Genomic DNA, 576,716 nt, shown 5'->3' on the forward strand with positions numbered 1-576,716 from the left:
CTCACATCTCTCATCCGCGGCATCATAAGTGCGATAAATACACTTGTCAGTCTTCTTCCTTTGTCCTCGACCCTTCCCATTACGCTGGAATCAAGCGCGTACATCAGCAAGCGTGACGGCGAGACGAGCGAGGAGGCTCCGGGCTGGTTTGAATGAGTCATCCGGCGCCTCAGGGAGTCGGTCTGTGAGAGCTGCGTGGGAGAGCTCAATCTTCGACTCTTCTGCAGCAGAGATGTTGCACTCCGAGCGTGCAATTATCAAAAGCCTGCTGAGGAGCAGAAATCAGTGACATTGTGCCGTCTGTGTAAGTCAGAGTCGTGGAGGTGAACAGAGTCTTTTTACAAAAACACACCGTGGCTGATGGAATACATTTACCACTGGATGCTGCGTTCAAGGTCCCACGACTCAACAAGTTCCAGTGTAATTAACGAATTTTGAAAGGATTCACTCTGAAATAACATTTTTCCATTTTCCATTCCCGTCAACACCGTCACACTGCCGCGCTTATCAAACGCCCTGTTGGGCTGCAAATAAACATTATGTTCTTCAGGAAATAATAATAAATGCATTTCACAGTTTTCAGGGACCATAACACACGTGTTAATACAACTTATTTATATGTGCACTTTTACAAAACTGCACAGAGTGCCTTACTGAAAACAACAAATGAATATATAACAAGTTGAACAAAAGTCTTTGTAATGATGTAAAATAAATCAAAATGTTGTCAGTCCATCCCTGTTTTTCAAGTCCTGACACATAGCATTGCCTGACACTCAAAAATAATACAATAATGAGCTTTTTTAATGGACGCACAATGATAAAACACAGTTAATATTCATATATAGATCATATATATTATATATCCCTAAATATGAGATTTATAGTCATAAAATGTATTTTATTTTGTATGTAAAAATTTTATATTCAAAGTAATAGTAACTAAAGTTATCAGATAAATGTAGTGGTGGGAAAAAGTACAAACTGTGTCTCTAAAAACATAATGAACTTTAGAAATATATCATAAAAGTAACATAAAATGAAAATAAAACAAAGTAAAAGTAACCCAAATTATAGTGAAGTCAACTTGTTACTTTCCAACTCTGAATACTCCTGTAGTTATTATTAGAGTATTAGAGTTAGTTACAGTTTTAGTCTGACTTTAGACTATAGTTTTTTGATCTTATAAAGGAGTGATTTTGTGGCTTTATAGTGACAAAACTGATTACAGTTCATCTTATCACTGTGATTATAATATTCTAGTACTTTAGGGAGGGACAGTATTCATATATTCTTATCATTTATAGTGTCATAATATAGTTTAAGACCTGTTTTTTTAATGAATTAACTGCAAGTAAAAGTACAAAACATTGAGCATATATGTTGGATGTAAAACACTGATATTCAAAGTTATCAGATAAATGTAATGGAGTTAAAAAAAAAAGTAATAATATAAAAATAATTTTCTTTATAAATAATATAAAGGAAAAAAATGTTTTAAAAAATGCCATAACAAGCCCTTGAGGGAATATTAAAGGACCATTCCAGTGACTTTATTCCCCCTCTGAGCGCCACAGCAGCTTCGGCTCCACTCGGAGGCGCTCGGGTGTTGTCGGGCTCGGCCGGCGCGTGTCGGAGGGCAGAGCTCTGCGCGCTCGGGACCAACCGCCATTCATCCAAGCGGACCGCGGGCACACCTGGTCGGAGCGAGGAGAGCAGTTTAGAGACCCAAACAGGTGAGTTTCTACATCAGTTCACACTTTTCTCTCTCTTTTCATCAACTTTTGCTCACTTTCAGCTACTTTTACTCGAGTTACACACATGGAAAAATACCCGGAGAGATGCAAACTTTTTTTTTTTTTTAAGCTAGCAGCAAAGTTTAAGAACCTGTTATTAGCTGTAGTACGTACACAGACATGGCGCAGGTAAAGCATTCATAGGCATTAAAAAAGAGCCAGGAAAGATAAACTACAGTTTCATTTTTCATTCGGCTGACTTGTTATTTTCCTCCTACCTGTCAACAGCACCCGTGTTAATCACTTGAGGAATGCGGTGCCATTAGTACGGGAGCCGGGAGCTGAGAGTTTACACTTCGCACTTAAAGTTTCAATTTAAATCAACTTGAGGGACTTGTGAAAGGGATCATGGCTACGGGAGGGTTTAAGCCAAACGCCACGACAGACTTTTTGGAGGAGTGGAAGGCAAAACGGGAGAAAATGAGAGCCAAAATGTTGGGGGACATCGCCGCAGCCACCGGTGCTCCCATGGGTGCCAGCAACGCAAACAGCACAAACCGCCACGCCGCCGCCGCCGCTGCTGCTCCTCCACCGGGCGCCGAGCAAGCCAACAACCCGGACCGGAGCGTCCCAACTGGGAACTGCCTCCCCTCCTCCTACTCTGTGGCTCGGTCCTCCTCCGGCTCAGCTTTGAAGAGACCGGAGGAGGAAACGCACCACCAACACCACCTCCACCACCAACACCACCACCCCGCTTCGCCCACTTCCAACCTGAAGAAAACTCCGCCTCAGCCGGAGAAAGCTCCGTGCGCCTCGCCGGACTCCTCCAGCCCCATGGCGTGCAACGACAGCGACAAGGAGAGCCCGTCACCCAGCAAGGCGAAGGAGAAGAACAGCAGCGGCCCGAGCGCCAGGAAGGGGAAAGGACAGATCGAGAAGAGGAAGCTGAGGGAAAAGAGGAGATCAACAGGTGTCGTTAGCATACCATCTAATGAGGTGAGTCAGCTTTTTTTTCTTCTTTTTTTTTGTGAAGTGTATAAAAAAATCTTATTTTGGCTGTCATCTCCACAGGGAAGTCAGAGGTCAGGTACACACCAGGTATCTCAGCAGGATAGAGGGGTTGTTTATGCTGTATAGGCCATGTTGTGTTAGAAGAGGCTGTCAAAACTATTACAAACACCCTGTGACAAGTGTTTTTTTAAAAATTTTTTGTCTTCTCTTTGGCTGTCTGAAAAGTTAGAACACCTCAGAAGTTTCTAGACAGCTAGAGCTCGACTGATACTGAGTGTTTGAGGCAGATATCTATATCTGAGATTTTCAGGAGAACGCTTAACATTTCTGATAAACTCCCTTAAATTAGAGTTTAGAATTGTGACCACAGTAATACGGTGGTCACAACCACTGGAAGTGGTTTGTCGGTTAATACTTCAGTTGTTTAGTCTGTAAATTGTCACAAAGAAGAGACAAATAAATCCATTATGATGTCTTTAAATCACTTTTTTTGCCTAACCAAATGTCTGAAACTCAAATTCAGGTCACTGCCTAGTGCTTTTTTTCATTTTTGTGATCATTTTCTTCATTAATCTTGTAGTTGTTTAGTTATCAAACGTGAGAAAATGGTGACTTTTTTTCTGAAGAAACTCCTTAAACCAATTAAGTAATTGATTTAACAGTTGCTGCTTAAAGTCTGCTATATATTGTCACAAAGACGGGACAAACGACCCCATTGTTTCACCTCCAAGTTGCTTGTTTTGTCTAACCAAGAGTCCAAAACCCAAATCTAAGGCTACAGCTAACAATTACATCATTGTCATTGATGTTGATTATTTTCTCGATGAGTGTGCGTCGTCCATAACGAGTCGGAAAATCCTCAAATATCTTGTTTAGTCTACAACCCAAAGATATTCAGTTGAACGTCATAGAGGACTAAAGAAACCAGAAAATATACAAATTTAAGTAGCTATTATGAGCTGAGAGTAGTAGACAAGTAATTGGTTAATTGTGGCAGCTCTTTTGGCAAACCAAGAGTCCAAAATCCAAATGTTAAGCTACAACTAACAGTTATTTTCATTGTTGATCAATCTGTTGATTATTTTCTCGAATAATCGATTGGATTTTTTGTCCACAAGGTGTCAGAAAATGGTGAAAAATGGCGATCTTTAAACATGTGCCAAACTCATTGATTAGTTATCAGAATAAATGCGAATTAATTAAATAGTTGACCACTAATTAGTTAATTGTTGCAACTCAAGTTAGCCTTTTATGTCTTTGACTTGCTTGTTTTGTCCAATTAACAGCCAAAACCCAAATGTTTTCACTTTCCAACAATATAAAACAGACAAAAACAGAAAATCCTCACATTTTGGAAGCTGAATCTAGTGACTGCTTGGCTTATTTTATGGGATAAATAACTATAATTAAATGTCAAAATAGATTATGTTTAGTTTTCTGCCAGTTAATGGATTGGTATAGTCCAATAATATATCAGAAACTTAACAGAAACCTAGCAAATACAACAAGTATTTCCAGTATGATAAATACTCCTGGAAACACAAGTAAAATATAAATATTACACATAACTGAGATGACATCTGAGATTTAACTGAACTAAATTAAAAGAAGATAATAATAGCCAGTCACAAGTGATTTATCCATCTTGCAGTTTATCCTATTTACCAGTTTCATCTGGCACACTCGTTCTGCAGTGTGTTATAACTTATATCAGCTGACATGTATGCATACCATACAGGACATTTGAGATTTGGGTAACAGCTGATAAGATTGGCCTGCTTGATGTATCGGTCTGGCTGTAATCTAGAAGAGAGTTGGCGTGCATGCTTCTTGAGTACAGATCATTATTGTCCGCATGTTTATCAGGCGTGGCTATAAAACCACAGCCAGCATGCGTCCATGTAAAGTTAAGTCAACAAAGAAACTAATAAAGAAGCTCCGTCTTTTATCTCGTTTCCCAGCAGTAAACCAGGTTTCTGTCATATCAACTTGTCTAAACACAGAAGGACTTAAATGATCAGGTGAGATTTTATCATGGGTGTGAGGTGATGAGTTATTCTTGCATTTTAGTGTTTTATTTGATGTATTTATATGATATTCTAGGCTTAGTTTGTGCTGCTGTAGTTTGTGCTTTTTTTTTTTTTATTCCCTCTTTTGTAACTTTTATGTTTCTTGGCCCTCTTTTCTGTCTAACATCTTGGGACCATGTTTGAAAAATGTTCTCGCTTTAACACATCCATAAATATTTCAGATTTGAAGAAAAGCACTTGTTTTCCGAAAGTCTCCAGATTCCTCCTGTCGTACATTTGTCTGGTTTAATCGACCCTGCGTAGCGAGAGAAATGTAAGCAGCGAGGGAGGGAGGGAGGGAGGGAGGAGTTGTCAGCTGGTGGTGGTGGTAGTGGAGGTGTGTGTGTGTTGAGCTGTTCATTGTTATTGAATTTAAATCACGTCACACTCTTGCCTAATTCCTGTGGTTTAGACACATGCAGGAACTCTGATACGACGCCGTGCCAGCCAGCAAGAACTCCTGGCCCGTTCTTTGATTACATACACTCACACACGCTCTCTAAAACGCAATAAGATTGGACAAAAAATGTTGGAATAGATGTTTTCATTAAGGTGGCGGCGGTGGTGAGATGCTTTTGATTGGATATCCAGTCTGAGCTCGATGCCCTCGGGGCAGCGCAACTTGGAGTTTGACCAGTTCATCAGTTGGCGCTCCACATCCTGTTATTAGGCGCTCAGCAGTGCCGAGCAAAGCCGTTTGAAATCTGGTCACATGCCAGGCTGTAATACTGGGCTTCAGCACCGCGGGCTGTGCCAGATATGTTAGATCGAGCCCATAGGCAGCTGATTATGTAGTAAAGTGGGCGAGCAGACTTTCATAGAGGGAGTTGGGAGGTAATCTGAAGTAGTGAGCTGATTTCTGGAAGTGAGGCAGAGCACTGGAAGTCTGATCCCATCTGAAGTGGTCTGAGTACACTTTGTAGAAATGAAACGTCCACCATAGGATCACGGTTACAGTCTGATCAGGCTCTTTGATATCATGATATGATAGTTGGAGTCTTCTGATTTGTGGGTAGAAAGCTTTCTGATCATCAGTTGCCATGTGGGCAGGTGCCTTATCATGATGAGTGATGCAATGATCAGTGAAATGAAAAGTATAATAACTCCATCACTATTATATTTCTTTTTCAAGTAAAGCAACTTTGCCAGATTTTACAGTGCAGAGACACCACATTTAATCTTGGCATGTTATGAAGTTACACATGGAATCAATTTTAGTGACAGCTAATGTGACCTTCTGCTGGTGATGTTTGTCATTTTAATGGCTGAAAGCAAGAGCCAGCTAGGCAGACTAAGAGATTAATGTGACTCAGACTAGTTTTAACTGGTACAGATGTTTTAAATTTTGATACCAACATTGACATCGATCTTTTAGGATTAGTTTGTGTCGGATGTTATTGCTCTCATCTTCCATTAATGATGCTTTGATGGAGATCAGTTGAATGCAGTCCCGACAGCCAAAAACCAAATTGGCTTGATCCTCACCTGCAGCAATAACTCAAATCAGTGCAGTAATGTGGAAGAGTTAACGACATGATTGTGCCAACACAGACGATTGAAAATCTGGAAAATATTAGCATAATGTGTGTTTACCAGGAAATTTCTAACCTAGTGTCATTTTTTCTATGATGAACATCAAGATAAGACTCATAGTGTGCATGTAAATATGCTCACTGACAGACTTTATTCATAAACTTGGTGCTGTAACAGTGGATGTCATGCTTTATCTCTCAGATCTGTACACTTTTTGCTTTCAGAGGGAAACATAAAAATGCTCAGCCAGGCAGCACAGCAGATGTTTATTGCTTTTGTCGGATGTTTTCCTTCCTTCTCCTGTTGCGTATGAAGAGGACCGAACTATGCAAATAAGGACTCCCTCACACAAACTGCCTTTGTGATGTGAATATGAGTGGACAGGTGTGAATAGAGACGACCGGGATTACCTCCCCCGTTCGTTCTGTGCTGCATAATAGCTGGTGAGCGGGATCTCAGACCATCGGGGGGAACCCAATCTTCTGCCTGTTGAGGCTACAATGGCGTGATAAAAGCTCCATGCTGTACTGGAGAAAAGACACTTCTGCACAGCATCAATCAATAGCACCTCCTGCTCTCCAGGAAGGTGTCTCCTTTCTCTCGCCCTGCTCGCTGCCTCAGACTGGAGGGCATTGTTTCGGCCGCTGACCTTTGACCTGCTCACCACTTGCTTATGCAACAGAGGAATGTGGAAACGCGTGAGTGTGTGAGTGTGTGTGCGTGGAGCATCTCTGTGTTAGCGTCTCTCATCCGAAAATGTGTTTGGTTGTGATGTAAGCATGTTTCCCGTCGGGACGCCCCGCATGCAGTCTGATGTTGGTGATTCATGTCGCTCACTGGGCTTCTTTTTATGACCTTGGTGAGTTATGAGGCTTTGGTCAGACGTTCCAGCCGGCTAGTGTGAATTTTTGTTTCATGTGGCGGACGCCTGGTTCTGCCCCAAAGAGGCTGCTGCTGCCGGGGAGCGTGGAGCCTGACAGCCCCTCGCAGCTATTTGTCTGCAGCGTCACTGACGAGGTCAACAGGTTCAACAGGCGATACAGTGCTGAGCGCTCAGCAGTTAACACTCTGGTGATGGGAGGATATGGCAGACAAGAGGTGTCTTTGTTTAAACTGATTTGGTGAAACAAGGGGTTTGTTAATATGCTTTGATACATGTCTTAACTTATTAAACATCTGGTTCACTGGCAGATGCAGACATACAGTGCTTTTCAAAATGCCTACATTCACTGGGCAAAACATGAAAATTGTCCTCCACTTTGAGAAGGAGCTTTTACCATTTGGCAGATGACATAGACTACCAAAATAATTACGCAATTAATTAGTTAATTGATATGCTAAACCGCAAAGACATGACTCTGAGCCTTAAACCTGACTACTTCAAACAATTTGCTGTTTTTTAAGGTGCTAGACTTTGTTCTTCTGTGCAAAGCTACTGTAAAGTGCGAGTTAGAAATGTGTAAATTTACTATTTCATGGCAGTGTGATATAAATGTGTGTATGGCAGCAGGTCTCATATCAAATGAGGCTGTTTGCGTGGTTGATTCTGTCATCTGCTCTCATTAATACTGCCTGCACTGACATTAATTAGAAAATGGCTTAAATACAAACACCCCTGTCTGTGTTTGTGTCCGAATTAGTTTCTGCTCCATTTTAATCTGTGCCGAGGTTCAGTGGAGGGTGAAGGCGTACTGTATGTCTGGAGAAGGGCCATGCTGTGAGCACAGTTTGGACAACATTATGCAGCGGCAGAGAATGCATGGTTTGACGCTGGTTTAATATTAGGTGACTGAGTTGTTTCACTCATGGGCAGACTAATATTTCCTTCCTCTTTGGCTTTAATCTGCTGATCTGATGCCATCTGACAGCATTAATGGTCACTCACCTAGTCAGGGGTCACTTTAATGGGAACTGAAGTTCACATCACATTCCTGCAAACTGAACAAAACCTCGTGCCACGGCCAATTACAGGGGTGCTGTGCTTTTTATGAAGTGTTGAGGGACCCCCAGGTGCCTCTGTGGAGAGGGGCCGAGCTGGTAATGACTTCACCACAGAAACAACAAGCAACCCTTCCGCCTTCTTTCCTTCTTTCCTCCTTCTCTGGAATTCCCTTAAACTTCACAGAGCAGCTCAACTGGGACTTTTTTCCCGTTAGTCACCCTTTTCAAACAGTCCCAGTGACAGTGGCCTTCGCAAACAGTCCAGGGTTCATTCCAATAAGTCAACCAAACAAAATGTCCCTCTTGGGAACCGGTGCTTCTGGCTCGGGAAGCTTTACTTTGAGAAACACGTGTTTTAATTGAAGAGTTTAGCATTCCTGTTGTTCAACCAACAACTGAAAAGAAGGAAACAAAACACCCGGACTGAATAGCTTCTTGCTTACCGAAGTCCATGATTAAATCCCTTTGGTATTTACTGCGATGATGTGCCCTTGTTTGGGAAAGGTTTTAACAGCAAGTGAAACGCGATCCATACTATGCAAATTAACATTCTTGCATTCTTTTGAACACCTGTGGATTGAGAGCCTATTTCTATTTGAGTAACAAAGAACTATACGGATTTAGCAGTGTAGCCATTCAGAAAAGGTGTGTTATCCATCCAAATTTCACTTTTTATGGCTGAGCCTTCACATTTAAACAAATGGTTGGCATCTTACCCATTTAACCTAAAAACTGCCCCAATATACAACGTTTTTTCAACTTTTCAACTCAAAAAGCTATTAAAACAGAAAAACGATGAGGCAAAATACCAAATATATTGGTAAGTTATTCAGAAATCATTACGATAAAGGCCTCGTATGACACCAAGTTCTCTAAAAACTTTCTCTTGTTGGAGAGGCAACAGAAACACACACTAGCGTCTTTTTCAACTTGTCAGTGTTTTGAAACTCGATACTTGCACTTCTAATGACTGAAATTTGATTGTGGCACACACAATCATAAAACTCTCAAGTACCAATAGTTGATACGCAAGGATAAGTCAGATCCAAAGATTTGTTTACATCTTCTCGGCTCAAACTTTTGTTTTCAGAGTTTCATCTTCAGCTGCTTTCATTTTGGTAACATCAATCATGTGCGAGGTTTGGCTTCTTTTGTTAAAGGAACAAAACTGGTTTGCTACCATCAGAGACTTTTCCTGTTGTTTATACAGTGGTAGCTGTCACTTTAAAATCTGTGGTTGTATTGTAGCTGATTGTGGGCAGGATTGTTTTATGGTTGTACTGGATTCATATGGTTGAGGTTTGCGCTCACGTGATGAAATCGCCTTACTTGTAAACGATTTAAAACACATTTCAGTGTCGTCAACATTGTTTCTCAATTGAATTTTCCATAAGATTAACAGTGTATATATTAATGGTATCGTGCCGTTCTAACAGCGAAAATGTTTAACTTTATCTGATTGTTATCTGCCCTGGTGTAGTAGGTGTATTTGCAGTATTGTGGGCACAACTTGTCCTTTCTGTTTGATTTTTACCGTTGTAGTTGTGCTGTAATTTGCGCACAAAGTTCAAAGTCTCTATCCAGGTCACTGCTCTTCAGTTATGGCTGTTAATGATCTTTGTGGAGCAAACTGTAGATTATTGCTGAAGAACAACGTCCCATCTGCTGCACGGCATGCACAAGAATGTACAGTCATGCAAAACCTGCGCTGCCCTCGAGCGATGATGTCCAAGGCACACATGTCATGAAGGAGTGAGCCGAGCCTGATCGTTGGCCTGCAGGCAGACCTCCGCTCTCCAGCTTAAACACAGCTCAACAGTAATGAGCTCTCAGATCTCAGTGCGCCTTATCGCATAACTCTGGTAAACTGAGGGTAATATAGTCCGGATGTACGACCACTGAGAGCTTCTGGTGAGACATTACTCACCTCTTTACCACTGTGTGAGTGACATGATTGCCGTGTTTGTGGCTAATCTTTGACCTCAGTGTGTGTACACGTCCAGAACGTACAAGTTTGGCAGTATTGTTGCAGTGCTGTCAAGTTGAAATCCTAAAATAAGACCCTAAATAGAGCGGAAACGATCGATCCTGTGGAATTTGCATCCGTCAGATGTTGTAAAGACCACGTTGAATAAACTGGTTAAACCCAGCGTGCAACATAACCCATGTAAATATTTAACCAAATCCACTTTGACTGTTTTCTCTGCAGGCGCAAAACAATGTCAGAGTGAATAGCCTCGTCCTCATCTGACCCTGGACTCAGGCCATTGTTTGAAAGTTCAAGTCAGACCTTCTTCACTCAGAAATTTTACACCTAGTATTCAAGTTAATTTACACATTTTTACAGAGCTGCCATCATTATTTTCTTTCTCATATTTTCCACCTCTCATTACCAGGATTCACGCTGAGAACAATAACGCGATCCGGTGTGTGTTGTGGTAACTGAGACGCAGCTTATAGAAATTTACTGTCTGGAATTTTAATCCTAATAGTTTATGGAGGCATGAGGAGATAAGCGATAATCGGTTTCATGCTCCTGCTTTTTGGAATCACATCTTACCCCGGTTGTGTGGTTGTTGGAGAACTTTCTGTACTTAGCTGCTCGGCGTCTTGCTAGTTTGACAGCTCGCAAACACACACATACACACACACACCGCAGGGGGTGTTGAGAAAGAAAGTCGTGGATTAGAGGAGTGTATGTTGTGACTTCGTGTGTAATGTGTAACGTATTAGTCGGACATTCCTGTGTGTTTGCTGACGTGTGTGTGGGGAATTTGTGAGTCAGCTGTAATCAGGCCACTCTGCATGATTAGGCATTTGGGAGTCTGTCTGTGTTCATTAAAGTAGAGTTACTCCTTTTTCCCCCACTTCATTCAATTTAAAATTCTGGTTTTCCTGTTTCTCACTATTCTAAACACTGTCATTTTCTGCTCTGCAGGAAGGAATGATTCTGGTTTTTTGGAACAAGGATCTTTCATAGAGACATTTTTGAAGTAGGAAATAACCAAATCCTCCCACTTAAATGACAAAAAAAAAAAAGAAATTGAATGTGTTTTGCTTGTTTCTACTTATGCTACGGTTACAATACCTTTTTAAGCACAGATAATCAGGATGCAAAGTGCAAAAGTTCATTTCAAAATCTCTCTAATTACGCCCCAATTTTCTCTGTACATTGAACACATTTTGACCACCAGGAATGGGCCGTTGGAAATCAGATCATTGCAATGTGACAGCTCATGGTTGAAGCAGCCACTGTCGCTCTGCTCACTCTGCTGTTTTTCCTCGCATGAGGGACAATAAGCCTCAGTTATATCTGTATGAGTGAATGCACACCAACAGACTGATTTTGTCTGGAGTCTGAACAGGTTTCACGCACTGCCTTTGTGAGTTATGTCACCATGGATCTCACTCTAACCATTTCCTACTGATAAGCATCGCTGTAGGCAGACGTTCTGATTTTACTGGTGTGTAGTCCAACCTGTATGTACTTCAGGAAATGGGAACAAACATAATTTCCTTTTGTTTCATTAAAGAGAGAAAGTGAAAGGCTCAGATGGAGGAATGTTGGCTGAACAGGATGATGTTTTTGAGTCTGGCCGCTGTTTTGTTTGGCGATTGTAATTCTCATTTTTTTCCCACTGGGGAACTTAATTTTCATGAACACAAACTGAACTGCAAGAAAAAAAAAAATTCACTTCTGATCTTCAGTGGTGCTCTTGGCACATTTGGTGCCTTTGAACGAAAACAAATAGGATTTATTAGAACAAGCCATATGAGGATTTATGTGGTAATTTAGGCTGAAGTGAAAATATTTTCCACACCAGCGGATTGATTTAATTTTCTTCTCTAGACAGACTTGCCTCAATGTTAGAGTGACGCAGAGGATCTTACCCCCATGGCTGTTTGAAAAATTGCACAAAGACCACAGAGAAGTCGCACTTCAAAAGGACACAGTATTGAAAACACAGCTCAGTGAAAAAGCCCAGGAATGCAGTTGAACCCTTGAAATGGAATAAATATGTGGCTCTAAACTGCGAAACGCGCGAAGCCTTGATCTTTAAGCCTTTCTTCCCAACAAAGGAGCCAGAAACCTGCTTGAGTTGAGAGAGGGGCCTACCTGTTATGAAGCCCATGCCTTGAAGCTCGAGTTACTTTGTGTTCATGTACTCGTGCACAAGTGCGTGTTGTGTTAACCGAGGCAGTGTGCCACTCCAGCACACAACATACAGCAATGGAGGGAGTGCTTTTATACTGTACTGCTCTCCTTTTCTGGAATTGGTGATAAATACCATAGATTTTAAGCCATAACTCAAGACTTTATACAATAATTATGACTGTATTTCACAGAAATGTCTAATGATGAAGTGATGACATTTTACATCCAAAAGGTCAAAGGTCAACTTCACCGTGACACCATAATTCACTGTGACACCACAATGTTATGTTATGAAGCGCCCCATCACTCCTCTGTACTCCTCTGTTAAAATATAACTTCACTTTGCCAAGAACTACACATAATACATTTTATTAAATTCCTCAAAGTGTTCACTACATCTATTTATGAGTCTGGACAGACATGAATGTAAACTTGACTGTTTGGCAGCCGTAATTCTAGTTCTAGTTGTAGTGGCGTGCTCCCTCCGCTCAATTAAAGACTGCGCCCACTATCATTGGAAAACATCCATATACTTTTATGAAATTAAAGGAGCGGTAGCACTACTTTACACAGTAAAATGCTATGTATTTAACACATGGGGATCTTGTATGAAATGTCTCCTAGTTAACAAAATAGATCCTAAAATGAAAAGCCATCAAATCTGTTAGATTCAAGAGATATCAGCCATTGATTGATTATGTCATCTTTGCTTTGTAGTAATAAAATCAAAGCAGTAAGCAAGGGAAACCACCTCAGTTTGTTTTCCAGTTGGAAGCAAACTTACCAGATTATACATGACCCCTGCTATGCAGTCCTCCTGGAACCTTGCATCAATGAAATAAATAGTGTATATTTTGGAAGATTAAAAAAAAAGCGTTAAAATAGAATCTGTGAGAGCATTGAGCAGGTGAATAACAGGACATTTATATTTACTCTCACACTGTGGAATTAAACACCAACACAAGGCAGCAAGTTCTGGCCACCACCTGCGTTTCCATCTGTTTTTTATAGTTCCACTTCATTTATATGGAGAAAAACCTGACAACCGTTAAATTTACTGTGAAGTCTGAGTGTACTATTTTCTGTCAGAGCATTTCTATTCCCAGCATGTGGTGAGAAGCACCTGATTTAGAACCTGTTGTACTACCTCCTTCCAGTTCTTATCGTGAATTTTACTGGCACATTTACTCAGTGCATGTATGTAGAATAGCCAAATTAAAAGCACAGATGGTTAAAGTGCCGATCAAACGGAAAAATCTGAAACCACAGAAATGAAAAATGTGAAAACTTGCACACTAACTTTGTTGCAGTGGAATTTTGAACACTATCTCAATATGTGGCAGGTTCTACAGAAACCTTCTGAGGGATTTTCATTCTAAAGCTGCACAAAAGGAGCTAAAAATAGTTCGTTGACACGCATACATTACAGAGCAAACGGAGTCTCATGACGATGGGCTTTTCTTTGCTTGGTCTTTTATACTGAACTTAAAATGGAGCCACTTAAATATGCCTGACTTTTCATCAAGATCCATGCATCATTCCCATCATTCCCATATGTACGAAAATGTTAAAGACAGTGAGAAAAACGTCTTAGATCCATCCCTTCCCATAGATGGATCAACACCAAACGTTTCTGGGCTTACTCTGGACTGAGACCCATCTTCCATCCAAGGGTTAGGGTTTGTGGAAATCCGTAGTTTTTGTGTAATCCTGCTGAAAACCCAACCAAAAAACCCAACAAAGTGGACAGAAATAAGTAAAAACGGAACCTCATTGGTCAAGTACCAAAAGCTGATGTCACATGTCAGATTTATATTCTTATATATTTGTAAAACTCAGGTGTTGAAAAAACTCTGTTAGGAATCGGTATAAAAACTACAGCTGCAGTCGCTACACGTTTTATTTGGTACGGATGTAAAACCCTTAATTTACACTAAATGTCAGCATTTTAACCTCGTAATCATTGTTTCTCAAGAAATCCAATATGCTGCACTGTGTTCTCAATGCAACAAAGAACAAAACACATACACTGTCCTGTATCTAAGACAATTACAATGCTTCACATAGCAAAGATTCTGATGTGTTGAAGCACCAGCGTGGGTCATCATGTTTTTTTCTTCTCTGACTCACATTGACCTTTGCTGTGTGTTAACCTCGCCTTCATAATTAGGTCATCAGTGGTTATTGCCACAGATTGTCCTTCACATTGTTTGCAATCCATTTCCAAACAAACTGTAGTGTTTACAAGCGCAGACGGATAATAAACAATAGATCTTGTTTGCCTGTTTTTTTTTTTCCTTCTTCAAATTGAAACATGTTCAATATTGCCGATGAAAATATGTTTAATAAACAAGCATACGATCTGACCTTACACTGATGGCTTTTGACTGCAATAAATTAGTTGGCTTGTCTAGCCCCCTTTTTGACCCCGCAGAGGTTGGGTGGTTATAGATAACGAATGGACGGCCTGTCGTGATCAGAGAGGAAGGTCAAGGCTCTGAGCTGGAGCTGCGCTTTGATTTGTGTTTACTCTGATCTCTGACCTTCACACACTGACCCAATTAGCACCCCTCTTTGCTGTTATCCTGCTGATTATTAGTTGTGAGGATTTGAAGACTGATGAATACACAAATTGTGTTAGGATGGACGGTTGATGCGGTGTAAACAAGTGTCTTCTGAACCATTTAAAAAGGTGTGTGTGGGCATGTGCTAGTATGGCTGTGAAAACATCCACTAGTATTTTTTTAAATGTTGCACTGGGGAATTTAGTGAATTTATAAAACCTGGAGGGCAAGGTGATAGGGGTGTAAATCACTAGTTAGATCGTGACTTGATATAAAGTACTTGGGCGCTGTTAATAGATCTTGGTGGCGTGCTCAATTAAAGTCTTTGTGTGGGAAACACAATGAGAGAACATTTAGGGTCAGTTTCAGCCTGCATGCTTGTTTTTCAGCTTAGCATTGTTGAAACAGAGCAGCCATAGCAACACCAACAAGTTAGCGGACCGCTGAGCGAGATGTCGTTTGTGTATTGATCCGTCATTTCTCTGAACATATTTTCTGCACTGTCGATTCATTCCTGAAAGGGGAGGAAATATCCTTGTCGTCTTTATTTGGCCGCTCGTTTGAATGTATAGAAAGGAGGTGTGCTTGGATGGAAAAGGTGTAAAGGCTTGCCATAGAAGTATCAAAATAAAAGTGAAATGTCAAAATAAAAAACGCATAAATGATCATTACACTCCTAGAATGCAACGCATTACATAACCTGGACCATCCTTTCAATAAAAACAGACATTTTTAAATATGCAGAGGTTGAAAGAACACAAGAACTCCAGCCCCGTACCTTTTAAGGTGCTGTCTTCAAACCACCTCACAAAGTATGAACAAATCTGTTTTAACTTTCCGGTACATTCTCAGTAATTGAGAAGAGGTGACATAAACATGAGCAGCTCGTCTGATCTGCAGCGGATCGGAGGAGAACTTTCCGTGCGGGGCAGAAGGAGCATGTAATTTCCTCCATGTTTGTTTCCTCCGGGGTCTGTCCACTCACTGCTTGAATTTAGCATCTTTCACGCTTCGTGCTGTAAACAGCCTACTGAGCTGATCACAGCAGTGGGATTTTCCAGATCCCAGGGCAACATGCTTTTTATTTATTCTCTGAATACCTCAGTGTGTGTTGTCTAATATCTTCCCTCACTTAATAGCAAAATGTTGAATAATTGATGCTGCAGCTAGGTTTTTTTTTTTTTTTTGTACCTGTTGCTGTCAGGTCACGAGCTGTTTCCAAACTTGTAATTGAATGTTGAGGCGTTTCAGTCATGCCTTCAAGTTCAGAGAAAGAGAAGCCAAGCGGTAATTTTTAGCATAGCGGTGTCTTGTAGCCCTCTCTCCTCTGTGGGTATTGACCTATGCCTGTGGCGCTGACGGCCTTCTAAAAGATTCATAGCCAATGAAACTTCTCAGTTCAGCGTGACAGATTGGATTTTCATCACAAGCCGCCCTTGTGATCGTATGCATTTCTTGCTGCCGTGTGTCCTGAATCCTGCTTTTCCATCACCTGCTCCTTATTTATATTTTTTATCTGGTTTCTCTGTTTGTATTTCATCTTTTTTTTGCAAATGTATCCCTTGGTTGTTTGTGGTTTATCTTCTTTTTCCATTTGTTCACTCCTCTCTCTCTCTCTCTCTCTCTCTCTCTCTCTCATCCTCAGTTATGTCCTCAGACAGCTCATTAGTAAATCAGTCCTGGAGCCTGCATCCATCCGTAGTCATTTGTTTGCGTTCAAAGATTTCAGCCTGGAAGCTCATAAGTAAACATGAGGTATAGCTGTGTGTGTGGCCCCTGTGCCCTCTCTTTTCTCTTTGTCCTTAGCTCTATTTTTCCTCCATCTTGCCTTTTTTTTCACTGTTGGTCCAGTAGCTGAATGTCGAGCTGTCCAGGCCGAGATGAATGGCCCGGTGTCACCAGCTCTCTCTGTCCATGAGGCTGGATTTATCTTCCTCACGTCACCCTGAAAGGTTACACAATCAAGTGCAAACTGTTGTCGTCCAACCATTATCTAGAGGACATAGGGGGAGTGTTGAATGTCCCCCTAGGAATTCTTTAGAGACGTAACTGAATTTAAACAGGGTGCAACAACTTCATGATTCTCACAATGGGCACAATTTGACTTTCATGTCACACTACGCATGATGTTTACATCCACACATATCTGCCTTATCGCAAAGTGGAGCCACCGTAGCGAGCATCACCTCACTAAGCCACTGCGTATTGGGCCTTTTTATAGTCTCCTCAAGACACTTTAAAGGATTGTTGGGGACAAACAAAACCATGCTACACATTTTGACCACGGCAAAGGAAAGTGAATCCCAAATTTGTGATGCCTCTGTGAGGTATCTTTCAGAAATGGTTCATGAGATGCCTGGCCAGAGTGACACAGACAAGTTCTAGGGAGAGAGCCGACCTATAAAGTTACAAATAAGTTTATTTGTGGCGAGAGAGAGGCTTGATTTTTGTTTAACTCAGGCTCATAAAAGTGGTTCTGAATTAGATTATTGTCATGTGGAAAACTGCTCATCTGGTTTTTCCATTTTGTGCCTTAAATTGTTGGAATTCTGTCTCTTTAACTGTAGCAAACAAACCCTCTGTCCATCAAACATTAGCCTGCGTCTTTTGCTTCGCAGTCCCTTTTGTCAGACACGGCAGCCTGTTGAAGGCTAAAAGTTTCTGTTGTCTTTAATTTGAGTCTTTCATTGTTCAGTAGTTCACTGCCAGATAGACTGTTAAATAATACACTTTTGCTGGCTGCTTTTATGTAGATGACTTGCTTAATCCCTTTGTGCGCCTCCACCCAGACAGAAGCTCCACTGTAAGAAATAACCAGCCTCAAAGTTCGATAAATCATTTTCTACAGCTTACAGGAGAGCAGCCATCTGATAAAACCAGGGTGACATGTGAAATTGAATTTCTTATTCGTGGCGCTCTTTCTCACAGTTGCATGGTCCTGGCAGGAAACACTATTTACATACTGCTTGTATTCTGTAAACCAGTTTTTCATTTCCAAGCTCATGTACTTGTCATATCTTGTGCTCGTCTCTTTCATGGTTGTCAGGTACTGTAAAAGTGAACCAGGCTTGATTCAAAGAGCTGTGTGTGGTGCATAGGCTCTAACCTTTCCTGGCTCATGCTGCTAGCTGCTGGTGGGGGATTCAGACTGTGCATAGCATGACTCATGGTCTGGTTTGGTGTCTGCCAGCGGACAAACACAATGGTCTCTGTACACAATAGTCCTGCTTTTCTCCTGTTGGAATGCAAAACATGCTTCAACAGTTTCCGATACTGTATATTGTGTTACTCGGCAAGCAGGCAAGGTGAACAACGCAACTCCCAACCAACAAACACACATGGACAGACACCATGACCCCAATTTCTTTCATGATAACAAAGTATGCTGCAGCAGAGGTTTCATTTTCGTTGACAGTTTTGTTTTGCTTTCACTCATTTTTATACACTTAAATTGGTAACTGGTTTTATACAAAAGTATTCTTAAAGAAGGGGTTTGGGAAATGTATATACTATCAGCTTTTTATTGGCATCTGTGAAATTATAGCTAAAAAGAAAGCCAATAGTATGAAGTGCAGTTTGTTAATCTTACATAGCTACAGATAGATATTACATACATTACCTCATTAAGGGTTAAGAATCCTACAAATAAAAGTTGAATGTTAAGTAGTGTTTGTAATATATGTTGCATCTTTGTTTCACTCACATCTAAAACAAATGCATCCATGAGCAAGACGAAGATGTTTAGACACGAAGTTGATGGTTTTTTAATGGCATAAAATTCATCCATGCAGAGTTGATGGCTCATTAAAAAAAACTTTGACAGATTTTTCCCATCCAGGCAACCAAAACGTTGTTCTCATTTATGGTTTAAACCCATCTAAAAGAAAAACTTTAATGTATTATGTAATGAGAAGAAAGTCTTTTCCAGTAAACCCTATCATAAAGATTGTCTTAATAGCTGTTGCTGATTCTCATCAGTACACGCTGATTGACCCAATAGCCAAGTCTTGAATGTTTTGGCATTTGGTTTCTGTCTAAATTTGAAATAAATGGCACTAAATAAGCTGATAGGGTGATAAGCTTGAGTAGTTATGGTCGATTGCTGAACAGGGCAAAGTGTGGAAACTCCAAATGCATTTAGCATCAAGAACAAATAATGAAACTATCAACAAGAATGTTCGTAGTTCACTTTCTGATCTTTTTGAAACTAGTTTTATTACATTTGAGTTGAAAGTGTTGATATGAGGTGTAGTGCTTCTGATGTTCGTGCCGGGAAGACGGAGGAAAAGATGATACTTCTTTTAGTTACAGTGGCAAGCTCCTTGCTGTGACATGAATCTCAGTTTCCTAGCCATCTTTATCTCTAGTCCACCCTCCTCCCACTTACTCAGGGTTAATGGGAGGCCTGTCGTTCTTGAGAAAGTGTCAACCCTCCACTTCGACGCTTCTCCTCCCTTCCAAAGAGCCTTTAAAGTGGGGACTCGGCATGTCCTTGCATGCCAGGAGGAATATGAAACTGTGAGGGAGGTTACGCGGCAGTATGCGTCCCTGTTGTGTATGCATGATGCTGCTGCCGCCTCTGAACTCCTGCCATGAAAATCTGAGTAAACTCAACTGCCTCGGCGGAGAATGGTTTATAATGGGGATCGATTTGCCCTCGAGATCAGTTACATAATGTTACAGTGCGTGTGCTGTTATGCAACTAGCACAGGAGCCCTCTTGATGCACCTCTGCCATTTTTCATCAGATTTTTTAGATTAATTTGAGAGTAACTAGCTGTGATATTTTAAGTCTGGATTATTACTTCTAGCAGAAATCGGGGACGTTGATGGACATGGTCTCCGTGGCCAAGTGTTAGTTCAGGACCTGCTGTGAGCTTTTCTGTAGCGAGGTGCTTTCAATTAATCTGGCCTTGTTTTCCAGCTGGCGTCCTCATTTAAATGCAAAGCTCTGCCACTTTCTCTCTCTCTCTCTCTCACTGTGTCTCTCGTCAAGATGAGAGCTGCTCTCCTTTCCTCAAGTGACGCTTCAAAGAGCAGATAAAGAGGTTTAGTCTTGAAAAATTAAGAGGGTGCAATCAGCTGTCTGTGGTTATATATTATGTTGCTGGTGTTGCAACCAAATACCTCTGTGTCACTAAAGAGGCATTGCCTTTCACTTTTCAGACTGGAGTGTGAAAGTTCTGCTTGCACGCTAGCAAGGTGTAATGAGGAAGCAACTCACAGCTAATGATTCAGTGTGGATAAAGCTGAATATGTTTCTTTTGATCTGTTTTTGCAATCAAATTTTAGGCTTAGCAAGCTCGGGTTTGACCCCAGGACATGCCTGAATGCACATTCTTTTGCACTCTTTGTCTTCATCCCCTTTCTCGTCCTCCCTGCATATTTTCCCCTCCATGCCCTGATGAGCGGTTGGGCTTCTTCCAAGGATATCCATTATCGAAATACTGAACTAATTCCCCCACTCAATCTCTTTGCTTTCCCTCTTGTCTCCCTCCTCCTCTCTTTCTCTTTCTTTCCCTTTACACTGCTGAGCAAGATAAGCCACAGCAGGGCGCAGGGTCGTGGAAGTCTGCGGAGTGACGGCAGCCATTTCTGCCCAGCGGCGGAGAAAAGCGGTTCATTTGTCCAGACCCACAGAATAATTTTCCCAGAATCTCACGAGGAGAGCCAGCGTTCTCATGAATAACAAACAGAGCTTTTGCTCTAGGGAAGGAGTTCACACTGACTCTCTCCCTCTATGCTTTCTCACCTCAGATCTTCAGGCTGCTTCTTGAAAGCCCCACAGAGTTTATTGCAAATTTCTGGGGCGATCCTCTCTGTGGGAAAAAGGAACGCAGGAGGAGCGTGCAGTAAATCTACCTGGTACAATTGAGCTACAAACAATACTGAGACGGGGGCTTTTTTCCCTTCGGGGCAGCGTTTTGAGCCCTGATTTATGCTTCTCACTGGAGGAAGTTGACATGCCAGTGTGGCATGCACAAACCTTTTATTTAAAAGAGTATTATTTCCCTGCTGCTGTCACCACACACCTGGATGTTACAAGGCAGGGTTGCAGACTGATTTATCATTCATGTCCAGTTTAAGGGAGGCTCCATAGCTGTAACAGCCCATGGCGAACCCAATGGCTTCTCTAATCTGACATCCCCACAGTTTTTTAAAGAAAGGGGGAGCAAAAAACTGGCAGATAACCAGAGACACGAAAGCAAGTGGAGGGGGGCAAGGCAGTGATAACTATCCACATCCTCTCTCTTATTTGTATGTAAATATGGGGATGCAGCGATGCGTTGAATCAGCCCTTTAGAGAGAGAGCTAGAAGGGAATGGAGAAGGGAAATTTTATTGTTGCTCTCAGCTCGTCCACTGACTGTGTCTGTGCTGTTGCGCAGGGTGGGGTGGAGTGGTGAGGAATGCACTAATCATGCTACTGTGCTGCCCTGCCCTTGCCAGCCACCCTGCCTTTTGTCTGCATTTGGAAACCAAAACACAAAACTAGCAAGGCTTCAGCCATTTCCCTCTTTCTATGCACTGACATACAGATAAAAAGTGGCTGTCAGAGCAGGGATATGTTTATTGTCTTGCAGGAAAAGCCAAAGCACTCCCAACTTCCTAATCCTGTCTTCCTCTCTTGCTATGATGGGAATGTTGTGACACAATCGGTAAATCCAGGCTGAACTGTACCAAAGAGAACAATAGCTCGTATTCAGAGTGTCTTCTCTCAGCCCTCACCTCCTCACCTGTCCTAAATTTTCAGCATTCATGTTGACAAGTAGTTTTCCTCATGCAGCATGCAAACTAAATCTGTTTTGCAAGTCCTTTGTGTTTACTTAAAAAAAAATAAATTTTTACGAGACAATAAAGTCTGCAGCCAAGCAGCCAAAAACTGGCTGCACAGGAGCTGCGTGCTTTGCATAGCAGAGAGATTTATCCCGAGCTGAAGTATAAAACGTCTTGTTTCCTAGAACATGCTGTGCTCTGCTTTAGTGCAGTAAAACTATATTGCAGCTCTGGTGTTCTGATGTAATGTTTAAACCAGTCGCCTTTTTACTAAAATAAATCTTGGATGACTGCGTTTGGTTTGATGGTTTGGCCCGCAGCGCAGTACATTTTTCATTAGGCTTATGTTATTTCCCTTCCGTGTATTTTTCAGATTATTTTCCATTTGGAAATGAATGATTGACAGCAGGAAGCAGACAGCAGAGCTTTGAGGCACAGTGAAGTTTCTGAATTTCTTGCTCAAGGCTCAGTCATCAAATAGACTTATTGCTTTTTTGCAGTGAGTTGATTATATTTGCTTTGTTTTGCATATATTTATCATGAAGAAGTGAGTCAACTACTGATGAACTCAATTAATTCTTTTTGAAAAATTGTTGTCATGAAAAATGTGTCTGTATTTGCCTCCTTTTCTGAATTGTTGTGCAAGTTGCTGTGTTTTTTAAGTTTGTTCCACAGAGTCGGTTCAGTAAGATTTGACAGTAAAGGCAGAATTTGTTTTCCATCTGCAAAGAGAAATGCTGCCAGAATTCATCTCTCGATTGATTGACTGATGACATTCATAATACATTCATTACTCACATAATTTATTCACAGCTTTTGGTGCTGTTAAAGGTTTGTTAACATCAGCATTGTGTGATAACACACATTCAAAACCGTGATTTCTTCCCCCCTCGCTCATCAGTACCTGATTGTGACTGATTGCGCTGTATGTCTCTTTCTCTTTCTCCAACTTGTAAACGCTCAAAAGTTTTTCTTCATTCCTGTCACTGACATGCTGTTCTGAATAGTGCAAATGTGCTCTGGGATCAATCAGTAAGTAGCCTGCTGATCTGAATCTTGATAGTAAAGGTCGACCAGTAGCAGATTTTTAAAAGTGCATTGATAAACTATAGTTTTGGGGGAAAAAAAGCCAATAGCTTTTTAATTGGCTTATTCCTAAAATGTTCCTACACCCAAAGATATTCAGTTTATTGTCATAGAAGAATGAAGAAACCAGAAATAATCACTTAAAGAAGACAGAATCAGAGGATTAAAAACAAAATACTCAATCTGATGACCTAAATAGATTGTGATTCACCTGTAGTTCATTTATGATAAAAATATCACAGATTGGCCCTTTGTAGTTTGTTTATACTGGGTCTGAAATTGCCTCACATTGCATCTAAAACTGAGAGTTGAACATATGCAGAATGGCAACTCCCACTCGCTCTCGCCAAGGTTCATAATTGAAGTGCTTCCTCAACAGCTATTCTATACACGCCAACAACTGAGTGTCTCATACTGGTCAAACAACTACTTATCGCTGTCATCAAAGTACCGGTTCGTCGTTTTCTCTCGCGCGGTTTGCCCCTTAAATGGCTCGTAACCAGCAGACAGCCCTCGCCTCTGGAAAAGTCTGACAGTTTTTGACCGGATAAAGAGATGTCAGAGTCGGAGAGAACACTAGTCAGAGAATAAAGGACTGTGGATTGTTCCAAATGTCAAAGCAAACTTGACAGCCTTTGAGCTGCTCACATGCTGATCAAAGCTCTGCGTGTCACATGCTGCACCGGGTCCAGTTCCCTGTTCTCCCTTCAACAGATTGTTGCCAAGATGTATTAGGTTACAGCAGCAACAGTGTCAGGTAACCAGGAATTCACTCTTAACTTGGTGTTAATTGATGCAACGAGGTGATTAAATGTTCTGTAATTCTTGAGGACTTGACCAGTGCAGTTTTCAAAATATGAAACTAAATATAGACACTTATATGGTGACAATTCCAAACATTTTAATGCAAAAATGTATTTGATAAGAATAATCCAGAACAGATATACCATCAAGCTAAATCTTCTGAATCAGCATCAAACTTTCAGCATCGTTTTCTTCAGGGTGTTCTTCATGTCCTGACAGGATGTGTATGTGTGTTTGCAAACAGTCTATTCAGTCTAAAACAAAGGCCTGCTGTAAGTCGAGTATCGAATACCTTCAGATAATACTGAGAAGAAGTTAATTACTATTTGTTTTAAAGTGATCAGAGGGTTCCTCGCTATCACTTTTACTGGATTTAACCACCAGTTTAATTTCAAGCTCCAAATCAAAGCACTTACTTTAATTTCAGGGTTAATGTGAGTTAAGTGGTTGCTGATGCTGGAGCACAATGAAAAGCAAGATCATAACCATGAAACTATCGGGAGGTGGATATCCAACCAGTATCATATGGTGTCAAAGTGTCTTTTTAATGTTTTACCTATTCTAGAAAGTAGCCACATTAGAAAAATGGTTTTCAACCAGAGTAACCAGGACGTTGTCTGGAAATGTATGTTAATGTTCAGATTTATTAAACATCCATTTTACTGGGAAGGTGACAGACGTAAGTAAATAACTAAAGATTTATTTATTTGGGTGCACCAGCACTTAAATCATGTGCACCCAATAACACAATTTGTTGAATTTTTTTCAACAAATTTGGTCACGTGCAACTCTGTACTCATGTAATTGGGATTAAAAATATTTGCATTTTTTAAAATCTGGATAGCAGGTGCAGCAGTACCCCCAAACCAAAAAAAAAAAAAAAACTAGTCGAACGGCCACATACAGTACTGAGTGATGAAACATTACATGCATACTTTCTATGTGTTTATCAATACATTAGACCGCAATGCATATAAGATTACACCTTCAAAAACATGGTGTTTTCCATGTAGGACTGGAGACTTATCATGATATAACGATATACAAAATAAAAAGAAGATAAGTAGTCTCCTCTCCCAGTAACAATATTGTGTTAAAATATTTTTTCTGAGCCCTACTTCCATGCCTATAAGTAGTTGTTCAGTGCTACAGTGTCATGAATATCATTGCAAGGGTCAGAGTTGCAGGCAGATGTTTAACAGCAGTGGGTCTGCTCCCAGAAGTGGACCGGTGAGGGTTAACCGGAGTTCTCACTCATATGTTAGTTCAAATGTTTGACTTTCCTCTTCCCTGCAGAGCTTTACAGGGCCAATTTAATCTGTTATTTTACAGCCTCTATAAATACATGCAGCCAATCACACAGTGTAATTATATAATACAGAGCGCAACCACATAAAATGCAGGCAAGCTAAGTACAAGACACACAATAGCATGTTGGTGAAACAAAACCTTATGTAACCAACCAAACTTTTCCTGGTGTGTTCAGCACCAAAAATGTAAGACCCTCAATGCACACAAAGAAAGCTCCAAAGACAACCTCAGTAGACAACGAATGGTTGAAAGTTCAGGCAGGCCAAGTCTAAGTGGGATCTCCCTGCTGGGCTTGCAGTGAATCAAGGACAGTAAACATATAATACAAAAAGAAACATGATGTAATGCTTATATATAACACTAGTCATTTGCTTTGCATGAATGTTCTAATAATAGCCTCTAACTTTACTCTTTTATTAACGCAAAGTAAGTTGTAGTGACCTGAAGTCATTAATCACGGCAACTTCAACAATGTCTGACACATTAAAACCTGAAAAGATGCAGAAGACTCACTATCAACACTTCCAGAAGACAAGGCCCTAATTTTCCCTGATAACGGCATATGTTGAAATCCCCGAAATAAACCTGAAAGAAAGAAGATCAAACACATCGCTAGCCAACAAACTATACCTCTGATGCCCCCTTTCTGCATCAGCTGCAATAATAAATTGATTAATCTGCAGCTATTATGGTAAAGGATGAATTAATTGGTGTCATTTTTTTAAGAAAATACAAAATTCTCCAACTACATTTTAACCATAGGCAATCAAACATTAGTTCACCTCAGTATTTCACTGGTGACCCACTCAATTTCCCTGGACGAAGCGTGCTTACTTGAATAAAGACCAACTTTTCTGCACGGTCATCTAATTAGAGCACAGTACTGTAAGTGACGTCACTGTGATCCTGGGAAAGTCATCTTAGTGTTTACTTTGATTACGTGCTCCGCTTCATGTGAGCATGCGTTATCAGATCGCTTATCTGGAACTTGTGTAACCAGTTTAGTTGTTGATCTACATGAGAAAGTTAAGTCGTTCGAAATGAACCGTAACAAGTTGGTGTTTCCACGTTGACTGATTCGTTTGCTTTGTTTTGTACCAAGCGTGCTGGAATATGTAGTCAACTTAGACCAAGACTCGGGGGTTGTTTCAGTTTCTACAGTCCAAATTCCATTTGGTCTGCGGGGAAATCCATTTAACCACTGTTTTATGGTTACAATTGCTGTGTTGATAGCTTCAGAGGGTTTGCCTTGAGCAGAGCAGATGGTAGCTTATAGTTTCTTCAGTGTTTTTTTGCCTGTAAGGGATGAGGAAGGAGGGCATGCGCAAAGTCACCCTGCATGGAAAAACAGACCCCTGCCTCAAAAAGATAAGGGCCCATTTTGACCCCATTATTGCCGGGAAGGATGTAATCGTGTGGCGAGAGAGAGAGGGAGAGAAGGCCGCAGGCAAGCAGCAGTGAGAGGCAAACCATTGTTACCTCCAGTGGAAATTACATAACATAATCACAGGCTGCAGCCTCACACACACATACTGTAGGCTTCCCCATCCAGCATCTTCTCCCTTTATCAGACCCCCCCCCAATTGTTGAAGAGCTTCCAGTAATGCTGTGCCTCATGTTTATTTTGGGCAGGAGGCTTTTTTTTTTTTTTGCTGTGTTCCAGTTCCAGACACAGGAATTTTAAGCAGGTTTTGAGTCGACAAAATTAAATTTACTCCCAAGATGTCAGTGTGAATACTAGAGTCCCTGCATTGTTATTCTACAGGAACAGCTACTACTGAATAAAATATATGCAAAAAAGTTTGGGTTGCCACATGTATAACTGGCATTAGCTTTACAAAGTCCCCATTACATGTAAAACAATGTGCACATGCTGGATTTTATCCTGCTTGTACAAAATTGCAAAACACATTCTTTCATACTGAGGAGTTGTTTTTTCAGTATTTCTTTAAAGTCGTTTTCTCTTGAGGTTAATTCAAGTAATAGCAAAATAATACAGAAATGTGCTCCAGGACTTACATAGCCATTAAAGATAGGGAAGGCAAAAACTCAAACATTGACATGGAAAAATTACATATCGGAAACAATGAAGGTGACCAGTTGGATGTTTTGTGCATCGCTGAACTTACTCTTAATATTGTGCCACTGAACAATTGTACAGCTATGGTGAAATCTGTTGAGTCCAGGTTCGTGTGAGTGTAAATGTTTTATCTCATCACTTTAGTGCGTCTTTCTGATAATTTACTGGAACTCTGTCTTGCTGAAGATATCTGTGATCTCAGTCGGACTAACCTGGTTAAAAAAAGACTAAATCAAAACTAAATAAAGGAAAAACTTCACCGAAACCTGCAACAGATGTTGTGTATAAAGAGCAGACAGAAATAACAAAAGCCAAATTACAGTATTAAGAACCAGAATTACATTGGCTAAAATTAACAACTTCTAAGAGCCACCATGCAGTGGACTACAAAACCATCTTTGTATCACAGAGACATGGAAAGTACACAGACTAATCATATACATGAGAGGCTCGCAGAGGGGGAGAAGAGACGAGAGATATTAGGAGAGCATGAAGCAGATAATAGCAGACAAGCATGATGTTAAAACTGCTAAATTCTGCAAAAACAGAATACCATGATACCAAGATATTGTGCATACTTTGTTCGTTTTGGAATCAAGAGAGCCGCTTTATCTTCCATTCTATCAAGTCCTTACTAATAACAGACCATGACAACAACAAGGGGAGAAGAGGAGCTCACATGTTTATTTTGTGCTTATATCTGGAGTTGGTTCAATGCCAATCTTGGCAAAACATGTTTTCTTTGTCCTCCGCCTGAGGGTAAAGCATGCAGAGAAAGCCCACCCAGTGCACATGAAAAGAAGCTCACTTTCATCTTTGCAATATCTGTGTTGTCCCCCGTGTTTTGATACACCATGTGCCTGTCAAAGTAAGATAAGACTGTACCTGCCACTGAAATGAGACTGGTGTCTAAGTCTGTTTATTGTGAAGCCTGAGATAATATCTCTTCCCTTATTGAACATTGGTTCTGTTCAGCGACCGGAGGCCTGTCATGTCGTATTAATCTCACACCACTCATCTTCGTGCAAAGTCACCACCACAGTATCTTCTAGGTTTGGCCTGGAAGCAGTGCTTTATATTGTACTCTACATACTGAAATGGGATAGCATGTCTGGTTTGGCCAGAGTGGTCAGTGGCCACACAAGTGTAATCATTCCCCCAGATGTAATTTTCATGTTCGGCAGCTGCACAGGGGGGAAAGAAGGTTATTTTCCTAAGTGTCTGCTACTCATCTCTGCTGGCGAGAAGAGCCGGCTCTGGAGAGAATGTGGGGTAACCTGCCAAAGCAAACCCGCAGAAACTTGATGAGTGTCCCAATGCCTTGGCTCTTGGGATCAACTCGCAGTTCATTGAAATTCCTCTGATATTGGAACCTGGCTTTGCGCTTAGTGCAAGGCCAGACTGATTACCTTTTTCCCCCAAAACTAGAGACTTGAACTTGCACACTTCATTGCTACTGTGGCTCTTATTAATCCTCATATTCATAAATACTTGTAAAAAACAAACGTTTGCCTTTCTCCTCACTGCAAACTCTTATTTTTGCTGCCAAAGTCCTGTGGCTCTGAATTCTGGTTACTGAAATGTCATATTCTACTGCTCCACTTAGTCATGAACTTAAATAACCTTCTTATTGTCAGCTTTCTGCAGTTGTCTTCTTCATGTAAACCAGAAATTTAATCCTTAATCAGCGAAGGGATTAGACCTATTTAAACGAGATTTTATTTGAGAGACCTAATTTCTTAGCTGGGTTTTTGACAGGGCTTTTATAGGAGCTCATGGGAGTAACAAAGACAGGGAAAGCAAATGAGTACAGCATTTTAAAGTTTAAGTACTAGAGGTGTGTAAAAGTCTCGATTCGAAAATTGTTTCCTGCTGCTGCTGAAGAATTAAGCTGCAACGTTGCTCTCCTGCATTAAATCATGTGCAAACATTAGGCTAACATTACTTATGTTAGGAGAAATAGTGGAGGGAGGCAGATATCTGCAGGAAGTCATAAAAAACACAGCCAGTGTTTTGAAAGCGGACATCTGGCCACATTTTATTCAAACTGGGTGAGGCGCACGCTGTGATGTGTCAGCGGTTAGGCCAGTAAAGATTCACACCTCTTTAAAGTACTTATTATGAAAAAAGTGAAATATTATCATGCTAGCATACCAGCACTTAAATGCTTTAGCTGAGGGAGATTAAACACATGTCAACCACTGTTGATTGTTGGGTATTTGAATCTGTAACAATGCAGTACTTTAGATTTTTTTGTGCAACAGTATTTGTGTTTCGAGATCATGAGCTACTCATCTCGTTGCATCACATTAGTTAAAGTAGGTCAAACAATTGTGCCAGCTTTCCTGATTGGCTCAGGTCAGACTTCATCCACAAGGCACCTGCTTCCATCTGTTGTTGACACACCACTTTTACAACACACAAGGTAATTTAAACTAATCTGTTTTCATTTTGCGTTACATAAGAAACGCATGCATGCATGCAAGTGGAGACTTAGATAGTACCGAATGGTTTGGGAATGTGTTGTGATGTTAGTGCTCAAACGTGGCTGCTGAAAGAAACATCCGTCTTTAACATCTTATTTCACCACTCAGGCTTTTCATGAATATAGAACTGTGAGGGTGTCTACGTCCTTCATATTTTGATTGTAAACCTTTTTTTTTCTCCACTTTTTTTCAACACGGCTGTCATCCTGCCTCCCTCTCTCTCATCTGGAATGGTCCCTCTCTCAGCAGGAGTCATCATGAATAGAAATGGAAAGGTTGAATGGTATTGCAGGGCAGGGTAGGCTGGCAGAAGCGGGCTTTAAATAGAAGTATTCCCTGTGTTTTCCACTCATTGTTTTTCTTTCAAACTGTGTCAATCATAGCTACAGTGGTCCCAGAGGCCACTCTCCTGCTGTGCTGTGCGGTAGGTAGATGGTGCTCAGTCTGCTGTTTGTTTGGAAGAGGTGCTCCTGTGAGCTATAACGGGGCTCAACTGTGAATTCCACATATGGATTCAAGCCATGCTGGTTGTTATGCAATATGAGGCACAAACGGGAGCTGCGGACCCGATATTGACAAGCACTGCGAGTTCTGCATAATTTTTCGTGTGATTTAATTTCAAGCATATTTTGGGTTTGGTGTGTGTTTGATGTACTCGAATTTAAATGAACAGGTCATCCAAAAATGCAAGTCGAGTCATTATCTACTCACCTTCATAGAGACGGAAGGTCAGACGATGTTTTGTTGTCTACAAAACATTTCTGGAGCTTAATAGCAAAACAGCGTTGTAGCATTCTCAAACAACTGAAGCCTCCTTTACATATATAATAGGAAGAAAATCTTGACTTGTATATCAATATCTGACTGTTTTTCAGGTAAGTATAGTCTTTAGACTTTGGTCACCTGTACCAGTAGCAATATGCCAAAACCAACACAACACGAAGGACTCAGCCCCTGGACCTCACTGTGGGTCCAGTTGTCGTGATCCAGATGGTTTCTGGAACAATCTGGAAGAAATTCAGACTTTTTTTTTTTTTTTTTTTTTGTGGTGCATCTTCTTTGTGTAGACAACTGTGGGATCTATGAAGGCCCCTCCATTTGTTAAAATCATAAAAGTGGCAGCATGAAGTATGAAAATATTCATTATGCACTGGTTTTTTTTTTTCCATGAGAAACAAGGAAACATGTTGTGGAAAACACAAAACGAGTCTGAGCTAACAAGGCAAACAAGATAATTTATTTCCAATAAAGCAGCCTAATCCCATTGCTAACATTCCTTGCCCGGCGAGATGCTTCGCCTAAAATAATTTAATGTGACTTGTTGTGAAGCTGCAGGGTATTCTGCTTGCCAGTGGTATTTGTTTTTTTGTTTGTTTTTTTCTGTACAAGACACTATCCCCTTGATTAGGCTGTGATTTGGTCTTCGACTTTCCTCTCCGAAAGGCCAGACCCTTTAAAATGACAAAAAGGAAAAAAACCCCAGGGGGAAATCTTTGCTTTCCAAGCTATACTTCACTAATGACTCGATCAAGCCTCTGAGCAAACAACAATAGCTAAGCGCTGTGGAATCTTGAGCGACCAGTGTTCGTGTGGTATTTGACTGAATGCTTAATTTGTCTTGCCTCAATTTTGAAAGGGACAGCATTCCCCTCTGGCTCAAGTATGCACATCCTAAAGGAATGTTTATACCGCAAAATTTGTTTTAAATTGCTGCCAGACGTTTCTCAAAGTCTGCTTTAAACCTGACAAATAACTCAGAAACAACACAAACAAGCTTCCAAATTAGGACTTTAATGGACATACGAACAAAAGTACAAACTTATAGTCACTAATCCTCAGTCTAGCTGACCTAATTGTCTATTCAAGTGCCTAATACATTCAGTTATGGAGGTTGATTTTGGCATGGCAATGCCACCAAATGTTGCATTACACTTAGGTGATATAACAGACCTTCTGGTAGTCTTATTGGGGGAGGAGAGAAGAGTTGAATCCTCTTAAACTCCCCAAAGACAACCAAGCTAAAGACAGTTTATGTGCAAAAAGAGTGAACCATTACAAAGGAACAAAAGATTTTTTAAAAAACTGGATAATCTGAGATCATTTTGGCTGAAAAATAAAACGTCGTCAAAGGTGCACCTGCTCATGCATGCTGACCATACAGCCACACCTGTTCACCTGGACAGTTCTTGATCTTTCCCCTGTGAGACTCCATGATGGCAGCACCTGTGTTTACACGGAGATGCGACAACAACCGCGAACCTTTTTATTGCCAGGTGTGTTGTTCAGGTGATGGTCGGGAAACAGGATGGTTAAGCACTGCCATCAGGTGCCCTCAGGCTGCTACTGCTTTCCAGCTGCCCAGCAGTCCTTCAACACACGCACACACACACACAGGGTGAGGCTGACTCACCACTTCTTGTTCTCTCAACAGCTGTCTCCATCAGTCACTCAGCAGGTACAGGCTGTCTCAGTTATAGTCTTTTGTGCTGTGGAGAAGAGTCTCTTTTATTCCACACAGGCAGTGTTGTAGGGCTCAGTATTTCAGTAAATCAACGGTTGTGTGGCTTTCACAGTTCTGCTTCTGGTTCCTCTTATCTTACAATTCTACAATCACAAGGTTCTTGTGATTATTTGAGTCTGAAAAGAAAGCAGAATATGATAGAACCAACAAAAGGCTATATACTGTATACAGCTTTTCTTCTTTTTCTAAAACCTATGAAAAGCATTCTCTCCACTTTGTCACCCGACACTTCACATTTGTAATTTGTCTAATGTTTACACTTGTTTTTTCTTGAGTTGGAAATATAAGCATTAGCTGATTCTGGTACCTAATTGGGGTCACTAAAAGCACTGTGGTCTTGCACCAGCTGCAGTAAACAATTAGGAGTTTTGAGATGAGTATCATGCCAAATCCAACACATATTTCCATTGTGGTTTTTTATGTAAATATGGCAAAGACACAAGGGTGACTACGTGGCACCAGACTACATAAAACCAGCACATCATCCGTCAAAACTGGCGAACCAATTAACTGCCAAATAGTGACCTACACACAAACATCAGAAGTCTAAAAACACTAACACAGCCAGTGTCCAAAATTACCTGTTTGACTGGTAGATGAAAAGATAAGTAATAAGTTACTTTTTTGTGTCACATATATGTTCATTTCACGACACATCATTAAAATAATAAGTGATAGAGTAAACTTTAGATTTTAAATACAGATTGTTTTGAATGCAGAAGCATTATCATCGTTTGAAACCATCCTGCTGAGCTCTGAGCATGATTGTGTATTGTATCATACTGAGGAGGATAGGTAAGCTATTTTGCTTGCAAATGATCTTCAGTTAGGTCTGTTTCTAAAATGTAAAGGATGTTGGGCAGCAGTATCATCCAACACTCCAATAATGTGTGAAAGCCATATGCACTGTGGTTACTGCTGCCACTTTGGTAGTTTCCTGGATGCTGTGGACCTGGCTTTACTCCTGCCCAGCATGTCTGTGGTTCTTTTGATAGGTCTATGAAACCTGAATAGTCCCAGAGTTGTTGGAGCTCTGAATGAGCGCGAGCCCTCAGCCAAGAAAACCCAGTGTCAGCAGCCAAAAAACACGATGGCCTTGCAGAAAGGCAGCGAGCGCTGAATGGCACTTGGCTCTCTGACCGTCTCATTCTCATTAGATAAACCCAATCAGCAGAGAGGCGGTAGAGCTCCACAATGGCCCAAGACATCTCGTCTCTTTGTTGGGCGTCCATCGTGAGAAGGGTCCGCCGATACAATACCTCTCTGTCTAAGCGCTGGGCTCGTTTCTCCTCTGCCACATGGATGAGTTCAGTCCCTGCCAGGTTGCAAAGTAGACCAAAGCTAACGCACTCAAGAGGCTTTGTGGGTAAAAAAGAAGAGTGAACGGGGGAGACCAGATGTTAAATAACCCATTTGGCATCGCGCTGTGGGCCAGGGTGAGGATCGGCTGTTCACACGAGGAGATACCAGACATTCCATGGTGGAAGTTTATGGCGAATTTGAGGCTGCCAGCCACAGCTCGGGGTCAGAGGTCACACTGTAGTGTGCTGATAAAAGGATGATGAGATAAGCAAACTCTAAGTACTCCTTCCTATCCATCTCTGTCACACGTATGAACCTGCAGAAAAATACGTGTTCAAACTCATACAGAATTGAAAATGATGTCTGAGACTCACCCTCATCAGCTTTCATTTGACTTTCCACATATCCAAACATTTTACAGGATGATGTCAGTTTAAATTGATTTTAATTTGACCTTAAAACTGATTAAAGTATCAACCAAATCGGTGGAATGTGTCACAACATAGCGCTATAAATGAACTATAGTGTTGCTTCAGTGATGTCTCAGCCTACAAATCATTTTCTCTTTACATAAGGGATCAAGCTTGTTTGTTCTGCGTTTCAAGATTCGCGTTGGCTGCTTCTCAGTTGCAAAAAGTTGAGGACTAGACTACTTTATACAAATCATGGGCATCTGGCGCAACTCGATTGCATTTCAAGAAAGGATAAACTTTCTCAATCAGTCAAAGTAAGTAAGTGCATTCATCACTTTTTACACAAGAACGGTATTTTTTGTGTGTTATGATTGTTAAGATGAAAACCTAAATGGCTGGACAATGTAGAAAAGAGGATAAACATGTGAAAGCAGCAGGCTGCTGGATGCTTCCTCTGCTTTTCATCGTCTTCGTGACGTTGTGTGATTTTTTTATTTTTTATTTTTTTAGCTGCATGTGTGGTTTTTCCGAATCCTTCCGCATTTGGATCATAGACGTAAAATAGAAAACAACAGGGTTTGCCATCGGTTTTGTTCTGCCACGTGTGCTGCTAGAAACATTTAAAGTACAACTGTTGCAACACCACCGCTGTGCAGTGGCTTGGTGGGACTGGAGAGTTTATTCTTTGTGCCGCACTGTGCAAAAAAACATCGGGACAGGAAGGAAGAAGAAGTGCGCATGCCAGCACCAGGGCAAAAACAAGATTAGGAGTTAGACAAAACACAGGACCACTTCCCCTTGCGGCCTCTGTACGGTACACAGCAGGAGCCCCGTTATTACTGCTGCTTTGCAGGAACAGGATTCAGGACTCAGGAGAGGCTGCCGGGATAAACGCTCTGGCAGCCGTCACCACCAGCCTGCCCCCGCCGTCTCTATCTGTCTTGAGTTACAGCCATCCTGTCCTGGTCTGTGGTCGGTACACACAGATGTTAATGCTATCTTACCTCTCTCAGGGCGGCCCAAAGCAGTTAAGAGGATGAGTGTCAGTATGGGCATGTCAGGATGGCGGAACATTTGTGTTACTCTGCAGACAACAACCACACTCATCAAACTCCTCATATAAATGCTCCTATATGTTAACGAGCCATCATATTTATATTATCCTTCTAAACTGTTGAGTTTCCTCTTAAGAGTGTCTTTGATTTATAAATGTCAAGATTACTTTTAACTCAGTTTCTCTCCTCTACATCTTTGGTGACAGATTTTGAAACTTGCTTGAATTGTATAATTCATCGCAGTGTGACAACATGATTCATAGCTTGTTGATATTGTACAAGTGTTTGTTGCAACACCTTATAGAAGCTATGACAGCAGTGATGAAAGCATCAAAAACAACTCGCTTTGTTTCTCTTTATGGCTGCAGCTTCACATATAATCATAAACAAATCGTAAACAAACAAGTGTAACTGTTTGGTAAGCCGTCACGCCACCAGTGTCACTTTGCATACATTCATTTTCCTGGCCAAACACAGATGACCTGCTAATGGGGCTGCAACCTCTATTGAGAAGCAAGTCTGCAGTGTTTTTGAGAAGCAAATACTCAAAAAGATAAAGACCTGCAGCACAACAACAAAAGAGAGGAGAGTTCAGTCTGCTCTCCATCTCCTGGTGATGACGATGTTCATACCTGGAGGAGGAAATGGAAACACAAAAACAAGCATTAGTCAGGTTTTATGAACCAGAAGGAAATTTGTTTTGATTTACACGCACTAACACAGTGGTAAAATTACCTTTTTGAGATCTTTAATTTGTATGTTTTTACCCTGGTTGTCATGAATGCATAAATGTAGATTAATGTACCTGTAGCACTGTTTTGGAGTCCCTAATTCTGCCTGAAATGGAGGTGATGGTTTTTATGTTGAGGCAGTAATGGCATCCTAAGTCATCTGAAAAGCACCGAAGGATTTGGCATTTTCTCTGCAGTTATGTAAAACCAATCTGTTTGCATAGATTCAGCCACCAGCTAAATATTTATCAGGGATCCAAGGCAAATCCATGTAATTACACAATTTTCCACCATCTTGGATACTTTCATGGCATTAAACAAATTTGGTTAATGTCATCGATTAGTGATGTTTTACATGTTTACACTGCCTGTCATGTAACCCTTTTGCTTTTCTGTTCATCTCATTAACCGTTGCTTACCTGCGACTCATAATTTCGCCGGCGTCTTGATTTGAATGTCTTCGCTAAGCATGTTAGAACTCATTCGCAGCTGGATTCTGGTCTGAATTGATAATGATTGTTTTGCACCATGAGGTTGACAGGAAAAATGCTGCTGTTTTCATATCGGATATGGTGATTCATTGCTGTGTCGAATGTCGTAGTGGTGTTCATAAAAGCTTGATAAATTACTGTGAAAGCCTGTCAGTTTGTGCATGCAGAGGGGTCCACAGTCATAAGACTGTTAAGGTCTGCTGAGGGTCAGAGGCACAGTGTGGGGCTGCAGTAAGTCTGTTAAACACGGGGAAGAGGGTCATTTAAGGTCTTCCACAAGCCTTTTATACACTTTACTGTGTCATAATCTTTATCCAAGAGCTCTTGTAGAAAGCTGACTGATATTTATTGAAGTACTTCAAAAAAAATGTAAATGTATATTTATATATTTTTCATAAAGATTACTCACTTTTCACAGATTTGTTCTTTTGTAATGGCACTCCATACCAATGGAGATTGTTGATACAATGCACCATTAAGCAAATTCTCTCTAACCTTCTGCTCACTACAGTCACAGTAAATGAAAGTCCTTTAAGAATGTTTTCGGCCCGACGCCACTTTATATCACAAAGTAAATGAGACATGACGACACGCCTACTGTGGGAAATATACTTAAATCTTTGGCTGTTTATTTGGTGTTTAAGATGTTGGAAATTCCTTTAGCTCTGTGCATCAAGTACATACTGTACCTAGTTTCAGAGCCTTATTAACTGTAGATTAACGACTCTTGTGAATGATAAAAATTGGAGCCCGACTCCAGAAACCCTGATGTTTTAGAATTAAAATGAGAACAAGTCAAATACTCATTCAAATGAAACATTTATTACAGCAGTTTTCTGTGATATCTCTCCTTGCAGAGACTCTGGTATCTCTCTGACAGCCTGATATCGGGCAGGCTTATGTATCAGTCAGCTCTAGTTTCAGACTTATTGCTGAGATCCCTGAGCAGGGGCCGTGTGGTTTTCTGTGGAAGTCTGTGGTGTTGGAGTGCAAAGTCCCATTTAAACAGTGAAACCCCCCGCCCCCAAAAGCTGCAAATACACTTCGCTCTTCTTAACTCTGCACACACACAAACACACCCACAGACAGACTCTTTACAAGCCCGGTCGAAAACTGCTGCTCTGTTCCAACCTACTGTGGAGGTTATAAACCAGAGAACAAGTTTGGCAAACTTGAAGTGCGCCAAGGGCAGTTTCCCACAGATGTATTAAAGCTTTTTCAGAAAGTCGGAGATCTCTGCCCAGCCCCGCTGAGTCCGACCGGCCTGCCCTCAGGCCTCCGCTCCATCTGCCATATCCAGAGGAATGCTGATGCTGCTATCTCTGGGTCAACAATCACAGACAGACCCCTGTTGTTTGTTTGCAAAATTTCTCTTTTTACTGCGCCCCCCCGTGTAAAGCCAGCTCAATTTGAGGTCTGGCTGTGTGCTGATTAAAATATAATATTCTCACTTGGAGTGAAAATGAGGGTCAAGCAGACTCCAAGTTCAAAGCCAAGAAGTGCAAGGCTTTCACTTGATAAACACACAATTTCAAACAAAGCAACCCGGGGCTTTGTGGCCAATAAAAGCTTGGATTCTTGAGAATGTCTTGGTCCCTGCTTGACTCGACTTGGTCCCAAAACAATCCTCTGAAAAAAAAATAAAAAGAACCCAGTTGTGCAATTTTGGGGACTTAAATCAAACAGAAAGGCATCAGATTTTGGAAAGAGTGAATGAAGCCAGACAGAGATCAACAATCATGATACATTTAGAATGGAATGAGAATATTTCTTGCTGGGAAGTGGTGTATTTGATATGTTTAAATGCCTTTAATGTTTTTCCCCTCTTCTCGGTTCTGTGTTTGTCTGTGTAACATAATTATGCCTCAAGTCCAGCAAAATTCTGCATTTGTCGAAGGAAAAACAGAGAATTATCTTCTTTTTCTGCATGCTACAAACGTTGGTACCTTCCACTTCAGACTCACTAAAATCTCGTGATGATATTCTGATTATATCATTTTTGTGGGGGTGATGAAGGTTAGAGCAGGGGACAGGAAATATAAGTGCTCTTAACAGGATTACATGTGATATTTTTGGCACAGATCAGGGAAGGTTCACTCACACCTTTTTGAGGCTGTCAAATGATGTCTCACTCCTGCTCAGAGTTGGCGTGCCTCTCCTGGACCTAACACTGACCTTGGCAGTCTGTAGTGTCACATTAATCAGCCAGCAGCTCCAGGGTGGATGTCCTCACTTTGATCTCTGCCATACCTGAGCGCAGCGCTGCTCCCGTCTCTACTGTTGTCTGAGCTGACTGGTAGTCCTGATTAAAAGACAACGAGCATCAGTGTTGCAGCGTCCCCCTTCTCTAATAGATCATCTTAATGAAGTCCGTGTGCTGCGACGAGTGGCAGGTGATTAATACGCGCAGGTCATTAAGCCTGTTGTGTAAGAGTGTGCCTCCGGCGGAGGTGCCCTTTGCTTGTTTAGAGATAAATCTGTTGAGTAAGTGGACAGGGCACTGGCAGGGTGACAAGACAGCATGGATGTTCATATTTGATCTTAACGAGGTTTTCTGAGTCGAGGCGGGAGTGTCACGCTTAGGGCCAGACAACAAACCCACGATCCAGACGATCACCAACACCTCTTCCCACCCTTAAATGTAAACTTATTGCAGGTTGATTTAAGTAGATATTCTGAATTCCAAATAATAGAAACAGCTAAAGTGATAAAAGTAGTGGTAACTGCCTCTATAATGGCAGTGCTGCTGAACAGTTTCTGTTTATTTGTGCTTTACTTGTGTGTAAATAAAAAGACAGGATATAAGAAACAACGTACAGGGAGAATTTGGAAAAACTCGGAAAATATAAAGTCATTCTTGAGTTTATATAAGCAAAATATGTTTAAGGTAGATGAAAAGGATGTAAGACTTCTTCAAGGTTGACCTCCGCTTGCAGAATGAGCTCCGTCATTGCTATGATGAACTTAATGAACTCGCACTCTGAATCATGAAATATCACGTCTCTTAATACTTCTTTCAGAACTTAAAACGCCTGTGTCGATTGCTCCTTTTGACATAAATGATTGCATGTCTGACATCTGCACAGTTCCTCAGTATTATCCAGCCCTGAGTGTGCTTGCTGCTGAACATTTGGGTTCAACCTTTGGCAGCCAGTAATTTCTTACATTTTTATATTCACTGTCCAACGCTGCAGGTCTGCAGGCACAAAATGTACCCAGCTCACTCAAATTAACCATGAAACAGCACCACTTTGACAGTCACTGAATAGGCAGATGCCAGAGCAGGGAACTAAAGCGCACTGCCTGTTGTTGTGCAGACAAAGAATCAAATGGATCCAGATATTTTCAGCCAGGGGCAGAGGTTTAGAACAGATGATCATTTTTCCTCCACAGAGAGAGAGTTTCCAACCACAACAGGCATTTCAATAGACCGTGAAGCTCTGCTCCAGATGTAGCTCCTTTAATTCTCCATGTGCACAGGGACAGACAGTGGTACTACTGAGGCCAGAGCCGGCCAGGATACGTGTTTTACTGGCTTCGCTAAAGTAAACACTCTTGTGAGGCCGTGACACTTGGTCCTGTTGTAAACAGGAAGCAGGAAGAGGATTCTGGAAATCTGACTGCTTCTTTTCAGCTCACAGCCTTTTATCTCTTAGATTTGGCATGTTGGTCAAGTTATGTGTGTCGACCTCTGGCAGCATTTTTGAATTTTTCGCCTAAATCATAGCTAATTAGGGGGCCGTTAATCCTTGATGAATGTATATTGACTCTATTTCCAGGAATAATATGCTCATTTATGCTCCCTTTACGCACAGAAATAGATCTGTCCATTTCAAATGATTTGTTCTGTGTTCATGTTTCACCTGAACTATTGGATACTATCCGATGGTCCGTATCTGTGAGCTCGAGCCGATGAACTCAAAATACGGACAGAAGGCCCCAACTGTATCCTTATGAGTACCTGACGATTAGCCTAAATAAGCTTTAAGTCAATAACGTTAAAGAGTTTTGTATATTTTGAATATATTTGAAAGCCCCAGTGTTGTAGAAAATGTGATTCTATCATGCATAATCTTCTGTATCTGGGGAGAATGCACCCAACTACAAAAGTACCATTTTGGAAGAACATGTCGATGCAATACTTCTCTAAATGTGTAATCCACATCAGCCACTTTATCTCAGTCACACTGGTGCAAAATATTCCCCTAAACATTGAATAAACACTAGATAAAACAATGTCTCCAGTCAGACGGTTAGTACAAACCGTACTTTCATAAACAAACTTCACTTAAAAGCGACAAATCTTCCACCATGAACAGTGACGCTAAAGATCGGTGCTTTGTATCTCTTTTTGGGAACACATGGCTCCAAGTATCCAAGTCAGAACATCAGTCAAAGCATCACTCGTTAATCCCTCCTCACCTTCTCTGCTTGTTTCCATCGTCCAATTGGCCAGAAAAATACACAGACTCATTTTGATGATGTCAGCAGCAAAAGGATCCCTTATATGGTTGCATGCAGATCCCCCTTTTCCCTTTATTTGGAAAAGACGAAATGCGGAGCAATTTGGAATACCGGAGGGCAAAAACGGTCTGCATCTCGATCCAAAATAAACGTTGAGATTCCCAATTCCACATTTCAGGCAACTTCAGGCATAGCAGAGCTGTTAGTCACTGTGTGTTGACACAGACGAACTGCTGTTTAATCTCATTTTTCTTACCTCAAACCCTCTGCTCTTTATTTCCCACATATTGGTCTTAATCTTAAAATGTCGACAACCATGAATTATTGCAAGAAAATATGTTTTGATTTGTGCCTGTACGTACACAGATGGATGCATTTAAAGTACAAAACAGTGAGATTTGATGCAGGAAATCTGGAAATCAAAAGCTCTTTGACATATTAATTTCGGGACTTGTTTCTGTTATTGTGTCCACCCCTCTATAAATGCATGTTGGAGATGAAAGAGGAAGAGTTACATCAGGAGAAGTAGGAGGAGAGTTCAGGACTCAAAAAGAAAAGGGTCTGGTGATTTCCCAAAAGACCACTGATAAACCGTTTGGCAGGAAAGGCCTTGCAAATGACTGCATTCCTTGTTAACCTTGTAAGGCTATTTTTACCACTAAAGAGCCTGTCGAGCGGGCACCTTTTGTTTGGCCTGCAGCGTGAAGCAGGAAAGACTGGTTTGCATTGTGACCCACTGGGAGTTTGGCCCCAGATCTCTGTCTCTCATCACGATCCAGCCATCCATCCTGATGTCGAGCTGTGTTTACGCAATGCATCTTCAGCGCCGCAGACAGATGAACCCAGTAACTCTCGCTGCACAGATCGCGGTAAAGTAAATGCAAATAGGAAGCTGAGGACGTGCACATATTTCATGATGAAGCTAAGATTACAAGGAGTAGAGTTGGAGGTTTTCCCAGGCCATGTGCAAAATCTCTAGCTAAATAATGAACGCTAACTCCCCGCTCCTCTGTCAAAGGGATGTTTGCTCTCTGTGTGTTTGAACTTCTCTTTTATTGTATTTTCAAGGGACATTCCACTGGTCAGAAATCCCCCCCTGACTGTCCCCAGGAGGTGAAAGGCCCTCGAACAGGCCGTCTTCCTGTTGCCTGACTAGAGTCCATCTAGTGTTTAGTGGTGTTTGAGCTGTGGCTCCTCAGGGATTCCTGGAAGTGAATGTGATCATGTCTTAAGAGGATTAAGAAGGGACCCTGAATGTGTTCAGCCAGAGGTCAACATCGCTGTTATGGTGGGAATGACCTTGCCTGTCACCACGCATCTGTCAGCGCTTTACTGTGGACCGAATGTGACCGCGTTGCTGTCAGCTTTCTGCAGGGAGCTGATTTATTTGCTTAATATAAAACGAAAAACTTGATTTCCTAAAATCAGAGGAAGGCGTGAGGAAGCAGAAAAAAGACAAGAGCGCTGCAACTAGCCAGCAAGCTATTTACTACCAATGTATGTGACTTCTTCTGCCATATAGTAATGTCGGAGAACATTTTGCTACACACTTTTTTAAAGAGTAAGGGTCGATATCGCAATGATATCGGGATAATTTGATATTGTGACAGGCATGTCAGCAAAGAAATCCCAGAGGGCAGCTAGTGAACAAATATGTCCACTAAAGTGCTGCTGACACTCTCAGATAGTTTTCTTCTAACCATTTCTAAGTATTTTTGTTTAACCAGAAACAGCTGCCACGTCGCTCTCGCCAACTCCACCAGATTCCATTTACAGAAATACATCATAAAACTGTCATTGTCTTGTTTCTGTCTATTTCATTGCTGTTCAGAGGGGGAAGAAAAACACTTTAACAGGACATACTTTGATAGCTGAAGTTGCCGTCTTGGTTTAGCCATTGCAGCCCATGAAATGGGTTAGTAAGGCCAAGGTTTAACATCTCTGGTGTTCGCCTCTGAATGGACCATCAATATTCATGGTCGTGCCTCTTTTGATCCAAGAAAATAGAATTTAAACCGAGGCGTAAATTGACTCAAATGAAAAATCGTTGTTTACGATACAAAGAATCTGTTGTTCCTGCGCAACCTGGTGTAACTGCACTGTAATTCTTCAAAGAATAACAGTAAATGTCTTAAATATGAAGCAGCCAAGGGTAAAGAATATTCCCTGGATAGTGAATAAATTAGATTACTGACAAACTGCATGTAAACACAGGTATCAGAATGACCTTAGGTCTGTTTCACAAATGCTGTTTTCCATTTCATGAATAATTACTGACAAATTTGTAAGTCTTGCAGCGCTTGACGCGTTCTTAAGAACGGGTAACAAATACGACATTTGTTTTGATAAATGAAATGTGTCAAAGTGAACAAGAACACAACAAACCCGACATTGTTTCTGTGCATATAAACTATTGGTTTCCTTTTCGCTTGATCGTGTTTTAACATATAAACTGATTTTTCTTATGTGCTCCACCCAACGGCTGAACTAACAATTTTTGTCTCTGTTCCTCTTTTCATCTATCATTCTCTTCGTCCTCTCTCAGAGCCTGGATGAGCTGGACGATGATGACATAGGAGAGAAGGAGCGGAGGGAGGAAGAGGAGCTGGTGCAGGCCAACACTTTCCAGAATGAGTCCATGACAGCTGACCCCGTCAGTGGACACCTAATGGTAAGAGGTGACATGATGGGAAGAAGCAGGAGGAAGCAGGAGACAGATTACATTTTCTCACTGTACCTCCTGCGGTTCCATGTCATGTGGTAGTTCATAGAGAGGTCATTCATAGCCAAAAAAAGGCTTTTTTTCTTCTCTGCAGGAGGGCCTGTGTATTTCAGTCCAGCCACAGACTCATATGATGTTCCATTTTTCTCCACACGTTACTTGAGCAGACATCAGTAGAGATTGATAAATCGGCGCTGCCAAACAGAGGCACTGTTGCTCAAGGAGACGCCCAGAGAGCTCAGGAGCCGAGTGTGTGTGTGTGAAAAAAGCTGCAGTGATGCAAAACCTAAACAGTGTCTCGGCATTTCATCATCACTGTGGAATTAGTGCAAGGAAAAAGAAACACCCTAAAATGCTGTTAAAGCTACTCGGAGAGATGGTTCCTCTGGTGTCTGGTGGCGTAATTTACCTGTTTTCAAAGTGGATGGAACAGACAGTGTGGCATAAACTTGAGATGTTTCTACTGCAGCTACTTGTGTGACATTTTGGAGTTGTTTCTTTGGTGTTGAGCTGGCAAGAATTGTCTATTAGTTGATTTGCCAGAATTTTAATTGACTCTTATGAAATAAAATTAGATGTGAGGGTTGTACCTTTTGAGTTTCGAACAATTAGATGGACTACCTGAACAATTTGAAGATGTCTCCTTGATCGTTTTCATTGTTTTCCAAACTGAGTGATTAATTAAGCAAATTATCAGTAGACTTAGAAGAAACAAAAAGCAGTGTCTCATACATCACACAGTGTTTCTCAGTGCGGCTCAGGTCCACAAACGTATTCATCAAACTTAATTTGAAAGCCAGCATTAGTCTGCTTTGTGTACAAGGTGTCTGGTTCTTAATGGTATGAATCAGAGACTATTGATGTCTCTAATGAGTCTTTTAATCGTGCCAAGTAATTTTGTGTTTATTTCATAGAAGCGAAGCCGTGCAGAAACAGTCTGCTCTTCCTCCAAATAAGTCCAGGAGGCGTCAAAATGAATTAGTAGAAATTAAACCAAATCAGAAATGACAAGCTCGTAGAGAGAGAAGGGGAGTGGTAATCCATATTCGCTAGAGCAGTTTATGTAATTTCAAACTTTCCTCAAATACCAGAACTCTCACTGCATGCAGCCTTCCCAACCTCACAAGACTGATTTCAATAGATCAGAAGACAGAGGGGAGACTCAGATGGGGAGAAAAGGTGTGTTAGTGTCTCGTTCCTTCAGAGTTTTTTCTCACTTTGTTGCTGTTCTTGGGAGGCTTTACGAGGACCTCCTTCTCTTCCCAGTCTTTTCTTACACAAGCGTCTGTGCTTTTATTTGAGTGAAGCGTGTGTCTACTTCTGCCACCTCTGTCAATCACAGAGTGATTTTCACCAAGAAATTGAGCACATAAAGGATATGAAAGCACATGGTTGTGTAACAACAACTGAAAATCTCTATATTTCTGACAGATTTTGTGCACATAGTACAAATCAAACTCCTGGGGATGTAGGTAAGAGTTGTTTTCCAGATGGATCAGCTGTTCTGCATCAGGGGGCTTATTTTGTTTTGGGCTATAACTGTCTGAGGCTGTTTATGAGAAGCGAGGGCTTGTGTATGACATATGTACACAAACCGCACACTAACAGGAAGATTCTGGCAGCACCTGCTAAGAGGCTGCACAGGGAAAAAAATGAAAAGCAGAGGGTACAACTATTTACATACAGGGGAACTACGATAAACAAACATCAAGCGGTTCTGTTCAATTGGTCAACTGCAGCTTTCCTGCAAAGATTCTCAGTCCGTCATTTGAAACATAATATGTCCGTTCATGCCAGCCGAATCTATTCTCTCCTGGCCTAACGCAGACCAGATGTGGCTATGCAGAAGCTAACCATTAGATGTCTCACTGTAACTCATATAAAACTGGCATTCATGCTCTGCCGGGGGTCCTCTGTTCATCTAGAGGCAGTCTGGGAGAATTAGAGAGCACGGTCAGTGGATTTATACAGAGCTGTCAGTTAGACATCTGCAGAGACAGAGCATCCCAAAAATGTGCCGCTCCTCTCGGGCCCCATTTATCAGCGGGGAGACAGGCAATTGCCGTGTCAAGGCTGTTATGATATACAGCATCCAGTCGGGCCTCATAGCTGGGTATCAAGATATCAGGACAGAAGAAGCAGCTCAACTTCTGTACAGAGCTGAGGGGCTGTAAACAGTCTGCAAAGGTCTCAGAGCACTTCCCAACCAAAACAAGCTGTAACTCTTCTGCACTGGCTGCTGGAGTCATAATGGAAACTCCACCACGGGTCTTGGATGTGAAATATTTTATCAATCAGTCTTTTTTTTTTCCATCAAACTGTGTTCCATTTAAATTTGCTTATAGAAATGAAGAGTGTGTTTTTGTGCATGGACACACATCTCTTCTGTATCTGATATGTGAGGCCCTCTGCAGCCATGTGGTCCTGGTTATCGGGCCTTACCTCCCTCTGGTATGCAGGACCTACAAGGAAACCTGTCTCAGTGATCCAGAAGTCAGAACCATATGGAACATTCCTCTGGATCATCTGCATTTAAAGTGGCGCCAGGTTTTTTCCGCCGCCTCTCTCTCTCACACACATATTGCAGACAATTCCCATCCAACACTTTTTAACAAGCACCATTTGCATTTTTAATTAGCACCTTTCTTCCCCCCCCCCCAAAGAAAAACAAAACAAAAAAAAAAAAATGGTGTTGATGCAGAGGATCTTGTCTAAACAGCAGGGAAACGTTCACTGCCCGTCACATGGCATTTCCACCGAGGAGCAGCAGCGTCTGTGCTCGCAGCAAACTGGATTTCATCGTGTTGCCTGAAACAATATTTGGACACATTCACACCTCTGTTGACTCGAGATCTCAAGGATTACTGTTATATAAGCCAACTAAACCGCGCCGGTGTTTGTCTTTGATAGGAAGGCTACCAGCAAAAACACTTGAGCTAGTTGCTGAGAAACTACATGACGTTTTCACTCCACAGCAGAACTCAATATACACAGCAGGTAATTAGGGTTAAAAGAACTAATAGATATCAGCATCAGCAACTTCCCCAGTTAATTACGTACATTAGGACAAATATCTTTTGTCTTGACAAGTCTTCTAACGTTCGACGCTTTAACATGCATTTCCACTACAGAAATCTAAACAATGGATCAAACCAGGATTCAAATTGTATTTTAATTTCTTTCATACGTTCACACAGGTTTTTACAGAGCAGATGTTTCAACATCTGTTTTTATCACTCCATAAATGAGAACATTGTTTCAGTAGCCATAAAAACTCATTTTCACCATGGGTTTGTGGAAATAACGTATAAAAGTCAATGAATAATTTATGAACAAAAAACTGTCAGAGTGTAGATGGAAAGAAAGCTAGAGAGTTCGTTGCCACTCAGGTGGAGATATGTGGCTAAAGGTATGTGGAAAAAGAAATGTTTTGTAAAGTTTTAGACACATTTAGACAAAGATAGTGAAACACATGCCATCTTACACAAGACTTTAGAATCAGTTCTCTACCTTTCATTTCTGTGTAACAAGTTTTCTGATATTCTTTTAGAAAATATGCAAATGAGGATGTATTATATATGATGTGGTAATTTGCATAAATGGCCAGAAAGGAAATCTGAACCTAAGTACACAACTAAATCTGCGTTGTCAGGATGTTGTCTTTCCACTTGTCTAAAATAAGAAATGTTATGGAAAGCAGAATTTCAAAATTGACCAGTGAAGTGTAAAAAAGAAATTTACATAAAAAGAGATGGTGCAGTTCTCAGTGCCTGATTTTTTTTCCTAGTGCCAGCATTGCATGGGTCACCGGTCACAAAAATGTCAAGAGGTTGACAAAGTGAACAGGACTTTCTGCAGATGTTTACTGTGTCGTTTGCAGGTTAGTCTTGTTTTCATCTTCGGCCCTCGATTTATGTGCCAGGCTGGCATTTTAACATCCATTTGTTCAGCTGGCATCAAAGACTCAGACAGCAAGCTCGAGGTTGGCATCTTAATTAAAACAGGGTGTGACAAAACTGCAAAGCATCTCTACTAAAATAATAGATGAGTAAAGTATAACAGCTGCAATTTTAGCCCATAATTATTAAGACCGATAGACGGATGTCAAAAATAATATTCAGATGTTTTCATGCAAACATCTCCAGTGATTTTTCTCTGGATTAAGACCTTCCAGTAGCGTAGCTTTCCTGGTTTATGTATTTGGCCCATCTGCTTCCTTCAAATGCCAACCATGCACTTCTATTTGATCATTATCTCTCTCTGTCTCTTGAACTTATTGAATGCCTCCAGTAAAATTGCGATTTTTATCAGCTATGTACAGAGAAATACTCAAAGCCCTGAGTTGTTAGCTGGCTGGCTGGGAAGCCACAGATCACCTTTTCATGGACTAAGATGGTATTCCTTTGGACATTTTGAATTTGATAAAGCTGTGAAGACATAAATCAAAGATTAAATCCAGGAGAAAACGTCCCAGCAAGACATTTAAGTGTGATTTATCATCCTTACAGGTACACATATACACATAAATGCAAGACAAGTTGTAATCTGCTCGGTCTGAGTGATAAAGTACCTCTTTTATTGTTGATATTTGTCTCTCTTTATTCTTAGCAGCTCTGAGTTCTCATACAGAGCTTATGGGAGCTGTCAGCGCAACACAGGGACGATAAATAAAGTTGCCCAGGCTCGCGCTGTGTGCAACGAAGAAGTTGTACATGAATTTAGTTGACCTTGTCTCGCAGATTCATATCCGGGACAGGAAACACTGCCAGAAGGTGCCAAATGAAGTCCGGGGTGTTTTCTGTAAACACGATATGATTTCATTTTCAGATTTTCGTGCAGCCACAGAAAGGATGGAGACGATTCCATTTATCCTCATGGTGGCTGCGAGCTACTGTTTATGATTGAAAACAGATCCGTACTACACAGTTCAGCCCTCGTATTAGTTTGTACTTAATACTTTATGTCACCTTATGCCATGTGGATTTGTGTATCGCAGACTGTTGCTGTTATGACCTTGATATTATAAATTATTTAAAAAATGTTGATGTTTAGTAACCAAAACAGGAGAAAGAGGGAAAAATGCTTCATTTTCAGGGTGAATGTAGTCCCAGTAAAGATTACACATAAATGACATTTATTTATGCTTCTGCAGTAGGGTGGACCTGCTGCTTCAGTGTAACTGGCCGAGACCCTCTGCAGCTCTCAGACTACAAGATAATGAATTAGCATGAGAATCTGACACAGTGCAAGTGATTATTTACAGATCAGATATGGTGCTTTTATTTATAGCACAGTTTTTTCTGGGCTGAGCTGCAGTCAAGGCAACTTAACACTGAAGAGGATTTGTCTGCAAGGGGCCATTAAAAACCCAATCAGCGTCGGTAATTTCTTTTATTCTGGATAGTGTGCAGTCAACAACAAAAGTAGGGAAAAAAGCATCGACAGTCCTTCAACAATCTTAAACCCCGAAAACATAAAAACAATAACTGAAACAAGTAAAAAGACATCATCACCTTTATGGATTTTTGTATATATATGCTTGTTCTGAATGTGATGTGGCAGGATTTCATTCATACTAGTCCAAAAAAAAAAAAAAAAAGATCTTCTTCTTTTTTTCTTATTCCCTTGCCAGTCTGTGGATGTCTGAGGTAAACCCCCAGTCGATACTCAACACCACATAAGAATCAGCCTCCCTCTTTAGTTTTGACTGCACATATCACAGAGTGTAAACGAGGATTGGCATGGCGTCACGACGTCTGCTGACCGCTGTGACCTCCCTTCATATTATTGTTTTGATGCATACTTCAACCCGTTTTCACCTCAGAAAATCATCAGTCCAGTCCACTGACCCCTATCAGCAGGACAACAAACTTGGAATATGAATCGGCGCGCACAGAATTTCCAAAACTCATGTCTTGAAATTTGCAGGGAAATGTTAAAGCAAACAATTATTTCCTACATAGTCTGGTGTTTTCTGCTGGGGCGACTGTAGAAGCCAGAGGGTAGACAGACATTTACATTTAGACAGCATTTCTTCTTTCTACACCATGAGATGTATAAACTGGAGGCTCCGTTATAGAGATAATCTGGGTTCACAACTATTTTGAAAACTATTTCTCAACTTAAAAGCGTTATGAGGCCTCACTGCTTTTTTTCAGTATTATCTTGTTGTGAATGTGTCATCATGATTGCAGCTTTTTAAATCAGTGCTCTGGGAAATTGACATTTTTCATAACATTTTATTGATAAAATAACAATCATCAACATTTTTAAAAGCCAGATGACTAATTGAATAAATGATAAAACACAATAACAGATTAATCATCAGTGAAAGTAATTGTTAGATGCAGCCTGAAACCCAGGTATGCACAGTTTGCTTCTAATATCCTAAAAGTCTCCATGATTAAAGTCTTACTCTGTATCAGACTGAATGGGTTCAGGCTGGAGCTGCACGGTTAATTGAAATATTATCAAAATCACAATATGCCCAAGTGCAATATCCAAATCACAGGAGCTGCAATTTTTTTTTTCCTTTTAAAAAGAAAAATGTTTGACAACAAAGGATGAAAATTAAGTGTAGTCGTACACAGGGACGCCCTGCACTTCAAATCTTGTTCTACAGATGTAAAAGAGCGTCTGTGTGGTACAAACCCAGAAAATGTTACATTGTGATGATTTTTATAGTTTTATGTTGTAAAATTACCATTACCACCAATCATAATATCTGTCAAGACATCACCTTTTTTTTTTTCTTTTTTTTTTTCTTTTTTTTTTTTTAACCCTAACATGCAGCTCTAGTTCTGGAGTGGAGTACACTTGAAGAGTAGAACCATCTGTCAGCCCTTGAATACATTCCTGATAAGACTAAAATAGATAAGGCAGCTGTTGGATTACACCAAATCCTAGAAAATGTCAACTTTAATCGAGTTGCTCTTAAATCCAGTTGTTGCTCGAAACTTTTGTCACGGGCGGATGAGGTATTACCTAGTGTACAACCTGCTGCTGCTGCACACGGCCCTCTTACTGTCCTCCTTCTTAGTAAATCTATCCAGGCCTGAGCCGGGGAGGAGACGACGGCCGAGATTTCATCCCCAGGTAATGGATGATATGTCACTGAGACGGGAGAGGCTGGCGCATGCTAAGAGTCGGGCACAACGTTTCCCTTCGCCCACTAAAGCCGAGTTCTGACTGATGAATAGCGGCAGAGCCAAGGCCCCTCAATCAAACCCGAGACCCTTCACTGCACAAGACCTTAGGAAAGGCGAGATGCGTATTCATCTCACCCCGTCTGTGACACACCCCATCTTCTTCTGAGGGAAGCGCTATTGTACCGAAGGCAACTTTATTGGAGCATCACTGCTGTACAGATCTAAACAACCTTTAGATCATACAATAATGGGAAAAGAAGATAAACATACACCTCCATGTTGCAAAACAAGATTGCCTTCCAGGCCCCAGGGCTACAGGGCTCCTGCTGAGCTATTAAATGCAACAAAGCTCATCTATATATCAGCTCAGCAGCTGCGATTCACAGACGCTCATACACAACCTTAAGGCAACTATGAATGCTGCTTCTGATAAATTTTTCTTATGCTGTAGATGGGATTTTTTCCTCTGTGGTGAAGCAACACAACCCAAGGCAGATGAACACAATAGATGATTCCTAAAACCTCATTTTGATATCTCTGAAATTACAGTGCGCCTTGAAATTAGGGACAAATCTGCCAAACACTGACAACGACTTTTTGACCTTTTTGTTATTGATTTTGGACTTAAGGTTATTCTTTTCTTTTTGTTTCAGGAAACCCCGAGATCTGGAGGTGGCCGCCACAAGAGGTGAGACTTATTTTATTGTCCTGACGCTGGGAGTTTATCGGCTTCAGCATCAGTAGTACTGTGTCAAGAGACTGAACAGAGATCGGGATGAGAAATAGCAGTTTGAGTCATTAACAGCGAGGCCCTCTGAAATAGTCCGAGGGCCTGTTCCTGGTGCGTCATTGTTGTTTTCTTCCCCCTTCAGTGCTGCTCTTTTCATAGCTAAAGAAAGATGACTGTTTTGTAGCTGACAGGACACCATCTGGACCTTGGACACTTTGTTCAGACCATCACTTTGCTGCCATAGATGGCAAGGGGTGTACAAAGTAAATCATTTGCTCTCTGAAAGGTTCAGAGTCTGACATGTGTGCTTCAGATTGGTCAGGATTGTTCTGGCATATGATGAGGGGTTTTCAAAACTCAAAAAATGATAGAGAGCAGAGATAAGAGAGCACAAAAATCGAGAGCACAACTGCTTCCATTGTAGTACAATATCGATTCAGTAATTGGCGGATTTTAAAATGTTTTCCAATGCCGAGTGATCGACACTGTCCAACTTCACCACTTATGATGTTGATCCTGGCTGCATTGTGAAGATTGAAGTCCTTTGAGAACCTCTGTGTGTGTGTGTCCAGCGTGTGCTTCCAAGCACACCCTGAAGTTGTGGCTAACCCCAGCAGCCAAGTTCACCAGCTGACATTCAGTTGGGCCATTTCATTACGGCAGCTGCTCTCATCAGCTGGCCTGGCTACACTTGGATGCGCCGCGGTTCTGCAGCGAATAACCTACCAGGTGGTACTGAGCAGCAAAAGATAGCTGATAGAGCAACTTTAAAGGAACCTGTCACTCTAATTTACTACCTTGCTGCCAACCTTCACCTGTCAACCTGTCTCAGTCAGACTTTTTTCAGTTTAATTCAAGTTATTTGTCAGCACAGTTTCTCCTTGTTCTCTGCGAAACTCTCTTCGTATTAAAAGCTTTTACCTCATTATCTAATCTTGGAATGCGAGATATGGCTGTTTCCCAGCCTTTATCGATATTACCAGAAGAAGATAGCTGATAATTTTACATTGCTCAGACTCGCATTACCTCTTTTCTTTTCCTTTTACACTTCTGGTTGTCCTGTGGTGGTGTCCCACTAGAACTATCGGCTACACTGCTACACTTCCCCCCACGACCAGCAGAGGTACCGATATGCTGTTTTTTATCCGTAAGCTTTCAGAAAACCATACAAAACTCAACGCCCTGTCTGTATTAATGCTTACATTCTCTGACGTTTTGCATAATTGAGCCTTAAGATGTTCGCTAGCAGTGCAAATGTCAACAAGCTAGCAGCTGTTATTTTTCTTGGAGTTTGCTGGAGCTCAACGTGCTCCCCTCGTGACATGACCCAGCAAAACAAGTTCCCTGTTGCTGCATCCTTAGCTTTCCGGCGCCCAAGATGATTGCGATTGGTTTAAAGAATTACAAGCAAGCCAGAGTGTTTTTCTTCCCCTGCAGCAATGGTGCAGAAAGGTCTGGCTGTCAGAGACAAGCTTGAATCCCATCACTTCATAAGTTTCGCCAAATTCCAAATGAAAAAGCAAAACTTCAGAGGTACCGTTGCTCGTCTTGGATAGTTCAGGGGGCCTGGGAGATTAGAGCACTCAAAACCAAAACAAAACAAACGCTGTTTAGAAAGCTTGATATTTCAGCTACCCCTGGGGATAAAAGAAAAATGACATTTATCTCCAACACTCACAAGTCACCTCCCATAAATTATAGTAATTTTGTGTACAGGGACAGGGAGTTATTACTGATTATCTCTGTAAAACGCCTGTGAATTGAGCTCATCTTTATGTTTTCTTGCTCTTTGTGGGAATAGCATGCTTCAGAGCGAGGCGGGGTGTTAAGCAGATGGTTGAGCACTGTGTGTTGTGGCTCTTGCTTAATCCACACTGACACCTGAGTTTGTGAGAGACATTGTTATACCTGCGGATGCTGCTGTTATAGGCCCTCCTGTCTAGCTTTCTCCTCCCCTCCTGCTGAGGCTCCCAAGAGTGTGTGATTGGCTCAGCCTCTCTCTCCCCCAGACCTCACCCTGCGGGATACTAATGGGCCTCGGTGTGATATTTAGTATCGAGGCCATGGATGTTTAGGCCTGGTTGAGCACCTGCTGAGCACCCTAGAGTGTGTGGGAGATATCTTTCAAAACCAAGATGACATGCATGGATGTAGACGCACAAGGCACGGCATTGTTTTGTGGCTGGCTCTTTTTAGGCATCGTGGTCAAGGGATGATTTGTTGTCTCGCTTTGTAATGTATATGTGTGGTGTATTTTGCGTGTGTGCTCATGCCGATAAAGGAGGAGTCAGTGAGAGAGACAAATGAAACGCACTTTATCTCGGCGTGGGCGAGTGCCAGGGAGAGTATTTCAAGGACTCCCTCTTGATCAAAAGCGATGGCCGCTGCAGTGTTTGGCTCTTTGTAAGAGTGAGCGAAAATAAGCTGCTTGGTTCTGTAAATGTCAAGGTACAGAAAAACATCGCCTCTGCCTGTGTGTAAGAAATGGAGCCATAGCCTCTGTAGAGAAAGAAGAAAAGGTTCAGTTGAGTGAAACAGATAAAGAATTGAAGCCTTATTTACAGAGCTCACAATTTCCTGGGTTAAGTCTGACTGACTCTCATATTGGTGTCCACTAATAGTAAAAAAATAGTATAACGTCTTTTGTGGCTCCAGAAGAAGCTGCATGTAAACTGATAAACTGCTTACAGTGGTCAGTCAGTGGCTGAGTTGCATTGTGGGTCGTGTAGGTACCAGGTTTTGAAAAGCAGTCCACTGGTTGGGCATTGTTGGGCTCATTATGAACAAATGATATCGCCTTATTTCTTCCATACATTCTTCTTACTTTTCAAAACATTGGTGCCTACATTACCCAAAATGCAACATAACCACTGAGTGACATCACTGAAGGCAATTTGTCAGACTGCGTCCAGCTTCCTGTGGCGCCACAAAAAGCTGTATACCACTTTTTCACGTACTATCTGGCAAAGTTAGAAGCTTCAGACATCAGAAAGTGCTAAACCTCTCAAGGTAGACGGGATTTGTACGTCAGCGCGATGAATTACCTGGACCTCTGACGCAGTAAAGCCACAAAATCAGCAAAACAAGATATTCCTGCCTTGTTATTTAACCAAATAATGGTTTTACAATCGAATTTTTCCAGGATCCTGGACTCCTGTTACATGTCCTACCCCTCTCTTCTATTGTCATCTATCCAGTAAGAGCCAAGAATGCCAAAGGAAAAAAAAAATAAATAAAAAAATGATCTATGTTTTGACAGTTTTAACCAGATTGCCCACTGCTGCCTCTTCAATCTCTGAGTTAAAAGCACTTTGTAAAGTAGTTAATAATGGGGACATCATATTTGGCAGATCCTGAAAGGAGTGCAGATGGTACAAAAGGAGTTCTATTTGTTCTTTGTCTTGCCAGCAGCTTTTCTGTCTGTTTCAACTGTAGAAATATGCAGACAGCCCCCTTCAGACAGTTCAGTGAAGCCTACAGACTCCCCAATAATTTGATTCCCAGGGAGATTTTATAAACCTGGCACAAACTGTTCCTTGTGGAGTTTTTGTTGTCGGGGGGTGTACAGAGCCGGCAACTCATTCCAAGTTTCCACGTCAATAATTATTGAAATAAGGTCAGTAAGAAAATAAACTGCACATGAATATTCTGACCTGGAATCCGTCTCCAGGCAGCGAGGAAGTAAAAAGGAGATAAGGTTAATGTTCGTTCTGCTCAAACTGCATACAAAAACCTTTAAAATCACTTTATTTTTTTCCTCACCGGCATAAGAACAGTGACGCACAAGTTCCCGGACTATTCTTGAGCCTGTTTGAAGTTGTAATATGTAAATTGTTTCTTAATCAGAATCCTTTTTGCACCAGAGTTGCCAGCCCTCGACGGCCTTTTCTCCATTAATGGAATAAAAGGCAGAGGGCTGTTAATAATGCATGCCTAATTGAAAGGGCAAAACACGCTGAAGATATTCCCACCTGTTCTTTTGATGATGGATGTGTCATCCCATTGAAGCTTAATAATGTGGGTATGATTCATACCTTCAAACAAGCCTCACTTAGAATACAGTATTGCACTTTACGTAATGTGCATCGCCATGAAATTCACTGTGTTGCAACTTTCTTTTGCAAGTAAAGAATTTGAAGTTACGGATGCATGAGTGTTATATCTGTATGAGGTATTAATGTTTTGTTTGTGTTTGTAACAGCTCTGCAGGGCAGGGATCTGAGGAAGAGATGGGCGGGAACAGCAGACAGCGACACAACCGTCACGGCAGAGATGGAGGAGCTGCAGCACCAGGAAGTTTGGAGAAAAGGATGGAGGAGCTGGAGAAGGTACGTCTTCTGACCCCGTCTTTGTACCACTGATCGCTTATAATCACTACTGATACTAATTAATACTGTGCAGATCCTAAATTAAAAGAAATGCAAACAAGAGTTTCACTTATTAACAGCGAGAGTTCCCGGTCAAGAACGAACCATTTATCACCAAAAAGCAATAGTTGAAAGCTGAACGGTGAGTAAATGTGGGCATCTGCAGTCAGACTGGACTGTTTCCTAACTGAGTGCAGATGAGTCAGAATACACATGTTGGCGGGTTTTATTAGCTCCCTGCTGTGAGAAGGTCAGCGCCTGTTGTTCTTGAGAGTGCAGCTTCGAACGGAATGAGACTCAAAAGTCGCTCTTTATCTAACAGGCTTGATCTTTAATGGGACATATTGTTGGCTGTGTCTCTCCGGCCGGTGGAGATACTCTACCTACTGCTTTTTTAAATTGGACATGTAACCACAGTTGAATAAGAAAATAAGTAATGTTTGGTTTTAGATTCTGTTCAGTGTTTCTTTGTTACTCACCCACTCTCTGCTCTCATTAGTTCTCTCACTTATTCTCCTTTGGCTCATTTGTTGTTTGTTTTTTTTTTAATTGATTCCCATCCATATTTTTTAACCAGATGGCAAAATGAGCGGATAGATTTTCATTGGTCAAGTAGGGAAAGACATGGAGACACGGATTGTGGACTTTTTTTTTTTTTTAATCACATTTCATACTTTAGCTTTTCAATTAAATTTTCTGGGAACTTCATCTCCCGACACCAAAGTCTGAAAGCTATTTGAAAGTTGCCAAGAACATGACCCTGTGAGATGGATACAGGTTTTCATTTGATCACATTTTTATGTAGAAAATAACCCTTAAAAATGTCTAGTCTAAGAATAAAGTCTCTTTATTAGAATCAGCTTCAAAAGCCTGAAACTCTTTCTCATGTCTGTAAATCCTGTGAATACTCAGAAACCATACTGAGGACATGGTCACAGTGTGTTTTTGTGGTTGCTACTGCCCTGGCTTGAACCACAGATCACAACAATTGTTATTGGTCTGCTTCGTAGCATCGGATTTACCAGCTTCTCCTCCGGTGCTCAGCAGCGGAGCTGATGCAGGGGATTGTGACTTGTAGTCTCCCCAGTAAACACACTGCCCACTTCGGCTGTTGCAGTCCCTCCTGACCAGCCGGCTACTGATTTTCACAAATGTATACGTGTATAAATCCTTACTGCATCGTAGGCCACTTGTGTTAAACACAGATAGGACATGAATTCTTAAGAAATATCAGTAAGTGAGAGAAAATCCAAAGCTCAGAATCAGTGAGTTTTCCTTCCTCTTCCTCCCTGGAAATGTAAAGTTACACCTTAATGATTGACATCTGGCATTATTTCAAAATCCCATCAACTTTTCAATGCTCCCAGAATTGTGTGAGGGCCGGTCCAGGACTCTTTTGGCCGACTGAAAGCCTCTATCAGCAGCACTTTGTTTAGACAAATTTCCACTTTGAGTCCTTTGAGTGGCCGCCCGGGTTCTGATTTTCTGGCTGGAAACTGCGGCTCAGCGCTGGCAGAAATTCTCCTCAGTGTTGTTCAGGAGATGACCTTTTACAGCGCAGATATGTCTTTTCCGCCCCCACCGTTCCTATCAGGCACTCAACCCCCTCACTGCTGCCACTGTAGAACGTCTACTCGGAATCAAATGTCACTCCGGTGGCTTTCAAAGAAAATCCTTTTTTTTTAAAGTAAGTACTGCTGTGACCTCAGTGACTTTCCATGTGAGATGTTTCTCTGAGTCTGATGTCTAGAAATCACATTTCACACACTTATTTTTTGTGCACATTGTTGTGTCGGCTGTTCAGAAGAGATAACTGGCAGGTAAAACTCCTGAGACTCCAGGCTGAAACTTTTTATCCTTATTTGTGATCATCATGAATTGAACCCTACCATTTTAAAAGTTTAAAATCTCCTGAGATACAGAATTTATTCTTCTGTGTATTAAACTGTTCCCCAAAGCCAAATATTACCAAACCTAAACTCCAAGTTTTTGAGGAGAGTCACAAGCTTTTGTGAGAAAACTATATTCATGTCTGCCACATGAGGCTTTGTGCCTTGTTGTCTTCATTTGCATCATATTCCCAAACAACATGTTAACAGTTTAGCGCATGTTAGAACTTGTGTGTTAATAGCGCACATACCGTCCCTCTCAGTAAGGAACACTATTGATTTAGTTCCCCGTTGTTGTTGACGGAGGCTGACAGGAACACACTGGCTTCTTTAATCAAGCACAATTTGAAAGCAACACAAAAGCAGCGCAGGGGAAAAAAAAAAAAAGAAAAGAGGATTGTTAATGCTCTGTTCACTGACAAGTGTTGTGTCGATTATTACAGATTCAGTATTTTTGAGAAAAGCTTTTGAATTTGGAAATAGAAAATTATGTTTAATTATATAATTACTGTCACGTAACAAAAAGCCAGTCCTTTTATTGACTAATGCCTTTTTACACCAGATGTTTTGGGGAAGTGAAATGTCCTTTTAATAAGATAGTCTGTTGTAGGCTTCAGTTTACCACCGCAACAGTAAATACACAGGATGGATTACGCTCAGAATCAACAGGTATGTCGAGAGGTTCGACTTCATACTCCAGCTCCTCGTCACCGCAGCAGTTTGGCACAGTGCCCACCTCAACTTTAAATGACAAGACCTAAAATACTTGTGGTCCTTTTACGGCCATCCCAGTCCCAGATGTAGTGATCTGTACACAATGTATTTGTTTATAAAAGTTAATTTTGAGTTGTTCCTTTGAGGCGGCAATAATCCAGCGCCTTGTGTGCCAAAGTGTTTTTGGATCTGACAATTACCATTTCTCATAAAGCTGAAGTAATTACAGAGCAGTTTGTGGTCCCGTAGCAATGAGTTTGAACCAGATGTGACGCGCTGTATTCAGCTGGTGAAAATATTTATCATTCGTGTAATTATCGTGCTGAATTGTGTGCGTTTTGTGTGTTTTTCAGGAGCTGGCCAGAGAGCGCCAGGAGAACGTCAGGTTGCTGAAGGCCCACCAGGACAAAGACGACCTCATCGGGAAGCTGAAGGAGGAAATTGACTTGCTGAACAGAGTGAGTCCAGCCAACGTTAATTTTCGGCTCTGGTGTCTGATATTTTGAGCGTTCCTTTGTGTTCTCATGCGTGGGCGGCCTGCGGGGGCTCTAAATCATCATTTGGCATTTTTAGAGGAGTTGTGTATAATAGCTATGTGTTTTTCTACAGCGATTTCTGTGCAGTCCATTAGGATTTGGACACCGACAAAACGTTTTTGGATTTACACGCGGTGACAGCAAATGTTACTGTGAGAGAAATTTGCATTTTAAATACTGTACAAAAACAAAAAAACACAAGTGGTTGCACATCTACACCTCAAAAGTCTCTGGTCAGTGTGGAAGGTGACCGACATCTTATTGATTTATCCGACAAAAACAAATTTGCAGCCTGGTTGGAAAGAATTTCATACTTGATTGCTTGTGTCAAGCAAATTGAGAAGGATTTTCTTTTTTATCTTTTTGTCAGCTTCAGTTTTTATTTTCAGTCCTGTCAGACAAACGCTGTTGTGAGCCCTCAACTTAGAGGTTGGACAGATGGTTTTGTTGAATAAAGCCCACAAACAAAACGATCAATAAGGACGAAATTGTGTTGTGGCAGCTGAAAAAAAAAGAAAAAAAACACCACAAACACAAAGCGTTCAACTTTTGAACACCCTGTTTCTTTTTCTATTTTATTGTGTCACAGTGAGGTGAAATCTCTCGGTTTGTTGGACGTTTTCTCAGGCTGAATGTTTTATGGACAACTGGTCTGAGTCCAGCATTCAGAGTTCAAAGAACCTCCAATAAATACTGTATGTAACATTTCATGTGAATTTGAACTGAATTTTCACCTCCAACTTTTCTTAGCGCCATCTTCCATTAACTAACTACTTACCATCTTCACCCTGTGAAGTGTGGCATTATCAATCGACCCTTGGTGTAAGACAAAGATTACAATAAGCCACAATGTAGAACAGTTTTTCCCAGCCCGATGATCAATCGAAGCCAATGTCTTGTGAGGCTAGTTAAAAAAACAAAAGCGTTATTATCAAAACTGGCATCTAAAGAATCTAAATGCAGCAGCACAAAGGCAGGAAGCAGAGCCAGGTTAAAGAGAATCCAAGAAAAAACAAAAAACAAAAGAGAAATACAAAACTAAGAACAAACCAGAAAGCCACAGGGAGCGAGAAGGAACACAGAGGACACGCGAGGAGCAAACACTGACACAGGAAATGAGACTGCCAACAGAGAAAGAGAAAAACACAGGCTGAAATACACAAGAGATAATTAACACATGTAACACAGGTAAACAGGAGAAAAGGCAGGAAGTGGAAAGCAAAACATGTGACACATCAGGAGAGAACCGGAGAGTAAAACAGGAAATAACCAAAAACCCCAAACCAGGAGAGATCCGAATTTGGGTTTTTTTCAGGATTACTTTATGTTCAGGCAAAGAAACACAATTCTGTTTGCAGCTGAACTTCAGCCAAACACTTCCTATCATTCACCTGACAGCTACAGCAAAAGACAAACTCAAAACTGTACTGCAACATCAGAGAAGTGGCCCAGGCGACAATGTGAGTTCCCAAATCCAGCATCAGGTATGATAAGCAAGAGAAAACAGCTTGAAGGACGAGAAACAGAGACTGAAACAGTTATTAAAACACTCTGTGTATACGCGAGTCATCCTGGAGTCCGTCGTCTCCTCTGGGAGCCTCCACAAAACTCTGATGTGAGTTTGATTTTGTTGTCCATTTGAAACATGTGGACATCTGGGGCAGATTGTGGGCAGACCCTAGCACTGTGTGCCACAGGAAGACAGCATAAACGAATTAGCTAAGACATCGATGAATATCATACCGCTCTGTTGAAAAAGCACCGCGGCATATTTGGCTTTCATTGGTAGCATGGTGGCTGAGTAGCGTGCATCCATAACATTGTTTAACAAAACATATCACAAAACTGGAAAGCCAGCCGTCTGACTTGTTTGTTGCCATGCAGAAGCAGAGAAAAATGAGCTTTTCTCATGTTGGCGGTGGTATTTCTTTCACTTTTTCCTTGGGTTGAACACTATGGGCATATGTGTCTAATGACGGATACAAAAAAATAAGCGTGTGGAAGCTCGGCACAATAACAAAGTCCTGGTGAGAGCCGCTGTCGTTGTGGCTCTTCTCAAAAGTCTCTCTGAAGTGGTGAATTCCAAGCCCTCCCTCAGGAAAATCAGTTAAGACATGAAAATGCTTAGAAGAGTGATGATAAGCCGCTTTACTTTCTGGTTTTAGTCAGAAGTGCTTTTGACAGATCTTGTAGCCGTCACGCTGAGGAGTGTTTCACACTGACATGAACCTGCGATGCAGAGGTCGTGTGTGTTGTTCAGTTTGATTCACCTCACAGGTCGGGGTCCTGTTTCCTCCTCACTCTGTGGTTCAGGGTTCACAGGGTCAAGAGATGCTCATGTAAGCTGAGTATTCTTGATATTCAGCAGCGGGAGTGAAACCTTCTGGAACCTCAGCTCTGTTTCACCCCCAGACTGTCAATAATCCCTCCTCAGCTCGCAGCCTTTGCCCGTGTTTTCTGGGTCACGAGGCCGGTGGTCAAATTTATCTCTGTTGTTTTGGCATCTGTGAAGGGAGGTCCAGCAGGAGGGGATCGAAATGAAAGACTTTGATGTCTCAAATATTCAGGGGAGAAAGATCTCAGCTCTCCTCCTGCGGAGCCAATCAGAATTAAAACAAGGGATCGTCCTCTGCCAACAAATACAGCAGAAAGCAGCCCGGTGAATGTTGCGTGGTTATCATCTTGACATTCGGGTCATTATGATACACGGCACACCGTCCATCTGCAAACACTGCGAGTGCAATATTGCAGCAGGCATCACGCTGATAGCATCACACGGGCAGGAAGCTGGTCATAAGAGAAGGGCTTTATGTAAGGACGGTCAACGCGGCGATAGCCATCAGAAATGTCCCTGAGAGAGGCTCCCGCAAGGCCTGATGGGAAAGCGGGAGATAACGGCTGATCCAGTCTGCCGTCTCTGCAGAGGAAGATTGAACCCTCAGCCGCTGGAGAAGTTTATTTGGGAGAGAAAGAAAAGATAAAGCTCAACCACTGGACCGATATCTCGCCCTCGATACGCTTTTGAAGAGAAATCCTGTCTTGTAGGGAGCTTTCGTGACTCGTGTGATGGAAGCTGATGAGATCTTTCAACTCATGATGAGGTGGTAGAGTTTTTTTTTCCAGAGTTTGACCTGAAATAATAATTGTTAGTGGATGCCTTTAACCTGCATTCTTTGAAATTGGTTTCAAAAGACGTCTGAAGTCTGCCAAATGCTCTGGTATGTTCTCCTCCTAGTCTCTTACTTCATCTGTCTGCTGTTAGTCGGTGGTGTACAGTGAGTTTTTAGAGCTTTTTCACTGAAAACAGCACAGCGAGAGCGATGAGAGCGAGCCAAAACACTGAAGTTGTGAGCCAGAAAGATTAGAAGAAAAGAAAAAAGATCTGAAACCTGCTGTAAAGTCTGTGCGTGAGGACATGTCGTCCCAACCTTACGCTGGTCTTGTTATCGCTCTCGCTCTGCGGCAGAGACGACACGCTGTGCTGAAACTCGTGACCTCCGGAGTTTGACTTCTTCAAATTCTCTCGGTGCGTTCTGCGTCATTCTCAGGAGCCGCGCGATCACAACCGCTGATGGAAGAAAATGAAAATGAGTAGCGTCACTTTGATGAGACAGCGCTGAGGCGACTGAGAGCCTCTCTCATTTGCTGCTAATTGAAGCTGTTAATGTCTAATTTGTTGCTATTGAGGCCTGCAGGCTGGAGAGAGAGAGAGAGAGAGAGAGAGAGAGGATAACCTGGCAGCAGGTAATGTTCACTTTAACTCTCACACTAACACTCCAACCTGACTGGTCCTCGAAGGTACAGAGCCAGGGTGGTGAATATTCATGCGTATAAATCCTTTTCTAACCCCAGAGCTTCGTGCTGTGCCCTTTTCCAGGACCTGGATGACATCGAGGACGAGAACGAGCAACTCAAACAGGAGAACAAGACTCTTCTGAAAGTGGTGGGACAGCTGACGAGGTAGAACCTCCCTGGACGAACAGCGCAGCCTCCTCCCCCTGGTGATCGGAGCGTCTCTGTTCTCTCCTCTCTCCTGACCTCCTGCCCTGGCTCCAGTCCAGCAGCATGGCCTTTAATCTGTTTGATTCTGTCTGTTAGAGGTGAAAGTGTAAAGTAGTCGTCCTCAGCTTCACTCCGAGGATGGATTCGTTCCATTTGTTGTGAAAGCTGAGCGAACTAGAGGCTAACGTTCTCCTGTCCTGACAGCCTCGTGGGGATTGTCTGTCATCTTATGCATATTTAATGTAAATGTATTGTACATAGGCCATCTAGATTGTTCGTGTTAGATTTTTTTTTTTTTTGATAAGGTCTTGAAAAAGCAAAAAGTAAAATGAATGTATGTGCTGCACAAACAAGCACACAAAGTCTTTTAAAACTTGTTTAGAGGTTTAAGGAAGAAGTCTCCGTGTTTGTGCACACAGCAGCCACCCTGCAGGTAAAAGTCAAAAGATCTCCAGTGTTGAAGTGTTTGAATCGAAGTGCAGTTTCATCAGTGAACTTTGAGGAGCTTCTGTCGAGGAACTCTTGGACCAAATTCAACACAATTACTGCTACAGTACCATCAGCCAAAGTGGGCATAGTGCCTTGCGATGCATGTGAGATTTTTATTTGTCAGTTCTCCAAAAGTTGTTAAAGCCTGGAGCTTTTTTAATCAACACGCACCGCAGATTTACAATTAATCTCAACAGAATATCGAACCAGAAAGAAGAAAAAACAGTTTTCTAAATCTTTCCGACGCAAGCAAGACTTTATACCAAGTATATTCTTTATGCATCTCAACATCTGAGTATTATTCTTGTCCTTGATGAAATGTTTCAGGGTGAAACCCCACGCCTCGTATATATGTGGACTTTTTTTTTTTTTTTTTTTTTTTTTTAAGCATTTTGCTCTCTGTAATTCGTTTACAAGTTATGTCTTTGCAATATTTGATAGACGTTTAGGAGCCGTATCGTCAGGAAATAATGTCAGCTGTTAATGTTTCTGCAAAGACGCCCGAGGTTGACACGCGTAGCGATCGCAGCAAATCAGGTTCACATTAGATGTTATCAGTTACCGTTCACATCAGGAGGTGGAGGGGTGGAGGTGGTGTTACAAGCCAAACAGCTGACTGCAGGATATTTTTAAAGACACTTCAGCTGTTTTAGTGGAAACAAAACTGAGTGTTTTTCAAGGAGACCTGCAGATATTTTCAGCTATATTTTGGTCGACAAAACTGAGTTTTTTAAGGACACCTGTGGGTAATTTTAACTGTTTTTTTGGGGGGAACCTGGAGTCAAACCATCTCCATTCATGATAGCGGTGAACAAAACAGATATTTTTAGCCAAATCATTATGTTTTGCTCCAACCAAGTGTTTTATGTGTTTAAATCTAACCAGAGCACAAGCACGAGAAAAGTCAACACACACAAATATTCAGTTTTGCAGAAACATCTCGGCTAACATTTATTCTGGCGATCTTGGTCGCGTTTAGCTGCTCTGTTTATGGCATCTAAGATGTGTGGAGTGAGCTACAGTGCATTTTTTTTTGTATGATAATAACCAAATGAACTGAAGGAACATACTATTTGAAAATGCATCTCTTTCGTTTACTCAAGGGAAAAGGCTTGGCTGGTAGAGGTGGAGTTTTACTTCCTGTATGTAGGTCATTTTATTCCACTGAGGAGCTGCTCAGCGAGCGCCGCAATTAATCAATAGGTTTTTTTAGTCCGTCGATAGATTTCTCCGCTTCCACATATTTTTGGGGTAAAGATCATCCCCTGGCAGACAGACATCACAGACCCATCTCTCTTCCCATTACATTATGCATGTACAGAAGATTAAGACATTTAATAAAAGTTTGATTATCTCTCTCCTCAGTCGACTCGCTTGTGTTCATTAAGACTAATTTGATGTGATGATACCACGCCACTGAGTCAGTAATGCATTGTGACGGTGGCGGGGGGTTCAGTTCCTCCGCTGACACTCACTCTCAACACTCACATTCATTATGATTCAACGTGCCAATCACCCGCCTGACTGCAGAAAGGCCACAATCCCTGGATATGAAACCTCCATCCACCCCTCAGAGCCTCGATTTACACTCTTAAAAGACATTTATTCCTTCTTCTAGAATGAAGTGGGGAGTTCAGCATCTGTACAGGAAGCATATTAACACTAATGTCAGCCTCTTTTATTTTTTTTTCAGCTGATCCAAAGTGCTGGAGGGCTCTCTCCATCATCCCTATTAGCATTTTTATGAAGAAGTTGCAGCGTCTGTGATTTGGAGGGCGAAGACAATTCAAATGTGCCTCCGCGGCTGCTCAGTAGCAACCACGGCTAAAGTTCAGACAGCTTTCTGTCACAGCAGCACCCGATGAATTATGGGTTTTGTCGCATGTCAGTTCTCTGGGTTTTTTTTGTTTGTTTGTTTTGAAGTTTTGCAAGAACGTGTTATTATGTCTGCGACCTTTTTGAGATAAGTGACGGTTCATGTTGTGTGTTTCGTATAGCAGGAAAACTCATTAGATGGTAGAAAGTGAAGAAACTACAACCAAACAGAGGAATGGCCGCTCTGTGGACAGGACCGACAGATGTTAGCAGGGAAGTAGCGACACAGCGGTCATGACCTCAGGATGTTTCTGGGTAGTTTCATGTTTTTTGCAACTGGAGAAGACGTATTTAACTTTTACATATCGGCATATTTAAAGTTGACCACTTTAATGTCAGGAAAAATAAAAGATCTGATGATTTGTATTATTGTTTGAGTTTAGTTTAGTCAAATTAGTTTGTCAGGTGAGGAGTTGTTGATCTCCAAATAAAGTTCTTACTCCTGTGTAAATACAAAGAAAACCTGCAGTATATTTTAGAGAAATCATGTAGCAGATGTATTCTTTATTAAATAGACACAAATATAGATGATCATGAACTTTTAAGATGATCATTGTTGTATCGTGTCCACAGGTGTGTCGACATGATGTGGTACAAGCCTCCGAGCCAACATTACATGGCAAAAAACAAACTTTCAGTGGTTGCTTCAGATGAGGAGAGGCAGAAAAAAACAAACAAACAAAAAAACATCCAGTAGCCCGTAACAAGTTTCCTGACATGTTTATTATTTCTTCTTTTGAAGGCAGAGAACAGTCACAGAAAACAGGGACGGGAATAGAGAACCACTTCCAGCTGAGAACTGGTTCCAAATCTGTCTGATTGATCGGAAATTTGTTTGCCCTCCGAGCTCGATTCATTTTTATCAGGCCCCGGCAAGTTTTTCTGACAGACGTCAAGATCATGCGTCACTGCTGGGAACTTGTGACAAGAAGGAGTTGTGACGGAGGGGAAGAATTGGGCCTCATTTCAAGAAGCAAGATTCAGGAACAACAACACTGAAAATTTACCAGGAATCGGACTAGAAGAATCTAGAATATGGCACTAGTATCAAAAGGATCTTATCAGTTCCCATCGCTAGTTCAAAGAAAATTAAGCGGTCTAAATTAAATCAAGATGCTGCCAAATGCAACATACCTGACATGTAATGGCAGCAGCAGGATTTCATCATTTGCTTATTTTGTCTTGAACAAACACTCGTCTATCTTTGAGAGATCTGGTCGTGCTGTTGATTGAACTTTTATTGTACAAACTCAGCCATGTTTGACTTGTTTCCCCACCAAATATTTAATATTTGTTTGCGTGTACGGCTCCTGATAAACACATCTGCCCCCACAAAGAGCACCAGATTCTGAGAGGCTGATATTTCGGGGCGCGGGGGGGGAGGGAGCAGAGATTAGAGGCAGGCTTTATCTCGTCCTTGTAGAAAAACCCAGCCATATGTCATTATCAGCTGGTTTCATGCTCTCCGTTCTCCGGCCAATCTCCCCGATCTCCAGGGTCCGCGGCACAGGGAGGCACTCATCCAGGCAGAGGGTGTCAGGGGTCAGGATGCCAGAGCGAGAGCGAGAAACGCACGGATGGAACGACGCCGGACATATTTGTGCAATTTCCTCGGCCCATTCCTTCTGCTCCACTTTATCACAGCGGCCCTGTTTTCTCCGCCGGCGGCCTGAAAATGACTCCAGCCTACCCGTGCACCTTTTAAACCTCATTATCTCCACGACGTGATAACCAAGTCGACACTTTAAAGCCCAAATATTCAAATTAAAGTGTCCTTCGTGATGGGAAATGATTGCGTGACGACCTAATGTCACACTGTCTGCGCTTTTGAGCAGAAGCAACAGATCTCTCGCTGTCTCTGAGACGTCTCCGTCGTCCCGCCATGAAAGTGCGTTTTGAAGCTCGGCCAGCCGTCTTTCTTAAGAATAGGACGGCGCCATGTTGGAGCTGGAGCCGCAGTGACGAGACTTCAGACGCCTCACATGCACTTCCCTCAACACCTGGACCACATGCCGGGCCGCCCTTTGTTGAAACGCCCCGTAAAAGTCAATGGGATTCTAATACAGTTCACAGACTGAGTGGAATCAACTAATAGCCATCCAAAGCCATGACATTTACCAAATGGCATTATTTAAATGGTTTGGCTCGGAGTAATGGAAAAGTTGTGTTTTGTTTTGTTTTTCTTCTCTGGCCTCGCCACATGACAGCTGTTCCAGGAGGATGAACGGAGTTATTTGTACTCGGATGAGAGCTTCAACAAACGATTATCATCATTAACGATTAACTGCAGTCTATAAAATATAAAATCTTCGTCTTCAAATTGCCAGCCAAAGGAGGAAGTCAGGTGATGTAGAATAAGCACAGGTGTTTTATGTTGGAAATTTATCCTCGTGTGTCGTGTTTTACTTTACACATCCTGCCTTTGTTTCTTTTCTTTTTTTGTTTTTCATTTGTCCGTCAGAGTCGGTGTCCGTTTGTCCTCCATTGTTTGGCTTCTCCTAGTTGCTTTTTTGTTGCCTGCCTTTTTGGATCTTGGATCTTCAGCTGTCATTTTTTAAAGCTGGCTTTTTATTATTCATCCGTTTTTGTTGTTTGTTTGTTTTTTTACCCAAACTACAATGTTGCCAAAATGCCTGCAACTGTACAGCTGGTACAACTGTCACTGGTATGCACTCTTGGTTAGGGTTAGGAAAACTTCACGGTTTGGTTTAAAACACCTGTGTTGGTTGCCACGATCACAGCTGGAGACTTTCCATGAAAAATGTCCACAGGTCTCCTTAAATGCTCCTTTTGCTTCTATGCAACTGGGCTGCAGTGATGCCAATTAGTGTAAAATGATAAGTCTATCCTGATACTGACAGCCAGGTATTAATGGTTGAACTCTACTCCCCATTTTCAACCCTTTAGGAGAAGTTTTATCACATTTTGACAGGTGATTATTACTTTATCCAGCAGCTATTACATTATCAGCTGCTGTAAAACACGTCTGAACACTTTGTATCCGTTCCATCTGGCCCATTTTATCACTGCAGCAGCTGTCACCTAAATCGCTCTCACCAAAATGACTCCTGTCTACCCCCTCCACCCCTCGTAACCCATTATCCTAAAAAAAGACATCTATTTGAGATGGCACTACAAACCCATATTCTGCTCCGTCCTTTGGCCTGTTGGCTGATTCTTCCTGTGGTCTGACTTCTTTAACTTTGCTCCACCTTCTGTCCTTAATGTTATTACCTGGTCTCACCTGTTGATCTACTTCTTGGTGGTAAAGTTTGGTTGTTGCATGTTTTTTTTGAGGTTTTGCTGGAGCAGAATACACAACAGTCTGTCATCTCGCATCCAGAAATCTGATCTGGTGTGGTAAAAACACATTCTGAATGTAATTAGACAGAAACACACTTTGATTTGCTTCAAAATTCATGAGGAAGCTCTGCAGGCTGAAAAGCAACAGAGTGTGCCGGGTGGGGCTTGACTTTTATCTGCACTTGGAGGTAACAAAAGACATTTGTGTTTATTTGCTCTGAACAGCCAGATTACTTTCCTGTACATGAGCCATAAAGCAGTGAAGGTGCTTTCGGATTTTTCCACCCTGAGACCAGGTTTCAAAAAAGTGCATTTACAGGATCCATGTGGACGATCAGCCAAAACAATGCGAAATGTGCGCTTACACACAGAAGCGTTTCCATGTGGTCGGACCAGCGACCCCCAAGTGGTCCCAATGACTCTGAAACTCAAACACACAGGGTTCCTCTTGGATGAGAGGTGAGACGTCTTCAGGAAACAGAAACAAGTCCAGGTGCCTACGATACAGCACCTGGATCAGGGGCGGGTGGATGGATCTCTGTTCATATTGGTAGAACTGGGCCTGTTACTTCTTGGCATTGAATTGGAACTGAAGTTTCTGGTAATATTAATCCCTTAAGAGCTAAAAAAAAAAAAAAAGAAAGAAAAGAAAGTTTTATCAGTCACAAATGTTATTTTTAGAGGAGAGTTGTGTGTTCTTGTGTGCCATATTTTATCTGACCTTTGCACTGAAATAAAGACATATTGGCTTCTGGATGTGGGAAGAATATTATTCCCCGGGCTTAATCAGTCCCCAGTCCATGAGCCTCCCTCTCAGCCCAGAGGCAAACTGTGAGCAATTTACCAGAGCCGCTTTCGTCTTCATCTCGAGACGCCATCCTGTGGAGGCGAAAAAACAAGAAGAATCTACATCCTGATTAGCTTCACACGAACGTTCCTGTCAAACACACACACACACACACACACAAATGAGGAAATAGGTAAGCCCCATCTTGCAGAAGCAAAAAGGATGACAGACTTGAGCGGCTTGTTGCGTTCCGTTGGGAATTAAGTCATCTGTTCCGAAAGATCTCCTCTCTCTCTCCCACCCCTGGGGGGTTGCCATGGCAACAGGATAGGACAACGTGTGTGTATCCCAATCAATCTTAGTTTTTAAAAAAAAAAAAATTCTCACACATATACAGAGAAACACATATAAAAACACATCACACACACACACTGTGCACAACATGCCAAAGTAGTGACTGCCAGCACGGATGAGTAACACACACTTTTTACTATAAAATGTGGTGACAAAGTGCCGCTCTGCATTTTTACCATCCATATTTTTGGTCGACCCTTAATGGCTGCTGGAAGCTTTATGTTCTGATGGAGGTGGAGATGGAGGTGGAGGTGGAGGGATCTCTTCCTGTTCTCCCCCAGTGGATGGCACTGTTCCCAGCCTGGATCCCGTCACCGTGCCGGCCTATCACGGCTCTGATGGTGTTGTTTTTTGTTTAGTTTTTTTTAGCAGGCTGGATGGCGGGGCTCTCCTGGAGGTGAGTGTGAGAGCCTCCTGGTTTAAAGTGGTTTTATCATCCGGCAACTCGAGTGACGGTTACGTAACTCCCTCACGCTCACGCTGCTGTATGTAAATACTGATGGATTAATGGCTGGACACCCTTTGATCCTCCACGGAGGCCATTATCATAATCTCATCTTGTTGATGATAGATTCGTTATTGGCCATCAGATGAAAACGCGGCTCAGTTGCTGCCGTTCCCATCATTTTTTTCTCCCCCCCCATTTGCTCATCAATTTTAATAAGCCCCCAAACCTCCAGAGGGAGAGAGGAGCATGTGAATTTGAATGTTGCTGATGACTCACAAAGTCCATGCCAAGCGGAATAGGAGGCGGCTCTGGGGAGCATCAGCAGCCTCTGAAGGTCACTCAACGCCGTTACCATGACAGCGCCAGCCTCCCCCGGAGAAGTTGTTGTTGTGTTTTGTTGTTGTCATTGTTGTTGCGTGGCGTGATCTGAGGTGGGGGGGGGGGAGACCTGCCATGGGATGCAAAATCAACAACTCCAGCTTGGCGCAACATATGCATCCCCTCCTCCTCCTCCTCCTCCTCATCATCAGCACTACCGAGTCAGCAGGGGAGAGGCAGAGGTGCATGTTCAGCCCTGAGCTGAGTCTCATTCTGAGCTTTCCACCAGGGAAAGCGACACACACACACACGAGCGTCATCAGGCGGAATCAAAAATAGTCTTCCTGGGTGTGTAGAAGCTGAAGTGGCTGGAGTTTCACCTCTACTTGCCATCCTGCAATATGTAAACAGAGTGTGAGTCGACGGTGCAGATGGATCGGACGGACACGTACACTAATCATCCATCTGTCAGCTGCACTCACTCTGAAAAAAAAGAAAAAAACACTCCGTCAACCTCTCAAAATGTAATGTAATGTCCTCCCATTCATCCGTCAGCAGTCGCCACCCACAGCCGCCCAACCTAACTATGGTATACATGCGTTGCCAGGTGGTTACTAGCTGAGGAGGAGGAGGAGGAGGAGGAGGAGGAGGAGGAGGAGGAGCGGGGTTCATCCATATATGCATGATGATTCTCATGGCAGCTCACTGGGGGAGCTCACCTCATGGGAGGCTCTAACAAGGCAATTATCCCTGTTAGGTTTCATTTGACTCCAGCAGAAGGTGCGTTCGCTGTCCTGGAGGGGTTTGGACCTCGTACACCTGGAAACCCCTCCCTCCTCCAAGGCTTGAACAAGACGGTTGTGGACGGAATATCAAAAGTTTTAACATTTGCCGTCCACCTGTCAGACAGTCGCTGGCTATAAAAATCAACACGTGGCCGCTTTAACCTTGTTTGGGGTAGGTTATCCATCCAATTAACATCTCGTTGATTTGATTTTGTGTCAGAGTGGATCACCCTCACCTGGGAAATCAGTTTTTAAGGAGCGCACCTGTTTTTGAGAGCTCATGTTCGGTGCTCCAAGATTGGATAATTACGCCTTGCTTGAAATGTTCTTGTTCCAAGGAAAGCCTGACGGACAGATGTTGTGACCTGAAACACATCAGAAAACCGTCTTTATTTATGATGTTCTGTTCCTCAAGTATAATCATTATTATAATTATTATTCATTCATTCAGCTGATTAATTTTCATGAATTTAACCTGATGAATGTCCCCAGGCCGTCCTGTTGTTCGTGGTCAAACAACCCAATCACCAGAATAAATGTTGGTAGTGCACTTTCCTGCCAATATTGAAACTATACATTTCTTTATGTTGAAGCTTTAATTGAATTCTACTGTATGTTCTGACAATGCTGTACTTCTGCTCTGGTTAGGTTTAGGCACAAAACCACACTTGTTTAGGAAAACTTGTTTTGGTTGCCACAAACATGACTCCAAATGTCCCGAGGACTCGTTAAAAACAACCGCTTTTCATGGCTCGCGATGTCCCAACTTCCTTTTAGATAAAACTCTTTCTTGTCTTAATAAACGTGGCTGGAACTTGTCCCGAGTTTACTTTAAAATATTCTTTGGTTTCACACTTGACACATTCGCCTTCGACACAGACGTGACTTGTTAAACGGCTTGATTTGTTTCCTGCAGACTGGGCTGCGTCATAATAATAAAAAACAAAGACATAAACCCTGGAAAAGCTTCTTTGATTCAGAGCACGAGATGCTCACAGTGAAATCTAAACCCCCTGAGGTAAACGGTAAAAAAAAAGAAACTTTGACACTTTGGAAAGCAAAAAAAATCTGAATTTTTCATGAGCCATTAATAAAACATTTGACGAAAATAAACTTTTTGCCTTGAACAGCAGACGTGTTTATTTGTCCAACATTAAAAGGTTGATATTTTGACTCTTCGCGCTTTTGTCTCGTGCTTCAATACCAACTGTCTGAATGCTTTCTTTGAAACCAAACACTTGCCAACTGCTGCTGAATAAAACAAGAAAGACACTTTGTGTGTGTGTGTGTGTGTGTGTGTGTGTGTGTGTGTGTGTGTGTGTGTGTGTTGTCCTTCCTATATGCTGAGTTGCTGCGTTTGGAGCATCATAACACAGACATTCATCCGCGTGATGCTGAGAAAGGCCACCTGGAGCATCACGGGCAGGTTGACACATGGCTGGAAAGGTCGTTTCTCCACGTGGCGCTACCCATGATGCCACGCTAGCAGGAATCCTCCACTGGGCGCACGACGCCATCGGTCTAAGGAAAAAGGAATACTGGCTGCTGACGGAGTGGCCTTCAGGACGACATTTGAAACGCTGACCTTTAACACAAAGAAAAGAAGGAGCAGTGTGAAACGCATCCACCGCCTGACGTCCTGAACGGCGTTCTGCAGATACGAGGGTCATTTTGACAGCTTTTCCTGACGTGCTTTCCCCAGCAATATGAAAATCTGGCAGTCATATCAGATGTTAAAACCCGCAAGAGACCTCTGTAACTTTGGCATCCATCAGCAGGAAAAAAAAAGAAAAAAGGTCATCTTGACTGTGTGCATACGGGATGAAGGAGACTGGCAACGCATATTTTATCCTCCAGTTTACATAATGGCCGGCTGTAAAAGGGGGCGGAAGCTCGGTGAAAACACCGGCGTTGATGGTTTTGAAACTCCTCTCCAAAGCCATTAGTGATCAGATAAAGAGTGCAGTTTGTAATGATGCTCTCTCTCTCGCATGTTCTCCATCTTTATCTCTCACCTCAGCCGGATGAAAGGCAGCGAGAGCCTCCTCGGGCCTTTGTTGTGGACATTATTTCACCTTGACAGGCGCTGTATGGGCACTCCAACACCTGCAATTGCACCTGTGTGCTTTGATCAGAGGGGTTATTGGGAAGAAATGGGAACTTGAATAATGTAAGGGCTGGAGGACAGCGATGGCAGAGCTGGCCCAGGGACTGGCGGCGTTGCCAGGTTTGGGCTGACATTAATAAGGAGCCTTGAATCTGCCAGTCCAACATGAAAAGTAGACAAATTCTTTTTTAAGCTGGAAGGGATATATTTAACCCCAGGATTTGCTGTTTTATTTGTATAATTAGGTGAAATCCAGGGCCAAATCTACATGTAACTTTGGCTTTTTTCTCGGCTGTATTTGTAAAGGAAAAAACAAATTTCAGCCCAGTCGAGATAGCCTTCGATGGCAGTTGGTGTTTTACCATGTCGGCCACAGTTTGTTTTGGCATTTTTACGGAAGAAAATGCCAAAACAGTATATGTAAAAATAAATAAAAAATATATTTTTACTTGCCAAATCAAATCAAAAATAGCTCAACTGACCCCCAAGAAATCTGGCAACACAGGACTAGCAGCATGTATCTAGCTAAAGCACACTCATTAAGGAGAAAATATTAAATCTTTCTTGCCATTTATTTGCTCCGCCATGTTTTTTTTTTTTGTCTTTGGAACTTGAGTTAGAAGCACAAACGTTCATAATCAAGTCTGAATACGTTGCTTGAGAGGCAAATAACAGTGTTTGTGCTGCTCTCTCTGTTATCGTTAGCTTCACGGCTAGCTACACTGGTTTACAACCGTTATGAGCCAAGTTAGCCAACAAGCTAACTACCCCCTCAGTCGGCCTGACCGTCATTCGATACACTTGAAACCAGAATGTGGAAGTTAGCCGACCTGCTGTAACCAGTTTCTCCATAACGTTTTAAAGCTAGCTACTTATATGCTACTGGTTTCAGAGTAGTTTATTAAGCAAATAGTGGTATTTGTGCTGCCTTCTCTGCTTCTGCTAACGATTAGCCTCTCCGCTAGCTACACTTGTTAGCTAGCCTGAGAACAGTTAGTTAGCTACGTCATCTCTCTGTCAGTTGGTGTCAACAGCGCACTTATAAACAGACCTTGAAGTCACTGAGCGTGCCGTGATTGCGCATAAATGAGTTACTTATATGCCAAGTGCTTCACAGCTTCAAGGTAAGAATTTGCTGCTTTTCTAAAGAGTGAGTTGAAGTATTTTTACTTCAACCATTGTCGGAAAAAAGTCTGAACATCTTGCTACTCGTTCAAGTGCAAATCACGGTGATTGTGCTGCTCCTTGCCAACGGTTAGCCTCGCCGCTAGCTACGCATTAGCTTAGCTGTCAACTGCGCACTGTTCGAAGTTACCGGACCTGCTTTTACTGTTGTGTCTCTAAGGAGTTAGCTCATCAGATGCCACACATTTGCCATAAATGTCAGTGTCTAGTTTGTTGGCTTGCTGGTCGTACGCAAGTCCACATTCCTAAAAGTGCAGTAATAGTGTTGTGTACGTTACTGCTAGTTAGCTACACCACTAGCTGCGCCTTGTTAGCTTACGGACGTTAACTAGCTAACAGGCTAACTGCGCCATCTATCGTCAACAGGGCACTTCAAGCTAGGGGCTGGTTGAAGTTACCTTGACTCACTGCAATTGTTCTTAAAGGATAAACTAAGATGCCAACTGCTTTACACCACCAAGGTAAGAATGTGAACAGTCAGTTTATGTACTTTCAGTCAGTTTTCAGTACGCTAATATGATTAAAATTAATATTAGTAACAAGCTGCAGCCCATTTATGCTGTGAAGTATGCTAGCCAGATGCTATCCAGCTACCTCAACACAGTGTTTGTGTTTTAACTCTTCTGCTCATTCATTTGCTCAACAGTTTTCATAGTGGATACAGTCCTCCATCATCAAATGCATATAACACTACATTTTGTTGTAATTGTGTTGTCATTTTTAGCAAAGTTTACCATTTCCCAGCCTATTTTTGTTCTCCATGATGTTACCAAACCAACAGGGCATCGCCAAAGTTAAAAATGACTCGATAAAAGCTGAATAAAACATTTTTAATAGTGATTTGACGACACTGAAACAGGACAGCTTTTTTTTAATAAAGCATTCTCCGATTGGCCTTTCTACAGATGTTTCCTTTTAAAGTCATTGCTGGTCATATAGCTTTTTTTGAAATCTCATCCCTGTAATCTACCTGGTGTTTATTTCCACACCCCCACATTTGTGCTCTTGACACTACCTAACAACTCGTACGTATTCTGCATTCACATGAAATAATCTTCTGCGAATTAATCGTCTCAGGTGAAAGTTTGTAGCTTGTTTATCTGCAACCTTGTGAGGCTGAACCGCTGCGGTGATCATGTTATCCCACAGAGCACGCACAGCAGCGATCCGTGTATTGATTTGACACTGTGGTTTTTCTTTCCTTCTTACAGTACATTGGCTTTTTTCCAAATAATGCGCACAAACTGATGACCTCGCCTCGTCTGTGTGCTTTCACTTTCTTTTCTCATTTTCTGTCTCAATTCCGAGACAACAGTGTTATTCACTTCCAAAGTATATCCCACCGTCCACTTTTCACCGGGCTCACAAACATAGCCATTTTCAAAATCGCTGCTTTTCAAAAATGCATCTTATAAAATGCTGGTTTCCAGACCTATGTGGGAGTTTGTCTGCATGAGCTGCTGTTTTCTTTAGCCAGCGAGACGAGCAAATGAAAAGACAAACATTGGGAAGTGATGTGCATCTGTGTTATTCTCAAAACTCATTTGCCGTCCCTAATTAAAAACTCTGTAATTAAAAGGCATAATGTGATATTTGCTGCTCGTTTTGTTCTTTATTTGCAACTGGAGCAATTGGTGTGTGGAAATGATCCTCCAGCTCTTGGTGAACTACCTCGGGAGCTCCAGCAATAAGAGAAAATAAAAGAGGAATGTAGAACAGCAAGTCCTGTATGGTATCAAACTGAATTTAGAAAAGCACCCCTGGCATATGGACATTATTATCACCTTCCAAACGTCCTAAGTACAGAGAGTAGCATTTTATTTCAGTGCTTTATTATGTTACTAATGGATCTTTTCAGGGTTTGGCAGTTCTTTCAATGGACTCCCCGCGTAATGTCCATTCTTTGTAGCTGCGGATGTAGCAGCAGTCACTTTATCAGGAGAAAAAGGGCTTCAGCAGGATGTTCGTTTATCTCACACAGCCAAAGTGTTGGGCTGAACAAAGAGATGGAGTGGTTCACTTTCAAATTGTTCGGAAGAGGCTCCACATTTGTCAGGGTACTTCCACTACTTTGAATCGTGTTAAGCAGCCAGGAGATTGCAGTGCATGCTGGGAGATGCATCTATAGGATCCAAGGACTGCATAGAAGTAAAATCTGTAGGATAAGCTCAGCTTTGAGTATATGGGGAAGGAGGAGATTCAGCTATAATGGCATTGTACAATGGCACCTAGCTGCAGGCGGAGGATAGCGAGAGCAGCTGATCACGTGATGTGACACAGTGGGTCCACTCACATCACATTGGCCTCGCTGGGTCCTCATCTGCGTTTCAAATGAGAAGCCTCTCTCATCCTCTCTTCCTGCGTGTGAATGGAGGCTATAAACAGGCCAAGACGTGCCGAATAATCAGCCTCCTCTCATCTTTTCCACAACTTAACTGGTTGTAACACTAAAACAACAACTGTTTGATTTGCAGTCAAGTGAAGGAAATGTGGCAGCGGGGAAATCCACTCGACCATGGGCTTCATTCACTATGCACCTCCAGCTGACAGGCTGATGAGCCACAATCAGCCCTGCCTGTCTGACTGGTCCATGCTGTGGCTGTGATTGGTGAGTCAAAGCCCGGTTGCCAGAATAAAACATTGGCTTTTAACGGTCAAATTTGTGCATCACATACATATCATGTTGATATTTCTACAACATGTGTCTTATCATGTTTCCATGTATGTGAGATGCCTTTTCTCTCCAGAACCACTGTTCGAGATGGTGTGTTGCCATTTTTTAAGGAGACATCAGGACATTTCCCAGCAGCCCTAGTGGTGACCAGGTAAGCCAAAACATCATCTTTTCCCAACCCAGCCTAAAAGCAGCCCTGAAGAGACACCTTCAAAATTAACATAAAGTTAATATACAACAGTACAAAGTGTTTCCACTACAGAAGCCTCTTCCTTCTGATGCCGGCACAGGAGCTTTCACTCGTGTCTTCCAGGCCGGGTGCACCTCATTAGGGAATAGTTGTGGCCAAGAAGAAGGTAAAGTCAGTGCGTCAGTGAGTCTTGCTTTGGTGCCAGACTGTAGTGCCAGCTTTATTTAAATCTTTTGAAGATGCATGGACAAACACGCTAAAACACAACATGTCTACGTCATTTGACTTCTGATGAAGAAATACTGACATCAAGTGAAAGAACACACTTTAGAGAGTAGGGGAACGGTTGATTTTTTTAAAAATCATCTTGTTGTTCGTCCCTTGATTTTGTTTAGAGAAGGTCATTAACCTACTCTCTGAAGTGTGATCTTTCATTTTGTGGAGGCACTTCTTCATCAGTAGTCATACTTTGTAGATATGTTTGGGTTTTGGTGTTTCTCCATGCAGTTCACATGATGATCACATATAATAGTCTAGAATGGGTGCTGTGTTGTATCTGTATGAGTATTTGCCTCTAGCTGCTGACATGCTGCTGACATGTTAAATGAGACTTCTTACCAGCTCATCACAGTTTTTCTTCTAAATCTGATGTTGTGTCTCATGATGACATGTAATTGTGTTGATTATGAGCCACCAGATGACGGCTTTATACACTTCAGCGGACTAAGGAGTTAATATAGCAGCTAAAACACGCTTGCATGGCATCGCTTTAAGGCTGTCATCTCTACTTTACTGTGTGCTTGAACAACACATCCTTGTTTATTAAGGCTGTCCTTACCAAACTATTATAACATTTTGTAAACTGAGAGCTTCAGAGCTCATTTTATAGCAGATATCTGTTCACCTTTTGGCTGTACTACATTTCAATTTCCTTTTCGGATCACTGTAATTTTTTTAAATTAGGGGTTGAGGGCCTACCTGTTGGAAAATTGGCTGAAATGAGACATGGCTGTTATTTTAAGAGTAAATGATCACCAGAGCTGATACTGTTGTTTTCCTAAAAGCCTAGCAGACATAATGTACCAAGTAGAAAAGCTCTGGTAATGTCCTCTCTAATCTCAAGGAAAAGAAGATTGTTCATAGTTAGCAGAAAATCGAGTGTGTTAGGAGATTTAAAAATGAGGCACTGCTCATGCTAAATGCATCATATTTAACCTGTGGTGCTGTACTGCACAATTTTTAAGGAGATGGGGAGTATTGGAAGTTTTCAGTGAGTATGTGACTATTATTTGAGAGCTGTACTCTGATGTTGTTAGAGGTGTGGACGTGGGATACACTGCATCGACGAATTGAGGAAGAGTTTGCCTACAATGTTAATTGTAGTTGTTTTCTGCTTTCAACTGGACAAGAAAGTTGTACTCGTGCGTTGAACTGTGGGCGAACATTGGGCTAAGAGTTGCGGATGTCAGCAGCAAGTGTTGAAAATGACATCCAGTATTTTGAAAGCAGACATCTGGGCAAATTTGGGATTTTATGAATTTGCAGGGAAGCACAAACTAGGTGAGACACAGACTGTGTGTGAAATCTGCCTGAAGCCAAGAATTAAGGAGTCGCTGTCAACTTTGCTGCACAATTCTGAGAGTCCTGTGTTATCAGAGTCATGTTTCTGATGTTTGACATAACTTGGAAGTGGCTTGTTTTAGATTTCTGTGTAGAAAACGAGTTCATAGATTATAGCACTTTCTTGTTATGTTTCTGTACCAGGACAGGTCACAAAGATACTGGTATTGAAAATATTTAGCTTTTAAATTGTAAGCTGTGTTTTGAAAGGATTTTCAAAGTAAAACGTGGAGTTTAGATGATTAAAAATTGGCTTTTTTGTGCTGTAATATAGAATGTTGAGGATGCCATACATTGAGGGGCCTCAAGGTGCATGGAATATTGTTATGCATCTGAATTGTAGGCTGTTGAATCGTATAAAATTGAATTCTTAAGCCAGTGAGGATTCACACCTAGAATGTTATCAGGGGGGCTTCATCCATTTATTCTTGTGTGTTATGATACTAGTGTCACATGCCAAATATGACCATCGTTCAAAGGATAAAGTCTATGATACTTATCTAGCATACCCTTTGGTTAGAATGTCACCTTCTGCCAAAACAATAATGATATCACAGTTTCAGTACAACCTCAAAGAACAGGTGAGGTTAAACCCCTTGAGAACAGGTGAGAGTGTCTAAAGTTATAATGTGCATTGTGTGGTTGGTAAATCCACTGGTCAAATAATGTTGATTTTCATGAAGGAAGTAATCTGCAGTCAGCGTGTCCCAGGGCATTTCTAGTTGTCAGTAAGCTGGTAAAACTGCAGTCTGCAATCTCTCACAGTGCTGCAGCCAAGAATTTGTGAAAGCTTAATGCTGACGTGACACCTGACCTCTCATTTTCCTCGCTCCCCGCTGTTGTGACACTCTGCCAAAAATGCAGAGAAAAGGAAGTTTTTGGTTAAAGCTTTCCTGCAGAATGATGCCTCTTCCTCTTAATCTAACTGTTGCCACCTCCTTTCGTTTTCCTTTTGCTCTCCAAAAACATTGAGACAAACTATTTCCTCTGAGGTGTGGGAGTTGGGACGAGTGATTCTGTTGACCATGACTGATAATTGTGGATGATCTGAGATGAAAATTGCAGAGCAGAACCAGCTGTATCAAGCATAAGCGCAAGAGGAAACCTTCCTTTCTTTAGAAAAAGTACAAAATGAGTACAGTTCAGTGATGATACAAGTCTCTTTGTGTTATGTAATGAGCTAAATTATAGATAATTCTTCCCAGGAAAATTATAGGGTGTCAGTCGCTCCTGTCATCTCTACTTAACCATCCTGTGATTAATTGTTCTGGCCCGGGGATCAGCTCTGATCCGTACAGGTGTGGGGATGGCTCTGCTTTGTTCTTTATCGAGAACTTCATTGTTTTGTTCAGGTTATTTAGAAACACAGGTGGTAATCAAAACATTAATTGCTACTGATTTTTTGTGGAAAGCGACGAGTGCAAAGGAAGTACAAGGACGATCACAAAGTGTGCAACAAATAGCATTTCTTTGTTATGGTAATAGTGCTTAACTTTTTAGATAAAATGAAAGTAATAGAAGTGACTTTTGCAGCACCATTGGGAATAATTCCCCTTAAATAAGTAGTATTCGGTTCTGTGTTATGTGCCCTTCATCTGTTTCTCTGTGGTCTTCTTGGCATACATTTGGCACTTAAATGGCTTAATGCATAAATGAATTATTCAATCTTCTTCAAGTGATCCACATTCAAGCAGCATGCAAACTGCTCTAATTCATAATTTATAGAGTGGATAATAGCTCTAAACCTGAACATTTCCTTTATCCTTGGAGAATCAGTAATTACATCAACCTTTTTTCTATGTCATTGTTTCTGGAGGACTCAATCAAGCGAGGTGGGTGTTCTCACATTTTAAATCACAGAGCAGGGTAAAGTCGCTGGACGCTGCTAATGGATTGAATCATTGTAAGACGAATAATTAATACAAATCTATTCAAGTAAATGCTTTTTTGTCCAATTACACATCTAAAAAGGCTGCTGGAATAACAATATCACTGAGTGAGCAGTTGTTTGAACGATTTTGGAAAACTTGCTTGTATTTCTTTTTCTGTGAAAGCTGTCAAATTTAAGTATTTGTTGGAAATATGGCAGTACATTCTTTTTCATCCGCACAGATGCAGTACGAAATCTCAGTGGCAGTTTTTTGAGGTGTATAGGAGATAAATGCATTCCAACACATACTTTTCAGATACTGAGATGCAAATGGCTCCCAATGGCTCTTCCATTGGGAATAGAATATAGAAGTGCTGTATCTCTCCAGATGAATACGTGTGTGTGAATGAGTGATTGTGACAAGTGTTGTGTGGCTCTTTGAGGAATCAGTTGACTTGAAAAGAACCATATAAATGCAAATCCATTAACCATTAACTAGAGCACCAGAGTGTAGTAAAAATGGCAAATCTGTCTGAATCATAAAGCTGATGTTACTCGATTAATCCTGAGATCCACAGGATGCTTGTCATTTGTTCCAGGCTGGAAGCTGTGGATCTTTAGCATGTTGTACCAGTAGCCTACAGCTGTGAGACATCACGTGACAGCCTGACTAAAAATAACCATCTCCACACCAACACACGATGAGGATGATACCCGACTAAGAATAGGCCCACTGGAGGGAAACGATATGATAGTAAATCATCAGTGAAGCAATGGCTGCAGTGCAACAGAGAAAGGGTTTAATAATTTGGCCTTGAAACAATGTGATGTCAGCGAAGCCTGTGACAGAATAATTTGCTCAGTACAGCTTTTGCTCGGTACCTGTCAGGTATACAAGCTGCTAATTGACTTGAGGAAGGATCGGTAGAAAACTAATCTAGTTGTAACCTTGGAGGGCTGTAAACAAAGGCAGTTCCCACTGTAACTTGTTGATGTTAACTGCTGCTTTTTTCTTTTTTTTTCTTTCTGGCGACTTAACAGTGAGTACAACAGTTAAATAATATTCAAATATACCTGTAATTTCTGTTATCACCACAAACTACAATCTATAAGTACCATAGAGATCATTAAGCAGAAAGCAAAGCTAAGCAGAGAGAATTAAAAATGGCACCAGTTGATTCTAGGGAGAAGGCAGATGCTTGGATATGTAGGGCAGGACCTCGACCTGGAGGTAAAGAGCAGTTTGTCTCTTTGACACCCTGGATGCAAGTGGGAAACAGTGAAATTAATTCATTGGTAGTTTCTAGCTGGAGGAAATGTGGAAAGACCAACAAGGACTGTTTTTGGTCAGTCTTATTTAATTTGTCGTGAGTTTTACAATGAGTTAATTAGGCAATTAAGCTTGTTCTAAATTCAGACCGTGAACAGCTGTATTTTTTCTTTTTGAAAACAGAATAGGTGTTAAAATACCTATTTTACATTTTTGAGTTTATTGTGTTTACCTATTAGACTAAGTACTGAACATGCTGCTTTTACATCTTCCAGCTGAAACTAAGTGCAATCAGACTGTCGCCTCTTGCAGTGCAAAGTGGTATTACGACACAAGATGGGCCAGGGCTTTAGTAGACGTTTCCGCAACACAATCAGCAATCTGTTTCCTTTTTGTTAATGTTTTAACTTAAATCATGACCTTATCTTGCAAATTGCTTTTATTTTTCAGAAAGTTGAGCAAAAGAACTGAAAGAGTTTTGGAAGATTCATTGCACGACTAAGACCTTGTTGCTAAGGTTCATTGACAATAACATTGTATAATGTATGAAATTTCATCTTTGAAAGACATAAGTACCACCTTTTTTCTTCTGCATGTCATAAGATATCCACACTAAAAAATCGATTTATTTCATTTATTGGAATGATCCATTTCCCTCAGGTGAGCACAGAAAACATCTCATGTATCAAGGGTCGTTTCACACAGGATTGAACCAGGGCACAGTCTATCAGTGTATCCAGCAGCCAGGTAGTACATTACCTTCAAGGCTCTATATGTGAAGTTGACTGCCCTGTCACTGGCAGGCAGACGGGCAGCCATTTTGGCTCCCATAATAAGATGATGTGCTCTCAGGCAACATGCTAACCCCATTTATCAAGCCCCTGAAAATGGCTGGACTGACAGATTGGTTGATGTATGATCATACGATCACAGGTGTTATCATGTGTTGGTGTGGAGGTGGCGGCGCATGACTGGCCCAAACATCTCTAAGGCATGTTGGGCGATAAGACTGGTTGGAGGTCTGTTTGGACTGATAAGAGGAGTGGCTCACCTTCTACTTGGTGACCTTTGAGAGGATCAGGATGACTGAGGTGAAGGACATTTCTTCATAGCTCTTTATGTTGAGCTGATTTCATTCAACATGTAAGGAGGTGGATATGATGATGAGTTTCACATTTGCAGACTTGTTCACCCCCTCACTGGTACGTTTCTCTTGAAATTGTCCTAAGGACCTAACCATACCATTTGATAACACATAGCTCCTTGAAGGATACCTGCTCCTCTGTGTCTATATGACTGACTAGATATAATCGCAACTTCCCGTTTAGTCAGCGATGCGCTTAGTGTATTTAGAGACTTGCCTCACTGTGTCTCAGCTTTAAGCTAATCTCCTGAACTCAATTTTGCCATAACAATAGAAACCATTAGCAGGCTCAGTGGTGGTGAAAAACATTACAGGATTCTTTCCCCCCCTCAGGATTCTTGGATTAGTTAAGTGCCAAAACTGCAGTCTCAGTCAGTTTATGAACATTTTATAACTCAGTGATTTTTTCTTAAGCTAAATTTGAGTAGCTTTTTCCATAATTGGATTTAACGTTTTGTAGATTTTTATCTTGTGCCAATTGAGTTGTCGCACAGAATTCTAGAGAAATTAACTGACAATTCTGCACTTCATCTCACACATTTTGTCCATCATGAAACACCCAGTGTGGTTAAAAAATACAGTGCAGACTGATGGGGAGAAGAGGGACTTGTGAAGAGGTCGATTAGCAAGTCAATGAAGCCATGGAGCACTGCAACCTCATTGACCTGTGGCATGGACGAGGCCAAGCAGAGAAAAGGTGACGAAAACTGGCTACTGCCAACCCACATCTTGTTTCTTTCAAAAGCAGAGACTAATTTACCAGAAAATAAGTAACTGATGACCCCTGACAGTGATCATTCACAAGAGAGGGAGTGAACAGTGCTAAATGCATCAGGGAGCACCCCTGTCGATTTCCTCTCTGCCTCTTCAGTCACAAAGTAGCTTTACAAATTCAAAGAGCTAGTTGTGAATCTTAAGCTTACAGCATGCCACTGTGATTCAGCAAACACATTTGTTTCCACAAATGCAAAAGTTTGAATGTGAATAATGACTTAATAGAGTAGCAGGTTTTACATCATGGAGTGTTGCAGAGGAGCGTCATTGATCTGCCTCGCTGCAGCAATTGAGAACCACAGAAGGTGTGATTGAAAACATTTCATAAGAGATTCATTCAAGTCATTCAGTATTGAATCTGAGCCCAGTGGTCGCCCAATTGACATCTTTCCGTGAATATGTGGTCAGAGGTTTAAGTGATGGGTAGGTTAAGATCAATATGAGAAGATTAATCCATACAGCAGCACACAAAACATTACTTAAAGCTGTTTACTTGCTTAGCAGACCAGGGAAATTGGCAGACATGTCTGAGAGGGTTTAAGTTCTTCATTTGAATTTCAGGAGGCCTATTACCCAGGCTGCCTTATCAAAAGTGCATTGATTATGTCCAGTTGAAGCCACATCACTCAATTCCAAAATCTAGATTGTATTTGTTATTGACTTTAACATGAATTTTATTCTGGTTTGTTTATACAAGCATCCTTATTTTATTATATTCTCATTATTCTTTCAGATGAGGAGCATATACCCTGTGAGTCATCCCACTGACTGTTGATGTGACTTATTATGCAGCAGCATTGACGAGTCGATGACCGTTATGCATGACATTTTCTCCAGTGTATGACTACTGTTTGTGATCTTTCAGACAGGCGGTGTCCATTTGCTGACCGTGCTGGTAGTTTTCTATTTTTCTCTTTTCTTACAATGACATCTTGAGAAGTGTAATTTTTGCTGGGAGCTCTCCAATTTCTGTGGAGATTCATTTGGCGCCCCTGTCACCCATCTCGTCTGTTCCCTTGTGCTTCTGAGCTTCATCATCTGTGGCGGCTCTAGCCTTGTCTTCTAACCGTTAACAATCAGACAAGATGACAGCCACCCACCATTTAAACATCAGGCCTTTTCTCTACATAAAGATGCATGGTTTGGAGGAAAGGTGTAACTTTAGGCTCGATCAACATGCATCCCACCACAGGCGGTAAGCGAAAGTGCATAAGGGGATGCAGGGATGACACAGAGGCACATGAGTGTCACATCATCCATCAGTCTGTCACAGGCTGTCGCCCAGCTTCTCCCAGAGATGCTGTTGATCTGTAAACAAGAGAGAGAAACATCAGGCTTCCTGGGGCGTCTTGTGCGCAGACAGTTGGGGCAGGGCAAGCCTCTCTCAATGAATCACACACTGGCAGAGGACTGCTTTGACCAAAGCAGAGTTTTGAAACACAGCCAGGTGTGGATGAATAATGCTGCTGAAGAATACCACTTATAGACAACTGGCTATGTCGGAAGCAAGAAAACAGTCTGGCCTGGTGACATTTTCTAATTAGAGAAGAACATCGACTGGGAGAAACTGACAACAAGACTTTTCCAATTCAGCACCTTGAAAAGAGCAGTCTGATTGTTTTGTTGGACTAAATGATCCTTGGTGCATCTTTTGTAAGTGTGGCTATTTAGAAATGCTCATTATGTCATAGCTTGTACAGTGTACCGGAAGTTCTAGTGTATGGCTTTGAAAAAAAGCGATATTGATGTCAAAGTGATGACACAAGCTAGATAGATGTTATTGATTGGCATCAATGTTGTAACTGCGGTCAGATCTCAGGTTTCTGTGAGGTAACTTGCTGCCACTTTCAAAACCATCCTTTCATCACTCAGTGAGCCAAGCAGTAATCAGCAATGTGCTGGATGTTGGAAGGTGGGGGGAAGGGACTCACTCAGTCTTTTATTGCTCCTCTAATTATTTTCCCATCACATGATTAATACTGTCACTTTGATTTTGTTCTGAGCTCATTAGATGAGAGAGTCTGTGACAGAGGACACTGCTTGTACAGCGAGGGGTCGGCAATGTTTGCCGCCCTGTCGTTTCCAGGCCTCAGAGACACCTCTGTCCTCCAGACAGGAGGACTTTGAGCCAGGCTTATGGAGCCAGGCCCACTGCCTGCCTAGTGGGGGGTGCTGGCTGGGACTGGGCCAGGGCCACGACTGGGGCCAAGCTATTTCTGAAAAGGACCAGGGAGGATGCAGCTGGTGTTCCTGCTGTTGTTAGAGTCAGTGTGCCAGTTGAGCCCCTCGAGAACCAGTGAGCTCTTTGATATCAAGACAAACCGCCATTAACACTGATAATCACTGTACAAGCGATGGCCAGAGCCTTGGCTGGGGACACACAAGGACAAGAGGTTTTACTTTGGCAGAATGTTTCATTTTGGATAGACTAATGCATATATACCTGCCTATTCTCCCTTACCTTGGTATTATAATTGTAAAGTTTATTCAGAAGTTTTTCCACCCTCACACGAAAGGAATTGTAGCTATAAAAAACAGTAATTTTTGAAGTCTTGATATTTTATTTCTCGAAAATGGGCCAAAATATATAAAAATTGATCAAGGCACAAAACATTTGAAGTCAAGTCATAGTAGACAGTAGTTAGTAGAGCTTGATTCTTACCTTGGGAACAGCAGTTGAGAAAACAGCCTTACCACAGGGTCCATTTAGTAGCTGTTATGGAGCTTTTGTATCACATGATCCTCATCAGCAGATAGAACTTCCAAATGTCCAAATGTCATGGAATTGGAAGTGTTCTAATTTCCATTTTATTCTCAGTACTTCTCCGCAATATACACATAATCTTTCTCTTCATTATCATCTGCTGATGAAGCTCATGTCACATGGATGAAAGATCCGGAACCCTTTCTAGGTGGATCTTATCGCTAGGTGGACATTGTTGTAAAAGTCCAAAATATGCCCACATTGTTGTAAATGAAAATGATTTGTAACTGAATGCATCCATTGATTATTGGGTTCTTGTAACAGAAAAATCAAATCTATGTGGGAGAAAAGGATGACCTTTAAGTGCTGGATAAAGAGAGATCGCCACAGGGTGCTACAGTATGTGACTCACCATTGGAAACAGACAGTCTTTTCATGGCTTTTGGAGGAGGCTTGACAAGAAGGTAAAAGATTATACACCTTATGCTGACATTGATTTTTTTTGTAATTTCACAAAAAATGGTGTCACACCTTCCCTTTTTTAATCAGATCTCAAAAGAGGCAAAAAAAAAACAACAACAAAAAAACCCCACCATCACTCACCCAGGATTTGAGATGTAAAATTAATAACATTCATCTTCAGCAAACATTTACGACAGATGCACCAAAACAATGTTTTGACACCAAACTTGGAAAATTGTAATTTAATTTAATGGCTTCATTTGGCCATCAACAATACGTCATGTACCCTGCAGAGTAAATATGTAAACAGAATTTGGAATTCCAAGTGCATGCACATCTTATCAAGTGCATAATTGTCTATAAACACATTACCACGAATTCTTTTTTTTTTAAAATAAATTAACAGCCAAGTGAACCTATTTTTGAAGCTGCACTTTATAATTGACAGGGCCAATTTGACTTTAACTTCAAGAAAACAATTTGCAGTTAAATCCATCCATCCAGTTATTCATAATCTACAGCCATTTCTCATTTACAGAGTGATGGAGGGCTTTGCCAGTATATCACATGGCATTTCATCCTAAGGGTAGTGTCCTAATGACTTAAGGCAGTTAAGACACACTTGCATGTCTTTGGACTGTGGGAGGCAAGCAAAGCCCCCCGAGGAAATTGACACATTAACACATCTGTAATGCAGGCTGTGCTCATAAAAAAACAAAACAAAACAAAAGATGTTAAAGCCAACTGTCAAAGAAGCTTATTACATGATTGACTTTTCGTGTTTGGTGGCGACCTCTAGTGGCTGTAGTAATTATTAGAGTCACAAAGGAGGAAGGATGGGAAGTAGTATATAATGCAACAAGTCCATATAGAGAGGAGGCTGGGGATCGAAAGTTGGATTAGTCCAGCTTCACAAACACTCTTCTTTGTGTGAAAGCGAAAGTCAATGCTGAGCTTTTTAAACTCAGTTGTGTTTCTAACTTAAGTTACCAAAGTAAAGTAGTTATTTAGAAAGCCAAACAATGATGTTTTCCTAAACCAAACTAAGTAGTTTTCATGCCTAAATCTAACCAAATTGCAAGTGTATGAAGAAAGTCTGACGCTGGAAAGCTGCCACAGTCATGTATAAACAGAAAAGAAAAAACTATCACTCGTTATGACGAAGGTCTTTAATCCCCAGAATGCCTAATGACAGCTTTTCAAGAAGATTCTGAGTTGATTGTTAATCATCTGACTCTAATGTTTACAATATATGTGCTTAAGGACCCTCATTGCCCCTACTGAGCAACACATTAAATGTATTATATGCTAAAAAACCTTTAAAGCTCCCCCTGAGCCACCCCTCACATGTCAGGTGGACTGTCTGTATGTTTATTATGGGAAGAAACAAGACAGAGAGCTCTATTCATTCTGCCGCCTGCCGGTTTCTGTCTGACCTTTGAGTGCAGCTGCGCTCTGCTTTTGTTCAGTTCTGTTGTGCCGCCAATAGATCACCTGGTTTGCTACCTGAGGCCGCTAAAAATAGCATTATCAGCCACTTTCCATATTCATGAATCCTGTGTCACATGATCACTTCAATGGCACGTCATCTGGTTTATTTCCTCCTTTGAATTTGAAGCCTTTATATAAGATTGAGGCTTTAATGCCAACTTTATTTACATTTAATGAAGTAGTAGCTCATTAATTACAGGAATTCAAATTAAGATTTACATAATATTGACATTACTCAAAACATATGTGCAGTTGAAACATTTTGATATCAATCATGTTGAATTACAGATTAGATTTGATTTCACAAATTTTTAACTATGGCTGGGCAATATATCGACATTACATCGTTATTATGATATGAGACCATTTATTGCTGTAGATTTCTTGAACTTACCAAACTGTTCTAATTGTTCTATTGCTTGTCTGTACCCACGTAGTTGTAATATCCACACTGTGGATGATTACGTATCAAAAATCTCATTGTGTCATTCCTACAATTTAAATGCAATATCAGTTTTGACAATTTGTTTGACAGTTTGACAAAACATGTCTATTCTCAGGATCTAACCTCTCCATTGACATTGAGTTCAATGTGACAACATATTCTATCACTCTAATGAGAGATTGTCCTTGCAGGTGTTTGTGTGGTTTTTCTGTTGACAGAGCCTCTCTCTGGGGAAATCATCTTTCCTTCATGGACCAGTTCTCGTGTGTGTGTGTGTGTGTGTGTGTGTGTGTGTGTGTGTGTGTGTGTGTGTGTGTTTTATTTGTCCATGTGCAAGGGCAGGTCATGGCTTACTATGAACTGACAAACACATAAACACACACACTCACACACACAGACATGCTCCCGGGGATGCTAAGATCCTCGGGGGGGCGATTTTTCTTGAAGTGTCCTTGAAGGTGATGTCTGCCCAGAGGGCTGAGAAACACAGAGGGGGCATGTTGATATGTGTAGAAAGGGTCATCCTAGGTTACACGGCGTTGCCCACCATCCTTGGCATCTCTTCACTACCCAGCCAATCACAGCCAAGGACTCAGTGATGCAGTGCCCCTCTTACTGGAGGGATTCCTAGGAACTGCCGTGTGACGACGTTAGCCTCAACAGCCCAGAGTCTCTCCTGTCTCTCTCACACCTCCGCCTCCTCCCTCCCCCTGGTCTCTGCTCCCGGGTTTCTTTCTCACAGCTTTTCACGAAGTGCATCCGCCATGTGTGTTTGAACAGAAGATGAACTAGCGCCATCCTCACTGCTCCCACCAGACTGGCTGTATAGACGGCAGACAGAGTCATCATCCAGCCCTCTTTCTCTCCTCCTCCCGCTCTCCTCCAAACCAAGCTCCACCTCTTACTCCTCTCTCGCTCTCTCTCTCTCTCTCTCTCTCTCTCTCTCTCTCTCTCTCTCTCTCTCTCTCTCTCTCTCTCTCTCTCTCTCTCTCTCTCCCCCTCCCAGCCTCACGCTTACACACAAACACACACACACGTTGTCTCTCACTCTCTCTCTCTCTTACTCTCTCTCTCCCTCTCTCTCTCCCTCTCTCTCCAAGACTCCCTTCTCTTACTCCAGATGAGCGTGCCTGCCTGTCAGGGCGACCAGATTTGGAGCTGAAAGGTGTGCCGTTGTTACCAGGTAAGAGCGCACGTTTCCTCTTCGGGCTGCCCCAGAAGTTGCAAAGAAATGGGGTGTCGCTTGTTGCTTTGTGAGTGTGTTTCCGTGGCGGCATGGATGTGTGTTTATGTGTCGGTGTCTAGGTGACATAATCAGGAAGGGTGGGTGCTCTGAGGGTGCCACAGGGGAAGTACACTTTGTTACAACTCCCAGCCTTGCTCCGTGACACCAATTTTGGCGCCTGTTTTCGACGCGCCTTTCATTTCCATGTGCACTGGAAGGCTTTTTGTGCCGGTTTGCATGCTGAGAAACTGCTGTAGGTACGGGGTGGAGTGCAGCTGGCGACAGCAGATCGGCTACAATGTATAGAGGATGTCTCTGGTTGCGAGGGGAGACCACGGTGTGGATGTGTGGGCGGATGGAGAGACGAGGAGAAGGGGAGGGGAATGGAGATGGAAGACGAGCAGCTGCTTTCATCTCATGGAAGCTAATCCCTCCGTTTGTTCACCTCTCTCCCCATCAGATAAAATGGGCCGGCTGTGGCTCTGATGCCCTGTCTTTTTCTTTTTTCTCCACTCTCCTCCATCCTTCAATTGTGATGGGTTTATCTTGGGTAGGGAGGAAAGAGGCAAGCTATTGATTCGGAAATGAGCTGTAATGCCATTTGAAAAGGGAACAAGACATCCCTCTCTGTCTGTGACTTTTCTCCTGCATGCCTTTGTTCCTCACTGTACCTGATAATCTATTACACAAACTCACCAGTGATAATGAATTCCCGCAGATAGTTGCAATCTTTTACTGTACAGTGAGTGAGCATATACAGTTGCAAAGCTCCTCCAGTTCTATATGTTACTCAATATCTCTTCTATTGTTGTGATTAGTGGGAACCCCCTTTCTCTAAAGCAGGCTTATCACTTCCAACAGGTTAACTGATAGCGTCAAATGGCTACTGCACACTGCACACGGAATGGATGGCTCCTGGCTGTCTGCAGACATGTCAAGCATATCCGTGGAGATTGTAGCACGGCTTCGCTGACAAATAAGGCATCGTTAAACGACAGGCGGCCTATCACCTCTCGCCTGCTCCTAGATTACCTAATATCTCAGGAGGCAGGATCAGCCAATGCAACAGGAGAGACAGAAAAGAGAGAGGAGGGGAGGGTAGGTGAGTCGGGGTTGCTCAGGTGTTGCTGTTTAGCCTAGTGCTTGGAATACATTAGCCAGGAGACTCCGGCGTGTCAAATTGTTACCAGGTGATGGGTGAGAGTGAGTGAGGCAGCACTCCCCCCCCCCCCCACAAACATCAATGACCCCTCAGCTCATTTCCCAAGGCAGAGCTTATGTTTACATACTCTCTGGGAGCTTCTGCAGATGCTCCATTTCATAAGCACTAACTGAATCAGACAGGCTGAGGCTGTGCCTGCACTGATGGATGCAGCGTGGACTGTTGGCTGGCAATAGCTTTTTGAAACACCTCAGGGGTATTTTTCATGTTCACAGGTTTCAAGGAACCCTGGCTGAGTGTAATCATCGCTCGGGACTTTTTGTGAATTTGCGTGATAGGAGTTTTGATCGTGACAGATATTGATATTATGAGTTCATCTCTTTGCTGTAAAAGCTCTACACATTGTCCTCTGATCTTATTTATTCCAAAGTTGAGAGGCTTGAAGGCAGGTGTTAGGGGATAAGTTTAAAATGTCATCAGCCACCTTCAGCCCAAAAACAAGTGATTACTGATATATACCCCCCAGCTGGTGTGCAGCAAGTGGCGTGAAGTTTTTAGTCTAATAAATATATACAAAATATATTCTTACACCTGTTCCTCATACCACACAGAATAATATTTACCCTCTGAATACATCTTTCACATCAAGTGTAATTGACTTTTTAACTAATCATAAAAGTTGACAAAAAAAAAGCAACTCACCAAAACGGTCTTGGTTATTCTGACCTAAGAACCATTAACTCTTAAATTAGATCTCTAAATGTAAAAGCCAGCTAAATAAAATGACAATCATCACACAAATAAATCGCCGTAATAAACAAAATGATGATGGACTTGCCAATGATAGTTGATGTATTTGTCCAGTTGCTTAGTGCTACTCCCAAATGAATCGAGTGGCCTCTAAGATGTCTGTTGTTAATGTTTTCTCAGGCATGTTAAAGAGCGATTAATGAGAAGTATAGACCCAAAGTCCCAAACCTGATATCTGAGCACCACTAACCTTTTGTCTGGGCCAAGTTATCTTGAATGAACTTCTCAAAAAGCCAAAGGCCGTCAGGACACAAAAGGGCTGCTGCAAGGATTGCTTTTCATTCTGCTGAAGCCTCTCAGTTATGATCAGGTTATTAGGGAGGGAGAAGGAAGTGGAGGCAGGGAAGACGGTAGTGTGACAGAAGGAGCAGCAGGACAGTAAAACGACTGTGGTGGGTGTTAGCAGTACAAAATGGAGGATATAAATAGCATCTCTCTTATGATTTGACCTTGTGTGGCCATTTGGTCGTGGGCGCCCGTGAGGAGGGATATGCACAGATCAGTGACACTGTCACCACAGAGGCCTGCTCATGCTGGTGGAGATGGTTGCCTCAGGAAGAGTTTCTCTGCTTTTCTGAGATTGTTCCACATGGCCAACTCCCTCCCTATAATCATCACTGATCATCCTTTTGTCAGTCATACTGTGGGGATGAATTACAGGATCATCATTTTTGAAGAAATTCTGTCGTGTATAAAATAATGAAGTCCTTTGGAGTTGATTATTGATTGACTTTGATGTTAATTACAGTCACTATCAGTATGCCACTGCTCCAGTATGTCAAATACATTGATTGGAAACTGTAATAGCGGCCCTCAGTTCTAGTATCGCGCCATCTAACTGACCTTGAAATTGAAATAGGCAAAAATATCAAAACAAAAAAATGCTACGCAAATATTCCTCAAATCAATCGTTAAGTATGAAATCCAGCTGAATAAACTCGCACAGTATTTTGATTCCTCCAAATAAACATGGCTGCACACAGTTTTTTCATTATTAACTGTGTTTGCTTTCTTCATGGAAATGAAATATTGAACACCAGCTACTAGTGAGCCAGCGTGGCATTGCTGAGTGAGATCATTTTCTGCATTGTTGTTGCAAATTACCCATACCTTCAGTACACGTCCATAAGACACATTTTTTCAGATGCCATGTAAATCTCTCCTCAAGTTTGTATGCAAATCTGTTTGTTTCCTGTCTTTCTGTATAAAGGTTTTGGCTTCAGATTGGAATTTATAAGTCTGTTATCATTGATTTTCTTCCAGGGTCAAAACAAGTGAGACTGTTGTTACTATTTCACACTCAGACTCATCAGTTTTTAACCTTATTAAATAAACAGAATTAAAGAATGCATCATAATTTGATTCAAATGGATTTTCTTTACAAAGAAAGCAAATATTTTTATCCTAAAACCTAGTCCCTATTTCAGTCTTACTGATCATGTCCAGTCAAAATCTTCTTTATTGCTTCTTGAAGCCACTCACTATTAAGCTCTCTAATACATATTTTTTAGATTGATTTTTTTGTTGTTTCTTTTTGGTCTTGGACTGGCAGCTTTGAAACCCAAACAAGCAAAAACTAGTAGTAGCACAGTGGCTGTCAGTCTGATGGAAACAAATTGGAAAATCATCTGAAAATCTGAAATGGCTTGACTTTTCCAGTAAGAATCAGAAGAAAAATAATGATTCTGCCACTTTATGATTTTATTTTTGTGATATTGCTGCTGGACAGAGCAGACAATTTTAAAATTGTACTACATGTCTTCCAACTATTGAGTTAATGTCAAATACACAAAACAATGGTAGTGGTCATGGGCAAGTAAGGTAATCACAATGTAAATCTGGCTACCACGGCAAACATGCCCTAATTTGTCACTGTGGATCTGAAAACATGTTTTGCAAAGACCATCCTAGATTCCATTGTATACAGTTACAAGGTACTAACTGAGAAGAGGCTTCCTCATGGCCTTTCTTTGTTGGATAACTGGTATCATCTGTTTTAAAGTTGTTGCTGCGTGATTTCTGGCACTACTATGTCAACTTTGTCCATTGTAACAGGTGACAACAATCATCTGTGTGGACTCCAGATTGTAAAAGCAGTCAAAAAATGAAACCATGTAAAAAATATAACCTGATTACCCATGAGACGAGCACACACTGCATCATAAACACAACGTCACTGAGTTGTTCTTGGTGGAATCAAGGTGTAGATAGGCTAATCAGCTTGGTCCTGATTTGAAGCTCAGTGTTTGACAGGGTGTGTAGAACTCAGGACTGCTTGATCTCTGTGGACCTGCCGAGATAAGACTCAGATTACACGATGAATCCACACACACGCTCTAACGAATGCACGCATACACATTGTATTGACAGGGCTAAACCAAGGAACATACACATCATTTGAAAAAGTAATGTCTTTAAAGTAGGTGGTTTTGTATGTTTGAGCATGCAAAACATAAATAAGCTATCTGTTGCTAATCTGAGGACCAACAGTGATCATGGAAAGACTGAGAAACAAAGGCCACCTGTGGAAGCCTTAATGAAATGACCATGAAAAATGGATATTGTCTGCTCATTAGAGGATGTGCAGTACACAAACACCACAGCAATGGCCCAAAAGATCTTGCCAGAATTATGTAAAAAAAAAAAAACAACTCACAAATGACACCTTAGTTTATCTTGGCTAACTCCACCATGCAGCCTGACAGTGTAACATCACATTGTGTAAAGCTGCAGAATTAAGCAGAGCATGAGTGGGACCTCTCCTCACAATGGAACAATACTTTTAAGCGTGTTTTCATTTAGTGCAGACGAACCAGAGCATTGTTCAGTCCATGACAAAAGCCTATTCTTCCAGCTGTATGCAACTGCATTTAAATTCATATTTATCAGCTGCAGCCTGGTCAAAACAACTATTGCTGTTAGGTCGCAGTGAGTCGAAAAGGATCAGTGCAGCAGCCTGAGCAATGTCTAATGAAGCCAGGGAAAAAAACAAGTCCGTGATGGATATGTCTGCCTTAGTTTGCAGATTCAACAACAGTCTGCTTAATTAAGTACAGCAAGTCAATGGCTTCAGACTAGTCAGAGTGAATTAATGTTACAATGACTACATTCAGGTTTGTCTTCTAAGGATAATCTGTACAAAGAACAACATTACAGCGTGTTATTAATTTTTATGATTCCATCTTAATATGTGCATCCACAACTGGCTGTTAGAAATGTACAATAGCCCATACAAAGTTTATTTAAGGAGACTTTTTATCATGCCTTTGCCATGACTATCTGTCAGAGAGATTTTCATTTACAGAGTAATTTCAGGTGTACACATATAGCGATGGTGGCAGAAGGGATGTGTTTCATTGTGATAGGTAAAGACGAGAAAATTATTTTATGGCAGAACTTCCAGTCTGAGAGCTGTAATTTTGAAATCCCCTTTAGGGGGAAATTGCTTTTGCCCTCCCACAATTTTTTAATATCCTGATTCATACTTAGCGCTGGTAAAACGTACCGTATACCCACAGCATTTCGCTCACCGCTGCCTGAAGGTGCTTTGTGGGGAAGTTATTAGAGATTAATACCATCTGGGTGTGTGGGCCCGCTAAGGGACACAAGCCTTGCCCCTTGTACTCCGTGTCTGTCCTCTTGAGCCCCCAGACCCGCCTCTACATCGCGGGCAAAACGTCCCCTTGCCTAATGAAAGAGTAGATTAATTATTTCTGAAGGGCACGCAGCATTAAAAAAAAAGAGGCCCTGGAGGACATTTTCAATGTTTCATGAACTTAAAAAGGCATTCTGAAAAAAAAGGCCATCCCTTCCTCCTGTGCTTACCTGAACCCCCCATCCACATCCACCCAGCCCTAAAGACACATGGGGGCATCCCATATTGCACCTGCTCGACATGATATCAAGGCAGTAACTCAGTGGAAGAGAATAGAGGAGGAAGTGCCACCTCACCCCAGGGTAATCTCAGTAATAACCGAACCAACTGCTGTTCTTTGTGTAATTGTCTTTTTGGCTCATATTGTTCCGTTGTGTTGTCTGATATGATTAGATTACCGGTGCGCCACTACAGGTCCCATGTTGCTTTAGCCACTCTGTATTGACAGTGTAAGTGTCAGCACAGAAATGAGCCCAGAATCCAAGTAACGTGTCTTTTCATAGGTGTATAATAGTAAAACAGCTGCCATTTTTGGGGGGAAATTAAGTATCTGGACCTTTGACACATTCGCAACTCAAGCATCATGCTGAGTCTTCTCTAAGGCAGAAAAGCGTAATTGTGTTTTTACAGCTTTTCACAATCCTCCGGAGTCTGTGTTGATGTCCCCAGAAACATGTCAGCATGATGAGGAGAAACAGCAAAAACTATGTCCAAGTAAGTTGCCTCTTGGCTCAGCCACAGCTCTCGCTGCCTCTGGGCGCCCTTGGAGGATGCATGAGTCATAAAGCAACACGACACCCAGCAGTGTGTGCAAGATACAGGGGCACGATGGGATAGAAAAAGCAATTAAAATCAGTGTCACCGTGCACCGCCCTGTCCATGACACAAATGACCTTGGTGGATTTAAAATATATTACAATAATTTCAATGTGACTAGTTGTCATGGATATACAACTTATTGCCTCTCTCATTTCCCATTTCCCTGTCAACTCAGTGCATATTGGGCTGAAGAGGGCACTCATATTGCTGTATTGTTTCACTCCCAATCAAGGTCATTGCATGCTCATTAAATCCTCTGCGGACAGATTAAACAGAATAAATGCACAGGCACATAATCAGTGTTACAGCCATAATATTTTCAAGTGACCCCACCGTGACGATGATTTAATTCTTCTCTCTAATACAGCAAGGCAAGACGTGTCATTAGTTGTTGAACCAGTGAGCCCTCGTTTCCCTCTCAGACAGGAACCCCCTCCTACCGTGTGGCTCAGCCCTGCTCTGGAGAAGAGATTGCGAGGGAATGCCGACTGATAAGGAAAAGGTATTCCTCCCTTTCACCCCACCCTTTCTCATCTCTGGCCCCAACCAATTCTCCATTACTGTTAGTCGAGCGGCATGTGTGCCCTCCGCTGCCGACCGCTGAGATTTGCCTCTGATGCAAACATCCTTGTTGGTCACCATGGCAACCAAGTCTCCTGCCTGCTGTAGGTTGTCATGCCAGCCGCCTCCCCCGTGCTCTTCCTCACCCATTTGCACTGTACTGTAGTTGACACGTGCGAGCCCTGTACATCGTTCTACGCTGTCTAGTCTGGTTATCTTCAGAAGATGCTCTTCATAGGTCCTACTTCTTAAAGTGGACCCCTTTTTTCAGCAGCTGCTTAAAAAAACATTGCATAGTAATACATCCCGCAACTACAGGAATGTTTTCACTTGAGAGAACTGCCAACCAGCACAGCCAGAGTCAATTGCTGGAATAATAGCACAACCAGCAAAAGCCTACAGCTGAAAAGACGAGAGCGATATAACAGCAAGTGGCCTCAATTTCCACTCCTCTTGTTTACTCTGCCATCTACCAACCCCTTCATCCTTGAAAAATTGAGCAGTCTGACATGTTTGGGGCTCCCGTGAAGGATGATGCAAATGTCGAGGCATATAGGTCCGTGCTGTGCAGAGTTCCCTCTCGGAGCCAGGCTTCTTGGGAGGGCTGACAGAAGCCTTTCTTCCAAAACATGTCCACCCAGTCAGTTGAAAAAACACTCATTACCACAGCACCATGGGGGCCAACCCAGCCCACTTGGGGATAATAACTAGGCATCTTCTTAAATTTGATATAATGCTGGCATACTGGGTAGTCTGGGGTCTGCGATAGTGGCTGAAATTATTGTACTCTCTTAAGCTGTTTGACTCCTGCACTTAACTGCTTAGGCTGAAGCGTTTGATTCTAACCCCCTCTGTTATTCACACCAGAGGGTTTAATGGGTTCTTTACCATGAAGCCTCAGGATAAACTTTACCAAATTTGAGCGGATGATTACTGTTTACTCCTCTCTCTCCTAGAGTTAGCCCCCCCCCCCCTCTGTTTGATGGGTTGGTCATGAGGCTTGAGGAGCCATTTTGCTGCTGGTGAAATTTCAGAGATTACATTTGCTGTTCCTTATCTCCTAAATTAACTCATTACCTTGACATCCTGCTTTCCCTGGGAACACATTGGCCTTGAATTTATAATGAAACATGGCTGTCCTCTAGTGTCCCATATGCACGGCAAGAGATTCATCGCAATCCTTTAACTCCAAGACCTTTACTTGCCATTGATTTTGACTTCACAGCTGGATGAATAACCTTGGGGGGGTGGGTGAGCATGGAAAGAAAGACAGGAGCTGGGGCAGAAAAAGGAGTCTATCAAACCAGCAGTGTGAATTCTTCGTTTCTTAGGATGGTGGCAACATCTTCAAAGCTACCCTCAAAAATAGTCCCGGTGCCATACAATTGAAGAGTTTCCTGATTGCGCCAGAAAAGTGAAAGTTTCAAGGTAATACAACACTGTCGACCAAAGAATTGGTGAGCAAACTCTATTTCGTGGAAATATTTGCAGCAGTCGGAGCCTGGAGATCAAGCTGTCAAACACAATTACCATTCTTTTTCAGCTTTAGCATCTCAACATGGCTTGAGAGATACAAAGTACAAAATGGTCCACATAAAGTCGACCGTGGTTACTCTAAATTGGGTTCAGTTAGACCCAACCAGGAAAAACATTTCAGTCCTGTCAATCACCTTCTTTCTTGAAGCTTACACTAATTGCATATGCAAATTGCTTAAGATTATGAGTTTGCTGCTGTAGGGTTTGGTGATTGCGAGTTGCGATAATGATGAATTTCCTCACATTCATTCCTTAAACATTGTTAATGAAGAGGCAGCCACTTACAAACGTGGATTATGCATGCATTGTGCATTGCAAAACAAACTCTGTTAGGCTGCTGCCATTAACGACAACTATTCCAATTAAAAGTCGTGCCAGTACTCAGGCTGAATAATATTCAACCTTAATGCTGTCAAATCACAAGAATTAATGCATAAAAAATTAAGATTGTTATCCTCATGCCACTCTGTGCCTTTGTATATTATCAGTTTCATATCCAGGGTACTTTTACCAGAGGATAAAGCATCAGTGACCATGGATACTAGTGGAAACCTTCCAGTTATTTGTAGTCATTGCCAGTGGGGGTGCGAGAAGATTAAAGAGGCAACTGTTACCAATAGAAACCAAAACCAGGGGTACAGCAGCAACAGTGGCACCTAAGGAGCAACTGGAAAGGCAGCTAAAGGAAAATAAGGATTTAGAAGCCATGTGATCAGTCATGAAGGTGAAGAGTACCTCTAACAAGCTCAGCGAGCTGAAAAGCTTTGAAAATAGCAGACAACTACATGTTAGCACCGGGATGGCAACAAAGAGCCATTAACTAGAAAAGCAAAAGCTTTTGCGGGATGCGACACAACCAGTGATTAGATTTTTTTCCACGGATAGCAACAATTGGCAAGATTCTGCGAGCAAGATTTTTTACACAGCAGGCCAAAATCAATGAAGTACCTCCTTTTCATTGATCAAATCTCCACGATATAGAATTATTTTCATAAGCGACGATAAAATTACTTTGAATTTCTGTCTTTGTAACACAATGAGCCATTTTCTGGCAGCCACACAAACATGTTTTTCTCTTCAGAAAAGGTGCCAAACCCATTCAGTGGCAGCAGAAAGGGCAACATCCATGTCAGAGTAGCACACTAGCAAACATAAACATCCTCGCCACGCTCAGCCCTGCAGCACCTCTGGACCTGCTCACAGATTATGAGAAGCTTCAATCAATAACTCCGGATCCCATCCTCCCACTCTGGCTGGCCAACCCCGCTAAGAGCCCCCGTGGGGCCTGAGCACCAGACAAACATGGACAGATGTCTCTGCGCTGGATGTGGACCTGTTACTTCCACGTGTCCTTGTTTTAAATCAATGGAAAACTTAGTTTGATGATACCATAAACACAACATCGTCTGTCACGGTGAGCAGGCTGGACTTGCTGCCGTCATTATGATCAACCAGGGGACTGTTTGCTATGCAGATTTGGGAGGAGTGGGTGCAATGAGGCATCACAACCACTAGATACTGCTGCAACCTGAAATCTGGCTGTCCCTCTGGAGAATCAGACATGACGTTTGGTGGCCATGGCGAGCCAAGGCAGTGTTGCGTAACATAACAACATCTTCATCTGTTCATCTGTAAATACCCAAGAATAAACAAAGACAGCTCAGAGAGATTCCACAGATAACACACAACCTCATAAATGCTTCAACCACAACCTCATAAATGTCCTACAACTTGTTTTTTTAATGTGTACAAGCCACCCATCATCAAAAACTGCATGACTATTGAAACAGTAATTTCTGGATACCTGTTAACATCTCTTTATTGCCCCCAGATTTCATTTTTGCCAAAACAAATTGCGTTGTAATTTGAAAAGGCCAGATCAAGATACTGTACTTTCATCAGCAATTCGCTCCTGCCCAGTCAGGCAGAGAGAAATTAATTAGATATGTCAGGATTCTTATTTGGGGAAGCTCAAATATCCCATGAACGTGCCCTGTCAAGCTGTTAAATTGCTGTCTGGCTGGATCGTGTGCACATCATTCTGTCCTCTAAGTGGCCCGTTGTTGTTATTTCCAGTTTGTGTGACTGTGATAAGCTATTTGTTCTACTTCCAGGAGAATATATCCTCTCTGGACAGAAAACATTCACTTTGCTTGACCCCTTGCTGCAAATCACCAGTTGCTGATTGAGCCTGTCTATCAGAGGTGTTCCAGTAAATGATGTTGTCCCTCTGTGTTGTCTCACTGTCTCTCTCTGTGTACAGTAAACACAGTCGGTGACTCATGACTCCATCTCAAGCTTTGGGGTCACTACATACTAACTTGCTCTCTGTTTACCCTCCGTCTACCTCCTATCTTCGACACTCCTGCCTGATATCTCTCCCCTACTCACTCTGTCCATCATCCGCTCTCTGGGTATATAATCCTTTGTATGCATGCACAAAGAGATTCGGTGGAAAACACACAGCCACGGGGCAGTGTCTGGTTCGCTGAATTTGCTGGATGAATATGTTTAGAGAAGACAAGAAGAAAGGACACAGTTTTTCCCTGGAGTATAATATCATTCATCTAATGTCAATTGAAATTGTCCCACAGAGGCTAAATTCTCGCTCTCTCCGTTGACCTGCTTCATCAACCCTCCTTTGATGTTTATTTGATACCGTTTCTGAGCTTGACGTGCCTTAGAGGCACCATTGCATTCTCCTTTGAATGACTGGAACGCAGGCCAGACCTGTGTTAACAAAACAGACATTATGTTTATTGAATGTGACCCAGATTCTTTAAAAGAGTTTGGATCATCAGGGGGTCTACACAATTACCCTAAGAGTCAGTGAATCACGCTTTTGCTTCCCTGAATTTCAAATCCTTCACATTAAGCCCAGTTTATCTTGTAATGTTATTTAAATCAGGATTTGTTGTTGTTCAGAGGCTTAAAGGGGCAGTGGCTCCTGTAATCTGATACAGCCTAGTGAACTAGTCTTTAAAATGTTGAATCGATATGTAGCTAAACACACTGGGTCTCCAGTCTTGGTGCCGTGCCAGCATGTGGAGCGAAACGACTCCTTGGCTGTCTTTAAAAATAACTCGATGCTCAGTTTGGCTGTGTATTGCTGTGTTTTGTCCTATTTCAACCTTGTAGGAGCTGCACTACTTTCACACTTCCTATGAGGTTGACCTCCACAGGGCTGGAGACACCGTCTGTCACATAGAGAGAGTGTGTGTCTGTGCGTGTGTGTGTGTGTGTGTGGTTTTTAATGACATGGTGGGATGTTGTTGTTGCCTTGCTGTAAAAAGGCTTACGCCCTCGAACAAGCATGCATTATCTATCACTAAATTTTCTAATTAGAGTCGCTGATGATATTGTACCTCCATATAATATAATATATGCATACAGATGGGTCACATAAGACCCATTATATTCGAAAGACTCAAATAAATTGAGCAGAGAAACATAATGAATGCAGATGCTTCTATACAGGGCACCACGGGTCAATTAATGGTTTGATGATATGAAAATGATGTGATCTCAGCACATTTGAGAGCTATGGGAGGTTTTTAAAGCCTGGTATATTATTTGCCATTGTCAGCTACTAGCCTGTAAAAGTTCAGCTGATGGATATACCCATACATCCGGCAGAGTCTAAATGCCTGAATAACCAGAGAGGTAGGAGCAGAGTCAGATTCAGCACCACAGCTTACAGGACAGCTCCCTCCCTCCTACCGCAGCAGCAGTCAAGGCTGAGTCTCGTAACAGCAGCCGACTTCACATAAACTTTCTCATTAACTTGTGTAATGAGTTGAGCGTATAGACGCAGAGAGTCCCAGACCCCTTCGTCCCCCGGGTGTCTCCTTCTGTCCCACCATCAGTCAGGGAGTCAGTGTGTCAGATGTTTTATTCAACACAGCTGCGTGTATTTTTGGCACCTGGCTGCTTCATCAGACACGAGGGAGGGAGGAGGTGTGTGTTGTGGGTCTCTAGAATGGGGTCACGATTGCTTCATGTTTCCAAACCTGCCGGACCACCGCAGGCTAACATCAAACAACCAGAACACCTGTTTCCAGACAGTGTTCCTCGTTCAGCCTCTGCTCAGATGAAAGGGCCAGAAAGTTTTCGACTGGGGGGAAATTGCACCAAGATCAAAGACGCGGCGTTGTTTAAATGGTGGAACAGAATGGTTCTCAATTTACGAATGTTCTGGGGTCTGTTTATGATGCAAAGTTTATTCCAAAGTAACAGATTGGCTTTATGATGTCAAGGACATGTGACCTGCATGAGGCATCAGAACTGCATTCAAATCATATTTTCAGATGGACAACTCAGAGTCTCATCTTCCAGTAATCACGTTTTCATCAATGTTTTGCCTGAGCTATCGATTGTTAAACTGCAATCATCTTAGCTCGAAGACTGATCACTGCATTAGTCATGTTGTGCCAACCTTATCGTGACATAATGATGTTATAGTCATGCCAATGCACATTCTCCAGCTGAAAGTTTTAGATAATATGTTCAAAAATATTTACATGGTGGACCTGTCTCTAAGCCCCTTAGCCCAATGCTGAATTCTAAAGTCACAGAAATGTCAAAATTTCCATGTTGTCATAGAGAGTGAGAGAGAGAAGAGCCCGACACCGGCTGAATTTCAGTGGCCTGAGTCTGAAGTGAATCCCCCCAGAGAAAAATGGCCCTCGTGCTATCTTTCATTTCCTCTTTCACTCTGAGAAGATATCAGTTGAGTGAAGAGAAGCCGGCGAAGCAAAAACAATATACATATTGGATTACCACACCGCAGGTGGATATCTCCAGCCTGCATTCATGACCCGGAATCGAAAGGAGTGCTAAAATTTGCATCGTATAAGTGAAAAGTGAAAGGATAAACCAACATGCACATAATTGTGTCCATGCTCCCTGCATAAGGATGTTATCAGCATCCATGTGCCTCTCCATGCTTAGCCATATAGTTCATGGGGTTATGCTCTTAGAGGGTATTTAGGAAGCCACAGATGATTATGAGGTGGTCTAACCACAGAGGATGAATTACACCTTTCAATGGAATGACACCCTGCTGTTTGAAAATTAATTACAATTTTAAAACTGAACGCAGTGAAGAGACCAAAGAGAGAATGCCTCAGTAAAAACCCTCTTCGTTAAGAATTAAATTAATCGTAGTGGAGGCCTCCAAATTAGTCATAAAATATAGAGGATAGTCCTGAACACAAAAAAAAGATCAAGAGCTTTTGCTGCACTGATGATGAGCTGCTTTGAGAGCATCAGAGGATTTGGAAATTGAGCAAAGACAACACACCATGAAATGCCATTGCGTAGGGCAAGCAGTCTGCATGGGCCAAAACAGAAAATGTCCCGTCCTCCTTTAATTTACCATAAAATGATTTTCCTCCCCCCTTTATAGAGTCTACTGAGGTTAGCAGCCATGGTTCCGCAAATATTCATTAGGCATAAATACAAAATCAGAGCGATTTGCTGGCATCAGCCACCTTTCGCCCTGTCAATTTGAATGCATGGCATATCCGTAATTCATTCACTTGCCATAATGGGATTGCACCGCTGTTGTAGTGGCAACCTTCAATAACTGAAACTCCAATAATGGACTGGGTCCCTTTTATCCTCTGCCTGCCCTGCACCTACATCAATGGTAATGATTTTGTTCCTCATCAAAGTGTGGAAATACTGTATTGAGGCTTTGCTGTTCACTTCACATTCATTAAGTGTGCCTTTAACCAACTGGAGATCTTTGTATTTTTGCCTCACATATTTCTGGATATTAGAGAGGAAGTGCAGTGTGAGATGAGTCTGAATATGGCTGAGGATGATGCAAGTTTGTGTCTCAAACCAGGCTTCAGACATCCTCAACATATACATTTTTAATTATCAGGGCTGATGTTTATTTTTGAGGGTTGAAGAAATCTGACAAGTGTTTTCATCAGATATGCATTTAATTTCATTAAACATTTACAAACATTTCTTTAAACAGACACTTTTTACATTTGAAAACAAGTTGCCATCTTCCTTAGTTGTTAAGAAGTATGCTGCAATGAAGTTTTGCTGTGGGACATGGGACGAAAGACATTTTTTGTGGACTTTGAAACGTCAACTGACTTTCCACGCCTGTATTTAAATTTTGACGGTCAGCCTATTCTTTGATCTCTGAATGTAAACTTGATGTAAACTTCATCTGTACTAGCCCATTGAAAGTGTAGTCATTACAAGCACCAGTGCTTCTGTAAATCTCCAGACATTCTCCAGAAAATGTGGTCAAAATGTCCAGTGGGTATCAGAGAGAAGACAAATTTGTCAGGTTGTTGACAGACTCACTGAAGTGGGACAGCAGCTCGCGAGGGAGGGAGTGACTTTGTCTCGTCTTTCTGCAGCTCAGACGGTTCATATGAATTTGGGTTCAAAATAGTGACAACACAGAAAAATACCCTGGAAAATGTTTTCTTTATAGTTAGTAAGTCTATCCATGTGAGTAGCAGCAGTGATGCCATTTAAACATAAAAGTTAAGAACATTTATGATCTTCTAATGCTTAGTGAATGTATAACAGTGAGGTAAAATGTCAGTATCTTACCAGGACAGAGATACATTTGATTTGTTGCATGTCAGCTCTAATACGCCTCAGATATCAGAGAAATGGAGGTGCTGCCATAAGTGGCAAAGGGAAGGAATGAAAGATAGAGTGTTCATGAGCAGCCAGTGATGAATTACATGGTGGAGGGTTTGATTAGCTTTTTATCTGCTCACGGGACTCTGGGGGATGAGCTGAGATTGATGGGCTGCAGAGAGCTGACATGGTGTTTATTTGGACGCTGCATACTTGGCTGGAGTGCAGCATGCCACAGAAAGATGAGCAGCAAAAGCTACCCTCTTAACACACATTTATCAGCCCTTGTCCTTGATGGTAGCCTTGCTCGTCTTAGTCAATTTAAGGAAGCTGTGCAGCCGCTAAATGTCAACAAAGCGGGCACATCTTTCCCGCTGTTTTCTGAGACAGTTTCAGTTAGCTTGCCTGGAAAGGGCACGGGAGCGTCTCAGTGATGAACACTCATGATGTTAAAATCCCAAAATCGATGCACGAGTACAGTATTGATCCTCTGCATTTAGTCCCACCATGTACAGGTGTTATCTCTGCTGCCACGGAGGGAAGCACTCAAACTATGCCATAGATTTTCACCGAGGTCCAAGGTCACCTTGAGGAATCTTAATAGGAAATAAATCTAGCTTGCTAACATTTAATAAGATAATGACTGAAAGCAGGTCAGAGTACACATGTGAGGGGGGAACGAGTATCTTCAAACACCTGCAGCTTATTTACAGCATGCCAGAAATAACTGGAAGCTAATCATACGTGAATAATAAGCTTGGAAAGAGAATCTTGGCGAAGAAATCCCTTTGGAATTGAAAACTCAGTGTTGATTAATAATGAATAAATCCTATATTATTCTGATAGAAGTCCTGGACTCAACAGAACCTTAATCAGATTAACTGTATTTAATAGAATAAATATTTAAGACTTGGCAGGCAGGAGTACATGAATAGCTTGTATATCTTTAATCATGTCGTTAGTGATATACATGGCTCACACACACAGAGACTCTTGAAATATGCAGTTGATCTATGAATTAATGAAACCTAAGAAAATATAGATGCATATACATTTTTAGGCATGTGCAGTATACATTTGTATTTGGTTTTTTATTCATCATTCATCATCATTTTATTAGTTTGTGGTTTAAGACTTGGAGAATGACACTGGGATTAGAACTGCAACTATGTTGATAATCAGTGTCTTTTCATTTTTCAAGCAAAAATGTTGACTGTTAGTTTGACAAACTAAGCAACTTGAGGACATCACATTGGATTTTTGAATTGTGATGGGAGTTGGTCTCATTTTTTGACGTTTAATAGATTAACTGAATAATGAATTAACCCTGAAAAAAGTCTGCTGATTAACTGATAACAGTCCTTAGTTGAAGCCGTAACTGCTATCCACATTAAGACGGTATTGGAGGGATTCATGATGTTTTGAATTCTTTTAAAAAAGGCTTTTTGTCATGATTTGTTATTGAGAGACCTATTACTGTTCAACATGGTAATTATGTCTCCTTAGAAAAAAATCCTTTGAGACAACAGTGGCTTTCAAAAGATTTATTATATGCCTTACACAGATAAATCACTATAAACAATAGATCTGTTTAGAGTTAGATTGAACTATACATTTATTTGAAGGAGTGTAAATAAAGCAGGAATTGAGGGTTTCTTTAAGTAAAGACACAATAATTGTTTGTGTTAAGAGCTTAAATCACAAAGGAGAAAAAAACAATGTGGATTTGTGTTTTAGTAGTATGGCAGACACTGTGTGTGTGCAGTTTGTCAACATCCATTTAACTCACTTTGAGCTAATACCCTGTATTGAGCAACAAGCAGGCGTGCTCCAAACAGAAGCCAGAGCTTAATAGCCACGCCTAATAAAACCTAGTATTTCTAAAATGGGAATCAGTGCATCCAAAGTGTCTAAAACAGTTGGGCTAATGGGCTTTGATGACAGTCGATGTGCAGACCTCATCTTTCCTCATAGATTTATGGGATTGGAAACCAAAGGGCTCATATGCTGGTAAAGTGGATATGGATTGATGCTGTTTACAAAGCCTTATGCACAGACACACATAAGGAGGGAGTATTAACCTCTGATCACTTGTACAGTGAACAGACCTTTTAAATCAAGTTTGCTGTGGATATAAATAGACGAGGATACATCTTACAGAAACAACTGAACAATCTGTCAACGTGCATTTGGCCTGTTCCAGTCTTTAAATGTAACCCTGTGTTTTGAAAACAACATAATGGTGAGTTTGAGTGTATCTCCGACCAAAATGCTTAATTTCTTTGGACATCGATGATTGGAGAGATGCAAACTGTGTAAAAGCGCTAACTCCAGCTAAGTAGGCATCAGTTTCCTCTCTAGAGTCTGTGGCCTATTGGTATGATTTAGCAAATTTATTGATGTAGTGAATTTGGACTCCCTCGTCGCTGTTTCTTCACAGTCAAACCAGTCATGTTAAGCTTGCCCTTATTGTGACTTTCACTCAGGCTGACATTGCCTGTAGCTTCATGATAGATGAGTTTCAGCCCTGTCGGAGTCATGTGCGTGCCTGCCTGCCTGCCTGCCTGCCCGATAGATGGTCAAACTAGTAATCATGCCAATTGAAAAACCTGCTCCAGAATTGGATGAAAGATTGAATTTCTCAAAACCTCCACAGAGCTCCCTCCGCTGTATACCTGGAGCTGGTTTGTTCTCCAGTTATTGTTCAACGTCTCTAATGCAAATTGAGGAACGCTAAATCTCACTTGAATTGAAATATCCCTTTCATGCATGAATCATTTAATCCCAAAGTTATATTTTTCTTAAGTGTTTGTTTTTACTCTTAGCTGAAAATCCATGCCAGTTACTTATTTGACAGATTTAACAGGTATTATTTTCATTTTGCAACCCTAGTTTTGTAAAATGATGAATAAATTAACCTTGTATTCCACGGTATCGAACACCATGCATGAACGGATAAACTAAGTTTGAATTAAAATCCCTCTTCTCAACTTGCTCCTGCCTAGTGCCTTTGCTTTTTCTCCTTCCAAAGTGAGCTCTTATGGTGCATTTGGACTAGTGTAGCGCAGTTGACAGTATTTACAATTTTAGTCCAGACAGCAGCTGTGTTTGACTAGCTGAAGTCAAATGCTAACATCTAAGCTACTGGGTGAACTGTACAGACAAGCAGCCTAACAACAACTGCACAAAAGCCTTCCTGAAACCCTCTTTCATAGCATCACCCAGTACAGCTCTGAATTTATATGCAAATGCAGCTCCAGTGAAGTGTCAGTCTTAAATTAGTCGGAAGTAATCCTGCACTTTTTCCTCTCCCCTTCATCACATCTGTAACAGCCATATCACGCGTTGCTTTTTGGTTTCAGTCCTTTACACGTAAGATGCTTTACTGTTCGTAATCATGGGATGATGAAGAAGAATCTGCAGGTTTTTACTTTCAAAATTACTTCTTTTTCATCATGTTGAAAGCTTCCCAAAACTCAGAAATGTGGTGTTTTAACATTTGCATCAGATTGAACTGTAATGCTACAGCTCCATTTTCTAGTCCCAAGCTCATTTGTCTGAATGTGTGCCCCAAATATATTGAGAAAACCTTTGATAGTGATGATATGCTGTCTCTTTATGCAACCTTTTAGAGGAATAGATGAAAACAGGATTCTTGTAGTTCTCAAGTCTGTTTGATGAGTGTTCTACCAACCTTAATGAGCACCAAAGAGAGCCATGCTCTCTCTCTTTGTAACCCACTTTCCATTTCCTGAGGTATTTTCTTTGACAGAATACCAGAAAATATGTACATTTCAGGTTGAAAAAGGAGGTTAGCATGAAACACAAGCCCACCCTCAAAGTCCTATGTGGTGAGGTCTGACGTTGAACATAACCCATTTTCAAATCTAATCAGCAAAAGCTGCATTTGTGGTTTGTTTATTGTGCTATAATGGACCCCTTGACACATAATACAATATCATAATATAATATTCATCAGATAGCATGCTGTCGACAAACTCTTGGATAACCACAGTGTTAATAATTGAAAAGGGCACAAGCTTCAATGCAAACATAAGGGCAGGGATAGATGCGTTGTGTAGTAATGGCTCAGATCATGGTGTTTTCACTGCTGCATCGGTCTGTTGAAAATAAAAAAGATAGATTGTATAGTTGTTTATACTATTCATATGTTGACCATATGGTTAATGATATTAAAACACAATTTTATCAGATATTAAATGAAGGAACCCGTCTGTCCAAGGCGCCTGTGTGATACTCTCAATGGTTTCTGGTAAATTCTTATGACGGCTGCCCAGACCTGTCAGCATGTATAACTCTTACAGTCCTCTCTGACGTCCATTCGAGTCCTCAGAGAAGGAGGTGGAGGTTTGGCAAACGGGGCGGAGATGCCGGAGAGCTGAGGTTCTTCCAGTTCACCACAGGCAAGAGCTCCCTCCACCCAGCCCCCTGCCCTTCTTTTGGCTCAAAAACCAGCAGTAAAAGGTCAAAGCATCCACTGCCGCCTGACGCGTTATTTGCCCTTTCTGCTCGCCAAGATCCCCCATTGACCTCCAGTCACATTCCCTCCCTCTCTGGTGATCTCCCGCAAATGAGATTTAAACCAGGTCTATGTGTTGTTCTCTACCTTTTAAACAGATTATAGTGTCTATTACTGAACCACGGAAAATATATGAATTACCTCTGATGTAGTGCTCTTATTGTGTCCTGTTTTCATTAGCTGTGTCACTGTGCTCTCTTTATCTTACTTAACACTCCATTCTCTCATGTACTCTGTTTTCCAGGCTATGATATTTATACAGGGACCTTCAGTAAAAACCACATGATGATGTATAAGAACGAACATGTTTGTGACAATGCATTATTCAGAAAAAAACGATCTGTTTATTGAATGTTTTACTTAATTAAACACATTTAGACATACGGATATGCAGGTTTATTTTCCATTTGGTGGGTAAATCTCTGAAGGCAGAAGGCCACGCTGGCAAGAAATTGTTTGTACCAAAATAGTCATGTGATTAAAAAAGAATTGCTACCATGTTTTACAGTTAGAGGGGACTAAATGGTGATTAACGAGGACCATGTAACATCTGAAATTGACATCATTTTATGGGAAAGCATGTGGGTGCCAACCATAGACTTAAAAGTTTGGACCCATTTAGTCCAAATAGAATTGCTTGACAGTTTTCTAGCTTCAGGGTTTAATTCACGGTCATCAGTGGATTGAAAACTCATGATAGAAAGAGTCATAATTGATCTTGTTTGCAGTTCAAGGTGTTCTGTCAGCAGTTTATAGATTTTTCTTTTTTAACAGTGTGCTTTAGGAAAGATGCATTTTGGTTTGTGGGGGAAGTTTCCTCTACTGTGAGTGGTCACTGGGCGAAATTGGACCGTGGTGTGCATTTTCAAGTTATTTTACTGCAGCATTTTTTAATAATAAAATATTAAACTCATATCAATATGCATATATTTTGGCTCGTACAAATATGCCTGGCTGGTGCATTTTGTTCATCATCCAATCAGCTTGGCTGGTGAGTCAAAAACAACGTTTTGGACACTGGTAATGGTTACAGGCTTACATTGTATATCACTGATGCAGATCTTGATTCAAATATTGTCTCTTTGTTATTCCCTCTCCTGCATGTATGTAGGATGAAACAGAAGTGGGAACAGATGAGTTGGAGAAGGATTTGGAAGCATAAAAATGACAGAGATTGACCCAAAAAATATATGGCAACTACACAATAAAGAACATTCCCATTTTTGGTACATTTATTTTATAGACTGCTGTTATTTTTCTAGTAACCAAAGCTATATGCCAAAAGCTGTGATAAGGTGACATCCTCCTAAAGGGAAACCCAATATAAGATAGCTGTGATTGATGTTATGCTGATTAAATCTTATCCTGTTTGTAGGTTATTTCTCTGTTATTGGAAATATGCAATATGGATTCTGGCTTCAGCATTTTCATCTGTATAAATGACTTATCTTGACCGAATCCTGAACTGGGAGGATGTTATCTTGCACCCTGAATACTCAATCTACCAGCATTCATAGCACAATATGTATTGAATGATGAGCGAGATACTGTAGCCCCACCTGCTGTACAGGAGCATACAATGTCCAGGCCATGTTTCAAATGCACAGCCAGGAGAGAGACTTGGAGCACATCATGGCTTATTATTTTTAGGCTGCATGCTTCTGCTTCTCTGCCCTGTAATTATGCATGCAACTGGCACACGGCAAGTTATTTATACTGTGGAGTGTGTTGCCCAACTGCCACGAATCTTCCGATTGGTGCAACTGCTTTTCTAGGTCAGACAGTGGATCACATACACACACACACGCACACAGCCAAATATTCCCTCTTTACACACAACCAAATGCTTCCACCGGGGAAGGTGATGTGCATTATTCGCCTGGTTGCTCCTCTTCCTCCCCAATCTAAATATAAACATGACTCACAGCGAGCGATGTCACTTGCACTGACTCAAGATGGCGGCATACCTTCAGCGGTTCTTTACCAAGTCTGACAGGTTCTCCTTTCCCAGCTTTCGTTTGTTTATTTATTTATCCAACTGCTGAGGGACACACCCAAGCTTCACAGTATGCTCCTTCCTGTCAGTGAAAGACCTATAATTGGTGTTGCTTGGGAATAATCTATAGGTAATAAACGTGGCTCTGCCAGCTGTTGTGCGCTGCTCAGTGGCCCCAAGGGGTGGTTATCAGGTGGGTGCTCATCTGGCGGCTGCAGAGGCAGGATGCGATCTGGCTCTGCCCCATCGACTCTCTTTCTCTTCCGCTTTCTTTCTCTCCGTCTCTCTCCTTCCCTCTGTCTCGGCGTCTCCTGGGTGTCTGTTCCCTCGGACAGGAGTTGGTGTAAACGTAGCAGAGGAGAAATGTATCAGTGCATCATCCTGTTCTCAGTCTCTGGCAGTATTTTTGCTTATAAACAGAATAAACAACATGGATATTGGAGGCAGTTAGGATGCAACATTGGCGGTGAAGTACGGTAAGAATCATGTAGATACAGCATATTTAATGGTTGTCTAACCAATAAGTAAGTAATGGAATGTATAAAAACACATTTACTCAACTACTCTACTTAGTTACTTGTACTTTACTTCAATATTGCTGATTTTTTACTTCCATTACTTCCTTCTACTTTACTTTATATATTTCCCATCCATTACATTTTGGAGGGAAATATTGTACTTTTACTCCACTACAGTTATGTCAAATGAAAAACAAACAAATTCTGACAATCAGGAAAAACTGAATATCGTATCAGATGATCATCCAGGCCGGTAATCGGTCGAGCCATAGTTTACAGTATAAACATCCATGTAAATATTTGTATAATGTTGTATAAAACACTTTTACTTATACTTTTGACAGTAAGAGTTAAAAGACATTTTCTGGTTTCAGATTCATTTACTTTTTTACTCAAGTACAATTCTTATAGGAGACTTTTACCAAAGTAATGTTTCTTACTCTTATGACCTTTATGATGTTTCACTGGTCTGTGGCTAAAGATGAGAAGCTGCTAGCTGAATGTGTTGCACACTGCTCTTTGCTAGTAAGTGAGGAGAAATATCAGATTTGTTACCGTCAGATCTTCGTGTATTTTGCCAACCCGGCTGTCAGAACAGAGTCAACCGCCAGTGCGACCAAATGATTTTTCACATCCACACCCTCTAATTTTCACTCTCATATGCAGTGAAATGCTGCACTGTAGAGCCCTTCTGTCATTAAGGAGAGCAGTTGGACAAAACACAGCAAAGTAAAGAAAGGATTGGATTTTGAGCCAATGCTTGGCGTAGAGGATGAGAGCTTTGAGCTCAAGTTGAGCTCAAAAGTTTAAACAAAGGATTTGGACCGCTGTCTACTATCTGCTAGCTGTCTATCATTCCCAGCAACCACCCAGCCTACTGCTACTACCTTCCCTGAAAATTACACAATGCAACCAGATAAATTGAAATAAAGACCTGTGAAAGAGACAGTCTGCTCTGATCCTTTTCAAACATTCAAAAATGATGGTGTTTTTACTGGAAAATCTTTTGCCAACAGTTCTGACAACAACCTCACACATCATCTTGTAGTTTGTTCACTTAGCTGAATTGACATTAATTAGTTGTGCAGGCTATAGTTGTCATTTTTATGGCAAAGTTGACTAAAAGACCAAACTTCCATGAAAAAGTTTTACAGCTTGTTAGAATATGGTTAATGTACACTTCCCACATATCCATAATCATTGTTTGAGCTCATTTCAGTTCAAGGTGTTGGTCTGACTGCCAGCTTTGTCACCATATCGATCATCCCAACACCACAGACGATGCCTCATTGGTCATTGTTCCTTGACCAACCTTCAATGTATTTTTATTTTCAGCTCCTTTATCACCTCCATCCATCACTGCAACACATCCCTTCTCTCTACTTTAGAAAGAAGATATAAGGAGAACAAGTTTCATTTCATTTTGTCCATCTGTGTGTCGAGATTGGCTGATTTTATAACTGTTGATAACACTGTCAGAATTTCCCTGAATACAAATGAAAATGTTCTGATACTCTCAGAGAAGCTCTCGGTCACATTGCACTTGCCCGTGGCCTCAGTGGGTGAGGTCTGGTTGTTTCCAACCCAGACAGGCCGGACTGAATGCCTGCTGCCTAGAGGAAAAAAACCTTTAAAGTGCTCTCTGTCACTTTACATTTCCATCCGTATATTAACATTGCAGGCTACAGAGCAAGGGTACACTAGAGAACATTAGCCACTACTTAAAGCACACGTCCCTCAGGCTACAAGCTCAATGTGTTGACCAGCAGCTTGAAAACCTGGAAAGGTTTTGCTCAACAAAAAAAGGTTTTAGTCCACATTTTATTAGAACCTGATCATCAAATACAATACCTCTGAATTTAATTTTTTATGTTGATTTGCCTTGTCTTGTCCCCAACTTTATGCTGGTTCAGCTTTCTCTTGCCTTGTTGAAAAAAAAACAAAAAAAAACAAAAAAACAAAACACAAAATGACCTTTGAAACCCTCTGGAGAAGGACCAGATGTCCTCTGGTCTTGGTAGTGACGTGGTACATGGCTCCTTCTCTAAGGCCAATATTTGTGCTTGGTGAGACGTAATTTCTTGATGTGCACTGTGTCCCAGTCCACTTAATGAGCAGCCACTGTAAAACAGGAGATTTATAGTGCAGAGTCTGAAATGGAAATGTACCAGTATGGTATGTTCAAGAGCTCCCATCAGCGTCATGAGTCATATCTACGTCAGCATTGACCACCCGTTGTTGAAGAAATGTGCAAAATAACACCTAAACCTAGAAGTGTGGATGCCTCTATGCGTATGGGCATGTAGCCACAGCTATTATGAAGAGACGACTCTATTCTATAGTATATACATCAAGATGTGCATGAGTTTATGTGCTCTGTGGTTTGTGGTGTCCCACAAGCTTTCCAGAACAAACTAATGAATATGAATTTCTTTCGGGTACATACCAATCCTCCTCTTTCTCACCCACCCCTCCTCCCAACAGTCCCCTCCTCACGTCTCCCTCCAGCTTCGCACGACTGTAGTGGTGCAATCTTCACATGCAAATCTCCTTGAAGGTGGGTGGGCAGTTGATGTGGCCAACTTGGGGTACGTAGATTACATTTGCATGTGATTTGAGGGGAACAGGGGCTCAGTGGGAGCTGCTATGCAGGAATAACGAGTCAGTAGAGGGGCCTGATTGCACTCTTCACTCTTCAAATTACTTTTTGTTTGTTGTCAACAAGGACCGAGGTTCGAGGTTTCTCGTACACGTGGTTTTGTCTTTGGACTGTGAACCATGAAGAACTAGCGTGTCCTTTACTCCTTTTGTATGTTATTTACACACAGTTGCCAGTATTGTTATTGTAATAGAGAGTCGAAGTCCCTCCCCTTGGGTGGACCATCATGTGACCTAATGTCAGAAAAAAAAAGAAATATATTTACAGTAGTTGATGTTAAGAGACAAATACATTTCTGATCCCTTTTAAATTTTGACATGGATTTCACATATGAATAGGAAATTGCAAAATATCAACGCATTCCCGAGGAGACTTTGTTTGAGGAGGATTTCTATTCTTCTAGGCAGTTACACACACACACACACACACACACACACAGATATACATATATATATATATATATATATATATATATATAGCACAACCAACAAACCACAACAAATGTAGTACATTTAACCCTTTATTATTAGATCATGACATTTCTGTCACATACATGTACACACGTCACAGCGAAGAGCAGCAGATCTGTCCAGCACAGACTAGTTCACATGATGCAGCGGGCCACATTACATAACACACATCTCTGCTGGAACTGGAGCAGAAAACCACACAAGAAAATCATGGGACTCTCCCCGCCTGCTCCCTGAGAGCTCATCACCATTTTCAAAAAAACAAGATTGTCTATACATATGCAGAAAGCATAATCAGAAGAGTAATTTAACACCCCAATCAATGGCTGGTTACGTTTTCATTAAGCACTAATTAGTAATCTATATAGGATTTTCCTGGAGAGGGTTCTGTTATAGCACTGGTAATTGCTTCTTATAATAATGCAAATGGAATAAGATCAGTTCTGAAGTTGTGGGCTGAGACCGAGGATGGAAACAATGGAAGCCATTGTTTACCAAGCAGTGGTAATGAATGTAGTGTGGCACTGGGAAATTACAGTCCTCATCCTCATTGGCATTTCCTATGGACATTAAGTTCCAATTAAAGGGGGAAATTGAGCATCCTGGGATGAAAGGATTGACTGACATTGATTACATGCACGATATAATGCAAAAGCTGAACCAATTCCATATCCCACTTTTAATTTAGCATCCAAATATACCAGCTATGATAATCAAAATTGCATACTATTCCCATGAGAGGGATTTCTTAATGTTTATAAGTCTATATCCGTTACTGACTAAAGGTTTGCGCTGCAGCTTTAAAATATCATTAATGATCTCTTCACACATAGCTAGAACTACCACAGCTTCTAAGTGAATTTAATCCAAAAAAAACCTCTTAAAATGTCTCATTCACATGTTGTATCATCTTCACAGTAACACGGGCAAATAGACGATAAGTTTATAACACACTTGTATGAGTGGTTAGCTTGTAAGTTGTGAACTGTGCACTGTTTCCCAACGGCAGACTGACACTTATGTATTGCTAACAAATATTTAGTTAGTTCTGGAGTTGTTAATTTTTTTCTTTTTCATTTGACTGTTAAGGCCAGCTTCGAAATCTTTCAGGTAGGTTTTTCACAAAGCTATTCTTCAGTCAAGTGTGTTCGAGCAATTTGATATCAAAGAGAGAAAATAAGTTCTCCACAATACTTTTCACAATTGAATAGTTCCCTGATTGGAATTTCGACAAAAGCTGCTCTTAACAACGCTGGTGTCGCAACACAGTGTCTTTGGAACAAAAAAAATACAAAAGGTCAAATTAGCATGTAATTTTTTGCTCAAATCAGCATGATGCTCATTATTCACAAACTTTCTAAACGTTTCTGCTTAAAGGAGGTGGAAAGATTGTTTTCTAACATTTTTCTTCATACTTCAAATCATGAGAGAGAAGCTCCACTCGTGCATCCCACACTTCTGTCTCCATACAGAGCCGCTCTGCCTCATCTGCAGCCCTCTGCTCTGTTAATTATGGTTAATGGACATGAGCTGGGGAGGTAGAGTCCCTTCTGCCAGAACAAAAACAACTGATTAGGCCGAGCAAGCTGCGTCACAAAGAGATCATCAACCAAACTGAGTGGACTTAATCTGACTTCAGTGGATGAGATATACCTGTTACCTAAGAGACAGTTAGAGTCCTGAGTTAACCTACATCAATATCTGTCGGGGGTAATAATGCTATTTAAATCTGTCACAGTCGGGTTGATGGCTTTCAGGCTCATAGAATTGGCCTTTCATACATCAAAACACATTCATAGAGACTTTGCTAGCTTTGATTGCATACCATTAACCTATAAATGCAGCTACCCCCTGCGTCATTGTTTCAAAGCTCTATTCTTTTTGAAAGTGAAGTTTCAAAAGAAAAAGACATTTGACAAATCACAGTTGAAGCTTTCAGGGAGCTTGAACATTTTGTTCAGTTTGACGAGCTGGACGCTGCTATGACTTCTTAATGAAACATGAAAGGTCAGAAAAGGTTCAAAAAGCTTGAGTCATAGAATACTGAATACGCTGTTGTGACAGAGTACAGATCCTGCATGCACCCTGCTGGCTTCCCCGCTGTCTGAGAGAGGAGGTGGGAATAGGCTTGTCACTTGCACCCGCAGCTGGACTCCAATACTGTAAAGAATTGAGAATATAATCACATCAAGGTGAGCCGTTGCCTTTTTCACAGCTTCAGTGTGCCTGTTTGTAAAATGAGCATCTCTACATACCCCTCACACTGCAGATGTACGTTATTATGGTCAGTGCTCAGCAGGGTGTTAAACCATAAGATCATACAGTCATAGACGAGCCTGTTTGTGAAATCTGTGTTTTAAAGGAGTCGTTCAAATAAGACTTTGGACTTGCTGAACATTTTCTTAAAGCAGAAAGCGGTATTATGTGCATGTTTCCTGTAAAAACCAACAACATTTAGTCTTCGCCACATGCTGCCCTCGACCATTATTTCAGTTCTCATCTGCAAAGCTTGTAATAGTTGTTTCTTAATACAATAGAAATTGGTCTCACTCTTAGCAAAAAATCTCCACTGAGGTTTACTGTATTGTCCACAGCGGGACTAATTCAATTCTTCTGTCGTCTGCTGCCAGCTGCATGTCCCAGTCAAGCTGTGCTCTCATCAAACAAACTTGATTAAAACAGTCTAATCTATGCGGCTGCTAGATGATGCAGTTTGTGTGTGTGTGTGTGTGTGTGTGTGCTCGTGTGTGTTTCTGCCTTGATGTCCTGACGTATGAGAGGACCTTGGTTTATCCATTTAAATACAGACAGTGGGCCAAAAATAAGCATGTAGGGCACTCAGGGCCACAGGCGGCACCCTCGATGACAGCACCCTTGTAGTTTGTAACTTGGAAAACACGTTGCTTCAGAGTGAAAGACGGAAAAAGTCTGTTGGGTTATGCACTACACTCCACACAGGACAGCTGACCTAGATCTGTTCCGGAACAGTTCTGAGAGAGGAGTGGAGTGGTACGACAAGGTGATCAGAATAGTTCTCTCTACTAATGACACAGTACATCATTTTCTCTGAAAATCTATCACTGCAGGAGCCCAATTTTCCTACAGATTGAAGTGAGGTTAAGTTTGTGTCCTGTCACAGATCACACAGACCATGAAGTTTACCTAAACCTAACCAGCTGGTTAAATCGACTTTTTCCCTTAAACTGACCTGAACAATAGTTTGCCCATAAGTGTGCAGCAATTACCACATGAAGAATTTGTAGAAAGTAAGAAATGTCGGGATTGTCTCACAAAAAAAGGCCACTGAAAGTAATACCAAGGTTCTGCAGAATCAATCAGTATTGAAGCTTTTGGGAATTCGCCTTGAAAATGATCACGCCTCAAACTTCATGACACTCTTTTGAAAGCGTGATATATTGTTGGGTCTAATTTTATTTGTACATGTTCCTGGGTAGGTCATTTCTAGACAGGTAGGTATACAGTCAGCTGAGTTTGTGACTGTAATCTTCCAAAATCACACAGTCATTATTTAAGAAGTCATTAGAATCAGCTTCAGCCCTCCCTTCAAAACTCAAATCAGCTCAGTTTTAAACTAAATCAAATGCGTCTTTTGTCCTTACATTTGTGTATTATATGTTGGTGTTTTAAGACTACAGAACCCTAGAGGGAATCCCACTCCCAGAAGATAAAGTAATTTAAAAAGATACCCATCAAAATTTGTCAAAAGACAAACAGAGGGTTTATGGACAGAATGGAGAAGAAAAATGATTATAATGACCATAACCTTTCATGCCTACATATGAGAAGATCAGAGTCTATTCTTTAATCAAAGTCTTGACTGTACAACTGACCTTCACAGTGTATTGCACAAAACTAGCTAATAAATTGTCTCACACAAAAGACCGTTCTGCTCATCTGAATAATAGTCATATTACTTGGCTGTAAGGTAATGACTGAAAGCTTACACTTTGCAGCTCCCTCAAATTCAAATTACTTCATTCCTGTTGTGTGTGTGTGTGTGTGTGTGTGTGTGTGTGTGTGTGTGTGTGTGTGCACGTGCGTGCAAGCATGTGCATGCAAGGGTTGAGGGAAGAGGAGAAATAAATGTTGGTCCGTTGGACACAGTGAGATATATTGTCTTCTGTGGAAACCAAATTTCATGGGAGCTCATTAGACGGGCCACCTCAAAGGTTCCCAAAGAAAGAATTGGCGTGTAGTATGAGTGCAAAATTGGATTTTCTCTACTCTCTTAACTGCAAAATAGCCAGTACTCAATCCAAAACTAATGAATGGATCTGGATGGGATCTACGCTGTGTGGCTGAGCTCAAATATATGCACACAGTAGCAAGGGCAAACATACCCTTGAAAGGTTATTGGTTATTTTCTCGCCACCAGCTTTGAAATGAGAAGAATTAGTGCTGTAAGTGGAGTATATTTAGATAAGGTCTAGTGTGTATGTGTGTGGGTGATTTGTGCTTATCATAAGGTCACACTTGTCTATTTCAAACGCTAAAAACTGTGGATTTTCTACAGTAATGCCTCAGTAGTGCAGCTCTGTGTTTTTTCATGCTCTTTTTTTTCAAGCCAGTTTCACATCTGAGGCAATAAAATTGCAAATAGGCATTTCTGTCAGTAATGAAGGGGCTGTGATACAGTGAAACACTATCAGTTGTTATCTAAATGCACAAAACAAGTTTACTGAGCAGTCAAGCAATTTGTGAGCAACCCAGTTCTATGGTTTTAGAACATTATCACTCAAGTCTCACTTATTTCTTCTTGACCCTGCCTGGGTGTTGGACTGTGTTGTTGTTTTCTTTTTTTCTGTAGATATGGGCATTGTTGCATTGTATGTAGATATGTTCAGCTGCTATAACAGAGTTTGATAGCAGAAAATGTGAAATGAATGTGATCTAGATTTTGGTGACTAAAGGTGACCCTGGAATTTCCACTCATAAAAGCATGCTTACTTTTACACTTCCTCCATCAACCAAATATACACTTAGTTAGCATAACCACAGGGTGAGGTTTAAACATTACTCTTGAAACAAAATGAAACATTTTAAATGAAGTTGGCAGGAGCAAATTGAACTGAAGTGGAAACATCAACTTAAGTTTAGTGATCCACAAATTAAAGTTTGAAACTTGAATCATCCTCATATTTTGAGCAAGGTAATATAAACCATGGTAAACTATGGTGGTGTAAAACTATATTTGGACAGGCATTTCCTTTGGCAGTATATGACATTTTACAGCAAGGGCTTGCTGGTTTAATTTGTGAGGCAGCAAGCAAACAACTATGGCTGCTTCTCAAACGGTTAGCATAGATGCTGCTATAGCATCAATTACATTAGAACTGAACTATTTCTTCATTGAAAGAAGATAGCACGGAAAACTTTTGATTTACCAGATGACTGTGGTGGTGTCAGTGCTCTGCTACTGTTGATGTAATGGGGGGTTATTGATCAAATTATAATGCAAGTTAAACAAAACTGTAGATACTACATACATACAGATTTCTTATCAAAAAGATTTTTTAATGAATTTGACATAAATTCCTGCAATTTTCAGAACATCAAAGTGCAGCAATGTGATATGTAATTAAAAAATAAATGTTCAAAGCAGAAATGAAAACTAATTCTAAACTATTTCTGAAACTTTTAGAAATATGATTTAACATTTAGCTATACTGGTTATATTTAGGTTCACATGAGCAGTATGTCAGGTGTTTGTATTTGTCCCCAAACTGCCACAAAAGGGATCTAATTGCCTCTGAACACAAGTGCAACTTAGGGTTCATGCTTGCAATCTCCCAGACTCTATCTATATCACTGGAGCACACTAATGAGTGTTGCCTAGCAACCGTTAAAACAGGGCTGGTAAAGTCTACGTTGGCAAAAAGACTTCTGCTCAGTGAGATCTTTCTCTTTTCTTCTCGACTTGATATTCATGTGCCATCTGCATGCGGTAACAATGCCCATTTTCACATTAACATCAGAAAGGTTGTCTTGTTCTGCCAAGACAGAATTACGTTCCGTTCTTAATTAGCTTCCATCATGAAGCTTTAATGCCATGTCTTTAATACAATAACATGGATGATAAACTGAAATCAATGTTTTAAAGCTGGTCATTTATGTATGAACTTTAAAAAAATATATTGCATTCACTCTATGCCTCTTACTCAGACAAAATAATATTCTGAAGATGAAAGATGTCTTTCATAGATGGAATTTTCTTCAGCACTGACTGCAGGACTGCAACCACATCAGGTGATTATGGCCTGAGGGATGGACAGGGTAGTTTATGCATTAATAATATAATAAGATGCGTAAGTCCTTTACAGAGTTGTTATGACTGAAATCACACTCTGAAACATGCCATTACCAAGCGTTCAAATATGAAGACAACCCCCTCATCACAGAGTAATGATTTCCGCAGAGATCTGTTGAGGTGAACGAGCCAAATACGACTCAAATTATCATCGATGGCAAATGCTCCACATTCTCTTTGCACCTGTGGAAGGCAAATAATGCAGTTTGATTGCATGATTATCCAGAGTGCACACTCTGAGTGCTGTCATTCACTTTGATTGTGTTGCATGAGAGGATTGAGTCCTGATCAACCTTAAGCAGAGAGTAGGGAGAGTTCAAAGAGTATTTGATCCACTTTCAAGATTGGTTCGTGTTCTGTGAATCTATAAAATATCTCATCAGAAATCTGGGTTTAGCTCGCTCTCTTGCAGTCTATTAGTGTATCACTTGAACAAAGACAGATTGTGTCTCAAGGAATTGTGTTATGGATCTGGATGTAATCCTAAGAGCATTGCCTTAAACAGCTTACCCAGACTGGCGGAGACTTAAGATGCTCCATTTCAAATTAAACAGTGTTTGATCGATGTTTGTCTCGAAGTGGGTCATCCTGACCAGAGGTGACCAGTGAGCCTGGCTGAAAGCTGCACGCGGTCATGGTTGTCTCCTCCAATAAACCATGTGAGGCATCAAGTTATGCAAAGTCTGCTTACCTTTCAGCTCCTGCATGACGAGTGAGTCATGTATCTCAGGTGCAGTAATGGATGCAAGTCTAGTACTTGTTACGTTCTCTTTCTTTTCAGCAGACGCCGAGCAGAAATGCCTGTGATTGAAGTCGAACTAACTGTGTAAATGTAAGGGGTAAAGGCTTTATCATTCAAGGACAGAGCACCGGAGAGGCAGGGCTTGCCAGTGCTGTGTCATCATCATGCAGGGAGACCATCTGAATGTTATTATGCTGTCTGATTTGAGTGCCAGCTTCAAGGGCATTCCACTCTACCCAGACGGTTATTGAAGTTCTCGACCATACCCAAACAACGTTTCATTTATACAACAGAAAAACATTTCACTTTATTCACTCCAACCCTTAATAGGCTTACATCATTTACTTAATGCTGAGTGCTCACAATTTGCTCCATTCTGCTGGGTTGGAGTAATGTTCTTGATGAGGATGTCTGTGGCTCCAAGGTAATGGCTATTTTCTGGCTCCATCACAGGAAAACATCTCAAAAAGTGCTCCTAAGTAATTCTGGCCCCTTGTGACCAATCAAAGTGCCTCTACGAGAAAACACGCCCTCCAGATTGGTATAAAAATGTTCTTCAGATGGATGTGTGTATGCCTGCCAGCAGCTTCGTAGTTTCGTTTATCAACTGTCTTCCACCTACACCCAGAGTAGTGCGCTGGCAAAGCCTTCAGTGGCTTGAACAGTAAATATATGTTTGCCAAAGAAACATATATCCATAATCAAAGTGACAATTCTGTTTTCATCAGCCTATGTTCTCCCTGGAGACAATCAAACCAAAGCCATAGACGCGCCTCGCTGGATACGCCTGTTTCATATATTCCTGTCACATATTCATTTTTCATTTGCAGGCATTCAGTTTTGATTGTTACCCTTGCACAAGTAAATGGGCAAAAATGCAATTTATTGTTAAATGTCATGCAATCTAGCCCAATGACAAAGAGACATCTCAGGCAGCATAATTAGTAGGCACAGCGTACCAGGCTGTTCCTCTTTTCTCCCCCCTCTCCAGCATCTGTAGTGGCCTGATTATCAAATGTTTTGATGTCAAGAGAGAGAAATGTTGACTGACAGGCCTGGCCAGACTGGAGCAACAGATCATACAGTAACTGACAGCAGAGACTCATCCTTTCTCCTTTGCACAAAAAAACAAAGCAAACAAAACATTTAATTATTCTTACCGCCTCAACAGACAGAGGCAGAGCTGACTAGATGTGGAGAAAAATGAGTTTTGCTGGGCCATTTTTATGTGGGTTCACTGTTAATCCTCAAAAGAGATGGAGTTTGAATGCTATTACCTCAGAGTGGGGAGAAAAGACCTCACAGGAAAGCCCAGGGATAGCACAAAAACTAATTTAATGATAAGGTTCAACGACAAAGGGTTATTTATCATGAAAATCCATAAAAAAGGACATATTCCATCACTAGCATCATCATAATAGTGCTGTAGACTAAAGCCCGACCAATAGTCTATTTTTGGAGCCGATGCTGATATAAGGGAGAAAATAATTCTACATTTTTTAATGCTCAACTTTCTTTCAGAGAAAACATATCAGTTATAAGCTTGAACCTGTAAGTGCTTCTCAGGGAGCTTGTCTCGCTAGTCATTACCCCCGTGTTTCTGCTTGTAAGCACTACGAGACTTCTTGGAGGTGCTGGTTTCACAATGTTTGCTCTGGGGGATTCAGACTTGGCTCTGCTTTAGTTAAATATCTGTTTTACTTAGATGCCAGTTCTGAGTTTCTGTCCTGGGCTTGTGCGTGCAGGCAACAAGGACTACCTTTTTGCTTTGGACAGATGGTGTATTTAATCAGAAAAAACATGTTTGACCTTCGCTGACCAAAGCTTGTTTATGATTGTGGAGTTTTAGTCTGTCCTTCGATTGTTCCTCCTGGCTGGAGTAAATACTTTTTGTATTTCTCACTTAGTCATGTTCTGTTGAGTTCTTTCAGATTGTCATTACAAATAGGAATGCAAACTCGTGTATATAATATGTAAATATATATAGCTTCAGTACAGAGGGCTGAATCCATTCTGGCCACATGATTGTAGTTTCAGGCAAGGTGCCCTTGTCCAACGTGTATTCTGGGAAAATCCACGCCAGAATACAGGTTGAAGAAGGTTTCTTGCCTGAAACTATAATCATTTGGAACGAATAAAGTTGCCAGTCCTCAAATGATCCATACCAAATACTGAAATTGGAAAGAAAGACCAGACATATGTGTTAAACTGGATACATATAGATATTCCATGCTGTCATTTGTTTTTACGTAACTATCCATAACAACCATGTCAGCAGTAACAAAACATCATGTACTGGTCCACATATTTCCTTTTTCCGGAGAAGAGAGATGTAAACTCCAGTTGTCACTCTACATACAAAACAAGACATTAGTCACGTATGATATGTTCACAGCTCAAAAACAGGAGGGGATACCAGACAGTGTCATATGGCAGTCTTATTACATCCCACAAAAAGTGCCCTTGTGCAAAGGTTTGGCAGAATAGAGGTGTATTCATCTTTTGGCTGTTTTCTAACAGCCTGGTTGGCATTCGTCTGCCAAGTTCTTTGAGCCAAATTCAAGTATGCCTCAGAACTGGCTGTTGTCAAGGCTGCCTGTCTGGTGGGAAGGAAGCAACCAGCTTCAGAAAAACAATGGAAGTGGCTCCGTCCAGCCCTCAAACTCTAAGGAGATGGTAGAAGATTTTCAGAATGATGAAGGCTTCTCCTTCTCAGGGGTAATATCTCCATACCGGATATTGGCTTTGCGCCCTGCCGCCAAACAGAGGGGCTATCATTGTTCCTTAAACACTGGTCCCCTCAGCTTCTTATTAAATAGATACTGAGATCTAAACACCAAACACCAATATGAGCCTGAGCTATTGTGTATTCGTGTTTTTCACGAGACTGACCATTCTAGTCCATATGAGTTTGTAGTGTTGTGTACACCCGATAATATTTGATGTATTGTCTAGAGGAGCAAGATAACTACAGGGTGGGATGGAGAGTTGTTCATCTCAATTGCAGATATTTGAATCTAAGAGGAATGTGATACAGTCATGTAATATGTGCTGCTGAGCGTGCTGGACCACCGGTCTTGGTGACCAAAAGGTATTTCATCACTCTTCAGTTTGTTGTAGTAAATTATAAGGATATTTTCTGTGTGTGATATGTTAATTTGCAAATTAATTTTCTATGATGATGAGGTACATGTATTTTTTTTCAGAGTGTCAGAGGTTTAGGTATTTGTATTTATGACTCTAAATTTAACGTTAACCACATACAATAACTGGTATCTTGATTTAAAGCACAATATCAGTCAACATTTAATCTAACTGGCCTCCTTGACAGGACCTTCCAGCTCCTATTCAGTCAACATAACAGAACTTAAACTATCCAACAATGGATGTCACCTCCATGGAATGCTGCTGCAGTCAAAATGATAAACTTGATTTTTAATCCCAAAAATGTAATATTAATCTCTGAGCTCTTGGTCAGGCCAGGTATGACTCAGGTCAGGTTTTTTTTTCTTCATTGTTTTGATTGAGTTACTTTTAACAGTTGGAATTACATACTGTGCATTTAACTCTCTATCATATTCAATAAAGTCATTACATTTATATTAAATATTACTTGTAGTTTAGCACAGTTAAGTTATTAATCATAATCGTCAGATCACTGCTATGTAACTGTTAAAGGAATTTGCATAATGTTGACAGAACTTGATACCAATAAAATAAACAGATATTGGTTTAATTGAAACTGAAACAGTTCATACTTCCATGTTTGGTGGGATTGCTTAAACAAAGAGTCCTGAAAAGGACCTTAGTAAGGACATAACATGAAAAGAGACTCCCACTCCAGCTGGCTTGGTCACTCTGCTGCTGATGAAACTGATGGCTTCGGTCCACAGATCAGCAATGAAACCTCCACAATAATAATGTTTGAGCCCACCTCCAGCAGGTTCCCAGGATGAATGTTTGCTGGGGATATTAGAGTAAAGGCAGGGCAGCATGAAATGGCTTCTTTGAATATGAAAGCTGAAAGACAGGCTGCCAAAGTTGTGATGGTGCAATAGCCATGTAAGCCATGAAATAGGGTAAAACACACAGCCAAGCATTTTATGAGCATTTCCTCCTCAGGATTAGGAAAAGGAAAGACACACACTCAGCATGTTGCCAAATGTATTTACTCTGTTACCTCATGACAGTTTAGAAATAGCTGAAATGTCTGAAATGTCTTTCCAGTGTATTTAGGCAACCTCTCTTAACCCTCACTTAATGTGTAACTACAGTTCCCCCCCCGTTTCTTTTTTAACCATATTCCATTCTTTGCCGTAAAATCAATCATGGTGTTCTCTCTTTGATAGGCACAATATTTATGAATAGCAACAACAAACTCATATTTACGCATTTAGTATTGTGATGAACACAGCTTTGGTTTATTTAAGGGCATTCCCTGTAAGTGATTCAAGTGCAGTGGCATCTTTTTTTCAGGCCTCCTGCTGTGGATTTTAGCTGTGGGGCTCTGAGTCCCCATCTGTAAAGGTAAAGGATCTATTCTTGACCATACCACTGTAAAAATAGAAATGTCTTTAGGCCCTCCTCACCTAGCATATTGGGTATCAATGGCTACCAGTGAGGCCGACGAGTATCCCTGAGCATTTGGACTCTATTTTAGGAACATATATCCCTTTGGGCAGACAGTGAGGTGTTTGTTTTTCAATCCCACGACTGTTGCACATTCACAAAACACCTTTTGAGTAAAAGCACTGAGTTGGCTTTCAAAGCCCTCCTGCTGTCTACTGGTAAATATCAGCCTCTAATTAGCGGCTGTTTATATGTTTCGCTGCATCATCTTTTGGAAGACAGCCGGCCAGATCTGGTACTGATTTTCTGCCATTAGCAATCAATAGACAAAACATCCTCTCCCTCTCTCTCTCTCTCTCCCTCTCTCTCTCTCTCTCTCTCTCTCTCTCTCTCTCTCTGTCTCTCTCTCTTATTCATATATATATATATATATATATATATATATATATATATATATATATATATATATATATATATATATATATATATATATATATATATATATATATATCCACAAAATGAAGAATAAATACTGGTGTATGTTTTTGGTTTTTTGGAACTCATCCAATTTATGAAAGGAACTTGAAAACTACTGCACTAATGAGTGAAGTTTTCAGTCCTGCCACTGGAAGGGAAATTTTACACCCCCTGCCATGGTGTGATATTGGTCACCACACTTAAATCTAATTTAGGAGGGTAACACCTCACCTCTCTGAAGGACTCCTGGCTACCCTAATCCCAAAAATATCCTCGGATTTGTCTTTAACAGCAGAGAACTTCCGAGGGCCTATTAAGAAATACTTTTAGCCTGTTTCTCTGTGCCTGCTCAGGTTGACTGAGTTGGATATGTGATGATATATGACCTTTCTTTAAGGTTAAACTTAATATGGACTTAATTCAACAAAGTGCCTGAAGTACTTCATACAACCTGAAGTTTCTTATAGTTTGACGTGTTATTGGGCTGGTCTCCAAGAAACCTGCCAGGGTTATAAACACTGACATCTATTGTTTTTTTTTATGTATTTCTACCATTTCATCACATGATTGAACTGTCAAAGATCTTGTGAAGAAACTCTCTCATCTGTGAATTTATAGGCAGGGAAAGAAATAGACTAGTGGTGACTTCTGATTCTTATAGCTTGTTTATCCTTTGAACCCAATACAGCTCAGCATATGGATGCTGTTCATGTATTACATCTTTATGGTGTGCCATCTGCTGTCTGCAAATGAGACCAATAATTTCTGTCAGCACTTATTGTAAGACTTATTAACATTTATAAGTGGAGGACTGGAGCTGGGTTGAAGCCAAGCTTTTATTATAAAAACCTAAGTGTTTGAAACTCAAACCAGTTGATTGAAAGCCTAATTATTTCAGCTCAATTTCATGCCTACTGTGCTCCTAATTCACTGGCAGGAGATTGTGGAACTTTAAGTATTGTTTCCAGTTGTGAAGTAGAATTGATATTGGGAAGCCAGAAAACGCATTATAAAAGAAGAGGCAAGGTATTGCACTTGTCCCATCTCTCTGTTACGGATTACATAAAACTTGTTTTTCTAGATTCATCCAGTCACCTCCTCTTGGAAATAATCTTTTCTTCTCTCTCTTACTGCCATAACATCACAATTTCTTCTTGAAAAAAAGGATCTAGATATAAACAGACTTTTGCTTTGACAGCTCAAATCACAAGCTTTGCCATGCAGAATTGGTTTGTGTTGTTGATATACACCAATAACACTCGTTACAACGTCAACCATCATCAACCATCAACCAATCACTGTCCATTGTCATGAAAATGGGATGACACTTTCTCAGACCAGCAGTAGATGAATTACAGTAAATGGCCTATTATGGGCTTTCATTCCACTTCTCTGGAGTATAAGCCTACTTCTTTTCACTTAAAAGTGGACTTTGGGAAATGTTACAGCTACTGAATGATATTAATTAATGGCTACTGGTTAACCACGATGAACTACTGCTTTAGGCGCAATACTGGACATCTTTGTTAAAATCTAAATTGACCCATTAATTTAATTTAGCGGCAAAGCCTTATTCATACGTCTTCATGGACTCATTTGACACATTTAATTAGATTGTACCTTAGATTCTGGGTGAAATATATTGGCTGAATGACTGGTATGTTGTATGATGTTTTTTCATCTGCTTGTGCTGTATTTCTCTGTGCAATTTATACCTTAAAAGAAGATGTTTTTATAGTTAATGACACTGACACAATGATATGTTTTTTTTCAGTGACCTGCCAAGGAGGACAGGAAGAAAGAACGCCCACCAACTGAAGATATTGTAAGTGTCTGGCCACTAGCCTCTCAAAAACTGTATGGCCTGTGTATGTAATGGATGGTATTATGTTGGCTATTTACAGCATGCTGTAGAATCCCAATTTCCAATTTCCCCCCCAATTGTGATTTGTAAAATTGGCCTAATTATATTTGGTGAAAAGGACATCTTACCCTCCTGTTTTGCCCCTGACGCATACACACAATATCAATCAAATCAGTAAATCCAACAGGGAGTCAGGATGCCTGATGGCCCCTGGTCTCATTTGAGATGCAGACATTGTCCTGTTGCTTCCTTTAATGAGATCTGGAGGCGTGCAATCTAATATTCACCACTGAGCTCCAACATGGCCCCTGAGCCTGTAGCCCAGAAGGCTCTATGCTAATTCAATGGAGTAAAGTCAGCTGTGATCAGAAGGACTAGAGTGGCCATTCCGTCAAGAGGATGAGAGGCATTAGCCTTTTCTATACATGATGTACTACCAGTCCACATTTGTGTTGACTTCTTATTCGGTAGAGTGGACTGGAGGACAACTGTTTTGGGGCTGGAATAATTATAAACGCCTACACAAATGAACATAATGTCTGCATATGTAAATACAATATGTTAATGCAAAATACACATGTTGCACAGGGAACATTTACACACCAGTGTAAGTTTTCCCAGAACACACTTCAGTGAGACAGAGAAGCTTGACAGTATTCTCAAAAGTAAATATAAACACATTTTAACATAGAATTCATTTGAAAGGTTTAATAAAATTCAAATTAGTGAACAGCTACCTCGCAGACATCTGAATTTGCCCAAAACAAACACTGGGTTAACACTGGAGTCAGTGAGGAGTAGGATTTGTTTGTTTTGTTAAAATAACTTCAAAATAAATTTAAAAAAAAAAAAAATGGTTAAACTATACTGGTGTATGAGTGTGCTCTGCATGCAACACATCAAGTTTTATACCTCACCTGGATAAATGAAACCAGGGAACACCTGGGGGTTGGCTCAGTACCCACTGGGCCAAATTGGTCTCAGCTTGAAGAAGTCACCTTGGTGTTAGGGTTACCACGGTGACTCAGTTTTTCCATCACCTAACAAGCTTGTGAGAAGACTGGAGTTACTGATGACACTGGGCTTTTTACACAATGCTCACTATCTGTAGAATGTTAAGGTTAATTTACTGCTAATACAAGATGAATATCTCCTACAGCTGCATCTTCACATTAAAGCATTTAATTGCTATTCAACAGTGACAACACATGTTGGCTGGTCTCAGGAAATGCAATGTGTTTAGTGAGTTTAGTACTTAACAGCTATCGTTTTTCAAAAATGCAGCTGTGGGAGTAATGGAACAAGAAGGAGCTGTTAGATGAAGAGCTGGGACACATGTATAACTGCTGGGTTTATATTTTACTTGAGCAACTACAGAAAAATCTCAATGGGGAATTATTGGAAAAAAGACAAGAAACTTTTTGTCTGAGTCCTGTCTGTCATACCTACTCAATAATAGATAATGGGTGGATAGATGTGTTACTTTTTTAAAAAAGTTGCTGAACATTGAGGTGATAGAAATGAAAAGATAATGTTATGTGGCAATTTGAATATTTATATGTGAGCTACAGTCCCCGATGTTGAAGAAAGAATGGGTTACAGGTTGTATAAAAATCACTAGATTTAGAGTACAGATTTACTGCTGCTATTACTTAACATATGGGGACTGATGAGCACTAATAAACAGTTTTGCTGTTAGGTGGAAAAATATTTCTCCGATATCTATTTATGCAGCATAGCTGGAAAGGTTTTGCTTGCTTCCTGGTAAGAGGCATAGATTTGCAGAAATTACTAATTAGCACTGTCTGATTTGACATAGTGGAGCACCCACTCCTCTCTCGATGATGAAGCTCCCCGTGTCTGTCCCAGCTGTCACCAGTGATTGATGCACTGTGCTCTTCCCACCTCCACTTGCCAGTGTGCACTGCTGTTTACGCCTCGTACCTGATCTCACATCCAGAGATGTCTCGGCCTCCTCCCATTAGCAGGCATATTAATCACCCTTCATGCCATATGATTGGGTTAAAATTCAAGTGTACCATGTTTCCACATTTTGCTTGAGGGGAGTCATTCTGTAGAGCCTTTATTCCTCCTTTAAGGGTGCTTCATGTTCAACAACCACTGATAATCCCCAAAAAGGGCTGTTTCCTAGTGTCCCACTAATCCCCCGAGCTCCCTGTGGTCCAAAATACAAGAAAAAACAGACATGCTTTCACATCTATGTGATATAAAACAAGCTGGAAGTGCCTCCAGCAACACAATTTAGTTTTTTTTTTTACAGAACTGATTAATTTTCCCATCTCTTACAGTAAACATAATTATGGGGGGAATTTTAAAAGACTTCTGTTCCATTTAGTAATGTGGTGCTTGTTTTGGCAGCACTTTTTGTTAATGTCTGCAAATTTTCCCATATTTTGTAGAGTTTTAGAATGTCAGGAGGTTACAGAGCTGTCTGGGTCGGTGTGCTGACAGCAGAGAAAACTGTGTCAATATGAAATTCACTTTACCTTAAAAACAAATACGTAGCTGCTGCAAAGTGCACTTTTGTAGATGCTATAGGTTATCTGAGTCATATATACAAGGAAAGTTATATTATTGGTAGTTCAGCTTTTGCTGAAGTTTTTCCTTGACTCCTAATATAATCCTTACAGCTCATACTTAGAGAGAGGTGATGACTGTACCGGTGAATATCAGCTCATGGGGACTGACAACCGTCTCATTCGATTTACAAACTCTCACTCAAACTCCCTCTGAGAGAGTGAGTAGGCTTAGTGCTGAGGAGTTATTATGTAGTGCAGAATAGTAATAAACTAGTCTGTACCTTATATTTTACTGCTCAAACATTTAAAACAGTATGCGTATGTATTTGTAGATGTATGAGCTTAGTAAAGTTTGAATTTGTTATAATTTGTCACTCATTAATACAGTCTGACTTCCAGGGTACATGATGGAGTGACTCATGACTGACAAGATGTCATTATTAAGTCTGTGTGATAAACTATAGCTCTAACCAGCTCCTGAGTACTTCATTGATGCAAATTTTAAATGAATGATTTTCATTTGTCCAGTACTTTGGTTTATGACCAGATACCTACATAATTAACAACTAATCCCCATCAGGCTCAGCTGTACTTTATATTCAGTTCTATCAAGCAAATGTTAGCTAGTTAACACACTAAACTAAGATGATGAATATGTCTAATATCATACTGCTAAAGTTCATCATGTCAGCATTGTCATTCTCTTCACACTAGCATGGTGATGTTAGCATTTAGCTACAAGCACAAGCATAGCTGTGGTGTTTAAATATTTTGTCTTTTTGTTTATTTAACTGGTGGACATGGTATCAGTCCACATGTACAAATGTTGACAAAGATGGTGGTGAGTAAGTTTGAACCCTTTATTATATATTTGATGAAAGACCCAAAGATCCAAAGAATAAGACATGAGTAGAGTCAATGGGAAGTGGAGTCAAAGCACATTTTTAAAACTACATGTGTCACCATTTCTATTCTCATAAGTATGATAATATCTCCCAGAGCGGACTAGACTTCTATCAGTAGCACTGTCATTCAGTCTTCTGGCACAAAATGAAATCCTCCTACTCCGCTGTCAAGGTTAGCATCCAGCCATGTTTCCTTTCAGTCAGGACAGACAGCAGCACTCCCTGTTCCCCTTATTAATCTCATGCCGTGCTTCTATTTCATTTCCGGCTTTGTTCATTGAATCAATGTGAGCCTTCTATTTGATAATGGTGGAGTGACATCAGGAAGGCAACATTTCATGTCATAGGTAGGCCAAGGAATTTCTGAGAAAAACTGACAGAAATGTGTTATAATCCTAATTTTAAATGACTCTTGTGAGTGAAATGAGGTAATAAGATAACCCAGGGACTCTCACATGTTTGGTGTGCCATGGAGCAGTACAGTGTTACTTCAATGCATTTAAAGTACTGCACTAAATATATAGAGTAGTATTTCTCCAGTGACTCTGGTGTGTGCTTGAGGCTGCCACGCAGTGTTTAGTAACCATCAGATGGGATGGCTTGTCTCTGTCAGTGCAGCTCCATGATCCTTACAGAGTGAGAGAGAGAAAAAAGTCCCCTCTGGATCAGCTTAAGAGAAGACAACACATGGGGGAAGATGGCCTGGCGTGTTCAAAATGGCCACAGGGAAGCCATTTCCCACAATGCTCCAATTCCCCTGGCTCCTTGGTGTCGATCTGTCCTTTATGAGCCAGAGTGTCTGAGACACATTGCGGTCACCATGGGCTGGAGGAGATATGACATATACAAAAGACGGACCCTGTTTGCTTCTCTCCGTAGAGAGATGAATGCAAGGCTCATTGATATTGCATGAGCTCAGCTGTCTTCCTCTTCTTTTTTTTTTGGAGGGCTGTCAAATTCATTAGTTAAGTGTTTCACAAAATTAGCATACATCTGTAGGAATAAAAAACAGCTGCACTCTTAGAAAACTGGATGAATTTGGAATAGTTGCCAGAAGCCCTGCTTCGATAATGAAAAACGGTGAAACAAATGTAATAATCAATCCATTAACTTCATTAATTAATTCAAAAGCAATTTAAACAACAACTTATTTTGTAAAAATTTGAAATTTTAATTCACTCACTGAAATACATGCACTGTAACAAAACCTGTGACCTAACACTTCAAGGGAGGGAGGAAAGGTGATCAATGAGAGATGTCTCAGCCTGTCACACGCTGTGATACACCCAGGCTCCAACCTCCGCACCTAAATCAGATTCTTTCTGTTGTTACATCAGCATGTCTTCATATAGACCCTATATACACAAGTAGTCACAGAGCTGTAGTTCTACCTCACACTGTCTTCTTATGGAGATCATTCAGACATCATTCCATCCAGCGGTGTATGTGTTTGAAAAGGGGATGTCTAAAGAAAAAGCTGATCTGTGAACAGATTGAGTTTGGACCCCCTACGTGCACAGACGTGCACTATGTCTACACAGACAGAATTAGTCCATTTTCTGTTCGTGTCCAGGCAGAAATAGAAAAGCAACAGTGTAGAAGGGCACCAGCAGCTCCTGGTGTGTGTAAAATTGAAAGCGAGTTTTCTTTTCTGGCTTGAGTTTATCTCCTGAGAGACAACTTCATGACTGCTGGATACTTCATAGAGACAAAACCAGACACAACATGGCTCACTAACCCACAGATAGACATGCATCTATTGTAATATTTGGTCATAACTGATAATACAGAGAGATTTCCTTCTAGAAATATGTCTGTACTCAAAGATACAATTGTTAGGGTTATTGTGGTCACAATTGTTTGTTTGTTGGCTTGACATCGCAAAAACTAGAGTGCAGATTTTCTGAACTGACGTTTACTGGAATGTCAGGCAAAGCGCTAAGAAACAAGTGATTTGTTTTTTGGTATGTTTCCAGGATTTTTTTTTAAAGGATTTTCTACATTTTAAGATAAGACCCTTTTGCTATTTTCTGATAAACTGCCACTCTTATTTAAGAAAGAACCTGGCACCCATGACTGTCGCTCTGAGTAGTCTGATGCATATCTGCATCCTGATGATGGTGGAAGTACACATTCTTTGTGGGCTTTCTTGTAATAGTTTTATTTTAAATTTTCAGAAGTAGCAGTTGAAGGTTTATTAAACCTGGTGACTGTGCAACCTTGGTGAGAGGGTTAGGGTTAATACATATAAACTGTGTGTGTGTGTGTGTATGTATATATGCGTATATATGTATATATGTCTTGTCTTGTTTTCATCTTCACATTTAAAGTACACCTGTGAAACATTTTACTCACTTTGACTGTGTTTGAACACCATGAATCAATCCTGAAAAAAGATGTAAAGAGCAACAGCGTGATCTGTGATTGAGGTGAGGCCCGGCCTCTGTAAAGCTATGGGCACAACATGAGTCTCATTTTGTTCATTAAATTTTTCTGTGACCAGAAATGAGTCAGGAGGAGCCATTAAAGTGCAATGTAAAAGAAATAACCAGAATTAGAGGGTAACTTCAGAAGTATAGGAAGCAGGTTAACTACTTACTGTTGCTCCATTATGTAGTTTGCCCTTCCAGGTGGAAGTTGGAAGTGAGGTCCTGTTCATGCAGGCTAAATCAGGAGGAGGCTGTAAATGCTGCAAATGATTTGAAGACCTTGCTCGGGGACAGTGGCTTGTTAGCCATGTGGTCATGAAAATAACGCACCATGGAGGATTTTACCAGACACATTAGTAGACACTAAATAATCCAGACTAATTACAGAAAATAACCCCGAAACGTAGGTGTTTCTGGGATGAAAGGACACATTTGCTGCTGTGTGATACAAGGCTTCCTCTCTCTTTAAACCACCAAAATCAAACGTGATGGATGACAGCAGTGGCCAATTATCAAGCAACTTATGTGTGATTGTACAATTTATTTACAGCCCTGATTTGCTTGAAGTGGACCAAACACAGATGTGCTACTGAGTAAACTCCCCTGCTATGACGCAGATGAAAGGAAACAAACTGTTGATGTGATGTATTTTCTAGGCTTGAAAATATACGGAACACAACTCAGTACTTTGTGATTGAGAGCCGGAGAACTGGTGAGAAGGAAAAAGACCCACGGTGCTTACCCTACCTTTTGATAGCTGATAGGAAGAGGCAAATCGTCTCATGTACTAAAGGTGGCAGTAAAGATGGTAGGCATCATATTAACAGGATGAAAGCAGCTGCTTTCTAATCTGCTCCTCGACTATGTGAAATATCTGGGGCAGGAAAGCATCTCTAAACTGCTCTTGGATCGGATTCATCACAGCCCGAGGCACTTTCAGACCGAGTCAATGTCAATACTGAGCAACATTTGTTTTGTGAACCACCGCGGGGAGGCTGAAACATTTTGGGTATATGTAATGCTGTTTGTGTGGTTAGGTGTGGCTGTGTGTAGGTGTGAGGCAAAGACTGTGGGTCTAATCCCTCTTTCCACTCCTCAAGGAGTGTGGGTGCTGCTTTTTTTTCCTCTTGGGGGATTAAGCTATGGCTTGGTAAATATTCAAAGACTAGAAGAAGGCCACTCTGTCTACTGCCTGAAGAACAAACAAGTCTTGGCATATTCAGAACAGATGAGCATAAACAGCAGTCTTATATACACTATCTGGCTTCCACATTCCTAGTTTTCTTCCTCTTATGTTTTCAGTATGAGTTTCTCATCTTCTTTGCCTCATTAAATAAGAAGCTTATGTCTGACATTCGAGTGTAAGCTAATTTTACTTGTTTCCCCTAATACAAGCTAAACAGTCCAGATATGAATGTATATTGTTTCTGACTTGTTTCAGGCATATTTCTGTTTTAATTATCACTTATTTTACTTTTTTCCGGTTTCTGTACTTCTCCTCCAGTCGTTCTCTGCCTCTGAAGTAAATCCAAAAGTTTAAGCACAGCAGACATCCGACCCTCTCACTTCCTGCCTGCAGGCTGCTTTGAATAGGACTGTTAATGGATTGATTGGCTGACTCTGGAGCAGTTTAGTTGCCCCTCATTGTCACTGCAGCCTGTGCCCATCTCTCTTCCTCAGCGCCGTAATGACACACGCCGAGGCTAACGTAATTGCGCTGAATTGTGTGTTTAGCAAACTTAATCTGGCAGGGAAATATTTGAACAGACCACAGGGGTGAACTCAATCACGCTGATGATGCCTGTTCAGCTCGTGACTTTGCATATGAGAGCTCGTAGCCAGAAACTCTCAGATGGATTAATAAGACTATTGAAAATCATTACCAGCATGTCAGTCTCAGACATGGATTTGCTGGTTTTGATCTACTTTTCTTTTTTTCCCCTGTATTCATGTCTTGACATTGTACTCATCACATGCAATACTCCTCCATAATTAGCTCATCTTAGGTGTTTCATCCTATGAAGGCCACACATGGGGCTGTTCCATACACATGTGCTGGCTCAGTTTGACTTTGCATGTCAGCGCAGCGCAGCAGGGATTTGCATTTCCATTACAACAGTTCTACCTATTTGAAAGCCTGTGTTTAACTGATGACATGCTTGTCTTGAATGGTGGTTAAAGGTAGTGGCTGTAAGCTTTTATTATGAAGCAATAAAATCAGGAAATACTGGGTTTTCACCAGCAGAAATTTGAATGTACAAACAGCGATGCAGGAGAGAAACTAAACTTAAAACCATGGATGATTAGAAGATCCAAAGTACTGAAAGCTGAAAGCACAGTTCTTTCTTTCTGGTCTGTGATTATTTAGATTCACACAACAAACACTTTAATCATTGGAAACGATTACAACGACATTAAGCACAATTGATTCTGCTAATGGAGTTGTAATCATCCAACTTTATTTCCGACTTTTTTTAATTTCAGTTTAAATGAGGTGGCCTCAGATGTAGTCACATCCCTGTGCTCAGCCTCTGAAAGGAAAAGGGATTTCTCTGCCTAGCTGACGGCGACCTGAGCCAAAACACCCAGATGCTTGTTTAATGCTGCGCTGGCTCGCAGTCACTTGTAAATTGAACATGGGAGCGTAATTCTAGGTGTCTGTTTGCTGTGTTCAAACACCAGTGAACCTTCTGCCTGCGTGGCTTCATCAACGCTCCCCCAACTTCAGAGAGGATTTTTAATTCCTCCTGTGCCTGACGCAATTTTTCCCATTGTGGATGAGGCGGATTAAGTTTCCTTTTTTTTAATGTTATGATGCTCTTCTGTGCTCTCTCTGTCTGTTGGGACCATGCTACAAATTCTATTTAGTTAATGTGTAAAGTAGGTTTGCAGTCGAGTTGCTAGGTAACAAAACGCCTCCAAAGACTGGTGCTGTTATTTCTGAAAACTACGTCAGGTTTTTCACTCCTCTAAGAATAAATTCTGTGCTCACAAGCTGCTTTGTTAGACAGATGAGCTGAGGGATCTTGCCAAAGTAAAGCTAAAATATCATATTTAATTTATCAGGAGAACTAGAGGAACTTTTGTTAATCCTCAAACATGCTGAAGAATCAATCCGTCTGGACACAAGCATGTACTGTGGATGAACCACGAAATGGAAATGACGCTCTGCTGAAAGAAGAACACGTTTCACTTTCTTCAGTGGCCATGTGAATATAATAGAAGCTTGAAAGATGCCAGTTCTTGAAAAAAATCCCTTAGTGCAACAAAATGACACATGCGCAGGGTCAGTCTTGGGTCTAAACAAATTTCGGAGTGCTTTTACCTCCAGAGCATGAAAGCACCAGAGCACCATGTGTCCCTCAGCAGGGGTAAACTTGACACAGCAGTCTTCCCCTATGAGCCTGGCCCCTTCTGCACCCCAAAACTTTCCTATTTTAACTCCACATAACCAGTCATATATTAAAAAAAATAACCCTGTAGAAAGTACAGAAAATTACAGCATTTATATATAAAAAATGTTTTTACCAAGCACACCTTGTCCCCTCGCACTTAAAGATGAGAAAAACATCAGGCGTCTCTCAGGGCATCCACTCTAGGTAATAGGAGTGAGGCAGCAAGAGCAAATGAAAGCCTAGTTGGGCCCTCAAAGGCAACGGACAGGAGCTGGAGTCAATGGACCCCTTTGCCCTCCGAGTCAAGCTTTATACGGGTCTGGACCAGCTTTGATCATCTGCTGGAAAGCCCACGCTGGAGAGCTGCATTAAAGGCACTGGGGTGACTGTCTTTTATGATGCTTGTGCATTAGGCCTCATTTGGTGGGCTCGGTGCATTTCTTATATCGAAAAAGATGCCATGGATGGGCACATGGAGTCCAAAGGCAGTAGAAACTTTTTTGAGGATATTCTTTCTGTTCCATGCACTGTGTGACATACGAGCTTTGTGATATTCAAAAGATGGAACACTTGTAATCTTGTAACCTTTAGGTCCAGAACTAAAGTACTGGCAGTCTTATTACTGAGAACATTCTCACTTCATGCTGTCAATGCTTATGTTATGTGAGTTTAGTTTCCTATGTATATAATATTAACATTTATAAACTGCTTCTGAGAAGATTTCAAGAATATCAAGGCAGTTATTGCATTTCACGATATAGCCTTAAAGTATTGTGATATAATTTTAAGGCCCTATCTGCCAAGAATATTTTTGACTGGTTACACATGTTGGTCTAAAGTCTCCCTTAAAAATCTTTTTTTTTTTTTTTGTGAATTTTTAAGTTACGGTTAACTTTATGAAATGCTGTCTGCAACAAATTCTAATTATCTAACCTTTTCATGTAAATTTGGCAAATACAATTTAGTCCTTTCTTTGCATAAAATATCATGTCAGTTTTTCCTGGTGTGTTGCATTACTGGGATGTTAATAGATAAATTGTACGCTTTGTTATGACCAGACATGAGCCCAGTTGGTGCATCCAGCCCCTTGGGTCTATGTGTCCTCTGGTGATACATTTCATTTTAAATACTGACAGACAGAAAATAAGAGATGCTCTGATGAAGGTGTGTTTATTCTCCTAACGGAGCTTCCAAGTGAAGAAAATATTACTAGTCCTCATAAGATTATCAGTGGACTCTATGAAGTATTCTCCTCCCAAAAATGACTCCAAGTAGCTGGGATTGCTCACATGCATCTGGCTCTATTGCTGCTGTCACCATGGACACGACCCCCCTCTGGCCTAGTTTAGTTTGCCTGCACTTACTGGCACATAAACATGAATGCAGTGCTCCACAGAGAGCTGACACACCTGTTCACATGTTATGATTTACATTCTGCTGCGATAAACCTGAGGAGACTAGAGTACATGGTCTCTGCTGACATCACAGAGTCATAAAGGCATTCATGGCACTTAGCCTGCTGGGCAAAGGTTATCCAGCCATTATATAAAGCACAGTGTACATTGAAGGTCAGCAAAGCCTTATTCATGGAGCTTCCATGCATTTGCGATGTAACAGGCTTCACATTAAGACATTAAAACGAGAGTAGAATTGCCCACCTGTTTGTAACAGCAATTCCTTTTGTAAGCTCAGTTGTTATGGAAGGCAAAAAGAACATTTCAACAGTATGCATTTACAAATATTCTGTGTGATCAGCCTGATGTTTTGGATTATAATGTAAGTAAAGCATGACTTTGTATGCACAATAGACACTGCTTTTGTGTGACATATGTATCGGAGAACCAGGCGTATTATTATTGCCAGTGAATTGCATGCTTTCATCTCCTGCTTGTGCACTGTGCTGCATACAAATCTTCAGTATAGACGAGGAGATAAATGACTTTTTATAGGTCAGCATTTGTGTTTCTTATAGGTGTATGCAAGCATTTGTATTCTGGATGTTTCATGTGGAGTTTCTTTGTATTCTTGTAAAGCTGCTGAGTATAGTGAGTGAAGTGGCAGACCTGCTGTTTATCTGAGATCTCTGTAACCGTCTCCAATCTTTCTTTTATGACATGTCCAGCTTCCTTACTCATACACTGGCCGTTTAGGGTCCCTGGGCATTGTATAATGCCTCAGGCATGTGTATGAATAACAATCATCTCACCTCAGGATGCTACACGAGTATTGCCTCCAGTGGAAAGATAAACCATTGTGGCAAATGACAGAGAATGAGATAGGAATCAGCCATCCAGAGTCAAGATGGAGCCCACTCTCAAATGGCGGTTTGCCAACCAAGCGCACAGCTATCTCTCTTGCTCCGGCAATTGCTCCATACACCAGACATCCATCACAATCATGTGCGACCTAAACTGGTCAAGTCCATGAACAATGTTTACATGGAGCGAGTAGTACAGATGTTGTGACACAATGAACATTGCTTGACCAAGCATTTGCCTGTATATCAGCATGTACCACTGGTTTCAGCAACAAGGCTGTTGTTTTACATTGCAGTGATGAATATCTGTAGTTACTACCAGATTCAAACCTTTGACTTTGCTGTGTGCGTTACAAGAAAAAACACATGCTTTGTATGCTTAGAATCCTCCCTTTCTCTTCTATAAGAACATGATACTCATTCCTGCACTGGATGAAAATCCTGGCATTTATGTTGGCTGTGGCATTTCTTACAAAAGATATTGAAAAGTGAAATGTGCTGTGTATAAACATCCGTTGGAGACATGGTTGGCTGAAGAGATATAGAGTGTTCTTTGGCTTGCATGTAGAGAATTGTGGCAGGTCAATATAGACAACTAATAAACAAACTAAGATGACAAATGAGACAAAACAAGAATGGACAGTTCATAAGAAGGTTTAATTGTTGCCCTAAAGCGACCTGAAAAGCTGGAGTTATTTGAGTACCTGGTTTAAGAAAACTCTAAAATCAGCATTTTCAATTGATCGCCTCAGATACCTGAGAGCGGCATCTCATCTCCAAAGTTTCTCTTCCTCGCTGTCAGTGAGTCACCCCCAAAGTACCTTGACACAGGGAGTAAACAAGCCTGCCTGTGTTCATCAATGTAATCTTGTTTGCTCAGAGGGCAGTGTCTGTGCAGGACAGCACGCTGCCACAGGGATAAAGGCCCACGGTGGAGATATTGTGATCCCTGTTTTCATGTCTTTAAAGGCGATGGGATGTAGTCGCTTTGCAGCTCAGCATGTGTGCACACAAATCTGTGTGACGTCACTGGAGATGAGGGACGACCTGCAAAGATTCATCACAAAAACTGTGGGAGGCGCAAATGAAAGTGCAAAAGAAAAGAACAAAGCAAATGAGGACCACAATTAAAACCCACAAATAGAAAGTTTGCATATCTTTTACTAACCCTTTTAGTAAAAACTAACCCCTGACTGATGTAATTTGACATGACTGCCTCCCCATGAGGGGCGTTTTCCATTCAAAGTGATCTCTGGGGTTCATAATTACTCTCCCAGTGAGCAGCCATCATAAGCAGAATGAGTGGTTTGCATTTGTGTCACAACAGAATAACTCATCCACCAATAGCACAGCTGCTAGAGTCTGCATTTTACCAAGGTGCAGCATATCTCCACCCAAGACCTGATTCAAACTCTGAGGTGTGAAGAACGGCGGGCGGGGTGTTGTTATGGCAGATAGAGGGATGGAGCCACATGGGAATTATGAGCGAGTTTTTCTTGCAAAAATAGAACTGTAAAAATGACAAAACACAAGCCTTAGTCTCAAGTTACAGCTTTACTGGGAGTCATGTTATTTTGTTTAATACGTGTTCCCCTGGCTGGTGTCAATCTCTGCACCTTGTGACATTTATAGTCACTGTCACTCAGCCAAGTGTCGTACAGGATAAAACCCTGTTATGGGCAACAGAGCAAGGCATCTGGAGACCACGTATGGTGAACAGACAGGAAGATATCAAGAAATAAGCGGGACTAGTGTTAAGTCTAGTGTTTCTCTTTTTATGATCGTGAGTTCAAGGTTAGCACATTTTACGAGTTATTGCTAAAATCTTAATTTAAGTTGAAGTGAAAGGATTCAACAAAATAGCATTTTCACAGAGAGACATACTGTACACTGGCAGTGATATTTACTCTTTCGTCGATAGCTTCAGGGTAGCGACCAGTAGAAGTGTCTTCTTAGGACCAGATGGTGCGCCTCGTGGAGACCTATGTGCATAGTGACGCACCTTATGTAGATTTCCTGCACAGTGGAGCATGGTTGTTATGTGGCATGCTGAGGAAACAGTTGCTATGCTTCAGTGGCATTCATTTTGTAGTAGGAGACACATGGTTTAAAAGCGCATATCCAGCATTACCCTACCCAATCATTCACAAAAAGGTTTTCTAGTGTAAATACAATTTTTATGTATTTGTTCTCAATGATGTTCAAGTTCCAAGGTTTTCTGTCTCGCCAAAATGTTTTCCCTCTGCGGGTTTATTAAAGATACTGCTCCATTGTTTTGTGGAGCTTTTAAAGAGGGAAGAGTTCCCTTTTTGCTTTGTTGCAACGGTGTATTATATTGATTTGTAGATGTTAGTAGGTTCTGTTTTGATGACAGTGGCCATGCACAGCTGGGTATTAACACTAAGTCTGCAGTGTTGCATTCTAACGCCGCAGGTTATTAAGGCTTCTAATCATGAGTAAAATTACCTAATTTCCTCTGTATTTTAACACATCCTCTTCTGCCCAAATGGCACAGAAATACATGATTAAACAAAACATGCTTTAATTATATATTTTTGGCGAAATGGATTTCGGACCAAATTGAAGGAGGAAGGGGACGTGTTTCTTAGCTTCAGTTAACGCTCATAATAGAGGGAATTTTTCTGTCTGAACTTGACTGATTCCAAGAGAAAAGTAACCGATTCAAACTCAAGCTCTGGGGTTTTTTCCACAAAAAATTTGTGCTGTGTTTTTATGTCAAGCACGACTCAGTTAAGCTTATTAAAATTTGTTTTATATCTAAGATGTGACCCGAATCCAACCTGATCCCAAACATAATTTCTACATTTTTGTCTATATCTGGCCCAGCCTGTTGGGACCCAGTTGGATCCAAGGGGTTTGGGTCAGGTATCTGTGCCCTAGGTCATGATATCAGTTTGTCATAAGATTCATGGACAAACCCATGTTTGAGTTACATATGAATTTATTTAAAAGTTCATCAGATGTCCAAACACTGTGCAGCAGTTTATAAAACTTAAAGCACACACACGCAGCATCTGTGACATCTCTGTTACATTGACAGTCTTGCCCCATCTGAATAAAATTTGGGTGTATTTTCATGCAGGGTAGACAATATAAATACAGCCTCAATGTTGTTAGCCAATACAGCGTCTGCCTCCTCATGAGATTTTGCATTTTACAGCCACACTACAGGCTGGTGTGCGTCTGGTGTAAAGCATGCATGAGGACACATTTAATACAAAGCACATTCTGGTGGTGATATCACTAGGGTTCAGTGTGGAAATTTGTGCACGTATTATTTTCATGTCTCCACATCATTTATACATCTAGACCTGGCTGACATATCTGGGGCTCTGCTTTCTGCCTCGCTGCCTGTCAGAGAGGAGAAACACTGTTTTGATTGGCAGGTTAAACACTTCAAGGTCAGCTTGCTCCTCAGCTCACCCTCTCAGTGTAGATTACTGTGGTAATATCTTTCCTGTCGAGTGTCTCCCCCCCCAACTGGTTCTCAGTCTACACACTGATCTAAAGATTGTGTCCTTGCCTTCTCATCATGTCATTACATAAGCTACTGCACAGGTTGTTGAGCATGGAGATTGGGTTGCATGTTACATTTGCCATATCTAGGATGCAGTGAGAGGCATAAATGTCATTTCTGCTATTAATGTCAGTAGGGGAATTGGTTGTGGTTGCATGATTGCAGCCTTGGAAATGTGCCTACATCTGGTTTGGGTTCATATTCTTCACAGGAATTGGTATTTGCCCAAGAGTCAAAGATGTTCTCACAAACTTTTCATTTAAAGCAGCTAACACTTATATTTTGTTTGTAAGTTTAGACTTTCAAAATAAAGGCTGAGTGATCAGGTTGTCCATAGACAAACCAATGACTCGGTTATGGTTAGAAATAGATCATACTCTTGGTGGAAATTGACTACATTCAGTCTTGTCACGGAAGGAACCGTGTCAAACTTACCATCACTGACTAGACTGCTCTATTTGACATGTTGGGAGTTAGTGAAGAATCTATTCAAATAGTCTGTGATTTAAGACTATAAATGACAGAAACTACCTTCTAAGTAAGATGCATGTCATTTTTATGTCCAGATAACTGACATGAGAGCTAGCTTACAGATCTAGGGAGATATAAGAGAGAGATAAATGGGATGACAGTACCTCCAAACAGAGCGATATTTGGAAGCAGAATTTTCTTTAAGAGTCCGGCAAAGATTGGTCAAAACTGACGAGCAGAAGGATTCGAGAAGAAAATGTGAAAACACAGCAGGAAACACAGTGTTCTATGAAGCCTCACAAAAGAACCCATGCAGATGGCTGCTGAAAGCCACAGAGGCAAATACTGAGATCTGAGCGACTAATATCACAATGACATGCTCATTGTGTTCTGATCATGCTATTTGTTATGCATGCATATTTAGCAGCGCATTTGAAATGATGATGTGTCATTGATTCATGCTCAAGATTGCAAAGCGACTTGCTATCACCAGCCTGCACTCTCTGTTTGTGATTTACATGTGAGAGCAGCTGGAAAGTGTGTGAACGTGTTGAGAGGAGCCCATCAGTCTCCAGTGGGACCCGATATACGACTAATTTATGATGTTGTTAGGGAAAATGAAAAGGGCTGCCACTTGTCATCACATACAAAAGTGAGCACAAAATGTTCTTAGGGTTGGTAACACATTACAAATTCTTCTTATTCTTATGCTTAAATTCTAAGTTAAAAAAATCTGCACTTAGCTGACAGTTTACCATAATAAATGCTACTGAATCCAACTGGATTGCCACTGAGTGACACATAAATGTACCCTAATCCATTATGAACTGCTTCATGTCTCATAATAATGGGTGTAATTTTGAACCAATATTCCAATGTGATTGTGTAGGACCTGTAAGAAAAAAAAAATCACGGTAATATACAACATTCAAGTGTGTTTGAATGTGTCTTGTGCGACGTAAATGGAATTTATTTGCCCTTTCACTTTCCACTCTATTTCTGTGTTCTGATAAAGCTTGACAGGTGCATTGAAATGTGAATGAACACGCTGTCTGAGAATATTTGACTTTGTATTCCTGCCAAGTAGAGGTAATGGCTTTTAATCTGTGCATCAGTTGGCCGGTAAATACACTTTTCACAGTATGAGGGGGAGGGAATGAATGGCAGTCATCAGTAGTCATACCACATTCACACAACTACAGTGCAGAGTCTCATGTCCGCCTGTGCTGGCAGATTACTCTTTACAACTTAACCACTTCATAAAAACTTCATAAACCAACGGACACATTTCTGTTTGAGTTTGTCGTGGCTATTCTCATATTTTCTGACATTTGCGTTCATGTCTAGCTATCTTGAAAACTAACCGTCAAGTCGACAGGAGATGAGTCATAATTACTCTGAAGACACAAGAAATCTTATGTGATAAAGTATGAAACACTTTCATGATCCCAAGAAGGATGAACTTGGTAAACTTTTGTTGAAGCCAGTCGGGAAAAGAGCGCAAACATGCTTTCCATTAAGAGAAGCCCTTAGTGCCTTTCTGCAAGATGGATTCTCTTAAACACATGATCTAACAAAGCCATCCATGCCTTGCCTAGTAGGGCTTTCATGACCAATACATAAAGTAATTTAGATAATCGTTGATGGTTTATCTCTCTTTTTTCACTCAATTTTAATGGTTAATTCTGGCCAAAAATGTCCTAAGTACAACCAGTGAATGGTTGACTAATCTGCACTTGACCACCTGGTGCAGTGATCTCGCAAAGTTCTTGATTTGCTTGAAGAAGCTTTTTTAAAAAATGCACCAAGTCTGTCTGAGCTGGGGATACTGTTCTTTCTTGCACACATTGTAAGAGACTTTCCTTCCCCTGAATAGCTCTAATGATTTTTATTTAACTTGGCATAACATAGAGAATGATTGTTTGAACCAAAGCATGTTCAACAACTTTAGTTATGTCCACCTTCTGTTGTAAATTCATCTCAAGAGGTCTGTACAGTGCTCCTACATGTTGTCAGTTATTACTGCACTGTGCTAAAATCTCAGATGAATTATTAGTCGACAACAATGCACTGTCGACTGGTAGTTTTGAGAATAATGGTCCCTGATATGTAAATGTGTTTAATCGTACACAGGCTAAGACATCAAGAAGAGGTTGGCATCATTTGTTGTTTACAACCCCCAAAGATATTTGCTTTTCATTGCAATAAAAGAGACAATGCGCACACATTTGAGAAGCTGTCAGTCAGCTTATCAGTTAATTGGCTATTCATTCCAGCACTAAAGCTTTACACAGTTTAAAAGACTTTACGGTACATTAAAAACCTTTTCAAAGAAATGTAGGACAGGAGTAGCGAGTGTAGACAGCACCCAGACCTCCATCATCTCCACCAGGGCTGTACTGGAAATCTTCCCACACCTCCACAGCAGGCAGCATCTGCTGGGAGGAGATCCCCAGCTGCTCTCTCCGCTGCTTTTCCAACACATGGCTGGTCTCCACTGGCCTTTCCCTCAACATGGCCAATTGTCTGTGAAAACAGTCCATTGATAATGGATATCTGACACCCCACCACTGACATGCGCTGATTACTTAGCTGATGTAACAATCAACAGGACCATGAGAAGTGCCTTTCTTCCTGATGCAGTTGTTTGAGCCCATTATGTACTCTGATTAGATTTCAAAATACAAAGCACGTGTGTTGTCTTTGTCTCGCGTACCTGGAGTGTGTTCTTTTTAGGAGGCTTGCATTGATTTAGAGTAACAACGCTTGAACCAATATGATTTTTTTTTTCATTTTACATTCTCTGAGGAACCCCTGGAAGAATCTCAGCTATGAGAACTAGCATAAGATAGTCTACTTTTTCATCATTTCAATCATTTGTCTGTCTTTTCTTTTTCACCTCCTCTAGATCTGAGTGCCAGCTGGAGAGTGCAGAGGAAGCATTTAAAGAGACACTGCAGCAGTTGAGTTAAAGGTTAGTTTCTGTCCCTTTTTACTAATCTTAACACATCGCTCCGAAAATCTATTTGTACTGAAATGTCATGTGTCTCTAGTGTCGCGCAACCTGCTGTTAAACGACTTCATGTTTGATACCTTTTTCCACCCCTAAGTGCTTCAATCCATCCTTTTTATATTACAGTTTGGGTTTTAGGGTCCCATTTTTCTACTTTATTTGTTATCTTCCTTCCTGTGTTGTTTTCCACCATTGCTTGATGTATGTAAGACACCAGTTCCCCTCCGGAGGTAATTTCAGATTCATATAAAGCAATTTTATTGTTGTGTAATGTGCTTTGATGGTGTGTATTATGTTCATGTTTTATTGTTTATTGAGAATTCATTTAAGAAGGCATCAATTCAATGGGACACAGAATGTATTTTCCCCTGCTGAATATCATTCTTCTCCTACACGAAGCAAGAAAAATCATCACTTTGTGGACGCATTCAATGTTACATTATATTTATCTATTCTTCAGATGGTTTTCACGAGTATAGACGATGATGTGTCATAACCTTTTCTATCCAACCTTAGACATAGATGCATCAGTGTGTGTTTGGAAAAAGTTATTTACTGAAACTGCATCGCAGCATATTTTTCCTGTTCGATTAAAGCTTATTTAACTGGAACATTCTCAGCCCAAAACCCAAAGTGTACTGTAAACTCACAAAGAGGCTGACGCTGTGAATATATGAATAGAAAATTAGCAGGTCTGCTTTGGCCCTAGAGGACACCGCCACTGCTCAGAGGACCAATTTGTGGATGCACCCACAGTTTAGAATTAGTGTGTGTCATTTATGCAGATAGTGCAGCCTTCACGCCCTGACGATGGATTGCTTATGGGTCCAATGCATTTGGGTTGAATAATGTGTTATTGATTTTATCCTATATCAGAGGGGAATAGGCTCACATGCTGACTGTACTCTTCATCCGCCTGTCATTGTACAAGCTGTGTTATCAGGACAGAAAGAAAAACAAGATGAATCATGTGTCGTCCGGGAATCTGTTGGAAACTGTTTCTCATGCTGAATGCTGAGAACAGAGAGACTTTGTTGTTTCATATCAACACATTCCCACATGTGAAAATGGAAATGTGCTGAAGTGACTGAAGAGAACATAGTTTGGATCCAGTGGTCTTCTTTGTACCCTGCCTTAATGGGGAGACACACACACACAAGCGGGGGAAGAAACTTTAACGTAACACCGGCGCTCTCCATCGAGTGAATAATCTCGTTATACCTCAGTTTCTGTCTCTCTCCCTTTTCACCTTCTTTGCCTCCATCAGCGGGGTACTTATTCTTTTGCATTGGAAAGTAATATAAGTAGTTCTGCTGTAACTTACGGATAATAACCAGGGAAAATAATGCCTTTTCCTTGTATGGTTGCGAGGCACCCCAGTGGCTCAGTTTGCAGAGCATGTGTCCCATATACAGAGGTTTTGTCGTCACTGCAGCGGCTCATGGTTCGAATCCGACCTGTGGCCCTTTGCTGCATGTCATCCCGCCTCTCTCATTCCATTCCCTGTCATCTTTCAATGCTATACTATCTATAAGGCCATGAAAAGCCACCATATCTGTCTTAAATTACATCTATTACGCTTGTCCTATCACATTAAATGTGTGTGATTATCTGACTGCTCATCACTAATTGATATTCAGTGAGCAGAAATGATCCAAAAGAAATAATACAAGTGAATTACTGATTATTCTATAAACAGAAAATTAATTGGCAACTCTTGTCATTGATGATTTGTCAGTGGTGAACTGGCTGTGACCTCTCAGATGTGTGTATTTTGTAGTTTTCTGTATTCTATGGCAGCATATCTGATAAATGATAGTGGATGGGTATTTCAACCTGGCAAAGTATTCCTAAATCTCAAATATACTAAAATTGTGTGATATGGCTCAAATTAAATGGATAAAAACATCACTTAGAATCATAGAGACGGATTTCATTTGCCACAAAAAAAAAAATCATCAGAAAATACTCGCCACACTAAAACAAAAACTATGCTAATTAATTTTGCTAGTTTTTCATTACAGCGCCCTTGGAATTGTTATTTGAACTGGCAGAATTTTGTAGATTACATAATATGATCTGTCTGATACCTTGAGACAGTAATATTTTCCAGTGTGGTAAAGGAGAGGCTTTATTTATGCTGAATTAGCATATGAGTTTTTCATATAACTTCCTTGTTTGATTTGTATCTTCCCATGGATTTAAACCTGCACAATTGGCCCTGTGCTGTCAAACTCCATCCTCTCACTCTACACTTCTAGGTTAAAGTCTGTATTCCTCCACCAGCGCTGGTTCAGGCAAGGTTCAGTGGCTATTTACTGAGGCATTGTGAGTGATTCTGGCCTTGTTAAATCCTATTTTGTTTTGTGAGTGTGGAGCTCAGCCTCCTCCAGGCTTGTGAAGGTAGAGGATGAAGCCGGCATGCCGACTGGGCACCCAAAGAGCAGTCCAATTTTTCATCCTTATTGCCCGTGACATATCCAAAGTGGCAGTGCGCCGTCCACGGAGAGAGGGGGAGAAAGTGAGAAGCATGCAGCTCAGATGGAGTGAGAGGACAGTGTCTGTACTTCTGCCTTCTGTAGTCCAGAGCAGGGCCCCAATTTTCTTTGCTAAAACAAATGCAATTCAGCTGCGTTCATCTGTGCAGACGAGGTTAAACTAAGAGTCCCACGGTCCCTGGCTCTCTGTAACTTACTCCACCTTCGAGCTTGTCGTTTAGCCAGAGAATAAATGTGTACTTGAAGCTTACTAACAGAGAAGAAAGAGTGTATTAGAGTCCATCTCCCTCCATGGCACTGTCCAAATGAAGATGTTACACCCACCCTCTTTCCCCAGCTTTCTCCCGGCATGAGCTATCCCTGCACAGGGCTCATTTCTCACTTCTCTTGTGACAAATTTGTTGAAACCATCCGCCATTTTATTCACATATGAATTGCTTTTCTGTGTGTGTAATTTGCAAAATACTTACTGCAAATTATGCAAAATATTTTGATTAGAAATTGCTGCCAATCAGGTGTTGGAATTTTAGCATGATTTTACTTCTTTATCTGATTACTTCTTGTTTTTCTTCTGTCCTAATTCACTTCATGTGTGGATCTGAACAGGGGAAATTAGGTTAACATTTGATACTAGGAACATGTGAGTAGTTAGTATTTTTGCTCCCTCACGAAAGGAAGAATCAGGTGTTTTAATTCAAATCACAGACGTGTGTATTTTCTTTAACACCTTGCAGTGATTTTGAATTGAATAAACAATGTGAGACCTGTGTTGTCACATGCAGGCAGTGCAGTGATGGAGGGCCGTGAAGGGCACTGTCAAGGTGACTTCTGGGGGTGGAGAATATAGGAGGATGTGACTTCAGGGAGCCTATGTGACTGAGAAATTTTCCTGACAGATTGCCCCCCCCCACACACACACACTTTTCCTTTTTGCTTTCATTCACACAGTCGAGATTAAGATCTCTTGTTGTAATTATTGCTGTGTTGGGCGGCCTAATTCTGCCAAGTCGATAGCATCACACCCGTCAGGTGCTATAGAGGGTATCTGGCACCTGCTGTTCATGTTGTCCACGTGTTCCAGTGGGCTGCAGTGGATGGTAATAGCACTGTTATGTGATACATGTCTGTCGATCGACTTGCTTCTGGAGAGCTGCCAACCCCTCCTCGCCTTGCTTCCCTCCTGTAACTCAGGAAGTTGCAAAGATGATGAAAAAGGACAAAAAACAAAGTAAAGGATAAGCCTTGGGTCTCTGATATTTTTCACACTTGATGTACAATAAGGGCATCAATCATCCCCTGCAGTCCCAAGAAACACATCTGGCCAGTTTCCCTCCTCCAAACACAGGCGCAGGAGTCAATTGTGCCTAATGAGCGATTGTGCTGCCATGTACTATACTGTCTGTTGTACACAGCAAGGCACGGATACGACCAGACTGCTTCCATCAGCACACAGACAGACTACACATCCACCCAGATAACCTTTGTCAGTATTCATTTCTCATGAAGATAGCTTCCCCGTGTAGGTATTAGACCAACACCCATCTGAAATCTAAATAGCGAGAGAGTTGAAAAATGCTGACGGCTGACCAGTTATTTCTGGTGACCCTATATTCAGTGCAGCCACACCAGCTGTATGGAGAAGATAGAAAGCCACCACAATGATGACCTTCCACAAACATGAATATAATGAGTATGAATACATGAAATTATTATCTCCGCTAGATGCACTCCTGGAGGGCGTTTTGTATGTGTCTGTGTGTGGTTCTGTCCACAGCTAATCTGGCACATTCCTGGACCCATCCACCTTTTATTTTGTGTGTGCTTTTATGACCGTTTCGGCAAAGACATCTCATGGTTGAGGTGATTCACAATTTTTGGAAAACTATTTTATCTGATCATCAACTCCTTCAGTTTGCCCCCAATGACACAAAGTGGACATCTGCACTCTACTAACAGAAAATCATACTGTTTATCCACTGAAAGCCAATTTTAGAGTCCACCTCTCCTCGTTCCACTGTAGTCCTGCGTCCTGGGATGTTGTGCCCACAACATTCTCTGACTTCCAGTTGTTTTACCAGCCTTAGTCCCATTTGTCCATTTCCTTTTCCTTATACCAAGCTGGATTAGCACGACTCTTATTCTGACTCTGTTCTTCTTTTGAGCTGTCAGGCTGGTCAGGTTTGATGGTCAAAAGACACCGTGGGCTGAATCGGTCTCAGAGCCTGTTGTTCAGTCCACAACACCCACTTTATTCTCCAATCTTAATAACAGTATTTATGCCATAGCTACATGCATGTTTCAGCAATGAAGCCAAAGAAATGGCAGTAAAAACACTCAAACATAAATTGGAGGAGCTACTGGCTGCTGCATCTCCAAGCACTGCCGTTGCCATATAAAATAAAACAATTAAAACCATTTCTGACTAAATTTATGAAGACACTCATATTTATATATTGTAAAATCTCCATCCATAAGGGAACATGCTTATTTGGTAAAATCCACAAAAAAAAAAATCATAATTTCACAATCACAAATGACCATTCCCATTAAAATTGCATCAAAATGAGCCTTACTAAGCAGCGGAGTATAGTCATTGTTTTGCAAAACTTTCACAGAAAAATTGTGGTCATTCAGAAAAGGTTAAAGTTACCTTCATCATACATTTTGAACGGTTCAAACAGAATGGAAGGAGTTAAAGAGAGGGGAACTCAAGAATGCAGGTCTGTCTTTGAGCATAATCTGATTTGGTTGAGTGCTTGTAGGTGCTTCTGTGAATCCACATGTATATGTCAGTGTGCATTTGTGTTTGCATGGATGCTCCAGATGAAACCCTGTAGGTTTGGGATGTTATCTTCCTGCTGCAGCTGATGGATCTATTGAACTCAGTAGTGATGCAGCTTAATGTCAGGTGACTGTCACTTAAATAAACCGTTGCACCCACTCATTTTAAGCTTTAGTGGTATCGAGATGAATTTCGTGCAGAGCCTGATGGGACTTTTTATGGACATTGCTTTTTCTTCACGTCATACTCGAGAACTCAGACTTTACATGTGCAGTGAATGTAGGATTACATTTCTGCTGGGGAGTTGTTGGCGTGTTTATATGTCAGTTTGAGCTGAAGAGCGAGTGCTGTTGAGTGCTGGATCGTGACTTTCCTTCCTGTGTGGGAGCTGCTGCTACTCCCACGCGTCATCTCAGTCTCTCTTTTCTCTCTCTCCAGATCCACTGGTCTTTAACCTCAGCTCAATTCTCACTTAACCACCAATTTACTCCATGTCACCTTCATCCACTAAAGAAACCAGACATTTTTAATTAGCATATAGCTAAAAAGCTTCTCTTCAAGCATGCGCTCAACTCTCTATCACACACTTTAACCACACGTACAACCTATATCCATTTGATGATGATCATACCCAAAACACATGCACACACAAAAAGAAATCACAATTATGAATCAAACATGACACATAATGCATGTGATGCCATCTCAGGTTTCTATAAATGTGTCATAGTAACAACTACACTGCCCACATGGCGAGGCTTTCTGATAACAATACTAAACAAATTTGAATATTCGGAGATTTCACTCTCGCTGACCTTGGAGGCTCCGTGTGGCTGGGCAGTAACGGGGTTGCTAAGGTAATTTAATTACCGTACCCTCCACGGGCAAGGGTAATTACTGCTCTCTAAATCCCAACTAATCCCCCCTCTGAGTCCCCTACACAGACTTGGCCCGGGGCGCTCTAACAGGCAGCGCTGACTCCTCGATCCCGTCCCAGACAGGGCCACTCCAAAAGAAACACTGATCCTGTCTGCATTAAGATGCTCCTCGGTGGCTTCATTTGTGTATGATGAGTTCTCTCCATACTGTACTGTGTGGCTGCGTCAATGTGTCTTTCAGTGCAAAGGGCTTCACTCATCAGTCCCAGTGAATTCCTCTCACGTTGCCACTCCCTTCCTCGTGTGTGTGAGTCAAGGGGACTCTCAGGTCAAAAGGGCCACTTATCTCTCCATAAGACTGTCGTAATTAACACTGCTGGGATGAATAGGATGTGGCCTCTGTGAGCAGCAGTGCCTGGTGACTGGAGTAAGGAGAGAAGGACAGGAGAGAGAGGATACTGAGCATGCTAATAGAGGGTTTCTGCTTCCTCTGCAGGACTTATTTTTACATTGAAGTTAGAAGCAGATAGATAAAGGTCAACTCTGTGGCAATGGTGCACGTCTGTCTAATATATATACATTAAGATTGTGCAAACTTTACATAACAGACCAATTTTTAGACTGAAGCAGCACAAATGGATTTTTTTAGTCATTTGGGAGAAACAAAACAAGCCGTAAACACAACATTTACATAAGCAACCATTCGTCTGTTAAAACATCCATTAAACACAGAATAGCATTATCATTCATCAGGGGCTCAGCCCATCTGATGGATGCATTTCCTGCTAGTCCTTTCAGCCTCGTTTGGTCTCCGTCAGCTCCTGCTAATTGCTTCAGTATCGTCACCAGCTAGCTGCTAACTCTGTCCGTCTGCCAATGAGATTAAGATGTTGAAACACACCACAGAGTTAATGGTAACTGCAGAGCTGCAAAGAACTTCACTACAAGAGACCCTTCTCACATTACATGTAGTCCTTTGAACCACTGTCGATCAAAAAAATATTGGTTTGTGTAGCTTTAATTTCCTAACTGTTGGGTAACAACTTTGAGTTTTATAAGGTCGCTATCAATTTGCCGGATCGTAGTCCGTTACATTCATTTCTACAGGACAGTATGTCAGGGCTATGTTATCACTGCAGTGTTTTTAGACATTAGTGCATTCAAATATTCTACAAAATCTGAGATGTAGCAATGCTTTCCTCTAAGAAAGCACCAAATTTGCACCGTCCTTTTCATAGCGCCCACATCGCCTTGTTTCTCTGTTTTATTAACAATATATTTATGAATTTAGCCAATAAGCTTGGTTTTATACAGGTATAACAGATTCCAATGCTTTTTGAACGTTTACTCTAAATTCCTGTCATGCCTCCTTGAAAGCACCAATAAGAAGGCTCACAACCTCACATGTGCAGTACAACCTAATATAACCTTGATGAGATCATAACAATACCAAAAAAATAATATGTTTTAATTATGCACAAGTATGAATGAGAAGAAAAGCTGCCTGAAAGTTGCAAATCAAACAAAAACACAACAACCTATACTGATGATATGTTTTGCACAATAGTCAACAGTAAGTGGTTACATGCAGATCCTAGCTGAAATATTCAAAACCACAGTTATTGTCCTTTAAGGATCTTTATAACCCACTGAAGTTGGGGGTCTTCCGCTGCTCCTATTGCAACCTCAGGATGCAGCTGAACATCTGTGTGACATCAGTGGCTTTGGAAAGTGTTTCTGACCTCAGCAGGTGTTGTGTGTGTAACTGTGTGTCTTTGTGTGTGTGTGGGAGGGGGCCGAGTTTACGTACAGTGTCTGCAGCATGCATGTGTGGGAGCGAGCTGGGTGATGGTTAAAAGAACATCTGTGTGTATTGAAAAGAGCTCCATATTTGAACAGCCACTTACCCCTCGATAAAGCTGTAAGTGATTTGTGGCAGCTTCCTGCCTGCAGGAGAGAGAGAGACAGACAGACAGAGAGAAAGAGAGAGGGAGAGAGATTAAACAAGAGCATCAGCTGTAATTACGGCTACTTTCCTCCATTTGGAAGTGCATGTCTGTGTCTCAGAGAGAATTAGCACCAGATTCTCTGGGTGGGTCAAAGCAATACAAGTCGAATGGGGCAAGAATTAAGAATTACACAACCTAATACCATAAGAAGACAGTAACACGTCTGACAGAGGGCCTGCTGACAATTTTTCAGCTTTTAGCATCAGTGTTACATGTGGAAACGGATCGATAAGAAGGAATCTGTCTTTATACAGCAGCGGGCAGAGTTTTCATCTTTGCCTCAGGCTTGAAAACCTCCCACAGTAACCCCTGCTCTTACCTGCCAACTGAGTTCAAATGCACTTATTGTGCGTTGCTTTGGACAAAAGTGCAAAAGTCCAGCTCTCAACAATTTTATGTCCAGTGCCAACAAAGGAGGTCTTATGCCCTTTCTATATCCAAGCATTTTAATTAAGGCTGTGGAGGAAGTGGTTCTGAATAGCTTTGATGCAAGAGACTAGAGTTCGTAACCTTCACAGACCTGGAATTAAAATTTCTGTCTTTCCCTTACCTAAAATGTTGCTGTGCCATAGTTTACTGTCATAAATGCATTTTTTCCATATTCCAATACTTAGTTGCCATGAGCATATATTGTAAAAACTGTATTTTTTAAAAGATATTAGCACTGTAATGTGTTGTCAGTGGGCCCTGACACACCAGGCTGATGGTCAGCCATTGGTTAGTGTCCAGACAGTGTGCTGTATCGTGATGTATTTCGTTATCTAGATAAAAAAACAACCTATATTTGGATTTGAGGTTTTGGACATATCACACCTCCTGAATATGGACAATAGCCAGTGCAGAATATACTGCCAAGGAGAGATAGTGCCTTTCTTAGCACTGAATTAATTGTTGTAGACAAGTCTAGCAGTCACCTTGTTTTTCATGCATGATGCAGGTGCTCGATTTTATATTAATATATACCCAGGACTTAATTATACCTCCTTTTCGAATGCTTATTTCTCCAAAATGTACCAAAACACGTAATACAAATTGTGTGAAAGAAGATTTGTGTATAAAATGTGTAGTCAAGAGCAAATTGGTCCACACCTCTGAGAAACAAAAGCTTCTTTCTGTTGTAAAGCTTCACATCCTCTCTCTCAGTGGTTGAATAAGACCAGTGATTTACAGTGTCCAAAGGTGGCCATTCAAATGCTCTTGACATTTGGGAAATTGTCCTTTTTGTTCACCCATCTCCTTTTATTTCACCGCCTTTTTTCTTCTAAATGCCATTTCGCCCTTTTCAGTCCACCTTCACCTTGTTGATCCTGCTTCCATTTTTCCTTTCCTGTTTCATCTAGCTCGACCACTCTCAGGCTCCTGGTTGGAAAGATTAGCTTTTTTAGCTTTTCTGTTCCTATCCCCTGTCAGGTTCTTTTGAAATGTTGGCACTTCATTTTTTTGTTAGAAGTCAAAAGCATTAAGTGCTGTTGCAGCATTTTAAAATGGCTTGTTGTCACTTTGATCTTTTCCTTCCTCCATCGATGGCAAAAATGCTTTTGGCCTCATCTTGACGTTTGAGCTGTCAATGTTCTCGTTTTTCTGCTTTACATTTCTTGTACGTCATGTGTCAATCACACAGCACAGCCATTATCAGACTTGCTTTTGTTTGTTTGTTTTTTTTGTACTTGTAGTGATTAAGTTTGTGGGTAGGGCTCTTTACTGAGATTTTTCAAAGGTGCAATATGTAAGAAATGGTCACCTGTTGAATTCACCCTCCCAACAAATGCAGGCAGATTAGGGACTATGGATACTATGAATATGTTTTTTTTAGATTCCCTGTCAAATAAACAAATAAAATATCACTAGTGTGCAAGTAAGCTCAGTTAACCCTGCGACGACCGTCTTAGTAGCTGACTCCAGCAGGGGATTGCTGGTGTTGATTACTATCAGACCTCTTGAGGTACAAGCTATAAGCTAGCTGGTTAGCACTGACATCTTTGACATGACAAGAAAACAGTAAATTCTGTTTGTTGATCGTTTTTTTTCATTTCTAAATTTCATACTGATGTACCTCTAAGGACACATTTCTCTCACTGCTAAAGAAAACTGCCCATTCTTCTTTTCATTCCAAATTGGCTGTCAACTCCTGTATCTACCACAAATTCTCCAAGATACCCAAGATACCAAATAAAGTGAGAATTTCATGGAGTCGGAATAAATGTTTTTTTCCGTTTTTCTGAGGGAATATTCTGTCCAGCAGGAAATGGGATGTTCACACAGTGTACATTTGTGCTCTCAGTCTTTTGATGTTAGTGGTGTTTTAACACAGATAAGTGCTGCACCTTCAGAGCTCAGTGACGTCCACAGAGGGCAGTTATCTGCACCTGGAGACCCAGCGCAGTCATTAGTGATTTGCAGCTGCCTACGTTTTTCAACAAAACAACTCGAACACCTTGTAGATTTTCCAAAGTGTTTACTCTCTTTCTCCAGGTAATTATTTGCCCAAAACTATTATCTGCTGGTTTACATTTGAAAGGGTGATGAGCTTTTGGAGGGGTGCAGTTTTCAGCACTAGCTGCAATAGCGGACGTTCTCTGCACCACTAGGATGTGTTTTTGGCTGATTTTTTGGAGAAAGACAACACATATTCTCCATAGATGATGGCATGTACCGCTCAGCATGGCTGCACTTCTTCCCCTGCTCATTAGGGTTCAGCTATAAGACTGCTGTGCCACAAATCTGCACCGGCCAGTAATCGATCCCTCCAAGGCCTCATGACTAAAGGCACACACAGAGCCAAAGCGTATGTGCAGGGGAGCAAGCTGTGCAGTGTCCAGGCAGGGTGTTAGTTGGTAATCATTAACATGGTCTCCCTGTTTGTTTTGCTTCAGTCCTGGCTATAGGTCTGTTAGCTTTTATACATGTTGTGTGTGTGTTGTCAACAGTGCTATGTGCTTCATTGACTTTATCAGCCTGTGCACTTTATTTAATCTCTGGATCTCTCCATAGACACACATACATACAGTAACACACATCTGACATCTGTTTACGCCTGCAGTCGCTTTTCTCACGCAGTTACAGTTTGCTGCAGACTTCCTGTTCTCTGGCAACTCACAAATGAGGTTGAAAGACGGATGTGCGTGTACAAAAAGGGTTCATAATTAATCAGTAGATAAAACAACCAAGCAAACACTTTGAAGGTAAATTCAAGGATATCCTGAGGAGAGGATTGATTGGATGACCTCTTCAAGGAAATTAACGCGACGCTTGTTGTGGCTGTAAGGGCAGACGGGAAGCACAGAAGGCAAACAGCAGGGCTCTGCAGAACTATTACTCATAGATTCAAATTTACAGACATAGAAAACTTTGGAGGTGTTCGATTTGGCCAAAGTTTAATCCAGATCAACTACAGATTAGTTACAGATTGCATAGCTAGACTGAATGTTTTGAAACGCAGTACTAGCCAAGGCACAAACAACATATTCTGTTAATGACGGAAACACAAACACTGTGAGTGAACTATGAATTCAGGCACTGTCAGCCTGAGCTTGAGCTGTTTTTAGTTTTCTCTTTTTAGCTTTCATCTGCAGTGATGACTTTATTACAAACTGAAAGTTATTAAAAAGTATAAACCCAGAGGCTGAGAAAGATTTAATTTAAGATAGAAACTTAGTAGAGGTAAGTGTAAGAGAAGGTAATTTACTGAACAGTGAGTGGTGGTGCCATAATACAGAGGAATATAAAAGATACTACAACTGTCATAGCCATCATTAGGATTGATTTTAATCATAAGAAATACGATTCAGATAAATAATTGTACTGCACAATAAAACAAGACTCTAGACACTTCAAATGTGGTACTACATGCAAATAAATACAGAAAGTGCATATAATGAAAACTTAAGTATGATAACTGTTACAATTACTATTATATGAATTATTTTGGTTGTGAGCTTATAATTGGCCTTCATGGATCGGTTCGTAGCATGATAATTACAGAACCTGATTAGACAGGCTCTGATCAGTGGTCTGACCCTGAAAAGGTTTTGCCCTCCAGCTAACCACTGCACACACTAGTCAATTAAGCATGCAGCAAAATGGATGGAAATATATGGATGGGATGAAAATTCTCATTTCTTTATGTTGCAACATGAAGTATCTTTAGGTTACATTTTCAATAGTGTCAACACTGTGCGTATGTTCTGGTTAGGTGAAGGCATTTAAACCAGTTGGTCAGGGTGAAAGAAAAGCTTAAAATACCTGTTTGGGCACCACAAATATGGCTCAAGATGTTCTGACTTCCCATAAAAAATACTGTTGTTTGTTGCCACAAGATTGGCTTGAAATTGTCCCTGGCTCTCCTTAAACATATCCAGTGGTGTCATATTTAGAAATGTTGAAACACAATCTCGACATTGGTGGCCTTCTTTGCCTATAACTCTACCACAATCCCCTCCACCGCCATCTAAAAGTCAGGCTAAGGTAGGCTATGACACGTACAAATGTGAATGAATCAGCAACATTTTATCCTGGTAAATGGGCTGAGCAAATTTGGAATTGGCAAATGTCGGTAAAAGATGAATTGTCCATCCATATATTGAAGGTATACGATGCAGGATTGTCCTAAAAAGCAACCAGTTTGTCAAATGGAAACCATTAAATCTCACTGAGTAGGGATCTAAGATCATCAGTGCAGGATATCAGGCTGAAGTACTTATTCAAGAAATCGGTAAATGTTGGTCAGAGTTGTATTTCTTCTGTGATAAGTTGTTTTTAAGATTTTTGTACTGCAGCTCGCGTTCAGACGCCATTTGACATTTGGGAAATTCGGTATGTTGTTTGTTTGGTATCAGCACAGCACATAAGGTATTTTGTCAGCATATTAAAGCCTCAATGATACTCCATCCTTGTCTGTAACCTTCATGAAGTTTTAAGTCGTGTTAGTGCTTTATTTCTTTTTTCTGAAATAGAACATGGCTCAGCTTCTCTCCTATTTTTCCTTCTGTCTACTTTTCAGTGAATGAAAGAATAACAACAAAAGTGAGGAAGTCTTTATATCCATATAGGGGATATTTAGTTTCCACCCTTATGATCTTTTGTCAGTTGTTGGATTAAACAAAGGGCTGTTGTCATCACCTTCTCTGGGCTGAAAAGGCTGGCAGTAGGCTTAAGTACTTTTGAATTTCATGCCAATAAGGCGCCATTAAACATTCACACCTCCATCAAGACAAGCGCCGCTGGCCTGCCTGTGTCCACCCGAGTGGCCAAATGAGACCCGACCGCTTGGCAGATTTTTTGCTGCCGGTCCTCCTTTGCCTTCGCATCTGCTGCCCCCTCCCTGGGAGACCCGGTTGACACATCTGGTCGGGCTGTGAGTCGAGGGGACGCCAGGCAGCTCCTTGAGGCGGAGCATTAGCATACACTTACTCTGGGAATGCCCTTGACTTGCTGTCTGAAGAAGAGCACGTGAGCAGCATCAAATACACTAGAGAGCCATAAGGAGAGACAGGAGACAATAGATAGAAGGAGAGGATGCAATAAAGAGGAATAAGTGAGATCAAGCGGCAGTTTAAGTGTTAAACATGGAGTCAGAACTGTAATCATGTAGAATATGAATGCTTCATCACCATTTGTTCTCAGTGCTCTGTCTGCTTCCAAGGCAGAATATCATAAAGCAAGAATAAGTTTGTGTGTGGATATTTGTTTTCATGGAGCAGGAGGTGTGAGGGGGGGAAATGTCAGAAAATACTGAGCAGGGAGATAGAGGGGATGTGTGCATTTTGTCTGACAGGCGACGAGCAAGCGAGGGAGAGACAGAGAGAAGCTGGGGGAGGGGGCTGGAGTAGGTGGGCGGGAAGAGAGGAGGCGAGTGTCACGGACAGAGAGAGAAAGAGAGAGAGAGGGAAGGAACAGCGAGCTGCTCGTCTGGCAGAGCTGTTGACTGGGTGTGCGAGTGTGTGATCGCGAGTGCTTCTTGAGCCGCCGTTTGGAGAGAAAAAAAAGGGGACGTTGCTTTTTGAGCCTTTGTTTTTATTCCCTTTTTCTTCTCCCTCTTCTTCTCAAAGTGCCACATCGAGCTCCCACAGCAAAGGAAGAACTTGTCCGAACCCCCTCGCTGGGATTGTTTAAGAGGAGCCGGGGAAGACAGCGTGCTGCCAGGTAAGAGAGGATCGTAGGAAGCGTGTTTATAGTGAAAATGATACATGTGATGCCTGGTTGAAACGGAGACAACACGCTGCTTGTGATGTGTGTTTGTGTGAGTGTGTGTGTGTTTGTGTCAGCAAACGTGGCTCGCAGGACATTCGTACTGTAATTGTGATCAAAAGAGTCAGGTCGTGTAGAGGAAGAGGAGGAAGATGAGGAGGAGGCGTCATGCGGGATGGCAGATGTCAGGCGCATGTCAGATTTACAATGATGGGGATTACTCAGAACGAAAACACAATAGTTTCCTAAATCAGATGAAGTGTGGAGAAACTGGAAAGACTGTCCTGTTCTGCAGTACTTTAGTGTGAAATACTCTCACTACAGATCCGAGTTGAGGTTTCCACACTGTATCTGTGGCATCGTTTTTTTGAAGAGCCTTGAAAACTGGTTTGTGATCAGTTTGTTTTGTTTCCATCTACATTTATGAGACCTGGAGAGAGCTGCCTAAATTTTTCACCAGGTATTTGGATGACTGATAAATCGGTTTGTGTAATTTTTTTAAGGTCAGAGGAGTAAAGAAAATATACATCTTCTAAAATGTGAAAATCTTTGGGTTGTAGACAAAACAAGGGTGTCATTTCAGGCTTTGGGAAACACTTTGGTCCAAAAATATAAGAAAATTGTCGAACGACTGATGGGTTTATGAGGCAGTGAAAATAATCGTTCCTTGAAGCCCCTGTTGCTGCATGTGACTCTACAGCTGATAGGAATCGTGACATTAGTGACTGACAGGGATAAGCTGACTCCCACGGAGGGGTTAGGTCGAGCTCCAGATCGACAGTGGCAGCAGCGTAGTCAGAGAGGTGAAGGAAAAAGAAAAGAAAAAAAGACGTGCTGTATTCAGGAGTTGTACAGTCTGATACAACGGCTCCCCAACCCAGGGCTTTGTCATTTAATGAGAAGTCATACTGTAATCGAATCACTGCCCTGCCTTCCCTGCTGTTTGTCATTTCCCCTTTGTCGTTTCTTATCTCCCTCTCTCCATCCTCATTATCCCGGATTCAACTGAAATGAACAAGTCCATCTCTCTTCCTTTCCCATCCCTCCCTGCATTCATACATGCTGACGTACAGTAGACTATTAAACAAAGACAGACTACAGGGCCAGAGGCTGAACAAAGCTGCACTGTGCTTAATAACATTTGCGCTTTTCTATTTCTTTCTTCTTCCCTCATTTAGAAACATGAAAGAGGTGAAGGTTGGTAGATTGTGTGGCTTCAAATAGCCCACCGTCTATTTGATTCCATTGTCTTGTGCAGGAGCAAGCCATGAAAGCTAACACGCAGCTCCCAGTCTTTTCAAACGCAGAGAAACTAATTCAGTTGGATTTTGACTTCATTTTTCCACCACCTTCCAAATCCTTTATCCTCGGACAGGCTTCAATAAATCTTATTCACATCTTCCGTGCCTTTGTGGCTTCTTGGAAAAATGGATTTCTGCGTCGCCAAGTGGACCCGGACAATCTGCTCACCTCTCATATTCATGCCATTGTTACCATTTAGATTTATGTGTAAAAATCTGGAGTCATTTGTGGAAGCTATTTAATACGATTCTTTCTCTTTGAGGCTGGCATTGTGATGTGATTTGACAACTGTTTGTTGCTTGTGTGTGTCCACGCTGTGTGATGTGTATCCAGCTGTGAGATCTCCCATCGCATTAATAGTTAATGAGCGTCTTTAGCACCCATTCATATGGCCCATTCACACAGTGTTTTTGTTTTTCTAATGGACGTAACGTGACACACACTGTACCTTATTTCCATTATTGATTAATCTGCTGATTATTTTCACAAATACGGTAGTAAATTAGTCTTTAAATGCTCATCAGAATCCAAAGTGACATCTTCAAATTGACATTTTTTTGTCTAACCAACACTCAAAAACCCGAACTATCTACATTTACATCAGAAATGATGAAAAAACACAGCAAATCCTTACATTAAAGAACCTGAAGTCAGCAAGTCTCTGATGTTTTTTGCTTTTAAAATACCTTTTTGATTGAAATTCATTATCAAAGTAGTTGGCAACTAATTTTCTTTTGATTAAGAAATCAATTAATCATTGCAGCTCTAATGTACCGTGCCATTGTGAAGCTTAAACACGGCTCAGCCTGTATTTGGATCCAGGCAACATGTTGACCTTCACACAACCTTGCAGTGTTACAGTGGATTAGTTATCATGGAGTGGCAACATTTGAGAGTAATGACTTGTCACATAAATCTTATTGAACAAGGTAGCGAAGGACAGGAGGAAGGAGGAAAAAAATATAGTTTTGACATTAGGTCTGTTAAATTTTTACCCAAAAAAAGATATATGTGACTCTACATGCTTCTCCTGTATGTGGGTGTTGGTGTGTGTCCTGACCAGAATCACTCCATCCACGGACGCTACAGCTTTCCCTGCCCAGAGCGGCAGGCAGCTCCTTTCGGTCGACTGGATGCAGTCCGCTCTCTCCGTGACTCATTGCACTCATCCACTCTGATTGGCTGGCTTTTACACTCCGGGGAAAGACAGGACGGAGCAGGGTCAGCCTCTCGTGTGCAGGGATCAGCCGTTCTTTTCACACAACGTCCCGCTGGATGCACATTCACAATGTGTTTGGTTTGACTGTTGAAAACACAGGCATGAAGTTAGACCAGAAAGGAGAGGAAATGTTGCTTCTGACTCTTTTCTGTCACAGACATTCACACATTTTAGCAAACACTGAGATCATCCTTCTTGAGACAGCCACATCCATAGTCATATTTTGTATCCATCTAAGGGATGTGGTCAGGCCTCCAGCCCCCCCTTCTCTCTGTAGATGACGCTGTCACATGTGACAGTTCTGAAGCAAACGGGGCGTGGAGCTCCCTGCCTGCTGAGGCTCTGCCTTGTGTGACTCTTGCAGACGGACCCGGCTGAGACGAGGTCCAAGCTGCTCCACCCAGTCACCCAGCCAGCAAAAATATTTTTTCTCTCTGTGGGACGAGGTTGTGTGCTCAGAGCGTGCAGCACTGATTCAGAACCATGGACAGCACTTCTGTGCAGTGAGTGAGAGAGATGGCAACAAGCAGAGGAGGGTGAAATCTCAGCACCACCTCTCTGTGGACAGCACCAACAGTCCATACACTGTAGTCAGAGATCAGACGGAAGATAACGCTCATGGGGTCAAAGCAGGGAGGATATTGCCTTGTTTGTAAAGATTAGTCATACGATAATGAGATAATATTCTGTGGGGAATATCAGATTTTACATTATGGCTGTGAAGGCGGCGTAGCTGAAGTGCAGGCACAGCAGCGTCGGAATATTTACCAACTTTAATCTATTTGTGTTTACGAACCAACAGTGACTGTCAGAGTGCACAGGCAACAGTGCTCAGGACTTAACCAGGTAGCCTGGATGAATAAACAAATATGCAAAGCCTACAAACAGGGAATGTGCTTCTTTGCCATCGTACAAGTTGTTCACTGGAGCATTAAATCTTTGTTGGCTCACAGTCAGGGATACTCATGAGGCACTTTGCCATAGCTCTGTGGCTTTATGTCGTTTTGATCATCTGCAGACCCAAGGTCATGTTAAGAATGATGATTCCAGGAGCTTAAATGTAAGTTTGTGAATGCCAAGATCCCAAGACTACATTGCTACGTGTACAAATGGGTTCATTGACATTTAGTTTGGTTTGATTAATTGATGTTCTACATTCTTATATTTTTTAAGTAGAATGGCACTGGACCCAACAGGCCCAACAGTCCCATTTAATTCAATTATACCTAATCCCATATCAAACTTAATAGCCCCATATCCCTCTATATTTCTTCTTAACCATGACTAAAGCTTACCAGATCAAAGATCCACATTAAATTGTAGTGATTCATAGACACCAGCCACCTAAATACTCCCGATTTTCTCACATCAAGATTCATTGGATTGTTTTATGTTGAAAATCTGGATCTGTCCCTTTTTTCAGTCTGTTCTGTGCCAAGTCATTATTTTTTTGGAAACAAAAAACATTTTTTTCCACAACAAATAAAATAATAATAACGCATCACACTTGCTGGGCAAGATTTCAGTGCATAATGTTTTTACCAGATGGATTAATAAAACTTGTGAAAAAAACTGACTTGGTTTGCAAAGGCCTTAAACCGCTCCTCTGATATCAGTGCAGACCGGCAGGGTAAGGGCAGGAGTTGCTGATGTTAGCCTATAAAACTCTGCTAGTGTCCAGGTTAAAGCATTGGTGTTTTTTATTTGATGACTTAACTGCTAGCCTGAAGTTGTGACTGAATTGCGAGTGTTCATGCTTTTCTGTCTCCATCAAATAAATGGGAAATGGTATTGTAATAATACCAGGATTGTCACAGTAACTGATGTACGATGTACATGTGTGCAATAGTCACATCGCAGGGCCTGCGATGTAGGAGGCAAATGAACTCATCTAATTTCACACACTGTGCGTGCAGACTCTGCATGGGCAGCGATCCACCAATCACATTAGTTCTAATTCACTGTGCTGAAGCAGACCACACCCCTGCACATGGAGTGAGTCGCTGGTAACAAGACTGAAAAATGAGCAGCGAATAAGAGAAATTTCCCCGAAAATGAAGACTCAGTGCCAAAAACAAAAGCAACGTCAGTTATCCGGAATTATTTTGGCTGCAAGAAGGATGATATTGACCACACAACACAAATAATTAGTTTGACCATTTACGTCGGTACCACACAGCTCAGTATGGCAAAAACAGGTAAGATCCATGCAGGTTAATTGTCCACAAGATAGCAGCAGTGCAGTATAATATAATGTGCTATTTAGGTCATTTGATGAAAATTCCTGTATTTTTTCATATTGCAATATATATCACAGGGTTAAAAAAAAATCGCAATGTCAGTTTTTTTCCAATATTGTGCAGCCCTACAGCTGATGATGTATGAGGGTCTTGATGGCTGTTCTGAGGGTTAAGGGGCCACTTGAAAATAAAGGGTAAGGGGGAAAATTGGAAATCGGATTGAGCCATGATTAGGTTTGTATTGTCTTCTTTTACAAAATGACTGTATTTCAGTAAAATGGAAAGCGTCCTTCGGGCTCTCTACTCCCAACTAGCTTCAGCAGTGGCTCCTTGATGACGCGGCAGAAATGTGTATATGACCTTGTGTTGCATTGGCAAACATTGTGACCACAAATCCTGACTGCAAGCTTTTCTTTTCTTTTTTTTGCCCAGCTTAGCTTTGCGCTCCTCAGCATTAGTGTGCCATACCCAAGACGAACGCTCTCTCCCATAGCAACATGCCTCATTTCACACTACAAATCATCATGATTAATCTGCTCTGGCTGTAATAAATGTGATGTATGAGTCAGTTATGGCTTTGTCGATCCATTATATTGATTTTAATGCATGGTTTTAATATGCATGTACGTGCAAAGCGTTTTAAAACGGCGGCCTCATGATTCAGATTTGTTGTATAATCTAAAATTTAGTACACTCATCGGTGCAATCATTTTTTTAAACAACTGGGGCGTCATGTTCTGTAGCTGGTGTTTCATGAATTAATTAGATGTATTTTGCATCTTATGTGTGAACACAGTAAAAGGGTGTGAAATCAGATGTGAAAACGGGTTATTGCTGTAAGGGCTGTTGGATGAAAGCTCGCTGTATCCTGTACTCTGATCTCTTGTGACGGAGTTCACAGGAGAGAGAGATTGGCAGAGCGTCGTCGCAGCGCTGATACACCAAGAAAAGCCAGAGAGATCAGAGCCACTTCCGTTGTATGCATTTACGCACACACTTTCACACAAATATGCATACATGGACTCAGCATGACTTTGATTTTGTGCCTCGCTGCAAGTCCTCCAAGTACAAAGGATCTCCAGCCCCCCCACCATCAACCCGCGCACTCCGACAGAAACAATAAGAGGCTGAACAAGTCTTGCCCTAAGGCTTCTGTTATCACCAGTGGACAGCAAACCAGCCGTCACTCCTCTCCCTCTCTTTCGTCTTCTCTCTCTCTCTCTCTCTTCTAAACCCCCATACACATGTCCCCTAATTGAGACAGCTAATAACTAACCAGGGTCATTTGTATATGTATGCATTAGCATAATTGAATAGGCATGAGTTAAGTGTTTTCCACTGGTGTGTTAATAACACGGTCCAGAAAAGAAGCGAGTACATGTGTGGCTGTGTTTGTTCGGCTCAACGCTGTCATGAACTGGGAGGCATCCATCCGTTCAGTCTCCTCCCCTTTGCCCTGCCTCGCTTCGTTTTCCCATCAGCTGTCAACGCTGTGAAACTAAGGTGTGGCCATTTTTCTTCCTCCTCCGAGATGTCTTTGTCTCTGTGGAGTTAATAAACTGTGGACTTTCCCAGTGAGAAAACAGGCACACGTGGCAGGTTAGACAGCGCTCGGACCGCTGGCCACTGCAAGGTAATTTCCTCGTGTCAAACAGACAAGGCTGGAGAGAGTTCACACATGTTTTCTTTCCCCTTCTGACCCGACAACAAAGGCCGCTGCCACCTCTGCAAAGTAGTCGGTTCTTCTTCAAGTCCACATCCCATCAATAAACCCTCCGTCTAGGAGAGGAGTCAGACAACAGAAGCACTGATGGCAGGAGGTGGGGCACATGAAGAGAGAGTTGATTTGAGTTGGGCTCAAAGTGAAGAAAGGGATGAAGGGAAGGAGGCTAGCAATGGGGCTGGGGCGAGGATATATTTTCCATCTTGGTACGCTGCAGCTGTCGTCCTTGTCACTGCGCTGTGAAAATCAGTGCACTGTCGGCTGCGATCTGAGTGGAAAAGAAGAGCTACTTTCTATCACAACATCTCTGACTCCACAGAAAGCTGCGTATTCCCCAGAGACCTTTATTTACGCAGAGGAAAGGGGGCAAAGCTGACAGCACCAAGGAAGTGCAATTTCTTTCTAGCATAGGTTACTGAAAGGTAAAGGAAAGCTGCAGAGTGACACACCTCAAACTTTTTTAATTGTTGCGTAGCAACAACCAACTGGTTGTCAGTCATTGATGCACCAAGCACAGCTTTGTTTTGTGTTGGACAGAATGTGAAATAAGGCTAATTCATAAAGGTAAGAAGAAATGTCTCACTTTAAAACTGTCATCATCACGCTCATTTTGCATCATAGTCAGGAGATATTGACATGTACTGCTGAAAATCTCATTTTCCTGTCCATGAATTATCCAGTGTGCCACATGGCTTGATCTTCATTAATGAGGGTTTTTGAGGGCTTTCGAATCTCACATTAATGGAGAGACGGCACCAAAAGTTTCTGTATCAGAAAGGTGATCATCAGAAAAGATCCAGAATAATGATGTGATCAAAGCAAAGTGCAGATTTAGATTATCAAAAGAAAAATGTGAAGAGTTTGCATGGGAATATCAACCCAATACCCAGATTGCCGTATCCATAATTGTACCATGGCCAGGTTGAATACTCGATTCCAAGGACGGTAAAATGTCTGGTTTAACATGCTATGAAATTACATGTACTGCTGTTAAACCGTACGCAAGGATTGTGTTTTTGATCTTGCTACCATAATGTTAGCTGTCTGGCAAACAGCTGATCTGAGGGGTTCAATGAGCTGAGCAGACTAATTTACCTTTCACTGCTAAGTCGAAAGGTCTGTAGTGAAAAATGTACGCAAATGAGCTTGTCTTTGGCAAGTGAACATGGTGTCAGCAGAATAATGCCCTTGAGGCAACCATCCAACAGGCACACGTTGTCTTTTAATTCCTGATTGTGGACACCTTGTCGGATGGGTATCTAAAATCTTAACAACACCCATTCTTAAACCACATATAGTACATGTCCGCCAACTGACCTTCCGTCTTAGAGAAACAACACCAATTTGACTTATCTGTTGATCACGATCTTTGATTTTGACACAGCCAACAGGGAGGTAACAGTCTTTGTGCTCATACTACATCAGTTTGGGAAAGAAATTGAATTTCCATCGGTTCCCCTTCCCTATTTACCAGGCTCAGTGGTGTCACCATCTCTCTGTAAGCTTCCAGTCAGTCCCGGTTTAACGCAATTAAAGGATCTATCATGTCAAAAGTCTGTCACAGAAAGGAAAAAGCCAGGAGGTTATCTTGAAATCAGGCATTTTCTCCAAACCCTGTCCTTTGATGCATCGACATGCCCTGAAGGAGAGTGGCTGTGGTAAATGGAGGGTAATCACTGATCTTAGATGTCCACTTGGGAGTATATTATCAGCTCCCCCATCGAGGATGTCCACTATGGGAGAAACAGATTCCATTACAGATGTGTCTCACAGGGGCTTACAGTTGCAGTGCATTGACATGACAATACACACAAATGAACACTGCATTCATGTGCAAAATTGTGAAATGTGTCCTGAGAACTGCGAAGCTGGAGGAGAAAAAAAAGGGCTGAATTTCTGGTTCATTTAAGAGCCTTTGCAGTTTCTTCCTCTTCCTGCAGAGTACAGAGAGGCAAGTGGGTCATGTAGCGGGCGTCTGTGTGAGTGTACATTCTCCTTTTCTCCTGCATTCATCTGGTGAGAACTTGCACAAAAGCGGGTTTTGAAAAGCCTGGTGAAATGCAATCAGTGCCTTTGCATTTCCAAGTAACTGTGCACACTGTGAAGAATTTCAGCAAGCCACGATGAAGTGGGCAGAGAAAAGGAAGTGAAATGTTTGGGCAGTGCTTGGTTTCCCCGTTTCTTCACATCGCTTGTTCTCAGATCAGTGGAGAAAAGTGGAGGTGTGTGTGTGCACGGAGGTCGCTGTGATTAACGGCAGCATGTTTAGCTCATGCATTATTCATCCGTCGCTGCATTCACCCACTTCCAAAAGTTGCGACTGAATTATTTGGTTGGAAAGCGTTGTTCCCGAAAATGTGAAGTGTGAAAAAACCACTGTCGTATCATGTTTAACAGCCTCCATCATCTCGCCCAAGGCTGCTTGCTTGTAAAGTTAAAATCCCAAGAAGTTTGATTGGCAAAGTTGAGGGGGGGTCACTGTTTTTGAACGACACAATGTGAGGAATTAAAATTATAACACTGATATTTCAGAAACATCCTATTCTTGATAATAGTGTTAATCAAGTCTTCCTTCCTTCCTTCCCTTTTCACGAAACCCAGTCCTCAGTCTCTGTATCTCTGCCATAACTGTCATTATAAATAACCTCTCTGGCCCCTGATATGATAAACCCGCAGGAGAAACAAATTACCCAGGATGCACAGAGAGAGACGAGTCGCTGGATTACAGTGGCTTGAGTTTGACATTCACTGAATACTTTGTGCTAATTTACCGCTTCCACCAACCGTCGCTGCGTGGCCAGGGCTCACACTGGAGACTAAAATGTCTTTAGGGAGTGAGTGCAGGGGCCAAGATAACCTGTTTTACTACTATTAGAGGGCACAGCTCCCTAATTTGATGGTTACTGTCTGCAACGGCAGACTGGTGTTTGCCATTTCATTGCAGTAACCTTTCTGTCCTGTTGTGTGCTGATTGTTGTTTCTTTATTTAGTTGCTTCTTTTGTGTGTAATATTTTAATTTATGGATCCTGATTATTCTTTACACTACTCATCTCATGTATGTTAACTCAAAGTTTCATTTAATGCAATGAAATGATATGTCAACTAGAGAGGAAATATCCTTCCTCCAAAAATCAGATACCATCGCGTTGGCCCCAAGTTTTAACCCAGAGCGTTGGTATTTTATGACCTGGGAATGAAACTCAAAAATCAACTATCTTGGATCACCTTCACTAGCTTTAATGAAGAAAATACTCAACACATCTGTCATTAATGAAAGTCTTTGTTGTGTTTATGCTTAACATTGCTCACTTGTATTCACATTTAAGTCCAGTAATATTGTACTTTTTTATTGTTAAAAAGTCTTACGAAAAAGACAAAACCTACTGCATACCATCCAAAACAAAATAAACACATCGGGGGGAACAAAATTACACTAGAGCCCCAGATGTGCGTCTGAAAATGCACTCTATTACTGAGTAATGTAAGATTAAGACCACAATCCCATGCTCTTATAGACACTACAAGCCTTTTCTTAAAAAAAAAAACTGCACATATTGGTTACATCACATATAATGCTGCCATCCTTATCTTTTGGGATTGTTGTACTATCATAGAAAGCGCTCAATAGTGACCCTTTTGCATATCTTTGAGATTAAATTCTTCTATTCACACATGATTTTCTTTGGTTGGTGCTTGTCTTCCATCACAATAGCACAGTTTATTATTTTGTCCCATGTCCAAAAGGTGTCAGACCAGTCAGTGGGAAGTGCTACAAGGTACCGCGACTGATATACATGTAATTACATTCTTCAAATTTGTTTTTTGCAAACAGTCATTGAAAATGTGCGAGTAGCATAAGTGACACAGGCAAAAATTAACACAACGCAGACGCTGACATGAAAAATAAAATGGAGGTCAGTGTTTACAACAGATCTGTAATTGGAAAAGAAAATATTATGTCAGTTACATTATTCTTCCCATGTTTGCTCAGTCCGGACCAGAGCAGGGAAGTGTTGGCTGTGCCGGAGCTGAAGGTTTAAGAGCTTTTAGTGAGCTGAATTACGCCCGAGAGGAACCTTTTTTTTTTTTTTCCTTGAATGCACCAGTCAGATCGGTGACAGTGTCTAACCTCGGGTTCTCTTCTGTGCACGTCTCTTACCCCACCTGCCTTCTCCCCTTTAGTCCATCAATCAATCCAGCCCACATCACGCTCTAGTAAGCTTGACTGGCACTAAGGAGGAAATCTTGGCCGCCTTCGAGCGCAGTGTGTGGTGCCAGCCAGATCATATACATATATATCCACACATTTCTGCTTTCTTTTATGCGTCATTGAAAGAAATGTTTCCTAAAATGGCAGAAGCATCGTACGCCTACACTGGGAGATAATAGCAGCTGTGTGACTCTCAAAGATGTATCTCTTTCATCAGCTCCTTCACAAGGCCACAAGGCAGGTCACTCTGCTATTCAAGGACCTCCTTTGTCACGTTATTTGGCTCCTAAAATGCATAAGTCCTCTGAGCTTTTAATGCCCACCAGACCATCGCTGTATTGATTCCTGGATTGATCCCGTTCATCCGGGCCTGTTTGTCCCTGAGCATCCGGAAAATATCCTATCATGTCTGTGTGCACATTATTATACCACTCACACAGTATCTGAGCTGCATCCTCTTTTGTGTCAGCATGATGAGTGGTGACAGCGCTCCGAGTCATGTCTTTTGTTGTGTGCGCGGGCATATTGTGCGTTGTTGTGTTTACCAGAGTGAGTCGGGAGCTGTTTGTGGACCCAAGGCAGCGCTGTGCAGGCGGGTTGGGTCGAGGGTTCAGGGTCGACCATGAGTTGCGTTTCAATACCACATGGCAGTGTATCACTCTGTGGTGAATGGATGACCCAGACATCTACTGTCCCTGTAATGATTAAATGCGTTAGGGTTTGATTCTTTTGTGCTGATTCTGTCTGCCTGTGTTGTGTATGCTTTCCCAATTCCAGCCTGTGCTCACTGCCTGATGGATTACAGGGCAGTAATGGAAGGGTGTCTCCACGGTTGATATTTTTTTAATGCAGGTGCCAGTTTTAAATTCAGACAGTAGTGTGGAAATCTAAAATGGATCATTCTGGTCCTCATTACAGAATAACATCCAGTCCACTTCTAACTTAGCTTTCAAAGATAGTAAAATTGCTATATTCCTACCAAACTCATGGCTGTGTCCTATCCTGTATTAGACTTCGTATTTTATCCTTGATAAAGTTGTACCTGTATCCATGGCAATGTATGTCACACTTCATTTGTCACTGGAGTGCTAGCTTGGACGAGAAGGACTGACGTGTTGTGTCTATGGAGGAAAGGATATATACCTGTTAACTACATGGTCTGGAAGATAAAATTTAACAGGTTAACTTCAGTGTCAGCTGTGCTTCTCCTACAGCTTGAGTAGCTTATTTTGATGTTTATGTTGTACAAATAGTTTTTTATTGTCTTTGCCATACAGACCCAATTCTAGTAGCATTGTTGGCATAAACTTTAATATTTGGCACAGGGACTATGCTATCCCTTACTTATTCCTAATTTAAGACATTTTTCAGCAAGCACTGTTCTTTCAGAACTTGAAAAATATTGAAAAGATGTAACAAGGGGAGAAACACAGAGGTGGGAAACAAAGTTTTCACTCTGCAGGACGGGTGGTAATAAGATGAGATTCTTGCGGCATGAGCTCGCAGATGGCCGTCCTCTCTCAGCGTGGCCAAGACTCTCTGGCTTCATTTATCTCTTTTTCACAGCATTGTTTCCATCTCTCTCCACCTGCGCTCCCCCATCCTGTCCCTCACAGGAAGTCCAGCCTTCACTTGCCGCACTGGCGATAATGAGACAAACTGTCTGAGCCTTATCTGCTTAGACAATGAAGGCTTGAATGAATGTTTCTTCACGAAGTCGGGCGAGATTCTCACAAAACTTGCATCCTGTTTTTTAGAATTTACACATTTCTGACATTTGAATTACAGTTTTATTTTTCAGTTTTATGAGCAGTATATATGCAAAATTGCTGCCTTACATGCTTTACATTCAGCTACACCAGGGCTTCATTTACTATTTGTCAGAAAATGTTGGAAAAATAGGCTGTCACAGTTTACCAGAACCTGATTAAATTTCCTTATTGTGCTTGTTTAGTGAGACCAACAGACCGAAACCCCCAAATGTATTTAAATTACTGTTATATAATATTAAGAAAATCAGCACATATTTGCATTTTAGAGCTAATCAATTATTCAAATCATTATTTCAGTTCTTCTCTAACACATTTTGATTGTTCTCGTCAAAAAGCTACACTGAATTATCAACCACTGCAGGTCATTAATCCTCCTTTATACACCAACAGCAAACAGAAATCCCATATTTGTTATAATTTGCTTTTCTCCATCCGTGCATGTGTAACCCTCACCGCGTGGTCTTTGCATCTGTCTGTATTCCTTCTAATTTGACCGAAATCTGCTCGATCGTGAACAGATTTCTTTCTCTTTTTTGTATTAACAAACATGTGGCTTTGATTGGTGACAAGAGCTTAAAAAGGTACCTCGACATGAATCTGTTTGGAGTCTGTCCTACAGCATGTCCTCACTGCAGCAGCTGTTACAGCCAGTTCTTTCCCAAATGTTCCAAAGACATTAATACACATGGTGAAACACAAAATAAATGATCAGAAAATGTCTGGCAAGCTCTTCCCGGCTGCTAGATGAGAGCAAAGTTTAAGTTGTATTAACATAGTTTGATAATAGGGTTAAAGTTTAGTTGAGGTGATTTAATGAGCGCAGTTAACAGTTTCTGAGCCAATTTAAAGCCTAAACACCACAAAATGAAATTGTGTTTAGCCACTGTTTCTTTGAATATGCGATATTTGGTGTTTTGTGTCAAAGTATGCATGAATTATGATAAAATATGTGACAAAGTGGTGTTTCTATAAAGCACAGGTTGTATTCCTCCCACACATGCAGGCTGATAAAGCAAAAATATGATCTGTTGCTTGAGAATGTGCCTAATATGAGAGACAGACTTTGCCACATCTTTATTTTAAGGGAGCTGCGTTTTCACACTAATTCCCAATGTTTCAGGATGTGTCAGGGATGGCTTAACACCATGCACCATCCTTGGTTTCCATGACGACTGTTATCCCTGTATGATAATCGGATTCCCACTATAGCTGTGAAAACACTCATTCCTGCCCGATCCAAGAAAAAGTATAACATGAAACGCACAGCGAGGAATTTGACTGCGTGATGATAAACAGCCGAGCGAAGAAAAAAAAAAGCTTTGTAGTGGAGCCAGCCTGCGAGGTCAGACCCCGGTGAGTCTGTTCACAACCACAGAGGCAATGTAAACCACGAAGCCTGTAGTATGGTGTAGGAGCTAAGCCAGTTACTGAACAACGATGATGGAGGAGGTATTAGCAGCGGTGGCTGAAAAATCCATTTTGTTTTTAACACGTGCAATTTGCTATTAGTGGAAGAAGAGCATTAACAGTAAAAGCATATCACAAGGTAGATGAACAAGAAGCAGAGGAAGCTATTTGGGTTTTTGTGTGTTTCATTGCTCATTCATAAATCACCCATTCACTCTTATTCAACCAGGTTTAAAGCCCTCTATCTGTATTTTTGTGCAGATTTTGAAGTATTGCATCAGAAAAGGTTGATGGAAATGGCAAAATTCTAAGAAAGTTTCACAATTATGCCAAAAAAAAAGTTTCTATGGAAGCCTTTAAATGGTTATGGGTCAAAGTTTTGCCTGAGAAAACAGAATTATTTTCATTGTTTGTTAATTTTGTTTTAATAGATTTTAAAATGATGGACTGGTAGTGATGTTTAGTTGGTTCGACCTGGAGAAAATGATGATGTGTTCCTGCCTTTTAGTTCACATCTGGTTCATGTTCACGATGAATTTCGCAAACAGTATCAGAGGTCATAGAGGCCATCAGATGACTCATTCTATGTACAGTTGAAGCGACTGTCATCGTGAATCATCAGCGCTGCACAGAGCCACATGAAGCAATTAATACATTCTAGAGACTGACTGAAATTAATGCAGCACTTTGATGCTTTTGATTTGTAATATTATGTTCTCTGGAGTCACAAGGAGGTCACAGATAATAACGAGCAGTTATAAGCATAATTAGTCAAGACTGCAGCTCATTTTTGAATAATGACGACCAAGAAAAAGGTACTTACAGAGGCAAGTGACTCCAAGTTTCAAATGCTGTCTAATGAGGTTCTGCAAAAACGCATATTCTTCCACATGATCTCATCACACCAGTGTTTTAACTCCTTTTCAATATCTGATTGATTCCAGAAAATCCAGCACGTATCTGTTACCATGGTAGCCTAATGAGTACTAATGTAGATCGCTTTTTTGGCAAATGGATTTAATAGCAGTTTAGCTTCTGAATTCATGCAAACATCACGCATGCGCTCTGACTTTATTTGGCAGCTTTTGGCAGAATAAACAAGCCAAAGAAAATATGCTCTAAATAAACCAAGCCAGGTTTTGAAAGCAGCCTAAAAATCTATTTTTCTTCAAAAGAACCACGGTTAAAATCAGTGATCAGATCATATAAACAGGGTAAGGGTGCAACAAAACAGCATCAAGAAAAAGTAGACATGTATATTATTTTAATTTGGCAAAAAGATCAGTAACTAAACTGAAAAACCAACACCTGCTTTCAACTCGGAGGTTTTAATTGCATCCTTTTCTTCCACACACTGAGTTTTTTTTTAACACTGCTGAGAGGAGAAAGAGGAAAGGGTCGACTGCATAAATTCTTTTCTCTGGCACAGTCTTAGCCTTTCACATTTATCTCCAGCCCAGAGTATGACAACTATAGATCCCCTCTCCTTTGCACAAGACAAATGACCTTATTACCGGAGAGGACCATTCAAAATAGGATCATGTCAGGCATGGCAAAGAGCTCCTGAGGAAATTCAGAACTGCTCTGCGAGCTGCGCACTGTTTCTCCGGGAAACCATCAAAAGCACAATTGTACAGAGCAAAACGAGTCGAATGGAGGTGGGTTTTCAACACACATCAAGAGGCTCATTCAGAACCACTGGTGGACTAAGCAGCAGTGTCAGTTTCTGTATAATTTAATACCGTCCCGGCACCTTCTACTGGCGACGTGCTGCTGAGGATACATTTGTTTCACCATAATGAAGTTTTTCCTGTTTACCGACGGAGATATGCCTGGAGGGCAGCACTCGTTCTGTGGTTTACAAGCGAGTGTGTGTGCATTTGTGTGTATGGGCTTTCCCCCCTGTGTTGTCCTAGGCCCACAATGTCCTCCCTTGTGGGAAATTACTGTTCGCATGTATAATTACAGGACAGGACAGGATGCCCAGGAATCATTTGCCTTGCCTCTGTGTACGTTAAGCCTTGAGGCCTACTACATTATCTAGAGATAGTTATAACTATAAAAAAGTCATATTTGCAGCTGCGTGTGATTCGAGGAGCCACTCTGTTTGATACTGTACAAGGTGAAGCCTGAAACAGTCTCATTTTAAGGGGGGAGTTGGCATCGCAGTGACCCCGCTGCTCTAAAGGTCACAGCTGTTATAGTCCTTTAAAGAAGTGGAGCTCATTGATTTGGATCCGGACAGATCTGCTGAGAGCAGTGGGGGCTAATGAGCCCAACATGCTTTAGTGTCCAATCACAAACCATCAAGCCTGATTCATAATGGCAGACCTTAATAGCATGACTGATAGGCTAATAGACCAATCCTATTTGTGTCAGTCATTCGGAAAAGGCTCGCTCTTTACGGTGGATTCAATTGATTTGCATGAAGACAATGAATCAACAGGACAAGGTAAAGGTATGAAAAACATACTTCTATTTTATCACACTGAGTCACAAAAAGGTTTTGTAATATAGATAAAAACAGTGTTTGAGAAGTCCTAAGGGCTCACAAGATAATATGTGATTAGATGCCAAACAAGATATAGATGAAGGAGGAAAAAATACTGAAGTAAAACTCCTGAGAGGGTAAAAGCACTCTTTGCCCACAGGTCATACACACATGCAGGAGTCAAACAGGCTGGGATGAACCTGCCATGGATCGCTGGAGTTCGTTTTAAACAGTCTCCTGTCAAACATTAATTCCGGTGTCACATGAAAGGAAGGTTTTCTCAGAATTATCTTCAGAAGCTTACGTATGATTTCTCTTGAAGCTCACATCAAGGAGAAGACACACGCCTTCCCCTGTAAAACGGGTGATGCAGCATCACTCATCATTCTAATTCCTCTTATCTGTTTACTCAGAAAGCCTCTGAAGAAAGCACTCTGACGTCACCCATTGGTCTGTGAACTGCTGTTTTGAAGCCTCAAACTTGGCATTACGGATGTTGCCATCTTGGTTTTCTTGGGGTGGAAGTGACCATATATAGAGTAGAGGGGTGAGCAAGAGAGAAGGTCGTGGTAGTGACTGAAGTGTTACCTGCTTTATCCATTAGGGTCACTTTCTCATAAGCTTACATACAATCAAACTTCTTTTTGAAACCAGTGGAGTCGCCCCCTTATGGCCAGTAGAACATTTCTGCTTTGGCTTCATTTCGCAGATCTCAAAGTCCAAATTTCTATTAAGTAAGTGAGTTCTCCAATACCTGCCCATCCTGAATACAGCTTTTGAATATTAAGCCTTGAACTAGCTGATGTTTTTTTATGCATCATCAATACTAGATAAAAACAGGAAGCATACAAGAGATTTACAAAGAGTTAATGATTTTGCAAACCATATCTCTTCAGGTGGTTCATTCCGAAGTCCAAGAGCCAGACAGACATTACCTCCAAAACATTTACATAAAACGTCCTGATGTTTTGGCCCTCACTTTCACTTCACAAGTTCAGCCTAGTCAAACTTGTTCTCATCTGAGTGACTCTTCAGATCATTCATCCAGGATTTTGCCCCTCGGGTGAAGCACGCTCCTCTCATTGAAGTTTATGCAAGTTGTCAACACCTGACAGTTGACGCAGTCGGGCTGACAGTTGGTTTCCCTTTTGCCTGATCGGTGTGGACCGTTGGCCAACAGCTGAAGGTCAGAACAGGGCAGACTGGAACACACACACACCCTCATTCACATGAAAAATCAGGCCAATTTAGAAGAGATTTATGGGGGAACCAGCAGACATCTGGAGGGAGCTGGAGGATGGTGAGAGTCGTCCAATTAGACTGAAATTGAGGAAATTGTAGTTCACATAAAACTTTACAGCAGACCAAACTATCTGAAGACGAAAGCTTTTGCTAAAGAAATTCCAGCTTGTATTAATCAGGCGATCATTCATGTATTTAGTAAAGTGATTATTTAGTATAAAGTGCGTTCAGATTCAGTTTTACAAGGCCGTTTTGACAGTTCGTCTCCCCATCTCCTGAGGCTCACCAGCAGCCTTGCGATGGCTGAACATTAATATCATGTCACAACAACAAATAAAGCCAAGCTGTCTCTTCTTTTTAACATTTTTTTTTTTATTATTCCAGCGCCAGAAACCAGAACTCAAAGCCCCGCTGCAGCCTGTTTGTGTAAACCTGACATTAATGAGGTATGAAGGAAATTTTGATGCCCCAAGTCGTGACAGCTCCTTCACAACTTTTCACCCCGGCGAGCGGCTCGCTCAAGGGCCACCAGACAAGCAAAGATTTCCCTTTGTGTTTCCAAAGCTCGTGTGAGAGCTACACAAAATTGTTCTCCATGTCGTGGCTAAGCTCTTTAACAGAGACAAAGCGGTTGTCATTTTTCTTAACACCACCTAATTCCCTTAAATGTCACAGGAACACACTCAGCTGGTGCTGAACGGAGCAACAGTGTGAAACCTGCTGATGCTTCTTGTTTGCCTTAGCTTCTGTATATTTCTCCTCACATGATAGAATCAGACGAGTGAGACTCAGTTGCACAAGGTCGTAAGTTTGTTGTTTTACTTTGTCACTGTTCCTGGTGGCAATATCTGAAAGTACCACAGCAGTGAGTCACAGAGCAACAGTGCTTCAGGAGCAACGTCGCCTCACAAGCTGCTTCTGCTTCTAATTCAAAGAAATCAAGATATCAATTCTGACATTTGAGTCGATTCTTGACTCTTTCTCACCCTCTTGCCTCTTTTTGTGAATTGCCCGCGGTAGTGCCTTCTCACAGGGAAGCCATTTCTGAACAAGTGCGGATATTTCTCCTCACTCCCTCATGGGATAACCAACAGCTTGTTCAGTCAAGGGTTATCAGCTGCAGATGGCTGGAGACAATAAACATGATCAAACATGGGGGTGGGTATTTTGAGGCTGTATGACTTAAGCCAAGTCATAGAGTGATGCAGTGCTGCCATTTTTGCAAAATTTTCTAATTCTCTCCACAACTTATCTGTTCACGTTTGCACCAGTTTGACCTTTCATATAAAGCCGGACATCATCGTTCATAACAGCTTCTCCACCAGCTATAAACAATCTCACTTGTGTAATGAGATGTGTGGGCTGCCCCTCACGATTAATGGCTCCTATAAATCACCTATTTATCTGAGATGAGCTAAGCTCACGACTAACGCTGAGCATCAGCCTTTCTCTCTCCCGACAGGAAGCCACCTTCAAGCTATCCTGTCCAGTAATCTTGATTAATTCTGTTTACCTCAGTGCAGTCATTATAGAGAATGGGCCCTATAATTTTAGCAGACAACGTCTCGGAGTTGAGAAACTGACCTTGTTCCCCTTTCTTCTCAAGGTCTTTCAGTGAGTTTGAGCAGAGAAATAATACGATTTCAAACATGTCCTGCTCTGTTTAAAAGATATCACCTATACTTAAACAGTTTTTTGCTTCCCTTCATGCTTTTATATATGTTCTTGTGCACGTTAAAGATCTTGAAAGTTAAAGAGGTCAAAGTCAGCACCATCAGAGCCCCGCCCCCCTTTAGAAAACACTGCTCATGAATCACCTCGTCAGTAGTCCCGTGACTTTGTGACATCACCATACATTTACAGGATGTTTGCCACATAGGAATTGTTTTAGCACAGCTGCTTTGTTGCTGTTAGCGGTGCTGGCTCAGGTGTGTGTGAGCTGACCAATCAGAGGAGACCTGGTATTTAAGGGGGGGGCCGTAAAGGGACAGGAGCTGAAACAGAGCGTTTCAGACAGAGGGGGAATACAGCATGCATAATACATGCATAATATGTCTGCTTTAATATGCTCTCCCTGCAGCACAGTAGATTAGAGAGCAACACTCTTCACTTCAAAGATGATTACACAGCAGCAAAGATTATACAGCATGTCACTTTTTCTGAGTCTGTGGAATGAAGAAAAATCTCCGTTTGCCTAATGATCATGCAGGAGAGGAGCCCACTCCAACTACAATGCTGCCTGATTGTATGGTCCTCACTGTTCCTAGAGATAGCTTGTGCCAGGCCGGTCTTACTTTAGATGAGTTGAAACTCTATTGTTCCCACTTCCAAAGAGATCATTTATTTTTATGTAATCTTTCCGCTGCGAAGCCACCTCATTCACCTTATCCACTCGCACGTCACAGATGGAAACAAAATCAGTCCACTTATGTGCCATTCTGCGCGATTAGATAAAGGTTGTTTGACGTCCCTGATTAGGCATTATGACGGTTTCTGTGTTGTGGTTCAGTGAGTGTAAAGGAAAAGCTGGATGAACCGTGCTTTTATCCAGCAGCTGCAGTCTTTATAGTGCAATAATAAAAAGCGTAACTTTGCTTGATATAGGAGGTGATCCATCTCCATAATCATGGCTAGTCAGAGCTGAATGTACTATCAGCAGCAATTTCATATATTCAATTTGAGCTAATCATGCTCTCTCCATTCCTATTTTCCACTTAAGTCATTGAACTGAAGGGGGATAAAACTGATTAAAGTGATATTGTCCTACATGCCCCAATGTGAAAATCTTGATGAGTCTTAAAGGACGCTTTTACAAGAAGGACATAACACGAGGTCATTCAGCTGCGCGGGGAGTTGCAGCTCAAATTTCTCTATATTTAATCGTTTAAAGTGCACTTTTACTCTCTGCCTGGGGGTCACAGTATTTTCTGTAACATACACTACCCAGGCTACAAGGGAACAGACGGAAGAAAGCAAAAAGGGAAAACCCTCAGTGCTTGGCCCTGCCACTCCCTCCCACACTGATCTCAAATGGAGCCCCGTAATAGACCAATTTCAGCTCTGCCTGGAGCAGACCAGTCCCTTTATTCATGCACTCTGGGCTCTTCCTCTTTGGCCAGATTGCAAGGACACAGGGGTAGAGAGGAGAGAGAGATTCCCCACCACCCCCACCAACCCCCCAACTGGCAGGATAAAATGAGAGAAGATGGTCGAGCCGTAAGGTTTCTGGATAGGCACAGCAGAGAGCCCACATTATGGATGGTAATGGACTGTTTGTATGCCTGGCTCCCTCCTCGCCTCATATTGTTCATTCCACGGGCTCCTAGAGCACCACACCTCACTCCAAGGTCATGGGGGCTTAGTCGGAGAGGCCAGGCCCACGCTACAGTATTTGGGTCCCCCTGGTGGAGCCGGGCAGGTCCAATCACAGTGAGGTCTGAGGTAATAAGCACCGCTCCATCCAGCAGCACGCTGGGAGAGTTGGAAGGAGGACAAAAGAGGACTGTAGGCTGGGATTCAGAGCGTGGCAGAGTTATAGAGGCTGTGCTGCTGAGAAAACTACTACAATGAATCCTTGAAACCTGGAGGGAAACATAAAAAGACATATTGTTGGCTGTACATATTTTGATAAGCGTTTCTTTTCGTACAAACACTTACTGCTGTTGCTACTGTTCAATAACAGTTTCTCTGAGCAAGAGAGATTCCATTTTTTATTCCTGCAATTTCTTGTTATTTGTTACAGATTCCACAGTGCTTTAGGAATGTTTAAGTGCAGCTACAAAGACTGCAAATAGTGCATAAATACACAGCTAGACTCAGTCATTATTACTTACTGCCATTATGTTTTTTATACTTCTTACTTCTGGAGTCCAGCCAACTGTGAGAATTTCAGTATGGATCCCTGGTGGGCTTTAAGATAGCAAAACCCGAGCCTATCTGCTGTATTACATATGAGATACACAAAATGCACAAGGCAAGAGATGCCATCGGCAAACATCACAAAGGAAGTAGGGCAGGATGAGCTGGTGTGGTGCAAATCAATTGACACAGCCAGGGCAGCATCGTGCAGCAGGTACAGGCGGCGTAGAACCAGCGGCGGCGGTATTATTAGAGAGAATTTGTTTACCTCTCAGGAGAGAGACCTGGCCAAAATTACAGGCTAGCAACAACGATGTGTAGCACAATAAACATAAATGAAATCCTCGCTCTTTTAAAACTGTTACAGCCACCATGAGGCTTTTCCCACATGAAGCCTGTCATGTAGGTTTTTCAAAAGCTGAGGGTGTCTAATATGAAAAGACAGTTTTAGGTTTAGTACAGACTCTGAGGACATAAAAATAGACTCCAGGGACTGGAAACTATGTTGATATTACGAGCGCCTCACTGTTTTCAGTAACCGACTTTGTGTGAATACAGGATACTTTCCAGTAGGGGTGAGCTGATAGATAATGGCTGACAGTCATCCCCTACCGATCATCTCTTGATTGAAAACGTGCCCCACAAGGGAGCACAGAAATCAGTGTGTCCCTTCACAGTTGTCATTAGGAAGGAGTTGGTGATGGTGACATGTGGGAGGGAAACCAAAAAGAAATGTGTTATCTTTACATGTCTCGTTTCTTATTTTCTTATTAAACCTGCTCAGTACTCAGCTCAGCGTGTGTTTCTTTTAATGGTACTGTTGTTTAGTATGGCCTTAAAATTATGTTGTGATACCTTTAGGTTATCTCAGGATACACAATATATATAATATATACATGATATCTGGATATTTTGAAATCTCAATAGCACAATTTACTGATGTATTTTATGTTGTAGGACAAAGCTTCTTCAAATCTCCAAATCTTTTCAGATCTTATTTTAGACATTTTACTAAAAACCCACTGACTTTGAGGGAAGGGAACTAATTTCCAAGACTCATTCCTGCAGCACTCTCAATCGTGCTGTGTGTCTAGTAAATGTTTTAGAAAAGCCGGCTCCCTCCAGCCCCTCTCCTGTCAGATGGGAAACAGCAGGGAGGATTTGGACAGTGTGTTTCTGTGTGCTTTGACCTCCACTGGGCTCTGGACGTTTGGCTCAGCGTGGCGGCCTGCCGTCCTCTCCTCTGTCTGATCGGATTGGGCCACAATTGTATGACACAACTGTTTGCCGATGCCCAGTGGAGGCCGACTGGCATTCTGCTGGTGCCAAACTGGCTGGCTGCTGGGACGTCTCACTGGGAAAATATCCCTCCAATCCAGCTCCTCCTCCCAAATCTCCTGCTGTTTACCAAAAATAAGAATTATCACCGCAGCACATCCTGCCTCTCTTTGTCACCTCTCATAATATAAATTATCGACTGGCACTCATGCGCAGCTAATTAAAGGCTTATTTAAATTTACAAGCATCTTGTTGATAATAAGACAAATAAGACAAAAACTGACAGGATGGTAAAAAGCTAAAGACATTTGACTGTTTTTCTTCACGCTTTAATTGTTCATAATAGATCCATTCAAAACATCACAGCTTTGCTTAACAAGCATTTACACATGTGGATTTGCGACCCCTCTGGTTTTCTCTTTGTGCTGCCGTAGAGTTTTTTCTTGCTGGCCAGCTGCAGCAGTTTCTGACCACAATGGTGAAAATGAAAAGCGTCAGTTGCGGGTTGTTGCTGGGGACGGATGTCAGGAAGGATTGCACTCTGAAGCTGGCAAGCCCTGACATGCCATCCTCCATAAGAAGAAAGTAATTGGCCTCCTAATTGCTCTCAGAGGCATGTTTCACCGCCCGAGCCAGTTCCCGGGCCTGCCTTCAGCTGCAGTACAAGTCCAGTGTCAGGCCGGTGTGATCTGACCTGAACATGAGACGGACTGGAGGAAAAGGCAGCTTGATTTCTTCTTCCTCCGTCTTCCATTAAACTCCATCACGCTGTGTCTGCAGCTCTGTTTATCTCCCTCAGGGGGCACTCTCCTCTCCAGCCAAACACACCAGCTAGTGAACTGTTAAATCAGACTCCGATCAATAGGAATTACATTTCTACTGCCGTCACAGGAGACACAACTTTAGGATCTTGGATTCTGTTTTTCCTTTTTTTTTGTCTCTTTAAAATTGAACAAAAAGTCAAAAAGTCAAAAATCTTTTAATAGAGCCGATATCCAACAGAAAAACCACAGCATGTCATTACGCTCAGCACAGAAATGGTGATATCTCTCTTCAGGTCTTGTGATTTATGGGTATTAAGTGGTTAAGTTTTACTCCATGTTTAAAAAAAAAGCCAGAAACTTCGGCACCTGGAGAGATGACAATTGAGATTCATTCATATTCACCAACATTCTCGTAAATGTCTACTCGATTGTGCCCGCGGCTCTAAAAAATCTTTTACTTATGGCCTCTTTAATCAACAGCCCATTGACTTTTAAAGTGAGGTTGATTTTTCTGTTCTGGATATGAAAATGTGGAAAAAAAAGGCTCAAGTGTTTCCAGCATCTGTTAGTCATATCCTAGCTTTAGTCATAGTGATCTGTGAAAGCGTTTGCGCTGCATCTGAATGAGCAAACGTCTAATTTTTGAATCCATATTCACTCTTCACACTTGTTCCGTGTTGTTTTTTATTAAAGTGCTAATGGTGCAGCTATAAATGGGAAGTTGGGTGAAGTCGGAAGTCACAGTGAGTCACGAGAAGCCATGACAGAGAGGTTTATACGAGGGAAGATTTCAGCAGCCCTCTTGGAATAAAGACGTGCAGTGAAATTGGATGTGTACGGGGTTTTGGGCCTGGGCCTGATCCACTCTGACAGGGTTGTGTGTCAGATGCAGTTTTCTGCAAAGCACACAGATTGGAGTTTGCTTGGACGCGTTCAGTGGCAGAAATTCTCTGGAGGCAGAAATAATCTCAAGTGTTGTGTAACTGAGCTGACAGAGATGAAAAAAAAATCACAACTTTGTGCAAGATGGCAGCTGAAACCTGAAAAAACTAAATCCATTAAGAAACTAGGTTAAATTATAGATTCTTACTCATTGTGCTTTTTCAAAGTAAGAAAAATGTCAAAATAGTTGTTGTCTTGAATCCAAGCATCATAACATCCAGTAGATTCAATTTGTCAGCATGCAGCCATCTGTTCTTGCAACTTTGCTTCTTCCACTCTTAACTGTAGAGTCTTTTGTTTTGTGTAAAATCCTGAAAACTCTGATTTAAAGCGCAAATGTTTGTCCTCAGTGTTCATAATCAGACAGATGACAATCAAATCAATCAAAACAAATACAAGCATTACTATTTTCGGAGAGTTTTTAAACTGATAAACACATATTTGATTGATGGAGGCCTCGGAGCAAATCAGGTATCAACTATGATCAGATCTTGAATAATCAAGCAAAACAGTACAAACTAATATCTTGTGTGAAACAACCAAACTTTGCAGAAAACTGTGCCTTAGTGTAGAACTCATCACTCTGCCTTGTCCATTACATTAACTAGCTGACACCTCCTTTTAATAAAATGTCCGTTTATTTCAATCCTGTCTGGTTTCATTCAGCTGCAGATTATGTCTGTCACCGAAGCAGCTTTTCCTGTTTGTGTAACAAAATACCCATTTTTTTGTGCTGTATGTCCCTTCAGAACCGACAGCTCCAAGTACTGAATGAACACGAGTTTCTTCAGTTTACTCAATGAAAGTAACCAAATTAATTAGAGGCGCTCTTGATTTCAAATAACACACACCCCCGTAGACCTCATTTATTTTAATCACAGGCCATGCAGTACCCGAAATTCACTGAAGCGTTACTTGGACATGGCAGCATGGAGCTGGCTTGGCCACAGCCAGCAGTGATAATTATCATGTGGGCTGTGGGAGGCGGAGAGGGTTCTCTGTTGTTGCCTGGAGGTACGACTACAACAGATGTTTTGGTTTGGAGACTCATCTGCCAATACTGGGATCATCGAGATTTTGATCCTGTCTCCAAGTGTCAAGACCAGTAGGTTGGTTTGAGCTGTTAGAGTTAAAGGGGTCAGGGGTCAGGGGTCAGTGGCTGGTTTGTTGTTCAAAGCTCTGCAGTGTTCAGGGGGGAAATGATTAACCTTTTTACTTTCTAATTTATCTTTCTTTGTCAGCTAGAGAGTAACGTCTCCCTTGTGTCTGCAGAGGGTGAGAAAAGGGAGGAGGGAGATGGAGATGCAGTGGCTAGCTGGTTGAAAAGAGGCGAGAGAAAGCTTACAGAAAAGGCTTCAGCATGCAGAATCACAGGTAGTGCTGAAAGGATTAGGAGATAAATCTATTAATTGATGAACTGCAATTTCTGTAGTTGATTTATAAAGGCTTAAGGTCATTTCTTCTTTCAAAAAATAACAGGTGGTCAAGCTGTGTTTCAACATTTGAGCTTCTCAAATGTCAGGAGTTGAATACAAAACAAGCAATTTAAAGATACCATCCCGGACACTGGGAAATTTCATTTGCCAGTTTGACATCGACATTGTATACACTGAACGGTAAATTAACAATTAATCCAATCTGAAAATAATCATTGGTTCCAGCTAAACAGGAGAAGGAGAGGACATTGTGCAAAGACGTTTCTGTCTTCTTAAAGGGAAGAGCTGTAAATCGGTACAGGACAGGGTCAACTGCAGGAGACACCTCTGTTAGCACGAAGCCTGCAAGCATATTGTCCCATTTCCACCGGCTGTAAACTGCCAAACATCCATCTTAGTGCTCCACCTCTGTATCGCACTATCATGGCTGCAGACTGTATTATTCAAGAGCAATTTCAACCCAATTTCATGGGCTGTCTTGATACGGCTGCAACTGATCCCAATCTACAGACTTGATGCTCACAGGAACAGAAATCTCTCTGATGGTATCCAGTTTACCTGTCAAGTGTGTGCCATATAAAGGTTTCTGCTGCTAAAACCAAAAAACAGCTCCGCTACAGCAGAAATAACGAATGACGGATAAGAGATGTCAAAAATAAGGGAATCATGTAATGACATCTACCTGCTGGGCACATTTGTTTGGCATGTCTATTCCTAGTCCCTATGATACCTTGTGGAAATCATGTGCACAACTATTTACGTGTTTGTTTTCTACGGCAATAAGAGACTAATCCTCTTTCGTGTGATTGGTAAGGCGTATCATTCGTTCGCAATAATCTAGGTTAGCGACAGTAATTTCCCCAGGAAACTCAAAGATAGGGAAGCCTAAGATTGCAATCAGCAGGTCCATTTTTAGAGAATGTTGGATAGAGTTATGTAATTATGGTAAAATGATGTTTTGTCATTTTGTAAAACAAATAAAAGATGGCTGAGGTTGGAAACATGATGTAGAGCCGCCCCACCAGTCATCTGTAGCCCACATCTGAGCTCTGACGATGAGATGTATCAAAGCACTAGAAAGTAATTTATGTACGGCAGACACATCTGTCTCTTCTCTTTTTTTTCTTCCTGCTCCATCTCTCTCTGAACCTCTGGAGCTTTTCACAACCTGGGTTCATAGTGATAACAACCCACTTGCAAATGAGAGAGCTTCTGCCAAATAAGAAAATCAAAGCTGATGCTAATGCAGTGTCAGAGAGGCCTGATGGCAAACGATACGCTGAAAGATCATTGGTCACAATGCCTGTTTATTTCAATGTCACCCTCACAATGTTATCTATCAAGCTGCCACCACTGTCAATGAGTTCAGTCTCACTCTTCAAGCCACCCTGGCACCGTGGAGTATGATTTAGGGAGGCTGTTGTGTTAAATGATAGTGCCAGTGAGATCCGATCTGACAGCTCACTCTAGTTCAATAAAAAAGAAAATGATGGAAAACGATAGCATCTTTTATTTTTCTGAGTCTTTGCTATCCCTTAAAAAGGTCAAACTCCCATTCGCTGGATGTCATTATTTACTTTGTGCTGCTGCAAATAAAAATGAGCACAGTCAAATTATTATATTGTGACCATTATGGAGCTAGTTGAACATTGGCAGGCTTGCTGTTTTTCAAACAAAGTGTGTGGGTGGAAATGTTGTGAGAGGCTGTAGGCGTATGAAAGGATGCCCAGTGGGGGAAAGGCTCTCTAATGGACCAACGAGGAGAAAGCAAAAACATCAAAGTGTGAGAGGAAACATGACACCATGAGGAGATACATGAAATAAGGGAAAAAAGTCAAGATGTGCTGTGAAAGCTAGAATATGAATCTCATGTTCTAATCATCCTAATCGCTCACTCTCCTCGATTGTGCTGCCACGATGTATTCACATCTGCTTGAAATGGCAGATCAGTGACACTCGAGCGGTTATTTCTGAAGTTGAATTGTTTGTCACCTTCTCATCACACTTCCGCATCACTCTACGACACCTCTATTGGATTAGCAACCTGTCAGCTCAGTGTGTATTAAGAAGAAGGGGGTTCAGAGATCTTGTGACTCAAATGTGAAATCAGACCAATGGTCTGTCGGAAGTGTCAATTAGATTCAAGACGTGGGGGCCTGTCGTGAAGAATTCCTGGACGAGCTGATTTATTCCATCGCCCAGCTGAATGCTGATGCTTGGCGACCTGCTTTTCGCCCCATTTCAGTGGTTTTGACGCTGTATAATTCATCCCTGTTGGCGTTAACTCTCTCAGAAGTTGAAACTTACACATTTTAGTTCAGTTTCTATCAAGCAGAAAATCAGCAAAGGGGGTGTGAGTTAAAGATTTGTTTCAGACACGAGCAAAAAGTTTGAGTCATGCCATATGGAAGTGTTGCACGAGAACTGCCTCTTCTCGAATGCACAGCTTTGCAGAAATACTGCCTGTTTGCATTTTCAATGATTTTTCATAAAGTGACAAATCAAATGAGTCAGCACCTATTCATCTCTAAGTCACCGGGTGCTTTACAAACATCTTATTTGAGCTGGTCTGAGGCATCATCATCAGTAAACTGCACACACCCGACACTCTAAACAGAATTAAAAGGTCAGCTGCCAAGTGTCTGGAAAGAGCACTTGAAGGGCCGTCTGTTTGAGAACATCAACAGCTCTGGGGACCTGTCTGTTTGACACGGCCACCGTAGAAAATGACAAAAGGCAGCAACAACAAATAAGAAAGCGCGGCGGCTCCATTTGCTACGGAACAGAGAGGAACACACCATTTCCTTCATGAATCCGGGGGTCGTAGGAATCAAGATATCCCAGATCTCCAGACATTTACTCTAACCATCTCTTTATTTTTATTTACATGCTAAAGTGATGGGTATTTAGAAATGTGAAGACTTATACTTGAGGTGAAAAAGATCCCCTGTAACATCAAATTGAGTGGTTCCCAACTTCTCGTAATATTCCCCCTACTGATTATTTGCCTTGATGAACCGTGTCAGTTGTGATATCTGTGGCTGAGCCCTGCAGGAGGCAGAGTGTTGCAGAGGGAGGCGTGAAGAAGTGGGCGGGAAGAAGAAGTGAAGCTGGAGGCTGGAAGCTAAAAAAAATCAAATCCGCAGGGCATTTGTTTTATGTTGTTTCTCCACCGAGCTACAGCACGTGAAGCCAAAACATTCATATCTGTCTTATCACAATTTGATTTAAAGATGCAGATATGAGAAAATGTGCCATCAAAGACAACCAAAAACATTATGAATGTCACTTTATGCTGAGATTTATGAAACTAGTGAAAGGCAGGTGTAAGATTTGAATGTAGGCTCAAATGAGACATGAGCATGGAAATAAATTAATGACCTTTGACCAGATGTCCACCAACTAGCTTTCAAGAGATGTAGTTCAAATAAAGTAACAACACAGAGAGTCTCAAACTAAAAGCTAAAATACATAAACCCTGAGGCAATCATCCTAACTGAAACAAGAATCATTTTAAACACGTCACCAAGACCAAGTTCTAATGTTGTTAGACATTTTATGCAGAAAACAACTTCTGATTCACCTCACTCTCAAACTAAAAGGTGATATATATTAACCTTTATGCAGTCATCCTGACGGAAATGAACAAACTTTAAACCCTTCACAAAGACAACATGTACCAAATGATCTTTTATAAAGGGCACTTCCGACTATAGTAGCTCTTTTAAAAGCAGACATATTGTAGTTTCTTTAGAAATGATTACCAGCACTGTCCTGAATTTTAAACCTTGTTCTACTTGAGAAAATGAACCCAGAACTCCGTGTAACCACTCAGAGTAAATCTATCGCCCTGCTCCAAGGGTCGGTCTCGCTCCTTGACTGTTGAAATCCTCTCACTTTCCTTCTGCCTCTGCCAACCTGTCACACAGCAAGTGGTTGCCAGGCAGATCTCCCTGAAGGGTCTCCCTGGAGGAAGGCAATGGTTGAGCAAATAGCCTCCCTTTATCTGTATGACTCACCTACCAGTAGTCGCACCATGCCCCCTGGCCTAGCCTCCCACATCAGACTGATTCCACCAGACATGACTCCCCAGGCACTGCTATATTAGCCCCGGCCCTCAGCAGCATCCGCGCTGCCTCCCTCCAGCCTTACAGCCAACTTAGCACGCAACCATGGCTAAGGGTCGCTAAATGTGAGAGGAGAGTTTTTGTTTTTTTTGTTTTTTTTGGATGCGCCTTCAAACTGTTTTTGCCAAATTCATAGAAAACAGTGCAGCCAACTGTTCCATCCCTGTTGTTTGTTGGATAAACACGGGAGGGCAAAGGACTGTGGACCTTACAGACCCCTGTAAATTCACGTGTGAGTCATTTGTGAGTAAAAGGCCTTTTGATTGCCGAACACAAGCTGAATAATGCAACAAAACAAGCGCAAACCTTCAGTATTTTCTCTTTGTTGTTTCAGGCTCTGCTGTCTTTGTGTATGTGCATGAATTACTGGTCTGACTAATTAAAGACGACGGTCATACAACCGCAATCCTGCATGTAATCTTCTGTTAGGTCTAGGCCTTCAGGCTCTTAGAAACTAGGCATTATCAACTGAATCAAAAAAGTCATGAAGTTGCAAAATAAAATGAAGCAATACTGATCTCATGTGAGACAAATACACTAGCTTGCGTCTTCATGCTTGAACAACAAAGTATTAATGAGCGATTATTGATTCATAGTTGCTTGGACCCAACCAGCTAGACATCAAGTGGCGACATGGCAAACCCACCACTATTTGGGGTCCTTGTTGCTTCACCATACCTCAACGTAGGAAAGTGATTAGTTTAAATGGGTCACAAGACTTACGTCATGGGGCTAAATACTTATTTCCATAGCTAGCACGATTATCTGTCTGTCTCAGATATAATAATGGGCATGTCCTGTAGCTACCCTTACTTACACCACTACTCATGTTAAAGTTCATGTTAAAGCTGAATAATGAATGGTCTGTTTGCCCTCGGGCTGCCTCCAGAGAGCTCTTATGGTTGTTCCTAGTGTCTCAGTATTGATTGAAATCATTACAACATTATTTAATGCCAGATTCAGCATCTAAAGGTAAGACCACAATGGGCTTTCTCTACACGTCACCCTGCTCTCTACTCCCCAGCCGCTCATTTAGCCCCCTGGCTGACAGACCCATTTTCCAGTGGGTGTGCCGTCTTGCTGTGTTTGTCATATAAATAGACCGAACGTATTTCACCAACAACTCAGGGAGTGTGTCAGGCCAATGCTGCATGAGGAACAAGAGTATATGATAAGAGCTGCTGGGATCTGGGGCCCCTGAGTCCTTCTCTCTGACTGAGACAACAAGGCAGCTTTTTCTAACTTTCCTCGGCGCTTTGGAGGCAGTAATTGAAAATGGAGGAATCTTTGTGCACTGGCTTAATAGAGCTGTCCTGCCCTTGCTGCAAAGCGGGGTTAATAACTTTTTCCAGTTCCATTACCCCCTGAGATTGGCTTCAGGTGAGTAAAGAGGCTGCACTGGACAAGGGGAAGTGGCCACGGGGCCTTCTCAGTCTCCTCTTATCCCTGCTCACTGCAGGAAGCTCACCTGGCAATCATTTACGTGACTTATTATATACATAAAAGATTCCCCCGTTGTGTGTATGTGTGTGTGACCACGGTGTGTGGACGTGCTATCCCCCAGCAAATGAGTCCCAGTCAGAGAGTGGTGTATACTTGACTGACAGCCAGTAATTAATATCCACTCACCAACTCATGTGTCCTCTTTACCTTCTCCACAAAAGTTTAGATGCACTGTCAGGCTTTCTACCTGCATCTAGTTTATATGCCTCTGCACCTGCGACAGCCCTGGCCAGGTGTCCATCCGTCTGTCCCAATATGGTTGACACGATAGCCAAGGAACACCTTTTGGGAATGTCTTCAAATTTGGCAAAAACATCCGCTTGGAGTCAAGTAGATTTTTAGATTCACAGTCCTATGTTGATTTCTTGTTTTATTTTGAACCGCATCCTTCCAGTCCTTCCAAAATCTGACGCCTGTCACCATGACCGCAAATGTTTTAGCACCATGTGAGGAAGCTTTCTGTCAATTCTCTCTACTCTTCTGTAAAGATAGTGTCTAAGTGAAGGGAAAATGGTTCTTATTCAGTGCAATCATACTTGTCACACTGACAACTTCCATTTTGCCGACATACATGAGGCTGGACGGACATGGATGTAAACTGCAATCGGCTGGTTGGTGGATGCGTCGGACCATAGGGCTGTAGTTCTAGTACCTTTGTAGGTGTCGGTCTGTTGGGCTGAATTGGTTTGATATTTGACATGTGTTGCCGCCAGTTGATTTTTATAAAATTGAGTTTTTCTTGTTCTTGTGAGGCGGCAATGACACAGCAATTTGTTTGACACTGGGTTGACAGTTGCCGATTTTCGTGATTTTCTTTGATGGGGAGTGAACAAAGGCAGGAAAGAGACAGAGAAGAGAGAGAGTGAAAGGGTGATCACAGTAGGATCTGGGGTCTGTCCGAGGTGCAGGTTGAGGATTTACACATGAATTGCTGTTTCTACTAGAATGACCCAACAGACTCATTAGTTACGCTCACATGCACAAATCAGGAAGGCTTTTGGCTTACCCTTAAATTAAGCTCTTTTTTTTCTTTTCTGAATGAGAAATGTAAGCAAATACATACATATGAACAGACCCAAGTTCTGATTATTTGTATAAACGCAAACTGTTCCAGGAATAACCGGCTGTTTTTTGTGTTTGTTTTTTTTTTTTTGCACAGCAGTGAAAAGTCTGAGATGTTTTCATGAAATAATAAATAGTTCTTTGTAATTCAGGTCTCAGCCCACAACAAGGTCACTTGAATCTACACTCTCCTTGAAATACTGTTTGATATTACTGCCATTAGCTAGATTGCAGGGATGACTAAGGCCAGACGTGAATGGCACTCGCTCTTCTACATTGATGCCACAAGAAAGACCAAAATTCATTCAATAACGATGAGTCATAACTGTCGGATAATTAAATGCTCTATAAAGTGTGGAATTGCTTAGAAAATTCAAAGTTTTGCTGAATTTCTCCCCAGTACAGTATAACTGTGTTAATTGTTTGATGCAGCACCTTATTATGCATGCTAACACAAGCTTTAATTTGCTTTTTTGTCTTTGTCATTTATTGTAATTACACTATTAGCACTCCCTTTGGATCGGAAATGTTTTGTTGCCATGATTATTAGTTTATCCAGATCCGTTAAGTGTCTTCCTTGATGATTACTTTAAACAGCAGGAATTCCCATGCTTTGAACCGTTAAAGAACCTCTGAGCAACTGTTCACCGGTAAATGATCAAGATTGTCTGTTAAGACATCATAAGATGACATCATTAGCCTTTCATTGTTATAAAGGGAATATAAACTACAGATTCTGTATGCAAATCAAATGTGCACTCTTATTTCTGGTCCTTGTATTTGCCTGAGACCCAAGCAGCAGAGTCTTTGGCTGTTTAGTCAGAGCACTTCCCTATTGATCCCGACTATCGATCACTGCGCTACGGTTGCATTTATGCGTCTCTTGCTGATTTTTAATTTGTCTTCGGCAAAACAATTAAGCCACCATTAGTCTCTACCTGTTTACAAAGTCAGAAATCCAGCAGTCCTTTTAAATTGCTTCCCCCAAACGACAGAGATTTGAAGTTCAGTCTTTGTATGGCGACCTTGCCATTGCAATTTTAGATGATTAGATTTGACATCAATTTCACTGAAGCAGAATTTTTTTGTGTCCACTGACATTTACAGTTAACCCATCATACTTCACATGGATTGTGATTCAATTATTTGATGGCAGAAATACAGAACAATGTCACCTGTGAAGGAACACGCGATCATTTATCTGCAAATCCACCTGTCCTCGTTCTGTGCTCAGTCAGCTAGATCTGGGATGTTAGGATGGAGACAGATCTCTTTAAACATGTGGGCACAATAGTATCTGATTTCTCATTGTTTGGGTTCCATTTTCGTCCATTTCATTTCCCTGCAACCAGACATTATTCAAGAGCAGGCTGGATTAGCATGGCTCTTATTCCGACTCTTCCACCCTGGAGCGGTCCAGCTGGTCAGGTTTGATTATCGAAAGATGCAGTGGCCAGTGATCGTCTCCAAGTCCTCTACTCTTAATGCCTGTGCCTCCAATGCTGATGAACTTAAATCTGTAAAACAAAAAAATGTAGTGAAATGTGTTACAGGCTGCTGCATCTGCATGTACAATTGTTGAGAGATTCGTTCCATAATGGGTGGCGTTGAAAAATAGCTCTAATTGAAGAAAATGGTTTTAAACACATGCTTCTGTTTCATCTAATTTTAATAAGCTTCAGGCGAAGAAATAATAACTCACCAATCTCAGTCATGCATAATGAACATCTTTACCAAGAAGACCATTCTGTACATGTAGATGACAGACTCCCTCACACATTGATTCGATCTGTCTCTTTTTTTTTTTTTACTGTGGGGTCTGAGCCTACAAGTATTCAATTGACATATAACAACTGCTTAATCGTTCTGTGATAAGTAGCAGATTATTCCTGATAAAATGGGTTTAATTGGTGATTTACTGGGTGATTAACTCATGAAGCCCAATAAAATGACAAGAGGGAAGTGATATTGGCAAGTGGGCGCCCGTGTGTCTTGCTGTCCTTACTGTACCATACAGTTGGCTGTGGTCTGTGAAATATATCAAATTTGATGACAACATGGACAGCTTTAGTCCTGGGTTGGGCTGAATTTGGCAGCTTTAACACAGCATGATACGTCACGCACGGCACACTGAGAAAGCTGGCCAAAACTGGAAACCAGTGGGGAGCGGAGCGATCCAAAATGCTTTCCAAGTCTGGACTCAAGAAAAGGGTAACATCTTTTTTTGTCTCCATGTTAGCTGTTTCTTCTTTTTTTTTATTTTACTCTATAGAGAAGGTCGTGTTGATAGTATTGCGACTATCCAGGTTGGGGAGAATCCATTGCTGAAGGGGACAAGGGAGGAGTTAAAAAAAAAAAAAACATGAAAGGATGATGGAGGAGATAACAGGAAGTATAGTGGGGGGTAGAGAGCAGGAGAGCTGACCCAGTTAGAGAGGGAGAGCGCATGAGAAAGATGGAGAGAGAAAGAGGTGAGAGGATGGAGCTGTGTGCCAGCATCGCCACTGTGGTTGGGGACCTGCTGGGCCATCTGGCGGCTCTGTAATTGGGTTGGGGTTTTACACCTGAGCGGCACACCTCCAAAGGGATGGTTGGAGCAAAAACGAAAGAGGAAAAAAAGTGGTGTATTGCAGTGAAAGTTGCAAATAAGTTAGATTTGATACCCTGTAGTTCACTCAATTTATATTTATCTTCTTTCTCAAATTTGCATTCAGCACTTTTAGCTGGTATCGCCCACAGGTTACAAAATGGAAAGAGCTAATGTGACACTTTGTCATCACAGCGGAAAGGGCGTGCTGCTGTGTAACTGTAGGAGGAAAGCGCAGCCATTTTGTGCAAAAACAACAACATTATTTAAAGCCGTCTTCCAAGTGGGTCGTAATAGTGACAGGGCAGATATTAACTTTGTGTTGCGGTGAATATGCTGCATGATTACATTGCGATGACAGCCTTCAGAAGGGGAAAAAGGTCACCGCCGCTCTCAGGTTTCAAGATAAATAAGACCCGATCCTCTCTAAATGAGACTGGCTCTTCAAGTGGACCGCCTGCGGTGAGGTACCGCAGACAATGAAGATAATATGGAAGTTGTCATCTTATGCTTGAATGGGCAAGTAGTCATTAAGGTGCAAATATGAGCTGAATTAATGTTTCATTTTTTGCCAGCGATGTGAGGCCCGATGCGAGAGGCATAACAGACTCCGTGGGAGGTCCTCCACGCACACTGCTCACATTTGTTCGTCTTCCCTTTGACATTTTGTTTCGGAGTTGGAGAGGCATCAGCCTTACACAATCCTCAGGAAAATTATGCGATGTAAAATGCTTGGAACATTATTTCGTTCAGATGCATGTCTTGTTCTGCATATCTGAAAGGTCTCTAATTCACTGGAATGGTGTCATTTACATAAAAATGTTGCACCCACTGTCTGCTGAATTCTTATGGGTAATTATTGTCTTCTCTAGATGCATCTCCCTACATATTACACATCCTTGTACAAACATCTTGAAACATTGTGTTTGCATATCTGTCCCTTGCATCAGACACGAGCTCACTTGGAAATATTTCGTGAAAGCCTATGTGTGTCTCCCCCCCCAGGACACGATCAATTCTTGTTCTATGGAAGAAGCCTCCCACAGGCACTCTGCAGAGCATCATTGTGCTCCCTAAAAGTCCTCGCCAGTGTTGAAGTATCTCTGTCACTGCCAAGCGTGCCTCTCAATGGCTCAGCCCCCACACTAACCTTGCAGCATTTCAAAGGGAGACCAAAGGGAGGCTGAACGAACATGGACATGTGTAGGCGTCCATGCAACAAAGGGGACGGTTGAGAGGGCCGAGGTTACCAATGGTTGATATGTTCACAGCAAGAGAAGGTTCATTGCCACTCTTTACCTGAAGTTAAATCTCCTCAAATGAATCAGGTTTTTCTTGCTTCTTTTTTCTCTCGTTTCTGGAGGCGTGTTCCACAGCACTGAGCCACATGTCATGTCTTCTAAAATATATTTCAGTGAGAGACAAAGATGTTGTTAAACAAGTGTTAGCTACGTGTTAAAATCACAACTGGAGAGTGCAGCGATATCATGCTTTCACAGTGTGTTGGGGAAGCAGCAGCTGACAAACATGCAGGGATTGTGAATACTGCCTCATGATAGCAACTCACTCACAGTTCCTTTAATTTGTTGTGTTCACTGAAAAGGGATTTAACCTTGGTTAGATCGAGCTGAATGCGAATAATTATGTGACATTTCTACAGTTATGTGCAATCGTGCTTGTCGAGTGAAGTTACTATCTTGATATCTTAAACAGGATAAAAGCCTGTAGATAATTCTGTAGAAACAGAATAAAGCAAAGTAATGTTTCTCTGAAGTAGCATCACATTTACCACATGATGTATGAGCCAAATAATACATTATCACACCTAAATGACTTATTAGATCGATTACATGTCAAATAAAAAAGAACTACACAGGTTTAACCTCTGCAGACTTGTCGCTCTTGATACCCTCAAACTATCCATTCAATGGAAGTGAGTGTGTTAACCTAGTTGTTATAAGCTCCTTATTGTGGCTTTTTGAATGACTGAAAATGGTGCTTCAGTTGACAGATAATTTACTCTTTCAACAACTGAATAGATATTAATTAAGTGAAGCTGCAAAGGTGCAGGCAGAACTATGACCCCCATCATCAACCACACTGTATCAGCCTTGCTACGAAGTTACTGTTACTGTAGCAGCAGCTATAAACAGAGCAAATGACTTACAGGTTTATGACATCACTGGCCAAACAACAACAGATCAGTTGTTTCTCTTGGCAACAGTTTTTATTCTTTGGCATCAGCAGTCGTTGTAATTGCCAGTTGTATATAACCATGTGTCTCCTCCTACACATGCAGTCTGAAGACGCCTTCCCCCCATTTCTTTGTCATGAATCTTCATGTTAAGGACCAAAGCTTTAGCCACACTGCATGACATTCAAAGTTGTTCTGATTACACTACACACTACAACTCTGTCTTGTAATTTGGAGTGTTGCAGTTGTTGTGGCTTGCACACAACAACACAGATCAGCGAGGGGATCACACATTTTAAGATCGATCATGTGAGAAGAGAAACAGGAATGATGTGGTCGAAGCAAAACCAAGTTATTTGTATGCTGATTTTTGCAGCAACAAAACAAGGAAGAAAAAGAATATGAAAAAAAGAACTGACTAGGATGCGTGGGCACCAAGGATAAGGACCAAGAAGCCTCTTATCTGGGTCTTTCAGTTGCCAAAACAAATGGAAAATCAATATTTAAATCCTGTAGTGTGAACTTTGCTTTAAAAGTATCCCCCCTCAGATATCCTACTCTGTACTATACGTGCAACCTGTCCAATCAGTTGGGCAGTGCCAGGATGTAGAGAGATGAAGTCACTCCCCTTCCAGTTTTCCCCATGGGACCTTACTTTAGATGTACGGTAATGAATGAATAGAGACAAATAATGCCACAGTCTGTCACAAAACAACACACCCCACTCGTTGATTGGTCACAGAAAACCTGTAACGTAAACATTTTAGATTCGGTAGGATTGATTAGCTTGCCTCCAGAAATCTTTCCAGCACCCTGTTGTCACTCAGACAGTATCACTACGTCAGCAATGGACCAGAGGTGACTACTTGCTACCGGTCAGCTCATCCTGCTGGTTTCTGCTGGCTCTGATGTTAATTATCCCAGCTAGCGGTTCTGCCACTGCCAACTAGCTTAATGGGCCACCACCGAGCCATGCCTGCTGGTGGTAGCCTGAGATTCTGTCTTTCTTTGTTTTACTTTCTCAGTACTGGACTCCAACAACGGGGGTTTGTATAGCAGCATGGTAATTTGCCTGGAATGGCGTCATCTGTGAAATCAGAATGGACGTTTTATACCATCTCCTGGTGTCAGAATTGGTCAGTAATTTGGCTGCTACCAAGAAAACCTCGCCTTCTGGTGAGGCTGGTCAGGACGTTTTAAGGGATTACAACACTATTAGTCCTGTTTCCTCCCCAGTGGGTGTTTGTATTTGAATGTGAATGAATGCCTCTTTGATGTTCTTTATTCTCCGTATGCTTTCCCTGAGCTTTTGCTGTTATACATCAAGTAATGTCATTACTTGTAATGCCAATGTTAGTATTCAGATCTGGTCACAAAAAGACGTAAGTATTGATTTCAGTGTGGAAACATGGGCCTGTAGGATTTAGCTTAAACTGGACTGCAGACATGCAGCATCTTATTTTGTATATAACAGCGATAGAACAGTTTCACCACATGTTTGATGGCATTGATAACAAATGTTTCTTGTGGTTGGTTATCAATCCGTTTCAAAGCAAGTATGTTTGATGTACAGATCAAGCATTCGCTGGTTGATGTATGAAATGAGATAAAGCAGAGACACATCCTGCTCTTTGATCGATATATACAGGATGATAGGGAAGATGCACTTGGAGCCAAACAATACCATTGATACAATGTAACCATGCTGATGTACATCCCTAAAAAAACCCTTTGTCCAAACATTTAATGTACATTCAGTATGCCAGTGTAGCATCAGGGTTTGAACATTTTTTGTGTCTTCAAGGGTGAGACAAAAGATAATGTACATATCATAGTCAAGTTCTTCTTATGAAGACAGTGTCTTTGCCCTTTTGAGTTTTTCTTTTAAAGTTAGATTTGATAGTTGGGCTGTCTGCACGCTGTGTGGTAAAATGTTTACTTATACTTATTGAGCAAGACTCTTCGCTTTACCTCTTGGATGTGACTACCAGCCAACAGTTGGATGTAAAAGCAAGTAATTTCTTCCAAGGCTCCCTGGAACAGTCCTTAATATGGACAATGGACCATCATGCATTTACTTTGTTTTAAAAACTTAATGTTTGCAGCAGTATCCTCAGTTGCAGAGATAATCTCATTTTTATAGAAGCTGTGTTGTGGCTAGAAAATTGCAAGACTGAATTCACAGATCGGCTGGGAAATCTTGAGCTCTGAGAATACAGATATTAAGAAATGATCTTTCCTTCCTCAGCCCTCAGTCAGAGCTAAGTAAACAAGGGGATATGCTACTACAGTACATAGCTACTCCAGTAATCACCATTGTCGAGATAAATTCAGGAATGAAATACCCAAAGAAAGTGTCCCCAAACATGTCCAGATAGAGCAAAAGTGTATCTGAGAAGCCTGAATATATAGAGGAAACATTTCATATCTCTGCTGTAATTCAGAGTAAATTGCCTTGCTCTCTTTCGCAATCTAATTTAATATTTGAAGCAATATATGTGTATATATTTGACTCTCTTTTCCTTCGTGTTTTAAAGATTATATTAGGATGAATTGCCATCGCATTTTGTTCTCAGCTCTTTGAGGTTAAGAATATCATTGAAGGCCATTTTTAAGTGTTACACTGAGACTTTTAAATTAAATAGCGATCTTTAAAAGTCTTTCTTTCTGCACCAGCGCAATGCCCTTTATGAAGCAATACTGTAAATGAGAACATACAATGTTTATGAGCTCTGCACTGTGGCGAAGAAGGAGAAACAGGCCATCAACCTTCACTGTGCAGTGGTGGAAAAACCCTACAACTTAACTGTGCCATTATCCTCTTTGATCGCTATGGTGACATATATAATTACAACCTGCACAGAAAGAGATGACAATAAATAGTTCCTTTCTGCAGCAGACTTGTCATGGCGCTGCAGCTTTGCTCAACTGTCGTGTGTCATGATACTAAAAGCACACACTAACACTTGTGTAGTGGTAACTCATACTATTGTTTGGTAAAAAATTTCCCATAAAAAACACTTTGTTTCATTTAAAAAAAAAAAAAGTTTGGTTGTGTAGTTGGTTGGTTGGCTGGTTTGTTTGTTGGTTTATTGGTTTCTTGTGTGGTTACTTACTTGCTTCTTTGGTTGGTTTGTTTGTAGTTTGGTTGTTATTTGGTTGATTAGCATGATTACACAAAAACTACTCAATAGATTTCCACTAAACTTGGATGGAGGATGGATCTCGGTCCAGAATACATTCCATTAACTTTTGGTACAGATCTGGACGACACTAACTGCCATTGGACAATAAACTACAAGAATTTCATGTTTATTTGTTTTTGCTATTTTTCAGAAGATTTGCTCATATATGGCAGTAACTGAAATCTAAATATAAGCAGATAATGAAAATGCCTCGGTTGCAGCCATAATTACTTAGACCGTTATATATGTCTACTACAAGAAATTCAAGTTCATGCTCATAGTATATATTTATTTATATATATATATTTTTCCACTGCACATGTATTGACTTGAGTGTAATGCACACATACAGTGTACACACACACATGCACACACACACACAAAGCAGTGGTTAACACAAGCAATACATTGTTTCCTCCTTCCTCCTCACAAAAGAGCTGAAAGTAGAGTAAATACACCTGCTGTGTATAAAGAGCATGGTGTGATAAGATGGGGGATGAGTAATCTTCTCTGCACTGCAACATTATTTACTGTACATTTGGGATGACTTGTAAAAGAGCACGATTTAAATTAAGCCAGTGGCGCGCTAAGATTTACTGCCAGCTCTGTGTGAGAGTAATAAATAATCATTTTATCTCTGCTCTGTGATGCTAATCTGGAGTTTAAGCAATGAGTGAGTAGCTTTGTTCTGAATACAGCGAGCTGGCCAATTCATTCTGGACCCCAGCTGATGTTTACCCAGGCTGAGCCAGCAGCTGCTCACACGGTCTGCGTCAACTCAGTCATCTGACAAGGCAAGCGCCGAGCCTCTGACATGCATCTGTCACAGCGGCAGAAAAATCTAACCCGCTGTGTTTTGTCTTTCTCTTCCTCCTATCGTCCAGCATCTGCCTGGCTTCCCAGCATCGTCACCATGAGTGAGAGTCGAAGGGAAGCGCTGGCTGCGGCGCCCGAGCCCACCACCACCTCCTCCGCCACGGCTGGCTCCAACACCACCAACATGGCCGGCCCGGGCACCGGCGAGAAGGACGAGGCCTTTTCCAAGCTGAAGGACAAGTTCATGAATGAGCTGAACAAAATACCATGTAAGTGTGTTTCCTCTGCTTTCAAGAACACAGCAGCTTATCAGTTAATCAAAAAATATATCATCAAATCAGACTCAGTGTTGAAATTACTTGTTGGTTGCAGCCATAAACATGATATGGCTCTGATTCACCATCAACAACACAGTGTACCCAACAGCTTAATTTTAGGTTTGTGCATTAATTAGAAAAACAAAGACAAGTTTTCCACCATTTTGGATTTTTTGACAGATGTATATTATGGCTCTTTTGGCACATATTGTGTCAGCTGTTCACCAAATGTGGTACATACCATATTTGGGTGGCCTTTTATCAACATCTTTCACCATTTGTCTACAACTGGTGCAACCGTAACTCTTCATTGCTGAATTTGATTTAAAGCAAATTTGAGAATGTTGTACGTAAAATGTCACACAGTTCTTACCAAAAGGGCCATTAAGCATCAATATAACATGATATTTCTGCAGTTATGTTGTGTGACATGTGATGTCACTCACCTCTGGCTGACTATGCTAGCAAAGATCGATGAGCTCAGAATATTGCAATACATTTACTATATACCAGATTTTGATTGTTCTACACATCAAGTCCCGCAGCGGGCATAGAGAGTTGCAGCAAACACTACGAATAGTTCACAAAAGAAGACTAATTAAATGATTACATTGCTGCACAATAAAGAATACTGGGCGAATACTGTTGTTACCATTTATTCCCCTGAAATACCTCTCGGTTCTACCTTTGGTAGGATAAGTGACTATGAGCTATGGGATCATGTTTCTTTGGGCCTTCTGCAGTCTATTTAGTGGTTAAATTAAACAGATTTAAACTTATTCATCAGTTTTTAGTATGTTCAGCTGATAGTCCACGATACAATAGCGCCAACTCTAAACCAAACTCCTATTTCTGTTTTACAGTTTTAAGAATAAATTTGCCAAATAAAAAACCTCACTAGTTTAAATTTAGCTTAGTTGTAGACTGTTTTGTGGACTGCATACCTAACACAACCTTTTCCTTTTAAAATCTGCGCACATTTTCACGCTAGGCTTCCAATTTCTTTTACCAAAGATTGCTGATATCTTGTTGTTCTCATTTAACTGAGGTATCCTTGTCTCTTTCTGCCCTCTGGTTGAACCACTGTACAGAGTTTGGTTCTCAGTGTACAAAACATAACCGTCTTTGCAAATCATTCAAAAACACAAAACAGCAACTTCTACTAAATAACTCTCTACAAAATAACAACATAAACGTCTATTCAAAAATATAGAGTAGGTCCCTCATCTATCTGACTTTGCCCAAACAAGCTTTTGTTGCAGGCAAATCCAAACTTTTCAACAGTTGTGTGTTCATCTGAATGGGCTCCACGATTACAATCCAAGGGGAGATAAATGTCTGCCAATTCAAGCAAACTACAAGAAAAACTCAAGCTGAGGTACACAGTAGGAGTACGACATGAAAACATCTAAAAAATACACCAGTTTGCAGGTGTCAGACCTTTTATCGATGCCGTTCTTTGGCAGCCTTGCACCTACAAGTGATGTGTCTATAATTACACTCCCTCTGATTCGAAGTGAGTCCATCAGAGACGACAACATTCACTGCATTCAGAGTGATTCTCGTGTAGCCATGACTCAATAGTGATTCAGCTGCGGTTGTGAGTGAACATCAGTTGCTGACGCACAAGAAAACGTCAATGTTTCTTCATGACCTCTGACAAAGACTTCCAATGAATCAGGTGCAAAAATTTGGACTGCAGCTTTCTTTCTGTTGCTCGAAGCAACAACAAATTTAATATTTCAGCTGCTCAAATGGAATTGTTTTACTAAATGATGTTATGAGTGAAGTAGAGAATAAACATCTGGCAACAGCAATTTAAGTGTTTGACATGATAAATTGCTAAATTAAGCATAGCTGTCTTTATTATTTGCTGTTTAATTTTCTGTTTTTCTATCTTACTCATCCTTTCACTCAAAACCGTCTCTTCATTTCCTCATAATACAACTCCTCCTTCCCTTTTATCAACCAAAGGCTTCCACATCCTCATGTTCTTGCCTGGAGAATTTTGCAGTATTAAACGTATTTGACTGCGTGGTGTCATTGTGACATCAAGGATAAATCACTGCCTGGAGATCCAAGGGTTTTTTTCATTCAGCACAAATCGAGATATAGATATATCCACCGGCTCATGTGGAAGTAATTCTCACAACAGGAAATGACTCCTGTGGAAGAGAAGCCCACAAATGATGCCACCAGTCTCCTTTTCCAGAGATGTAATGGTGCAGGGAGTCAGCATGAAAAATTGCTCCTTTCACAGAGGAACATTGTTTGCAGTAGGTTGCATATTTACCAGAAGAAAAGACCTTATTTATATTCAGATAACTCAAGGTATATGAGGGAGCTTTCAGCCCCATGTGGGGTTGAGCAAGACATTTCTATTGATGGTAAATGGGAATCCATCGAGAAAACGTGCTCTACTGCAGAGGGTGAATGAATAGGATTGACAGTGTTCAGTATTATGCTTCCAGCATGGGGCTGCTGAGGTTGTTGTCCCCTCTGGCTCAGCATTGTATATCTGTCACTGAACAAGTATTGGTATTCCTGCCACATCAACTTCAGAAGAGGACGATTGCTTATTGCTTACCGATTTTGATCTTGAGAACCTACTGAGGGCTTCTTTTGTGTAATATGGGCAGAAAAAGTTATGGACAAAAAAAAAGCCTGTCAGCTATAAAGGATTTTAAATTACTGTTTTCTTACTCCATTCCCTCAATCAAATGCAGTGAGTTCGCTCCCCCGGTGCTGCCAAACTGATGATGAATGGCCTGAGACTTGTTTACTCGGAGGAATATCGATACTGTCTGGAGAAAGTCAGGTAGCAGATTTAACGAGGAATATGCGAGCGGAGAAGCTGAACGTGCAGCCCGTCTAATGCTGCTGCAGAACGTTTTCTTTTGGGGTTTATAACCCAGTTCAAGGCCCCGCAGGCTTTGAGGCTGTTTGCATCGGGCTGTCAAACTGGCCGAACTTGTGGCTGCATTTCTGTCCATCAGGATATGCAGGACACTTCACTGAGACTGCTTCTGCCCTCATCTGTTGGCTGGTGCCTCAAGGCTGCAAACACCAGCAGATTTTGTTTCGATCTTTCTGAATTTGCTGTACTTGCTTTTTTTATATGAGCAACATGTTTCAAGGAAGTATAGTCCTAAAAGTATTTTAAAGGCACATTTGCGATCTTAAGATTGTGTTTGCTGCCCGGTCATCAAGATATAATATTTGCAGTTAAGGTTTTCTGCAAACAACACATACGTCGGAGGTTGACATTTACACCAAACAGGGCAATGTCACATTCACGTTATGTGCTTATTAGCAGAATTTCAGGAGAAGGAGACCATCTCCAGGCGTTTTATTGGTGACTAAAACCTGCTATTTTTCACAGGACAATATTTTCAGGCTTTTTTGTGTCCAACCCAGGTATTTTAAGCAAACCTTGACTTTTAACTCATCCTAATGAAATGGTCTTTGTGCCTAAACCTAAACAGAGCAGAGCCAAAGCATTATTACAAAATTTAAAAATTAGAATAGAACCTAAACAAACATAAAAGAACTTATCTGTGGCAGAAACAGTCTTAGCTAACATTCATTCTGGCGACTGGGTTGATGTGCCTTTGGCTACTACAACTGACAATTAATAATTCTGTTTCAAAGTTCAAGGTATCTTTATTATCCACGGGCAGTCAGGCAGTAATAACCAAAACACCTTAAAAAAAGAAAATACAAATATTCATACAAATTATCATTTAAAAGGCCAATGGACAGCATAGACAAATTAGTTCTTAGGTATATTGCTTCTGGTTCTGTTCTGTTGAATGTTTCTTCATTAATCTGTTAATTGTTAGTCTACAAGGAAGACACTGAGAGTGTCCATAATTATTCCCAGCGTTCGAGGCAGTGTCTTCAGATTGCTTGTTATTTCTAGCCGACATACAAAAGCTGAAGGCATTTAATTAACAAAGATGTAAAACCAAGAAAAGCAGCAAATCTTCACATCGGAACAAGTGAAACTTTTGCCAACTAAATTAAATAAAACGTGAACAAGATTTTAAGAAGTAGAGAGAAGCAGAGCAATGGAACCTCTACAATGCGGGAAACAAGCAACAATAATTGGCAGTTGAAATAGATTAACATGATTGCGTTACACAAAATGTGTGCAGTGATTCTCCCTGCAACAGAAATGAATCATTTTAATGAAGTTGTGAATGACTATGACTTCCACAGAAACATGAGCACACACACACACACACACACACACACACACACACACACACACACAGACATTCACTGAGGTCCAACTATGCAATCGTTGTAAACCACATTGTGACTTCTCATTGAGGAGAGAGGTTGCTTCCAAGGAAACCAGCGTATTGAATTTAACGAGTAAGATAGTTTTCTAAACACCCAAGGCTTTACTCCCCGATAACAATTAACCTCTGAACACAGAGGCTGTTTGATCCGTGACTGCTGGCTCCACCAGCCATTACTTCAAATAACACAGACAGGCGATTGACATTTCAGCGAAATAAATAATATTTTCTTTTTCATCTCCTTTATCAGGGCCTGTGTGCTATCAGGCAGTCAATGCAGGGTTTTAAAAAAAAAAGTATAAAAATGTCTTGAATCCAATTTTGACAGGTCTTATAAAATACATTGGGCAATTAATCTAATGTTACATTTAGAAAGTAGCATAAACAATCTCACAAAATTTGTACTGATCATGAGACCCTGGTAAGTGAGAGAGAGTGGGTCGGGGTTAGGGACCTTGAAATAGGTTCCCATGCAACCAGATTATGGATTAGTTTCTTTCCACAGGCTGTGACTCTTTGAATTTATCCTTTAACACTCCACTCTTTTGTTTTGTTTTCAAAGTTGTTTCATCCCACAACAGCACATTGTCCAGAGAGCTTTTTCGTGTGCACTCTTGCTCGACTTTTGGGACTTCATTGTGACTAAAACTCTTGTCAACCTTACTGACAGTGTCTTTCACTCTCAGTGCTGACTAATAAGCGTGTCATAGACCGACAACAAGACCAAAAGACCTTGTGCTGTAACTTAAGAGTGAAGGGAACGACACAAAGATACGTCAGTTTGAGTGTCTCAAGTTGTTTGACTTTGTGGCTGCTCACCGTCAACAGACAGCAGAGTTTATTAAAGGGGATTACGGTGGTGGATCAGCAGAGCCATTCGTCTCTGTCTGCCTGCTGCTCTGGCGACAAGCCCTGTTGTCTACTCTCTGCCCTCACTTTACAAAAAGTTTGCCTGCCAGGAGACACCATCACAAGGTGGTCTATCCAAAGCCAGATCAGACTCAGCCAGCACCAGCTTTCAGGTCAACAGATGGGCTTTTTCTTGGAGAGGTTAAGGTGAGGATGAAATGTATGTTCAGTCTCTGCGCCGGATCTTTTGTAAAAAGCCTGAAGTTGGTGCTTTTATTGGTGTTGGCCAACTTGAAATGGCCAAATGAGTTGATGCAAAAACTGATTTCACTGCCACAGAAGCTGTCTGTTTGAATGACTCATTCCAGACATAGACAGAGTGAATACACCTTTACCCTGAATGTGAAAAATCAAAGCTTTCCACCACATATAACTACTTTTCTTTGTGCCTTGAAATGTCATTATCACATCTATTACTGTAAATCCAGCCCATGCACTGTTAACATAATCACTTAACTCACAGGATTTCCCGCAAATGTTTTGTATTGACAGGTGCCCATTTTCTCATAGAATAGAAAATGTAACCAAATCACAAAGAAGCAGATCAGCCTAGTTTGGAATAAAAGGAGAGCTCTATTATCATCAGCTCTCAGTCGCTGTATAGCTGGAAGACACTCCCTGCTGCTGCACTCATATTGTTTGCTTAAACAAGCCACAACAGGGAAAGGGCGCGGACAGAGTGTTGCTCTCATGAGCATAACAAGATATAATGTCAAGGTTAATTGACCAACAGGGTCCTGTCACATTAGATTAGTGTGGCCTGCTGGAAGTGGATATAATCCAGATGCTATAATAAACACACACACATGCGCACAGGCCCATTTTAATGCATCTGCCAAACTCCATCCAGTCCATAAAAACCTCTCCCGCTATTGTAAAGTGCTCTCAATGTAGAAGAGGAAGCATTCAGCTGAACTTCTTCTAAATAGATCCAGTACAGAGATGTCTGTTGAGAGCTGGCATTCATCTTCATGATTTAAATGTATCAAAGCAAAGGCAAAAAGTTTGTAGCACACTGTAGATTAATGCTTTTCTCAAAAGGTATTTCATACAGATGTTAATGGAGAGTTTGACTGTATCAGGATTTCCAGTTAACTCTATCTTGTCGATTCTTTGGACAACAATGCAGATATCACAAAGTCTGCCACAATACCATTTTAATTTGATTAAATACAAGGGCCTGCAATCAATATGGGATGATACCTTATGCACATTTCCACCCTTCCACGGAAGAAGCCCACTTAACCAACGCATAAAACATGGTTTAAGTCACTGTGTGTTAGCTGGCTGCTGACTGAGATCCTGTTTGTTGACCTGTCTTTTCTTCAAAATCCAAAATATTTACACGCCGATGAAATATTCCCAAGAGGGAGGTGAATATCCTCGTCCTCTTGCTCTTGGCTGCTTGCCATTATCTGTCTGGTGCCAGCACTGTATGAATGTTAAGGACGAAGGTGTGCTTGGACAGAACAAGGTGACCTAGAAGTGCCAGGAGAATTACAAAATAAAGGTGCCTATCTATGTTTACAGTAGTCATCGATCACATGGGGTGGATGGATCGTCACATCCCTAGTTAATTCAGAGCAGACAAAATACTGAGACTTACTTAATTTATGGTAATACCCAGAAGTGTTGTTTCCCCATTTTACTTCTGCATAATTCACTACTGTGTAACAGTGTTGTTTAAGGATAACAATCGTTTTAAATAACTTTGGTGTTGTCTGTGAGAAATGTGTTCAGAACTGAACAATCAGAAGGTCAAACAGGCTGTTAAATTAAGTCAGATTGTGTAAATCACTGCTGAATATGGCCGAAATCCGTCCTTGTACAAAAAAACTGTGTATCGACACAACTGAAGTATCACAGGGAAAAATAGAAAGGACTGCAAAACTCTGAAAATAACCTTGAATTATCTGAAACACTACTAAAACATGTGATTTAACAGAGTCAGGGCAAAAGAAAATGACCTCACTCACTGTGTCTCAGCACCACATACAGTAGGAATGACTCATTGTCCTCCATTTGTTTTATGCTTTTTCCTCAAACTGTGTATCTATGATGACATTTAGAACATACAGTATGTGGAAACGACACAAAATGTCAGCCAGTGAAACCTGCATTCTTGCTTTATGCCAGGGTTGCTGCTCTCTGGCCTCCATTTACAGCTCAAATATAATTCCCGATAAGCCTCTCAGCAAACCCAAACCCAGCACAGTGGTGCATCAGAGCCGAAATCAGCTGGGCCGAGGTTTTTCCGGCAAATCACATTTCTTATTCTACTGGCTAAAAATACTTTAGATGTGTCATTCAAAACTCGACGATGGAAAATTGGTGTGCCCGGGAAAGCTAGACAGACAATATGAGCTAAGTAGAGTTTAATCTGAGAAGAGAGCAGAGTTGTATTCCTCTTCATTGTCACTTTTGTGGGTTGAGTTGCTCTATGGTTCAGTGGTCTCCCCAGTCAGAGGTAACAGATGGTTTTTGTTTGTGTCTCCTTTCAGTTGTGTTGGTTTTCTTAAATTGCTTTGCTTTAACCAGCGTTCTCTGGTTAAATCAGCTCTGTCTTTAATAATTAGGACCCAAAGTAGAATTTAAATATGCTTTTGAATATATTTTTGATCATCGCATCTGTCAGCCTTGTGGTGCACTGGTGAGTGGTTCCCTGCAGTTTGCTTGATCCATGCAGGGATAAACCTTGAATCAAAATAAGCAGACTGATGTGCTAATGAGATAGATCCAGCCGTAGAAGATAGAAATATAGTTTGAATGTCGGACGATGAACATTAGCTGACCAGATGGGAAGAAGTGCAGAGCGCTAGACCTGCACTTGCATCACCTGATTGGCATAATCTGTCTATTGTTCAGGCTTCATCAGTCATCACCTGACATTACATCGCTAATACCCTTATTTCAAGCCGTTTGGTGCTGCCGATCCCTCCACCACTTCACCCTCCTCCCTGTGTGCTAAGCTTTTGGTGTTGTTGGCTTTATTAAGATTTAATGTCTGGGTGTGTGCTTGTTAAGGGAGGATTAGTCCTCCCTGCAGAATCCTTGGTTCTGCTTATATTCTTTGAGGCACCTCAGAGCCTTTTCCTCAAAATCCTCAAAAGCTACAACTGTTAAAGTCCTTGATGCGTCTCCGGCTGAATCAGACAGAACTGAAAGGTTTTGAGCATACAAATAATCAGTTCTTAATGTAATTAGTCATTTTGAGCCATTGCTGCCCAGCAGTTCTTATCTAGAGCAAAACAAGGTTTTAACACCAAGTTCAACAAACATTTTCCACCAGACCCAAAATGATTTATGTATGGGATTCTGGCATTGATGGGAAACAAGATTCTATTTTCCATATATATATATTTCTGTGTTTATATAATCATGTGAAGAAGTTTTCAGAAATGTTCTGTCATTCTTTGGTCCAACCGACAGTCCAAAACTCAACTCTTTATTTATAATAACGATAAATGACACTGAAAAGTGGCAAATCCTCACATCTAAGAAGCTTGAAGCAGAAAATGTTGGGCATTTTTGCTTTAAATATGACCGCAATGGAAATGAATCAATTACTTAAAAAGTTTGCAACTTAATTTCTTTCAATTGACTGGTCAATCAGATGACGTGTCCTTGCCTTGTCCTCCATCTTTACACGTGAAGAAGTTACAACTATAAAAATGTCCAGAGACAGAATTGAAGACCGCAGAAGGGAGGAACAGAACGTGTCGATCACAGTGTCTGAAATGTTTTAAAGTTGTCTCTTTGCTTAGTACTGTTATTCCAACATACCATACCATTTCAGTGAAAGTGATGAAAAGTGAATTGAGCCTTGAGTTTCAGCAAACATGGATTCCATCACGGGCAGCCCACCCATTAGAGAATCTCCATTTTCCATGCCGTGTCACCTGGCGGAACAAGAGATAAGTGCTGGGAGTTGGAGTGCAGTGAGCAGTCTGTATGCTGGCAACACTCCCTCTCACTCGCTCGCTCACTTCGTCGCTCTATTTCTCTCTCGAGAAGCGACACTCACACAGTGTAATTAATTAGGGGATGCTTTTATTGCTTTCTGGGACTCAGGTTCCTTTAATTAAGGAACACAGAATTGCCTTTCACTGGAAGACGCATGCTTGATGAATAAGATAAGGGGCTGGGTTCGTCGATTGATTTCTACTGTAACTTTCTAAATGGCGTTCCATCAGGCTTTGATGAAGTGCTGGACTGACTGGAGGAAGACAGAAGCTTTTGGGTTTATGAAAGAGAAATTACAGTGAATTCATTTTGATTTCTATTAATCAGAGCTTCCATTTGGTGCCTTTAGAGACATGATTGCTTATCACTGTGGTTTGCCAGCTTGAAATACGAATCTGTCACATCTCAGACGTTTCCATTAAAATACTATTTTCTTACCTTACCTTGTGTTTGGATTTGTACAGTATGTGCAAGTTAAGAGCAGCTGTTCTGCTGAAATGTGCCAGACTATCCCTGGAGGTATAAGCCTCTGACAAATTATCACGAGTGGCCAAGGTTATAGGTCCCCAGTGTTAAGTTTTTAAAGTCTCAGATGGATTTTCCAAAAGTAGAGATGGAGCCCGAACTTTTCTTCAAAGTCAAGTGGGGTTTAATAGTAGTATTAAATGTTAACAAAACATTTTGTTAAATTTCAAGATCAGTTATAAGCAGCTATAAAGATTCCAGTATTCCAAGTGTTCCAGTGCTGTATAACCTTTATCCACCCTCTATTTTAGTGCCTGTCTCTTTAAGAACCCCCCCATCGAAAAGCCCAGTCTGCTCTGATTGGTCAGGTCTCACGGGCCTGAGCAGGCACTACCCATCATGCTCCCTCAGTTTCTCTGCCAGTATTTTTTACAACCACAGCCATTCTGGAGACATGGCTGACAGCCATTATATTTTAGCACTTAGACCTGCTATATAAATCTCACTTTCTACAGAATGGGACCAACATTTTGGCTTTTGAAACATTTTGGCAAGTGAAAAATAATAAGATATACAAACTCCCAAAAGGAGATTCAGTCTCTTTTTATGTATCTTAGATATAAACCAAACAAACCTGACCCCTGAGTGTATTCTCTGTGTAGTTTCATGGAAATGCTGCCAGTTTTGGATGGCTCATTTTAAACAAGTCCCATCCAGTATCACCTCCGTTACCACAGCGCTCCGAGGCAAGGCCAAAGCTTTAGATCCTAAAGTTATTTTAGAGCATCACTCACAGTTTTCCCTCCGAGGAGAGTGCTTATTGATTTTGTCAACAGAGCATCGATTTTTCTACCCTCGCTCTCTCCCCCCCTCGGACCTCTGCAAAGAAACCACAGCTGAATACTGCTGAGCCAAACCCCAAAGTGATAGCCTGTAATATACTTTTCTCTTTTGATGGGTCTTTTTGGAGTTTTTCTGAGAAAGTCTTCAAGGGACTGGAGTTTGACCTGGGATGAACCCTGACAGGAACTGGCTGTTTCATGTTGATTTTTGAAGAAGACGATGTAAATCTCTTTATAGTTTTCAGATGGCTTCTGTCAGAAGGATTCCCTTTGCCTCTCAGAGTAGAAAAGCACAAACAAAATCCAAAAAACATGTTTCTAAAATTGGATAATCCGTCTGTTATTCCTGGCTATTAGAATAGTGGGTGGGCTGCCAGGTGTTTGGTGTCTGCCGAGAATGAAGGAGCAACGATTATGACTGCTGAAGGGAGAAGTCTGTCGCGAGGTGCTCTCATTATTTTCAGCCCATCTGGACTTTAATGTTGTCTCTCTGGTACTTAAAACAACACATTTCTCCTTCCATCACAGTGTGAAGTTTGTGTGTGTGTATGTGTGTGTGTGTGTGTGTGTGTGTGTGTGTGTGTGTGTGTACCTGTGTGCATGCACCAGGGAGCACTGGCTGAGTTGCTGGATATGGTTGAGATAGGTGTCACTGTGTTTGCAGACGGCTGTCACCGTGTTGTTGAGCTGAATGTGTGACAGTCTGAAGGTGACAGAGTTGACCGGTGTTGTCTAATTTTCTCCAGTCGGGGTCATGAACCAGAGCAGTAGCACACGGTGGAGGAAACAACAACTTCTATCACATTACAACCGTCTTCTCTGATTTATCATCTTAAAAGCAGATAAACTAAAATGATTGTAACCATGCAGGGGTTCTGAAAAATCTAAGAAAGCGTTGTTTTTAGATTCCTGGCTTAAAGGTAGCGAAGGTGATTACCAGGTCATCAATCACCAACACTTTAGGTCAGAATTTCAGGCCGACTATCGACCCAAAGCATCAGTGTTTGATCATCTGGCAATGAGACTCAACAACCAACTAGTTTTCTCCAGAATCACCCTTTAAAGATCTTCAAGGTGTTAAAAAAAAGGGCTGAAATATATATTTTTTAAAACTGCAACAAGCTGTGACATCAATTATTTCATGTTTTTGTATCGGATTTGAGCTAAAGCTGGCTTGAAAATTCCCAGTACTATTGTTCCAGACCTCTAAACTTGTGTAGCATTAATTTGTAGACCTTAAATTAATTATTGTTTGATTGGTCCATCCATATATTCATCCCTGCATTTTGTGCTTCTTAATGAAGTCCTGGGCTTGCTTAATGATTAATTAGTGATGTTATCAGGAATTGTTGTTATATATTGCTGGGAAGTACTTAGAAAACTGTGCTATAAATATAAAAAACAAATTAATTCCATACCTTCTCTCCTGTCTAATTATCTAATTATTCACAGTCCTCACTGATATTTGATACTTTGGCCTGTATGACGTGAAGCAGGTATTAAAATTAAAAGTGGCAGGGCTGCTGAGGGACCGTAATAAACTCATTAATTAGAAAAAAAAGGACGTTTTATCCTTTTGAACTGTTTAAAACAAATCATTATAAAGATTGACTTTCCTTCAGTGTAGCTAATACTTGAAGTGACATCATCCAAAGTAAAAGAAGATACTTTTCTGTGGATTTTTTTTTTTTAGTTTTAAGACTTCTGTTTTTTTATTTTTTAAAACTAATCCTAACTGAAGGGCATAACAGTACAAGGACAGGCTTTGTGGGAAATTGATGATTTGACCGCAAGTTCGCTTAACCCAAACTCTCAAATTAAAGATTTAAATTTTAAATGTTCAGGTAGTGAGATTAGCCTTTTCTGTTCGTGGTACAGCCTATAACCGTGATCTGTAAAATATTCTAAAGCTTAACAATCTCCACACAAAAGACTTCCTGAATAGAAGCTAAGAGTATGTGAAATTAGTGTTGAAAACCTCCACGAACCTGTTTGGTTTTTCTGCATCACCGACTTGTCACGGTCGTACGGCTGTTTAATGCCTCTCAGACGGACCCTTGGAAAATGACCACGGCTCTCAATCCCAGCAAGTTATGTGTTGCCGGTGATTGCCCCGAAAGTGTCAGATGTCTGAGAATCTTTTTGTTTAAATGGCAAGTGGAAAATGCCAACATCTGTTACTTCCACTGAATTGGCTCGAGCTGTGTGGTCATGTCTTGTCCTGCTAGTCGGGACCAATCGTTAAGAGGTCTGCCACTTCTTGATGGACCCAGGCGCTGGCTTAGGTGCTGATCCGGTGTGCCAGCTCTGCAGGCACACACATCACACATTTCCCTACTTTTCATCTCACCTGTCAGTTGCTATAATCACTTTCTGGGACTTCAGTTCAGGTGCTGCTTCGGCCCAGTTCCCTAAAATCTCTCTGTCCCAGAAGTTTAATCCAAACTCTCCCTTGTTTTTGCTCTCTCTCCCCAGTGCCTTCATGGGCCATCGTCTCCATTGCCTTTGTGGCGATCATCCTGGTGTTAGCATGCTGCTTCTGCATCTGCAAAAAATGGATATTAAAGAAGAAAAACAAAAAGAAGGGCAAAGACAAGGGCAAAAATGCCATCAACATGAAGGATGTCATGGATGGAGCCAAAACGGAGGTAAAGGCTTTCACTATTGTTGCTAAAAATTCAGGAACACATCCCTCCCTACATGCTAGTTTAATAACGCTCCTAAAAACATTGTTTTTTTTGCTAGATCCTCTGTGCATGACTTTGTACTAGAAGTTGAAAATAATTCATCTAGAAGTATGTCTTAGATATCAGCAATAATGTTTAGTGTTTTTAAGTTTTTGCTGTGTTTGACATACATTTTCTTTTTTTAGTCGTAGTGGTTCTAATGCTGTATGACTGATTTGATTGGTCACATTTGCAGCAACAGTTTTAAGTTTTGTTTTCACCAACTTCACTGCAAATGTGACTTTCAAAAATGTCCCTTTTGTTTAACGCCATGGCAGCTACTGCACTGTATGCATTTTGTTGTATGATGTTTTTATTTTTTTACCGGAGAGATACACACAGTATTACTTGCTAATTTATAATTCACCACTTAATTAAAAAAAAAAGAATCAGTCTAATTACAGCAGAGTTAATGGAAGTCATTTAAATGACTTCAGATTGAAGAGAGAGTATTTCAGTCTTTCTCTTTTTTTTTTTCTCCTACTTTTCGTTCCTGTGAGTGTTTTCTTTTTGTCAAATGAGGACCTGCTCACCTGTTGAGGAGTTTGAGTAACGTTTGCCGTGTAATGAAGTGGTATCCACCCAGAGAAATGACATCACCAAAAACGATAAAAACAAATGAGAGGGAATTTAATAAAAGTCTACCATTCGACGGCACGGAACGGGAGGCAAATGAAACGCTGACACTTTCAGATGGAGTTAGCGTGCTAATTGCACCAGCGGAGCATCATTATGCTGCCGTCCTCGGTGTAAACCTGTACAAAGTGCGTTTAATTTGCTGTGACATCTCTGCTATCAGCGCTGGGTTTTGAATCGTAGACAGAAAACAATATTTTCATGACTTACTTATTGTAGAAGACTGCATAAATTAAATGTTAAAGACTTATTTATTTTTACTGTAGCATTTGGAAGCTTTTACAAACAGCAAGGTCAGTTAAATTGCTGCAAACATAGAAGAAGAAGATTTTCCATTATTTTCCAATATCCCCACCGCCTTTGCATCAAAATTTTTCTTTTCACGCTCCTTCTGTTAAAAGCTAATCCCTGAGATCGGTGAACCTGCCACTCCCGAGGCAAGCGGTCATTTCTCCTGGTGTGCCCAGACTCTGGCGTGTTAACTCCTGTGTGTGGTTGTTTTAATTTGTGTTTCTTCCTTCTATGTCCTCCTTATCTGTGTTGTGTCTGATGACTGTTCGGGATGGTCACTGGCGGTAGGTTCCTAATTGCTGTTGGATCTTCTTAAGCCTGCTGCTCTGATGTTTTTTTTTGTAGCCTCTTGAGAACAACTTACTCCCGTAGAACCAAATATATGTAACTATGCATACAGTACATGTATATCTACTGTATATATGTGCGTACAACCTGCATATGCACATATATATGTATGAAATAAACACTGGGTGCCCATTGACAAGGTTGAACCATGCTGATTTTCATGCCAAGCTAAAGTCTCCTGCCTTTTGAATCTTTGATTTACATTTCAAACGAGTGGCGACGAGCAAACGTAGAATGACTGAGAGGCTCTACAAGTAAATGTTCTTTTGAAACGGCTGATGAAAAGGAAGCTTTTGACGTTCAGTGGCATTTGCATTCACAGCTGTCAACCTAGATGAAATACATCTTGCCTCTTGTGGAGCATAAGATGCATAAAAGTTGGATTAACTGTATAAAGAAAAAAAAAAAAACAGGTTTGATAAAATTAGGGGATTAAATTTCCTCAATAATTTGACCTGTTCCTCTTCTCGCTCTTTCATGTGTCAAAAGGAAGAACGCTCAATTTGGATTTGCTCCCAAAAGGCGGAGACCAAAGTGGCTCAGCGGACAAATTTAAAACCAATCAGTGTTGTTCAGCCTTTTGCTTTCACATGAGCAACTTGACAAACTAATAGGAGCAGGCCCCCCGATGTACATTACAACCCCCCTGTTACCAACACCTACCCACCCACTGCTGGCATGATGCTTCTAGCTACCATCGGCGTAGGGGATAACATGAAAGCTTCAGGGGTTATGATGGCAATGCGACTGTATGTCTGAGGGTGTAACCAGACATGGGAATGGGGAATCACACAAGAGCACCAGTTTGTACGACAGAGAATGCTCTGCATGCCTAACGAAAGAGACTTCTTGGAAGGCAACGTTTGACGCTGAATGAATGACCTTGAGAACTAGTCTTTGCCTCCTCAATCGCATGTTGATCTTATAACGAACTCCTCCACCCCTCCTCCTCCCCCCCCACCCCTCACCAATGCCACCACCTGCTCTCCCCTACCTCAGTGCCAGGCTAGCGAAAAGGCAACTTCACTTCTCACTCTGTGCCACTTCAGACACTTCCCAGTTGATATGTGTTTTGCCAGAGACTTGATCTGCCTGAAATAACATCAACGGAATTGTCTTACTCTGATCTTTTCCGGAAGCATCGCTCTCTCTCTCTCTCTCTCTCTCTCTCTCTCTCTCTCTCTCTCTCTCTCTCTCTCTCTGTCCTCTCTGTTTATGTCTCTCTCCCCCTTCTTCTTCCTCCTCTTCTTCTTCCTCTAATGCCTGCCCATTGCTCTCATCTCTGGCGCCATCATTTGATCTTTCCTCCCTTTAGACAGAAACACCCAGAGATTGATAGGGAAGCATCATCAGGGGACCAGGCCCGGGGCTTTAGTGCATCACAGAGCATGTCCTGATGTTAACTGCTATGGTGTTTTAGTGCTTGCTTCCCCCCCGTTTCCCTCCTTACACACCATAAAACAAGTGGCAGCTTTTACAGGAGTAGGTCCGCTGGCAGGACCCGGGCAGGGAACGGCTGGCTGGGTGCTAGCACCAGCGACAAACAGGCGACACTGACTCTTGGTGGGTGTCTCCTTCAGGCCTTGAAGGATGAGGAGGATGCGGAGACAGGGCTGACTGAAACGGAGAAAGAGGCCGAGCCCAAGGAGGACCAGAAACTGGGCAAATTACAATACTCCCTGGATTACAATTTCACAGAGAATACGGTAAGGATCTGTTCTCCGAATCTCTCTGTGTCGTTGTGTCGTTGTTTCGAAAGGTTCTCCTTCGTAAGTATGGTCGCACCCAACTTCTCAGGTGGTCCAACTTTTCATCTCTCCAGAGATTAAACAGGACCCACCCAGGTTCTGCACAACATTCTCCCTTTGGGTTGCATTACCACCACTGTAAACACAGTCTCACCACTGAAGCTTGAGAGCAGTCTCACAGGGATATCATGGCGGTCGAGTTTGTGCATTCACCACTGAGCCTTGTAAAAGATGCAGTACACTATTGGGATTTTCTTCGCCTCTGAATTTGTTTCTTTCTTTCTACTTGATTGGAAACGGCCCCTGCAGATATCCATCTGCCTTATTTTTTTCCAGCGACTGGGTTTTAAAAAGCAGAATGAGGAAGCGCATCAGCTTCCTGGCACCAGATGTTGTGTGACAGATAATAGATGTGGTGCGTGAACACGCCGCTGTCCCTCACTGGGCTAGCTAACTCCCCATTATAAACAGAACTGACAGCCTGAGATTAGACAGTAACACTTACTGCTCCTGTACACACTGAGTCATCCACAGGCACAGGTACGTCTCCCTGTCTACACAAGAAACTTTACACTTTCAATGAAGACCACAACTGTATCACCGCAGTGAGTTATTGTTCGTACACCTGCACTCAAAAAACAACGTGATGCTTTCTGATGCGCTTCATCAACAGTCACAACATGTCATAGATGTGACAGAGGTATTCGATCATGATAAAAAGAGATCCAGTTAGAGAAAATGTCTCATAAACAAAGTTTGTGATTTTTAGATTGACTGAATAAAAAGTGTACCTTGAGTTTCTGTCTTTCTTCTTTTATCTGAACTCCATTTCACGTCTCAACCATCTCAAACAACTTTATTCTGAACAATCTCAGCACAACTTCAGAACTTTCTTTCCCTCTTTTGTCCCACTCTCCCACTTTATTAAGGGTTTTTAAATATGGGTTGGATTGGTCTCATGTTCATCCTCATACACATGTCTAGGTGCACACATATGCATCTTGACTGTCAGCCACTAAACCATTACCGTAAAGGAATGCTTAATTTATAATTTATAGATTATAGGTCCGGGTCTGGATAGGACAATTTTTGGGTAAAGATCCAGACCACATTCTGGATATTAGTGACCTTTGAACTAGATGTTGATGATGCCATGACACATTATCACTGCATTATAATTCACAACGAGAGACCACATAATGTGCATTCAAGTGTCACCGAAAACTTTAAGCGGAACAACAATGTCCTAATGGAGTTTATGTCCACCTTCACTCATTTTATTGTGTGTAATAATCAGTGTACAAATTAAAGAGTCAATAATGATGCTAATAAAATTCAGCATCATTAGTGTTCACTCGACCAGACTCTGAACTCTTTCCGAGAAAAATGACAAAGTATTGAGTCTTTTCATGAAAGGTGGTATTATGTGGAGCGTATTACACTTCCCAGGGTTGATCTGTCATGTAGTGGGAGGCAGTGACAGGTTCCTCTATGAGGTTCTTGATTACAATGGTAATAAGCTTCGCTGTGGAGCTAAAGCGTAATGAATGGATGACAGTTTTCACACTTCGTGACAGTGACCTGAGGGAAGCTGGGCTCGGCTCGTTGCCACTCCGGCTGCCTCTGAAGTTAAAGAAACTCACAACAGACGGAACCTAAAAACCAGAGAGGCAGCCGCTCATCTGACCCACTTTAAGCTCGGTGACGGACTCAGTCCAGAGGCACGGTAGCCTTCAGCAAATGTTTTTTTTTTTTTTTTAATCCTCAGGCTTTGAGGCCCATGTAATCAATGTGAGCACCATATAAGTACTCCAGGAGAAATGGCCCAGGTGATTGGTTTTCATCCCTCGGCTGTAGGTCCCTTTAAGGAGGAGACGGCTGCGTGTGAAATTTCAATTATTACTGAATAGGAGGCAGCTCTAAAGAGAGGATATTATGGAGAACAATGGTTGTGTAGTCTTCAGGTAATTTGCAGTAAGAGATGGTTTCTGATCACCGTTGAAGTATGAAGATGGGGTTTTTCAGTGTCTGCCAAATTTGCCCAGAGATCACGTTCATGTTGGACGATACAAGGCTGAAAGTACACTTGATAAGAAATACTCAAAATGTTTTTCGACCATGTCTAAAAGCAGGAGTGTTGATGTATTTTCTAGGAGGATAAACTGAAATCCAGGGCAAAAAGCTGGCGGTTAGAGAGAGGGGGCTGAAAATTGTAGTTGTGCAGTTGTGCAAAGAATGAAAAAGGAGCTTAAGAGTGAAGTACAAACCCTTCTTACCTTTACAAGTCCAGCTAAATTTCTCCACTCTCCACACCTGTCAATCGCTGCAAGAAATGAGTTTGCTTAAACTTAACATAATTGTAATGAAATAAGTAATTAATTGGTCACAGTTGAATATTGATAATCGCCTCAGCCGGCAGCCGCGACACAGCTGCAGTGGCTGCAACATAATCCTTTTCAGCAAATCTTTTACGTTCCTGCCGGCAGCTCGTCTAAGAAAACCAAACCTCCAACCCCGACTCACATTTCCATCGCACATTTTCAACAACTCACTTCTCCAGAGATTTCCCCTTGAGCGAATCTTAGAAATAAAAAAATACCAGAAATCCCCTCTTATGATGATGATGAGTTCATTTACCATGTACTACAAACTTTGCCTAACCTTCAGCAGGCCTTATCTTTTCTGCAGTTGGGAGTGCAGAGATGTAGAGCTAAATGAAATATTGACAGGGAGCATTTCAACCTTCTGTCTGGCTGTCAGGGTTAGGAAATAATAATGATATTTAGTATTCGACTTCTGAATCAGATATGTGTCAGGCGGGAACTTTAGATATGATCTGTCAGAGCTGAAGGGGGGGCGTCCTCTCAAACGGTCTGTTTAAGTAGAGGTGAGACAATGTTTGTGGACCTATGAATAGAAAACGATACCTCATCACTGTCTATAAATGTTCCACCCTGTCAAGAAAAAGTAGAAACACTGGTTAGTGTCTGTACAGAGACTGAGGCAAGAAGATCAGGCTGAGTGGGAGAAGACGTGCAGATTAATGTCGTGTCCTTGTGGCAACGAGTCTCAGCTTTGTTTCTGCATGTTAACCACCACAAATGGCTGCTGCCCCCGGTGTTGATGGTTCCGCGTTTATACACTAATGAGACGAAAAGGTTTTGTAAAAGATCCAGATCACTCGGGGAGCGACCACTCGGCTACATCAGGCAGATACACAGCAAATGAAGCACAGAGAGCCCTCTCAGCGCAGCAGGAAGGGGAATTATAATGTCATTCCTACTTTCAACATCATTACCATTTTCATTGCTCTTCTTTTTTCTTTTTTTCTTTTTCGCAGGTCAAGAGATGGCCTATTGTGTCCGGTCGGAATATGTGAATTTTAAACCCGCTGTTAAGAAGGGATGAATTTCAAAACATTCAGATTGTTTTTTCCTTTCTATAATTTATTTTCAGAGTTTCCCCCTCGAGAGTTCATTCTAAAATAACACACACAAAGCCGCGTCGGTAAATATTAGCCAGGAGAGGGACTACTGGTCTTCTTTGGAAGTGTGCATGTGTGTGTTTGATCACAGCAGAAACATGATGCATCGGGACAAAGCTCTCCAAGATAAAGCTGCCAAAGGCTGAATCACCATCCTGCATCCATTCTGGTCATCGTGCTGCTCACTGGGCTGAAGAGTAAGAGACAAACAGAGAGGGGTTAATACCAGCAGCCCTCTGCTGTGACAGGGCCTGAGGCCTTAGTTAAACAGAAACACCCACACAGATGTGCAAACACAAAAACCACAGTCTTTGTTTTTTTAACTCTCAATAGGTGGGATAGTCAATAGTCTGTTGTTAGAACAAAATAGTTAGAATTAGTGCTGAAATGGTGGATTAAAGAGAGAAGATGCTTCTCATTTTGTATTCCCATTTTAACAATATCCTCTTTACTGATCAGAGGTAGGGAAGGTAATTCCAGAGAAGGACAGGTTCAGATTGATTGTTTAGTTTCATTCACAGTTCGTAAAATACCAACATTTTGTGTCGGTCTTCAGCCTGAAATTCTAATTTGACGACCTGGAAATGAGACTCAACAACAACCAACTTCCCTTTAACATACAGACACATGCGTCTGCTGGATAATGTTACAGAGATTCAGGTTCATGTCATGGCCACCAGGTTTCATTATCTCGACGTAGTTACTAAGGAATCAGAAACTCTGGGCAAATTATGACCTCTGACTTTGACTGGAACACAGAATGAAGCTCTTTGATTAGATGCTTCTTTCCAAATTGCTTCTTTGGAGTTGTATTGAACTTCTACCTCAGAGGTTTTCTGCACACGGTGTTGAACATTTGACTTGCTTTGTAAATCAAAGAACCAGATAAAGTCTGACACAGTATGTGAATAAGTGTTATTTGCAGCTCTGGTTGTAATAAGTAAGTTATTCACAGCACAGGTACAAAATAAAGCAGTTTAAATGAGATTTTAGCAGCTGGAAAATTACCAGTTATTGTAATTGAAGGGGTTTTCCCAGCAGTCACTTCTCTCACTGAAGCCAATTTTGAGAAAATTAGGAGGAATAACTTAATTTCAGAAAAGTTCAGGACGCTCATATTCAGAGACTAAAGGGAAAATATGGTTTATGCATGATTTGACTTGCAGGAGTGCTCTCTGGTTGGTTTGATTTTGAGCAAAGGTATCCATAATGAGTGGAGGAAAAAGACTGTCTTAAGTTGGTCTTGTGACATACGTCTTGGGTAAAAATACAATTAGCTGAAGCAGCAAACGCACATCAACATTTCCAACCACTTCCTGCTCTTAGCCCTCTCTGAAAGCACCGATGCCTCTTCCACTAAAAGATGGTTTGACATGCTGTGTCTGCCACCAACCGTGCTGATGGATGGGTGGAAATCAGAAGGACAGCATGCGGGGATGAATGGCTCCACTCGAATTCAAAGTGTCACTTTACAGCACTTAAGTGCAAAACATGGTTACGTTTAGGTTCAGGTAAATGACAGCTGGAGTAATTGAACGCCTTTTATTTGCCGTCTGAGGAATGTAACTATTTCGCCGTGAGTGATACTTGCAGATGTGCAATTACAGAAGTTATACTTATGTCAACGTGCTCCATAGAAATCTTGACAGAATCTCATGTCAGTGTTTTGTGACTTGTTTTTCAAAGTAATGTCAAGAAAATGTTGTGCATAACCTGGGGAGCAGATAGATAACTGAGGACACTCCATACTTTCCATGACCGCTTTGTCTTGTGTTCACTATCGTCATGTGAGATGTTCGTGCAAACACACGTGTGCGCGTCTGTGGTACATTTACATAAAGTTAATCCATTTCATGACGACCTTTCCTCACTGGAATCTCACCACCATCCAATACAGATATCATGGAGTAGACAGATTGGTCTGGCTGTGTCATTACAACAAAATATGGCCTTCTATAAGCTACGTGGATTTACTTGAAGCTAACTAGTGGTGGATAAACAGACTGCTCGGATCTAGTTTTAAAATCTGTGTCCACTTTAAGCTTTTAGAGTTATCACACGAGCTTCATCAGGAGATTTGAGATATTATTTATTTACTTTTTTTAAACTATTTTCCAAGGTCAAAAAATCCTTTTTTAAGCCAAGAGAAGAAAAGCGATGAGAAGTCCTCAAAGTGCTACGGATGACTTCCTCCCCTGCCATTGTTTCCAAAGTCAGGACTGAACTTTGAAACAAGCCTACTTCATCTAATTGAAGCACATTGATTTTTACTTTACTGTATTTACCTTGTTTCTCTGAATGCCACTCGTCCAAATTGCGGTCCTCTGCCTCGACCTAAATTAAAATTCCAGTCTCTGCTTCTGGCAATTTCCCAAATATCTTAAAAATCACAAATCAATTATCTTAAGAGAGAAAAGAGAGAAAAATAAACTCATAATATAAATCTAAGGTAGTCTGACTGAAAGATCTTCCTTCATACTGGTGGTTTGTCCCTCATGGTGATCACCAACTGGGGGTCATTGTTTCCTACTTTTTTATTTACCGCTGTGTCACTGGTAGCACCAATCAGTAAACTGATGCCGCTCCTGACAGCTGCAGAGCTCCGCGGCTGAGTGCCCTGGTCAGCCCCCAGATTGCTGCTTGATGGCTGCCTGATAGGAAGTTGATTGACTGACTAGCTGGGCCTCCTGAGAGGCCTTCAAGTTGAGACTCTGACTGGCAGGTCAATCAGCCTCCCAGGCCCCCAATTGTGGTTATCAATTATTGGCCTTATGTGAAGAGAAACAGTCTTTTCGTTCCTGCTCTGACACGTCCTGACCTTTACGTTCTCTTCAGCTGCTTCAAGGCTCTGCTGATGTAACCCTCTAATGGTGCTGCCATATCCCAGAAAAATGACACTGAATCATCTTTAAGCCGCAATAATGAAGGAATGATTGCTAGTGTTATAAAAAGAAGGGAGACGTGACTAAAGAATCCAATGTTCCTCGAGGAGTGAGTGCAATTATAAAGAAATATTTCTTGACTTTTCTTTAAGCCAGATATGGTTTCTCTGTAAGGATGTTGGTGGGATGAAGGTCCAATTATGATCATTTGATTTAGTTCAGCGACAGCCCGACATGCCCTCTCTCCATTATTATCCTCGGTCTTCCTCTTTCAGCTCATGGTGGGGATCATCCAGGCCGCGGAGCTGCCCGCTATGGACATGGGTGGCACATCCGACCCGTACGTAAAGGTCTACCTGCTGCCCGACAAGAAGAAGAAGTTTGAGACCAAAGTCCACAGGAAGACGCTCAATCCTACCTTCAACGAGCAGTTCACCTTCAAGGTACATCGAGTCCAGAGATTGCTCAACAACATTTTCCCATCTCTAAACACTTTCTTTTTTTGTAGCCTGAGATCTTTTGGTTCCACTGACAATCTGATTTGCATGCAGCTGTGAATGCTGGGAAGGTGTGGAGACAGCAACCAGCTGGCACATTAACAAGCTCCTGACAGAATATCTCTCACACACACACACACACACAAACACACCGAGGCTCAACGTGATTGGGATTAACACAGGCAGATGCACCGCTACACTCTGGCCTTGCCTCGGCCATTATGGATGCATGGCTGTTGCTCAGCAGTGGGGGAAGTCGTGTTATTCATACGACAGTGACGAGCGCAGGTGTGTGGGGAAAGTTAAGCATAATGTGATGTGAAATCCATCTCAATACAAGGTTGATTTGTGGGTGGTTTTTTTTGTCGTACTTCATTCCAAGTCCGTCAGGTGATTATAAACACTGCCAACGATGATGTTTGGGAGATAACGTCAGGGACAAACTAGAGAGACTTATCTTTCTTATCTCTATAACAAGACTTTTCCATTAATTAAGTTTTGTCCCAAAGTTGAAACACCCCCTCACCTTTCTCACCTGTCTTTTACCTGTCCTTGCTTGTGGGCCTGACAACTCTGCCTGGAGGAGTAGTGATTGATTTGGAAACAGAATTACCTACAGCATCGCAATCAGCCAACACTAAAAACAACATAGATCTTATTTTTCTTGACATTTGATTAACTTCAGAAGCATCACAAACCTTCTTTGGAAGTCCAGGACTGACAATTTAAGATGCATCAATCTTTAGTTTGAGTATAAACAGCGACAACAACTTTAAATTACCTTTTAATATACGACCACAGACCAAACACAGATACTGTTCATTATACACTTTACAGAAAAAAGACTTACAGCAAATCAGTTTAAATTGCCATAAATACATACAAATTAAATATGTAGGATCAGCATTATTCATTTTTCATAAGCTTGGCCAGTAGAGGGAAGCTTTGTGCAGGAATTAAGTCAATTAGGGGAACCTGGGATCTTTATACCGTTTTGTATCTTAACAAAACAATTCAGTACGTGTTTGCTTTTGGCCTCTGGTTAAATATTTAATTTCATTTTTGGCTCTTAAATGGAAAAAAAGTTTGGGTATCCCTGGTGGATTCTGAGCACACAACCTGGATATGATGCCGTCTTTATAAACGTGTGTAATTTGGTAAAGTGGGTCATAATGGATGAGCCAGCCTAGAACAGCCTATATAAAAGAAAGGGTGCGTATGTAAATATCCTTTTAATGAGACAGTAAAACTCTTTTCTCTTTTTGACCTGTAACTTTTGTCATCCCGCTCAGGTCCCCTACGTGGAGCTCGGTGGAAAGACGCTGGTCATGACCGTGTACGACTTTGACCGCTTCTCCAAACACGATGCCATCGGTGACATCAAGGTGCCCATGAACAAGGTGGATTTCAGCCACATAACGGAGGAGTGGCGGGATCTGCAGAGCGCCGAGAAAGAGGAGGTAAGACTGATTAAAAACCTGTGTAGGCAGGCACAGAAGTTCAATCACTCCTGAGAAAATGGAAAACGAGTCGGTTTGAAATCATTTTGTGAAGCCCGTCTGTGTGTCGGGGCTCAGATCTGTTCGCCGCTGTTTCAATAAGAGCATTTTTTTTTTTTACTGGTGCTTGCATAAGTGATATTGCAGTGATTATTTTTGCAGTGTTCAGCAAGCCATTTGTGCTCCAACCACAAATGTGTTGTCGTGGCTGAAGTAATCCATCTCCCCTGGAAATGTCACTTAATCAGATGTCCACACTTCCCCTTCAATTAATAGAAGTGTGACTTTCCAGGCAACAGTTCAGGAGATTCAATTTTCATGGTAAATGTCATGGCATATAGCACATGTTGCCAGGGGAACCTCATTTTTAGGATTACGGCGGTTTCATTTAAAGGTTAATTATAACGCTGTCGAATGGCTGCTGGTGTTGTTCCAGTTGAAGGGCATCACTGTACTTCCTTAGCGTTTGGTCGCGCAGCAGCACATGACAATTTTACGCAAGGCTTGAGACACTGGAGCGAAGCTTCGTGGAGCTCCAGCTGCAGAGATGAAAAGTATTGAAATGTTATATTGTTACCAATATCATGTGAATGCTCTAATCACAATGTGTCACTGAGCTGTAATTTGAGATGCATAGAAGTGACAATAGAGTGAATCATTTGTCAGTTTGTTCAAAAACTTTTTTTTAGATAATGTGTCTGCCACAGCAGCCGCAAATTAAACCTGCCAAAGTGAGCAGAGCTCCTTGATTACTTCTTTAACAGCAGATCTCTTGACATTTTGGAAAATAAACTTATTTGTCTTTTGCCAAGAGGAGAAAAGAAATAGTTACAGCACATATATACGCCCTTAAACCAAAAAGAAAAAGAACCTCTTTACTTTTCTGTTTCTGCAGGCGTTAAGCCAAAGGCTGTGCCAGAAGGCTTCAGATGTTTTCAGCAGAGCCACATTATAATTTTCAGTAACACCACATTTTTACAAGTGAGCGAATTTCATCATCAGTGGATGGTAATTACCAAGTAACATATTTCAAATGTCTTTGAAATTACCCGACAGTTGTCAAAGAAATGTGGAAAACATCCCCAACATGAATTAAGAACAACATTCTGCTATTTTCTATTAACAAGTAAATAAATAGTTGGCAGTTTCTTTAATACATTTGCAGGCAACAATTCCAACAATTTGTTGTTGAACCTTTTCTGTGAGAATGTCAATCAAGTGGAACAGCAGTGTTATAATGCTCTTCAAGTTCAGCTCTCCAAAGCCAACCTGAAAATACATATTTGTGCTACAGGAAATCGTATACAATTGTCAGACATTTTCCATTTTTTTTTAATTTTAAAGTACTGGATTCTCTCACCTCTGTAACTGTATCTGAGGAGAAGAAATCTCTCTCTGTCTGACATCTGCAACTTTTAAATAGAATATATATAAAGCAAAGAATGCTCTGTGAGAGCTCAGCACAGAAAAGCTGCTTCTTCAGATTGGAGTCTTTTAAGTTTCAGTTCAAGTTCTGTGAAAATGGAACAGACTTAATAGTTCACAGGTAACACACTCCTCTTTACTCTTAAGGTCAGATATGAAGGAACAAGTTTGGAAAATGCCCTTTGAGTTGAAAAGGCAGCTGTTGGCCTTTTACAGTTCATAGAAGACATTCAGGGAGCCCGATCACCGCGCTTGACAGGTGTAATTAACCGCGGCTCCTTCTCTCGCTGGCCTCCAGGCGAGTGAGTATTTGTGTTGATTAAAACCAAACCCCTTGTCATGGACGTACAGTGCATACAGTCAGGATAGGGGACTCTGCATAAAATGTGTGTTGGTCCTTCTCACTGCTGCAGTCATCTCCAGCACACTGCACAGGGAAATAGACCTTGATTGGAAGTTGATGAAAGACTCCTGGAAAATAAAACAAAGGTCGAGATTCAGGTCCCGTCTGCCTCCGATTTGTAATCCACGCTCAAAAACAGCCACACGTAAAAGCAGATGTGACCTGCGGGAGAGTTATTGGCTGCGTCTGCTTCCTCGTCCTCGTGTTGATAACGAAAACGGCGAGAAAATGAATCGCTCTCTGCTCCGTGTATGATAATGAGGGTTGTGTTGTGATTCGTGTGAACCGGCGAAGTGATTGCAGTCGGTACTTTTCCACCAAAGTGACACAGAGAAAAAAAAAAGCTGATATCAGGGAGCATTCATAACAAGACAAGAGACCGAATCGATTGATTAAATGTGACTCAGTGATATGAAGCAGGTCATTTGTCACACTGTTCTGACAGGTTTCGATTGTTGTTTTTTGTTTCTTTGATGTAAATCAAATCCCATTTCCTACCTGATATACTCAGATCGTTATCGTTAATTCTTTTTGATTTACACTCTTTGGTCACAGAGTAGATCTATATAAAGTAGACAGCTGTATAATAAACCAATTTCATACAATAGATAGAAATTAAAACCGACCAGCACATCAGGAGCAGTTTGGGATTCAGTGTTCTGCCCAAGGACACTTCGACATGCAGACCAGGGGAGTCGAACCAGCAACCTTCTGATAAAAAGTCACTTGCTGGAATTATATTGATTTCATTTATTCAACAAAATCATGAGAATGAATTATTCCACAGATTTAAACCCCCTGCTGCTGAGTTTCTCACTTTGAAAAAAATAGTAGCAGTGAGATCCGTGTGTGTGTTTGTTTTGGTTTTTTCTGTTCTCGAGTATTTAAAAAAGATTTTTACATTAATCCAATAATGCAGCAGGCAGGTGGCTCACATGATGACTAACCTTGTTAACAGCTTGTCCTGCGAACAGATCAGCAGAGCGCTCTCAATATATATCAGGAAATGTTTGTGTGTGTATATAATCTAATACATACTTCTAGTTAAATCTGCTTATGTTGAACACGGTTCAGTATTTGTTACTTATTTTAAAGCAGCAGCAGGAGGGATGTTATTGTAATGTTCCTGGTGAGTAAGACAAAAGATCAACATCAGTAAAGGTAGCGTGTTCCCAATGGGATCCTGTCCGAACGATCAGAAACTCAGAAACTAAAAGCAATTACATGAAAGACTTATGTAGATTTTTATGCATATTCAGCCTAATTACTGTAAACACTCTATAACCCCAGTGTCAGCGCGCTGCACTTTAACCTTTAACACCATTAAACTCTCACTTTGCATAAAGACACGTTGGTATTTGCAGCTTTCATCATCCTCTCTGTTTCTGTCAACACATCTGAAATGTTAAAAAAGGCAAAACTGAGCTCCAGATTTGGTTCACTGAACAATTTCTGATGTGCTGTGAAGGGGAATCTACGAGCTATTTTTTCCCCTCATCTAGCCTCTCAGCGAGCATCTGTTGCGAGCACGTGATGCGGCAAATGTGGATTTAGCGGTTAAAACTGTTCTCACCTATGTAATGTCTCTCAACAGCAAGAGAAGCTGGGCGATATCTGCTTCTCCCTGCGATACGTGCCCACCGCCGGCAAGCTGACCGTGGTCGTCCTGGAGGCCAAAAACCTGAAGAAAATGGACGTGGGAGGCTTGTCAGGTGAGGAGGATTGTAGCGGTGTGCATGTGTGGTCGTGTGTGTGCACGCTGACTCTCCAGCTGACAGGCCCTTTTGTCTGTAATTACACATGCACTGCAGCACACACTTTGCCTCTCCTGCAACTCGGCTAACAACCACCCAGAGCCATCACTCGTCACCATTAGATTTGTCCAAAATAAGAGGACTTCAGTTGAGTTTTTTTAGTCCCCCCCCCCCCCCCCAAAAAAAACCTTTAAAGTTTTGTGAAGACTGCAAAGAAACTCTGAACGCTGTTCAGACAAAACGTCACGTTAAAGGAGCACATGCTCTGCTGGAGAAAAGACTCAACAAGTCAAACGAATGAAACATATTCAGTCCGTCTGTTTCCGTGAATCAAAGAGGGACGGATGTTTCATTAAGGGACACATTTCTGAGTTTGCCTCATAAAAGTTTAATGTCGGCGCTGTGAAGCGTAAAAGAGGGAATCTCATTTTGTGAAACTCTTTATTACATCCACTGGGGGCAAGTCAGCGATGTGGGCAAAGGTGCATATCAGAGCCAGCTGTGTGCACATTACAGCTTGAAATCCAAACACACCTTAATCTCTCTGCATTATGATACAAAGACACAAAGGCATTCAAACTGCAGTCCAGGAGAAGCATTTTCCTCAGGCGACATCGTGTGTGAACGCTCCTCTTCAGACTTGGTTGACATACAGATGTGTTATGTGTTGTTTGTCAGTGCGTAAAAGAGCTAAAACATGTTCCATTTTCAGGAGTGTGCTGCAGACAGCTGACACCAGTTGATGCCTCCAAGCAGTTTGTTTTACTCATTTATATCTAACAAATGTGATTCGGCAGATATTCACCGCACAGCAATCTTGCGTCATGATGGATATTGTACAGTCTAACTCGCACTGTGTGAGATGCACAAAGATTCACCATTTAAATCCAGAATTATAACAGTGAGGTCGAGGTGTCCATGCAAACACAAATGCAGAATCACACAATAAGCTGCCACCTCTCCCTCCTTCCCGCCTCTCCTTTGACTTCTTCAGTGGTTTCATTTTAAATTCCCCACTGTGCACTCCCCTCCCGCCTCTCCTTGACTCTCTCTGCTACAATTACCATACACCTGGGTCCACTTGCTTTCTGCCTGACAGCCCAGTCTCTCCATATAAGCCTAAACATCCTGCAGTACAGTAACACAGCGCACATTAAAAGCTCAGAGCTCCCTTTCATCCATCAAACCAGCACAAGCAGCCATTTGCCAGAAAGAGGAAAAAAAAAACACACACACCTCCCCCGCTGCCATTTTATGCTACTGGCGTTAGCTCTCACCTGTTCTCATTTGCATCGTGGGACTGTTCACGTTCTGAGTCGTCTGGCCGGTCTGGAAAGAGTGTGAATGTGCTCACTTTGAAGGCCAGGCTTCTCTCGAACAGAGACAGGAAATAGCAGGGAAGCCAGACAGTTTGACACCACGTACTGTATGTCACATTTAATTGGGACATGTTTCATTTGTGCGCACTGGTCTGTGGGTTCCAGGGTGATTTAATAGCATGCAGTAATAGCACAGTGCATGTTTTCTAATTACACACAACCAGAATATACTCTAAATTGCAGTTGGACTTTTGATTTTTGTTGAGTTGCGACTGCTTTTCTGTTCTGGGAATGGGCTTAAAAGTGTAGCAGATGGATGAAATAATGGGCAGGTCTGTAATAACAATAATTAGCTTCCATCCACAGGGCGGCTCAGCCAGAGCTTAAGGAGGAGGACAAGTAATTGATGGCCTGGGATCAGCCTTCTCCTCTATTGTCATCCTGTTTACCATGCCTAATTATGGCTCGCAGAGGAAGATGTGGGTATTATCATTAACCAATGTATAATCAGAAATAATTCTTTTGACTGGCTCCTCATGAAACATCCCTACAAATCTACCTCTGTGCTGCGTCTCTTGGAAAACCGATTTTTAAAAATAATATCTTAAAAGGTACAATCGACTGTTGGTGCTTCTCAGGATTGTTGTTACTTAACTGCGGTGATGCACCGAGCACCATGCTCTTTAGCTGTCGTCTCAAAATAATCCTCCTTGCAGTGACTCTTCTCTCCACTTTAGCCGACTCCACAGCACTGTATAGTTACCATACATATTCATTATGTTGAGCTGCGGGCAATCAGATTTAAAAGAATCCTGTAACTCCAGTGGGAAGCACATTTTACAGCCTCCCAAGTAGAAAGAGAGTTATAAAAGCTGGTAATTGCACCAGCAGGTAAAGTCATGGACCACTCTCTCAACCTCCTGCAGACGTATGGTGTTTAAAATGTGCATTTTACAGTATGTGAAGTTACTATAAATGTGTCTCCGGCATGGTGCAGGATTAAAAGCTGATTCAGAGTCAGAAGTGTGTCGGACACAAAGGGTAAGTGCCTGGAAGCAACTCCAAATGAGGAAATGCGAGTTTATAAAGGTAGTGGCAGCAAAAGTGTTTGTCCCGTCCTCTCTGTAGCTCTGAAGACTTCCCAGAGGGCTGTGAGGCAACGCATCCGAGGTAATGGCTCACAGTGAGGGAGGTTATCAAAGCACACAGGCGCCGTGTCGGCGGTAATGAAGCCACACTGCCGCGACCTGGTGCTTCAGCTCACCATCAAGCCTATCGGCTGAAAGGTTTATTTGTTTTGTTGCCGTGGCTGGTCGAACTGAGAGGTTTCTCCCAGTCAGTAAAGCGACAGGCCAGTGGGATCATTAAGATGATGAACAGGCTCTGAGAGAAGGAAGCAGTTTGAAAGAGATTAGGCCAGTGCAACATTTATTTTGTCAGCGTTTCTGTCTGAATTTTGCTTTAATTTATAGAAATCCCAAAGAGGTTGTAGATATATAATCAGTACCCTATCTCCAAGACCCCCCTCTGATGTGTTGAAGGAGGTCAGTCTCTGCACCTCAGAGACGAGCTTCACTGTACATGCGTGTGCTCTGGCTGCATGTGTGTCATTCACCAGCGAGCTCAGTGTGTAAAACTAAACCGACAGTCACCCCTGGATGCACCCACCATGGCAAATCCAAAATGATGGGAGGAAAGCCGAGATGACAACCAGGCTATATTTGGCACAACTCTGCCATCGCCAGCAGCGGCCTCACTTGATGAACATGGAAATATTAGCAGAGGGAAGAAACTATTTTCTTTGTGTCGTGCATCTGCACATAACGTCGTACTGAAGCCTCCACTGTGAGAGGCAATACCCTCTCTGTCGAGAGAGTCACAGCTAGCAATTATTCCCAGATTGAAACACAAACTGTAAGTAACCACTTTTGAATTAGACAGCTTTAGTAGCTCTGCTGAACTCTGCAGCTGATTTGCCTCCGAGCTCATCACTTACCCAGAAGGCTGCTTCGAGTCTTTTGAAATATATGGACCACTGATCGCGCATCGCCTCATAAAACTATGGCCAAGATCCAGGAGTCAGATGAGTAACCCTGAAGATAGCAAGGGCAACCCTCTGTGCTGTACACATATGTGGGGAAGTGCTCCTGCATCAGGAGCGCCGGTATTCATCCATGAAATGGGAGAGATTACACTCGTCCGGGATAAGACGGTAAAATGGACCGGATATGAGGTACGACGAGCCTCCCAAAACTCAATAATGCCAAACTCTCATCTGCTGACCAGAAAGATAAGAGGCGTCTGGATAGCACTGATGTGGCGCCGCAGGTGTGTTTTCTTTTTTTCACCCTGAGAAACGGTTATCTGGCATAATCCTATTCAGCTGTTGTGTTTATTCAGGCACAGTCGCCGATGGGAGAGGAAACACGACCTGTTGTAGGAGTCACTGTCGTAGCAGTATTTCAGCAGCTATGACAGAAATCATTACAGTTGTCAGTTGTCAAACTGTCTTTTCCAAAACCCCAAAACAAAACAAAAGTTTGAACCAGAGTTAGACAACATGGCTGCTGTCCAAAGCAAAAAACAACTGTAAGAATCTCAATCTGAACAAGAAATTACAATCTCAGTGCTTTGAGACGGCCAAGTAAAACATAAAATAGAAAGAAAGCTGCTTTTACACCATCTCAAGTGCTGGTGATGAGAGGAAACATATCAGCAGGGAAACAGGCACCGGAGCGCTCTCCATTTAGTGGATGCCCGTCCATTCGCTCTTGTTTACCTCGGTTTCTTTCACCCTCCATAGGTGATATCTACAAAAACAGTTTTCATTGGCAAGCAATTAGCATCCTGCTTTAGTCTGCCTGTCTAGAATCAGTGACCCATTGTTTCACAACCCAGTCGCCAGGATATTTGTTGGCAAAGTACATTTCTGCAGAACTAGAGTTGTTGAAATTTTTACTTTTCTTTAGGTTTAGATTTCAGTGTGATCTTGTGACTGCGCTGTGCTTCTGGTCTGGTTAGATTTAGGCACAAAAACATTTAGTGAGTTTTTTTTAGAAAACTACCAGTTTTGTCGCCACAAAAACCGATGGAGATGAACTTCCCCTCAAAGATATTGTTTTTTTTTGTTGCCACAAACACGTTGTGATGCTAACAAAAGTTAAAATGTCACAGTCTCTCACTCCTCCACCTCCTAACATGGAAGTTAGGTCATAAACCGGTAATGTGAATGTGACATTGCAGGTTTTGTTAAAATGTCAATAAGGTACCTAACCTACGACACGTACAAATGTGAACGTGTCAGTGCAGGAACATTAATCGTCAACGTTATATCTTGGCAGCTGGGCCGTGTTTCAAACCTCTCTGAGACTTCGAGTGTCAGTTTGGCACCGTTATCATCGTAAACTGCACAGACGACGTGCAAGAACAGAAAGCTTGGCAGGCAAAGCGACATTAACTGTGGGGGCTTTGGATCAGCGTACACTCAGTTGTTCTTTAATGCCGTTTGTAAACAAAATGGGACGTGGTGTCACTACAAAGTGCTATTCCAATTTCGAAATGGTTCTTTAAACTTGTCTGTGAGCACAAACCTCGCTGATCCTTTCTGTGGACGCTGTCTGCCCTTTGTGATTCAACAAGCTTTTGTGCTTTACTGTCTTTAGATCTGTGAACTTGTTGAGACAGAGGTCTGCCTACGCGAGATTAGTTTGAAAAAAGGAGGAAAAGAAAAGAACTGAAGAGATTCTATGAGCAGTGACAACCACCCGTGGCTGATCAGACAAAGACAACCTACAGAAACTTCACTCACTCAGATAATCAAGAGGGCTGTAAATGTGACATCCCTGGCAACTGATTTGTGGGAATTCAGCGCAGAAAAAAACCCCACAGAATAACACTGAGATCTGCAGGATTTTAAGTTTTCGTGATAAAATCCCCAAACTTTGATGTTCGTGGTGCACGTTTTGGATTTGAGATGGATAAATCTGTTGCGTAAAAGTCTCGTACTGCTGTTTGGAACATAGATGAGGCTGGAGAAGTTCCTCATATAGACTCTGTTGGATGCACTCTTCCTACTCAAAGTGACAACACACACACACACACACACACACACACACACACACACACACACACACACACACATTCAACCCTCCCTCAATGTTTTTTTCTCATCCCAGCACTCCAGCTCTTCTCAGCAGGAGAGCAATAATGGACACCCACTCCATTAGGAGCCTGTTACCTTTTCGCTCCCGTCTCTGTCATCTATTTATTCCCCCTGCTTTTTTCCCCCCTCTTACTCTGTTTGTGTGGTTTCCTCTCTATATTCATGTCGGCGGCACTGGACGAGTCCGCAATCAGGTCCTTATTCCCCTAAATTGGATAAAAGATTAAGGGAGCTAAGCTTGTTCAGTGTTTGCTATTGCTAGAAATCCCACAATGTTCCAGCTTAAAAGCAGAGATATTATTCGGAGCAGCAACACACAGATCCAGATTATCAGAGCATGCAGCGTTTCAACAACTAATTATGAGCTCATTTTCAGAGTCAGACTCCTTGTTCATTCCCATACAGAGCTCTGAGTTTCAGTAGCTATGGGGCACTTCCTCATTAGCATCTCTGAGATTATCATTTGTTTCGGTCTTTCTCAAGCAGCGTGTTGTCTGTAATGATAAATGACTCAAAGTTACTTTCATGAATTTTTCTCTCATGACTCGTGTTGTTGTCATGAATGTGGGTCGAGATCAGAGATCATCGAGGAAACAGAATCTTCAACAACATTTTTAATACTGAAATCCGATGCCTGTGCTTTATGTATTCTTTTAATTTATATGAATGGATTTACAATCATAGAGGTTTTTTTTTTATTGTTTAGAATTGGAATAGAAAATGAGGAGTGAGTTATCTCACTTCTTTCTCATCTCTGTTGAGAGTTGCACATGTGCAGTGCAGATCTGACAAGGCTGGTAGTGACACGGAGGCCGCTAACAACAACAAGTGTTTTCAGTCTCTTTTTCAAACTCAGCGCCTGCTTGAATAAAGTCAGATGGAAAAGTATGAGCAAGCCAGCGTCCTGAAAGCTCCTGTGCCTGAAATGAAGAAGAAATCAGCGTGTTCAGCCAGGTGTTGTGTTTTTCATCACAGCCGATTGGAGCTGTTGTCGTTAAATACCCGTGACGTCTGCAGAGTCATTTGGCGCAGAGAAGAATGGCAATTGTTCACATTCACATTGAAGACAAACGCCAGATGTTAGCAGGTGTTGGTAGGTTTTTTTGTCCCGTGTGAAAAAACGTTTGAAACGTGACTCGCTGGATACATGGCCAAGAAATCGATCAGATCAATTCAGGCCAGAGAAAATGCATCATTTCATTATTATTTAGCTGTGAAGTCGACTGCCATCAGCAGCAGATAGTCAAGTTCAGGAGATGTGACACATCAACTTGGGGCCGTATTGTCAACCATCCAACAATGTACCATAAATAGATGCTCTTAATGCAGCAGTAGATTGTATTTCGTGCGTAAAATTTTAATGAATAGAATGGATACATCTTTGAATGACTGTAATGAATAAATCCTCATTCATGTTCAGTTCTCTTTTTTCAGTCTGTGCCTCTGAAAATCACGGTGTAACTTATTAAAACCTTCTTTAGGACTCTGTTGGATCTCTCTGAACGTTCAAATCAAGCAGCCTCACCTGGTCCCTTTAATGGCTCAATTAAAGCCACAAACACGGTATTTATTCAACAATTTAGAAAAAAATGAGGCCGCTGCCTGCCCTCTCATCAGTTATTCCTCCGAGCCCAAACCGAGACACTCACTCTCCTCGTCTCCCATTTGGTTTTAATGACAGTTTGAAGATTGTAAACAAATCAGGAGGAGTAGCATCACGTCATAAACGAAAGCGATGGGTGGTTTGCCATTTTCAGGCACGCACTCTACCTGATTGCCAGAGAGTGGCTGCAGACGGACGAAGCAGACCACTTGGGCACCACTTCAGATTGCTTTCGGACGGATGAAAATGAGACTCTTGAATGGGGAAGGTGAACTGAGTCATGTAAATACGCAAGACTCTCGGAGCCATGTTTTTTCAACGACTGCCTATCGCTTTTGGAGGTATCTGTGTTACTATATGTCAGTGGATAATGTGTCGCTTGTGGTGAGAATTATCACCTGACTCTGCAGTTTCCTTCAGCTCTAACCAGGTTTTTAGAGTCTTTCAGCTCATTGCTTTTAAGTTAAGTTTCAGTTTGTGGTGTCCGAGGGAAAAAGTTTGGTCACCCCATCGTAGAAGTTGGTGGTGGAGACCAAAAATCACTCTAAATCAATTCTGCCAAACTTTCTACAATATGGGACCTTTAAGGGCAAGAAACTGGAGAGAAGATGAGTGTCTTCAAATTAAAGAATGTAATGTTACTTTTCTTCTGCAGATCCATACGTGAAGATCCACCTGATGCAAAACGGCAAGAGGCTGAAGAAGAAGAAGACGACAATCAAGAAGAACACCCTCAACCCTTACTACAACGAGTCCTTTAGCTTTGAAGTCCCGTTTGAACAAATCCAGGTACGTCCTCACACGTTCACATGAAAATCCTGAATTCTCTAAAAGCTAATGTGTCGTACGGAATGAACGAATCGTACTGTAAGAACCAGCAGACAGTAGTTGCGTAAAGAATGGAGAAGTGGAGCCTCATTTAGTAAATAATCAGTTTAGAGTCTTTTCATCACAACAGTGTAATCAAAGGCACTTCACTTTAAATCAGCCTTGGTTTCACAATTTGACAAGCCTGTTGCTCAGTTGATGTTATTCTCTGGACTTGTTATTGCCTGTAGCGTGTATCTCAATGCTATTTGTTGCGTGTCTCACAATGATTACCATGCGCATCGTGATTTAAGTGCATCATCGACAGTATATCCAAGACAAAGAAAGACATAGAGCCTGAATCTATAGAAAAGAAATGGTAAGAAAAAAAAAAAATGCAGCCAGAAAAGGAATAGAAATGCACAACATTACCTCCTCAGGCAAGACAGTAATTGAGTCAAATTGATTAAGCCTGTCACAGCTCACAAATCACGGGTTTGGGTCCACGAGCCTCAGATTCAATTTGAACCGATGCTGATACCGGTGTGTTGGATACATTTGCATTTCTTATCTCATCACCGACAGCCAGGTTGATCATTAAGTAATTATTAGTGCCACTGAATTAATCATAAACCTGTCATTAATTAGGGGTATCGAAGAGAACACACTTAAATCACCCGATTTGGTTGTGACGAATCTTTCCCACAGCAGCCAGGCTCCGTAAAGAAGCTGAAGTAGATGTTAAACTAATGGACTGTTTAAAGCTCTTAAGGCCTCTGGCTGCATTGCATCTGATTTTAAATGAAGACACTTAGAGCTGTGCTGATTCTTAATTAAACTCACTCCCACAATGATACCTCTGCTGTAGGGAAGCAAATACAGTCTGTTAATCGATTTCTCACCCAGATTCATTCCCCACTGTGTTTACATTCACTGCAAACTGTACAGACGGCTTACAGAAGGCTGCCAGTTAACTGCTTTTCCAGTTAAACTTGACCTCAGGATAATTTGTGTAATTAATCTAAAGATTTTGATTGTCTCAGAGATATGTGTGGGAATTAAAAAAACAGAGCTTTTAATTGGCCTATTTTCCGAACACTAACACAAGCTTTATTAATGACTGAAGTAGTTCCACGTCCTTGATAAACACAATTAACTTGACAGTGACACCATTTGTATTCATTTGTTTTAATCTGTCGGCTCTTACACATTCACTGTTTCCCCATAAACTTTGTCTCCTCTTGTTTGTGAGTCCCACAGAAATGACTTCATTGATTAACTCGAAATGTATGTAAAAAGATACAAATCCATCCAGACATGCTGAGCTTTTGATATCTTAACATCTCATTCATTCATCTACATTTCTTAAACAATTAATTAACTAAACAAAAAACTATTTCAAAAGATGTTGTTCTTGTATAGCACATCCCCAAGTAGCTTATCTCTGATCATTTTTTAATAATTACCTACTTAAGATCTGAGATGTGAGAGATGTGGTGTTAATTTATTGATTAATTTGTTATCACCGATCATTTCGGACTCTAGACCTTAAATAAAAATCAGATGCAGACCTTTGAGTAATAAGTCAGAGAACACCCTGATTTAGAGTTTCGTTTAAAGAATTTTATAAATCCAAGGAGAAGCTGACAGTGAGTGGGACTGAGAGAAAGAGGCGCAGTTATTAAAAGCACCACGGATTTATCATCGGCCATTAAATCGTCTACTGCCTCCGATATATCAAAACTCGTGCACATTGACAATATCAGGCAACACTTTATGGCATGAGATTGATGACAATCTTCTCATTTCACCCTGGGAAACAAAACTCATGAGCTTATTTCGATGGGAAATCAATCACAGTAATGACAACAGAAGCAGCAAAACAATATTGATTTGCTAATATCCAGTCAAAAGAAAGCTGTGATATAATTATCTATCTGAAGGTAAACTGTCCCTTTAAAACCCACCTAACCCTAAACTGGCCATCTGGAAACTTTCCTCAGCGTTTCATTACATGGAGTATTAGGCATGCTCTTAAAAAAACAGGCTCTGCGCTCATGCAGGTGGCCGTAACTTCATCTCAGTGTGCCAGTGGATCGAAACTTAATCAGAGCTCTTTGTGCACAGATTCATATTCTCTGCCAGAGATTGATGCCCAGGTCACTCCTCTTTGCATGGTCCCTTTGAATAAACACATGCCGAGGCTGAGTCTTCGACCTCTGAGTAATCACACATTCTGCCGTGTTTGGCTCTGTAAATAACCGAAGCCTGGTCTGGGATGTCAGTCACTGTTGATCAACATTACTGTCTGAAGTAGCGCCTCTTTCTCTGCATTACTGCACTACCTTAAGTAATAAGTAGGGACTGTGTCATACAGCCTGGATCAGAAATAATATTCAGCTATATCATGAAACAGAAATATGAACAAATACAGGCTGTAGAGGTAAAAAAAGTCAAAATGCATTTTATTATTGTGGTCGTCAGGACTGTCCATCAGCAGCTTCTTTAGCTGTGCCTTCCTACTCCTGATGACAGTGAACACATCACAATATGTATGACTGAAGTCCACTAGTGTAGAGGGTGGTCATTTGATTCAGCCATACTGTTTATTGAACAAAGTGAAACTTTATCTTTAGACTTCTTTAGCCAACATGCCTGTCTGGAGTTGAGAGATTAACCGTCTCTATGCTGACGACACCTCGATTTACATTTACGTCCTCTGCTCTCTCTCGCTCTACAGAAAGTGCAAGTTGTTATAACTGTTCTGGACTATGACAAGATCGGCAAGAACGATGCCATCGGCAAGGTCTTTGTGGGCCTCAACAGCTCGGGGACGGAGCTGCGCCACTGGTCCGACATGCTGGCCAACCCCAGGAGACCCATCGCCCAGTGGCACGTGCTGAAGCCTGAGGAAGAGGTGGACGCTCAGCTCTCCACCAAGAAATAGGCAGGGCCCTTTCAGCACCTGCCTTGTAGTACTCTTTAGCCAGTATGTGTAAATACCTCAGTGATAAATGGGTCCATCCATGTAACCCCGCCCCCTCTCCTGATATCACAATCAACCCTAATTCCTGCGACATCCCTCCCTCTGCTTTTTTTTTTCTATCAAGTTCTGTTCGTTTCTCGCTTTCTCTTTCGTTTGTTCCTCTCTGAATCAGCCGTTTTTGTTTCCATCTCTGTGCCCTTAATCGCCCCGACCAAATGCCCCCTTCTTTTAAGCAATATGATCTGTATAGATAGCGCATGACTGAAAGAATTTATTGTACCACAGTTGTATATATAAGTATGCAGACAAAAATGATTTCTAGTTTATGTGTTTGTATGTTGTTACCCGTTTCCTAATCTGTGTATATCTTGATGTTTTTAATAAGATGTTCTATTTTAAATTATGTAAATGCAGATATAGAGGAAAGCCAATATTATATATCCCAGGATTTAAAAATTCTACCTTATTACCTTATTGCATTCCAGTAAAAAACAAGATGAATTCCAACCTGCAAGACACTAGTGGAAATATATTCACATTGTAAAGGACGATGTCTGGCTATAAGTTCACAGAACAGACGGATATGTACACACAGTTCTCCAAAATACAAGGCCATTAACTACTATGGTTCTGAGGGAAAACATTATGCTGCTGGAAATTATACAAGCACATGATTTCGTATGACTTTTTCTACTTATTTCCCAATCAGAGGACCTATATGTTTAGCTTGATGCACAGAAACAGTAGTTGAAACAAACCGGTTAGCATTGCATTTCTCCATGTTTGGCAGAAATAGGTCCTCGTTTTCACTTCTACCAGCTCCTTTTCTTTCTCCAAAAATGGAAAATATTGACTCCTTCAGAAACAGTCCCCATGTGATTAAAAAAAAAAAAACAAACAAAAAAAAAAGCACCAAGCTGTAGCCATTGTGTCCTTAAGCTCGTTTAACAATATTTTGTTAACCGCTTACTTTGAACAGCCTTGTCGTTGTTGGAAGTATATCGCATTTAAGGCCGGGGTCCGATCTTTGAGAGGGCGTTTGAGAAAAAAAAACACACATAAAAAAAAGCGTCGTGACTCTGGTTTTAAGAGGACTATTTTTTAGAGCAATTCAACGTCTTGACTATTTTTAGTAAACTGCATGATTTTTTTTACAATCTTTACTAAAGGCTGGGACGGGCGGGGGGGTGGAGATCTACCGACACCAGGGGCTGTCTCTTCTGATACGATCCCCTTGCCTTCAATCAGAGGAGAGGAAAGAAAGAAAAATCAGGAGGGATGTTCCAAATGTGGGTCGACGTATGCCAGCGTTGACGGAGGCGAAGTGAGTTTCTAAACACTGCCATTTCCAGGGAGGTGACTTATGTAGAGGCCCTCTCTTCATGCACACTCCCACTTGCTAGTGGTTGTAGCTTTGGTTTATCGGGAACAATGTCTTTGGCTGCAGTGGTGCCCTTGAGTCGCAGTCTTTGCTTTGCGTTGCCTTCTCACAGTGACAATAGAGTTAGCCATGTTTTACTGCCAATTTTAACTTTTACGTGGCTGCTGTTTTTGCACTGGATGTCTTTAAACTCGCTTGTTGACTTCTTTAGAACGACATTTTTGGACAATTGTTGGCTTTATTTCAGGACACCTGACAGAAAATCCGCCTGCTCGATCGGCTTAATTAAAAGAAATGACAAATCACGTTTCAGCCAACAGCCGTTACATCAGTTTTGTTTGTTTCTTGTTGGCACCGGACTACACCAAGAGAAGGAGAAATAACCGTAAAGTTAATGGTCTGCGTAGGCTATTAGTCCATCATGTCCTTTACTACGGGTCCAATTAGCAAAGGAATAAGTTTTAATCCATGAAAACCATGAAGTCTCTTATCTTGGAGGAACCTCTTGCATATACTCGATGCTAGCTTCAGGAGGACTTTCTAAATGTTTTCAATGTTATTGTGTAGTTGATAGCACTATTATGAAAAAGCTACTTGTCATTCCATATGAGTCTCTGAGGACTGCTTTGTGTATCACTGTGACTGCCGTGTGTGCTTAGAGATGTAGACTTTATCAGTAGGTAGCGAAAAACAGTTTGTTCTGTAGTGATGTCGTAGCGTTTAATGCCATTTTCCCTTCTACACGCAGAGGAAGAGAGCGCGCGTGACGTCGCCCGACGAAAAATAAATAAATAAAGAGGCGGAGGGTCGTTTTATCCGAGCGCGAGCAGGTCGCTTCACACAGCATTTTGTTGAGCACTGTGCAATACTTGTATGTTCATCCCATAGTGTTAACGTGGGTGGCGTCGCCCGAGAAAAAAGGAAAAAAAAAAAAAAAAAGGATTCTAAATCTTGAAGAGGATGATCTCAGTCCAGAGAGATGTTTCTCCTTTCCAGTGAAATGGTTAGGACACAGCACACGTAGATTCAGCTTATAGGTTGGAGCTTGACACCTCTGTTTAGGGTTCCCTCCCTTTTCGCAGGTTTGTTTTTCTCCTCTTGCACACAGTTCCAGCATCAGAAGTTTCAGGGAGTGTTCGTTTTAAAACCAAACGAGATTCTACATTTAAATAGCCCCTTAAAAAGAAAAATGCCATGTATATATTTACATAATCGTGTCAAAAATGTATATCTAGAATGAATATAAAGTGATTATTCAGCCGCAGAATATCAGTTAATCTATCATCCACATACTATATCTCATCATCATTACATCATCCTCATTATGGATTTCTTTTTCTTTTTGTTAACTGCTCTGTTCATTCAAAAACTCCTTTTATATTTGAGATGAAAACTCTGAATGTACAGTATGGACTGTGTTGGTGTAGATTACTTTTACCGTGAGATTAGATGTACTTTGCACTTTTTGGTTGTTAAAAGAAAGAAAAAGTCATTGTGTTTATATTTTTTCAACTATTACGAATTGATTTCATAACTCTCCCCCCAGTCTGATTCCCAAAAATCACTGAATAGATAAAAACAGCCGCATCCCCCGATCCCTCTGTCACCGAGGGGTTCTCTTATTATTTGACATGTTTCACATATGTAGATCCATGAACTCCAGTACAGCTTCAGATTTAAATCTAACAAATGGATTAAAGTACAGTCGAAATAATAATTCCCCTAAAATACTGACTTTAAGTATTTCAATCACACGTTTCACAATTTCTAATTCACAATTCCTCTGCTTAAAGTACAATAATGCGATTTTTCAGGTATTATACATGAGTTTTATGTATAACACTAAAAAATTTCATCCAAAGAATAAAATTAGGTGGAATTTTTATGTGTGGTTGACACAAACTATATGTAATTTCAGTCACACATCCAATTTCCATGTTGCTCTTGTACACACGTTCTACGTAAATTATATATTTTATCATGCAGAGACGAAGTCTTATGTGTGATTGAAATAAGTACGGCCGGTGTTTGATGAGATGTTATTTTTAAAGGTTAAGTCTCTGTAAAAAGTGGCCCGAACAATTCAATAATAACACATAAATGGTTGTACTTCCGGAATAATCTAATCATAGATGAATGAAAATCAAACACAAAAGGGAATTCAGTAACGAGCAGCACTGCAGGACCCTTTGGATTGCGAGCGAATCAAAAGCCATTACCCCGCAGCACAATGCTCCTCTTATTGCAATTTCCTGCCAAAGTATGCACGCATAATCAAACCCCTAAATTCTCCTCTTGTTGAAAAAAAAAAAAAAGGAAAACTTATCAAGCTCTCTGTGTGACAAGATTCTCTCCAGTGACATTGACGAACAGCCACACTGACCTTTCAGAAACAAAGCTGTGTAAAGTATTAGAATCTGATGCTGTAGAAAGATCCTAGTTGCCTTTGTGTATATCAACTGCCTGCTTGAGTATTTTGTGTGTGGAAAACTTTTCTCTGTAATCTTGTAGAACTGTTCGGGGTGTTTTTTCCTGCCATATCGCTCGCGGTGACAGCGAGCCGCTGACGGTTATATTTGCTGTGTATACCTTCATTTTTGACGAGGTGTTTTACAGTTTTGTTTCACTTTGTGTAGTGATTCACTCTGTGGAGTTTTCTGACTGTTGTTATATAACTTCATATACACAAATGATCAATAAAAATGTTTTATTTCCTGTTGATACAGAAGCTTATCATGTCGTGTTTTTCATTTGTGATGCACAGAGCGCTGAGTGGCACCAAAGTGTGTACAAGTGCTGATTCAACTTCTTTACCCAAGCTACAGTAATAAAGTACCGGCTCTGATATGGACTCAAGTATAAAAGCAGAAAGTCTCCCGCTGAAGGACATTTCCACTGGACATTTCTGTGCTAACTGAACTTTGTTATTTTAATATAATTCAGAGACCATTACACTTAAAGTTAGCAGCAGTAGCATTTGTCCGAGCTGTTCCTGAACGCACCTCAAAGATAGTTGATTGTTGAGTCTCTGTCTTTTCCGTCTGTTTTACATCATTTCGTCCCAGTGCGTCTAAACTGACAGTTTAAAATCAGTCTTGTGATGTTGGGAAGGCATCATGCAATGACACAATCTGAAAAATAATCAATAATTCCGCTCAAATGCATTAAAAATAACGTTTAAAAGCCTGTTTTTAAAAAGTAAGGATAATAAAGGTAATAACAGCAGATGTCTGTGTTCAAGTTACTTTTCAGATTCCAAACTTTTACACACTTCCTGTCCAGTGAAAACCACCTATTTTTGAAATTATGAAGGAATATATATCCATCAAGACTCCTTTATGTGTGGAGATAGTTCTCTTATTTCTCAGGCTAATGAAACCATTTTAAAACACTCTTGAATCAGCTGGAAAAACGCATCGTTACAAAGCTGAAAACTGTTTTCCCGACCCCATGAAACGTTGGACAGCCACACCACAAACATATATGATATGATGCATTGATGTAGATGAAACTAGCCAACAGTATATAAAGTAGTTAAAATGAGCTCAACCTTAAACATCTTCAGCAGTAAAATGATTGGACTTGCATACTTTTGCTTGAGTAATGTTGTAGTATTAATACTTCTGCTGAAGTAAAGGATCTGAATACAGCTACAGTGTTTGTGCAGTGCTGATCAGTAGTATGAGTCACTGCCACACCAAAAATAAAAGTCTCTACACGCTTTACTTGTGTGACAAATCCCACTTTTTAATGAGGGGATGTGATTTGAATCGTCCACAGCAGCTTGTTATCAAGGTCACTACTGCCATCTAGAGGACAAAGAGGAGTATAACAGTGTGTGAGCACAGCAATGGGAAAAAACAAACAAACATGTTTTCCATTTCGCTCTGGGCTCAGATCAATTCCTATCAGAGAATATTCACTGATGTCTACTCGAGCCAGAAAAACGTTGACGGGAGTTTGTCCTCGCAAGCAAAATGCGTGATGTCACATCGATGTGAAACTCGGCTTATCGTGGATCTGATGATAAAGTCGCCCTGTGGTTGTAGATTTATAGATTTCAGGCAGCTGCTATGAAATGGAGCTCAGCTGGCTGTTAAAATGCCAGAAAGTAATCTAATCATTGAAGAACATCCTGTGACACACATTTATATATACTCAAGCTCAAATGCTTTAACATGCAGTTGTCTTTAACTTCCTTTAAGTGACTTAAACAGCTTGTTATCAGCTTGTTCCAGTTTTTCTTAGAAGCTTTAAAACATTTGTTATAAGGTTAAATCCTTAAAAAATATGTTTACATGGAATCTGAAAATATTCAACATTTTTGGCATTATTTTATGCACATTTCTCCAAAATATAATCTGACAAATGTGATACCTTTTGAAAGGATTTCAATTCTCCTCTGTAAAATTTTCAACAAAGTTTGTCGGCACAGTAAAAGCTTATGCCAACATTTAATATACAAACAATACTGCGAAGTTCTGGGTTCAAATATTATAAATATCTGTTGAAAATATGACCATCACTAAAGTGCTATAGTAGACTTTAAAAATCAGTTATGTTTCTGACTCATAATGTAATGTATTTTGTTCTTTGTACCTCAAAGTTATCACATCTTTAAAATCTCTGCCTTCAAACATTAATATCTTGAGCAACAAAATAATCAAATATCAAATGACTGTAATTATTTTGCCAGTGTAAAACATTATTTCAATCTCAAAACAAAGAGGAAACACTTCAAGATTCAGACACGATAAACTTTATTGAATACATGCAGGGACATCATGAGGAAGTGCATGACCGGATGCAGAGAGGAGATAAGCAACTTTTAAAACAGCATACAGTGCAACATGACGCATCAGGAAATCAGAACAAAAATAGATACAGACATAAATGGAAAGAACATCATGGCCTGACTTCTTCACTGGTTTGATTTTGATGGCTTACTTCAGTCCATTGCTGCTGCGTCTGTGGTTTACTTTGAAATTATCCAAGCTGCCTGATCAAATAAGGCTCCATTTCAGCCTAGGAATAACCAAAAAAACATTATGTCACACTCAGTTGGTGATTAAACAGCCACATAAAACTCCAGACGCGCTTCTTTCTATGCGAACTGTTTATTGTGGGCTTTTATTTTGAGAAGTTGAGGCGTTTTCTCTATTTCAATGTGTTTATCGAAGAGGTTTATTCTGAAAATCTAGGTCTGACATGCGGAAGTGACGTATGAGCCTCAACTTCGTCAAGAAGCTAGCGCTAGCCGTTATACTACCGGAAGTAGTCCAAATCAAGCTTCTACAGAAAGGTTTTTCATTTTCAAAACGGTGAGATCATATTATTCAGAGCCGATAAACAAATAAAACCCCTAATTGTTAAAATATTTATAATCATAACTGACTTTCCGTGTGTTATATTAAAAAAATCAAGCCGTTATTTTCCTACATGATGCTTTTATTTTGACAGTGACCGGATGTGTATATTCGCCATAGCTAGCTTGGCAGCTTCAGCTCCGTGACAGCTCGTAGCTCACTCGCAGTCACATTAAACTGATCTGGCGCTACTTTCTGCATCGACCAACGACCTTGCAACTAACTCAACATGCTGTCCTACATCATTGGTGTAAGTAACCCTTAATTGAAACTAGCCAGACTTATTTTAAATTAGCTATAACCGTTGCGTTTTCTGAAGCTAATGTTGGCTAACATTTAGTATTCCTGACCAAGTTCAGTGTGGAGCTGTGGTGGGCCTGCCCACAGGAATCACCATGACTCATTTCTCCTGTTATGGATTAAACAAAAAATGTCTCGACTTAAGTCAGACAACGCCCCTCAGCACCAACACACAGCCGGGAGCTAATGCTAGCTGCATGTCTGAGTCACTCTGTCGCTTCTGGCCTTTATCACAGCTGATCCGGGGCGGTTTTGATGGAATCATCAACCTGATCTTCAGACTCTTCTTCTCCAAGAGGAGAGCAGCCATCACCTTAGAGGACCCCAACATCAAGTATGCACTGCGGCTGATCGACAAACAGGTGAGCAGTCATTATAAACCTTGCACAAGATGGTTTGTTCCCAGGTTTAAAAACGCATCTGATGCGTTCAAGTACCACCATTACTTTGTGATGTAATGTTCATGTTTTTACAGTGCAGCTATGTCACCTCTGTTTGTGTGTGTGTGTGTGTGTGTGTGTGTGTGTGTGTGTGTCAGATCGTCAGTCATGACACAAGGAAGTTTCGCTTCGCCCTGCCCTCCCCTGAACACGTCCTGGGTCTCCCCATTGGTCAGTATGTGCACTTACATCAGTGTTTAACATCCAGCACCAATCACATTAATCACGGGAGTGACTGATGTTTGTACTCATTAACTCAGAATATGTAAACAGGGATCCAGACCAACTTTTCATGTTAAAATTTCGCCTCTTAACACACCTCACTGCTGAAAATGAGCCAGATACTGGGATATTTAAGTGTTTCCTCACATTTCAATTTATTTTTATTACATATCCATGCACACACATGCATACACCCATATCCAAACAAACACATTTTGAGTCATTTATTTAAATGATTGATTTAGATTTAGATGATTGATTTAGTTTAAAGCAATTACAAAATCAGTGATTCAAATAGTTGCAGATACATCTTCTGTCGCCTGATGAATTGACCAAACGTTACATTTAAGAATGATTAAATTTAAGTGTTCATAAGCCTGGAAACAACCGTCAGCACACAGTGTGATACAGATGAAATGTCTGTGAAATACGAATTGGATTGAAACTATTAATCGATAGTAAAACAGCTCCTGATTTGTGTTTAGAAAGCCTGATTTAAAGAAAGCTGCTGACAACTGAGACAAATTGACTGATCTCTGTGTTTCCTCTCCAGGGCAGCACATCTATCTGTCTGCCAGAATCGACGGGAAGCTGGTGGTGCGTCCGTACACGCCGGTGTCCAGCGATGATGACAAAGGCTACGTGGACCTGGTGGTGAAGGTAAAACCTGAAGGAAAGTTGTTTAAATGTAAAGGCATCATTTTATTTCTCTTAACCGTTTTCTTTTTATTTACAGATTTACTTCAAAGATGTGAACCCTAAATTCCCTGAGGGAGGGAAGATGAGTCAGTATCTGGAGAGCCTCAAGATCAACGATACTATCGACTTCAGAGGGCCGAGCGGTCTGCTCGTTTACAAAGGCAGAGGTGAGCACCTGAACAGGATGTCCTCAGACAAAAGGGGAAGAGATTCAATGATTGTTGTCAGTTATGTTTCAGCTGCCTGATCTGATGCCGTCACTCTCCCTCCACAGGTGTTTTTGCCATTCAGCCAGAGAAAAAGTCTCCAGCTGTGACCAAGAACGCCAAACATCTGGGCATGATTGCTGGAGGGACAGGTAAGGAAACTTCTTCTCATCCAGGAAGTCGACACGTCTCATCTCATGATCAGTTTAGTCAGCAGAAGACGGCCCGAGTTGCACTTTTAAAGATTTTTTTTTTTTTTACCACTCTCATTCTCTGAAGCTTTATGTTTTACTAATGCAAACTTTGAGGGCTGACACAGAGTATTATTTTCATTAATGATCAGTTCACTTTCTCTGTCAGATGATGGCTTGTGTCAAAAATACAGAAAAGTGTGAATGTTGATGATCAACTTGCTTCTTTTTCCTGTTGAACTGTCTGAATCCAACACGTTGCTGCAGCTAAAGATTATTTCTCTGATCGATTTTATGTCGGTGAAAAATAATCCATTCAGTTTCTACGGCAGTCCAAAGTCACATCATCAGATATCTTGTTTTGTGTGATCAGCAGCCAGAAACACCCAAATATTCCTGATATTTTCCAGATATTTAACACTACATTTCTTTATGTTACTTGAGAGCTGTTTGTTTGTTCTCCTGCTCACTGTTTGTTTCTGGGAGGAGTTCAGTCCAGCTGGTACATGAACACACAATTTTATCTGATCGCACCACACCCATACAGAGCATATACACATTATTATGACTGCAGTAACGGCTGCACAAGTTTTATTTAAATTATCACTTCTATACACATTGCAAGCTACTTTAATCATTTATTGAGTACTTTTTGATTCCAGCTTTTTAAATGTGAATACTTTCTGGTTTCTGTCCTCTCTGACAGTAAACTGAAGATCTTTGGGTTGTGCGCAAAACAAGATATTCTGGACGTCATTGATTGACATTTTTCACCAATTTCTGACACGTTATCAACCGAATAACTAATATATTTATTGAGAAAATGGAGTGATCTGACAGTGACACACATTTCAACCTTCCTCTTTTCAACTGTAAAGCTCTTGTGTTTTCTTCCAGGAATCACTCCCATGTTGCAGATCATCACAGCTGTGATGAAGGATCCTCAGGACCAGACGGTGTGTCACCTGCTGTTCGCCAACCAGGTCGGTTTCATTAGCTCACATGATTCACTGATGTTTGCAGTAGTTATGTTATTAGTCCTCCTGTGTTATTTGGAGTGAGTGTTACCAAAGCAGAGGTGAAACAAAGAGAGCTGAAATTCGGTGTTTATTGTCCCGTCACAGACGGAGAAAGACATCCTGTTGAGACCTGAGCTGGAGGAGATTCAAGTCAACAACCCGGACCGGTTCAAGCTGTGGTTCACAGTGGACAAAGCACCTGAAGGTAACACACCTCACTAAATGTTTTCTCGATTATTTGACCAATAAATTGGTTTATGAAATGTTCAAGAACCCAAGATGATCTCCACAGAGAAGAAGCTCAAAACCACCCAAGTTTTGTTTTTGTTTTTTGTTTTTTTTAATAATCAGAAGGACTCTAAAAACTTGCAAAGATTTTTTTGCTGATTCATTTCCTGTTGACAAAAAACCCCACAGTTTTATTTAGACCTGTTAAAATGAAAAGTATATTCACTGTAGAGGAAGTGTTCTGTGTTCTGAGGTGTCAGAGCTTCACACTTCTTTCTCTCCTCAGTTTATGACGTGAGAACTGGTTGAAAAAGTTTTGCCAGTATGATCTTTCTAAGTTGTTTTTTTTTTGTTTTGTTTTTCCCCGATTTAACATAAAGAATACCATGAGTTTATATTTTTTAAAAGACATTTTTCTGGTCTTAAAAAAGAAAATTCACGAAAAAAGTTTCCTTCAGAACTTGAGGGTAATCTTTCTTTCAAATTCAAACTCTTTCATTTTTTTTTTCTCTGGTGAAACAGAGTGAACATGATTTGTCTATATTTTGAGGAATGATATAAAAAAAAAAAAGTTTTGTTAGGATAATTTTTCTTTTGAAAACACACGAAAAACATTTTCTTGTTTTCCTTTGTGAAACTGATAAACAGGTTCAGGAGAAACATGTCAAATGAAATGAATCATTTTGCTTTCAACTTCGTAGATTTTTTTTTCTTGTGTGTAAATCCAGCTGAATAATTATCTTTCTAGTGTGAAATAATGTAAATATTTTTTGTTCATATTCCACTTATTTTATTGTGTGGTGGGGAAAAAATTCACAAGACTTTTTTCTTCATACGAGTAGGAATAACAGTTCAGGAAAATCTTTTTGCGTTGTATTTCTGCTGATAATTTCCCCTAAATCCTTCACACTGTCCCGTTAAATGTCAGCATGTTGGTGGTAACACTAATTGGGGATCTTCATTAAAGAAAGAACAACAAAACCTTCTTGATGAAATGTTTCATTGGGTCGTTTCTCTGTGTTTCAGACTGGGAGTACAGCCGAGGCTTCATCAGTGAGGACATGGTGAGGGAACACCTTCCTCCGCCCAGCGACGACACCCTCATCCTGATGTGTGGACCTCCACCCATGATCCAGTTCGCCTGCAACCCAAACCTGGACAAAGTCGGCCACTCGAGCAGCTGCACGTTCACCTTCTAGATGTCCGTACACCAAAGAAGTCCAGGTTTTTGACAAGATCGGGCATCTGAATATCATTTCTGCTACCCTGAAAGCATTAAAGCACTCGTACAGCTGCAGTGGGTATTGCACTATATATATACTATATTTATGCCATGATGTTCTTCATGCAACAGAATCACAGCACGGACCAATACATGTAGTCAGTAAGTGTCAGTAAGAGGAGTATGTCGAGGAGTTTTCTGATGGGAAAATAGAAAGTTTTCAGACTGTTGGCTTTAAAATACTCGTGATTGCGAAAAAAAAAACAAACCTGCCGCCTGCTGTCGCCCCACTTTGGTTTTAATATCAGAGGAGTTTTCTGAGTGCCTTAACACTGCGAAGCTTTTTATATGCAGAACTGAAGAAGAATTATGAGCACTTGTTTTCATTTATACAGATCGTTTTTGATTTCCTCCATTATAACTTGAGAATATGTTACAGAGTAAAACATGCTCTCGTGTCTTGTCGTCGCATCAAAAGATGTCAATATTTTGCTAGAAGTGATTTGTTGAACGTGATTGTGGTTCCTGATGTGACGTCTTTGCAACAGTGGATACTTGTGTTTGGATATGCAACATAAAGATCAACTGCTAAAGAACTGTTAAGTGTTTTTTTTATTATTTCACTGTCAAACCTGTAAATCCACCTCATCTATCTGTCCTTGCTCACAGCCGTGTCGCAGCTTAAATGAGATGCTACAAGTAAAGACAGGGACAGTTGCATTTTCTCCTTTTTTATTACAAAAGATTTAAAAACACTGACTTTGGTTTCCATGTGTACTTTTCCATGCTGCTTCTTGAATGAGTTTGAAGAAACGCTCCCAGTACGAGAGGATCAATACCACTCACTGCACCATCTGTCCATTAGGTGCAGGGCTGGAGCCAGCAGCTTTACAGACCAGCTTACTAATTACCACTTATCTCATTTGGTTAATCCACACACACAAAAAAAGAAAAAAAACAACAAATTGTGGTTTCAGGAAGAGTTTTGCACTGTAACTGTTTCATTGTGAAGGCGTCTGGATTAAACCAAGTAGATCTGAGTTAATTAGCGAGCTTTACAGAGAGTCAGGTTGGCAGTTTCCCTCTGCTTGTAGTCTTTATGCTAAGCTAATCACCTCCTGGCTCGAGTGTTGTATTTAAGATCCTCTCGCCTAATTCTTGGAAAGAAACAAATCATATTTCTCAAAAGAAGAACTATTCTTAAAAACAACATTTTCTCACTTCCTCTTGTGGTGTTATGCAAATAATTGTTGGTTTAGTTCGTCCAGGATTTCAAGATTTCTGTTTCAACGACTGATCAATCAGTTGTGGACTTTTGAATTCACTGCCAACATATTTATAATTATCTTTTGATTTGTTGAGTGACGGTCAAAACTGGGTTTCCTGAGGTCACAATGACGTTTGACAACCAAACTCGAATCAGTTGATTTGGGTTAAAGATGACATTTGGGCTAAATTTTGAGAAATTCATGTGTTCTCGTGATACCACGCTCACGTGAAATGGAAAAACATCGTCGTGCAGAGGCATAAAAACAGGTCTTTGATTCTCGCTTCTAAAATGTGACTATTTTCTGATGTCTTCACTCCTTCATCACAGTAAAGTAGCCAGATCCTCGACGTAAAGACAGAACATTCGCTGTGAATGAGCTGATCTTAAAAGATAAAAAATAAAACAACTTTACGTACCACGAATAAAAACCGTCTGACTGCAGCCGAGGACATTAAACCTGGAGTGCATCAGCTGAGGGAGACCAACACGTTGTCTTACCTCACTGATGACTGAAAACAAAACACACATAAGTGAAGGATAAAATAAATGCAGTAAAATCTTCATGCATCATATTTTGGACGGCTTCAATAAATATAAAATATGAGGAAAGCTACGGCTGAACTTCTGGATGATGAAAACACTGGAAAAGGTTTGAAATGTTCTGCTATGGATGTTGGTGGGAGGTGGAGGGAAACATGTCGGCGCAGTTTGTCATTTTTTCACAAAGCGACTCAAACACCGGAGTTTTCTGTTGCTGCTGCGTCGACCTCCGGGGGGCCGACTGAGACCTCGTGGTAAAACTCGTCTTCCTTCAGCATGCTCTGAAACACACAGAGGGGCAGAGACGAAACTCAGACAGATTGTTGGTCATTTCTTATCTGTCAGACTGTACAGGAGCAGCTCGGTGTCTCACCGTCAGATTATTGATTCCATCTGAAAACGCTCCGATCTGTCTCACCGTCCCTTCAGAGTCTTCCATCTGCCAGGAAATAAACAACCAGACAAACAGGAAACAGACAAATCAGAACCAAACTAAACGTCCTGATCTGTGTCGTCTGAAAGAAGCCGAGCAGCAGCAGAAGCGTCTCCGTACCTGTTCCAGGTGTTCCAGGTTCTCCTCGTAGATCAGGACTCTTCCTCTCTGGAAGCTGCTGCTCTTTGGCATTTCCACGTTCATGGGGCAGACGTATTCCTCGCCATCATCCTGACGTTTCTTCCTCAAAGTGCCAAAACCGCCAAACGACAGACGTCTGGGCTGAACGAGACAAAAGGAGACAGTTTGTCTTCATGTTCACTGATACAGAAGCTTCAGATGTTCAGCGTTTCGCACTAATTTGAAACCGATGAGACAATTAGTTGACTAATTAATCAGCTGAAAATAAATTGGATTTATTATCAGACATTTTACAAAAATCCCCCATAAAATGATTAATTTCCAGTTTCGCTTTGAGGATTTCTGTATTTGCATCTTTTTTTTTACTGAAAATTTTCTGCTCCAGACTCAAAACAAACAATTTATCCAACATTAAAGAAAATACCACAATACAAACGTGTGTTTGAAACCATGTGAAAGAAATATTTTTTTTATTTACTCAATTTCCCCTTTTCAGTTCAAGAGAACTGGTGATAAAATGTTTTGCTGAGATAATCTTTCTGAGTTTCTTAACATTTAAACTTTTATTATCTGTGAAAACATTTTTTCAGGACAATTGTACAAAAACTGACAAGTTATTGGTGTTTTTTTTCCACTTTTGTGATTCACAGTTTAATTTCCTTCAGATACTTGATCAAATTTAATGTTTGACGAAAAATCATCTTCAAATGAGTCCAGTTAAATATAGAAGAAGTTTGTTTTAATTCTTCTGCTGTGTTTTCTGTTTAGGTGACCAAACAGCATTCTGAGCGTAAAAGGACACTAAAGCTTCTACTAAACACCAAGAGTGAGATTAGTTCAGCCAATATTCATCAATAAAAGACTCAAATGACCCTAAGTGTGTCTGCTGACTGACCCACAATGACTTCAGTGTCCTGCAGAGAGGCTGCAGGAGGACAAACAGCCTTTATTCTGTCTAAGATAATGACTGAAAGTGAAGCTGCTGTCACCACAGTGACAGTAACAGAGGTTTGTTTGTGACGCGGTGGACGGGCAGCTACCTTGACCTTGGCGGTGGCGGTGAGGACGGTGTAGTCTGGGTTTTCCAGACAGTCCTGTTTGAGCCGCTGCGCCTCGGAGCCGATGAGCAGGTGGAAGTGTGTTGCCAGGTGGCGTCTCAGCAGGGTTTTGTTGGGAGGAATGTTGAGCAGGAGGGCGAGCGCTTCCACGTTGAAGCGAGGCTCCAACACCTGCAGCGAGACGCAGACGTTTAGGAAGCATCGTGGTGAGAGGTCAGAGAGGGAAATCATTTTTAATATGCACAACAACAATCAGAGCCGTCACTCAGGAAAACCTGTTTCTTCTTGTTCCTACAGACACTCGAGGCTGTTTACAACTTTCCTGTGTGTGAGTTTTTATTTTCTCTCGCGTGCGGGTGTTTGAGAATGATTTGCAACATCACAAATAGTTCAGATTGGCTGCTAATGTGTTCTTCTTGTTATGTTTCCCCCTCTGTGTCTGCTGAGTACCATCAGGTTGACCTAAACTATACTCCACTCCTGCCCCTCTCACCATCAGCCCTCCGTGAACCCCGCTGCCTCTCAGATTTGGAGCGTATTCAGCCAAATCCACAGACCGCAGCCACTCCATCACTCTGTGGTTGGTCCACTGGGAGATCTCTGCGGGTGTGAAATTGCTCTGGGAATAAATAAGAAGGAAAAAAAAAAGGAATTCAGATCTATTTGAAACAGATTTAAAACAGAAGATGAAGAGGTGAGTGTAGGTTGTGGCTTCCTGTGTGATACCTCATCAGAGGGTCGTCGTCTGAGACAGCTCGGATCGTAGGAGTTGAGGCGGAGGACTTGAACGGCCCTCTTGATGCTGAGATGATGGAGAACACTGCCCACCTTCAGAGACAGCAAGTCCTCCTGGGAAACAAAATAAAAGACTTATCACAAAAGTGTGTTGAATGATTAACTCTGGGGGGAACGTTCAGTCAGAATATAAAATAATCATTAAGAAGACCTTTTGCCATGAAAGTTTCACGTGTGATGAGTTTTACGAGCCTCCACAGGAGCCGAACTACAACGTGACAAGGTTTAAAAGTTGTGTCAGCTCACCACAGTCATGTAGTGCAGCACGCGTCCGTCAACACGAGCCTCGTCAAAGTGACTTTTGTACTGCGGGAGGCCGATGTCGTCCAGCCACCCTGAAACAAACAAACACTGTGTTTAAGTCATGAGGAAAAGTGCAGATATATTAGTTTTAATAAAGATGACGTCACACTCACTGTTCACCCAGTTGTGGTCCAGTTTGCCCTTCAGGTCGTCGTCCTCTGAGCCGAGAGCCTGTAGAGCGAGCTGCAGCTTCTTCCTGTGGAGAGGCTGCTTCATGCACAGCTCCTGAAACACACACAACATTATAAACATTTTAAAGATGTCTGATGCTGAAATTCAGACCAAACATACAATATAGTTCTGTGACAAAGACACCAAAGCCTTCACGTGGGTGCTGCTGGCGGCCTCACCTTCTCCAGATCGTGCTGTGACGCCTGCAGTAATGTTTGTCCGGACTTGATCCAGCCGTGACACTGGGCCACATAAATGCCGAGGCCCTGCTCGTGAAGCCACGCACACACCTCGTCTCTACTCCAGCGCGAGAACGGAACCTCGACAGCACTGACGGGAACAGAACACGAATATTGATCATCTGGTATCAGCTGTGACATCATCAGTTTATTCTTTCCTGGACACTTACTTTTGTTTAGATTCACGCGACCAGCCGAGTCGAGGGCCGGCGGTGGCTCTGACTCCGCCCCTCCTGAACTCCATCTCTGCTGCATCATCAAGGTTGAAGGAGGTAGAGTGGCTCCTCTTTAACCTGCAGGAAAAACACATTAGTAGCCATGTTTGCCCTCTGATGTTGAAACACAGCGAGCACACCGCTTGAATATTACCTGCCGAAGAATTTCCTGAAGCCTTTAGACTTCTTTTTGGTTTCAGGTGAGGACGGCAGAGGAGCTCCATCATGTGATTTACGTGGAGGGACGCCGGCCAAGTCCAGATGCTCTGTGCCTTTCCGTTCTGTCTCAGCTGCAAACATAATCACAAACACATTAACATGACGAGACACGTCTCAGATCAGCTACAAAACTACAGCAGCACATCTACAGAAGCACCAGTACAACCTGATGTTAGCCTAATATTACAACTGACACCACTCATGCAAAAGAACTTCAACCACTATGACCACTTTCTCATTCAGAGAGAAAAGTACCATAAAATGGCTTCATTGCAGATGGTTTAAAGTCGTGGATAAGAGACAACTGGACAGAAACACCTCACACCAGAGTATCAGACACGGAACTACAAACTTCTTTTCAACTATATGTTAGAGCAGTGATCCCCAACTTTTATAGAGAATATAGAGAAACAGAATATTATTACTCATTTTGGTAATGCTTTATATAAAAGGTCCTTGCAATAAACATGATTTCAACTCAAGATATGCAACTTCTGCTGCTCTCTTAATCAAAACAAAACAATAATCAGTGGTCTGGTGTTGGATCGGGCAGCCGGGAGCAGAGTCAGACCTTCTGGAGGAATAAACACCAAGAGTCATTTCAGGTTTTACTCTGATCTGGAGCTGTTGACCGACGGGAGGAGTTGACTTTTAACTTCTGGGATCATTTCTGTTTATAAACCTGACCCTGAATCCCTTGAGGTGACTTCAGATCATAAACAAGGTCATGTATCTAAGGTATTCAAGTTATTTTAAAATCAACCAAAAAAACTTGCTGAACATTTCTAAACTGCTGAGGAACATTAATGTAAGCCTAATGTAGATTATTTAATGTTAATATGCCTCTTATGAAAGACCTAAGAAGAGCCTTATTGCTTAGTAACTAATGCTTATTACAAAAACCTTAAAAAAAAACATTATTTTTAACATTATTGTTATTTGATTGAACTGCTCACAAATTTAGGAGTAAAAGTTGGGATTCAGAGACGTGTTAATCTATCAGAGAACAGTATGACAGTATGTGATCATCAGAGTTAACCTACAGTCAGTTAAAAGATCACCCTGCTGTGTCAATACTGTGTGTATTCACATCCAGCTGTATAATCCAGAGCACCATACTGCAGGCCAACAAGCCCTCTCTGCTCTACTGTACCCAACACAGGCGCGCTGCCACTCCGGGTTCGGTCTTCACAATTTACAGAGCCGTGAAAGAAACATGAGGATCAGCAAAGTGATACAGAAAAATGTGATAAATTCAGGGACAATATAGGGGTTCAGTGTCACCGAGGTTTGGAGAACTAGCCGTCTGCTTCCCTCCTCGCAGCTTGAAGAAGCCACGACCGAAAGAAGAACGAGCCTTCTTGCTGCCAAAACTCTCGTCACTTGTGCCGTTTGATCTGGTGGGAGGTGAAGAACCGGGTCCTGCTTTCTTTTTAGCCTGTAAGAGGAGGAGGAGAGTAGAGCGATCAGGATCTGGCTACAGATAAAACATCTAAAAACATCAGTTTAAATTCAAATAAAAGAATAAACATGTAATTGTGCCATTTGACCACTAGGTGTCAGAGCAGGACTGTGTGCAGGACAGACTCATGAAGCGAGTCCTGTGATTGGTCCTGTGACCACAGGAAGAGCACTGAAAAGAAGCTAAAACACTCTGACAGTCATTTATTTAACCTGCTCACATGAATGAAATCAAATTATCCGCATTCAAAAGGTCAAAATGAGAACTTAATAAACTCAAAGTGTTTGCACACAATATGACAGTACAGTCAGGTGTCTGTGGTGTGTCCTGGTCTTACCTGGTCAGAGCTGCCTGGCTGTGGGACGTCTGAGGAACTGAAATAACAAAGTGCAAGAATTCAAGTATTAAAGTTTTAGTCAAGAACAACACCCTGAACTCCACAACCTTCCAGCAGGGCTCAAAGTGTCTTTTCTTTAAAAACAAAACAAGCTAAAATATCAGCATTCATCACAGCCAGAGACCATAAAAATAGAAATAATCATTAGAGTTCCACAATTCAAACGGGCCTTGAACGAATCGCGTGCAACAAATGCATTACTTTATCTACTCAAATTTTACCCGAAATACACGGCTGCACTCAACAGATCCTGTAAAAAGCATGAAATTCTGTGGTCTTCGGGGGAACTGAGGACTCTCGAAGGATTTTGGCTGAGAACAACAGTCACTTGACAAGAAAATCAGTAAGAATTCAGCTGAACTGCCGTCTGTGTTTACACTGAGCAGACAGGAGACACAGCACAACAGATGACAGGTGGTGCCATCAATCTCCTTATTTTTCCAAAACTGGTTAATACTGGCTGGCACTTCATTTATGGCATTATAACTGTTTAATACTGCACATCAGTGCTGCTTTTATAGAAGTGCAGGACTTGTACATCTCAGTGAAAACAGAGCCAACAGTGAGTAAAAATGTTCATGGAGAAAAACACCTAGAAACTGCTTGTGGTTCAGAGGGGAGTCCTGAAACACGCTTCATCTCTGGAAACACAGATATTCCGTTTCTTTGCTGACAAACCACATCAATAAAAGCGAGATTACTGATGCAAATATTATTTAACGCCCTCATTCCATCAACAAGACAAACACAATGGAGAGAAATTAAAGTGATTTCAGCTGCAACAGCTTCGCGACAGGGCAGTTCACAATCAATTTTAATTGTTAGGCTGCTTGATTAGAACTCTTGTTACAACTTGATTGTCATGTTGTGACCCTCCACATTTCAACTTTATTCAGATGACGTCACATTCCCAGCATAGCTACAGTATGTTCTCCCTCACCCTGAGCAGAGGGTCTATATATCCTGTCACAATCAGCAGAAATGAATGCTTAAATCGCTGTGATCTGGTTGAAGTAGATCAGAATTCCTTCTGCTTTACAGTAAATGAAGAATGATGGTAATGTATTGTGTTTTAAATGCGCCATTGTTTATTTCAAAGTCATTTTTTGGTGCCTTTTGAGTGAGTTAGTCCTTTAAAAAACAAAACAAGTTGAAAAGAGGAAACAACTGGCTATTCTATCACCCAAAGGACTCTGTTGCTCTATTACCCACAAACCCCATGTTTTAATAATGCCATAACTCACTGTGTGTTTTTAATAAAGCGGAAAAACTTTAGAAAGTTCCACAACATCAGTTAGAATCATTTACTATATTGCGCAGACATTTCAGTGTGTTTAATTCTACCCATGAGATGAAAAATAAAGCTGAGGCGATGGAGGTTTAATAACATGCGGGAACAATAATCAGATGTGAAAGTCAGTTTTACCTCTCTGCTGCCTGTAGCTGTCGTTCTCTGTCCAGTTCATTCATCTCAGACAGCACAGCTATACATGGAATGGACTGAGACGACAGACAGCAACAGAGAAAAACACGATTAATCAAACATATTTTCTTAACGTTCTTCACACGGTTCAAAAACTAATAACCAGAACAGAAGTTCTGAATTCCAGGGAGGAACCATTTCAGGGTGGGAGGCTGAAAATTGAGCTTTTCTAAAAGGAAGCGTGCAGTCTGGGGTTCATCCTGTGTGCGAATTGTTTTGACAGAGGTTGTGTTTACCTCGCCAGAGCTCCTTCCTGCTTCCCCCACCAACGCCACGGTGACCTGATCCACCTCCATGGATACAGGAACAGAGGGATCATCTAGGATATCTGCGTAGTCGTCCTCCTTTAACTTGTCTAAGAGATGACAGTTAGGACAGTGATTAGGGATGTCCTGCAGCCTGAACCCACAAAGTTCAGTTAATCCACATTTTTAGGATAAATAAACAAAAATAATGAGGAACAGAGGTCTTTAAATTCAGTTTTTGTTATGCTGGTGGCTGTTTTGTGGAGTAGGTCCATCTAGATAGCTGCTGAAATATCTGTTTCTGGTGGATGCTGCAGCACACTTTATTAATTTCAACTACTAATGACTGCTTGTACTGTTAACGGCCATCAAGGCAGTGGTGTAAGAAACTAGCCTCAGCTATATTCATGTACAGCATAGCAGATACTGCTACTGCAGCTGTCAAAGGTTTCCTATTATTGTCCTGAACAAATAAACTAATGTTAAGATTAATAATAAGTATTTATGTAGATAAAAAATACTAGAATAATGTTATTCTTGTCCTATAAATGTAAGTGAACAGTCAAACTGTTTTCATTTCACTGCTTCCCAAATGATCAGCAACTGAAAAGAAAATGGAAAACAAAAACACAGGGCCATATGTCACAGTTAAACTAAATATTTGATAATGCAAACGTTAGCAATCGACAACAACCAGTGTGTCTAACATCCATGTTTAGATAAATGTGCTAAAGTTGTGTAAGAGACAACAATCGACAGGATTGTTTCATTTCTTATAATAACAGTTTGTTTTAGAAGTTGTGGATGTTTGGTTTACATGAGTGATTGTGTAGAAGAAACACAGATTAAATTAAAAAAAAAGGAGTATAATTGAATTCAAGCACATTCCAAACTCTAAAAACACAACAGTTAAAATTTAGCATTTCACAAATGTTCTTTGTTCAAACCCTGCTGGTGTCTTGAATAACCAACCCGATGCTGTGAAGTACAGTCACTGCTGTCATTTCTTCTACTGTATGAAAGCATGATTTGTTTTAGTTTCTAGTTGGAGTCTAGACTTCATTATTTATGTTTACAGTAATACAGCGTATTATAAATAAAGCTCTCTCTCTCTACATCATGTCAAATAATGACCTCTGCATACATAGCAAGTTTTTTCTTAGTGCTATTCTTATAATCTCGGGGACAAGACAGCTGCAGACTCAGTTTTTAAGATAATTAGTTACATTTTTCCAGCATTAAATTAATGATCAACAGTTTATTCATAGATATCCTTAGTGCCATAATCACTAACACAGATGTCTTCATTTTGATTGCTGTGTGAAAGTTAGGACCCAGGCAAATTGTTTTGGAAATCGAAACTCTGCTGTGAACTAAAGCATTTCTAAGAAGTTCCCAAACTTTGATTTAATGTCGAAGTGGTGACAGTAATCTACATATCAAGTTAAGTAAATAACATTAATGTTTGTTCTGTGATCACAGGCTGACCTTTGACTGACTCCTGCACTTTCTTGCACTTTGTCAGTGTCTCCTCCAGCTCTTTTATCCTTCGTTCCTGCAGACAGAAAACATACATGAAGCTCCAGTTCCAGCTGCTTCATGTAAATGAAAGCAGCTGCTCGTCAACAGCATCACGTCACACTGCACCTTCTCATTGTTGGATGATGCCAGTGACTCCAAAACTCTCTTCATCTTCAACACTTCTGTATCTGGATGGGAAAAAAAACCAACATGCTTTACACTTGTAGTGGGTTTATTTTGCGTTCGACTCCCACTGGCTCTGAACCGGCCGGCACAAACCAGAGATAACGAAGCCACTGAAGTTCAGTGTGCTGGTGGTCAGAAGGGCTTCTGTTTCAGCTTGTTGTGGCAACGACTGATTCAATTATCACCATAAATTTATCAGAAATAGGGACTTTCAGAGTGTTTTACTGAGAGCGCTACACAAGTTTTCTCTATTAAACATGCCAACCACTTGGTAATCTAATCCAAACCTTGTTTATCTGCAGGGGGAAAACCTCATGTGAACTGAAGTCTGTTGACCAGAGAAGAGTTCGTCATTACATTGCTGTAGATAAATGGGGCTCCCAGTTTGGAGTTAATTCAATCAATCCTAATGATCCAGTCTTATAATCAAATCTTTATCCCTTCTTTTCAAATCTGAAAAACTTCAAAGATGCACTTATCAATGTTTCTACACTAACATTAGGTCAAATCACATATATACAAGGGTTGTTCATAGTGTGAATTCATTCTGAGTCATGTTTCAACACAGAACAGTCAGCTCTGGTAAAGCACCTGTATACTCCCTCCGCAGCAGCAGAGCTGGTCGAGACACAAACGGAGCAAAGAGAGTAAACATTAGGCTAACGTTCATCAAACAAGACTCCAAATGATTTTTTTTTAATCAAAAAGAATGTCTGGAGAGCGAGGAAGTTCAAACAACATGTGATGACGGTGCTCTTCTGTCAGGTGAACCTGAAGAAGGCTGAGTCACAAATCAATTCTTCCATTTTAATACACATTTGTCAATGTTTTTAAGAACTACACCATAAAGAAAACCGTCCGAATACAGGCTTTTTAACCTAAAGTGTTCCTTGAATCTTTCTTTTTGGAATTTTAATAACATAATTTTTCTGCTGGATGTGTAAACAAGAAATTGTTGAGAAACATGTTTGTGATAATATTATGTGTTAGTGGTTTGTTTTTTTTTTCGAGATTTCTCTGCAACAGAACACCTAAATGTCATTCATGGCAAAAATTACTATTATTTCCACATTCTGTTGACAATTCTAGTTCATTTTTAAATGTTTTCAACTAAAAATCTTTCAAGAATAATATCATCATTCAGATAAAAACGTACAAATTGACATTCACATTAGAAAAACAACCTGAATGCTTTGTACAGTGCTCTTTGCATATTACAAAAAGGAGATTTGACAAGACATTTGGCTCTCAGTGAATCCAGAGTCATGTTGGCCTGTTGGTCGGACAAATTTTGGTTGAAGTTTAGTGCTAAGGAGCATCTACCCTGCGTAAAGTGTTGTTGAACTTTGAACTGTTGTTCTGTGACCCTGCAGTATGATCTCGAGGAAGAAAAGCAGACATCTAAAATCTGTTGCTTCGCAGAGTGATGTTGTCAGTATCTGAACAAACAACCAGCACTTGGACACTGAGATAGAAGATAAAAGAAATAGCTACCAGTATATCTGGTTATACTGTACAGCATGTGTTTACCGGCAGACACGTATGCGACTCCCCTTTAAATAAATGGGATTCCTTTACCATCAGTGGATAAGATAAGGTCAGCAGACGGTGGAAGGAGTAAAACAGTCATATGTTTGGTATGGAGACTGTAGACAAACAGATAAGGAACTGAGTTTTAAATAAGGGCCTCGAATTGCCTCATAATAGTTTATACTGTGAAGAAAGCAAAGAAATAATTAAAAGTACCCATTATTTTTCCAGGAAGGTTGCTGGAGGGGGATCTGGTGTTGTTGGAATGTGAAATGTCTATTTGTCTAATCCCCATAAAGCCTTTTGTAATATTAGAGTCCATGAAAAACAAGAAGATCCCAGACAGTAAGCAAAACAGCTCCCACCTCCCTCAGCTCTGTTGTGGCCCTCCACCCTCACTCTGCTCTCGTCCTTCAGCCTCCGCAGCTCCACCTCTCGCTCCTCCAGCTGCCTCTGCAGAAGCTGCAGCTCCTCCTATAATGAGAGAAGACTTGAAGTTATCCTTCTGCCATTCATGAGATTCTCATTACTTTATTTGTGTGGCAGACTCGGGCAGACGAATAGATTTAATTTACTCTTGGTTTGAATTTTTGAATAACCTCCTATCTACAAGCTTTTAGTGTCCAGACACATAATACGGAGCATTATTCTCTAGAGGCATCTAAGTGGCAGCCATGATGAGAACTAGTCAAATTCTCTTAATCTGAGGGAAGCTGCTCTCTTAATTCCTTTAGCATGGGATACACTGGACCCACCTTCAACTAGAGCTGCGACAAGTAATCCAATTAGCTGTCAACTACTAAATTATTCAACTATTTTGATAACTGATTAATAGTGTCAGTACTTTTTCAAGGAAAAACAGTCGATAAGTCAATGGAAAGAAGGATGGCTGCTACTTATTAAAGTCATTTTATGTGGCAACGGGTGTTTTTTCCAGCTTTTTAGATTCCATCCTTTTCTCTGCCTCTTACTGAACCTAATAATTTGGGGTTTTCGACTGACAAAACAGGATGTTTTTTTATCTTGCACTTGATTGACTTTGAGGAACACTAATCAACATTCTCATCATGTTCTGGCCAAAGACTGAACGATTAATTAAGACGATAATCAGCAGATTAATCGTCAATGACAACACCATTAGTTGTAAGGAAAAGTGTTTAGGAGAAGGAAAAAGGATACAACCATTTTTACAAACACAGCAGTGCACCGCATGATGAATAAACTCCTACTTTCATGTGCAAAATCAGTCGACAACATTACTGAGAATTAGTCAGTCAGCAGGTCAGTTGGTGATTTGGTTGGTTAGTTCAACACTGTGGGTCTTGTGAGATGATTCAGTGGAAGCTATTACTAATCACTAAACTGTGGACACACTGAAAAGCAGACACAAAACTCAGACACTTTTGTTCAATGAATGACTTTGATGTACCAATTAACAAGATTTGAATTATATAAAATAAAGATTAAAGAGAAAATGGCCACCGTCTATAACAGCAAGTTTATAAATATAATGTTTCGGTCTACAGGTGTTAATCACAACAAAAGGCTAATGGAGGATCTGAACCTGACACAAATCCTGAAACCGGCACAGGTGGAGGCACTTACAGCAAGTGTGGTGAAAGTCAGGAAAGCATTGTGCAGCAGTGGAGAAGGAGCAGGTTTAGAGCATCTAAAGGGCCAGAAAGAAGAAGAGGACAGGCTGGAGATTAAACCTTGTTCACCTCGGCTCCAGTGAACCGCTCAGTGTTCCACTTTGGACGCTTGACAGGTTAGCATGTTGCAGAAAGATGTTAAAATCACAGAAGAATGGAGGGAGGAAGAGGAGGTGAAAAAAGGGGGTAAAGGGAGCAGAGGAACAATGTCACTGGGGAGAAATTCACAGGTTTTAAACACATAATGATTCAATCAAGGGTTAGAAATCAATTCAGATCTTCTGTCAAATGTAAAACAATTAGGTGTCTGCTGACTGGACCTTCAGCAGTTATCTCTACACACTCACTTTTGTAGTTTTGAGTTTCTTCTCACACTGCAGTCTTTCATTCTCTATGTCAGTCACCCTGAACCGCAGGTCCGTTACTTCCTGGTACAAACCCTGGGGAGGAGGAAAGAACTCCCATTACCCATTAAATACAGACAGAAACCTGCAGTGGGGAGGTTTATGGAGACTGTGTGGGAGAGAGTTCAGAGTGTTTCTTAACCGGGGGGGAGATTTCCAGCCAAAAGCACCAAACATTATTTGTCTGACCCTCATCCCACTGGAGAGAATTTGAGAAGCTCGGTCTGCACATGGAGACAAATGCTGGACTAAAAGGGAGGCGACATGGGTAATTAGCATTAAACGTCTTTTTTTAATCACAATCAGTAGCAACAATGCACTTTGGAGAAACTGTGATTAAATATAATCAAGCCCCAGGAGGCATGTGAATTAAAAAATCTGGTGATTCATTTTGAATTTCTCTTTTTCTATCTGTGAAAGTTTTGGCAGATGAAGTGTTTGTAAGAATTACTGGAACTCTTTTCAGCAACAAGAGGCTGTAACAGTACCCCTTGTTTTAAAAAGGAGACTAAAATCATTTGTGTTTTCTTCCAGGTGAGTTTAAATCTCTCCATTCGCTCTGAGGACAAGGTAAATGCACTGTACTCTGGCAAAACTAAACTAGACGTCGAACACAATAAATTACCCTCTGCCAATTGCAGAAGAAGCACTGAGAGATCAACATTGCTTACCATTTTATTCTCAACACAAATGACACAATATATGGACCATCAGACATCCATCAACCTGACTTCAGATGGGCACAGCCAATCACACAAGAAATTCATATTCTTTCTGGTGTTGTCCATCAACAGCAACTACAATTAGTGGTACATTTAAAGTGTAAGTTTGTACATTGTGGGCTGAATCCAACCCCCATCATCACGAACAGTCTGTCAATGGAAAGACTTAGCAGGTTTGACTGAGTTGTAGAAGGGGACATAAAAATAAGCCAATCAGGTGCTAAAGGTAGAACAACTGACATGTGTTCTTTACAGTTTGATTTAAATCTTAATGGAGGCTAAATGGAAACAAAAACAAACATAAAGTTGTATGGAATTCAATCAACTCCCTCCAGGCTTTTACTGTGTGGAAACCACATAATATGCTCCACATATATGTCCCAGCTAGTGGACAGAGTGTATGGAAACTATAACTCTCACGGCCTCTCAGCCCCTCAGAGAGGGGAGAGGAGGAGAGGTATGGGTATGGATGTGGGTGGAGGGGCAGGAAACAGCTGCTGGAGCACAAGGGCTGTTTAAGCCTTGGAGAAGTTCACGCTGCACCACATGACAGCTCTCTGAACCCTCCAGTGGAGTGAGACGGACCTTTGTGACTTTAAAACAATGACTGTGGGGCTGCCAGGATTCAAAACAGCACATTAAACAAAGTGCAGGTGCAACTCTCAGAGGAACTTCTGAGCCATCTCTGCTCCACTTCACATGGAGTACATGTTAAGGACAGCGGTCTACCTCATTGTCCCGGTGGTCTCTCTCCACAGCGGACAGTTTCAGCTTCAGACTAGACACCTCAGTCATCAGCTCCAGCTTTTGGGTCTCCAGTGTCGACCGGTTCAACAGCTCCTGTAGAGCGAGACATACGCTCGGCAAAGTTGCACTACTGTGTTCGATTAAACTCCAGAAGCAAAGCTGTGTAACTTTGCAGCAGCCTTACTTGTTGCAGCAGCTCCTCTGTAGCATTTAGTTTCCCCCGGTGATGCTCAAGGCAGTTGTCTAGGTCCCGTATCTTTTCACCTTGAACCTCCACCTGGTCTGTTAGAACACTTACCTGGACAATGGTGAGACATAAGGGATTCATTATAAACTTGAGAGCAATCAGAAAATGCATACTGCAGGGACATCAAGGCCACATTATCATCTAAAACTTTAGATTTTGATGACAAAAACTGAAGAACTTGGTGTACATTCAAAACATTCAGTTTTTACACAAATATACAAGATTTGCATAAAAACAAATCTTGCTAAATGTAAAGTAAGACTGTAATGTGCATTAAGTAACTGCTATTTTACAATGTAGATATAGACTCAAACCAACAATTAACTGATTCTCCTACCAAGTATTGTCTGTGCAGCCAGCCCCTGATGCATCTTCTTCCTCTTTGTCACAGAGCCCCATTGTGTTCCAAAAATTATTCCAAACACAGATCAAAGAGCCACATTGTTGCCGTGTGTGAGATGTGACTTTATCACCATTAACACGGACACTGTACGTTACATCTGACGTAAACTGTTGAACCTTTTTATATCCTTGTGACCTCTATGAATAAATGGCCATGAGGCTGAGTGCCAAAGACAGGGCAGTAACACTGGAAGCGTTGAGAGATGGACTGAGAAGGAACGACACTATGTGTAAACAGGTCATGCTTTTAAGAATTTTGCCCAACAGATGCTCGATATTTAGGGTCGATAGGGCAGATTTTTGCAAGAGTTTTCCTTACTTGAATTGAGGGTCTAAGGACAGAGGTTTATTGTTCACTGCACAAACTGTAAAGCCCACTGAGACTTTGTGATGTCTGATTTTGGGCTCAAAGAAATGACTTAACATACAGTTGACTTGAACACATGTGGTCATAAAAACAACGTGAGGATGTTTCACAGTTTAACCACCAACATCAGACATCAGTGCGCTTTAACAGTTAACTTCACTGGTAATTAAATAATTCTTAATTACCCAAAGGATCTTTTTCTACATTTCGTTCTAAAAAACAAAAAACTTACTTCTAATATCAGCAAATATCGTACAACATATACACCGTTATCTGTAATAGGCCCCAGATATATCGATCAGGATCTGAGTGACCTTTTCCCTGGTATTTTAAAAAGGTATAGACATAAGTGAAGACCTTGCCAAACTTAAAGCCAAAGGATTAAGTTTTATATTTTCACCATAAATCTGGTTAACAGGTACTTATCTATCCCTCTTGAACTGAGGAATCTTTCTGTAAAATTTCTTTCAAATCAGTTGAGTTGTTTTTAAAGTATCCTGCTCACTAACAGACACCCATAACAAATCAATAAACGAGACTGAGAATACGTCCTCTGTCAGTGGTAATTACCCAAATGCAGCCACTTACAATACCACTTAATTGTCAATTCAGGAGTAATTGTGCCACTGTCTTGTGGCCACAATGAAGAGTTTTGCAAACAAACCTGAAGAATGAGACACTCTTTGTCACTCTCCAGTCGTGACAGACGTTCTTGGTAGACTGCTTCTGAGCCGTGGCCGTTCGTCTGAAATGAGAAACAATAAGTGTTGATTTGTGCTGTCGGAACCAAAAAACTTTATTTGCTGCGTCTGTTACATAATGATTTCCTTTGAGATGAGAGCTCATGAAGAAAACAGGGGGAATGCTCTTAGCTGTCATGTTGAAATACAGCTCTGGCTGAGGCATCCAAATGAAAATACACACCAGCCTTGAGCCACACAGATTTCCTGATGGGTCCATGCCACCTAAGTGTATAACCATATAACATCCAAGACAATGAACTCACATGGCTTCCCCCTGGAACCGATATGCGAGTTGAATTTTCAGAGAAACATGTGAGGTTCAACAGTGCTCTCACATGCAAGTGATTTGAAAATTGAATCAAAAGCAAACTCTTCTCTCAGATATCACACATGGAGAGACGAGGCCGTGAGGGAAGAAAAACAAGAGCCCTGGCATGAGTCAACGTAAGTTTGGAGGATGGAAACTATTTGCAGCAGGACTCCTATAGAAACTCCATCACTCACAAAGAACGTCATAACAGCACTTTCACATAAACAGAGTCATGGCCTGAGCAGGATTAACAGCTGCATATCAAAGAATAAGTCATACAGACACTCTTATCATCATACACAGACATGGGCTGCAGAAAGAAAATGGTAAGAATGACAGGTTTGTTCAATTAATCTGCACAAAAATAAACATTTTCTCTCTCTGGTCAATGACAATAAGAATCAGAGACCACATCTGCACTCAAATGAATCCAAGAGGCACTGGAGATGAATTGAAATCCCATAATTGAAACAACCTGAGGAAGAGAAAGAGATGATTTCTATCCAGATGTTGAACACATTATCACAGGGGCTGTCCAGTGCGATAAGAACAGCTGACGTTACACTGGGATTGAACTGAAGTTGGTAGTTGTTCGCCCTGTCTTACTAAAGTGACAGGAAAAAGTGTTTCTGGACTGGTGTAACTTTTAACTTACCTAGAGCAGCAACAAAAAGTTGACTGAAAGAAAAATTATTCTCTACTCATTTTGATAACCGATCAGTCGTTTCAGTCATTTTTTAGGCATAAATGTCAAATGTTTGCTTGTTCCAGCTTCCTGCCAGAGTGGATTTTTTGCTTTTCTCTGACATTTATGATAGTAAATGAGGAGTATTTTCACTGTCTCATATTCCATTAAAGGTCTAAATGTTCTAAAAGGACTTTGAACCTGATGCTCTTCACACTTCAGATGTTGGAACTTGATTCATCTAGGTTTCTGGCTTTTAACAACATTTTCAGGTGCATTACCACAACACTCTGGAGCCCTCTCGCTCTCACTGACCTTACTGACACTAGGGACACAACTAACAATTATTTTGATTAAAATTAATGTGCCGCTAATTTCCACAATCACCTTTTTGAGCCAACCAATGGTCAAAATCCCAAAGACTTCATTTACAATCACAAGTGACAAAGAGCCAGAAAATGTGTGACTGTTTTTGACTAACCATTACAGCTGTAATTTTCATGTAACATGACAGATTGCAATCTGATCTGTAACCTTGTCATCGTAAACACTTGTGTATTAAATCACATCTGGATTTCAAGTGTCACAAGACAGCTGAAATGACAGGTGTAAATGCCACCAGAGAGAAATGCTCCAATCATAAGTTACAGCACCTCAAGTGTGAAAAATATGCACAGAGCCAAGACTGTGAAGACTGTTAGAACAAACCACAACAGTAAATAAGAAGCACAAAATACAAAGAAAGTAAACACATACAACTAAGACCAGACAAGGAAAGAACATTTTTACCAGTCGTCCATGCAGCCACTCTGCCAGCCCCTCTGCTGTGGAATCAGGGATCTGACACCGCAGGTTGTCCCTCTCCTCGTTGTCCATCAGCTCCAGCGCTCCCCGCAGATCCTCCAGCAGATGTAGCACCCGAAGGCCACCCAGGAACGGTGAAGTGGGCGACTGGCAGTCAAACAGCCCATTGGAGTAGTCCATGGCCTTGGAGCCTTGGGAGATGAAGAGGAAGAGTCAGATGTGGGGTGACACAAAGAGACACTCTTTATTTCACATGGGTCATAAAAAGAGGTTGTGAAATTAGGATAGATCATTGTGTAATATTCAAAACTAGAATCTATTTGTTGGTTTCTCACAAACAGAAAAGAAATGATTTAAAGCCAGCGCCACATTTGGTGCTGATCAGTGGGTGTGGTGGGAGCAGGATGACTAATGAACCAGAGCTGTAAATTTGAGTGTTTATGCAACTGCATGTTTACGTCTTTTTTCAGAAATTGGAAGTTGTCTGTCGCCACATGCAGCCAAACTTCTTCATTTGCTTTGGCCGCCAAACAAACAGTGTAGACGTCAACATCATCATCAGTTCATTAGGTTCCTTACAGTTTACTCCTCTTCATATATTTTATTGAATTAAGTATTTTAAATTTAAACACACTTTGGTATCATACATCATCTATCCTAAGAACATCCAGTTTATAAGCTTCTCAGAATCTTTTAACCAAGAACACTGAGTCTCTTTTACCAATAATTTTACTTCCTCTCAAGCTAACATTTCTGCAAAATAACTATATTTAGGTACATATTAGTATCATCCCCACTCCTGCACAAACATAAACACACTCCAGCAGACATGCCAGACAAGAAAACATTTATAGAGATTTTATCAAACATCATGTGACACAGTCCAAGCAAAAAAATGAAAATTATATCCTCTCCATCCAGACAAATCAAATGTTCTGATTTTACTTAAAAAACTGGAACAACATGTTGACATAACTCAAGCGCATGATGTTCTCATGGTCTGCTGCAGCCTACTCCACACCATCTGTCATCTTTCTTAAATGTCAGACATAATGAAGATGTCCAACAACAAAGAGGGAGCCAAATAAATAAATATCCAAACAATCATGGCTTCCCCACAGTAGCGAGGGAGTGGGGCTTGATGACGGCTGTGGTTTCTGCGGAAACAGGGGGGACTGGGCTGGATGTCATGTGATCAGTCGCCTCGCTCCCATTGGAAAGGTCAGTGCTATAATTACACACATCAGCGGAAAAGTAGGGACTCTGAAACTAAAGCCTGCTCTGCTCATCTGCAGTGGCACAAGTAGCCAGAGTGTGGCCAAATGTTCCCAAGCAGGAGTTTGTATTCCAAACTCACAGAGCTTGAATAATCATTAGTTTCCGTCACTGCAGGGACAATGGAAACTTTCTTTCATTTCTCATGGTGTAGGAATGCAGTGGAAGCAGAAAGAGCCAGTGAACCAGCAGCACAATTTCAGCTTTATTCTGAACTTCAATGTATATTCAGAAGGATTAAATTAAACTGCAGGTAGGAGTAGAAGGAGAAGGGCACATTGTTTTACCGTCCACTGGACGTAGTATTCCCAGCTTGAAACTCAATGCTTTCCAGATGTGGCTAGACCCATGCCCACTTAAAAAAAGTGCTATTGCCAGGTCTTAAAGTCCAAGAGCACCATGTGGTTACCTGCTATGATCCCATCCATTTGCTCCAAGGCAGCTGCCAACATCTCACTGGCGTCAGACATCATCTTCTCCTCAATGAATCTGAAAGAAAAAAGATTAAGAGTCAGAAAAAAGACAAGAAGGACCCATAAAGGACTGCCAAGGAAAAGACATTAACGAATAACAGAGTCCGCTTTGAATTCAAACTCTGCACAGACATGGGGTTCCCCCAGAATTTACATTAGCCAGCAAGATGAGAAACGTGGGCAGCAAACCAACTTGCTTCAAACAAATGATTACTTCAAAGTAAAGTAGCAATCCTCTGCAAGGTTATGGTTTTGGAAATGAAAAGAAGATGAGGCAGCAGCATTTAAACTAGAAAAGCACTAGAAAATACCAAATAAAACTTATCAGAAGTATATATCTATATTTTTATTTGGATCTGCATCACATTGTACTCACTCATAGACACCAGCCAACCAAGTATGCCTGATTTTTTTCAGATCCATGGATTCTTCCCAAATAAATTAACGAAAATGTCCTAAAACTAAAACCTAAAATTTTCTTGATCTGTCTCTTTATCTAGTTTTGCACCAAAGGCTAATGAGGTCTTTTCGGGCCAAGACCCATTCTCTACCCAAATGTCATGGAAATCATTTCATAAGTTTTTGTGTAATCTTGCTGACAGACAAACCAACAAAGGGCAGTCTGGCTACTTGAGAGACAAAAAACAAAAGTGATTTCCAGGACTTATTACCCAGCAGCCCTTATTTCCGGCAGTCACGGGTACACATGGGCTGGCTCCTATCTGGAATAATGGCACTATTCTCCCAGGGGTCTCAGGCCTCGAAGCATCGGCATGCTTGGCATCTCAAACTTCCATAACAAAGTTGGACAGTATCCCCATGACCGCTGGATCCAAACACTTATCACATGTCTCTCCTTGACGTGCATCGACCACTTATCACTTCAAACAAAATCTGATTTAAAAACAGGCTGAGACTGGGTGGGGGGAGGAAGGGAGACTGAGTATACAGTGTGCACAAAGACACTAGAATGAATGGCCGTCATGAACTTTAAGGTAGTACAGTACGTGAAGAGTGCAGCTAAAGCCCAAGACTAACAACATACAAACAGAGGCTCTACTTGTTCCCATGTTAGCGGGGGCAGGGGCTGCAGAGTTTACTTCATTTCCTCCCTCTGTGGGGTCACAGTGTCACACCCAGCAGGGTAAAACATGAGCATTAAGTGCATAATTAAACCAATAGCCTCAATATGAGCTGGGGTCTGGGGTCTGCTGAACACAAGGGGCCTTGAGTGCTTCATTGCCTAATTTCAACAACACACTCCACAGAAAAAGGGGGTTAAGTTCCTTCCAAACCATCATCCACAGTGCAGTGTGTTTGTCTGACTCCATAAACATACTATTAAGTATATTTATTATGAATTGATTTCTAGTGATGTAGACGCTTGTGGGATGCAGCTGCAATGCTTAATCGATTAGTTGCCAACTATTGAAAGAATAACCACATTTTTTTGATGGTCAATTATTCGGTTTAACTAATTTGAGATGAGATTTGAGAGCATTATCTTGGGATTGGAAAATTCTGATCAGCTTATTTTGTTATTTTCTGACCTTTCAAAGACCAAAAAACTAAATTAATTAATTGTAAAAATAACTGACCAATTAAATGACAATGAAAATAATGGCTATTTGCCCAAATATGAACCATTTCACAAAAATTAAAGCACAAAGTAAACACACTTCTGGTCACTGAACATGCCTCAGATTTCTAAATAAAACAACCTGCTTTCCAACTGACTTTTACACTTCCCATGGGATATGGCACAGATACACATCTTGCAGTTGATGTGTTTTCCTCTGCAGGTTTTTCCAGAGTTTAGTGGGAAACCCTCACTCACCCTCACCAGGATGAAAGCTGTATTTGGTCAGCTGCTTGTTTTCACCCCATCTGAGAAATCTAAATCTTGTTGTTGATTTTTGTTGGGAATCCAAAATATTTTCTTTCTCCACATGAGTGCAGAAAACAACAAATAACATGAAGAGCAAAACAACAACGTGTGCTCTGCAAGTCTCTGTTCAGCTATCTTCTTTAATCTACAAAGCCTGCATGCATCGTGTGGGTGTAGAAAAATTGTAGGATAGAGACATTTTGAGATAAAACAAGATCACAGTGTGTTACCACAGCTGAGGATGATCTCACCCTCTCTTTGCTGTCTTGTGATAAACGCCGCATCAAATCTGGTATCATGTGTTTTCATGGGAAATCCCATTCGGCGAATTGTAGCTGAGAGAGAATCAAACCGTGAATATGCTGGTGACCATCTGGCAGAAGATGGCACTGAACATTGCTACTAGTCTGTCCATTCTTAAGACTCATAAAAATGCCAGGCTGAGGTATTTTCCACTTCTTTTCAGGTCAGTGATGAACAGCTCATCCATAAAGGATTTTCTGACCAAATCCTCCTGAGAGAAGACCACAGCTGATGGTCCATTTCCTCAGACATGTGACGGTGTTGGTGATGGTGATTGATAACACCACAGAGGAGGAGTGAGTACTACGCACATTCCTGAGCAGGTTAGTACTCCTGAAAACCAAACACTGAAGCCTGGTACTGACATCCCCGCTGACCTCTGTGACCTCCCCCCCTCCCTCTCTCCACCCTTCAGACAAAACTCTGAGCACTTTATTGGGTTGGAAACTAAGACATGAGTCAGGTCATCAATTAGTACCCTTAAAAGATGAACGCCAACAATGAACTCATCCTACTAATGTGTATCCAAAGCCAGAGAGCTTTCATTTTTCTTCAAATTAACTATGAAAAACACTTTAATGAGCCACACTGTTGCATTTAGAGACAAACATTTTCCTTCATTACCATGAATGTAGCACCTTTTTACCCAATGCCACATATACCATCCTTCTGATGTAAATGTTCTTTACAGCAATAACTTTAAATCTATCTGCTGCAGAAAATACTGCCCAAGAAATCCTCCATTTGCTCTGGTTTGAGTAAAGTTGGCTAAATACAAAATCTGTTTGAGGGATCCCCTGTCTTAAAAATGAAACAACATATTTTGACCAAGATTTAAATCTTCAGTAGGAATGACTATATATGCTACAGTATATTATCATTATTATAATAGGGGAGGCAAGCCAAAAGGTAGGGTTAGGAGTAAGGAAAAGGTTTGCGCCCAACTGGAACCAAAAATGCAGGTTTAAACTCTGCTAACGTCGCATCCTTGATTATAATGGATCTAATCAAAACTTGTGGAAATTTGATGGTTCACAAGATAACACAAGGATGAGATTTGTTGACACTGACAGGGGTTTTCCATGGAATAGAATTTGGTACAGTTCACTCAACTAATTCAGTGGGTGTGTCATATTCTACAGATTGTTACGCACAGTGCAACGCCCTTCGTTGACGACAAACTGAAATCCTCGTCAGATTGCACGGAGGTTCCAAGAATCTTAAACAGAACTCAGGGCTAATTTTTGTGGACAATGAGTATGCAAGACTTAAGAAAGGACAATAGCATTATCCTTTAAGTTTCCCTAAGTCTTTCAACCACAAACTGAATACATGGCAGACCTTGCACATATATTCCTGTCAAGGCAACAAAATTTTTCATTGGCCTGTATTTGAATACTTTATGCCAAGTAGAAAATGTTCATATTACAAAAGGTCATAAATATGTTGAATAAAGGTCTAGTGACAGCTTCTTCAAAATGACTTCTTTGTCCAAAATGATACTGTAATCATTGCATGTCTGAACGCACATCATTTAAGGCTTTAAACCCTGACTGGCAGGCTAATAGTATAAAACCACATTAAAAACACAATGATTCTCCTTCCAAAAGAAAATTCACTTAATTCTGTTGAAAAGGGCATCATTGTCATCTATCTAAATGTATCTGACAGTAGACATATTTCCAAGTCTATTTTACAGAAAAGAAACATCTATCTGAAAAGCAAACTTGAATTTTCTAATGCCGTAAGGTGGTTTTAACATCAACCAGATGGAGAGAAAGATATATGGAGGGGGAGGGACAAATCTGAAAAGAAAACAGGCTGGGATTACTTGACCCTACGCTGAGTGGTGGGGGTCTAAAATACACACTCACACACACACACATATACACAAACACACGCCTCTGCTGCTGTCTGAAACACTCATGCTCCAATACCCTAGTTCCAGCTGTGGTACAGATGTGCATTTCAGAACTGAACTGGCTCAAAGTACTTATAGAGGGAGCAATTGTTGTTGTAGTACAGTAAAACAAGTAGCTGTCAAAAGATCAGAACTGCTTGTTGGATAAAGAGTAAAATATGTTTGAGAGTTAAATCACAACAACTATCAAAACTAGGCATGCTTGATAAATATCGGCCTGATCATAGAAACTTCATAGTATCGGTGATTTATCAGTGGCTGTAAAGTTGGAGACAATAAATAGAGACAATAATATGAAGCCAAACTACTTTCACTGTCTCAGCAAGCTCAGCATCTGATGATTGAATTCATTACCATAATTCATTTTCTCAATTGATTAAATCAGTCAATCAATTGGTCGTTGCAGCTCTACAAACCAAGCCATCTCCAGGCCATAATCGATCTTCAGTCTGCGCTCATTTAAAGCTCCAAAATGCTGTCATTTCTCTATCCATGCCTTGAGTAATGCAACTGACTTACTACAGAATAATAATATATTTAACAAGTCTAGTGGGGTAGAATTTCATCTATACGTGACACACGTGAGTTGAAGTTCAGAATTTCAACATAAATAAACCTTAATTAAATAAACTGTCAGTGGTCTTAGCAAAAGTCTTTATGGCAGTCGGTGAAGTAACAGTGGTTTTGGTAGGGGAGGTTGTAGTAATATGATGCAGCATAGTTTAATTGTAGAATTTTCAAATATGTATCCATTTTTCTCTGTTTAATGATCCAAAACCAAAAGCTATTTAGTTTTAGCATCATATAAGACAAAGAAAAACAAAACAAAGTCTCAAATTGTAGAACTTGGAACTATGCAGGACAAGTTGCAGTATAGCAGTAATAGTTAAAGTAAAAAGGTAACGTGGCCATGATACTTGACCTGGCCTTGTGGAAGTCAATCCCACATGACATCAAACCACCATTTAAACACTCTGCCTTTTTGTTTACACTTCCCCCTGAGAGACGGTCCACTGGAGTTCTAGTTTGGGCTGCCATGAGGTCAGACTGTTTGACAGAAACGACAATGCAGACTTTAAACTACTGCTTTAAGTCTGCACAAACAACTCTTTGTCTTTCAGAGGCTCACATGATAGCACTACGACACTGATCCCAAGTTATTGCAGTTTTTCCATGTGGCCCCAACTACATCACAGTCAAAAATCACATTGGAGGGGAAAATAATAAAGAGGATTGTGGAAACGGGGCAGGAGGAACTGAGTAAGACATCACAGCAAGCCAAGAAAAACTGCCTTTTTAGCTTTTGTTATCACAGTCTTTGCACAGAAGCAGTCCTGTCTAAGGATGAAGTCTTATTTTGGGCATTTCACAGTTGCTGCCGTAAACTTGTTGGACTCAGGAGATCAGTGAAACGCTGCAAAGTTAAAAAAAAAAAAAAAAAAAAAAAGATCTGCATACAAAAAAAGAGTGACTACAATGAATTGCTCCACAACAGAGGCATCCCCAGACTCAGGAAGACCTTCACTCAGTCCTGTCAGGAAGCGTTTCCTGGCACATTCTGGAGAAATGTCTTCCTCTTACTCAGAAATTGCCATTTCTCAGAAATCCCAGCACTGACTGGACCAACAAAACAAACAGTGCAAATCCCCAACAGACACAAATACAACTTTTATATAAAACTGTTCCTATGATTAGATTCTAGTGAGGCAAATGTTTCAAGTTAAATTTTAATTCAATTTCACAAGGATATAAACATGCCAATACATCATGCGACTCAAAAGTGACACCTCCCTTCTTTCAAAAACAAACCACCACAAGAGTATTGTACCAAGAATGCAAGGAATGCAAATGTCAGGAAAAAAAGGTCACAGAGATGGAAATGTGCCCATCAAACTTCTTGACACGTGGCTTCAAGGAAAATGAGAAAGTAAAAACTATGAAGATATGGGGTCTGTGCCATGTTGATCTTACTGCAGGCCAACTTAGCTGCTAATACAAACTACAGCCAACACTGGACTTTGCCTCCTCTTTACCTGCCTGAGCAACAAACAAATGCCTGTTGCAGTAACAATACGACTGGTGGCAGGAGATTAGATTTATTTATTTGTGTGTTCAACAACCGCTGAGCAGTGTTTTATTATGCCAGTTCTCCCGCTGTAACATCAGATATGGCTGTGCAAGCAAGTGTGCAGCAGTATGGATATCTCGGAGCGACCATCCGTTAGCCGTGAGAGTGCGGCAGCAGGATACAAATATGGTTACTGTCAGAGAGGGAAATAAAATCCTTTGTTATGCTTTCAGTTCTCTGCCCGGAAGGCAAGACATCATCAGACGTACGCAGCGTGGAGCGCTGCCAGCAGCAGGTCATGCAGCGCCTCAGGAGGGAGGTTTTTCCTGAACAACTGTACACTACAGAGATTTACCCAAACAAAGGCTGCAGAAGTCTGAGAGTGATAATAAAAGAAGCTGACACGGGACCAGAAGCAGCTTTAAACTGCCGACGCTGGGTTGGCTGCAAAGTAGATGTTAGTGGGAGCCAAACTGAGTCTGACTGGTGGAAGTTCACCACAGTGAATCATCACTTGGCTTGGACATCACTGGATATGTGTGCATAAATTAGCTCTGGTTAAATTAGATACAGAGCGAGCATAATTCAGCTTACTAAAAGAAACTTAACCACGCTGAGATGTAAAAAAAAATTGAGGAAATGTTACTTTCGCTCATTGTTCTTCTCTATGATATAAAAATAGCAGATTGTAAACTCAAGTCATCGTGACTTGGACTCAAGTTGACTCGAGTCTGTTTTGATGATTTGCATTGCAATACTAAGAAATATACATACCATTGGATAATTGGTCTCGCGCTTTTAATGCTTCAGTCATTTTCTTGCCAGTTTCAGATACTTAAATCAGTATTTGTACAGGTGACTCTCGCTTTTATCCAAGTAATATTTCTAGACGATATATTCTATCCAACTTTTGAATTTTCCATCACTGAAGACAATAATTGAGTCTTGGCTTGGACTTGGAAGTTAAAGACTCGTGACTTAACTTGAAACAGAGTGACTCAAATGTCTTTTACGTTTTTAATGTAGCGTTTTCAGTCTGGCTGTCAGTATTTTTTTCAGTTTAAAAGTGATGTGGGTGGTAGATATCTCAATTGAGGACAAATCAAGCAACCAAATCAGCTTTTAAAAAGTTTTTTGCTTTTGTTTGATGCCATGTGATTTATCAAATATCAATATATACAATACAAAATCAATGTATTGTCCTATTTTTTTGAACAAGTTAGCTAATCTGGCCAATAATATAAGTTAAGACAGGTACAAGTTCCTTGTCTTTCCTCATCAGGTCATCAGCAGGTAAGACTGCAGTGTTTTTGAGGGGGAAAAGTGACTCGCCCATTGAAAAGTGACTTAAGACTTTCATGCTTGATACTTGGATCAACTGGTTAGAGTCACATGTTTATAATTTATTAGGTTTTACATATCATGTTTGTGCTAATATGAAATATAAACACTAATAATGAAGCTGTTTGTCTTCGTAGTGTAGTTCTGTGATTGTGACATGAATAAAAAACATATAAAAGTGATAAAATATCACAGAAACGATGCACATCCTAAGGACAAGTTACAACTGATACCATAACAAGAGAATTGGATAATATAACTGAACAACTGAAGACAATAACTAGCTAAAGTCACCAGAGATGCTGTAAATATTGAGCACCAACATAAATTAAAGTCATATTAGACACTCTAACAAAGGAAAAATAGCTTATCTCTCAGTTAAGAGGATAAAGTTAGCCGACACAAACACATTTCACCTCCATTTAAAGCACAAATAAAGAAAAAAAAAAAACCTCGCGTTGGTCGTTGAGTTTTGACACAATTAAGCTAGCAGCCCAACCGTCGCTCGGTTCACAAAACGTTAAAACTCGAAAGTTCAATTAAACTTCGGTGAACTTACTTTCCTGTTGTCGACCGAGAAACACGAAAGAGGGGAACCTGCAGTGTCCAGAAGCTTTCCTCCAAACTCTTCTCACAGGAGCTTCATGGCTGGTGTTCACCTTCCCATTGGAATCTGTGTGGACTGAAGTTTTCATCCCAACTGACGGTGAAGAGCCGCGGAGCCATTCTGAGGCGGCAAGCTAACACACGGGGCACGCGGTCGAACCCGGAAGTGACGCCTTCAAAATAAAACACATCAACGGTCATAATCTGTACTTAAAGGGAAACTCCAACAGTTTTACACATTTAAAGTGTGCAGGCAGGTCTTGGTGGTTCAGTTCAAGTGGGATACATTTATGCAATGGAACTAAGATGTGTTGTTCCACTGGCTTTACATTACATGTGTTAAAACTTGCAAAAATAAAAGCTAGTCTATGCCTATTCAGCATAGTTTACAAAACTTGTGAACAATTCCACAACTAAGGAAGCTCAAACCCTGAAAAACAACACAACAATGTCATTATAGAGATCAAAAATCATGACAAAGTGATTGATATACCACAGCAGTTGCCTATACTTCTAACCCCCCAAAAAAGAAAAGATAATAATTTTTAAAAATGTTATATGCTTAAAAAAAATTTGAACACACCTGTTTGCCTGTCAATCTTACCTGTGAAGCCTGAAATCATTTTTATAGCAGCAAACAGTCTTTTCTTTGTTTTTATCCGATGCTGTCAGCCTAATGCTTGATGTCAGTCGTGAACAGACTCCAGAGAAAGAGTTGTGATTAAAGTGTCTGATATGATAAGATGAAAAATTACATAAAGTCAAAGCATTCAGGTGCTCTTTTTCTATTTTTCCTCCACATCTCTTCATTTGCAGCTGGAGACAGTCACTCACCTGGATTCACCTTGTTTGAGCACCAAAGAGAAAAAGAAGTGTTGCTAAGGTACAGTTATAAAAGGCATCCTATTCTGTCTGTGTGTGTTTTGTAAAGACTTCACATAAAGTGTCTCACCTCATGTAACACTAGCTAAAATCTGTGGTTGAAAGTAACATTTACTCAAGTACCGTAGCTAAGTGTAATGCTGAGGTACCAGTTCTTTAAACAAGTAACAGCATCACCAAAAACTTGGCGCCTTCATTTATTCCACAGCTTTCAACACTAGTTTCTATACAGATTTCCATTGAAAAATGGTTTAGATTACTGGTAAATTATACAACGGTTTATAAAATAGTACAGCTCCTCTTCCTCTAGATACATCATTAAAAATGCTAGAATAAAAGATTTTACTTCTTCTTTTAGCCCGTCTGTTTCTTTATTCAGCCTGTTTTTCTTGATCTACTGTAACACATCATTTCTCTCCCAGGGGTCAATAAAATCTTATCTTCTGTCCTCGATGCAGTCTGGACACACAAGACAGTACAAACACTGAACACAGTACATATATTGATCGACAAGAAGCTTAAACCTGAACAGATTAACTGTGCAGTCTGTTTTTAAAGAATCTAAAGAATTTGTGATAAACCCTCTAAAGTGATGGATTTATACCATTAAAAAAGACAAGCACATAAGTTCAAGTTTGCAGAGGTGTGTCATTTTTTTTTAGCCTTTCTGTGTGGTTAGTCTGTTTCTTGTGCAGTTCCTCTCCTGAGTGTCAGTCAGATCTTGCATTTTGTCCTTACTGCATCATAAACAAACAAAACAGTTCACATTGAAATACATAAAACTTCAAACTGCACCTGAAACGGGAACAGCTCGTCTGTACAAACTCTGACCTGCAGCTTACTTATTTTAAGAATCGAGGATCAACCTCGGGAAAAGAAGCTAAGCGGGCGCGATAAGTGAGAGTAAGCTGAGGTGTGAGTAAGTGGCCGGTGTGTGGGTGGGACAGCAAATCACATTACAAGCTCCATGACAAGCACGAAAAGGTCACTTTAATTTCCAGTCCACTCCAGAAAAATCACCTGGAGGTTGAGGAGAAGCTACTCGCCGCAAGTGTCCTGATGTATGTTTTCTCTCCTCCACCACCGAGAAGTTTCAGAAGACAGAAGCACAGTTTCGACCAGCAGGTGGTGATAGAGCTGTTCCCATGATCCCACAGAGAACCACAGGCGAGCTGCCCTTTCTAACAGGAGCCTTGACTTTGTCTCATAACACAACAAGTGCATGTAGGCATGATGTAACAGAGTGTCCCTGGAGGAGAATAACTGAAGGAAAACAGTGTCCCTCACTATTAGTCTGGAGGACACACACACACTGGGTACACAGCGTTTGATTTATTGGCTGCTTGGACAGAAACTGCACTGACTCACAGAGAAACAGATAATCATATAGCAGCCTGTATGGTGCAGCGTCAAAACATGCAGACATAATAATCAGACGCTTTGAATAAATCTTTTGTGGAGCAGACGTGCGTTCGCTTTCAGCCCATTTCTATAGTGTGTTTCCATAAACAATAGTATCCCGGATTGGTCATTACCAAGCCTGGTCCTGTCTGCTAAATGGGCGTGTTAAAGTGGATACAAGCGGAGGAAAGAAGAGATGTTAGTTGTCATTTTACAGTAAATGCACAGTGTAAATTATAGACTGTCAGTGAATAAAAGTTGTTTCTCAAGGAAAGTAAATCTCCTGTGTGTTGTTTTCCTTTGTCTCCCACTGCATTGTTATGTGGCTACTCATTTCTAATTTGCGGCAATGTTATGGAGGATGAAGAAGAAAAAAAAAGAAAAGGTAATGTTAGACACTCAGGAAAGAAAAGAACCAGAGCAGGAAATAAGAAAAACCTGCAGACAAAGCATTCGAACTCAGTACCAGACTCCCTTTGAAAAACAACACGTTTTGAGAGTTTTAGAGTTAAGGGAGACTTTCTAAACTTTATGAAGTGCTGTCTACAACATAATCTTAATCATTCCCTTTTTCAGTCAGTTTGTTCTGGTCTGTTGTAGGCTAGTCTGCTTGTCTGGTGGTTATGGACTATACATTCAACAATAATATATGACACTCCTTATGAAAATCATGTATCTGCAACACATTTCAAGGTCTAACGAAAAGAAGGAGAAGAGATTTCTCGACCCATAAACGAACGTCTAAACCTTTAGTTTTCCTCCCGGGGCAACAAATCTGAAATTTTCCGTTTACTTTGGGGAGTGACGGACACACAGTATATTCTCCTCTGCTAGCAGCCGCACTGCGAAGGCATCTGTCAGTATGTCTGGCAGTATTTATGCTAGCTGATCTCGCAAATGACTCTCATTAGACGTATCCCTCTGAGCCACAGTCTGAGGAGAAAGCGCCCCTGTGCACCTCATCATACAGCAATCATAGCTGCAAAAGTAATTAGCACTTTTCAAAAAACATCTCCTTAGCCTTTTATGATTTTCTGGGTACAGCTCTTACAGTTGATGAAATCCTGAACAACTGTTGCAGCTGATTGTGATTCTGACACCCAACTCTGATCATTATAAGGGAAATGATGCCGCTGAAAGCTTTAACTCTGCAGCCAGCTGTCGTTCTGGCTTCGTAAAGTGTTTTGCCTATCTAGCTGCAATATCTGGGGAAAATGTCTCAGTTTCATTTCATGCTGCATTGATGACTTTAGTGGCCATGGCAACCTTGATGCTTGGAAGTACTCATACAAACCCGGGACGGTTTTTAATATCTCTGTGTGCTGAGCGAGCCAGAAGCGACTTGAAGCCGATATGGCTGAATTGATGTTAAGTTGTTCTGGTTGAAGCTGGAGGTCAAGTGCTCCTATTAGTGCACATTAACGGAGGTGGAGGCACTCAGGTTACGTAAGTATCCAGAGGTCGAAATAGGAATGATAATTCATATCTGACTCACCTGCCGGTCCTAGAATCTTCATTGAAACCTCCAAACGGTGAGTTGTGTGTGTCTCACAGTGGGTTCTTTATTCTGAAGCTGCAGCCCGGCTACATCCACAGAAAGATCTCATGTCTGACGATCGATAAGCAATCAAAACACTGAAAGCAAACATCGGTTTCGGCCACTTTACCACTGACATATTGGTGGATAAATGCCAAGTCTGCTACACCGAGGTAAAAATTTGCTAAAGGACAGCCGGACCACTCTGTGTGTGACCCTTTGCTGTGCTGTTGTCAGCAGGAGTAGGAGGTCTATTACCTACAGACGCTCAGCGGACGCTCAAGCATGAAGACTCTGTTGTTGCTGGCTCTCCCTCTCCTTTTATGTTATGGCTTACTTTGGGTATTATTTCCTCTTCAGACGCCTTTTGTCCTGGAGGAAACTGAAAAGAAATAAGTATTGACCATATCATACCTTGTTGCCAAGCTTTGCTTGTCGTGGCTTTGTGACTGGGCGAAAGTCCGTGTTCAACATTGTCAAAGTGTCTTTTTGAACCCAAAACATGTTTTTACTGGAACTTAAATAAGTATTTTTGTTGCCTGAAACTGAACCAAACAATGAAAGAAAACTGAAAAGAAACAGAAAATAATAATGAGGTTCCAGCAGGACATGAACAGTCCTGGATTTTTCTCATTCAGCTATGTCAGCTTGCCCTGTTTGTGGCTTTTTCTGAAGTCATAATCAAGTCATGACATCCTGGGAGGGAATACCTGCAGAGTGATATCAGATACACCCAGTTGACTGTATGAGTGCTGACTGATAACCTGTAGTATTTACTGTATAAATGCTGGCGCAGGAGAGATTAGAGAGGCTGTTCACATTTGGTATGAACATGTGTTCTTTGGCGCAAATAAAGAAATATATTCATGTATAACATTTGCCGAATCAACATAAAGGCCCACATAGCTAAGAATATATTGTAGACAGGGTATCAGAGTGTTTATGAACTTTCTTCAACTGCAACAAGTCTCAAAATTGAGCACTTTTTTAAGGGAGTCTGGGGACTTTGGTGTCAAAAGAGTAGCATTTATTAGATAATGTATTTGTAGTTGACATGCTTATTCTTCATTACATCTGGTGTGTTAAACTGTGTGTTCAAACAGCTGTTAAAGGTTGGCAGGTACGACACACTCAAGACACAGACGCAGGCAGGCTGGCTGCAGCGATGACACTATTTACACACTATTACACAATACATACTACACTATTCATTGACTTGCGATGAAAACAAAGAGCAGCAGAGGATTCATTGGCTCCACAGATATTTAACTCAAATCTTGAGTTACCACGCAGAGTCTGAAGAGCAGCTGAAGCGACAGGATTTAAACTCTCCCTGTCGCTGAGCCCCTCAGGATTTGCCGAGATCAATTTTGAAAGGATGAGTGATCCCTTCATTAGCCAAAAGTTGAGGGAAGAGACGCTGAGACGGTTTCATTTCATCACTCAGCTCCCTGCTGATGAGGGCCCGGAGATCATATTCCTTTGTTATACCTTTACATCTTATGTAACGCACCTGACAGGGTGATAATTAATGAGCGGTAAGGTGGAAGGAGCCCAGAGGACCCTGAGTTCCCCTCAGTGACAGGTTCAAAACCATGGCTAAACCCCTGGCTAAAGTGCTATTCATCACGGCTCGTCAAAGCATCTTCACTTTTCTTACCCGTCTGCAAGGAATCCAAATCTTTCTCTTTCCCAGATTGACTGAATGAAGTTTTCTGTGAAGCCAAAAACCAACATTACCTGAATTCATCTCACGTAAGTAAAAACAGAAATGACAACTTTCAAATTGCCCATCCTAGATTTTCGCTCTGGTATTACTTGTTGGCACAGATTCTACCACTAGCAGCAAAAAACAAATGTGTATGTATGTGAAGAGGAACATAAATACATTATAAATGAAGGCACATAGTGGTTTCCTGTGTTTCTAGCTTTTTATGTTTGACATGGCTGATATCCACTATTTGAAAAAAACATATATTTTTAGCTGAAGTTTAGCAGTGACCATATTTTCCATAATGAACACTTGCCTCCACTTTTTACCTCCGAAAAGGCGTGACAAACATTTTATTTGACAATGTGAGAATGTCTCATCTTGATCGATATTACTCTTTGATTTGTTTCTCTACCTGCACGTCGAGCATACATCCAGCGTGCATCACGCACGTCGTCTATACAGAGCAAGTGGGATCTACATGGCTAATCTCATGTGACAACTGATTTACATACTGTGACAAGACACTAGCAACCGTCACCACTGACTGCAGGCATTTAGCTCTGCGTTTCTATTCCTGGTGAGATGAAAAGAGTCATTCAGCCGCTGCGTGTCACGTCCCTCTGCCTCTTAAGTGCATGTTGTACTAACAAAGAGAGGGACACGGCGCAAATAGCTTTGTCCATCAGCCGTGGAGAAAAACCTCCTGACATCCCATAATTACTCCCTGATTGTCAGGGGGGCTAATAATTAAGTTGTGGGCGACCATGTGAAAAGCCAACTGAAACATGGCGCTCATCTGTGGCAATGGGCCCGAGAGAGATGGACCTCAGATGAGTCGCAGAGACTTTTGACTCGACTGCGTTTTTTTTGGACGACGAGATAAAAGAAGAAGAAAAAAACCAACAACTTGTGGCTCCTTGAGTTGGTCTGATACGCTGGTGGGAGGCGGTGGATGTCCTCTGATCCTCAGCAGTGACAGAGAGAAGCTAATTGCCATCTTAAATGGTCTAAACAGTGTCACCAGAACTGATTAAGCAACTGCCAACAGTGTCACTGATATTTTTTCCTCTTAAAGGGCCAGTGTAGAAATCATCAGCGTGGTCCTTATTCTGGTATTTTTGTCCATTATTACTACTGGTCATCACATTTTACTCAATATGTCCATGGGATGTTTGTGGTAGCCTTTTACAGCTCTTCTGAAAAGTTTAACAAAATAGAAATAACCTCAAACATTTGTCTTTCTGTCTGACCGAGGAAATCCCTGAACTACACAACACTCTTTTTGCAATCGTCCCCAACAAGAATCTCTCTCGAACGTATCTCTTGACATTTTGTTTTATAATAACTAACCTCAACCCTGGTCAACATCCTCCTGTGTTCACCACTTCTGCCGCAGCTGCTACATGTACTTAACATTACTAGGAAAACAAATTCAATGACGCTCACAAAATGTTCCGGCTTCACTGTCAACATATTTAACTTGTTTTGTTACAATATCCGCTCATGTGTGTTGTCGTGGTCGTCTTTTAACCGTCAGATTGCACAAATAGACACACATGCAGGGCAAAAAAAAAGCGATGAATCAAATATATCCAGGATCCAAGAAAAGAAGCAACAACCCCCCCAAGGCAGATAACAAAACCGGGAGAAATCCAAGAAACAAAAGCAAAACGAAGTAAAAAGAAAAACAAGCGGGACAACACAGGGAATCAAAAGCAAGAAACACACCATGGGGAGACGGGAGACGGAGACACAGGAACAGACTCGGGGAAAGTGAAGAGACAAGCTGACAAAGCGAGCAGGCAGCACACAGAGGATGTACTCCAGAGAGGTGGGGATAATTGGACCTGGGTGACACATGTCAGGGTGGGGCAGACAGTCACAAAGGTGGGAGGTAGAGAGTGAGACGAAAATAACTAAAACCATAAACTCAAACTATGACATTAACAACTCAATGCACTTGAGTGAGACTACATAAAGACCGGTTGACTTTTCAATCTCTCAACCCTGGTGAGGCGGCAAGTACCGAATTTTCACCATTTTCCTCTGATAAAGAAAATTCCTGAGGTCAAAACGAAGTGAGGGCCGGACGATTTTTCTAAAAGCCTCCATCTCACTTATACATGAAATTGCACCAAAATCGCTAACAGCACTAGCACTTCCCACAGAAGATCCCCTGTGACCCTCACAAGTAGGAGTGCTTAACCAGCTTGGTACTTTTACGAGTACTGACAGAATTACGTTGGGTCTGCTGAGTACTGATTAACTCATCAACACCTTTTTATAATTAATTAGGCTGTTGGAGAAATGTTTGACAACGTTGACGATATCATAGCATTTTTAGCAGCATTTCGTCTCTCCTCTTCATGTGTAAAACTGGTGAGTATCTCTGCTTTGACTGTGTTTTGTTGTCGGTTTGAGCCCGGGAGGTGTTTCTGTCCTGATGGCGGTACAAACATTTACACAAGCTTCACTACTTCTGCGACACAAGTCAGAATTTAATGAGCCGCTACTTATCACAAACAAACTCGAGACAAATGTACAAAATGCTAAATATACAGCAGGTAAGAGAGATTCGGCTTCCACATTCCCCACATATTTTGATGTACTCATTAATGCAAAAGTCAAGAGATGTTCATGTTCCATTTGTTATATGATTATGTCATAGTAATCGCCACTACTGTGATGGAAATAGTGATAGGAATTGCTCACTGGTGTGAGAGCTGCTGAAGTTCCTAGAAATAACATGTCTGACTATGATTGCCGTTCACTAGGTGGTCGTATCCAGATCACAGCGTGAACACTGCATGACATTTACCACCACAAATCCCCATTATATATAGAAACTCAATATTGTTGGCGACCATATTTCTTTCCACAGCTGCAAAAGTTACAAGACTGTGAGTCACCTCTTCTCACATTTGATGCTCACACTTGTTGCAGCAGCCAACGCTGCAGCACCTCTACTGTGAAGATTAAATTAAAATATATTTTCACAAAGGTCGTATAATCAGTGTTCCTGAGGCGTCCAACAACCAACAGGAGATATATTTTCAGGACCCTGACAAAGCAAAGCATTAAAAAAGTAATGATAAAAATCTTCAATTGAATGCTGATTTAATGTTGAACCGGTGTAAAGAATTACAGCCTCGTAAACAGATAACAAGAACCAAAGCTTTCCATCAGCTTCGGGGAAAGGCAGGCTGAATAAAATATGTCTATTATCAGCGTTTAAGGAGCCCTGCAGAGGTTTCTGTAAACAAAGCTCCTCTTTACATTCAGAATTACTCATTAAACACACACAGTGGGCGGTCTAACAAACATGTTTTTACATTTTCTTCCCCATTCAACATTTGGAAAGCCAAGCTTTTTAAAAAAAAAAAAAAAAGAAAAGAAAAATGCAATATTTACAACCTACTAGCTTCTAGCTTGTTTGCTGGTACGTGACCACCACCTGTAGATCAGCAGAGGAGTGTGAAGACATTGGCAGGAGAGTGCTGGCAATACAGTCATTTATATAAGCATTCATCTTTTTGTTTGTAAGCACTTTTCTTAATTTTTCTGTGCTGTTACATTTGCACTGTGATCATATGAAGTTTTCTCAGTTGATGTTGTGGATTTTCTCAAGATTTAAAAGCTAAAAAAAGTGAGCTTAAATAACAGTTGATGACCAGTTCCTAAATCCAATAATCCAAGACAAGAGGCAGGCAACAAAACAGGAGCACGCGACAACAAAGGCTTAAATCCACAGGAATGATTAACTACGGGAACACTCGTATAACAGAAAAAGGGCAGAAAAACAGACAGAGACAGGAAGTGGGAAAATGACAAGAGGATAAACTTTCAACATAAAGCAGGAAATCACAAAACTAAAAACCCAAACCATTAAAACATGTGGAATGTTAAGTTTCTAAAGTCTCTCTGCTCATTATTTCTGCAAATATGTAGTTTTGATTTTGTTGCTGCAAGGGAACAAACGTACATTCGTCCTGGAGATCCACACAAAGGACACAAATAAAATATCACCGCTTCATATTTTCCACTGATTATACAGCACAAAGGTACAAACATCTGTGCAGTAAAAATACACTGTGGTCAAAATGACAGGTTGCATTGTTTGGGGGTTTTTTTGCTTTCTGCATCACTTCTATGTATAATGACAGTTCATTTTTGATCCTATTTTGACCAAACCAAACAATTTGGACTCTGCTTATGAGCTTCTTTTTGATCTGGTACTGGATCTAAATTTGTTGGCGCTACGATGTTATCGCTGTTGTTGATGTTTGATTTCCTCCGTCACCTCTGTGATTTTGGTTTGTCCACATATATCAGTCGAAAACAGACATAGCAATAAAACAAAAACAAGAGAGAGATGGTAACACTAATATAGAGGATGAAATCTGAAAACATATGTAACACTAATTTAACATAAACAGAGTCTGTGAAAGATTCACCTGCTGACCCAAGACGGAGACGTTTAATAAGAATTAAATGAGAACAAGTCTGAGGAAAAACATATTTTCCTATAATATATATAGATATATATGAAAATTAAAAAAAAAACACATTGGTTTGTCAGTGTACCTGATACGATCACTAACTAATTGGACATTTTCCTGAGACAAAAGCATCTGCTCGGTTGATCTCCTGCCAGGTACGGCGCAGGGAAACCTAGCAACAGGCTGCAGCACACCGAGCTCGTCTCTGCTCTCAGAACGACACACTCATATATGTGAACACACACACGAGCATCACTTGTAAGTCTCGGTCGGGTGGACAGGACACGCTGTGCCACGGGAGGCACGTTAGACACCACATGGACCTGAACTTATTCCACTCTGTTGATCATTCCAATGCTAAAACCCAGATGAGCATTTTTTGGGGGGGCAATTGCTGCTAAATTGACCAAATTGTCTGTCGCACAGTGTGGGCTAGAGGAGCCGCGCCAAGCCAACCGTTTTTAATCACAAAGCACACAGGCAAATGAGTCATCCGTTCAACGGTGTCATTTTGGGCTCGAAGAAAATATGAAGCATTCAAAGACCTTTTGTGTTTTTATGCTCCGAAGCTTTTATTGCTCCGTCCCGTTTTAAAGCGTAACATGGAAGGAGACGGATAAAAGAGGATGTTTTGGTTGCTGCTTCCTGGCAAAGAAAGCACATCGAGATTTTAGAGGATAATGGGTAATGTTTTAACAGACATTCTAAATTAAAAACAAACCACAGAAATTGAATATTATGTAGGCAGGGAAATGTCAGACGTGCTGTCTACACTGAGCTCTAAAATGATTTTTAATCTACTGACAACAACATGGTTCAGCAGGAGTGCCTCAGCAGCTGACAGGTAACAAACTGTGATAAACAGAATACAATTTTAATTCACTATATGAAATAGAAATGTCAGTAAAATACACAAAAAATAAAAAGAACATTTCACAAAGAGGAACTAAATGATCCATTCAGTGCATGTTCACGCCTATTAAAGTGCCTATTATGCAATTTCACAAAAACTGATTTTAACAAAGAAAGAGTATAACTTAAAGGAGCACTTCAGCAATTTAGTATTGCACCTTTATAGAGTTGGGGACACACAAGAGTCATACTATTTTCACAGTTTGCTGCAAGGTACCTCTCATGTTGAGTAAACTGAGCTTCATGTGAAAAATGCAGAGAATGCCTCTTTAAAACATGCTTACATACATGACAAAGTAAAGACAGACTGTGAGACAACCTGATGCATTACAGCGCTTGGTTACGTTCTCTATTCTTGACTCAAACTGTTAACTTTCGCCGCAACTCTGGTGATGTTTTCTTTTTCTTGGGGTTCTGATACGGTGGTTAATAAGCTGTAGTCTCCCTGGGAAACACGCCGACCTCTTCAGCCTCTCTCCCGGCCTGCAGCTCCTCCTCTTCGGGTCACTCATCCTCCGAGGCGCCTCTTCGACCAAACTATCTCAGCGACAATGCAGTTGTCACGGCTGAACAGGATGGTGTGTTTACTGGGGCAACTACAGCTCACAATCCGCAGAATCAGTTCCACTGCTGGCTGTTTGTTTTATAAACCAACCACACAAAAACATTAACACCAGAATCCACGTAAACATATAGTTAGTAAATAGCATACTAGCTAACTAATTCTTGTCTCATCGTGGCTACTGACCTTCCTCCCTCCCTCTGGTTGCCTTCTCCTTGTCCTTGCACGCTTTTGGCAACACACCCCTTGAAACTCTCATGCCAGTAAAGCTCCTTTAAATTGAATTTGACTAAGATCAAGTCCAAACATGCATCTTGTTTTTTCCTTGAAATAACAGATCTTTAACAGAGTCCATGTTATCCTGCTGGGTGTTTTCCCATTTTATTATCTGAGCCCTTCGGTCAAACAATTCTCCTGGATTCATCCAAGCTTGAATGATGTGTGTTTGCAATTACGGAGACGTAATGTTTTCTCTTAGTGGCAGTATATTGGCTTTCACTCTGAGGCTTCGCTTAAACTCACTCTTGCCAATATGGCATCTAATAAAACTGTCTTGCTGAACAAGTTTGATGTTTCTAAGTTTAAACTCACCTTGAGAGTAAACAAACCTCGAGTCTCTCTGGGTAATAGACGGAGAATCAAAAGGCACATATGCTCAGTGGCATTTCCCACACGCTGTTCTGTTTCTGGTTTCTGTTTGCATTCGGTGTACTGATACCAGTATAACAACACCCACATCGCACTGTGTAAATAATGGATTTGGATGAGAATCAGGAATCGAGAGGTCTGATGTTGTCACAGACTGTGCCAGAAGGGTGTGGGATTCAGTATGAACATTAATCACATACATGGCAATCATCAGATGGTATTAATCACCCACTTCATCAAGCAAACGTTTAATTGTGGAATGTGCCTCTATTTTCTGCAGGAAAGGAAGTAATTAAAGGTCATGAGGAAGGACATGGGGAGGCTAAAATATAAGAGTTGGTTTGGTTCTAAAAAGGGTCAAAATTAAGTAAAATAAAAAAAATATAACACTATAAAAATATGTTAAAATGGACATTAGTTTATTGTGAAAATGCAGTCGTGTCATGTGAAATAACATTATGATGCTGTCATGCATATCTGTGTTTACAGCAATTATATGAATGTACAGTAATTTTCAAGTAATATTACAGTGCTGTATTATTTTTTTTGTTTTTACCCAAAAGCATTGCTTGTTAGCATGTTGGCCTCATAGCATTTTAGCCTGTTAGCACGTGTACCTTGTTTGACCACTTGTAGGTCTGTTAATAACATGTCCGTCTGTTGTTAGAATGTTATTATAATTTCGTCTTTAATTGCTTATTTAATTGCGCAGTAACAAACAAGGTGCTGCCACACCAAGGAAGAGAACATAGTGATTAAAACAAACTAACTAGCCACCGAAGAAACAAACAAGGTAATAAGTTTACTGTCAGAATTTACTGTGAAAACCTGGTGTTGGTTCACGGTGCTGGAATGAAGACGTGTGAGGGGTGTGATTACGGATGAGCCTGTGAGTGGGCGATGTGGAGGACGCTCTCCGTGTGGTTTAAGCCTCATCCTATTAATTCAATTAGCCGCAGCTTAATATGCTAGAAGTGGATGAAGTGATATCCCCCACTCTGCTCTCTGGACGGACAACAAAACGGATCATCCCGGCCTCTCTCTGCTCCTCTGACTGATGAGATGTGACGAGTGTCTGTCATAAATGTGATTATGTTTCCAGCGAGCCTCCACTCTGCTGTCTGTCTGACTATTGGAGATCACATTACTGGCTCGTCCCCGAAGATTTACCCTCCTTCAAAACAAGCGACACTTCACTCTTAGCGTGCATGTGATTCCAATTGTGTGTTATCATGCAGATTCAACAGGCACTTGAAGGTGAGAGCAGCGTTATTGTTTTTGTGGAGAGGAATCGATAAAACTCACCCACCGTAACTCTTTCATAACAACTGATGATATTGTATCTAATAGTTATGAAACAAATATACTTTAAGTGATTGGAGCTTTATGGTCGACGGTAAGAAAGATATGACGGCTCAAAGCTCCTCCAATCAATATTTTTATATTAACAATGGATGAAAGGACGGTGTACTGTGACAAAGCCCACAATTTTCTTGTGTCTTCGCATCTTTCAGCTCCTTGTTCTGGTTTTAAAGTCCACAACTTTACTGTATTGATTCGCTCTAACAGCTCTCATCAGCCTGGTTTCAAGCGAATATACTATAAAACTCCACTGCACACTGCCTGCTCAGCACCAAACAGCAGCTAGCTTGTGTACATAGTGAAGCAATGAGTGGCTAATTAGTCGGATATTTCTTCCGAGGAGTTGGTGGAGACCAAAAACAGAGCTAAAAGAGAGCGAATACAGTTGAGAAGTCATGCCATGTATTGCTAGAAAGTTTAGTTTTTCACGATTCTGTTAATGCAAACTATCTCAAGATCTTACCACACCAGCAATCAGCAAACACTTGATCTGTGTATTACCGCCGGCAAAATATGATGTGTTAAGTTGAGTATTTTGTGCCTGCTCACTGATCTTTTATCTGATTGTGGTTTCTGCATGGTAGATTCTGAGACCGCGACGTGGCTCTGAAGTATCAGTAACTCAACTGTGCTGTGTATCGATAAATCCATGGCACCGTGTCTGTCTGTGGTGCTGCACTGTTACTTTGTTATTTCCTCTTTTTCTTTCAGTCCCTGGCATTTTTAGGAGTGAAAATAACTTGAGTCGTGCCACTTTTTGCACCGTGGCAGATTACCACAGAGGTGCCGCTATTATAAATATCTCCGCTATCACGCGTCCTCCAGTCGAAAACGAAGAGGCTGGCTCTTCTGGGAGCATGTATTTTTCTTACCCGTCTCTTAATTCACAAAACAGAGTAGGAAGATCAACAGCAGCTCTGTTTGGATATGAGGTGTTAATGGCTGTGCTGTCAAATCCCCTGATTCAAACAGTGGGTTAAGCGTGGGTGTACCTCCGAGTCCCTGCTTCAGTAATCCTGTTCTAAATCTCCTGCAGGGTAAGCTCCCCTGGAATGACTGAGGGATAAACTCATGTGTACAGTAAACACCACCGCTGCCTCCCATTGAGATAATATTACATAATTTCAAGAGAGGATAAGGAGCTAATATTAGCTTTGACAGTATGAAAGATGTTTCGTCTTAAATAGACTCTCCTCTGCAGTAACAGCTTTACATTTGGGGTTTTTTTTTGTGTTAACTGGTGATAATCAGATCAAATATCACTGTGGAAAAAGTTAACTTGGACTAAAACTACAACAGAAAATGTTTTGTTTGATTAATATTTATTATTTAATTCAACTCTGACTAGGAAATATCAGAAAATGACATTGTGCGAAAAGAGAAAGGTGTTTACTTTCGTCAAGAGTTCGACAAGAGGCTGCAGCCAGCAGCTACTCAGTCAGGCATGGCAAGCATAAAATGCAGCTACGAGCTAATTTAATTAAGTATAAAAACAAGCAATTTTACAAAGATTTTACAAGATGTTTCCAAAGCATAAGCACGAAGCCACTGGATAAGACATCAGTACATTTTCCGGCTTTGTTAGTAGCAATAAAACTGCATATTTTTGACGCGTCTTTGGAAAAATTTGCAGCAAAAAAAAGTGTTTCCAGATGCATTTTAAACCAAAACATCACCTTTCCAAACCCCAACCAAGTAGTTTTTGTGCCTGAACCTAACTAGAGCATAATCATTGTTGTCATAACGTAAAATTGCATAGAAATGTAAATCTGTGGTTTGGAGGAACGTACATTGCCAACATTTATTTTTGTGGACAAACCCAGCTGAAAACACTGTGGTGGATTATTACTTCAAAGGTTCCAGCAGACACGTCGCAGTTTGGGGCCTTAATCTTCATGACAAACACTGCGACTGCTGGTCGGGATTTTCTTGTTTTGAAAGCCACATGAGACAACGCGGCTGGAAGGGGCTCGGAATCATCTGCGCCCAAACTGCAGGTGCATCAGTCAGAAACTGTCAAATCATCATGTGCTGATGGGAATAGTGTGGAAGATTCTGACAAGTTGTGTCAACAAAACATTGGTCACAGGCAGAAATATAACCAACGGGGATGTGAGAGGAGCACATTCAGGTTTATAAGATGGTGCTTATTAAATTTAATTGCCGGTTGTCTATTCACATCCTTCTTTCTGCTGCATCCTGCAGCGATGTGATTTCCTCGCCAGGACTAATCCAAATGCGAGGGGGCAGTTTCTTCAAAATGTTGCAATAAATCTGTGAATTTTGTTGCCGTTGTTGTTGTTGCCGTTGACGATGACAGGACGAGGAAACAGCCTGAGCTCCTCGGGTAAACTCGGCAGGTGGTTCTGGATTGAAGCCAGAGAAAAGACAAACTGTTGGCTTTTCAGACGCGGCACTGGAGGTGTTTGACACTAACATCACAAGACAAACAATCGCACCGAGATCCCACCTGACGAACGAGGTCGCGCGCTGAAGGAAAAAGTTTACTGAGGCTGCCCGAGGTCTGTCTGCTGTGCTGCTGCAACGGAGCAAAAACAGTTTGTGCCAAAGGATTAGATCATTTTTGGGTTGGACGTCAATCAAAGTGCAGTCTATTCCCCGCACGTTCTCATCGAATAAATAAAACAGAGGATATTATTAACCAAACTTTCTTACAAGACTGTGGAAAACAGAATAGAATTTGCACGGTTTGTTAAAGATTCATCCGTATCTGTGGGAGTGTAATGTCGTTCGTGAGAGAAAAAGGTCAAGGTTTGTAACAAGTCGGCTCAGGTTATGCAAAAACAAGCACATAAAAAAGCCTCAAAATCCTGCGAAGCGCTGGTCACAACAGAAAGGTCAGCTGTCGTCTAGACAGCTCGCCGCGGCTCCGGTACACCTGAGTGCTGTGTTGAGAGAAACGCTGCGTGATTTCCTGCTGTTTTCTTCATGCTGCCAGTGTGATTTTATATGCTACCATCTCCTTCAATAGAAGCGTTCCCTTTTTTTTTGTCTGAGAAGGCGGCCTTAGAGGTTAGATCTGCTGGTACTTTGGGATCGTTTAGATTTAAATGGCCTGGGCTTCGCTTACGGTGAAAAACATCGACAGGTCCCTCTTGACGCGAATCTTCGTGGAGCAAAACAAACACCACCGGGGACGTAGTGAGAGGTCTCTGGGTAGTCGTGCTAATGGATGCTGCGCTACGCTGTTATTGCAGCCACAGTAAAGGTGTCATTAGCACAACTGTCTGATGTGGTACCTGTTTTACTGCTGCTGCTGCTTCTTTAACCAACAACAACAAAGAGGTGAATGGTGTTTTTGTCCGTATCCATATTTAATGACATAAAATGAGTATTTATTATTTAAAAGGTGCTCTGTGTAGTTTACAGGAGGAAATTTTAATCTGAAGAGACTGATTTTTAATGCCTAAAGAAGCAAATTAAAGAAACTGATCTGAAACCTGATTTCATACTGTTTTACTTTGTGGCGGACCCTGCCACCTTTCCAGCTTCAAACAGTGTTCTGGGACTTTATTATCCTCTGAGAAACAGCTTGTTTATTCACCTAAGGGGAAAAAAAGTCTAAATTTGTGTTATTACCTCATTGATATTGTAAATATTAATATTCTGAGTTTGATTTTTTTCTTTAGTGCCCCTTTAATGAAAACTAGAACAACAATATTCTTTAAACCAGCAACAAAAAGGGAGCTTAACCTGCTGCCTGGTCGCTGATTCTTCAGTTATAGCCGATTGTGACGGAGCGGTGTTGATGGATGAACGTTGAGGCATTTATCTCATCACTCCGTCCATTATATATTAATAGCTGGTAGCAGCGGCAGATATCTGACACTGACTGCAGGTCAGCAACACGTTCACTGTGTAACGCTTTAAGGGATCGGCCTCGGTTCACCAGGGCAGCTGTGTGGCAGCACGTCAATGCCGTCTGAAGTTCCCCTTTGGCTTTTCTCTTCTTCGCACTGAGACAGCACACACGCCCGGGTGAACTACAGTCTCGTGGCTTTAGAGAAAGCCATCATATGTGCCAAGAATTTTCACTGAATGAGAAATAAATCATGTGGGATGTCGTGCTGACTGAACACTGCTGAGAGCTGGATGGATTTCCTGTTTCTTATCAGACCATCGTCACACCGAGCCTACAATTACGGCGGACACCAATCGAGAAATCGTGGTGGACTCTCGTGTTGAGATGTGCGAGTGACATGAAAGCATGATGACGTCTTCATTTTTTAAAAAAAGAATATCTCACTTGATATTAAATGAGGGCCGACACATGAATACAGAGGAGAAATATCATGTCCCCTGCTCCTCCGGTCTCCCTCCTGAGACCCTATACTTTGAATGGAGGAGTAATTTGAAGACACCTTTAAAGTTCAGCTCCAGCACACCGTTTCCTGATGTCTGACACACACACACATCGAATATCAGTAAGTTAGACAAACACAATCAGAAGTGTTGAAACTCTTAATCGGGCCGGATGTGATCTACAGACATTTTCCCACTTCGTGTCGCTTGAGTCTGACCTCCGACTCACACATTTCATTCAGCTGTCTGCTCAATATTTGTCCGGCCGTTGAGTCTTCACATGCAATAATGTAAATAAATCTGAATGAATTTGCAACAGAAACCATGTGAGAGCTACAGGCCTTGAATCTGTCAGTTCCTTATTTCTTTCCAGTGTGTGTGTTTTATGATCGGACATGATGGGAAGTACAGCGTGTTCTTCCTTTTCCCTGCCCTCATGTCCCTGAGAAGCTCTACTGACAGTATCAAATAAAGTGAAAATGCCAACAAAGCCCAGAACTAGCAGGTACAAGAAGAACCTTACGGTGAGATTCATGTTCAAGTCTAGTTAGTCTTCTATGTTCGAGTGCCACTCAGAACAGGGAGATATGAACAGCGACTTCTATTTTACTGTGGCGCTCCTGGTTTATAATATCACTGACCTGTCATCTGGGGACAAGTAGCTCTGACTAAAATTACTTTTGTGTATTCTATTAAACTAATGGTGCTCAGATGTATTCTTATATAATTTGTGGTTGTATGTTTATATCTTACTGCTGCAACCCTGAGGGGGAAAAAACTAGTGTAGTCAAGCGATTAAAAAAATTAATTACAAGCTTGACAATAGCGGCTCCTGAGGACGAGTTTAATCCAAGAAAAGCGGCATCTCGGGAGGGAGTGCAGCAGCCGAACAGTGCAGTGTGTTTACTGGGGAAACTACAGGTCTCAATCCACCTTTATCAGAACGGCAGCTAAGCAAGAGGAGCCAGAAAATGCAATGCCTCCAAGTGGTCCAGATATGTTATGGTGTTATATGTTATTATATTTTAATATCTAATAACAAGAACAAGGCTTTAGTGCTTCAATCTGTCTCTGTTGTAAGTTAGTTAGAAAGCAGTTAGTTAGATGGTAAAAAGACAGTAGTACACCTATTACGATGTGCGGATCAAGCTCAACGGGATCCTCTATGAAATATGTTATTTTCACTGCTTTTATAAATAATGATCTGTTATCTTGAATGTGCTCCAGAGCAGGTGAGGTGTCCAGAGAAACCTGGAGTTTCATAGCACAGGCCCCCGATGTTATGACAAAGTCTGTTTCCCCTGTTGATGTGTTTTTCCGCTTACCACCCGGACATGAGTCGATCCAAATCCAGCGTCTTTCTGTTAGATCAGTAAGTATCGAAACTCGACTTCTAATCAAAACAACTGGGTGTTATACTCTGGGTGTCTCTAGGTCAAAGTAGGGATTCTTGTGGTTGTTTTCGCTTCGGACAGCAGCCGTGTTGCTAACAGCAGCACTCACGTGGAGATGCTACGTGAGTAGAAAGTTGGAAAGTTGTACAGTTCTTGTATTTAATTCCTTTTAATTAGCCTTTTTTTATTTAAAGTATTAGCTCCTATGACGTTTTATGTGAAACACATTCTTACAAATTAAGAAGCTTGTTTAACTAATAGTACTAGTATTTGTTGCTCAGAGGAATTTGCTCCTACAATCATTTCGCTGGTGTGATTACAGGTTTGTCCTCCTCTCCTGCACCAGCTTGTGCATAAATTAGCTTAATTTGTGTTTGTGTGCATGCGACTGACTCCAGGTCATACAGAGCTTTACATTTCAGCTTAGCTACAGGACGCCTCAGACATGTCAACACTGATATGTATTCCTCACTTCTGTTAATAGGATTCTGTCGAGCCCGTGAATGTACCAGTCATATTTCAGTTTGCTTGCAATTAGCCCCTAACCCCAATAATGTAACGGCTTACTGCGCCTCGCAGGCAACTGGTGTCTCTAAAGCTGCTTCATTAGCAATTATACATGAAGTAGGAACAGTTGCAGGAAACAAGCGTTCTTGTTTGCCGACATCGATGTTTGTGAGGGAGAATGGCAGGGGGAGTGAAGCGTGCTGCATTAGCTGTGGGTCACAGGCAGGACTCGGCTCATTATTTTCCGTTGGCGGCTTCAGCATCACACTGAGAGCAGGGAGCCTCGCGGACTTCTTGATTGGCCTGACAGCCGGCCGCAGGTCCATCAAAATGTGCTCTCAGGTCTGATGAAAGGTTCAGGTAGTGGAGGCCACAATGGATTTGTGAAGGACAAAAAAGGGAAAGGGAGTGGACATCCAGTAATTGTACTGCCAGTGTGCTCAGACCTGTTGGCAGCACTCTTTGATTTGCTTAAGAGTCCAGCTGGCAGGAGACAACAAAAGAGAGGAAGCTGCTCCTCCGTCACCTTTTGTCTTCGAAAATAAAGTTTTGATGTACTTGCACCTCACTTGAGTGTTTCCATTTGTCATTTGAAACTTCCACTCCAGAACATTTCAGAGAGAAATAATGTGTTATTTCCACCATAATCTGACAGTCTGAGTTACTGGTTACCTTGCAGATAAAAATATCATATGGATATAGATTTAAATTACAGTGCATCGATAGAGAGCAACTCAAACAACCCAACTGACAGAAAAAACGCTGACAATGTACGTGTCTGCAAACTATGGATGTTGAAAAGTAACATTTCTTAAATTACAACGTTACTCTGGTTAGGTTTAGACACAAAAACCTACAAGTAAGGATTCAGAAAAGATCATGTTTTGGCAGTTAATACCTGCTGTGGTCGCTGCAGACAGCTGAAAAATGTCCCAACTTCTTGTCACCACAGTTGTGGCTGGAAACTGTCCGAAGGTCAAGCTTGAACTGCGGTCACTGGCTTGGCAGCCTTCCCATCTGTAACCCCATCACCTGCACCTGCTGATATGAGTGTTGGGTCATAAATATGTTGTGAATGTCACCTTATTCTTGTTGGGAAAAAAAAATCAGTCTATTTTTAATGAGGCTTTCACATTTCATAACATTTCTACCGTTTACACGTTTTATTTATTACACACTTTTTCAATTTTATGGGGCCAGAACAGTGTTATAAAAATTTGGCTTTGAAAACTAAATTTGGCAATGAAACATGTATAATGGCACCAAAACCTCCAGTGAAAAATGAAACCCAGGCATCAGACCTCGTTGGTCTTAAACCAGATGAAACAGGTCAGACTGCTATTTGTTTTCAGGCTGGGCTTCAAAATTAACAAATTGATCCTGGGCTGCTGCTCATAATGGTATTGAAAGGTCAGAGATAAAGCCAGAGGGCAGATCCAACTCAGCCATAATATTTAACACACATATAAACCTGAACATCAGCTCCTAAACGTTAAGTTTATATAAAATGTTTGCAATCCATCTCTATTCATAAGCCAGACATTCAAATTACTAGATGTGTTTTTGCTTCTCTTTAGTATTTGTTTACATGGTTTCCAACAGATTTAAAGCTGCAGTTACAAAAAGTTAAATATGGTGGCAAACAGTCATTTCCAGGACCAAACAGAAACACATCAGACAGAGTACACTGCACTCGGGAACAACGATGACGTCACAGTGAGCAATCTCGACTCCACGCAGAGAAAAGCCTTTCAGAGTCGCGGCTCGCTCCGCGTCTTCATTGCCAACTTTGTCACAGCCAAATGGTCCGTTAAGAGTGATGTGAATGTTCCTGACACAAGAACAAGAAAGTTAAGACGTGCCAGTCACTGCCAGAAAAGCCTGCAGTCGACTCAACCGTTTTGCATTGTGACTCATGAGTCAGGCAGTTTTTTTTTGTTTTTTTGTAAATGATAAATGCGTTAACTCTCAGCTCAAAGTGCTCCGCTCTCATTGAATGTTTCCTGCTCACCTACAGCTCTGAACCCGTGATCCTGCTATGATAATAGGGCCCCTTTGCAGAGATCACAAGAGGCATGTGGGTTTTTTTAATGATGTAATATAATATTCGGTAGGGATGGGATAAAACGGGCTGAACAAGTATGACTCATGTCCACCACTTTTTGGATCATGCAACTTCGAACACCAGGGGACATTGTTGAATGTGGAAAACTTGCTACAGGTGCTTCTACATCTATGCCAATTAGACCGCGAAGAACAGAATCTTTTTTGTCTTTAATTTGTGATCACTGAGGGGTTAAAAATGTGGAACCGACTGGGCTACGAAGGTTCAAGTACAATCCCCCCTGTAGATCTGAGTCTGGACCGTAGGAACAGTTATTTAGAGGTTTCTGAGTAATGAGCAGTAAGTTAACATGATTGACCGTTGACTGTCTCCTGGGTAAAAACCCTGTCGTTTTTTAACCCGACCGTCCATCCCCAACCTCCTCCAAGTGTCCCTTATTATACCACTACGCCTGACTTCCTCCTTTGCTGCTTTAATAATCAATATGGCCACTAGAGGTCGCGGCCAAACAAGAAACGTAAATTTGGGTTGTAATAAGCTGCTTTCACAGTCGACCTGCATGTTCATTTTTCCGATGGGGAAAACTTGGACTACTAACAATGTTTGTCTGGGACACATTTTCGTCTTCAGTCCTCCAACATGAGTATAATTCCCTTAAAGACTGGCTTGTATACATTTTTAACGATACAGCAATGTGCTGAAATGTATAAACTGTAAGGTTTCTTGGCTCTGATGATCAGGACAGAAGCACCTTTTAAGAAGAGGACTGAAAAACTGAACAACCCCTTGAAATTAATGTCTGCTGCCAGGCTCCACGCTGGTCTTGTGACAGCGAACGCCGCCCGCCTGACAATAGATAAAATGTCTTTTTCTAGATGGATTATTCTCGTTTCATGAGCATGGACGCGACGTTAAAAAAGTGGAGCGCTAAGAATCTAATCAGCGAGGCCATCGACAGAGACAGGCGGGACTACTCCGCGGCTAATGAATGGGCTTCTGGCTTTGGTTGTAATGAAAAGCGAGCAATTCGCATCAGAGCAGTCGGCACTTACATGAATCAATGCCTATTCTGCTGTACAACAAGCTCAACAAATGATGGTACAAAGAAATCGAGTGTACATATAAATTTGACCTGCAGACTTCTCTGTGAATAGAACAGAGATATGAATAAGACCAAAAGCTGGCTGAGCTTTAATTCATTTATCTGTGCTTTAACTCGTCCAGTAGTTGCACGTATTACTGTTTAACACTGAAGATTGTTGCTATACAACAAAATCCCTATAATTTGATTATTCTGTCACTGATGATTTACACTGTTTAAAACATACATGAAGACATTTATGGGATGAAAAGTTTTTCTTCATCATTTGTCATAAACTTGAGATTATTAGCAGTTATATTTTCTATCACTTGTGGCACAACAAATGTAATTAATTTACAGTATCATTTATTAATAATGTCAATAGTTTAAATAAATAAGGGATTGTTGTGCTTTTTCATCCTGTTTCTAGCCATCCTGGTGTCATGGCTCTTGGGGTGGCAATGCGACCATGTAACTCGCGAAACTTCACGAGTGTGTAGATGAAATCAAAACAAAGTTTGAAGATGTGCGTGGTCCGAGCCACGAGTGATGAGTACTGACGTGTGTAGCGATGGCTGGTGTTGGAACTGCGGACAATATGGTCAGTGTGTTCTCACACACATTAAAAGTTTGATATCAGGAAAACGCTTTCCACCAACTTTGACTGTGTTTGAGCACGAAGCATCAATGACGCAAACACAGAGTCCGCCTTCAGCTCCGTCAGCTCGGCTTGTGGCGGTGACAGGTCTCTGTAAAGACGTAGCTTGTTTGGTCCTATTTTGTCCTTTTTATTTCCCTGCAACTGGACATCAGCAGGAGCAGCCTTAAGTTCAAAATGGATTAGCGTGGCTCTGATCCAAACTCCCCTTCCCCTCCTGCCTGGGGCGCAAGCGGCTGGTCAGGATGGGGTCAAAAAAAGATGCTGTGGGCAGCAATCGTTCCAAAGTCTGTTACTCTTAATCCAAAATCCATGCTTCCATTTCCGATGCCGATGAATTCTGTTGTACAAGTTTAAGCGAAAAAGCAGAAAACATTTGAAGGGGCTACTGTCTGCTGCAGCAGGGTCATGAGCATGGATTTAGATTATTTTTTTAACTATGTAATCATCATTATCATCATTTGAATGTAGGTGTTTCTTCTTCTGTCTGGATACAAATTATGTAGTCATGTTGTAAGGTACGGTCTGATGATGATGGTAATCCAGTCAGCGAGGACATCTCGTCTGAAGGTCTCATCAAAAATGTATTAAGGTAATTTTCAGCTACTTTTCTCCTGTTTTTCTCCCTTCCAGTTCCCAGTTCACCTCATCTCTCCTCCTCATGTTCCAACAAAGGGGATATTGTGTAACCCACTACCGCTTGAAAATGAAAGAACAATAAGTCTTCAAATGAACACAATTCATTACAAAAATAAAAGCCGTCGCCACCAAATACTGTCACTTTAGAGCCATTTAAAAGCCAGACAAGTATTGGAGATATAAATCGATTTCGACTGTCATGTTGCATCTCACAGCTGTCGAGCCCTCAGTGATGTGAGACAGTCACACCGAGGAGAACGGCTGGATTTCCTGGTGACTCTCCAGTGCAGGATTTCCCCTCTGGTTTCCAGCGGCCCAACGTCTATGACCCTGTCACTACCGATTGCTTGTATTCGCAATTATGCCTTGTTTACTTCTGTCATTCCCTTCAGCTGCGGCAGGATGCTTATGTAACACAACATACGATGCATGATCATCAGCGCTGCTGTCTCCCCGAGAGAAATCAATTCGCCCCATCGGTTCTCGCCTTGCCCTTTCTGATAGCTCAATCCCTGTCTTTCTTCTCGGTCTCCCCTGCCTGTATGGGTGAACAGCGGGAGTCCCTTAATGGTTACTAACTGTTGCGGCTTCCACTCGCGGCACACACTAACACACAGCTTGGCCTGAGTTTGAAGCTTATTCCTTCTGAAACGTGGCACCCAGAGACAAAATGCACTCAAGCAACTGTACAGTGCTTTTGGGGTTTAAACCACTCAAACAGTTTTACAACCGCAAATGCAAGTATTTTGAAAGTGCGTCTGTTTTTGTTTTTTTTTCCTTTGAGTGCAGTCTTTTGTGTGAAACATGCCAAAAATGTTTCAAAAGATCTGAAGGAGGCATTTACAGCTCAGTCGGAGAAAAGAGGACCTGTTAAAACTCATGTCAACCTGCCTTTGCTGTAAGTCTCAAATGGACGAGTGTGCTGTGCATATGACATGACCATGACTCCCATTCGGCGCTTCGCTGCACAAGGAGGGCGGGAAATCTATTAACCTTTAAGGCAGGAGAACCACCCAGCTAGCCGGGAGGGCAGTGAATGCATCTGTATGTAAAGGTTAAGGTAGATGTGGAGCAATGATGCACAGACATGGAGGAGGGAATTGGGTGGCGGTGGGATTTTTACAGCTCACCAAAGCGTTTGCATGTATTCTCACCAGGCATGTTTGAATGGAGGAGCTCGCCAAGGTTGTAACCTTTCCACTTACTTACCACACACTCTTCTCACTGTCAAAAGGTTGAAGTATGCAGATGATGCAGCGTGGAGCATATCTGACAGCAGCCATTTTTCCTCTACCGCCCACTCACGGTGGGAGGCTTGGATGATGTGAGGCTGTCATGTTCTTGGTTGTAAGTCTTTTAAACGCAAGGAATCTGACGGGTCGTGACTATTTTATCACTCCACGATTGAGCCGCAGCTAAAAAGATGATGGCTGGTGAAAATCTGGAAGACTTTTTTCAAAGTAAAATGACATATTTGAAAACCAATCAGCTAATGTTAGCAGTCAACCATTTCCTTCCTTCCTCCTATTGTAGCGATTAACACTATCAAACAGTAAAGTTAGATAAGAAGTGGTTGAATGTCAACGTTAGATAACATTCAGACAGAAGCTAACAGGTCAGAAAATGTGTAATTTTACCTTGAAATATTGCCTGATGTTCCTTTTCAGTTGCTGATCAATCAGGAAGTGGTAAAATATTAACATTTATATGACTAGAAACTGGAATACAGCAGTTTGATGTTTGAGCCTCCCGTCCTGAGTTGGAGTGAGATTCACACTTTGCTGATACGCTAAATAACTAGCGACATTTGACCATCAGTTGTCGTAATGAAGAAAATGTAGACTGTATTCACACAGCAGCCATTTTACTATTACATCACACTCAGGGTGGGAAGCTCAAAAAGTTGTACAAACAAAACTGAAATATCAAAAATCATTTCACTGCTTCCTGATTGATAAGAAACTGAAAATCTAGAGGGATATCGTGCTGCATTTTTAAGGATTTTCTTTTATTCACTGTGTTTTGTGGTGGAAGCCCCTTAAATAAAGACTTCCTCTGCTAGTGTCAGAAGAAGTTACTACATTTTAATGAAACTGGACTTCAGGCTTCGGGCGAAATGAGCAGTAGTGCTGCATGTCAACATCCCTGCTTCCACTCTCCCCAGCAGGATGATTAGGAAGGTGCAGAGATGACTTTCACACCACAGTCATCCTCCTATAAATGCCTCCCTCAGGGAAAAAGGATTCACTCTTCTCTTTCTGACATTTGAAATGATAATAATAACAATAATAACTTTGAAAATGCACTTCATTTCATGGACATAATTACTGAGTTTGACTTGGCACTTTCTTCTACTCTGGGAACACATGATGTTGGATATATATAGCTGGAATATAAGCGGCAAAACCAGCTAACTACTGCTTTTAGGATATGTTCTTTGTGTTTTATATTGTGTGGATTTCTAGCAAAATGTTGTGGATCTGGATTTTAGCTTTCACCCATTATGCAGTGCTCAATATTATTTTTCCACTAATTTGCAAAATATGCCCAGAATTTGAATGCAGCTTCAAAAAAAATCTATGAAGCAGCGTATTAGCAGAGTAAACGGAGCCCTCAGGACGAGCGCCAAGCTTTGAAACCAACTTTAGTCGTGGTCAAACAATGTAACTACATCACTTGACGCGCTCAGTTTGAAGACGGGACAAAGTAAGGAGGCGATTTACAGCAGCATGCAAATATGGCCTGTTTTTCAGTTTAGTATGAGAATGGTGCACAAGTATTTGCTTTTATTACACTAAAAGCTAAGAGAGCTTGTGAAACATAATGTCAGCCACTGGCATCTCAAAGCTGTACGACGAGGTATGATGGGCCTAGCTGGTTAGCATGCACGCCATGTTTCAGAGGTGGCTCTCCTGAAACAGACAGCTGGTTTACGGTAACAAAGCAACAACTCCTGCTGAGTGACAGGAGTAAAGCTATGTGCCATATGGAACACCACAAAACATATAATTTGGCTTTATGTTGGAGATTAATCACACACACACGATTGTTACATAGCTCAAACCCATGCTGTCAGAATGACAACGAGCAACGAATGACAGTGAAAACATAAAATGAAACCTGAAACATGTCAGCATGTCGCAGCCACGAAGACACAAACGTGGCATAGCAAAGCTTTTTCAATCAGGGATTGAGTAAAGAAAACTTTCTCAGAGCTTTCACACATGCAGCAAAGTCCACTATGACCTTGAGAGTTATAAACAGCAGACTTTTTTTTTTTTTTTCATCAAACCTGACGGTGCAGCGGGTCTCAGGCAGAGTCACATTGGACTGGATCAGAAAGGAGAAAAAGGACAGCCAAGAGGAGCCGCGAGCTACATGTTTGTGATAATCTGCCAGCGTGAGGAAGCCGAGTAACCTGTCGGCCTGATGAAATTCATCAGGGTCAAAATAACAAGCTGCTTAAAATGAAAACTGATGCCGAGACCTTTTTTTTTTAATGTGATTGAGTTGCCTCCTCCAGATGGCACAACTCCTGTGAGTCTGAGTAACGATCGTTCTTTTTAAATTCACGGAGGAAAACTGAAACTCTATCTTTAGCGTGCTTTACATCCCAGTCAGAGAATATTTCTATGCATATAGTTATCTCCAGGTCCAGCTGTGGAGGCCAGGAAGCAAAACCATCATTTTGAGTGGTTAATGATGAGAGTAAATGTCTTGATCCTCTTTGGATCCCTGCCCAAGGCCACATTAAAATATCTAATGAGATATTTAATGGATAGCTCTGCGTACCTGTCTGACTAAAGAGTCATGATCTTTCACACTTGCAGGCTGGGCTTCCAATCCTTCCACCTCGGAGGCAATTTCTTCCATTTTATGACATACTGTGTGTAGCAGTGTGTAAAACGGCTGCAGCTGATGGCGGAAAGGTAATCAGAAAGGCCATTTTGAATCCATCATTTTGTTAATACTACACAGAAACGCTCCGCAGGTTTTAGGCAAGGAGCACTTTGCTGAATTGAGGGAAATTCAAAGGCATTCAATTGGAGGCACAGAGTGACAGCTGCATTCAGACCCAGACAGAAGCGTCTGGAGGAAAAACACTTGAGCTTATGTTCAAGACAAATCCTTTTGCTTCCAATTTCAAGTCATTACACTTATTTATTTATTTATTTATTTATTTTACTTTAGTAGCAAGAAAACGTAAAAAAATCATAGAGGGAAATGAGTTCATAGGACGTAGAAAACAGATGTTCAAGTAAAAAGTTGTGATATATCAGAATGTGAAGCAATTTAGGTTCATAATCGCCTTTTTCCTCGATATTACGTGAACAATTTCTAATGTCACTAAAAAAATTCAACTCAGCTTGTGGACAGTTTTTTAGAAAAGAGCCCACAAGCGCCTCTCAAAGTAATTTGTAAAAAAAAAAGCAAACCAGACAATTTTATTAACTTATAGTAACTAACTTTCCATTTGCACTTCAAATTCTTTTGCATTTTTTTTGGTTACATGCCCGAAAAAAAAGTTCTGTTACAACTAATAGATTTGATCAATTTATAGCAAAAAAAAGTATGGTAGAAACCCTGGTGGTTGTAAGATGAAGCTTTGAGATTATTTTCTGCAAACTGAAAACTCCTTTCAGCTTTTTGTCGCATTTTAACTTGCGGGTTAGCCGACCGTGGCCACTAGTTAACTATAACAGAATCTGAGCTTGGCTGGGTTGGAGCGGGTCTGGTGTTGGTTGCCTTGTAGTGCTGGTTGATGGAGTGATTTGCAGATGGCAGGCTTGGATGGATAACAATCTGAACCAAATTTATTTCAGGAGGGATTTTTTTCCTGTTGACTGAACTTTTGCTCAGGTGCAGTATCCAGATGTGCCACTGTTCGCATTAACGAGCTGCTCTCAAAAGTATAATGCAACTCGTTAACGGTTACATGCTGTTCACAGTTAGAGGCCCGAGAGCTGGACTGACATGTGACAGCCTTACATCTGCATCAACTTTCTTTTTTCTTCTTTTTTTTTTTTTGCATCGTTATTTTGGTACATTTCATATTTTCTGCAATAGAGCACGACAGAAAGAAAAGTGTAACATGAAGTACTCTGTTGTGAAGAAGCACTTGTGTGTGTGTACTTCCTCTGATTCTTACCTAAACGGCCATGCATTCATATATTTTATTTCCTCTGTTTTCCCGAGATAACGAGTTAATTTCCTCTGTTTTCCCGAGATAACAGGATCATTTTTGCGAGATCTCGAGATAACGAAACCTTGTTTTCTCACTCGTTATCACGGAAAAACAAAGTTTCGTTATCTCGAGATTTCAAGATAATTATCCTGTTATCTCGGGAAAACAAGTGAAATTGATGAATTATCATGGGAAAACAAAGTTTAGTTATCTCGAGATTTCAAAATAATTATCCCGTTATCTCGGGAAAACAAATGAAATTGACTCGTTATCATATATTTTATTTCCTCTGTTTTCCCGAGATAACAGGATCATTTTCGCGAGATCTCGAGATAATGAAACTTTGTTTTCCCATGATAACGAGTTAATTTCATTTGTTTTCCCGAGATAATGGGATAATTATCTCGAGATCTCGAGATAACGAAACCTTGTTTTCTGACTCGTTATCATGGGAAAACAAAGTTTCGTAATCTCGAGATTTCGAGATAATTATCCCATTATCTCGGGAAAACAAATGAAATTGACTCATTATCACGGAAAATCAAAGTTTCGTTATCTCGAGATTTCGAGATAATTATCCCGTTATCTCGGGAAAACAAGTGAAATTGATGAATTATCTCGGGAAAACAAATGAAATTGACTCATTATCACGGAAAATCAAAGTTTCGTTATCTCGAGATTTCAAGATAATTATCCCGTTATCACGAAAAAACAAAGTTTCGTTATCTTGAGATTTCGAGATAATTATCCCGTTATCTCAGGAAAACAAGATAATTATCCTGTTATCTCGGGAAAACAAGTGAAATTGATGAATTATCATGGGAAAACAAAGTTTAGTTATCTCGAGATTTCAAAATAATTATCCCGTTATCTCGGGAAAACAAATGAAATTGACTCGTTATCATATATTTTATTTCCTCTGTTTTCCCGAGATAACAGGATCATTTTCGCGAGATCTCGAGATAATGAAACTTTGTTTTCCCATGATAACGAGTTAATTTCATTTGTTTTCCCGAGATAATGGGATAATTATCTCGAGATCTCGAGATAACGAAACCTTGTTTTCTGACTGGTTATCATGGGAAAACAAAGTTTCGTAATCTCGAGATTTCGAGATAATTATCCCGTTATCTCGGGAAAACAAATGAAATTGACTCGTTATCACGGAAAATCAAAGTTTCGTTATCTCGAGATTTCGAGATAATTATCCCGTTATCTCAGGAAAACAAATGAAATTGACTCGTTATCACGGGAAAACAAAGTTTCGTTATCTCGAGATTTCAAGATAATTATCCCGTTATCACGAAAAAACAAAGTTTCGTTATCTTGAGATTTCGAGATAATTATCCCGTTATCTCAGGAAAACAAATGAAATTGACTCGTTATCATGGAAAAACAAAGTTTCGTTATCTCGAGATTTCTAGATAATTACCCTGTTATCTCGGGAAAACAGAGGAAATAAAATGTATGAATGCATGGCCGTTTAGGGCTTCCATAGGTTCTCTCTCTCTCTCTCTCTCTCTCTCTCTGTCTCTCATATTTTGTGTATTTCTGAATGTGTTTCTCTGCATTTCCTGCTCTGTTACTTCTGTAGATTGAGTTTTAGGATCCAAAAAGTTAGATTCAAGTCACACTATTGGGTAAGTTGGACAGATTCGACTGCTCGATAGACACAAATTGGATTTTTTGATCAAACTGACGATAGAGGACACGGTGCTGCTTGGGTAAAGTTTCTCATCACACCTGCCAGGACAGGAGAGAGAGGCTATTTGTGGCTAAACTTGAGTTTTTCAAATGTCCTTCCAGAACAGCATCAAATCTGGACAGTTATCTGATCTGCATTCATCAAAAACTTGTTTCTTTGGCAGCATGGGTACATCACCTTTCTGTCCGTGCTATTTCTGCCTCTCACTTCTCAAACCTCTGCCCCCATAAAAAGCCTGAAATAAAGAAGAGCCTGACAATCCACATCGCCAGCTTTTACATCCCTGCCCCATCCATTCCCCCCAAAACCATTATCCCGAGTCTGATAATCTACTCCGATAAAAAGAGAGATAGACCGAGACCCGAGCGGTGTCTCTGTTAGCTGTGATTACACAACAGCGTTATCCCCATCTCCCTCTTTGGCCTTTTGTCCCAGGTGATGTGCTGATGAGCAGTTTCTCCCTATAGGCACGCTATCTCTGCAGCTCACCCCTGGAGAGGCTGCAGACAGCCAGATAGGATCATCGCCTGCCTGCAAGAGGTCCAAGCTGGAGGCAAGACTGGGTTTTAGTTTCATCCAGTGTGTCCTTTATTTGGTTGTTTCATAGACTGAAGTGTTGGTTTGAGGCAAGAATCAAAAACTGCTGTTGGTGTGGTGAGATGAATGACTAAATGTGTAATTACTAATCACCCAAAAATGAAAATGCAGTCATTATCTGCTCACAGTCCTGCTGATGGACAGCCAGGTGAAGTTTTGTCACATTTCTGGAGCTTCACAGCCAAACAGTGTCGCAGCGTTCTCCTTAAACACCCTGAAGTAAATCAGCACTTGTTTTAAAATGTCAACAAACAACCAGCAAAAATCTATATGGATCCATACAGCTCGCCAAGTCTCTGGAAGACCTGAGATCCCAAATTGATTCCAAAAGATGTAATTAACTCGCTCGATTCTCGCTAATGCTTTTAGCTTAGCAGATATAATGAAGATATGAGATAAGCTTTACAGGCGTTGGCTGTAAATATCGTGATTTAAATGTTGTTAAAATTAATTCTGAAGCAGATCTTTAGAGTTTTAGTGGCCTGAGTTTCAGTTTCGGGTGTATTTGTGTGTTGAGTTACATCACCTACGTTGCGTTGCTCATGTTTTGTCACCTTACGAAAGGTACCGAGACTGAACGTAACCATCATTTAATGATCTCTTCCAAAACCTAAGCAAGCATTTTTTGTGCCTGAACCTTTTTTTTGTTATCTTGTAATAAGATAGCTGAAATATTAACTGTAATCTTAATCATATTTAGATTGTATTTTCTTTATTTGCATTTATAGTTTGACAAACCTCTTCAGTTTATGAATTGATTAAACACTGGATAAGTCTTTAATCTCTCCTCTGCCGCACTCCAGACTCACATAAGAGCTGAGAAACAGATAATAAAGCCTCGAGCAGTCAACCTCACCTCAGTTTGTCACTGTCAGAAGACTTGCGGTGATTATCTGAGTGAAAAGATGTGTATCCTTCACAGCAGGTGCTGCTCAACAGGTGTTACATAACGTGGACGCGCTCTTATGTAACCGCCACTGTGCATCTCAGCTTCGCCTTGTATTAATAACCACCTGGCTGATGTTGTGCCTCGTTATCTTTCATAACACCGTGGAAAAAACAACAACTTTGAAAACGTCCTCGGAGGACGCTCATTCACAGTTGTGTTGTAAACGGGGGAGGCGTGGAGTCTAAGTATAATTCACGCAGCGTCCAGTCGGTGGAGACGGACAACGAAGTCGTTCAGTGCCGCCATCTTTTCCAGCGCGTGTTAGTTTGGTTTGTCGGCAGAGTTCTGTCAAACGTTCCTCTGGATTCTAATAAAGTTGTCGAGGCCTTGTGACTTTATCGGGGATTATGTGTTCCTGTCTCGTCTGCTCGCCTCTCAGGAGATTTGTCTCCAGCTATTTGGGGAGGAGGAAGCACGTGGTCGCGTGGAACAAATGAACAGAGTGATTGTCTTTGTTTTAGGGGATTATCTGAACAAGGAGCCGTGTTTGGCAAAAAATACATGTTCTTCTTCCACCCGGAGTTGCTTAAATTGGCCAGATTAGAGCGTGGATGTTTGACCAAGCAGATCAAATCGTGCATTTAATGATCGGGAACAACTGATGCATGTTGTTTTGGCTGATTTGAGGTTATCACACCGCTCATCCTTGCACGCCGTCGCCCCTCATTCTCCCGAGGATCACACTTGACACGCACTCTCCAAATCTCTGCAATATCCACGAGCGCCACCGAGACAGATTAACGCTGCGGTTTCGCTCTAAGTCGTGTTTAATTATAGCTCTACAAGAAGCGGGGAGAGTCTCTCCGGTTCATCCCGTTACCCATCGAACAATCCCGGTAACCATGACAACAGCTCAATCAAACATAGCGCCGCTGGATTGTGGATGTCTGCTGGAGTAATGTCTGGAGGAGGAAGGTGGTTTCCCCCCACATGGAGACGGGAGAAATAAACTCACGTGTCACTTTTACCAAGAAGATACGAGCCGGAGAGACCTGCAGAAAATGATAACGCACCTTTTCACATCAATCTATGAATTTATAATTGATGCAGCGCGGCGTTCGAATGTGGGCCTTGTTTTCTCCCGAGTGATATTTGGAGAGAGCAAAGGGTGAGAGAATAGCAGGAGGTGAGACATGAAAAAAAAAAAAAGAAAAAGAAAAAAATCAAATGCCATGAATTATATAGCAACATGTCTAATTCCCGTCCCCCTGGTAGGAGCGAGCGCGGTTATTGATTGGTTCGTCTGAAAGAGAATACATTAGATGCAAAGGCACACAGTCGCCTGGCTGTGGGAGGGAAAGAGCGAATACCTTCTATCGCCGGTTAATTTGTCCAGTTTTTCTGATGATACAAGCCAAAACACACAAAGTCTTTGTGTTCTTTTACCTCGTGAGGCTGCAGCGACCATGAGCCGCAGGTTTAAGTGCAAAACACTTGGGGGAAAAAAAAAAAAAAACGGTGGTAAACTTTGTCTAACCCCTCGCTGATGCAGTGGCTTTAATCAGAGAGATACAACTGCAGACAGCCGATGATTATAATGATTACAGAGGCCCGAGGTCAGCCTTGATATTTCATATTGAGTGTACAGTGAAAGAAAAGATTGGTACGGAGTGAAAAGCAGGACACGGCTGACAAATTTCCCTCTTGCTTTCAGCACGTCCACTCTACATTAAAAAAAGCACGACTACAGAAAATCTAATTATGTGCCAGTAAGACACAAACGTATCATCCTGGGTGCTGAGGAAGGTCTCAGACTAAATATTTTTTAAAAATCTAGCTTCCTTCCCCCCCGTGTAGCCGCTTGGTTGAGGAGGTCACGGTTCATTTGACGCAGGAGAGGCTCTGCACACGACTCCAAGCTCAGGTAATACATTAAAAACAGCACGGCAGCCGCTCCTGGACTAATGTGTTAATGTACTGCAAGGATCACCGTGACGTCTGCAGAATCTACATCTTGTTTATTGCTTCATTTATTTATCATTTCACAATATTTGTTATTATTCCACTCCTGGTTTGTCAGCCAGTCTCCTGTGGGGTTGCGATAGGTGGAATGCAGATGATGCTCTATATGTATGTAAGTATAATGTGTAATACGTAAATGTTTGACAACTGTGGAGTTAAAACTGTCTATTTTAACATTCATCACATTCATTGACATTCAGATGGATCTACATATCTTGAGGGAGTCCCCGGAGAGAAAAGCCTCGTTCACACACCCTGCAGCCTGAAAGAACGGATCTTTTAATTGACAAGGAGTCTGTTAAAGGAGCAGTCCGCCCAAAAGTGAGAAGTCAGTCATTATGTGCTCACCCTCATGTCAACGGGAAGTCAGGTGAAGTTTCGTTGTCCACAAAAACATTTCACAGCAAACCGGAGGTGCAGCGTTTTCTCCTAAACAACAGAAGTAGACGGAGCCTGGTTTTAGAAAAAGTAAAACAAATAAAATAAAGAAGAAATGAATGAAACGGCTCCACACAGCTCATCCATCTCAATCCAAAACTGCTTTGAAAAGCTTTAAACTGGGAAATAAATGTATATATCATATATATAAAGTGTGAGGATCCAGGAGACGACCGAGCAGGCCGAAGCGATGACAAGTGGCGTCCGACCCACATGACCTTCTCTCCACTGCAGTGACCTGGAAGAGGGCGGGATCACGCATGATAATTAGCAGTAAAACAGAGATACATCACATTTTTACAGAAATACAGATATAAGGAGATAGTGAAAAGAGAGGAGAGCCAATGATCCAGTATGACGATCCATATCTGTCAATATGTGAGGCAGCGGGAGAGGGAGATGGTCCCAGGGCATCCATCAAAAGGGAGCCTGAATGAAAAGAGAGGAGGAGGAAGAGGAGGAAGAAGAGGAAGCTAAAAAGAGTGGACAGTGAGAGAGCGACACAGCTTGACATGCCATTAACTCACACACCCACTTCTGATGGGATTTGCACTAACGCTTTTAACTTAGCAGCTACAGTGAAGATTTTCGTCTTGAAAAATCAGTGTGAATAACTTCGTCTCTGCCGACAGGATCTGAGTCACGCCAGCGGATGTTTTTGAAGAGACCTGCGGACGTTTCCAGCTGTTTTTGTGGTGTCAAAACTCTCCATCTGTGATCATGGCAACCAAAACTGGCTTTTATAAGGCAAACCGTGGTGCTTTTCTCACCCTAGCCAATCGGTTATTGTGCCTCATCTGAAGCGGAGCGGAAACACGGCGCTGCTGTGACAAGAAAGAAATAAAAAATTCAACCCAAGCTGCAACACAAAGACAACTGAACTTGAACCTGTGGTTTTGCAGAAACATACTGAGCTCACATCTATTGAGTTCGTAGGTAATGACTTTTATTTCATTATGTTTGCTGAGGAACATGAACGATCTGCAACATGGTGGGAAACCGACTCTCAGCAGGATGCAGGAGGCAGGTGCAGCACCTTCCTACTGTCCTTTTATCTTAAAATAGATACAAGCTGTGCTGCGCATACGTTTAATACAAAGTCAGGCCACCTGTTTGAATGCCACATTTTTTTCCCTAAGATTCACTGATTGGTTTTCCCACGCTGAGAGAATTAAATGCGGCGGCAGCGAGAAGAGAAAACTCATCAGAACATGAACAAAATATGTTGCTGTTAGAAGAGAGAAACAGTCTGTTCTTAGTTTCTCTGAACTCTCAGAGGTAGATGTTGTTTTTTTTACTCCCCTGCATGTGTCTGAATGCAGGACTTGTACTTGTCGTGAAGTATTGTCACAGCGTGGCACTTTTAATTAAGTAAAGGAGCTGAACACTTCCTCCACCGCCGCTCTGCACCTCCCAAAAGAGCTTTTATGAAACGTCCCTTTTTCCAGGACCTTTCCTCGTCCAGTAATGAGCATAATTGGAGCCATGCATCTAGCTGGCCCTGGTGGTCCAGGCTCCACTGTAATGTGAATTAATTGTGACTGTAGTGAGCAGCCTCTGGTTAAGATAATGACTTCACCTGAGGGGTCCTGAGTGGCAGCGAGGCAGAGGTAATTGTTCCGAACATCCCAGTGAGGCGCTCTCAGCGTGATCAGTCACCGCTTGCCCGAGTGTGTCCACGGCGAGATTGTGAGTGTGTGCACCAGTGTGAAACAGAGATGAAGAGACGGAGGGTTTGACTTATTATTTCATACTGAGGATTGTCACAGAATCAAGCACCGTAAAGCTTCAACATTACCTGCTGTAAACCTGGTGCAGCTTATTTATGGTGAACGATGCCATCGAACAACTGATAAGCTGTGAATGAGTGTGAGTTAGCAAAGAAGCTAATTTTTGAAGTATAGTAAAACATTTTTAGGGCATCATGGACGTTGTGTATGTGACTTAATTATTAGGCAAGCAGTTGTGATGTGTTGGTGCTAACACTTTAGCTTACGAGCAACAGTGAGGATTTGTGCTTATAAAGGACGCGTCTTCATCATTTTGGGAGCTCAGGGTTTCCCGAAAGACTTTGACGACATGTCCACAGAAGACAGTTAAAAGAGGTAAAATACTCGGAAAAAATATGTCTTTCTCATGTCGAAGCTGCACATTTACATGCTAAAAATGGGAGTTTGACTTTGAATCCATGTGGCACAAAGTGGAAGGACAGAACATGAGAGCCTCCATACAAACCTGCTGCGACGAACGACTGCAGGGATCCATGTGCAGCGTGGCTGTAAGCTGTGTGACCGCCATTATTTATTTAAAAACATAATGTGAAAATAGGCGCCACGTATATATTTTTCCATACGGGCATGTGGAGCTGATTGGACTGCTGCAGAGGGAGCACGGCGATGAAAGATGCCTGACCGCTGCGGATGCGAGTGCAGACCTGGCAGTTAACCTTTAAATGGCCTAATTAAACTGCAGAGCCATTAGGAAATCTGTGATTAAATCAGACCTGCTCCATGAGGGGAATGAAAGATGTCTTTTTAACAGGTTAACTGCCAACAAAGACTTTTTTTTTTTCTTGAACAGGAAGCCGCTAAATGTGTTGCGACCTCTTTTTGGCAACATCGATTGTTTGATCACTTTGACCTTCACCGCGTCAAACGCTTAAAAGAAGACGCTTTCAGTCGTCACGCTTTATTACAACGGGCCATGACGCACTGCAGGTGTTTGGTTAATAATCTGTACTTTTATATCAACAATGTCTCGGTAATGAAGTTAAGTCACTAGTAAGAGCAATATACCAGGCTCCCTTACAAGATGTGTGATTTTAAGAGTTGTTGCATCATGAGGAGAAACTTAACAAACTTTCTGAGACAGCCACTGCAACGTTTAATTCATCAGTGCCTTCTTATAAAATCGGCATTAAAAACAGCAAAACTGCATTAAGATGATTCTTGCCTTGGTAAGATTTAGTTTGTTTTTTCATGTGCGTTGCAGGTCCCAGCAGCTGTTTGAGCACACTGTTCCTGTTGATCATTTACACTAAATTTAATAAAACCTGTTGATGGTAAACATGAATTTTTACACATTCGGTAAGTTCTTGGGAGAACAAAGTGGGGAAAGCCACCAGACTCCCTTAAAAAAACACTAAATTTTGAGACTTTGGCGTTAGGAAAAACTGTGTAATGTTGGAGAAATGCTGCATACAACAAATTCTAAACTATTTAGGCCCTCTTGTTAATTCGGCAAATATTATACATGAATAGTTTTCTTTCCTTTGAGATCCGGTCACTTGAAAAACATTTAGTCACTGGCTCTCCCTCTCTGACAAACACACATTTGGCTTTTATCCTGTTTGTTTGTCTCTGCCCTAACATTAATTCTGGTTAGTAATTTGAGATACTCCTATAAAACTCACATTATAACTTGAACCCTTGCCACCACCAACTAATAACGTTCCTAACGTACCATTTTTATGTATCTGATCTCCTGGAGCTACCAGTGAATCATTTATTCAAGCACTGCATCGTGTCAACATCAGACAACTCTAAAATAAAACTAATTTAATGTCGACACTGGCGTCTTTGAGTGTACTTTCATCACTTTTTCAGCGCGAGGCCACTAAAAAAACTGAGTGCAGAACATCAAAGTGTCTCTTTTCCTCATGAGAGGTAAAAACTATATATTTTCATCTCCCAGTCAAAGCGCTATATTGATATTGAAAGTGGAGACGCCACTCTCTGGAGTATGTAAACATCACAAATTAGTCTCTGTCTCTGTTGCAGAGGCTTTTAAAATCTGCACTCCCAGCTCTTCTGTAGCTTCAAGTGTTGTGACAATAATCAAACACAAAACAGTCTTTTTCGGAGGGTGCCACGCGGGTCAGCCGGGGTGTCATTAAACTGTTAAGTGACAAATGGATCCAGCCTCACACATCTCGCCTGGAGAGACGAGCGCTGTGTGACCGAGTTGTTTCTTTGTGATTCTCTTTTCTACCAGTGTGCTTGACATTCACAGAGGACCAGCTCTCTTCTCCAGGCTGTGCTGATGCATCCAGTTTTCTGATGATGGTCTCGTTGTCTCCAAAATACTCAATTACCGCAGTAATCTCTGTGTTGTGCTGGCTGTGTTTTGTTTGAGGCAGCGGCACAGCGTGCTGGAAGCCACCCATGTTCCCGCTCATGAATGTTAATGATTTAATCATTTCTCACTGGCAGCCTCTCTTAATGTCAGCCAATGTAACACATCATGTTCTTAAAGCGTGTCTGTCGCCACCAGGCTCCTCAGCCGCCTGCTCGCACTGAAATATCACAACAACATAACACGGACGATGGTGAAACACATTTCTTTTTGAATCTGGAGTTAGTTTGTCGACGCCAGAGAACCTGCTGTTGTTAAAACACTGGAAGACAGACGGTGTTTCTTCCTATATTTTCTCTGCTTGATAACTTTGAAGAACTCTGCTCCTTATAATCTTCAGGTGCAAGTACAAGAAGCTGAACATTTTGTACCTCCTCTGTCAGAGATATGAACTCTTTGAGGCTGGCATCTCGGCGGCCTCTCCGGTGGCATTTACCGTGACATTTGACACTCAGACAGAGGTAAACACAAGTAAAGTTTCGAAAAAGAGATATAACCTTTCCTGCAACAGCTCGGCTCACAAAGTGTCTCCGCCGGCGGCATCACGCTGTGAAAATCTGTTAAAGACTCGCTCTGTGTTCGGTTGTGTTTAGCCTTGGGCTGGATATTGTAAGTGGAAGCACAATTCTCAAAGCTTAACAATCTCCCATTAAATGCTAATTCATGTGTTTAGTATTCCTCACTTTTTACAACAATACCCTTGTTAAATCTAGTGAATCTGGGGTTTAGTCAGTTGTCTGGATTGCCAGCAGGAAAGTGTGGAAATTGTGGTTATTTTCCAAAGCTGAGAGCAAAGTTTGAGATGTTTTAATCTTCTTCTTGATTACTGGGAGGCAATTTCTATTCCATGAGCTTTGCAAGCATAAAAACCATAAACAATTCTGCCAAAGGTTAAATAAGACAGAAGGTTACCGACCATATTACATTGGCACTTTGTGTAAGTTTGGTATGTGCGAACAGCGAATCACGTTAAATCAACCGGTGGCGAGAGCGAGAGAGCGAGACGAGTGAGTCACGGCAACGTTTCGTCAATCAGTCCAGCCACCTGGAAACACTGTCACACCTCCTTTTCTCCCGATGGACAAAAGTTACAATTCTTACGCCCACTTCATTACTTGAACGCAACATGTCATTAGTAGGCACTTTGCTGATGCGGCTGACAGTCTCAGACAAACATCTTGTGCGGTGCTCTCGAGGCATCTGGGTGATCTGGGATTAACGATGGAGGGTGAACTGATGAAGTGTGAACAAATCACCATCCTGAGAGGGAGCTGAAACAGATTCATCTTGGTTTCTTCTACCTAGTTTGTTACAAAAATGAGTCTGTATGAGTGATTCAAGAACTGATAGCAACGTTAGTAAGTATTTGCTGACTGCGACTGAGGATAATACGATTATTACAGGAATAATACAAGCAGCAGTGTGTCTCTATGATCCTCTTACTCCTTAACGACTAACTCCGAACTCATCAAATACTTTGGAATGAGACTCAAAAATCTACTTTTCTTACAAACAGGACCTTTAAGGTGAGTTTTGTTAACAAAGCCGGAGTCCAAAACCCAAAATGCAGGTAATAAAAAAAGCTGATAGCACAACCAGACTGAAGAAATCGAAAAAAAATAAGAATACAAAACTAAAAAAAAAACAGAAAACCACTGGAAAAAAACGTGAGGGGGGGACGACACAAATCACAGAAACCAGTTGGGAAAAAGACAAAGACAGGAAGTGAACAAGTAAAACGTGACACACGAGGCAACTCTTTCAACATAAAACATGACGTAACAATTTCATTTTAACATCAACTGGACAATCGATAATAAAAACAACTCCTGAATTAAAGCTTTTTTTTAACCAATCCTTTATGTAAGAGGGTTTTTGCTCCCAGGGTGTTCTTGTAGGTCCTAAAACAAGAATAAACCCACTTTTTTTCCACCAGCAGTTATATTATGATTCAAAGCCGACGTAATTGTAATTTCAATCAGTCCTGCGAACTCACGTCGCTAAAAGGCATATTAGGTGTTCCAAATGTTCTGCTTATTTCTTTGTGTTTGGGACTAAATAACAACGGGGCAGTTCAGACGGTGTGGGCAGTGATTACTTTTGTGTTACCACGCTGGCATTAACATAATCACAAACTAACCTTTAATCATCTGGCGTTCCCACCGTTCGGCTCTCCCAATTAGTAACCTATAACTGCCATTTAGAAGGCATTTTCGAGTGGAGTTGATATTCGAGCAGGACTTCCAACGTCCCAGCAGGCTCGGCCGCGGCACAAAAATGCTGTTTACGTCCCTTCACAATGCCAGTCTGGAGATACACAGAAGGACGCCTCTCAATTTATTTACTGTTGTCTATGCCAGACGCTTTTATTCGCGTCTCTCAAAATAAGAACATTTGGGAGTTGGAAATAAGCCGCCATGGGAGGTAAAGCATTCTGTGGACAAAGTGATGCACCAGTTGTGTTGAATACAAACAAGTGCGACAAAAGGTCGTCATTACACGGAGAGTGGAGTTATCCGCGACTGCAGAATGCCACAGCAGGCAAGCAGATGTTTCAATTATCGTGTCCTGAAGCCCATCGTCCTGTTAAACGATTATAATCCACACAGTCCAGACTGCCAAACTGCTGGCTGCACGCGGTTCATATCAATTGCATGATGTTAAATTGACTCTGCGTCGGCAATCCAGTTCGGTACAGCAGTCGATTATTTGGCCCTTCTGTTGGTTAGTGTCTGATTCAGGAGGTCTGCCAAACTGTTTTTACGGTTTTGGCCTCATGAGTTACAACAGCGCTGGGCACAAGCCTCAAAACTGTGACACACTGGAACATTTTATTTTGTGAGATGGTAATCAGTAATCAGAAACAAGCTAGAGTGGAAAAGTGGCACCTTTATGAGGATGTATTGCTCACTGTGAAAAAATGAAAGGGACCTTCTGACCCTGTTTGGTCCTGGGCACCAGTGAACCATCAGTGTCTATGCCATTAGCAGATTAGTCTATCAGCAAACATTGTTTTGGTGAAAGATTCCAGCCAAACATTCGATACTTCTAGTTTCTGCATTGTTATCGTTATCTGCTTTCCTCTGTTTTACATCGTTTTAAGTTGAATATCTTTGTTTTTAGGCTCTTGGTCACACAAAACAAGCTATTTCTGCAGAATGAATTTTACGTGTGATTCTTCAAAACCACAGATAAGTTAAAACTGCACATTTCTTTATGGGCCATTCCAACGGTCTGTCTTCCCTGTTCTGTTCTGGTGAGGTACTGGAGGAACCGTCGGCTTGAAACTCTTTCAATGCAGCTTTTCTCTCTTTTTCCCGACTTCCAGGTTCCCGTGGCTACATGTCATGAAGTGTATGGTGAATATCGGAAATACAGGCTGTAAGGACGGAGCTCCTGCAGAGGAGGCAACACCGCAGGAGCTCTGTGTTAATGTCGCGAGTTGTGACGGTGACAGAAAATCCTTGAACTCACTATGCGTTTTCTGCAGTTGCTGTGGTTGTGAATAAAACACATTCGATTGAAGTTCTCACAGAGACATTCAAGTATGAACCATTTTTCTCTGTTGGTGGCTCATCGATGACATTTTACTTCTCCCTCAAAAAGAAGCCAAGAATGATTACATTCAGCAATATTTAGCCCATTTATTAATGCTATTAAAGTTACAACAGACCTTACTATATCCACCAAGGAGGTTATGTGTTTGCCCGTATCCATTGGTTGGTTTGTTAGTTGATTTGTTGGTTGGTTGGTTGGTTATTGGTTGGATTGTCAGCAGGATTACAGAAAAACTGTTACAGATATCTACTAAACTTAGATGGAGGATTGGTCTCAGCCCAGAATTGACCAAATTATCCCATCAAGGGACAGATCCCGGAATCGTTTTCATCCCTGTTTCCATAAAGTTCAAGTAACCCAAATTCTACGACAGTCCTGCAGTGGCTGAAGCCGGTGAGCTAACAGTAGAGTTTGTGATTTGTCAAGCACGCGTCGCCATGGTTATATGATGCAAGAAATTAAAAGAAATGGCCATACTTATACTTCACTATGAAATATGAAGAGAACAAGCTGTGAGTAATTACACAGTGTCTCAAAGGGCAATAATAATTGTGTGAAAAACATTAAATTAAATTGATTTTAAGAGCGATGAATTATGACTCTCCTTTTCAGACGGAATAATTAGTCGTTCAGATGTGTTACAGCGGCCTCCGCCATGTAGTTACACCACCTCTGCAGCCTGCTGATAAGACTTTGTCAAATAATTCACATTTAGTGTTTGGGTGGTATATCATCTGTAGGCTCATGGCGTGATAATCGTCAGGTCAAGCGAGGGTGAGTGTGAAATTATACTGGGAAAACTGGGAGACGAAATCAAAGATACTCAATTCTGACACTTTATACAGAATATACAGAACAAAACCGTTGGAGTTCATGTTCATCTCCTGCAATTAGTAAGTCAGGTGAATTGGAAAAGATGATCTGATATGAAAAGACATAAATTACACCTTTTTGAAGCTGAAATCATCAACATATCATCACCAGAGCTTGTGCATCCACTTAAAACAGGATGCATGCTAACGCTTTTAGCTTAGCAGAATGCCAACAATAGTCACTTTGTCTTTTCAAATCTATTTTGAACTTTGATTCACCATTTTATTTTTTTTTTTTCTGTTGTTTTGTTACATATTACACAACTCCCCGTCCACTTCAGTTGTTAAGGAGAACGCTGCATCGCTGTTTTGCTGCAAAGCTCCAAACATTTTTTGCAAGATGATGAAACTTCACCTGGCTTTTCATGGAGAAGACAATGAGTGAATTTTCCTTTTTGGGCTGAAATGTTCCTTTAAGTGTATGTACTAACTGCACAAATCTACAAAAATATATTATTTCTTAAGCATTAACAGCTGTAATCATGTGGCTCTACTTCGAGTACTGAGAGGACAATGACAAATGGGTCTCTTAAAGAGACTGTAAAGGTTTCCAGAATAGAAAAAAATAAACGCAGTCCATCTATTCTCCCTCTTGCATCACTTGCTACACTCCTCGGGGTCACATGGGACAAAGACTGGCTGGGGGATGGGAGGACTGGAGCATGTGTTGGGAGGAAAGGCGGGGACAAACTACTCATTACTAGAAAAAGTAATCCCGTTACTGCCACCAACTGTCAGGACCATCTAGCAAACTGGTGCGCACTGCTATTGGACGTGTGGAGGGCTGGGCTCCAGCGCCCCGCCGCCCCGCCGCCTGTTATTCCACCGCAGCGAGCGCGCACGGCCAGTCGTCCCTCGGTGCGCACTGGATATGGATCAGGACGCAGCGCGCCTCCCTGCTGCTGTCTCCCGCCGCTGCGGCGCATAGAACAGAGGTGTCCAGATGAACCGCCGCCCTCCTGGCTCCTCCGGCGTGCAATGGCTTAACAGGAGAGACATGAGTGTCCGGACGGAGGACAGCATCACCTTGTGCCAAAGGGCTCTCCAGATCGTTACGGAACTTTGTCTCACGGGGCACGTTGACCGGGAGAAATGCTCGGATATATTCCCGCTGGAGAGCAACATACCAGGTAAAGGACACGCAGGTAAATGGAACAAAGTCATTTTTATTTTTTTACTCAAATTCATGGATTTGAATGGTTCCCGTGAAAGAAATGCATGTAGTAGGAGAAAGTAAACATCAGCTCTCACTTGTTCAAACTTATCGTATCGCGTTGAACAGTTGTGGAAGTGTTTCTCTACCTGTTACGCATCTTTGCTGCAGCAGAGCAGACTGATGAAATAGCAACAGGTGGGAAATAGACTGAGCTGAAGTGATTATCCTGCATCTCTCTCTGTCTGTTTTTCCCCCATTCTGCACGTTGAAAAGCTGCATTTATAGGAATTCATGGCATTTAGATATTGATTAGAAGGGAAATGTCAGGAGCAGATGTTGATGCCGAGGAGCTTTTATGACTTTATATTGTCCTGCTTTTATCAAACAGGTGCCCCTTCTTTCTTACAGCTTGCTTTCTCTCCCTTTCTCTCCCTCTCCTTTGCATGTTTGTCTGTCATATTTCGTCCCTCGCTTGCTTCTTTATGTGTCCCTGTCCTCCTCTATGGGTGACATGTAGACATCTCTATTAGTCTCCTTGCTGTGGTCGTGGGTTTCTGTGGCCTCGCCCTGTTGGTAGTCTCTCTCTTTGTCTTTTGGAAGCTGTGCTGGCCCATTTGGAGGAGCAAGGCTCTGCCAACCCATGTCGAAAATGGCCTCCACGTGGGATTCCCCGACATGCCTCCGACTGCATCGCCGCCGGTCACCGAGTGCAAAGTGGCTGAGGTGGAGAAGAAGTACCCGCTGGAGATGAAGGTGAACGGGCGGAGCACTGTGAAGCTCCTGGAGGCGGCCATGAAGATCAGCCAGACGTCTCCGGACATCCCCGCCGAGGTGCAGACCGCCCTGAGGGAGAAGCTCAGCCAGCAGGCTAAGATCCAGAGGCAGACCACCGAGCCAACCTCCTCCTCCAGGTACCTCACATGAACCCGCTGCAGTCACATCCCCTCCCTCCTCTGAAGACAAAATAGTGGTGACAGGCTTATTTCCCCCCCCCCCCCCCCACACATGCTTACAATGAGGGCACAATGGCAGCATTTCTGAACCCACAGACACACAAACCAAAGCCTACAGGTCCTGATAGTTCGTGACAGAGGGGCCACTGCCCTTGAGGTGGTCTGGCACGTGTCAGGGACTGGCTGGTGACCTTGAAACGCCGTTGCACATGTTGCATTGTGCCTTTCCTGACCAGAAAAAAGCCCCCCTGCTCCCCCCAACCTCCTGTAGGATCGTCGGTATACGTCTCCACGCTTCAGTTCCAACCCTGTAATCGCTTGTACGTGTGATTCAAGCTGCTATGGTAACGGCGGGAAGCAACCCCAGTAATTAAACAACCAGCTCTTGGTCCTCTTTGTTTCCCAGCACTGTGTTTTAACTACGCTGTCCATAATTAGCAGTGCTGTGGGGTGGAAGCTGTCATGGTGGAAGGTTGGGATTGTGGTGGGACGCACCAGGCAGCTGCGCTCACTTTCTCACAGGAAGGGTTAGTGACAGTAGCTTTGGTTTGTCGCTAGGTTCGTTAATTAAATTATACGGAGACTGAGGTATTCATAAATTATACACCCACCAGAGAGGCCGAAAGGTCGGAGTAAAGATTACAACGCCTACTGTCTCGTTCCTTCCACCTCCTCCTCTGACAGGGACTCCTGATGTGGATGGATTATTTCTCCTTAGAATTACAATAAAATGTCAATAACACCTACAGCGTGCAAAAAACTCCCAGCTCAAGACCGAATACTGCTTCAGAGCCAGTGTTAGTGGCTTAATGGAGCGATTTGAAAGATAAAACCAGAATTTTTGTCTGAAATGTTTAAAAGAAATGTTAAAAGATGAGTATTGAAGTTAGTGTGCTAACCAGCTAACCCCAGCCTGTGCTGTCTCATACTGACAATGGGGTAGTAAATATACATTAAAATATCAGGATTTGAAACTTAGATTTTCCTTAGTAAACAGAAAAAATAACTGTTTCGCCCTTTCAACAAACTAAGACAAGCTGCCTCGTTAACACATTGTAAAACACCTCATTCGAACGAGACATTAACTCATAAAAACAGTCTTGATCTGTCTTTCCACATCGCCTCAGGTTTGATTGATAAAATCCTCAATTTTCACTGAGCAAGATGTGAAAATGTGGAAATCTGACTCTGTCACTCCTCTCTCGTCCTCACTTACTGGACCTTGTCATCCCAGAGGTCAGAGTCGTGGTCAGAGATGCTGTAAATCGCCTCCATACTGTTGTTGAACTGACCTCAGTCCATCTCGGTTGCTGTGTTCAGTCCCGGTTCAGTATCCATAGTGATCCGAGGTCCCAGTCCAGACAAAACTAGGGGCGCTGGCTCCATGGCTAAATGAGTCATGTGCTAATTAGCTAGATGGATAGCTAGCAGTTGTTGGTTACTCTGGTGATATTCTGCCTCAGTCTACAAAATTAAACCTTTTACAGCTCTGTTGCTTATTTTTCATCTTAAAGCAACATTGTTACTTTTTTTTTTTTAAACCTTATCTTATCTTATCAACATCATCTTGATGGTACAGTGTTGAGTGATGAGTTTTGTAGTCAGCACCTACATTATGACTGACATATTGTTAAAGACATGGGATTTGCCCACAAAATGTCAATTTTTGTAACGTTGCTTCAAGGTACAACAACAAAGAGAAGATAGATATCATCTTGACATTTTCAACTAGGTTCTGTATCTTCAGAGTCAATTATTAGACAGTACTGACTGGTTGTAAGAGATGATGGCTTTTCTAACTTAGTTTTTCTTTGAGCTGTATTTACCAGCAGACCAATTATGCCAGTGTTTGGGCTGCAACTAATGATTGTCCGTTTATTGTTTGTACTGCAAAATGACAGAAAGTGACATCTTCAAACTGCTTTGGTTGCAGTCCAAAACCCCCAAATATTTAGTTTACTATGATATATTACAAGGAAACCCATTATGGGTAACTACTTAATCATTTTTTATCAGCTTGTGTCAGCTTTAATTTATGGACGGCAAAGAAATGTTGGCCCTCCTTGACAGTAAACAGTCAGCACATGATATTAATCACGACTGGTGATTCTTCACCAATTATTTTGAGGGCAAGATTTAGTTTCTTATCCGTCTAAATGAGACAAACTACTTTGCACAAGTATAATGAGCTCTTAATCTTATCATTGAGTCATTTTTCATTTTTAAACATTGTGATTAGGTATCCACAGAAGCCCCGACGGCAAGTGAGGATTCTTTTTTATTTTTTTTTTATTCTGAGTCTCGTCTAAAATTGTTTTCTCTCCTGTGTTATGACTTGAGAACTGGTGGCTAAAAAAGGTTTCAGATTTTTTTAATTTCGTTTATCTGTGAAAGCTATTAGAGAAAAAAGCTTTGGCAAGAGAAAAAACATGTTGTTAATTAGAAAAATGATACTGCTACAAAAAAAACAAAAAAAAACACAGTAGAGAAAGCAATTTAGATCAAATCATCATCGTTGATCAATCACGTTGCCCCTCAGGTTCTCTGTAGGTAGCACCAGTTTTTGGACAACAACAAAAAAACAAAACTTTCTGAATTTCAGTGAAGTCGCCTTGCCTCCAACTTCTCTGTTCAAGCTCATGAGGACATTATTGATCAGTGAAAGCAATAAAATCATGGTTATGTCTCAGGTGTTAGTGGTGGATTTAGTGTAATCCCCGGTGGATTGAGTGGATGTTGTGGTTTAAAGAGTCTTAAAAGTGAATAATACAACTTCACACAGGGTGCAAAGACAAACAGTTGTTATCTTCTGTGATTTGTGGTCCGTCCCTGCTCCCAGACAACGCGCAGCCTTCCGTGTGTTACAACACTTGAGTGTAGCATTTATTAATTTTCAGCCGTGCATCCTGTGCCATATCATCTGTGCCACAGCTGTCAGATCGCTGTGATTGTCTGGCTGTCAGAAAGAAGGGCTTGTTGCTAGGTGACAAGATTGGGGAGTCAAACACCGCAGGCTTTTTTTTTTTCCCTCTTCTTCTTTTTTTTCCTTTCTTTCCCGCAAGATATCAACTTCACAGAAATTTGCAGCGTACAGGTGATTCCTCCGGCATTCGGTGCTTAAATGTGAACGCTGGAGATGGGTTGTCATTTTTCTCAAATCACAGTCGATGGAGACAAAGTGGAGGAAGTGGTTCAGTTTTACCCCCCATGCACCTTTTGATTTGATTGTCTGGTACTGGTAAATTCAGCTGTGTTGTGAATTTTTCCTTGGGTTGTCTACAAAACCTTTAGGCACCTTTACCTGCTTCTCAAGGACAACATGTGTATCATATGATTAGCCAGGTTAATGTAAGAAGTTTCACCCCCACTAGGGGTCACCAAACCTTCTTGGGGGATGGTGAGGCCTCCTTGACATTACGGGTGGATGAAAACTTTATTAAAAAGAAATCACAGGGAATAATCTGCTCAGAATATATCCCGATGGTGTTACAGCACACTTAATCTGTTGTCCTGTGCTGCTATTGTTACGGTTGGACTACAATCTGACATATCCCTTAAAATAAGTCACTTAAACAGGGGTCATCAGTTCACTCAACAATAGAAAGGGCTCAGGTTGGACGGAGGTCGGGAACAAGTGGTTTTACTCACCGAAATGCATCAAGCACACTGAAGGATATCCCTCGGAGTCATTACTGTTGAGCCTTGAAGCCACCTGAGGCCTCGGACATACCAGGTGTTTGTTCAGTGAATATTTCTGTGTCTGTTCTAGATTTTTGTGCTTCTATCCCTGAAGACTTTGAGCTATACTAACAGACTGTAATATGTCAAAACACGTTCCGTGAGCGTCACGTTATTATGCATCATGCTTCGTAGTTGCACCTCTCTCCTGACAAACCGTTAACGCCCATCATAACAGAGCCACTCATGCATAACTGTGACGCTCGAGACATTTACCCGATGCCCTTTACCCTTTTCAACAGGCACAATTCATTCCGGCGCCACCTGCCTCGCCAGATGAATGTCACCAGCTTTGACTTCACCATGGACACGGTGCCGCTGCGACAGTCGTCGACAGCGAGCATCGGAAGGATAAAACCCGAACTCTACAAGCAGAAATCTGTGGACTCGGAGGACGAGGCCAAAGGGCCCGTGGAGACCTGCGGAAAGCTCAGCTTCTCGCTGCGATACGACTACGAGGAGCAGGCGTTGGTGGTGAGAATCCTCAAGGCCTTGGACCTGCCCGCCAAAGACTTCACGGGCACCTCCGACCCGTACGTGAAGATCTACCTGCTGCCGGAGAGGAAGAAGAAGTTCCAGACGCGCGTCCACCGCAAGAACCTGAACCCCATGTTTGACGAGACCTTCTGTTTCCCCGTGGTGTACGACGAGCTGTGCAACCGCAAGCTGCACTTCAGCGTCTACGACTTCGACCGCTTCACCAGCCATGATATGATTGGCGAGGTGGTGGTGGACAACCTCTTTGAACTCTCCGACCTCTCCAGAGAGGCGGTCGTGTGGAAGGACATTCACGCGGCGACTACGGTGAGTTGCCGTTCGCACTTACACGCCGTCCAAGTCCTCACACCGATGCCACGTAAGCGCCAGAACGAAAAAAGACACTTTTTTTTTTTTTAGAAAGGTCTAAACATGAAGCATTGCACTGATTCACTCCTGAGAGCCTCGATTCATCAATGACGTTCCACAAAAGCGGCAGCATCTCCCAAACACTGCATAATTCTTCGGGGAAATGCACTTCATCAGCCAGACGCCCACGCACATTTTCCACAAACTGCTCGGTATTCTTCACTAATTATAGCAACAGAATGAAATTATCTAAACACAATATGATACATGAACCGAGCTGTGATACGTTTAAACTTTATAAAGTATTTATACGAGCAGCGTGTTCAGTAATCAGTAGATCGTGTCTCCTCACATGAACTCGTTCTCAAGAAAGATGTGGTCATTTAGCCCACAATGCATTTCACTCCTACACGAATGCTGATCATGGTTTACTCAGTATACAGTAGCCCTCCGTGGGCTTTATTGAAAGCAACAGAAAGAGCCGCATGTTCAGTTTCACGTACAGAACGACTGGAGGTGATTCTTTATGTCTCTGAAGGTGCTCTTTGGTAGGAAACACATTAGTTATGAAAAGAAATAAATTCCAAGGTGCTTCTCTGGCAAAAAGGTTGAAAAGCTAATAATAGATTTTAAACATTGTTGTTGTCAATGTCTTTGACAAGAGTTTCAGTGTGAAATAGTCGTCTACAAAAGGCTCTTTAACCTTTTTACCAGAAGAGTGCCGAGGATGGAGCGAGGTAATACAGGGCGAGGCCACTCTCTGGTATGCTTTTAATACTGTTCTGTAACAGTACATACAAGATGAAGAGGCTAAGACAGGCTCACAAGATAGAGGTTAGGCCTGTGACATGTATAAAGATGGACGCTGTAACAGCTCCCCAAGATTGAAGCCTGAACATCTCTACAGCTCCCCTGTGGCTGACTGCAGCAGAGGCTGTAAACCGCTCCTTCCTTATTTGTTAAAAGCAAGTGGAGACTCATCGTCCATCATTATGTGCTGTATGTCACGATGGATATTCATTTTTCCACCCATCCCGGGGCTAATAAGGCTATTGTATATTGTAAATTGTAGATATTACTTATTGCAGATCCATTGCCAAAACTCTTTAGAGGATTTTACATCATTACATTAGAGAGTCATGAACATTTCCGTCATCTATGTGAATGTGCAGCCATGAGAAATAGAGAAAGGTACTTACAAAATTAGCCACAACAGTCTGCTGCTTTCACATGACGTGAGCTAATCCACAATATAAAGAATGTAAATTATGCTGACATGGTTGATGGATAAGATTTAAGTTGTTATACCTCCTGTAACTCCTCTGCCAATACTTCTGGATTTATATTGGTTGGGTTTTTCATTCTTTAAGTGTGTGTGAGCATTTCGAACATTTGTGGGCAGAGGTGGCTATTTCCACTGCCATTTCCAGCGTCATTGAAGTATCACAACAGCCAGCCACGCCATGCTAATACATCGTTAAGCACCACTTAACAAAATCCAATCTCCTCAATTTCCTCACCTGTGTGTTTCTTTGTCGTGGCATTTTTTGCTGCACACAAAGCGGTGAGAGCATTTTAAAAACGGACACAATGTCTCCCCCTCTTTCACCTCCAGGAGAGCATCGACCTGGGAGAGATCATGTACTCGTTGTGCTACCTCCCCACAGCAGGGAGAATGACCCTAACAGTCATCAAATGCAGAAACCTCAAAGCCATGGACATCACAGGCTCCTCAGGTAACCCGACAGCAAATAAGATGTGCCTCACATCAAAAGCACATGCTGAGCCATAAATCAAACTTAGCTGAAACGAGACAGCGGGAGGCCACTTAGAATGGAAATGGGGACCGAGAGAAGCCGGGGTGGGGGACAAATTATTGAAGTCAAAAAAGGACATTTTTAGTATTTCATAAAACTTTTGCACACCTGTTAATGGCGGCTCTTCCCTTCGTGTTAGTTTCTGTTGAGAACATCCTATCAAACTGTAATTTCCTACCTATAAACAACTGAACATATTATTAAATGTCAGCTGTCGTGTCTCCCAGACCCTTATGTGAAGGTTTACCTGATATGTGATGGACGGAGGTTAAAGAAGCGAAAAACAACCACCAAGAAAAGCACACTCAACCCGTCGTACAACGAGGCCATCATCTTCGACATTCCCCCGGAGAACGTGGAACAAGTCAGTCTGTCCATCATGGTGATGGATTACGATCGGTGAGTGAAGCAGTCAGTAAGAACTGTACATGCAGTATGTGCTGAACTACAGCACCAGTCCTAAATCTTTCAGAAGGTTTGTAATTGTGTTCAGATCGGTGAAATGATCATTTTCTTGCTCAGCGTGGTCTTGATTTTTATGTTGGCTCGCGGACTGCTTCATTGTGTGCATCCGAATGTGTGTTAACGTGTGTTTCACGACCAACAGGGTCGGACACAATGAGGTGATCGGCGTGTGTCACACCGGGCCGGATGCTGAGGGTCTTGGACGAGATCACTGGAACGAAATGTTGGCTTACCCACGGAAGCCCATCACACACTGGCACGCTCTGGGAGAGGTACAGTCTCATGTTTACAGAGCTTTGCAGAAGCTCCTGAATGTCACATTGATCCCAGCTCCGTCCCGTTGAGGCTTTAGTTAATTAGTTTCCTTTATGTGTTTAATATTGTTGGGTTTTTTTAACCTTTGGATTTCTTTTTAAAAACCTAAATCAGCAGCGTAGCTGTTTTTGTTATGAATCTCAGAAAACACTTGAGAATGAAATCTGATGGAAAACTTAACAAAAAAGGCAAAAATTGAGGTTGAATGTCACCATTTATTTTCAAAAATATATATTTTAAAATATTTCATCAGCAGTTGTTTTTCTCATGACTTACTTTTACTGAACATATTCATATATATTCATATAAGTTTTGGATACATGAAGACATACAAATCCAGATGAAAATGGGTTTAGTCCCATCTAGTCTTTCTAAAAAAGTCGAGGAACTTTTCTGTGACAATTACCAAAAAAACAAAACAAAACAAAACAAAACTACAACAACAAAATTGCTTGAAGGGACATTTTGAGATTTTGGCTGTTTTGCCAAGAGTCATCTGAGAATATAGATATTAGTTTAATCGCTTTAGGTTCAATACAGATATTGCAGATGAGCTTTGAAGGGAAAACAGGCAGCTTTGGTTTCTCAAAGGTGCTGCAGTACCGTTTCAGGTACATGTAATTTAAATCAAAAAGAGATATACAGAGAAGTGGGTTAATACGTAGCAGAACAAGGTGCCTAAACTCAGCATCTCAGATGTCATGTCTTCATAGAGAAGTTGCCAGCTTTGCCAACTGACTCTTGGATTCTTTGGTATAGTTGGTTAGTTAAAGGGTAGCTCCACCAGTTTTACACATTAAAGTGTGTTTACAGGTCTTGGGGCGTTCTACTGCACATGTGAAAATAGCATAATAAAGCCTTTTGTAGCTACAGAAGAAGCATGCTTGTAATCTGATAAATTGCCCCCAGTGATGTCACTCGGTAGCTAAATTGCATTGTGGGTAATATAGGCAGCAGTCCACTAGCATTGCGGACACAGTTTGAAAACAAACGATCAAAGCAGAACCAGAAATATTGCATTCTTCTTCCTTCAAAACCTGACGCCTACATTACCCACAATGCAATTTAGCCACTGAGTTACATCACTGGAGAGAAGCTTCCTCTGGAGCCACAAAAGGACTTTAAGCTCCCCAACACCTGTGAACACACTTTTACTGTGCAAAATTGGTGGAGTTACCCTTTAATAACGTAACGTGTAAATACTGAGAGGCACAATGCAATTTCATATTTTACATGTTATCAATGTTTCTTCCTCTTTTCCTCTACTCTTCATCTGACGAATAGGAAAAAACAGGTGATTACTCATTTTTTAGTGGTAAAACTACTTCATGTGCTTTGTTTACAACTGTCATCATAGGCAAAACCCCATGTCCTCTGCAGCTAAACACTGTGCTGTAATAAGGAGAGGGGAAGACAGTCAACTTGGATTATATATCTCCTCTTGGGGAAAATTGCTGCTGTGCAAAATGTAGCATTCAATGGTAACACTATCAGAAACATGCTCGAAAACATTACAATCACACAGCAGGTTCAGAAAATCCGACAGCTATTACGGGGCAATTTATAGACTGACATCTGCTCAGAAAAGTACAAAAGGGTTTTGTGTTTGGTTTGAAATGGAAGCTACGCGTCTTCATGAGAGTGTCTGAAACATACGGAGCATGCATAAACAGAAGAGGATCCTGTCGCTAACAATGTTTTGGTAGTTTTTGTGAGTGTGTGAAGGTGGATGCAGCTTTATCTCTTTCTCTCCATCTGTGCAACATGCTGGAATTCATTGTAACTGCCTTGAATCCAAGCTGACGACAGGAGCACAGACTCAGGCCCACAAAGGGGGGGCGGCTGGGATTCATACCGAAAGATAGATTTTGTTGGCAGTGTGTTTAAAGGATTGAGTCATTGTCTGCATTTCCTCATGCTGGTGGAAAACTGGGTGAAAAATTTCTGAGGCTTCACAGCCAAACAGCACTGAGACATTCTCCGAAACAACTGGAGTAGATGGAGACTTCAGAAATTGAAATTGAAAACTGACTAAAAAAGACTGTCGAGCTTGTGCACCACCGTCAGACGGGATGAGCACTGAGGGGCCGTCCACATGGAAACGCTTTTGTGTGTAAACGCACGTGTTTTGAATCGTTTGACCTTTTAACCCCACGCCGTCTCAACAACAACAGCAACAACAATGGCGGACAACATGCCTATTAGGGTTACTAGGACAAAATGTTGACTACGCTGAGCAAAAAAGGATTATGGACAAACAACTAGCCATTTTCATCTTCTTCTTGTTGTCTTCGGTTTCTCCTTCTACTGTTTGTTTACAGCGCCCAAGCTTCATGCGCAAGCTCCATCTCTTCTCCGTTTTTGGTGAATTTCAAGCGCCACCTATAGGCCTGAAATCTGAACTACAGCATGTCGAGTTTTTTACAAAGTTCCGTTTGGATGCAGATATTCTTGAAACGATTTTAAGGAAGACGGGGGAAAAGAGCTTGTTTTGGTACATGTGGCTTAGAGACTAAAGTAAAGATACGATTCTGCCGGGCGAGCTGTCAGGAGCCATGTGTGCTTTATTCTCCCCATCTACTTCCAGTCATTTAGGAAAATGGTGTCTTGCCGTGAAGCTCCAGAAATGTTTTGTGGACTAGAAAACTTCACCCCACATTCCTTGAATTATTCATTTACAGGCGAAGCATTCCTTTAAGACCGCGCACAAAATGTAAGACCTCGTCATGGCATACAAATCACACGCAGTTACAGAGTTAAATTCGTCTTTTATGCTGTGAAAACATAACAACCCAACTGACCCGACTCTCCTGTCAACTGAGGACAAATTATCACTGTAACAGTTTAATAAAAAATTCTATATTTCTTGCCACATCCCCTGTGTGATGATCTGGCTCTGCTGCACTAATGCAACTCTTTTGCCTATGATCACAGTACATCCTGAGGATTAGACTAATAACCTGCTCTGATACCACAAAAGGACGGCAAAGCCTCTATAACGTGTTGTGTTTTGTGATATTTACCTTGCAGTGGCCGGGCAGAGCAGCAAGCTTTGAGAGTCAAGCCTCGTGTCCTTCACCCAAACCTCCACAGACACCTTGAGGCTCACAGGTAGAGTGACGACAGCACCTCTGTAAGAAACCAGACGTTTGTTAAGAGTTGCTGGGAAGGTGTGTTGAGTCTCTCGTGAGCATGTTGTATGAAAATTAAATTCATCCCGACTCGTTTCTGTCGTGTTCACGCAGGTTTTTGTTCAAATTGTTTTCATTCACTCATCTTGAACTCTGATTTTTCAAGTGCTCTACAGAGCTGGCTATGCACAGCACTCACTGTCACTCAATTCAAGGGTTTGTTTTTCATACATCTGCTTTGAAATTCTCAGAAAGGCTTCATTTACACAGACCATATGAATGGCAGGCCTCGCTGCAAGAAGTCCTCAGCAATTCACTTGAAGCTGTATCACTCTCAATACGTTGAGCAACATTTTTTTCTGGCCCTAAGAGCTCTTTAGTGAGTTAGCATTTTACATTGAAATGGCGCAAAACTAAAGGGCTGCACTGCTCATTGCCATGAAAACATTTGCTCGATAACAACAGTCAGTAGCTGAAGAATGCAGGTAATTTAGCGACAACAAGGGCTGGGTGAGTCGCTCTTAAAATACATCAGTCGCAACTGTCAACGACGTGTAAAAAACGGCCATTAACCAGCCATTGTTACCTACAAGGGACGTCAATGGGACTCTCAGATGTAGCAGATACATGTAGCACGCATATGTACAGAGAGGTCAAATCACATGTGTTGGAAATAACTTTAAATGTGTTTCTAAACACCTGACAAACACAGCAGATGAAATTCAGAGCATAAAAACAGGGCTTTGGACGCACATGTGCCCAAAAATCTGTGATGTCCGACTGGGCGTTTTCATTGGTCGCACTGGTACACCTGATATTTTTATTCAATTTTAAATAAAACCTCTAAAAACATTTTTTTTAACTGAAATTTCTTGCTCTGTGTGCTGTAATTTAAATGTAGAAGTGAAGAATTTTTTTTCACCTTTATTCCTGTCAACAGGCGTCATTTGAGAAAGAAATGGAATGTGATATTGGGCGCACGTCTATGAAAGAGTTAGGTGCACCCCTGCAACCAGTGTAAAAAGCTAGTCGGGAGCCAGAAATCACAAATAGAACTTGAAGCATACGGTATTAATCCCTTTATTGCTTCTATAACGCTGCAAATATCCCTCATGAACGATTCGATATTTAGGCTCCAAATTCTATTTTACAAATTGGCTGTAAGAACATAATGAAATTTTTATAAAGGGATGTCAATATCTTAATTATATTTGAAGAAACTATCAAAAAATAGTTTAGCAACCATCAGTAGGCACAACAGCAGGGCTGTCAAGCTTTGCTCTCCTCGAGGTCACGCTGCAAACGTTAGCATTTACAGCTAACTAGCTTCGTGCCTACAGTAGCAATCTAACCCAGGCTTACTTCCAGGGCCAGGAGCATTTTATAGCTTCTTAAATGTGAAGTTACAGGTTAAAAAAAGAAATCCCTGTTCACAACTAGCAAATCGACTGTGATGTGTCATGTGCAAATAGCTCGGAGGACAGAAAGCTTGACGGGGTTAGCAGCAGAAAACGAAAGAGGATGGAGATTAGCGGCTGCGCAGATGGTACAGAGATGAAAATCAAATCTCAATTTATCCAAACTTATTGTATGTTTTGTCACCACTTACAAATTCAGGGAATTATAATCAATTATTACAAACGTTACACATTCACTCAAACATTTATAAATGTTATGTATATTTTTTTACGTTAAGCCATATGAAATTAAATTCAATGCATCTAAGACAGAACATTGACTCAGCTTCTACTTACACGTGAGTAATAAGAAAAAAATCAACATAGCAAATAGAGAAAAGGCTATGTACTGTTAACTTACTTGCACATGCATAATGATGCTTTCTTTCCCCCCCTGCGCTGCCCTTAAAGATCCAGTGTGTAGGATTTAGTGCCGTCTAGTTGAAACTAATGACCAACTGAATACCCCTCACCTCCTCCTCCCCCTCCCAACATGGATGTTTTAATGAGAACCTGGACACAGCCTTGGAGCCGGAGTCACATCCATATTATGAAAGGTGTTAAGTGGAATGAAGCCCAAAATAACCCAGATGGCAGAAAAAAGTACATCCACCATTTTACAGACGCTTCTTTCACAGCTTATGGGTCTTTTAGGGCCTGATGTTGTAATTAAACAGTCCGGCCACTAGTTAAAATTAGCTTAAAAGTGTGTCTTTCTTGAGCCCCTGTTGAGTTTTGTCCATTCAGGTCTACAGTAGAAACATGGCGGACAACGTGAAAGAGGACAGGCTCACTCAAAATATCGAATAAGCAAATTCTAAGGTAACAAAAACACAAAAATCCTTGGTTTCCAGTGAATATACACTGATAAAACAATAATTACAACATTCAATATTTCTGCCAATAGAGCCTCTGCATCCTACACACTGGACCTTTAATATAAAATATATATATTTTTACTTGTAGCATGCCTTTCACCACTTTAAAAACACACCTATCGAGGGAAAATGTATGAAATGAATATGATAGAGTAAGTCCAAATTTTAAACATTGTGTTTACATTTGTACATACAGTATACTTGTCAATTGTATATATGGAAAATTGGAATTAAGAAGTTGCCGTGAATTTATGAAAAATAGAGACATCACAATGTATTTCTATTGTTTGGTGATTATTTGAACAGCTCAGACTTGTAATGGAGTGAAATTTATACACGTCCTGTAATAGTTGTGAACAATTAGTCCGACTGGACACCCAGTGAAGCCAACTCTATCTTATCAAGTTATTCCATGTTTAGGAGTTTAGAGCTTTGAGCTGTAATCGTTTGCATATTGGTTGAATCTATATTGAGCAAAAACAACTGCGGTTGCTGTCATGATGTGTACAGTTTGTGATAACTTTTGTAACAATTTAAAGTAAACATTTGGAATATGATTTATTGTATCTGTTTCATATGTATTTTAACAAAATAAATAAAAAATGAAGAGTCACATCGTGTCTCTTTCTGTCTGGGAAGGTGGAATTAATATGTTCATCAAATTGTTTTTGAAACAGCATTTGTTGCATCAGCTTCTCTAACCTGACTAGACGGTTCACTTCATCAAGTGAAACATGTGCAATGGGTTTTCTGTCCAACAGTTAAATGGAGATTAACTTCTGTACTAGACAGTAAAAACTGAATGTTTCATTTTTAGAAATAAAAATGAAAGATTAATTAGGATTATGTTGTTCACCAGCAATGCATTTGTGACTTTCCTCGACAAAGGTTTCTGCATCTCAACGCAAAATACTTTGGATTTTAGTATCGGAGGTGTTCTAGTTTCCATTTGTAGTCTGAATTATATTGACGGATCACATTTAATCGGGCTTTGGTTGTATGCAGGTAAACCTGATCTTCTCTTCCAACAACTGGCTGTGGAGCTGATACAGCGGATTGTGAGCTGTAGTTTCCCCAGTAAACACACCGACCTCTTTAGCTGTAGAAGCTGCAGTGTACTCGACCAGCGGCAGACACACAGCTGCAGCCCACCCGGCCTGTCTGTTCGGCTTTGCCCAGACTTTATGGCAGTGATGAGCAACTCTAGAGGATGAGTGAGAGCATAAGGTTGAGGTTGGTGTGTTTACTGGGGCTACTGTAGCTCATGAGCTTCCATGTCACAACTGAAAGAAAAACAGACATAACCACACTACACTGTGAGTCAACAGTTTGAGTCAAGCATAGGGAACACATCCAACAAAGTAGTAAAGCAGGTCTTGCAAAAACAAGCACAGGTATCTGTAACGATGTCTTGCTGCATTGGTTGTTACGGTGAACAGAATAATGGTGGTCAAAAAAAAAAAAGTGGCAATACTTCACAGCCTGTGTCACCTCACTGAACTCCACACCTGCCTCTTACAGTAACCAGTGGGGCAGAAGTCGCAGTATCACATCAATAGGAACCATTTTAATTACAGTTCTGTCAAGGCTCTTTGAGCGTTGTCTGCTGCCGCCTTTGTTAGTGCCTTTCACCATGCTGTCACGGAAATAATTAGAATAACTTTTCCCTTTCACTGGAGTGGCGAGCAGCAAGTGTTTAAAAAGGCATAATTACTCAGACTGAAGAGGCTTTGACTTTTTCAGAGTGTTGAACACCAGAACAGAAACAGAAATGGTAGAAAGAAAATATTTAGAGTGCTGGTCCCTTTCGTTGTCATTAGAATTTAGAAGAAGTTATTTTTCCACATGGTATGAAGATATAAACAAGCTGGTAAAGCAGCATTCTTTTCCAAATTCTTGATATTTCTCTCTGAGGTTTTATTTTTTTCAGCTAAAGCATATAATAAATGTTACATCACCAATCCATGGAGCGAGGCAAGGCCTTGAGTTTTGTGAGATGCTTTTAAGACCCTCAAGACAAAATAAAAAAAAGCGTGATGGTCCCCTCTATCTCATCTTGCATCCGTTTGATGGTGTAACACAAAGGGAACATTTTGATCTTTCTTGCAGCGTGACATGAAGCACAACTTCCTTTTGATCCACGGTATTGGCTAGAAAGAGACAAAAGGGGGATGTTGCATTAGTTTCCTTGGCAATGAAGCTGCCCACTCTTTGGATGCTAAACCCATATTTAGAGTGGAGTTGTATCTTTAGTTAGCGAGGGCTAATAGCTCCATGTGGCGATGCATGTTATTAAAGCTTTGTCATTTCCTGAATGGGTATTTCTGCTGGGTCACGCTCTTTGAAGACTTAGGAGGAGATTGGATTGGTCTCGTGGGGAACGTCAACACGGCACCTGCAGGATTTGCTTCAAATTGTCAACACAGAGGATGTAAATAAAGATGAGTGCTTATTTTAAATAGTGGAGTTTTAGATGTTGAACCATCCACCTCAATTTTATGTGTATAGAAGCTTAGATTCTTGTGTTTCTGTTAATTAAAAGGATAAAATCACGTCAGCCAGGTACAATCAACAAACAAACAAACCAACTTGCCTGCAAACAAGTGCGTACACAATTCTGGAGCTTCAGGGTGTTTAAGTAGAGTATCGAACACCAACAATTCATCTTCTCTTAGTTCCAAATGTCCAGTAGATCTGTGTCAGTATTATATTGCATAAACGGCAACAAAATTGCACCAGACTTCACTGTTGAAAGCAAGCACCACTGAACTGCAATACAGAGTTACCCAAGATGGCTGCTTACCTCTAAACTATTGACTGACATCCTCATTTGACCAGTTACGATCTTTAAAACGCACCCTCTTGGCCTGAAACAGCCAATGAGTGATCTTATATGAAAAACCCACCCTCTCTTAATAATTGACACATCCTTTAACCAATGAGATTTCACATTTTTGAATGCGCGGGTATATACATGGATTTTTTTTATAGCCCCAAGCTAGGAAATTATGCACATTCATGTCATTTCATACATTTTTCTCATTTTATAGGCTGTTTTTCCATGTAAGCACTTGTTTTTGGTTACTTTAGCAAATGTAAATAAAGGACTATAATGGGTTTCATGCTCTTATTTCTCTCAGGGGTATTTTAAGCTCATAAATTGTCATTCTTTCCCCAGGCACCAGGATATTTAATTGGAAAAACATGTGTAAAATGTCAGTTTTCAGTGATAATAGCGTCCACTTTCAACTTAGTCCATCTAAGATGAATTCTGTGGACCCAGTATGTTTTCTAGCTAATAAAGGTAGTTACAGGTCATCTCATCAGTTAAGTGTGTTTGTACTCTTCTGAACGTTTAGGTGAAAAAATCAGAACGTAACCTTTCAGCACCGTGTCTGTACTCCAAATGGTTCAACAACAGCTTTGATCATCTAACAGGCTTAATTAACCATCACTGGGGCATCAAAGAGCCTCAGTGATGCTAATATGACAAAACCTTTGTTTCTCCTTTTCACTTAATCAAAAATATCAATACTCCGCACATTACGACTTGCTGATAAATATGAATTAATACCAAGTCATGTTATCATATCCATCAGGAACTGTGGATGCTTGTATTTATTTCCAAGACACTGTGCACAGATTGATTTATTATAGGTTGATTTTCCACAGGGAACAGAGGGTCGAAGGTCAACTCATTAAGCGTGAGGTAGCGGTGGCTATTTCTATTCTCAGAACAATTACAGTTAAAGGGGTAAACGGACAGACAGTTATGTAATGCCACTGCCCATTACAGCCCAACGGTCGTTTTTATGGCCGTCAGTGTCTCTATTAAAAAAAAAGAAAAAAAAAAAAGTTCATGGCTCCCAACCACGTGTTAGTGCTCAGGGTGCATCTGGTCAGAGCTGGGTTACATAATTCAGATCTAAAAATTTATGGTGCAAAAGATTTCCAGGAAATATGCAAATGATCGGATGATTATCGTATTAGACACGAGTCATGAAAAGCAGTGATACAAAGACATAGACACGTGCTCATTTTCAGTTCAGTACCTGAGAGAGATGAAGCACAGCTCAGTGTTAATAAAGGTCATCCTCGCAGAGTGGATGTAAACCCCCTGACATCGAGTCAGAGGAAGTCTTTTGACGACTCAAAATGAAAAGATCATCTTCGTCCCTACACTGATCTGACATTAACTGTCCTCTCCTGTCTTGGTTTGCAAGGAATAATGTGCATTTGAGACGTTTTTGCATTAGAAGGTAATTGATCTTAGTGGTGGTTGAGTAAGTAGCTTCCTTAAAGAATCTATCTGTGATTACGCACATTTCAGATGAAGGAAGACGAGTGCGGTGATGTTTCTGTGTGGTCGTTAGCAGGAACTCTTTGTTCCTGTGTGGTCAGCGGGGGAGATCTGACGTCTTTAGATCTGTGTTCGTGTGTTCTGTTCCGGTAAACGTGTCCGTCTTCGTCCCTGCCCACCTGTTTCATCTGGACATCGGACATGTGTCTCCGGTTATGAATTGCCGTGCTGCAGGATGAGCCATACCTGTGACGGAATGTACGACGTTTGACAAACGGCTGCATTTAGATTCAAGCTCACATCCTCCGCTGTGTCCTCTCAGTATCTGGAGTGATTCATGCTGACTCCTCCACCTCTGCTCGCAGTGTAAATCAGCAGAGCAGCTGAAGAGGCCCGTTCGCGGAGACCTTTTCCAACCGGTTATTACAACGTCTTCCCGCCACTGTGATGGCGCTGATGATAGTACCGCTGCTCACACCTGTTGGAGCCACAGTGAAACCTCTTGTATCCCATCAGTCTCAGTGAGATCTCACGATGCCTTAATTACCACCTTCAGACCAAATTTAAAACAGGACTTAACACAAGTCTGAGTCAGAGGGTATCAGAATTACACGGAGCCGCAGTGATGATCTAACAAGGTGGAAAATCATTTAGAGGATTGACAAAGCTTTAGTCTTAATCTCTTTGAGAACACTCACTGGGATCAATTTTCTTAAGACAAAATTCAGTGAGACAAAGAAATCTGTGTATTATGACGAATATGCTTCATTATAACATTAATACAGACTTTCTCAAAGAAAATACTAGAAGTTACAGTTGTGGATTTTTGAGGTACTTCCATTTTCTGCTACTTAATGCTTCTTTTGAACTTTCTGCTGTGGTTACTTTGAAGTTTAACTTTAATAATAAGAAAAATGTAATTCTTTGAATTCTGATTATACTCCATCGATGGCAGCAAAGGCTCATGGGTATTAATATATTCAGGAGAAGCTGAAGATCAGAACATGATTCATCAGAAACAAGAGTTGAAATTATTAAAACCAGTGGCCGTAGTTTGAGTTTTTTTTGAGTTTTTGGTTTCGTTATTTCCTGCTTTATTTTGAAGTTCTGTCTTCATGTGTCACGTTTTGATTTTCATTTCCTTCCTTTATCTGTTTTTCTGATCCTTTCTGCTCCTCACCTGTGATTTCTTACTTATATCCACCTATGTATTTAAGTCCTTGGCTGAATCCATATTTCTACCCTCTGGACTTGCGAACTAAAGCTTTAGTCAAACTTACCGTGAGGTGTTTACTGTCATCACATCAGGAATTGTGGGTAATTAGATCAGTAAATTCTGTTGAAGTCTGCATCCCAAGCAGGCTATCTGGAAGTCTGGAAGTCATAAAGTCCGCCTGAGGGCTCTTGTGGACTGGATGAAATGTGAGTTTTGACAGCCCACAAGACTTGAGGACTCCCCGCGAATGCGTCCGCAAAGTCCCAGAGTCTGCAGTTGGATGCAGGCTTGTCTTCATCGCTCTTCGTCAGTTCGTCTGTCCTGTTCTTGTCATGCGTCACAGTCTGCCTGCGTTTCTTCTTTGGATTGTAGTTTATCGAGTTTTGTATTTTTTTGTTCTTCCATAGGTCGTCTGATTTTGCCACTGCCTGCTTCCTCTGTTTTTTAATTCATCTTTTATGTCCTGTGTTGTGAACTTCATATTGTTTCAGTTTGGACTTTGTGGTCTTGCCTGATCCCTTTTTTTGTCTCGTGTTTGGGCCCCTTTTTGTTCCGACCTTAACAAAAATGGAAAATACCATCTTGAAGAGCTTGTTATAAAATATAACATTATCAAAATATAGCAATAATGACACTTCTTCTTTGCTTTAGGGCCAATCTGAATATCACAATTAAAACGTTCACACTTTAAGGTTCAAAAGTTCCTCTGCTGGTCTTAATGTGAATCCCCCGTCATGCTTATTCATGAGTCGGACATTTCTGTCAAGACGGATCAATTGAAGCAGGGAGAGTAATGACAGAAGATTCCTATGCTCTTACCCATGGGGTAAAACATCTATTTTTAGCCACATACATCAATACGTTCCCCCTTCGTGTCGCCGCCGTCTAATAAAGCAAGTTTTGCAACCTTTCATCTCCTCTCTGCTCGTGATGGTGATGGCTGGTTCCGGCAGTGACACTTAGCAGCTTCTGTCAGTTTTGACCTCTCGGTACTTTAAATGCTTGAACAGGTTATACATGATCATTTAAAGCATTAAAATAACAGCAACATTATGTCTGACAAGTTGCTACAGACCTGGGATTTGTATTTCCAGCAGTGGTGTTGCACTCAAACCGCGGGTGGTCGTCAGTGCCGATGTCACTTTCTACAAATTGTAGCTTTAAATCCAATGCAGTCGATAAAAACCCTCTTCAGTCTCACATTTAAGTGACCTCTGACCTCCAGATCTGAACAAACGTGTCTTGAGACAAAAGTGGGATTAATCAGCAATAACGGAGGAATTCTGCTGTTTCAAGCTTTCAGTTTTACTAAAAAACACATTTTGAACACAATCACCTTCTTCATAATGATGGTTTTAAACTGCAAAGCTTGAAACAGGTCAACGTGCATTGAGTGAATTAGAGTGTCACTAAAAATATCAGCATTTTTTCAACAACAGAGAAACTGTTATGAAACAAGACTTTCAGTCTGAGTGTCCATTTTGTTTTTTTCTTTTGACAATAGGATTGCTTGTCCACTCACAGACCTGATACTGACTCTCTCCACGGTGTTTCCCAGTCAGTATCTCCGTCGGAAGCCGGAGCTAAAAGCAGCTGGCAGATGGTTGACATAAGGATGGTATCTGAACAGTTTTTCCATGAATGAACAGCCTGACCTCCTACACTCCAGTGATGAGTCATAGTTTTGACCTGCGTCCTTACAATGTGCTTGTGGGCACCGCCGCCGCCAGGAAGCTGTTAGGTAACTGCATGGGTTTGTATTTATAGTGTTTCCCCGTGATACATGACGAAACAACGCGACGCACACACAGACACACATTCATCTGCAATGACTCACAGTTCCTCTGCATTTATTCCTACACATCTGTGTTTCCTGCACATTTAATTGAGCATGAGCGATATTATGAAACACGAACAGGAGCACGACCTGAGAGCATCAACTTTCTTGAGTGATTTAGATCGAAGGAACTACTGTGTACAAGGATCACAGCAATATACAGTGCTGGTTTCAAGGTTTTCTGTGAGCTGTCTGTCCTCAGCTGGAACTCTTTACTTCTTCATTAACTTTTTGATGAGAGTACTCCATGGGGGTCTGAACAAACTTTGTATTCTGCAACTGTAATCTTTGTTTTTAGGAGAGGTGCAACATGTAACTCTGCAGCCATGATCAGTGGTCAGGGTCGCAAGATTGTTTGCTCAGTTAGGATCTTAGAAAAGCCTGTATTCCTGTGAAACATTCAAATGTTGGTCTCTCTAATCTGTGTTTTTCTTGTATAACTTACTGTAGTTTTACCCTTTCATGTCCATAACATGATCCAAATTAAAGACTTGTAGACATGCATCACAAAAGCTTCCAAACAACAACTGAATTCAACAGTGCACATCTGAACCTTTTTTGTTAATCGCCAAACCTCTCAGGCCAACACAGAGTCAATTTTCAGTCTAAGGAAAATGGTGGAAAACAGTTTCAGTGAGTCCTTTATGAAATCAGCACTCTGCTTTTTGAAATTTGAAATGTAGAGAAAAGTTTGCCAACCATCAGAGAGCAGGCAGGTGGGATGTTGGTGAACAATATGATCTGTCTTTGAGCCACAGGAGCTATACTTCCCCTGGAGAAAAAGGTTTTTATCTGCCTTATATAACAACTCTGAGCTATTACCTCTTTAAATCTAAATAGACCTTCATCACTTGGATTCTTTGGTCTCCAAAGACCTATTAAGGTTGCTGTATTTCAGGTTATGTGCACTGTATTTATGAAGTTAAGTTTTCTGTTCTATTTCAATAACTGCCACAGGGCGGATTTCTCTCAAGAAAAGATAATGTATTATGATTAGATATGGAGTGTGTTCATAAATCCAGTCTGGTGCTTTACATCAAACTGAGAGAAGCTGTTGAAAGCAGTAGACTGTGCTCTTTCAGTGTGATTCAACAAACAGGTCAAGTTGTCGGTAATAACTTGACAGGACAGAAAGCTCTCCAGAGGACACAGAATTTAACTCTCAGCATTTGCAATATATTTTTTTGACTAGCTCTGATGGAGCTCAGGATTGATCAGGTGGACGGCAGCTTGAGCACAAACAATTTCAGTGTATGAATCTGGACTACATGGAAGAACACAGAACACTAATTCACATTAGATCCTGACCGATCCTGTCTGCCTGACGAGGCATTTAAATAATCAGGGAAGCTAAGCTCTCATGTACTCATGTTTCTGCTACCTGATCTGCAGATTATCTAGTGGATACAACTGTGATCCGCATATCACTATATATCCATAATACAGGAAGTCTTCTCAAGCCTCTGTTATTTGTTGTAACTTTCTTTACAAGCTCACACATTGTCCTCTTCGGGGTAGGGCTGGGAAGAGGAACAGACTCCAACACTTCACAGAACAAAGTCAGATCAATTTGTTCCAAAACATCAAAAAAACACACACTTCTAATTAAGCAGCAGGAGTGATCAGAGCTCAGGCTGCATCTTCAGATTGAGCCGCTTGTTAGCCAAGCCTCCTCTCATTAAGAGAGTCTGGTTAAATGTCCCAGTAATTAAAGACCCCCTGTTGCTATTTTCATCTCGACTATGCACCAGACGGATAGCGACATTCCAGTACAGACAGACACTGACGCTCCGCACTCATGGACTCACCTCCAAAGGGGCACAGTGAGGTGATGATAAGATGCATGGAGGCATCAAATCTTTATATGGCCAGAGGGATGTGGGCTCGAACGCTTGCAGGATGCTGAGGAGCTACAGAGATTAATGCCCTGTCGGATAGGCCAAAGCTCCTTTATACCTCCGGCTGCTACCAACTCCCACCTCAATTTGGAGAAGGTTGGAGCTAAGCCCAAATGGCCGTGTCTCCAGGGCAGGCTAATTTATCCACAGGCAAAAGGCATCCAGAGAGCTGGAGCGGCAGCATTTCTCACAGCTGGTTCCCCCACTGGGGTATGTGTGTGTGTTTACAATAGAACAACACACTGAAGTCTGTCGTAAAGAAACCACCGACCAGAGGGGTAAAAAGAAAATTTTAAAAAATGTGCACAAAAACACTGCTGTCCTATTTCTAAAGTGGCAAAAATCACCTCTTGGGTTAAATCATGATTATTACTGGAGTACCCAATTCTCCGACTTGTTAATATTGTAATAGGTGCTACATAAACCACTTCGGTACATGTAAGTGATTAATGTGCCAATTTAAGTCAGCATGTAGTAGAACATGTACTCAGATCATAAAGGAAAAATAGCGATGTCATACTGTAAAAATGCTCCTGCAATCATCCTGTATTCAAAGGCATTCACAGCACAATCTGCTTAAAGTGGCCATAATCGAACTGTCACTGATTTAATTCACTCTCACGGCTCACAAAGTGTTTTAAGCTGCAGCAGCAAGCTATTTTCCAGAGCAGTGTTTTGCTGCCACGGCAGAAAAACAGATCAGTGTCATGTCATAAAATGAAAAAAGTTTGTTGTTTGTCACATTCACATTATAACGACAATCTTGTTGAAACACATCACTATTTACTCTGTCGTACACCATGGTCTGGGTGAACACTTGATTCTGATTGGATTCTGACGGACAACTGTGGAACTACTGAGCCGCTCCAGTGAAGCTGTCTGTTCACCGTTTTAAATGAAGGCGCTTTATCCTGTATTCAAAATGAGTGACAACAACAACAACAACAGCGCTGAGTCTTGTCCTTCAGTCAGTGCATCGTCCTCTGAACACCACAGGATTGTTATTGTAAAGCTGCAACAAGAAGTCTTCACCAATTCTGTGTTACTGATATTTAATCTTGCTTGCATAATGTTACATTTCTGGCATGTTAATGACATAAACATGGAAACAGAGTAATGGCTTGTGATTGCAAAGTGCATAAAAACATATTAGTGGTCTTGATTTTCTCTCTGTCGTGTCATAAGTGGGATAAAGCCAGGCAAAGTGTCCATTATCAGGGAGTAATGGACAGCTTGGCTGCCACCACATCTATTATCTTGTTTGAACATCATACTATTTATCTTGTCTTAACACAAACATGCAGCAGTACTTTATAAAATCTTCTGTAAAATCTTATTCTGGTCAGATGAGTTTTCTGGAGCAGAAAAGTTGCATTTAAATCAAATACTCGTGCGAAACTACTCAGCTACTTTCTACGATTACTTCAGAAATGTTGAATGTTAAAGCGTTTGTTGAGGACTGTTGTAATCATATGATACTCTACATTTCTGTTGTCTTAATTTGTAGAAAAACAAGACAAATCCACTAAATTGTCTTTGTGGACTGACCAGACTGATGAGTGAACTATTACAAAACTGTCTGCCTGAATGTATTAAACTTAAAAGCTGGGATAATATGCAGAGCTATTGCTACATTATTATATTTTCACCAATTTCCTGATGTAAGAAAACAGATTCTTCTTTTCGCCGGGTGTGAAAAGGTTCCTCTGCTCCGAAACAAGATAATGTTCTAATGAAAATGCAAAACCCTGGAGGAGTTTTCTTTATCGCAAAGCAAAGAGAATGAGTCTGAAAATGGGTTTTCATCTCTCATGGTGCTTACCAACAGGCATCTAATTTCAATCCTAATTAAAGAAATTCGTGAATAATTAATAGGAACCATGAGAGAGTGCATCACAAAGGCTCATGACAGCCATTATGCTGGATACTTTGGAGTTATCGAGGCACATATGGTAAATTTGGACATTATGACTCAATCAAGAAAGACATCACTTGTGTTGTTTTGCTCCTCCGTGGCTACATTTACATGCAGGCAGTCGACCCGACCAGATGCTGGTTATACTTATGGATTGCACTTTTAACAGCTTGTGTTTGTTCGGTTAAAGAGAGGAAACTTAAATGCAGTTGTAGCTTTTCTAAAAAGTACAGTATTGTGTTTATTTTGTTTATTTATTAAGACAGAGAACTTGCCGGTTTTGTCCTAAATGTGGTATTACCAGACTTACGCTGACGTCTCTGCAATATTTGTTTGGCATAATGTCTGAACTGTTGATAATGTTCATGTTTTGAATGGTTTAAACTGAAATGGCAGCCATATGTTACAAATCTCCCCTTGAAAAGGAGTTTTTGCATTCCTCAATGCACAAATATTGTGAAACTGTGGTCCCAAGTAACAACAACAGACACGGGACGAGTTCTGCTTCACTCTTGATTAAAACACAAATAATAAATCAGCTGAACTAGATAATAAGTTCCTGGTCAGAGTTGAACGTGTGGCCCAGGAAATGTCCATCATGCAGTGATTCCATTATCCTCTAGTCTCTGCTGGGTACTAATGAGCCGACAACGCCCCCCCAATGAGCCTGCAGCTGCTGTTGCTGGTACACACACACACTCACACACACACACACACACACAGACACACACCAGTTCACGCCGCCTTTTTGATATGAGAGGACACGTTTTGACTCCATGTGCATCGCCCTAAAGTGCCTTCCTTCACGTCAACACAATGCAGCAGTGGCAGGTGTGGATCTGAACTGAAACACAAGCAACAAACTTGTCTTCAAATTAACTCAGCAGCAGAGTTTTGGGAACGTCGTGTTCCCTGGCGCCAAGCGGCTGGGTCGATTGATGCACCGGTATGGCCTCGCGCTGTCAGCTGGGGCATTTCTCTTTCCCCACATCGTCAACACGAACCCACACCTTTAAGATGAAGTGTGTGTGTGCGTGTGTGTGCGTGTGTGTGAGTGGGCGTGTTGAGGCTGGAGGGGGGTATATAGAGAGACCTGATTGCAGTCTCTATGGTAACCTGTTGGCATACCGCCGTGTCTGGAAGGCTTTAATGGCTTGTCACCACCATGAGAGCAAAACAGCTGTATGGCTTCTACGGCCCAAACCTGGCAGCCGATCAAAAGCTGCACGGGGAGACAAATGTTCCTGCACCTTGGTCCAACACTTACTGCTGTAAAGAGTGTTTTCACTGTAGTGCATGTGAAAAACCCGTCTGCAGGTATCACATTCAGCACAATGTATACTTTAGTACAATCTGACAACTCGTTCATGAGGAGCAGAGGGCAGCCACTACAAAGCCAGTTCATTGGCACCAACTGGAGAATTAACTTAATATACATACATTTAGGGTTGGGAACCTCCAAACATCAGACATGAATGTCAGATGTTTCGGCTTTGGAATAGACAGATGTTGCAAAACTACACACTCTCTCAAGGTGCTCATCAGGAGACATTTGGGGTTCAGTAACTTGTTCAAAGTTGCCTCGAAACTGAACCAGAGTGACGGTGAAATTGAGAGTGAGCTTTATCATTGGGTTTGTCTTTCCTGTCAGAGCCCTGTTTCTTTCCTGAGGATGTACAGGATGTACTTCTTACTAAAATGGCCTCCACTTATTCTGATGTCTTTCAGCTGGATGATTACGAAAACTCGAATTGTGCTTCAGGAAGGGAAGCTTTTTGTAAACTTTGGGGGAAAGGCAGTATCTTTTGTTCAAAGACTGACATGTGCATGACATGAAAATAAAACAAATCAAATCAAATCATACACATGTTTCTGATGGTGGGGGAGCCAGAGAACCTGGAGGAAGGCGACAGCGCTGATGCCCAAAACAATAAATCCTGAGCTTTTGTTGTTTTGTGGATATAAAGGTTTTTGGTGTACAGAAACGTGGCAGCCTCCGTTTATTATCATTACAGTTTGCAAGTATACAGCATTCAGCTGTGTATTTGTGTGTGTGTGTGTGTGTGTGCTTCAAAAGCTGTTCGCCACAAACTGGTGCTCTGGTGCCATCTAGTGGAGAAAATATGTCACTACTTTGACATTCATTTGACCTAAAGATTTGGACTACAACAGAACTGAGTGACTGATCTGCTCCACATCAATTCAGATGAATTACTTTGAATGAATTTGTTATAATGTGTTTTGCTGTTTTTACTGATGTGTAATGTGTGAGATGCTTTTTATATGAACTGTCATATTGAGGCTGATGATTGCAGTCTCATTAACCCTTGTGACTCTTGGGCTATTGTGGCCTTTTCGGAATACTTTTGATTTGATATTTGCTCTAACATGGAGTAAACAGAACCGCTCTGGGTGACCCTAGTTTCTATGCTACGCCATCTTGAAACAGTCTTCTGATCTGATATCAATCAAACTGGATGAATTAATCTCAAAATTTGGATTTTAAAACAGAAACTGGTATTTTATGGCATGTTTGTCTTTACTGCAGTTTTTTTTAATGTTTAAATGTTGTTTTTCAAAACTCAAATGTAGAGATTTGGATGGTTTTAATGCCACACATGAGGATAGTTTGGGTACAGCATTTATAAAAACATGTAATATGTGATGAAACAGGAAGCTGTGATATAACTGGTGAGGATGTGGGGAAAATACAGCATATTATTATCTGTTACACATGTTAGACAAAAGAATGTTTGATGTTAACATCGACTGGATAAACAAAATACTAGAATGTGCTGGGGAGAATGAATAAAAACATAAAAATCAAGTTCAGATTTGTCTTTTGAATCAGTTGTTTGTTTGTGTCGTCCCTTTTGCACTTTCTCTATGTCATCATTCATTGCAAAATTCATAGAAAAAAAGTCTGTACCTTTTGGAGTTTTGGAGAATTGCTACTTGTTAAATGCAGTTAAAGACCTTTAAAGCTACCCGACACCCCTCAGTAAAGCTCCTGCAGCCTCTCGGGGTCGTGGGCTCGACCTCTCCGTCAACAGTTGGGTCTTTTTTTGCTAAAAACACTGCAGGCCAACACTGTTCGGTCCGAGGACTCAGAGACTAAATTAGCTCCTGAAAAACTCAGCTGTGCAACACCTGTTGGATCTTAACACAGCCACACCCACCCTGACAACATGACTTTTCACCGTTGTTCAGTTAACAATGAAAAAAAAACCAAATTCAGCCTTTAAGAGGCATCGTTTTCAAAAAATAGTTCTATGTGTCAAGAGGTTAGAATGAAGTGAGAGAAACTTGATCACCGTCATGAAAAAAACGTCACTGGATTCCAAAAGATATTAAAATACGTCTTGATTTATTGGGAACAAATTATATTTTGGCACCTTTTCTGAAGACTTTTACACCTTTAATCACACATTTTAACATGTATCATAGACGAAGCACAAAAATACTGTTGGTGTGTAAAGACAAAATTCTAGACGAGTGGTGGAACTAACACCAGCACACATCCCATCAGAGTTAAATCTTCAACCACAGTTCTGAAGTGAATAACCACATCAGAAAGTTAAAACAATCAGACATGAGCAGAAACACAAAGCCTGGGAAAGCTTTGTACGATACAGGGCAGCAGATAGTCCAGAAACAACTTGTCCAGTTTCAAAGGAGCGGCTCTTACTTCCAGGAGCCAGACTTGCCCTTTGCCCCGCGGCTCGTCTTGGACGCTTTGGAGCCCCTCTGGTGATCGCTGACTCGGTTCCGGAGCACGTAGATCTCGTACTTCTGCTTCTTGAGCTTCTCAGCCAGCTCGAACTTCTCGGCGTGCAGCTGGTGGAGCCACTGCCAGAGGTCCTGGGCCTTCTCTGCCAGCTTCTCCTGGTTCAGGTGGTCGATGTTGAGCGGCTTCTTGCGGTCCATCAGGGCCTTCTTCTTCTCCTCTCTTGCCGTCAGCTTCTTGCCCTTCTTCTGGTCCACCTTCTGCAGGTAGCCGCCGAAGGACTTGTTGGTGAATATGGCCTTTTTCTTTGCCTCCTCCTCGGCGCGCAGTTTGGCGGCCTCCTCCTCACGCCTCGCCCTCTCCTCGGCCAGACGGGTTTGGCGCTCACGTTCCTGCTCACTGCGGACTCGCTGCTGTTCTGCCCTGTCGGCCCGGCGGCGTTCGATGCGGTTCCTCAGAGCGATCAGCTCTTCCTCCTCTTTCTGACGGCTGGAGAAATGCACCTCTATGAGGGACTGGAGGTCGTTGAAATCCTTTTCCACTCTCTTGCGGTGCAGGTCATCAAAATCGACCTTCTCGCCGTCAGGGAGCTTCGGAGGAGCGATATTTGGCACATAGGTTGTCTTGTGTCGTGGTTTGGACTCCTCTTCGTGCTCTTCTTTCTTCTCTGTTTCATCATCCTGCTGTTCTTCCTCTTCTTCAACTTCTTCTTCCACCTCCTCCTCCTCCTCCTCGTACTCCTCGACAATTTCCTCAGTGTCTGACATGATGGAGGCTTTCTAGGGAGGAGGAAGCAGGACGAACACCAAGACCAGCTGGTGTCTTGCACACAAGAGGCGACAGTGGTCTCGGGCTACAGCTTTTTAAGGGTTTGTCTTTACCATGTGACCGGAGCCTGAGGGAAGTCTCCAGAGTGTAGGTCAGCAGCAGGGCGGATTTCTAGACAGATGGAATAATCTATTTTCTCCTCGGCAAGTCTTGTCAGCCGCACATACCCCCACTCATCCCCTGATGGACCCCCCTCTCTGCTGTGTACTCTGACCCTGCAGCGCTCCTCATTCCTTTGTAAGGACAAGATGAGAGACTATTTCAGATACACAACAGATGCACACACATACTTGTGCTCTCTCCGACTCCTGGTATCATCCACGACTAATAACATCCACGCTGAGCCTCTGGGAGCAGAAAAATGTACCGCAACTCAGAGCGTCTCTCTAATCCGGCGTGATAGTTTAGAAGCCAGCGGGGGAAAGCATGCGGTGTTTAAGAACTTCCATTAACAAAGCGCACTGGAATCTTTTAAGTTCGTCAGAGCCGGTGAGGATTTTACAGACAGGAAGTTACAGCTGTCATGTTTTTCCAAAATGAGTCCTTATCTAGAATATCCCGCGCACTGTAAGCATTAACAAACTAAGATGTGAGGTGCGAGTTAGAAAACTAAACTCTGAGCTGATCTCTGTTAAGAATATAAACCCAGTACGGCCCTCAGAGCTTTAGGAAGCTGTCAGCTGGTCAAACCCAACTCAGAGATTTGTGGTTTTGTCGTTTCTCTCTTACATTACTTTAACATATTTGTGAGAGAGGTCGTTTTAAGTCTTGATATAACATTTATTTTTAAACAAGATGTATGTTTGATGTTTTGATGTATGGCTTTTGTATTACTTTTGATGACTGTCAAATTGTTCATGGATGTTTATATCTCGGGTTGCATGATATATATCGACACCGATAAATGATCAACCCCAACATTATTGATTATTGGCAGATATTGAAATCATATCCGATTTACATAACCGATTACACAAAGCTGAATTGTTTCAGGTGACTTAATAAGTGCAGCATTTACACACACTACTTTAAAGTTGGTTTGCCAGCTGCCAATAAACACAGAGAAGAAGAGGAACAACAACAACAACAACAAAGCTGTTGTCACATTGTGACGTGGAGCTGCTGCACCTGTGTAGAGCCACACTATGCAGAAAAGAGCCACACATCCTCGCTTGAGTAGGCGTTATTCTCAGGTTCAGAAGAAGACAACACAACCATAACTTGCAATACGTGTATGTATGAATCATTTTCTAACTGAGATCTCACTGATATAAATCATTTTCTAGATTTGGCAGCAGCATTACTAACATTAAACACGCTGAGGTCGTCTCCTTCTGCTCTGTCTGTGAATCTACTACTCTGAATTTCCCCCTCTACATGAAATGAGCTGCCTTGCCTTGAATACAATTCATGTAACGCTTGCTGTAATGTGATCAGTTTCCCCCATAAGGCTTTAAGCCCCAAGCCCTCATCGACTTCTCTGACGTCACCTGGTGTTTGAGAGTGAGAGCCTGCGAGGGGGCCACAATGGTGTAATGGGAAATATGACGTTTCACTTTACTGTGTGGGCCTTTTTATTGTGCATTTTAAATCATATTGCCTTATTATTAAAACAAAAACTGGGATAAGCATACACACAAAAAGAAACTTATTCATGGATAAGGTTCCATAAAAGCACATTCATTTTTTTGTTGTTTAACAAACTTGGTGATATAAATGTAGATTCAGTTCAAGCAGAATTATTTATTCTTATCATCAGTCAGCTCAGTGTTGATATTTGTGTACCAGCAGTTATTTTTGTTAAGAAAGGGACCTTCAGTAAGAACAATGACACTGAAGATGAGCCTCACTGCTCCGGCCTCGTCTCCACTTTGGAATGTAATTAAAACATTCTTGCTATTGGAGGCTTTCTGCTCTCAGGGCTGAGTGGATTAAAGCGTAATTGCTCCCACGCGGCAACATTTAAATGCTGATGTCAAGAATTTGTGTTCCCACGTCTTGAGTTATTAGTGGAAAAGGACAAACGCAGTTTTTAGAGGATGAGATAACTGACGGGGAGGGACAGGTGCTTGGTTGCGTCTGAGAATCCCAGTTAAACTTTTCCACGCACCTCCTTAGGATGAACATTCTGACATTATTGTGCTGTTCTTGTATGTGGCAGACAACACATCATCTCCAAGGGGGGTTATGTTTCAGTAATATAAATCTTCTGGAGCCTCGTCAGAGTGAAGATGGACTAATTGAGGTCTTAGAGGAGCAGAAAACAGATCTTGGTGCCTATGAGAGTGTCTCATGTCTGTCTCATCCCACAGTGCCTGTGCACAACATGAGGACAGCAGGTGGCTCCAGTATAATCAAAGCACTCTGGGTTGCTGGTGGCAAGGGACAACTGTGTCTATCAGCAAAGAAAGGCACCAAATGACCGCTATTAATAGAAACACCCTGTGCTGTTCAACAACATGAACAAACAGAGCGATATAGTAAAACTCCTGTGTGTTTAAACTCAATGCAACGGCCATCAAATTGATTGTTTTTTGCGAGGAGGCTGGCATCCTGCTAAGACACTTTTAAAATAAAAGTTGCTTAGTATAAATAATGAACCAGAATCCATAATAAGATGATCATTTGTTGTGTTCAAATCAAACCAGTGCTTCTCCTCAGACTCATGAGTCATGAAGTTTTTCTTAGACAGGAACAGTCTGTGCAGGAGGCCGTGGTTACACAGCGACCTCATGTGGTCAGACCTGAGCAGTACAGTTAAATGTGTCAACAGTGTTCAAACAGGATATTTGCATCTGGTTCAAAAGCATTTAAGTGAGTAACAGAAATAGTAATCCATAACTCATTTACTTCCATGTTGATTACTGATGCTGTCTCAGTTTAAACTGTTTTTAAAAATTGTTTATACCAGTTTGTAAATGCTCTGTAATGTTTCTTTGCTGACAGATGAACCAGTTTTTAGAATGTGGTTAAATACACTGTACAATATATAAAAATCTGAAGGGGAAAATGTTGTTTTTTTTCTTACTTTATTATTATTATCATCTATAGTGTAACGTGATTACTCTCTGTGAGTTTTAGAATGATAACAAATAAAGACCAGAGAAGTGAAATATCAATGCAAGCTGCTATTCAGTTGTGTTAGTCCCATTAATATTGATTTATTTTAACAAGACAGATTGATTGATTACAGGGTGCAGTAAAGGACCCCAACCAGGAATCAGCCCCAGAGTCTCTGTTTATGGGAGGCCTGCTCTACCAATGGGGCTAAACAGCCTAAACCAGACCAATGGATCTCTGGTTAGACCAGGAAGTCAGGCAAAATAAGTCCCCCCCACAGACATTTTGACGGATGCAGGCGGTGCGCGCCTAAAGGGGCGGTCTTAATTCGTTTCCCGCGCGAAGTTAGGGCATTTCCCTCCAAAACTTAAAAGCCCAATATTAATGGCTGCGGGATCTTCACTCTGGACAGCTCTTCTCTGAGGACACACACACGGTCAGTAAATTGTTCTGTATGATTCTGCTTTATGTGTACATTTTCCTGCTCAGTAGAGGTGTTTTCATGTCTGTGTGGGAAGTGTACTGATTTGTTTTAACTATTATTACTCGGCAAGTTACACATTTTAACTACCTTCATGCCTTGGCTACATGTTGTTGTTCTACTTAAGTGTGGGTTAAAAGGGAGCCAGCGTCCCTCTCATGTCTGTGAGATTTGTTTTTTAAATCCGTGATGGAAGTTGTGTTTCGCTCGGTACACCAAACTCCATTGTGATTTTGGTCGTTTTATCTCTGCCATGTTTATTATATGAATAATGCACAGATAATTAAATGTAGGTCACTGGCTCAGAACAAGTTAATAGTTTCGGTAAAATCGGCATTAAGTATTTTGTTAAATGTGTGTAGTATTCTTCAGAAAGCCATGAAAGCTTGTTAGCTAACGTTTGCTGGTCAGTTTAAGTGAGTGGTTATGTTGTGTTGTGTTAGCTAGCTGACTTTAAAGTTGTTGGAGATGGGCTTGCATGGTTTGGGAAACTTGTTAGCAGTGGCTCAGCTGCCTTTATTAACGGGTAAGGACACAATACTGACACGATAACGATCTTATAAAGACGTCTGAATGATTTAATCGTCGTGTTTTTACACACAGCTTGGCATGTTAGCTAACGTGTGTTAGCATGACGCCATTGTCGTTCTGTGTAATGCTAACGTAATTAATGCTAGCATCGTTACAGCTGAATGTCTGAGTACAGCACAGTTAGCTAAGGTGCTCGTGTGTTGTGTGTAATAATGTCTCTGTATGTTAGTATGTCAGCATCTAGAAGGTCATTTTGAGCAGTTAAAGTAGTTCATACACACAATGTGCTGCACCATTGTAGTCTGCACTGAATGTATTCTGTGTGTGGGAAGTGTACTGATTAGTTTTAACTAGTATTACTCGGCAAGTTACACATTTTAATTACCTTCATGCCTTGGCTACATGTTCTTGTTCTACTTAAGTGTGGGTTAAAAGGGAGCCAGTGTCCCTCTCATGTCGGTGAGATTTGTTTTTTAAATCCGTGATGGAAGTTGTGTTTCGCTCAGTACACCAAACTCCATTGTGATTTTGGTCGTTTTATCTCTGCCATGTTTACTACATCAATAATGCACAGATAATTAAATGTAGGTCACTATCTCAGAACAAGTCAGAAGTTTCGGTAAAATCGGCATTAAGCATTTTGTTACATGTTTGTAGTATTCTTCAGAAAGCTACGAAAGCTTGTTAGCTTACGTTTGCTGGTCAGTTTAAGTGAGTGGTTATGTTGTGTTGTGTTAGCTAGCTGACTTTAAAGTTGTTGGAGATGGGCTTGCATGGTTTGGGAAACTTGTTAGCAGTGGCTCAGCTGCCTTTATTAACGGGTAAGGACACAATACTGACACTATAACGAGCTTATAAAGACGTCTGGGTGATTTAATCGTCCTGTTTTTACACACAGCTTTGCATGTTAGCTAACGTGTGTTTGTGAAATGCTAACTTGTTAATTAATGCTAGCATCGTTACAGCTGAATGTCTGAGTACAGCACAGTTAGCTAACATGCTCCTGTGTTGTGTGTAATAATGTCTCAGTATGTTAGTAAGTCAGCATCTAGAAGGTCATTTTGAGCAGCTAAAGTAGTTCATACACACAATGTGCAGCCCCATTGTAGTCTACACTAAATGTATTATGTATGTTTGTCTCAGTTCTGGTTTAATGTGATATTTAAATAACTGCACTGACTCCCTGTGTGTCAAAAGTTTGACTTTAAAATCATATCATAAAAAGCGACTAGCGGAACATTTAGCGACTTATTCAGATCATCAGGGGAAAGGTGTATATAATATATTATATTGTAATTCACATTCTGCTCTGTTTTGATCTGTTAATTCTCTGACTTCTCAGTCTTTCGTGGTTCCGTTGCTGCTTTACCTGTGTGTGTATGTCTGTGTGTGTGTGTGTGTGTGTGTGTGTGAGAGAGAGAGAGAGAGAGTATGAGTGTGTGCTTCTTATTTTTGCAATTGTATGTTACAGTGTGCTTTTTAATTAATATGAAATTAAATATATTCTACTTGAAGGCAAGTTTGTTTTAGCCTGTTTATCTGTTAATGACTGAACTCGTTGTAATGAAATGATTTTTTTCAGAATGTATTTGATTTGTATTTTTTTGCGTTGTAAAGGTCATACATTTTAATTTTTGTGGTCTTAAAATGTCTTAAAATGGTCTTGAATTTGACTTACTGAAACCTGCAAGAACCCTGTACTTATGTATAAAGCACTGAAGGTTCTCAGGACTTAATACATTTGGTTTCCTCATTCATTAAGTAGATTTTACAGTGCAGAGTGATTTGAGACTCCTGAAGTGTCATGTACATGGTTACTGCTATATCATTCTTTATAATAAAATTATAATCCTGTAAGAAATCCCCTTTTGCCAGATGTGCCTGTACACTGATTACATTTTCTTTTTTCCTGTTATAATCAATATATATATATGTATATATGTATGTGTGTGTGTATATATATATATATATATATATATATATATATATATGTATGTATATATATATATATATATACAAACATATATATACACACACACACACACCCATATATGCATGTAGTCATCATGTTATACTAAAGTGCTTTCTCCTCTCTCTTAGGTGAATAGTGGGACTTGTCTTTAGCTTCAGGTGGAACACCTCTGACCTGTATGGTGATTACACCTGGAGAGGAGAGACACCTGGTCCAGTAAGGTCAGTGCAATGGAGGTGCAAACATTAAAGGCAGAAAGTGTGAGATTTTTCAGTTGCTGTTCATTAATACTTTAGGATCAGTAAATTATTCTTCAGATTATTCGAGTCTCATTCACAGGTTGTTGAATACCGACAGTTTTGGTTGGCAGAAGCCAGTACAGTGTCATTGGTGGGACACTAGTCTCTCTCCCTCTTTTTCTGTTTGTCTTTAAAAGAAATAATTAAAAAGACAGACAAGTTCGCGAACAAGCGATGTACAAGTAACGTCAATGGAAAATAAAAGAAGGAAGTAAAAGTAGTATTTTAAATTAGTGCTATATTTTAGGCAGCTGACCTTGTTTCATTCCATTCATGTTGAATCTGTATTGTTTTCTGAGAGGAAATATAAACAGTATGTTTGTTTAGAGTGGCTGCATTTATTTGATCTAATATAAATTATATAAACATATTTTATTTAACATGTATATAGACAGTGTTCAGCCGAAACATTAAAACAACTGACTAGTGAAGTGAGCATTGATCATCTTGTTACAATCAAATGTTCTGCTTGGAAACTTTGTGTTCTGTCATTTCTGTGGATCCTCTTTGACAAACACCACCCACTCAAACCCCGTTCAGACCAACTACACCCTGTCATGGCAAAGAACCCACGGTGTCAAACTGGCCTCCTCATCCTCCAGATCCCACTTCAGTTGAGCATCCACGGGATGCGCCAGAACCAACTGCCATCCATGTTGGGCCCCCATGGATTGTTCTTGGCTCAGACTGCATCCAGTGGAAGCTCAGTTGGATTGAGATCTGGGGAATCTGGAGGTCAGGTTGACACTTTGAGCTCTTTCCCACGTTACTCGGGTCGTTCCTGAGCAGTTTTTACAGCGTTGCAGGTGCACTGTCCTGCTGGGGGGGCACTGCCACCAAGGAGTGCTGCTGCCATGAGGGGGTGTACTTGGTCTGCAGCTGTGTTTGGGTGACTGGTGTTTGTCAAAGAGACATCCACATGAATGCTAGGACTCGTGGTTTCACAGCCGAACATGGCATTGAAATACAATGATCAATGTTATTTATGTACTAATGTACTACATGTATGCTGCTACAGGCATACTTTTCCTTTTGGTTCTTTACAAAGCTGGATGTTTGCTAGTAAATGTAACCTTCCAGTTGACTTGCCACATTTATTTCATTTGTTTCATTTCATTGATTAAATATATTGGAAGCACCAATTAGTCACACAGTGAGAAAAAAAGTAGGGCGTGATCAGCAAACTCAGATTTAATTCTTCTTCTTCTTCTTATTGTTGTTGTTGTTATTCTTCTTATTATTTTATTATTTTATATTATTATCTTATTATTATTATACTTCTTATTATAATTATTATTTATGATTATTATTCTTGTACTTACTCTTCCGCTTATTATTATTATCATCATTCTTCTTTTTATTATTATTATTATTATTATTATTGTTATTATCATCATTCTTCTTTTTATTATTATTATTATCATCATTCTTCTTTTTATTATTATTATTATCATCATTCTTCTTTTTATTATTATTATTATTGTTGTTTTGTTGTTATTCTTCTTATTATTTTATTATTTTATATTATTATCTTATTATTATTATACTTCTTATTATAATAATTATTATTTATGATTATTATTCTTGTACTTACTCTTCCGCTTATTATTATTATCATCATTCTTCTTTTTATTATTATTATTATTATTATTATTATTGTTATTATCATCATTCTTCTTTTTATTATTATTATTATCATCATTCTTCTTTTTATTATTATTATCATCATTCTTCTTTTTATTATTATTATTATTGTTGTTTTGTTGTTATTATTCTTATTCTTTTTTATTCTTCTTATTATTATTCTTATTATTATTTTAAATTATGCATGGAAATGTACATAAAAAAATCTGCTGCATTGAGAATCGGTTCGTAATCGAATCGAATCATGAGGTGCCAAGAGATTCCCACCTCTAGTAGAAGTGCAGCGAATTGAGAGCTACAACAACAGCAGAACTGAGCGGAGACTCTAGGGACAAAAGTTCGGTAACAGCAATCCAGTTGTTAGTGGTCTGCCAGGCAAACCTGATGTTATGATTGTAAGTTAAAATTTAACTAGACCGGACTTCAGCTATCTTCAATGGCAAATGCCCGAGTGCTGTCCATCAGAGCTGTAAGCAGTGGTTTCCATGAATGGCAGTAGTCAGGCCTTTGATCAGCCGCTGGTATTGGTAATAGCGTATCTTACGAGCCCTTGTGCGATCCCGCCAACTTACAGGTCCCTCATGTTCAGACACCTATGGTTGGTAGAAGCGTGCCCAAAGCGTGCGTTGTTTAGTTTGGGCCTCGGCCTGGCTAGGGACATGCTCAGGGCCACGGTAGAAGCTAGCCTGACGCCACTGTAACGGTTCGGGTCTCTGCCCTCATCTGTCCATGACGATTCCACTCGCGAGTTCAGTGCGCATGGACGCGATGCCTTTGCCTTGAAGATAATGTTGAACCTCTGTGAAAAAACAAATTAAAAAACAATTAAAATTAATTGAAATTCAAAAACAAAGTCAAAAACAATTAAAATTAATTGAAATTAAAAAACTAATTCAAAAACAATTGCAGGAATTCATTTTCTCTGCAAGTGTGTGCAACAGCATCCTGCTTGACAACACCAAGCAGAGATCATTACAAAGCTTTTACAGGGCCCTCGGCCTCAATGCCCAGCAGGCCACTAACAAGGATCCAATTGTTTTGTAGCGACGGTTTTTTGTTTGGAAGGAGCTGTTGTGGTCATGTTCTTGGTGGAAGTGTAGCGAGCTGCTAGCTACAAACAGCTTGAGTGATTGTTAGTTATAATCGTATTGAAGGTTTGTTTTCAGTTCAGGTACGTCTCCACTCGAGCGTCCAAATGTGCGTTCAGAGAGTGCTCGATCAGCTTTATGAAACCTTGGAAGTTGTTTTGCTAGAGAAACATTGTGGCGTAAAGCTTTTCAGGTTAACAGTGTTAGCTAACCAATGTTGAGTGCAGTAAGCTAAGACAACCAGTTAACCCATGTAGAGTTCTAGACACGGAAGTCCAGTAACAGCAATCCAGTTGTAAATTTGTCTGCTAGGCAAGCGGCTCACGTCAAAACCCACGGGATTCAAGGAGCGTTTTTACAGCTACTGGATAAACACAAAAATATATATATAAAAAATATATCTTGTAATAAAATGTATATGAAAATACAAGTCTTTTTAGGGTGAACAACTCGACTCTCTGTGAGTCCTGTTAATAGCCCACTAAATGCGTTATTTGACGACCTGAGAATGAGACTCAAAAATCAGCTGTCTTTTTACAGAATTACTCTATGAGTATGCCGACATCAGGCAATTAATCAATTTATTAATAAGAGACCTCCATAATGCATGACACTGGCATGTCTGACATTTCCTCTCTAATTTCTCAACTTTCTGCTTTTAATGCTAGATAATTTAATCTATAATAATATATAATGTTTGATCAGCCAATATTTAATTTTGATTATATGAATCAGCAAAGTAACTAGTAACTAAACCTGTTACACAAAGTGCAGTGAAAGTATGAATAATATAGTTCAAAAATCAATTTATGCAAAATATTAAAAGTAATTAATGTGTATATCTATACTGTTCAGCCAAAACATTAAAACAACTGACTAGTGAAGTGAGCATTGATCATCTTGTTTCAATCAAATGTTCTGCTTGGAAACTTTGAGTTCTGTCATTTCTGTGGATCCTCTTTGACAGACACCACCCACCCAAACCCCGTTCAGACCAACTACACCCCGTCATGGCAAAGAACCCAAGGTGTCAAACTGGCCTCCTCATCCTCCAGATCCCACTTCAGGTGAGCATCCACGGGATGCACCAGAACCAACTGCCATCCATGTTGGGGCCACCATGGATTGTTCTTGGCTCAGACTGCATCCAGTGGAAGCTCAGTTGGATTGAGATCTGGGGAATCTGGAGGCCAGGTTGACACTTTGAGCTCTTTCCCACGTTCCTCAGGTCATTTCTGAGCAGTTTTTACAGCGTTGCAGGTGCACTGTCCTGCTGGGGGGGCACTGCCACTAAGGAGTGCTGCTGCCATGAGGGGGTGCACTTGGTCTGCAGCTGTGTTTGGGTGGCTGGTGTTTGTCAAAGAGACATCCACATGAATGCTAGGACTCATGGTTTCACAGCCGAACATGACATTGGAACACAATGATCAATGTTATTTATTTCGCCTGTCACTGGTTCTAATGTTGTGGCTCTCAGTGTATACACATGTGAAATTCTTTTTACAAATACACTCAAAATCTCCACAAATAAACACAAAACTTCCACAAATACAGTCAAAATCTCCACAAATAAACACAAAACGTCCACAAATACACTCAAAACCTCCACAAATAAGCACAAAACTTCCACAAATACACTCAAAACCTCCACAAATAAACACAAAACTTCTACAATACACTCAAAATCTCCCAAAAAAGACTAAAAGACTTAATAATAATGACACACAAAATAACCATAAATACACAAAAAAACTCCACAAAACTTCACAAATTCACAAAAAATCTTCGATAAATATACAAAAACTTCCACAGTGATGCAAAAAAGCCTCCACAATGACACACAAAACCTCCACAAATTCACTAAAAACTTCCACAAACACACTCAAAACCTCCACAAATAAACACAAAACCTCCACAAATACACTCAAAACCTCCACAAATAAACACAAAACCTCCACAAATACACTCAAAATCTCCACAAATAAACACAAAACTTCCACAAATACACTCAAAACCTCCACAAATAAACACAAAACTTCCACAAATACACTCAAAACCTCCACAAATACACTCAAAACCTCCACAAATAAATGGAAAACTTCCACAAATACACTTAAAACCTCCACAAATAAACACAAAACTTCCGCAGATCCACTCAAAACCTCCACAAATAAACACAAAACTTCCACAAATACACTCAAAACCTCCACAAATAAATACAAAACTTCCACAAATACACTTAAAACCTCCACAAATATACACAAAACTTCCACAAATACACTCAAAACCTCCACAAATACACTCAAAACCTCCACAAATATACTCAAAACTTCCACAAATACATTCAGAACCTCCACAAATAAACACAAAACTTCCACAATACACTCAAAATCTCCCAAAAAAGACTAAAAGACTTAATAATAATGACACACAAAATAACCATAAAGACACAAAAAACTCCACAAAACTTCACAAATTCACAAAAAATCTTTGATAAATATACAAAAACTTCCACAGTGATGCAAAAAAACCTCCACAATGACACAGAAAACCTCCACAAATTCACTAAAAACTTCCAGAACTACACAAAAACCTCCACAATGACAAACAAAACCTCCACAAATACAGAAAAACCTCCACAAATATACAAAAACTTCCACAAATATACTCAGACCTCAACAAATTCACAAAAAAACGTCCACAAAATCCCCACAAAACCTCCATAAAGAGACGTGAAACTACCACTGCTCTTCTTTCTCATCTTGCAGGTGACGGACGGTTTAAAGGACAAATCATCAAGACGAGACGAGCCCTCACAGGAGCCTGAAGGAAAAGTGTGAGTATCTTTCACCTGTACTTCACAACGGGGATCAAACATGGCTGATATACTGTATCTGCAGAGTACTGATGGTCACTGTTCATTTCTCCAGAACGAGAGCAGCCAGGAGCTGAAAGTGTGGGCAGAGGAACAGGATGCTGAGGACGAGTTGGAAGACGGTTCCCTGAACTGAATCCTGATTTCCCGTAATGGAGTTTTGTGGACTGACAGTTTGCTTGGTTGGTGCTCGGCCCAGGACTGGAGAGACAACTGGTCCAACAAGGTCAGTGCAATGGAGGTGCAAACATTAAAGGCAGAAAGTGTGAGATTTTTTAGTTGCTGTTCATTAATACTCCAGGATCAGTAAATGATTCTAGAGGATAGTCGAGTCTCACTCACAGGTCGTTGAATACCGACAGTTTTGGTTGCAGAAGCCAGTACAGTGTCACTGGTGGGACACTAGTCTCTCTCTCTCTTTTTCTGTTTGTCTTTTAAAAGAAATAATTAAAAAGGCAGACAAGTTTGCAAACAAGCGATGTACAAGTAACGTCAATGGAGAATAAAAGAAGGAAGTAAAAGTAGTATTTTAAATTAGTTTTACTAAGTGCTATATTATAGGCGGCTGACCTCGTTTCAGTCCAACATGTTAAATCTGTTTTGTTTTCTGAGAGGAAATATAAACAGTATGTCTGTGGCTGCATTTATTTGATCTAATTTATATATAATATAAATGATATAATCACATTTTATTTAACATGTATAAAGACAATGTTCAGCCGAAACATTAAAACAACTGGCGTTGGAACACAATGATCAATGTTATTTATGTACTAATGTACTACATGTATGCTGCTACAGGCATACTTTTCCTTTTGGTTCTTTGCAAAGCTGGATGTTTGCTAGCAAATGTAACCTTCCAGTTGACTTGCCACATTTATTTCATTTGTTTCATTGATTAAATATATTGGAAGCACCAATTAGTCACACAGTGAGAAAAAAAGTAGGGCGTGATCAGCAAACTCAGATTTAATTCTTCTTCTTCTTCTTATTGTTGTTATTCTTCTTCTTATTTTATTATTTTATATTATTATCTTATTATTATTATACTTCTTCTTATTATTATAATAATTATTATTTATGATTCTTATTCTTGTACTTACTCTTCCTCTTATTATTATCATCATTCTTCTTTTTATTATTATTATTATTATTATTATTATTATTATTACTATTATTATTATCATCATCATTCTTCTTTTTATTATTATTATTATCATCATTCCTCTTTTTATTATTATTATTATTATCATTCTTCTTTTTATTATTATTATTATTGTTGTTTTGTTGTTATTATTCTTATTCTTTTTTATTCTTCTTCTTATTATTCTTATTATTATTTTAAATTATGCATGGAAATGTACATAAAAAAATCTGCTGCATTGAGAATCGGTTCGTAATCGAATCGAATCATGAGGTGCCAAGAGATTCCCACCTCTAGTAGAAGTGCAGCGAATTGAGAGCTACAACAACAGCAGAACTGAGCGGAGACTCTAGGGACAAAAGTTCGGTAACAGCAATCCAGTTGTTAGTGGTCTGCCAGGCAAACCTGATGTTATGATTGTAAGTTAAAATTTAACTAGACCGGACTTCAGCTATCTTCAATGGCAAATGCCCGAGTGCTGTCCATCAGAGCTGTAAGCAGTGGTTTCCATGAATGGCAGTAGTCAGGCCTTTGATCAGCCGCTGGTATTGGTAATAGCGTATCTTACGAGCCCTTGTGCGATCCCGCCAACTTACAGGTCCCTCATGTTCAGACACCTATGGTTGGTAGAAGCGTGCCCAAAGCGTGCGTTGTTTAGTTTGGGCCTCGGCCTGGCTAGGGACATGCTCAGGGCCACGGTAGAAGCTAGCCTGACGCCACTGTAACGGTTCGGGTCTCTGCCCTCATCTGTCCATGACGATTCCACTCGCGAGTTCAGTGCGCATGGACGCGATGCCTTTGCCTTGAAGATAATGTTGAACCTCTGTGAAAAAACAAATTAAAAAACAATTAAAATTAATTGAAATTCAAAAACAAAGTCAAAAACAATTAAAATTAATTGAAATTAAAAAACTAATTCAAAAACAATTGCAGGAATTCATTTTCTCTGCAAGTGTGTGCAACAGCATCCTGCTTGACAACACCAAGCAGAGATCATTACAAAGCTTTTACAGGGCCCTCGGCCTCAATGCCCAGCAGGCCACTAACAAGGATCCAATTGTTTTGTAGCGACGGTTTTTTGTTTGGAAGGAGCTGTTGTGGTCATGTTCTTGGTGGAAGTGTAGCGAGCTGCCAGCTACAAACAGCTTGAGTGATTGTTAGTTATAATCGTATTGAAGGTTTGTTTTCAGTTCAGGTACGTCTCCACTCGAGCGTCCAAATGTGCGTTCAGAGAGTGCTCGATCAGCTTTATGAAACCTTGGAAGTTGTTTTGCTAGAGAAACATTGTGGCGTAAAGCTTTTCAGGTTAACAGTGTTAGCTAACCAATGTTGAGTGCAGTAAGCTAAGACAACCAGTTAACCCATGTAGAGTTCTAGACACGGAAGTCCAGTAACAGCAATCCAGTTGTAAATTTGTCTGCTAGGCAAGCGGCTCACGTCAAAACCCACGGGATTCAAGGAGTGTTTTTACAGCTACTGGATAAACACAAAAATATATATATAAAAAATATATCTTGAAATAAAATGTATATGAAAATACAAGTCTTTTTAGGGTGAACAACTTGACTCTCTGTGAGTCCTGTTAATAGCCCACTAAATGCGTTATTTGACGACCTGAGAATGAGACTCAAAAATCAGCTGTCTTTTTACAGAATTACTCTATGAGTATGCCGACATCAGGCAATTAATCAATTTATTAATAAGAGACCTCCATAATGCATGACACTGGCATGTCTGACATTTCCTCTCTAAGTTCTCAACTTTCTGCTTTTAATGCTAGATAATTTAATCTATAATAATATATGTTTGATCAGCCAATATTTAATTTTGATTATATGAATCAGCAAAGTAACTAGTAACTAAACCTGTTACACAAAGTGCAGTGAAAGTATGAATAATATAGTTCAAAAATCAATTTATGCAAAATATTAAAAGTAATTAATGTGTATATCTATACTGTTCAGCCAAAACATTAAAACAACTGACTAGTGAAGTGAGCATTGATCATCTTGTTTCAATCAAATGTTCTGCTTGGAAACTTATGAGTTCTGTCATTTCTGTGGATCCTCTTTGACAGACACCACCCACCCAAACCCCGTTCAGACCAACTACACCCCGTCATGGCAAAGAACCCAAGGTGTCAAACTGGCCTCCTCATCCTCCAGATCCCACTTCAGGTGAGCATCCACGGGATGCACCAGAACCAACTGCCATCCATGTTGGGGCCACCATGGATTGTTCTTGGCTCAGACTGCATCCAGTGGAAGCTCAGTTGGATTGAGATCTGGGGAATCTGGAGGCCAGGTTGACACTTTGAGCTCTTTCCCACGTTCCTCAGGTCATTTCTGAGCAGTTTTTACAGCGTTGCAGGTGCACTGTCCTGCTGGGGGGGCACTGCCACTAAGGAGTGCTGCTGCCATGAGGGGGTGCACTTGGTCTGCAGCTGTGTTTGGGTGGCTGGTGTTTGTCAAAGAGACATCCACATGAATGCTAGGACTCATGGTTTCACAGCCGAACATGACATTGGAACACAATGATCAATGTTATTTATTTCGCCTGTCACTGGTTCTAATGTTGTGGCTCTTAGTGTATACACATGTGAAATTCTTTTTACAAATACAGTCAAAATCTTCACAAATAAACACAAAACTTCCACAAATACAGTCAAAATCTCCACAAATAAACACAAAACGTCCACAAATACACTCAAAACCTCCACAAATAAGCACAAAACTTCCACAAATACACTCAAAACCTCCACAAATAAACACAAAACTTCTACAATACACTCAAAATCTCCCAAAAAAGACTAAAAGACTTAATAATAATGACACACAAAATAACCATAAATACACAAAAAAACTCCACAAAACTTCACAGATTCACAAAAAATCTTCGATAAATATACAAAAACTTCCACAGTGATGCAAAAAAGCCTCCACAATGACACACAAAACCTCCACAAATTCACTAAAAACTTCCACAAATACACTCAAAACCTCCACAAATAAACACAAAACCTCCACAAATACACTCAAAACCTCCACAAATAAACACAAAACCTCCACAAATACACTCAAAATCTCCACAAATAAACACAAAACTTCCACAAATACACTCAAAACCTCCACAAATAAACACAAAACTTCCACAAATAAACTCAAAACTTCCACAAATACACTCAAAACCTCCACAAATAAATACAAAAATTCCACAAATACACTCAAAACCTCCACAAATACACTCAAAACTTCCACAAATACACTCAAAACCTCCACAAATAAATACAAAACTTCCACAAATACACTCAAAACCTCCACAAATAAATACAAAACTTCCACAAATACACTCAAAACCTCCACAAATTAACACAAAACTTCCACAAATACACTCAAAACCTCCACAAATACACTCAAAACCTCCACAAATATACTCAAAACTTCCACAAATACATTCAGAACCTCCACAAATAAACACAAAACTTCCACAATACACTCAAAATCTCCCAAAAAAGACTAAAAGACTTAATAATAATGACACACAAAATAACCATAAAGACACAAAAAACTCCACAAAACTTCACAAATTCACAAAAAATCTTTGATAAATATACAAAAACTTCCACAGTGATGCAAAAAAACCTCCACAATGACACAGAAAACCTCCACAAATTCACTAAAAACTTCCAGAACTACACAAAAACCTCCACAATGACAAACAAAACCTCCACAAATACAGAAAAACCTCCACAAATATACAAAAACTTCCACAAATATACTCAGACCTCAACAAATTCACAAAAAAACGTCCACAAAATCCCCACAAAACCTCCATAAAGAGACGTGAAACTACCACTGCTCTTCTTTCTCATCTTGCAGGTGACGGACGGTTTAAAGGACAAATCATCAAGACGAGACGAGCCCTCACAGGAGCCTGAAGGAAAAGTGTGAGTATCTTTCACCTGTACTTCACAACGGGGATCAAACATGGCTGATATACTGTATCTGCAGAGTACTGATGGTCACTGTTCATTTCTCCAGAACGAGAGCAGCCAGGAGCTGAAAGTGTGGGCAGAGGAACAGGATGCTGAGGACGAGTTGGAAGACGGTTCCCTGAACTGAATCCTGATTTCCCGTAATGGAGTTTTGTGGACTGACAGTTTGCTTGGTTGGTGCTCGGCCCAGGACTGGAGAGACAACTGGTCCAACAAGGTCAGTGCAATGGAGGTGCAAACATTAAAGGCAGAAAGTGTGAGATTTTTTAGTTGCTGTTCATTAATACTCCAGGATCAATAAATGATTCTAGAGGATAGTCGAGTCTCACTCACAGGTCGTTGAATACCGACAGTTTTGGTTGGCAGAAGCCAGTACAGTGTCACTGGTGGGACACTAGTCTCTCTCTCTCTTTTTCTGTTTGTCTTTTAAAAGAAATAATTAAAAAGGCAGACAAGTTTGCAAACAAGCGATGTACAAGTAACGTCAATGGAGAATAAAAGAAGGAAGTAAAAGTAGTATTTTAAATTAGTTTTACTAAGTGCTATATTATAGGCGGCTGACCTCGTTTCAGTCCAACATGTTAAATCTGTTTTGTTTTCTGAGAGGAAATATAAACAGTATGTCTGTGGCTGCATTTATTTGATCTAATTTATATATAATATAAATGATATAATCACATTTTATTTAACATGTATAAAGACAATGTTCAGCCGAAACATTAAAACAACTGGCGTTGGAACACAATGATCAATGTTATTTATGTACTAATGTACTACATGTATGCTGCTACAGGCATACTTTTCCTTTTGGTTCTTTGCAAAGCTGGATGTTTGCTAGCAAATGTAACCTTCCAGTTGACTTGCCACATTTATTTCATTTGTTTCATTGATTAAATATATTGGAAGCACCAATTAGTCACACAGTGAGAAAAAAAGTAGGGCGTGATCAGCAAACTCAGATTTAATTCTTCTTCTTCTTCTTATTGTTGTTATTCTTCTTCTTATTTTATTATTTTATATTATTATCTTATTATTATTATACTTCTTCTTATTATTATAATAATTATTATTTATGATTCTTATTCTTGTACTTACTCTTCCTCTTATTATTATTATCATCATTCTTCTTTTTATTATTATTATTATTATTATTATTATTATTATTATTACTATTATTATTATCATCATCATTCTTCTTTTTATTATTATTATTATCATCATTCCTCTTTTTATTATTATTATTATCATCATTCTTCTTTTTATTATTATTATTATTGTTGTTTTGTTGTTATTATTCTTATTCTTTTTTATTCTTCTTATTATTCTTATTATTATTTTAAATTATGCATGGAAATGTACATAAAAAAATCTGCTGCATTGAGAATCGGTTCGTAATCGAATCGAATCATGAGGTGCCAAGAGATTCCCACCTCTAGTAGAAGTGCAGCGAATTGAGAGCTACAACAACAGCAGAACTGAGCGGAGACTCTAGGGACAAAAGTTCGGTAACAGCAATCCAGTTGTTAGTGGTCTGCCAGGCAAACCTGATGTTATGATTGTAAGTTAAAATTTAACTAGACCGGACTTCAGCTATCTTCAATGGCAAATGCCCGAGTGCTGTCCATCAGAGCTGTAAGCAGTGGTTTCCATGAATGGCAGTAGTCAGGCCTTTGATCAGCCGCTGGTATTGGTAATAGCGTATCTTACGAGCCCTTGTGCGATCCCGCCAACTTACAGGTCCCTCATGTTCAGACACCTATGGTTGGTAGAAGCGTGCCCAAAGCGTGCGTTGTTTAGTTTGGGCCTCGGCCTGGCTAGGGACATGCTCAGGGCCACGGTAGAAGCTAGCCTGACGCCACTGTAACGGTTCGGGTCTCTGCCCTCATCTGTCCATGACGATTCCACTCGCGAGTTCAGTGCGCATGGACGCGATGCCTTTGCCTTGAAGATAATGTTGAACCTCTGTGAAAAAAACAAATTAAAAACAATTAAAATTAATTGAAATTCAAAAACAAAGTCAAAAACAATTAAAATTAATTGAAATTAAAAAACTAATTCAAAAACAATTGCAGGAATTCATTTTCTCTGCAAGTGTGTGCAACAGCATCCTGCTTGACAACACCAAGCAGAGATCATTACAAAGCTTTTACAGGGCCCTCGGCCTCAATGCCCAGCAGGCCACTAACAAGGATCCAATTGTTTTGTAGCGACGGTTTTTTGTTTGGAAGGAGCTGTTGTGGTCATGTTCTTGGTGGAAGTGTAGCGAGCTGCTAGCTACAAACAGCTTGAGTGATTGTTAGTTATAATCGTATTGAAGGTTTGTTTTCAGTTCAGGTACGTCTCCACTCGAGCGTCCAAATGTGCGTTCAGAGAGTGCTCGATCAGCTTTATGAAACCTTGGAAGTTGTTTTGCTAGAGAAACATTGTGGCGTAAAGCTTTTCAGGTTAACAGTGTTAGCTAACCAATGTTGAGTGCAGTAAGCTAAGACAACCAGTTAACCCATGTAGAGTTCTAGACACGGAAGTTCAGTAACAGCAATCCAGTTGTAAATTTGTCTGCTAGGCAAGCGGCTCACGTCAAAACCCACGGGATTCAAGGAGTGTTTTTACAGCTACTACAAGTCTTTTTAGGGTGAACAACTCGACTCTCTGTGAGTCCTGTTAATAGCCCACTAAATGCGTTATTTGACGACCTGAGAATGAGACTCAAAAATCAGCTGTCTTTTTACAGAATTACTCTATGAGTATGCCGACATCAGGCAATTAATCAATTTATTAATAAGAGACCTCCATAATGCATGACACTGGCATGTCTGACATTTCCTCTCTAAGTTCTCAACTTTCTGCTTTTAATGCTAGAAATTTAATCTATAATAATATATAATGTTTGATCAGCCAATATTTAATTTTGATTATATGAATCAGCAAAGTAACTAGTAACTAAACCTGTTACACAAAGTGCAGTGAAAGTATGAATAATATAGTTCAAAAATCAATTTATGCAAAATATTAAAAGTAATTAATGTGTATATCTATACTGTTCAGCCAAAACATTAAAACAACTGACTAGTGAAGTGAGCATTGATCATCTTGTTTCAATCAAATGTTCTGCTTGGAAACTTTGAGTTCTGTCATTTCTGTGGATCCTCTTTGACAGACACCACCCACCCAAACCCCGTTCAGACCAACTACACCCCGTCATGGCAAAGAACCCAAGGTGTCAAACTGGCCTCCTCATCCTCCAGATCCCACTTCAGTTGAGCATCCACGGGATGCACCAGAACCAACTGCCATCCATGTTGGGGCCACCATGGATTGTTCTTGGCTCAGACTGCATCCAGTGGAAGCTCAGTTGGATTGAGATCTGGGGAATCTGGAGGCCAGGTTGACACTTTGAGCTCTTTCCCACGTTCCTCAGGTCATTTCTGAGCAGTTTTTACAGCGTTGCAGGTGCACTGTCCTGCTGGGGGGGCACTGCCACTAAGGAGTGCTGCTGCCATGAGGGGGTGCACTTGGTCTGCAGCTGTGTTTGGGTGGCTGGTGTTTGTCAAAGAGACATCCACATGAATGCTAGGACTCATGGTTTCACAGCCGAACATGACATTGGAACACAATGATCAATGTTATTTATTTCGCCTGTCACTGGTTCTAATGTTGTGGCTCTCAGTGTATACACATGTGAAATTCTTTTCCAAAATCTTCACAAATAAACACAAAACCTCCACAAATACACTCAAAATCTCCACAAATAAACACAAAACTTCCACAAATACACTCAAAACCTCCACAAATACACTCAAAACCTCCACAAATAAACACAAAACTTCCACAAATACACTCAAAACCTCCACAAATACACTCAAAACCTCCACAAATAAATAGAAAACTTCCACAAATACACTCAAAACCTCCACAAATAAACACAAAACTTCCACAAATACACTCAAAACCTCCACAAATAAACACAAAACTTCCACAAATACACTCAAAACCTCCACAAATAAACACAAAACTTCCACAGATACACTCAAAACCTCCACAAATAAACACAAAACTTCCACAAATACACGCAAAACCTCCACAAATAAACACAAAACTTCCACAAATACACTCAAAACCTCCACAAATAAACAGAAAACTTCCACAAATACACTCAAAACCTCCACAAATAAACACAAAACTTCCACAAATAGACTCAAAACCTCCACAAATACACTCAAAACCTCCACAAATACACTCAAAACTTCCACAAATACATTCAAAACCTCCACAAATAAAGACAAAACTTCCACAATACACTCAAAATCTCCCAAAAAAGACTAAAAGACTTAATAATAATGACACACAAAATAACCATAAAAACACACAAAAAACACTCCACAAAACTTCACAAATTCACAAAAAATCTTCGATAAATATACAAAAACTTCCACAGTGATGCAAAAAAAGCCTCCACAATGAGACACAAAACCTCCACAAATTCACTAAAAACTTCCACAAATACACTCAAAACCTCCACAAATAAACACAAAACCTCCACAAATACACTCAAAACCTCCACAAATACACTCAAAACCTCCACAAATACACTCAAAACCTCCACAAATAAATACAAAACTTCCACAAATACACTTTAAACCTCCACAAATAAACACAAAACTTCCACAAATACACTCAAAACCTCCACAAATAAACACAAAACTTCCACAAATACACTCAAAACCTCCACAAATAAACACAAAACTTCCACAATACACTCAAAATCTCCCAAAAAAGACTAAAAGACTTAATAATAATGACACACAAAATAACCATAAATACATAAAAAAAAAACTCCACAAAACTTCACAAATTCACCAAAAATCTTCGATAAATATACAAAAACCTCCACAATGACACATAAAACCTCCACAAATTCACTAAAAACTTCCACAACTACATAAAAACCTCCACAATGACACACAAAACCTCCACAAATACACAAAAACCTCCACAAATATTATAACTTCCACAAATATACTCAGACCTCAACAAATTCACAAATAACGTCCACAAAATCCCCACAAAACCTCCATAAAGAGACGTGAAACTACCACTGCTCTTCTTTCTCATCTTGCAGGTGATGGACGGTTGAAAGGACAAATCATCAAGACGAGCCAAACATTGGAGACAAGCCGCCACAGGAGCCTGAAGGAAAAGTGTGAGTATCTTTCACCTGTACTTCACAAGGGGGATCAAACATGGCTGATATATCTGCAGAGTACTGATGGTCACTGTTCATTTCTCCAGAACGAGAGCAGCCAGGAGCTGAAAGTGTGGGCAGAGGAACAGGATGCTGAGGACGAGTTGGAAGATGGTTCGCTGATTTCCCGTAATGGAGTTTTGTTGACTGACAGTTTGCATGGTTGGTGCTTGGCCCAGGACTGGAGAGACAACTGGTCCAACAAGGTCAGTGCAATGGAGGTGCAAAAATTAAAGGTAGAAAGTGTGAGATTTTTCAGTTGCTGTTCATCAATACTCTAGGATCAGTGAAAAAGTGCAGCAAACCCAGGAGGCAAACTGCACAACACTGCAGCAGACCCAAAAGGAAAGTGTAAAACAGTGCAGTGAACCCCAAAAGGAAAGTGTAAAACAGTGTTGCAAACCCCAACAGGAGAGTGTAAAACAGTGCAGCAAACCCAGAAGGCAAACTGTACAACACTGCAGCAAACCCAACAGGAAAGTTTACAACAGGACAACAGTTCAGCAAACCCAACAGGAAAGCGTACAACAGGACAACAGTGCAGCAAACCCCAAAAGGAAAGCGTAAAACAATGCAGCAAACTCAGGAGGCAAACTGCACAGCATCGCACCAGACCCAACAGGAAAGTGTAAAACAGTGCAGCAAACCCAGATGGCAAACTGCACAACACTGCAGCAGACCCAACAGGAAAGTATAAAACAGAGCAGCAAACCCCAAAAGGAAAGTGTAAAACAGTGCAGCAAACCCAGAAGGCAAACTGTACAACACTGCAGCAAACCCAACAGGAAAGTTTACAACAGGACAACAGTTCAGCAAACCCAACAGGAAAGCGTACAACAGGACAACAGTGCAGCAAACCCCAAAAGGAAAGCGTAAAACAGTGCAGCAAACCCCATGAGGAAAGTGTAAAGCAGTGCAGCAAACTCATGAGGCAAACTGCACAGCACCGCACCAGACCCAACAGGAAGGTGTAAAACAGTGCAGCAAACCCCAAAAGGAAAGTGTAAAACAGTGCAGCAAACCCAGAAGGCAAACTGCACAACACTGCAGTAGACCCAACAGGAAAGTGTAAAACAGTGCAGCAAACCCAGAAGGCAACTGCACAGCACTGCAGCAGACCCAACAGGAGAGTGTAAAGCAGTGCAGCAAACCCAAAAGGAAAGTGTAGGTTGCAGATCAACTCCCTGTCAAACTTGCTTCCTCATTGTCCAGAACCCAATCCAGTTGAGCATCTATGGGATGCGCCAGAACCAACTGCCATCCATGTTGGTGGCCCCCATGGACTGTTCTTGGCTCAGACTGCATCCAGTGGAAGCTCAGTTGGATTGAGATCTGGGGAATCTGAAGGCCAGGTTGATGCCTTGAGCTCTTTTCCATATTCCCAGGGTTGTTCTTGAGCAGTTTTTGCAGTGTTGCAGGTGCAACACTGCAGCAAACCCAAAAGGCAAGTGTAAAACAGTGCAGCAAACCCCAAAAAGAAAGTGTAAGATAGTGCAGCAATCCCAGAAGGCAAACTGTACAACAGTTCAGCAAACCCAACAGGAAAGCGTACAACAGGACAACAGTGCAGCAAACCCCAAAAGGAAAGCGTAAAACAGTGCAGCAAACCCCATGAGGAAAGTGTAAAGCAGTGCAGCAAACTCATGAGGCAAACTGCACAGCACAGCACCACACCAGACCCAACAGGAAAGAGTAAAACAGTGCAGCAAACCCCATGAGGAAAGTGTAAAACAGTGCAGCAAACTCAGGAGGCAAACTGCACAGCACCGCACCAGACCCAACAGGAAAGTGTAAAACAGTGCAGCAAACCAGAAAAGGCAAACTGCACAACACTGCAGCAGACCCAACAGGAAAGTATAAAACAGTGCAGCAAACCCCAAAAGGAAAGTGTAAAACAGTGCAGGAAACCCAGAAGGCAAACTGTACAATACTGCAGCAAACCCAACAGGAAAGCATACAACAGGACAACAGTGCAGCAAACCCCATGAGGAAAGTGTAAAACAGTGCAGCAAACTCAGGAGGCAAACTGCACAGCACCGCACCAGACCCAACAGGAAAGTGTAAAACAGTGCAGCAAACCAGAAAAGGCAAACTGCACAACACTGCAGCAGACCCAACAGGAAAGTGTAAAACAGTGCAGCAAACCCAGAAGGCAAACTGCACAGCACTGCAGCAGACCCAACAGGAGAGTGTAAAGCAGTGCAGCAAACCCAAAAGGAAAGTGTAGGTTGCAGATCAACTCCCTGTCAAACTTGCTTCCTCATTGTCCAGAACCCAATCCAGTTGAGCATCTATGGGATGCGCCAGAACCAACTGCCATCCATGTTGGTGGCCCCCATGGATTGTTCTTGGCTCAGACTGCATCCAGTGGAAGCTCAGTTGGATTGAGATCTGGGGAATCTGAAGGCCAGGTTGACGCCTTGAGCTCTTTTCCATATTCCCAGGGTTGTTCTTGAGTAGTTTTTGAAGTGTTGCAGGCGCAACACTGCAGCAAACCCAAAAGGCAAGTGTAAAACAGTGCAGCAAACCCCAAAAAGAAAGTGTAAGATAGTGCAGCAATCCCAGAAGGCAAACTTTACAACAGTTCAGCAAACCCATCAGGAAAGCGTACAACAGGACAACAGTGCAGCAAACCCCAAAAGGAAAGCGTAAAACAATGCAGCAAACTCAGGAGGCAAACTGCACAGCACACCAGACCCAACAGGAAAGAGTAAAACAGTGCAGCAAACCCCATGAGGAAAGTGTAAAACAGTGCAGCAAACCCCAAAAGGAAAGTGTAAAACAGTGCAGCAAACCCAGAAGGCAAACTGTACAACACTGCAGCAAACCCAACAGGAAAGTTTACAACAGGACAACAGTTCAGCAAACCCAACAGGAAAGCGTACAACAGGACAACAGTGCAGCAAACCCCAAAAGGAAAGTGTAAAACAGTGCAGCAAACTCAGGAGGCAAACTGCACAGCACTGCACCACACCCAACAGGAAAGTGTAAAACAGTGCAGCAAACCCAGATGGCAAACTGCACAACACTGCAGAAAACCCAACAGGAAAGTTTACAACGGGACAACAGTTCAGCAAACCCAACAGGAAAGTGTACAACAGGACAACAGTGCAGCAAACCCCAAAAGGAAAGCGTAAAACAGTGCAGCAAACCCCATGAGGAAAGTGTAAAACAGTGCAGCAAACTCAGGAGGCAAACTGCACAGCACCGCACTAGACCGAACAGGAAAGTGTAAAACAGTGCAGCAAACCCCAAAAGGAAAGCGTAAAACAATGCAGGAAACTCAGGAGGCAAACTGCACAGCACCACACCAGACCCAACAGGAAAGAGTAAAACAGTGCAGCAAACCCCATGAGGAAAGTGTAAAACAGTGCAGCAAACTCAGGAGGCAAACTGCACAGCATCGCACCAGACCCAACAGGAAAGTGTAAAACAGTGCAGCAAACCCAGATGGCAAACTGCACAACACTGCAGCAGACCCAACAGGAAAGTGTAAAACAGTGCAGCAAACCCAGAAGGCAACTGCACAGCACTGCAGCAGACCCAACAGGAGAGTGTAAAGCAGTGCAGCAAACCCAAAAGGAAAGTGTAGGTTGCAGATCAACTCCCTGTCAAACTTGCTTCCTCATTGTCCAGAACCCAATCCAGCTGAGCATCTATGGGATGCGCCAGAACCAACTGCCATCCATGTTGGTGGCCCCCATGGATTGTTCTTGGCTCAGACTGCATCCAGTGGAAGCTCAGTTGGATTGAGATCTGGGGAATCTGAAGGCCAGGTTGACGCCTTGAGCTCCATATTCCCAGGGGCGTTCTTGAGTAGTTTTTGAAGTGTTGCAGGCGCAACACTGCAGCAAACCCAAAAGGCAAGTGTAAAACAGTGCAGCAAACCCCAAAAAGAAAGTGTAAGATAGTGCAGCAATCCCAGAAGGCAAACTGTACAACAGTTCAGCAAACCCAACAGGAAAGCGTACAACAGGACAACAGTGCAGCAAACCCCAAAAGGAAAGCATAAAACAATGCAGCAAACTCAGGAGGCAAACTGCACAGCACCACACCAGACCCAACAGGAAAGAGTAAAACAGTGCAGCAAACCCCATGAGGAAAGTGTAAAACAGTGCAGCAAACCCCAAAAGGAAAGTGTAAAACAGTGCAGCAAACCCAGAAGGCAAACTGTACAACACTGCAGCAAACCCAACAGGAAAGTTTACAACAGGACAACAGTTCAGCAAACCCAACAGGAAAGCGTACAACAGGACAACAGTGCAGCAAACCCCAAAAGGAAAGTGTAAAACAGTGCAGCAAACTCAGGAGGCAAACTGCATAGCACCGCACCAGACCCAACAGGAAAGTGTAAAACAGTGCAGCAAACCCAGATGGCAAACTGCACAACACTGCAGCAAACCCAACAGGAAAGTTTACAACGTGTGCAGCAAACCCCAAAAGGAAAGCGTAAAACAGTGCAGCAAACCCCATGAGGAAAGTGTAAAACAGTGCAGCAAACTCAGGAGGCAAACTGCACAGCACCGCACTAGACCGAACAGGAAAGTGTAAAACAGTGTAGCAAACCCCAAAAGGAAAGCGTAAAACAATGCAGCAAACTCAGGAGGCAAACTGCACAGCACCACACCAGACCCAACAGGAAAGAGTAAAACAGTGCAGCAAACCCCATGAGGAAAGTGTAAAACAGTGCAGCAAACCCAGAAGGCAAACTGCACAGCACTGCAGCAGACCCAACAGAGAGTGTAAAACAGTGCAGCAAACCAGAAAAGGCAAACTGCACAACACTGCAGCAGACCCAACAGGAAAGTGTAAAACAGTGCAGCAAACCCAGAAGGCAACTGCACAGCACTGCAGCAGACCCAACAGGAGAGTGTAAAGCAGTGCAGCAAACCCAACAGGAAAGTGTAGGTTGCAGATCAACTCCCTGTCAAACTTGCTTCCTCATTGTCCAGAACCCAATCCAGTTGAGCATCTATGGGATGCGCCAGAACCAACTGCCATCCATGTTGGTGGCCCCCATGGATTGTTCTTGGCTCAGACTGCATCCAGTGGAAGCTCAGTTGGATTGAGATCTGGGGAATCTGTAGGCCAGGTTGACGCCTTGAGCTCCATATTCCCAGGGTTGTTCTTGAGTAGTTTTTGAAGTGTTGCAGGCGCAACACTGCAGCAAACCCAAAAGGCAAGTGTAAAACAGTGCAGCAAACCCCCAAAAGAAAGTGTAAGATAGTGCAGCAATCCCAGAAGGCAAACTGTACAACAGTTCAGCAAACCCAACAGGAAAGCGTACAACAGGACAACAGTGCAGCAAACCCCAAAAGGAAAGCGTAAAACAATGCAGCAAACTCAGGAGGCAAACTGCACAGCACCACACCAGACCCAACAGGAAAGAGTAAAACAGTGCAGCAAACCCCATGAGGAAAGTGTAAAACAGTGCACCAGACCCAACAGGAAAGTGTAAAACAGTGCAGCAAACCCAGATGGCAAACTGCACAACACTGCAGCAAACCCAACAGGAAAGTTTACAACGGGACAACAGTTCAGCAAACCCAACAGGAAAGCGTACAACAGGACAACAGTGCAGCAAACCCCAAAAGGAAAGCGTAAAACAGTGCAGCAAACCCCATGAGGAAAGTGTAAAACAGTGCAGCAAACTCAGGAGGCAAACTGCACAGCACCGCACTAGACCGAACAGGAAAGTGTAAAACAGTGTAGCAAACCCCAAAAGGAAAGGGTAAAACAATGCAGCAAACTCAGGAGGCAAACTGCACAGCACCACACCAGACCGAACAGGAAAGAGTAAAACAGTGCAGCAAACCCCATGAGGAAAGTGTAAAACAGTGCAGCAAACTCAGGAGGGAAACTGCACAGCATCGCACCAGACCCAACAGGAAAGTGTAAAACAGTGCAGCAAACCCAGATGGCAAACTGCACAACACTGCAGCAGACCCAACAGGAAAGTGTAAAACAGTGCAGCAAACCAGAAAAGGCAAACTGCACAACACTGCAGCAGACCCAACAGGAAAGTATAAAACAGTGCAGCAAACCCCAAAAGGAAAGTGTAAAACAGTGCAGGAAACCCAGAAGGCAAACTGTACAATACTGCAGCAAACCCAACAGGAAAGCATACAACAGGACAACAGTGCAGCAAACCCCATGAGGAAAATGTAAAACAGTGCAGCAAACTCAGGAGGCAAACTGCACAGCACCGCACCAGACCCAACAGGAAAGTGTAAAACAGTGCAGCAAACCAGAAAAGGCAAACTGCACAACACTGCAGCAGACCCAACAGGAAAGTGTAAAACAGTGCAGCAAACCCAGAAGGCAAACTGCACAGCACTGCAGCAGACCCAACAGGAGAGTGTAAAGCAGTGCAGCAAACCCAAAAGGAAAGTGTAGGTTGCAGATCAACTCCCTGTCAAACTTGCTTCCTCATTGTCCAGAACCCAATCCAGTTGAGCATCTATGGGATGCGCCAGAACCAACTGCCATCCATGTTGGTGGCCCCCATGGATTGTTCTTGGCTCAGACTGCATCCAGTGGAAGCTCAGTTGGATTGAGATCTGGGGAATCTGAAGGCCAGGTTGACGCCTTGAGCTCTTTTCCATATTCCCAGGGTTGTTCTTGAGTAGTTTTTGAAGTGTTGCAGGCGCAACACTGCAGCAAACCCAAAAGGCAAGTGTAAAACAGTGCAGCAAACCCCAAAAAGAAAGTGTAAGATAGTGCAGCAATCCCAGAAGGCAAACTGTACAACAGTTCAGCAAACCCATCAGGAAAGCGTACAACAGGACAACAGTGCAGCAAACCCCAAAAGGAAAGCGTAAAACAATGCAGCAAACTCAGGAGGCAAACTGCACAGCACACCAGACCCAACAGGAAAGAGTAAAACAGTGCAGCAAACCCCATGAGGAAAGTGTAAAACAGTGCAGCAAACCCCAAAAGGAAAGTGTAAAACAGTGCAGCAAACCCAGAAGGCAAACTGTACAACACTGCAGCAAACCCAACAGGAAAGTTTACAACAGGACAACAGTTCAGCAAACCCAACAGGAAAGCGTACAACAGGACAACAGTGCAGCAAACCCCAAAAGGAAAGTGTAAAACAGTGCAGCAAACTCAGGAGGCAAACTGCACAGCACTGCACCACACCCAACAGGAAAGTGTAAAACAGTGCAGCAAACCCAGATGGCAAACTGCACAACACTGCAGAAAACCCAACAGGAAAGTTTACAACGGGACAACAGTTCAGCAAACCCAACAGGAAAGTGTACAACAGGACAACAGTGCAGCAAACCCCAAAAGGAAAGCGTAAAACAGTGCAGCAAACCCCATGAGGAAAGTGTAAAACAGTGCAGCAAACTCAGGAGGCAAACTGCACAGCACCGCACTAGACCGAACAGGAAAGTGTAAAACAGTGCAGCAAACCCCAAAAGGAAAGCGTAAAACAATGCAGGAAACTCAGGAGGCAAACTGCACAGCACCACACCAGACCCAACAGGAAAGAGTAAAACAGTGCAGCAAACCCCATGAGGAAAGTGTAAAACAGTGCAGCAAACTCAGGAGGCAAACTGCACAGCATCGCACCAGACCCAACAGGAAAGTGTAAAACAGTGCAGCAAACCCAGATGGCAAACTGCACAACACTGCAGCAGACCCAACAGGAAAGTATAAAACAGTGCAGCAAACCCCAAAAGGAAAGTGTAAAACAGTGCAGGAAACCCAGAAGGCAAACTGTACGATACTGCAGCAAACCCAACAGGAAAGCATGCAACAGGACAACAGTGCAGCAAACCCCATGAGGAAAGTGTAAAACAGTGCAGCAAACTCAGGAGGCAAACTGCACAGCACCGCACCAGACCCAACAGGAAAGTGTAAAACGGTGCAGCAAACCAGAAAAGGCAAACTGCACAACACTGCAGCAGACCCAACAGGAAAGTGTAAAACAGTGCAGCAAACCAGAAAAGGCAAACTGCACAACACTGCAGCAGACCCAACAGGAAAGTGTAAAACAGTGCAGCAAACCCAGAAGGCAACTGCACAGCACTGCAGCAGACCCAACAGGAGAGTGTAAAGCAGTGCAGCAAACCCAAAAGGAAAGTGTAGGTTGCAGATCAACTCCCTGTCAAACTTGCTTCCTCATTGTCCAGAACCCAATCCAGTTGAGCATCTATGGGATGCGCCAGAACCAACTGCCATCCATGTTGGTGGCCCCCATGGATTGTTCTTGGCTCAGACTGCATCCAGTGGAAGCTCAGTTGGATTGAGATCTGGGGAATCTGAAGGCCAGGTTGACGCCTTGAGCTCTTTTCCATATTCCCAGGGTTGTTCTTGAGTAGTTTTTGAAGTGTTGCAGGCGCAACACTGCAGCAAACCCAAAAGGCAAGTGTAAAACAGTGCAGCAAACCCCAAAAAGAAAGTGTAAGATAGTGCAGCAATCCCAGAAGGCAAACTGTACAACAGTTCAGCAAACCCATCAGGAAAGCGTACAACAGGACAACAGTGCAGCAAACCCCAAAAGGAAAGCGTAAAACAATGCAGCAAACTCAGGAGGCAAACTGCACAGCACACCAGACCCAACAGGAAAGAGTAAAACAGTGCAGCAAACCCCATGAGGAAAGTGTAAAACAGTGCAGCAAACCCCAAAAGGAAAGTGTAAAACAGTGCAGCAAACCCAGAAGGCAAACTGTACAACACTGCAGCAAACCCAACAGGAAAGTTTACAACAGGACAACAGTTCAGCAAACCCAACAGGAAAGCGTACAACAGGACAACAGTGCAGCAAACCCCAAAAGGAAAGTGTAAAACAGTGCAGCAAACTCAGGAGGCAAACTGCACAGCACTGCACCACACCCAACAGGAAAGTGTAAAACAGTGCAGCAAACCCAGATGGCAAACTGCACAACACTGCAGAAAACCCAACAGGAAAGTTTACAACGGGACAACAGTTCAGCAAACCCAACAGGAAAGTGTACAACAGGACAACAGTGCAGCAAACCCCAAAAGGAAAGCGTAAAACAGTGCAGCAAACCCCATGAGGAAAGTGTAAAACAGTGCAGCAAACTCAGGAGGCAAACTGCACAGCACCGCACTAGACCGAACAGGAAAGTGTAAAACAGTGCAGCAAACCCCAAAAGGAAAGCGTAAAACAATGCAGGAAACTCAGGAGGCAAACTGCACAGCACCACACCAGACCCAACAGGAAAGAGTAAAACAGTGCAGCAAACCCCATGAGGAAAGTGTAAAACAGTGCAGCAAACTCAGGAGGCAAACTGCACAGCATCGCACCAGACCCAACAGGAAAGTGTAAAACAGTGCAGCAAACCCAGATGGCAAACTGCACAACACTGCAGCAGACCCAACAGGAAAGTGTAAAACAGTGCAGCAAACCCAGAAGGCAACTGCACAGCACTGCAGCAGACCCAACAGGAGAGTGTAAAGCAGTGCAGCAAACCCAAAAGGAAAGTGTAGGTTGCAGATCAACTCCCTGTCAAACTTGCTTCCTCATTGTCCAGAACCCAATCCAGTTGAGCATCTATGGGATGCGCCAGAACCAACTGCCATCCATGTTGGTGGCCCCCATGGATTGTTCTTGGCTCAGACTGCATCCAGTGGAAGCTCAGTTGGATTGAGATCTGGGGAATCTGAAGGCCAGGTTGACGCCTTGAGCTCTTTTCCATATTCCCAGGGTTGTTCTTGAGTAGTTTTTGAAGTGTTGCAGGCGCAACACTGCAGCAAACCCAAAAGGCAAGTGTAAAACAGTGCAGCAAACCCCAAAAAGAAAGTGTAAGATAGTGCAGCAATCCCAGAAGGCAAACTGTACAACAGTTCAGCAAACCCATCAGGAAAGCGTACAACAGGACAACAGTGCAGCAAACCCCAAAAGGAAAGCGTAAAACAATGCAGCAAACTCAGGAGGCAAACTGCACAGCACACCAGACCCAACAGGAAAGAGTAAAACAGTGCAGCAAACCCCATGAGGAAAGTGTAAAACAGTGCAGCAAACCCCAAAAGGAAAGTGTAAAACAGTGCAGCAAACCCAGAAGGCAAACTGTACAACACTGCAGCAAACCCAACAGGAAAGTTTACAACAGGACAACAGTTCAGCAAACCCAACAGGAAAGCGTACAACAGGACAACAGTGCAGCAAACCCCAAAAGGAAAGTGTAAAACAGTGCAGCAAACTCAGGAGGCAAACTGCACAGCACTGCACCACACCCAACAGGAAAGTGTAAAACAGTGCAGCAAACCCAGATGGCAAACTGCACAACACTGCAGAAAACCCAACAGGAAAGTTTACAACGGGACAACAGTTCAGCAAACCCAACAGGAAAGTGTACAACAGGACAACAGTGCAGCAAACCCCAAAAGGAAAGCGTAAAACAGTGCAGCAAACCCCATGAGGAAAGTGTAAAACAGTGCAGCAAACTCAGGAGGCAAACTGCACAGCACCGCACTAGACCGAACAGGAAAGTGTAAAACAGTGCAGCAAACCCCAAAAGGAAAGCGTAAAACAATGCAGGAAACTCAGGAGGCAAACTGCACAGCACCACACCAGACCCAACAGGAAAGAGTAAAACAGTGCAGCAAACCCCATGAGGAAAGTGTAAAACAGTGCAGCAAACTCAGGAGGCAAACTGCACAGCATCGCACCAGACCCAACAGGAAAGTGTAAAACAGTGCAGCAAACCCAGATGGCAAACTGCACAACACTGCAGCAGACCCAACAGGAAAGTATAAAACAGTGCAGCAAACCCCAAAAGGAAAGTGTAAAACAGTGCAGGAAACCCAGAAGGCAAACTGTACGATACTGCAGCAAACCCAACAGGAAAGCATGCAACAGGACAACAGTGCAGCAAACCCCATGAGGAAAGTGTAAAACAGTGCAGCAAACTCAGGAGGCAAACTGCACAGCACCGCACCAGACCCAACAGGAAAGTGTAAAACGGTGCAGCAAACCAGAAAAGGCAAACTGCACAACACTGCAGCAGACCCAACAGGAAAGTGTAAAACAGTGCAGCAAACCAGAAAAGGCAAACTGCACAACACTGCAGCAGACCCAACAGGAAAGTGTAAAACAGTGCAGCAAACCCAGAAGGCAACTGCACAGCACTGCAGCAGACCCAACAGGAGAGTGTAAAGCAGTGCAGCAAACCCAAAAGGAAAGTGTAGGTTGCAGATCAACTCCCTGTCAAACTTGCTTCCTCATTGTCCAGAACCCAATCCAGTTGAGCATCTATGGGATGCGCCAGAACCAACTGCCATCCATGTTGGTGGCCCCCATGGATTGTTCTTGGCTCAGACTGCATCCAGTGGAAGCTCAGTTGGATTGAGATCTGGGGAATCTGAAGGCCAGGTTGACGCCTTGAGCTCCATATTCCCAGGGGCGTTCTTGAGTAGTTTTTGAAGTGTTGCAGGCGCAACACTGCAGCAAACCCAAAAGGCAAGTGTAAAACAGTGCAGCAAACCCCAAAAAGAAAGTGTAAGATAGTGCAGCAATCCCAGAAGGCAAACTGTACAACAGTTCAGCAAACCCAACAGGAAAGCGTACAACAGGACAACAGTGCAGCAAACCCCAAAAGGAAAGCATAAAACAATGCAGCAAACTCAGGAGGCAAACTGCACAGCACCACACCAGACCCAACAGGAAAGAGTAAAACAGTGCAGCAAACCCCATGAGGAAAGTGTAAAACAGTGCAGCAAACCCCAAAAGGAAAGTGTAAAACAGTGCAGCAAACCCAGAAGGCAAACTGTACAACACTGCAGCAAACCCAACAGGAAAGTTTACAACAGGACAACAGTTCAGCAAACCCAACAGGAAAGCGTACAACAGGACAACAGTGCAGCAAACCCCAAAAGGAAAGTGTAAAACAGTGCAGCAAACTCAGGAGGCAAACTGCATAGCACCGCACCAGACCCAACAGGAAAGTGTAAAACAGTGCAGCAAACCCAGATGGCAAACTGCACAACACTGCAGCAAACCCAACAGGAAAGTTTACAACGTGTGCAGCAAACCCCAAAAGGAAAGCGTAAAACAGTGCAGCAAACCCCATGAGGAAAGTGTAAAACAGTGCAGCAAACTCAGGAGGCAAACTGCACAGCACCGCACTAGACCGAACAGGAAAGTGTAAAACAGTGTAGCAAACCCCAAAAGGAAAGCGTAAAACAATGCAGCAAACTCAGGAGGCAAACTGCACAGCACCACACCAGACCCAACAGGAAAGAGTAAAACAGTGCAGCAAACCCCATGAGGAAAGTGTAAAACAGTGCAGCAAACCCAGAAGGCAAACTGCACAGCACTGCAGCAGACCCAACAGGAAAGTGTAAAACAGTGCAGCAAACCAGAAAAGGCAAACTGCACAACACTGCAGCAGACCCAACAGGAAAGTGTAAAACAGTGCAGCAAACCCAGAAGGCAACTGCACAGCACTGCAGCAGACCCAACAGGAGAGTGTAAAGCAGTGCAGCAAACCCAACAGGAAAGTGTAGGTTGCAGATCAACTCCCTGTCAAACTTGCTTCCTCATTGTCCAGAACCCAATCCAGTTGAGCATCTATGGGATGCGCCAGAACCAACTGCCATCCATGTTGGTGGCCCCCATGGATTGTTCTTGGCTCAGACTGCATCCAGTGGAAGCTCAGTTGGATTGAGATCTGGGGAATCTGAAGGCCAGGTTGACGCCTTGAGCTCCATATTCCCAGGGTTGTTCTTGAGTAGTTTTTGAAGTGTTGCAGGCGCAACACTGCAGCAAACCCAAAAGGCAAGTGTAAAACAGTGCAGCAAACCCCCAAAAGAAAGTGTAAGATAGTGCAGCAATCCCAGAAGGCAAACTGTACAACAGTTCAGCAAACCCAACAGGAAAGCGTACAACAGGACAACAGTGCAGCAAACCCCAAAAGGAAAGCGTAAAACAATGCAGCAAACTCAGGAGGCAAACTGCACAGCACCACACCAGACCCAACAGGAAAGAGTAAAACAGTGCAGCAAACCCCATGAGGAAAGTGTAAAACAGTGCACCAGACCCAACAGGAAAGTGTAAAACAGTGCAGCAAACCCAGATGGCAAACTGCACAACACTGCAGCAAACCCAACAGGAAAGTTTACAACGGGACAACAGTTCAGCAAACCCAACAGGAAAGCGTACAACAGGACAACAGTGCAGCAAACCCCAAAAGGAAAGCGTAAAACAGTGCAGCAAACCCCATGAGGAAAGTGTAAAACAGTGCAGCAAACTCAGGAGGCAAACTGCACAGCACCGCACTAGACCGAACAGGAAAGTGTAAAACAGTGTAGCAAACCCCAAAAGGAAAGGGTAAAACAATGCAGCAAACTCAGGAGGCAAACTGCACAGCACCACACCAGACCGAACAGGAAAGAGTAAAACAGTGCAGCAAACCCCATGAGGAAAGTGTAAAACAGTGCAGCAAACTCAGGAGGCAAACTGCACAGCATCGCACCAGACCCAACAGGAAAGTGTAAAACAGTGCAGCAAACCCAGATGGCAAACTGCACAACACTGCAGCAGACCCAACAGGAAAGTGTAAAACAGTGCAGAAAACCCAGAAGGCAAACTGCACAGCACTGCAGCAGACCCAACAGAGAGTGTAAAACAGTGCAGCAAACCAGAAAAGGCAAACTGCACAACACTGCAGCAGACCCAACAGGAAAGTGTAAAACAGTGCAGCAAACCCAGAAGGCAACTGCACAGCACTGCAGCAGACCCAACAGGAGAGTGTAAAGCAGTGCAGCAAACCCAAAAGGAAAGTGTAGGTTGCAGATCAACTCCCTGTCAAACTTGCTTCCTCATTGTCCAGAACCCAATCCAGTTGAGCATCTATGGGATGCGCCAGAACCAACTGCCATCCATGTTGGTGGCCCCCATGGATTGTTCTTGGCTCAGACTGCATCCAGTGGAAGCTCAGTTGGATTGAGATCTGGGGAATCTGAAGGCCAGGTTGACGCCTTGAGCTCTTTTCCATATTCCCAGGGTTGTTCTTGAGTAGTTTTTGAAGTGTTGCAGGCGCAACACTGCAGCAAACCCAAAAGGCAAGTGTAAAACAGTGCAGCAAACCCCAAAAAGAAAGTGTAAGATAGTGCAGCAATCCCAGAAGGCAAACTGTACAACAGTTCAGCAAACCCAACAGGAAAGCGTACAACAGGACAACAGTGCAGCAAACCCCAAAAGGAAAGCGTAAAACAATGCAGCAAACTCAAGAGGCAAACTGCACAGCACCACACCAGACCCAACAGGAAAGAGTAAAACAGTGCAGCAAACCCCATGAGGAAAGTGTAAAACAGTGCAGCAAACCCCAAAAGGAAAGTGTAAAACAGTGCAGCAAACCCAGAAGGCAAACTGTACAACACTGCAGCAAACCCAACAGGAAAGTTTACAACAGGACAACAGTTCAGCAAACCCAACAGGAAAGCGTACAACAGGACAACAGTGCAGCAAACCCCAAAAGGAAAGTGTAAAACAGTGCAGCAAACTCAGGAGGCAAACTGCACAGCACTGCACCACACCCAACAGGAAAGTGTAAAACAGTGCAGCAAACCCAGATGGCAAACTGCACAACACTGCAGCAAACCCAACAGGAAAGTTTACAACGGGACAACAGTTCAGCAAACCCAACAGGAAAGCGTACAACAGGACAACAGTGCAGCAAACCCCAAAAGGAAAGCATAAAACAGTGCAGCAAACCCCATGAGGAAAGTGTAAAACAGTGCAGCAAACTCAGGAGGCAAACTGCACAGCACCGCACTAGACCGAACAGGAAAGTGTAAAACAGTGCAGCAAACCCCAAAAGGAAAGCGTAAAACAATGCAGCAAACTCAGGAGGCAAACTGCACAGCACCACACCAGACCCAACAGGAAAGAGTAAAACAGTGCAGCAAACCCCATGAGGAAAGTGTAAAACAGTGCAGCAAAATCAGGAGGCAAACTGCACAGCATCGCACCAGACCCAACAGGAAAGTGTAAAACAGTGCAGCAAACCCCAAAAGGAAAGTGTAAAACAGTGCAGGAAACCCAGATGGCAAACTGCACAACACTGCAGCAGACCCAACAGGAAAGTATAAAACAGTGCAGCAAACCCCAAAAGGAAAGTGTAAAACAGTGCAGGAAACCCAGAAGGCAAACTGTACAATACTGCAGTAAACCCAACAGGAAAGCATACAACAGGACAACAGTGCAGCAAACCCCATGAGGAAAGTGTAAAACAGTGCAGCAAACTCAGGAGGCAAACTGCACAACACCGCACCAGACCCAACAGGAAAGTGTAAAACAGTGCAGCAAACCAGAAAAGGCAAACTGCACAACACTGCAGCAGACCCAACAGGAAAGTGTAAAACAGTGCAGCAAACCCAGAAGGCAAACTGCACAGCACTGCAGCAGACCCAACAGGAGAGTGTAAAGCAGTGCAGCAAACCCAAAAGGAAAGTGTAGGTTGCAGATCAACTCCCTGTCAAACTTGCTTCCTCATTGTCCAGAACCCAATCCAGTTGAGCATCTATGGGATGCGCCAGAACCAACTGCCATCCACGTTGGTGGCCCCCATGGATTGTTCTTGGCTCAGACTGCATCCAGTGGAAGCTCAGTTGGATTGAGATCTGGGGAATCTGAAGGCCAGGTTGATGCCTTGAGCTCTTTTCCATATTCCCAGGGTTGTTCTTGAGCAGTTTTTGAAGTGTTGCAGGCGCAACACTGCAGCAAACCCAAAAGGCAAGTGTAAAACAGTGCAGCAAACCCCAAAAAGAAAGTGTAAGATAGTGCAGCAATCCCAGAAGGCAAACTGTACAACAGTTCAGCAAACCCAACAGGAAAGCGTACAACAGGACAACAGTGCAGCAAACCCCAAAAGGAAAGCGTAAAACAATGCAGCAAACTCAGGAGGCAAACTGCACAGCACACCAGACCCAACAGGAAAGAGTAAAACAGTGCAGCAAACCCCATGAGGAAAGTGTAAAACAGTGCAGCAAACCCCAAAAGGAAAGTGTAAAACAGTGCAGCAAACCCAGAAGGCAAACTGTACAACACTGCAGCAAACCCAACAGGAAAGTTTACAACAGGACAACAGTTCAGCAAACCCAACAGGAAAGCGTACAACAGGACAACAGTGCAGCAAACCCCAAAAGGAAAGCGTGCAGCAAACCCCAAACGGAAAGTGTAAGATAGTACAGCAATTCCAGAAGGCAAACTGTAAAACACTGCAGCAAACCCAACAGGAAAGTGTACAACAGGACAACAGTTCAGCAAACCCAAGAGGAAAGCGTACAACAGGACAACAGTGCAGCAAACCCCAAAAGGAAAGCGTAAAACAGTGCAGCAAACCCCATGAGGAAAGTGTAAAACAGTGCAGCAAACTCAGGAGGCAAACTGCACAGCACCGCACCAGACCCAACAGGAAAGTGTACAACAGTGCAGCAAACCCCAAAAGGAAAGTGTAAAACAGTGCAGCAAACTCAGGAGGCAAACTGCACAGCACCGCACCAGACCCAACAGGAAAGTGTAAAACAGTGCAGCAAACCAGAAAAGGCAAACTGCACAACACTGCAGCAGACCCAACAGGAAAGTATAAAACAGTGCAGCAAACCCCAAAAGGAAAGTGTAAAACAGTGCAGCAAACCCAGAAGGCAAACTGTACAACACTGCAGCAAACCCAACAGGAAAGTTTACAACAGGACAACAGTTCAGCAAACCCAACAGGAAAGCGTACAACAGGACAACAGTGCAGCAAACCCCAAAAGGAAAGTGTAAAACAGTGCAGCAAATCCAGAAGGCAACCTGCACAACACTGCAGGAAACCCAAAAGCAAAGTGTAAAACAGTGCAGCAAACCTAAAAGGCAAACTGTACACTGGTGTAACAAACATAAAAGGAAAGTGTAAAATGGTGCAGCAAACCCAAAAGGCAAAGTATACACTGGTGCAACAAACATAAAAGGAAAGTGTAAAACAGTGCAGCAAACCCAGAAGGTAAACTGTACAAGAATGCAGCTGCTCATTAATACACTAGGATCAGTAAATAATTCCAGAGGAATTAAAAAGGCAAACAAAGTTGCAAACAAGCAATGTATAATTAATTTCATTGGGAAATAAAAGAGGGAAGTAAAAGAAGTATTTTAAATGGGTTTTACTAAGTGTGATATTGTAAGCATTTGGCCTTGTTTCAGTTCAACATGTTAAATGGGTTTTGTTTACTGAGAGGAAATATCAACAGTATATCTGTTTAGAACAACTGCATTCATTTGATCTTGTTTGTATATAATATATATAACATGATTATATTTTATTTAACATATGCTATGCTGTTCAACCGAAACATTACATCAACTGACTAGTGAAGTGAGCATTGATCATCTTGTTGCAATCAAATGTTATGCTTGGAAACTTTGAGTTCTGTCATTTCTGTGGATCCTCTTTGACAAACACCACCCACCCAAACCCTGTTCAGACCAACTACACCACGTCATGGCAAAGAACCCACGGTGTCAAACTGGCCTCCTCATTCTCCAGATCCCAATCCAGTTGAGCATCTACGGGATGCGCCAGAACCAACTCCTATCCATGTTGGGGCCCCGATGGATCGTTCTTGGCTCAGACTGCATCCAGTGGAAGCTCAGTTGGATTGAGATCTGGGGAATCTGGAGGCCAGGTTGACACCTTGAGCTCTTTCCCACGTTCCTCAGGCCATTTCTGAGCAGTTTTTACAGCGTTGCAGGTGCACTGTCCTGCTGGGGGGGCACTGCCACTAAGGAGTGCTGCTGCCATGAGGGGGTGTACTTGGTCTGCAGCTGTGTTTGGGTGACTGGTGTTTGTCAAAGAGACATCCACATGAATGCTAGGACTCGTGGTTTCACAGCCAAACATGGCATTGGAACACAATGATCCATGTCACTTATTTCACCTTTCATTACTTCTAATGTTGTGTCTCTCAGTGTATACACATGTTTAATGCTTTTTACAGATACACTATAATCATAAATACACACAAAAACTCCACAAAAGTTCACAAGTTCACAGAAAATCTCCACAATGACACGGTAAATCTCCACAAATTCACAAAAACTTCCCCAAATACACAAAAACTTCCCCAAATACACAAAAACCTCCACAGATACATACAAAACCTTCAAAAATACACACAAACGCACTAAAAACCTCCACAAACACACAAAAACATCCACAAATACACTAAAACCTTCAGAAATACACAAACTCACTCAAAACGTCCACAAACACACAAAAACATCCACAAATACACTAAAAATTTCACCAAACACACAAAAATCTCCATAAAGCCACACAAAACCTCCACAAATACACAGAAAATCTCCATAAAGACACACAAAACCTCAACAAAATCTCTGTAAACCTCAACAAATACACTAAAAACTCCCACAAATACAGAAAAACCTCCACAATGACACTCACAATCTCAACAAATACACACAAAATCTCCACAGAGAGACTCAAAATCTTCACACTGACACACAACACCTCTAAAAACAAACACAAAACATCTCAAAACAAACATAAAAAGACACAAAACCTCCACAAATCCACCAAAAATGTCCACAGATACAAAAAACATCCACAATGACACACAAAACCTCCACAAACAACCTCTAAAAACAAACACAAAACCTGCACAAAGAGACGTGAAACTACCACTGCTCTTCTTTCTCATCTTTGCAGGTGATGGACGAGCAGCTGAGATGGACAAGACGAGCCACAACAGGAGCCTGAAGCAGCAGGAAAACTGAGTATCCGTCTTGTGATGAAACTCCTTCAGGTCATGCAGTTGTTTGTTGTGAGCACTGTTGTCTTTACTGGCTATTTACATAATAAACCCTTTATTTGAATTACACACTGTTGTGGTTTTAATCCTGCTCACCACTGATTTTTAAAGAATGTGTTGAATCTTTTGATGGAGTTCAATGTCTCCTCTCAGTGGCATTGTCAAATCTTTAACTATATGTAGTTTAATAATGTGTGAGCAGGTTAGCCGCTCTCCGTCTCTTATCACATTAATGAAGCTAACAGCAGCTCAGTGAGAGGTTTGTAACTTTTTACCAGCAGCTGATATGAAATATATCTGGAGTGCTGCCTGTAATACCAGGAAGCAGGCAGATAAAAGGTCATTTTGAGCAGCTAAAGTAGTTTATGTTCATTATGCAGCCTTGTTGTAATCTGCACAGAATGGTTTCTGTGTGTTTGTCTCAGTTTTGGTTTAATGTGTGTTTTAAATCGCGGCATTGACTCCCTGTGTGTCAAAAGACTTTAAAATCCTATTACTGGTCTATAAAGAACTAAATTTTCTCAGGAATGAACACATTTGGTTTACTTGTACGGAGGATTGGGAGGGTAATTTAAAATGTTTGTTCTGATACAGTTACTTGTCAGTAACGCAATTGAGGTAAAACTGTCATCTCATCTAAACCAGGGAATAAAACATAACTGTTCACTGGCTTTTAAATAACTACATTAATTTAATTTTTCAATCTGTAGCTTATTATATTAGTTTTTTCCCCATTCTGTCTTTCAGATGCTGTTTTAATGTCTTAATGTTGTAGTTTTGATTAATTTCTATATATCTGAATGGATTGCATTCTATAGAAATAAATTTAAAGTGAGGTTTTATTTGACTGAAGATTTTTAGATCTCAACCTTTAGATCTCTAAACCTTGTTTTAAACCAAATACTCAATATGTACTTAATATAACATTAATATAAAATCTAAAACCGGACCTGAAATAAATCCAAAAGCCATTTTATCTTGCAGCCAGCAGCCTCCCCAAAAGGAAATACAAAATACAATTGCTTATTATCAGTCTCTACTGCCTCTTCGGTTTACCAGTTGCTGTTCAGAAAAACAACTCTCAACAACATAGTTCTAACTAAAACATGAACAAATAAAGATATAACCACCAAGGAGCTGGCGTCAAAATATAAGCATACACAAAAAATCTTGTTGGGTTGAACTTTGTTGTTGTACAACATTTTTTGACTGCTCCTGACCAACAGTTTATGGAGTCATATCAGACATTTTTTACAACTCGGTGATTATCAAGTAATGAAGCTGTGGTCTAATTTTCTTTTTAAAATGACTTTGACTTTAACAGTTGAGGATGAGAAATTAGATCTGGCAATCCTGAAACCCAGAAAATAAATCCAGTTAATTGCATCTATGTTCTAATTCAAAGAGATTTAATTTGACAATTCTGCAGTCTGCATTTTTTTTATGGACCATGGGATCCTTATGTTATCCTCTTTACTGAGACTGGTTTGTAGAATATTGTAGTTCATGACTAGCGTAAACTTACCTTTACGTTTGACCTGCATTAATTGATTGAACAGGAGAGATTATTTGTCAAAAATAAATAAATAAATAAATAAATAAATTGCTGCTCAGTTGCCCTGTTCCGGTTTAGCTAAATGGCCAAAAGTCCATATTGTCTTTATGTTCTATGTAGTTCTTTAGTTATTTCTTATTTTGTCTTTTGAATATTAACAGTGCAGTGTGCAAAATGGAAGAGGGCAAGAAAATACTGTTCGACAGAGGACATTTACTCGAGCTGTTGAAGTTAGCTGTGCTCAGTATTTTCGAAGCAGTCTGTTGCCACAAAGACTTTAAGTTTTGGGTGAGTTGATCTTGAGTTTTGTAAGTCAATGTGTTTGATTTAAGAGTAATAAAAAAAGAATACAAAAGAGACTAATAAATATTGAGTTGTGTAAACATTACATTTTGTGTTTGTGTACTTATTTAATCCATTAGGAGAGATGAATGAAAACTTTTTTGTCACCTTAATTGAAAATATTTAAGTTGACATAATAAGCACTTTAATTTAAAGTGGTATTAGAATTATTTGTCTCATTTTTACATCAGATAGTACCATGTATGCCTGCATGGCTCAATGTACCCCATGCCTGCACTCATTTTACACCTTCCTTGGGGCAAGTTAAGCCATTTGACATTTGTATATTTGATGGGTCATTGTTCTAATACCATAACACCTAGATAACTAGGTTTACTTTCTATGGGTACACAACAACCTCAGGTTTATATAATAACTACTATTTGAAGCTAATACTCTATTATTTTTCATTCAGATCGTAAAAAAAATGTAAAAAGTGCTGAAGCGTTTCCATGGTTACTCTTTTTCTAACATTTCAGAATTCTAGAGCTGGTTACCATGGTTTCCAATGCGTTTCCATGGTAACTCTAGTCAAAACATTTCAGCATTCTGACATGGTTTCCTAGATTTAGTCAATGTAACTGGCGGAACAATCTGGCGTCGGAGTGAAGACAAAGTGGGGGACAAAGACAAACGGGAAAAGCACAAAAAACACACACACGCAAAAAACAGGACACCCGACTAACCCCACTCACACCTTTACTAAAAGGTGGGGCACCATTATCTACAGTGCTACATTAAGGCTGTGATACAATATGACACAATATAGATTTATAGATATATACATATATAATTGTTTTTATTTCAAATTAGAATTGGTTGTGGGAACCTGAGCACCAGGGGAAAACCCACAACATGACTCGAGACATTTGGTTGGCGTCTCAAGTCATTTTTCTTGGGCAAGTCAAGTCGAGACAGTGGACAGAAATTCAGCCGTGTTTTTTCAATGAAATACTGATTTCATTAGGAGAAACCTGAGCACCAGGGGGAAAACCTTATGTTTGAGGCTGACTCTGGAGCCACTGTCGACTGAGTGCCAAGAAATGTTCTCAGTTTTTCTAAGATGGGGTGAGTCAGATGGAGGGGGGGGGTTCACAGTGAGATGGAGAAAGATGAGAAGAGAGGTGGTGATGATGAGGTTTGAGGGGGAAAGATGAAGGAGTGAGGAAGATGGAGAAACGGTGGAGAGGTGCAGGAGGGGAAGATGGAGCTACTGATGGGATTTTATTGAACAACCGCCAGCCTGCTCTACCTTCGCGTCGCTGTCACATTTTTTTCCGCCGTTCTTTCTTTCCTTCTCCTTTCTTTTCATTTCCTTTTTCTCCTCCTTTGCTCTCTTTTGGAGCTCTGCCTTCATCTGTGCTTTTTTCTTGTTCATTTCCTTCTCCTGAAGCTTTTCTAGCTTCTGTCTGCTTTTCAGCTCCTTCTCCTCTTCTTCTTGTTTCTTTTTCAGGTCTTCCGTTTCTTGTTTTTGCTTCAGCTTCATTGCTTTCGTCTCTTTCTTCCTCATCTTCTTATCTGTCGTACTTTGCTTTTTCACCTCAGTTTCCTCCTCCGTCCTGAAGCAGATGTCCTCTGGTTCTGTCTTCTTCACGTCCACCTGGTTTACTGTTACCTCCAGGATTTGCTGATTCTCCTCCAGCTCTGTGGTTGTTTCCTCCATCTCTTGGTTTGTTTCCTCCACCTGTGTCATTTTCTCCTCCCTCTTGTGTTCTTTCTCTGCGTCGTATTTTGCCTGCCAGTCCTTGTCGTTTTGCAGCAGACATTCTGTTTTCTCTTTCTTGCTCGCCTTCAGTTTCATGGCGAGCTCCTCCAGCTCTTTCTTTTGTTCCTCCACCTGTTCTACACTCGTCTTCCAGCTCTGTTCTTTGACCTCCAGCTGGCTGAACTTCTCCTGCAGAGCTTCATATTTTGTCTGCCAAGCGTGGTTGCTCTGGAGAAATTCAGCTTTGTAGTTTGTCAGCTGGTCTGTGGCCTCCGTGAGCTTGTTAGACAGACCCACCTTCTCCTTCCTGAGATGACATATTACGTCGTCCTTCTGCTGGAGCTCCTGCTCCAACTCCTTCAACTGCTTCATCTGCAGGTCGATCTGGAGCAGAACGCTCTTCTGTTTGTCGAGGTCTAGCTGGAGCATCTGGTTGTTTTGCTCAGCCAGCTTTTGTTTCTCTGCCTCCAGTCTCGCTGCCATGTCGTCCTTCTCCTGATTGCTCTGGTGCTTGAGGTTCTCCACCTGCGCCACCCGGAACTGGAGATCACTCTTCAGGTTTGAGATCGTGGCCTCATGAGATGCGATGATCTCATACTTGTTTTTGAGCTCGGCCTTGAATTCTCTCTCCCTGAGATCCATAAGACCCTCAAGTCTTTCAAGCTTGTACTTGAGGTTGTGGATGGTGTAGCTCATGGCCATCCTCTCATCCTTCCAGGGCTGACGAGGACGCTCAGAGTCAGAGTTGACCTGAGGGCCCTCGCCCTGGTGAGATACGGGATGGTCTTGAGGGGCAGCGTGAGCCACCCTCACCATCTTTTTCGGGTTGGTTCTCTTTTTGTTCTGTCGACACATTTCCGTGATCGTGGTAGACTGTAAAAACAAAGACAGAAGGAATTAGCAGGAATTCAGAGGATTAAACAAACAAGTTCACTGAACATGTCTTCTCATCTTCAGCTGACTTAATTGTTTTATCACAAAAAGACTTAAAACAAGACTTTGAACTTCTTAATTAAGTAAATTCAAATATTTAAAGCTTACTTACACAAAGTTGAAACGGCCCTGAAGTCTTCAAAAGTGTGGATATTTGTCGTAGACTGTCGTTTGTAGAAAATCAGCAGGCTGATCCTCCAAAACTGTGGTCCAAAACAGGTGTTTTAAGATGTTAATACTAGCTCTGGTCTCTAAAGATCGTCTGGATGATTCTCCTCGACTGTGGTCCAAGACACGGCTGTAACGCTGTGAATATTAGATCTGGTCTGCAGAAAATCGGCTGGACAATGCTTCTCGACTGAGGTCTAAAACACCAATGTGAAGCTGTGAACTCAAACCTCCCTAAATCTCTGGTGTTCCAACAGCAGAATTCTGTGGCTTAAGATCAAAGCCTCAGAATGGGAGCATCATTCAAATTGTGTGTGTGTGTGTGTGTGTGTGTGTGTGTGTGTGTGTTAACAGAGATTTTAAAGTTATGTTTTGACAGATGTTAGGATTTAAGTTCTAACACTATACATAAATTACTATGCACTGATATGATTTAAGTCTAACACACTGTGATTTAACTGATATGCACAAACAAACTGTATTATTAAAAGAGTTGCACTGACAATCTGTGTCGTTTAAGAGTTGTACATATCCTGGTGATAAATGAGATGGGTTGCAATTGTTAATCCTTTTTATGAGGGAGAGGAGAGCCAGGGTGTGAGAAAGAACACAGCTCCTTTCTTTTGGAGACACCAAGGTCATAGATAACAAGTTTGCTTTGAACAGAAAGTGCTTTTCGTTAGAAGAGGCCAAGGTTACATGAGATTGTCAGATAATGAACATGCTACACTAATTTTTGCATGCACGTTAGGTCTGCCCAATAAATCGAATTTCCATCGTCATCATCGAGATATGAACACGTGCAATAAACACATTGCAAAAGACTACCTGACACAATGAATGAGAAAATAGTTTTGTTTACATGCCCCATGCATGCACCTTGAGCATGCTAACATTTAGAGACAGAGCCCTGGACACAAGGGCCAATCAGACGAAGCCACAGCATGCCGTTAACTACCCTGACAACATGAATCGGCATCAGTTTGGTGGTGATTGCCAGGTTATGATGGCTGAGGGAGGAGAGAAAAGCTGTGAAAATGTGGTCGACAAAGACCTTGTGGTGAAAAGAAACAGCACTTCTGCTATATGGACTTATTTTGGATTCAGGAGAGACGACGTGTTACAAACAGGTACTGTGTAAAACATGCCGAGAAGTTGTTGCAACTCCACAAACAACCTCCATCACCATCTGCAATACAACCATAAAGACCTACACAAACAATTCCAAACTAACATTGGCCATCATTAACTGTACAATTAATAATATGCAAACTTCAATATTTGTTTATTTACTGCAAGGGAAGTTCTCTCAACAGGGTGATGTCTCCCAGGATTGGATGGGTCATGATGCCATAGCTCGGGCACCAGCGATGGGAGAGCGAAATTTAAACCACAGCTTCACCCCACCTTTTTGGCCAATGAGAAAATATACACTTTTTGCTGTCAAAAACAATATGAAGTATTGTAAATTCTTCATCCTTTTCTGGTCGATGAGTTGCAGAGTAACAGCACTCTGCTGACTGTGATTTGTCAAACAGAGAAGGTCCTTGATCAAAGCTTTGTTTAATGATACAATTCTAAATAAATGGTAAAAAGTACATCAAAGTCACATTGTGATTCATACCCCACCACCTGCAAAACACTATGTATATGTATATGTGTATATATATATATATATGCAAAAACAGCATACAAGTATAGGACAACAGACTGAAAAGACATGAATAGAAGCTTATGCCATGTGTGACAGATATAAAAAAGTTTCAGCTCCTTCACATACACAACCTACAGTTAGGCTAATGAGGTAACTGATGCTAACATCAGTTTACTTGTTTTTTAGTTGATTTATTTGTTGCTAATGTACATTCAGTTACAGCTAGTATCACAATTACTGTAAGTCTATCCTCGAACTGCTGTGTCACTAATGTAAACCACTGTAAACCGTTTTATTTGCAGATATGATAGTTATTATTCAGTCAAATTGTTGAACCCCTTAGCTAGCTACATGCTAACGTACGTTAGCTTATAGTTTAGCTTCAAAACAAAGCCTAGCTCTACAGTTGAGCTAATAAGGTAACTGATGCTAACATCAGATTATTCGTGTTTTTTGTCGGTTTATGTGTTGCTAGTATACATTCAGTTATAGCTAGTGTATAAATTACTGTAAGGTTATCATCTTAGCTGTAGTGTAGGTAATGTAAGCTAACACAAACAGTTTCTATTTACAGATATGTCACTTTGTATTCAGTCAGTTAGCTAGCTATATGCTAATTTACGTTAGCCTTGAAAATGGACAGAAACAGACGGAAACTTCTATTTTAGCAGGAAGGGTGAGATATTACACCAACACAGTGTCTTTCTACCCTCTAACCGGGCTGTCAGGGGGTGTGTCGGGGTAACAAAGCACATGTGGAGGCGGCCGTACATGGACCGGGGAGGCGGGCCTGCTCCGCCCGCCGCTCGCAGCCTGCAGGGCGGCCGCATGCCTCTCATGTGCTCCGTCTCATGACTCCGCCTCCCGGCTCCTCTTCACGTTATGAAACGCGGACAGAGAGGACGCGGCGGCAGGCTCGGGTAAAAACAACCTCTTTATTACTCATTTTAAACAACCATACGTTGTCTGTGTGCTTCATTTATGCTGCTATTAACGTCAGCGTGGTTTAAATACGTTTTAACATGTATTATGTGTGTGTGTGTAGCTGTGTGTTTTGCTGTGTTACGCTTCATACGTAACATGTAACATCACAGCAGCAGCAGGACACAGTGTTCCCTCTGTCAGGCCAGCTGAGGACAACCATTATTCAAGCTTTTCATCCACTTCACATTTTATCATGAAGATTCACACACATGCAAGTGATCCTACTCATGCAACACGACTTGTACTATGAGTATTTTCATATATATATATATATATATATATATATATATATATATATATATATATATATATATATATATATATATATATATATATATTTTTTTTTTTGCCAGCTTTCACAGTAAAATATAGACACTTTCATATGTTTGTTAAAGTCAAAGGCTTGACTCCTGGTGTCAGGACACAGCTGTGAAAGATCAAATCACCAGTCATAAGAGCTCCTTGTGATGGGGGCATGATGCAGTATCAAGTCAGACTAAATTAAACTCAGATTAATCTAAATTTAATTAGGGGTCTTCACATTAGTGGAAATCTTTGGCCTTAGTGGGTTATTGACATAAGCAACAGTGTGGTTCTGTAGGGACATTGTGGCGCTGTGTCAGAATTTCAATGTTTAGATTTGATAATAATGACATATTAATACAGAAACCCAGACTTTTTTTTTACATAACAGAATGAACAAGCTGTTCTCAGAGGGAAATAGGGTGGCAGGGTCCGCCACATATGTTGTTCTTCAAGGTCAGTTTGTTTGTTGAGTTTATTCAGTCGTGACGACGATGAGATGGAGAGAAATCAGTCAATTCTGTTAAAATGTTAGTTACAATGTTTGTCAACAATTGAGCTTTTACTTTTTTGTGTGCTCAGACATAAGAGGATTGCAAAAACATGATTTTGCACATTTCACCCTGTTGAAAACCATTGACATAATGTGTCAAGACAATAAAATGAAAATATATTAAGAGGTGCACCTACAACCTGAAACCTGAAAGTCCAGAATTGTTCTTACTGCCTTTCTGTCTTCTTTCTCTTGTTCATATCTTGTTTTTCTACTTATTTATTACAATTGTTTTTATTCATGCTTTCTTTTTTTGCTTTTCTCCTTTGCTGCTTTAATATTGCAAATTCCCCCCTGTGGGAGTAATTAGGGATTATCTTGTCTTGTCTAAATTCTTAAATGGCATGTCCAGAGTTTCTAAAATTAAATAATCTGCTGATTTTCAAAGTCTTTATTAATTATCTTTGGGTTTGTGACTGTTCTTCTGGCAAAGGAAATTCTAATTCCCATTTCAATTAATGAGATTTTGTGGCCCAGAGTGTGCAAGGTGAGCTGGCAGCGGTGTGTAGAGTCGCTGTTGAGGAATCTCTGCTGTCGTGACTGCTGTCGGCCTTACAGATGTTCTTTGTCGTCCACACAGATCTACTACAGTTGTCAAAGATGCTCCGTGTCACCACTGCCTCCTTGTGCACCTACTGCCAGAGGATGAGGGTCTTCCTGCCTCCCTCCGCCTCGGCCTCCACACTGACTTCTCCAAACAAGAGACTGGAGAACCAGCTCACAGTGGACTCCCTCTATGAACTGTCCGTGGACGTCCGAAAGGTACGCAAGTTCAAGGCCTGGATTCTGTCCGAGAACGAGGTGTACGTGTCTGAAACCGCCGACCTGCTGAGGGACATGGGCGCAGACGCGACGATAATCGCCCGTATCCTGGAGACTCACCCTGAAGCCGTCCTGTGTCGGCCGACGGACGTGGCCGCCCAGCGAGACCTCTGGAAGACTGTGTGCCCCAACAAGCGTGAACTGATGAGCATCATTGAGAAGTTCCCGGCTTCTTTCTTCACGCTAAGTCACCAAAACAACCAGCGGGCGAACATCCTCTACCTCCAGAGTCTGCGCCTTAATAAGAGGATCATCGGCAAGCTGATGGCGAGCGCCCCGCAGAGCTTCAGCCGACCAGTGGAGTTGAACAAAGAGGTCATCCACACTCTCAGGGAGACCTACCTGGACTTGGGCGGAGACGAGGGCAACCTGCGCCTCTGGCTGCAGAAGCTGCTCAGCCAGAATCCGCACATCCTGCTGAGGCCGGCTGAGGCCTGGAGGGACAGTCTGGGCTTCCTGAGGGAGCAGGGCTTCACCACGGAGGAGCTCCTCAGCCTCGTCTCAAGCCTCAGAGCCTCCATCGCGGAGCTGCGACCGGAGTCCATGCACCAGGCGCTCGCTTACATCGAGGGGGCGCTCGCCTGCTCCAAGGACGAACTGAAGCAAATAGTGATCCGCTGCCCTGCCATTCTGTACTACTCCTTGCCCACACTGACCGGGCGGCTTCAAGGATTGATGGATGCTGGCGTGAGCCTGGAGCAGGTGAAGGCATCTCCAAACGTCCTGGAACTTACCACACAAATCGTGCTTTATCGTATCCAGAAGCTTGCCTCCTACGGGTACGACGTGCGCTCCGGCAGCCTGGACGTTATCGTGGGAACGAAGAAGGACTTTGAGATGACACATGGCAAGTTGCACCTCAGGCAGCAGCGGCCGCTCTTCAACCCTGTAGCTCCCCTCAGATCTGCTGAGGACTGAATGTCCTGTATTTGTTGATGAACTGCAATATGCTGTACAAATAGTGTGGGGTAAAGTTTTATGAATGTTGAGTACTCAAACTGAACTTCATGTCAGATGCATGAAGGGCTGCAGTTAAAAATACCAAACCTCCAGCAGTACACTACTCAAAGTATTCAGAGCTGCTTTATTATGCAACTAATAACGTTTCAACCTGCTCTCCAATGTGATGCAGAGGCACAGCTGAGGGCTCGTGTCAACATGACGCTGTGACTGTTTTCAAAACCTCACTCAGTTTTCCGAAATGCTGTTATTTTTTACTCCAGTTCGCCATGGACCATATCAACTAACACTGACAGGAAGGCGTGGACGTGAGTGCCAATCATTAATCTGTATTTTTTTTGTAAACTAAGGTATACTACTGGAACAAAACGATTGTGGTAACTGAACAATAAATGCCATGTCTGAAGTTGTATTTGTATGTTTTTATATTATGTTTTATTGATGTGTTTTAAACAGAAACTCAGCGCACTACACAGGATTATTTAATCTGACATTTTCTGGAAAATGTAAAAGGTCCAGTGTGTAGGATTTCAGGGGAATCTGATGGGAACATTCAGAGTTAGATCTGTTTTTTATAAGCTTCCTATTACCTATTATTTTTTGTTACTTTATGGTGTCGCCCACAGAAGACGCACACTTTTTTGCTTGTCAAGATTGCATGTAAAGTCAACACAAAGACAGACGCCAATTTTGGGGCAGCTGCTCAGAGTGAGCTGTTTAGATTTTTTAGCCCCAGGGGGAAATTGGTGGAGGAAAGAAATGTGGTTCCACTGGGGCTTGAACCCAGGACCTTCTGCGTGTAAAGCAGACGTGATGACCACTACACTATGGAACCTCTGTCAAGGCTGATCTCTGAGACAATCAGCAACGAGCACAGTTTGCTAGTTAGTTACAGTTAATGCAGAGTTCCTGTTTGAGACAAATAAACAGTCTTGCAGGTAAAAGCAATAAACACGTGTGATCCAAAGGTCAAACTCATGAACACACCTTTACAGTGACTGCATCATATCTACAGAGGGGGTGAGGGTCCTCACGTTGCATGTCAACATGTCAAACACTTCAGCTTCAAAGAACAGACTGAAACCGTTTGTATATTTAACCAAGTTTTAATTAAACAAGCAACACTGACAAGAAACAAGAAGCAAGTGAAGCAGTTCTCTCCTGTGGTACATTTATTGGGGGATTATACAGGGGGTGGGACACCATGATATGATGATTCTGTATTCCTGTCACCTTTTTTTGCAAACACTTGATAGTTCACACCATACTGGTTTTGCCTCTACAGTGGTATGGAGTCAAACAAGTCAACTACTACTCAGACAGGGAAATGAAATGATGAGAACGTGGTCCATAGATACGTTAGATGTCTCAAAAACAGAAATAACCGGAAAGTGGAATAAATGAGCGGACAGGCAGCTGTATTACAATAGATGCAAGAATTTTCACCATTCTTTTTTTTTTCAGAATGGATGGTCTATAAATGTTTTCATTTGTATTGAAAATTTTCCAAAAAGAAAAAAAAAAAAAGATCCATCCACAATTAATTTCTCATATCAAAAATATATCAATGGGTCTATGGCTACACAAAGAGAGAAAACACACATACAATATCCAAATATGTACAAGTTGTATGTGAGCTGAAATTAGCAAATTCACTATATACACAAGGACACAAGTCCTGGCAATATTAACCCAAATACAAGCACAGTGTAACAGCCGCTCCAGTGTCGTCAGCACCGGACCAGGCCGCGAAGTCCAAATGATAATATACAGTCCTGTTACTTGACAAAGTTGTGAATGTGTCGAATGGTGGGTTTTGATTTCTTCGGCTGAAGATGTGTTCATGCAACAGTGTAGTGCTGTAACAAAAACGTAAGTCTTTGCGTCCATTTTGTGTCAGGCTTTGTACACCGTGTCAGTGACAGCAAGTCTGCAGCCACTCCTGCAAGAGAGGAGACGCACAAAGATGTCGACATTAAAAGTATGTGTGATAAATGCAGTTTCAGTGATTAACTCGACAGAGAAGAGATACTGACTTTGAGGCAGAAAAGAACTCAATTATTCCGTTTTTTTAAGGTAAATCCTGAAGAGAGCATCTAAAGTGAACGTATTTAACTCGAAGGATATTTTTCTGATTGTCCACAATTAACACTGAAGCTCAGACAAGTTTCCAACTCACCGCTCTAGTGGCTGCTCTGTCTCAGGACTTTAGAGCCTTTGCCGTGTCCGGAGTCCTCGTTGTGTCGTTTGCCGCTGCCCTGCGTGCTGCAGTGGAGTTCATGTCCTGTAAAAACAGAATCAAACAACAGCCCAGTTTAGAAAGCCGCCCTGAAAATACAGTTCTAACATCTCTGCCATTATAAAGTGTGGCTGTTACAAGCTGGTGTCATCAGTTCTCACCTTTCTGCATTGAACCAGGAATCTGCTGTGTGCCTTGAGTGTAACACATCACACTGGAGCTGGTACCTGGATAACCTGGAATTCAAAGGAAGATTCAAGGATTAGCAGAGTAACAGGACTTACGAATACAACAATGACAAATACAGGAAAACAGATGTGTCCTCACCCTGCTGGTGTGTTCCAATGCTGGTTTGTTGGTCGCCCTGCATGTACATCATGACACCGCTTTGCCAGTCTGCCTGGGAGTGAACAGGCATCTGATAGCCTGTAAAATGAAAACCAGGACAGAAGTTCACGGCTGAAGACTAAAGAGCAAGTTATGAAAAATTGAGGAGTAGTGTAGGAATTCAGCTGCCTACCAGAAGGAGCTGCAGCGTCACGTGAGGCCTCCACAGGGAATCCTGTCTCGCTGTTTCCGTTACCAGTGGGCGTGGATGGAACTGTAGCCAAAAGACCTGAAGACAAAGAACAGTCAGAAGTTCATACAGATACAAGATCACATTAATTTAGATCTTTTTGTAGGAATAAAAGCTGGTAAAAGCTTGCAGGATATCTTGTAACTGTTTATAACTAGTGTTGTGCTTACCGAGGCCTCTGTAACAGGAGAGCTGCTGGTAGATCTGTTTCATTCGCTCGATGTTGAGGCGGCTGGCCTCTGCGTGGTGCACCATGGGTTTGGGGTAATGCACCCCGATTATACATTTGGCTGCTTTCTGCACGCTCTCTGGGGCGTTCCAGGGATCATAAATATACTTGGCTGGAAACCCTCTGAGAATGGGCAGGTAGCGCCTGAGAGAAGACATGAAGAGGTTTAGTGAGCATGTTGGGTGGAGTAATCTTGTTACAACAAGCAAGTGGAATTAGCCGGCAGTGATATATCAACATGTGAGAGATAAATACTCGTAATGTTGAAGACTAATGACTGTAGTTACAAGCATCAGTATCAGTCATTATCTCCTATAAACCAAGCCGCACTTCAAACCACAGTCTATCAAACAAGTACCCGCTTCCCACCCGAGGAGATGTCAGCATACCGTATGTAATCTCCGTTGGGGTCTGTGCGTCGGCCGAAGCCCACGGGGCAGTAGCAGTGGAAGAACTGCTGGAAGAAGGAGCTGCAGGAGAGCCACATCCAGCTGCCTGCGTTCACACTCCAGTCTGCATCCAGCAGCAGCTCCTCAAACACCTGGAGACACAAACAGGCTTCAGGTGAGCTGACATTTAACGTCCAACCTGGGTTCAAGTACATTCAAAGTTTGCTGTAAATAAATTACAGCAAACTGAGTCACTTGTGGGAAAAATAGGTCACCTCAAACATGGATCTAAGAGACTGGAGGAAAAACGAGGAATAAAAAACTTTTCAAACTGACATATATGATATAACGAAATACCAAGAAAAAAAATAGTAGACGTGATAATTCCCTGGGTTTATTTACCTTCATGCCCTCCTCCCAGCCGATCCACAGGTCTCCTCTGGTAAGGAAACAGGCCACGGCGTGTCGAGCCAGGTGGTGGATCCAGCCCTCTTGCCTCAGCTGGGTCATGATGGCATCGATCCAGGGGAAGCCGGTCCGGCCCTCCGCCCACTTGGCCAGTGCCTCGGGGTTGCGGTCCCACGGGATCTGCACACAGATAGGGTTGCTCTCCATCTTGTCGAAGCACGGGTTGTTGGTGGCTGCTGTGTAGAAGAACTCGCGCCACAGCAGCTGGCCGTAGAGTGACAGAGGAGGTGAGCTGTTCTTCTTCACCTGAAGAAGAAGCACGACACATATTTGTCTCAGGGCATCTTAGTATTACTTATCCTCTGAGCATATTTCAAACCATTAAAGTTTCACTCCACAACTAAAGCTGTTTCAAAGATTTCCAGCACTTGTAGAAACCAGTTAAAACTTTGAAATATTTTACTTTGTATGTCTGTAGAGTTGTGTTTTGTTCTTTTCAAGGTTAAAGCAAGTAACGTTTTTTATGCAAGTTTATGTAAATTTTCTTCAGTAGTATTGTGTATTTCTTGGATGTAAACGTTTGCATTGGAGTCTGATTTTACAACATCACACCTGAAGAGGGAGCCATTGCAACAGAGCAGCACTGCTGTGGATAATTCACTTTACTGTAGATTAGACTGGGAACCATGAGGTGGTGCTCTAAACTCCTTGAACAGGAACAACTTTCTCACAGTAGACTGAACTAAAATGGCAGTGTGCAGAGAGAGGTCAGATACTGTTTTTTGATAGATGTTTTTTGTCTTTACTGTAAATCCAAAATCCAATCAGTGTAGCATGGAAAATGCTCAAGAGTCACAATGTGGAAAAAGATCATTTAAAATGTGCAAGAAATGACTCACCTTCCTGTAGAGGTCGGTGAGTTTGAAGTAGAAGAGGCGACAGGAGAGGCAGCCGAAGCGGAGGTACGGGCTGAGGCCTGTTGGGCTGGCGAGCAGCGAGTTGGCGTTCATTCTGGGACGCTCGAAGTTGGCAACCCACGCCTGATGGAAACACACACGATGATGTGTCAATCAAAGATGGACATTTATCTCAAAAGATTGGAGAGAGAAATATCAAAGTATAAAATAAAAACTGGGGAAAAGAACCTGATTTTTGTGGAAATGTTTGGAAGGCTTTTTTTTGCCATTTCTAGTTAAACAAATTGCTTAGTTTTTTTTTTTTTAAATGACTAAACAGTCAGTAAAATCCTTGCTTAGAGAATTTTAATCTGATCTGACTGACCTTTCTCTCCAAATGCCTCTCAAGTCGTGTCAGGGCTTCGGTCTCTCCCCCCGGCCACACAGCTGACGACAGACCCTCAGTATCAAAACCTGCAGGGATCACATTAGAGAACTTCAATATTCAGTTTGGAAAATGTGTCATCATGTTTTTTTTTGCTGCCTCACTCACCCAGCTCCTCTAAGGAGGGCACCCCAAACTTGTCATCGTGGTCGTCGGACAGCGGCGTAGTGCACTTCCTCATGATTTCTGCCGTGATGGTCTCCGCGGGCATCTCCACAGGATCCATACGACTGATGAGGGTCTGGAACCGCTTGTATGTGAGAGGGGACTGACCTCCATTTAACTCTATGATCCTACAGGAGAACAGCAAGAGTTAAAGGACTGCTGGACACACAGATGAAGATGTTTTACAGAAGCTGCAGGTGATGTGAACTCACTTGTCCAGGTCATAGAGTGTGTGGGAGATGCGAACTGTCACCTCCACTCCGGCCTCAGAGGCCAGTTTCTTAATCGCTGCATCTCGCTCTTTCCCAAAGGGCTCAGAGTCGTACTCGTAAGACAAGCGAGAAATATTCCATTCCTGGAGGACAGAGGACAAAGTGAGCAACAGAAAAGGAATAAACAGTAGCCACACAACACATTGTAAAGCTGCCTTTGGGTGAGAAATGACAGGAAAAAATACAGTCTGGGGGGATTTGGGGCTTTTTTGCTTAGACGCCTTCTTTCATAAACTAAAAGGCAGTTGACCTACTTTTCTGATTTAAAGCATTTTGACTCAAAGATGTAAAAAAAAAAAATCAAAAAAAAAATCAAATAATCAGAGGACTGTATTACCTTGAAAAGTCTGGGAAAGACATCAGTGGGTTGGCCCCGAATCACGAACAGTCGAGAGTTGAGTTTACGAAGGCTGGAGTCCAAGTCCTCAAGGCTCTGCAGTAAGAACCTGGTGAGTGGTGAGAGACAATATACAGTTAAATATAAAAATCCCTCATGAGGACGAAGCTGGAAAAATTGATGATCATGTTATGTCCAGTGAGTGGGGAGAGAAAACTATTGTTCTGGGTTTGAAAATACATGGCGTAGCAGTTTCTATTCTGTTTGCTCTTTGATATGCAGATTAATGCAGCTCTATCCAGTCGATGTAATCTCTGAAATAACATACTGCTGCACTCACAACATGGTGCTGAATCCGGATGTTCCCAATGACTTATTTCCATGACCTTTCAATGGAAGTTTAAACTTAGCAGTCGCCTCATCTAAGAGTGAGCCACTATTTAGTATTAGAGCCATCCAGATCACGTTTATATACAATTACACAGTATAATACCAACCATTTAATGTGATGTAAGCATCAGTTGACACTTAACAATAAACAAATGCTTAATAAACGGTTTATAAAGCATTTTATTGTGAACAGTCAAATAACTATAATAACTAACTTTAATGAGCTATATATTTCCCATTTGTTAATGATGGTTATTATAAAGTGTTAACAAGAAAAATGTCTTCAGTTTGATGATTTAAAGCAAGTGACCTACTTAAACAAATCTGCCTTCATTTGATGGAGGTGACAGGTGTGGACACAGATTCTTGTCCACCAGTGTAAGGATGCAGATCATTGTAAAGGTCGAGTAAAACTGAGTGACATAACACGTCATGTAGTAGCTTTACTTGACTTTCATTAACATTTCACGAGTGAGAATACAAGAAAAGAGAGATGTCATTTTACGAGTAAACATATCCACCAACATTGTGCGCATCCGTGTTTCTGACAACTTGCTTTGAAATGAGACGTGTTTAATTAATGTCGTGTCAGGAGAAGAAAATGCGTCTGCCAACGAAGCTCAAGGTTCAACAGTCTGAGTGGAGCTGGTGGCTGAGTCAGCACTAAAGTCTGAGCTGATATAAAAAGTCAGGAGAGACGGGAGGACTCAACCACTTTAATGATGGTGAAGGAGTCTGTGTCTATTGAGCCTTGTTGGTTTTGGTTTAAACAACTTCTGGAGGTAAAAGTAGAGATTTAGACATGATTACACATTACAGATGTGCAAAGCTACTGGAAGTTAGCACTGATGAAAAGAGAAGCGCCTGCACAATGACTCCAAACCTCACATTTAATTTAATGCACAGCATTTCAATCCCAGTCACATCTTAATTAGGTCAAAATGCCTGAAAACAAAAATATTGACTGGAACATTTTCCATCTGAATACATTTGTAATCTATAGTCAGAGTGCTACTGTCAACTTGTGTAAAAAAAAAGATGCAATCAGCTGATGGGAAAATGTGTATATAAATATCTGAATATCTGTAAATACTGCCATAATGCTCACTGATGTGCAACAACACTGTCTGCAATAGTTTCCTACCACTGATGGTAAACAGAGAGCTATCTCAGTTTACAGTTTAGATATGGCAGAATCTGTACCAGCAGAAAAACGTCATTGTACATATTATCATAACTGTGCAACGACCGTCTAGACTATAAACAGCCTTGAATTTAAATAATATTATTTCAGACAGTTTGGCACAACCAGACCAATGAGCAGCTAAACTTCAGGGCTGAAACAACTTACGACAACCTATTTATCATCTAATCCACTGAGAGGCAACAGGGAACTTTATACAGATACATGGAAAGAACTGATGCTGTACAACTTTCTGAAATGACATTTGGTGACATGAGCTTTAAGTTACACAAGTTGTTTGCCCTTTATGGATGCTGTCTACTATTTGCACAGTAATTATGTGTAACGTTGCATGTAGGTGTTTGGAACACTGTGGGGAGATTGCAGGGTCCTGTTTTTGAGTTTATAAATTTGGTGCTATCTGATCGGTGCATAGACTTTCGTACCTGCCGACACCCAATCCAGCATTTTAGGCAGTATTGGAGAACTGTCTGACACTGTTATCAGTACTGGAACAACCATAATCCATACCACTCACTGTGTGGACCTTGATTTGTGTATTATATGACCTGGGCTTGTAATCTGGCACAGAAATGTACCTGCTGCATTATTCTCTATTCTGTGTATCCATTTAAAATGAGGCTGCCTTTGCACCTCATAACACAATAATTCCTAATGGCAAATAACCTGAAGCCCGCAGAGCTACAAACTGAAATGGAAGGATAATCCTCTTCTTTGTGGTCCTGACAGCATAATAACAACCCACTTTAACTTCCACTTTACATGAATAAACAAGTGTGAGGAGGTTCTTGAACTTATGAAGAGCAAATGTATACAGTCTTCAGTCTTTGTCTGATTTAAAACAGTCAAAGCTTGAACTTATCATTGAGGCTGAATGATGCAGACAGTGGATGAGTCAACCAAGCTGCATCCACATGAGTTTAATCATCACTGTATGTGACGTCAGTCAGCAAACGTACTGACCCACAGGAGCACATAAGACTGGCACAAACAGTTTCTCACTTTAACAACGAAGTACAAACTGTGATTCAGCATTATTCTGTCATACAATCAGCACTGTGCTTCGAATTTATCTCACAAAAATAAGACATATAAACTGTAAACATCAGCACACATACACACAAGACGACATGCGTGCAGACAGAGCGGCAGTAACACGGTGCTTCCCGTGCTGTTGCTATGGCTACCCAAGGTCGTAGGCGGAAGCTTCCTGTAACAATCAGGTCTGATCATGTCTGTAACTGATATGAAAGCCAGGTGGGTGCATATTCATAAAATGCAGCACTGACAGTGAAGCTAAAACAGCCCTCTCTATTTATAACCACAATCATGGAAATATTTCAGTTACTGACAACTTGAACCGTGTCTGATTTATGGGACATTTTACAGTTGAAAAATAAACTTGAGTGTTCTCGAGTGGAAGATTTATGTTATGCATAGCCGTTTCTAAATTATCTCCTGTTTTTGCTGTTTTGTCTGTCTCTCCTCTCCCGTCAGTGTGTGTTATTGTCAGATTGGTTGAGTACTGTCATGTGAGAGATTTACAACAAATGCAATCCATTTGTGAGCTTCCAGCGCTGGTTAAAATAGAAACCCTCCGTCAAACTGTAATAATTCAAAAAATGAGTCAGTTTGGTGAAAATTCTTGTCTGGAAGTGAGCAAATGATTGATGATTCACACAAGATTGCCTGTGTAATTTAATAAAGTGGTAAAAGCAAAGAGCAAACAGAGTTAACCAATGTCAGCCGAAAGGCCTCATCCACCAAGAAAACCCTGGCAGAGACTGACCAAGAGTCACAGACCAAGTTACAGTTTATCTCACACTCAGAGACCTTCCGAAAGTGAGATTCTCACAAAACAATATCCAGCTGGCCTGACGACTTTGGGTGTACCCACAACACCCAACATGCGTCACAGAGTGCTATTGTGTACTTTCACATAAATCAGCTCCGTCACTGTATAAAAGTAAGTCAAACAGTTCACAGTTAAGCCAGGTCATACTTCACAGTGTGAAAACGTGTAATCAACCACACGGTTATTGGTCAATATGTGAAATAAAACAGTGAAAGGGAATTTAAAATAATATGTGGTTAAATGTAAATGATCAATTTTGCTACGACAGTGAGCAAAAAGTCGTTTTAGCTTTTTGATCAGAATTTCTTTAAGTTCATTTAGAGTTGTGTAAAACTATAACACAATACAAACATAGCATCATTATACAATCACTCTGTTGGTTGATGATAATCCTGTAATGGCCTTATACAGCAGTTTTGCTCATGAGCTGCACAGCAGATCCTCAGAGAAAATGTTTCCAGGACTCATTTCCTATTTTAAACCTATGTGCAGTGAAGTGGATCTGTTTTTATGTAACGCTCATTCAGTAGGGTCAATTTACAGGAACTCCCTTTTCCACTTTACAACAGCTCCACAGTGTACGTTCACATCTGGACGCAGTTACAACCACAATCTTATCTGATGGCAGCTGAATAACTCTCTCACATATCAGCTCTAATTCAGTGGGCCGGTCCACAAGTTTGTTCCTGAGTCGGACCAACAGTCTCAGACCGTCTGACTCCAAGAGAACAGCAGTGGGAGCTTAATCCATGTTTATTTAAGATGTTTAGACAAAGACAAAGAAAAAAAAAATCACGTGTCTGTTTTTTTCCATGCCGTCCTGCTGCTGTACATGGGCACTTCCCTCCTACTTGTTATAAACAGACTTTCATGGAGTCCCTCCACACTCATTACCCTCCAGGCCACCCATCATTACTCTATCGACAAGCTTCAACAGTCTGAGGCATAAAGCATTCAGATAGATATCAGATGGAAACAGCTTTGTTGGGATTACTGCTCATACAGTTGCACTGCTCACCAGAGATAGCTGGGGTGTCTTGCAGCAGCAGCAGGAAAGCAGAAGTAGGTCAAAAACACAAGAACAGTGGAGGGTTTTTCTACTAACACACTGACCTACTTACGCCACGCGGGGAGATGTTGGGGGGCAGGGAAAGTTACTGCGATTATGTCATCTGGCATTGACCCGCGTCAGTCTCTCTTCTAAGATTACCCCCCATAGATGGTAATGACAGGACTCGTCTCACTTCTACACAAGCAGTTAAAATGATAACGGAGCTCGCTGTTAGCGCAGGTGCAAGTGATTACAGAGGGTGCAGGATATAAAGAGATTTTGAAAGCCTTTATCAAAATGTTCTCGTGGCATCAGCATAATATTTAGACATTTTCTTGCTTCATGTAACGCAGACTGTAGGATACAAAATGTCCTGACAGACATGAAACTTGATATAAACATGATATACAACAAATTCTGTAGAATTAAATACTGTAGACTAGCATATGTAACCCCCCCCGGCAAAAAAACCCAAAACAAAACAGAAAAAGCAATGGTAATCTATTCAGTGGCTGATTATCTTTGAACAGTCAATACCCATCGACTGTCGGACAAAATAGTTAACTTTGGATGCTACACACTTGCTTTTGCAACATCTGTTTTCAATACCAGTAAAACCCCCTTGAATTGAAGAGAATTCGCAACAGCACATCATCTAGACACTAACAGTCTCCTGACCCTACATTAAGATTTTGATCCTCCAATATTTTTCTCTCTGTTGCACTCCCACTGCTTTCACAGGTAAAGGGTTTTATTAATATCTTTTCTGATACACGCATGAAAATGAAATAAAGGGAATGAGTCAGGGCGTACAGAGTGCTCTGCATGTGAGCTCTGCGTCATCCCATGCTGCCGTTGCATAACCATGAAGCATAACATGGATGCTCCAGAACAGGCGTGCCTTTTCTGCTGCTGCTGCTGCCCTACTCTCCCAGTGACGGCATGGGACCGCAATGCAAACCAGAGCAGCGCAGCAGGAGAGGAAACAAAAACATCGAGCGAGACGCCGACTGTGCTGAAAATCTCAGGAGCTCTTTCATTCAACATGTGCAGACAATATCATGTGCCAGTTTCCATACAGGAGAAGTTAGCTGACTGCAGGCTGACAGCACAGGGTTGTCAGGTTGTAAAAAAGATGCTGTTTGTTTTGACTGAAAAAACTTCCCATGTGATGCTGAAGTTTATTCAAGACGGTTTATGAGGTGGAAGGTTGGAAATGAGGAGGACAGTGGCAGTGGGTGAGAGGTTGGTAAAGTCTCGCTAACTCAAACCGTCCTCGCTCTTATCTCTTGTCACATGAGCCTGTAAAGCTGCACATACTTAATTGTGTCACCAGACTCAAACAGGTTGTCCCATCTTGCACTCATGCAAGCACGCGAGCGCACACACACACACACACACACACACACACACACACACACACACACACACACACACACAGGCTTACTGTCTGCTCAGAAAATGTCAGTTATGTAAAATGCAAGCATTAAATGCTGCAATGTCTCAGCAATGATGAACTGTGAGGATAAAAACAGGTCAAACTCAGGTCATATATCAAGAAGAACAGACATAATCCACCTTTCACTTTCTCTCCGAACAGTGCAGACTGAAGGAACAGACAAGCTTTCACTACATAGAATGAATGCAAAGAGATTAAAACCACGCTTGATAATTCATTCGTCTCGGCTCGGGTATGCGGAAGACTTACTGAGTCTGGAGACACAGATATTTCCTTATTTCCACCTCAGTGGCTTCAGATTTCGGAAAGATCTACATCTGCCAAGTGCCATTCCTTGTGGAAGAAATGATGTGACTGTCTTTTATAATGCTATAAACTACTGACACATTTCGAGAATTTCGGTCTACACTGCAATGACCTTTAGTATGACCGAGTTTGGGTACTGATGCTGTACTGAGTTTGGGTACTGATTAAGACTGCAATCCATCTTGGAAATAATTGCAGTCTTGCAGGAAAGTGAGGATTAACACACCAAAATACTGTTTATCAATTTGAGATCTGACTCACCTTCTGAGGAGGAAAAGGAACAAGTAACATTATAAATATGTGATCTCAGCCCCTGATATTTACTTTACCTCATTTAATTATGCATCTGAAGGTATAATTGATGTTTGTTCTTTTGATGATTGCTGGGTAGGGATTACAGTTTTTATTCCTGCAAAATTTCATGATGTAACAGAGAACACAATTATGTGTTTGACCCAGATTTCAGCAAACTTCATAATTAACATAAAAATCAAATCAGTTTAATATTATTTGATGATGATTCACTGTCGAGATTTCTGTCATTGTGTTGAAAGATGAAGTTGATACCTTTAGGGATACAACTACCCATTAATCCTCACATTTAAGAAGCTGCAGCTGCTCGAAAAATTACTGAAACTCCTTAATCAATCGTCAAAATAGTTTGTTCAACTACTAAGTACTAACTCTCTCTTGTGACATAACAAAAACATACAGTGTGGCGAAAAACATCTTATGCATACGCCTGCTGTAAAGATAAAAGCAGGAGCAAACCAGTTTGACACAGCTCTGCCAGATATTTGCTACATGCTTTCCATATTTTACAAGTGCACTTAAATATTTAAGTTACTGCTGACACTTCAAAACAGCGTTACAATGCCAATCCAAACCAACCACATCTAATGGCATGGATGCTACTGCGACAGGCTTTCCTTCTGTTTCTCTTCTCGTGAACTGATTCAACTGACTGAACAACCAGGCTGAATGATTTCGAGCTGTGCTGCTGATTCAACACACTCAATCAGCTGAAAAAGCTGCCGACAAGGGACGACTAGTGCTGACAGCGTGGGACACACCGCAACAACCAGTCACCAACATTGGCTGATGGTCAGCGCCTTTAAAGACATCTACACCAACATCATCACAGTTACAATATACTGCATTAAAAAGACCAACAAACCCTGACCAATCACAGATACAGCAGGGATCAGTGCCGCTGTATGTTATCCTATATCTTTTTCACGTTACATAAGGCAAGAAGAGATGCCTTGGGTAATGTATAACCTTTGAGTCATATTGAAGTTATTGTTTATGTGAAATTATGTCAATTTGGACTGTAAAATTTACTGTTCATCTGTAAAAATATGCTACCTAAATTCTAATCTATATCACCATCATGCCAGCTATATCATCAAGTGTTTGATGACCAAATTATTCTTAGGTCATTGCATTTATAAATAAATACATAAGCAAATATATCTATAGTATATTTTCAGTGTGAAATGATACAAAAACACTCAAAGTGATAATCTGTATTTTCGCAGTGCCTGAGGGACATCATGTAATTGATGCAAATCCACAAAAAAGTTGTCACAAAAACGTGGTAATGGCATTTATCCATCTAAAGTCCTCATCTCCTAAACTCCTCATCAACAGTTGCACAAACCCTACCTGTCAACTGCCTGGTTGGTGTGTCTATTAATCATTCGAGCTCACCAACACAATGAAAATGCTGTCAAATGCAAAACTGTTGCATGCATTTGTCATAGAAACTTATGAAAACAAATCACAGCGATCCCAGAGAGGAGTCAGGTGTGTGGTGGTGTTTTTGCACGTGGCTGCACTGCTCACCTCCACCTGTTGATCCCAACGTTGGAAGAGCCCGCGAACCAGGGGTCGAGGATGTAGACGCAGCGGACTGTATCCGCTCCCAGCAGAGATTCCTTGAGCGACGGGTTGTCGTGGAGCCGCAAGCCCTTCCTGAACCAGTGGATCGTATTAATGACCATTACTCAACTGGACGAGTCCTTTTATTCCTTTTTGAATTTATTAGCAGTCTTTTGATGGTCGATTCCTCTCTTGGTATTGTTGAGTGTTCAAAAATAAAAATAAAAAACAAATTAAAAAAATCCCAGACAGAAGCAGCAGAATCGAGTCCACTGGGAAAATCGAAGAAAAGGCGCTCGTATGCTCTTGTCAGCATACAGTAGTCGTGGTCCAGATGTGTGATTAACCTTGCTCTAACAGGACCTTTTCCATAATGTCGAAGAATTTAGAAACCGATGGCTGCTGAACCATTTGGGCACGAGACAAGACAGCGCGCGCTCCCCGGCAATGTGACGGGCACCAACAGGGCGGGCGCTAGGACCTGATGACGAAGCCTGTCTTGTTGTATAACTTGTTTTCGCGAGCGCCGAGAAATACGTTAAAAATCGTTAAATAACACGTTGTGCTTCGCAAAACTGCACTAGAACGACGTTATTTAAGTGGAATTAGCTGGCAGAGTGTTGAATTGCTCTGTATTTTGGAGCAGTTGGTGCTGCTAACGGCCACAAGACACGGCGCGAGTCCGGTTGCCGTGAATACCATGAAAGCTGGTTATGTAAATACAGCGTCTGACTGCGATTCCGTCAAATTCGTCGTCCTAAAGCCACCTAAGATAACACTTAGCTGTTCTGAATTCTCTCCGGTTCCGTGTGTGCCGTCTTCCCCGCTGCCGAGCCGTTATTTTGGTTGTCTGTATCAGAAAATTTTCCTCAACGTCCACGAATAGCTGCTCAACCTCCTCACCGCACCTCCACAATTGGCTCCGCCCACCACAGACGCACACGGCTTGGAGCTCACCGATTGGTCCAGAGCGTTTCCCGGCGTGGTCACGTTTCTGCAGCGTGCTTCTAACAGACAGCAGGCAGCTAGCATTGCTGCGCTAACACACTTGTGGCTATGTAACTGAATTGTGACCTCTTATGGGAGAACGAGCCGTCTCAGCGTGTTAGCATGCTATTTCATAAAAGTTCTGTCGATACATGTCAGATTGGAGAAGGCACAATTGGCACCGGTGAACAGTAATGGGGGATTTTTGGGGAGGTTTATCAGAAGTACATTACTCAAAATGAGTTAGGGGTACTGGGATATGTTAGTGCAAAAGCAGGGTTGTTGTCACCATGGAAATAGTAACTAGTGGTGTTAAAACGAGGCTATAACATAAGCCGAATTTACAAGAAAGTCCAAATAATTAAGAATTTATCAGACACGGCGCTTCAAAACGTTTATAAAGTTCCTCCTAACTCATCAATTCACAAAATTGAGCGATTTTATAAGGGAGTCTGGGGAACTTGGGGGAGTTTCTCTCCCTCTTCGTGGCTGTGTTTACCTATATTATGCTAATATGCTTGTTGTTCATCACTGTTAATAATGATCAGATTATTTTTATCCTGTATGTTCAAATTATTACATAAATGTGAATGTCGTGCAGTAGTTACATGGCATCATTACATAGACTGACCCTTCTTTACCCCAGCTGTGACTGACTCCCTCCCTTCCTCCTCCCTCTGGGTGTCATCCTGCACAGCTCACCGGCCTGCTGACGACAAAAGAACCCGGATCAGCACGTGAAGTCTGGCATGATCCGCCCTCACTCTTCAACATGTGTGTGAGGGTGTGTTTGTAGTACTGTAGTAAGGTAGTAGGCTGAAAGCCGCTGACGCACTTTATATGAGAAATCAGTTGTGCAGTTTAGAGTGGCACTGTGTAGTTTAGGAGAAGAAATCCAAGTCAGACTTTTTAATATTAACAACAGTAATGAGGTTAATAATATAAACTTTCCGTAACTTTATAAACAAGCTGTTCTCAGAGGAAGATAAGGTCCTCAGGTCACTGTTTGAAGCTAGAAAGGTGGCAGGGTACACCACATAAAAGCAAAGTCAAATAGCATCAAACTGTGTTTCCTTTGAGGTCAGTTTGTTTATTTAATTCATTTAGTCAGCTGGCAAAAACTCATAAAGAGTTCTGTATGAGGCAGAGGCACCTTGAAAGCCAACTTCAGATTAGTTGTGATTAAAGCGAACGTTATATCTTAAATCTGCAGAACAGATACGATATTTTTCTTCTTCATGATACACATGTTCAAATAAAGGAATAAACGCAAACAAAACAGAACAAACTTAAAAAAAAGTCTTAAGACTGTTATAATAAATACTACATTCACATTTTGCAGTGTTAAAGTTTGAGTTTTACATTCAGTGAGGTGGTGCTATATTAATCATGAAGTGCAGGAACTTGGCTTGGTTTCTGATTATTCTCATTCTTTGATTATTTAAAACCTTTTATATCCCATTTTATCTTAACTAAAACACAAGATTACGTCAACCATATTCATTTCAACATCAACTGTTTCCTCTTTTAGATTGTTTAATATATCTGCACAAGTGAAAACTGTTTTGCCACATTTGACACTTCCTTTTATCTTCTCACTCTATATCTGCTTATGTGGACCCGTGTCATATATATGCAATAACTTATTGAATAACTTATAGAAGTTGTAAGAGTTGTCCCTTATATCTTCTCTATTACGCAGCAGATCATTTTGTATACCCTATGTACATCACTATACTAACTAATTTTATATTTTTTCATTCTTTCCCTAGTTTACTTCATGGTCTCTGTTATTAAGAGGAGTAGTAGTAATATATGTGCTAGTATTTATTGTCTAGACCAAGAAGCATATCAATATTGTCATAATGCTGACATTATGAACAACATAATAAAGTAATATTAAAAAAAAAACAAAACATATACTATTATCTTGACTGTTATTGTAAAATCATTATTTTTATGTGATTTGCCTTAATATATGACATAATGTCTAAATGCGTCACAGAAATATCTTACATAAAAATGCTTGACAATTATGCAAGATGCAAACTGCAGCCAGTGGCCTGTAGAGGCGCTGCAGTACTGCATCCTGTCCACTGAGGGGCAGTATGACACCACACCACTGAAGCTCTCTGCCTGTCTGATGAGAACTTTCTCCTGCACATGATAATAATCAGTCTGTAGTGGATGTGAACCGCATTTTTCTTTAGTGCTTTTCACTTAAAAGACCAACATTTCCACAGAGTTTCTGTATTATAATCATAAACACATGCATGTTATTATTAATGTTGTTGGATAATAGTATAACAATTAATAATAGGCTGCAAAATTCTGTTAAAAGTCAAGGTTCAGAAGAAGAAAATACATTTTTTGAACAACAAAACAAAATACAGAAGTGTATTAATGGTTTTTAAACAAGCCAAAGATAAAGCTTCACTATATATATATTCACAATACAGCTAACATGGTGTAAAGCAATATACTCAGACATAATTACACAAAGCACATTTCAGACATAAACTAATCTAAAAAACCCACAAGGTTGAATGTATCCCAAATTATAAAAACATGACTGCATGACCAAGGAAGCACGTTTACATGACACACACTCTGCTGGCAAAACACTAACATCTATCATCTCGCCGTGGAGAAATCATGTTCATTTTGCTGTTACCAGGCAACCAACGCTTAATACGTGAGGACAAGCTCTGGAGGACCACAGAGCATGTAGAGAAGCAGCTGACAGCTGCCCACCTCCACCGCTCTCACCTTAGTTAGTCAGCAAGATGTGCTGCATTGCATCAAGAGCTCGTGGCAGACTGCTGGAGATGAAGTCAGTTAATGTCACCGGCAGAGAGAAGGGGATGTGCTGATGATGACATCTGCTGAGACAGAGGCTCTTTAGGCAACATGGATTATTGTCATTTAATAAAAAACACAGGGCTTTAAAGGTGCAGTGTGCAGATTTAGAAAAAAAAAACAACTTCAGAAACATCTTCACAGTCTACAATAATTACATATTGCACCCTTAATGTTCAAGAATCACATTGTCTCATATTGTCTTTGACTGCAGCACCTCTGTCGACAATGTGCTCTGATTGGTCAGCTCTCACAGGTCTGAGCAGGAATGTTTCTATGTTTGGTGTGTCTGTATTCAAAGGCACATTTTCTCAGTACAACCTGTCTATGAATTAAATCTTACTTTTTCCGATCGCAAGACCTTTAAATAATCCTTCATTTTCTCAGTGGAGCTCTTGTTGGAGTATTTCCGTCTCATCCCTTACGTTGACAGTTAAGCGATTCAATATTCAGTCAATAAAAGAAAAAAAAAAATCTTCACAAACACGTCCGTCTTCGCCAGAAAAGTTCCATCCAACAGCATTCAGAGGCTCCATGTGTTTCCATGCGGAGGGTCTTGGCTTTGAGATCCATCATGCAGCATGGTGCCGCTTTTGTTTATCATTTGTCAGCCAAACAATGACGCTAAGATACCGACATGATTTGTTTTACACTTCTCCCTGTCAGTCACTCTGTGAGAGTTGGGTGGGCGTCACAAAAGAAAACACAAATATTCCAGTGTAGTGAGTTTTTTTTTTTCTTCAGTTCTGGCGTGGTGACTGCAGTGTCATGCTAAGAATATGAAAAGGCCCTGTGGCATGGCGGGCAGCAGCGTGGACAGATGGTCGGTCCAGCTCAGACGTACAAGGAGAAGCCCCGGCAGAATGGATGAATCATCGTTCCACCAACTGTTCCCCTCTCAGCATGCTCTTCAGAATCCGACTTGCTCAATCTTTGTTATCGTGGACCCGACAGAAATGTTGTGTTGTGATGGATAAATCATCCGATGACCTCACGATGAAGCGATGCTAAACCTTGACGCAGGACTGCAGGTCCCGTCTGAAGCATCTCTAAATCTCTCTTACACACACACACACACACACAAAAAGCTTTGGATGGTGAAATATTTATAGGGAGGTTAAAGCTGATGGTGTTCCTGGGAGAAAAGCTGCAGACTCACTTTCACTTCACACTAGAGGTGGACGAGCATGACGACACACAGCAGCTTCTCACTGCAGGACGCTGTCATCTCTGCAGAGGTTCCTTCAGACAATGTTTGCAACTATCAAAACACAGTGTAGAAGTCAAATCTTCATTATGTGGGAAATGGAGAGTCCGTATGAGTCACTGATTGACTTGAAGGCTCCTGACAATGTGGTGGTTAAAATGTGTGCATCTGATCCTAATTGTGGAGATAAACTGCACAGCGAGCGTCTCCCACAGACACAGAGCTGCTGCGATTATGTGGTGAGACGTGTGGATGGAAATGAAAGGAGATTAAACAACCGCATGACCTGAAGTTACCGAGAGGGAAGAAGAATAGAACTGTGCTGTGGACGTCTGGGTCTCCTCTCATCTCTGTCACAGCGTGGGCTGTTTCCTATGGAAGCTCATGTCTGACAGCTAAACATCAACAACAGGATGAAAAATAAGCTTGATTAAAAAAAAAGTCAGAATTATGAGATTATTAAATGTCACGATTATGAGATCTGAAATACTAAATAAATAGTCATGATTATCAGGTACAAAATTAAATTATGAGATAAAAAGACATAATTCTGATGTAGAATTTCAGATTATGATTTAAAAAAAGTCATAAATAGGAGATAAAATGTTTAAATGATGAGATCATAAATGAATATTACAATATATATATATAAATTATATTTTAAGATAAAAAAGTCATAACTACGAGATGAATAATTGTATTTGTGTCAAATAGTTGAAATTGTGACAACAGAAGACCACATAATTATATGAAAATGAAAAATTATGAGATAAAAAGTCACAATCATCAGATGAAAATCGAAATTACGAAATACAAAAGTCATTACTATGAGATTAAAAGTCATACATATTAAATATAAAGTCATAAATATTAGCTATAAAGTGAAAATAATTAGACAGAAATGTCATAATATAAAAAGTCAACGTTACAACAGAAAAAATGAATCTTTCCCCTCATATTTGGGGATTTAAAATTAGATTATTGTTGTTTTTTAATTTCTTTCTTTTTTTTTAAGTCTTCATTATTTCTCTTCCTTTCCTGGCTTCCATACAAATGGTCTGTAAATAATAAATAAAGCAGAGTAAACAGCGGGATGACCTGTAGTTTCTGAACATCAGATGAATCTGCTGCTTGTGTCTCATTGCTTCACTTCACGTCTCCTCTTGTCATTGGGCCTTACGTGGTTCCGCGTCTGTGGTTCTGCAGCTCTGTTCCAGCCGCACCAGGTGGAGAGCAGCAGCCAGGTTGTGTGGTGTGTCACTCACAGCTGGCGCAGACGCTGATTGGCTGCTGGCTGCCCGCGGGGCTGCAGGCTCCTCCTCCTCTCCGAGCGGAGTCCTGCCCGTGCTGCGCTTGTTGCAGCGTGAGCGCGGAGGCTCTGTGCGCTCTCGGGTTACGCGTCTGAAGTTGTGTTCAGGAGGATATCGGAGACATCCAGGCGCTCAGAGGAAGGAAAGTAGAGGCTCACTGTGCGTCGTTTTCACTCTTTACGCGGGGAAATACAATTACGCGCTCGGGGGACGAGGAGGAGACGAGTTTGTGGCATTTAACTGGGAAACCAAGCATACCCAACAGTATGCGGTGCAGTTATGGCAGGCAAGGGTAAGACAGTCGTGAGGACGCTGGAGGATTTAACGCTTGATTCTGGTTATGGTGGAGCCGCGGACTCGGTCAGGTCGTCCAGCGTGTCGCTGTGCTGCTCCGACACGCATCAGTCCGTCTCGCATGGGGGCAACTGCTGGCATCTGACCGAATCCATGCACAGCCGACAGAACAGTTTGGACACCGTCAACACCGTCCTGGCGGAGGACACGGAGATACTGGAGTGCTCGGGTCAGTGCGCCAAGCTGCCCGAGCTGGAGGACGTGCCATGGAGCCTCGGCGAGGTGGAGTGCGCACTGAGGAAAGACGAGGAGCTGATGGTGGGCAACCCGCCGCCGGAGGTCCTGGCGCGGCTGTCCGCCCTCATCAGCCGCGCGCTGGTGAGGGTGGCCCGGGAGGCGCAGCGGCTCAGCCTGCGCTACGCCAAGTGCACCAAGCACGAGATCCAGAGCGCCATCAAGGTGGTGCTCTCATGGACCATCTCCGTCAACTGCATCACGGCGGCCCTCAGCGCCCTGTCCCTCTACAACATGAGCACCGGGGACAAGTTCAGCCGCGGCAAGTCGGAGCGCTGCGGGCTGGTGTTCTCCGTGGGGAAGTTCTTCAGGTGGATGGTGGATAGCCGGGTGGCGCTCAGGATCCACGAGCACGCTGCCATATACCTCACCGCGTGCATGGAGAGCCTGTTCAGAGAGGTGTTCAGCCGCGTCCTGCGCAGCGCGCTGGTGGAGAGGGACAACGGGATCCCCAAGTTTACGCTGGAGTCACTGGAGCAAGCCATCAACAACGACTCGGAGGTGTGGGGGCTGCTGCAGCACTACCAGCACCTCATCTGTGGGAAGAATTCAAGCGGTAAGACACGACAGAGAGAAATCAGTGATTGAATGGCCACATGTCATATCCAGTTTCCCCCCTGAAACCAGCCGAGAAACACCTTCATTCCACATGTTAGCAGATTTATCCAGGAACAGGTGGCTGCTTCAGACGCAAACATGCACCTTCATGTCCAGAGTTTCTCATTTTCTTCACAGTTTTGAACCTGAGAAGCTTCTTTTGTCAGAGGGCACAGTGACAATATCAATACAATAATCTGACTCACATTTAAACTGTTATGAGGCTTATGTGACTGCAAACATGTGCTGAGTACATCTGCCAGCTCTCAGTTCACTGTCACAGCGGGGGGCTTTTCTATGGAGGCCCATTTCTGACAGCAAGTGATACAAAAAACAAGATGAGAAATAAGCTTGATTAAAAAAAATGCTACTGAATGTCATAATTATGGGACAAAAGTCAGAATTATGAAATAAAAAGTCATAAATAATTAGATGAAAATGCTGAATTTAAGATAAAAAGTCAAAATCTGTGATAAAAAGCTAACTTTATGATGTAAAATGTAAAATAAATCTAAAATTCATGCGATCAAAGTCAATATCTGAGATTAAAAGTCACAAATATGCGATAAATAGTTTCAATTATAAGATTAAAAAAATAATTATGAGATAATAAGTCAAAATTGTGTGATAAGTCAAAATGATTAGATAGAAAGTCATAATTTAAGATAAAAAGTCATAATTATTAGACAAAAGTCAGAATTATCAGATAAAAAGTCATAATTTTCAGTTAAAAATGTGAAATTATGAGACAAAAGTCAAAATTCTGAAATAGAAAGTCAAAAAATAATTAGACAAAAATTCACATTTATGAGTTAAATTGTCAAAATGATGAGATAAGAAGCAGAAACTAAGATAAAATGAGTCATTTCGACTTGTAAATATTGTTTCTGGATGTTATTTGGGATTTGTTTCCTGAGTTCGTTCCCTCCTGACAGTGCTGGATATTAATCACCGGGCTCAGACCTCCGACACCAGAACGCTCTCAGTTTCAAAGCCGTGCGGAGCTTCAGTCTGAACAGGTATTTAGTCCTGAGCGACTTCAAACAGCTCCTGCTTTCTCGAAGCTGCTGTGTTCCCACGTGAAGAATGTGGCTGCTAATGAGTGTTTATGTGCGAGTGGTGAGTCGTGACGGTGCCGGAGAGCAGGGTTTGTGTTTATATCGTGTGTTTGCTGGCCTGGTTGGCAAAGCTATTACCGTCTCACTCCAGAAGGTGTAAGCTGTCAGTGTGGGCAGGCCCTCTCTTATCCAAAAGCCCTGAATGAGTTGGCTCCGACTACAAAGCAGAAGGGACTCGAAATGTTATGTCTTTAAAACGCGAGGGCCAACTGAAGTCTGAAAATATCGTGGTGCAGCTAATTTGTTGTAGCACGATTGTTTTCCTCGCAGATAGAAAGTTAGTCGAGGTGAACAACAAAGATGCTGAGAGGAATTTGGTGCAGCTTGGAAAGATTGTTCCAGAAGCTCTGAGATAGAAGATTGTGTCATTAATCCAGTTTTCCCTCTCACAGCAGACTCTTTTCTATAATCCTAGACCCTTTAGCCTCCGTCGTATACAACAAAAAACGTAGGTCTAATGTAATTAGTCGACTGATTGATGATTTAGATTGACATTTTAATGTTTCAAGCTTCCTCTTACATAATCACAAACTGAAAGATCGTTGGATTGAGAAATTAACCATCATTCGGTCTGTAAAATGTCAAAAACTATTGAGAAACATGTTACTTGTTGACGATAGCACCTGGAAAGATAAACTGATGGTGAGGAATTTCATTGAAATCTCATGCAACAGGTTATTTTCCATGACCCTTTAGTCTCTGGTAAACAAACAACTAGTCCATCAACTGATGACTTTACATGGTCATGAGGCAAATTTCAATCAAAAATGGAAGACATCTTTCTGACACAAGCTTCTCAGATGTCAACATTTGCTGCATGTTCTCAGAAAAAAACAACTTTCAACTGTAATGTTAAAAAGAGTGATAACAAATTCCCTTCCTTCAGATCCACACCAAAAGTTAATTGGGGTCCATTCTGGGTCGGGACCCTTCCTCCATCTGAGTTTGGTGGAAATCTGTTCAGTAGTTTTTTGTGTCATTCTGCTCACAAACCAACAAACGCTACAACAAACAAATGATTTCTAGCAAAGGAAGCAAAAAATGCCAAACATTTTGTTTTTTCAAACATCTCAGATGTGAATATTTTCTTTCCTCTTACATCATCATAACCTGAACGTCCTCCAGTTTGGACTGTTGGTCTCACAACACAAAGATGTTACCTTGAGCTCAAAAAAAAACAACTTCACCAGAACCACGATTAACATTTTTCACTCAACAATAATCCCTGCAGCCCAGTTCTGACTGTAGTAGTTCTACTAGTAGAACAGCGGTCAGTAGAGCGTATACCTCCGCCAAGTCCCAACAGCCCCCTTTCGATAACAGCCATCTCAGTAGGCCAGAGGTCTTTCATCTGAGAAACGAATGAAAATGTCATGAAAACAGCCCATTTCATGATATTAAAGAAATAAACTCCTGGATCTGTCTATTCTGGGTCGAGGCCCTTCCTCCATCTGAGTCCTGCTCAGAAATCAACCTCAACAAAAGCACGGGGGTGAAAACATCACCTCCTTGGCAGCAGGCAGGTACAGAAGTCGAGCTTGTCGGATGTGAATATTTGCTGCATCGTCCTCGTTTTACATCGTCATGAACTGAACATCTTCCAGTTTGTGCTGCCGGCTGCACAACAGAAAAGATGTTACCTTGTGCATGAAAATGCCACCTCCGAAATGATGATGATGAAGTGTGAAGAGTCTTACTAATATCGAGAAAAATGCGGATCACGTCCTCCTCGTGTATTCTTTTGTCGGACCAGCAGCTCCTAACAAAAAAACTTTCAGTCTACAGTCACGTGAGGAGCAGTTTCAGACGCCAGAACCAGAAAATGCATCTGAAACGATAAACTGATTATCACAACAGTTGATTCTTTTTCTGCCAACCGAGCGACTGATTTATCGACTATTTGTTGCAGCTTTAAACAGACATTTTCCTCTCTGTCACCCTTTAATCCCCTCGTCCGTCCTCTCAAACCTCTCTCCCCGTCTGACGCTGATATTTGGCCCTGCTGCTCTGCCTGGAAAATTGCAGCAGAGGAACAGGTACTTTCTCTGTAGACGGCGTGCAGAGCCGAGCGTTCATCCCCCTCCACTCCCGCCCCGTGGAACGCATCATTTCCTGATGGTGCAGAGGAGGCTGCAATTTGCACTCGCACAAAAAAAAAAAGAAAAAAAAAGCAGCGTGATGTCATTCTGTGACAGTTAGGGCAGGCAGAAAAATGTGGGGATTTAAAAACGTGCAACCCACAATTTCCTTTTGAGAAGAAGAAGACAGATTGAATAGTCAGTCCTGCAGAATCACCGACATGTTAATCAGTAACACTCGCGCGTCTGTCGTTCCCTTTGTCCTCTCGGTGGTTGTTTGGTTTCTGGAGCTTTTTGCCAACCAGGAACGGTAATGAGAACGTGTAGGGAGAGATTCTTCTCTGTAAGAAATGTGGTCTCTCGCTCAAAATTTCACCTGCAGAACAAAAAGCAGTGCAGCACATAATGAGTAAATCCAGGTTGCTCTGCACTCCCACTGACCGTACGTGACAGCCTGCCTGCACCGAGTAACGAGCTGAGCTAAACGGAGCCGTTTCTACTCTCCCTTTGTTTTCACGCTGATGTCTGACCTGTACGTTCTGATTATTTCTTACCTAGAATAGAGGACGTTTTGAATTGTGCAGGTGCGTCTTGTAACACTCATTCTGAAACTAGCGACACCTCTATGGTTAACTGCTTACAGGTGGAGGCAAAGGCCGTTTAGGGAGGAGAGTTTCAGTGACTCACGAGGATGTTTTCTGGTCTGACGCCCCTTTGGAAGGATGACCGCCCAAATTTATTCATTCACAGATTCATGTGGGTGTTTTCTGATTTCCCACCTCTGCTGGTCGACTTATTTTAAGGTACAATTCATACTCCAAACAAACAAACATTCTGGTAACTGCAGTTAGCCCAGTTAGCTGTGCAGCTAGTGGTCTGGACAGGGGCTAGCTAGTTAGCATGCTAACTTCACATTCTTTTCATAGTTTTAGATGATTTTTTTAACGATTTTAACTAAAATTTCACTTTTTATTAAAAAATGCTGGACTGAAACTGCATTCTGTCATAGTCACACACTTTGTTAACACAGAAACCACCTTGACTTTCTTAGTACGAGGTACAGCGCTACAACAATGCTACGCTACTTCTGCCTTTGATTTTTATGAAGAAGAAGAGGTTGCGATTTTGGAAAATGTGGTAATTTTTTGAATTGAGCAAACAACAGATGCTTTAGCTTGTCTGAGGAGGAAGGTCTTGGTATCGAATCTTTCACCCAGTGTTCAGTTCCCAGTCCCTTTACATCCCTTATCTCTACCACCTAGACTTACTCCTCCGATTTACGCGCTATGTCCTGGTTCTTGTTATGTTAGAGGGCTAGTAGCTAACTTGCTAGCTAGCTTAAGTTACGTTGTTGATACTGATTTGTGTAGTCCTGCATTTCAATGTCTTTCAAAGTTGCAACTATGATGGCGTACGACACCTGAAACGTAACTGAAGAATCAAATTTAACTTGGTGCCGCTCCTCTAATGCAGGGTAGGAGCAGGGGACGCTAATATTCACATATAAAGCCAGGTAATGAAGCGGTGATGTTTCTTATTTGTTGACTCAATCGATAGCGTGAACTGTTCATCTGTATCCATCAGATAAACGTCACACGGCATCGACGACACTTGATGATGAGGGTCTTGAAGGGTTGTCCCGTTTCACAGGGGGAGATTTCAACCACCAGCCCTCATGACTTGAAAACAAGGAGTAGGGGTAAAGTTTGTAAATGAGATTGAGCCCTCGTCTTCTGCAGTGACTTTAATCTATACGATGTCACTGTCGTAACGCATGGAAAACCTTAGAAAATACACGAGAGCTTTGCTTCGGGTTGCAGCTCGAGCTCTAGTGAAACGTGAGCCATTCATCAGCCTGCGTGGACAGCTGTATTGATTACCACAGAAGTGTATCTCTTCCATCAGAGGCATGTGAGACGGGCGGCCGAGCAGCGTGACTGAAACGCCTGCTGTGCCGACAGGCCTTTAAGGGCGAGACGGGTGTCAGAGGCGTGATTGTCTTGTCTTGATTCAAGTCAAAACAAAGTGACGCGCCATCGGCTCGTCGGGATCCAAAATGCCGTCCTATTTAACGGAAAATCTCCAGAAAGGAAGCAGTTTGAAGATATTTGTTTCTTGGAGCGACTGCTTCTGTCGTCTGTCTGTGGCGTCGTGGAAGCCTAAATAAAGCTCTTGCAGGCGGACGTATCCTGACGTACGCTCGACTCCCCTCGCGGCGAGCGTGACGTCAGACACAAACGGCACGGCCATCAGCTCCCAGAAACCTGCCGGGGCGGCGTTTAAATTTGGGATCCCGAATGACTTGATTGCTTCTGATTACGTCTGACCTTCCCTGAGGAACCCGGTCCGTCCTCCGCAGGACAGATGACACAACATAATGGAAGTGCATCGCCTGCTATAGTCGCTTTATTAAATTAGCAGCAGGGTGTCTGCTCTCCCTCCTTCTTCGCTCTCAGTCTTTCACACCATATTTTATTGTGTTTCCTGCTCGAGGGCGGGCTCTGTGTTTGCATGTTTATCCTCCACTGTGGTTTTTAATAAGCTCAACTCATAACCACATGATTCTGGCAGAGCCTTTTGTCGTCCATTCTGTTATTATTCTCCGCCTGTCCCTTCTCCTCCTTCCTTTGGGTGGTCTCGCAGATGAGCTGACAGATTGCTGCCGTGCTGGTGCAACCTGGGCAGGCGAGCTGGTCGTGATGGATTTTTTTTTCATGTCATGGTAATTTCAGAAGACCAAAAAAAGGCGGCCACCCCCTTCCACCACAGGCTTCATTGTGTGAAGTTATGCAAAGTTGTTTTTTCCCGGAACGGGATGCAGATTTTATGAGCTGCATCCGTTTTTCTAGTTGCGGCTTTTGGAAATATTGACTTTTATTTCATATCCTCCTCGGTGAATTTCACGGGAAGAAAACACCTATAACTCTGCTCCTGCAGCAGTTTGGGACCGGGGCCCTCCCCCCCTCAAAAAAAAAAAAAAAATGTTGTGGTGTTTTATTACTTCTGTGTCATTGGAGCGTGGATCCCCCTTTCCGTTTTCAGAAACTAGGTGAAAGCAGTGGGTCAGGATGAGATAATGAGACGAGTGCGAGAGCGCTGAATGCTTAATGTTGTGAGGGCGTAAAGTGCGGGAAGAGAAAGCAGGCTGGAGTGTCAGCTGGAGGAGGTGTTGGTGAGGGGCCACTGGCGCAGGTCCCTCAGAGATATAATTACGCAGCTCTCTTTAATTAACACTTGTGCTTATCTGGTAGTCATTAAGATTAGGAATTAGCAACGGGAAACACCAGGGAGCTGGAGAGAACAAAGATGATAAGTCCTCTCATTCATTTTTTCTTTTTTAAACACCCGTTACGCAGGTTCCACGTCGGCACCTTTGATCCGATCGGCCTGTGTGGGCCGCGATAAAACGTCTTTGAGACATTCAGACTCGTGGACCGTCGCTGTCACGGTTCACTGCTGAGCGGTGAGACAAAGGAAGCCGTTACGTCAGTCGTCCTTGGCGTCGCGTAGACGACTGTGAAGCCGATCAGGATGAAAGACTGCTGATAGACGGCTTCTGAATGCAAGTCAGCATTTTCCATTTTGACTGGAGCACCGTACACACAGACACTAGATGTAAAAGATACTGATGAATATACATGACGATTTTTTTTGGCCAATATACTTCAAAGCACATTTCTTTGACAGAAATATCTGAAACTATGAACTGCTGTGTGACTAAATATGTACAAATTTAGACAAATATGTACATTTTAAACTTCAGAAGGTCATTGTCCTCATAAGAAATTGACATTAGCTCATGAAAACATAAACGCAGCACAAGAACATGTCACTCTTTTGCATATTTTATTCATTATGAATCTAAATGTTCATTAAACAAAAGTCTAAATGAATGTCTGTGTGAAAAAAATGAGAAAATGTGTTTTTAAGCACATTATAAACAAGCAAAAATCTAAATTAATGTACATTTCAGATGCAAACATATAGAAATAAACATATACCAAGTAAAACTGGTACATTTGTCCACCCGGTGATGTCTAAAGTAACAGGAAGCAGGCTGAATAACTTCCACAATGCTTTAAAAATAAATAAAATATGTGTATAAAAGAAGTATCCAAGAAATATTCAGGAGAAGGACTATATATGTGTGGAAAATCTGCAGAGTTAAGAGCCATGCTAACATGTTAGCATGTTAGAAAAAGAATTAGAAAAAGAATTTTAGATTTTATTTGTATTTTTTCAACCTCAGATATACTCAGCAGGAAGACGAATAAGAAATATGAATTCAGAAAGTACAAAGAAATACGAATGACTGTCAGCAACAGCCAAGCTAACATGTTAGCGGCTAACATCTGCTAACTGTCTTAGAGTAAAGTAGTGAGACTTCTTCCCTACCATAAACATTGTGTGTCAGTTGTGTTATTATATTCACACACCTTTCAGCTCCATTTTGTTTCTCTCTCTTCACTTGACAAACACAGCTTACATCAGTTTCTTTTTTTTCTAAAACATAAATCCCTGGTGATTTTCTATAATCCTCCTCCGGCCATATTATTTCTTTTCGCTGCACAATGAAAACAAAGTTAAACCCGTGACTCTGTTTCCTGTGCGTTTGCCAAACTTAGATTGTACAATAAAAAAGATATTAAGCCGGTAGAAAAAAAAAAAACATACTTCCAGTTTTTGGAAAGCAATCAAAAATCACGACCATGTTGTCGACCTCTGACCTCCTGCTATGGGCGTGAAGTCGGTACAACAGGACGCCTTTTGCTATTTGACTTATCTGTGTGTGACGAGGGAAAACAATGACCTGATTGTACAGTACAAGTACGTAAAATACATCCGGCTGATGCCACGGCGAGATGAGATGACACGCGTCCCAAAAGCCTGGAGATTCAGCGGGCGCCTTTGATGGCGACACAATTTGTGTGACAGTGGCTGTCAGGAGACGGTGCGCTGGTTGATGTTATCTGTCAGCCGTACGCACATTTAACTCAACAGTTACGTCCTTGAGGGAGTCGCGAATCAGTTGTGATGCTGCTCCAGCTTAAAAAACTTAAGTGACAGGTTTTGGGTTTTTTTGTGTGCTGTACTTCTTGACAAAGGACTTTCTTCCTGATAAGCAAGTCTCACAAGACGACTCCGAGGCTGTCGGGTCGGGTCGGGTCGTGGTTTCTCTTTTGATTTCAGATCATAGACGTCTTTCACTTCTGCTTTACTTTAAATGATTCACGAGTAAAATAATCAGGCTTGAACTTCACACTGACTCTAGAATGGTTTGTTTGTGTGTGTTTTAAAGGGTTATTTCACCCAGTTTTCTAAAAAAAACAAGATATATTCTATGTTACAACTTCATATTTATACCATGATATCAATGAAGAAAAAAAACAAGAATTTCCACATTTTGAAATTATTTTATGGGGTACACTTTTTGAAATGATGAACTGGTGCACCTAGTGTGAAACTGGTGTGAAAAACTAATTGTGGACCCTGGAATGCTTTTTTTTTTTCTTTAATGTAAAAGCACAACAATAGAATACACAGTAAAGTCTGATTAAACAGGTCAACATAAGGAATGAAAGAGAAATAGAGTGTATAACAATTAATCTGTAAAATCGTAAAAACAGCAAAGGATGAAATGTAAAAAAAACAGTTGGTGCATCAAAAATAGAGCAGTGCAAGGTTTTTGCAACCTCCACAATAAAGTACAGTGTAACTCAACAACCAAAAAATAAACCTAAAAATGTAAACAGCACATTTAAAGGGAGGGGAAGTCTTTAAAAGATGATGCCGGTGAAGCCAGAATATATGTTTACACATGGTAAAGTATTTTGATACGCCTTTAAAATCACAGCTCCTCCTGCATCAGAAACCTCAGAGATGGTATCTCCATGTCATGGGGCGTGAAACCAAAACCATCTCTGTGGCGAGGAACCGGTGGACCCACACAGGGACCACGGTTCCCCAGTCGCACGGCGCTGAAAACACTTGACTCTCGGCAGAAGTGAGAGCACGACGATTTGAAATCAAAAGCGAGACTTTTTTATTCAGCTGCCGTGATGGTGAACACGTAGTCTGCGTCGCTGCGAGATTTAAATCGCACCGTTTTTTTTTGCGTTTCGCAGTTAAAAAACACATTGCATCTCGTCAGCTGCACTGTATGTTTTCCTCCCTGTCAGGCGTCTGTGGGTTTCCGTTATCGCAGCGTTCGCTCTCCCAGCGCCGAGCTCGTGGTTGTTCTTTGAACTCTGCGCCGAGGCTTTTGATCACACCCCGAGCACAAACGCTTTTTTTGTGTGTCGCTCTGCGGCTCACAACACTCTTGTTTGTGCTTCAGAAAAATAACCTGACTGTGATATTCTGCAGAATGGGGGAAAAAAAAAAGCAACCAATATGAAGAATTCTGCGAAAACTCGACTATGACTAAAGCTTTTGACCGCGTTTGTAGCTCACACATCGCTTCATGACTCAGGCTATCGACCGGTTGTGAAATCTTTAGTTTTTCTGTAATGCTGATGTCATCGTCGGACAGGGAATGAGGGTGCCGGGCCTGAAAAAAAAAAAAAAAAATCACATCCTCTGACAGCCATTTATTGAGTCAGGGATTGTTTTTCGTCTCTCTGGGACTTTTCATGATTGCTTTTTGAACGGCCAGTTCACAGGCGCTGTCGGATCAACCTCGTTTGAGTCTCCTCGAGCTCTCAGAGAGACGGATTTCAACTGGAATCAACAAAATATGTACCATAACAAAAAAGCTCTCAAATTATTTGGTAAGAGGCAAAATGAAAACCGAGTGGGTGCCCTCCTGCCTCATTAAACGGATTGTGAAAAAGCAGGTATGCATCGGGACGTAATCATATCACTTCAGCGGTACATTCAAGTTTGCTTTGGTGACTCATTACTACCCAGCCCCTGCGCTGCTGAATTATGCAACAGGGTAGCTGACTTACATTGTTCCAGCGCCACGTACTGTTTTTAAAAGCAGCAGGCATCAATCAGATCGCCTCACTTACTCCCACTTACTCCAGACTCCCGGAGTTTAAATTGTTTATGTGAAGAGAAATATGATTTACATCAGGATCAGCCCACTTTCTTTCATTCCTTCATCTGAATGCTCACTCTGGTTCCTCCGCTCTCTCTCTACAGATTGGGCTGTTGACACCTGCCTCTCTGCAGACTGTACTTCAGAAATGAATGAAAGCGACAGACGCTTATCTCTCCGCTGACTTCTTCCCGCCAGATCGTTTTTTTTTCCTCACGCTTCCCTTTCAAGTCAAACTGAAATTTGACAGAGCGCCTGTGTACGTTTATTTTTGCACGAGGTAACAAAAAGCGAGATTTAAAGCGTGGCTATCGCGCAAAGAGGACAAAGACAGTGTTGTGGAGACACCGTCAAAGCTTTGGGCTCCTGGGTGGGCATTTAATCGTGGATGACACTTAAGTACAAATTTGAGGTTTCATCTGGCATTTACATTTTCTTTAGTCCACGTCTCTGTTTAAAAACCCTCTTGGATTAGCTGGCTTGCTAACACGAGCGCTCGCTCCCACTAGACGTCACTTGTTGTTCATGTTATTTCAGCACTTCCCTGGAGTTCCACCTGTTTTCCTGCAAGACTCTGCCTCTGATTGCATGAAGAAAGCCTAGATGTAGTCGCGGTACTCTTTTTTTGTTGCTGGGATAAGGCGAGAAAAGTTCAGCTGATTGAATCACACACACCACAAATGAGATAAGACTTAGCAAGCTAGCATGCTGTTCCCTAACTTCAGTGGTCGCCTGGTTGGTGAAACAAACAGGCAGCAGTGCAGCTGCAGTGGATTGTGAGCTGTAGTTTCCCCAGTAAACACACCAGCTGCAGTGTCTCTGGACTAGTTAGCAGACCAGCAGCAGGACACCTGACCTGTCCGTCCATCTCTGCCTAGTTAAGAGACGCTCTTGGCGGTGAAAAGCTGCATTTGCATTTTAAGCCATTTGTCCCTTTACAGCCATCAACCCTCAGGAGGAACACTTGTTCTGTGTAGCTAACCAGACAGCCTAGCCTGCTAACGTTAGCACTGATTCCCATAATCTGTTACTTTGCACTCCTGTTATTTCAACACCTGCTGAGTCACGGGGAGCTCCCACATGCTCACTGTTGTGTTTATGCAGCAGCAGAGACAAAAGGAGGGCGGCCACCTAACGGCTCATGATTAATGGCGGTTAATGACCAGACTTTAAAAAAATGCAACGTGACAGATAGTCCTGTGACTTCAGCACTCTGCACCTCAGACGTGCTCGAATCAAATCCATGTCCTTCTTTTTGATGTAACACAATGTTTACTGCGTAGACTTTTTCTGTATACATGACAGAAATTACACCCCAACACACACTCTCTCCCTCCTCACCCTCTCCTGCCGCAGTCATTCTGCAAAACGACATTTCTTCTTCTTTCCAGTAGACCAGGTTTCCTGTAAATTTTTTAAAACTTCCTACAGAGACAGGAAGTCTTTCATGTCTCTCTCCTTCAGCCAGTGTACACAGTCTTTTATGTTTCTGCTTGCGGTGGCTCGGAGTGTCTTCAGTTGACCTCAGCTTGTTTTTTTGACGCCTTCCTGTGGGGCTGCGTGTTGGTCGGGTTACATTTTTGTTCGATGTGAACACCGGTAGTTAGTCGACGGCTCCCCGCAGCCCCTCGATAAGCACAGATTACCGACAACTATGACATGATTACTTGGCTCGAACTCGTCTGCTCCCCGTGTTCAAGCAGGAGTGATTAGAGGCTCTACTGGAGTCAACAAGATATTTTGTTTTTTTTTTCTCACAGAAATTAACTTTTCCCTTCATGTGTTTTATCTTTAATTCTCACATCGCCTCGTGATTGAAAAGCGATTCATCCGCAGGGCAATAACACTTTTTGTTGATTTTAATTTGGCTGTGATTGGAGTGTGGAGGAGCTGCAGTAAGTTGGTTTTAAAGGATCAGAGAGAGATTATGATGTTAGCATTCAGATGATTTCATAAAAAATCACCTCACATGTGATGTCTACCAGCTGGTGGACAGAGACAGTGCTCCTCCTCCAGACAGCTGTATCCAGAAGCCGACTATGAGCACTTCATTTGTCAGCCTGCACTGAGTTGTGTAATACTTGTGTAGTGGCTATAAGTTACGTACTGAGAACGGCCTCTGAATACTGCATACAGCGAGCCTCCTCTTCAAGCTGACAGTCTGAAAGCAGCATTTGAATGAATGGGATTGTGCACCGTTATCATCAAGTATGACTTTTTTTTTTTTTTGCTAGTTTACTCTATGCTGCGTTCAAGAACAGCCCACACTGATAACGCCCTGTTCTCTGGAAACAGTAATACAGGTTTCTTTGGAAAATGAAACACAAGCGTATTTGTTCAACGGACAGTTTGAGGTGTGAACCGGGTTTAACAGGAAGGAATTTATGGGAGATAACAACAGGAAATAACAAGGATGAAATGAAAAACTTATCGATTATTTGGACAGAAACAAGCTTCTGACCGTATCACTCACGTCTCACGTCACGTATGCACCGGAAACCAGCCCAGTTTGAGTAGCCACGGGTTTGAAGTGCCCCCCTGATGAGCTTCTGTGGACACGGCCTGGTTCTGATGATCCCCAGCTGGTGCTCCAGCAGCTGATGAGAGTCGAACAGCGAGTATTGATCTTTGTGTCGAGGCCTCTGTCTCCTTCACACTGTCTCCTCAAACAACTTCCTGCGTGAACTTGATGTTATTGTCCGCAGCAGTTACATGTTCAGTGAAGGATTCCACTTCCTCTGTTCTGATTTTGACCCAGGTGTCGTCCACGTACCTGAACCGGTGTCTTGGAGGAGTTGGTTAAAATCCTGTTTAAGTTTTTGTTGAGCGTTGCAAACCGAAGGAGCTTGTGTCTGGATGTGTTATAGGTCACCGAGTTGATGCTGCTGCATGGTTCTCCTTCCTTTTGTACCTCGGGGAGTCCGTAGATACATGGGATGGCTTCTCCGCCCGGTACAGTCGGTAACGTAGTGGCCTGTCGGTGGCTTTGTCCTCAGCAGCGGGGCTTCGGTGTTGCGTGTTTCATCCTGACAGGACGGACAGCTCCTCCTGCATGCCGTTACAGCCTTTAATTAATGAGGGCCGACTGCGGGATCAGTTTCCGGCTGTTCCCAGGTGGCGACGGGGAAATTAGGCTCCTTGCTCTGGGGAGAACCATCTGGTGCCGCAGCGACACAAAACAGGCCAATGATAAGGAAGTGCAGAGCATGCTGGGTAATGCAGTTTGAGGGAATACCCTTCGTGATGAGGACCCACTAAACTTGGACTGGAGCACACGCTGCCTCCCCTGCTCTCTCTTTGTTTGCCGTCTCTACCACTTAATCCTGTCTTGACAGGAGCGAACGCCCACTCACACATAAAACCAACAATAACAAAAGGAACGCCACTTTTTTTTTTTTTTTTGTGCTTTTAAAGCCCACAGTAGCTTTTCGCTGGTTCTCAGTGACTGCTCATTGAGAAACGGGGACAGTGACACAGTCCCACTTCAGCAGTCTTGACATCCTGAGCCGCTCACAATTTGACTCATACAAAGATGTAGCAATTTCGCTCGCTGCTATTGTGTGGGCAGGAACACGTCCTCCCACCGACACCGAGCATTTCGTAACGACTGCGAGATAGACACTGAAAAGAAAGCAACAAGGGGAAGTTTGGCTCTGCGTAGTCAGTGCAGGGTTTGCTGCTCTCCCAGCTGCCTTTGGTGACTTTTTCTCCCCAAACCTTTGCCTGTTTAATTAGACGCCATCTCAGCATAAACTCTTGTCCTCTCCACTAATTGCTGTCATCCTTCTTAATCAGGACAGCTTTTATTAGTTAGAAAACAATAGAACGTAACAGCTAAATCGTGGAGCCTTGAAGGCGTGCAGTTAAATTTGGCGTCTTTGTGTGGGAGATTGGTTTGACTACCAGGGTTTTCTGATTTCAGAGAGAGAGGGATGGTAGTGGGTGACCTGAAGGGGATTACACACATTGCTAACATCACATCCTGAGCTGTTTTTAGCTCTTAATATTTCTGCAGACCACAGATACGTCAGGGTATCTGTGAGGAGGCATTTCAACACTTGTGTGTGACACCACTGGATAAGGAGATCTCGGGGCATTCCAGTCGCGTTTGTTGCGACAAAACTGGATGTTTTCAGTGAGACCACAGGACATTTTCAAGGGAGTGTGTTTTCAAGGGAAGTCAGAATAACTGCATCTGTGTTTATGGCGACAAAACCAGGTGTTCTTAAGAAGGCCTTGAGACATTTACGGCTGGGTTTCTGGAGACCAGAGCCAGATATTTTTTTAATTTTTGAAGCTGTGCCATGCCCAGAGGTTGTTGTGGCAGCAAAAAGGAGATCTCTGGATGTCTCCAGCTGTGTTTATTGCCACCAGAACCAGATGTTTTTCCCGGTAAAATGGCCGTGTCCAGCTGTGTTTGTGGAGAACAACACTGGATATTTTTTTTGTGTTTTTTTTGGTGTTTTTTGAGGAGACTGTAAAACATTTCCATCCCTTTTGTGGTGACCAAAGCAGATATTTTAAACCATTTCCATCATCATAACCGTTGTTTTTAAGTCCTTAAACCTAACCAGAGGATAAATCCAGCATTGTGAAAAGAGAGAAATACGAGATTGAAGTCAACATAATGACACTTGAAAGCTTTAATGTATCTGTCAAACGCCTCTTCTTGTTGTGAATGTATAGTTGAAGAAATCCTGGCACAAGAGAATCTGACCTGTTGAACACTCAACATGTTAGTGCTGACATTTTGGACAGAGCTCTGGAGGTGATAAATGGATAATCTCGGCACGTTATCGATCGGGTCCACACGTTAGGTATTGTGAATGAAGAAAGAAGGAGAAGTCATGACGGAGAGAACGAGGATTATCAAATCAATAGACAGCAGGAGCCTGTGACCCCCACTGAGTCCTAAAAATCAGCTCCCAGGACTCAAGTCGAAAGTGAAACCGAACCATTGATTGAGAAAAATGATTAATCATGGGGAACAGTTATTTTCCCACAGATCCTTGAGTTTGTTGCCAAGCTGGGTTACTCTGTTTGGACAGCGTGAGCACCTGTAGCTCAACATGTCATCACGTGATAACAGGCGATGATCAAACACTACGGTTTATTATTTTCGCTCAGCTATGCCGCCCGGCTGGTTGAACCTGCTTTGTGTCATCTTGTAGTCTCTCGGCCTACGTGACGGACAAGCCGAGGCACAGCGGGCTGTCAGCAGGTTGCATCACAGCTCGTTCCCACAAATCCTGATGCATAAAAAGAGAAAAAAAACAGCGTACTGCCGACGTGCAGATCGGCAAACAACAGGTGTCTGGATGCACGCCGGCGCTTGTGCCAGCTTGTTTTGCTGCACCTGTGGAAGCGTTTGGTGACACAGAGAAAAAAACAGCATGGATGCATGAATATTTCATCTCTTTTCTGATCCTGAAATCAACCTTAATCAAATTTAACAACGTTTCTGTTGTTTTGCTTTATGGCCGATGACTTAGCCGTGGATATTTTTGGAAGACCACAAGTGCTTTTTTTTCCCCCTCTTCAGCTTCTGATTCATCTTGACGAGTACTCCTCTCCTTCCTCATTTCCTCTTGTTTTTCCATCTCCTCCTGCTCTCAGTGATCCCCGCTCTCTATACCAGTGAATGAAATGACGTACGTAGAGCCTCTGTATGGATTTGTTCCATTTTTTAGTCATTAATCAAGGCAGACCTCTCCATTGTCGCTTGAAAAGCTGTAATTACGGTTAATGCGATCGGTCTAATTAAAGCACAATATGGCTGGATCATGTACAATACTTCCAGGTCAAGTCTGAGCTATAAATGTAAATCTGCTCTGGATACTCATAACCCTTATATAACATACATAACCCTTCAGCCTCCTTTGAACTAGAGTTGCTCTCAGTAGAGCTCATTGGAGTGTAGTTGAGAAATTTGTGATGGTATATTGAGGCTATAACAACAAAATGTGAAGGATTATTACAGTTAAAATGGAACACTATCATTAAAATGACTACATATTGTTATCAGATTTCTTAAAAGTCTCTACAAGAGATTTATGTCGATATCAGTAGACCTTAAAAAATTCCTCACAGAATCCTGCAGAGGTTATTTGGGAATTTATTATGGGTGAATAACAACGTATGATAAATAAAAAAAACATAATAATACTGATGCTCCGACAGTGCTTTCAAGGTTTTGGAGGCATTAGAAAAGTTTGCCAACATTGATCCCCACGAAGCGTCCCGTTAGCATGGAAAATATCCCGGTTAAGCGACTGGAAGCAATGGAAGTCGCAGCCATAACTTGCACGATGTATCATGGGAGCGAGGAATAAGGTGGATAGTCCAGATAAATAATCTATCTAGTGTGTTTTGGGTCTACATCAGGGTCTGTATCCACGAGGATGCATATTGATCTGATGCCCAGACTCCCTCAACATGGCTCCCTTCAACAGGAAGCAGCAGCTCCCTGTGGGTGTCTGAGCTGCCGCCCAACCAACTTATAGGGAAATCTCATTTCGGCTGCTTGAGATCTCATTTATTTGATCGCTACCCAAAGCTCATGACCATCGCTGAGGGGTGGAACGTAGTTTGACTGGTCAATCGAAACGCTTTGCCTTCGCTCTACACAGTCTGGTTCAACATCCACTCTGCTGCTGACACCAGTAGATCTCACGCTCACACCTTGAGATGCTTGAGCTCCTTTGTTTTTTGGGCAGCAGCTCACACGATCAGCCCGGATCAATGGAAGCAAGCCGCTGTTTTCTGGCAGAGAACCTCCCGTTTTAAACTCGTCTTGACAGAGACAGAAGAGCAGAAGTTCATAACAATGCTTCATTGTCGCTCACCTCGCTGCCGCGGCTGCACCCATGTGTAACTAAGGCGGCTCGTGTAACTTACCGTGTCTGCTCTGCTTTTGTTGGATGCAGTGACAGGTTTCCACAAAGCACTCTCATAATCATTATCATCTTTTCATAACACGGACAGGAAAAAAAAAAAATCCTGTGAGTGCAGCCGTCATTAAAGTACAGAGGTAGGTATTCATGTGTGTCACACAAAGCCAAGTTTATTCAGCCAAGAACTCATTCACCTATGCTAATGCACACCTACACGAGGCAGCGCCATGATACCGGCCCTGCTTCCGCACATCCAAGAAGTAGATAATCCTCGGGCTTCGCTGCAGCACATTTTTCCCACACTCCCAACACTGTACTCAATCTCATCAGTACCCACAATCCATCTTGATGCCCCAGGGGCTGCCTGCTACTGTCGTCCAAATACAGTTTGTTTTTTGGCACGTATCGTGCCCATGAATGCATCATTAGGGGGGTGGCAACATCTCTCTCGGGCTGACCTGCATTTTGCTCCGTGAAAAAAAATAGGTTTAAATGTATGAGTCAGACGGAGCCGATGTGAGTGTGCATAAAAATCTACACAAAATACCAGGGATCTTTTCTCTCAATAAAGTATCAGAGAATAGTTTAAAATCAGAGGCTCAGAGCCGAGGGCGGCGTCTGCTATCTGTTTGTTTTTGACCGAGAGTTAAAAACTTAACAGTTGGTGGAAAACAGAGAATTGGAGGCACATTTAGCAACAGAAGTGATTCTCCTCTTTTGCACAATAGACATCTTCATCCCCATTAGCTCTCTGTCATTATTGGAAAATGAAATTAGGACGGCGTGACGTCCAGTGAGTCAATGCATCCGTCTACCTGTTGATTTTTTCCCTGGAGGAGCCAGGAACTTAGAAAATTAGAAATGAGAAAAGATGCTCATATAAAGCCACATTAATTGAATTCTTTTTGGCCACTTGTTGTCAGGTAAACAAACTTTAAAGACCTCGTTAGCAAACAGTCGGCCATTTACAGGACCGGCAGACGCCGAGGCACATTGGTATTCATTCGGAGTCGTATTTCTGTGCGTCTGATTAATGTATTCGCTTCCCTTTTTGTTCTGTTTTGATCTTCACCAGCTCCTGAGGGAAATATCTGGCTCTGCTAAATGCCCTATTATGTTCAGCTAGTTTGCTAAATCTGTGTGTTTGCCGTTGGTGTGAGGCAGGTAGTGTACAGTGGGTTTATCGGGAGGGGTTGCTTCTGCTGCTGGAGGTTGATGACAGCGGTGAGACTGAACCAGAACGTCAAAGTCGGAAGCATATGAATGAGCTGAAAGACGCTAAATGATCCTCCAGCTGAGTAGATCCACACGGTCGGGTGACTCACCTCTGTGGGTTCATGGTCCGTTTCACATTTCACCAAATGTTTTTGTAAAAATAGAAATTAGAGCAGCTTAAAGCGTTCTCTCCATTTCCACCTTGCGTTAGTTATTAAAGACATTGTGCTAATTTTCAGGTTCATATGTTTATTTGGGGATCCCAGTAGAATAGATTTACATACGTAGATTTAAAAAAAAAACACATAATTTTTCTCCTGTGGTGCATTGCTGCAGTATCCCTTTTCTACACATTCGCATCACTTAACGGGCAGGATGTTAGCCAATCAGAGGCAGAGTGGGGCGGGTCATGCCAAACAAGGTACTTTGATCTAAAATAACGCTGTGGATACTTGACGTTAACACAAATATTATATAACATTACATTTTTTTTTACAAATCCAGCATGTGGATTGTAAGAATTATAATGAAATATTAAAGCATTTACAAATCTTTAATGAAAAATGATTCAGGGAAAATGGAGGAGTCTGATAATTGTTTTTTAATTTGTGAAAGTGCAGCCTGCAGTCAAAAATCAGAAAAACATGCCCAGAAAAAGCTTCAAAGGAAGATGTCCCGGAGGATCCGCAGCAGATGCCCAAAACCACCTAAACTGGCTCCTCTGGCTGTGATGGAGCAGCAGCTTCCAGCCCTTCACTTCGTGTCTGATTTTACTGTATTTGTAAAGCCGAGTCCAGCCACGCCTCAGAGGAAACTCATTTCAGCTGCTTGTATCCGTGATCTGATTCTTTTGGTCACTACCCAAAGCTCATGACCGTCGGTGAGGGTTGGATCGTAGCTCGGCTGGTATATCAGAGGCTTTGCCTTCTGGCTCGGCTCCCTCTTCAACAACAGCCCGGTCCTGCTGACGCCTGTAGATCTCACGCTCCATTTTACCCTCACACCCCAAGATAATTGAACTCCGTCTCTCCAGAACCTTGAGTGTGGGCAGTAATCCACCATTTTCTGGCTTCATGCAAGCCATACAGAAATGAATGGATACAAAATAGAAAGGAAAGAAAGTGTAACACGAGGTCAGAAATGATGACCTGAGCTGAAACAGACCCTCCAGAGACAGACTGATGAAGCTGAACCTGGAAATGTTATTCATTAAACTGGGGAACTCCCAGTGTTACCCATTTAAATCTCATTTCCAGTCAAGTCACTGGACACTTCCACATGTTCTCGTGACTCTGGTTCACTTCCTTCAGGATGATTTTTTTCAAGTTCACAGTTCACGGTTGTCTTTTTTCTTCTCCCCGGCGCTCTCTCTCCCTCGCAGCTGGAAGTTGAGGGCTGTGAAATTGTCCAGGAAACATCAATCATGCCTTCATCTCCCCCCGCCACCACAACCAGAACCCCCGGCCGGCTCTCTGGCTGCTATCTGAGTGCCTCCTCTGCCGCGTGAATCCCTGCATCCTCGTGGGGGAAGTGAGGGAGGCTGATAGAGTGCCATAATATAAGTTCTCCGGGCTCATCCATGTTTTAGTGCAACACAATGTTGATGTATTTATGTGTTTAGAAAGCTCATTCCAGAGGTGAGCCGGCGGTACACAGGAGATATGTGGCAGATAACCGAGGATTTCCCTGCAGGGAGACGGATTGGATGTCAGAATGTATTTATTTTTAAAGCCCACATACGGAAGAACATTAATGGAGAGTACATCAGGCTGTAAATGTTGTAGTATGTGGTGATAAATACTGTCTGAGGATGTGAATTTGTTGTGAGACACAAAGATTAACTGACATTTAAAAACTGAACACATTAAATATGAGATAAATGGAATTTAATAGAATAGTATTATAAATGAATACATCATAATAAATTGTAATAAAATAATAAATAAAACATTTTTTTGAAATATAATAATTGTGATAACAATGATGCATCATATACCAGCAAACAAAAAACAAGCAAAAAAAATTGATCAAACAAATAATACAGTGTATAACAATTGAATAAAGTAAAAATAATAACACAACAACAACAACAACAACAATAATAATAATGATGATAATAATAGTATTAATGATAATAATACTAATAATAATATTAATAATAATAATAAACAGTCAATATATATTGAAAACAAGTCCTACAATCATTTTTTTTAAATGTCAATAAGAAAATATAAATTATTAAGGAATCAGCAATAATAAAAAACATCAATAAAAATTCAAGAAAGATAATAATAAAACATTCATGATTAAATAAAAGAAACAAAAATTATATTATGATATGACAAAATTAGAATAATATATATATATATGTATAAAGTAGAAAAGTAAAAAGTAAAATAACATTAACACCTTTGAATAAAAATAAAAAAAACAATAAAATAGAAAAATATAGAAAAGACATTTAAAATGAAGACAAAAGACATTCACGCATTCAAGCATATTGAATAAAAAATCCATAAAGGATGATAAATAATCAGATGTAATAAATATTAAAGGTAAATAGGTAACTGGAGCCTTAAAGCCGACTCCATGCGGAGCAGATAAAGACTGCAGTCTGCGTTTCTTACAGTTTCATCAGTGCAGAGGCAAGACAGCGAGCTGACCCGCCCTAAATAATCCCGGTGTTGATAGCGAGCTGTCAGAGACGTGACACAGGAGACGAATAATGCGATCGGACAGAGAAAATGACATGCAGAGGAGAATTGACTCTGTGATGGATGGAGAAAAATGATGCTCCCTGTAGCTCTGCTGCTTGGGAAAATAAATGCACTGTCCTCTCACATCACCGCTCAACTTATAAAACTTTTACGTTTGTCATCGTTTTATTTGTGTGTACGAGCGCTGCTTAGCATGACAATAGGCCCACGGGACCAGCTGTGCTCACAGACCAATTTCTGCCTCCGCTGTTGGACCGTCCCGAGAGTTGTCGTTGTTATTGTGTGTGCTCATCTGTGCGTGAGCCTTTACGCCTTACAGATACTGCTCTGTCAGACGTTTTGTGCGGCTGACACTGTTAATCACTGAAGTATACGCGCAGATACACAAACAAGCCTGATGTGCGTTCACCAAACGAGTCCGCCAGGGGAAATAAACAAGTTTCCTCCTCGCCGGTGAGAAATCAGCTCTGATCACCTTTCTTATGAAAAATCGTGGAGAATCGACCAAGTGTCGGAAATGTTCTGCTGGGGCTTCTTCTCTTTTGTGTGGGACAGGATTAATTGAGAACACACTTCTGTCACATTCAAAGGTTCATCACACTTTGTGCATTCAAGGTGACGGATGAAAGGTTCGTGTCTTCGACGTGTTTCCCCCCCTGAAGGCCGATCACAAGAACAAACACTGCTTTTGATCCCAAACAGAGAAGAATTGTCTGTTCTTGTGTGGATGTTTGAAATGTTTGGGATTAATTGAAGCAATAACATTTGTTTGAGTTTTTACTTGTGTATTGTGTCTGCAGATCGGTGTCTGGCAGCTTTTCTCTGTTTTAAATACCTTTAAGTCAACTGTTTATGGATTATAAACCTGAAAACAAAAAGAAACAGAAAAGCAGAAACACCGGCCCCGAGAAGTTGGGATTTTGACAATATTAGCCAGTCAACCATTAGTGGATGGAGTATGAACATCATATAGTACAAAGTGGGTTTGGGTTGGTCTCCAAATCTGCTGGTCGTGTCCAGTGTTTGGACCAGCTGACTCAACACTTCCTGAATCTGTTTTCAAATTAAAAGCCCTTTCGTGTTGCAGTGGTCAGAAACCCTTCAACAAGGACTTTATTGTGAAACATTATCAGGAACATGTTGTGGAAAACTTGAAATCAGCTTTTCTTTCACCATTTTTTTCTCCAGTTTCACTCAGCAGAATCTCATTTTATACATTATTTTGATGTCAAACTTTAATTGTTGTGAGAAATGAAAACCCAACGCGTCACAGTTGCCCTGATGGACTGTAGTGCTGCTACACTCTCATTTGTGGGCTTTCGTTATGTTCCCCTTGCAGGTGGAGTCTTGTGCAACAGCCAGTGGTGATTGATTCTGTATTATGGGTCCGGTCTGGTCTTCGGCTTTCTATCCAACCTTTTTAAATTGGCCCAAATCAAGTACTCAGTACAGAGCCCCAATTACACCCACTTGACTAGCAACTTAATATGAAACCTGTCCCCCTGGGTTCTAACTGTGTACTGAATGTTGTAATATAAACTTTATTAACACACTTTAGGACCTCATACCACACTCGATTATATTTTCATTTTATTATAATGATTGGGGAATATATTTCTATAATACCAGGGCTGTGGATGGGTAAAAAAATGAGTTACAAATTTCAAACGAACTGTGCAGTGAAAATATGCCATGTTATCTTGATACAGAGCTTGAATTTCCTTATGAAATGATGGAGTAACAGTATCAAGTGTCTCAAAATGCATTTCATCATAGTGCTTTGTTAAATATACTTAGTTACTTTGCACCACTGCTCCTAATAAGAGTCATGGAATGGAATGGATGATGTGAGGAATGGATGAACACACATCCAGTGAAACAGCAGGAGAATAACTTCACATCCGTCAGAGATCAGTCGCTGAAACAGGAAGTCAAATCCGTCTGTTGTTCCCTCTGAAGTTTGTCGTTTTTGATCTCAGAGGCGCCTGATTCTTCTTCAGACGTGTCACCTGATGTTTCAGGTTCATGTGATCTTCATGTCATGTTGTTCAGAGTCAGTGTGACTTCATGTGATTATTATAAACACACAGAATCACAGCGACCAGGACGGGATGACACCAGAACTCATGATTTATGATCCCTGGTGACCCCTCGGCCACATGGTGTCCACCGCTGTGGCCTGTCATGTGTGTTGTGGTTGTGCAGGCGGATGTTTGCGGCTCGGAGAGCTGCATGGTTTCATTATCATTCAGGGAGTTCCTGAATCTCGCTGAGCTCTTGCAGAGGTCAGTGAGAGTGATGTCAGATAATACAGATCCTGATTAGAAAACCTCTTCAGTGTAACTTCTTATTATTGGTTTTATCTCCCTGCGGTTGAAGTTGATTATGAAGCAGATCTGCAAGATCTGCAGGGATGCACCGGCACAACGCTGCTGCTCCTGATACAGATTTTAAAACCTTAACTCGTGGTATTAGTTCACACTGAGTATTGATCAAGTAAGCTGTGCTCTTTTCTCTCCTTTTTAAGGAGATCTGTACAATAAATCTGTACAATTTGCAGGGGAATTACAGGGATCATTCCTCTGCATGTGTTCATATACCAGTATACTGTCAAGGCTCGTCCAAGCTCTTGTGAGCTCTTTTTTTTTCTCCAGTACTTAGATTAATAAAACCAGTCCATCACCCTCAAGTGTAAAACCATTGTGATATATCGAAACACAAGCTTGGAAATTTGGAGCCACATTTGAATGAGGGGGTGGCACAAGGAAGGAAAACAAACCATGGTTAGAAACCTCTAGAGGCTGTAAACCACAGATATGTTGTTGTTTTTCGAATAATTACCAGTTTAATGTTTATTAAGAATCGAAAAAACATAAACAAACATTTGATCACAACTGACTGTAACAAGCGGACACGCAGCACCAAAATTAAGAACCAAAGAATGAATGAAACATTGAGACAGAGACAAATATCAACAATTACAAGAGAGGAAAAAACAAGATGTTACACCCTCTATATGCAACGTAAAACCCTCAGGGAGTCACATTTTCTGTGTCGTATACTAAACAACTACTGTTGAAACTGTGAATGTATTTGTGTCAATGTCATGTTATGACAACGCTCTGCTTGTGGTCTTGTTAGGTTAGGGAATTAAAAAATGCTTGGTTAGGGTTAGCAAGACATCATGTTCAGGCTTAAAATCGCCTGTTTTGGTCATCACAGACGGCTGACGTTGTCCCAACTTCTTGTCAAACACACCTGATTTTGTCACCACAGACATTTCTGTAGGTGTCCAAAGGTCTCGCCACAAATCTGGCTTGAACTTGTTGAAAATATCCAGCGGTTTCATTTAGAAATGTTAAAACACAGTCTTGAACTGTGGTCACTGGCTTGGCCACCATCCCCTCCACCTCCTGATATGACAGTCAGGTCATAAACTGTTTTGTAGGGATTTGAATATGGTACATAGCCTGTGACATGCACAAATGTGAACATATCAGTGGTTTGCAGAAACGCTAATGTTGTCCTGGTGACCGGGCTGGTGTTTACTCTTGTATATATCTGCTGTGTAGCGTCAGAGCTCCTCTAATGAGTGAGAATATGTTCATGCATGTGCTGCAGGGACGTGTTGTTCTCGTGTTCTTATGTGGGTTTTCTCTCGGTGCTGCAGTTTCCTCCCACAGTCGATAAGACAAACTGATGAGCTGAAGGTTTGACGCTGCCAGTAGTTTTAAATGAGTTTGAGTTCAGAATTGTTTTCCTGCATTTTGCCCCGCTGCAAAGTGGGATAAAGCTCTTCTGTGATCCAATAAGCGATGGTAAAGGGAAAAGATGGGTTCAGATCAAACTAAATTAGATATTCAATATGTTTCCTCTTCTTGCAAATAGCCTCCAGATTGTACTTACAGAAGATCTGCTCCAGAGGTAGAAAACACGGCATCTCTCCACATCTCTAATTTGCTTCTCAGATCGTTTCCTCAGAGTACCTCTTTGAAAATCTTAAGTCTCAGATATAATTACGCCCGATGGTGGAAAATGTCTACCTAATGAACAAATTGACAGTCTCAAAAAATAATAACTTCCCTGTCGAGCGAGCTAATTTGTGACCGTGAGTGTGATGATCTGCAACTGTTAGCTGGCGCTCATGAGTCAGCATTGCGGGGAGCAGTAATTGGGAGCAGACTAATGGGGAAGGGCTAGTTATGCAGCATGTGTGACAGCATGAACATGAGCATTTCAGCGTCTTCAAGTGTCAGTTTGTGGGGCTAACAAACCAGCTGCTTATAATTGGAACAGCTTAAAGAAGTGAGGAAAGACAGGAAGACATGCGGAGGCAAAACATCCCCTGTTCGGTCGACCCTGCTGGTTTTATAGTTTTGAATTGCGGTTATAGGGTGTGAGTTGATTTAAGTTTTATGTTCTGCTCTGTGGCACATTTGTTAGCAGTAACTTGCCTTTTTACACATCTAGTAAACATAAAACAACAAAAGCACTGATTTGGAGTCACGTGGTGAATGTAACATTGATTTTCACCAATTTTTTGCTCTGTTTTTGGTCTCCACCACCTAAAATCAGCAGCTCCTGAGGGAAATGGATGCCTATTTAGCTGTTAATTCTCCGCTGTATTCACTAGCTAGTTGCGAATTATGTCTTCCTACTCTCAGGGCCTGTTATATCTTTGTTTGCCCATAAATGAGGCTGTTGTGAGTGATTAGACCGAACAAAAACTACTGGAATGGCACTCAGTAGAGCACATACCACTGCCAAGGCCAAATAGCCAACTTTATCCCCATCAGACTGTACTTACTCATACATACCAGCCACAGAAACATGCCTGAGTTTTTTTTCATCAAGTTCCATGAAATATCTGTTTATCTGGACCCACAACTATCCTCCACTCAAGTTTCATGGAAATCCTTGTCTTTTCACTTAAAATGTCAAAATCTCACAAGTTAAAGAAAGTAAGAAAATACTTCTTGGATCTGCTAGAATATGGTCTATCCTAACTATCCCAACTATAACTATCCTCCATCCGAGTTTCATGAATGCAGCAGTTTTTGTGTAATCCTGCACGAACCATCAAAAACGGACACAATTGAAAACATAGCCTCTGTGATGGAGGTGATGAGCTGACAAACTCTGCATAGCTGAGAGAAACGGCAGAATCTGGCAATAATTCTCTTTTAATTCGTCATTGAGAGCATCATCTTTCACATAAGAGTCAATTTTTTGAAATAGATTCATCGTCCATACTCTGCAGCTCTTTCACTAGAGGAAACAATACTAGAGTATCACCTGACGTTATTTGCTTGGATCTCATCCAGTCTTCTGTGTTATGATTTGTGTACCTAACCTTTAGGTTTTATAGATTCAGGGTGATGATGTCAGACCTTCAGTCAGGATAGATAATCATCATGCAGCCATCGCTTCCTGTTCTGTTATATTTGTTTTCTTCAACACCATTCGTCTCTTTTAAATTCACCTTTGTCCATCCAGACACATTTCACCTCCAGCGACCGCAGCTGCAGACGTAACATCTCATAAAACAAATAATAATAAAACCTAATTTCCTGCACACGGCAGCTGGACGCTGAGAGGAAGAGAAACACACTTCAGCGTTTTTTTTTCTGACGGTGCCACGAGCCTCCACAGAAGGTTTTTGGAAACAACAACAGTGTTGAGTAGCGGCGACTGTCACACACCCACCTCGTCACCCTCATCAAACCCACATGTCGGCGCCGCAGACGGAGCTGCCGTTGCTATGCGCCTGCTGTTTTCTCGCATTCCCAGCATTGTGTTGTGACACAGCAGCCTTGGCTTTCCGAACATTTCTTCTTGCTCACTCTCACATTCGTCAGTTAGTAAATAATGTAGTTGTGTAACACAGTGCAATAACATATCTTGGAGTTCGAGAAGTAACATCCATTTCTTCAACAGACTCCCACGTTGGGGTTCTGGCAGCAGACTAAACACCTCAAAAGCACCTAAGTCTTTCTGTTGCACCTTCTCCTCAAGGCAGACCCGATGCCTGACTGAAAAAATGATCCCGTCGGTGTGGTTTAGGTTCAGCACCATCGTGTCCCCCCAGTCGGACGTACCCATTAAACCTGCAGCAGGGAGGCATCGAGAGGCATAGTAATGAGATGCCCCCCACCTGCACCTCACCTGGCTCCTGCTTTCCATGAGAAAGAACCCGCAGCTACAGACTCTTGAGAGTCACTCGCAAACTTTTTTTTTTGATTTTATACTCAGCGAGTGTTGGCGAGAGTCGGAATATAAATCAATTATTAAATAGAATGTATCACCTCTCTCTTTTGAAAAAGTCTGGGTATTGTGTGAAGTTTTTTGAGCGTTTCCTCAGAGTCGATACCAAGAACCAAACAGGTTCTTTTGATACATCACTGTGAGGAATCTATCTCATTTTCCTGCAGTAGAAAACTTTGTTATTGCTCATTTAAACAAACTTTTCGGGGCTCCAGACTAACTTTTCACAGTGGTTGCCCCTGTGCACCCAATAATATATTTTAATTTAATTCCTAAGCACATTATTAAAATGACAGGCAAATGAACGATGCTGCCAATGAAATTGTTTAGTCGCAGCAGCAGATTTGCACCCTGGGGCCTCATAGTCAAATTCACAAATATATCAGAGTTTAATAATCGTCTGAAACTTCAGCACCGATGCAGGAACTTCTACTCAAATTGTTTAAAATGAGTAAAGGTTTGTTTTAAAATAAAGAAAGACGCATCAGACCATCAACAGCCGTATGCAACTGTTGTATTTTCCAGCATTGATGCAGAAAACTCAACCTGTTTAAAAACGCTCTGTGTATTGTTATATCCCACCTGCCTCACCTTGACCTTGTCGCGTGGTTGTCAAATGATGTAAAAATATGTGTGTTTGTAAATCTGTACACCAGTGCATAAAGGACATGACTGTTGGACTTGGAAGGTCACAGAAGTTGCTGGATCCAGACGCCACAAATTCTGACCTTGGAACAGTTTTGGGGGTCAGATGCTGTCTGACCACCTTCTGTTGAAACACAGTGACGTCCAGTTTAGCGCCCAAATGATCAACATCAACATTCCCTCAGTGTTGTTTTTATGTGTCCACAAAAATATGGCCTTTCTGTATTTTCTACGACTGCTCGGCCTGGACGAGGGGAGCAAATGTGGTCAGGAAGGGGGAAAAAATGTGTTCGAGCAACATGAAGGATAAGAATACAAGATGTACAGCGCGTTGCAAATATAACTTGAGGTCTGTGCCCTCTTTCGAACCATTTTTCCAGCATGATTATGAGGTTAGGTAATCTACTCTATGTCTGTTTTACAGCTGAAGATCAGCTCACAGACGGTAATTAAATGCACTGATGCGTGATTCCTCTCAATGCCTATTTGGGCCATAGACGAGCCAGCGCCATCCAAGTGCCCCAAATGACCACTGTCGCCTGAAGTGCCCCATGTGTGTGTTCGGAGGGCTGGCGACGGAGCCACAGATGGGGTCAGGACTTCAGCGGAGTGTAAATGGACCAGTGGACTGCGAGGACGCGCTTTAGACGACGCGGCCTCCCTCGGTGGACCCTTCCCAACGTCGTCTGGGTGCTGGAGATATGGTGGCGAGCGGGGACGGGAGGTGAAGGAGGGCCAGACGAGTTCAGCCTGTTGGTTACGCAGACTGGGCTTTAAAGTAGGTCAGTTAATGCCCGGGAGCGGCAGCGCCAAATGAACTTCCTTGTACGCCATGTGAGGCGCCGTTTTGGAAAAGCCTCCGGGGGGGTGGCGAGGCTGTCAGGGTGATGTGAAACACTCGAGATGCAGCTTGGTTCTGTTTACAGCACAGAAAGCTTCATAGTTTAATTTCCCAGCCTAAAATGTCTGCTCCAAAAAGGAAGAGAAGTGGCGGTTAAACTCCACGGATGTGAATCTTAATTACATGTTGAATGCAGCAGATAGGAGCGGATCCCCTGGAGTCTGGATGCTCTTGGAGTCGGTGGAGTAAAGGCGGCAGGTGATTGATGGGAACTCTCGCCGGTCATGGTGCTGATGGGGGAGTGTAATTGCAGTGATATTTGGAGACCGATATGCCGGAGGAATGTGGGCAGAGAGATCATTGGTCAGATACGGTGACGTCAGGACTGTGTGGGAAAGTGGATGTGACAGAGACGATAAGGAACTGGAAGAAGTAGCAGAAATTCTGCCACAGAGGAATAAAAAGTGTGTGTGTGAGAGAAGATCCTCCTCGTTTAACTTCTTCACAAAATAAGAAAAAAAAAAGAGCTCAAAAAAAGTCATCTTCTGCCAACTGCTTATTTTTAGAATTCAGTTTTAAATGATCGAGATGAGAAGCTCAAAAGTTAAAACCAACAACCAAGTCTTTCAAATATCAAGTTTAAGGCGTCTGCGTAACTCACAGCATAAAGGTGCAGAAACTGATTTGCAGGAATAACTACATAATCTTCCCATATGATTGAAGGCTGCAGCTGCTCGTAGTTTGAGGAGTCAGACAAGGATGAAGAGGCGGTTCATGTCACACGGCCTAACAAAGAAAAAGAAATGTACCGAAGTTCCAATGTAGAGAAAGCAACAAACTTTGTTTTTCTTTTTGCGCTCTGGTTTGGTCACCACCAGCTACTCTGAGGTTATCTGGCTCGGCAGTGTTGATCTGCTCGTTGCAGATTTTGTCTTTGTGTTTTTTAAAGTATATCTGGAAAACATCAACGTTCATCAAAAATACATTTTTTGTTGCTATTTCGCAGTCTAGATTGGTTGGTTTTCACAAGCCAAGCGCCGTTTGCTCCATTATATTCTGAAGAAGGCAGACATCTCTACAGCTGATGTCTCCAAAACTTCACAACTCTTTTCTTGTACATATTTTACTTAATTTCATTTCAGTATTCTTCCCTCAGGGAGAACACCAAACACTCATTACTCACCTGATTCTAGCAACTTTAACATCTGAGGAGGGAAGCCGATATGACCGTCTTAGGAGCAAACACCATCGAGCTAACATGCTATAAGTAAATCAGGAAGCGTTAAACACTTGCACGCCCTCAACATGAGACTAAAGAGAGAATACTGAACCTCTCCTGATGAATATTAACTGGAGGATTTTCTATCAAAGGAATCTTCCCTCCGAGGCGTCTTCACTCTCACATAAATAAAAGACTGGCGTATGTTTTTCACCGCCGCACACAGCAGGACCTGGCCGCCACACTTATTTAACTGTCAGACTCCACCAGGAGATTCTTTTAACGGTTTCCATGATGAAATGGCGATAGCTGTTAAACAGCGAGGGAATCCCATGCTGCCACACAACGCTCCTGAAATGAACATTTCCTCTCATCTCCTTGTGAGTCCCCGGCTTTTCCCGAAGCCGGAGGGGACAGTCTGAGGCTCTCTGTGCATGCATGCGTTCACACATAGGCAGACGTCATAAACGCTGATCTACATTGTGTAGGAGAGCAGGAAGTGGAGGGTTGAAGGGATCTGGAGGGCAATAATTGCCCTGATTGAAGGGGGAACAGATAGAGGAAGACAGAGAAGAAGTGAGAATAGGAGGAGGTTGAAGAGGGGGCGGCGAAGGCCCGAGTGGCAGGGGCTCGTTCCCGCTGAGCAGCCCGGGATAATCAGAGCAGGGAAATGAGCCGAGTCCCACGCAGTCCTCGCCAACCGCCCCGGAGCGACCGATGACAAGCCTGATGGATGGCGGCGCACAGTGAGCACACTCCTCTGGGAGCGAGGGAGGAGAAAGGGAGGCGAGGGGGAGGAAGGTGGAACAAGCAGGGAGCCGCAGGTGGTCGGCGAGGTAGCCAGATAGCTGGAGATGCTGAGGATACAAAGGGGGAGAACGACGTGGTAATGAGCGCTGAGAGCAAATGTTTACTCCAGGTACACGACTGACACGGTTGAGGCGAATTTACAGGGAGACGTCTCGGAGGCAGAGCGGCTCTCCAGGTAGAAACAAGCTTATTGGTCGAGGTAAACCCTCCGCAGCCTGGTTACAGACCTCTGAATCATCGCCCACGTCCCCACATCTGCTGCTCAGAACCAATCGGCGGAATAAATGTTGGCAGTGAACATTTCTGTGGAAACAAACTAATCTCATGAGCTTCAGGCACAAAAACCACTTGGTTCAGGAAAAGACGTTTGGGCTTAAAATACCTGGATTCGTCGTCATTGTTCTGGATTTCAGTTTCGTTGTTTCCTGTTTTATTTTGTTGGGTTAATCCTCATGTTTGCCCAGTGAGTCGATGCGTGCTCCTTCACTCGTTGCCAGTTTGTCCGTTTCATCCTAATTAGCGTTGCGTTTGCGTTTTTGTGCTATTGTCTGAGATTTTTGGCTCCACCTTATTGAAGCTCAGCCTTTGGGTTTTTACCTGTCTCTCTTTCGTGAAACACTTTAATTTGGCTTTAAATTCTCTCAACGTCTCGTTAAAATCGTCCTGCCGTTTCATGCTAACAAATGTTTAAACGCTGGCGTCTCTTGCTTGGCAGCCGTCCTGTCTTGCCGCCACATCGCCACCATCTCCTCTCCTGACAGTCAGCTCGTAAACATGTTATCTGATGAGTTACAACATGTTGTTTCTGCGGTTGGATGAAACAACCAAACCAGTCAGTTGGGATTGTCACATTTCCATGAAACCGGACAAAAAAACATGGTGTTGAGGAATCAAAAGAGATAGAGCTGATTAGATGGTTCCACTGACCCAGTTTCACTGCAAGAAGGACTCTTTAAAGGTGGGAAGGGTGAGACTGGAGAACGATGGCTGCCTGTTGAGTCTCATTTCCAATTTTCAGGCCAAAACTCGCTAATCAACTTCTCGGTCTCAGTCTTTCCCCAGAATCATCTTTGATATGTTCTATAATGTGACTCGATACGTGCCGTATGTTTCTGCCTGCACACAAACTACACAGCTAACCATGCTATCCACGCACAAAAGGAAATACAGGCCTACTATTTTTAAAACATGCTGTGCATACAGACGAGAGCACAGAGAACATTTCGACGTTTCAGTACTTTTCTTCGCCTGTACCTGCGGCTGCCGTCCTCTGAGGAAAAACGTCGGCCGCAAACTTTTCTTACACGTCTCGTCGGTCGAGTTTCTGAGATTCAAAACGTAGATTTTCAGTGAGGTATAACTTAAAGATTTGCATCCACCCGGCCAGGGGGCTGCCTCCGGGGCAACGCTGCCTCAAAGAACATGTCTGAATATCTAAAACTCAAACATGCCACAAAATATGGTCCTCCGGCTGTCATATGCAATGAACTGCAGCGAAGGAAGGCCTGTCTTTACTGCAACACTGCTGCTGCTTATGTCTCAACACTTATCTCCTTAAATGCAAGTGTTAAAAGTGACAAACATCAGCTCTAAGTCACCATATCTGGAGCTGCTCTGGATGCTCTAACATGAACCTATATTGATCTATTGTCCTGCTGCCAGGAAGCAGTTTGTTCAACTGTCTGGAAAAAACAGTCACACTATACCTCCTCGTCTTCTTACACGAGCGCCTATATAACGGCCACTGGGTCACACTCGGTAAAACACGACGCGAGAGAAGACGGACCAAGACTATCTGGGAATCTGAGAGTCTGAATTGGCTGGACGGCGTCCCGGCCTGAAGTACACCTTGCGGGCTCATTGCTCGGAGCTCAGCAGCCAAGAGAAATAAACACGGCAGTAAACACTAACTGCCGGAGGGACAGCCACGAGGGAGAGTTTATTTTCCCGCTCGCCACGAGAGGTCCCGGCCAATCAAAAATATGTCCGACTCCCCCACAAAATCACACCAATCAGCCCGCTGGAGGGTTTAAAGGGATGGGTGACAGTTATGGCTATTTAGCACTGTATAAATGTCAGAAGCATAGCAGGGGAGTGAGGAAGGTTTTTATGTTAGGATACTGCAGTCTCATCACCTAAATCAACAAATTGGGCCTCGTAGAGCTCGAAGGAGTCCAGGGATCATAACTCAACCCACCTCAGCTTTGCCCTTTTTGCTGAAGTCGCAGACAGAAGATGAAAAAGTGTCGATATATTGTTGTTCCTGAAGCAAACGTGAGAATTTTTTCTTCAAGCAGTTCACATGTTGGACAGTTGTCGGTGCAAAATTAGCATTTCTAAGAAGTCACTTTGGACATTTTCACTTTTTCACACAGCTGTAATCAATAGTGTCGTACTCATGGTGGGTCAAATCAGTAGCCTTTGTTAAAACCTTTGTTTGTTGTGACTCAGCTTTGGCATCTTTGAGTGTTTCAGGTTTTTTAGGCTGTTTTTCTTCCTTCTCTCTGTTCTCATTGGCTTTGCTTTTTGCAGCTGTTTCGTATCATATTCATGCTCGGTGCCAGATATCTCGGGAGTTACAAATAATAACTCCCAAAACAAAAATTAAAAACTAGAGAGGGACTCCTCAAAAAAACACATTTAAACCTGCTACATCTGGATTTTTATTTGGATCCACATGAAGTTAGCCTCATTCACTAAATATTCTAGATTTTATCCATCAAGGTCTGTGTCCAAAAGCACCATATCTATTAGCTGCTGTTAGCTAGTTAGCTCTGTTAGCCGTGCAGCTAGCAGTCTGAACTGGGAGCTGAAAGCACCTGAGACACTGCTAGCTCAGGACATTGTGAGCATGAGGGCGCTGGGGTAGCTGGTTAGCGCTCTGATGATGCTTTACAACACAATACAGATGCTTTAACATCAAAACTGTTCGTTTTTCTCATCCTGTTCATCATTTCTGAATGATTTCCATCTAAATTTGCACACGTCGTGGCTTTAAATGCAGCTGGATTAGCATGACTCTGTCCTGCCCCTAATCCAAAATCTCCACGCTGAAACGAAAGAATAACAATTAAGGAAACAAAAATGTGGCGAGATTTGAAGGAGCTGCGGTCCATCGCCATGACACGTCACAATATATCTGTGTTGTTCTTACAGCCAGCAAAAACATCAGTTAATGCATGTGTACAGATTAATCAACTACTGTGGAAAACAACAAATAGATTAATTGATAATGAAAGCAATGATTAGCTTGAAGCTGCCACACTGCAGCATGTACGCCTGCGAGTCTGCGATGTATGTTTTCACACTCAAATGTGTGTAAAGCCACACTTCAGGCAGCAGAACATGTGTGTGTGAGTGTGTGTGTGTGTGTGTGTGTGTTGACATGTGTGTGGGAGGCCGGCGTCATTAAATGCAGCTCGTATTGGGTGTGAAGTGTGTTGACTCATTAGAGAGCGTGATGCAGATTGCAGATGGAGAGCCGATGCCAACGGTGAGCTCAGGGGAGCGTGTCACGCTCGTAGTCAGGACAACGGGGGCCGCACCTCGCCGGCTTCTCATCTGAAACGCACGGCAAGACGAGCACGGACGGGCGCCGGCTGCTCCGGGATGTCAAAGACAACATGTCAGGGCTGATGGAAAGTGACTGATGAGCATATCAGTGTCCAATTTAAATCCAGCGTATAATAGGCGCTGATGAATAAAGCCGTCAGAAGTTTTCCAGCAGGAGTCGGCCGAGCAGCGAGAGGTGCATTAGCTGGTGTCACATGTCTAATAATGAAAATGGTTTCTGACAGAGGGGAAGTCGACGGATGCTTTGTCACAGGCGGACTGACAGTGTGGTGAAGCTCCGAGACGCTCAGCTTCAGTTATTTCATTATCAGCTGCACGGATTGATCGTTTTAACTGCTTCACTGGAGAAATCTGCAACGTTTCAAGTCACCTTTCACAATTATTGAGTCCTAAAAGCTTCAACTTGAGGGAGATTTAGCAGACTTTCAATAATTGCCTCAAAAATGTAGAGTCAAATTTCAGTATTCTGATTTAGCAACTTCACGATACGCGCATTTATTACAAACAAATCTCTCTTAAGTTTCAAATAACTTTACTGGAAGTGTGGATTGTTTTTCATCAAAACCTTGTTTAAAACTCAAGAACAGACACAAAGAAAAAAATCAAGAGATATTTCATCTGGACACAAATTGTTGTGGTATTCCCAGAATCACGGTGCTAAAAAAACAATGTAATCTAACTTTTCTTATAAAATGTGAGATTCTCAGACTGTTTATGCGTCACACAGACATTATTGTGAGTTCAGACACATTACGTATACGTGAGCGTTCACCCATCTGCCTCTTCTGTCCTCTCAGAGAAAGAGTGTCACTTTTTTTAAGAGAGGTCTTGAATTATAGAGCGATGAGGCTTCTTTCCCTCAGGGAACGTACCAGAAATAGTTTGCAGGGATGCTAAAACTCTTGGGTACCTTTTCTTATTCGACATTAAATTAAGGACTGTTTTAAGTTACGCATCAGAGAAACTCGAGGACTGCATGCGAGGCCAGCTGGTGCTTTAGGCCAGACATCCATTAAAGGTTTTATATCTTTTATGTTTAAAGACTTTCTTCCAACTTCATTCAACTTAACTCATCATTTGCAACATTTACATGAACGCTGTGCCTGTTATACTGATTTAGATTTGGTTTCTATTAAAGATGTAAGACTCTAGTTAGAATTGAGCCCAAAAATGTAGTAAAATGTTATCACGAAAATCAAAATTATAACCAAATACACCAATAAATAGATGAGTTAGTTAGCTATTTTTAGCATTAGCGTGTTGGCTCAAATGACGATGCTATTTTTTATGACATCTGGTACATTTTGGAGCAATTTGAGCAGTGCTTTTATTTTGAAATGACATGCACGTATTTTCAAGCTGAAGCCAGTGTGAGAGACTTTATTAATTAGCCATAACCAGCTGGTCACACTGAGCCTCGGCCCTCTGTGCATCTCCAGAGCTCCAGAGCAGGGGATGGTGTTAAATGGTCGGTTTGAGCCCGAAGTACCGAATGATGGAGCGAAGGTGAAGAGGCCCGGCTCGGCGGAGAGAGCAGCACCAGGGTCGTTTCAAAGCTGAGAGGCTCTCGGTGAAGAGCGCGGCGCTCAGCGTGACCTCAGAGAACAACCTTCCTCACCTGCAGTCGGAGCGAAAACGACTTGTTCTCTGCAGGATGAATGAGGGAAGATGTAAAATTCAACAACAGACATCGCCTGCAGCCTCACAGTCCAGACCCACGGGCCCCACAGAGCCTCATGAATAAATAACCGGAGCAAAACGACCGTCTGACACTCCTAATTCTCTAATTGACCAGAACACGGGGCCCCCAAGGCCAGTTCCTGAGATGATGTTGCCTGGGTGTTCGCTGATACTCTCACCTGATTAAGCATGCATGTGGTCTTTACTGTGAATGGCTTGTGCGGGCCCTCGGATGGGGCGCTGCGAGCTGATCTTGACATTTGCGTTTGTTGAACAAAATCACCAAGTGGTTGTTGAATAACAGGGGTCACAGATGTATTCGGGCAGGTCACGGAGACGGGGGTAATATCTACTCTTGTTGCGGCAAATGCAGGAGGATTAGAAAAAAAAAAAAAAGACACAGAAGGCACGAACACAGATTGCATAAATGAGCGTCGGTGTCATCCAGGCGGTTTATTATTACGTACCTGGCATGTAGCTCGAGCACAGGATGCCCCCAAAGGTGCCTGAAGTGCTACAGATGGTATTTTGTATGCTGCATGCGGAAAATTCTGCTCCCAGCTGCGTCCACCCTCCTTCCAACACAAGACCAACCCTGCCTGTAAATACTATATGAATCCCTCGTGTGTGTTTTTTTGTTCCCTTTTTTTGTTTTTTCTCGCTACAGAATCCAACTTTCACTTTCGCTTCCCCTCCATCCTCGTCGCCACATGAGATCATTAGCTTTCGCCAACGTTTTTCCAGCCGCGCTGACATAAATCAGAGCTAATGAAGCTATCTGTATGCTGAGTATGTCATCTGTAAGATTTACTGCAGGGAGCGTCGACTCGGCGGCGTCTTCCATGTAGTTCGCTGCGACCGTTTCATACATAATAATCACATGAAAGTTTTTTTTTTTTCATCCTGACTGGGAATTGTTTCTCAAGTTTGTGATTACGCCACTCAGCTGTGGTCTTCTGGGAGATTCTCTGACTGATTCGCAGCCTCCAGGTGGTTAGATTTATATTAATGTTACTAAAATCAGCCAGCCATCGTGTTCACTCACCCCTCAGCAGTGTTGTCAGACTCCTGACTCAGAGAAGATGAAATCAACGACTCGCTGAAGTCGATTATTTCACATTTTTTAATCATTCGCTGTCTCTTTGCATTTGTGCGTGTTCCTTCTAAACAAGTTTTATAACGTTTGAGTCGCAAAAGTTGCAAAACATGTCATCCAGCACAGACCTGATGAGTTTAAAACAGCCCGAAGCAGCTTTAAAGCACAGATGGCAAACATTCACAAGCTCTGGCATCTCAAGGATATGTAAGGATCTTCTGTCATTAACGCTGATCGCTCGCTTAAACGATTCGTTAGTTAACTGATTGGTCAAGTGACAAGAAAATTAACTGACAGTCAGTAAGCTGCTTGTTAATCAAGCAGCAAGAAGGAGATGAAGAGGCCTGAAGCCGAGTGGCTCTGCGAGGCTGTGCTCACACACAGTGGAGCCTTTAGCTAAATGCTAATGCTAACCAACGATAAGCTTGTGCATCGTTTACCATGTTCATCTTATTTTGGTGCTAATATTTGCTAATAAGCTTTCAATACAAAGTACAGCGGAGGCTAATGGTAATTTTCCCTCCACACCTGCACTGCATCTCCTTCATTAGTCGAGATCTGTTCCCAGTGTGTTTCCATCCAGCAGCTCCCTCCATGTTCCTGGTGTTCTTCAGCTTATTGTGCTCGACTGGGTTTCTCCGCCTCGCTCCACCTGCACCTCACCCCCTCGTTAATGTAGTTTGTATGTATGTTCAGCCTTTAGTTCAGTCTTTGTTGAGTCATCTGTTGTTGCTTCACACATGCTCCTTGTTTCTGAATGAAACTTCATCCGCTGATGTTTCCACCTGCCGTCTGAAGCATTTGCGTCCACCTCATCTAGAGGTCTGTCTAATACATACGATATCTCTGTATTATCTCACTTCATCTCTTTGATTATTGAGAAAGGAAATAAATAGTGGGTATTAAAACCAACATATTCCACCTGATTAGTTCCTCTCAGATCTGAAAGTACGAGCGTCTGCACTGTTATTTGTAGACAATCAGATTTTTTTTCATCCAGACATCATCAACCTATCAGCATGGGTTGCTGTGGTAACAACGTAGGTGTCGGTATGTCTGGTGACGCTGCTTTCCAAAACAGAAAAAAAAAAGCATGAGAAATATAGATCCATCATCTCCCCCTCCGAACAATCACGCTGTCAAGTAGCGGAGCAGACGGTTTATTTTAGCCGGACTGTCCTCGGACTGTGTTGTCTTGCGCCTCCCCCACACTGAACTTTGTCGCGTTGCAGACGTCACGACGAAATCCAACATGAGCGTCCGGGCTGAGATGCATCTGTAGAAATCAGATTTAAGTTGCATTTCTTTCTTTTGCTGTCCAGACTTCCTGAAATCAACCTGAATTCAATCTGAATACGGCAGAAGACTAGCCAAAGTTGTTGTAATTTATCCTGGCGGGGTGTTAGTGAATGTGTGCTACAGGTTTTAATGAGTCGGATAGTTGTGGAGACATTTCACTAAAATCAGCAAATGCAACCAGCTGGTGGCGCTAGAGGAAAAAACAGAGGATCCTCAGAGACGTTGGAATGTATCCTGTGGGGACAATGAACGTCTGCACCAAATTCAATACCAGTCCGTCCGTCAGCTGCGAAGTTATTGCAGCTATCTGTATGTGAGGTTCATTTTCACCTCAGGACATACAAATATTTTTCTCTCGACTGGGAGAGACACAACTTGGGAGAGAAAATGAGATCATTCTGCAGTCGTGTTTGCTCCGTCTCATTTCCAGATCCACAGGCCTTAAACAAGGAGCCATGTGCCAGATTATCTCCTCCATCCTCCCACTGCGCTCCCCCGCTCCCCCCGCGCCTTCTCCACACAAACTAAGCTGTGCAGAGGCTTTTGTTACCTTGGGGACTGACATCGGCGTGCAGGAACGCTGCCAAGCTGGTACAGTTAGATAGGCACGCAGCGCTGTGCTACTCCCAGAAGATAAGCCCGGCCCGGCTGAAAGAAAGCAGAGCGAAGGCAGGCGAGTGGTTGAGTCTAGCATCCTACAGGGGTCAGCGGCTCGATTATCTACCCTCTCTGAGGCCCTCCATTGTTGCCGAGGGCCCATCTTATCTCCAGGCACTAGATCTCCGACACAAATGAATAATCACAGCCCTTATCGCCACGTGGACTCAATCCATCCCGGTGGAAACAGCGATTCATAGGAACACAGAGAGGCGGATTTTTTTGTTATTTTTTTTATCTGTATCTGTGGAGTATGAATGTGCGTATCTGCGTGGATCAGTGTGTAGAGAAGCATACAGAGGAGGGAAGGGGGCTTTCGCTGGGTCAGGGAGAAAGATGAGCCGCTGGTGGACATTTGTTAAGGTAATGGTAATGGACCTCGGTGCCCTCAGCAGTACCCCCACTGTAATTTCCCTGCTGGTCCTTTATTGACTGACTGTCAATGTGCTCTGCAGCCCAGAGGACCCCATCTGTCATACATCTAGTTGTAGAAGAACTCCGGCCCAATTGAGTCATCTGCACTCACTTAAGCAGCCTTAGATGCTTCCCGGCTGTGCAGGAGTTTGACTGTTTTATAACCATCAGTCGCTCTTTTTTTACTTTCACTGAGTCTCAGTGTTTCTGATTGCAGTGTTTGCAAAAACATCACACTTTTAAGGAAGCCCGAATCTGCCGATTGAGTAAAGAAATAAGATGAGATCTGAGCTTGATGAACAAAAACATTCCCATGTTAAGTCATAATTATTGAATAAAGTTATAAATAAGTGATAACAAGTCGAAATCAGAAGAGAAAAGTCAAAGTCAAAGTCAAAGTCAACTTTATTGTCAATTCTGCAGCATGTACAGGACAAGCAGAGAATCGAAATTTCGTTACTCTCAACCTCTAGTGACTTAACATAACATATAGAAAAGAATAAACATGTATAAATATATAGAAAAAATAGAAAAGTAAATAGACAACTGTACAATTTGACATTATAAATGACATAAATTATAAATGACATAAATAGACAAGGCAAGTAACAGTAGTGCAATGTAAACGTGAATGTAAACAGTAGTGCAAAAAGAGAGAATAGGTTTTTATATATATATATATATATATATACATACATACATATACATATATATATACATACATACATACATATATATATATATATATATATAAGGAGAGCTTAGTTATCTGGTAGTGATAAAGTGTCTGAAGGTCTGATTGTTGTTTTCCAGGGGCGGGGTGTGTGTGTGTGTGTGCACAGCAGGGGGGGGGGCATTCAGAGTCCGTGTGTGTGTGTGTGTGTGTGTGGATTGGGGGGAGGGGGGCAGCAGGTGGAGAGTCAGAGTCCAGGGAGGGTGTGTGTGTGGAAGGGGGGCAGAGCAGGGAGAGAGTTCAGCATCCTGACAGCCTGGTGGATAAAGCTGTCCCTCAGTCTGCTGGTCCTGGCCTGCAGGCTCCGCAGCCTCCTCCCTGATGGCAGCAGGGTGAAGAGACTGTGTGACGGGTGGGTGGGGTCTCTCGCAATGCAGAGAGCTTTGCGGGTGAGGCGAGAGGTGTAGAGGTCTTGGATGGAGGGGAGAGAGGCACCGATGATCCTCTCTGCTGCTTTCACGGTGCGCTGGAGGGTCCTTCTACAGGAGGCGGAGCAGGCGCCGTACCACACGGTGATGCCGCTGGTCAGCACACTCTCGATCGTTCCCCTGTAGAAGGTGCGCAGGATGGGGGCCGGGGCTCTCGCTTTCCTCAGTTTCCGGAGGAAGTAGAGGCGCTGGTTTGCCTTCTTGGCCAGTGATGTGGTGTTGGTGGTCCAGGAGAGGTCCTCAGTGACGTGCACACCCAGGAACTTGGTGCTGCTCACCCTCTCCACCGTAGCACCGTTGATGGTCAGGGGTGCATGCTGAGGGCGTGTCCTCCTGAAGTCCACAACAATCTCCTTTGTCTTCTCCACGTTCAGGGAGAGACTGTTGTGGTCACACCACAGGGCCAGGCGGCTCACCTCGCTCCTATAGGCCGTCTCGTCGTTGTTACTGATGAGACCCGCCACAGTCGTGTCGTCAGCAAACTTGACGAGGAAAAAAGGTTGGAATTAGGAGATAAAAATCCAAATAATGAGATTTTAAAAAGCCTTTATCTGCTGAGTCATAATTATTACATTAATAGACATTGATTTTAGAAAAAGGTAAAAGATAATGAGATAAAAGTCATAACAATAAGATTTAAGAATAAATATCCCAATAAAAAACCTTGATTATTAGATGAAATGCCATAATTATGAGATAAAAATCTAAATGATGGGATTAAAAGTCATTTCTGACATAAAGTGTCTAAATTAAGACATTTTAAAAAGTCATACTTACAAGAAAAATGTTGAAATGATCAGATAAAAGTCATAATTATTGGAGAAAAACATTTTGAGATGAAAAGAAACAATTAGAGATAAAAATCCAACATTCATCCCATAATTTACCTCATAATTGTTGACCTTTTTTAAACTCAGATTGTAGTATGACTCACCTTGGGAATACATATACATACATATAGACACACACACATCATACACTCACACGCACATCAGTCCTGAAATGGGCTGAAATGGGCCTATAAATTCTGCTGTCTGAGATTAAAACGTTCACTGGAGGCCCGGCTGGAACAGAACCACCTAATTATTCCAGCACAAACGTTTGATCCCACTTGCTGTTTTTTTTTTTGACACCACGGTCCAACGCAGCTTATTTACTGGACTTGCTTGGGAAAAGGATGAAAAGGGAAAATGATTATGTTTACTTCCACGATTGTTCCACTTCAAGGACGTTAAAAAACAAACAAACAAAAAAAACAGAAAAAACACAGCAGACATGAAAACAAAGAGATTAAGTGACGACCCAGAGCCACAATCATTCACAACAACAAGACAGTCGGCAATAAGTAGAGTTTCTGATTAGGTGAGTCACTGTAATGAGGAAAATTACAGCTTTTATGAAATAGGAAAAATGTTGCTGTCTAAGAGTCAAGAGGAAATATGTCTCAGCTAGTTAACATAAAGCCTTTATGAGGAGTCTGCATCTCCTCCAAGTGAAGCACCCGTTTGACGGCTCTGTCTTATTTTGTTGAGACTTTATTTATGTTGTGATTTGGCTGAAGTGTAAGAATTCTGCATTAAAATGATGAGATCTTAGTTATGTATGTTGTTAAATCGTGTCGTTACATCCCAAATGTTTCCAACAATCTTCAAACCAGAAACATCCTCAGCTTTAATCAAGGTAACTGCATCAGGCGGCTCTGCGGGTTGCTGCTGCAGTCAGGTCAGAAAATAGGAGTGAACATAAATCCACTTTTTAAACCCAAAAGTTCAGATGTAATCTCTTAGCCCGCTGAATGGGATCAGATCAGATTTTTTTTTAAAGAATATCTTCTTTATTACAGAATGACAGGATGTAATTCAAGTCAGATTAATAGAAAAAAACCTTGAACCTCTCTGAAAAAGCACACCATCAAAATGTGGCCAGAAAAAAAAAAATTTCACATGCTTTTCTCTGAATAAGCCAAGAACAACACTGGATGAGATGAGAGGCAGCGGGGCAAGGTGCCTCGCTGAAGTGCAGGATGAATTCTGCCATAATGGAACTATTACCCTCACAATGGACCCGGTGTGACGAAGAAGCAATACAATTATGCCCAAAACGGGAAAGGTCAGCGTTCGCACATCGCTGCAGTCAGCCTGACAACAATAATGTTGTTTGTGCTGCTCAGTCAATTTTTTTTTCTGACGGCTGACATGACTATTTAAAGCTTTTCCCTTTCTTTCTGAATAATTACTTTTCATTAATTTTTTGGTGGAATTGTCGAGTTTCTCGTTAAGAAGCTGAACTGACGGGTCACACGCAGAGTTTTGTCACTTTTTTTTTCTTCCTGTCAGCTCGTGTAAGCAGCAGACAATAGCTTTTTTTTTTTCCTTTTTTTTAAATTAAGTCTCGGCTTCAGTGTTTTGATTGATGCTGGCAGAAATAAAACATTTAAAGAGGCCGACGCGTCCCAAGCTTCTGTTAGCTTTTCAGTTATAACCATGGGGTTCGAAACTAGCTGCGTCCTGTCGGTAGAAAATGATTTTGTGACAGAGAATGATCTTAACCTTGGAAGCGTCTGGGATGAAAAAGCTCTGATGCACACATTTAAAATAACCCAGAATCAGTGTGTTGCAGCTCTCTGCAAGGCTCTAAATGACGACGACTCGCTGTCACACATCTTTACTCGCAGCCTCTGTCATCAAAAAACTCAAACGCGAGTCAGAGCCAATCTAATCGTGCTCTTTAAAGATCAATAGGCCAATAGACATTAAATCTGCAGGATGGATTCAAACCCTTCAGTCACGGCTCGACCACGACACGTAAAGCAAACTTAGCTGACGGGGCAAACTGTCGACACCGAGCCGAACATAAACAGCGAACCCTGCAGAAACGTTTCCTGCTGTACGCCTGGTAGTTTGAAAAACCCTCGTGCTTCAGCTGTGTTGTAAATGGCGGCTCAAAACAGTGTGTGTGTGTTTAATTGACAGGCTCGATCACACACACAGTGGCTGACAGTGTAACCTGAGGGTCATCTACTGTGGGGGGGGCATTAGTGGTCGGTTGTTGTTGGTTCACTTTACAGGATGTTTGTTCAGGGTTTTGGGGCAAATCAATGGCGACTGTGCTGGAAAAATCAAAGTAGTTTCGAGCAGGAGTGGTTCTGAAATACATTTTTCCTGAAGAGGCCAGTGGCGGAGTGTGTTACTTTAAAATTGCTGTTATTCTGCAATGTAAATACACACACACACACACACACACACACATACACACACACACACACACACACACACACACAAATATGACATATATTCATATATTAGCTTCTTTTTTTCTGTCAAAGAGAGTAAAGAGAGCAAACAATAGAGCCATTATTACAGATAAATAATTATCTGCTTCTCATGCCTGTTTATGATGAGTTCACCAATAATTTCCCATTTTTCTATTTTAATATAAAGCTCTGACAAAAATGGATGATTTAATATTTCACAGCTCTAATAAGACTCTTCCTCTATGTGTTGAAACAGTTTGACCATATGAGCGAACAATCAGCAGGCAATTTGTTGATTTTTAACAGGGTGCCTATTATCTAAATCCTAAATCTCTTAAAGTTTTCTTGGCCGCCGGTGCTGTACAGGCTGGAAAAGCAGAACGAAACGCCAGAGATAATGCTGCCAACCAGAGTTCAAAACCAGGAAGGAAGCAACAAAAGGCTGGCAAAGGAAAGAAAAACAGAAAATAAAATTTAAAAACAAACTGAGGAGAAACCTGAAAACCACCAGTGAGCAAATCAGGAACACTGAAGCACAGACAAACTGACAAAGAGAAACAGAAAGACAGTCTTAGATACACTAATTAATGGACTAATTAACAAAAGGTGAGTTTTAAACGGGCAGGAAAGGGACAAAGAGAGGAAGTGAAAAGCAAAACATGACTCACGAGGAGAGAACTTACAAAATAAAACAAAAAACTGAGTTAAATTCATTTTGAGGTGAATAAAATTGCCCCCTGAGGAACTGAAAGGAAATTTACATCTGCAAAACTCTCAAATCTATTTTACAATCATTGATGCAAATCAAGCAGTAACACGAGTAGAAACATCCCAAATCCAAGCAACATAAATGTAGGATTTACTTCAGGGCTGTTGTGTTCGACCTGCTTTAGTTTTATCTTGGTGAATCTCATAAATTGAGCATTTGATTACGTACCCATTCCACCACAACAGGAAAAACAGTAGCTACATTTAAAGCTGGAAAGTTTGGACGAGACAAAACAAATCAGGTGTTTTAGGAACATTTAGGCAAAAAAAAAGAAATTAGCCTTGTGAAGCAGAATAAAGAAATAACACAAGCTCTAAACGATTAGAGATGAAGGTTTTTTTTTTTTTTTTTTTACCATCGGTCCTCTTAACTGGGGAGAAACCAGCGCTTTATGTATCTTTTAAAAAGTAGTAAATATGTAAAGGCTTTTCTGTCTTTTTGTTCGTCTCGTTCTGCAGCACATTTCGATCGGGTTGCCATGGCGACCGGACCAGTGCTAAGATTCATGGCAATTACGAGAAAGATTACCTTCATTACTGGGCGTGGGAGGAGAGCCATAGGTGGTCAGGGTTGCGAGGATATAAAAACATCATGTAGTTGATTTAAGCTTAGGTTTGATGGACGCAGATTGTTCATTTCTGTACTGTAAGAGTAGATTTTGGAATCAGATTATGGTTTATGGAGAGCCCGGCGGTGCCCAGAAAACACATTTATGACTCCGAGAGGATAAAAAAACTTTGCCGCTCCTCTTTTGTCTCTCCGTTCCCTCCTCACAGCAGATTCCTCTCAAATTTATGGGCCTGTTATGGCTCCTTAATTTGAGCCTCGTCCAAGTCCGCCTGGCCACAGCGCTGTGACTGTGGAGGAGGCCATTACGGCTCTGCACTGGGTTTTAGAGATGACCCGGGTCACGGATGACATCATAAAGTCTCACTCTCCCCCCCCACACACACACACACACACACACACACACACCAGAGTCTTCCAAACTCCGGCACCGCAACGAGGTGGCAGAGCTGGCAGAGCGTCATCCTCTACTGCCGTCATTCTCCTCTCAGCTGAATTACTTGCTGCTTTCAAAAGGACGTTTTCAGAGGCTGGAACTCTGCAGATAAAAAAAAAAAACTTTTCCCAACAGCAATTAAGAGATGTGGACGAAAAATGTCGCTGAGAGAAATAATTATTCTAAGATTGTCCTAAACAGACTTGCATGCATTTTTAAAATGGTTTTGCAAGGAAAGCAGCCAACAATCTGTGTGATTACTTGGCGTCCCCGTTCATGCACTAAACTGTAATGGTCTGATTTTTGTACAAGAAAACAGGTTTGAACCAATTTAATGACACAATGTTTGGAGCTGCAGGTCGCCAGAGAAGACTTTCACAGTAAATATGCTGTAGTTTAGCTTAGCATAAAGACTGGAAACAACGGGAAACAGCTAGCCTGTGTAAAAATCATATCTTGTTGGCTCAATCCATTATAAAAAAACCAAAGCATAGTTAGAAAAGTTGTAGTTTTTATGCGAGGGTTATGGGTCAAACTATTTCTTGGAACGGGTGCAGTCACTTCCTGGAGTATGAGCTGGTTGCCTGGCAACCCCTCGGCGATGGTAAGACTCCAAGAAGTCGCTCACCTCTCGTGAATCTGCCACATGGCATTTTCACACTTGAAAAACAAGATATGAAGTGATTCCAGTCTGTATTTAAAGCTAATGTAATGAGAGTGGTATCAATCTGCTCATGGCATGTTTCTCAAAAATGTTGAACTATCCCTTTAACCCTCAGAGGAAGTTAAATGTCCCCATGTTCCAGAAATATCCTCCACTCATGAACCGACCCCTCCTGCCCCGACTCATCACTCACCGTTACATCATGCAATTAAATGGGAACATAAGAAGTTCGGCTGGGCCGGTTTCCAAACACGGTGTAACTCAGAATTGATTTCCCGTCGACGCGACCCCACGCTGGCATAAAAACAGCCCTGTAGATTTTGTGATTAATGTGGCAGAACGGATACAGAGCGGTGCCGCGGCACACTTGTCACCGCGGCGAAGGGGAGCGCACGCCCCACCGCACCAGATCAGCCATCATAATCGAGCGGCGTCGCAGGAATGATGAATTATGGGTGATTAAGAGGCGAGCGCGGCCCCCGTTCAGGGAACACTTAGTATCAAGTCTCTATTTATGAAGACTTTATGAATATTAATTGTTTTTGTTCATGAATCAGAGGTGAGGAGGTGAAGGACTCGTTAAGTGAAGCTGATTCCCAGGAGGCAGAAACACCTCACAGGTGGAGTTTAATAGGTTGAAGCTTGACGGGTCACTGATGGAGAAACTTTAAGTTCGATTCATTACAAACTACCCAAAGACTCATTATCTCCTGACCCTCACACTGATGGACAGTCAGGTGAAGTTTGGACGTCCACAAAACATTTCTGGAGTTTCACAGAAAAACAAAATCGCAGCTGACAGACAGCAAAAAAAAAAAAAAAAAAATAGATCATGATTTGGCTCCACAGCTCATCAGGCGTATTCCAAGTCTCTGGAAGCCCAGAGATCCCAATTTGATTTGAAAAAGTTTTTATTTTCATCCTTTTTAAAGCTGAAATATGAGCTCAACAGACAGACATCTACAGTAGCTTCTGCAGCTAACTGAAAAAAATACCGTGAAGCCATCGGCATAACTGCGACTGTGCTGAAAAACGCTGGTCTGAAGCTGGTGCACGAGCTCGACTGCACATCGACGATATATACGACACTCATCCAAATCAATGTGGGGTCTCGGGGCTTCAGGAGAGTTATATCATGTCGAACATGTGAGGTCTTTTTTGGTTTCTTTTTCTTTTGCTTTCGCGCCTGTCACACACACGAGGTGAATCTGGCAGAAAAACACACTGATAAACAATCAGACGGAGTGTCATTGCTTGTTTTTACCAAACTTGTCCCTCATGAGGTTATTATAAAGATCAGCTGATTAGAAAAGAGCAGCTGAGAACTGCAGAGAAATGTGTTTCTTTACATCCGTACAGCTGCATTGTGATGAGACGGCACTCAGAGATAAAAACAGTACAAGGACAAAGGATCTCGCAGCTCATATAATGCAGGAGGAGACAGCACAAGACGCCCACCGGGGACGTCTCTCCGGCCAGTCCTCGCTGATTAGGATGGCTGGCTGCGCCTGATAGACGCCGCGAGGGAAGGATGGATGCTGAGGTGGTGGGCGGCGCCGGGTGGAAGGAGCCACTTCAGTGTTCCTGAGCAGAGTTTTTTTTTTTATCTCGGTTAGCCGGGTCAGGAGCGATCGGTGTTATCTGCACCTCCCTCCTTCAGCCTCCTCGGAGGTCAGACGCTAACTTGACCTTTAGTTTTGGAGGAAGTTAAGAGGAAAAAAAAGTTTGACGAGGGATCATGTGGAGATCTGAGCTGCTTCGCTTGTTGTTCCATCGTTAGTATTTCAGCGAGACTTTTCTTCGTCTTTAAGAGGGTTTTTTCAGAGGTGGAGGTCACGCAGGTGTTTGAGCAGCTGTGTTGTGTTATCAGCTTTTAGTTTCCCGACTTTTTCTGTGCACTCAATCCTCTCACCCTCTCTAAAGGTTTTCACATTTTACACCAGCTGCTTTTCTTCTCCTGCGTGGCTTTCTGTATTTCTATATTTCCTGTGCTATGAACAATAATATCTGTTCTGTCTGTTGGTTGGCGCGGAGCAGACTGACACGCCTCGACAAATTCTTGATGGATTGCCTGCAGACAGTCGTAACAATCTGACCAAATATTTGAACTTCTTCTGCATTTTCTTGCCTTTTTTATTTCCTGCTCCTGATCTTCTCCCCTCTCTCAACATGTTCGCCGTTCTTCCAGCTCCTATATTATTGTTTGTCCACAGGATACACCTTTAATTATCTCCCTCCTGTCCTTCATTCTCTCAGCCTGTGCATTTCTTCTTCACTCGATCTGGTTGTCTGGTGTTTGCTGGGTGGTGCAATCAGAAAAGCTTGCTTGAATCAGTCCAGAGCGGAGCAGATGGGATTTGTTCTAATGCACCGAAAAGCCAAGATAATTCTGGGAAGTTTTTGAACCCGGAGACGATCAGCCAACAAGTCGGTTAACATAAAACCCCGCGAGCGAGTGAACCTGATGAATCGTAGGCGCTGGATTTAGGTGAAAACGCAGCGATGCCGAGGCTAAATTCTAACGCAGAGTCGATAAACAGATAATAGCATGTCTGGATGAAATAATGACGGGCGCGCTGGTGATCAACCCCCCCTCCCCCGCAGACTTCATGCGGGCTGTATCATTGACCCAACAAGCGGCGATCAATGTCGCATGTGAGTGAGTGTGACAGTACCTCCCTTTGGGCGACTGGTCGCACGTGTCCGCCGCTGCAGCAGCAACAACAACACAGAGCTGCACACAGTGTCCGCTGGTTCACAGCTCATACGTGGAGGTAGAAGGTGGAGGTGTGAGGAGTCAGGAGGTGTGACGATGGAGGACGGAACCTTCTAGACCAAATGATCACCTGAAATGTGGGAAAGCGTGAGATACAGATCAGGAACGATTGGGTGGTGGAGAGTGAATTTCACGCACGGCAGCCTCGAATTTATAGAGAAATAAAAACGATCTGGAGAGAGGTCGACCTGTGGGCTGTTATTTATTTATTTATTTAGCAGGGACAACGCAATATAATTGTATTGTACCAGATGTAGCTAAAAGCTAATTTCAACCTATAAGGATCAAATATACATGTAGGAAACCAAAAACCTCCAGTTAATACAAAGAATAATGTTTTTTTTCCCCCCTTATGAATCTAGAATGAGAACTTTTATGCTTTACGGTTTGTGAAATGTTTGGACTGTGTTTTTTAAAGGTTAGATTTGTGTCCACAGTCACATTTAGATAGTTAACGTGCTGAACAACCTGCACCTTCTGTCCTTTTACATTAAGAGGCGAGCGGACTGGTTCTGGTTCAAGCCGACAGAGAGGCGACAGTATGTGACGTTACAGCAGCTCTGAACGCTGATCGGGAGACGACACCGTGTTCCCGTTCTGTCTGATAAGAACATTAAACTGAGGCTGCCAGTCACCAAAGCTGGACACGAAGGCACTGGATGAATCTGGCCCACATTCAGACACTCGGGTCAACATTTTGCTGAAACAGCATGAATCCAGGGATCAATCCTGGCTCGTGTCAGTGGGTTCAGGCTGACCGAATCAAACCAGCTCTTCTGCCCAGCTTCTAATGGCAACGTCCAGCACGATCCATGAGTAGTCATTACAGAAGAGCTGCAACTATTAATCGATCGATTGGTTGGGATCAGATTATTTCTTTCTGTATGTGATTGTCGGGTGCTACAGATGTTTCATAACATCCGCAAAACACTGGAACTCTGCAGCCGGAGCTCCAACTTTCTTGCTCGTCTGGGTCGTCTGCAGTCCCTGGAGTCTCAGTCAGACGGTGGCCCGGCTCGATCTCAGTCAGAGCTCAGTGGAGCGTAGACCAGATCAAAAGACGGGGCCGCTCCGGATCCTGCATCCGTGATGTCAGAGCCGGCCTCACACTGAGGCAGCAGCCCTTCATCTCTGCTGATCTCCAGCTAACAAGCTCAATTACAGCGGCCTCGGCTGCAGGAGCGCGGCCTCACGCTGGATGTGCTCACAGTGCCCGGCTGCACTCGGGGATGTTTTTACCTTTCCAGGGCTTGATTCTGTATCCCAGTAGGAGTAATGGGGATGAAGCTGGTGGAGCAGGTAGAGATTCAATTGTTGTCAGAAAACAGCAGCAACCCTCTGAACCCAGATGTGCTGCAGCTGTAATAATAACATCAGCTGAACTATAAAAATATAGACATCCATCTACGGAAGCCCAGAGGAGGATTATGATCCTTGTATGATTTGAAATCTGGTTGAAAAAAAAAAAGTTTGGCAGGATATTTTTTTAAATTCCTAAATCTTTATTTATTTATTTTTAAATGTTTTTCTTCAGTAAAAAAAAAAAATCTGTAGATAAAAACAATTTATTTTGTTTTTGTGTGTAAAAAATTTATCGGGATTATTTATCACTGGGAAAAAAAAAAACAAAAACATTTCAGGGATAAAAACTTCATTTGTTTTTTTTGTTGTAATTATTTAAAAAAAATTTTTTTTTTTAATTCTGTGGAAAAGAAAGGAATTTATTTTGTTTTAAGTGTGTAAAAAAAATAGATTTTTTTTTTTTTAAATAGAAAAATTAGCCTTACAAAGGATTTTTTTCACTCGGTTCTACACATGAAAAAACCAACAACACATTTTCACAGATTGAAAAAAGTGCTAATTTTAGCAAAACTCTTTTCTTCACACCAGATCACAAATCATAAACACAGGAGGGAAAGTAATTAAACCAAATTTCTCACCTGCTCCTCAGAGCTTTCATACTAACCTCTCCCAAATTCCCAAAATATAAAATGAAAGTGCTCCCGTTGTGATGAGAGGATGCAAATAGAAGTTGTTTTAAGGTCTACGGCTGCAGCTGATGATGATTTCAGCATTGATTCATCTGTTTATATCTTTTGGATATAGTCAGTCGGCTGTTTAGACTTTAAAATGTCAGATAATAGTGTTGAACAAAGCTCATCACAATCTCCTGAACACCAAGAGGACGTCATTGAATCCAATTTATTTGAACACAAACTGTCAAAAAATGCTCAAATATTTCAGTGATATAAAAAAAAGGGAATTCTTGACTTCTGCAATGCTGGAACCATTAAATGTGTGTTTTTCTGCAAGATGAATGATTCCAACTGCTCATCAATCATCAGAATATCACGAAATCCCCCCAAAACTGTCTGCGCTGCGGAGAGATCTGAGCATGTTTTTCCTTCTGTGAGATTTCTGCAGCCATCTCAGTAAAATGAAGGGGACAATTTCACTCGCTCAAAAAAAAACATCTTGTGAAGAATTCAACAGCAGCAGCTCGTTCCAGAACCAACCCACTCTGAAAAAACTGTATGTTTGTTGACTTTTGAAAGTATTTGAGATGAAAAATGATGGAATTGGTTGAAGGCTCTCTCCGGTGCTGAGAATACGAGGAGAGAGCCGACACTGAGATGAGCGGCGGATTTCATCTCATCACATATTTGTGGACATTTTAAAGTATTGTAGTTGATTTAAACAGTGAAAATTGGAAAAAAAAGTCTTTACTTCTGCAGTTCTTTACATTCACTGGGGTGTTTTTTTTTCTGATATAAAACGGCTGATCAGAAGAAGAAGAAGAGGAAGAAGAAGTTGTCAAAGTGACTGGTTTTGTTTCTTCTTCTTCTTCTTCTTTAAGGTTTTTATTGGCAAACAACTGGTTTCGTTTCCAGTTTATGTCTACTTATCTTCTCGGTTTATTACAGCCATGTGTAACATAACCACAACCGCAAAATTGAGACCAAACTATGTTTTGTGTAGCCTCAAATCTGTTTAGTTAAAATTTTAAATTACTGTATTAAATTACTGTAATTTTGACTCTGTGTGTGACCTGTAGTTGGCATGTTTTCTTGCCGGGCTACTAGTGACAATCTTAAATGTGCAATATGTAAAAACTTAATTTCAAACTAAAATTATTAACAGAATGTGAAGTATTGATAGTTTTGATGTTACATCAAAGACTTGAATATATTATGTTGTAGGGATTTCTAATGTTAGCATATTGGCATGCTAATCAGCTAGCTCCAGCGCTAGTGCAACACTCTGCTAGCTCAGCTAGCTCCCTGAGCTGACAAGCTAACAGCAGCACAGTTACTGTGGTGATACGCTGCTCCAGATTGTTTGCTAGCTTGTAATATATTGTTTGTGTATAAAACAGGATTTTATCACAAATGTGGTCGAGATTTTTTCAGTTTCTTCTGAACCAATGTCTGAACCAGTGTCTTGAATTTAAAATCTGAATAACACGAGGCTATAAATTCACATAACTCACCTTATTTAGTAGTTAGGCTTCACCGTCTAACATATTCAATCCGACCTCTGTGACACAGATCGGGTCGGTCGCTGGCTTCGTCTGTATCACGTCAGCAGAACTAGATCTGCAAGTTTCACAAGAGAAAACTTTGCTAGCAGCCTTCTCCAGAGCGTTCACCCACATTCCTCAGTGGATGGGGTTTGTTCAGTTGTCATGGTTGCAGCTCCGCAGTTTCTTTTTTTCTGTGAACCGACTGTTCAAAGACATCCATATCAGAGAGAATATAGAAACCTATACAGTATTTAAAGAGAGAGAGAGAGAGAGAGAGAGATGCAGCATGGACGTCACCTCTCCCTCTCCCTCCCACCGCCGCTGATCAGAGCAAACCTAATGTGTTGTGAACTCTGCTCTCTCCGTGGGTCCGTCCTCGTCATATCGATGCCCAGATTGAAAGAGAAGGCTGTTGGCTTTGTTACCGCTGCAGACAGTTCCTCCACTGGAGAGCGGAGGTTGTCTGAAGGTATTTATATACAGTTGGAGGGAAATCTGCCAAATTCGCTCATCAGCGGCGAGTGTAAATCATTTTGTCAGCTTGTAGGGTTTGGTAAGGTCAGCCTGTCATTCTTTTAGTCTTTAAAAAACAGAAAAAAAAGGACACAACCGCACACAGAAAGCCACGGGGGGGAAACTCAGACGCAGCGCTACTGTACAGAGGAGGTTTCTCTGGAGTCATGCTGCTGCTTATCTCACTCTGTAGACTCACAGGAGCCCTGAGGTCTTTAATCAAGAGGATGACAAATTCAGCGTTGTATTTGGTCTCACAGCGGCAGTTTATCACCGATTACAGTCATGTTGATTATTTTTTTATTAATTTATGGTCACAGCGGAGAGAGGAGGCGAAATATATCTGGTGATAGATAAAACTCCTTGGACAGATTCATCCGATGAGAGCTGCGTAATTGTGACGTCTGCAGCCAAACTGTGTGAAATAAATGTTTTAAATTGGACAAATAATGATTCCACCTCAAGCGGATATAGAGAAATGATTAAAAGCTCCAGAGCAGCCTCTAAATGGGCCTGAAGGTGAGACCGTCAGGTCAAGGTCAGGAATAAACTGGGATTGTTTTTCACCTTTGTCTTTGTTTTTATTGATCTCCCCTGTGGCCAAAAACAGCTACGTGAGAAACAAATCAAAAGAAGACAGGCGTTGTTTTTTTTAACTCATTGATTCATTCAGTTTCTTGCCCCCACCGACGCTCCACCCACCCACCCACCCATCGACAGAACTGGAGATGTCGATCGATCTTTCAAAATATGAAGTCTTGTCAATAAGAACAACAACAAGCCCTAACTTTTCTTTTTTTTTCCCTTCGAGGCCAAAAACTGAAGTTTTAAAATTGCAAGAAAAAGCAAAGACCTGTTGTATTGTATGTAAAACAGTTATTTGAAAAGCATTAAATAGGATTAGCTAAATGCTAATGTCTGTCACGGTCACGTAGCATTCTGTCTTTTTATGTTAGCGTTGTGTTTTGTTCTCCTGCTGTGCTCCTCCTCCGTCTGCTCTCCCTCCCTCAGCTCAGCCCCGCCCCTCCTCTTTGTCCCCTCGTTACCCTCACCTGTGTGTCTCTGCCTCGCTCCACCTGCACCTCATCCACTCGCTAGTTCAGTCTTGAGCCTGTCGAGTTTCCCTGATCCTGCTGTTGTTTCTCACCTGCTGGGTCCACCAGCTCTGCTCCGCAGCGACAAGGTCAGGATGCTAACATGCTCACAGTGACACAGCTAACATTCTGGTGTTTGGCAGGTAGCTTGTTAGATTAAACACTAAAGCACATATCAAATATAAATTGATGGGAATTTAGTAGTTACAGGTATTTAGCCAGATTAAGCTTGGATGAATCTGAGCTAAACTTTCAAGAACATACTTTAGTCCAAAACAGCTGGTTACTTTTGCTGTTGCAGGTGTGTGATTTGTGCTAACATTAGCCGCTAAACTGTGTGCTTTGTGCTACTGAGTTAGCTGGCTGATGATAACAGACTCAGGAGCTAATGTTAGCGCAGAGCATTGTGTTGTCATTGTGCTGTCACTCATGTAAAAGAAGATTACTGCCTCCTTGTAGCCTATGAAATCTTCTCAGACGGGCCAAATAAAAGATTGGATGGGTTTATCGGAGACGTTCAGCAGCGACAGATACTGAATTGTTTTCTTCAATTTGTCAGAGCATTTGACAAATAAAAGAAGTCATGCAAACAGAACAAAACAACATGTTTCTAGACTAAAGTAGTTTTCCAACCAAGTTCTGTCTGATGGTTGCAGTTGCATATGTACTGTACAGGTCATACAGATGCATCAGTATTGAATTGAAACTGTTTCATAACTACAATAAAAGCTATTTTCATACATAACTGAGTGTATCTGGAGACTGCAGGCTTGTTTTGACCTTCTGAACTAGTTTTGTATCAAGTAATGTTCAGAAGACTTCAATTTAAATCTTCCAAGAAGCACATTGTACTTCTTATCATTGCTCTCGCTCGCTAGAAAGGAAGTGGAACAGCATAGGCCAAATATGCAAGGACGTCAGTGGTGTGAATGATTATTTTTAATACATCCACAATTGAACTTTAAATCTCGGTTCTTTTTCCCCGTCGTCATAGCTTGTGTTAATTTGTGCCAAGATTTATTTCAAGTTTCACTGGCTCAGCACAGAACATGTTTAAGTCTCAAGTCGTTAAAGCAAAGTTTCCACACTTATACAAATCTTACTTTTGGATTTATTAAAGAATTACACACCCAAGAAATGTCTGTCCTGGCTCTTCAAAGGTATTCTCTCCTACAAACAGTCTGACGACATGAAAGCAGTTGGAATATCTGTCATTTGCTCATTCTTCTTTCTCTTTGCTTCGGTTTCTGTTAGGCAGGGAGAAAAAAAAGCAGAATATTTTACATCTCATTGAATCAGTTGAGATGGGTAAAGCTCTCCAGACCCTCCACCTCTTCACTCCGCACGTTGCGGCGAGTTTAGCGCAGTCCCTGGCCGTGTCTCGGCTCGGCTGACCTCTTAAAACCATTTGTGCGCCGAGCAAATCTTTGACCTTCAGCTGATTTATTGAGGTGCTTCCACAGTGTTTTCCATTTGTACTTAGTATTCCAGTCTCCTCTCAGGCCTGTCTCCTTGGGTACTTTCTGCATCCGTGGGGAGTCGAGTAAATGTCATTTTTTTTTTTTTCTGGGAGATAATTGGACGCAGGAACATAGCGGGAGGGATTTTCTACGTGCTGCACTCTGACAGCCTGACATCCAGGTTAACGTCTGCTCACGTCGGCGGGAAATTCTGGGCCTGACATGGACGATCTGACACATCTGTGGAGGTTTTTTTTTTTTTTTATTCTTATTCCTAAGCAATATGCTCTCCGTACCCTTTTCAGTCAAATTGCACATTAAAATTCAGGACTGATGAATATTACAGAGGTGAGCGGATAAACATCTCTTTGGGACGTTTCGCCTGAGGTAAAAGTTCTTTCTGTGGTCAAGCATTTGTCAAAACCGAAGCTTTTGAAATGCGTCTGATTTGGAGATCTTTTTGTGAGGATATTTTCAAGTCCATTTAACGGCTGTCAAAGCCCCAGACGTACATGAAACCACTCATCACAAATCATTTATTTTTCCTGTGAAAGAAACCACTACATCATTATCTTTTAGGAGTGTGTGCATCCTGTTAAATGTTTACATGCGCTGTGGCGGTTATACAACATACAGACTGATCTTCCGACTTAATGACTCCCAACGGATGTTGCTTAAAAGTTCGAATTCCCCACTTTCATCTGAATGTCAAGTAAGTAGCTGAACTGAGCTCCATCTGCTGATGAGGAGAGATGATCTAAATGGATCTCATCTGCTGTTCAAGGTCAAGAAATTACTTGTCCATTCTTGGTTTGTCCACTAATTGGAAGGTCGGTTGTTCGATCCCCTTGTAGAGCTGCGTATCGACGTGCTCTCATGCAGAATATTGAACCTTAAATTGCTCCTGATGGCTGTTTTCAAGTGTGTGAGTGGAGATGTAAGCACAGAAATACTGTGAGGCACTTTGTAGACTAGAAAAACACTAAGTCCGTTCACCATTTTGAGTTCTATACTCTGCTCATGCCGTGATATTTGCATATTTCGAGGTATCTCTTGTCACTGTTATGGCGTTGATATCCAGCTGTACGTCTCTTTTAAAACCTCATGATCAACTTAAATGTTGTACAACTGGGTGGCAATTCCGTATCTCTATTCTTTCATAATTCATGCTTTCATATCGTCCTAGCTAGACTACTGGACTCAGTTCTCACCTGCCTCAGTAAGTCTTCCCTGGACCGTCTTCAGTTAGTCCAGATCACCGCCTCAAGGCTGTCGACCAGGGCCAGCAGGATGACTCGCATCACTCACGATTTTCTATTCCTTTCACTGAGGAGGATTCGTTTTAAGGTTCCTGCATGGTCAGGCTCCTGTGAATATTTATGAGCTGCTCCAGTCTCATATGACCAGTAGTTCCCTTTGGTCCTCTGACCAGAGTTTACAGGTTGAGTCCTGCACACTCAACTGAAAACAAAATGTAATTCTACCTCTGAAGTGGTCACTCACTGTTGAACACCCATCCAATTCTGTTGACGCCTTTAAAAAAAACAGCTGACGTCCAGCGTTTGTCTCACCTCGTGCTGTCCGGTGCTCGTAATTGTGTTGCTCGTGTTTCATTGTTTACTCTCTTGGCTGTTTTTGATGATCTGACGTTTGTATTAATTTCACTTGTTAAGCACTGTGTGACTTTGCTCTGTGATGAGAAGGGTTAGGGGTGAATGTATCTGCATAAAAGGCACGGCTCATTAACATGGCCGCTCTAAATTGTTTTTCACACAGTATCCAGTAACCTGGCAACAAAAAGATCCAGCAGCACGAGCATCTCCTCCTAAACACTTACGGCAATGCAAATTATAAAATACACATGAACATATGTTGCAAGAGACGTTAGGAAAGTTTTGTGAATTTATAAAGATCCTTATGATGCATATGAACTCAGAAACTTGATACAAGGTTAAATGTCACAACTGTGAATTCTGTAATATTAAAGCTGCTACAAGGAGATTTCATTTTCGATGATTCTGGCGCCCCCTGTGGCCAAAAGTGGAAACGATTGTTTTAGAGTCGTACCATCAGACTACAGAGCAGCGTCGTTCCTCATGTTGTGAGACTCCTCAGTTCATCCTCAGCACCATAGCTTAAATTTTATGACTTGTCCAACCCAGAATAGGTGAAATCCAACCCTTTTACAGTCATTTAGAGGAACTAAATCAACTATTATAAAAGCTAATCTTCCCTCTGATGGCTAATGTAGGTCATATAGAAGATGCAGTATTTGTTTCAGTGTTGCTTGCAGTTTGTTTAAGCAGTTTGTTTTAAGGATTTTTCAGGGATTTGTTTGAACCTCGTGAAATAATTTCCTTTTTTTTCCAAACTCAGTTCCTGCATGTTGCTCTAAATCACTAAACTGCTGGTTGTCAGACGTTATTTTAAAGCCAGCACGTACTGCAGATTTGCAGCACACCTGACAAGCCACACTGTGATGTTATTACTTCAAAGTTTCAGTCCTTTTTTATGTGCTGTTGTTTTATCTTTTTTTTCCTTTTTATTGCTCAGAATAATGAATTGCGTCCAAAGGTGTCAGTACGAGGAGTGTTAATGAACCTCGACGCTGTCTCTGTCTCTGTAGCACATTTGTCTTTTACTCCCCCACATCATCTGACCGTTTGATTGACAGGGAGGCTTTCTTTTATATCAGTGGGTGGTGAGTTACATAAGGCAGAGAGTTGATGGAGGGATGATTGCCCTCTGCGCTGCTTCTTCCCATAGAGCCCTGCAGCAGCCTTGGACATCCGCAGGCTGACAGCAATCCATTTTAGCCACAGGACAACACAGTCGAACACGCCCAAGGTTTTCATTTTACAAACTTGACACTGTCAAGGTCACTAAAGATCTCAAACGATACACTCGTTATTAAATCAAGTGTATTCTTCTTGACGGATGCCTTTGTTTAAAATTACTCAAATTTTTATAAAACACACTGAATAAAAATGGAATAATCCCACTTTTTGGGAAATGAACAAAGAGAGTCATTCATTGCTACAGACTTTGACAGCAGTAGCCATCATTACCACTTCTTGTTTATCTGGAAATTTTAAGATATTAGCAACAAAATGGAGCACATACAGTATAAGGTATGTTTTTTTATGTCAGTTTTCCAGTTTTTGGAAGATTTAAGCAACGTTATTTGTAACATACTTTGTGCGATTTGGCGTCCCCTCCCCCCACCTCTTCTGAGTGTTTGTCTGATGAAATTTTATGTTATGTGGTAACTTCCATCAAAATGTTTCACATCATAACAATGTTATGTCTTGGAAATGTATGTCTTTGCTTAAACATGCATGCTCAGGCATTTTTTGACTTGCTGAATTCAGAATCTGCGCAAGTGTGGCACACAAATCAGACCAGCAACAGCAACCTGACCTGCAGCAGAGGTGATTACACCTGTCGATAACGTGTCACCAGATGTCGAAGTGGGCTGATTTACTTCATGATCAAAAACTAGCATTATGACTAACTAATACACTCCCCTGCTGTGGTCTGAGCCGAGCTCAGCGAACAGAGCTAACATATAGCTACAGTACACAACAGGTACAGGTTGCCTTCAGGAAACTCTGTAAATCACAGAGTTGAGGCACCTAGAGGACGTGAAATAAGAAAATGATCCATTTTCACCAAAAATAATCACACAATGTTGCTGTAATCAACTAAGCAAGACCACAAGATGCTGAAACGAATGTTTTCATTTAAGCCGCTGGCTGAAGAAACTCTCAGCAAATGTAGTAAATCGCAGCGTGTTACTTTGTCTTACTACAATGCTCTTTCTATTTCACTCTATATTAATCAGTTAAACAAATTAACACAAACTGATTGCGACTGCTTCGAGGGAATGAGCAGCCCCCTGGGAGTCTGTTCCTGGAGGCAGTCGCCCACTCACATACGTCCTTTAGCCCTGTGTGGATGTGTTTCAAGCAGCATTTGCAGAAAATGGCTTGAACTAGTAACTGAGCACACAAAATAGAAGAAAAAAAAAATCTAAATTTCACACATTTCCAAGTTTGATTTTTGCAGTCTGGCTGACATCTGACCTCTTTTTTTCTTTTTTCTTTTTTTTTTTTTTAAATAAAGGAGACTTCTCGCTACAACCCTTCATCCATCCAACCACTATGTCGCTATAGCAACTTGAGAGAAAACCCAATGTGTACAGTACTAAAAATAGATAGAAATATCTCCTCCGTGCATGCCAAATAATTACCGCTGAAATTAGACAAGTGGAATAATTCATTGGCATGTTTCGGGCATTTTCTTTGTTCTGATTATGAACACTAATAGCTTCCTCAAGGGGCCCTTAATAGAAAACTGACACATCCATCAACCTCTAATGCTTCTGGTATCATTGAATAGATGGTTACCTCCAGGATATGTATGTATCTGTCTACCCACTGAATAAATTCAGCTGATACACCCGTAAAATATATGCAAACACCTGAGCGAGCGTCTTATATTGCAGAAATACAGCCGTGATGGGAGTTACGACGATCCCCACCATGTGTTTTCTGTACTCTCAGCTGGGTTTAAGAGTGTAATCCTCACTAACATAATTATCTCTGTCCTTCTTTCCCGCCATGCCACCGGACCTGGATCTCCCTCTCGTTGTCCACTACAGGTAAGCCTCTTTTATGTCTGCACAATAACACCAAAACTGGCTTGTGTTCGCTTTGCAGTGTGTGACGGTTCAGGCCGTTTGCCAAGCGTGAAAACAATTTACCGCCGACTAACAAGTTGTGAAATTGGAATCTGTACATTTTCCAAACTGTATTACAGCCAGCGGATGTGCTGGCCTTATTTCATTGCTTCTGAAGTCGGCAGCATCAAAAGCTAACCTTATTTAGTTAGTATGTTGTGGAACAGACGAGAGGAGAGAAAATCATCTTGTTGTTTCCTCTTAAACTATTTGTGTGTGTGTGTGTGTGTGTGTGACATCTCATTACCGAGCTGTAGCTTAATATTCTGTGTTTACATGTTTTGTTCTTTTATCAGTTTAGAAAGTGTGATATCTCATTACCAGGCTGCTTTCTTTGCCCCTAGTTGGCCATTGTTATTTTTAACTCTCAGGTGGTTTGTTATTTTGAATCCATGCTCCAGTGAAGCGCTGCAGACTTTATTTCCTTCCCTAAATTGTTTCCTTTTCTTTCCTTTCTCTCTGTGTCCGACTCCTTATTATCTGTTTTTACACTGTGTGTCATAGTTTTTCCAGTTTTTTTAATCGTCCATCTCGTCTCACTTTGTTCGTCCAAGCTGTCGTCTGTCTGAGAACGGCGCGTCAGGTGAATAGCAAAATAGCTGGATGAATAGCTCCAATATTAGTCAGCAGCTTTTGCTGCGTGACCTGTGAGAGATTTTAAACTGCCCTGCAATCAAGAGAGTTTTAAGATACGACGGAGGCTGGCATTCGTTGGAAACAGCTGGCTGTGCATTTTGTCTCGCACTAATGAAACCGTTAATGGCTCGGGGTTGCTGCTGGTCAGCTTTGATGCAAACGTTTCTCTGTGTGTGTTAGTATTTCTGTATCTGTCTCTGCTCTTTGATGTGGTATTTTCTCCAGGGTCTGCCCAGAAAACGACGTGCTCTGCTCTGCGCTCCGAGGTGTCTTTTGGTTTCAGTGACAGTTTTGTTTTAGAAGTCAAACATTTTCTTGTCGGTTTCTTGAAAGCTTAATCCATCCCCGTGTTTCTCAAACTGGCAACACCATATACCACCTCAGAAAACACTGGACTCTCCCAATACTGCCATTATGACTGAGGTTAAAATACAGGAGCGCGACCTTGTCCGAAAGTGAAAGACAGTCGCTGTATTTGAAAGTGAACCTGAATGTTTTGTCACGAGACAAGGCTATTAAAAAGGGATTTAGCTGATACAGATGAGTGATAATTACCTGCTTCTCATGATCAATACTGAAGATAACCGATAACTGAAGTTCCTTTCCTGGTACTCTAATGAGATTTTAAGTTAAAACTAGTAAACTTTTTCCCTCATCTTTGAAAACCTGTGGAATGTATATTGACATAAAGAACGGTTTGGCTCTCTATTCATCTCGTTTCTAAACTTTCTGAAGTTGTCAAATTCATAACCTTGTCGCTGTCTGTCTTTATAAATAGTAAACTTAAAAACTCCAGCACAATAGAGCATATACAGTCGTGATTAAGATGTTGCGGTGTCTGTTTCAAACATTTGTTTTCCAGCTTTTTCCAGTTTCGAATCCTCGGTTAGGATTCCCATTGAGTGTTTTGATCGCTGCTGTTACAGAGCGTTTCATGTGTTTTTGCTTTAATGTTTCTCCCAGGATGGATCTGAGGCTTTGATGCTGCAGAAAAACGCTGTGTTTTGGCCACCGTTCGAAATTATTGGCCACCGAGCTTTAAACGGAGGGAAAAATTGGCTGCGGTTAGGAAGTAGAATGGGGTCACCCGCTAGTTGGGTGGTTATTTATTTTGGAAATACTGCCAGGCTAAAATCACTGTTATTGTGCCAGCTGAGATTATGTTGGAAGAATGATATGACCCTTCTACAACCCACAGAAATATTGTGATGTAAGGACGTTAGGAAACAAAACCAAAATATAACAAAACTCTCACATATCTTAAAGTCTGAAGCCGGTAACAGCTGTGTTGTGACGGCACAAAAGTTTTCAGCAGGATGAACAACACACTGAGAATCTTTCTGTCTCCATTAGATGTGGCATGATGCATTTTAATGGAGAGTGAGAAATATGTTTGGATGGTACATTTCTCAGTTTACCTGCCACTGGCAGATGGGTCAGAAAGTAAATTCTGGTTTTCTGGCTCCGACTGTCAGGCATCATGGCTTGCAACAGGCGTCGAAGCATCAGATGGCTGAAATTTGCATGATGAATGCAGCAGGGCTATTCATCATAGCAAGCGGCTCTCTATCACAGTGTAATTACCACCCTGCCAATGTTTGCTCTTCTCACGGATCAAAAGAAGAAAGGCCCTGATTCTCAACCTTGAATTCCCCCCTTTCATATTGTGAGATATTTGCAGTCACATCCATCTTTCTTTAACTTTAAAATGTTGGTTTTGCTGTATTGTGTGACTCATTAGAAGAGAGAAAACTTTTTTGCATTAGGGAAATGAATGAGCTTGCGGCCAAACATATTGTTGACACAGGACATTGGAACAACCATTTTACCATTCAGTCAACTGATGGAGGGGTTTTCAGAAATGTGTGTATTTGCCCTCCACACCTATGTGAATTGAGAGAGTCTGCCTTGTTGGGGCAGTTAGAACATTTCTGAAGGAAGGATAGAGGCAGGATATAAACTGCTTGTTAAGGTTTAGGAGACAAAACTGCTTGGTTAGGTTTAGGAGACAAAACTGCTTGGTTAGGTTTAGGAGATAAAACTACTTGGTTAGGTTTAGGAGACAAAACTACTTGGTCATGTTTAGGAGACAAAACTGCTTGGTTAGGTTTAGGAGACAAAACTGCTTGGTTAGGTTTAGGAGATAAAACTACTTGGTTAGGTTTAGGAGACAAAACTGCTTGGTTAGGTTTAAGAGACAAACTAATTGGTTAGGGTTAGGAGACAAACTACTTGGTTAGGTTTAGGAGACAAACTACTTGGTTAGGTTTAGGTGATAAAACAACTTGGTTAGGTTTAGGAGACAAACTACTTGGTTAGGTTTAGGAGACAAACTACTTGGTTAGGTTTAGGTGATAAAACAACTTGGTTAGGTTTAGGAGACAAACTAATTGGTTACGTTTAGGAGACAAACTACTTGGTTAGGTTTAGGTGATAAAACAACTTGGTTAGGTTTAGGAGACAAACTACTTGGTTAGGTTTAGGAGACAAAACTGCTTGGTCAGGTTTAGGTGATAAAACAACTTGGTTAGGTTTAGCAGACAAACTACTTGGTTAGATTTAGGTGATAAAACAACTTGGTTAGGTTTAGGAGACAAAACTGCTTGGTCAGGTTTAGGTGATAAAACAACTTGGTTAGGTTTAGGAGACAAACTACTTGGTTAGATTTAGGTCAAAACAACTTGGTTAGGTTTAGGAGACAAACTACTTGGTTAGGTTTAGGAGACAAAACTGCTTGGTCAGGTTTAGGTGATAAAACAACTTGGTTAGGTTTAGGAGACAAACTACTTGGTTAGATTTAGGTCAAAACAACTTGGTTAGGTTTAGGAGACAAACTACTTGGTTAGGTTTAGGAGACAAAACTGCTTGGTCAGGTTTAGGTGATAAAACAACTCGGTTAGGTTTAGGAGACAAACTACTTGGTTAGATTTAGGTCAAAACAACTTGGTTAGGTTTAGGAGACAAAAATGCTTGGTTAGGTTTAGGTGATAAAACAACTTGGTTAGGTTTAGGAGACAAAACTGCTTGGTTAGGTTTAGGAGACAAAATACTTGGTTAGGTTTAGGTGATAAAACAACTTGGTTAGGTTTAGGAGACAAACTACTTGGTTAGGTTTAGGAGACAAAACTGCCTGTTTGGGTTCAGGAGACAACACTACTTGGTTAGGTCTAGGAGACAAACTACCTGGTTAGGTTTAGGAGACAAAACTGCTTGGTCAGGTTTAGGTGATAAAACAACTTGGTTAGGTTTAGGAGACAAACTACTTGGTTAGATTTAGGTCAAAACAACTTGGTTAGGTTTAGGAGACAAACATGCTTGGTTAGGTTTAGGTGATAAAACAACTTGGTTAGGTTCAGGAGACAAAGTACTTGGTTAGGTTTAGGAGACAAAACTGCTTGTTTGGGTTCAGGAGACAACACTACTTGGTTAGGTCTAGGAGACAAACTACCTGGTTAGGTTTAGGAGACAAAACTGCTTGGTCAGGTTTAGGTGATAAAACAACTTGGTTAGGTTTAGGAGACAAACTACTTGGTTAGATTTAGGTCAAAACAACTTGGTTAGGTTTAGGAGACAAACATGCTTGGTTAGGTTTAGGTGATAAAACAACTTGGTTAGGTTTAGGAGACAAAACTGCTTGTTTGGGTTCAGGAGACAACACTACTTGGTTAGGTTTAGGAGACAAACTACTTGGTTAGGTTTAGGTGATAAAACAACTTGGTTAGGTTTAGGAGACAAACTACTTGGTTAGATTTAGGTCAAAACAACTTGGTTAGGTTTAGGAGACAAACATGCTTGGTTAGGTTCAGGTGATAAAACAACTTGGTTAGGTTCAGGAGACAAAACTGCTTGGTTAGGTTTAGGAGACAAACTACTTGGTTAGATTTAGGTCATAAAACAACTTGGTTAGGTTTAGGAGACAAAAATGCTTGGTTAGGTTTAGGAGACAAACTACTTGGTTAGGTTTAGGTGATAAAACAACTTGGTCAGGTTTAGGAGACAAACTACTTGGTTAGGTTTAGGTGATAAAACAACTTGGTTAGGTTTAGGAGACAAACTACTTGGTTAGGTTTAGGTCAAAACAACTTGGTTAGGTTTAGGAGACAAACATGCTTGGTTAGGTTTAGGTGATAAAACAACTTGGTTAGGTTCAGGAGACAAAACTGCTTGGTTAGGTTTAGGAGACAAACTACTTGGTTAGATTTAGGTCATAAAACAACTTGGTTAGGTTTAGGAGACAAAAATGCTTGGTTAGGTTTAGGAGACAAACTACTTGGTTAGGTTTAGGTGATAAAACAACTTGGTCAGGTTTAGGAGACAAACTCCTTGGTTAGGTTTAGGTGATAAAACAACTTGGTTAGGTTTAGGAGACAAACTACTTGGTTAGGTTCAGGAGACAAAACTGGTTGGTTAGGTTTAGGAGACAACACTACTTGCTTAGGTTTAGGAGACAAACTACTTGGTTAGGTCTAGGAGATAAATGATGAGTATAAATCATGTAAGTTTCCATCACCCACATCATTTTTCCGACTTTCTGATTTTTCTGAGGCAAGTATAAATCACACACAACACGTGTTCAGCTTCCAGGAAATCTGCAATCAGCATCCACACCATCATGCTATTTTTACTGTATGTAACACAGCGTGCACACTACATACACAGCATCATGCATTTCTAAGTTTTTTCATTCATGTAGATTGGAGTGCAACCAGAAATCCAGAGCAAAAAGAAGACGAAAGAGTGTGCTCTCTATACATTGACCCATGCAGAAGATGTAGGAGGTGATAAATCATTCTTCTACTCCCTGTGCACCGACACTATAGCTTCTGCAACCGCGAATAAACCGATCATTGCACAATTTGCCTCCACTCACCACCTCAGCTTATTATCAAGCTGGACTGAAGGCACCCTAACCCTAACCCTAAAGAATTCATCCTGATGAATCCTGCAAAAATTATTGCATTTCTTACACTTCAGGAAACCGACAACATATTTTCAGAGAAATATCTTCTGGCGTTTGTTACAAAACACCAAAAAAACAAGTACAATTTGTTTTTGTATCGTGCATCAGGTGTTGCCACTCACACCTTCATCCCAGGTGTGATGAGAAATGGTTGAGATGTTGCGGTACGTTACGGTAATAGCAGATTTATCATTCATGCCCAGAAAAGCAGGGAGGGAGAGGGTTAACGTTTCCCCTGATGTGTAAAAGGCATTAGAGGATTGAATCTTGTTCGGCTCCCTCGTATTTTCCCGACCACTTCTTATTTTAATTTATTCTGAATTCTTCCAGGCAAATCGCATTCAAACTGTTCTTTAAGTCTTGATTTCATCGGAGCAGCAGGGTGCCTTTCCTTCCGTCTAACCCCCCCCCCCCCCCTTTTTTTTCTTCTTACGTCTCTCCTCCTCAATATAGGTTATTTTATCCTCCTTGTAAGATCTCGTTAGTATTCATGCGGCGGCTCGCCCTCTGACTTCTGCATTTGTCATTTAAAGGGGTATAATTAGCTAATGGAGTGTGTCTGACTCAGGTCAGTTAGTTTTGCGTTCTAGTCAAAAGATCCAACCGGGCCCTCAATTCCATTTAGGCTGAATATGATTTAACTGGCTGGACGTTTGGCTGCTGTTGCTTTTTAAAGAGCCCCTTGAATAAGTGAATGGCAGAGCAACATGGTGGAGCGACCACAATGAACGATACAATAAAAATATAATGCGTGTTCAGACTTCAGTCAGCTGCTCTTTATCTCGTACTTATGCACATTTTTCAGGCTCAAAGAGAAAAAACCCTCACGGCCATCCAGCATGCTGTTTTTTTAATCGCTAATTGCTGCAGCGATGGGTTTATTGTCTTTGTCGTTCCCTACCTGTTGACCTAAATTTTTCATCTCCAGAGTTACCTGTGCTTCCTGGCAGTGCAGCTCCCCTCATCATAATGCACTGCACTTGTAAACAAAGTTACATAACACGTCAGGGCACAAACAGCAGGAGCCAAAAAATTCTGCAGACTGTTCCAGAGGATCGCTCGGTGAATAATTCAGGGCTGCCGCCATGAAGATGCATAAGCCACTGGCCTCTTGTGTTACGTGTTTGCTGTCATGTTTCTTGGTGAAGGACAAGGTTACGCCAGCCACCGGGGGTTCAGGAAGAGGTCCCCCATGCCAGGGTTACACAGGCTTTTTGGCTGTAGAGCAAGCAGACTTAATCAGTCGAATGTTGTTGGACCGCTGCCTTCGGAGGGTCAGCAGTCAAAGTCACGAGGACAACTTATACTGAAGGATGCAAGAAGTGAATAAAAATGTGTTTTAAAAAAAATTTTTTTTTCAAGAGTCTGATTTGACTCTGATCTGAAATATATTCATTGGGCTTTTCGTGCATCATTTAATCCAATTTTCAAGTGGGAAAAACAAAGATAAGTTCTCTAAATATTCACATCTGAATCCTCATTCAGGTGCCTGTTTTGAATTTATTTGAATTTGAGAAGCCACTTTGTTAGAAATACAACTGAAGAGCAACACGTGTCGCAGTTTACCACTGATACATACTTATACCAGTTATATCATGTTCACTTTACATATTTATGATTGGATTTTCATATCAGGAGGTGGAAGAAATGGTGGGTCGACATTTGTGAGCCTGACGCCACCAAAGCAAGTATTTTAAACGAAGTCAATGTCTTTTCCTAATCCTAACCGAGGGGCTTTTGTGCCTAGATGTAACCAGACCATAAGCACAGCGTTGTCTCAGCATAAAATTGAAAACTGAACCTAAAGAAATATAAAGCTGCAACTCAGGATCATTTCTGTCTGTATGTGTGGTGACAAAAGACGCTTCTTAAACGTGAGGATTTGCTGCTTTTCCTGCTCATTTCTGACAGTAAATGAAGAGTATTTGGGTTTTGGACTGCTGGTTGGACAAAAGACGCAATTTAAAGACGTCACTTTGGGCTCTGGGAAATTGTGATGATTGAAGTGAAGGTTTTTCAGTAGATACATTTCTAACAATAATAGCTTGAACAGATGCAGTAAATACATTGAAAGATTATAGCTGAAAATAAGCCTCCCACTGAAAATCTGTGGCATCATAAGGTGAAGCTGCTCTGCTCATATTTCTCTGCATGCTGGTTGACTGGAGGCACTCTGGAAGAAGCCACTCTCTTCCCAGAATGCCCCTGTGGCCTCGCTGTTTCCCTGCACTGGGCCGGGCTGTCAGCCCTCCTCACATCAGCGGGGTGAGGCGGGCCGAGCTGAGAGGTCACGGCTGGACAATCTACTGTCTACATGTCCCGGCGGGACTCTGCCTCCCTCTCATAACTGTCAGGGAAAAGATTAAGAGGCCTGTGTGTATTATTGCATAAGTGCAGGCTGATATTTAAACCAGCTCAACCTTAAATATCTTTATTTTACCTTAAAATCTGATGCAACCGACAAAAAGTCTCTTACTTGTGTTTCGACGTGACGCTTCCTGACACGTCTTCAGAGTCACTTTCTCGTCGGTGGAGCTGTGATGTGTCTCTGGGCCACAACTACCAGTGAGGACACACAGCTCGTGTCCTCTGCAATCTCTTTTGACACGTCCAGTCCAATTTTTCACACATAGCTGAGATTTAGCTCAATTGTTTTTTTTTGCTTCACATTGAGAGCCTGTCGAGTAGAAGTGCATGATGAAGTCTTCTGTGTTGGATATACAGTTTGGTATGCGCCCTGAGCCAAATAATTACAGTCTTACTGGTGTCGGATTGCTCATATCAGGATCAACCAATACTCATAAATGCCTCTGTAGTCTGGTGTTTTTTCTCGTTTGCTGGACCGCAGCCATATAACACTGACAGATTTGCACTCATCTCTGTTCCCTTAAAGGTCAGCACTGTCAGGAAGATTTGCAATTAGTCCATAGCTCGCATGTCAAAGTCAGCCCAAGTTGAAGTCTTGCACCCTGCGACACTTCTGAAAGCACCCCTCCAGTGCAGCGGCATGAAGAGGGAGAGGGGTTTGAGCTGGTCTGGGTGGATGGACTGGGGGGTTTGTGACCAAGACTTAAGACTGATTTGTTCACTGATTATGTCACAAGACTGAACGTCATTATTTTAACCAGAAGAATGATCTTTTCCTGAACCTAACCAAGTCCAGAAGTCGCTGTGGCATCATCCATTGGTTCAAGTTTGGCAGGACACACCGTGACGGCAACTTCTGAATTACAAGGTAGCCATGCCCTAAAACTTAGCCTGATTTATTGTCTATTTAACCCTAAATATCACCATAATTTACAAAATTAACATCATGCTGTGTTGAAGAAGTATTGAAACCAAAGATTGAGACCAAAAACTCATTTGGAAAATATTTACTGAGGTAATAAATCAATTGAGAAGTAGAGTCATTTTCAATTGGAATCCTTTTTGTAAAGAATTCAGGTTCAAGGCACATCATTTTTCAAAAATGGACGTCCCATCCATATTTAATACATTATTGATTAAGTGGACCGCATGTTGAGCGACTATAGGACAGGACAATGGGCCATTAGAGTAAAATCACTTTGGCCTTCTCTACAAACAGAACCATGACCCAAACAACAGAGCTGAACAATGAATGTTAATTTTGTCTTAAACCACTCACACGCTCCCATTCTGCCAGCGAGCCTCTGGTCGTAGGTCCTGATCACCAGAGTGGATTTTAATGAGAAGTTTAACATCTTGAAATATCACTTTTGCTGACATCCACAGGTTTAAATTATCTTAAAAGTGTGTTTTTTGGTCCAACTCAAGGATGAAGTTAAAAGTTTTAATGAGCAAATTCGTGGTAAGCTCCTCGTCTTTCAGCTCTCAGGCGATTATAACATGACGTTCTTTAAAACACTTGTTAAAAGTGTTTTTTGCTCAGTTTTTAAGCGAGTCCTGTCAAGTGAACGAGCCTAATGATGAAATATTCAAGCTACTGTATGTGGCTGGGTAAAGATCTTCCTCATTGCTGTCATATTCAAGGATTTTTTATCAGACCAGACTTGAATGTTTCATTGCTCTGGTTTCAGGTCAAGTCGAGTTTTTGGGGATGAAGTAAGTCAAATCTCACAGCTGCCAAATCTGTCTGAATCAGTGTAGGAGAGAAACAGAACACAACAGCTCGCCCCTCAATGAATATTCAGTCGTTATCTACTCAGCTCCATGCTGATGGAAAGTCAGGTGAGGTTTCGTCGTCCGCAAAATATTCTGGAGCTTCACAGGAAAAGAAAAACAGCGTCTCAGCATTCTCCTAAACAGCTGAAGTAGACGAGAAACTCCATTTTTCTCCAAGTGAGGAAACAAAATATTCACAATTTGCATAATCTGGTTGAAAATCATATACGTTTGGAACACTTGAAGATCCAGTCAGCACTCTGTCATCCAAGAGAGCCCAAAAACAAAACAAAAAACAAAACAAAAAAACAAACCAAAGACGTAATTTTCACATTTAAGGTGTGCTCATATCAACTCATCCTTACAACTCAGCAACATTCATTCAAGTATGGGACTGTGATTTACTAAATGAACATCATGTTGTATTAATGAAGTGCTCAACTAGTGATTGAGACAATAACCTCATTGTGAAACTGTTATTTGAGATTATAGTTTCTCTGAAAAGGTCAAAGTTCTCGATTATGTTGGTTTTGTTACATTATATTAAAAGACTCTGCAACAGATCTGCAGGAATCTCAGGCTAACAGGTTAGTTTCTACTAATGCCTGGTTACACTGCATCCTTTCTGCAAAACAAATGTCCCCATCTACTTCACTGTTCGTTGTTTAGGAGACAGCGTTGTTTAGGAGACAGCGTTGTTTAGGAGACAGCGCTGCAACGCTGTTTCACTGCGAAGCTCAAGAAATGTTTTGTGGACGACTGACTTTCCATCAGCATGACGATGAGTGGATAATGACTGAATTATCATTTTTGTGGTGAACTTATCCTTTAAGTCTTCTTTCAGTCCTGGAAACAAGAGCAATCATCTCCTCTGATTGTATTTTTATTATGTCAGCGCAACATTTTAAAGCCAGGTGCGAGGCTGAATTGGAAAGAAGTGCTCAACAGATGCTTTCAGCCACCCGACACTGGGTGAATAAACAAATGTAATGTGCATTTATTCTTCCACTTAGTTACCCACACTGGCAGACAAATCTACTCTGCAGATTTACACTGTATATATTATCCACTCTGAGGGGTTTTCATGCCCTAACAAGACCTCTCCATCTTCCCCTCGGTGACACAAACTTTCCCTTTTTTTTATCTCCTCCCTTGTCCAATCTCTTAATTATCCTCTGTTGCTAAGGCTGCCGTTCCTTTTTTCTTTCTACTCGTCAGACAAGTGATCCGACAGATAAGGCAGCTGAGGGATAAAAGATCGATCGGAGTGAAGCGCTGCTGCAGGGGCTGAATTAGAATTTGTCGCAGTCCCCCCCTCGCTTTCACTTCACGGCAGATCATCTGACACAGACACAGGCGGGGAGACAGATTGAGAGGAGGGAGGGAAGGAAAAAAAAAGAAAAGAAACGATGGAGAAACAATCAAGTTTGAGCTCATTTCCTTTTCTCGCTCCCTGAGTGTTTCGAAGCGAAGTGCGCTGATGTGTTTCTTTTAGAGGGGGCGAGGGATCATTCTGTTTTTCTGTGGCAGTAAATTAGGCGTCCAGCGAAGGTATTAATCAGGACCGGCTGCCCCTGTTGGCTCCACTGAGTCAGGATTGACTCTCCTGGAGGGGATCAATTGAATCAGCCGTGACTCACAAGGTCTCACATTGCAGTGATCAGGCGGCCGTCGTAGCTTGACTTGTGGATTTAGAGAGGGAGCGGCGTCGACTCCTTAGAGGGAAGCTGTGAGGGTAGCCGGGAGAATTGGGGCTTTGCAAGGAGATTTGAATTTGCTGTGAAGTTTTCATTCCGCCGGCTTTTGAAATACGCTCTGTTACGCTCTCGTATTGATCTGAAAAAGGAGAGGAGAAGGACAATGCCGATTTGGCAATGACAGTGAACAATGGCTTTTTTTTTTTTTTGTTTTGTTTTTGAAAAGGCAATCACAGAAATCCTTCGGCGCGCTCCTGGCCACCTTCCACTTGATCTTATGGATTCTTTAAACGCACATTGTCTGGAAAGTAGCTGTTCATTCATCTCATAGTACTGGTTAGGTTACTGGGGCCAACACATCAGCATTACGCTGTCGTTTGCCTCCTAGCAGGTGCTTCACTACACAAACACAAGCGGGGAATTGACTGTTTTTGAATGTAGAAAACCAACGAATACATTTGGTGATGTCTGCAGTGAGGAAGTCAGATGAGTCAGTCCCTCTCATTAAAGGACCATTGTGCTGAGGACGACATGATCTGTACTTGAATGTGTCACTGATTGAGGCAGCCTAATCGTGAGGTCTAAAGCTCTTGTTGATGGTCTAAAGGTCAAGACAGTCTGAGAGTGTGCAGAGAACATAATGCACGGGGCTTTTCTATCTGCTGCCTGAAGAGATGAGACCTGATCCCTCACGCCGAGTCTGTAATTTGTTAGTTTGCTCAGCTTACCACCAATGGCTACTTAATCTAAGGTGAATCAACTTTGAAACATTAACTTCAGATCAGATAGATTTTGGTTGTTTAATGGTGCGTCTACCAGCAGCAAAGTGATTTTAACTACAGGATCTGCCCGTTTGCATTCAGGTCAACCCCTGACTGAATTCAGCACTCATCAGAGACTCTGATTATCTCTCTTCGTTTCCCCCCCTCACCTCTGTAACGTTACATTCCTGAAGTGAAACACATTTTCCCTCCGGCTTCAGTCAGCAGGCAACAGAGCAGAACACAAATAGACGACAAAACAGATCGCGGATCGCTGCTGCAGTCAGGTTGATAAACAGGAGTGAATAAGTTAGCGGCTCTGGATCAGCGCTAAAGCCAATGTATTTATCTGATCATTTTCATGTAAATATTATCATATTATGTTTGTCATGCATTAAGCCAGTTTTCATGCAAAAACAACACATTATTGTTTTCAGCTTAGAATAAAAACTTTAAGTTTGGAGAAAACCATTATTTCTCTCTACTTTCAGATATTTTTCATACCAAAGAAACAATCAATTAATCAAGGAAATAATAATCATAAAGGTAATAATCAACAGTTGCAGTCATGAGCTCCAATTCAACCAGATACAACACTAAAATCCTGTTTTCACATAACTATCAATAAAGACTCATTATAATAATAATCGAAGGATATAATTCTTGATGGTTTAACAGTCACGGTGGCACAACACTTCCAACACGTCACTGAATAGAATCAGTGTTTTGTTAATAGTTAAGACATAATTATTCATTATCACCTCGCCTTGCAGTCTGCAATTAACCTGAACTCGACCCGGCGGCGGGTGACTGCAGCTCACCAGATAATCAGGAGTGAAATATAATCTCAGCAGCCATGCCGATGATGAGCGAGAGGCAGGAGGAGTGATTATTGATCCTGCGCGGGTCGTGATGGCAGAAATCATTCAGCCCATCCAGTCGGAGTGGACACCGCCCGGAGGAACGCACGCATCGATCTCACTGTACCAACACAACTCTGTTTTCAGATATATTACCTCTAAATCACACATTCTGACACAGTACGGTTGCAACAAGAGGAAAAGTTTCACCAAGAGACCATTTTTTAAAAGGTCTGGATATTACTGAAGGACTCCACACTCAAATGAGCATTATTATAATCCAATTACTCCATCAAAGCTGTCGCTGTCACCATGAGCCCTGGCGTAGGCTGTAATTTGAGTCAAACTGTGCGCCGCTCGCTAACAGAAACATCTTTTACAGTTTTTGATCAGTCCTGCAATTAGAGTACAGACTAAAGTGCCAGACTCAAAAGAGGCTCGCTGCGTTTATGCTTTCACTACTGAAGAAGTTTGGAAGCATTTTAGTTTGGAGACTCTGCCAAAGACTAAATCGTCATGTTTCGCCAAACGCAGCTCATCGTACAACCACAGACTTGTTGAAGCTTTACATTTAGTTTTTAAGTGTATGTTGTGACAACTCTGCGCTGACGGTCTGGTTAAGTTTAGGCACAAAAACCACTTGGCTTGGCTTTTTAGGTCTTTGGTTGCCAGAGACACAGCTGGAGACTTCTCCTGACTTCTCATCCAAATATCTTCCCTTGTTACCACAAACAGAATTGGAGATTGTCCCAATGTCTTTGCAAAAAAAAGTTCAGTGGTGTCTCAGTTACAAGTGGTGAAACACAGTCCTGAACTGTGGTCACTGGCTTGGCAGCCATCGTCCCCTCCACCTCTCGGTAATAAAGTCAGGTCGTAAACATGTAATGTGAGTGAATAAATGGTTTGCAGAAATGTTAATTACCAACATTTTATCCAGGCGACTGCGCTGCATGATGCACACTGGAAAGTACTACAGTATAGTATGTAGAGAAGCAGAATATCCTCTCAGAGCTGGAGATCCTCCTGAGACAATTTCCTTCCAGTTTAAGTGTCTTGCGGTGCTGTTTAAGAGGCTATCCTACCATTTTACTCCTCAACACCAGGGAAACATGCTGCACTTAGCATATATTATGTGGATAAACAGTCTAAAGGCTTCTTCAGTCGTAGGCATCCAAGCTCTCCTCATTCCTCCATGAAAACGCTCCATTCTATTATTTAATCGTCCCAGTCCTGAAGATTTGTATGTGTTCTGCCTGTGTACCTTTGTGAATTCGAGCAGGTAGAGCACAGAGCTTCAGTTTAGCACCACAATATAAATATATGTCACTTTTATTGCGCTGCAATAAATGACGACTAAATGAACCTTGAATGAAGCAGCAGGAGTTTAGATTTAGTGCTCGACTTTATTAAATTCCGATATAAACTGCAAAGAAAATAATATTGATTCATTTGAGTTATTAATTAAGTCCTTACAGTCTCATTGTATAATAAGGTTTTAATACCTCGATTAAAGTCAGAAGTGACTCGATATGATGAAGGCTGTTGCCTCGGCGTCACCTCTGCACACGAGCAGCTGCAGAGGTACAAACAGGATCTCTGGAGTCCTGACCCTCCCCGGCATCAGAGGCTCCTGTCAGCCAGAGTTACAGTCCAGGTTTACAGGGGTATCCCTCCCTGAGCCTTGGCCGGGTCCCCAGCTCCTCTCCCCGCCCCCCTCCTCCTCCTCCTCCTCCGTCTTCCTCCTCCTCCTTCTTCCTCCTCCTCCTCCCTCCTGTATGCCTTAGATCAGCCTGCGTCTTTATGAGCTGTCTCTAGCCTGTCTACCTCCCTTAATCTCACAGCAGCTATTAACAGGGGCAAACTCTGGCTCCAGCCTTGCATGGCAACACCGCTGTCTAATCCTGCCGCCGCTGTTTGGAGGGATGAGGCTGACTGCTGACGCATCGCTCAGGCAGAAGGGAAGGAGAGACGGCGTCTTCTGAAAAACAGGGAGCTTTTCCTCATTTGCTCTTAATGGAAAAAAAAACACGCTCTGTCGTCCACTTCACGCCATTAATGTTACAAAAGCAAAACATCCCGCAATTAACGCCAAACCCCGGCTCCTGAGTGTTTGGATCAGCAGTTCTCCTCTGCATTGGCTTCAAGTTTTCTGCAGAAGAAACTTCAAATCTAATCCTTGAAATATCAGAACAGTTACAGCCCACGTAAGTCAAAATGTTTGGGAGAATTCGCAGCTCTTTGTGTATCCGGTCAGCGTGTTTGTGTGTGTGTGTGTGTGTGTGCGCTACATAGTGCGGATGAGAAAAAAGCCGCCCTAATCGGATTATTATACAAAAGCGCGCTGGTTGGAAACAGAGCTCGGTAATTAGCAGGATTTTTGCAGAATTCAATGGTCTATTAAATATCCTCGTCAGTCTGTCTGTTGTATCTCTGTGTGGCATCCAGAGATAGCTGCGAGCAAATGGTTAGTTAGCCCGCCAAAAAGTGTATTCCATTAGTTTGAAGAGCTGCAACTAACGATTATCTCCTCTGGTGATCAATATGGTACTTTTTTTCGTAACGATTGGCGCAAGTTGTTGGACTTCTGTTAGCAGAATGCAGACTGTAAAGCAGACACAGATGGGGACAAATCAAAGGAGAACTCGAGTAAACGAACGCAGATCTTCCACACAGGTGCGCTGCGGGGACGCAATCAAGCCATTAAGATCCAATCATGCGCCGCGGCATTTATAAAGAAGCCGAGCGGGCCCTGTTGATTCTGATTTGAACAATAAAGCGTGGTCTCTTCCACGAGGGCGCGCTGAACGGTTTGATTAGTATGAAGATGACGTGAATCAGCCTTCACAGCCTCCCGATCGCAACCCAAGTCGAACACGAAGATGTTAGAGCTCTAGTCTGGATCACCATCATCGAAAAACACCAGAGTAGGAAATATTTTCTGGAAGGATGGCAGATGGCGGTATCTAGGGTGGGAGGGGCTTAAGCCTGAAGTGGGTGGGGCTAGACAGAAGTTTAAGTCTTATATTTATCAGAACAGTTTCAGAGTTTCAGATCCATGTTATTGATCACAACAGTAAGATTACTATTCATTTATTCAATTAATAAGTTACTTTTACATACTTGAATGTTTAAAGTTCAGTCAGTTATCCAATGAGAATTTCCTTCATTTTGACTACAGATATTTACACAGTTTTTGTTGGATGAAACTCTTATTGAAGATGTTCTGGCAGCACGTTTTGGCCCAGCACCTGAATCATGCGATCAGAATGTTAAAACAGAAATAAACTGATTGTTGTTGGCTCATTGAACTTAGCTGTGTTCTGTTCTTGTTTTTCTGAATCATACAGATGTTTCGGTGAAGATGGTTTCATCTCATGCTCGTTTTTGTTTTGGTCTAACGCGTGTTTTTTTTTTTTTTTTTTTTTCCCTTAAGCTGCCGAGAGTTGAACTCTCAGGGCAGAGATAAATGAGTCATCAGAATACAAATTAAACAGTAGAAGAGAACCAGATTTACTCAGAGACCATGAATAAAACAACTCATCCTCATCAGTAGAGCGCATGTGTGCAAGCAGCTTATTAAGACCAGTTTTTAAGTTTATTGTATTCCGGTGACCTCCAGATGCTTCAGCTAACGTGACATGACTAAGTACTTAGTTTATATAAATGAAAGATCTTTTCCTAAAACCAACCAAGTAGTTAAACAAAACTGCGTCCATTTTATGTTAACCTTCTGACAACAAAGGTCCAAGGTGCCTTTTTCAGCATTCTATGTTGTTTTGAGAAGTATGAGGACGTAAATCTTCTCATTTGTGAGGCAGTTTGTCCTTGAAGAAGTTGTTCTCGAGTCCAGATGTGTATCTCCTGCCAGAAGGTGGAAGATTAAAGATGATTACTGCAGGAGTCAGATCCTTAATGATGTTTGAGTACTTGTAGATTTCCTCACTTTCAGGTGAGTTCATGAGTAATTCCGCCAACTTCTTATTGTGCTTTCTGCTCGCAAAAACGTAAGACAATAACAATAAACAAGAAAAAAATGAAGCTGTTTGTTATTCCCAGAAACTGAGGTGACCTCTTCGAACTGCTCTTTTTGTCTAAAACTCAAATATATTCAATTTCAGATGATAAAAAATAAAGTAATTGCTACACAGTTGTTTACGCTATCAATTAATTAGCCAGCTATTTCACCAGGAATTGGTTGAGGAAGTTTAATTGGAGCACGATGATTAACGGATTTGGGCCGTTGTTTATGATTCTGTGTGTCTCTTACTGTTGAGAAGTTGCCCCCCGGGGTAACACACGGAGCCAGTTTTAATCAGCCGGCTTCCCTGAACGAGACGAGAGCGTGTTAAATTGCTCTCTCCTGAAAAATTAAAAATCAGCAGGATGTCATCGCGAGGCGCCGAGGTTCAGGCCCATCTCGCTTTCTCCCCACGAGTGTACCACACATGCCGCACCTGCTCCGATTGGTTCTGATCGCGCTCTGTTATTCTGTCACCCCAACTGTTAATTATTCATGCTTAATAACCACCTGCATAGGCTTAATTTTGGGCCCTGACATTTCATTAGCTAATATCAGACGCCTTCATTAGTTTTTTCTGGGAAATCACAACTCAGGATATTAAGTTGGATGACATTAAGTGTCACACTGAAATTTATCGGATGAACCCTGTGAATTGTAAATCTTGTCATATTTCACCCACCGGACGCGTCGTTTCAGGTGAAGGTTTTTATTGCTCGGGACACTTTCAGTCTCTGCAGTGTGATTTCTGTTTGGTTCGCCTGAATGATAGTCTGGGGTGATTCTGAGTATCTGCTGAGGGATCTTTGCACGCACATCGACTGTTCATCATCTGGGCTGCAGATGATACTGATGAGCCCTGAGGAAAAACAGACAGACAGAATTGAATTGAAGCGGAGAACAGAATCTACTGCAGCATCTTTTGCCCCGAATTCAACTTTAACTTTCAGAGCGTTTTGCCCTTTGGTCGACTTATGCAACGTCTGACATGAAGACCGGCGTCTTTGCATCAAGAGAAACCTTTGGAGTCTAGTTACATAACTAAAAAATAAATAAATCAAACATATCTCCGTCTTCTTCATTAGTGACAGCAGCTATGATTCATTTGTGCAGAAATATCTGAAGCCTTCTGGCCTAATTGATTCCCTGTGTAAATAAGATACCTTGTGTAAAAATAAATCCTTCGCCACTGAAGTGGAGTGCTCGTTCTTTTTCCCTTGAGACTTGAATAAAAATCCATGTATTTTAGACCATTTCTGGCAGCACAGAAGCTGTTAACAAAACATTATATCACATTTTGCGTCACTATGATAATAAACAATGAACTAGTCACCCTCCTTTTTGCTCCCTTTTTGGTCTCCACCAGCTCCTGAGAGAAATATCTGTCTCTTTAGCTGCTAAATGTGCCACTACACTCTTAGAAACAAATCCAAAATAGTTCTTCCCGGTTTGTAAAGGTCCATCAATCATCACCACCAGTCCATGGATGCATGGACTGGTGGTGCTGATTGTGGTACAACATCAACCGAATTTACAGGAAGGCCCAAATAATTAGATGTGATGTGATTATTGGAACTATATGCAGTTAAAGAACCCGTTGTATTCAGTAGTCCGGTAACACATCTGATGGCATTTTGTGGCGTAAATACAAACAAGATGCCTGAAAAACTTAAAATTGTAAAACATATAATTGTAAATAATGAAATAAAATCCATTAAAAACACTTCAAAATCAACGTGTTTCTAAAGATTGGTATGCACCACAGTGGTTTGGTCCACAATGCCAACATGCACCTCCACAGACGTTAGCGCTCGGCCCGAGTGTTTGTGGTTTTTGTTTTGTTTACTTCTGCCACTCAACAGAATGAAACACATTTACAGTCATTACCCGACTGCATTTTGTTCGGTCCACAGCTGAATCTTGAGCGTCGGTGCGGCCGCCTACATTGGTACTTAGCAACCACTTCCATTAACGCAGCGGTTCGACCCAAGTTATTTAACTTCCAATCCTCCGGTGCAGTTTAATAGAAGAAGTCAGCATTTCCATTTAGTAAATGTTTCTGTTTATTGTGTCTTACAGTGAAATGACATATCCGTCCTTGCAGGAAGCTTCACAGACAGAGAGCAATATCGTCTTCCTCAGAAGTTAATTTAAGACACATTATAGCCATATAGGTATGACTCAGTACTGGATAATTCTGCAGAGAATGCAAACATTGATTGCAGAGTCTGACGTGACATTAACTTTAGCCTTCTGCATGAAAGGCTGAAGCGCTTACACACTAATAATCCCTGAAATAGCGCTGAACACTGGTATTGAAAGGAAATGAAAAGGTGAGCGAGCATCCGACATGGACGCCTTTACAAGGAGAGGAGTCCTATAACTAAATCAGCGAGAGGTCTGTGTTGGAGTCTATTTACAGGGTCGTCCTCCTGAGATAATGGCAGCTGAAACTGCACTGAAATTAGCCTTCGTCACATTAAAGCAACAGGAGGACCTTTGAACACTTGGTGCCATAAAGACACATGCTGCTGTAATGTTTCTGCTCCCGATCAGCCCAACTAGCGAACGAGCTGTGTGGGTGAGAGATCGCTGCGAGGAGCCCAGGAAAAAAAAAAATAGGACGGATGCAAATGGGATGTGTGGCTGAATGTGATTAAAACGTGCGCGTTACGAGCAATTACAGCTCATAATGAACAACTCCATTCCTGTTTGTGACGCTGTTTAAGACAGATAAAAAACAAAAGTTATCAAAGAGTTCCTGAGCCCATGTGGTAAAACATTAAATATGTCGTCTTTGTTCTGTTTTCAGTTGAGCGTATGTCAAACAGGACCCATGTTTTCCACTTTGGAACCAGGATTTAATGCCAACATACTGGACTAACTTGAAAATGTCGGACTGTTCTGCTTTCTGGAGGTTTGGCCTTTTGCCTCTTTATAGTTATTTCCCGTTACAATGATGGCACACAAGGACGTGGACTAGTTTCCGTCATCGTGAGTGTGTGTCTGTGCTTTGAGGAGGCGCTAACCCAATTCTGTACACTTCTTGTACAGTGTTTCATCTCACTTGTCAAATTCTGTGACACCACAATGCATTGAAACAATCTGACTGATGGTAAGCCAGAGATGATTTCTGTGTCGATCCTTTTCTCACACAGTCGGGCCAGACGGGCCTTAAAATACCGGCACAGTCCCTGAAGCGTCTTGAGACTGACTGAACTCCGTCCGTGGTGGCCTGACAGTTAGAGAGTCTTCCTGTCCTCGTAGCAGTCGATATCAACCATTCCAGCTGAACAAACGCCGTCATCGGTGCTGGTATCGGATCAATCCTCTTTTTCTGCGGAGTCCCACGGAGCTTCTGCTACATCGAGTGTGTTTCCTTTTCATGCGCGCAACAATCCGCTCTGAGCGCTTGAGAGGAGGTGGGAGAAGAAGCGTGCCTCTGATTAAAGCCAGCTCCCTGTGAGTTGTGACCCGGCCCGACCGTGGCAGCACTCCAGATCTGCTGATGAGGACGCTTCAGTGAGGCAGCCAGTATCTCTCTCTCTCGTTCTCTCTCTCTCTCTCTCTCTCTGCGGGGCCGACATGGGGTTTTCTGTTGGAGGCGTAGCTCCTCCGTCTATAAACATTTTCCCCATCAAGTGCCTGCCTCTAATTCACCTGGCAGCTCACTCAGCATTATATAAGGCATCCCAGTGTTTTTACTGTAAAAGCTGAAGTCGTAGCCCGGCATGTTGAGAGCTCCTCTGAATCAAAAAGGATCAGCAGAACTTGATTTAAAGATTAATGTCGAGGCGAATCTGCAGTTCTAAGGGTCGAGGCTGCACACCAGGACTGCATTTGACTTTGCTCGAATGAGAAAAACAAAACTCCCCCCCCTTCCATAAAATATTTCTTTTAATTAGCAAATGAATTAACACGTGATTCCAGATTGTCCTTGTCCTGTAATGTAATAACACGCATCAGTACCTGCCAAATAATTTGCGCAAGGCTAATTTAGATTTGGCTTTGGGGGACCGGACTCAATTTTGAGATGAAAAGTTCAGAAATTCCCCGGTGCAGTTTAAAAACTTTAATCAAGCTTCAAGGTTAAAAACCTGCCATGCTTTTTATTCCCCCCACCCCGTCCTGAGAGTGTTTTATGGCCTCTGCGGCCTCTAACCTGTAACTTAAGAGCATATTTATAAAAAGTATAGCATGTTCCAGGATATGGAAATCTGGTCACTTGGCATTGAAAGAAAAACAATCAGAGCTGATTAAAGGAGAAACAGTGAAGCTGTTGTTGGAGAAAACCGGGAGACAGATGGAGGTCGGCTGCAGCTCAGAGTGTAAGAACCGCTGGAGCCAAAAATGTTTTGGTGCTGCCACATCAAATTGATTTAGATTCATAGTGTAACAAGAATAATGATGACAAAAGAGTTCATCTACCGTAGCAATGGTTTCCTTCAGTATGTCCTTTAGTGGGATCAACATGGAAGCTACAAAAACGATGTGATTTATTTACCTAACTTGTTATCAGGGTCATTGCTATCAAAACAACTTTTCTTGCAATTCACGTTCCATCGTTTGCGCCAAATTTCTGAGTTTTTGTTCCGACTTGAGGATGCTAGAACGTTTCTCGTCGTACCCCAGTCAGTTATCTCTGTCATGTCACGGCTCTCTCTCCATTCATTTAGATAGGAAGCTAGTTTTGTTAGCCCGGAAATGACTGCAAGGGGGCGTTGCCAAAATGGCTGCCAAGTGCCAAAACTCACCTAAAAGAACAATGGTTACAATCACAGACTAGCTTAATGCGCGCGAGACAGAAGAAATACACAAACAGCTTTCTGGCAGGAACTTGAAATATGTTGATTAAACCGAGTGGACACTGCAAACTCATATTGAAAGAAGCCCGAGGAGAGCTAGTTAGCTGTTAGCAGCTGGTGAGCATCACCTGCAGTGTGTTTGGCTAAGGGAGCAGACACTTACAGGGGCTGATAGCTTCCAGTGCTCACCACACATCTTCCTCATCCTCCTCATATACCGTAAGCAGCAGCGTGACACTTGTAACACCTGATTGGATTTGCTGTGTCGGCGTGCGGTGGGTATGGCAGTGGCCATTCCTGATCCGCTCTTATCAGCGTGGACAGGGAAGGCGTTCGGATCAGAGGTGGGAGATAACAAAGGCTTTCTGAGTAAGACATCCCGTCTGTGATCAGACACCTTTTTGGCGAGCTGAACCGTCTGTGATGGGGCGGTGGGAGTGGCGACAGGGCCGCTCCAGCTGCTCTGTGCTCGAGCCAATTTTCTATAATGTGGATGGTTGAAGGTTTAGTGCAGAGCGGTGCAGGAATTAGCAGACTCCTCTTTATAGTTGGAAAGAAACTTGATCCGGCAATAGTTTGCTGTTCTGGTCTCAGTGTTATATCTGGGATTTCGTCTCAGACTCAGTGGTTTGGAGTTTAGCTTCTCGTCTGTGTTCCTGTTTGTGCTTTCACACATCAGCCTTATTTTGCTGTCCACTGATCCGCCATATTTGAGCTGCGTGGAGTCCTGCTGTTGCTGCTTCACGTTAAAAGCCTTCCGCCGGTGAACTGACAGTCTGTCTCCAAGTTAGCAGAGCTTCATTAGCAGCGCTGTTCTTCAATAAAAACAAGTCTAATGAAGCAAATATGGACATTTTCTGCACTAATTGGTCAGCAGATTGAAATTTAAATATTGCAGGGAGGATTAGCACAAACAGAAACATCCACTTTGAGTTGAATCCTGAAGGTTTTGTGGCTTATTTGGACCTGGTTTCAGTAGTTTTGTCTCTAAAATTTGTCTACTCCGGGAGTCTGCATGCACTTTTGGTAATTGATAGAAAAGTGTCACATAGAGCCGCACTTCAACATTATATATGTCTACTGTAACCCACCAGAAAAAAGGATGGCAGTATTATTATATATTCAACAGTTTCAGGGGTGATGGTTTGTAAATCACACAATGAAACCTCCCTCACTCTGCCTACAGCAGCTGCCAGTTCACTTAAAAGAATTTCATTTAAATTGGTTTCAGTGCTGCAGAATAAGTGCTGTTTCAGGGGAATTTCCACTTCTCCATATAACTTAAGTTCAGGGGTGAACACTGTATTTCTCAGTCTCGGCTCAAGGAATTGTCAGTTTGGAAGAAGTATTTGATGGATTCATATCAGATTTAGCGCAGACATCCATAAACCTTCAAGATTAATGGTGATGATTTTGGCACTGTCGATCTGTCCGGCGTGAACCCTTTCCTCCAGCCCAGCGTCAGCTGAGAGAGGCTGCAAGATAAGAGAGGCTTTAACGCAGCTCCTCTGTCTGTTGTTAGCAGTGCTGGTTCAGGCCTGTGTGAGCTGACCAATCAGAGAAGACTTCGTATTCAGGAAGGGCGGGCCTTAAAGAGACATAGTGGTTTAGACAGAGGGGGAACACGGAGCTGCAGCACTGAACAGTATGAGAACCCTGATGTGTTTTTTGAGCATTAAAGCACGTAAATATGTCTCCTTTTAATTCAAAATTTGATCTAATTCCAACTATCTGAGTAAAGACCAAGTGCTACCTCAGTGTCAGTAACAATATGGCCAACCGGTGTGTGTCGAGCCTTGTACAGTAGTCTCTCAGGACTGTTAGCTTCTTTGCTGCCGTTTGTTAGCCTTGTTAGATTTTTGGCATTAGTACAGTCAAATATAAAAATAGTGAACACATGATACTCCACACTAAATATTGGCAGCTTACAGATTTGTTTTCAAAGCCCCTGCGCGTGTTTGTGATACACAGATACAAGCCACATCCAGACATATGGTCACACATCATACATTCAGGCACCTACCTACTGCATGTCACTCCGTATACTCCATACAGATGGTGACATGCCAACACATATAAATACGCATCAATACACAGCGGGGATCTGGGCTGCTAAGGGCCTCCTGTATCCGCAGCCATGTGAGGAGTGGATTGATTGGTTCGTATCGTTTGCCGTACGTGTAAAAATTATCCTGAGAACTTGTTACAAACGAGACAAACTTTTCTGTCCCTGAGGTAGAGTAAGAATCAGGTCACATCATTAGTGAATTTACATGACGGTTTGACACGCTCGCTCTTACTCATATAATAACATCTGTTTCCAAAAGGTGAACTTCTGATGTGTTCATTGTTGATCTGGAAGGTACCTGAGGCCAGAGCCATTATATTTCACATCATCTGCGTTTAATGAGACACTCAAAGTCTTTTGCCCTCAGATTCACGGTGTTATATCCATACTGTTCTCTCCAAAATCACCGGAGTGGTGGAAAAAATAGAAGAGAGGATTCCACTTGTCATTCTTCATATCACACCGGCTCTTTTTCCACTTCGCAGGAAGGATGTTGAGCTGGCTGGATGTCGAACAACATGAAGATTTTTCTCACTTTAGAGAAGCTATTTCATTACTCCTGATAATTTAATCAAGTGCATGCTAATCTGGATCGATTCTGCCTTTAACCTTAATTAATCTGGCTGGTCCCATGACTGATCACTGGAATGAAATCTCAATCTGTTCAATTCAGATTTGTCTGATTATCACACAACATCAATACGTCAGATGTTGTAATAACTGAGGAAACGATGCATCGGACCACTGACTGCACCGTGGTGTTTTCATAGTGGCAGAGAGAGAATTTATTCTAAATTGCTGTATTTCACTTGTTCATGTGTTATTCCAGATCAATGTTTTAATGCTCTCATTTCAATGTTTTTCCACAATGTAATATTAATGTACCAAAAGCAGATGAATAATGCTACTTGCTCCTGTTGCTCTGGGTGTGTTTGGACTGAGGGTTCAGAAAGACACAGTGAAAGTCCCCAAAAGCTAAAGCTGCATAATCTATTTTGAAGATCAAAAAAGCCTTTAAGGGTTCTTATGGCTTTGTATTTGTTTATATTTCATTTTTTATTCAGTTTAGTTTTATTTGAGGGTTTTTTATGTTGGGCTTCAGGAGTGTTTTTCATTATTTTCTGACATTTTCTTGACCAAATTTCCCTCAAAAGTGAATCCATTTTGAGCTGAAACAAGTTTCTGGTGAGAGAAATGTGTGGTCAGCACCACCATTGTTCTTTGTTGTCCTCTGGTCTGAGTGGTTGTCTAAAGATTGACATATGGAAAATCTTTAAACAAACCCCAGAGAGAAAAAGGCAAATCACCAAGAGTATTACTTCATTGTCTCTTGTAAACATACATTACGATGTTTTTTTGGGTTGGCTGGTCGTTCTGGTTGGTTGGTTTGTTTGGGTCTGTTGGTTACTTGGGTTGGTTGGATATTTGGTTTGTATGCATGGTTGGTTTGGTTGGTTGGTTTGGTTGGTTTGGTTGGTTGGTTTGGTTGGTTGGTTGGTTGGTTTGGTTGGTTTGATTTGGTTGGTTGGTTTGGTTTGTTGGTTTGATTTGGTTGGTTTGGTTGGTTGGTTTGATTTGGTTGGTTGGTTTGGTTGGTTTGGTTTGTTGGTTGATTGGTTGGTTTGATTTGGTTGGTTGGTTTGGTTTGTTGGTTTGATTTGGTTGGTTGGTTTGGTTGGTTGGTTTGATTTGGTTGGTTGGTTTGGTTGGTTTGGTTTGTTGGTTTGATTTGGTTAGTTGGTTACTTGCTTGGCAGCTTGGTTGTTTGTTGTTTTTTGCATGGATGATCATCTTGAAAAAAAAAACCAGACGTATATAGGTGGCTGGTATCTATGAGTGAATAATCATTAATTGGGATCTAAATAAAATTTAATCTAACAAATTAAATCTACTTTAGTTTATATTGGATAAGTATTGATTGAATTAAATGGGACTATTAGGCCTATAAATAACAATGTTATTATTTTTCATAGCCAATAGAGATGCTGCCCAAATTGAGACAAAAATAAAAGTCTGACGATGAAAATCATTTTTATATAATATACTGACGTAATGAAAATGATCCCCTCCATGATTCCCTCACATCGCCATAACAAATGACTCCAGGTGCTGCTTTCACTGTAAAACAATCAGGAAGTAAGGCACAACAACAGAAGGCTCCGGCAAAATGAAGCAAGAAAATTACTGTTTGGATCCGTAAACCAGATTGCAGGTAAGCAATGATGTGCCTCACAACCGGTGTTTACTCAGAAAAGTCCCTGCGAGTTAAAGACAAAGAGCCTGTTTGCGTTCGCGAGCGGCACGACGAAGAAGCACTCGGTCACTTTTTGACTCTTGAGGAACGAAAACCTCGAGGGACTGTTACTCAACGGGGCTCAGACTGCCATGACGCGGCATGCCAACAAATTGGATTAGCACAGCATTTAGAGAATTAAAACACATTCTGTGGAAAATTGATCAGGATGAAATGAGATACTTGAAAGAGCCCGGAATGCGCTCACCAACCTCGCTTTCATCTTGGTAATTCACAGCCTGGAGGTAAAGATCTGTATCTTTAGAGAAATATCTGCTCCTGACTGTTTGATATCTCCAATGTCGACAGATTTACATGAAACACCCTCATGGATGGTTTACATAAAAACACCTTTGACAAACACACCCTCGGGCGTCTTCCTCTTCTTCCTCTCCAGACTGATTAATGGCCGCCTCTGAAAAACACAGACCCTGTTGTGTTTTTACACCAGAAATACAATGACCAGGGTTTATTTGAGGGATGTATTCTCTTTGGGCCAGCTGTGGTCCATTTCTAGCTGCTCTCTCTTTCGCTCCAGTGTGTATGTTTTTGCCGAGAGAGTGGGTGTTATGTAAAGCCTCCACCCATCCGGGGTATGTAGGGGCAGATCAGTAAAAGCAGTGGATTTAGCTCAGGAGTGTACGATCCTTCTGGAGCAAAGATGTGAAACCTTCAAAGTGAAATATTTATACTCCGCGCTCCAGGAAAGAGAATTGTGTCACACCATTTGTTTTCATTTCCTGCCTCGGAGTCTCCGGCCAAATAGCAAATGTGTGTACAGCATCGTTTAAAACAGGACTCCTTCAATATAGATGAGCAGCCTGAACTTTAACTTCGGGGAAGTTTGTGCCGCAGCTGTGACACAGCAGGTTCGTGTTGCACAGCAGGCAGTGGTGAGATGCTCCAACTAAACACTGGATGCACATCAACGCCAAACAAAAGGGTCTTATTTGGTCACATCTGAGAGGATTTATTCTGGCTACACAGATTGAGAGAATCGGCGCCTCATTAGAGGAGGTACCTGTCTGCAGCGTTCACCGGCAATTCTGGGGGAATTGACGGCACGTTGTTGTGAATAATGAGGTGAGACACTGGCAGTAAATTCATCTCGCGAGCAGCCTACAGCAACTTTAATGGAGCTTTTTGTCTCTCACGCAGCCTCCCTGACCTCAATAAGAAAGAACAACTCCGGCAATAAGTAGGGTCTGTGTTTCTTTGTGTAAGTGAGGAAGGGAGTTACCTTTATTGAGTTTTATTGAGCATCTACTACTAATACTTTTTTTTTTGTAGCCACCCATCCATTAAATCCATGTATATAGACGAGTTGGATCATGGCTGGACTGGGGCTTTCTAAGGAGCTTTGTGTGATCTGCTCGGGGGACTGGGAGGGCCAGACATTCTGCGGTGTCCTTGGGAATCTCTTAGGGGCGCTGTCGGGTCACGCTGGGGTTGCACGGGTCCTCGGGTCCTCGGGTTGGTCATTGGGACTTGTGCCGGCGTGGACACGTGCTGCTGTTGAAGACGGAGGCGACATGCCAGGTCCTTGGGTATTTCGGGGTTAACGTGCAGGGAGAGGCCCGGATGAAGGTCCTGTGACTGGTTGCCTCACATTTCTTGGACCCTTTTGGATTTTTCTGTATATATTTTATGAATGACATTGATTTATTTATGTATTTTACACATGAAAGTGCTTCATTAGTCTCTTAGTTATAATTTGTAACATTAGCGTGTGAAAAACTAACATCAGACAAAGAAAAGCAGCCTTATGTTTGAAAAATGGGTCTCAGGAATAGTTGGGAATTTTGCTTACCTGTGGAAACTGGATCATTTTGTCATTTTATTTTCTGTTTACACAACAGAACATCCTGACTAAGAACTTTACATCGACTTTCACATTCAACATACATTAAGTTGCTCTAGGTTTCTTCTCCATCTCGTCTCCCCCACTAACCTCTATTTTTCCCCACTACAGGAGCCACATCCTTTGGCTTTTATGCTGTATATATTTACAGATCTTCTATGTATATCTTATGCTAACCCAGCGGGTGAGGTAATGCGTGAGACGCCAGGGCCTTCCTGTCCACTACTGCGGCAGGATGTTTGACTTGTGCCATTCGCCTTCAGCCGCCAAAGTGCTCAGAGTGAAAAAAGGAAAAAAAAGGGGGGGGGGATGGCCGCGCCTTGAGAGGAGAGCTGCTGTGTGTGGACGGCTGGTCCTCCAGCTGACCCAGCTCCCTAATTGGATGGCGTTACATAAGCCGGACTCCCCCAGTGCACTTGAAGGAAAACACAGCGAGTGTGCACACCATGATGCACAGTGTGTGCAGTGGCGTACAGTTTGATCTTAGGGCTAAAATGGAAGTTTCAGGCAAAGACTGAAGGAGAAAAACTGTGGAAATAGTGCAGTTTTCCCCACTATCCCATGAATACACAAAGCAAAACAAAAGCCATTTTCGAGCGTCGAGCCTGATTGCATCTTACTTTTAATTGGTAGCCGTGATTCCCTCGGTGGGCGCTGGGTGTTGTCTTCGCCAGGAGCTTTGTGCTGCATTGTTTGTTGTAATTCAGAGAAACTCACAGATATACTTACAATCAACTCCTAAGCAGCACCGCTGTATAGTTTTAATGTGGTATTCGAATTCAGTTCATTAGTTTCACCAGGATCTGTCAGCCTTGCAGCTGCAGCCTGCTCCGAGCTTCCCCTCCTCTCTGTTTCATCTAATAAGAAGCTATCAGGAGAGTCGTCACATGGCTAATTTTAGGATAAGGTAGAGTGTTTTGTGGGCAGAAGTGCCTGATGCTTAGCATAAACAAGTATGAGTAGTCTCTTGTGAAGTCTGTTATACTTAACTGTATTTAATGTTAATGTTTTCTTGTCTTTATGTTTATTTTCAGTTGTGCACATGTACCAAAAATACAGTCAGAGAGCACTGAATTCTTCATACTTATTCTCAGTAGGTTTTCAGTCTGCAGTGTGTTGGAAAACTGAGGGAATGAAGTATACTTAACCATGCATACATGCATACTAAAAACAGCCGATTGCCCCGCACTCTCCTGCAATGCAATGAACACAGGCGACACACAATGGCGGAGCTGCTCGTGGTTGAAGGATATTTCTTTTCATTTTTTTTTTTAAAGGTTGGATGTTAGTGAGAGAGCTCCAGAAATATCTGAGTCAACAAAGCTGAGAGAAACTGCTGAGCCTGATGATAACTCTGTAGAGACAATTGACACACAGCAGTCGACCTTACATGGTAACAGTCATGTGAGCCTTTTTTTGTAAATTGCCAGCAAAGCTTGATTTATGCTTTGGCAGCGAATCTTCACTGTACCTGTGATGTTGCCTCTGGGAGCCTGACGTGCACCTTGGTAGCATAGCGGTGAATAGTTTCCCTTGTAAACACACCGATCTCTTCGGCGGTTGCAGCTCCTCCTGACCAGCCGGCTGCTGTTCTTCTTGGGTCATACTCCTCCTCCTCCAGAGCCACGCTTTTGGATCTGCATTTATTTCTGTCCATGTTCTGCTGCTGCGCCAGAAATTGCCCTCTGAGGCATCATCCGAGGGATTCTTAGCTATAATTTATAGCTTTTTCTCATCATCAGAAAAGATTGTTAAAAACAGATCTTGTATCTGCAGTCGGTCGATGACGAGGTGAGAGAAGCAGCCAAACATCAGAGCCAGTCCTGCTCTCATAGCACTTAATCGTCTGTTTTTAAACGCTGGAGGCCGAGTCCTTTTCTTGCATCATTCCCTCTGAGAGAATTCATACAATGACAAATGAACTGGTGGTGAAATGAAATGATGGTATAATATTTTCTACAAACACCCACTGCTGCTATTTACATATTATTTACCCTTGAAGTGGCAGGCTTTGCAAATTAAAAAGCCTTGAAAACTTTTGGCAAAGCTGCAGCCACAGAGCAGGTGTTGAGGGGTAATAAAATGTTTTTCAGGGGGCTTTATGCCTTTGTTTGGCTAAATACTGTTTTTGAACAGGCTCCAGGGGACGGTGACAGAGCCTCATAAGTGTTAAATTACACTCTCAGCTTGTTACTTGAGGATGCTCGAGTTTTCCGAATCAGCCCCTGCAACATCTTAATCCGCTGCACAACTTTGAAGTCGTCTCCGCTCGCTGTAAAATCAGCCTTGTGTGTGCGTGATGGAGGATTATAAAGTATAGATATGAGCCGGGATTAAAGAAGGTAACCGATCACTTTGATATGTGGAATTATTATTGCAGGAGGCTGAATGTGATTACAATTCCTGGCCCTGGTCCAACACGTGTCGAGCAAAGCAGCGAGGGAAACTACCAGATTCCCTGGACCACTTCGCTTATGCAGGACTCAGACAGGAGCCAAAAAAACTTAATTTCCCTGGTTATAAAGGAAGCAGTGAATATCACAAAAGAAGAGACGGTGATCAGGCAAAAAAAATCCAGACTTTATCATACCTCTTGTACCAAACGGAGCATGCATTTTCAGGCTGAACAGAAACACTCAGTAAATGCCAACAAAGGTGAGGTGCCTGCTCAAGCACCGCAGAAATCTCCTTTTGGAGTCAAAGAGAAAGCTCGGCCTTGGAAATGAGGGATATTCTGGCACTGCAGTGAAAGGGAGATAATCCGCAATTGTTCCTTTCAGCTCTCCTAAGCTGTTCTGATTTACTCTCAAATCAAATCATTCGTTTTGCAGCCACATCGGCGAACACCTATAGCATGAAAAGTTTAAAGCATAAGAGGTAGAGAGAGAGAGAGAGTCGTACAGAGCACCTTATTTTGCCTGGAGTATTCAATCATGGACAGCACAAAGCTCTCCCAGGCTCATTTATTAGAGCTCTGTTTCTTATGAAGTTATGGTGAATGAAATAGGTCATCAGTTTTCATGCTTGGTAAACTCTTTTCATCCTGCGGCCACCAAAGAGGGGAAAAAAAGAAACAATAAAGCAAGGCTCAAAGGAGGCGGCTGCCAAAGAGCACCTTTATTAATAACAGAGAAGAAATAATCTCTTACCTTGATGAGCTGGAGTGATGGACGGAGGCATCGTCTCATCAAATCTCAGAGGGACGATCAATTCAGAGGGAAGAGGCAACAGCTTCATTTTCACACGTTGGCCAAATGTCAGCCTGTCTGTGATGGGAAAGTACTCGTGGTCTCAGTCTGGTAGCCCTCTCTCTACTGTCACTGCTGCTTTAATGTTGATGTATGTTGTCTGTGTTTTTTATCGCCACTGGTTTGTAAACCAAACGTCAAAACACTGGAGCCGATACAGATTCTGACTGTGAGTTGTAGTTTTCCCAGTAAACACACCGACCTCTTCAGTTGTCACAGCTGCAGTCGACAAGCTTGTGCTAAGTTAACTTGTTGCTAGCTTTCGCCTCACTTGTTTCCTAGAACATCAAACTGTTCCTTTCACACCAAATTTATTCATCTCAAACTAGTTCAAGAGCAAAAAGCTCATTTATAGGCTGATATTCAAATTTTTTTCAGATTGTCAATATCAGTGATTTTTCTGTCAGATTGTCATAAAAATATATAAATAAATAAATAAAAATGTGCCACTTTGTGTGGATGTTACATAAGAGCCAACGTCCCAACCACAACAATATCTGAATAATCTCAATCTACAAAGTAACTAAAAACTGAATTGATCAAATAAATGTAGCTGAGAATCATACACAACTAAAGTACCTGAAAATTGTACTTTTACTCTTTCTTGTGCTTTTAATAGTAATATTTCTTGTCTGAACTAATCAGGGCAAGTACTTTTCTATTCTTTTTTAATCTTAGAGCACTTCTTTGTAGCTTCCTGTGAAATAAACTTAGTTGAGAGTAATTATGAAAAGAAAAACTGTGTCAGTTTCTGTTTAGCTGTACCTGCTTCTCCTCAAAAATAAGAATTAATAGCACTCATTACTTTCAAATTTAGTGATTGAGTGTGGTCATTATTTTCAAATCTTGACAGTCCGGTGCAAGCTGGGTAATTAATGGGAAAACAGTGACGGTGATACAGACTCCAACCTGAGATGAACGTATCTAATGGAGACGGGACGTTATTATAAGAGCTACCTGCTCATGTTCATGCTAATCAAGCTGTGTAAGGCAGCAGGCGCTCTGGACTTCCTGCTTTATTCCAAGAGAACCATGAAATCAATCTTTGGGCACATTCTCTCATGTTTGATAATCATTTTCAAAGCAACTGAAACCTATTTCATGTTGATGAAATCTACAGAGACGCGTGAAAATGATCACGGCGAGAGGTTCTGTTTAAACATGAGCGAGCCTCCGACAGCAGGGAAGATGATACGAGAGGACTAATAATCACAACGGAGTACAGAAATGGTGCTATGGGATTGAAATCTCACTCCGGAGGTGTCCTCTCAGATCTAATAAAAACGCTGCATGAATCGTTTGCCGGGGTTGTTATTGATAGGAATCCATTCTCTGCTGTGTTCGCTGGACATGTTTGCTGGTGCGATTCCCCACAGAGATCCTGAATGGCTCCGGGTCGTTCAGCTTAACTACGAGTGTCACGTTAGACACAGCCAACTTTAAAACTGCTTTCTTTTTCACTTCTCTGACTTTTATGAGCTTCCCTCGTTGGGTTTTCCCTCCTGGGTCTGTGAAATAACATCTCACGGATAAAACTGTTGTTTCACTTTGTCAGCAGTACATCAGTATCACTGCATTTGTTGGACGATAATTAAGAAATACTGGTCGAGCAGCGGTACAATGTACTTAAGTGCAATTTTTAGCTACTTGTATTAGCCATTTTATGCTACTTTTTACTACTTTAACATATTCTAGAAGGAAATATGTCACTTTTTCACTCATTTGACAGCTTCAGTAACTTTGCAGACTCAGATTATAAAGACAAAATACAAATAAATGAATAAATCATTGTATATTATTACCTATTATGCTACCCAGCAGTATATAAAATGATAGTTTGTACAAATTGCATTTTACTTTCTTGTTCATAGTATTTGTATGTACAAGCTACACAAAAATCATTCTGAAAATAACTTGGTTTATTATGGTTATGCAGAGGTTTATTAGACTAATTAAACAGAGAACATTTTCAATAAAAGTGAACTAAAACTCCATTTATCTCTGACTAAAACTGTATTAAATCTATGTGGGATAAACGTGATTAAATGAGCCATAAACTAATAAATCGTCAGTACGTGTCACTGTATTGTTTGACACTCAGATTTGAGATCAGCCTCAGTAATATATCCACTGTCAGACATTTTAACCTCGTGCTTGGCTATTTAGATTTAGGAAAAAAATAAACAAAATATGAACAGAGACCTTCGATGCTTTGTTGAGATGTAATAAAAGGCTGACAGACACAGATGTTTTCAACACAACTTGACAATAGGGGGAATCTGCTTTTGCTCTTCCCCTCTGTACAACAGAGTCATGTCATGCTGCCACTCCCGAGCTTCAGCTCGACCAGAAAGACCCAAAAAGAAGAGAGCGAGAGAGAAGAGAGAAAAGAGGAGAAGAGGAGATAGCAGAGATGTCAGGAGATGTACAGTCCCACAGTTTGTCTGGTTGGAGCCTGATCTGTGGGGCCTCGCTGCACCTGTCAGTCAGTGACGACAGACCGAGTCATCCACAATGATCATGAAGTTTTGTGAACACGTTATACATTAAACCAGTTTATTGCTCTGCTTTAGTTTTAGCTATGTGTACTTAACTATCTGGACACCACGCAGCGTTTGTCAATCGGCATGTCTCTTCCTTTTGTGCGCTTGATTTCTCTCTCCCGCTCGAAGAAAACAACTTGACACACTTCTTCTCCTCTCCCTCTTGGTTACACAGTAGGTGTGGGTAGTGAAGTGGTCCCCACGTTGGCCCACGATGCTTCACTGCACTTCTGCAGAGCCAGGTAACTAGGCAACAGCCCTGCCGGTCGGCGGAGGTGGGTTTGCAGAGGATGCTGCAGGGAGACTGTGACTTTTTGAGATCCTCCTCTTGCGTCACGCTCGTACTATAAGACGCCTCGTCTGGAGGAAGACGAGGGGGCTTTTTCGCTCGCGGCGGGGTCAAAAAGCCGAGGATTTTCTTCGCATTTTATTTTATTTTTATTTTTGATGTAGGAATCCTCTCTCTCTGCAGTGAAATCAGACTTGTCGTTTTCTTGGCTGCACCAAACTCCCACCTCGACTCCCACAGAGTCGGGCTGCCTGCCATATGGTGCGGGACACGGTTGAAAAGAGAGGCGTGCTGAGGGAGTTTCTGCAGAGGAACTGGGTCACTAAGATTGCTTGCTTATGATAATGCGCGACAAACCCACCTATAACTCACTTTTACCTTTTTCTGTGTCCACATCTTTAGGCTGTTTGATTAATGGCGCGTATTCATAAGATTAAGAAGCAATAAATTATGTTATTTAATATGCAGAAAGCGTCGTCTAACGGTGTAAATCAATGCTGTTGTGAATAAATAAACGATTCCCTCTGGGGATAATCTACCATATGATGTTTGCAGAGTAGGCGTCGTGTGCTCACCTTTATATTTGCCTCTCTTGTTACATGCGGCGCAGGCTTGTGTGTAACGCTCCATCTGTTCATCTGTTTGTTTGTTTGTTTGTTAGTTTTTTGTAATAAAACTTGAGGGAATTATTCATATCACCAGGACATCGTAGCGTTTGCTGATTAGTTTTGAGGGGATGCATCGTAACTATAGGTCAGACTTATGAATTTTAATCAGTCGCCCACACATGTTGGAATAGCTGCAAAGTTTACTCGCACATATTCGGCTGTCCTCACTCTGCAGATCATCGATGCACTGTGAGAGGTTCTCACAGTTCCTGAGGCTCTTTTTTTATTATTTATGTTCCTCTGGCTGACCCACGGCGGGGCTGCATCATGTGTCGGTGTGGTGACAGGCTCGCTTTTTTATATTCTTTCGCTTCACAGTTGCCTCCGCCGCGTCTCGCTTGTGTATCTGCTTGGAAGTTCCTGGAATTGTCCGCATGTTTAATTCATGCAGGGGCTTCATGTATAAACCAGGCTGTCTTTGTCGGGCTCCTCTTCCTCTTCCTCCAGCTGCCTGGAGCTGAAGCAGGAAATGTGACCGGGTAGGTTGAGTTTTGATCCGAGACCCCCAAAAACAAACAGCTTGTAAAGGATTCGAAGAGCGGCCTAGCCATCAATCAGAGCTCCTGTCACGTCTCCTCTGACTGAGAAGCAGGCTGTTGGTGATGTAGTTCTTCCTCAGAGTTGCACCGGCAAATAAACTTTGCACTTTTGTAGCCTCTAGTGGCGCTGAGAGGGAGCTGTTTGAAGTTTGACGGCTCTGTGTTAGGTGAAAATGAGTGTTTAGTCCGGGTTTTACCGCAGAGCGCTGCTTGAGGATTCTGCGAGGGTGATTATAGCGAATGCCAGAAATAGATTTGGACAAATTGAAGCAAATTTGTGGCATTCGAATCGGAGCAGATTGTAATTTGGGCTGATTGGATGGAAGCGTTTTTGAAAGAAACGAAAAACAAGGAAGTATTCACAACAAAAAACTCTTTCTTTTGGAGCTTTTAGGCCAACGCTGTTCTGTTTGTTTCTGCCTCTCAAGGTCTCTTATCAGCAGCAGATGTGAACTCATTACACCATGTCATTTAAAAAAGAAATGCAGTATTTGAAAGATTAAGAGACAAATAGTTAAAGTTAAAGAATAATAAGGGATTATGTTTTGTCTGTCTGTGGAGAGGCAGTCTGACTCACCAGCTGTGCACTATTTCAGGGACTCTCTTCCCTTTTCTTTCCCCCGCCATCGTGTTACTGTTTTCCAATTTTCCCTCCACAAGAACCTCCAAGCTCGCAACCTACACTCTGAAAATGAGGAGTAACCCTAATCCTAACCCTGGTCGCTAACGGTACAAACGCAATTGTTTTTAAGTCATGATGTTGAATATCCAAAACTCAACATCTGGCCAACACTGCAGGTTGATCCCAACATTGCATTGTGACGGATATTTGAATTTAAATCTGACGCAGGACATTCATGTCAAGGTCATTTGGGGTATGTCCAGCGACTTACTGATTCCACTGATGCCCGGTGCTAGCTGGACTTTAGTTTTGGTAGTTTAGTCATTTTAATTCAGGAACTTACCTCCCACATGGTGACGACTGTGACATAATGCCAGATAATTTTCCTCCTTTGTACCGCAGTGATCAATGGTGCAGTGAGATCTTTCTCCAAGGCTGACTTGGATTACACTTTACAAGTTGTTTAGAGCAGGTTTGTTGCTCGAGTCCATGCTAAAGAGAATGCTGGAACTTTATATTCAACTTTCTCAACACAAGTTAAAGAGAATATTTGGCAATTTAGGTTGAAAAAAGACAATTGTTTTTATTGTTACAGTAGTTGCTGATTTTCTTGATTGACTGTCTTAAGTTGAACCGATCCTGATGGCTGATTCTGCTCATGAAGAAGACGACCGTTCGTGTTTGACTGACATCGGGACGCCTCAGTTGATGTGTGTGCGAGTGTCACCGAAACAAAACCAACCCCACAGACAGATGAAGACAAATGAAGTCACGGTGCCCTTTTTCTGATTGTTTTCTCTTTGTCAATTTAGAGATTCTGCGGTTGACAGCTGACGCACCTGCTGCTGTGCAGTCACGATCCGCCATTTCGGCACAGTAATTGTCTCATTTTGCTGTAACGCCGGCGAGCTAATCCGACGCTGATGGCAGCAGGACACAGAAGGAAGCTGCCGCAGGAGGGGAGAGGGAGAATTTAAGCGTGTTGCCCTGCAGAGATTTAAACACTCCCTTCTTTTATTTGTTTAACTTGGTGGCTCGTTCCGTAGCCACACGTCTGGTGCGGGCTGCTGCGGAGATCTCTTACCTGACACCTCCATTAAAAGGTGACAGCGGAGGCCAAAGGTGACACGTCCGCTTTTCTCTGGGCTGTAAAGGCGCAGCTGACGGCCTGACCTGTCACCCACAATCCCCCTGGGCGGCACGGCGGTGACAGTAAGTGGCAGAAGGAGATGGTGCCCCGATGTGACACCCGCTGGAGCTCTGACCCAGGTTCCTGGATGGCCCCTGGCCCTCTCCACGAGTCAGCACCAGCCGTCACCATCTGCTGACAGCGGCGCGCCTGACAGGCATGTTGGCCGGTTGTTGCTCTCCGGGTCTTTGATCCGAATCGTCCTGCAGAGTTACGATGCTGCCGCGTGGACTGCAGATAACAGAAGAGCATCTTCAGCCCGCAGCGATGATCCCCAACATCATCAGCAGCAACAGCATCCATGTGACGTCCTCGACTTCATGCTGTCAGAGTATAATGTTACGTGTGATTAGATTCATCTGTATCATTTAACAAAGACAGGATTAGAGCAAAGTCTCCACTGTTGATCAGAGAGTGTTTTCTGCTGTCTTATGAGTTAGTGCATTAGTTTTAGATGGTCTCAAATCATTGGAATTACAATAGATTTATGAATATTGGTTTTATAAGTAAATTATCCAGCTCTTTGGCTGCTATGCTAGCAACAAGTTAGTCACCAACTGCATTTTTTGGCTGTTTGGTGCTGTTCAGATAAATGACGGTTGGTTTTGTAGAGCTTTCTCCTGAAAACAAAGTGCTGTCGGGGTGGAAACAGGGTCGTTCTGGGGTCTGACAACAAAAACAATGAGCTGAAAGAGGCTAAACTGCTCAACTGTGCTGAGCAGAACGTCAAGATTGGGTGAAAATGAATGAAAAAGATCCCTTAACTATAACATGTAGATATTAAATCTATATAAAAACTGGATAAGTGCAGTTTTAAAGTTGGTTAAATAACCCAGATTTATAACCAAGCCTTTATGTTTGTAGAGGCAGAGAGCCCTGGAGCTCCACTCTACAGAATAATGATGTAGTTTCAAGTTAAAGAAAGGCCAGTTTTTATCTCGGAAGAAAGAAATTCTTTGTTGTCGTCTTGAATAGCAGCCCGAGAGTCTCTCAGACAACAGCTCCACTGAGAACCAGGAGACTCGGTTATTAGCCTTCAGGTTGGAGCAGACAGGCAGTGAGTCGGTGACCATGTAACTCCACTCCTCCCGTCATGTTCATGAAGAGCCGATCTCCCCCCACCCCCACCCCGGGCTTCAAGGCTCCGTCAGAGCCCGACACTAAGCTCCTCATCTCTCCTTCTTCTGCCACCCATCAAGGATTTATCTCCTTTCTAACAGACCGCGAGCGGCATGTCAGCACTGCAAAGTCACGCAAGGGCAGCTGTCAGAGGAGGAAGAGGGAGCCGGTGCAGCCCTGATTTCAGATTTCAAAGCACAATATTCATGCCAAATCATCTTCCTCTCTGCCTACTATGCTAATCTGACATGTGATACACGCAAGATGGGATATTTTTTCTCCTTTTACTAAATTCCCAAACCCTCCTGGATGCCCCCTCCTCCTCCTCCTCCTCCTCCTGCTCCTCCTCCTCCTCCTCCTCCTCCTCCTCCCTCCTCCGTCCTCCTTTGGTGCTCAGTTAATTCGCCTCTGAGGAGAAGCTGTGAGAGGATAGACCAGAAACACTTCAGTCTTCCTGAGGTGTAATTACACCGTCGATGCTCAACCTCTGTGGCAGCCGCTTGCTTTTGTGTGTCTAGTCTCACTTGGCTCCTGGTGCTCGCTCTGCTCGGGTGCAGAGGACCCGGGGTTACTACCTGATTCCTGAGTGAGAAGCGAGCCACTGTGAAAAACAGATGCACACACTTATCGCTCCGCCTCAGTGACTTCCACACATCCAACCTCAACTTGCAGGAGTTGAACTTTAAAGAGATAAATGCATCAATAAATGAGTATGTTTGCTGCTCTGTGCTGCTGGATTTGCTGTCGCCTGCAGCCGGTTTGTTAAAGTTTTATATTTTGTGTTGTAAACATCAAGAGTCCAGCTGAGCTGAACATAATGTAAAAGATGTTGGTTCAAAAGGCCGATTTACTCTCTAATCTGTGGGGTAACATATGCAAACCATTCACTGCTGAAATGTTAAAGCCCAATTAATATTTTCATGGTTATATTAAAGCGACTCAAAGCACAGGACTTTGACACCGGAGACACCTGAATGCATCGTTCATTTCGTGTTGGGAGCTTCAGGCCTGAGTTGTACACTTGAGACAGACTTGTCAGGATTTAGTAAAAGTTTTCAAGGTGTAAGTCTTGGTAATATCTCTGAGTATTTAATTAAAATAACAATAATCAATTGCAGTTGACTGTAGTTGCATTTTTTTGTAGACATGTGAGTTGACATGGACTACAGATGACAACGGATCCGGTTTAGGCTGCCAAATGTTGGAGAAACAAAATCAGTGTTGACTTGAGGCACATGAAGGTACATGTGGTCTTTCTTCAGCCCCTCCTCATTAGGAAAAAATGACTGTGAAAGCAACTTCTTACCTCCTATATTTAATTTCTGATTTGGCGGCGCCCTCTAGTGGCTGTAGTAATTATTACAGGAGCAAAGGAGGAAGTCAAGTAAAGTCCTATAACTAAAGTTAGAGAAGTAGGATTGTCATTTTAAGCCAGACCACAGTTTTTCCTAAACCTAACCAGACTTTCTACAGTACAAACAAAATTCTGGTACGCACGATGAAATGAATGTTTTGTTAAAAGCTGACATTAATGTACGACTTTTCTTTGACTTCGACTGAGACTAAATCTAAAATAGCTACCAAAATAAACCCTGATGAGAAGGTAGAGGGCCAGAATACAGATATCACTCAACCGCTTGGCCACCAGATGCTCCTTTTTCATATTCATCATCTGATCTTTACCTCATCCAAGAGCTTAAGTAGCTTAAACTTAATAACGTCTGGGACAGAGGATGCAAACCTCAGTCTCGCTGCGCTTTGTTCCCTCAGTCACTCAGCAGAACCTCATCAGTCCGACCTCTGTTCTCTCAAACTGGAAAGAACGAGCAAAAACATTTCCTCCAAAATGAACTTTCCAACGTTTTTTTATTTTTGTGGGGGCGGGGGATGAGAGAGACCTGGGTGGATACCTAAATTATTTAGCCATCACGAGCTGTGTGTGATTGACACTGAGGTTGAAAACAGTCTTTTAACAGAGCTGCAATACCCAACACCACTGGTGCAACATCTGGGGGCTGGCGCTGAGAGTAATTGGACATAATTGAACCGAGAAAATGGAGCACAGCGCCTGTCTGAAACTTTTAGTTTTATCATCGTGTTCCTTGCTGAGGGAAGTGAGGCGTAATAACACGACCACACCTGAGTCCCTGCAGACACAGCAGAACCAACAGGGTAATAAGGTGGAGGACGCTTTGTTGTTGGAGACGTGCACGAACAAACCTGGAGCGAAGGGCGTTTTCCTTTCTGCAGAGAGGTTCACGCAATGCAACAAACATCCAGCTCAACCGGTCGATACGCTGAATTTTTAAATAGTTTACTCCGAAAACGGTGAGATAATTTCACTCTGTGTGTGACATTAAGAGCAATCTTCTCCGATTTTATAAAACAACATGATGTTGGTAATTGTTGTCGGATCCTCCTGATCTCTGATCCCGACTCTTGTTTTGGGAAACAAGTGAAATTGTCTTTTTTCCATTAGCAGCTTCCAGACAAACGCTTTTATATTAGTGGCTCCGACACTAAAAAAACATAACAACAGCTACTAAATGGAATATTTTTGAGACGTGGTTCAGACTCACGGCCGCCTGAAAATGAATCCCGATAACTGTAGTGACTTTCATCTGATGCTCGTCGCTTCAGACGTGTCTGCAGGCTGCAGCCACCTGCTAGCAAACATCACTACTTCAGTTTGTTATATGACACCACAGGAAAGAAGAAATACCAGCACACTCATCTGAGACACACCTTATAGAAAGTCGTTGTTTAGGCTGATTTGTATGATTCTGGTGTTTAATGGGTTTTGTGGAAGAAAGAAAAGAGCTCTTCACTGAGGGATTTCTGTGCTTCTTACTTTGTTTATATGTGGCGGACCCTGCCACCCGTCTAGCCTCACTGCTCAGTGAAGCTGGAAGCTACAAGTGCCCCTTTAGCTGTCGAAAATTCATATTTATATATATATATATATATATATTTTTTATCTCGCCCTCTGACACATACTCAGAATATTCACGAGCATAATGTGAAAAAACAGGCATAAAAACGAGATTATTCCACTAAACTCTGATCAGAGATGACGTACAAAATGACCCGGAGAGCTCAGAGTGTGTTGAGATGAGCCGGTTTGTTCTCGTGTTGTCCTGTAGGCGATACGAAGGCGATATCTCAGGATGCCTCTTAATCAAGTGGAATTAAACAAATCTACAATGTTTAAAATCTGGATGAACCACAACCAGTTGTGCAATACGACTCCTGAGAATCATTATGTGCTTCAGGAACTTTGCCAACGATCGTGTCGTGCACGGTTCCTTTTTTAAATCCACTGATACAGTAACTTTCTCACGGTTGGAGGTCGAGTATTTCTTCACTCTGTTAAAGCATCTGACGCGTTTTGTATATACTCTCATCTTCAACACTTCAGATGTAAAAATGCATGAGATGTTAACGAGCCGGCTTTTAATTCCCTCTGTGATGAATGAATCAGGCCACTGTGACGGGCTTCTCATCAGAGAGGCCAGAAAAACAGTCACCTTAGTGTAATTAATAATGGCTTAATGGAAGTTGTTTATCAGATGAAGACGGCTGATTGTCTTCAAGATAAGTCGTGAAGAAACTTCTCAAGTTTTCGTTGTCACCTGGCCTCACGTCAGTTCGCTCGTCATATTCTGTCCGTGTGCGTCGTCCGTGTGTCGGACGTGACTCGACCTGCCGCCGGCTGTGACTCCTCCTCAGGTGTCGGCGTCTCTCGGCGGTTCACGGCTGCTTGAATCAGACTCGCTGACACAGTAATTGCAGTCGACGGATCATATTCACGCGCTGGGACGTGCTTTGTCACGTCCCTCCGACATCCTCAGCGCCTCACAACCCTTTCTCTCCGTAGAGTAAAGTCATTTTCTCGTCTCTCTCTCGAGTCCACATTGATTATCTGAACTTGTTTCCTTCCTTGTTAAAAGAGTTTGTTGTTTCACACATTTTGTGTCGTGTTGGTTAAAGTCTGCTCTCTGTAATTGGACCCTTTGTGAGAGTGTAGGTTGACTGTTCTCTGTTGTTTCTCTCTGTGTGTAATTTACATTTAGAGCTCCTCGGCCCACTTGTGTTTAATATGCTGAATGCTGAAGCCATTTATTACCACACACAGTCTGGAGGCCAGAGGCACCTGAAGCTCTCCTGCAGGTTCGGGTCTGTCGATGAGGTGGGCGGGCTCGCATCGGTGTGAGAGAGATTAATCAGTCAATTATTTTTGCAATTTCACAGAAGACAATTCTGCGTTTCACAGTAGGAATAAACACACAAGAAGTACACAAAAAAATTAAGACGTGGCTGAAGTCAGTTGCTGCCTCAGTTTCAGGGTGCTGGTTCTGTTCCTGTTGCCTCTCGAGAGCCATCGTGTGCTTTTCCTGCTTTTCCAAAATGTCCACTGTGAAAAAAGGACTATTTATTTATTCAAAATATCATCACAACTCCCCACGTTCCCTTCAGCCCTTCTGAAGGGTTCGTTTCATCCAATAAACAAACTCAAAAAGATTCAATTTGTGTTGGAAAAAACACAGAAAAGCTGCAAGATTCTCTAATTTTAGAAGCTGGAAGCAGAAAATATATTGAATTCACTCACGATGTGTTGCTGAATAATATAAATAAATGGTTTCAACAGTGGACGGACAGTTCCATACACTCGGAAGCACCAATAATACTTAATTTCTTTAAAAAACTATGAGAATGATTGTAAACAAGGATATGTTTGTTTGAAGGCATCTGTCTACACATCTGGACGGTGTTTGTTAATTATATTTTATCAGCTTATATCTTTAACATGATCTGCTGAGTATCAGGTGCAGCGTGCGACCGGTGGACATGTTGAGTTGACACATTTTTGGGTGCCTGTGCGACCAAAACAGTAGAACTAGTCGAGTCCTGAGGATGATTTTTGTCATCGCTGCTAAATGAAATCAATTTGACTGATAATGTTGATAATCCTGAGTGTTTATCTTCCAGTTTAATCTGCAGCAGTGGGTCCTTTGCTGTACGATCACCCTGAAAAGTTCCACGTGTGAGCAGATGATTCATTTTTCAGCTCGAAAAGTAAAAAGTTTATTTCCCCCTCTGTGAAGTTCAGCACTGGAGTGACTGTACGAAGTTTTATTCCACTGATGAAGCTGAGTGAAGGACCGCAGCGTCTCATAGAAAATGTCAAACCTCTCAGCTCGTATTTTCCCAAAAACGCCGAGCTGCTGACATCCCTCCCGATTAAAAGCCGGATGGCTCTCCGAGGGAAAGAGCGAAGTTTAATAGTTAGTAAGAGTGAAGAGTGAGCGAGGATCTGTGAGTGTCAGCCGGGCCGACTGCTCCGTTAGCGTTAGCTCGTATGAGCAGTCGGCCGTCTGTCCTCTCCTCCCCTCGCTCGCCGCTGAGGGGGGTCAACCCTCCCCAACCCCCCGAATCTCACCCGGCCACGATGTTCTGACATCCCTGGGCCTGCACAGATGGCCGCCATATGTCCACACAGCACGCCGAGCGGGCCGGGAACACGCGAGTGCAGACCGGGCCGAGGAATGTGCACTTTGTTTACCCACGTGCCCCTCTGGTGTTTGTTGTGCGTCTGAGGAGACAACATCTGATATTATCTGCAGGAACAACAACAGCAGCTCATTAGTCCGACACACACACACACACACACACACACACACACACACACACACACACACAAACGGGTCCATTATTGTCTGAAATGTTTCGTCACACCCACCAAATTGAAGACTTTGTTCTGTCTCACCTGGAAGAAATCAGCAGGACAACACGACTTCAGCAGGATGAGTAATCAGGCAGTTTGTCGGAAACACGATTTTTTTATTCTTCTTCTTTTGTTGTTGTTGCGGGTTTAAAATGACTTTTCTGCCTTTGTTGGTTAGAGCCGGGAGATAAAATTAATCAGTGTTTTCAGAAAAAATAAATCTTTTCTTTACAAACTGAACCTCATTTTTATACCTCTGGTCGTTCACGTCACTTATCGATCCCGTCGTTACCGAGACCTGAAGCGAAACCACGAGAGAACGTTTTGGAACAATTGCCCGGTTTATTCACATTAACTGAACAAAAAGAGACTTTTAGATGAGTTTCCAGTGACAACACGGTCAAAATTTAAAGATATTACTTGTAAGAAAAGTATATTTTTGAGTCTGGTCCCCATCTCGTCAGATACTGATGCATTAGGATTATAGATCGGACCGGCTGCCATCACAATGCATCGCTATTTGACGAGATGGAGACTCAGAAATCAACTTTCGTTTCACTTTGTTGCTGCTCCGGATGCTTTAACAACCCAACATGTGTCTATCTGATGTCCTGCGAATGACACTCAGCAATCATCTGTCTTTGTGGTGCGTTCAGGAACAGCCGGGACAAATCCTTCTGATTTTAGCTTTAAATTTAATACTCTTAGAATTATTTTATTATGACGTGAAGTTCACAGAAATGTCCTTCAGAGGGAATTCTTTACTTTTAGGTGTCGGATCAGTACTTCTGCTCAGTTTCTCTACGTCTACGTAAGTAAAGGATCTGAATACTTCTTCCAAAGCCTCGAACGTGCTTCCTATTAACTCTGTCAAGTCATCTCAGACTCTCAGATCTGGATTTTAAACCTCTAGGAAACGTCCTGCTCTCCGACGTGACAACTTTCAGGTAAAGTTTCCTCATTTGCTTCCTCATTTGATCCGAGTGACACAGAAGAGAAGTTAGACAAACATTTGAGGGGTATTTCCAGTGGAGATGGTCACTGTTCAGGAACAAAGTCCTCAGACTTGGCGATCCCTGTGAAACTGGAAGATAACAACATGCCTTCCTGCCTCTCTGTCTCTTTCCTGTTCCCCCTTTTTCACACATAAATCACCTTTTATTCATCTCCATTTCATTCTGTCGCTGCACACGTCTGCCTCTCCTTCGGCTTCATTGTGGTTTGTCCCCATTGTTCTTTCACACTCTCTTGATCATCTCTGTCGTGCTCCGGCTCTTTCATCGTGCGTTCAGAGCTCTGCAGCACCGCTGGGACGTGTGAAATGGCTGGAGGTTTTCCACCGGGGCTCCAGCCAGTCACAGCCGCGTAACCTCAGCCACTTCCCAACCGTCGACGACTGGCCGCGATGCCCCGCAGCCCGGTGACCTGCGAGCACGCCGCGTGGTCACATCAGCCATGTCGGCAACCTTAACATCAAGACTAAGTCACATCCCCCCCAAATATAGAGCTGCCAGACCAAATCTGCATGTTTTTTTGACTTGCGTCACGGCTATTGCATCTGTTCAAACAGAATTTTCATGCTTTGCTTTTTAAAATATCAGTCGAGGAGAAGAGACTGCTGTAGTAGATAAATAAATGTGTTTCTTTTTTACTGCTTTGTAGCATAAAATGACCATCTGCAGCTGAGATGATAAGGTTGTTCATTAGAAGTAATCACCACAACCTTTATTATCTGCAACTGCTTTCATAATTGTGCCGCTCTTCCATTATAGTCATTTCTGTCGGATATTAAGGCAAAAAAAAAAAAAATGTTGAATGTTTGTTTTCTCCCATTCACCAACAGCTCTGTTCATAAAGTGTCTGGAAATAATGGGAGCGGAAATTATATCAGACGCTTTCACAAGTTCTTTATTTCAAAGTTGTGGGCTGCTGAGGCGGATGTTTTATTATCTTTGCTTCCAAAAAAAAAAAGAAAAGGCCACAAAGATAACCCCCTGAAGAAAAAAGGCACATATCAGCATGAGATTGCATGAACATATGAAAAAAAAAGGAAATAACATCACAAGCAAGTACCAGCAAAGATTCTGCAGCTGTTGTTTTGAGATGAAAAGGTCAAATAATGTTGCTTTAACTCCACCGACCATCGGAGGGCAACTCAACCACGAGAAAATACCTAATAAAGGAGCAGAGATGGTCAAAAGATTGCAAATGTTTTTGTGAAATAAGGTAAAGATTTCTTCACCTAATCAGCTATTTTCAAACATCATTGAGATTTGTACGTTTTTTGAAACAGTCCAGGCACTGAAGCAAAGACTTTCACATCAAGCTGCAGGTGTTTCCAGTCCTCTGATCTGACCTGCGATCAGCTTTACGTTGAGCAGCATTAGGCTGGAAATGATCACAAGACGAACTCTAATCAGGCGTAAGTGAGGACACCTGTGCGTGGCAGGACTCTGTGACTGTCGACGTCTGAGCTGTGAGCAGATATTTCTGCGGTGATTAAACCCAACGTTTAACTGATATGCAGCCGACTCTGCGATCATAGAACATCTTGTCCGACGATGCGAGAGCTTCCAGACTGTAAACGTGCGATCTGCTGCAACCAGATGTTCGACCAGCAGCTCTTCTTCTGCAGCGGTCCTCAACATTTTCTGTGTATGAGGATAATAAATGAGTCCGTGAGGATCTGGGGAGTCTGTGTGATGTCTTACTTACATTTAATACCACCTTGTGTTCTTGCAGCAAATTCCAGGTATTTACTGCAAACAGACTCTCTAATCTAAACCAATACAGTTATAAAGCTGCTCTCTTTTATCAGCTTGACCTCAGTTTCAGTTCATGCAGCGTTTATGCGACACAGAGACGCAGAAGGTTAATGCAAAGATTCTCTGTAACACAAACAGTTTCTTTCTTTCTCATTTCTCTGTGCAGTGTTTGTCTCCGACAGGCTCATACAGCATTAAAAAAATTAAATGTGATTATGGAGGACAGCGCTCTGAGGAAGGAACCTTAAGTCACAAAGTTTTGCTCACGAGAGGACAGAACAAACTTCCGGCTCTCATCTGTGGAGCAGGAACAAACGTACTTGTGTCAAGTTTAAAAATCATAATGGAGGTTTGTTCTGTTGCAACACCAGGAATGACCACCGGGCCGCTTCTAAAAATGTCTGCTGGATCTTGGTCCGCCATTTTGTGCCCTGATGAAGAGCTTCAAGGTCGAAATTGGTGTGTGTGTTATTGTTCTGTTAGCAGCCATGTTTCTGAATAAAGGCTTTTTTGTCCCTGCTCCAAAAATTAGTTTTTTGACCCTTTTCTTCAAGAGCACCTGCGTTTCTCCTGAGTATGACTGTATGAAGACGGTCCTCGAGTAAAATCTTACAAAGTTTTGCTCTTTAAGGCTTCAAGAAAGTGAGGAAAATTTAATTTTTTCCAATATAATTTCCAATGTCAGATTCACGTTCATTAGTTTACATTATAAAACTGCTTCTAATGAGCCGAGTTGCTCATTTCTGTTGTCACTTTATTGTCCCGCCCGGGCTTCTGTAGCTGTCGCCGCTGTGAAAGGTGGGTTGAAACACTCCCAGAGGCGAGGAGACAACTTTGACACATGTTTTCCACATTCCGACAAATGTACCAGAAGTCATAGAGGCTTATATCCTTTCCTACTTTTTGTCAGCCACAGGAGCCAGAACAGCTTCAGGAAGGGTCTTTGTTACGGCCGCGGGGGAGGATCAAGCCCAAGTCCTCCATTTGGGGGACGACCACGCTAGCTAATAGGCCGGTCCGTCTTTTTCCTGCTTCTTTATCTCAATCCAGAGGCGTTTTGGACGAATTACCTGATCGATGCCGCTCCTTGTTTGAGTTACATGACCGATGCAGTGTGAGAACATCCTGCTGGAGACGGAGAGAACAGATCAGGTGTTGTACGGTGGCAGAATCCTAATGCGAAAGTCGTTACCCTTCCCACAGGGCAGAGGATCCAAATGTCAACATCGCCCCGTGCCAAATTAGAGACGTGTTCTGTTTGGGTACACAGTGCATCATGGGAGGGGCTGAATAATATCAATCTTTACACCTGTTTTACTGTGGAGAGAGCTTTTTGTGTGGAAATGAGGGGAGAAACAGGGCGAGAGGTGGAGGAAACCCAAAGGAAGGACTCTCCTCCACGCTACTAAAAAGGTGTAAATGTGCGACCACTGGCTGCCCCGCAGCTGACATTAAATCAACTTATGTGCTATATATAGCTGAAATGTAATATACCTCTTTTGGGACCAGGACCAGGTGAGACGTTGAACACAGGACTTTATTAAAACAGCCGTCTGCGTATTTGTTGACAGCGTCTGGTTTGATAACCTACAGGCTCCTTCGACCCGAGTGGAGACCTCATATTAATACGCAGCTACCTCAAAGCATCTGAACCGAAGAGTCTGCATTCAGCGGGATGCTCGTGCACTGCATCAGCCCGTGCGATGCAAACAATAATCCCCCGAAAACACACTGTTATCGATCAGGTAATTCTCCTAATATGCCGTTCGATTGAGAGCGGAAGCGCAGTGAGGAAGCCCTGCTGAAGAAGCAGCAGAACCAGACAGACGGGTTGAAACTAAAGATGCTGATTCTGCTAATGTGGCCGTAACCCCTTCAGCAAGATACCGCAGCTGTGCAGCACATTTAATTCTAGAGTTTTTAAAGTTCTTTTTTCCAATACTATTAAACAACACCAGTACAGAATGAATTGCCCAAACGTTGACACACCTGTCTGACACCACATGATTTGTTGATTCTAAGCGGGACCCTGCGACTTCTCAGCAGCGTCCTGCACACCTGTGAGTTTCCATGAAGTCAAAACCCACGTTTAAGTGTTTTTATCACGTCTGTGTTGTTCTGTGTGACATGACAAACATTTGACTTCACTAAGACTGGGGTTTGCATCCCCTTTGTGACCGAGAATCAAGAGCGATTTGTTTTTAAGGAAGTAAACGACTTAAGTTTTGCTGCTTAGATTGTGCAACATGAGTTACATCACTCACGCAACTTCCAATACGTAACTTGTGAGGCTGAACGTAGTTGTTTCAGCTCTCAGTATGATGTTTGTTTTGAACAGTCCACAAGACGTAACATGTGAACGAGGACGCTTTATTTTGAAATTCTGGCGTATTACGTATTCTTACTAACTTGACCCGAAGTCCTTCATGTGCTTCGACTACTGCAAACAGAAACACTCAACTATACCAAAGCAAATATCATCTCAACAAGAAGATTTTTTACTGCACAGGAATAGAATAGTGGCTCAGGTGACTTGTGCTACCTTGAGCACAAATCAACCAACAACTCAGATTTAAGAGATTTTGTTTCCGTGCAACTCGTCCAGCTGTGTTTATCTCCTCGAAGCTTGTCGTCATATTTATGTCTTCTTTTTTTTTTTTTTGTTCAGTTTGTTTTCTGTCTCCTGCACAAAAAGATGACATTTATTCACAATCTGGCTGGAACCTGCTCTGTTGTTCTTCCAGCTGGAACCAGGAAACAGCTGTCAGTGACACCAGACATATTTGATTTGCTGAAAAAAAGTCAGAGATGTGATGTCTGGCCGCAGTTTTTCTCCCACTTGGGCTGTTTTTATGCTGTCGGTACAGCGGAGACGGACTGGAACATTCTGCTGAAGGTTTATTCGGACTGTAAAGGAGAATTAATCGGAGGCTGTTAAAGTTTTATGTAAACAATACGGCCGGGTACGACATCACCAGTGTGTATTTCACAGGTGTGAGGGAGAGAAAAATAATGATTCCTGCGAGGAAAATTCAATCTGAGGAGGATTTTATTGATGGAAAAGCTTGTTTGTTTTTGCATTTGTGATTAAACGACCTGCAGAGATTCATACAGCGAATATCTGTTTGTGTGTGTGTGTGTGTGTGTGTGTGTGTGTGTGTTTGCTTTATAATTTTCAGACCACTTACAGCTGACCCTCTTTGACATGGCTGTTTCTGCTCTCCTCGTCCCCACTCGTTAGACACACGGGCTGATATTTGTGTTGCGTCTGATTGCATTACGCTGCCTCTGTGTCTCCTGGCCCTGCGGTGATTGGGGATGAGTCAGACGGCTCCATTGAGAGCACAGACTGAACCTCGCATGCCATCTCGATGCGGACCACTCATTTTGAATACATAATATCTGCATCATGCAAAACAGCAAGACCGATCTGACAACGCCGTGGTGTCATTCAGGGCACAAGGAAGGTTTGTTCCTGCCATGATCTGACCCCCCCCGTGATCCAGAGGATAAGAGATTTTAAATATAGTAAGGCATCTGGCGTGCCACCTGCAATCCATCTGGCTTGGCATGATAGAGGTGCCCAAACGATGAAGGATTAGGCTGCTCGTACTGCAGAGAGCAACACAGCACGCTTCATGTTGTGTTTTCTGCAGAGGACTGATCGTAGAGTACGATGTTCAGGACCAGGAAGATGTTTTGAAGAACATCTGGTGCGACAAACTTTCACCCTGAAAACAAATATGTCTCCTGTGATCGGTAATTTCTTGAGCAAACCGTGCACGGCTAAAAGTGAGGCTAATTAATATTTGGGGTTTTGAAAGTTTAGAGATCAAAGTTATCAAGGGATCGTCAGCAGCAGATGTCAGTTTGTTTTCTTTTGCAAAGTTCGAAAGGTTCACAGCAGCTAAAGCAACAGATTTCATGTTGCTTCACTGTAATCACAACCAGCTGACAGTTCATATTATCAAGCACTGTAATCGATTACAGGTCTGAGGTATTGATACTCACTGGATGGACTATTAGCACTCAACTTTTAAGAACATTAAGTGTTTCCTGTCATTCGATTGCCTCAGCTCACCACCGTTCCAGCAGACATAATTGAATCCTTTGGGGCAACTGCAACCATCCAAGTTAAGTCAATTAAAAGTGTTTGTTTTTGCCACTGACAGGCTGAAGCGATAGACCTTTTTTGTTAGAGTAAGATCCCTTTGTGTAACCAGAAACACATGTTTACTGGTGAAGTCTCACTGTGAAATCTCGTGAGGTGAGTTGCTTGATTTTTAAATCAATAATAAGAGTTTCCTACATTGTTAAGAAAACACTCTGAGTGTTTCCTCCAGCATGGGATCGCAGCTCACGCACAAGTTTTCAATGACGTGACATTTTACAGAGAATAGTAACACGGACTTTGAAAATTCAGACCTTGAATGGAGGCGGAAGCAGGCTGATAGTGTGAGAAAGTTCTGCAGCATCACATCCTCCATCTTACATGTGAAGCGGTGGAAAGTTTTTCAGTCCACCGTCAAGTAAAGGAAGTTTTCTGTGACAGTGTCGATATTTATCACCTGACTCTCACCTGAACTTCTAGGGACTGTTCAGGTTTTCCACTCCAGCATTTTACAGTCTCAGGTCACTCTTACTTCCCTCACAGCATCATTTTCAGCCGCAGCAGGCAACTTTTTCAGTAAATAAGCTGTCAAAAGCATCTGTTCACTGCCTGCCCAGCTCCAAACAGCTGTAAGACGTAGTTAGTGACCAGCTGGTGAGCATAGTGGAGCATATAGCAAAACATCAGTAGCTGGTTGAGACCAAAAACGGAGCTAAAAGAGTGAAAATTGGACTTAATTCACCCCAAAGAATAATGATGATGTTTCTCTGTAAATAAGCACTTGTTTCCTAGCAAGCTATTTTTTCCTACAGTTTATTTTTGCCAACTGCAAGAGACCCAAAAAAAGAGCGCTTTCTGAGACTCATTAGATTATACGGGTAGAAAAAAAGCTGCTCAGTTTGAGGCTAATTTCACATTCAGTCGGATTCTCAGTGAAACTTTCATTCAGTTTCGGGAAAGTTGATGAGGCTGCATGCCTGACGCAACACACACACACACACACACACAATCAGAGAAAAACACTGCAGCGATGCAGCTCAGAATATGCAAATATGTCGAGAAGATAAAGTCTGCAAACATGCAGAGAGGATCGGAGAGAGGGAAACAAAGTTTTAATGTGGGTGAGAAGCAGCGGATGAAGCATACGATGCAGAATCATCCCGAGTAAACACATCTGCACGTGTTTCCACTCCAGGGCCGGATACATTTATCTGTTGTGATTTATTTATGAGGATGGTGAGGGCCTATCTTGTTAGGAGATATTAAACTGGAGGAGGGGTGATGATGAAAAAAAAAACAGTGGATCATTCGCATGCTAATGAACGGATGGAGGCATGTTCTGGTCAGCGAGCAGCGACAGAAGATTAAACAAGACTACAATTATAAAGCCACATTAGCAGCCCCGTGAGGCTCGAACGCTCATTACACGAAGGAAAACAAAACTGTTGGGTGAAAAATGGAGGGACAACTTTACTGGAAGTTTGTGTCATACAGGAGGCCAGAGTTAGACATAACAAGTCAGAACAACAGGGTTTTAGAACAAAACTGAGCTTTTAAATCCCCGTTATGCTCTGGTGTTGAGCACCAACAGATACAGACGAGGTGTGACTGACAGTCCGCACTGTCTGGGACGTCTGCATCGTGAGGAAGTCCGATATCTAATTGCAGAGTGTGAAGTTTCCAGTCGTCTTCATGGATGAGCTTGTGTTGAATGCTGAGCTGAAATCGATAAAACAGCATCCTGATGTGACTGTTGTTGTGCTCCAGATGTGTGAAGCCTGAAATCTTTTGAATGTTAAGTTTGGACAGTCAACCTTGTGCAGTCGTTGGAGTCAGTTGGTTGAATTATGTGAACCAGTAGAAGTCGTGGAAAGTGTTAGCCTGTCTTAGCTTAGCTTAGCTTAGCAGGCGTGACAGCAAAAGAGAAAACAGAGCACTGAAGGCTTAAAGGTTGAGATATGGAGTCGCTGGGATGGTGGTAGCGTGCAGAAATACAGAGCATTACACCAAAAATAGCTGCCAGGGAGATCAGGCTGCATTCCATATTGTACTTTCTTTTTTTTTTAACACTCCTAACTGTGATGGATGTAAGCAAGAGTCTGAAAGTTCAAGGCACAATGATAACATGAGATATGTAAGAAAAACTGTATTTTGTGGCGACTACTGTGGGATGAAGCAGTGAAAATGTTCTGCTGCTCACTGAGAAACATGTACTGTAACATCTCCGATGATCGCGGTCCATCCCCCGACATCTGAATGAAGCGCAACTAAGAATAAAATGAACTTTTAACGAGAGCAGAGACACATTTCTCCACTTGATTCTGGAGCACAGTAGACTAACATCAAAAGTTGTGATCCTGAAATGTTTTGAATATGTTCAGCTTTGTTCCTAACTGAGATCTGTTCTCTCAAAACAGTCGCACCGTGTTTTGGTCCAAGAAAGCTCCATTAAGATCTGCTCTCCGTAACAGTAGCGCTCTCTCAGACCTTTTGTGCGTCTGCCTGTCTGCAGAGCGAACAGGCAGCCAGCCAGAGAAACAGTCATTCATACGTCAGAATGTGGCGTCCACGCCGAGCTGAGCTCTTCGGTGATGCTGGAGGTGCTCGTCAGTGATTACTGGAGTCTCGTCGCCCTGTGCAGACTGCGGGTTTGAATATACAGACATTACTCATAGGCAGAGGCTGAAACAATGACTGGCCACTAACATCTTCAGTTATTATACATCCGTTATTTGTCACCAGGACATTTAGAATCCCTGAATTAATCTGTGTTTACTGAAATTATTCCTGGCTCCAGTTTGGTTTTGTTATGAGGTTCAGAAAGAGTTTATTTTTTTTTATCTTGTGGAAAATAAGATGCTATCTCAGGGGAATAAACTATTACAAGGGTGACACAGCGACACAGCAATAACCTTTCAGTTATCATGAAGTTGCAACTGATGTTTATAGTACTTATAAAAAGTACACACATTATTTACTGCGGTAGAAGTAAACAAAGAATAAAAGTACTGATTCAACTTCTTTAATTCAACTTAAAGTAATAAAGAACAGGCTGCTAAATGTAACATATAAAAGTAAGAAGCTACCTGAACGCACCTTTTCTCCCCGTTCCAGTTTCCCTCTCTGTCTTCTTACGCCGTTTACGTCATGATGTGGGGTTTGTAAGTCAGTGTGCAGTGAAGCAAAATAAAAAATAATCAATAATTCCCCTCAAAACTAAAGGAAGAAGCCTGTTTTTGAAAATGTAAAGAGTAGGAGGTGCAGTTACTTGTGTCAAAATGTAAAACGTTATTTAAAAATAAATACTGGATAGCTGGAAAATCTACTTATGCACTTCACATCTCCGGAATATTGTTAACAAATACTGTGTCGTTCATCTATAACAGCGACTGCATGGACATTATTTTCCTCTCAAAGTTAATAAAAACATCACCATCGGAGTGGATTAATCTGTCAGTGTGAGATGCACGCAGCTCGCTGGATGTCCAGACTCTGACCTTGTCACTCCCCATGAGGGAAACCCAGAGTTCAACGCAGCAGGAAGTAGAGAGTGACGATAATAACTTCTCCCTCAAGGTGAGCCCGAACTCAGAGCCGGCGGGCTTCCAGGTGAAACAGTTCATCGCTCTTTATCTGTTCTCAGGCTTCATCGAGGATACTGCGTCTCATTTGTTTTCCTTACATTACCAGTTACCATCTGCTGGAGGCTCCTATAGCGTCTATACGAGGACGTACCAGCGGTTCAGTTCGGTCTCTGACGTCAACGCGCCCACACGGTTCGTCGTTCTTTATAGAGGCGATGAAAGCTGATGATCAACCTGGGAGCTCGCAGCACAGAGACCACATTTAAAACACGTATAGCTAATTAGACCTTCACACCGCCGCCGTGAATGCACAGTGGGACCGTAGCGAAACCCGAGTCGCGTCCACTCGGAGCAGTTTCCTCTCAGCGCTGCGGGCTTCTACCAACAGCTGGGTCGTGGATCTACAGCCTGACATTTGCAGTTAGCCAGTCGGGGTCGGCCGTTTAATCATTTTGGCCATTTCACTGCTAATGTGGTCTGAGTCCCGAGTACATTCATTCATTATTGATGAGAGAATAAATGTCTCTCTGGTATACTAGATGCAGCAATTACCCGACTGAATCATCCCCCTCATGATGGGATGCTTTTTGTTACATGGCTGGTCATCCATGTGGATGTTGCTCTGGGCCTCAACATAGTTTTTTTTTTTTTTTTTTCCTTGAGTATGTGCTTTCCTTACAGTAAAAGAGAAAAAAAAAGAAAAGAAAGTGCAGCGTTTTTGTTTTTTGTTTTTTTCTTTTCCAGCTCAGGCAATCACTACGCTGTTAGGCAGCAGTCGCCTGTTGCCATGGCAACTACCTGTTAATATTCCGGCGGAGTTTTTCTCATCGACGAGGAGAGAGAGAGCCACTTTTCTCGGCCACAGACAAATCGATTGGACATTCCTGGAGAAAATATAAAGGGAGGCGGGAGGCGAGATGGGGAGGAGGAGGAAGAGGAGGAGGAGGAAGAGGAGGAGGAAGAGGAGGAGGAGGAGCAGCGTGCTGCCATACCTGCACATGCTTGGAGTCGATGGTTCAAAGTGACCCGGTTGACCTTGTCACGTCCCCTGCAGAGCTGCCGAGGCTCAGAGCGCGTGAGGATTATTGAAGATCAAAGTGTCATTCGGTGTTCGTCGTGACACTTTAGTCCTTATTGGTAATTTCCTCTAAAGTGTTTTTTTTTTGCCTTTTAACGGGAAATTTCTCTCAAGGAGATTGTTCAGGAGGAAGGGTGAGCTTTTCTTTCGCTCTTGAGTGGTGGGAGCCGTTCAGAAAGGATCGGCCGTCCATCATGTGAAGGGACGACATCGATCACGAATCCCATTATGCCCTCAGCTTGATCTCAGACAGTGCAGACGATCCACTCTCTCTCTCTCTCTCTCTCTCTCTCTCGCTCTCTCTCTCTCTTCTGAAAAGAGCTGATTTAAATGGTGCTTTTCTCGTGCAAGAGACAGGAAAGTCTGTGTAATGAGCTATTAATTACACACACACACACACACACACACACACACACACACACTTGCTGGTGTCACATTTGAAAGTGCCTGTAACTCCACACAGTTAATAGCTGAGAGCCCTCTGGAGAGCTGAAACGATTAGTCAATTATTTCCATCGTTAAGCATTTTATAAATAAAAATGCCAAAACATTTACCGGTTCACAGTTCTGAGGATTTTCTTCATGACAAGTGAGATTTAGTTAGAGTTTTGTTCTGTATTTTTGTATTTTTTCAACAGAAAGCTACAACAGTGCGTTTCATTTAGTTGCCTGAGTCACATCAGACACATTTTCACCAGCAGTGATTGTTTCATGATGCATTCAGGTTACTCACTCAGTATTTATCAGCCCCAAACAGCCAGATTACTTCACTGTCTATTAGCTGTTAGCTTACGTTAGCAAGCAACCGCACACTTTCTTCTTTTCTCTCTCCTCTCTGCGACTTTACGCTCCTGAAAGTTAAGTAGATCACCTTCCTGGATCGCTGCTGCAGTCAGGTTGATAAACAGGAGTGAAGATAAATTTGCGTTGTGTAAAGTGTTCAGGAGTTTTTTTCTGTGGTGTTTTCCAACGCACCTGTCGATCCTCACGTGTACAAAGTTGTGTAAAAAATGAACCTCTGAGCTCTCTCTCCTCCCGTCGGTCTCAGGCTCAGCACCCAACTCTCTAGCCACATATTTATGATTTTATGATTTATGATGAAGTGTTAGAGAAAACCTAACAAGGATAACAAGACTACTCAAGTGAATCACAAATATAGAAATCTGTCTTTTGCCTCTTATGTCAAGTGTGCGGAAAAATAGACTGACTTGAAAATGTCAAGCTGTGCGAAGTGTTCACCTCAAAGCCTCGTACAAAACCATACTTTACTTTCACCCGGTGTGCACTGCTGATGAAGTTGGAATAAAAGTCTCTTCGGCGCCTCTCGGACTTCAGATTCACGTCCCTCTGTGGATGGAGTGGTTCTGGGAAACACAATCTCTCCTGAATACGTTTTTAAACGTTTCCATCGTGAGGCTGAAATCTCGGTTGTTTTCTTGAGATCCTGGGAAGAAGATACAAGGTCGCACACTGATAGAAAGAACAAATCTGGCAGGTCGTGCTTACAGCCGCCACCATCAAGGTTCAGTAAACACTAATGATTTCTGCTGGAAGGTTTGCAGCCCTCGGTCCACTAAACTGATCTGACAGGCTGTCTCACAACGGGATGTTTGAGTGAGTTTGCCTTCTGGAAAGAGCAACAAAACCAGACCAAGCACAGCATTTTGTTTTTAAGAATAGGTGGTTAGCTTAGCATAGCAATTAATACTGAAAGTTGTGGTAAACAAATGAAAATGAAAAATGCATGTACCAACATTTATCAAACTCAGATTAAACTAAACAAAATGTCATTGTTCATGATTAATTAGTTGTAGGGAGGAAAAGTATGTTAGCTTTGGACAGAGCCATGCTAGCTGTTTCCTGCTGCTTCCTGTCCTCATGCTAAGCTAGGAAAACTGTCTCGAGCTGAAGCTTTATAATCAATGCAAAGCTAAGTGTATTGATTTTCTTTATTTCTTGATCAGCTGTTATTGGTGATGTAGTGACTACTGGCGCAACTCTTTGGTGAACTACTGGAGCTTGCAGGGTAGCTGCTAACAAGCTAGTCTGGCGAGTTGGCTAGGTCATTTTTAGCGCTGAGCTTCTTTATTTTTCTGTACTGGGTTGTTTACTCCCCTCAAGCGTTTTATTCTCATAATTTTATGTAACTCTAAACCTTAATCCAGTGGAGAATTAAAGATGGTACATTTGCTAATCACGGTCAGGCAACAAGCTAATTTCAACTTTTTAAATAGCTCCAAAGCATAGTAGAAATAAGAAGCCATGTTTATGTTGCTTCTTCTCAAAACCATTTTCAACTCATCAGGCTCAAGTAAACATCACAAACCAGGGTGAGAAGCGGCTTCATTAACGCAGCAGCAGCTGTGAGCTTTAAAGCCGGATGATATCAAAGCGTAGCATCTTTGTTCCGAGCTGTGAAGGTTTTATTAATTATCTTAGTCTGGTCCTTTTTTGTAGTTTTTGCTGTTTCCCTGCAAAATAAATCATCCAAACCTTTTGTCCCCACACAGACAGCTGTTGTATGTATGCAGCTCGATATTCTTTGCATTATTTATGACGACTTGCACGGGCGGCAGTATTTCTGCGGGGATGACTCGAGAGGGTTCGCCGCACCGCTCGGAGCTTTTAAAGTAGTCTCATCCCCGTGACCCAGTCTCCGTCTTCATCCGCCCGACAGCCATAGATATATGAAGGCGACAGTGAATAGAAAATGCGGATCATATCTGTTTTTATATAGGATTTTGCTGTTTTCTGGAGTGTACAGTAAACCGCCGAGTTCATTCAATTTGCCTTGGGAGGTCACGGGAAGATCGAGGTGACGCAAGAAATATGAGGTTATAAAACGCGCCTGAAACACTTCTGTCTCATGTCACTTGTCATTTTTTAATCAGACGTTTGCGTCAGCTTCCCTCCTCTCGCCCCTCGCCTCTTCCTCTCCTCCTCGTCTCCACGGGGCCGGGCTGACTTCTTCCTCACCTCTGATGTTTATTACACAAACATCACCCAGGATCAAATATTTTTTCTCCATCCGGAGAAGCCAAGTGTTATTGAGAGATAACATGTAGAGGAAGTGGGAGGTGGGCAAAGAGAGAGAGAGGGAGGGAGGAAGAGGGAGAGAGCCGCGGAGTTGTTTATATGTCTTGATCTGACGGGATGAATAATTCAGTAAAGGCCTCCCTGGCACCCAAGTATTATATATTAAAAGAATAGTTAAAGTCGGGGGGGGACAAAGTTGGATGGGTCGACGGTGAAGATGGGGAGGGTAGATTACAGAAGGCAGAGTGAATTATTCAAACCGGTTTCCCCAACTAAAAGAAAAAAAAACAAAGAAGTGCAAAAATCTCCAGCGCAGGAAGCCGTGATGGCAATGTGGTTTCAGTGATTAGAGGACGCTGAAGATGTCTGCGCTTCACTGCGGGACAGGAGACGGAGCCGGACTGACAGCTTCCTTTTTACCCGATGTTTGAGGGACGCCTGCTCTTTTCTATTTGCCGTCAGCCATCTTCTTTCAGAATTTTAACTTCCACTTTTACTTTTTCCGGGCTTTGCTTTCCCCTCGACAGTTTCCCTCGCCGAGCATATTTCAGCAGGGCAAAACTGACGTTGTTTACTTTGCAGTTTCAGAGACTTTTTATGAAGACAAGCTGCCTGAATCCCTCATGATCGCCAGCGCTTTGTTAAGAAAAACACAGTTTATCTCTGTAAAGTCATTAAATCAAGACTTTATTGATATTCACAGAGTAGATTCAGCAGCCCAACACGAAACCACTGATGTGTTGAGACTTTATATTTCTTTAAGTTGCACTTTCAATGTCTCTCTAGGTTCAGTTTTCAGTGTTATGTTGCAACCACAGTGTTGTTCTGGTCTGGTTTAGGCAACAACATCACTCGGTTAGGGTCAGGAAAATATCCTGACATCACATCAGAAATATCCACTAATGCTGCTGACAAACTTCCAGATCTTTCATTAAGAAAATACATTTTTGTTGCCACTAATACTGCTGGAACAAATCCTCAGGTCTTGTCAAAAACATCCAGTTTTGTGGCCGCTAATCTGGCTGAGAATATCCAGACAATCTCCTCAAATATATCTGGTTTTGCTGCCAATAATACAGCAGGAAAATATTCTGAGGTCTCAATTTTAATGGCACTAATACGGCTGGAAAATATCCTCAGATGTGGTCAAAAACTTCTGGTTTTGTTGCTATTAACAAGACTGAAAAATATCTCGTCTCATCAAACATGTCCAGTGGTTTGACACACTTATAAATGTTGAAACACCATCTTGAACAGTGGTCTCTGGCTTGTTAGCCTCCTCATCTTGCTGTTACGGCACCACATATGACTTGTTTTGTAGAGATGTAAATGTCTTCCTGCTTTGTAGAGACATAAAATGACATTATGGCAACTGGGCTTGGATAGAGCCAACTAAATCACCTTTAGGCAATTAATTACAACCGTAAAGCTGCTGTGAGTGATATTTTCTTTTAATTTTCCTTAACAATGGCTTGAAAAGCTTTACAAAGGATGTGAATGGATGCTGCAGCTCCCCTCCCGTTAGTGCCGTACCCAGGCAGCTGTTTTCAGTGCGAGAAGCCCGTTGTACGCTACCTGCACAGCAGCAAAAGACAAACAGACAAATTAGAAAAGTAGCTGGTGAACGGTGGAGCATTTATCAACCAGATATTTCCCCCGGGAGTCGGCGGGGGGGCTGCTTACATCCATCAGGTGTCCACAAACACACCCTGAAGAGAATGCAAATGCAGCTGTGTGTATGTGCAGGATGGTGAATCAGCAACAACTGAACTTCAGTGGCGTTAATATGCCACAGTGGAGGGTTTTAAGTGAGGTAATTTCATACTTTACACATAGTAAAGTTAGTACAACATGTGCAAAAGTGCGCGGCCTTCAGAGCCTCCTCAAGAAAACTACCCTTCATCTCTGCCTCTTCTTGAAGACCTTCATGTTGCACCGGGTGGTGATGAGCAGTGGGTGCAGGCAGAGAAAGAGAGCTCGAGAGCTACTATCTCACTTCAGCTCAGCTGCCCAGCTGCTGCGTGATTGTCAGATTTGTCTGCGCTTGTTAGATGGTCGTGGTTTCTTCAAGGAGACTGTTTGTGGAGGTTAACAAACACACACACACACTCACACACTCACACACACACACACACACACACACACACACACACACACTTACCACTGGCACAAGAGGGAGTGGGAGTTGTTTTTTAAGATCTGCTGTTGAGAAAAAACATCCAACGAATTTCTTGCAGAATTTGAGATAAATGTGTGGCTGTAGCCGAGTCTCAGAATGTGTTGTGTTGCATGAGATGTCGCAGCTCGCCCTCCATTCAGCTAACAGGGCCACTTAGCCTCAAGGCTAACTGAGCTACCTGCTAACGGCTGCTAGCCGCTCTCATGGTTGTAACAAGGGAAATCTGGATGCAGTGATGCTGTGATGTGATTACATTGGCTTCCAAAGGCTGGCGCTCTACCTGGGGGCCTGGTCGCTACAGCCAAAGATAATGGCACTGATGATGCTGCCCCCTTAAAGCTTATGAACTCTGGTCATTTCTTATATATGACATCATTAATTGAAAGTACAAATCAATCAGTCACATGCTGATCTGAATCAGACACTGACACATATACTGGATAGTGATTTGTACTCTCACATCACTGGAGAGTTCTTTAAAACCACTGCAGCTTCATGATTCACTGTCAGAAAACTTGACTTGTAGGTCAAAAGATGCTCAGAAGTCTTGACTATGTGTTGCCATTTCAAAATGGAGTAAATGTCTATCCTTGAGATTGAAGTACCTCCAAACTGCGCTTTGAAATATAGTCATTTAAATGCTGATATTAGATGTCGATGAATCTGTCAGAGTGTCAAACCACTGAATCACAGCCTGCAGGGAAATCTGCCTTCAGCACCACAGAACAAAAAAACCATCCACTTTTGTTCAGGAGTCCCATCTGAGACACGCCCTGAAACCAGCTGTTCCATCAGCGCTGGTCGCCGATAGACAACAAGCTGCTCTGATCATTATTGGCTGCTCTAAATAAAGATGACCTCCCCGGAAAGGCTGTGGGAAGACGAGGGACTGGGGAGTACTGGAATTCTTGGGAAGATTCGATGGTGGGAGGAATCTGGAGCGCTCCTGTCCACTGAGGGGAAACTCCTCCAGAGCGAGCCTCCAGCATCCGCTGCGTGGGTCTTTTGTCTTACTGGCGTCACACACAGACAAATTGACTTTGCTCGTCCATGTTTGTAATTACAATTTGCTGAGAAACGGCGTATTCCCCTGCGCCGTGTCATTAGGATTAGCACTCGGCGGGGTGTTGCTTTCCATTCTCCTGTTGCAGGAAAAAAAAAACAAAAAAAACTCAATATCCCATCTGTCACAGGCCGTTCTCCAGCAGCTAAACAAAGCCTGGCCGCAGTGGATCAATCGCGTCGAGCCAACATTATCTGCTGCACCTTGTCGGGGAAAAACACCTGTGATCACAACAAGATGCGAGAGGAGAACACACATCCCGACGGTCTGAAGAGACAAACGTGGCTGGCCACCTCACCTGTGCGCTGTCACACCTTTCTTATTCAAATGAGATAACATCTGTTTTAATCAGCGAGGACTGGGCTGCATGTGTACGTGTGTCTGTGTGTGAAAGTCATGGACGTGGACTAAGTAATGAAGGGAAGTCACTGGTAACAGCAACATCCCAGACTCCCTTTCAAATCTCGTTATTTTAAGAGTTGTTGCATCATGAAGAGAAACTTAACTGACTTTGCGAAGCGGCTTTGGCAAAGTTAATGTAAATGGTTCCTTCTTGTAAATTCGGCATTAAATATAAATCATCAAGGTCTTTTCTTGTAGAAAGTGTCAGTTTGTCTGTCTTTCGTGTTTACATCCTAGCAGCTGTTTGAACACAATGTCTCAACTGATTTCACCATTTACACAAAACTCAATAAAGAATTTAACCTACTGACTGTAAATATGTCAAATTCTAAAAATCCAGTAAACGGTGCATAATATCGCTTCCTTCTTTGAGGAACAAAGTGGAAAAAGTCACCAGGCTTCCTTAGAAAACTCTCAATTTTGGCTCTTGTTGTGTTAGGAGAACCTGTATAAACTTTGAGAAACTCTGCATACAGCAAATTCTGAACTTTTTAGGCCTTCTTGTTCATTCGGCAAAAGTTACATATAAATATATTTCCTTTTTTTGTGTAAAGTATTTGCATATACAGCCAGGAAGTGAGATCCAGTCACTCTAGACCTGCACAAAGCTCGAGCTCGAGTAGGAGAAACTAAGAGAGGCTAGAAGATTCACCATGTAGATGATTTACTTTCAAAGATGTTCTCGATTCTGCATTTAAGAGCCGTGTCATTTTAATATTAAGAATAAACCTTACGTGTGAAAGAACACACCACAGGAGGCTGAATAAATCAGCGTTATTCACTGAGACCTTCAGTTTATATTAAGATGTACAGTACAAAATGCTGTTAACCTGTGACTGTGTCTCTGTGTTTAATCATTTAAACTAATGTTTGCTCTGCGGCAGCAGTGTGAAATTAATGTGGGGGGGTTTTCATCCAGCTCACCAGCTCCGCTCTGAATAATTGAAAGGAAAGTTTGTGTGAGAGATTTGAGTAAGAAGGTGAAATGATGAACTTTTCTGTTCCTGTTTGTGACCTCATGCCTCTTCTAACTCTCTCTCTCTGTGCTGTGTTGCAGGCGTGCTGAGCCTGCCGGAGAGTCTGAACCTGCACCGGGACCAGCAGCGCTCGGGGAGGGGCAGCGAGTGTCAGGGCTACACCCAGGCCGAGCTCCGCACGCTGGAGCAGTCGCTGCTCGCAACCAGGGTGGGCAGCATCGCAGAACTGAGTGAGTACAAGAGGTCACGATGCTGTGAGGACTGTAACCGAAACTGACAAGACATGCTCGAACTCACAACTCCTGAGGCAGAAACACGTCCTCAAGGCTAACTTACTCTTTCCAGCACACACAAGATTCAATATACTATCCTGAACCCTGTTTCTTTTTATTCCTCCATAGTTAAACCAAGAAATATAAAAAGAATAAAGCAGGATTTTATAAGCAGACCCGAAGGTCCAGTGGTCGGTATTTAGTGGCGTTTGAAACCAACTGAGCACTCCTCGTTTCACCCTCCCCGATGGCTGCTTAAAAGGTATAAAATGTAGAAGCCCCTCTCTGGAGTCAGTGTTTGGTTTGTCCGTTCTGAGCTACCGTAGAAACATGGAGGTGCAACATTGAACACATGGAGAGAGAGATTAAAAAGAAAATGTAAATGTTAGCTCATGTTAGCTCAACACAACAAGTTCTGAAGTGATTCTACACTAATGAGCTTGTGATTATGAATATGTTATCACGTTTCTGGCCTTTAATCCTCGTAAATCCTTCACACTGGACTTAAAATACTACAGAAAAAGAAATAAATACCGAGGTTACCGCCCTGATAAAGACGAGACAAACTGCCGATTAAAGCACGATGTTGCAGAGACGTTCGTAATTCTCATTAACTTGGAAAACATATTGAGTCACTATGGGGAAGAAAAAAAAATCACCATTAAATGAGGTTTTTGGAGCAGAAAAAATGAAGACAAGCTGCTGCAGAGACCTCTGACACACACACACACACACACACATGCACACGGTGTTACCGGATGACATTTCGTCGCTCCCTCTGACATTTTATGTATGCAAACAAAAATGTTTGAGAAACTGATTAGAATCTACTTTCAGCTTTTGTTCTTTGGTTTATTTTTACACCTCTGTCTGCACACAAGACGATCACAGATGATACACATTTATTTATTTATACATTTCAGAGTTGTAGGGACATTGTCTTCGCGACGTTGGATCTTACGGGGCTCAGTACTCGATGCATGCCGGTGTCGTCCGTCGGCCCGACCCTGGTTTTTTTTTGTTTTTTTTGCCCTCAGACGCTAATGTTTGATGACCGCCGCGCCGCTGTGCTTTTTATAAATGCTGCAACAATTGTCACGCACGTTAAAACTGATCTGCTCGAGGACTTATTTCCATAACCGCGTGCCAAATGGCCCCATCAGAGTGAAGGAATGCACCCCCCTCCCCGTCCCCTGTGGGCTGTCATGGTGGTCTGAGCCCAACCCACTGCATCTCTACTGTCCCCTCACCCCTCTCCTCATCCATCTCCCCCGCCCCGCCTCCTCCTCCACCTCGCCACGGCCGGGAACTGTTCTATTACAGCTGTTCTAACACCTGTTTGTGAAACCCGCTCTGAGACCTTTAAATCCAAGGTCACCGCTGCCTCCGAGGCTTTTAACCTGCACTTGAAAGAAAGGGCTCCACCTTTAACTCCGACACCTCCCCGCCCCCACCCGTTCCTCCACCCCTGTCCTCGTCCGCTCCACAGTCACATATTAGATCATCCTGTCCCTCCCAGACATCTGCGCTCTGTGTGCTGCGTGTTTGCGTCCGTGCACAGTTTGTCCTGGATGAATGTTTGTTTCGACCTCGGAGCGCACGACACGCCGGCAGGTCAATCTGCATCATCGATTAAAGGGACAATTTGCCGTCTTTTCATGTAAACGCCGTCTCAAGCTGCTTTGTCACAGTCGTGGATGTTAAGTTAAAAGGGCGCCTCTCAGAGTCAAATCAGTCTTGACCTCCACTTTTCCTTCACCACCGTCCAATCTCCTCCCAGCTGTTCTGCAGTAACGCTTTGTCTCTGTGCGCGGGCGAAGTGACACCATACAGATGTTTGAAACTTCTCACCGACTCGCACAACAGTTTTTTAAACCTCCTCTTGTTCTGTGGTCTCCGTGTAGTACGACATAAATGAGCCTTAGAAGTTGAGTGCAACAATCTGTAGATCGATCAAAGCAGATGTAAAGATTATGTCTCTGAACAAAACGTGCATCACAAACTTCCTCAATAATAATGATAATAATAATAATAATAATAATAATAATAATAATAATAATAATAATAATAATAATACCAAAAGCTTTTTGTAAAGGGAACCATGCTGGTGCTAATTTCCAGGTTAGCTTACAAAAATCTATCATCCCTGCAGCTCTACTTATGGATCACAGTAAGCTGCTTGCAGAAACGTCCGATCCAACCGTTTCCCTGCTGACGACATGCTTCCATTTATGCTACATGAATATAAGCTGTAGGCTGTAAGATCTGGGTAGTTTAGCATGAGAGGTGATGCTGCTGTAGCTGAACAGACAGAAACTAACCAGTAGAAAGTTCTTGACTCTGTGAAATCCTCTTTAAACCCACCATAAGTTCTTTTTTTTAGCTCAGGTTTGGTCTCCACCACCCACCGAGGTATATTTCCCACTCTTGAGCCTCTAAACGCTCCACTATGTTCACCAGCTCGCTGCCACTCCGCTCACACTTTAAAGCCTCATTAGCATGTGTGAACAGAACGCCACACACTCGGATCAGAAGGCAGGAGAAGCAGCACAGGCTGCTGTTTGATTCCTGTTTAATGCACCGTGTGTTTGACTCCCCGCGCCGCGCTGCCTCAGCTGGGCCTCCTCACCTCCGGGGTCGGCCCGTCCAAACGCTGCCAGAGGTTAACATGTGGCGCGCCAACACGGCGGACTGCCAACCGCTCGCAGTCATTCGGTGGATTTCAGGGGCTTCTGTGGCATGATTTCCTCCACATGTTGTGTGATGTGAACAGATTGATCTACAGCGAGCGGCTCGCTGACTAACATGAGTGTGAATCTGCTCACCGACTGTATGATTATTGCATTAACGGTGTCGCTTTTAGCATGTTCCACCATCTGCCTGTGCCGGAAACTTGGGAGCAGATTTCAAAGAACTTCTGAGGCTCAAATCAGACGCTTTCTTTTCATCCACAGCAGGTGTAACAACCTGGAGGAGCAGTTTGCCTGTGATCTGAACTACAGCTTGTGTGTATCAGCTTCTCTGATCAATTTAAGGATTTTTTACGCTAATAAATCAAATTAAAAAAAGATCAAAATTAGCAATGTTTCATGTCATTCCAGCTCCAGTGTTGCCCAGAAACTTTTAACAACACATCAGTGAGCCACACTGTCGCTATGTTCTTTCATTTACAGTAATTTGTTTTAAATCCAACACGCATACGCTGGAAATACTCTGAAGAGCAACGAATGTGAATTCATCTGCAAATAAACGCACTATTTACTCCTCTTTGAGCTTTGTCTGCTGAAAACTACAGTACCCAACAGTTTAAGGAAGTTGTTGACTCTATTAAAAAGTGAAATTCATGAAACAGCGAGGGAATGTCCTAAGATTGGGCACGATCATCTGTTTTGTTTCAGTTTCTTTTAAAGATGATTTTGCAGATTAGTTGTTCAGATAATCTCTACTATTCTATATCAGTCTGAGATACAAGGCCCCAATTTACCTACAAGCACGTTGTGGATAAGACAGATTCCAGTGGTTATTACATCTCAGACGGATGGAGTGCGAGTTTGTTTTTTTGTAGAAAACTGTCCTCTCCTTAGCACACAAATTGAAAAACATGGTGGTCTGAGGGAAAATATAATGAACATGTTTTTACTGTTTATACCCAATGAAGAGTACACCGCAAAAACAAAAAAACAAACCTCCAGGGGAGAGCCGCGCTGATTTATCTCTAAAATACAGAGATAACAAATGTGTGTAGATGCTAAAAATACAAGAACACAATCTGAGCAGGGACATTCGCAGTGATCTGCTAATGCACCGCGCTGGTTTTGTGTACGTTTGTTAACAGCAGCTTTCAATTCCATCGGAACCAGGTGCTAAATGTGCACCTTGAAACACGTTATGAAGATGCCTGAACACCAGTTAGATGTAACTGCTGAGCGGCTCCTCGCGCTGTAATGAAACTGGGATCACAGTTCAGTTCAAGGACACATAGAAAGAAAAAAGGCTTAGAAATATGCAAATGCTCCTCCGTGTTTAAATATGTATAAATATCTAGCAAATAGCATGTGTCATAATATCTCTGACTGGTGCTCAGGTGTAGCATCTGTTCAGGTGAATATTTACGCTTCATAAAATATAAATTGTGTTTATTTCAACTGGAAAACCTTCGTGTTTTCTCCCGGTGTTGTTTTGAAGTTGTGGTCATTGTGACGACTTTTTAATTCGATGAGCATGTCAGATGTTTTTCTCAGCTGCCGTCATTACTCACGTGGATTTTGGCAACTCGACGGCAAGAATAAAAACTGAGGCGCTGCGAGAGTCAGTCAAGTATTTGAAACTCAGAATCGCTTTTATTGCCACGTAAGTTTACACATACGAGGAGTTTCCTCGTATAAAGTAAAACTATAAAGACTATAAAAATATTAAAAGGGTGTGACTGATTTTATGCGGCAGTCCTGTTTTTTTGAATCTCCCTGATATCAGCCGGCTGACTTCATCCTGCTCTCTCTGGTTTCACACCGTGTCAGAGCTGAATTTAGTCACCGCTAATCCACTCTGAACATCTCCTACAAACACTGCGTCACATTAAAGGAAAAAAAAAACTTTCAAGTCATCCTGAACTAATTTTAAGTGTTTGTGAGAGAGACGCTGAGATGTTCATGTGAGTCGCTCTGACGGTGAGACCAGAATAGATGAGTGTTGTAAATAAATACTGTAATTACTGCAGAGCCTGAAGGCAACAGATTTCCTGTTGTTGTATGTTAGAAATCAGGTTATCGATCTGTGTCAGTGAACGCATCGCTCGTTGCATTCAATGTTTAATGCAGAGACGAGGCTCCCGGGTCGTCTCGCTGGTCGCCTGGTTGATTCACGGTAATGACGCTAATGTTCGTAATGAGAAATGACGTTCTAATGACACGTTAATAAAAGTGTTACACGCGCCACCTCTAACATCACGGCGGAGACCTTCAACGAGCAGACGACAGGAAGCAGGTGCTTCACGGTCAGACGGCATCGAGCCTTCAAAAACCTGCTCCGCGTCAACATATTCAAATTGTTTAAATTGGAATCAATTCTGAGCCGTTAGCTCGATGTTTGAAGAATAAACAAGATCGCCTGAAAGAGAAGTGGCCGTCTGTGAGGGCAATTTCACAGCCGACTTGTTTGGTAATTAATAGATAATAGAAGAGGCTGTTGAAGAGCAACATTCATCACTACGTCCATAAATTCATTCTCTTGAGGTGGAGAAATAAGTCTTTTGTCTCCGAGGTCGCCATTATCCGCCGCGCTCGTATGTCATGTCTTTGTCAGGAGCGAGGAGGGATCGCCGATGGCAGCTGATGCTCCGGGAGAACTTCCCTGTGTGGCGTATGGGAATCTGTAGGCGCTGAAACGGACATATTGTGACCAGGTGTGACAGAGGGAGGCAGTTCGTCTGTCCGGCAGGTCAGAGAGCAGCCGCTGGGCAAATAAACGCTGTAATGTAATACAGTGCAGGCCTCTAACAATGGGGCCCTCCATTCCTGTGGCTGGGTGTGTTTCCAACACAGCGGAGGTGAATATTCACAGTATGTGTTGAGGTTGGATCCGCAAGAAGTAATTCTCCCTGTTTGCTGTTCGCTTCCCGTCAGTCGGATCGATTTTGCCCCTTTCACAAACCCAACGAACGTCCACTAACTGGCGGCTTTTTGTCTTCAGTGGGACACGAAACAATCGGCTTTCGTTCATTCACAGGCCAGATGACTCTGCGGTTTATCGGACGCAGCTTCGATTGCTGCCGTTGGAAATTGGACACATGGGTGGACACGCTAATTTGAGCCCCTTATCCAAAAAAAAAAGTCCTGCATGAGTGTGTTTTGATAATAGTAGTGCTGTTATTTCCTACAGCTGCTGCTTCATGAATGGCAGCACTTCAACAGGACAATAGTAGTTTTTGACGGCAAATCAATTTCTGCAGCGAGTAAAGAAACAAGGCGTCTGCCGTTAGCTGCTCTCCCCCAAACTCCTCTGCAAGCCAACCAGCTGTACCGTGTGCAGCCGCTGTGTTCGAGGTGAAGTCGGGTTCCTCCTTTATTAAAATAATGTGAGTTTGTTCTTCTGCCCTGTAAACAGACGCAGCAGCTCTGCAGCACAGCTTCTGTCGTGTTAGCCGACAGCTCGGGGATCGTTTGCCGCACCGAGTCAACCAGGACTAAAACCTAGAGGATAAAAAAATAAAAAACTTTAAGCTCAATGCGCCAAATCGTCACCTTGTCTTCTTTTTCACTCACCGGCTAAACACCTCATTGTCATTTACGAGTTCGGTGACGCTGCAGTATGTTTGGTGTTTATCACAGTGCCGTGCTCTTTTAGACAGTCAGGCATCGCTCGCTCTGTATTTTCCCGGCTTGACAATAACCGGCATGAAATATGAGTCATTGTGTATTCCACTGTGCATGGGCAGAGAGGGAGAGGGCTCCTTTTTCTTCAGGGCTGAGTGGGTTTCACAAATTGAGGAATCCCTCTCTGGCTGCAGAGCTGTCGGAGTTGCGCACTGGTTTTGAAAAGGGTACAGAAAATTACCCGGCGACGGGAGGTTGTTTCTCTTTTTCCAGGAACAGTTTCTTCTCTGTCCGGGCTGCACATGTGCAAACACATTTCTAACCCTGTAAACAAGCATTATTCTCTTGATGAATCATTATTGAAAAATATCGCCTCATCTTCTCCCAAGATTTCATTAACGTCACCCATTTTTCTTTTCAAAGCCGTGACTCAGACCACCTTCCCATCGTCTCTGCTCCATTATCCCGCGCTCGCCAATCCGAAGCTGAGATAATGGCTTCGCCGGGGCCGAGGAGATTCGCGGGGAAGGTGTTGCGTTTCACCTCGAGACCGTCCGTGCTATTCTCGTTTTTCATTATATTAGAGTTAAAATACTTGTGCTGCTTCGCCATGCATCATCTTCTCCTAATCTCATACAGTCTGACCTACTTCTCAGCGCGGGTGATAGGCGAGGAAGACAGAGAGAAATGAGTCAGTCAGACTTATTTTCTTATAAGTTGATAAAAGCTCATAAAAATAAAAAAATAAAAAACAGCATCCAGGCAGTAAACAGGATAATGTGGTTTTAAGTATAAGCTTGGATTTCTGTTACATTTTTTCCCGTTTGGCCCTCGCGTCCTTCTCAGTGTCTCTCTAATGGACACGTCAAAGCAGATCTGGACGCGCTGGGAAAGGTTCCCGCTGTCATTTTGTCTCCTCCGCTTCAGTCTCCCCGTCCTCTCAGATGTCTGCAGTGCCATTCACTCCCTCACGTCTGTCCGTCTCGGAGACACCGGTGCTCGTGGAAAAAAAAAAGAAATAAAGAAGAAAGAAATGTTGACTTGGCTCTAAAAGAGGGGCGCCTGGCTCATTCAGCCTCTGGAACAGGGTGCCGCCATTTCCCTTATCTGTCCCGCAGCACCTTTAGGAGGACAGCGAGTGCATGCTGACACAAACAGCCCTCCTCGCAATCCACCAGACGGAACACAACACACACCTCTTCATCTCGCAACAAAAGACAAACGCTGGAAAATCTTGTAGGCCGCTGCTGCACGCCGCAGTAATTACGCGACGCTGGATTCATTATTGTATAATGGTTTAACGTCCCTCGACACCTGCCACAGTATCCCGCTCGCTCGTAGCACGCTCAGCGCAGCCCGACAAAAGATTAGAATATCGATTAAAGAGCCGCTTGATGGGATGACTTGAGCATCTTTCAGAAGGAGGATGTAAAAGCACGTTTTCTGGGGCCAAAGCGCTCGGACTCATGGGATCGTCAGACATTTAGAGGCTGAAGCTTTAAAGCACTTTTGATCACTTCAAGGTCAAAAGAGATTCAAGCGAGCAAAATATGGATGAAAGTAAATGTTTCAGTGTATCAGTGACTATATTCCATCCACTCACAGCAGTGCACCTACTTTTAAGAGACAGGATTCAAACACAGGTTGGAGGGAACTGTTCAGTGAGGACTTCCCAGAATGCTAAATGCACGTAGCTTTGGTTATTAGCAGGTCAAAGTTAATCTGTGCAGCCGTAGTTATTACAGATACATGATGTTTAAACCCTCATAACTCTCCAAAGATACTGAAACATGGAAACATTCAGACATGAATGTCAACTGCTATTTTCCTCCAGTCTCTTTAATTTTTGCTCTTTTCTGTGTTTGCACAGAAATTTGCGCGTCATTGTGAACTTGTGACTGTTTGCATCCACTGGTGTCTTTTGGTTTACATAAAGCTCCTGGTCTGTAACCTTTGCTTCACATTTTGAGAGATCGTTGCCAGAAAATCTTAATCTTCCCAGCTAAACTCCATGTCCAGCTGTAAATACAATGTGAGTACAGTCTTCAGTAAGGACACACGTATCAACATTGCCTTCGTGGACTTGTTATTAACCTTCAGTCTTCAAAAACTTCACTGTGTGCTCTTGTTCTCCTCCATCATCCATTGACATCATTTCTAAAAGCTGGTGCACAATTACGGCACAACAAAGGAGAGCAAGGACGGGACGGTGGATTGAGATCTCAGCAGTTTCCTTGCCAACTGAGAACGCATCACATGGGAAGTTGTCTGGCAAGCAGGGAAAAAAAAAAAACGAAGGAGAGCCAAAGATTCGTTTAAAGACAGATCCATCATGGCCAAACAAACTGTACAATCTGTGTTTTACAGAATCAGACCAACTCGAACTAAGGTGATTACACAACGTCAAACGCTGCAGGATTCTGTCTCATCATGATCTCGAGAGGTTCACTGACTGAGCACTCTCGAGTTTAATCACCGCCGTCCTGCTGTTATTGGAAATTAAGCGGGGATTACTTTGTTTCCTGTTTGTGGAGAAGGTCAGCGCCTCCGTTTACGCCTCCCGTCGATGTGGACATTCGATCATGCCGTTGCTACGCTCTTGGACTCTAATTAAAGTCCATTGAACGTATTGCATTTCCAATGAGGCGGACCGCGGCGGCATGTGTAATCGTTCAAGTGTGTGACACCTCTTCAGAGAGGTACAGCACCCACAGGCAGATGTTCTTCATTAATAATTATGACCCATCAGCCTGACATGTGCGAGCTGAAGATACTCGAGCCCGATTCTCTGCAGCGGCTGACGTTATCCGTGGTTAACATCCACTTTGCACCCAAAGTCCCGCCGCAGTGAGACGGACATCACACCGTCGACTCTCCGGCGGTGCTGCTGGGAGATAATGCACACTCACTAATTGAGTGTTTTGGACTGAGCCCAGAAGGCTAATGGAAGTTTTTGGGGTAATAAGGCGGTGAATTGAACAGGCTGCTCTTAGTTCTCACCTCACTGTTCCCAGGGAGGAAAAAAAAAAAAGAAAAAGAAAAAGGGCAGCTGTTTGGAGACAAACAGCGACGACTGTTCACAGCGACGCTCTGATGAAAGGGGACTTCACAAAAATGGCCTAATAGCTTGTTGGTATTTTGACTGAACTTCTCTCATCAAGGGCTGTATTATTCTCCACACAGGCCTGTTCATCACCGACTCATTATTCAACACGCCGGAGCTTTAATACGGCGTTATTGTGAGACTCAAATGAGGTGGGATTAAGACCGAGCGGAGGGGGTTTTTTTACTGAGCGCTTATATGGAGTGTGTGCATTTTAAACATTTCAAGGTCAGGAGAGATTTGAACAAGTTAAACATGGATGAAGGTGAATGTTTTTAGACTTCAAGTATATCAAGGAGAACGATTCAAGCCGAGTTTGGATGTAAAAAAACAGAACGCCAGGCGAGTTCAGGTCGAGCTCTGTTACTACTCTCCCCACACTCCTGCTGTGGACTCATTAAGTGAATATATTCTGCTGTAAAGTCACATTTTGTCTTCATAACTCCTTATTTCTTCAACCAGCACACCTATTTTTACATAAAGTACTTTCTGATTCTGTTGCTGCAGCGCTCTAGTTAGCAGCAGGTAGTAATCACTGGCCGTACAGTAATTTAGAAGCAAATCCTCTTAAAAAAAAAAGAAAAAAAAAGGGAGGACTACAATAAGCCCACAGTATGAAAGATGAATGGCGCAGGACAATTTGAGCACATTTTTGATACAGCGGATAATCAAGACCACACGTAGAAGAAGTTATTTATTAGACACTGCAGCAGTCTGCAGTAGTGTGTCTGCAGATCTGCACAGAAGAGCCATTAAAGTCCCTAAAAGAGCCATTAGACAGAATAAAGTGGCATCCATTTAGAAGTCCCCTCCTGTGAGTTGCAGGAAAGATGATGACAGTAGAGCGGGAGAGACAGTTTGTGTAATCTCCTGCTGCATTTCCACAAACTGGAGATTGTCTGGAAAGAGAACTAAAGACCGGGGATGATGAGACGCAATAAAGCCACGCGGCGCAGAAACCTCTCCAGAGTGACGGGAAGTCGTTATCAAGGGGGGTCTCGTGTTATTTTTACACGATGGTTGTTAATGAACTTATTCCAGGGATCCCTGAGACTTTAACAAATGAGCCGTCGAAGCTTTTTTTTTTTTTTTTCGGGGTTGGCACACTCGCGGGGGTTTCTCCCGTGTTTCTGCTCAGTCATCAGTCCTGCTGCAGCACGACGTAATGATCGGACAGACAGGAAGAGTTGTGATGGTGTCTGCAGCGCCAGTGAAACAATGCAGGAACAAACACCTTAAACAAGGCGTTTCATCATAGTTTGCAGCATCTTGCATCATTGGACCTTGTTACAGATCTTTAGTCAGTGTCCCTCTGAGAGGACGGGGGGGTAAACGAGCGACCCTGACAGGTTTGACCCGCCGTAAATTAACACATGAAGAAGAAAATGGAGATTTATCCCAATGGATCTTTACATTTTTAAACTAATTTAATATTTTTTACACACGGGGTGATCATTTGTTATTCAAAACTAGGCTAAATATTAAAGGAATTGTTCTGGAGGCGTCCTGGGGTGAAACAGATGCTGCCTTCAAGTGTTCCCTTTTAAGTGCCTGCCTCCAGAGATGCAGGACTCTGTGGTGCGGTGAGCGAGTTAGAAAACTGTGAATTACCCAAGTTTTAGTTTAGTCACAGTGTCTGTACAACACCTAAACTTTAAAGGAACATTTAAATGGTTTTCAAGTGAACGTTTACACTGATTTAAACATTTAAGCTGACTGCTAATTAGGGGCGCAGGACTACAAAGCTGATCAATCGAGTCTGATCCATTTTAGTGGATCTGTGGACACACACCTGAAGTTAACCACAGCACAGTCTCTCCGATCTCTTAGAATTAGATTTAAACGGCTGCAAAACAGGCGAGGAAGACATTTCTGAGAAACTACAGTAGGAGATAAAAGAAGAAAAGGATGTATAACATATTATTGTAAGTATTTTATTTGACGACTGGCTGGAGTATGAAATATCCTCCTCATGTTGGAGCCCACAGAGCTCGGGGCACTATGGACTTTCACCAACCGAGCTGGCTAACCTTCAGTTCAGGCCTTCACTAACTTTTACAATTCAAAGTTTGATTCTTCCAATAGATCCAGTTCTGACAGAGCAATTAGCTTTTTTTATGGGGGTTGTAAGCGACTGGTTTATAGGGAATGGGGGAAAAAGGTCAGGAACAGCGTGACATTGGCCACTCTGTCATATTGGCTCTGAAGCCTGGCGCTCTTCCTGGGAACTTGATGGAAGTCCAACGCTCTCTCCACTTTTAGCTGCTTCTGATCTGCATCAGCCGAAGAAAGCATCTTCGGCTGCCAGTTGTTCTACTTTACCAGCTTTTTGCCAATCTCTGTCTGTCTGCCATGTTGTGTCAGGTGAGCAGCTGAGTCAACGCAGCGTTTTAGTGAACACGCTCACCAGCTGCTGCAGGAAACAGGCGTCACACAGCAGGAGGATCTCTTGAAGTTAATGGATGATATTCTCAGCATCTTCTTTGTTCCATCTGAACCAGCGAATTCTCCATGTCTTACATATTTTCTTCTTCTTTATTCTCATACTTCCTGCCTTGGTCATTCATGTGAGCATGCCTTGGGAGTACTTCATATTTTTTAGCTTCAGTATAATGGCTAGAACATCGCTCTTACATACAGTATGTTGCTTCAAAATGAGTGAATCATTGTGCTTCACATGCAGCAGGGCACTTTACTTCTGGTACCAGTGGGGGTCTTTTCTCCTTTACACCTTTGCAGATGGTGCGCCGCTGTTTGCTGCATATTTTTATCCTTTTATTTCGCTCCTGTCTGGCTCACAGGTCGAGTCCAGATGGCCTCTTGATTGCATCCTCGCTACATTTTACTGTAAAAGTGCGTCTTTGGATCGTAAAAAAACCCACTGAGCTGAGAGTCTTAAAACCAGCTTTTGTTCTGTATCCGCCAGCGAATCATTTGTCTTTTCAAACACGGACGGTTTCTCGCCGGCCTTCACATTTGCCCACTGGTGATTAATTCCCACTCGAGCAGCGCTGGTAAAACTATCTGCTATAGTTCTGTGTTGATGATGACATGTCCTGTAATTGAATGTGATTAATAGTTGCCATGGAATTGCTAATGTGCCCCGAAGGCGGAGCTCTGAGTCGGTCGTATTACCAAGTGATGATTAAATGTCCTCAGCTGTGCCCTCGGGGAGCGATAGGCCATGACAGCGTGTCGGAGGACACTGGAGGAATCTTCCGTCTCAGTCGTCCATTAGGGAACACAACAGTTGTCTAGACGCGATAATCTCAGGTCACATTTGATTTGAAGAAGTCACTTTGTCTGCTCGAATTACAGGCTTACAGGCTTGCTGACTTTAAATTTAGTTAAGGGCAATTTGCTTTCAAACACAGCTGGTCAAGTGGTGTGTTCAATTATCCTTCATACCAGCCAGAGTCTTAATTAATCTCAAAATATGCCGAGTCCAGCACCCTGAAGGGACAACGACCATGTGAGTGTGTGTGATCCTCAACAGGTTCAGATGATGCAGGACGATGTTAATTTGTTCAGTTTAACATTGATCACCATTTTCTCTCCAGTAGAAAAAGAAATATTCCAGGCTCAACATGAGGTGACATCCATGTTAATTAAAAGCAACTATAATCTTTTGTGTTTTAGTGTTTCCCACAGACAGATGTACCCGAGCATCACCTTGTATAGTCATGGATGTCTTGAGGAGAACGGGATCCAAATGAGCCAAAGATATATTGCGACTTCATGTTTTTCTAGTCCTGACAATGTTGTTCTTATGTTCTGGTTAGGTTTAGGAAAAGATCATGTTTTGGTTTAAGGTGGCAGGTTTCTCCACCATAAACAAGGTCTTCTTAAAAGCATCCATTTCTGTTGCCACAAACTCGACTGGGAATCTCTGATGTCGCATATATATTAATTTTTTGGCACCATAAACATGCATTGATGTTGTCCAAAGGTCTCCTTAAAGAAATCCAGAAGTTTCACACATATAAATCTTGAAACACAATGTTCAAAGTGCCTTTTGGGACTGTTAATATTCCTCATTGGGCCAAAAAAAATAAGTGAATGTGTGGGAAACACCAAGTTTTAACACTGGATCAAACTGCAGCGTAATTATTCCCTGACTCAGTTCCCTTAACCATTTGGTTATGTAGTGGCATGTGATGCAAGCATGACAAGTTGTAGACAACTTCAACCTATTAGTGTACTTGACTTGGTCATGTTGAGGTGATTTTACAGTGTAATTATTTCCCTCCTTACTTCACACAATGGCAACAATACCATCTGAAATGGTGTGAACCCCGACCCATAACATTTAAATCTGTTTGATCTGGATTTTTGTGAGGATCCGCATCAGATTGTATCACACATTGATCGACACCAGCCACCATCCATTCATTAATCCCTGAGACATTAAATGCTGGAAAATATCCCATCTCCCAATGTAAACAAACATTTTGTTGGTCTTGGCCATCCCTGTGTCTCTTGAGGCAGACCAGATGATACCAGATGATATAGCAGTTTAATTTGGTCTTACTTTAACAATTATGGGCTACTTTTATTTGTGCAGCCATGACAGCAAAAACAAAACAATACTTTTTTGTTTCTCCCCTCCAGAGATGCAGCTCTGCCAAAGAGAGCAAATTGGCTGTTGCTTTGGCAACTTTGGCTCAGCGCTGTGCAAATCCTCACTCCCACAGCTCTCAGTGAATCCTCGGCTGCAGCAGACAGATGTTTTTTAGTGAAAAACCTCTAAAACTCCACTGCACTCTGCTCATTAGAAAACCACAGACAGAGTTAGCGACTAGCTGGTGAACATAGCTCAGCATTTAGCAGCTAAAAAAGCTAGAGGTATCCCTCAGGAGATGGTGGAGACCAAACATGGAGCAAACAGAGGCTGAGTATTCAACTTTATTCACTTGTTGAAATATTTTTCTCTGTTTAATTTTCATGCCAGTTATTTTGAGTTTATTTTCACACAAGCAGCTTCAAAACACATCCAAAGTGTTTGAAAATGTCTTTAGTTTCGAGAGTCAGTCGATTGCACTTCTGTAATTAAGGCTACAGGAATAAATATTCATAGATATCATTTTTGAGAACTTTTGGAGTGTTTGTTTTGCACCTGAATGTCTGTTGATCACCATGAAGCTCGGAGTAACTTTAATTTCAACATACTCCAGTCGCTCCTGATGGCTGGCTCTATTTGTACGGGATTACATGTTGACCTTGTCCGAGTCAGGAGCCAGAGTTTGGAGTGTTTTACTTAAAGTTATTGATCAAATTCAAAGGCTGGTCTCCAGATGCAAAAGAGACCTGACGCATCATTAAAGAGTGCTGTCGAAACACAAAATGATCCCAAATGCTGCCACGCATCTCATCCATCTCATAACGATTTTGCTCTTTTGATGGATTCAGGCGTTCCCTTTCCCAGAAGGGCCTCCATGCTGAGCACCCAAACACTATCACAACTCCCATTAATTATTTCCACCACTTCCTCTCTAATTTTGTGCCATGTGGATGAAGAATAAACTGGAGAGAACCAACAGATCTTAATAAAAAAATACAGGACTTAAAGGATAAAAATCAGCCAAAGTTGGTGCAGATTAATTATAGCAAAAGAGGCAAAAAGTAAAACTACAAATTCTGTGCAAGTCAGCATAATAACAGTGTTTTATTTCCACTCCTGTACACCTTAAATACAGGAAACAAAACCTGACATCATCACTGAAATACTTATTTGTTGTCGCACCAACAGTTGGTATTATTGGGAGCCTTATGTAGCAAAACAATAATCATACATTTAATTACTTTACAAAGCATGTAATTGGCCTGGTAATTAGTTTTGGGTCGTTTGAGGTTTTTTTTCTCACACAGTAAGAACTCACTGGGCTTAAATCACTCTCCATCAAATAAAACTGTTCCAAGAGCAATAAATCAAACACGCTCCCTGTGGCTTCATGTTATGAAAACATAATTACACTGTGCTTCATTGTACCTGTTGCAAGAGGAGTCCATTTATAGATCAAAAGGTATGTACTGTGAAGTGAAGCATATAATGGATTGAGCAGAGAGATCTTAACCTGCTGTCATGGAGAAGAGAAAACAACCATTAAAGCCTCCCAGGTGTTGACATGTAGAAAGTGTCTGAGCGTTTTTTCTGGAGTGGACGTGACAAGAGTTTATCTCCAATGACTTGTCAGGAGGGAATTATTAGCTACAAGGAAACATCAAAACAAACCGTGCATCTGCTATTATGTATTGGCCAGAATACGAAGAAAACATCATTCCCTTTTATATTTGAATACCTTCAACTACTAACCTCCATCCAATCTACTTCACACTTATAGGCTTTGCTGAGGACACACAGACACCACTTACACATAATGTCACGGGTAAGCAGACTTAAACAAAATGGCATTTAGCATGATGCAACAATTTGCTGTGGTGAGAAAATCAAAAATGCAAGTGGAAGATTAAACGAGTGATCATCCACTCTTCAGTGAGAACTCAATGTTAAATTTTAAGTTTCTGCCAACAGTAGCATGCTAGCTAATGTTAGCCTCTCTCATTGGCTTTCATGGTCCGAAAAGTACCGATGTAATCATGCAGATTGTAAAAGTGACATATAATGCTCAATTTCAGATTAATAATCTTATTTTGGGTTACTACTGGAAGAGGTTTGCATGAATTTATACTCAAAAACACATCAGTTTTCTCTTACTCATACGCTCCTGTCTCTTCTTCCTGTTCTCTTTTTTTTTGTTTTTCTGGTCAGGATAACTTATAATAGTTATTAACAACAATTTGAGATGTTTTGCACTACAGCAGACAGAACACTTTGTAACACCTATATACTATAAGTCAAAGTGACAACAGTCAATAACAGCAAGGAGATGAAGAGGGAGAGAAAATCCCCAGACTTCCTTATAAAATGACTCAATTTTATAAGTTTTGAGTCAGGAGACATTTTATAAATGTGATGAAGTACTGCCTATGACAAATTATTAAGTACCTGGTTCCTCTTGAAATTTCAGCTAATGTTGCACATTAAATTCAATCATTCTTTGTGTTATAAACATTGTGTACATCCCAGTGATTTATGTGTTTATTTACATATCAAGCAGGGAAATATAATCATGTTTTTTTCCTCAATTTATGGTTGTTATAATGCCGTGATTTAGACGGTGCTGCATCACTCGTAGTCCATGAATGTAGGTGGGCCCGATGAGCCCGTCGCCATGCTAACATTAGCATTTAGCTCCGTTGTGCTAACGTATAGCCTTACAGAGCTGCTAGCACGTCTGTGGTTTTGTTTCTGAGGAGTTGGAGGTGAAAAGATTATAATTATAATTACTTGATGCACTGAAATCATTAACATTGGTGAACGCATTCATCCCTTTACCGACCCTGCTCATTGTACATCGGTTGTAATGTAGCAGAGAGAGACACAATAATTAGATGTTGCAGCTGCTTGTGACAGAAAAAAAAAGTGTTGACATCTCATTATAGCGGGGAGATTCTGCTCCGTTGTGTTTCACCATGTTTTTCGCTGGGAATAGGGAACAAAGTTTAGCTCCGTAATGAGTCCTTCCAAGAGGACAGGAAGGACTTGGCTGGAAGAAAAGGAAGACACTAAGCTGTCCCCTGTGATTAATTCAAATGAGATGAAGCATGAACCCCATAGGAGTGTTGCTTAGATAATTACAGCAAAGGAGACGGGGAGCGAGTGTTGTCCTGCTGACAAAACCAAAGTCACAAGAACAATTAATGAAGTAAAGAGAGCCCGATGATCAGCGCCGGTGCTGGACCGACCTCAGAGGGATAGAGTTTTTTTTTGTGTTTTGGACTATTTGCATGTTGCTGCTTCTAATGTTTGTTGTGGTGGGAAAACTACATGCGGTTTATTATTTATGGACACTGTGTGAATTAGAAGTCTGCAAACCCCGGAGGGAGCATCGTCAGTTCTTGGAGTTCTGTTCTGTCTTATGAGTTGTTTTTGTATTGTTTCCTTGCAAATGCATATTTCAGTCATCTTCGTTTTATCTCCTTAATATCTGATGTCCCCTCTTTATATTCCGGCCTGTAGCACACTGTGTAGACTCACAGTGAGCAGCGAGGGGACTTCCCGAGTAGAAAGGTTTTCTGTGCTGAATGGATCCACCTTATTAACGTTTCAAAACACTGCCGAGCTCCACACGAGCGCAGTAAACAGCCGAGCAGCCGCTTGTATCTGTAATCGCTGCAGAGCTTCAGGTAATGAATGTTTTGCTTATAACGATTCATGTATCGATTTGTTTTTGTTACAAAATGGTAAAACGTTACATATTCAGCTGCTTCTTACGTCTCTGGGAGTTCAAGTCACAATTATATAGAACAGAGAAAATCAATAAATCGGTAAATTCTCCCATTAGGAGGGAAAGATTAGCACAATTAATCAATCAACAAAACTGTTGTTGATGAATTATCCAGACGTGTAGTACTACTGACCCTGAAACAGTTTTGTACAATTTTGAGGTACATTTTCTGCTGCTCGATACTTCTTCTCTAGCACATTTTGGAGGCAAGTATTTTACTTTATGCTCCACATTTAATACACATTACTAGTTAGTTACTAGTTACACTGCAGATTGTAATCATCAGAGCCAAAATATGAAGATTGAATCCAGTAATTGGCTCGACTGTATTGATATGTAAATATTCGTATATTTTACTTTTACTCCCACATGTGTTACTTGAGTACATTTAATATTAAATACTTTTACTGAAGTACACTCCGTATAGGTGACTTTCACTTTCACCAATTTGATAATTAAACACAATATTTATTATTTTAGTGTGAGTTTTAGGCACTAAAAACCAGTAACGTCCTTCAAAATATGTTTCTAACTTTCCGCCGAACATCTCATTCTTGTGTTTTCATCGTTTCTATCCTCCAAAAACTTTACAGATCACAGCTGCAAGAGAGTTTTCAGTCTACTTACATCATAAAATGTAGAAATTCTCCCTCAGGCCCCCGTCTCCCCTTTCAGTTCGACTGCTCTCCCCCCAACCCCCGAACATTGAAAGGTCTGATAATAATAATAATAATAATAAGATGAAGAAGATGACGAAGACGAAGAAAGGGAAAAATAGATAAAATGAATAATATCTGACTGCTGTATCTCAGCTCCCTGTGTACCTTAACATCTGTAATAATGGGTTGTCCTATCTCTGCTCCACATCACTCCTCTGTGAGTGTCAGGATCTGTGCATGGTTGATAAATGTCTCCACGTTTCCTCGAATTTGGCCTAAACCTTCCAAACATTACCCTGACTTCAACTGTTAGTCCCTCAAACTCGACGAAGCCTGAGAGTTGAGTCTTATCAGGATGTTTTTTGGGCCCCTGCTGCACTAAGTAACCGTACAGTACCTCATCATGTCTGTCCAACGCGTCATACCTGGAGATAAGAGTCTTATCCCGCCGAGGAATGGCCCTTTATTTTTATCAGTTGTATCTTGATATATTTAATTCTTTCTGGATGAGTATCTCTGAGGCCACCCCGCCTCCTGCAGCCCACGCTGTGAGCATCGCTCTCTGTTTACGTCTGCCTGCCTGTGAACTCTGTCAGGGGCCTTTACTCTGACAGATGGAGAACCTTGGGCGCAGACTCACCGTGTCATTCTGTCGAAGGAGAGAGGTTTCAAGACAGGCCAGCTTTTCCTCAGACGGAGTATTTTTGGAACAAACAATCAAAGATCAAACAAGAGAGTGTGTGTGTGTGCTTGTGTGTGTGTGTGTGTGTGTGTGTGTGTGTGTGTGTGTGTGTGTTTACTCTTGCACTGCAGATAATGTTTTATTCAGATATGAAGAGTCAGAGGGTGCATGAACTCAGATTCAGGCGCCGCTGCTCCTTCAGTGAAAACATCCAGCCGTCCAAGAAAGCAGGTGAATAATTAGATCAATATGGATATTCTTCTTTTTTTTTTTTTTCGGAGGAATCCACCCGGCAGGTGTTTTTTTTCCCCTCTCGGAGCAACGTCGTTATTCTTAAACGCATCACTAATGACCTCGTCGATAAGCTGCTGCGAAGTTGTCAAAATTCCTAAATCAGAGACTTATGGCTCTCTAAATGTCAGCGCCGGATATCAGCCTGTTCAGCGCACGTATTTGAAATTCACACCACCTCTGGTGTCGGAAAACTATTAGAATTGTAAAACTTCTCCTGACTTTCATTCGTTGCCCGCCCCTGCTGCGTATAGACTCAGCTTGAAATGGGCTCATAGTCAAAACAATCAACCACATTTATCATGAAAGAGGCCCGAAAATGTAATCTTTTTTTTTTTTTTTTTGCCTAGAATAAAAGTTTGTTCAGTCTCTGTGGTGGGTGTCGTTTCATGTGAGTCCTCGGGATCTTCTGATGAATATTTCATGATTTTTAGTGAACAGCTAATGTTAAAACTGTAGAGAAATGTTGAGTTATGTCTCTTCAAATACGCACGCACTTCCGAAATTCCCATCTTTACTCAAATTTTTAATCAAAAACCGAGTCCCTGTGTGAAAAGATTTTAGTCACACAATATGACCAACAGAAGATTCCAGCTTGGTGCGGTTTGAATTTTATTCGCATTAATATGCTGGCCACCATTTTTATCAGTTATGATAACATCTGGGAACGTGACAGCCGGGATGCAGACCTCTGAATCATCGCCCAGTGTGTCAAACAGATGGTGTTGTGCCCACTGACAAAACCCACCGAGCTCTGTAGGCAGCATTAAGAATGAAGGCGTCATCCTCCTACATACAGTAGGAAGAAAACATGCATGAGAGAAACGACTGTAAGTAGCATTGAAGCATGGAGGAGATGGACACAGACTGACCGCCAGCTCACTCATAGATACCTGATTAATTTCATCAAAATCCATGAATTATTACCTGAGAAATTAACGGAAACAAAAAAGAAAGAAAAAGAAACGCCCAACCTTGCAAATGATAAAGAAGAAGATGAAGAATTCCTGCATCCGTACAGATCTGCACCAGAAGTTAATGGGCTTTATTCTGGGCTGATACCAGTCCTCCCTCCAAGTTTCGTGGAAATCCAATCAGTACATTTTGTGTAATCCTGCCTACAAACCAACAAAGAGACATAAGTAAAGATATATCATTCTTAAAAAGTTTGACATTTCGACATTTTCAACATTTTTTTGCTTTCTGTTGGATTGTTACATTGAAAACAACACCTGTTTCCTGTATCTGTCTATTGAAAATAAAGCCAAAGCCAGGAGAAGATTAGCTTAGCTTAGCACGAAGACTGGGAATAACGGGGAAACCGCTAGCCTGGATTTGTCCAAAGAAAACAAAATAGTTTCTTTGACGCTCAAAAGCCATCGATGTTGTCAGTTTAGGACAAATTCACCTGGGATTCTGCAAACGTCAATCAACATCAACAAAAGCAAAACATACATTTTGTTATAGTTTTTACTATGAACAATATATTTTTAGTTTTTGTCATCGTATTGTTTTCATCATGGAAAAATAGGGTCGTTAACAAACATTTTCCATCACAGCTAACAATAATGAAATTATCACTTGGTTAGGATAAGAAAAATATCATGTTTTGGCTTAAAATACCAAAACATGACTGGAAATATCCTGAGGTGTCCCTACAGACAGCCGTTAAACTGACAAGACCCATCGTCTAATTAATCTGAATTATCCTTTAATAATTATGTTGTGAATACTGACTACTATCACTGTTCTCACCTGCTTTCCAGACTCATTTGACATTTAGCACACACGCCTGCACACTGACACAGATATTGTATTTTTTTTCTTTTTTTCTTTTATTTGATGACTCGCTCGATGGTCGTGTAAGTTTAACGAGGTTGGGGGGGAAAAAAAGAAAGAAATATAAAAGCTGAAGGTGAAATGATGAAAAAAAGAGTAAGAGCTCAGGCCGCTAAGTGATGAGAGAGACAAGATGTGCGTAAGATTTAATTTCAAGGCAGCAATTTCCCACTCGGCGAGGACTGTGTGGGCACATGTGCATGACTAAATGTACGGTGAATCAGAGGGAGTCTGAGTGAGGGAGTTTGTCTCTGCTTCATCACAGAAGTGCTGCGAGTACTCACATGTCAAAGGAGTGCTGCACAAATTGGATTTTTACTCCGAGCAGAGAAATGCGTAGGACTTTTGTTATAATGACTAGATGTTTCCTCAGCGTAGTGCATGTTATTATTTCATCTTTAAAGGAGCAATTTGTCAGATATGGCCAGAGTTAAGTTTAAAACGTGTGTGAAGAAAAAAACAGTGTTGATGTCTTTTAGTCTGCTAGCCTTGTTGTTTCAGCCGATAGATATGCAAGTTTGTGATTCAGAAGAACAAAATAACCCCTAAAACATGAAGATATTATATATTTTTACATGTATTTGCCTTTTAAACAGAAAAAAAACAGCCATACACTGTCTGAATTCTCGCTTTTACCGATCTAAAACGAACTTAATTCCATCATTCACTCATTCAAAAAACAGATTTAACTTAAATGAAATAAACCTCACCAACTGCGTCATAGTTAGCTTTGCTTAGCTTAGCTTCATGCCTGACTGAACTACTTGCTAACGGCAGCTAATCACTACAGACAGGTTGATATTGAGATCGACACCTCTATCATATTTGTATTATGAATCCAGAGCCAGGAGATGATTAGCCTAGCTTAGCACAAAGGCTGTTAACGAGGGGAAACAGCTAGCCTGGCTAACTCTCACTAATTAACAGGTGTTGCCTTGTTAGTCATAAAAACTAGAATTTGCCACTTTACATGTGATACATGCTAGCTGTCTCCAGTCTTTGTGCTAAGCTAAGCTAACTAGCCTCTAAACTATAGCTTCATCAGTGCAACAAAGGCCTCTGAACTCCTCCAACCAGCTAGCCCCGACAT

At 41.8% G+C, this 576,716-nt stretch overlaps 10 protein-coding genes, 7 long non-coding RNA genes and 1 other non-coding gene across 36 annotated transcripts in view; 7 read left to right on the top strand and 11 right to left on the bottom strand.

Annotated features, from left to right (window-relative positions):
- Positions 1-576: 576 nt before the first annotated feature.
- On the bottom strand, positions 577-2,645 carry LOC119032413. The gene is made up of 2 exons (XR_005078888.1): positions 2,508-2,645; positions 577-1,697 (listed from the first exon to the last, which is right to left on the bottom strand). It is a non-coding gene; the product is annotated as an uncharacterized LOC119032413 (long non-coding RNA).
- On the top strand, positions 1,602-64,490 carry pawr (PRKC, apoptosis, WT1, regulator). The gene is made up of 7 exons (XM_037121556.1): positions 1,602-1,736; positions 2,025-2,732; positions 43,075-43,200; positions 51,053-51,087; positions 55,331-55,457; positions 58,453-58,557; positions 62,513-64,490. Exons 2-7 carry the CDS (start codon positions 2,145-2,147, stop codon positions 62,597-62,599), a joined length of 1,068 nt encoding a protein of 355 aa, XP_036977451.1. The 5' UTR covers positions 1,602-1,736; positions 2,025-2,144; the 3' UTR covers positions 62,600-64,490.
- Positions 64,491-65,737: 1,247 nt separating this feature from the next.
- Positions 65,738-73,891, bottom strand: LOC119032444. 4 transcript variants are annotated; one of them, XR_005078899.1, is made up of 5 exons: positions 72,405-73,891; positions 71,261-71,361; positions 69,622-70,605; positions 69,026-69,183; positions 65,738-68,926 (listed from the first exon to the last, which is right to left on the bottom strand). It is a non-coding gene; the product is annotated as an uncharacterized LOC119032444 (long non-coding RNA). The 4 variants fall into 4 exon arrangements; XR_005078898.1 differs by having other exon boundaries at positions 69,622-72,581; positions 73,012-73,762; XR_005078897.1 differs by having other exon boundaries at positions 69,622-71,361; positions 72,405-73,762.
- Positions 73,892-74,088: 197 nt separating this feature from the next.
- On the top strand, positions 74,089-247,228 carry syt1a (synaptotagmin Ia). 7 transcript variants are annotated; one of them, XM_037121618.1, is made up of 16 exons: positions 74,089-74,227; positions 74,655-74,749; positions 76,763-76,896; positions 77,036-77,113; positions 90,033-90,115; positions 129,392-129,442; positions 147,925-147,990; positions 162,244-162,337; positions 203,810-204,010; positions 217,020-217,192; positions 220,126-220,251; positions 226,935-227,102; positions 228,449-228,616; positions 232,078-232,195; positions 239,977-240,110; positions 242,869-247,228. In XM_037121618.1, the coding sequence occupies exons 9-16, from the start codon at positions 203,839-203,841 to the stop codon at positions 243,073-243,075; spliced, it is 1,266 nt and encodes a 421-aa protein (XP_036977513.1). In that variant the 5' UTR covers positions 74,089-74,227; positions 74,655-74,749; positions 76,763-76,896; positions 77,036-77,113; positions 90,033-90,115; positions 129,392-129,442; positions 147,925-147,990; positions 162,244-162,337; positions 203,810-203,838; the 3' UTR covers positions 243,076-247,228. The 7 variants fall into 7 exon arrangements, with proteins under 7 accessions (XP_036977513.1, XP_036977519.1, XP_036977515.1 ...); XM_037121624.1 differs by having other exon boundaries at positions 220,135-220,251; XM_037121620.1 differs by lacking the exon at positions 90,033-90,115 and adding an exon at positions 127,048-127,098.
- On the bottom strand, positions 115,582-119,514 carry LOC119032446. Of its 2 annotated transcripts, none has more exons than XR_005078902.1 (3): positions 118,052-119,514; positions 117,757-117,837; positions 115,582-117,661 (listed from the first exon to the last, which is right to left on the bottom strand). It is a non-coding gene; the product is annotated as an uncharacterized LOC119032446 (long non-coding RNA). The 2 variants fall into 2 exon arrangements; XR_005078901.1 differs by having other exon boundaries at positions 117,757-117,850.
- A 2,727-nt stretch (positions 247,229-249,955) lies between the features above and the next one.
- Positions 249,956-254,984, top strand: LOC119032443 (NADH-cytochrome b5 reductase 3). The gene is made up of 9 exons (XM_037121625.1): positions 249,956-250,111; positions 250,398-250,523; positions 250,700-250,772; positions 251,377-251,483; positions 251,560-251,689; positions 251,797-251,880; positions 252,817-252,902; positions 253,044-253,143; positions 254,193-254,984. Exons 1-9 carry the CDS (start codon positions 250,091-250,093, stop codon positions 254,363-254,365), a joined length of 900 nt encoding a protein of 299 aa, XP_036977520.1. The 5' UTR covers positions 249,956-250,090; the 3' UTR covers positions 254,366-254,984.
- A 119-nt stretch (positions 254,985-255,103) lies between these two features.
- LOC119032441 (liprin-beta-1-like) lies at positions 255,104-283,713 on the bottom strand. Of its 2 annotated transcripts, XM_037121615.1 has the most exons (26): positions 283,508-283,713; positions 275,364-275,443; positions 273,665-273,870; positions 271,802-271,882; positions 270,306-270,419; positions 270,104-270,214; positions 268,596-268,688; positions 268,318-268,356; positions 266,962-267,070; positions 265,007-265,068; positions 264,848-264,914; positions 263,351-263,469; positions 263,058-263,131; positions 261,572-261,608; positions 261,057-261,210; positions 259,708-259,843; positions 259,509-259,631; positions 259,279-259,429; positions 259,042-259,153; positions 258,872-258,960; positions 258,557-258,679; positions 258,324-258,449; positions 257,813-258,001; positions 256,752-256,913; positions 256,572-256,637; positions 255,104-256,479 (listed from the first exon to the last, which is right to left on the bottom strand). In XM_037121615.1, exons 2-26 carry the CDS (start codon positions 275,425-275,427, stop codon positions 256,390-256,392), a joined length of 2,697 nt encoding a protein of 898 aa, XP_036977510.1. In that variant the 5' UTR covers positions 275,428-275,443; positions 283,508-283,713; the 3' UTR covers positions 255,104-256,389. The 2 variants fall into 2 exon arrangements, with proteins under 2 accessions (XP_036977510.1, XP_036977511.1); XM_037121616.1 differs by lacking the exon at positions 268,318-268,356.
- Positions 265,732-266,954, bottom strand: LOC119032445. The gene is made up of 2 exons (XR_005078900.1): positions 266,813-266,954; positions 265,732-266,712 (listed from the first exon to the last, which is right to left on the bottom strand). It is a non-coding gene; the product is annotated as an uncharacterized LOC119032445 (long non-coding RNA).
- A 34,398-nt stretch (positions 283,714-318,111) lies between the features above and the next one.
- On the bottom strand, positions 318,112-339,565 carry LOC119032786. The gene is made up of 3 exons (XR_005079033.1): positions 339,452-339,565; positions 318,485-318,565; positions 318,112-318,398 (listed from the first exon to the last, which is right to left on the bottom strand). It is a non-coding gene; the product is annotated as an uncharacterized LOC119032786 (long non-coding RNA).
- Positions 327,807-341,335, top strand: syt10 (synaptotagmin X). Of its 3 annotated transcripts, XM_037122321.1 has the most exons (8): positions 327,807-328,283; positions 328,812-329,205; positions 333,228-333,789; positions 335,447-335,567; positions 335,876-336,047; positions 336,256-336,385; positions 337,713-337,722; positions 339,459-341,335. In XM_037122321.1, the coding sequence occupies exons 1-8, from the start codon at positions 328,082-328,084 to the stop codon at positions 339,482-339,484; spliced, it is 1,617 nt and encodes a 538-aa protein (XP_036978216.1). In that variant the 5' UTR covers positions 327,807-328,081; the 3' UTR covers positions 339,485-341,335. The 3 variants fall into 3 exon arrangements, with proteins under 3 accessions (XP_036978216.1, XP_036978215.1, XP_036978214.1); XM_037122320.1 differs by lacking the exon at positions 337,713-337,722 and having other exon boundaries at positions 327,810-328,268; XM_037122319.1 differs by lacking the exon at positions 337,713-337,722 and having other exon boundaries at positions 327,811-328,283.
- A 15,095-nt stretch (positions 341,336-356,430) lies between these two features.
- Positions 356,431-357,723, bottom strand: tnnt2c (troponin T2c, cardiac). The gene has a single exon (XM_037122322.1). It carries the CDS (start codon positions 357,552-357,554, stop codon positions 356,745-356,747), a length of 810 nt encoding a protein of 269 aa, XP_036978217.1. The 5' UTR covers positions 357,555-357,723; the 3' UTR covers positions 356,431-356,744.
- Positions 357,724-359,210: 1,487 nt separating this feature from the next.
- LOC119032215 overlaps positions 359,211-576,716 on the top strand; it is a 1,052,400-nt gene continuing 834,894 nt past the window's right edge. Inside the window, exons 1-8 of one of the 4 annotated variants that reach the window (XR_005078798.1) lie at positions 359,211-361,111; positions 363,788-363,880; positions 369,459-369,526; positions 369,621-369,791; positions 374,588-374,655; positions 374,750-374,920; positions 379,823-379,903; positions 379,993-380,151. This is a non-coding gene — a long non-coding RNA (uncharacterized LOC119032215). Of the gene's footprint in view, positions 361,112-361,148; positions 361,683-361,716; positions 362,509-363,787; positions 363,881-369,458; positions 369,527-369,620; positions 369,792-374,587; positions 374,656-374,749; positions 374,921-379,822; positions 379,904-379,992; positions 380,152-576,716 lie in introns of those variants that run through there. The other 3 variants (XR_005078797.1, XR_005078800.1, XR_005078799.1) reach the window with 3 other exon arrangements.
- LOC119032223 lies at positions 369,652-376,657 on the bottom strand. Its single transcript, XR_005078815.1, has 4 exons — positions 376,439-376,657; positions 371,306-371,532; positions 369,908-369,996; positions 369,652-369,778 (listed from the first exon to the last, which is right to left on the bottom strand). It is a non-coding gene; the product is annotated as an uncharacterized LOC119032223 (long non-coding RNA).
- Positions 401,707-403,636, bottom strand: LOC119032193 (DNA ligase 1-like). The gene is made up of 2 exons (XM_037121111.1): positions 403,379-403,636; positions 401,707-403,206 (listed from the first exon to the last, which is right to left on the bottom strand). The coding sequence occupies exon 2, from the start codon at positions 403,186-403,188 to the stop codon at positions 401,839-401,841; it is 1,350 nt and encodes a 449-aa protein (XP_036977006.1). The 5' UTR covers positions 403,189-403,206; positions 403,379-403,636; the 3' UTR covers positions 401,707-401,838.
- On the top strand, positions 405,854-409,122 carry LOC119032197 (transcription termination factor 2, mitochondrial-like). The gene is made up of 2 exons (XM_037121118.1): positions 405,854-406,008; positions 407,509-409,122. The coding sequence occupies exon 2, from the start codon at positions 407,529-407,531 to the stop codon at positions 408,666-408,668; it is 1,140 nt and encodes a 379-aa protein (XP_036977013.1). The 5' UTR covers positions 405,854-406,008; positions 407,509-407,528; the 3' UTR covers positions 408,669-409,122.
- trnav-uac lies at positions 409,473-409,545 on the bottom strand. The gene has a single exon. It is a non-coding gene; the product is annotated as a tRNA-Val (tRNA).
- LOC119032182 (cryptochrome-1-like) lies at positions 409,801-422,938 on the bottom strand. The gene is made up of 14 exons (XM_037121095.1): positions 422,781-422,938; positions 414,668-414,776; positions 414,271-414,413; positions 414,002-414,186; positions 413,834-413,922; positions 413,452-413,592; positions 412,547-412,858; positions 412,145-412,296; positions 411,697-411,899; positions 411,470-411,565; positions 411,277-411,375; positions 411,111-411,185; positions 410,890-410,994; positions 409,801-410,652 (listed from the first exon to the last, which is right to left on the bottom strand). The coding sequence occupies exons 1-13, from the start codon at positions 422,936-422,938 to the stop codon at positions 410,894-410,896; spliced, it is 1,863 nt and encodes a 620-aa protein (XP_036976990.1). The 3' UTR covers positions 409,801-410,652; positions 410,890-410,893.
- The window catches only part of LOC119032171 (ankyrin repeat and BTB/POZ domain-containing protein BTBD11-A), a 180,088-nt gene continuing 32,396 nt past the window's right edge, over positions 429,025-576,716 (top strand). The window contains exons 1-2 of one of the 3 annotated variants that reach the window (XM_037121058.1): positions 429,025-430,323; positions 554,202-554,351. In XM_037121058.1, the coding sequence (XP_036976953.1) occupies positions 429,459-430,323; positions 554,202-554,351 (1,015 nt within the window). In that variant the 5' untranslated portion in view covers positions 429,025-429,458. Of the gene's footprint in view, positions 430,324-484,658; positions 484,771-554,201; positions 554,352-576,716 lie in introns of those variants that run through there. The other 2 variants (XM_037121057.1, XM_037121060.1) reach the window with 2 other exon arrangements.

The sequence above is a fragment of the Acanthopagrus latus genome, chromosome 14, assembly GCF_904848185.1.
Source record: "Acanthopagrus latus isolate v.2019 chromosome 14, fAcaLat1.1, whole genome shotgun sequence".
In the NCBI taxonomy this organism is placed as follows: Eukaryota; Metazoa; Chordata; class Actinopteri; order Spariformes; family Sparidae; genus Acanthopagrus; species Acanthopagrus latus.

What these genes read in the sequence shown, in the direction of transcription:
- pawr (XM_037121556.1), top strand. Translation starts at nt 2,145, where the DNA reads ATGGCTACGGGAGGGTTTAAGCCAAACGCCACGACAGACTTTTTGGAG. An exon ending in CCGTCAGTGGACACCTAATG is followed by an intron (nt 43,201 to 51,052) that starts GTAAGAGGTGAC and finishes TTTTTGTTTCAG; the next exon opens with GAAACCCCGAGATCTGGAGG. An exon ending in GGATGGAGGAGCTGGAGAAG is followed by an intron (nt 55,458 to 58,452) that starts GTACGTCTTCTG and finishes TGTGTTTTTCAG; the next exon opens with GAGCTGGCCAGAGAGCGCCA.
- syt1a (XM_037121618.1), top strand. Translation starts at nt 203,839, where the DNA reads ATGAGTGAGAGTCGAAGGGAAGCGCTGGCTGCGGCGCCCGAGCCCACC. An exon ending in TGGATGGAGCCAAAACGGAG is followed by an intron (nt 217,193 to 220,125) that starts GTAAAGGCTTTC and finishes TGTCTCCTTCAG; the next exon opens with GCCTTGAAGGATGAGGAGGA. An exon ending in GGACGTGGGAGGCTTGTCAG is followed by an intron (nt 232,196 to 239,976) that starts GTGAGGAGGATT and finishes TTTCTTCTGCAG; the next exon opens with ATCCATACGTGAAGATCCAC.
- LOC119032197 (XM_037121118.1), top strand. Translation starts at nt 407,529, where the DNA reads ATGCTCCGTGTCACCACTGCCTCCTTGTGCACCTACTGCCAGAGGATG.
- LOC119032441 (XM_037121615.1), bottom strand. Translation starts at nt 275,427, where the DNA reads ATGATGTCTGACGCCAGTGAGATGTTGGCAGCTGCCTTGGAGCAAATG. An exon ending in AGTGGCTGCATGGACGACTG is followed by an intron (nt 271,883 to 273,664) that starts GTAAAAATGTTC and finishes TTCTCATTTCAG; the next exon opens with ACGAACGGCCACGGCTCAGA. An exon ending in GACGACGACCCTCTGATGAG is followed by an intron (nt 258,450 to 258,556) that starts GTATCACACAGG and finishes ATTTATTCCCAG; the next exon opens with AGCAATTTCACACCCGCAGA.
- LOC119032193 (XM_037121111.1), bottom strand. Translation starts at nt 403,188, where the DNA reads ATGTGTCGACAGAACAAAAAGAGAACCAACCCGAAAAAGATGGTGAGG.
- LOC119032182 (XM_037121095.1), bottom strand. Translation starts at nt 422,938, where the DNA reads ATGGTCATTAATACGATCCACTGGTTCAGGAAGGGCTTGCGGCTCCAC. An exon ending in TCACCGACCTCTACAGGAAG is followed by an intron (nt 412,859 to 413,451) that starts GTGAGTCATTTC and finishes CTTCTTCTTCAG; the next exon opens with GTGAAGAAGAACAGCTCACC. An exon ending in CTCCTGTTACAGAGGCCTCG is followed by an intron (nt 411,566 to 411,696) that starts GTAAGCACAACA and finishes CTTTGTCTTCAG; the next exon opens with GTCTTTTGGCTACAGTTCCA.
- tnnt2c (XM_037122322.1), bottom strand. Translation starts at nt 357,554, where the DNA reads ATGTCAGACACTGAGGAAATTGTCGAGGAGTACGAGGAGGAGGAGGAG.
- syt10 (XM_037122319.1), top strand. Translation starts at nt 328,082, where the DNA reads ATGAACCGCCGCCCTCCTGGCTCCTCCGGCGTGCAATGGCTTAACAGG. An exon ending in ACATTCACGCGGCGACTACG is followed by an intron (nt 333,790 to 335,446) that starts GTGAGTTGCCGT and finishes TTTCACCTCCAG; the next exon opens with GAGAGCATCGACCTGGGAGA. An exon ending in ATGGTGATGGATTACGATCG is followed by an intron (nt 336,048 to 336,255) that starts GTGAGTGAAGCA and finishes CACGACCAACAG; the next exon opens with GGTCGGACACAATGAGGTGA.
- LOC119032443 (XM_037121625.1), top strand. Translation starts at nt 250,091, where the DNA reads ATGCTGTCCTACATCATTGGT. An exon ending in TGCGGCTGATCGACAAACAG is followed by an intron (nt 250,524 to 250,699) that starts GTGAGCAGTCAT and finishes TGTGTGTGTCAG; the next exon opens with ATCGTCAGTCATGACACAAG. An exon ending in ACGTGGACCTGGTGGTGAAG is followed by an intron (nt 251,484 to 251,559) that starts GTAAAACCTGAA and finishes TTTTATTTACAG; the next exon opens with ATTTACTTCAAAGATGTGAA.